At 35.5% G+C, this 468,488-nt stretch overlaps 1 protein-coding gene across 2 annotated transcripts; it reads right to left on the bottom strand.

Annotated features, from left to right (window-relative positions):
* Positions 1–30,727: 30,727 nt before the first annotated feature.
* Positions 30,728–299,725, bottom strand: LOC150102826 (xylulose kinase). Of its 2 annotated transcripts, XM_090398826.1 has the most exons (17): positions 299,356–299,725; positions 292,170–292,252; positions 276,956–277,106; positions 251,325–251,411; positions 247,962–248,156; positions 247,020–247,151; positions 212,122–212,181; positions 196,869–196,950; positions 180,395–180,551; positions 155,342–155,457; positions 134,645–134,718; positions 133,491–133,587; positions 109,202–109,260; positions 85,169–85,256; positions 48,656–48,741; positions 48,485–48,562; positions 30,728–31,552 (listed from the first exon to the last, which is right to left on the bottom strand). In XM_090398826.1, the coding sequence occupies exons 1-16, from the start codon at positions 299,410–299,412 to the stop codon at positions 48,497–48,499; spliced, it is 1,590 nt and encodes a 529-aa protein (XP_090254952.1). In that variant the 5' UTR covers positions 299,413–299,725; the 3' UTR covers positions 30,728–31,552; positions 48,485–48,496. The 2 variants fall into 2 exon arrangements, with proteins under 2 accessions (XP_090254952.1, XP_090254953.1); XM_090398827.1 differs by lacking the exons at positions 30,728–31,552; positions 48,485–48,562 and adding an exon at positions 64,745–64,848 and having other exon boundaries at positions 48,662–48,741.
* Positions 299,726–468,488: the final 168,763 nt, after the last annotated feature.

Raw genomic sequence — 468,488 nt, 5'->3', positions numbered from 1 at the left:
ACCGTAATTTCAGTTCAGCTGACCTCGATACTGTTGTTCGTTGATTACTTATCGTCATCAGAAAGGGGTAGAGGCACTGTTTCGAAAAATTGCAAATAATAATATTACGTGTGGTTCTCCGTTCTCAAAAGATTCATCACGGAAATATTTTGAAATGCAAACATAAAATAATGTTGAATAACAGAACGTTTTTCTCTCATTCTTTAAAATAAGAGCTCAGTGGATGTGGCGATTGCATACCACGGCACTTAACAGCACGAAGGAAGACTTGGTTCCAAATCTAGTCCGCGACTAGAGGAAGTTTTTCTAAGACTTTCTACCACCGGTTCCCAAATCAGTCGATCTGTAGCACGGGCAAGCAAATTTTTTCCTCCCGGAATCTGGGGTTTTTCGTTCCGTAAACTAAGAACATCTACCGTAGAAACCACACTATTTCAAACATTAAAAATATATTGTGTTAGGGTCAGGGACCACTAGATGGTGGCACTTGTTAAGTCGTCCTTTCACTGCGTGTCACTTAATTAGTGATAGCTTTGGGTCAGCTATCCCTGATTGGGTTCCATTGGTTAGATAGGACTAAAACGGACTCGCTTACTATACTGGAATAAAAGGCATTAGCTGATTTTTATTTTCTTTAAAAAATAATAATAATAAATCTGTTGCCTATCTAATTGCATTCTGATAAAATATACTGATCTGCATGCCAGAAACTGGTATAATCTATACATACGGACCACTGAATTAGAAAGTGTTATTTAATACCGTGTTGGACCTCCTTTAGCGATTGCCAAAACCAATCCTCTTCAATTCCCTGCGCATAGTTCGGAGAAATATGGGGCGGGTACAGCCTTCAATAAATGCTTCGGTTAATTGCTGCACACGGGAAGTTCTGCTTGTCCAAACAAGCCTTCTCAGACCACGACGATCTCGTTCCTGACAGATTGTCTTAGAACCACAGTTATTACGCCTCTTGGACAAGCAATGTGGCTAATTTTTCCAATCATTAAACACCTGGGATATCTTACCTTTTGAGAAACTAGTCAGTTCCGCTGATTTCAAAATCGTGGCTCCAGCAGATAGGCATGCACAATAAGCCCTTTATCGAACTCCGAAAGAGTCATTGCTTTTTCCATTGTGATCAACACTACTGAAGATTACTGTCCAGCGGTATTCTTAAATAGTTGCAAAAAACACTTGGTGATGCTTATGTACATCTGCATAAAGGTTTCTAATGCACTGGCCAGTATATGTGTGAGTGGCCCTTCATATATTTTCATCCTTAAAAGCATACATGACTTATAGGAGAATTCTTGATTAAATTAAATTAACTTCTTTAAATTTCTTACATTTATATAATTTATTATTCTCTACGTTTAATTCCTTCTGCAGGACAAAAAAACTTTAATTTTCATAACTATACTAACATAGAATACACCTGATTCTCACATACCTTAGTAGATACAATCAATTAATACAATCAGTTTCAAACACTGTCTCCAGCAAAGAGGCAGTAATTCGAATTCCACTATGGAATTGGGTAAAATTTATTTAGGTAGAACATGAATTTTTCGAATTGAGACAACTCTCCTTATTGGAGAGTTGTCTCAATTCTATGCAGTTGAAAATTTTGTTTGCTGAGTCAAGCAGCGTTTTCCAATTATCTTTGCAATGCTTGGTACTGTGTTGCTGTAGGTTTATAACCTTTTGTTCTTATAATGCACATAAAACAATAAATAAACTCAGAGCCGACGCTAGGGTCTTTGCCGCCCGCATGCAATTTCTATCTAAGCGCCCCTATAACGATCCGGGCGTGTGTGGTTCTTTTACTATAATAAATATTTAAATTATTTGAAATTTCTTAAATACATTTTGACAGAACAGCTACACGTTGGTTCGCTAAATGTAACGAACCGGGGGTGTTGACTAGGCAGGATAATCGTAAAAAACCCGAATATTCAAAAAATTCTCAAAAGTTAAAGCAAAATTTGATAAAGCCACTTCACTTTAATCTTTGAATATAATGCTAAAGGGATTATAGCCTTCTCACCGACCCGAATCGCTAACAAAATTAAAATGAATCTTAATTAAAGTTAAAATTTATTTGAACTAAAGTTTAAAAAATTCTTGCATTTTAGAAGTTACTAAATTCTTAGTAACTTGTAAAAATTGTTTAATATTTTTTATAAGTGGAACTATCTTTTAGGGAAATAAAAGAAACTCAAGATAGATGAGAAAATAAGAAAAGCATTCAGAAATAATTAGAACATTTAATATAAGTATTCAAAAAATGATATCTTTACAGAATAACAGAAAATAAATTAAATTACATAAATATACTTGGAATTTTTTTTTTATATTTTAGGGGTTTTGATTTCATATTTACAAAATTAGAAATAATGGTCTTAACGTCTAATTCCGCACATATATCATTTTCAATAGCTATTAATGCCAAACTAACAAGCCTTTTTTTGTGACATACTTGTTCTTAAGTAGGTTTTAATCAATTTCAACACTTGGAAAAGGAACGTTCATTCACCGCTCGCTACACTAACAGGTAAGGTTAACAGTATTCTTAAAGCAATTGAAAAGTTAGGGAAAGATAAATTATTGGACACAGTAACGTTAAGAATATCGAAAGGCTTTTGAATATTTAAATTATCCTTCCGAAAAATATCCCGGAAAGCACATAACTCGTCATATAGTTCTATTACATTTACGTCTTTATTGTTGCCGTCCTTCAAGAGAATTTCTAAATCGTCACAATTTTTTCATAAAAATTCGTTATTAATTTGTAGTTATCTATACAAGAAATTTAAATTATCATAATATGTTTTTGGCTGTTCAAAACGTTCTATTAACGAACACATTGCAACATCTAGAAGTGTATAAAACACATTCACTCTAAATTTACTTTCTGGAGATTGCGGCGTTTCGTCGTGATGCTCGTAGTCAAATTGTCGTGTCTTCTTTCGTCGTCGAACTTCTGCCAGTTTTAAATTCTTGTTCATCATCCACCTCTTCCCTTAGCTCTTTGGCCGTTTTTAGAACTTCTTTAAAATTTGTATCTGATCGATACTCTTGTAAGAATATTTTTAAGTTTTCGATAGATTCTAAAGCAAGTGTAATATTCATATTTGTCTTGAAGCATTTTACTCACAGGGTTTATTCTGTTAAGTAAATCATGCCAAGTTATAAGAGAGCAAATAAATTTGTAGCCCTTCATTTTAGCACATAATGTTGGTGCTTCATGCTGAGTTTCTTTATTGAAATTTTCATTATTTAAATTTTCAAAACGTGCATCGTAAATTTCTCCTAACTGATATCGTAGAGGGCGGATTGCATTAATTTTACTTTCCCATCGCGTTTCTGATGGCTGTTTCAATGTTAATTTTTAACGAACTTTAAAAGGATTGCCCAACGTTTGTGAGAGAATGAAAAGAAATTGTATATTTCTTGAATAATTGCAAATAAACTAATTGTATCTGCATTCATTTTGGCTGCATCGTTAATGATTAAATTTAGAGTATGAGCAGCACACACTTTTTAAGAAAAAGCTCGAGGATTTTTGTTCAAAAGCAAATTTTGGAGCCCATATTTTTTCCCTTTCATATTTGCCCCATTGTCATACCCTTGACCTCGAATGTCTTCAATGGGAATGTTCCATTACTGTTGCACATAACTGTGGAATCTGATATATCTGCAAAACCTAAAACGTTTTCCCTAATCGTGACAATTCCATTGTCACAGGAAACAAAGCGAATAATAATGGCCATTTGTTCTGTTTTGCTTGCATTAGGTGTGCAGTTTAAAATTATGGAATAATATTTAGATTTTCGAATTGATAATAAAATTTTATCCCTGATTGCGTTACTTAAAGTTTTCAATATTTCATTTTGACTGTCTTTACTCAAATAGTGTACCCTATTGTTTCGTTGTAGGGCCCTTTCAACATGATTTTCCATAACGGGATCAAACTTCGCAAACAGTTCGACTAATTTTAAAAAATTGCAGTTATTCCTTTCATATAATTTATCAGATGATCCGCGAAAAGCTAAATTTTGGCTACCAAGGAATTTTATAATTTCAATCAAGCGTTCTAAAATACTCGTCCAATGTTTCTTTTCCATTTCATACATGCTTTGAGTCTGACAATGAATAGTAGTTCTGTTTTTTAAATTTTTATCAAGTTCATTCCATTTTAAGAAATTTTTCATGCGAGTTAAATTAGTCTCATGTCTATGCAAAGTTGTACGTACATTTCTCCAATCGTTATAACCTTCTAAAAGACTACTTGATTCAGTAGATGCGAAAAGTTTGCAACAAAATCAAAAAACAGAATTTAAAGTTTCGAAATAAATGAGCCATGTTCTTGGCACGAGCTCCCCATTTTCCATTTTTCTATTATATAATACGTGTCGTCAAATTTACGACCATATGTATCTCTAGGATATATTAGATTTTTCTTTTGAACAGGCCCCATTTCAAGTAAAACAACTTGTAATTTTTCATCAATATTTTCCCATTCACCTGGATCTTCTAAATTTACAGAGATTAACAATGTGTTAGTTTCGTGGTCAACTACAAGTAAATCTTCTCCTACCTGTTGTTCACTTAAATCATGCGTCTTGTTATCTTGTTCAATAGTTGCAATAGTACTTTCATTCAAATTGGATAATGTGCACGGTTCTTCAACTCAAGTTGATGTATCGAGTTGGTTACAATCTGCATCAGAATATTTTAATATTTTAACAAATTTATTAAGAGCCCTAGTTTGTTTCTTAATATCTGCTTCTTTTGCAGCATAACATGCACCAGATAACTTTTTTTTTAATTTTTGATTTCATTTCTATTTTATATCCACAAGAAATTATTACACAACACGACACAGAGACGAAATAATAGTCCACACTGCGCTACTGTCAGTAGCCAACTGAGATGCGTACCATATCACTGGTTAACTAGCAACAATTTTTTTTTAAATTTTTATTCGGTGTATCCGGCCTTATTTATTTTAATATTAATCATTCTAAGAATTTTTTCACAAAAAATGTTGTTTCTTAAAAATAAACTTATGAACCGTGCCCCTTCGGCGGCATCCCCCTTCGTAGCGGTGCCCGTATGCTCTGCATGCGCGCTTCCGCCGGCCATGAATAAAGTATCGTGGATATCAAAGTCGTAACTAGTTATCCGATAAATCGCCAAATCCTCCTTGTAAAATATCCTACTGCACTAGGATCATCCTTTACTTTTCTCCTCTCTCCCTCTCTCTCTCTCTCAATATCTTCATATGTCTCTCATTAATCCACTGTTTTTTTTTCCCTCATACATCATTCCTTATCACTACGTATTCGTGTCACTCCTCTGACATGCAAAGTGACCGAAAATAGCTGTACAATAGTCTAATTGTTCTTTCCTTTATAACAGTCATTTTTCTACCACTTTCTTTTTTAATTTCCAAATAAAGAAGAACTTTTTTTTTTTTTATAAAGAAGAATGGAATTTTGTAAGCTAGTTTGCAGTCAAGTTCCTCTCACAGTTCCATTTTTTCTTCAAAACAATATTTGTGACAGTCTACAGTGATGGAATGTGAAACATTACCAGAGGAAAAAATACAATTAGAAGATCGATTCTCTTCTCAGATTAAGATAACTTTATTATTATTTATTGTTGTCCATGGAGTCTGAAAACTCATCGAGGGATCCCAAACTATTCACACAATATGTACCATTCCTCTCCTTCAACCAATACAAAGTGCTCACAACTAACTCAGGCAAGCAATTCTATTCATTCACCACTCTTCAAGAGAAAAACCAACTTCCAGAGATGACCTTGTTCTGCCTTGCCAAGTGCTGAAACATTTTCTCATCAATTTTATACAACACTTCAAGTAACTTAAATTTTTTCAAGTAATGCAACTTTTTCCACTAATAAATACTCATTCTCTCCTCACATGGAGCATTTTATTGGTCACACTCCTTTGAATTCTCTCCACAACTTTATCTCCAAGAAATCCTGGTGATCGGACATGAGCACATTAATCTAGATGTGATCGTATCAAGGCCTGGTAAAGAGGAATAACAACATCCTTGTTGTTATCTACTATATCTACTTGTTAGTTTGTTCCCAATAGCAAGTAATCTTATGGGTTACTTTAGTAAAAGGCGCTTTAAATTTCAACTTCTACTACTACCACCAAATTCCTAACTTCATCAATTTCCTGATGTACGGTTCAATCAAGTGATGGAACTGTAATCAATTTTTCTCAAAATGCAGCTTAAACTTCACATTTCTCCACATTAATCTGACAACCATTATCTTTTTGTCCGCACTAATAACCTTTTAAAATCACTCTGCAAGCTCTCCACATTACCTTGATTAACTATTATTGTACCCACTTTTGCTTCATTACAGTGGCGGCCTATGAAAATTTTAAGTTGGGGGGGGGGGGGTGCTGCATAAACAAAATAAGAAAAATGATTCATTTTTCCTTATCAGTAACCAATTTATTAATAGGTAAATTTACATATTAAAAAATCTGCTTTATTAAAATATTATTTAAAAATAAAATCCTTTCTTCTATTTTTGCCTTTACAAAATTTTTCAATAAAAATATTTCACCCTCACCACGAACACACACCAGTAATAAAAGTTTCGTATCTCCCAGAAATAACGCGCGCAAGCATACAATTTATCTGTAGCGACACTGCTCAACAAGCAGTGCCGAATTCACTTGTTACACGCAATGTCAAGTGCAAACGAATATCGACGAGTCTAGCCGAAACTGACCGAACGTTATAATTCCGACGCTGTGTTAGATCGCAGTGCATTTGTTTTGTAATCTAAAGTAAACGAACAATTCCAATTATTAACTATTCAATCAATGTCGAAACATAAGCTGTAGCCTTTAACGTGTATTGCATTTATATAATGCAATACACGTTAACACGAAACAAAATTTAATTTTTTCGTTTTTTTCCTTGGAGGTGCTGCAGTGTCGCGGTGCTTATGTGCAAGCCGCCACTGCTTCATTAGCAAACAAATATTTCTCTTCAGATAATTTCCTATCATTTATGTTCAAATTAAACAGTAGTGGTTCAAGCACTGAGACTTTCGAGCATCAGTAGTCACCTGCTTTCTGGATTCTGCATTTGTTTTGTAATCTAAAGCGTTAAACGAACAACTCCAATTATTAATTATTCAATCAATGTAGAAAATTTTAATTCAATCACATAAGGTGTAACCTTTAACACTGTATTGCATTTATATAATGTTGTAAGCATTGCTATTATTTAGAAACACAAAAAATTAATTTTATCGTTTTTTCCCTTGGAGGTGCTTGGGGAAGATATAACAAAACAATTATTTCTTCCCCATTATTCTATCTGTTAATCAGCTGCCTTCGTCTACATAATTAGTGCATATCCATTCCCATTTATTCCAAATTGTATAATAGAGTTCGATATGGTATTCTGTCAATTGCTTTTGTGAAATCCAGCAGGATCATTGTGTACCCATTCCCTTTATTCAACTTCGCCGTCATGCCTTAGTAGTCTACTAACTTTTTATAATGGAGAGGCAGCTGACACAACCGCCCCTTCTGATACCATTTTGGCCCTCATGGAGCATCATATTCTTATTGACCCATTCTTAAACTGTCTTTTTGACGAATTTTTTCAGTACTTTTACCGTCATTTCTGAGATACTGATTGGTCTATGATTTCAAACTGTAAGCTTAGAACTCCAGTTATCCAAAGGAATTATTTCTTCCCCTTTACGATCCCTCGAAACTCTACCAGCGCTGAGATTTATATTAAAGTCCATAGTCGGAGGCATCACCAGTTGCTTTCACATTCTCGCAAAAAGGAGAGCTGATATCCCACCTAATGAATTTGCCATATTTATATTGAGATTCTGCAATATCCTAGGAGCCTCCACTTAACCCATCACTGTTCTCACATCAGTGTCTGTCATGTATGTAACACCAGTGACCTCACTTGGATGATATACCCATGCAAAGCGATCACTTAGTAACTTAATGGTTTTATATGATTCTGTCACCTTCAGTAACCATTAATGTTGCATAGCCATTCTTCCTCTTGCATGCGATGTACCAAAGGATTTCTTTAGGATTTCTTTTGGCCTGATTGCCTAGATTGTTCTCGTAATTTGATTTTGCCTTCCTTACTATAATGGTCATTTTTACCTGTACCTGGTGCTCGTGAGCTATGCATGATGATACTACTCACCCATCTAATTCCTAGCTGAATAACCCTTTTGATATTGAGTATGTACAAAACAAAGAAGGAAAAGTTTTTGGCCATGGTTGGCACTTCCAGGCCACAGGTTATTGGTGTTAGTGAATCATGGCTGACTGTAGATGATATAGCTAGCGGGATTGAATGTGATGGGTATAGTGTGTTCAGGAATGACAGGGAGAATAAAATGGGGGAGGAGTATTGTTGATGACAGCTGATGAGCTACAGCCAAGGAGAATAGAAGTTGAATTGCAGGATAGAGAAAAGAGCACATTTGAGGCCATTTGGTGTGAGATTGTGGCTAGCAGAACTAAATATACAATTGGGTACTGCTATAGACCAGGTGATGGAAAAGATGGTGGTGACAGTATGCACAAGCAAATAGAAGAAATGAGTGGAAGGAGGGTAATTATTATGGGAGATTTCAACTATGGTCGCATTCATTAGAGTGAGGAGAGGACACAAGGGAGGAAGGAATTGGATTTTATGCGGTTATTAAGGGATAACTATCTGCGACAGCATGTAATGGAAAATACTAGGGGTCAGAGAGTACTTGACCTAGTAATTACATCTGAGGATTTGGCTGTAACAAATATGACCACATTGCCACCAATTGGTGAGAATGATCATAGGGTCTTGACTTGGGAGGTGGCTAAAGGTGTGGAATTTTCAATTAAGACAGGGTACATGTGGAATTATCAGGCTGGAAAGTATGACAAGCTTAGGAGTTTGATTGGTTCAGTGCCATGGCATGTACAACTGCAAGGAATAGAAGTTGATAGTGCATGGGAGGCAGTTAAGAAGTGTTTGCATGAAGCAATGGCTGACTGTATACCTAGAGTCCGAATAATAAATCAAGTAGGGGTTAAATGGATGAATAACACCATTAAGCTTGAGCTGCCAAAAAAGAAACAACTATCCTAAACAGTTTTTTAGATATGTAGCAAGTAAAAGGAAAAATGTACATGGCAGAATGATATTAAAGAATGCCGATGGTAGGGAGGTAACTGAATCAGTTGATATAGTTGAGTTATTACTGAGTGAGCACTTTGCAAGTATATATCATCCAGGTGGTGACATTGCAGAAACAAATAAACCAGTAGATTATATGGGAATTGTGGTGAATGAAGTGGAGGTGAGTAGTCTATTGCATAACCTCAATGTCAATACATCTGTGAGATTGGATGGTATACCAACTCGTGTCGTACGAGAAGCAGCTAAAGAATTGTCGGTATCCTTGACCATTTTGTTTAATTTGAGTCTCAGGTCTGGGTTAGTCCCGAGGGGGTTGAAAGAGGGGAAAACAGTTCCACTGCATAAAGGTGGTTACAAGACTGCTGTTGTAAATTACCGACCGATTAGCATATCAAGAATCATTGTCAAGGTCTTAGAGAAATTACTCAACAAAAGAATACAGGATTGAATAGATGAAAATGGGATATTGTATGAAGGATAATATGGTTTTGTGAAGGGTAGATCATGCCTCAGTAACTTGCTCACGTTTTATAACACAGTGGCGGCTGAACTGGATAGGGGTAATGGGTTTACAGTAATACTACTGGACCTTGCCAATGTCTTTGACAGGATACCACATGGAACCCTAATCAGTAAACTGGAGTAGATGGGGATAGATATAGGGTTGGTGAGATGGATAGGAGGGTGGTTGAAGGAGAGATACCAGAGAGTGGTTTATTCAGGAGTGGAGTCTAAAAGACGGCTTGTGACTAGTGGTGTGCCGCAGGGCTCTGTTCTTGGACAACTGCTTTTCAATTTGTTCATCAATGATATAGGAAAGGATTTTAGAGGAAGTGTTCACTTGTTTGCTGATGATGCAAAGTTGGGTAGAGCAATTGTGAGTGCACAGGATGTGAAAATTTTACAGGATGATTTGGATAGTTTGGAGGACTGGGCTAGGAAAAATGGATGTCAATTTAATGTGGCAAAGTGTAAGGTTATGCACTTTGGGGTGAAAAGTATAGCAGCAGTATATCGCATTGGTGAAACCGTACTCCAGGTGATTGATGAGGCCAGGGATTTGGGAGTGTTGGTGGATAGGGAATCGAAGTTTAGGGGGCACATTGCAAAAGTGGCTAAATCAGCTCATCAAATCACTTGGCTTCTGAAAAATACTTTAACATGCAGAGACAAACAAGTTGTTTTTCCTCTGTATCGAGCCTTGATAAGACCCCATCTGGACTACTATGCCCAGTTATGGGCACCAGGGTTTCTTCGTGATGGGGAGGAAGTGGAGAGGATCCAGAGACGAGTGACCAAGATGATAGCAGGTCTGTGGAATGAACCTTATGAGAATAGGTTGAAGATTTGTGGGTTACAGAGATTGGACGATAGGCGAAGGAGGGGTGATATGATTGAGACATTCAAATTACTGAAGGGTTTCTATAAGATTGATCCAGAAGATATTTTTGAAAATATGACTGGTGGTGGGAAGACTAGGGACCATGCATTGAAGCTGGGCAAGAAGTGGTTGACAATGGTGTTAGAGCTAGGTTTTTTACTTGGAGAGTGGTGAATGAGTGGCATAAGCTTCCAGAGTCTGTTGTGGGTGCTTCGACCGTGAATGAGTTCAAGGCAAGGTATGATAGATATTGTGTCAATGTCGAATAGTTGTTCTTGGCATGATGTTAGGGTCTCCCTCGATGAGTTTGTCGACTCCTTGGAGTTGCCCGGAACAATAATAATAATAATAATAATAATAATAATAATAATAATAATTTGCTATTGCTCCTTTCAGATGCTCCTTACCATATCCCATGAACTACTAACATCCTTCTTTTGCAGGTTTATATATCATGGCATAAAACAATTAAATATTTTGCTTTAATTTATTTCCTATATCATTTGTTCAAATTAAAAACAGTAGTAGTTTAATTTGAATTGAATCTTGCGGACGCCACTGGTCAGTTGTTTTCTCATGGATTCTGCAACTACAATTACCACTTTTTGGTACACCCTCCTCCACATAACCATGAATATTCCTCATATTTTATGATCTTCCAAGTTAAGACTGAATAGTCTCTCTAACCGATCGGAGGCGATGTTGCCACATTGGTTATGGATAGCTCTCTTTTTAATCCTATAAGCAGGTCTAATACTCTCTTCTCAAGTAATTATCTCTGAATTGGTAAATAAATTCCATTTTCTTTCTGTCATGTGATCTTTCTTCCTTCTGTTTTATATCTCTGTAGTTGAAGTCCCTCATAATAATTACTCCACCGGCACTCATTCTATTAATTTGCTAATGTATGTCTTCCAAACGCCTGTGTAGCTCAGTGGATGTGGCGTTTGCATACCACGGCGCTTGGCCGCACGAAGGAAGACTTGGTTTCGAGTCTAGTCGGCGACTAGAGGAAATTTCGACCGGTTCCCGAGTTAGTCGATCACTGGCATGGGAAAGCAGGTTTTTCCTCCCGGAAACTCGGGTTTTTCGTCCTGTAAACTCAAGAAAATCGACCATAGAACCCACATTATTTCAGACATTAAATATGTTGTGTTAGGGTTAGGCACCACGAGATGGCGGCACATTTGAGCCATCTCTCTTCACTGTGTACCGCTTAATTAGTGATAGCCTTGGGCCATCTATCTCTGATTGGTACCAGTGGAGATTGCCCACTCAGTCTCCAAAAGTTAGATAGGGCTAAATTGCCTCGCCTACTCCCCGTATACGGGAATAAAACGGCGTTAGCTGATTTTATGTATGTCTTCCAAATTATTTCTGGAACCCTCTGGCCCATAGCAGCAGCCAACCGTATATTTTTTTTTTCTTATTGGCCTTGATCTCACACAAAGTGCCTCAAATGAACAGCCATCCTATCTCCTGTTTTTTTTTTTACCGGTGTTTGCTACTTCAGCAGTAGCCCTCCCTCATCCAATCTTCTCTACCCTTCCTGAAAAGGCTAAACTAACCCTTCACATTCTGACAATGTGACTACATCATCTGCTGTTATCTAAGTGTCACTAATGTCTATAACGTTTGAGATGCTTGCAATAACCAATGCCATAAACTTCTCCCTCTTGTTCTTGATATTTCTAGCATTTGTATTTAGAAACAGTAGCATCTCTTTTTGTCCTCAACCACCATTATCTGCTGGATTTACTACCGTAATCAATATTGTTATTTGAGAAACCAGATTCCGCATTTGTTAATAATTCTGACACTTATTCGCTTCATGTATGCTTTTACGTACACATTAACCTGCATTCGCCCTAATTGCTCAACTTTTACTGTATTTCCACTTCAGCACTTTTTTAGTGAACAATGCTCTCTAGACAGCAAACAACAAGTCCATCAGCATTATCTAAGTTCTTTCTGTGAAACTGAGACCATAGGTCAACAAATCCTACATCGTTCCTTTTTCATAACTTGCCAATTTATTCGATTGCTATTAACTACCTCCCTCTCTCCTTCCCAGTTCATCCCTGTTGTAACGTGGCAGGAGACTTAAGATCATCACCTTCTCGCTCTTTTGTGTCGCTTCATCCAAAAACTCCCTCACATCCTCCGTCATAGAATACTTCTCTCCTCTCAGATCATTAGTGCCAGCACGCCTCTGATTCGGTCTCCATGCAAAATTTTCTCCTTACCTTGTTTCTCTCGTTTATTCACATGATCTCGATTCTTACCTCAGCGCTCTGGCATCTTGATTCTGCGCGTTTTTTTTTTTTTCTTCTTCTTCTTCTTTTCAGTTTTGCACTGCAAGAGTGCTATATTCTTATTAAGGTCCACTTCTTTCTTCTAAATTCCCGCTACCGCACTTTCAATATTAATTCCAAAACGAACATTTTCCAGTCTACCATAGAAACTGTCTACTCTGCCAACACTTGTTTCGTTCTTGCCACCCAACTGGCAATCCCCTCTCAACAACAACAAAAAAAAAAACTTGATACCACTAGCTTACCAGTTTCGCTCTCCTTCCATATAAATTTTGTAACTTTCTCGAAGAATACATTACACTGTACAAAATCACGCGAATTGAATTCTTTCAACAATGACGTCTTTGCCGTCATTACTCTAACATGCATTCAGACCATATGGAACTTAACTAAAACACAAGGGTTACTTACGAACTGAATAATTTAATCACACGCCTGTATGAAACATAACTATAATGCGCTCACCTATTATTATTAACTAAATTATGAAAGACTTGTCTCTCAGAAGAACTTAACTGACAACGTATAAAAAACATCACGTGGTATTGCATGTTGAACTTTAACGTTTTTTTTTTTTGTGTGTGTTTTACTCAAGTTAATTTCTAATACAATAACTGTACGTATTTCTGGTACGGTTCTTTTTTCTACCGAAAAATCAAGTTTTGACTTCGAACCTCGGCCGTCGAACTCAATCTCATTCAATAATAATGTGTGTGTGTGTGTGTGTCAGGATTTACTATGACGACAGTTGTCAGAAGAATGGTATGAGACGGTCATTTCGTACCAATCTTCATATCATCTATAACCATGAACTTAACTTATTAGTCCATGGGTAATCTTGTAGAAATGGCTCTCATATCCATAAAGTTTTGAGCCTCCATAGCTCAGTGTGTACAGACGAATCCTTTTGGGCGGAAATACCTGGGTTCGATTCCGGTCAGTGACGTGGGGAACCCTTATCTGGTCTCTTTCGACGAAAGGTGAGTTTGCCGTTCTCATCCGGATGTAGGGTTTCCCCTTCCGGAAACTTGGGTTTTTCGTCCACCCGAACAGGCAAACTGGTTTACGTCCTCGTGAATGCACATGGATTGTAGCCATGAATACATCCCAGCCATATGCCAGTCTCGACCCCGGATAAAATTGGGGGGATTGGGGAGAGCAATGGTGAACTACCTATAAAAATCTCACCAGGAACACTTTGTGGGAAATGCCTACAAAGTCACCTAGGTTCGGAAACGACTGAAGAGATAAATCATCAACATCCATAAAGTTAAGTCACACCAAAAAAGACCGTTCTAATTTCGATTCTAGAATCTTATTAGAGGATCTTTGATTAAACCTCTATTCAACCGATTCCATGGTTAGTCGATGTCTAGCACAATAAAAATGGTTTTCCTCCAGAAAACTTGAATTTTAACCGCATTTCTCAAGAATGGACTACATTACACACCCTATTATAGACAATAATACGATTGTTATTGTTTTTTTATTATTATTATTATTTGTTAGGATTCAGGGCTCCAAATTCGCGGCAACGGTCTGCCGTACTCTTCCTCTAGAAAAAACCTTTGATATTGATAGTTCTATTTGTAAATGCTACAATTGATAAAGCCATAATACTCTACCCAGAAGCTAATTTATTTGCTTGACAACAGTGTTTCCACTTGGCGAATACTGCACGGACTTTATTGTGCAATGGTCTACTAACAATGGTGTTGTTATCTGAACATGAGCTGCAAGTGATTATGATATTTTTTTACTCTCATTGTGAAAGTTCAAAACGTATTCTATTGGACTCCTTGACTATCAGACAGGATTTCTGTATATCTTCTACTAGCTCCGTGTGATACTGGCCAGCTAACTTTCACTTTAGATATGCTTAGAAGGAGTCCGTGTTCTAAACGAGATTCGAACCCAGGTCTCTCCAACTAATAGGCATCAAAGATATCTTGCGCAACAGAGAATTCAATTCAGGAAATATGTTAAAGGATGTCATCTTATCAGTTTTATGAACAAACTCATATGACACATGGTTAATTGTTGAAATTCTTTTTCTTCACCCCAGTTATATATTCCTTTCCACTAATGACTTCAAAGCAAGGGTTCGAATAAACTTGTGCTGTTGCTCTTGATATTTATAGAACTTTTGACTATGTCTGGCACTGAAGTCTGTAAACAAGTTGCCATCCTTTGGTCTACCCGCTACCGTCTGTAATTGGTGCCACTGCCTCTCTGGCCATGCACTGCATGTCATGGTAGATGCCTTCCTTTCTTCGAGGCTCCACCGCAAACGCCAAATTACCTCAGCACTTTCTTATCACATACTCTCTTTCAGCTGTAGATGAATAACTACAATCAATTATCACTAATCCTATTCTTGCAAATGATGGTACTCTCCATTTATCATAGTCATTTGACAAATCATGCTATGCCCAGAAATCCCAAGTGTCAAGATTATCTAAAACCAGTCACCTCTCTATCGACCGTGGTGGATGAAATAGTGAGACCAAATTGCACTTCTTATCCATGTTATTCAATAGGCGTTACAGAACCGTATCCAGATTTTGCTGAACGTCTATAGAGTATTAAATATTGATCTATGTGCGATCCTTCAATGGAACGACGATATTCCGGTCATTCTCAATATGACCAAAACACAGTCTTGCCTTTTCTCTCGCAAAACAGATATCAGCTCACCTACACTTACCCTCAGCAATACATAAATTACATACAATAATATCTCTCTCTCTCTCTCTGCTTCAATCTACAGTCACCTCCAGTCTCTCCTGGCATAAAACAGGTCACGCCAATAGGCTCCCTAGCATCCAAAAAACTAGGCAAACCCTTTTGTTCAAGATGCTCTTTTACATCCAACCACTCGTATCTTTATACAAAACCCAAATCTTCCCATCTATCCTTAGAATTCTACTCCCTTGTTAAGGGTGGTGGAGCCAAAACCTGACTAAATATTCTTGACATTCTCCAGAGGAGAGTCATTCGGCTCATAGATACTATCTTCAACCACTACCTCATAGATGCAATGTTTTGGTATTGTGTCTATTCTACAGGTACTTGACTGCTCCACTGAATTAGCAACCAACGTTCATATACTTCTGTTAATAAAATAACAGCATAATCTGAATATAATCTTTGTAACTCTTCTTTGCAGAATACCCAAGAAGAAGAGAAGAGAACTCTTCTTTTCACCCTTTTTACAGCTTCTTTATCCCCTTGGAACTTGGAGACCAAATCTGCAAGCAATAATCCAGGTGCAGTCTTATTTAGGCCTTATAAAGTGTCAAAATGGCTTCCTCAGTCTTACGTCTCTTCAACATGACAATTATCCTTTGAGTTGTATTTACAGCGTTTGCCGTGTAACCTGTGAACTTCAAATTACTAACTTTACTATAATATTTACTTACGTTAATATTTGCTAACTTTAGACCGATAGCCTTATCAAATCGTTTTGTAAGTGCTTGATATCAATAGCATCCGTGATATTGGCAAACCATTGCATATCTCCTGTCAGACCCTTCCTAATGGCATTAATGTATAGATTGAACAACAACAGCTCAATGACTGAACCATGAGGTACACCACTGGCTACCTTAAATCTGGCAGATTCACACCTACCAAATACAACTTTTTGATCTGTCTGTTAACCTTCCACTGATCCAATTCAAGGGCTTATATTCCAATCCCATATTCTCCAGCTTATGCAACAGCCTTTAGTGTGGTATTCTATCAAATATCTTAGCAAAATTCATCATTATCATAGTGTATCCAATCCCTTTATCCAACTCGGCTGTAACATTGTTATAAAATGTGAGCAAATTGCTAAAACATGACCTTCCTTTAGTAAACCCATGCTGCTCTTTGCAGAGTATAGCTTGTTGGTTTACCCATTTCTGTATGTGAGTTCTTACCGACTTCTCTAAAATCTTCACTACCATACCAGAGATACTGATGGGTTGGTAGTTAGACACATCAGTTTTTGCACCACCATTGTACAATGGACCTATCATGCCTTCCTTCCACTCCTGTGGTATCATTCCTGAGCTGAGACTCAAGTTATACAAACATGCGAAAGGCCTAGCCAATTCGGCTGAAGATTCCTTTAGCAAAAGTGCTGATATTTCATCTGTCTCTATACACAAATTCTTATCCAGATTATGCAACAGTTTTTCAACATAATTTTCCTGCACCTCTATCTCTTCACCCAATGTAGCAGTAGCTCTGTGTGCCATGTTACATACACATGGTTGATGTATCTTAGCAAAGTGCGCACTCATTAATTGAACAATATCATTAGCTTCTGACACTTGAGCACCATCTACATTCAGTAAAGCTATTCTTCGACATTAATTATTCCTTTTGTTTCTGGTATAATGATAAAATTCTTTAGATTGCCTTTAGCCTGCATAGTCCATTTCTTTTCATACTCGGATTTAGTTTTCCGCGCAATATTCATTTGCTTTTATGGTCTGCGCTTTATATATTTCATAACTCCTCTCACTCTTAGTCTCACGATATTCTTTCCACATCATCTTCTTCTTGTTGTGGATCTCTTGCTTAATAAGGTTGCACCCATTTCTGTCACAAACCTATTTATTTTTCAAACACTAGGGGTGCGTTCAGATTCCGCTTCATTTAAGCACTTTTTCAAAAATTCCATGCATTGCTGATATTTTCCCAATTCAGTAACTGATACCACAGAACAAAATATAGTATTCTCCTAAGTTCATCATAATTTCCAACTTTGAGTTCAGCATGTGACCTGTTCTAATGGGAACAGCCATGTTAGTTACTTCCCAAGAAAGCACAGCATGATCACTGTCACTTACTGGTGATAAAATAGTCATATTCGTAACAGAACCCCTTCTGACGCTATGAACAAATCTAACACTCTTTGACCTCGAGTTTCTTCTTTCACATGATACTTGAGAAAGTTGTCTCACAACAATTGAATAAATTCCTCTTCCTTCTTTTCATGAGATTTCTCTTATATCGAATTAATGTTTTGATTATTAAAGGCACACATAATAATCACTCGTAAGGTTAATTTCGCGATGCATTTCTTCGTCTCAGCTGAGCCGACTGGTCTATAGCAACACTGCACCATATCATTTCACACCATTTGTCCCTTGTAGCGGTGATCTCACCGCTACAAGGGACAAATTCTTTCTGAATTTCTTCCTTAACTGGACTAAAATCTCATATATCTTCTGTTCTTCCTAAAAAATACAGCGCCCTTTCTTTCCAGTTAGTTACTGCGACTGACTTTGAGAGCCAGGTTTAGTAATGCCTTCAATGTTGACTATAACGGATTCACCAAAGCTATAACTTTGGTGAATCCGTTATAGTCAACAAAAACTTCCTGTTCCTAGCACCCCGAAATTTATGTATAAGTATAATGTTATCTTCTATCTTTTTTTTTTGTATACTTACCTTTGCAGGTAATATATTCTTGGCTCTGCTGACAACTTTCAGTTTTCCATCCCCAGACACAACCCATTTCCAACCCTTCAACAGATTTATAACTATGTTCCTTCAAATTGGGATAGCTATTATATTTACATACCTTACCTGGACTTACAGCTAAGTTCATCGTTACTCTATTTTGTCGCTAGTTTTGCGCCATTTTTTAAGAAGTAACGGAAGTTAACAAACGTCTACAAATATGTTAGTACTACGACAATAAAATAAAACAAAAACACAATAATACTATACTAATATTGCACTAATTAATCTAAATGCGCTTCGTGAATAAATAAAAAATCAATTAACTTAGAGAATCTTCAATTAACATGTCAACATGAATAATGCTCGCTACATGCATGTTAGATTTTTCATAGGTATACCATTGATTGCTGAAAGTTAAGCTACTGAATATATTAAGATGTCTGGATTGCTAACTAGGGCAAATTTGAAAAGATTTTTTTTCAAAAAATTGCAATGTCCTTGGATGTACAGTTTAAACTGAATATGTTGATCCCGGTTGGCAAAATGAAGTAATATATTTCATTGTTTGTTGATTATGGAATGTTCAGAAAGGAAATATATGCATTTGATATTACCAGAGAGTTTAGATCTATGTAGATTGGTCGAATCTGTGTACGAGACTGAGCGTTATAATAACTGATCATTTTATTATGACAATCAGTGCCGCAGGTGCACAGGCCCAGGGCCCAGGATGAAGAGGTCCTGAAATGGAATTTCAAAAATAATTAGTATTATATTTTCTCGATACATGAATGCTAGATTTTTCAAAGGTATACCATTGACTGCTGAAAGATAAGTTACTGAATATATTAAGGTGTCTGGATTCAATTTTAAATTTTGCAGCCGTGGGACTCGCTTCCGTGACGTTTTTTGGTTAATGTTAAAAATTAACTGAACTATTTCTATCATTTTTTTTTTCCCAAAAAAATGATAGAAATAGTTAGAAAGGACAGCCAAAAATAAAATCTTGCACAGGGCCTATGAAAAGCTAATTACGACACTGATGACAGTACAGAGGATTCAATATTTTCATGAGAAGGATACAAAGTAGGGATATGGAGATCATTTTATCTTCTTTCTAGGGCCTTGATTCAATCATAACTGAATTGTACACAGGTTTGGGAGAAAATGGGAAAACAGTGGGAGTGTTAATTTTATCAATACTTATGGGCAAACATTATTAGGTTGGTTAAAGTATTTCATAGAACGGATCCAATTAACCTAATACTACATTGTATGAGGGAGAACAATGATCATATAAAGAAATATTTCCTGAATCAAGTAAGAAAGTGGTCACAAACGCAGTAGGGGCGACTTTTTTTCATGGTGAATGGGCTGATAAATAATGTCATTAGAGTAAATGAAGGTATTCAGCGTGAACTAATCTAAATTTAACAAAGAGCGGGTTTTCTAAGATGAGTTCTGTGACTCCACAGAGGAATAATAATAAGCAAGCCAGTAACCATCCTTTACTTGCCATCAAACACCTGCCAGATATGATTCAGAGGAAAAGCGGTTAATTAATTAGTGGTTCCTGTGATGAACGTCGGGAATAGATAACAGTTTGAGCTCGTAAAAACAGTTTTATCTGTACTACTGTTCTTCGTTAGCAGTTACTGGAACAGCACAAAACTTACCGAGATCTGTATATAAAAATAAAAATAAAATACATGAAAAGTACATTTTGAATTATACACTGTTTTTATATTTTCTTTTGCTTTACATTAGCAGCTACGAAAGTTTACCGGATAGTTCAGTAGTGCACCCTCTGTCCAAAAAGAAACCGAACTTTTCGAAAATAGAAGAAACTAGTAGCGCCACCTGTCGTGTCTTTTTGTTATCGAAAGCGGCAACCTTCATTAGTGTTGTGTCAACTGTTTATGAGATTTGTTTCATTAGAAGCCGAGTTATAGTGCCAGTGTGTTTTGACGAACGGTCGGTTGTCACAATATTCATTCCGTACGCGACGAATTCTCACTATCAATCGCTTCAAAACTTCGAGATAAAACACACCCTTGACCGTTTGGCCAGGCAGAACGAATTCTTTGTGGATTTGCCCTTGGAATCGTAGAAACAAATCAGCATTTTCTTTACTTTTGATTTCTCCAAGCAACTGTTTTTTGGATACCCCTCTTCTGGTGTTCTCCAATCAGCAGTCTCGCGTTTTGTTTCGGGCTCATACTCAAGACACTACGATTCCTCACCAGTACCGATCGTTTCAAGGAAGTTTGAGTCCCTACGTACGGTTTCAATGAGGTCCTTGCAGTGTTCAATTCAAAACATTTTTTGGTTGTCAACTTGTGGGGACACAAATCGCGAATTCAATTTACGAACGCCCAAACTCTCGGTCGAAATGTTGTACACAGTTGATTTTGGAATCCTAAATTCATCTTCAATCAATCTCAGGGACGATTTCGGGTTTTTCTTTGATGAAATCACGCACTTTGTGGATTTCGACTTCGCTCAGTCCAGTTTCTGGACGGCCTGGCTTTTCGTTGTCCTCAAACGTCTCACGACCACTTTGAAATCGCTTAAACCACTCGTAACTTGAGTACGGAATAAGCATTCATCACCGCATGCTTTTTGGAACATTTGATGCGTTTCGGAAAAACTTTTACAAGTTTAACACAAAAGTCAATCGCAGCTCTGTTTGAAACTCATTTTCCGACCGTTCGGCAAAACATACTGTCACTCTTGGCACTTTCACTAGGCTTCTAATAAAACAAATGTCATAAACAGTTGACACAACACAAAGGTTTGCCGCTTTCGACAACAAAAAGATACAACAGGTCGCGCCGCTAGTTTCTTCTATTTTCAAAAAGTTCGGTTTCTTTTTAGACAGCGGTGTATTTTTTTTTTTTTCCTCTTTAAGGAAATATTAAGTGAACAACTAACGTATTATTTTTATTCAAAGGCCTGTGTAGCCTTGAATAAAATAATACGAAGAACATTCTCAGTTCGAATGTAGTCACCCACTAGAGGAACTTTTTCTAACACTTTCTTCGACAGGTTCCCAAGTAATCAATCAATCTCGTATACGCGAAAGCGGATTTGCTCCTGGAAACTTGGATTTTATCTCCCAGTAAACAGTATTTCCCGTTTTTTGGCTCATGTCTCACCTCGACGCCTCAAAGATTTTGATTTCCCCCTCGCCGACTAGAGTGTGTTTTGAGTATATAGTGATGAGGTGACGAATGCAACATTATTTTCTAATTTCCCTAAAAATATTCAAATTGCCTCCGTGTGGGGCGTACGCCGCGCATTGAGAAACACTGCCGTAAACTCACTCACTGAAGTCTACCGTATAATCCACATTATTTCAAACAATAATATTCTGTGTTGTAGAATATGAAACGCGGCCCTTTTTCGCTTCTTTTCACTGGATGTAGTTTATAATAATTATTATTTATGAGTACTCCATGGATTCGAACGACTCATCGCTGGAGATCCACGTTATTCATTAACAAAATACCTATCATATATCTTCTTAAACTTATTCACTGTTGGGGAACTCACAACCACTCGACCTATTAAACCACCGTTGCTAACTATGCTATTAGACAACTTCCAGTTTTCCCCTCATGTATCGAGATATTTCTTTTGTGTCAATCTTATAGAACTCCTTTTGTAACTTATAGATTTCTATCATATCCTTTCTCCAGTGATAATAAGTCTTAGGCTCGTTATCTCCGACTGGCTACCAGTGGAGACTGAACTGTTATCAGCCTCCAAAAGTTAGATAAGGATAAAACAGCTTTATGCGCACCTATTATAATTATTATTAATGTTATGAGGTTATTCTGCGATTTTATTCACTTTTCCGTATGAAGGGTGGGTGCTAGTTGTTGCATTGTGACAATGTCAGATGCGAAATTACGAATGCAACTTCAAAAAAATCATCAAATATATAGGAAATAAAATCCCTTTTATTTCCTATATGGAAATAAAAGGGAGTAGGTAAGGCCGTTTTAGTTCTATCTTTTGGAGACTACAGGGATAGTTCAATCTCTATCGGTATCCAATTAGAGATAGCTAGCCCAAGGCTCTCACTAATTATAGATGGCATCCGGTGAAGAAAGGCGGCTGACAAGTGTTGCTAACTCGTGGACCGCAAACCTAACACTATATTTACTGCCTGAAAACTGTGGGTTCTACGATCGATTTTCTGGAGTTTATGGGACGAAAAATCCAAGTATCCAGGAGAAAAAAAAACCGCTTACACGTGCAGGGATCGAGTAACTCGGAATCGGTCAAAAAAGTTAGTAAAACTTCTACTCAGTGAATATAATTGAACTTACGACGCTCTTTCTTTGGGCGATCTATAACTGTGCACGGCACATGCCACTTCCACTTGGTTACAGGAAAATTCATCGAAAATTTTGAATTTTCGATGTTATGGTAAAAGTAATCCATTTAGAACAAAAACTGAACATTCAGACAGCTTCTTGTACCAACAACTTCTACTAAGTCATTTAAGTCAGAGAGTTTTTGTAATAAAGTACATAATTTGGACACATCATTTCTTTGTCGCCTCGAATATAGCTGAACTGAAAACTGGAACGGTTCGACATTTTCTTGTGAAAGTTTCAAATAGCGAATCTGAGTAAAATTCATCCCATAATAATTGCTGTATTGAAGTCGCATATTACTTCTTCTTCTTCTGCAGCTTCTCCCACTTAAGTGGGGTCACTGTTTGTTATGAGTCTCCTCCACACCTTCCTGTCTTGGGCTGTCACCACATCCAAGTTCTTCATCTTCAAGTCCTCTTCTACCAGCTCCCTCCATCTCTTCTTTGGCCGCCCACGCTTCCGCCTTCCTTGCACATCCATCTGCATGACCCTTCTTCCCACATATTCGTCCTCCCTCCTCATCACATGACCAAACCATCTCAACCTTGCCTCCTGTATTTTCGCTCCTAAGTTCGTAACTTTCACTGTTCCCCTGACATAGTCATTTCTCAGATGATCCTTTCTGGTCACACCGCACATCCACCTAAGCATTCTCATCTCTGCTACTTCCATCCTGCTAATGTTATTTTTCCTCAGGGCCACAGTTTCTATAGCATATGTCATAGCTGGCCTCACTACTGTCCTATAAATTTTGCCTTTCAGATTGATCGGCACCCTCTTATCGCATAACACTCCAGCCATCTCCCTCCAGTTCCTCCAACCTGCTTGTATCCTGCATCCCACTTCCTTCTCACCTCCTCCATCTTCTTCCACTGTCGAACCTAAGTATCTAAAGTCTCTCACCTTCCTGATGACATTTCCTTCCAGCTCCAGGTCTGTCTCCTGGCCACCGCCCACTGCGCAACACATATACTCTGTCTTACTTCTGCTCAGTCTCATACCTCTCTTCCAGTACTTTTCTCCATCTTTCCAGTTTAGTTTCCGCTTCTTCTCTTGAATCTACACACAGCAAGATGTCATCTGCATACAACATTGTCCAAGGTGCATCTTCTCTCACCTCCTCTGTTACCACCTCCATCACAATATTAAACAGAAACGGACTTAATGCTGACCCTTGATGCAAGCCAACTGTTACTTGAAAACTTTCTGTCTGTCCCAAACAGGTCCGAACACTTGTCTTCACATTTCTGTACATTTCCTGCACCAACCTGACATATTTCTCCGGTATCTTCTTTTCCCTCAGACACCTCCAGACTTCTTGCCTTGGCACTCTATCGTATGCTTTCTCCAGATCAATAAATACCAGATGCAGCTCCCTTTGTTTCTCTCGATATTTTTCCATCATCTGTCGTAACCCAAAGATAGCATCTGTTGTTGATCTACCAGGCATGAAGCCAAATTGTTCCTTTGCAATCTCCACCTCCTCCCTCAATCTACCATCAAGAACCCTTTCTAGGATCTTCATTGTGGGACATCAACTTTATTCCTCTGTAATTTTTACATTCTTGTGCATCCCCTTTACCCTTGTAGATGGGAACAAGAGTACTCTCCCTCCATTCCTCGGGTATATTTTCCTGTTTGCAAACTTTCATGAACAGGTCCCACAGCAGGTCAATTACCTCTTCCCCCAGTGCCTTCCATGCCTCCACTGGAATTCTGTCGGGGCCCACCGCTTTTCCATTCCTCATCCTCTTCATGGCCTCCGTCACTTCCATTCTACTGATGTTCTGCACCATCCCCTCAGAAGGCTGCCCATCTCCTCTGTGTCCTTGCATTTTCCTCATTCAGAAGTCCCTCAAAGTATATTTTCCATGTTTCTTATGTCCACATCCCTCCATAATACTCTTCCTTCAGCATCTTTGATCTGCCTCACATGTAAGATGTCCTTAGCTGCTTTATTTCTACACTTCGCTAGTTGGTAAATTTTTCTCTGTCCTTCGTTTCTAATTGATCATACAGATCTTGATATGCCATGGCCTTCGCCTGTGCCACAACTCTCTTGGCTTCTTGCTTTCTCTGTTTGTACACCTCTCTGTCCTCTTCCACTCTTGACTCATCCCACTTCTGCTTTGCCTTCCTCTTAGCTGTCACTGCCACTTGTGCATCATTATTCCACCACCAACCATCCTTCTGCTCTCTAATCTTTCCAGATGTCTCACCAAGCACCTCGCTTGCACAGCTCAGGATTACTTTTGAATTATGTTTCCACCAATCTTGTACACTTTCCAGTCCATCCGAAATCCTAACACTCTCTCCCTAAAACGATTCCTCACACTCTCTTCTTTTAAGCGAAACCACTTAATTGTCTTCATCCCATGGCAACCAGAAGTTCTTATCTTCGATCTTATTTTAAAGTCTGCGCACAGCAGTCGGAGTTGTTGTGCTACTTGATCTGTTGGAATTACCTTACAATTTGTCACAACCTTAAGATGTTTTCTTCTAGTCAAAATTACTACTAGCAACAATAATAATAATGAAGCCCGCATAGCTCAACCGGTAAAAACGAAGCCGTTTAGTTAGAAAGACCTGGGTAATTGGATCCCATTTACGCATACTTTTTATCAGTCCTGTTCTGCTAAAGGTAAGTTAGCAGGCATAATATAGATACGGCTGGGCTTTTCTTCCGGAAACAGGCAAATCAGTCCCATGAACAGACATGAAACATTAAAAATACCAAGCAATTTTAAACCTGGTTTTACTCCATTTCCCAAGTAAGCAAACAGACAAACAAGTCAAGTTTGCGCCTGCAAGTGATGCAAGTCTAGCTGATCCTACAGGTAGTGCAAGACCAAGGCAACTCGTGGTAAAGGTGGCATAGGCTCTGATCACTAATCTTAATATTTAACCTTAATGCCAAAACACGTCTCCAAGAAGGGGATGCATGATTTTTTGTATTAAAGGCAAGAGGCCACTACCCAGACCGGTTTCGACCTTTATTGAGGTCTCATCAGTGGGAGCTAGGCTAGAAATACCAAGATTTAGTAATACAGAGCTAATAAGTATTTTATCAGAACAAATTGCCATAAGAATAAGGTTAAAACACGTTATGGCAACTTGTTCTGATAAAATACTTATAAGCTCTGTATTACTAAATCTTGGTATTTCTAGCCTAGCTCCCACTGATGAGACCTCAATAAAGGTCGAAACCAGTCTGGGTAGTGGCCTCTTGCCTTTAATACAAAAAATCATGCATCCCCTTCTTGGAGACGTGTTTTGGCATTAAGGTTAAATATTAAGATTAGTGATCAGAGCCTATGCCACCTTTACCACGAGTTGCCTTGGTCTTGCACTACCTGTAGGATCAGCTAGACTTGCATCACTTGCAGGCGCAAACTTGACTTGTTTGTCTGTTTGCTTACTTGGGAAATGGAGTAAAACCAGGTTTAAAATTGCTTGGTATTTTTAACATTTATTATACCCAAGGTAAAATACTTTCTAGACATGAAACAGTTATCGGACAAGAAAGACTATAAGAACCATATTGTTCTATATTTTTCCCTATGAAAGTAGCATTGTAATCTCCTTATTCACGGTTCAGGTTTTGTTCTAAATGGATCAATTTTCTCATAACATTTTCGAAAATTTTAAATTTTCGGTGAACTGTTTTTCGATGAATTGCATTTGCGACGAATTGTCGTTCGATGAACTCTCCGGATACCCTTCCACTGGGCTACATAAGCGCCTGTGGAAACTTTTGTTTGACAAATTACTAATTTCTCAAACAAAAGTTAGAGAAATTACTAATTCCATCAGTAATTTTTTTTTTTTTTTAATTGTTTGAGAAAACAATTGTTTTCTCAAACAAAAGGTTATGAAGAGTAGTGATAATAGTGATACTAAGTATCACTATTGTCACTACTTTTCATAACCTTTATGAAGTGAACCTATAGTGATACATCACTATATAAAATATTTTATATAGTGATGATATTTTATATCACTATATAAAATATCATCAGAGCTGGATTAAGAACCCATAGAGGCCCTAAGCACTTAAAAAGATTTTGGTGCCCCATATATATGTAATTCAAATATAAACAATAATAAACCATAAAATAAATTTTTATTTTTCAAAATGAAACAAAACTTATAGTAAGATGGAAAATGTTTATTTTTGTATACTTCAACTTTATTCAGATTTGAAAAGTTTTCTCCTGTTTTTTTTTAATTCAGTCTTTGATCAGATCCTCAAAATTAATCTTACATAACACATCTGCTTCTATACTTAGTAGAGATAAGGCATTCAACCTGCCTTGTTGCATAGTTGTTCTGATGGGATTTTTAATATACTTCAACTGAGAAAATGAACGCTCAGCTGAGCAATTTGTGACCATTAATGTTAAAAATATACGAAAGGCAATGTCTACATTTGGAAAGGCACACTCATTATTGTCTTCTACAATTATATAATAAAGTTCAGCATGACTGAATCTTGTTTTTACATTTTTTGTTGCACTGAACTTATGGCTCACATATGAGTGAAACTTCTGAAGCTAACCTGAGAAATTAGTGTTCAAGTCCTCTCGGTAAGCATTAATCAGCTTTTGACAACACTGAGAATACCTTTCAATTTCAGTAGATGATGAAGTCACTGAAGTAGCATTATGTGGCACATCACTTAGAAAAGAAAATCTCTGATATTTCTTTGTATATCTCTCTCTCTCTTCTTCTCATCTCGGTTTCAAGTTTGTCAACAATTGTGTAAAAGGTGGTGATACGAAATTTATCTCTGGCATTGATATACTTCTGGAGCATCTCCATCATTGGGTACCTTCTTTCTGATACGTTTGCAAGTTTGAGCTGCCTTGTAATCAACATCTGGTAGCACTTCCTTTGTAGCTGCTTCATATCTTTCAAATTCATTTCGTGAAGTGCACAATTGGTCAGCTAATGATCCATACGGATCTGCACATGTTTTTAAGTTGACATCCTCATTCTGTACAACTTGGCTTACTCTATGAAAATTTTGCAAACTCACATCCCAAAAATTCAACATAAAAACAAATTCTAGCTCTTGCATCTTATTTGCAATATTATCTGCTTCTCTTCTAGTATCTCTCTTTTGTGACTGGTCTTCAGCTATACAGTCTAAGGCTTCTAAAATTTGAAGGAAAGATTTCAAAATTGCTGCTGTTGCCATAACATATGCCTTCCATCTGGTATCAGAGAGGGATTTTAAGACATTTTCATTTCCAATACAACCTTTAAGAATTGTCTGCCGGCTGTTTGAGGCTGAAAAAAAGGTATAGAGCAACCGTACTGTAGAGAAGAAATTAACCGCCTCTTGACAGCAGTCAACAGCACTTCGGCCTACCAAATTTAGCGAATGAGCTGCACAGGACACATATAGCAAATTTATTTGTTTCTAAAAATTTTTGCTGCATCCCTTTATAACGCCCAGACATGATAGCAGTGTTGTCATAAGACTGACCCCTACATTTTGAAAAGTTTAGCTGACAAACTTTACGTAAGTACTGCAACACCTGATTTGCCATTTCCTCACCGGTATGGCTTTTCATTTCCAGAAAGGTTAAAAAGCGTTCAATAGGCTGTCCATCTTTTAAGTACCTAAGTACAGCACTTAACTGGTTGATATGCGACAGATGTGGTGTTGAATAAACTGACAAACTAAAACAACCAGAAGATTTTACTTCTTCAACAATAAGCACATGGACCTTTTGAGCCATCAGTTGGATGAGTTCCTCACAGGTGGCTTTGGACAGATAAGAAGGATCCTTTGCCACAATTTCCATTACCACAATTTGTATTGTTACACGAAACAAATGCACTGCGATCTAACGCCGATATTTGTTTGCACCTGTCATTGCTATTGATACGAAACTTTTATTATTCGTGTTTGTTCATGGTGAGGATGAAATATTTTTAATAAAGCAATTTTTAATAGATAAATTTATTTATTAATAAATTTGTTACTGATTAGGAAAAAAAAGATTTTTTTTTTTATTTTATATGCAGCACCCACACTTTAAATTTTCACTGGCTGCCACTGGTAGTCTTCTTCTGGTTCCCATCTGCCATACGGCCGCGGGAGGGTAGCTATATGCTACCATTCTAGGGAGAGATGATTATGAGCAAGGTGGTTTCCCGTTGCCTTCCTTGCTGTAAGTATATTTATGACTGTAACCTGTGTGTTCACAGGGCCGGTTTGCGGGGATGAAAAACCTCAGATAAACTGGCGGAAAAAACCCTGCGGCCCACGCCCAAGACCGGCTAACTTGGCTATGGCTGAGGAAGATCCTTAAGCTCCTCACGTCGTGGACGGGAATCGAACCTAGGACACTCCTTCCCCAGGCATATAGGCATATGGTTGCGAAGCGCAAAGCCACTAGGCTAACCGCGCAGACCCACTGGTAGTAACAATTGGAAAAACAATAAAAACTGGTCCCTGTAGCTGGTAATTTTTGAAATTTGCTTACTGCAACTTTTTTTTGTGGACAGTGATTGCATTTTCTCTTTTACCCACACACTGCACGAAGATGTACTATATGTTTTACAAACTTTGTTTGGTATTTGTTTTATATATAAAAATCTAAACAATCCTTCCACAGAACTAAATGGGACAGATAGCACACCTTTTGACTCATGACACCTCATTTTGAACCCTTGAAGGTGTTAACATTTATTGTTAGACCTTTTCAACTGATGGGTGGTTTACTTCTATGAGGCATGTATGCTCTTGTTATATGAATACATATGCTCATCCTCATGGCTTAAGATTATGTATAAAATAAATTTTAGGTTCTGTTTTTAGTGCAGCTGACTCTCACTATAGCAAATTTATCAGGATTACCAGTAATAGTTTGTTATAGTGAATTTCTCTTAGCATGTAAAACAGTATATAGGGCTTTGGTGAGGACTTGAGTTAAAGTAGTGTTTGCTGTATCCTTTCCTTTAGAACATAAACGGCACATTAAATTTAATAACTATGGTAAATCCAGCCTTTTTGACTGGAAAAGCACCTGTTGTTTACATCACGCCAAAACATGGTATGAACATAAATCTAAGGAGGCCTGTGAAATTCTTATCAACCACCCTAAATCTTAACAATGATGATGGCCTAAAAATCTCAAGAATATGGAAGGCACAAGGCACATATTCTATCCACATAACCTTTTCATCTAAGAGTTAATTATAAATAAGACTGCAAGTAATCCAAGATCTTAACTCTCATGATAAATTAGGTCAGCACTTTTGCTGTAATAAAACTATATATGAATTTGCTCTCTGATAATGTTATAAATAGAATATAGATTTGATGTAGTTTTTGTTTTTTTCTACTAGAGGTCAGGCCAATAGAATAACGGTTGATCAAATCATTATATCTTTGGCAGACTGTTTGAAATGTAATATAGCTTGTGTCTGTATATATATAATATATATATGTGTGTATACTCCAGATGATGACTTTAATATGAAGGTAGAAATGCTGGGAAATTAAAGTAATTATTTCTCACACAGTTGAAGTCTCCATAATTTCTCTAAAATGAATTGATGTTTGTTGTGGGAAAGTCATCTATATTTTGACTTTGCTGAAGTAAATAGGATGAGTTTATATGAAGAATGCTAAACAATACCTCATTTAGAAGATAGCCAAAGTGACAGATATGTGCATTTTTCAAAATATGAATACTTGACACCTAAATTGGAGAGTGGATTCATTTCAGGTTACTATAATGAATAAAATTTATACTAATATTTCTCTGAAAAAATATTAGATATAAATGTATTTGTGAAAGTCACAAGATTAAGTCCGACCTTATCAAAAATGAAGGAAAAAACATGACATTGTCAATGCTAGCCTTAATTATGATCCTTTTTTTTTAAACAAATTAACATGTACATAATTTTTGTGGATAACTCTTACATTTTTCAACTGCATAACTTAAACATTCACATATCTTAAAAACTGTTATAATACACTGCACGAAATTATACCGTTCTCTTGGAATGTTTATATAAAACTATTCAAACTCTTAGTTAAACATAACTTTAATAATTAAAAAAAAAAAAAAAACTGAACAATTCTAGTATCAAAGTGTGCAATTAACTAATTAATCAACATTTGCTTGCATTCAGATACCTGTTAGTAAAGTTATATCAATAAGTGAAAAGGTGCCAGCAAAAGTGTAGCCTTGATCTAGACTGAATGCTGATCAATCTCTTGGATAACAAAGTAGGTGATGGTTAAGTGTTCTGCTGTTGATAATTTGGCTGTGTATCATAGCAGAAATTATTAATATGGATAGTTATATTAAATTATATTTACTGACTGAGTCAGCACTTTTCAAATCTGATATTTAATTTTATTTCTCAAGATTTAATGTATTAATATAATTTCATTCATAGTTGTGTATGTATTGCAGGAAAAAATTATTATATTATATGAAGTACTTATAATAGACCACAAAAACTGTTATTGCAAATCATGCAATCAAGCATATTACAAAAAGATATGACTGATAATTTGATTGTATTTGATGTTGCTTACTCAACATCAAATGCAATACCTTGACATGAGGAAGAATGTTAAAAGTACAATGAAGAACTGTACTTGGACCACTTTCATAATCTTCTACACCCAAGAAATAAAATAATGATTAAATCTAAAATATTCCTTTTCCAATGAATCTTATCGGAATATCTGCACCTGTGAAACATCCACTGGTTCCCATTCCTTTGCACTTGATGTATTCACTGAAAAAGAGAATATTTGTACCATTATAAAGAAAAAATACAGTAAGTCTTAAGTCTAAATGGAAACAAAAATATCTAGGAACATGGTGAGCACTGAAAAGTGGAGGAAGCAGGGAAATAAGATATATGCAAGTAATTCACTGTAAACAACTAACAGATGTAGAATTATAACATAAATAAAAATAATTCTTGCTAACCTTATTGCTGAAAAGAAATTTACCATTAGGCAGCAAATTATACAATGATGTAACATTTTCAATTGGGGAAATAATCCCCTCCCGGGTTCTTCCTTGTCCAAAATACACACAATAACCTCATACTTAGGCAAGAATGTAGTTGAATATATTTATGGCCTTAATAATATCTTGCTGATAGGAATAACCAAATGTAGTACAGTTAATAGTTTTCTGTATTGCCATCTCTTACCCTTCTTGACAATTTTATAATGTAACATTATAGCAGGTAGCAGGGTTTTTTCTCCCGGAAACTCGGGTTTTTCATCCCGCATACATACAAATCGGCCCTTCAGAACACACGCAATTTACAGACAAAAATTACTAGTTGTGGTGGTGTTGGAGGTGGGCGGTAGATGGCGTTGATTCGTAGTAGAGGTAAGGTGTAGAGACAGTTGAAGATGTCCTCCCGCGATGAGTCTTCGGACTCCTTGGAGGTATCAGGAATAATAATAATAATAATAAAAAGAACAACTGTGTGTTAAAGAATTTATTTTTGAAACGTATTCCTTTTTAATATAACTTAATGAAGTTTTCATATCTACATTACATATCACTAACTCTGAACATGTTAATATGTCTTGGCATGTGATTAAATTTGATTTTACATCATATGATATAAGCTAATCATTAAAATAAGTGAAATTAATCTCCTGTAGAGAATGATTTAATAACTGGGACTGTAAAAATCATGCTGTACTTCTGAATTCACATCATCAAAAAAAAAAAAAAGCTATAGCACAGAGGATAATCTGGGATCCATGCTCTGGATGCAAACATCAAGTACTTAAAACAGCATCGATTCTTAAATGAAAATATAGGAACTTTAAAGTTATGATCTTCTAAATCACCTATAAATACGTATGGAAAACTTGGAAATGAGAGAACATAATACCTATTGAATACAAACTAGTCTTTATTACCTTTATATCAATGACACTATTATACTATTGTTTTCTTTTTTTTTTCAATGAGAATAAAAGCTAATGATCATTATTCACTTGTTTCATTAAAATGTGTAAGTAAGAAGACTGTAGAAGAATGAAAGTCAAATTGAATTTTTAATTTAATATTATTTTCCATAAGTATAGTTCAGTAGAGAGAAAAACTAGAATGTATTGTTTACTATCTATTAAGAACTTAGCTCTGGGGCTTTCTTAGAGGCAAGGATGAAACTTAAGTATTAGTTTTGTGTTGTATTTTGAATGAATTTCATATTGAAAGTGGATAAGTTTAATATATATAATACACACATACAGCTGAACTAACAAATCAAAAGTAATGAATGATGTGTGAGAGACAAAGGTTGGCAACCTTAGTCTCTCACACATCTTTAAATGAAATAACACAGGCCTACAAAATTCAAGTCATGAAAAGTTGACTATGAAACTATTAACTGTTTCTGATTTATTTTTGACCGCTGATTTCAAATATCTCTTCCATTTTCTCTATCACGTAAGGATTTTTTATAAAATGGATCTCAATATTACAGTAAAATAGCTTTAGAAAGCATTATATTAAGTAAAATAACAGTATTTAAAATTTTCCATAAACATTTTGGAATGAAAGTATTGGAAAATATTTTTTTAATTAAAGTAATTAAAGATTAATCTTTAGTACATACTTTATATTTCGTTGTGGGGTCTTTTTCCTTCAAAGTTTCTTTTTGAACTTTTTCTGTGAAATTCTTTTCCTGGGTTGTCTCTGCGCAATATCCAGCAATAGTCTGCCATCGTGTTGACATTCCAACTGCCCTGATACCTTCTTTCCATCTCCTGGATGTCCTGGTAGAATTGCTCTCCTTGTTCTTCGCTGACAGTTCCCAGATTCTCAGGAAAGTGTCTAAATGAGAGTTGAAAAATTGCACTTTTAAGCTCATAGAGCATCCCAAATCCTTGAATTTCTGTAGCATGTCTTCCGCAATCATTTTATAGTTGGGGTCCTTGTGATTTTCTAAAAATTTGATCACCACCTCTTTCAAAGCTTTCCACACTTCTTTTTCAACAGTTGCCATTTTTTCTTCAAACAGTTTATCCTTCATAAGTTTCCTGATGTCCAGACCAATAAAAATACCTTCTTTCAATTTTGCTATAGATAATCTGGAAATTTTGCACAGATGTATTTAAAACTCTCTACTTCTTTCGACAAAGCCTTGCAAAATTGTTTCATCAATCCCAGCTTTATGTGAAGCAGGGGTAAAAGGATTTTTTCCCGAGCAACCAAAGTTTCATGTAACACATTTTTACTTCCAGGTTCTAATGTGACGCTTTCTGACCATTCCTTCTTGATCCAATGTTGCTCTCGATCTCGGCTGTCCACTCGCACAATTAGACATATCCGCAAGGAGATGTGTTTCAGATGATTTCAAAAGCACAGGTATTTGGTGTATTCTCTTTGTTGTCCCAAAATCATAGATATAACTTTAAAATCACCACAAACTGTCCATCCATGATCATTGTACTTAAGTTTGCTGAGAATGAAGGCTAAATTTTTGTATCATTCTTTCAAATGCACAGAATGTGCTACTGGTACTGAAGCATACTTATTGTAATTATGGAGAAGCACAGCTTTGAGGCTTTTGTGAGGAATTGTTAAACAACCTCCAATCGATGATTTCATATTTTACATTGAATTAGCTTTGACTATCAGTCCAGGAATATTGCTACAGTAAACTAAATCACCTTCCTCTGAAAACTAAGGAAGAGAATCTCTTTCTCTATATCTAAACTATGAGAAAGAAGGGCTAACAAATTTTTTTCGTTTAGTCTCGAGCCCAGCAGTTCTGCAGATTCCTTAGGAAGATCCAAATCTCTGACTAAGTCGTTTAAATCAGTCTGTGAAAAAAGTTCATGTGGGCCACTATCTTTGTATTCGTCATCATTGAAATCTTCAACTTCTTCATTTGAATCGCTGCTGAGTGGTGGTGTTGGCATGGATATTTCAGGACCATGTTCCACTGGGGTATTGCAGATGATAAATTAGGATAGGAAATGTCTTTTATTTTTCACATTAAAACCTCGAACATTCAAAGAACAGAAGTAACAGTCATCAGTATGGTTGTGGGGTTCCCACCATACCATTGGAATTCTGAAAAGGAAAGATTTTTGTTCTCCCTTCGACCACCTTCTAAGTTCTTCGACACAAATGGAACATACTATATGCAGTGCCCATGACTTATCTAAGTCACCAAGTTTCATCCCAAAATATGCATAGTACACTTTTTTTCACGAAATCTGTAACGTTTCTCCGTTGTTTTTTTTACCACTAATTCCCCGCATATGTAGCAGAAAATGTTAGGTGAATTTTTACAAACTCTTGAAGCCATTACAAACACCACTTAAAACACAGTTAAATGAATGATATCAACACTATTACACAACACTATGTAAAACATTAAAAAAATTGCAAACATATTAAATTAAATCCTCACACTAACTCAGAAAATATGCCACCTTTCAGAAATATGATAACCTTAGAAACCAAAGTTCAGCTAAAGAATCACACAAGAAAATGTAAGTGTCTGTGACAACAGGAAAGTCATCCATTATCTCGGTGAATCGGATTCAAAGTAGCCACTTGCATTTTTATCTGCATTCCTCCCTCCTTCTCCTATCTTAACAATGAGAAGTTTTGTGGAAATTTCTATATTTATCATAAAAAGGCACTTATACAACTAATTAGCTGTAAATAAATACCAATGCGCTGACTTCAAATTCAAATACTACTAATAAAAACGATAAAATTAGAAACTGGTGGGTGATGGAATTTTTTTTTTACTATTTTTTCTAAACTCAGCACATAAAAATCAATTATTACTTCTCAGGCCTGTGTAATCAGTGACAGTAGACTAGTAAAAAACTAGCCAGAATAGACATGTGACAATAAACAGATATTTCAATACATGTTTAAAATATTTAGAGCAGGGTTTCCCAACCTTTTTGTTTCCTAGAGCACATTCAAAAATACCGGTCGGGCACCATCCATTTTTTGAATTCTTTTGTTAAATGAATACATACAAAGTTTACATTATAATCAAATGTTTTATTACCTAAAAGTTTACATTATATAAAAATGTAAATATATATATATATATATACACATATGTAAGTTAGCGTGATCTTTGGCATTGCATTTCATTGGCCAGTGCTTCATAATTAGGAGAATATGATGATATTCCAGTTCTTAAACAATCATCAAGATGCTCATCAGTGAGTCATGATCTATATTTTGATTTTATGATATTCATGGTTGAAAACAATGATTCACAAAGGTATGTGGAACCAAAAAAATGATTTTATCTTGTACGCTGCTCTTTTTAAGAATGGAAACTTTTTTTCTATCCACTAGATTCCAGAAGTTTTCATCTGGAATCTAATCAAAAATTTAAGTACAAGACACCGTTAAAATTATATGCATATAACTAGCAACAGATAATGAACAACTTCGAATGAGCATCTACTTTACATTGTAAGCGTTTAATTCGTCATGTGTCGTAATATTCGTCATGTGTCATTAACCCATGCTTCATATGGCATTCCATGAATTGTTGCATGATGTGCATGTGATTATTTCAAACTATATGGCACATGGGCACACACAAATTGGTCGATGGGCGCCATGGTGCCCGTGGGCATAAGGTTGGGAATGCCTGATTTAGAGACAAAATATAGTTGTCCATAAACAAAAAGTATTTGTGAGTTATGTTTCATTAAATTTACAGACTACAAGTGCAATTTTCATTTAGGAAAATCCAAGAAGGAAGATAACTTACAAGTTTTCAGAATATTCGCACTGATATCATGTGCATGGTATGCATCTATCTATATATTAAATAAATGTGGGTGGCAATACATGTGCATATATCTATATACATATATATTAAGTAAATGTAGATGGGTATGCATATATCTATCTATATTAAGTATACGTAGGTGGGTATGCATGTGCATATATCCAGTGGTGTAGCTAATGCTTTTGCCACCCAGGGCTGTCCCTAAGTTTGCTGCCCCTCTCAATATACACCAAAAATACTACAAAAAGTCAAAACAATGTAGAGGGAAATAAATTAAAACACTATATTTATTTTTGAAGTAAAACTTTAATTTCAACAAACTAAAATGTTATTTTTAAAACTCAAATATGGCTTGCTGCCCTTTTCTCAAAAATTATAATGACTGGAAAACTACCAAATCTGTGGCAGGAAGCCAAAATAATTGGCATGCCCAACCCAGGGAAAGATCCAAATGATGTCAAAAATCTACGGTCTATCACCTTGCTTTACTCCACCTTTAAGCTCTTTGAAAGAATTCTCCTTAAAAGAATTTCACCACTCGTCGAAAGTGACCAGGTCCTGGTAACACAGATTGAAGCAGGCTTCCAGGAGAAACTTAAATCCAGAGCTACTTTTCATTGACCTAACATCAGCTTACGACACAGTCTGGATCAGGGGCCTCCTCCTAAAGTTAGGAAATATTATAAGGCGCAAAAAAACTTTCCAGCGTTTTGAATCCATTCTCTCCAACAGAAAGATCCAGGTTCATATTGGTGGAAAAAAAGAGTAGGCCCAGATTCCTTCACAACAGTCTCCCACAGGGCTCTGTGTTAGCCTCCTTAACATCTACATGTATGACTTACCACATAGCAGCTCATGCAAATCCAACAGAAACTGTGTCCACAGTATTTTACCTGAACAAAGGCAAACTGACACCTCAACCTTTCTTTCTGGGGAAAAATGGTAGAACATGAGCCTCACCGAAATACCTTGGCATGAGCCTGGACAGAAGTCTAACCTATAAAAGGCACATCACCAACCTGTCCAATAAAATTAAAATGAGAAACAATATCATTTCCAGGCTTGCTGGAACAACCTGGGGTTGTGGTGCAGAAGTCCTAAGCACAAGCCATCGCATTCTCTGCAGCAGAATACTGTGCCCCTGTCTGGGAAAGAAGTGCACACACACACACACACACACACACTAACGTTATAGACACCCAGCTAAACTCTACCATGCGCACAATTAGTGGGACAGTAAGAAGCACCCCCTCTCTCCTGGCTACCTGTCCTATCTAACACTGCTCCACCAAACATACAGAGAAGACAAGAGTCGATTAAAGAATTTAATAAAGTGATGAGCAACCCACTCCTGCCCCTGCACCAGACTCTCATAAATCCACCTAGTCTTAGCCTAAAATCTAGAAAGCCTTTCTGGTCCATGGACAAACTCTCTTCAGCTGCCCTACCATCAACACCTGACATGTGGAGAGAATACTGGTCCAACAATCTTCCAACAAACGGCTTCCTGGTAGAAGATCCCTGTGCTCTGCAGTCTGGTTTTACTCTTACTAGGAAGTTTTGGTCATCTATCAACAGGATCAGAACTAACCAGAACAGATGTGGCTACCTACTACATAAATGGAGGTTGTTAGACCATCCTTATTGTGATTGTTCTCCCGTGGCCCAGACGATTACTCATATTGTGAACGACTGTCCAAGACGCCAATTTCATGGTGGTGGCCTTCAGGACATCCACAAGGTGACTGATGAGGCCATGGATTGACTTTCCAGATTGGACATTGACCTGTAGATGTTTTGCATTCCTTTTGCCATAAGAATAAATAAATAAATTGGTAACAAACCAGAATGGGGTTGTTATTATAAAGTGTCAGGATAGATGTGGGGCTGTGAAGCTTTTGCACTTTATGTACATTAATGCCAGGAGCATTTGGAACAAGCAGGAGGAATTTTTGGCATTTGTTAGTTCATGATGACCAAAGGTTATTGGCATTAGTAAGACCTGGCTGACAGAAGATGATCTAGTTAGATAGAATGTGAAGTGTGTTCAGGGATTCAGGGATCACAGAGAGAAAAGAATGGGGAAGGGGAGCATTACTGATGAGTGTTAACAGAGCCAATGAACTGCAGACAGTGAAAATAGCACATCTGAGGCTATCTGGTGTGAGATAGAGGCCAGCAGAACAAAATAAACAGTTGGATATTGCTATAGACCAGGGAATGGAAAGATGGAGATACTATGCATCAGCAAATACTCAATGAGTGGAGGATAGGTAATTATTAGGGGTTATTTCAACTATTGGAACATAGATTGGAAGGAAGAGAGGACACATAGGAGGAAGGAAATGGAATTTATGCAGCTACTAAGGGATAATTACATGAGAAAGCATGTGATGGAATATACCAGGGGTTCAAAAGTGCTCAAATCTAGTAACCGCATTGAGAATTTGTCTATAACGAATATGACCACATTGCCACTAATTGGTGAAAGTGATCATATGGTCTTGACCTGGGAGGTGGCTAAATGTGTAGAATTTTCAGTTAAGACAGAGTATATGTGGAATTATGGGCTGGTAAGTATGACAAGCTTAGGAGAATGCTTGGCTGGATGTGATAATTCATGAGAAGTGGTAAAGGAGTGTTTGAGGGAAGTAATGGCAGACTGTATACCTAGAGTAAGGAGAGTAAATCAAGTGGGAGTTAAATGGATAAATATCAATCATTAAGGTGGAAATGAAAAAAAAAAAAAAAAAAACCGTGGAGGGAATTTAAGGAGAAAGGTGACCAGCAAGAACATGAAGAGTACAAGGCACAAGCCAGAAGGGTATACTAGTGTGGTAAGAACAGCAAAAGCAGAGTATGAAGGAAATCAGCAATGCAGGCTAAAGATAATCCCAAACAGTTCTTTCAATAAGTTGCAAGTAAAAGAAAGAATGTTTATGGCAGAATGATTTTAATGAATGCCGATAATAGGGAGGTAACTTAATCAATCAAAATAGTAGAATTACTAAGTGAACACTTTGCAAGAGTATATCATCAAGGTGGTGGTGATATTGCAGGAAGGAGAAAGGGAAAGGCTTATATGGGAACCTTAGTTCCCATATAAGCCCTTCCCTTTCTTCTCTTCCAAACCTCTAATGAAATAGAGGTGTATAGCATATTACAGAACGTGAAGCTGCAAGGGAATTGTCAGTGCCCTTGACCACATTGTTTAATCAAAGTCTCAGATCTAGGTTAGTCCTGAGAGGGTGGAGGGAGGGGAAAATAGTTGCATAAAGGAGGCTCCAAGACTGATGTGGCAACCAATCAGCATATCAAAGAGTTGTCAAAGTACTGGAGAAGTTGGTCAAGAGCAAAATACAGGAATGGATAGGTGAAAATGGGATACTGTCTGGGAAGGCAACATGGTTTTGTGAAGTGTCATACCTCAGTAACGTGCTGATGTTTTATAATACAGTGACAGCTGAGTTGAATAAAGATAATGGGTTTACAGTGATACTGTTGGACTTTGCAAAAGCCTTTGTCAGGATACCACACGAAATTCTAATCAGTAAACTGCAGAACATGGAGATGGATATAACGTTGGTAATGTAGATAAGAGGGTAGTTGATGGAGAGATATCAGAGAATAATTTATTCAGGAGTAGAGTCCAAAAAAAAAAAAAAGGCCTTTTGACTAGTGGCATGCCGCAGTGTTTTGTTCTTGGACTGTTACTGTTTAATTTGTACATTATAGGAAAATATCTGAGAGTAAATGTTCAATTTGTTGCCAATGATGCAAAGTTGGGAAGAGCAATATATATATATATATATATATATATATAAATGATGTCAAAATTTTGTAGGATGATTTAAATAAATTTGCAGACCAGGCAAAGGAAAATGGATATCAGTTTAATGTGGCAAAGTGTGAAGAGTTATGAATTTTGGGGTGAAAAGATTACCAGCTGTATGTATACTACATTGGTGGAACTATACTCCAGAAAATTGACGAAGCCCAAGACTTGTGGATAGGTAGTTAAAGTTTAGGGGACACATAGCAAAAGTGGCTAAAGCAGCTCATCAGAATACTTGGTTAATGAAGAATAATTTTGTCTGCTTGTTAAAGTTATTCCTCTTCCGAGCCTTGATAAGACCCCATTTTAACTACTGCATGCAGATCTGGGCACCAGTATAGTTTCTTGGTGATTTGGATCCAGAAAGGAGTTACCAAGATGGTAGTATGCCTATGGGATGAACCTTATGAGAAAAGATTGAAGATTTGTGGATAGAGAAATACAAATTACTGAGAGATTTTTACAAGATTAATTAAGAAGAAATTTTTCAGAACAGGTCTGGTGATGGGAAAACTATGGTCAATCCATGGAAACTGAGTAAGAGTGTAGTTAGCAAGGTTGTTAGAACCAAGATTTTTACTTGGAGAGTATAAACAAGTGGAATAGGTTGCCAGAATCTGTTGTGGGTGCCATGAATGTGAATGAGTTCAAAGTAAAGTATGATAGATAGTGCACAAATGTTGGTTAGTTCTTGACATGATGTTTAGGGCTTCCTTTGATGAGTCTAAGGATTCATATACTTTATATATCCTGTCAGGTGTCTTCTCCCTCCAGGAGTTTAAGAGAGGAAGACAAAGACTGGAGTGGATGAAAAATATAGAAGACTGGACCTGCCTCTCTGCTGCATTCCTCATATGAGAGATAGGTCCAGTCTTCTATATTTTTCATCCACTCCAGTCTTTGTCTTCCTCTTTCCCTCAACAGTTCCTTTGAGAAGTGTCCGTTGTAGGCAGTTATGTCTCAGAATATGTCCAAAATTTGACTTTTCTCTTTTTAATTTCTTTCATCAGGCTCCTGTTTACGCCTGCCATCTCTAGTACCTCTTCATTTGTCTTTTTGTTTTCCATGATATCCTCATAATTCTTCACAGCATCCACATTTCAAAGGCCTCCAGTTTTTTCACACTCAGATTGGAGAGTGTCCATGTCTCTACTCCATATAATAATGTAGACAATATGTAGCATTTGGAGATTCTTAGTCTTGTTTTCAGATTTAATTCTCTAATGTTAGTAGATTTTTCATCCTGTTGAAAGTTGACCTTGCAATTTCAATCCTTTTTCTAATTTCATCTTCTGTCCTGCCATTTTCTGTGATCAAGTGTCCGAGGCATATGTATTTTTGCACCACCTGTCCTAATTTATTTCCTTTTATATTGATGCATATTTTTGGTATTTTCTTTTCTCTTGAAATTATCATGATTTTTGTCTTTTTAAAGTTGAAACTGAGGCCATACTGTTCGCTATACTTGAGGGTCTCATCTATAAAAGTTTTGAGGTCATATTTGTTTTCAGCTAGAAGAACTGTGTCATCTGCTTATCTTAGGTTATTAATATTTCTGTCCCCTACAGTGATTTCTTTGAGGTTACTAATTTTATTAAATATTTCTTCTGTGTACAGGTTAAAGAGAATCAGAGAAAAGACACAGCCTTGTCTCACACCTTTCTGAACTGGGAATTCTTCTGAGGTCTCTCTATTTATTCTCCAAGATGCAGTCTGTTCTCAGTAAAGATTAGTTAATAGCCTAATGTCTTTTCCATCCATGCCTATTTTTGAAAGGATTTCAATTAATTGTTCATGTTGGACATTGTCGAATGCTTTTTTGTAATCTATAAAGCAGAGGTACACATCTTTTTGTTTTTCTAGATATCTTTCTATGATGGTTCTGATGTTGAAAATACCTTCTCTTGTACCTACATTTTCCTTGAAGCCACTTTGTGTGTCATTTATTTCTATGTTTATTTTTCTTTTATTTCTTTCAAGAATAACGTATAGGAGGACTTTTGATACTTGACTGATGAGGCTGATTGTCCTGAACTCTTCACATCTTGTAGCTTTTGTTTTTTTGGGGGAATTGGAACAAAAATTGAGTGATTAATATCTTTGGGTAGAAATCTAGTCTCGTATATTTTATTGCATAATTTTGTTAGAAATTTCAGTCCTCCTTCATCGAGAGCTCTCAACCATTCTGCCAAGATGTTATCTATTCCTGCAGCTTTATTGTGGTTTTAGTTTTCTGATGGCATTTTCAACTTCATAAGAGTAAAATGGATGGTCCTTCTAAATCAGTCTGTTCAGGAATATCATTTCTTTGTTGTTCATATAATTTCCTTGTGTATTCAATCCATCTTTCCATGATTTCTTTTTTATCCATTAGAATATGGTCTCTTGAGTCTCTAATGACACTTGCATGGTTTGCTGTATTTGTCCTGCTTGTCAATTCTCTGATCTTTTCATGCATTTCTCTGCTTCTGTGTTTTCTATCAAGGTTTTCTATATCTATACATTTATATTTAATCCATTCTTCTTTGGCTTTCCTGCATTCTTTTTTTATTTCTTTATTCATGCTTTTATATTCAGGTTTGTTCTTTAACTTTTTTCTTTGTTCCATCAACGTCAGTACTTTTTCATTCATCCAAGGTTTATTCCTTTTCCTTTTTAATTGTGGGAGTGTATTTTTGGCTGCTTCATTGATGCTATTCTTGAATGTTTGCCAATTCATGTTAATTTCATCGATTGGTGTTCTATTTTCTGTGTGAGTTGTGGTGTCAGACTTGTTAAGGGATTTTGTGAATTCTTTTATAAAGCAGTCTTTAACTTCTTGATTGTTAAGTGAGTCTGAATTATAAGTTTCTCTTATGAATGGTTGGCTTGATATCTTAAGTTTTATTTTGATTTTTGCGATCACTGGGTTGTGGTCCAATCCTATGTCTGCTCCAGGATATGTTTTTGTTTGTGTTATTGCATTTTGGAATCTTTTGCTTATTATTATATAGTCAATTTGGTTTCTATAGATGACCCCAAGGCTTTTCCAGGTATATAGTCTTCTGGGAGGATGTTTAAACAGTGTGTTGGCAATTATTAGGTCATTAGTTTCACAGAATTGAATTAATATTTCACCTCTTTCATTTCTGATTCCAAGCCCTTGGTTTCCCATGCAAAATGAGATTTTTTCTGAGCCCACTTTTGCATTTAGGTCGCCCATCATTATAATAACATCATCTGACTTTGCACTGGAGATTGCAGTTTGGATGTCTTCATAAAATTGTTCCAAATTTTCATCTGGGTGATCTTGGGTTGGCACATATGCTTGGATAATATACAGGTTGAATGGTTGTGCAGTTATTTTGGCTGTTATGATTCTGTCATTTATGGGCCAATATCCTTGTAGAGATTTTGCAATTCTATTACTTAGGACAAGCGCTACTCCATTAAGGTGTAAGTCACTGCCAGAGTAGATTATAGTGTGATTTTTTCTTCTTATTATGCCTGTATCTGTCCACCTCACTTCACTGATACCTGCAATATCGGCCTTCAGCACTTTTAATTTCTGCAGTCGATTATCTAATTTGCCTGCCTCGTAGAGTGTTCTGACGTTCCATGTTACTATTTTCAAGAGATTGCTCCTGGTTTTCAGACACTTTATATATATTCCTATATATAATTTTCCTCAGAAAATTAGTGTAGTATAGTGTATTAATACAGATTTTCATGTTTTTAGAGTATTTATGTGTGTATAACATATTTACTGTGATACTGTCAGTTGGCATGGCACCAACACGATGAAAAATGGCGACAAACACCACATTGTCCAGCAATTTGAATTTGCTGGATATAAAATTTCAAAATATTTCTCTAATCTCAACAATACAGGAAATTTTGCTCCCTTAATATAAAACTCAACAGATTTTAAGAAAAAAATTTCAAGTTTATCATTACAACCCACAGATCTTCTATTTAGTTTTGATGTAGTCTCACTCTTTACAAATATCCCTCTGACAGATACGACTGATTTGCCTTACAAAGACTTTCCTCCAGATATTGGAAAATTATTAGACTTCATAATTAATTCAGGATATATATACTTTAGATGTCAGAACAAACTATATAAGCAGATTGAGGGAACAGCTATGGGGGTCTTCACTTTCTCCAACTCTAGCCAATTGCTTTATGGAACATTTCAAACAACATATTCCAGAGACAGTTTTTCACCTAAACCATTGGTTTGGTACAGATACGTTGATGATGTGTTTGCTGTATGGAACTCCTCTTTATCTGATCTTCATGAATTTCTTATTAAAATTAATTCAATTAACCCAAAATTCAAATTTACCCTACAGGTAGAAGACAACAATTGTCTTCCTTTCTGGATGTTCTCATTCTACGTCAATCAAATGACAGTTGACAGTTCTCAATATATAGAAAACCAACTCACTCTGGTAAATACATTGATTCTAAACTCTCATCATCTCAAATATGGTGTAATCAAATTCTTAGTTGACAGAGCTCAAAATTTGTTCTACAAATTCTCTTTTAAACAAAGAACTGTTTATTATCAGAACTACCTTTAGTGCAAATGGTTATAATGTAAAAACTATCAATAATTATGGCAGTTGTCCTAACCCTTCTCAAGAAGAAATTACCAGAATTTGTATTACAAATATTAAGGGACTTTCTGAAAAAATAGCCAGATTACTTTGCCAGATTAACGTACAAGTTGCTTTCCATTCAGTTCGCAAACTTAATATGTTCCTATCTCATCAAAAGACAAATATCCTCCTCTATCTTATCCTGGAGTTTATAGAATCTCCTGCTCTTGTGGCTTATGTTATTAAGGACAAACTGGTCAATCTGCACAAATTCATCTGGAAGAACGTCAGGAATACATTTCTCTTAACAAACCTAACAAATCTGGTTTAGCGAACCATTCTTTATCTACAAAACATAGAATTCAGTGGAACAAAACCTAAGTGTTACACAAACGTTACTTTCTACTAGAAAGACTCTACAAAGAAAGCTGTGAAGGATACATTCACAACCCAAATCTGAACAAAAACGATTGCTTGAAACTTTCTCAATTTTGGGAAGTTATATTAACCAATACTCACCATTCATGTGTTCCATAATTATAATTAAATATTGCTTATAATTTAAATATAACTAATAAAAAAAATCTATTTATTATAATTTATTTTGAATATCTATTAATGCAGATAGAGCTATTCTCCTGCAGTCAATATAGCACATAATATCAAGTGCTTTAAATTAAACTGTTCTTTTTTAAGTTTTCCTATAACTGTATTGGCAATGGCTATGAAACTTAGCAGAAAATTTTGCAATAAAAATATTAAACTTAAGTGTTTCTGGTACTGATATTTTATAATGAATTCTTCTGCTTATTCCTTGATTTTCAGATGAATAATTTATAATGAACTCTTGGAACACAAAAATATATGGGTAGAATATCTGCCATCCATATTCTTGGGATTTTAGATCATCATTATTGTTAAGCTTAGGTGGTTGATGAAAATTTCGCAGGGCTCCTTAAATTTGCACTCATATCATGTTTTGGTATGATAGAATTGAGGTAAGGCAATTCTATCATATATCAAAGAAGCAGCCACAGTCGCCAGTTCTACTGTCAACCTTAACAGAAATCAAGGCCTAATACTCCCAGAGATATGGAAAACCCTAATCAGAACTTTAAAAACGGAAGAAATGAACTTTAATACAAACTACAGAAAGTTCCTTAGCAACAGCTAGCTAACCTTGTATATGCAATACGTGTTTCACTCACGTTTGATACTATTCTATTTGTAATTATTCTAGTCAGTTTTTTACAGTTATTTTTGTCCGTTTTGCAGTTACGCATAATTGTGTGATTGTTTAAACTTATAAGTGCCCTGAAGATGCCAACAGTTACAGTGTAGTGAAACTAGTTGGTTCAGTTTAATAAAATTGATCAACACTTGATCTATAAACCAAATATTATTATTATCCTCCCATGACTTTTGTTTAGCTAATTTTACACAGTGTTTAGCATTCTTGCATTTGTCTCTGTATTCTTTAAGAGCACAAGCTGACTTATTTGACAGGAACTTTTGATAGGCTTTCTTCTTTTCCTTCACTGCCTCTTTAACTTCCTGTGTCCACCATTGAGTTCTAATTTTTCTATCCTTGCAGACAACTTCACCACATGCCTCTCTAGCTGAATCAATCAGGGTTTTCTTCAAAGCTTGCCACTGAATCTCCAAGGTTTGGTTCCTGTTCTCAAACTCTTTCATTTTTTCTTCAATAATCTTTGTGTATTTTAGTCTACAGTTCACAACTGAGAGCTGCTCAACTTTTATTCGCTTTAAAACTTTCTTACATATTATTCTTTTCAATATGAAATTCCATTTTATCCTGCTCAAGACTAAATAGTGATCACTTCCAATTTCAAATCCTCTGTACACTCTGGTGTCCTGCACCAGGGAGAAAACATCACTGTCAACAATAACATAGTCAATGAGACTTTTCTTATTCCTTGCCTCTTCTCTCCATGTGAATTTGTGCACATTTTTATGTTGGAACATGGTGTTAGTAATAACCAGTCCATCCCCTGAGCAGAAATCCAACAAATATTTGCCATTATTATTGGCTTTGCTCTTTTCTCCAAATTTTCCCAAAATATTTTTGTATGTCTCACAATCATTTCCTACTCTGCTATTTAGATCCCCAACAAGGACCAACTTTTCCTTTTTTCATTGTGTCAGTTGCTTTTTCTAAAGCCTCAAAAAATTCCTCCACTTCTACCTTAGTAGAACCTTCTGTGGGATCATAGGCACAAATTTAGATAAATAAATAAATAAAATAAAATAAAATAAATAAAATAAATCTCATCAGATACCAAGATACATTATATCTATTCAGAGTCATGTAGCTTGTAATTCTTGTCTGAGTGTGTTTCCTCGGAGAGATAGATGACATGTACCCTGTAGACAAGTCCTTCTTGATTATGCCATTTTTTTTGTGAAGGATAGTGCATAGAGTCCTGAAGAATGTATCTTTAGGTAAATGTAGGCTTCTTATAGATTGAAAAGGTGAAAGTGCCATCCCTTCACTCTTTACCAGAGAATCCAAGAAATGAAGGATTCTATTTTCCTTTTCTAATATTAATCTTATTCTAGGGGAAAAGAGGTTGTTGATTTTGATCACCCGTTCTCCCTCCACTTGGTTATGTTATGGCTATCAAATTACTTCATGGAAGTGGTGACAAGGAAGATCCCATGGGCAACCTCCTACCTGCTTGTATAGATTCCCTTGCCAGGAAAAGTATGTCATATGGAAAATCCTTTGGAGCAGTTGAATTTGTATATGTAATGAAAGTTTGAAGAGTAAAACAACATTAAAGCTCAACCATGATATCAGAGCAGTAAAAGTCTTTCACTTTAATGATGAAATCTGCAGTACTTTTTTTTTTTTTTTTTAATGTAGGAAGGTGATTTTTCCATTCTACTGGAGAGTAGGTTTTTATACAGTAGAGTGGAAAAATCAACTTCCTACATAATTATATACTGTTGATTTCATCACTAAAGTGAAAGACTTCAACTTTCACTGCTCAGGAACAGGGAAATAAAATAAGATTGTTATTAAAATGGAGGATACACTCCATATATCAATACTGTTATTTTCATGTCACTCATGTTCCATTTCTTTTAGTATTTCAAAATTGCTTGAAAATAAGTTTAATTTTATGGTATAATAAGAAAGACTTATAAATGCACATGAAGAGATAGAAAGGTTAGTATAAGTTGTAAATGATGATAGCTGTCTTCATATTTAAAATATTTTAATAAAGTAGCAATTAAAGATGCTTCTGGAAATATCTGTAGAATGCAGCCAAAAATTATTCTCTGTGATGGGTGATCATTAGTCAATCTAAACATTCTCTTTTGTTGTACTTGACAGTTAATGAACAAAGTCAACAAATGTAAAGTACAGCCTGTATTTTTGTGTCTTTAGTGGGAAAAGTGGAAAGCAAGAAAACAGTGATACTATTTTGAAGTACTACTTAATCATAATATTTTACTCACATGACTATATCTTTAAATTTGATTACATAAAATATTTTCTTCAAGCGCTTTGTATCTGGTAATAAATGGCTTGTAGACCTGAAACGGAAAATTTAAATATTTTAGAAAAGTTAAACATAAGATGTAGTATTATTGTACTGTACATAAAATTTGTTCTATAGTAGTACTTACTTCAGTTGCATCTTTTGACGGGTTTGCAGTAAGATGACATTCTGTTGCTGACTTCACAATGTCAAAAAAAGATCCTCCTAATAGCCCTATTAAAAATAATGCAATAAGGAAATTTTAACATATACAATTATTAATACAGGGTGGACTATAAGTCACGAAGAGGTTTAAAATGTGAATAACCTTTTTTTATTATTAATTTTTTCAGGTATTATATGGAACATTTTGGGAAATTAATCATAGAAAAGTTCAACCCAACAATGAACCAACATTGTGCAGTTTTATTTCGAAAATCACCATCTGATTATTCTAATGCAAAGAGCACATCTCCAGCATCACTTTCTCCAGATCTGACAGCTCCTGACTTCTTACTATTGGGGTTACCTGAAGACAATCCAACATCTGAATGAGAACGAGCCTGTGTAGCTCAGTGGATGTAGCGTTTGCCAATCACGGCGCTTGGCCGCACGAAGGAAGACTTGGTTTCGAGTCTGTGTAGCTCAGCGGATGTGGCGTTTGCACACCACAGTTTTTGACCATACGAAGGACTTGCTTTCAAATCTAACCGGCGACTAGAGGAAATTTGTCTAACCTTTAGTGGATATGGTTGCCAGGGTGCAAAGGCTCTTTAAAGGGCATTCACGTTATATCTTTAGTGGGGTGTTGCTACAGACCCAGGAGCACAGAGGATGGGGACCAGGAGATGTTTAGACAGCTAAGTTTGGCAAGTGCAAGAAGAATGATTGTTATGGGAGATTTTAACTTCAGTAGTATAAATTGGAGAGAAGAAGATGCATATAGCAATAGGGGAATGGAATTTCTAAAATTCTTGAGGGACAAATGTCTTAGGCAACATGTAACAGAGGGAACAAGAGGTTCAAAAGTTTTGGATTTGGTTATAGCATCAGAAGAGTTGATAATAACTGAGTTGACGTCTCTCCCACCAGTTGGAGAGAGTGACCATATGGTGTTGACTTGGAAAATGAATAGACATGCAAGTGTATCAAAGAGACGGGACCTTATGTGGAATTATAAGGCAGGTGATTATAATAGTCTTAGACGTCAACTTCGGGAAGTTTCATGGAGGGAGGAATTGGAAGGCCTGGATATCACTAATGCGTGGGAAATTGTGAAAGAATATTTGTTATCAGCAATGGTAAGTTGCATACCACGAGTGAAGAAGAGGACGCAATTTGGAGTAAAGTGGATGACAAACAATATTAAACAGGAATTGCATGCGAAAAAGAGGCTATGGAAGAGATATAAGGAGACAGGTGAAGAGATGCATGAGGAATATAAGACACAGGCCAGAAGAGTGACTAGTGTCGTAAGGAAAGCGAAACTGGAATATGAGAGGAGATTGGCCCTAAAATCCAAAGAAATTCCTAGGGAATTTTTTAGCAGTGTGGCCGGTAGGAGGAGAAATGACTGTGGAAGAATGATATTGTGGGATAAAAATGGGAGTAGAGTGATTGATGCAGAGGACATAGTGGAATTGTTCAATGAACATTTTATTGGAGTATTTCATCCTAGAGGAGTCAGTTTTAATGTTAGAGGGATAGGACTGGTTCGAGGTCTGGAGGTACAGGAGGAGAGTGTGTTTCAGATACTGAGTACTCTGGATGTCAGTAAAGCTGTGGGACTGGATGGTATTTCACCACGAGTTTTGAGAGAATGTGCTAGGGAATTGACAGTGCCTTTAACGTGGCTTTTCAATGAAAGTCTGGCTTTGGCAAAGGTGCCCAGGGAATGGAAGGAAGGTAAGATAGTGCCATTGCATAAGGGTGGTAACAAACTGGAAGTGTCTAATTATAGGCCAATCTGTGTGTCATCAGTAGTTGTTAAGATCTTGGAGAAAGTAGTGAGGGACCGTATACAGCATTGGGCAGATGAGGGTAATGTTATCTGTGAGAATCAACATGGATTTGTGAAAGGACGCTCTTGTTTTAGCAATATGCTAGCCTTTTATAATAAAGTTACAAGAACATTAGATGAGGGAAAGGCATATACTGCAATTTTCTTAGACTTGGCAAAGGCATTTGACAGGGTGCCACATGATAAGCTGATATTTAAGTTGCAGCACATGGGTCTGGATGTCAGATTGATCAACTGGATTCAGGATTGGCTGTCTGATAGGTATCAGAGAGTTGTGTATGGTGGAGCAGTTTCCAGGAGCCAGAGGGTTACAAGTGGGGTCCCACAGGGCTCAGTACTAGGACCTATATTGTTTAACCTTTATATCAATGACATAGCCAGTGGATTGCAGGGGGATATTCAGTTGTTTGTGGATGATGCGAAGCTGGGAAGGATTATTAGTAATAGTGCAGATGTGGTAGCTCTGCAAGAGGATTTAAATAAGCTAGATAGATGGGCAAATGAATGGGGGTGTCAGTTTAATGCAGCAAAATGTAAGGTCTTGAGGTTTGGGAAACATCGATGGGATGCTGCATACTCTATGGGAGGAGTTATACTGGAGGAAGTAGGGGAGACAAGAGATCTGGGGTTGATGATTGATAGAAACCTGAAGTTTAGGGGACATATTGCAAAGGTGGTGAAGGTAACATAGAGGATTGCTGCTATTATGAGAAGGACACTGACCTGCAGAGATAAGAGGGTTATCATTCCGTTGTATAAGTCTCTGATCAGACCACACTTGGACTATTGTTCTCAGATTTGGTCCCCAGGATTTGAAGGGGATAAATTAACTGTGGAAAGGATACAAAGACGGATGACAAAGATGGTTTCAGGACTGTACAAGGATAGTTATGAGGATCGGCTGAGAGAAAATGTGGACTGCAGAGTTTGGTGGATAGAAGAAGGAGAGGTGATATGATTGAGACTTTTAAACTGTTGAGAGGTGGTTACAGGGTTGACACTGGGGAGTTCTTTCGCTTGGTTGAACAGCGGGAAGGAGTGATGACAAGAGGCCATCCCTGGAAGTTACGAAAGGAAACCGTGAGCAAGAGGGTAAGGAGTGGTTTCTTTCTGTGGAGGGTGGTTGAGCCGTGGAATGCATTGTCTGATGGAGTGGTGGGAGCGAGAACGGTCAGTGAGTTTAAAGAGTGGTATGATAGACTTTGTGTTTCTCAGGGGGGGGGACCTCCCCTCGATGAGTCTTGACAGACTTTATGTCTTAGGAAGGACCTCCCTCGATGAGTCTTTTGACTCCTTGGAGGCCTGAATAATAATAATAATAATAATATTTGTGCAGAATTTAGGGTGATGCAGCCAGAAACATTAACAGCTGTCATGGAACATGCCATAAAAAGGGCCTGTCTTTGTGAAACCAAAAATGGAAAGCATTTATGTGATTTTTTTTTTTTTGTAACAATAAAAAAATCTAATGGTTTTCCCATCATAGCTTTGCACACTACAAATTCCCTTAATTCTGTACTTCATTATAATTAACAAAAAAAAGGAATAAAAATAGTCAATAAATAAATAAAAGTTATTAAATGTTTAAATCTATTTGTGACTTATGAACCACCCTGTATAAAACAACTGGTATAATACAATGTTTAGGTTTATAACTTCATTTTTTTAAGCTTGAATAACATTAGTTATGTTAATTAATGATTTTTTTTTTTTTATGAAGCAGGCACTTGAGTCTCTTTGCGCTTTTCGAGATCCACAGCCAACAAATACCATTCATCTCTGGACATATGCCATAGAAAAAGTCTGTAAACATGTGAATTATGATGCTTAACATTTCCAAGGCATTTGTTGGGTCTGGCACTGAGTTGCACAGTAGAAAATTTCAAACTTAGGTGGAGTTTTCTATCATTCATTGGTAATATTCCATGGCTTTAGTCTATTGCCTCCACATAAATTACTTCTCTCACTGACCCTCAAAATCCCATCATAGCCTTGCACATTACAAATTCCCTTCATTCTCTGACAAAGTTTGCGGTACTGAAATATCAAGATCTCCACAGCATTCTTTAATGTTAATACAGTGCATTTTTTTTTTCCTCACAAAAAAATCACAATTCACTTTCTCTTATTTTATATGCACTAGTTAAGATGAGAATTTTCTTTAGCTGACATTGACTTCTGGTCTTTTTCACTCCAACTTACAAAAACTTCAGGATCTTTTTCATTCAAGACATTTTGTTTATCCAATCTTAGAATAACTGTCTTCACATTTGGGAGGTGCATGAAATATCCTCCCTAAAAATTTTTGATGTCTAAAAGGGGGAGTTCAGTTAATCAATAATCTTGCTTGCAGAGGTAGCCTGTTTCTGCCTTTTCAGCAGGTATTTCCATGAGCACTGCTGAACTGGCATCTATTATTCCTTTACTTTTCACTAAGCCATTAATACAGCAATTGCTTACTATTATTTAAAACAGTCCAACTGCAAATCCAATGAACTAAAGCTGCTTCTCCTCCTATTCATGGAACAGTCTTCCTCATGAAGTTTTATTCTAGAACTATAATCTCCAACAATTCAAAAAAGAATAAACACTTCTCTTAATCCATGCCTACATGTTTAACATACTATAACTTCTGCAACCTCTTGTGTAACACAGAAATATGAGCTACAAAATTAATTCACATTTTTGACCCTTAATTTATTTACAAAGAAAGGTTATTGTAAATCATTAGTACAGTGGGTATAATAAGGGAAAAAAATTTTTTTTTGTTTGTTTTTACCAAGTCCCAAAACCTTACTCTAGAGTGGATTTTTTTAAAAATTTATTTATTAATCTTATATTTAATTTTACATAATCTGAAATCCTGATCTAGAGCATCAAAGATAAGAATTCATGTGCTACCCAGCTTGCATGCTAAACTTACTGCAGAGATCATTAAAAAAACTCCTGTACTGAAAGATATTACTCACATGACAGGAAAGAAGCCATAACTCCTACTCTAGAATGACATCAGCCACTGTAGGGCACCATTAAGCAAGGTGGTAGATGTCTTCTCTGTGATAAACTTAAGTGACAGATTTTATATAATTATTTGTTGTAATCATACTTTTTTTTTTTGATATATTATTATTATTCAGGCCTCCATGGAGTCAAAAGACTCATCATGGGAGGGCCTTTCTAAGAAACACAAGTCTATCAAGACTCATCGAGGGAGTTCCCTCCTAGGAAACAAAGTCTATCATACCACTCCTTAAACGCATTGACCGTTCTCGCTTCCACCACTCCATCAGGCAATGCATTCCATGGTTCAACCACCTCATCTAATGTTCCTCATCTAATGTTCTTGTAACTGTGGAACCCTGTGGAACCCCACTTGTAACCTTCTGCCTCTTCGATATTGCTCCACCATACACAACTCTCTGATACCTATCGGACAGTCAATCCTGAATCCAGTTGATCAATCTGACATCCAGACCCATGTGCCGCAACTTGAATATCAGCTTATCATGTGGCACCCTGTCAAATGCCTTTGCTAAGTCTAGGAAAATGGCAGTGTATGCCTTTTCCTCATCTAATGTTCTTGTAACTTTATTATAAAAGCTAGCATATTGCAAAAACAAGAGGGCCCATTCACAAATCCATGTTGACACCTACAGATAACATTACCCTCATCTGCCCAGTGCTGTATATGGTTCCCTCACTACTTTCTGCAGGATCTTACTAACTACTGATGACACACAAATTGGCCTATAATTAGACACTTCCAGTGGGCTACCGCCCTTATACAATGGCACTATCTTACCTTCCTTCCATTCCATGGGCACCTTTCCCGCAGCCAGACTTTCATTGAAAAGCCAGGTCAAAGGCACTGTCAGTTCCCTAGTACATTCTCTCAAAACTCGTGGTGAAATATCATCCAGTCCAACAGCTTTACTGATATCCAGAGTATATTCAGTATTTGGAACACACTCTCCTCCTGCATCTCTAAACCTGCCCTATCCCTATAGTATTCAAATTGACTCCTCCAGGATGAAATATTCCAATTGTTCAATAAAGTCTTCATTGAACAATTCCACTATGTCCTCTGCATCAGTCACTCTATTCCCTTTTTTATCCCACAATGTCATTCTTCCACAATCATTTCTTCTCCTACCGGCCAGACTGCTAAAAAAATTCCCTAGGATTTTCTTTGGATCTTAGGGCCAATCTCTTCTGATATTCCAGTTTCGCCTTCCTTACCATACTAGTCACTCACCTGGCCTGTGTCTTATATTCTTCATGCTTCTGCTCTTCACCTGTCTCCTTATATCTCTTCCATAGCCTCTTTTTTGCATGCAATTCCTGTTTAATATTGTTTGTCATCCACGTTACTCCTAATTGTGTCCTTTTCTTCACTCGTGGAATACAGCTTTCCATTGCTGCTAACAAATATTTCTTCACAATTTCTCAAGCACTAATGATAACCCGGCCTTACAATTCCTCCCTCCACGAAGCTTCAACTTGGAGAAGTTTTGTCTAAGGCTATTATAATCACCTGCTTTATAATTCCACATATGTTCCCATCTCTTTGATACTCCTGCATGTCTATTTATTTTTCAAGTCAAAACCATATGGTCACTCTCTCCAACTGGTGAGACAGATGTCATCTCAGTTATTATCAACTCTTCTGATGCTATAACTAAATCCAAAATTCTTGAACCTCTTGTTCCCTCTGTTACATGTTGCCTAAGACATTTGTCCCTCAAGAATTATAGAAATTTCATTCCCTTATTGCTACATGCATCTTCCTCTCTCCAATTTATACTACTGTAGTTAAAGTCTCCCATAACAATCATTCTTCTTGCACTTGCCATGCTCAACTGTCTCAACATCTCCTGGTCCCCACCCTCTGTGCTTCTTAGTCTGTAGCAACACCCCACTAAATATCCTGTCTTGCCCACCTCCACCTCACATCATATGCTTTCAAAATCATTAGTGTCACAGCCTTCCAAAGCCTCCACTCTTAGAGGACATAGGTTATCACTTATCATAAGCAGTACTCCGCCACCACGCTTTCCCTTCCTATCCTGCCGAAAAATGCTATACCCAGCAACTTCTATTCCTGTTATTATATCCTCTTCTGTCAACCAGATCTGAGTGATACCATTGGTATCACTCAGATCTGGCCAGGCTGATGCTATCTATCCTATCCCAATGGCTTTAACAGGCCTTCAAGGCCCACAACCTTCCAAGCATGCTTGGATTTCGTAACCGAAATACGAGGATAGAATGGTCACTCCTATGCCTCAAGGTATTCTTGGCTGTATCCCTGTGTGTTCACGGGGCCGGTTTGCCTGCTTGCAGGATGAAAAACACCAGATAAACTGGCGGAAAAAACCCTACTGCCCGCACCCAAGACCGGCTAACTTGGCTATGGCTGAGGAAGATCCTCAGCCATAGCTGAGGATCTTCCTCATTTGCGCTTCGCAACCATATGCCTGGGGAAGGAGTATCCTAGGTTCGATTCCTGTCGGTGACGTGAGGCTGATGCTATCAGTGCCACCAATTTCTCTCCCTTATTCCGAATACTCCTGGCATTAGCATAAAGCATAAAAATGCCACTGTTTCTACACCCAGCATTATCCCCTCTAGACTCCACTGGGCTCAGCGTTACCTGATGTCGTTCCCCCTTCTCTCAAGTACCCATTCCCACAAGAGGCCACCCCTGCTACCATCCACACTGGGACACACTGACTCGTTCAGAAAAGCAATCTCTCCAGATGCCTACGTCCTTCCTCATTCAATGCAAGCGGTCTCTCGCATACAATTCCTCACTGTTCTCAAACGCACTCCAACCAAGCATCCACATATTCCAATCCTCTCTTCTGACACATTCTTGCTATTATGCCATTCAATATCACTGCTCTTCTGCTCAGCTCGTCACTATCATATGTAGGCAACACACACACACACACACACACACACACACACACACACACACACACACACACACACACACACACACACACACACACTATCTTTCCTCTCTGTCTTCTTTCGTACACCCTCAAGCAAGAATCTCATATTTCTGGCTGCCCTACTTATATTACCACTCAAGTCATTTGTTCCTACTATCACAATCATCTCATCCACCCTTTCACCGCTCTTAATTGCCATAGCCACACTTTCCATCGTTCCTCCTGGCAAACACTCCTCACGCATCCCATCTTGAATACCACCACTAACATACATTACACCTTTTACCACCCTATTCCTTGATTGCTCACACGCATCCCTCACTCTCTCTCTCCTGTAACACTTTCTCTCTGTGCTCCCCTACTTACTTGCCTTCCTGACATTACTCTATCCCTAGTCCCTGTGCTCCATTGCATTCCTCTCATTCTCTCTCTTCTGCTGTTTCCATTCTCTCCTCTTCTATCACTCCCATAACTCTCTCTCATTCCCTCTTTTATACTGTTCCTATTCTCTCTTCTACCAATCCCATAACTCTCTCATTCCCTCTCCTCTACTATTGTTCCTATTCTCTCCTCTTCTCTCATTCCCATATCTCTCTCTCACTCCTCCTCTGATTCGCCTTGCATTCGTCTCTTCCAACCACTTAATCTCATCTTTCACACTTCTCATCTCATTCCACCTGCTCTTTCAGCTCATCTATCTCTCTCTGTAAGTCAGCCACTCTTGTTTGCCATTCACTCTCCTAACTGAGACCATCTCCTAAAACTTCAGAATCATTCAATCTTTCCATACTCCCCACGCTTATTATTTTATTCATACCTCTCTCGCCCTCTTTCATACCAGTCATCTCTCCACGTAGAGAATCTCTCGTCTCTGTCTCAACTAGGTCAGTTATGGTCATTTCTAAATCACCAAGTTCTTCTCATTACCTGCATTTTGTGTACATACGTTTTCCCCCTTCTCTCTCCTGCCACATATACAAAAGCCGGGACACATACATTCTGCAAGTCCCACATGCTACAAAATCCTGTATGATATCGCACAAAATGGAGTCCTTAAATGGGGGGGGGGGGACTTGGCGATACGCCATTTGCAATTTTAACTGCCACCATTATTCAAAATAGTGTCAAAAAACAAATGCTAAAGGGAGTATAACTACAAGAAAAAATACAAACAATTACATTTAAGTACACTAGATATAAATAAATAAAATGAAATAACTAAATAATGAAAACTTATCCTTTGTCGGTCTTCCACCGCTATGCATTCGATTCTGACCCCGTCTTCTCGGTAGCCAAAATACACAATATCGCGACAACAACTAACTTCAAAAAACAACTACTGAAGGACACTTGTATTCCAGAAAACACTTAGCACTACAAAAACGGACTATTCACCAATTAAAAAGCACTTTCTTCAGCACAGCTCAAATTCCCTGCCACGTGCTACAGCGACTCTGGCACCACCCAATATACCTTCAAAGGGTGCACCAGATATAATAATTCAACACAATTACTATTTCATGAGCAGTTTCTGATCAATAACTTTCTTCTAAACTGATCTAATTTGATCAGCTCTCATATTTTTAATTTCTAATTGCATCATTCACCTATATTTATTTTAATAGTCCTCCTGTATTTCATTTCCTTCTGTTTAATCAGCCATATTGTCTATTGTCTTAGATTTGTTATGTTTACACAAGTTGTCAACTATTAGAAACATTAAGATCTTTTCTGAAATTATTTTTAGATGCATTTTACAAAATGCAGAGGCATTTAAAAATTCTGGCTCTTGAAGAATTCATGTGCTACCCAGCTCACTCAAAAGATTTCACTCAAATTTGGAATCATTCAAAAAATTGTCACTCCATTCCAATTTTTGTTTCACCCAAATTATTTGCAGGGACAAAATACCTCCAAACCTTCATGTTGATGTATACATTGCAGTAACTCCAATCGAGCTAGGTGGTATGTATTTAGAATCAACTGATCAAGTCGGTGTACTGACAAAATGGTAGAAATATTAATATTTCTGAACCATCTGGCTGGAATTTAAAGACATTTTACAGAAGATTTAGAGAAATAGAGGAACTACATATCTTCAAGAAATGCAAGCAGCAGCAAAATTAATGACAGGTCATTCTGTGCCAAGTCAATTTTTAGGGACATCCTCCAATCATAAGAATATCTAAAATGGTGTTTTAGTGTAGGCTGGACAGATCTGTATAGGTTATTAGCTGTTGTTATTAACTGTTCTAGGAGACATAAATGTCTCCTAGAACAGTTATGCCTAAACAGAAAAAGAATCTGGATTCTTTGGTGAGGAGGTGATACATAGAAAGCCACCAGTATTGAGACCACATGTTTTGAAATAAGTAATGAGTTTAATAAAATAAACAAATATAACTCTACAAGTTTCGTAAGTTGTCAGACCTAAATCATTGAGGTGCTAGCAAAAGTTATACATGCAAAGAAAAAAAAAAAAAATTAATTACACATATTATATGTTATCAGAACTTCACAACTGATACATATAAATAAGTAACCAGAATGAAAACTGCTAAGTTAATTCATGCAGCATTGCACGTGTCATACCCTAGGTCTGCAGTAATTAAATTTTTAATCAAAGCAGATCAAACTTGATGTATGAATAAGCCTTGATTTTTGTTACACAGTGTGTGTGTGTGGGGGGGGGGTGATCCACAGCATTTCATAGGCTTCCTTGAACTTTCTTCTTGTAAAACAATTATGATCAATATAAGGCATTTTTGCTTTTTGCCAAACTATTTGATGGCCTGTGTTAGTAGTATGCAATGTTAAAACTGTTTAAGCTGTCTTCTTTTTTCAATGTCTTTTAACATGTTCAGACGTGAATCTCCCCTAACCTTCCCATCTGGCCTATGCTGAAAATGTCACAAGAGCAACGAATCTCGTAAATGCTGGGTTTTTTTCATGGGATGATGTGGAGGTAAGAACCCGGAGATTTTATGCAATGATAAAAAAAAAAAAAAATGTAATGTTGTACCTGCGAAGCAACGTTGCCACTTTGTCTATAACATTGTTGATGTAAAGTAGCAAGACTACATTCTTAAAATCTTAAGTAAAGAAGCTGTATTAATTTTGTTGATTGTCTTGGGTTCATAATAATTGAGGGCAAGGTATGTCCCAGGTTGTGCAATTGTTCATTCCTGTTACTTGATGTATTGTATGCTTTATCTTGTAACATTTTAATCAAGAACTCTCTTTTGTAATGCATTCTTTCTTTTAATTCACCATCAAAATCAACAACTCTCTTCATTTTCTAGAGACACTCCATCACACGTCTTCCCTCAATAAATACATAAAAATTCATACCACCATCCAACACAAAAACTAGGAGTCATCAGCACCTTCAAACAAAGGGCCCTAACAATTTGTTCTAATGAACGAGCTCTGAACCAAGAATTTGAAATCATTAACCAAACATTTGTAAAAAATGGCTACAATAAAAAAAAAGTCCACAAGATCCTCCATAAAAATGCCATTAAAAGCAAAAAAGATTACAAGAATGTCATAGCTATACCCTACATTACAGGCACTTCAGAAAAAATAGATAGAACACTACTTAAATACAACATCAAGACGACCTTCAAACTCTCAGCAAAATTAAGAAATTTACTTAGCTCCTTCAAAGATCCTCTTCCATACCTTGCCTGCCCAGGGGTTTACAAAATTCAATGTACCTGTAACCTACCTTACATAGGGGAAACAGGATGCACCATCCCAATCAGAAAATATGAACACGAACGTCAAATTAAATACCTCCACTATGGTAAAACAAGCCTATCAGACCACGAACTCCAACATGTCAGAGAATTGACTGGAAAGGCGCTAAGTCCCTACACTTCACCAAAACCTGCTTTGAAAGAAAATTCAAAGAAGCTTGTGAAATGCTGAAACATCATCCAAATCTGAACGAAAATGATGGATTAATTTTTCCAAGAATGTGGAAGATCCATCTTCAATCCATATAGCAACCAGAACAACCCCAGACAGAAGAAAATCAATACCAAAGGGCTGTAGAAATTTTTTATTATTATTATTATTATTTGACACCTCCAGGGAGTCCATAGACTCATCAAAGGAGGGCACCTGCACTACAGCTCTGTCTCCACCAACTGATCGCAACTACACTAACACCATCTACCACCAACCACCACCACTAATTTTTTCACAGACAATCACAAACATCCATGCCCACGGCAGGATTCGAACCATCAGCCTTTTGGCTAGAGAGCGGATATGCTAACCACTCGGCCAGCCAGGCTGGCAGGTATAATGTAGTTCTGTTTTTTTTTTTCTCAACAGAGGTCAGGCTAGGATAAATGATTAACCAACATTTAGATTTATTTTACTTTGTATAGTGCAGCAGCAGCATGTATATTGCATGTATGTTTTCCTGATGATGCCCTCAATTCAGAGGTCGAAACGTCGATTGTTACTTGCTTAATGTTAAGTAAAGTAATAATTATTCTAACAAGTGTGTTATGTCTCCATAAATTCTTCACTATGAATTTTGTAATAAATGATGTGTGAAGTACAAGCCATTAGGAAAAAGAAAACCAAGACGTCCTCTTAAACGATGACTTCTAAGGTCAGAACAGGACACACTAGGCCTAAAACCTTGATATGCATGATGATGATCATGGTGGCATGTAAAAGTCTTCCAGTTTTGATTGACCTTTTCCGTAAACAGAAAACCTATCCTTTTTTTCTTTGTTTACTTTGACAAAGATACCAAAGAATTGTCATTTTTGGAGACTGTCCAGTTTAAGAGTGAATTTTATGTTGGGATGCAAGCTGTTCAGATGAATTAAAATGAAGTCATCCACTGTTCCAGACCAAACAACAAAAATACCATCAATGTAACAACACAACAAAGTTTTTGGTTTCTTCTGATAGTCTTTAATATCATTCGTTTTTAAAATTTCCCATCTAGAGGTTGGCGGTGGGGGGGGGGGGTCAATTGCAAGTCCTCCTTTTTGTTCTCAATATGTCCTAAAATATGAAAAAAAATGTTTTCCATAAAGTGTTTCAAGAGTCTGACTGTATCTGGGGGAAAAATGTTTTTGAAGTAGATCTATTGTGCTATCCTAGGTACCCTCCTGCGATGAGTCTTCGGACTCCTTGGAGGTGTCACGAATAATAATAATAATAAATTTGACTACATCTAAAGTTGCCAGATGTCTGAAGATTCTATATATATATATAAACCTTTTCCCTTTTCAATAATACAAGTGGGATTCCACAAGGCTCAGTACCAAGACCTATATTGTTTAACCTTTATATCAATGACATTGTCCGTGGATTGCAAGGGAATATTCGGTTGTTTGCGGATGATGCAAAGCTGGGAAGGGTTATTAGTAATAGTGCAGATGTGGTAGCCCTGCAAGAGGATTTGAATAAGCTAGATAGATGGGAAAATGAATGGGGGGATTTCAGTTTAATGCAGTAAAATGTAAGGTCTTGAGGTTTGGAACACATCGATGGGAGGAGTTTAAACTGAAGGAAGTAGGGGAGACAATAGATCTGGGGTTGATGATTGATAGAAACCTGAAATTTAGGGGACATATTGCAAAGGTAGTGAAGGTAACACAGAGGATTGCTGAAATAATGAGTAAGACACTGACCTGCAGAGATAAAAGGGTTATCATTCCGTTGTATAAGACTGATCAGACCACACTTAGACTATTGTTCTCAGATCAGGTCCCCAGGACTTGAAGGGGATAAATTAACTGTGGAAAGGATACAGAGACAGATAACAAAGATGGTGTCAGGACTGTACAATGTTAGTTATGAGGATCGGCTGAGGGAGTGTGGAGTGCAGCGTTTGGTGGATAGAAGAAGGAGAGGTGATATGATTGGAACTTTTAAACTGTTGAGAGGTGGTTACAGGGTTGACACTGGGGAGTTCTTTCACTTGGTTGAACAGCAGGAAGGAGTCATGACAAGGGGCCGTCCCAGGAAGTTATGAAAGGAAACTGTGAGCAAGAGGGTGAGGAGTGGTTTCTTTGCATGGAGGGTGGTTGAACCATGGAATGCATTGCCTGATGGAGTGGTGGGAGCGAGAACGGTCAATGCATTTAAGGAGTGGTATGATAGACTTTGTGTTTCCTAGGAGGGACCTCCCTCGATGAGTCTTGATAGACTTGTGTTTCTTAGAAAGGACCTCCCACGACGAGTCTTTTGACTCCATGGAGGCCTGAATAATAATAATAATAATAAAATGTGAGCTGTTCTTCACATATGATTCTGTCTTTCTTGTGTGGAGGTACCAGGTTTGAAGTCAGGGAATCTTTCCAATCTACAACTGGCCATAACAGAATATCTTTTTTGTGTATTTTTGATGCTCCATAAATTCTTGGGATTAACCGATGTTTCAACTATACAGATTTTTTAAAATTCTTCTGGCCAGTTAGCTAATTTTTTGATTAAATCACAGTTTTATTATGTGAATATAATGTGGAATCCCATTCTAAGGCTATGTCTGGAATTTTCTAATAGGATATTCATTTTTCTTATGGAGGAGGTGAGATGTTTTAGCCATGAAAGAATGTTTCAAGAACTGCATCTTGTCCAGATATTCAGGTTTTGTCAAAATTAACACTGGAGGAGAATATTCTAAAAAATTTTGTGATAAGTGTAATGCAAGATGTGTTAATTGAGAAACAGTGGTAGAATTCATATCAGCAATTGTTTATTATTATTTAAAAGGGTTCCAGGTAGTAGCATTTGACTGTTAATGGATTTATCCATTAATTTAGAACTGAGATAGGCACTCAGTAAGAAGCTAGGATCTTTACTCAATAGAATGTAAGGCATCATTATAAGGACTTTTTTCAACTAAAGGCAAGTTTGCAGTACTATGCAGGTTGCAGTGTTTCCTTCCACAAGACAGATTAAAGATGAGAGGCACAGCAGGCTATGTAGAGCATATCATAAATTAGGCTCAACAGTTTGCTATGACCAGGTAAGTTGAGTTCATTAAAACTTAACAGATTAGACCATTTTCAAATTCTAAGCTGAAGGATAAATACTAAAGGAACAGAAAAATAGAAAAAAGGCTGGAACACAAACTTTTAGTACATTTAGAGAAATTATCAGGACCAGGAGACTTTTGGTATCAAAACTGGACAAGATTCATTTGAACTTTTTTTGATTTTCACTAAAAAAAAAAAATAATAAAAAGCATTGAATGTTGTAGGTTGGAATAGAGTATGAAGCTAGACAATTGGCTTTATCTATGGGTAATAACAAAACAAATATCAGGATGAAATAACAGATGTACAAAAATGGACAATAGGCAAGTAAGTAGGGTATAAGTTGCCTGCTACTGGCCCTTTCAAAGGCCAAAAGGAAGAATTATACTCAATAGATGTGTTTAATTTTCTTGTAACTATATGCAGAAAATTGCAATATGCATTTTTCCCCCCCTTAAACAGTTTTGACACATTTCATCAGTACCAGGATTAGGAACAAGAACTTATGGGAAATGAATATTTTCATACTTAATAATTGTTTCAGTGCAATTTTATGAGAAGACAAAACAGAGAGACCATAAAGATAATTCCATGGGAGAAAAAATCTATAATAGGTTGTGATATACTTGTTATATAGCAATATGCATATCTATTATTTAATCACAACTAAACATGAACAAATGTTAGAACAAGGAGCACTGATAGTCATTATGAATATTAATCGGACATCTACAAGTTTGCAGCTAGAAAATGCTTTCTTTGTGTTCATAGTTTTATTGGATATAGCTATGATACTTCTCTCCTATAACAATCTACTGCATTTAAAATGGATAGATCACTTCAAATGCAAATGCTACTGTTGTATTAGCAATAGCTTAATAAGCATAACCACTAACCTTTAGTGGTTCATTAGCATTTCAAACTGTATAAACGCATATTTGCTGGGAACATAGAGCATAACAACTTCTGCTGCAGTGGAAATTAATTGAAGTCTGATCCATTCAAAGTTCTTTTGCTATTGGAATTTCAAAACATGTAGAATTAAATACCTGACAATTGCACATGACAAACATCTGAAATGTTGCAATATTTCAATTACTGAGAATGAACTGCTGAAAAACCATAATCTAACACTAATTTCATAAGCAATATTTAGTCCAATTCTATGGGGAAGCAGACAATTACTTAATACTTTGAATCATCAGGAATTCTAAACATGCATAAAATGTGTGAAAGTTTGTTACCTGAATTTCTTTCCTTCTTTTCAGCTATTACAAAAATAAATTAAGAGATCACCTCTGATACGAAGATTCACTAAAACCATCCAAGAAACTCTGGCTATCATTTCCTAAAAGGTGAGTAAGATGACAAGATATATTACAGTCAAGGAATCCAGTAGGATTTTTCAGTTAAGTTTGAATTGACTTTTAGAATGTTCAAAATTCCTCAATTCAAATAAATTTTCATTATAGATGAGCAAATTTGGGTGTCTTCAGTTAAAGAGGAACTGATTTGATAAGTAAGATCCAACTGTGAATCTCCTCAGTCAGCCTGGTTAGTTAAGTGAATAGCATATCCACTATCTATCCAATGGGTTGAAACTCAACATAGTATGGATGCTCGTAGATTTTTTTTTATTAATGCGTTTTGATTTATAGAAGAATAAAAATACCATCAGAAATGTTTATTTACAAAAGTAAAAAAATAAAATAAAATAAAATAAAAATAATTCTAGCATGGAAATTTGCTTAGGTTGTCAAATCCAGACTACCTTTGGACACTGAAAGGTAATAATAAAAAAAAAAAAAAACGCATTTGGGCTGCCATGAAGTCATCATAGAAGGCCCATCTTAGACAAAACAAAGTGTCACACCACTCCTTTAAACTCATTCACCATCAGCAATAAATTCCAAGGTCCAACTACCTTCCACACACACACACACACACAAAAGCCACCTCTCACCCTCCTACTCACCACTGCTAGGATTGACTTCTTGTCCTTGTTCCTTCCCCTTGTACTGGATTTCAGTCACACTGGAACTGCAGATGCTAGATCAGCTCATACTTTTTTGATGTACTGTTGACAGTACCATATAGAGGCAGTTTATAAGATCAAAGTTAACTGCCCAATGGCAGTCATCATGGTAGAAAAACAGACAAACAAACTGTATGATATTAAGCACTGCCAGTTGAGCTGACAGAGAAAGAGAAGAGAGAAAGTTGTTCTTGCTAAGCTCTGTATAGGTCACGGTTTTCTTACACATTCTTATTTACTGAGGGCTGATGACCCACCTATGTGAAACAAGTGTTTTACCATTTCGCATGAGACAGAAAAAAAATTCATTCCTATCTAGTTGGGCCACATACACTCAGGCAGATGTTATTAGACTCAGACAAATTGCATGATGTTTTTAACTTTTTACAAAGAATTAATTTATGCAAACACATTTGCTTATCAACTTTATTTACATGTACATACATATTATTTACTAATTTATCTCAGACTATTTATTAATACATTGTTTACTTCTGTCTGTAACCTTTGCTGTCCTTGCACCCCATAAACAAACCAATCCTCCCTCTTGTTCTCTCATAAAAAATCGCCCTTTTCCCTTGCGTAAACAGCTCTCAATCATGCTACCCCTTCATCTTCTATTCGCCAAACTCTTTTTTTTTTTGTATGCCCACAGTCTATCCTTATACACTAATATTGTAGAATCCTGATAACCAAAATAATATCTGCCTCTGTATCCTCTTCAAATCCTGATGAACAGATCTGGACACGACAGTCCAGATGTGGCCTGCTTAGGACCTGATAAAAAAAAATAAAAAAATCTCAGCCACACTTTGGGATTTAGACTTGCTGAATCTAGAGCTCATTGCTTGAAGTCTTCCATGTCATACTAATATATTAAGGGAATATTAGAAAAAATAAACACTACAGAAATACAATATTAAGGCACTTTTCAAACCTCCCAAAAATTTAAAACGTAACTCAGCTCATCCTAAGATTCCCTTATTTACCTTGCCCATGCAGGAGTTTACAAAATTCAGCACACCTGCAACTTACCCTATATAGGGAAAACAGGGAACACAATTCCAGAAATAAAAGATGAACACAAGTGCCACATTAAATTTCTTCACTATGGTATGGTAACTATGTCAGACCATGCTCCAAGCATTTCAGAATTAACTGGAAAGGCACCAAGTCCCTACATCACACCAAAACCTGGTTTGAAATAAAATTCAAGGAAGCTTATGAGATGCAGATTCATCATCCTAATCTCAACAAGAATGGATTAGAAATTCCAAGAACCTGAAAGACCCATCTGCAACCCATATAGGATCTGGAACGATGGGAGAAGCCCCCCCCCCCCCCCCCCCGTAAAAAAAAAAAAGAAAAACCTTAAGTCAAACAGGACTGTAAAGATGCATTTAATGTAGTTTCACTGTAATTTTTTTTAATAATCTGTATGTCATTCCGCTTATTATATATATTTTATATATATATATATATATATATATATATATATATATAAAAGTACTTATTAAAAAAAGTACTTAGAATATCGGAAACGATAGCCATCAAATGTGATGAGAACTCAATCAACGTCTGCCGACCCTACATAATCTCTGAGTGTTCGAAACTCCATAACATAAAAATTAGGTCACAACTCCGACCAATAGGTGATGACTCAAGCACTTCAAAGGCAGAAACACCAAGCCGACATGACACAGCATCCACTTCCTCCATGAGTTCAGACGACGACACATGGTCAAAACAGCTCGCACCCCGTTAACCTCCCCGGTCCCCTCTTCCTATAAACCCTTCCCCTTCCTCAAAAAAGACAATTTCTATTTTCAGCTCCCTCTTTCATCTCTTTCCCACCCTACAAAAAAAAGCACTCTGCCCACCCTTAAAAATAATATATATATATATATATATTATATAAAAAAAAACGTTTTTTTTTTTCAAATTAATCCCCCCACATTGCCTATTAACACCCACTTCTCTTTTAACACCGTAACAGCAGAAGTATGCACATCGCAGAAAGAAGACAGGCAACAACATCCAAGAAAAGGTATGTGCGAATTTTCTTCTATTATGCTTCCTATATATGTCTCTAAAATACATCTGCAATGCCCTAAGAATTCTTGAATAAAAAGCCAATGACATTAAAAAAGGGGCACTTCTAAACGAAAGCAGGAAAAATAGCCAAAAAAATAATAGTACCTATTAATTTTTTTTTTTTCACCAGAGGTCAGGCTAGCATAAATGATTAATAAAGCACTTAGACTTAGCTTGCTTCTGTGTAGTGTCATGTAGCTTGTGTCTTGTTCATATGTAAGTTTTCCTGATCACTTCAATATAGAAGCTGAAACGTTTAGCATTATTTTCTTAATTATATTATAAGTAATTGCTCTAACACGATTTTGTCTCCATAAATTTTCTACACATGAGACTGAAATGTTCACCCTCTACTGGCAAGAAGGAGAATAAAAAAATTAAAAAAAAAATTATTGCTTAGTATGAGAACCATTCCACTTAATGGAGGCCTAAAATATTTTGAAAAAGTGCTATGTTTGGTCTTTGGAGTAGTTTCTGGACTATGGAAAAAATTAAATAATCCTTATCATGCCTATGGTACTGATATACTATAGGTTTACAACCTTTGTGAGTAGGCAGCATATTTTTTTTTTTGCTCAAATCAAATGCAGAAAATTATTTCATGAGCTGCATACAAAATATCCATGTTCAGGCAGATGCTATATATGGATAAATGCTAGAAATTTATTGTATTGATGCTCTTGATTATTTTTGTCACTCCCTGTGGTAGTAGCTGCTTTTCTAACACTGCAGATTTAAAAGCCTATAAACAATTTTGAACACTTCTTCTTCAGATTAAGCTTACCGGTTCATATAACAATTAGAACACTTCTATGGAGGTTTGAAGTTCAATATCAATTTTAAAAAAATTTGCTCCCCAAAAGGTTTTAAACCTATTGTATATTTACTATCATAGGTGGGCAAAGTGGGAGGTTTAATGTTTCCTAAAAAGTGAAAACGATAAAACAGTTCAATATCATGGTATATACCACGATGACTCGCTCTCTCATATTAAACTCCTTGTCACTAGACAAATTGCTTACATTTTTAAGCAAGGCAGAATGACACAGATAGTAAATGAAACTGCAATATAAACAGAAGATAGAAGCAATGGATGTAATTTGTTTATTGAAAGAATTCATTATTTTTCAGTAACCTCTATGGAGTCAATAGACACTCATCGTGGAAGGTCCACTCAACCAGCAACATGTCTATTGTAATGAACTTTGAAGTTATTTACACTCCTTGAACATTGGCAATGCATTGTGATAGTGACAATATTCTCAACTTACATAAAAAAAAAAAAAAAAAACTATGATACAAAGTCAACCCCTAAAATGGGATCTGCAAATGGCACAAAATCCAATAATAAAATCAAAATTTAATGAAAATTTCAGAACTGCTGTCTGAATAGTTGCAAAACGAAAATGAACCCTCTCAGTGGAATAGACTACAAGCAGCTATCATAATATCTGCTAAAAACCACATCAATAAACTAGAAGAAAGAAAGAAAAAACCATGGATAATTCAAGAAGTTATTAACCTTATTGATGAAAGAAGAACATGGAAAAGAAGAGCAAATGAAGAAGAAAGGTTAAGATATAAAACTTTGAATAAAAGAATCAAACAGTTATGTAAAAGATTGAAAGAAAACTGGATAAACAGGCAGTGCACTGAGATAGAAGAATTACAAAACAGGAACAAAACCAGAGAAGCATTCCTGAAAGTGAAAGAACTTAATGGAAAAACAAAACGTACACAGTCTAATAACATTAAGGACAAAGATGGAAACATACTCATTGATAAGGAAAAGATAAATGGAAGATGGGTGGAGTACTTATCAAATAATCTAACATACCGTTATCATCATCATCATAGAGATTTAATGAGTATGTTTCCATCTTTGTCCTTGATGTTATTAGACTGTGTACGTTTTGTTTTTCCATTAAGTTCTTTCACTTTCATTCACCAATCAAGCACTTTTAAAATTTTTAAGGTCTACCCACAAGAAAGGAGGTAGAACATGTAATTAAGAATCTTCCTAATAATAAATTCCCTGGGTGTGATAATATTCCGGCTGAGCTGCTGAAAGCTTTGACTGGCAATAATAACAACTATTTAGTGGAATCCATTCAGGACATCTATAAAACAATACAATTATCTGAAGTTTTTACAACATCTATCTGCATACCAATTCCAAAGAAACATAATGCACAAAATTGTGAGGATTATAGAACTATGAGCCTAACATCCCAATGCATCTAAAATTATATTAACCATCGTTAACAAAGAAATTGAAAGAGCCATAAACAGTGAATAGAGTGAACAACAGAAAGGCTTCAGAAGAGAAATGGAACCATTAATGCTATCCTGGAACTAAAAATACCAATAGAAAGATAAGAAATTGAAAGAGGCATAAGTGGTGAATTGAGTGAACCACAGAAAGGCCTCAGAAGAGAAAAGGAACCATTAATGCTATCCTGGAACTAAAAATACATCACTTGAAAGAAATAGGAACATTTACATATGCTTGATAGACTTTCAGAAGGCTTTTGACTGGGTAAAACATAATAAAATGTTCAATATAGAAGATCATGTACTTAAGATTATAAAAATGATTTACACCAAACAGAAAATGCAGCTGTTTAACTCTGAGACTTCTGAAGTGAAAATAAAAAGAGGAGCAAGACAAGGTTGTATCCTTTCACCAAATCTATTTAACATCTATAGTGAGACAGTGATGAAAAAGATTGAAAAACAAAAAGCAGGAATTAGTGTCAATGGTATAAAATATAACAATCTTAGATATGCTGATGATACTATTCTAATAGCAGAAAACAGAAACAAATTAATCAAATTAATTGAAGAAGGTAAAGAATTTGAATTAGATATTAATGCAAAAAAAAAACCAAATTTATGAAATCTCAAAAGAAAGCAAATCCGAGCCAGAAATATTCATAAACAATATGAAAATTGAACATACAAATAATACAAATATTTAGGCACCTACTTTACTGCAGATGGAAAGCAAGATAAAGAAATAAAAATAAGAACAGTCATAGCTAAAGATGCCTTCTGGAAAAATAAAAATCTGCTTAGAAGTTCTGTGAGTATCGAGACAAAGAAAAGAATGACAAGAACATTAGTGTGCCCAATTTTCACATATGGAAGTGAGACCTGGATATTCAAGAAGAGAATAAGGCAAAAGATAATGGCCTCTGAAATGTGGTGCTATAGGAGAGCTCTGAAAATCCCATGGACAGAACATGTGACAAATACAGATGTACTGCAGAGAGTGAGAACACAGAGATCTTTATTACAGGAAATGATCCAGAGAAAGATGAGACTGGCAGGACATGTACTGAGAGGTTCAGCAGGACAGAGGATACTAACAGTTTTAGAAGGAAAAATTATGGGAAAAGGATCAAGAGGCAAAAAATGAAGGACATGACTTGAAGATATAAGATTATAGACAGGATCACATAGCTATGCAGCCATGTGATCCTGTCTATGATCACATGGCTTAAAAAGGAAAGCCACCAACAGAGAGAACTGGAAAGACATGGTGCTGCACCCTCTCACTGAGGAAGCTACATGAAGAAGAGGATACAAAGCATGTTCAAAAAAAGACTTCATTGCTCATTTTACAACATTTTAATCACTATCCCCTTCAAAGTAGTCCCACTGGCGATACATTATTCCCAACATTTCTTCCATTGTTTGAATGCTTCCAGTTCTCATCGCATTTTCCCTGAATCTTCTCTATGGTTTGGAAACTACATCCTTTCAAAGTGGTTTTAAGTTTGGGAAACAAGAAAAAGTCTGCTATGGCTAAGTCTGAAGAATAGGGTGGATGGAGCAAACTGATGTCTGATGGTTTGCCATATAACTTCAGATGAGGAGTGATGTGTGAGTGGCACATTGTCATGGTACAACACCAAGTCTGGTTTTCCCACAATTCAGGCTTCTTCCTGTGCACAGCATCCCTCAAGCGCACTAATATTCCTGGTACAACTCTTTGTTTACCATCTGACCACATGGTACAAATTCATAATGGACAATGCCTTTCCAATCAAAAAACACAACCAACATCGCCTTGATCTTTGACCGACTCATCTATCGACGCTTAAACCACTCATAGCACTGCATTCGGCTCATACAGTCCTCCCTGTATGCTTGGTTAAGCAATTGAAATGTCTCTGAAAATTTCCCACACATGTTGTTCTTCAAGCGCTTTCATTGTCACTAATCCGGCAAACAGCTTGTACATGTGCTAACATCAGCAGATGTAACTCGACGACTAATGCTCATAGCAGAATGGGGCAAATGGCAGTTTGTTGTCAAAACCTGCTGCTAGGCATACTCATTAGTTGCAATGTGCTATTTAAAAAGTTCAGTCTTTTTTTGTACACCCCTTGTATGCACATGAAATCTGCTAAAGTTAATCTCAAATATTTTATCTACTAAGGACAGTTCTGTAAAGCTCTTAATAATAAATCTATTCCTTCATTCCCCCCCCCCCAAATCACTTTCTAGAAGGACTGTTTACAAAAGCTACAAAAATAGTTCCAAAAATATAGCTAAAGAGAATGTGAAGAGATCTTTCATTCAAAACTTTAGTCGCAACCTGGTTATTCCTACACTTGTTATAAGAATGTCTTACACTAGTTTGTGATGCATAGCAACCCCATCTTCCTATAAGCAGGGCTCCAGCAAACCTGACAACTATTGCCACCATAAACACATACCTTCTCTGGAGGTATGCTGGAGGAAATATGAACTAGAATCCTAGATGTTAAATGCCCAGTGAAACACCAAACCTTGCTCTGTGAAAGTAGCTATTGCCATGCTTAATCTGGAAAGCAAGGGCTTAGGTTTCTGTCTGCAACCCACTTTCTCTTCTTACATGCATGTAATTAATCCTATTCAAGAGTTAAACATACTATTGAGAATTCAGAAATACTCCCACTTGAGGATATAGCAACTCTACAGGTTAGCTACTAGATAGTACATGGAACCTAATCTAATGGTAATCCATTTAGGACACCCCAATCAGATGGGGAATAATCTTGCTGCCACTTACTTATCTAAATCATGACTGTTGTTTTGCTAGATTGCACACCTCTACTTTTAAAAGATTCCTGCATTTTATGGTTGGCGATATATCCTATCCTATCAGTGGTCCTAACAGAAACTTAAGTGTCCTCGTCCTTTCCAAGTATCCTTGGACTTTGCAACCACAACTCAAGGATAAATAAGGTAGTTAGCCCTATGTCTCCTGGTGTCCTATGTCAGTAGATGAGTGTTCACAGGGCTGGTTTGCCTCTTCTGGGGTCAAAAAAAAGTTTCTGGGTGAAAAAAAACTCTACCACCATATGAGACCAGCTACCTCACCTTTCATCGAAAGAGACCAGATAGAGGTTCCTCATGTCACTGATGGGAATTGAACCCAGGACTTTTTGACCAAAGGGCTTTGTCTGTACTGACTGAGCTACAGAGGTTGTTAATATGTACTACTTAAAGGTATCTCTTTTTTGTAGTTCCCATCCATGAAAGATTTTAAACCTATAGTATATCAGCACCAGTGGGTAGGTTTATGTATAGTCTGGAAATCTTACTCTATATAGACCAAACATTAATTTTATTTTCAAGCCACTTTAGGCCTCCAAAAAAGCAGTGCTCTCACACTAGGTGATGACTTTCACCTTTCATCTAAAGACATTCACATACCAAACATTTCTTCTGGCTCAAAAGTGCCTTGTTACACTTTGTTACTTTCATTGCACTCCCCTAGATATTTATAACCACTGACCATCTGTCCCTAAAGCTTGATTTTCTGCAGTTCAAATCTCTCTTTTAAGGTCATCTTATTTGGAACTTTGGTAAAAACTCAAAGTAGCTTGCTTTCTCCAATTCCACTGATCAAGCTGGAAGGAACATAACATTGGATAACTGTTAACACAAACTGCCTGCCTATATAATCTTCCCAGTACCTTGTACATTTTCATAGACATCTCTCCTCTTTGTATCTCACACCATTACCTTGTCCAAGTTTCCTCTTTTTATCTTTCATCCAGAAATACCAGACTGAGAGTGTTGGCACTACAATTGTACTAAATGGAATAACTTATTATTTCTGCTCTTCAGATCAAACACCCTTTCAACTTCCTACTCTAACTAAAAATAAACACCTCCATCATTAATTCAACTTAAAACATTTAGCCACTCTCTAAGCCATGGTTCTCCAAGTGTAACAAGGCAGCCCAAGAAAAAAATTTTGGCATTTCACAAGTCATGAGACAATTCTATCTTGACGCTCAACCTAAATTGTAGCTTGTAACTTCTGCTCTGCCATGCTTCCATTTCTTGGTAGTACCATCATGCAAAGTTATTGAACAGCTCAGATATCAACAAATATTCTCCCCTCTAAATTTTAAAGACAAAACAGGGGTTGTTAATCCTACTATAACTAACATTCATCCTACATCATCTTTATAGTCTTTTATTCTTGTGTAGCACTTATTTAACCCTCATTACACTAACCAATATGAATTTTATCAATGTTAGTCAATGCTACTCAAATGACATTTACAGGGCATTGTCTGCTACAGAAGTCTACTTACTGGATTACCATTTAATGACATACCTTCCATAATGTTACAGTGGGTATGTCCTCTATTCCAGTTTCTCCAGTACTCTTCCTCCTTCAATGCTATCAAAACACTGTTTTATTTTGCACATCTCTTCCAAGAAACTGATCTTGTCTAGAAGTCATCATCATCATCAAATTCCTGCCATGTACCCTCAAGGGGTGTACAGGATATGACAGTACTACATGAAAAAATTACATCATTACTAACTTCCTATCTACAATTTTCCTCCAAATCAGTCTGTTACTTGTCAAGACTCCAACATTATCAGATCTTATATTTCTATCGTCTAAGGCACTTTGTACCGTATCAATCCACCTATATCTTGGTCTTCCTCTGGGTCGTTTTCCTGCCAACCTGGCAGAGAACACTTGTTTTGCTAATCTTTCCTCTCCCATTCTATTTAAGTGACCATACCATCTGAGATTAGCTCTGCTAACGCATTCCTGGATGCTGACAATGTCAAGTTCTTTCCTAATATCCTCATTTTTAATATGATATTGCCATTGATGCCATCTGTTCACGCCTCTAATCTTTCTCAGGACTCTCATATCTGCGGTCTCTAGTCTTTGGTCCAGTGTTTTACTTCTGACCCAGCTCTCAGATCCATAAGTTAAAATTGGTTTGAACACAGTCTTGTATACAGCTAATTTAGTGTTCCAACTAATTTCTTTCTTATTCCATATGAATTTATTCAATTGACTTCCCACGATACCAGCTTTGCTGATTCTGTTGTCTATTTCTATATTTAGTTTACCATCTTCAGTAAAAATTGTGCCTAAGTAGCTGAAATGTTTTACTTGTTCCACAGGTTCTCCATTCACAACACAGTTGACATTTTCAATGATTCTGCCTATTTTCATTGTCTTTGTCTTTTTATTGCTGACCTTCATACCATATCTATTACAACAGCTATTCAATTTAGTCAGAGAATCTTGCAGACTTGTAGCGGATTTATTTAGAAGTATAACATCATCCGCATAAAGCAAAGAGCTGACATTAACATCTCCAATTTTGATATCAGGTTTAATACCACATTCCTTCATAATGTGATCCATATAGATAATGAATAACAGAGGGGATAATGTACATCCTTGTCTCACACCAGATTTAACATTAAACCATCTTCCTGTACTTCCTTCAATTCTAATTGCTGACTCACAACTCAAATAAAGACTAAGTATTGCTTGATATAATGCCCCATTGACACCATATAACTGCAGCGTATTGAATAGCTTCTCTCTTGGCACCTTGTCATATGCCTTTTCCAAATCGACAAAACTTAAACTTAAATACAGATCTTTGTTATATTCCCATGCTTTCTCGACTATTTGTCGTAAAGTGAAGATCTGATCCTGACAGCCTCTATTTGGCCTGAATCCAGCTTGTTCTTCACCAAGCTTTTCTTCCACAATTCTTCTCAACCGTTTCTCAAGTATACTTGCATAGATCTTGCCAGGAACACTCAGTAGGGAAATACCTCTGTAATTCTCACATTCAGTTTTATTTCCCTTTTTATATATGGGTACTATGAGAGCTCTACTCCAATTATCGGGAATTCGTCCCTCTGTCCAGGCTTTCTGAACTATGCAGTGCAGCCACTGTAAGACTCTTATACCACCATACTTCAGCATTTCTGGTTGAATATCATCTACTCCTGCTGCCTTTCCACATTTCAAGCCTTTGATGGCTTTTTCTACTTCAAGTATGGATATGTATTCCTGACTGAATGCCTGGTCAGTGTTTTTTATCACTGTGCTGTCATCACTGCTTCTTTCATTTAGCAGTTTTTCAAAGTAATTACTCCATACTTCAAGGATATCTTTTTCTCCTGTTTTCATTTCACCTTTATCATCTCTAATTCCTTTTACAGCACTCTTTCCTCCATTCCTAAGCTTCTTCAACAACCTCCAGAATATTTTGCCACCTTCTTGATATTTATTTTCTATATTCTTGCCAAAGTCCTCCCATGACTTTTGTTTAGCTAGTTTTACAATACTGTTTAGCTTTCTTACATTTGTCTCTGTATTCTGTAAGAGTAAAAGCTGACTTATTTGCCAGGAACTTTTGATATGCTTTCTTCTTTTCCTTCACTGCCTCTTTAACTTCCTGTGTCCACCAGGGAGTTCTGATTTTTTTATCTTTGCACCCAACCTCACCACATGCCTCTCTGGCAGAATCAATCAATGTTTCCTTCAGAGTTTGCCACTGAATCTCCAAGGTTTGATTCCTGTTCTCAAACTCTTTCATTTTCTTTTCAATAATATTTCTGTATTTTAGTCTACAGTTTATATCTGAGAGCTGCTCAACTTTTATTCGCTTTAAAACTTTCTTACATGTTATTCTTTTCAATATGAAATTCAATTTTATCCTGCTCAAGACTAAATAGTGATCACTTCCAATTTCAAATCCTCTGTACACTCTGGTGTCCTGCACCAAGGAGAAAACATCACTATCAACAATAACATAGTCAATGAGACTTTTCTTATTCCTAGCCTCTTCTCTCCATGTGAATTTGTGCACATTTTTATGTTGGAACATGGTGTTAGTAATAACCAGTCCATGTCCTGAGCAGAAATCCAACAGATATTTGCCATTATTATTAGCTTTGCTCTTTTCTCCAAATTTTCCCAAAATATTTTTGTATGTCTCACAATCATTTCCTACTCTACTATTTAGATCCCCAACAAGGACCAACTTTTCCTTTTTCATTGTGTCAGTTGCTTTTTCTAAAGCCTCAAAAAATTCCTCCACTTCTACCGTAGTAGAACCTTCTGTGGGACCATAGATACAAATAAGTCTCATTGTCCAGTTCCCCATTCTCATATTTGCCCACATTACTCTACTTGAGACTGACTGCCATTCAAGAAGATTAGCCTCATATTTTGTGTTGAATACTATGGCTACTCCTTCTTTTCCTTGATTGTTATTGCCTGAATATAACATTTTGTATTTATTGCTCAGAAAGATCTCACCAGTTTTGGTCTTTTTTGTTTCAGTCACCCCTATTATGTCGATCTGGTACTTATCTAATTCCTCAGCTAGCTCCATTTCTTTGCCATTCAGGCTTCTTACGTTGATAGTACCGATCTTTAACTCTGGTGATGTTGAGTTGGGGTTTGTTTTCAGATTTGTTCCAGTAGCTGACTTTTCGCTGTTCGCCCTGGTTTCCTGGCAAAAACAACGGGGGCCTTGTTTAACCGGGCGACGCCCCAGCCGGCATGAAATTTTGTCATGTTGTACCATCATTTATTTTATTTTATTTTATTGTCTAGAAGTCTTATTATTTAATAATATTTTTTTTTTTTGACCATACACATCACATCCATAGTATCCCAAAAAACGTAATGCTTGCTCTAAGAGGGGAAAAAAAAAACTTCCTAAATATGCTTCATTACTATTTGGAATGTTATGTAATGTCCACCCACAAGAAGTCGAAATTCAATAGTCTGGAGTGGGTTGGCTAAGGTTGTTTTATTTTTATTTTTACATAATTCGGAAACGAGAGTCCATGTTATCGTAAATACAACTGTTGGTCAGAAAAACAACTTCTTACCTATCCAGCATGATTTACAAAAATAAACTAATCCTACCTAGTAGAATTTATAATTATGTTAGGTAGGATTTGTTCATTTTAAATCAGTGAATTTCAAGAAAAACAGTTTATTTAGAGATCAAACATGCAACTTTTCAAGATTTCAAGCCTCTGATAAGCAGGATGGTAGTTTCACACTGCATGATGAAATTCATCACCTAAAGACACTCACAGGCACATCTGCCAGGGATTCAACCACACTCCTTGGCTGAAGAGTTGGTATGTTGATCACCCAGTTAAGGAAGTTCATCATCATCAAATTCCTGACATGTACCATGACATGTACAGGATATGATAGTACTACATGAAAAACTTACATCATTATTAACTACCTACCAACAATTTTCCTCCAAATCAATCTGTTATCTGTCAAGACTCCAACATTAGAAGGCAGAAATATAAGTTCTGATAAGGCAGTAAATAATGGCAAGGATTGATACAGTAAAAAGTATCAATCCACCTATATCTTGGTCTTCCTCTGGGTCTTTTTTTTCTGCCAACCTTGCAGAGAACACTTGTTTTGCTAATCTTTCCTTTACCATTCTGTTTAAGTGATCATACCACCTGAGATTAGCTCTGCTAACACATTACTGGATGTTAACAATGTCAAGTTCTTTCCTAATATCCTCGTTTCTAACATGATATTGACATTGATGCCATCTGTTAACACTCTAATCTTTCTCAGGACTCTCATATCTGTGGTCTCTAGTCTTTGATCAAGTGTTTTATTTCTAACCCAGCTCTCTGATCAATAAGTTAGAATTGGTTTGAACACTGTCTGGTATACAGCTAATTTAGTGTTTTGACTAATTTCTCTCTTATTCCATATAAATTTATTCAATTGACTTCCTACCATACCGGCTTTGTTGATTCTGTTGTCTATTTCCATATTTAATTTACAATCTTCACTAAAAATTGTGCCTAAGTAGCTGAAATGTTTTACTTGTTCTATAGGTTCTGCATTCACAATGCAGTTCATATTTTCAATGTTTTTGCCTATTTTCATTGTCTTGTTATTGCTGATCTTCATACCAAATTTATTACAACAGCTATTCAATTTAGTTAGGGAATCTTGCAGATGTGTACTGGACAGTGGCGGCTCGTGGGGGTGCTGCAACTTTCGAAATATACATACACACTGTAAGTACAGTTATATGTGTTTGAAGAAAATATCAAAATTTATGGTAAAAATTTAAAAAAAAAAAATTACAGTATATTATCGCGTATAATGCGAAAAATTTATGGTAAAAAATACTACTTAAAGTTATGGGAACTGTATTATATGCCGATCCTAAAAAATATAACATCTTATTAGACTTGCACACACACAATATCTACCACCTAATACCTATGCAACCAAATCTACTTGACCCACTCACATTCGGCGACCAAGCGTATATTGTATCTGCGCATAAAGCTACTTACATTACTGGCTTTATGCGCAGATACGATGCACGCTCAGTCGCCGAATGATAGAGCACAGTTAGGTATATCGGTTTAATCACAGTTCATTTTAAATATTATTCGTTAAACAAACCTAGTCTGAAAATGAGCCAACAGAAACGTAAACGTTCATCTTTTGAAGCAGGATTTAAATTACGTGTCGTGCAGTTTGCAGAAGAACATAATAACAGTGTTGCTATGAGAGAATTTGGTGTAGCAGAGAGTAATATTAGACTTTGGCATGAGCAAAAAGAGAGTCTTGAAAAAATCCCCAAAACGAAACGTGCCCGTCGTGGAGATGTAGCATCCTTTCCAGAACTCTAAGAAGAGCTAAATGAATGGATTTTGACACAACGACAAGATGGCATTATAGTAACAAGAAATGCAATTCATTTTCGAGCTGTACAACTCAAGAATGGTAAATTCAAGGCCACACCAGGTATTTCGTCTTTTTTTGCTTCGCCTGGGTGGTGCAACAGATTTATGGAACACAAAGCATTAACATTACGACACTGAACAAAAATTGTGCAGAAGTTACCAAAGCAGCTTGAAGAAAAAGTGCAGTCCTTCCATAAATTTATCATAAAATTACAGAAGTGTCACGGATATGAACTTTCCCAAATTGGCAATATGGATGAGACACCCATGTACTTTGATATGACTGGGAATCGAACAGTAAACTCAGTTGGTGAAAAGGGTGTCTTCATAAAAACAATGGGACATGAAAAAATGCATTTTACCGTTGTTCTAGCATGCATGGCAGACAGAACCAAATTAAAGCCGACAGTGATATTTAAAAGGAAGAAAATTCCGAAGCATATGAAATTTCCACCAGGTGTAATTGTTTGCGCCAATCAGAAAGGTTGGATGGATGAAGAAGGTGTACAATTGTGGCTGGATTAAGTATGGAACATACGTCTAGGTAACTTGTTACGTCAACAAAGCATACTAGTCTGGGATGTGTTCCAGGCGCATTTAACGGAGGCAAGTAAAGAGAAAGCACGTGAGCTACGTAGTTATACCGGGTGGTCTAACTTCTGTTTTGCAGCCGCTTGATGTCAGCTTGAATAAGCCGTTTAAAGATCACTTATGTGAAAAATGGATGTCATCTGGTTTGGTGAAGATGACAAAGGGTGGGAATTTTCAGAAGCCTGAGATCACCCTGGTCACCAGCTGGGTTAAAGAAGCATGGGATTCGATACCATCAGAAATGATTCAACACTCATTTCTTAAATGTGGAATAAGTAATTCAATGGATGGATCAGAAGATCACGTCATATACGAAAGTGAGGATGATGCACAACAAAATGGAGAGCATGAAGACAATGACGACAACTGCTACACTGATGACGCAATCCCTACAGATGAATTTATAAATGAAATGTTTGATGACTCAAAAGATGAAGAATTTAAACGATTTTGACATTTTGTTTTAAAATAAATATTTCTTTCGTTAATTCATATTGTATTATTTATAATGTTATGGAACAAGATTAACAGATAGCATTATACATGAACATGGCATTTTAGGGCTAGTTTTCAAACAAAATTTCTAGTTCGCATTATACACGATAATATATGGTAAACATGAAAAAATATTGTTTATTATTGATAAAATTATACAGTTTGGTATAATTCAAAATTACTTAAAAATAAAATATATTCTTCTTGTTTTGTTTCATGAAAAATATTGTTTATTATCGATAAAATTATACAGTTTAGTATAATTCAAAATTACTTAAAAATAAAACCCATTCCTGTCGTTTTGTTTTGAGTTGTTGTATGGTATGCATACAACTTCCACCGACCATAATGTACTCTGGCAAAAAACAAACATGTCTTACATTGAAAAAAATTGTTACATATGAAAATTTAAAGAAGCTGCAAACATGCTTATAATTCCAATGCAATACAACAAAAACCAGGGTCTAATTCTACACCAAGTTTGGTCAGCATTGATAAAAAATATACCCAAGTCAGACCTCGGAAAATGTGAATGTTACAGTATCCAGCATTGTTCAAACTTAGCATTGCACTGAATCTGCATTCGGATATTTAATTTAATGAACAGTTAGATAGCTACAACTGCTTAGAATGAACTATTTTGAACAAGAAAAACACATTCAGTTTCCTGTACCATTTACACTAGTTGGAGATGTAACAATTCATACCACTTGGAATATCTGTGGTGAAAAACCTTTTTATATCTTTCAGCATTATTCCACATATTCTTCCAAAGTAAAGTCATTTTAATCTACTTCAAAAATATAACACAAAATCTATACTAGTAATAAATATACATTCTCATATTTTTGCTAAAGACAAGCTGCAAAATTACTCGCTTTACAAAGAAATGTGAAAAATTAGTTTTATTGTATTTTATTAAAAATTATATATTTGTTTTCTGTGACAAAAAGTTGCATTATGCAGAAATTTAATCAGGACCATAGCAAATGGATAGCTGAGATTTGGAAGAAGAAATTTAACTAGATAGTATTTGTCAGAATTAATCATGTGCTCTTGATGAGAGAATTCAATTTTATTATTAAAAAAATTACAAAGAGTTGTATCAGATTTTATAAATCAGCTTCGAAAGACTTGGCATTTTTTTGTATGGACACATATCAATTTAATTACAAATTCAAAGAAAACAAATAATATTTGTTAAATGTTGATTTTACCTCTCATCCTTTAGCATGGGTTAATTTAATATAATGCATGTTAGTTTACAGACATGCAAATAAATTAGCAACCACTAGTTAATTGAGTAATTTCTCATTTCTTGTGTTTAAACTTTTAGTTACTTTTGACCCGTGAAGATGTAAGTCAAACAACTTACGAAACTTGTCGGGATTTTTTATTGTTATTTATCTTAATAAACATGTGGTCCAATTACCGGAATTTTTCTTATAAACTTTTCTGTTTTTTTTTAATTACAGCCTGGCTCTTTAATGTGATAGTTAACATAGCTATATTTTATGTAACCACATTTAATTTTTTAATGATTAATATCTGAACCAATGAACATGCTGTTTATAAATTCCTGTCAATCTCAATCTTTTCTGTTTCTCAAATTACAGATTTTTCTTTTAATAATGATGACATCATTGAAGTATAATTTTTTACCATGACTAACTAACTCACTTATTCACCTTCTGAAATATTCAATGTGCCACACTCCATTAACTCCATGGCTACACTGGCATTTATTGTCAATCAAATTTTTGGCAAAAAAAAGAGACTCCATGTACAATCATTGTTTTGTTTGCCAAGATTTTACAAGACAAAAGACAATCAGAGTTGGCTTTTTTTAATTTGAACTATGTGAAATAAACTAAAAGAGAGTTCAACACAAACAGATGATAATGAAATTGCAAATGTGATGAGGACAATTGAATCAATTTGGTAGTCTTTGTTTCTTGCTTTTCCAGAACTCAAATTTCAATATTTGTGGAATTATCTTTAAGTACATGTGAATCAAAACTTATTCTTTATATTGTTTAAAGACAATTTCATGTGACAAGGGTGTCCTTAAAGAGTTGCAATCTGGACATTTGTAATTTTATAAAATATTACTCAGCAGAGATAGGAAAAAAACTATCTCCATATGCCAGCAAAGGTTGGTCGATTGGTAGAGCCTCTGCTACTAATGGATCGTAAAAAGTTAAGCAAGTTTGAGCATGGCTAATAGTTGGAAGGGGTCAATCGTTCGATGCTGTTGGCACACTCTCCCTCAACGAGTCTTTGGATTCCCTGGAGGTGTCACATAATAATAATATAGATTTCCTGAAACATTGTTGTTTCAAATTTCTTTCCTAATCCTGTTGCAGTCTACTCTATCACTTTAAAAAGTTCAGTCATCTTCTTTATACAAGTATTTCTTGCCACAAAGAGTTTTAGTAATAAAACACTTTGTGGCAAGTAATAAAAATTAACTAGTGGTTGCTAATTTATTTGCATGTCTGTAAACTAACGTGCATTATATTAAATTAACCCATGCTAAAGGATGAGAGGTAAAATCAACATTTAACAAATATTATTTGTTTTCTTTGAATTTGAAATTAAATTGATATGTGTCCATACAAAAAAATGCCAAGTCTTTCGAAGCTGATTTATAAAATCTGATACAACACTCTTTGTAATTTTTTTAATAATAAAATTGAATTCTCTCATCAAGAGCACATGATTAATTCTGACAAATACTATCTAGTTAAATTTCTTCTTCCAAATCTCAGCTATCCATTTGCTATGGTTCTGATTAACTTCCTGCATAATGCAACTTTTTGTCACAGATAACAAATATATAATTTTTAATAAAATACAATAAAACTAATTTTTCACATTTCTTTGTAAAGCGAGTAATTTTGCAGCTTGTCTTTAGCAAAAATATGAGAATGTATATTTATTACTAGTATAGATTTTGTGTTATATTTTTGAAGTAGATTAAAATGACTTTACTTTGGAAGAATATGTGGAATAATGCTGAAAGATATAAAAAGGTTTTTCACCACAGATATTCCAAGTGGTATGAATTGTTACATCTCCAACTAGTAGCAAGGCTTATACGTTGGTTAGACATAACTGGTAATTAGTTTACGGAATTAACAACGCAAATGAAGTATATTAATTAAAGGTAACTTTAATGAATCACTTCTATATTTCGGCAACGTCACATTGCCATCTTCAGGAACATAAAGATATGGTATGTGCACTCAGGAACTAACACAAAGCAAATGAGGAAGAAAGCAAGAAACTAATATTGTTCCTAAAGTCCTAATGGTGCCCTCTTGCAGGCTAATTTGGTAGTCTTGGCAGTTGGGCTGAAGTTCTCATAATGAAAGTCTCCCAAATTTGGGGCAGTTTCATGCACCCAAATTTGTTGAGGTTAGGAACGTTTTTTTAGAGCTGCTGAAGATTCTTTGAATAATCTTCAATCTTTGAATAATAATAAATAACCAATATCCTCAAAAAATATGACCTTACTTCCTGTTACAGACCATACAAAAAGTTGGCATCCCTTATCCGCTCTACCAAAGACCAACCACTTCCCCTAGACCTACCTGGTGTATACCAGGTCCCTTGCAGCTGCAAATTGTCCTACTTTGGCCAAACAGGCAGAACAACAAATATCAGGATTTCAGAACACCAAGACTACATCCGGTTTCACCAGTACAGCCGCTCTGGGCTGGCAGACCATGCCTTAGATACCCACCATAAAATTCGTTGGAAGAAAACAAAAATAATTCATCGCAGCAAGTTTAAATACGAAAGATTATTCAAAGAATCTTCAGCAGCTCTAAAAAACATTCCTAACCTCAACAAATTTGGGTGCATGAAACTGCCCCAAATTTGGGAGACTTTCATTATGAGAACTTCAGCCCAACTGCCAAGACTACCAAATTAGCCCGCAAGAGGGCACCATTAGGACTTTAGGAACAATATTAGTTTCTTGCTTTCTTCCTCATTTGCTTTGTGTTAGTTCCTGAGTGCACATACCATATCTTTATGTTTCTGAAGATGGCAATGTGACGTTGCCGAAATATAGAAGTGATTCATTAAAGTTACCTTTAATTAATATACTTCATTTGCGTTGTTAATTCCTTAAACTAATTACCAGTTATCTCCGACTAGTGTAAATGGTACAGGAAACTGAATGTGTTTTTCTTGCAGATATTAGCAAGTTTCCATAACATGCAAATGATCTATGTCTTAAGGATTTAATAAATACTAGTGAAATTCCAGTTTATGATAAAAACAACAACAAAAAAAAAAACACCTACCATATTAAATGGATAAGAATCCTATATTGTTATATATATATATAGCCAAATAAAAGCCGTTTGGCTTTTTATTTTAATTACAAAACACCTACCATGTTTTGCTCTGTATGCAGAGCCTAAGCAAGCAGAATTTGCTATTTTTTGGACATACACAGGTGCATTAAAGACATCAGATAGGACCTGAGTAAGGGGAAGAAAATAAGAACATGCATATTTCACATAATTTTTTGCTCCCAAAGTCAATGAGAATTTTGTTACATGAAGGAAGCACATATTTATTCTAAACATTTTCCACTTAGTTTTGAATGTACATTTTTTTTTTCATTTATGCAGTTTATTTTTGAAATGATTAGCTATCTACAGAATATTTTAATTAGTATTATTCCACATGAAAGAAACAGTTGAGATAGAATAATCTTTATTATTCTATCCCATTCAAATCAGTGTAAAAAATACACTAGAGATGACATTTTTTGTTCAAGGGCATTTAAGGAATCAGCTGAAATAATCAGATGTCTTCAACAGTACAACTTAAAATAAGGAATGATTTTACATGAAGTCTGATTCAACATGACAAGTATGCAGTAGACCACAAACTAGCAAATGCTCACTTGTTATGTCATTATGTATGTTACCTGTTATAATCTGTGTTTTAGTTTATTCACATATTTGTCCTGATGATGTGAAAAAGAAAAATTTTCACAAAACTAGTTGTGATCAATAAAAATATTCCATCCTATCTACAGAATTATTTTATGAATGTGCTTAAACAGTTAACTCACATGTTTCTGAACTTTTCTGCAATGTTTTTTCCCTATTACATTTTCCATTTTGAGTTTTACAGTGCTGTTTGTATTAAACTTGTATTTTTTCACTGTAAACAAAAAATGGGAAGGGTGGGGGGAGGAGGAAGAGGAGTGACCCATCTTGTGATAATAAAACAAAATAGGCATATCACCTTCCAGGCAAGTACTCCTCCTTGCTTTAGCTGAATTGACAGTTTTAAATCTCATATCTTTCAAAAGAATATTCAACTTCAGAAACGGGAAATTGTACGGAGTCATCAATCTATTACTAAAAATGAAAAGGTTCTTGACAGTGCTGTAAATGATTTCTTTTCTGTGAGAATTCTCTGAACATATTTTATAGCCAATTACTGTACCTCAGTTTTGAGATTTTCTACAATTTTTTAAAATTTTTTTAATTGAGATGTTGGTCTGCTTCACTTTTTCCTTGACCTTTAATCATCAGGTTGGCAGATCTTTTAACAACTTTGCCACACCTGAAAGCTTGAAATGTTGCCTGAGAGAAATATTCATATGTTCTTATTCCTGTTAATTAAAACACGATTCAAATTAGTGCAAAAAGTACACCAGAAAGATTACTGATATATAATTTCATGGTATGAATTATAACACCAGCCTAAAAAGTTTTGAATCACACCTTATATCTTTTCACTGTCTTTTCAAAGAAAAGAATATATTTCTCCTAACATCATGGTCTTCAGAATAGTGCCGGTAACGATGTGTCTCTATTAACTAGCTAGCCAGAGTCAATTATTATAAAGAAAAGCAGAATTCACTTATTGAGGAGACTGCAATAAACAGAACAGGTAATCTATGAAAAGATATACTGTTTTGTTTCCCCTTCTGTTTGGGGTATTTTATGGTTTCTAAAATATTAAAACAGATTTGTGACCATGAATAAATTTTTTTTATCTATTTTAGCATAATAATCCTAGCAGCTATACATCTGAATGATTTTATACCATCAATTTGTTTTCATTTCAGAAAAAGTAATACCTTACTTCCAATTCAATCATAAAGAACATAAAAAAATTATTCAAGCTTAGACTTAGCTCCAAGGTTGTTAATATAGACATCACCACCACCTCTCCCTGCAGCTTCTCACCAGAGTCTGATTTAAAAGTCGTGAACTATTTTTGAAATCTAGGACCAACAATGGTAAAAATATCCAGAATAAATATCTGCATTACACCAAGTTTCTTGGAATATTTGTACATGAAATTAAAACCAGAGACTTTGTGTGTATTGAGAGGGGCTGCAAACTCAGGGACCTGCTTTATTTATCTTTATTCCTCTATTAATGGGTTCAAAGAGAGGTATGATAGATTGCATGGATAGTTTGGGTCTCCATGGAGGCTCCCATACAATAATAATAATTTAGTTTTCTTTGCTTCTTCTATAACTGTACATTTTGTTTATTCCCACAGTTCTTCTAATTCTCTTCCTGTCTTCTTCAAATGTTTTAATTTCTTTCCAACTTCTACATCAAATGCTTCATTTATATGATTTAAATGAAATCTAACACTGTCCTTTTGTTTCTTCTTAGTCCTTAATTTCAATTTAACTTCATCTATTCATGATCTGTCCTGCATAAGTAGTGTTTTTGCTGCTTATATAGCATTTCTCCACCTTCTACTGGCAACGATATAATCCATCTGATTTCTGTATTCACCATTAAGTGAAATCCATGTCAATCTTCTTTCATGAAAGAAGATTGAACACATTGAAGATTGAAGATTATTGAAAGCAAGTGTTTGCAATAAAGCAACTGTTCTTGACATAAAACTCCAACATCCTTTATCCTGCTTCATTCCTCAGTCCTTTTCTGGCGATGCCTTGTTCTTCTTTTTCTCCCACTTTTGCATTCAATCACCTAATATCAAAAGAAAATCCATTTTATTAACTGTATACTACTTGTTGCAATCTACTGTAAAAATTCTTCAACCTCATCTTCACTTGAATCTGTAGTGGGTGTATATAACATTAACTGGATATGCCTTTATTCTAATTAGAATGATTCTATCAGACAATGGGTTGTAACTCAAAATGTATTTTCTGTATTTTCTTCTAACTATGAATGCTACTCATTTTTTCAAAGGTTTTCATGTCCAGAGTAATACATCATGAAATCATTGGTATCAAAGTGACCATTCCTGTCCACCTCAGTTCAGTGATTCCTAAAATCTTAACTTGAGTTTTTCTTATATTTCTTTTTTTACCAGTTCCAGTTTTCCTTGATATATGCTTCTTACATTCCATGTTCCTATTTTATGTAAAAGAATAAAGTGGAGGCATCTTCTTCTGAGATTAACTCTCTGGCCTTCCCCAGTAGCCATTTCAATGCCTTCTGACCTGGTTGTCCCATCTTCCAGCACTACATCACAATAACTTAAGCCTCTGTTCATAAGATTTTCTTGGCAATATATATATATATATAATTTTTTTGTCTTCGCCGGCCTGGTTGGATGAGTAGTTAGCATATCTGCTCTCCAGCCAAAAGGCTACGAGTTCAAATCCCGCCTTGGGCATGGATATTTCTGATTGTCTTAAAAAATATTAGTGGTGGTGGTGGTCAGTGTAGATGATGAAAGTAGTTGTAGTTCACTGTAGTTGGTGGATTGAATGGTGGAGACAGAGAATTGTGGAGTAGGTGCCCTCCCTCGATGAGTCTTTGGACTCCCTGGAGGTGTCATGTAATAATAATAATAATGTTTGAAAAAAAAGTTTTTTTTTTTCAATCTACCTATGTACACTGATGTCCAAAATCTAAGGATGAACACTATGAAGTTACAACCACAAATTCAGATGAATCAGCTTGTGGCAATTTGTATAACTGATTCTACTTAAAATAATAAAGTGGGCACATTTTTCAAATCACGGGCAAAGGGGTCATGTGTTAGCACTCAACGGGATAAAAGGCAAAACGCTGTACTAAGCGAATTACATTCAAAGGCTCTTTTTGTGAAGAAATAAGTTGCAAACTTGGATGTCTTCTAATATCTCAAAGACATGATCTAGAAGATTTTACATGGGGAACAATTATTGGAATGCTTGTTACTGATATTACCACAGAGTTTGGAATTTCACATAGCATTGTATCCAGGTCTGGGTAGTGTTTCATATGTTTCCTAAGAGGTCACCCTCGCTACCATGGAGAAGGATTTTTGGTTATAACAGCAAAATGTAATTGATGCACCATGGCAGGTGAGCTTGTAAGTTGGTTCCATTACGCACAGGTACCTCAACAAAGTATGGTAAGATGTCAGTGACAAGTAGGCCTGGTGCTAAAATCAAAAATTTTACAAATGTAATTGAAAAGCAGAAAAGAAAAACAAGAAATTATTCCGGTAGGAATAAATGATTTCTCTGGTTATAAATACAATATGAGAGAGGATATGAAAGGACTTCTGGAAGAAGTAAGAATAACACAGTGAAAATAGTATATTACCAAGATATGATAGCATGGAATTAAGAAGGGCCATGATGACAAATGATTCACTGCATAGGCTGTGTAGAAGATCGTTGCAAGTTTTTGATGTGTAGAGTAAGTCTGAAAGAATATATATTAGAGGGGTGGCCTTCACTTGAATGCTTTTGGTATCAGAAGGCTGAAGAAATTATTTATTGGTATCAGACATAATATAGTTTTCCTGACTTTCCATATTATTGTGATGGGAGGAATGGTGAGAATCTGCATGTAAGAGTGATTAAGTTATATTAATGATACAATTATGCTTAATAATGGGGGGACGTTGCAAATGATAATGGATGATTTGAATCTACTTAGGGTAAAAAAAAAAGCTAGGAGTGCAATATTAATAACAGTTTTCCATGTAGCAGTGAGTTTTTAAGCTATATGGTATGAGGTGAAGTTTAATAAATGGAGTGGATTATGATGAAAAGATCATTGTATGTTTATCCAGTTTGGACTTATCATGTATGTTATGTATGTATTATTATTATCCCCAAGACCACATGGAGTCAAATACTCATCTAGGAGGTCCCTTTATCACACACACAGCTCATCATACCATATCTTAAACACACCCAAACTCTTTGCAGACACCACACTCTCAGGCAAGGCATTCCAATCATTCACAACTCTGCACGAAAAAAACCTGCCTCTCACTCCCCTACTCACACTCTCTTTATACAGTTAACAGGGATGACTCTGGTTCTCCCCTGATCTCCCACTATTTTCTGTAGAACTACTCCAACATTAATTCTTTAACAACCCCTTACCAACTTGTAGGTCTCTATCATATCTCCCCTCTTCCTCCTGTCCACCAGACTCTGCAAATTACATCTTCTCAATCTTTCCTCATACTCAACATTCCAGAGGTCAGAAACTACCTTAGTCAGTCGCCTTTGGACCCTCTCCAACATCTCTTCATCCTTCTGAAAACCAGGTGACCAAATCTGGGCACAATAGTCCATGTGTGGCCTAATGTAAGCCTTATACAATGGAACAAGAATCTCCCTACTTCTACATGTCAGTGTCCTCCGCATCATTCCCGATGCCTTTGTGTTGTCTTCACAATTTTGGCTATGTGTCCCCTAAATTTTAGATCCTTATCCACTATCACCCCCAGATCTCTTATTTCCTCCACCTCCAACAATATATCCTCACCAAGCATAAATTCTGCACCCCATCTTTGTTTTCCAAATTTTAAAACCTTACATTTTGCAACATTGAACTCACATCCCCATTTCCGTGCCCAATCACTCAATTTATTCAAGTCTTCTTGTAGGGCCACAACATCTTCACTATTCTTTGTGGTTTGTCCCAACTTTGCATCATCTGCAAACAACTGAATATCTCCATCCAAATCTTCACCAATATCATTAATATACAAGTTAAACAGTAATGGCCTTAAAACAGACCTCTGAGGCACTCCACTAGTGACTTTCCCTTTAATTGATATTGCTCCCCCATACACAACTTGTTGCTACCTATCAGATAGCCAGTCTCCAGTCCAATGCACTAATCTAATATCCAACCTCATCTGCTCTAGTTTGACTGTTAACTTATCATGAGGTACTCTATCAAAAGCTTTTGCGAAATCCAAGTATATTACAGTGTATCCTTCTCTTCTGTCCAAGGAAGCAGTCACTTTATTATAATAAGTAAGTAGATTACTAAAACATGATCTCCCTTTAGCAAATCCATGCTGTCCATCAAAGATAATACCATTGTAGTCAACCCAACTTTGGAACCTAGTTCTCACAAGCTTCTCCAACAACTTAACCACAACACCTGACACACAGATAGGCCTATAGTTTGATGCTTGAGTTCGATCACTTCCTTTATGAAGTGGCACAATCTTGCCCTCCTTCCACTCCTTAGGAACTTGACTGAGTGCAAGACTCGTTTAAAAAAATATGTCAAGGCAGGTGTCAACTCCCTGGCACATTTCTTCAGTATATGTGGTGATATATTATCAAGTCCCACAGCCTTATTAACATCTAGTTTACTCAACTCCCCATACACCTCTTGCTCACTTACAGTCAGTGTCTCTTCCCCATCATCAACTGCTCTCAACCTCTCCATGAAGTCACATTCACAAGATTGAAAGACCTTTATGACTGCTCATTAAGCCACACACTTTCCTCAACAGCTGTCTTTATACCATTTTCTCCAATCAATGTCATCCTTCCATAATCATTCTTTCTTTTGTTAGCTACATATTGAAAGAACTCCCTAGGATTCTTTTTGGCATCATTAGCTAACTGCTGTTCATACCTCTCTTTAGCTACTCTCACCAACCAAGTCACCCTCCTTGCCTGGTCTTTGTAGACCTCATGAAATTGGTTATTTCCACTTCTCTTATGCTGCCTCCACAATGCCTTTATTCTCTGTATCGCATGCTTAATCTCTTTATTCATCCATTTCACACCTACCTTATTTAACCTTCTCACCCTTAGAATACATTTAGACATTGCATCTACTAGACCATAGATTCCCAAAGTGGGCGGTACCACTCCAGTGGGCGCTGAAGCCTTCTAGGGGGGGGGGGGGGGGGGCTATAGTGGGATCAAAGCACTTGCGGGCGCTCAGGCGGTCTAGGGGTCGGCGACTCTTCATAGAAGAAATGAATAATATATATTTAAAAATTAATTATTTTCGTGATTTTGCGATTAGATAACCATTTAAAATTTAAATATTGCATTTTAATTCATCTTATGCCCATCTTACACAATCAATTTTTTTATCAATTTTCTATTTCAATTATTTAATCGTTTGAAAATTTACAATTCAGATAGAAATAGATGTCAATTTTCTATGTCGATGAGAAAATAGAACATATATATATGTGTATATAATAGGTTATGTTTACAGTAGCAAATATATTCGTTATATTTCATTTCAAAATATATATAAAATATATAAAACCACTTTTCTAATTGATTTGTATAAAAATAAACCCAATTTTATATAATTTAATATTACAAGCAAAAATAATAATGGCAAGAAAGAAATAAAATTGTAAATTTTAATTAGCTTAGTTAGTACTAACTTATATTGCTAACTAGAGGGAAAAAACAAAACAAATATTATTCGAAACTTATTATACTGTTTTCTGTGGTTATGTTTTGTAGGTTTGTTGTTTATATCTTGTGTAATTATTTTATTTATTAATTATTATTTATAATTATTAGGACAATGTCGTGGTCGGACGAACAAAATACGCTTGCATGCAAAATAAAAAATTGAACGTGTCATACAAGATATTTTAACTTCTATTTTTTATATACTTAAAAATTTATTCATTTTTTGCTATTGTAAAAATTGATCGTGCCATCCAGGCTTTAGTCTATCCACACAGCAGATGAGTCTTAACTAGTAGTATGTCGGTCAACTATTATGTAGGTAATTCACTCAATTCAGCATGTTTTGACAGGAATATGGGTGCTTGCAGTGACTTGTTCAAAGCACGAGTACAATGGTATCGCAAACAAGTCAATGCATGCAAGTCGATTTGGGCTAGATTTCAAATCTATAAATACCAGTGGTTTAGGAATAAGTTTCATTATTTTTTGTGTGCTTTGCCAACAATCATCAGTCGAAAGTGTGATAGATAAGTGGAGTCATACAAAGTGAAATTAAATCTTTTATTTTATGAATATTTTTGCAAATTTTATTACTTCATTATGTCTGAATATATGAAGAAATGTCGACAGTACAGTATTGAGTATTTGAAATATAGTTTTATTCAGTCTCCTACAAACCAATTATTACCCATGTGTTTGATTCACCAAAAAGTGTTTTCAAATGAAGCAATGAAGCCTTCGGCTACAAGAGCATTTGACTAAAATGCATGCTGACAAAAAGGATAAAGATTTGTCCTATTTTCAGGTACTAGAATAAAAATATTTTAAACGTCTAACTATATCAAAACTTTTTATGTCGTCCACTAAACAAGATAATGACAGATTACAAGCTTCTTATAATATTTCATTATTAATCGCAAAAGCAGAAAAACCACACACAATTGTTGAGGAATTAATCTTGCTGGCAATAAAAGAAGTAATAAACACTGTGCTTCATAAGCCAGTGTCAGATATCATCAGGAAAATTCCTTTGAGCAATAATTCAGTACTTCATTCAATAATTCAATAATTGAATTATTGAATTCAATAATTCAATTTTATACCTATCCAGACATGGATAGGTATAAAATTGACATCTTGGGAATTACAGAGACCAGATAGAATGGAGAAGGTCACTTCAAAAGACAGGATAGTAAGCTAGTTATTTACTCAGGTGGTGAACTCAAAACATCATGGGTAGCTGTGATACTAAAGCCAGCTCAGGTAAGAAGCCTTCTTGGTTATAACACCATTAATGATAGGATACTCTCCATTAGACTTAAGGCTCAGCCTACCAATGTATCAATTGTGTTTATGTACCCCACATGGATAGGCCAAGAAGAGAGTGAAGAATTCTATGAAAACTTACAAACTGTTTTGGACTGCCTACCAAGGAGAGACATACTGTACATCTTAGGAGACTTAAATGCAAAAGTGGGAAAGAGTATGAGAGTCAGGCCGGAGTGTGGCATATTTGGTCTGGGTAAACGTAACACCCATGGTGAAAGACTGTTGGAATTTGCCCGTGCTAACAGATTAGTTATTACCAATACCTGCTTCCAGAAACATCCACGATAGACCTATACTTGGACATCTAACATTGATAGGTCAAGGAACCAGATTGATTACATCCTGGCTCTCCAGCGGTGGAAGGCAAGCATCTCTGATGTGCATACTTGTCCTGGAGCAGATTGTGGTACAGACCATCAGCTGGTAAGAGCCAAAGTAAGACTAAGACTCCGAAAACTTCCAGGTCAGGCACATTCCGCTAGATTCAATGTTAGAGTAATTCCTAGTGGATTCACAGAAGAACCATCAACTCGGCTGGATGATTTTTTGGAGACCAATGAAGAAATCTCACCAGAAATGCTCTGGGAAGGAGTCAAGATGATAATACAGGATACAGCGAAGACGTATCTCGGTCCAATAAGAAAACCAAGAGACCCATGGATATCAGATTCAACATGGGAACTAATCAAAAGAAGGCGGTTGGAAAAACAAAGAGACACAGGGACCAAAGAATACAAGAGATTACATAGAGAAATCAGAAGAGCCATCAAGCAGGACAAGGAAAAGTTCTATACTAATAAATGTGAAGAAATAAAGTTCCAGATGAGAAGGCATAATTATAAAAGGATGTTTTATTTAGTTCGTGACTTAAAGCACAAGTTTAAGCCTAAATTAAATGTCATCAAAGACAGGAATGGATCATTACTAAAAGAAGAGTTGGAAATCAAAAACAGATGGAAAGAATACTGTGAGGAACTGTACAGCAGAGTGGATAAAGAAAATGTGGAGTCCTCCCAAGAAAATTTTGATTTGGAACCTCCTCCACTTAGGCATGAAGTTGAAAGAGCAGTTAAGCAGCTCAACAACAATAAGGCCCCAGGTGCAGATGAAATCCCAGCAGAGTTAATTAAGGCCACAGGGGATGGAGGGATAAGAGTGTTTCATAAATTGATTACAATGATATGGGAGACAGGATCATGGCCTAGAGACTGGAAGAAGTCAGTTTTCATACCACCACACAAGTAAGGTGATAAGAAGGCATGCAAGAATTATAGAACTATTAGTTTGATATCTCATGCAAGCAAAATTTTATTAAAGATCATGCTAAATAGGATTGAGGCCAAAGTTGAGGCAGAGATGCCCGAGGAACAAGCAGGTTTTAGGAAAGGTAGGGGCACCAGAGATCAGATCCTTTGCCTTAGACAGATCATAGAAAAATACAAAGAATTCAGACTCCCTCTGGTAATTTGTTTCTTAGACTACTCTAAAGCTTTTGACTGTGTTGAGCATGTGAAACTGTGGGAAGTAATGAAAAGAATGGGTTTTCCTCAACACACTATCAGGTTGATAGCCAACTTGTATAAGGAGCAAGAAGCCACAGTAAGAACAGGTGTTGGATTGACTGACTGGCTTCAAGATGGAAAAGGAGTTAGACAAGGATGTTTACTTTCTCCTCACTTGTTTAGTATATATGCAGAGGACATCATGCGTGAAGCATTGGATGAGCTAAGGACAGGAATTACGATAGGAGGTAGATTGATCAGTAATCTGAGGTACGCTGATGATACAGTACTCCTTTGTAATGACACAGAAGAACTAGGACTAATTCTTGACAAAGTTAACAAGATCAGTAATAACAGAGGATTTCAACTCAATTCTAGCAAGATCATGGTTCTCAAAGGAAAAACAAACAGAGAAGCTCTTGAGAAACAAGTGTATCTTAATGGAAAAAGAATTGAGGAAGTCAGCAAGTTTGAGTACCTGGGATCCATTATTAATGTGAAGAATTGCTGTTCAGAAGATGTCAGAAAAAGGTTAGGAATGGCTAAAACAACAGTCAGAGACCTGTCTAAAATCTGGAAGGATGGATCTATCTCCATGGGAACAAAGTTGAGGATTTTAGATGCAGTTGTTTTTCCAACAGTGACTTATGGATGCGAGACTTGGAACCTAAAGAAGTCAGATAAGAAACGGATATCTGCTTTTGAGATGTGGTGTTACAGAAGGCTGTTGAGGGTATCATATACTGAAAGGCGTACAAATGAATGGGTTTTAGAAGAGATTAGTAGAACTTTAAGGCTCCTTAAGGATATTGACAGAGAAAGTTAAAATATTTTGGACACATAGAAAGGATGGAAGGAGGACTTCTCAGAATAGTAATAGAAGGTAAAGTTCCTGGAAAAAGAGGCAGGGGTAGACCATCAATGAGATGGATGGATGGCATGTGTGGAGTGACTGATCTTCGGAGAGTTGAGGCTGCCAGAAAAGCAAACAACAGGACTACATGGTGAGGCCTGGTGTGGAACATCATCGAGCATCGGAGTGACCATACAGCATCTGTAGATGCCCAGTGAACATAGAGAGAGAGAGAATAATTCAGTGCAAAGAAGAATCGATGAAATGGCTGAAGATGTTGAAAAATCATTGTGCGATTATTTGAAGACATGCCAATTTTCCATTCAACTCGATGAATCAATTCTCCCAAATAATGAACCACTACTCTTATCATATGTACGATTCATAAAAGAAGAAAAAGTTTGTCAAGAATTATTATTTGGTAAAAAACTTGGAAGTGGATAATACAAAGGGAGAATCTATGTTTAATATCATGAATAAGTTTTTTCAAGAGAAAGACATTCCTATTCATAATATTTTGTCTGCTGCTACTGATGGTGCTCCAGCAATGACAGGGCACCACAAGGGTTTCATAGCGCATTTGAAACAAGCAGTATCAAATGTACTCGCTATACATTGTGTTCTTCATCGTCAACATTTGGTTGCGAAAAATTTAAGTGAATGCCTGTACACGTCTCTCCATTACATTATTAGAGTAGTCAACAAGATTTGAAGCATTTCATTGAGTGACAGATTGTTTAGCCAACTTTGTAGTGAAAACGATGAAGATTTCAATCGTTTGCTGCTTCACACAGAAGTTTGCTGGCTTTCAAAAGGTATTTGTCTGAATCGATTTTACAATTTGTTTGATTCAGTACTAGAGTTCCTAGAAAACAGAGACGACGGATTGCGGGCCAACCTGATTACATCCAAAAATGACATCGCGTATTTGACAGACCTCTATAAAATATTTAATGAAGTCAATCTACAACTACAAGGTGATGAACTGAATTGAATTAAAACAAAAAACGTTATTGCTGCTTTTGTAGGGAAACTTCTTCTGTTCAAGCGGAATATGGGCTGAGGGAAATATAGCCACTTTTCAAATTTATCAGCAGTGTCTCTCAAAAAGGAAGATTTACTTACATACTGCCAACACTTGGAGGTTCTCCATGCTGATTTCAATGAGCAATTCAAGGATATTCTAAACATGAATATACCAAATTGGGTTCTAGATCCTTTCTCACATGTAAGCACAGCAGGATCATATCATCAAATTTAGAAGTGGAACTCATAGAACTCACAATAAATGAAGAACTAAAAATAAAATTCAAAACTGGATACCAAGAGTTCTGGCTTCAAAAATCAATACCGACACTGTACCTTGGAAATAGTGTAGAAATTTTTAATTGCATTTCCATCTTCTTATTTGGCTGAGCGTGGGTTTAGTGCTGTAGTGAATATACTATCTAAGAAAAGGAACCAATTGCATATAACTGGGCGTGGCGATTTACGGCTGTTTTTAACGAAAGTTGAACCCGATATTAACAAACTTTTAAAAATGCACCAGGCTCATCCTTCACATTAATTTGTTATTTTTTTCTTTGTATTTTGACTTCGTCCAATACATTTGATGGTGTCTTAATTATTACAATAAGATTCTTACTAATGTAATGCAATCTTTTAATATGTATTCTGAATTTTCATATTTAAACCATTGTATGAAACTTCACATTTTGTTATTTTTGCTTTGTATTTTTACTTTATAAGTTAGAAATAAACACTTTTGTAATATATTTAATGATGTTTTAATTATTACAATAAGATTCTTACTAATGCAATGCAATCTCTTAATTGTATTCCACATTTTCATATTTAAACCATTGTATGAAACTGTGCATAATGTTATTCGAGCGTACATTTTACAATCTTTACATATGGGCTACGTTTCATCAAAATCGGTATAGCAATAACTGTGTTCAAGATGAAGCACATATTGGCCACTTCTTTTTAAAAATTTAAAGGCATAAGCAGTAATGTATCATTAGTTGCTATTTACGTCAAAAATATCAAATAGCTTGAACGCGGAAAACTGTTATAATGGGGGGGGGGGGCGTCACAAAATTTGTCTTGCAAAGTGGGCGGTGGCCCGAAAAAGTTTGGGAACCTATGTACTAGACAGTTTTTGAAAATCCTCCAAGCTGCATTGATCTCTTTTCCAGATAACTCCTCGTTCCATGCTACACCTGCAAGCTGTCTCCTGAGTTCTTCATAATCACCTCCCCCCTTGTAGTTCCACATATACCCTCTTCTCACAGAGGTCCTCACACTGCTGGCAACCACCCAGGTAATCACCTCATTGTCACTCTCACCAATTGGTGGATGATTTGACACCTCATCTATGATTATATCCTCTGATGAGATGACCAAATCCAAGACCCTCAATCCTCGTGTTCCCTCTGTTACGTACTGTCTGAAGTAGTTATCCCTCAAAAACTCAAGAAACTCATTTTCTTTACTTCCAGTTGCTATCTCACCATTCCAGTCTATATTGCCATAATTAAAATCACCCATAATGATCAGCCTTTTCTTATTTGCTTGGTTAATTTGATTATACATTTCATTATCACCACCACCATCCACATTACCTGGTCTATAACAGCATCCCACCAAGTATTTGATTCCATTCACCTCTATCTCACACCATACTGCCTCAAAACCACTGTAAGTAAAGCATTAGATCTGAACAGGAATCTGAAAGTTGTCCAACTGGTCATGCAGACTACAGAGGAGAGTACACAAAAAAGCATAGAGGCAACTTATGTCAGTACACAAATGTCAGGGGTATAAGGAAAAGAAAGAGTTGAGTTTGTAGCAATAATCTGAGACCACAATTGTGGCCTCAGATTATTACCATTATAGTGAGACTTAACTCTCAGAAGCAGATGTACTAACTGGTATTGAGGGTAAAGAGTACAGTATTTTTATGAAAGTTAGACAAAATAGGAGAGGAGGAAGAGGGACGTTGAAAATGATAATGGATGATTTGAATCCACTTAGGGTAAAAAAAAAAAGCTAGGAGTGCAATATTAATAACAATTTTCCATGTAGCAGTGAGTTTTTAAGCTATATGGTATGATGTGAAGTTTAACAAAGTCAACTACATGTTTTGGTGTGCTGCAACAGACCTAGTGGATCAACTGTTAGTGACAATGAAATGAATCGCCAAATAAAACTTGATGGGCAGGAACTAACCAATTATTAACCATTTAAATTAGTCAAACAGTGACTGTAGCAGTAAAATCTCATGAAATGAGCAAAGTCAAATTTGAGCTACTGTGTGACAGAAGGAACTTGAGGTAAGAGGGAGTTTCAGTAATAGATGTGATACTGCTTCTGGCTGGTGAGTGGTTATGTTATATTGACCTGGGAAGCGGCTAAAGCGTGTATGGATATTCCATTCAGTTACAAGTATTCCAAATGGTTACATGCCAACAATGCTTTTTTGTAAAACAATAGGTGTTCATATATCCTCAAGGGCTCACTTTAGTGAGTACGGGCATGGCAAACCCGAGGTACCAGATGCTGGACCATGTCTTACTTCATGTAATATACATCTGTTATATTATTCTGTAGACTGGTCCCTCCCCTTCTTTCTCCTCTCCTTGCTCCTTCCCCCTGATGCTATTAGAGTATTCGAGGGCTAAGGGTGAATCTTTCCTCTCTTGCTAAGTCATTTCGTCTTATGCAGCCACCGAAGGAGGCAAGCTAGCCTCAATAGGTGCCGGTCCCAAGCCAGGATAAATGGCGAGGGTTGATGTCAGGAAGGGCATCCGGTCATAAAACTTCACTACCAGCTCTAGCTATGATATGAGTCAAAGAGAAAATGATATAAGGGCTAGGGCGTACCCCTTAAGCGATGCGCAGCCACATCGCCCTACACCTGCTGGACGAGGGCTACCGCATCAATGGCGGGTGTGGTTAAAGAAGCGAGCCCAGCAGGTGGAGAAGATGTTGCGAGTGGGAACACTGAATGTTGGAAGCATGACTGGAAGGGGAAGAGAGGTGGCAGACATGATGAGGAAGTTGGACATTTTGTGTGTGCAGGAGACAAGGTGGAAGGGGGGAAAGGCAAAGGAACTGGGAGATGGATATAAATTGTTCTACTCTGGAGCAAATAACGAGGGAGGAAATGGTGTAGGAATTGTGGTGTGTGGCAGAATGAAGGGCAAAGTACTGGAAGTGGGTAGAAGGAACGACAGGATCATGCGAATGAAACTGAGTCTTGGAGAAGAGCGGGTGGTCGTATTATGTGTATATGCCCTGCAAGTTGGCTGTACAGCAGAGGAAAAAGATGAGTTCTGGAACGTGTTAGATGAAGAAATGAGGGAATCAGAAGAAAATGAGATGGTGATTGTCGGAGGAGACTTGAACATAGGGAGACAGAATAGAGACTGTGAAAGGGTGCATGGTGGCCACGGAGTGGGAATGATGAACCAGGAAGGAGAGAGGGGTGTGGACTTTGCAGTAGTTTGATCTGGCAATTGTGAACTCGTTTTTCTACAAGAGGGAAGAACATTTGATAACATTTAGGAGTGGTAACAACAGTTCACAAATTGACTACATTTTGACTAGAAGAAAACATCTTAAAGTTGTGACAAATTGTAAAGTAATTCCAACAGATCAAGTGGCACAGCAACACCGACTGCTGTGCGCAGACTTTAAAATAAGATCGAAGATAAGAACCTCTGGAAGCCATGGGATGAAGACAATTAAGTGGTTTCACTTAAAAGAAGAGAGTGTGAGGAATCGTTTTAGGGAGAGGGTATTAGAGAGGATTTCGGATGAACTGGAAAGTGTACAAGATTGGTGGAAAGATAATTCAAAAGTAATCCTGAGCTGTGCAATCGAGGTGCTTGATGAGACATCTGGAAAGATTAGAGAGCAGAAGGAGGTTGGTGGTGGAATAATAATGTACAAGTGGCAGTGACAGCTAACAGGAAGGCAAAGCAGAAATGGGATGAGTCAAGAGTGGAAGAGGATAGAGAGGTGTACAGAGAGAGAAAGCAAGAAGCCAAGAGAGTTGTGGCACAGGCGAAGGTCATGGCATATCAAGATCTGTATGATTAATTAGAAACAAAGGAAGGACAGAGAAAAATTTACCAACTAGCGAAATGTAGAAATAAAGCAGCAAAGGACATCTTACATGTGAGGCAGATCAAAGATGCTGAAGGAAGAGTATTATGGAGGGATGTGGACATAAGAAACAGATGGAGAATATACTTTGAGGGACTTTTGAATGAGGAAAATGCAAGGACTCACAGAGAAGATGGGCAGCCTTTTGAGGGTATCGTACAGAACATCAGTAGAGTGGAAGTGACGGAGGCCGTGAAGAGGATGAGGAATGGAAAATCGATGGGCCCCGACAGGATTCCAGTGGAGGCATGGAAGGCACTGGGGGAAGAGGGAGGTGACCTGCTGTGGGACCTGTTCGTGAAAGTTTGCCAACAGGAAAATATACCTGAGGAATGGAGGGAGAGTACTCGTCCCCATCTACAAGGGTAAAGGGGATGCACAAGACTGTAAAAATTACAGAGGAATAAAGTTGATGTCCCACACAATGAAAATCCTAGAAAGGGTTTTTGATGGAAGATTGAGGTGGAGATTGCAAAGGAACAATTTGGCTTCATGCCTGGTAGATCAACAACAGATGCTATCTTTGGGTTATGGCAGATGATGGAAAAGTTTCAAGAGAAACAACGGGAGCTACATCTGGCATTTATTGATCTGGAGAAAGCATACGATAGAGTGCCAAGGCAAGAAGTCTGCAGGTGTCTGAAGGAAAAGAAGGTTCCGGAGAAATATGTCAGCTTGGTGCGGGAGATGTACAGAAATGTGAAGACAAGTGTTCGGACCTGTCTTGGACAGACAGAAAGTTTTCAAGTAACAGTTGGCTTGCATCAAGGATCAGCATTAAGTCCATTTCTGTTTAACATTGTGATGGAGGTGGTGACGGAGGAGGTGAGAGAAGATGCGCCTTGGACAATGTTGTATGCAGATTCAAGAGAAGAAGCGGGAACTAAACTGGAAAGATGGAGAAAAGTACTGGAAGAGAGAGGTATGAGACTGAGCAGAAGTAAGACAGAGTATATGTGTTGCACTGTGGGTGGCGGCCAGGAGACAGATCTGGAGCTGGAAGGAAATGTCATCAGGAAGGTGAGGGACTTTAGATACTTAGGTTCAACAGTGGAAGAAGATGGAGGAGCTGAGAAGGAAGCGGGATGTAGGATATAAGCAGGTTGGAGGAACTGGAGAGAGAGAGAGATGGCTGGAGTGTTATGCGATAAGAGGGTGCCGATCAATCTGAAAGGCAAAATCTATAGGACAGTAGTGAAGCCAGCTATGATGCATGCTATAGAGACTGTGGCCCTGAGGAAAAATAACATCAGCAGGATGGAAGTAGCAGAGATGAGAATGCTTAAGTGGATGTGCGGTGTGACCAGAAAAGATCGTCTGAGAAATGACTAAGCGAGGGGAACAGCGAAAGTTACGAACTTAGGATCGAAGATACAGGAGGCAAGGTTGAGATGGTTTGGTCATGTGATGAGGAGGGAGGACGAATATGTGGGAAGAAGGGTCATGCAGATGGATGTGCAAGGAAGGAAGAAGCGTGGGCGGCCAAAGAAGAGATGGAGGGAGATGGTAGAAGAGGACTTGAGGATGAAGAAGTTGGATGTGGTGACAGCCCAAGACAGGAGGGTGTCGAGGAGACTCGTCATCAACAGTGACCCCGCTCAAGTGGGAGAAGCTGCAGAAGAAGAAGAAAGAAGAAGAATAGGTGTTCATATGCATTCTTTGCTAACAGGAAAAAAAAACTAAAAATTATTTCCTGATATTGTGAGAAGAATAACAAATTAAGTATATATAACACACAAGAATAAATTTAGTGTGCATGTATATAAAAAGGAATTAGAGCTGATAAATGTGACATGAAAACTGAAGATATACTAGATGTCTGGAGTAATTACTTTGCATTCCTGTTGGGAGTTTCCCATGCTGATAGTGCTTGCTTCATTTAGCAGTCTTTCAGTCAGGAATATATTTTCTACTTCAAAAAGTATGAATAAGTCATCAAAAACTTTAAAAAGCAGTTGGAGTAGATAAAATTTGACCAGAAATGCTCAAACATGGCAGTACTGCATAATTCAGAAAGCCTGGTCAGAGGATCAAATTCCAGATGGAGTAGAGCTCTCATAATACCCATCTATAAAAGGGGAAATAAATGTGAATGTGAGAATTAGGTTTTTATGCATGGCTAAGGAAAAAAAAGACAAATAGTTGAGAACTTTTAGAAATATAAAAATGTTTCGTAGATCTGGAAAAGGCATATGCCAAGTGGAAAGCTCTAAGTGTGGAGGCTTTGGAAGGCAGTGACACTAATGATTTTGAAAGCATATGGTGTGAGGTAGAGATAGGCAAGACGGGATATTTAGTGGGGTGTTGCTACAAACCAAGGAGCACAGAAGGTGGGGACCAGATGTTTATACAGTTGAGTTTGGCAAGTGCAAGAAGAATGATTGTTTGGGAGATTTTAACTAGAGCAGCATAAATTGAGGAGAGGAAGATGCATGTAGCAATAAAGGAATGGAATTTCTAGATTTTTTGAGGGACAAATATCTTAGGCAACATGTAATAGAGGGAACAAGAGGTTCAAGAGTTTTGGATTTGGTCATAGCATCTTCTGATGCTATGACCAAGTCCATAAGTGAGATGACATCTCTTCCACCAGTTGGAGAGAGTGACCATGTGGTTTTTTTGACTTGGAAGATGAATAGACATGCAAGAGTATCAAAGAGATGGGAATATATGTGGAATTATAAGGCAGGTGATTACAATAGTCTTAGACATCAACTTGGGGGAAGTTTCATAGAGGGAGGAATTGGAAGGCCAGGATGTAAGGAATATTTGTTAGCAGCAATAGTAAGCTGTATTCCATACATGGCAGTGTTCTTTGGATTAGTTAACAAGTGTTCTTTGAATAATATAAGCATGTAAACACAACAAAGATACTTAATTAGCCAAATATTTCGGTCTGAAAATTGCAGACCATCTTCAGTGGCACTACAAGAACAGTTTTAAAAAAAATACAAGGTGGAATATTAACAATAGATCATTTAAAAATAGAACAAGCCGCGTGATGTTATATCACTAAGTATTAAAGGGAATATTATTAAGCAAAGACATGATTGAAATAAATATATTAATTAATAATATTAAATAACATAGAATTAATGAGTTATCCTGATTAGACTTTCCCAGATTTTTGATAAAGATATACAGTCATTCCGATTCAGGTTAGGACGATGGAGTAATGCCTCCACACTTTCTTTGAATAAATGTTCAAATTTATAGCAGGATCTACGTAAGAGGCAAGTTTTTGACCAAAGGAGGTTGGTTAGTTTCAATCCCGTGATGAGCCAATCCAGTTTTTCAGGTTTGTTGTGATGAATGGAGGATTGATGTTCTTGGATTCTTTTTTCAAGAGAGCATCCAATTTGTCCAAAATAGGAGAGATCACAGTTGCAAGGAATTTGATAAGCTCCAGGAAGAGACATAGTTAAGTGTTTGTCTTTAGGCAATGAGATTTTTCAATTTTTCTAAGAAATCTGAGGAGTTTTTAAGAAAGGAACTAGAGTTGCCTATGTGAGATTTCAATAATTTAGCTAGATATTTGGCTAATTGCAACCTACAGATCTTATGGTGAGCTTTGATATAGAATCTTTATATACAAATGTACCTCTCAAGGAGACTTTAAAATTACTGGCTGACATCTTTCCAGAAGATGTTATAAAACTATTCGATTTCGTAACACACTCTGGATATTTCTTATGTCAAAACAAATTTTACAGCCAAGTTGAAGGAACGGCCATGGGAAGTCCTCTCTCTCTCCTGCTTTAGCCAACTTTTATTTAGAACATCTAGAAAAAGTCCTCTTCTCATCTATTTTCCCTCAACCATCCTTTTGGGTAAGATATATAGATGACATCTTTACTATATGGCCTCACAACAAAGACTCCTTACCTTCTTTTTTAAACAGTATCAACTCCTTACATCATTGTATAAAGTTTACTATGGAAATGGAAAAAAACAACCAGTTATCATTTTTAGACGTTCTCCTCATCCGGTCACCTTCAAATACTCTTACAACTACAGTTTACAGGAAACCAACATTCACAGGTTGGTATATTCTTAAAGAATCAGCCCATCATCCTTGTCAAAAAACAGGAATCATAAAACGTCTAATCAGAAGAGCCAAAATTAATTGTTCTACTTCTAATTTTCTACAGAAAGAACTTTCTACAATCCAACAACACATGAAACTCAATGGCTTTACCGAAAAGAGTACACAACATCTTCTCGATTCTTATAATCCACCACTAAACAACAAAGATTCAATACAAAATTAAATTAAGGGGATAAAAATCCCATATTATTTTACAGCCAGTATGCGAAACTCTATGATCGAAAACTATGATCTAAGAGTTTCATGCCGAAGAACTATCGGCAAATTCAAGTAAGTGACTGCCTGGTAGTACAACACCAAGGCAACTCAAAGCAAAGGTGGAGCAAGCTCCCTCACTATCCTTGATATTTTCTCATAATGTAAAAACACACAGCTCCTAGGAGATGTAATATTGCTTTACATTATGAAGAGAGGTCACTACCCAGACTGGTTTCAACCATTTTTGAGGTCTCATCAGTGAGTAGCTAGACCTGGATGATATCAAAGTTTTAAGTGCAAAGAACTTACATACCTTCACTATACGAATGCCAGAAAGGTGTGCCCATATATTATATTATATTATAACTAAGATGAAAAGCCAAACAGCTATTTTTTCTGGTGAAATTAATTAAATTAATTAATTTCGCCAGAAAAAATAGCCGTTTGGCTTTTCATCTTAAAGATTCAATACGTCGAGTTCCAATTCCATACATCTCTGGGATTTCAGAACCTATCTCAAGAATTCTGAAGAAATATGAGTTAACAGCTACGTAATCCCTATTAACAAATTATCTTCCCATTTTCCTTCTCCTAAAGACAAACACTCAACTATGTCTCTTCCTGGAGCTTATTGAATTCCTTGCAACTGTGATCTCTCCTATTTTGGACAAACTGGATGCTCTCTTGAAAAAAGAATCCAAGAACATCAATCCTCCATTCATCAAAACAAACCTGAAAAATCTGGATTGGCTCATCACGGGATTGAAACTAACCACAACATCCTTTGGTCAAAAACTCGCCTCTTACATAGATCCCGCTATAAATTTGAACATTTATTCAAAGAAAGCGTAGAGGCATTACTCCATCATTCTAACCTGAATCGGAATGACTGTATATCTGTATCAAAAATCTGGGAAAGTCTAATCAAGATAACTCATTAATTCATATTAATTTTATGTTATTTAATATTATTAATTAATATCTTTATTTCAATCATGTTTCTGCTTAATAATATTCCCTTTAATACTTAGTGATATAACATCATGCAGCTTTATCGATACAAAATAAATAACGGAAAAAACTCACGTAGAAAGATTATTTAATAGTATAATTTTCGCCTGGGTGTCACAGGCATCTTCAGTACATTAAGCTCAAAATTAAACACTAACTGACAATTCCAAAAAGTGCCACCTAAGTAGCTGGTTTTTTTTAGGAAAGTTATTGACCTTTTTAGTTATCTTACATCAGCTACTTAGGTGGCGCTTTTTGGAATTGTCAGTTAGTGTTTAATTTTGAGCTTAATGTACTGAAGATACCTGTGACACACAGCGAAAATTATACTATTAAATAATCTTTCTACGTGAGTTTTTTCCGTTATTTATTTTGTATCGATATGTCTACTCACGGTTTACCTCGTTTAAAACTTATCATGCAGCTTGTTCTATTTTTAAATGATCTATTGTTAATATTCCACCTTGTATTTTTTTTAAAACTGTTCTTGTAGTGCCACTGAAGATGGTCTGCAATTTTCAGACCGAAATATTTGGCTAATTAAATACCGTTCTTGTGTTTACGTGCTTATATTATTCAATCTTTATGTCACAAGTATCCTTAAAATATCAAGTGTTCTTTGCTGAGTTGGCAGGAAAAAGACCATATAGTAAAAAGTGCTTTATAAAACAAAATATAAGATCTGATAATGTTGGAATCTTGACAGATAATAGATTAATCTGGAAGAAAATTGTTGATCAGAAACTGGTAATGGTGTAACTTTTTCATGCAGTATTATCATAATATCCTGTACAGTCCCTGGGGGTAAATATCAGGAATTTAATGATGATGAAGTATATAAAAAATATGTAAAACATATATGATAATGAAATTTATATAGCAAATAACTAAGCTTATTTTGTATACTGTAAAAATGTAAAACATTACTAAATATTACAATTTTCTAAATGTACCATATCCGTATATTGCAGTCACTGTTAATAAAGATGCCAGTATTCTGTGTCATTACATGCCACCCCCTACCTCAAAAAAAGCACTACATACAACTTCAAAGCAGGAAATTATGATTAACTGAGGAGAATACAAGGTTCGATCCCATGATGTCGACTGCTAAATCGGAAGTATTTAAAAAATACATCAATGATGCAATATCAGAATTTGTATAGGCTGGGTTAAGACACTATTCAGGTCAATCAAGTTTTTTTTTTACATCATTTAACTCAAAGCAAGTCACAACAGCACCTGGAGTACAACTTTCCACAACAAAAAAGATAAGGATTTGGTTTGTTCCATTATAAAATTATCACAATGTAGGAGGTAGTGCATCGTCCAGAAGTGTTCCAGGTATTATAACCATCAGGTCTAAGTCTATACTAGGAAAAACATCATCATCACAACTGAGATGATGCCAAAGTGCATCATATGATTGGCAAGGGATGTAGATGTGATTCGTTCCTCCATATCACACTCATTTACACTAGTGAAGTCTGTGCTGTGAATTGCCATGGTTGTTTCTGGCTTACATGCAGTGTACTACTAATCTGAATCAATGCAGATTTTATGAATACCTGCTTCATTTATGTGTTAGGCTACTGACATTTCTATACTGCCTTCCCAAACAGTCACTTGGTGTTGGCCTCACATTTCTGGCAGCAGATGATGTTGCATGCAACTCATCTTTTTGGTAATGCATTCTTTTACCAATATCATGAAAGGATGTAATATCAGCAGTCTCTCCAATGATAGTAAGAATTTTGAAGGCGTTATTTCACAATTAATGTAAATGAAATCTCTTTGGATAAATAAGCCTTCAATTGTTGGAGCAATGTTTGATTTGTAATCTGTCTTCTTTCATGTTTAGATATCTGAATTCATTAACATTTAGATATTCACCAGCAGGCAGGATCTGTTCTGTTTAAGAGGCTGAAAAACATTAAGCGATCATAAAATATATTTTTTTATGGTATAATTAAATGCTTAGGCTTTTTAAACAAAAATTTCAAAGTATTTATTCTTCTCTCAATTTCACAGTTCTCAATGAGATGTAAGCAACTGTATATACATAGTGATTTTTTCTTATTCCATATCTTAAAAGAAACACATGCAAAGGCATTTATTTCTTTTAAGATATGCCTTAAAAGAAAGCCTGAATACTAAAGGATTTTCAACAGAGGATGACTTAGCTTCCAAGTGAAGGCATTATCTAATATGTTTTATTAATCCTACTGTCACAGTTTCAATGCCAATTGCATGTTTTTATGTGAGATGAAAAACACTAATGTCAACACTTAGTACTATGGATAATCTAATGTTAAATAATTGAGGAATTCTACTCTGAAGACCAAACATTCCAGATTTAAAATTTTTAAAATCTGAAATGGTACTCTGGCCCTAGCTAATCAAAACTATCTACTACCTGCCATAGTGGGATTAGAACTCCACTTGGCTAAGATTATAAATTAAGCCTAAGATAACTGTATATGAACACCATTAAAATATATAATATTTACCTTTTATGCTTCATTTGTAATTTATTTCACTAATGGTATTTCAAATTTAAAGATGAATTAAGATATCAATAATAACTTTACCTGTACAATTGCGATATTAGTCGAGGCACCCCCGGTTGCCAGTATACGTGTATTGGGACCTGTAAATAAGAAACCTTTTCAAGGGGTGCTTGCTTTCTCATTCATACTCTTACATATTAAAAAACAATTTGTCATAATAGTTCAGCTGTAATGACAAATTATTTCAGTAGGCTGAAATAATATGTCATAACATATTATTTCAGCCTGCCACCTGGAGACCTAAGTCCATTAAGAGTGGTTATAACATTAACTCTCAAATATTTCAAAGGTTTTCTATACCACATTCATGTTTTTGAGTAGAAAACCAGAGCACCCAAAGAAAAACAAATGCCCCATTATATATGTTCATTTTAATATAAACTGACTAAAAATCCGAGAATTATAACAAATTGAGATTTATTTGTAAACACAACATGTTTCGTCGGGATTGACTTCATCAGGCGTTAAGAACATAGAAAGCTATTAAAAGACGCTGAAAAAAACATTGAGACACTCTAAAGCTATACAATTATAAAGCTATAATATTCACCTGTAAATTACAGTTATTATGAACTTGAGCTATAGGCCGTGTTAAAGTTCTATTGTTGTACACCCGTGCGTGTGTGGAACCACGCGATCTCCAGTATCTGATAGTAGAGCTGAAAGAGTCAGGTAAATTATAGTTGAGATTGAGTAGAAAACCAGAGCACCCAAAGAAAAACAAATGCCCCATTATATATGTTCATTTTAATATAAACTGACTAAAAATCCGAGAATTATAACAAATTGAGATTTATTTGTAAACACAACATGTTTCGTCGGGATTGACTTCATCAGGCGTTAAGAACATAGAAAGCTATTAAAAGACGCTGAAAAAAACATTGAGACACTCTAAAGCTATACAATTATAAAGCTATAATATTCACCTGTAAATTACAGTTATTATGAACTTGAGCTATAGGCCGTGTTAAAGTTCTATTGTTGTACACCCGTGCGTGTGTGGAACCACGCGATCTCCAGTATCTGATAGTAGAGCTGAAAGAGTCAGGTAAATTATAGTTGAGATTATTAATATGAAGAGGATCCAAGGTGATTTCTTTTGACTCGACAATGCGGCGTTCTACCTCATTGTGGCAAATGTGTAGGTTTGAGGTTGTTGTCCAATTTACTTCATGTTGGCGGCTTTCGTTGTTTGTGTTTATTGAAAACAGGACATGGCCTGATAGGGCAGTAGTTCTGGTTCTCTTGTAAGCAATGCCTCTCTGGTGTTCCTCGAGACGTAGGAGGATAGATTTCTCCGTTTGGCCATAGTAAGATTTTCCGTACTCACAAGTGACTTCATATACACCTGGGAATTGTAGAAGGTTGTGAGATTGTTTGTAGTTGCTGAAACTTGATCTTATTTTTGGAAGAGTCAAGAAGCATGTTTGTATGTTAAATTTCTTTAAGATTCTACTCAGTTTTTTGGATAGTGTGCTGATATATGACAAGGAGATATAACCTTTTGAGTCGTCCTGTGTCTCTACATTGCTACGTTGGCTGTGGGATAATTGTTTGTTGATACTTTTCAAAGAGCAGCCATTGCTTTTAAAGGTCCATTTAAGATGTTGTAGTTCTTTTTTTAGTTCTTCTTCATCTGACAGTACAGTTTCTTTAAATAGAATCTTAAAGAAATTTAACATACTCTTCCAAAAATAAGATTATTTTTGGAAGAGTGCTTCTCAACTTTTCCAAAAATAAGATCAAGTTTTAGCAACTACAAACAATCTCATAACCTTCTACAATTCCCAGGTGTATACAAAGTCACATGTGAGTGCGGAAAACCTTACTATGGCCAAACGGAGAAATCTGTCCTCCTACGTCTCGAGGAACACCAGAGAGACATTGCTTACAAGAGAACCAGAGCCACTGCCCTATCAGGCCATGTCCTGTTTTCAATAAACACGAACAACGAAAGCCACCAACATGAAGTAAATTGGACAACTTCAAACCTACACATTTGCCAAGATGAGGTAGAACGCCGCATTGTCGAGTCAAAAGAAATCACCTTGGACCCTCTTCATATGAACAATAATCTCAACTATAATTTGCCTGACTCTTTCAGCTCTACTATCAGATACTGGAGATCGCGTGGTTCCACACACGCACAAGTGTACAACAATAGAACTTTAACACGGACTATAGTTCAAGTTCATAATAACTGTAATTGACAGTCGAATATTATAGCTTTATAATTGTATAGCTTTAGAGTGTCTCAATGTTTTTTTCAGTGTCTTTTAATAGCTTTCTATGTTCTTAACGCCTGATGAAGTCAATCCCAACGAAACATGTTGTGTTTTCAAATAAATCTCAATTTGTTATAATTCTCGGATTTTTAGTCAGTTTATATTAAAATGAACATATCCAACCTCCGAGTTAATAGTAGTAGTCATATATATATACACACACACACATATATACTGCTACATATACATGCAATGTATATATACTGCATATCATACAAGATTTCTAAAATAATAGCACATATTTTTTTTCTGGATAAGCATTTTAAATAAAAAGACTGGTAAAAAATTATATTTAAATTCTATATATATTAAATTTTGGATAAAAACTATTATGAATCATTTGTGAATTTCCTCTCCATATCAACATTGTACTGAGTAAATACTACTGGCTATGACTTTTTCTGCAAATTGGAGTGTGATTAGTTCCCCCTCCATGGTTAAGAACAGTGTAAACTAGAGATGGCTAATATATATATATACTCAGAGCCTCTTTTTTTCACTGAAATGCCTGCACATAGGATTACAAGCTTTTAAAAGGATGGAAGCAGAGTTCTTACTCCTGCAAAATATGGGAATATAATTAAGTGTCCTATATTACTACAATTTTTTAAGAAATCTGGTTTGCAACAGCCTGTTTGATCTAATATATAAAACTGAGATTCGTTCATTAGTGTATTATTATTATTATTTTTTTTTTGATGGGTAACAAGAGATGCAGCAAATCAGAATAAGATTTTCTGTAATAAATTTACTAGTCAAATTCAAACTGATCTATTACTTTGCATGGAGCGCATTATATGACGCAGCATATTTTATAATATACGGCTTCTCAATGTAATGCATGTTGTTTGTGTCCAACTGCTAGGCAAGAGAAGATAACTGCAACAATCAACTCACTATAGAGAACTCCTTTGTTATTCTATAGTGGATAGTTTGCTCACAAGGTTTCAGGTGACAAACTACAATCTACAAATGTAACGAACTACTTCTCAGTAGCTTGTTACATTGAAAAATTTACTGTTTCAGAGATCAATAACCAACATGGTGATAAGCATACAAGGAAATAACTTTTTGCCTGATGCAAGTTTTATGAAATTAAAAAAGTCAAACTTTTAAAAAACTCTGAAATTTTCTAATTATATAAGGTACACTTTATAAGAAAAGAACATTCTATAAATGGATTACCACATAATATACGGGAGATTTACATTTTTTGCAAATTATTATAATGCATAAGGTTTCCTACAGCTAAAAACTCTCTTAAACACAGGAGTGTTTAAGAGAGCTAAAATACTTATGAATTTTTTTTTGCTTTTGTCAAAAATTGACAAGTAAATGTCAAGAATTGAAATTTATTTGCAATAGGCTCTTCTGCCTCTAGAGCAATATATAAATTACTGGTCAGCTTGATAGTGGTGTGCTAAAAACAAATGATTAGAGGTCATTTTTGTGTTTTCACAGACAGAATTGGTGTTTATTAAGACGAGAAGTTTGTACTGTGTCATGTCCTGATATGTACTGTTATTAGGTATAAATAATGCTATGACAGCATTAACTAATTAATTTCATACAAATGGTATGAAACCCAATAAAATGAGACTATCTTCAAAGACTATCTACATGCTAAGTTTATATAATTACAAGCTTCTTGTAATTATATAAACTTGATAATTTTCTTTCAAATTAACTTGTTGGGCTTTACATTTCAGTCTTCCTCTGTCTGTTTCCTGCCATCAAATGTTTTGCTAACCTTTCCTCTCTCATTCTAAGTGATCATGCATGATTAAGAAACGGTTGTACTTCATTACGTTTAAATGGTTTTCCAACTGTGGGGAGCACAGTGTAATGGTCAATAATGTTGTTGTTTTTATCTACTTATTTAAATAGATTAAGAACACTAGCAACTTCTTTGTTTATTTCATCATTACATTTTAAGTTGACATTGTGAATATGACTATAATACAGTACATCAAAATTTAACATCTAAGAGATTGTTATCCAATTCTCTGATGCACAAATGCATCTCACTGCACATATGGGTTGTATATTGTACTTCTATTTTTGCTAGACACAATTCTATAGATTTTTTTCTCTGATTTGTTGTGGCAGCAAACTGTTGAAAAGAACTTTACCATCATAGTTTGAGGGGGGGGGGGAATGGCATAGGAAATTTGAAGATGCATAACACTTAGTTTTGTTCAGTAAATAAATATATTTACCTTGCTAATTGCATGCAGTGTTTGACAGAAAAAACAGAAAACAACCAAAATGAAGAAATACATCATAATCTACTGCTTTGCAAATTTATGGCCTATTTTCAATGAAATGTCATTTCATTAAAGTTAATTACTGTGATTATCATCCAATTTTGTTTATAGTCATGCTACAGGTACCTTTAAAGATTAGTTTACTTTAAATTGTAGAAAATTAATTTTTTGTTTGTTTTTGTTTTTCAGTGTGAAATTATAACCATCCACCATGGATAAATACATAACTGGTTTGAAGAGAAAATCTACTCAAGATGCAGAAACTATCACAAGTGAAGGTAATAATGACTTAAAAGAGCCAAAAGAATGGAACAGAAAGTAAAAGGTTGAAATCTAGAAAATATGATCCACAATATTTATCACTGAGATTCACAAGGAAAGGCCACTGTGAATTTTGTACAAATACTTTAGCTCCAAATGGTATGAAACCCAATAAAATGAGACTATCTTCAAAGTGGAAATGCAGAATATATTGGTAAACACTGAGAAAATTTAAGTACTTTTAATAAGCAAAAACAAACTTATTAAAAGATCATGTCTAACAGTAAAAGGATTTCTTGCATCACAAATGTTTGCCTACAAAATTGCTAATTGGGGATAAAACCTCATTCAATAGGAGAAATGTTGATGCAACTGGCATCAAACTGATTTGATGGAAATAATGCTAGGTGAATTTGAAATAAGAGAGCTGAGTTTGTGGCATTGATTGAGATGGTATGCCCAAAAGTAATTGGAATAAGTGAAACTTGGTTGTCTGAGGAGGATGTGATGTCAGGAATAGAATTAGAAGGATATAAAATTTTCCGGAAGGATAGAGATGAGAAAAGAGAAGGGGGGAGTGCTGTTAATGATTGCAGAGGAATTGTGTCTGCAAAGTGTGGAAGGTGATAATGCATGCACAGATTTTGAACTTGTGTGGTGCAAAGTTGAAATAAACAGATTAGTATATCTGATAGGATGATGTTATAGGCCAGGGAATGCAGAGAATACTGATTGTGAAATGTTTAGGCAAATGAGTTGGGCATGTAAAAAAGAACGTGATCCTGGTGGGAGACTTTAATTACAGGAATATAGACTGGAAGGAGGAGACAGTGTATGGGAACAAGGAGAGTGAGTTTGTGGAATTTCTGAGAGATAAGTATCTTAAGTAGCACATGATTGAAGCAACTAGAAGCTTTAATGTTTTGGATTTGGTGATAACTTCACAAGATGTAGTTGTTAATGAAGTACTGACACTGCCGCTGGTTGGTGAAAGTGATCATGAGGTACTTGTTTGGGAAGTGATGAAAAAACAAGAAAAGGTCCCTGTCAACAATGGATACATGTGGAAGTATAAAGCAGGTGATTATAGGAAACTCTGTAGTCAGTTAGCATCAGTACACTGGACAGATGAGCTGAGCAGAAAAGATGTTGACAATGCATGGAAACTCACAAAGCAGTATCTAAGAAAAGCAATGTATGACTGCATACCGAGGGTTAAGGTGAGTAAATAGAGTGGGAGTGAAATGAATGACCAGTGAAATCAAGCAAGCTGTGCTGGAAAAGAAAATGTTATGGAGGAGGTACAAGACAGTTGGTGGTGATCAGATTCATGAAGAACATAAAGTGTGCAGGCTAGAAAGGTGACGAGCATAGTAAAGAAAGAAAAGGTGCAGTATGAGAGGAGATTGGCTGGTCAGGCCAAGATTAACTCAAGGGAAGTTTTCCACTACATGGCAAGCAAGAGGAAGAATGATGGCAGATTAACATTGATGGATAGTCATGGCAGCAGACTAACAGCTGCAAAGGATATAGTGGAATTATTGAATGAGCACGTTATCAGCGTATATCATACTAGTATACAGAAGAGAGGCGACTATTAGTAGAATTGGAAGTGAAAGAAACAGAAATGTATCAAATGTTGGTTGGGTTAGATGTGAATAAGGCTGTGGGAATGGATGACATGTCGCCACGTCTTAAGGAATGTGCACCACAGTTGGTTATGCTATTGATCTGGTTATTTAATGAGTCTTGCTGTAGGTTCCTAAGGAGTAGAAAGAAGGTAAAATAGTACCAATCCACAAGATTGGTTAAATGGATCAGAGATTGGCTCTCTAAATGATACCAGCAGCTCAAAAAAGAAGGGTAACCAATGGCATGCCCCAGGGTTCTGTTCTTGGGCCCCTGCTGTTTAACTCGTTTGTACACAATATATCATGTGGACTGACTGGATCTTCAGTTATTTGCTGATGATGCAAAGTTGGGAAGAATTATAAGTAGCACTGCTGATGCTGAACCCCTTCAGGAAGATCTGAATAGACCTTTTACTTGGACAAAAAAAAATGGGGTTGTAGTTTTAATATCAATACAAGTGTTGTTTGAAAAGTTTGGTAAATTTCAAATAGACAGCAACACAATTCGTTCATTCATACCAGCAGCAGCATGTATCATCTTTTTCATGACCCCTGGCAAAATTTTAGCCACGTGCGATGCAGAGTTCTCGTTTGGCAAACATTTAAAATGACCGTGTTTGCATTTTTCACAAAAATGGAGAAAAATGAGTTTCATGCAGTGATAAAACACTTTTATTTGAAGAAGTGGACGGCCATGCAGATCAAAACCAAGTTACAGGCAATTCATGGGGACTCTGCACCAGCATTAAAGACTATTTATTTTTGGATAAATGAGTTTAAACTGGTCGCAAGTCCATCGAAGATGAAGCACACTCTGGACACCCGACTGAGGTCACTACAAAGGAAATGATTGAGAAAATCCATAGTATCATTATGGAAGACCGCCAAGTGAAAGTGCGTGAGATTGTAGACATCTCGACTGAACAGGTGTATAATATCCTTCACGAAAAACTGCACATGAAAAAGCTGTGTGCGATGGGTGCCGGGATTGTTAGCTGTCGATCAAAAACGCATGCGAAAAGACATTTTAACGCAGTATTTGGATTCACAGGATTTTTTGCATCGATTCATGACTGTAGACAAAACTTGGATCCACTACTACACACCTGAGTCCAAGCAGCAGTCAAAACAGTGGGCAATGCCCAGTGAAAGAGCACCAAAAAAAGTGAAGACAGTTTTGTCAGCTGGGAAGGTGATGGCTAACTGTTTTTTGGGATTCCCAAGGAATTATCATGATGGACTATTTGGAAAAGGGTAAGAGAATAAGAGGAGTCTATTATGCATGATTGTTGGACAGTTTAAAAGAAGAACTGAAGAAAAAACGGCCAAAATTGGCACACAAAAAAGTGCTCCTTCATTAATGCACCATCCCACACATCAGCTGTCGCAATGGCAAAATTACATGAACTGAAGTTCGAATTAGTTCCACATCCACCGTATTCTCTGGACTTGGCCCTCTGTGACTTCTTCTTGCTCCCAAACTTGAAAGTTTGGCTCGCTGGGAAAAACCTTTCTTCGAACGAGGATGCCATCAAGGCTGTCAATGACTATTTTGCACAATTTGACAAATCCTACGTTTTAGATGGGATGAAAAAATTGGAAACTCGCTGGACCAAATGTGTAGACCTCGATGGAGACTGTTGAGAAATAAAGGTGATTTTCTCCAAAAAATGTTTAACTTATTTAAATTAAGGGGATATTAAATCCCACATTGTTTTAAAACTGAATAAGAAACTCAAAGATTGGAATCAAAGTTTCATGCCGAATATAGTATAATAAACTATAAAAGTATCGGCAACTACTAGCGTGAGCTAATGCAAGTAGTTCAAGTACGTAGTACAAACTCGGGCAACTCACCGCAAAGGTGGTAAAGTTCTGATTGCTATTCTTGGTATTTTCCATAATGTAAAACACATTTCCTAGGAAATATATGCTGTTATTACATTAGGGTGGGAGGTCACTACCCAGACCGGTTTCAGCCTTTATTGAGGCTTCATAAGTGAGTAGATAGACAAAATTAATACCAAAGGGTATAGCGAAAAGAACTTATATACTCTGCTATATGAATTGTCAAAAAGGTGCACCCATTAAGTTTCTTAAATATAAAGAGCCAATAGGCTTCATTTCGGCGATATAAACATTATTTAAATTAAGGGGATATTAAATCCCACATTGTTTTAAAACCGAATAAGAAACTCAAAGATTGGAATCAGAGTTTCATGCCGAATATAGTATAATAAACTATAAAAGTATCGGCAACTACTAGCGTGAGCTAATGCAAGTAGTTCAAGTACATAGTACAAACTCGGGCAACTCACCGCAAAGGTGGTAAAGTTCTGATCGCTATTCTTGGTATTTTCCATAATGTAAAACACATTTCCTAGGAAATATATGCTGTTATTACATTAGGGTGGGAGGTCACTACCCAGACCGGTTTCAGCCTTTATTGAGGCTTCATAAGTGAGTAGATAGACAAAATTAATACCAAAGGGTATAACGAAAAGAACTTATATACTCTGCTATATGAGTTGTCAAAAAGGTGCACCCATTAAGTTTCTTAAATATAAAGAGCCAATAGGCTTCATTTCGGCGATATAAACATTATTTAAATTAAGGGGATATTAAATCCCACATTGTTTTAAAACCGAATAAGAAACTCAAAGATTGGAATTCGGCATGAAACTCTCTGATTTCAATCTTTGAGTTTCTTATTCGGTTTTAAAACACTATGGGATTTAATATCCCCTTAATTTAAATTATGTTTATATCGCCGAAATGAAGCCTATTGGCTCTTTATGTTTAACTTATTTTTTTACCAAACTTTTCAAAGAACCCTCGTAAGTGCAAGGTGTTGCATTTTGGAGTGCAGAAATATAAGTCTGTGTTATATCAATGGTGCCGTACTGCAGGAAGTGGATGAGATTAGAGATTTGGAAGTGATATTTGACAGGAGACTGAAGTTTAGAGGGCATATTGCTAGTGTTGCAAAGGTTGCACATTGTAGTGCCGCTATGATGAGAAGTACTCTAACATGCAAGGATAAGGAAGTGGTTGTACCACTGTATAAGGCATTGGTCAGACTACACTTGGACTATTGTGCTCAGATCTGGTCACCTGGTTTTCAATGTGATGCGTAGACATTAGAAATGAGATGAGTGACTAAGACAACATCAGGAGTTTGGAATGATGGCTATGGAGAGAGGTTGAAGAAATGTGGATTGCAGAGTTTGGTGAATAGAAGGAGGAGAGAGAGAAGTGATACGATAGAGATGTTTAAGTTAGTGAGAGGATTTCATGAAAATAATCAAGTGGAGATTATAAAAAGAGTAGAAGGTGAGAGGAGAAGAACCAGAAGTCATTCCTGGAAGTTATGTAAAAGTGTGGTGAAGAAGGGTGTAAGGAGTAGATTTTTTACACGGAGAATTGTCAGTGAATGGAATGCATTACCAGAATGTGGCAAGGAGTGTTAAGGACTTTAAGATTCTATATGATAAATATGTTGTCAATTGAATGAACCTCCCACAATGAGTCTGTCGACTCCATGGAGGATGTAATAACAAAGCAGAGTGACTTTGAATGGTTCCAAATTCTGACAGTATTTTGTCTGAAGGCCCCTGCAATCAATCACTCAAAATGCAAAATAGGAAGATTGTATTTTTTCAAGTTTATGTATAGTCAAAGATGCTCATCTGATTATATATGTGTGATATGTTGTAGATACTGTCATTAAAGAAAATTTATTATTTTGCAAACTGACATCACAAATAATGTTCAGTGTAGAGTCTGGTACATTTGTCTCCCATTAAGTGAGGTCATTAATAATGCATGCTTCATAGATAAGCTCTTGTATTGAAGCATACAAGTGAGGAGCTAAATGCAGTTGTCCAAGATGTAAGAGAGTAATTTCATAAAAAGGAAGGCAATTTGAAAAATTGTTCAAAGATATATGTCTGATTTATCTAAAAAGGCAATTCAAATTTCATTACCATTTTCTATATGTTATCTGTGTGAAATGGGTGTTCTGCTGAAGTGGTAATGAAGACCAAATATCAATGCACACCTCTAGTTCGGGAGATTGTTTGTACCAATTCTGATTTATTTTCATCTCACAATCATCTTTATTGAGTATAGGATCTTCGATGTCGCTCTCTGCAGGAAGACACTAGCTAGAGAGCTGTCATCGACTCATACAAATTCATCGATATCATTATTAAAACCTAGAATGTTGTTACGTAGCAACCATTTGGATAATGGTAAGTTGCTTTCTTCATTTCCATCAACTTCATCTCTGACTGAAATTTCAAGCAACTGGATATGGTTGCCAAAGTAACACTGTTCCATGGACAGCATCTGACATTGATAGAAACTCGTTAATTTTCTATTCTGTTTGACTGATTAGATGTCTACAAATCTTATAAAAATTCTTTCCAACTCTTGATTACACAAATGTCCATTGGTTGTAAAATTGATGTTGCACTGGGAGGAAGAAACAGTAGCTTAATGTTGGACAAATTTTAATAACTATCCTTCACATCCCCAGATTCAACCAATGATAAAATAAAATTTCTTATTTTCAAATAGCTCCTTATTCCAATCATGTAAGTACTGCCAAAAAATATCTGATGTCAACTAAGATTTCCTGTTTACGGTGTAATCCACAGGAAGTTTCCTTATTTTCCTTAGTTCGTGAAACACTGAGATTTTAACACGATTTTCCAATTAAAAAAAATTATCAGTTCCTGTCATGTTTGCATATATGAGCACTGTCATTGAGTGAGTGATTTCCCCCCCCCCAAACCAACAAAAAATGCATAACCTTACACTTTGCCACATTAAATCGACATCCATTCTCCTCAGCCCAGTCCTCCAAACTATCCAAATCATCCTGCAAAATTTTGACATCCTAAGCATTCACTATCGCTCTACCCAACTTTGCATCATCCGCAAACAGATGCATAGTTCCTCTCAGATCCTTTCCTATATCATTAATGAATAAATTAAACAGTAGCAGTCCAAGAACAGAACCCTACGGCACACCACTAGTCATCACAGGCCGTCTTTTGGATTCTACTCCTGAATAAACCACTCTCTGATATCTCTCCATCTCACCAACCCTATATCCATTCTCATATGCTGCAGTTTACTAATTAGAATTCCATGTGGTATCCTATCAAAGGTTTTAGCAAGGTCCAGTAGAATCACTGTAAACCCGTTATCCTTATCCAGTTCAGCCATCACTGTGTTATAGAACGTGAGCAAGTTACTGAGGCATCATCTACCCTTCACAAAACCAAGCTGTCCCCCATACAGTATCCCATTTTCTTCTATCCAATCTTGTATTTTCCTCTTGACTATTTTCTCCAAAACCTTGACAACAATTCCTGATATGCTGATCGGCCGGTAATTTTCAACAACAGTCTTGGAATGCCTTTATTCCTTGGGACTAACCCAGACCCAAGACTCAAATTAAACAAAATGGTCAAAGGCACTGACAATTCTTTAGCTGCTTCTCGTATGACACGAGCTGGTATACCATCCAATCCAAGATGAACTGACATTGAGGTTTTGTAATAGATTATTCACCTCCACTTCATTCACCAAAATTCCCGTATAAGCTGTTGGTTCTTCCATTTCTGCAATGTCACCACCTGGATGATATACTCTTGCAAAGTGCTCACTCAGTACTTCTACTATATCAACTGATTCGGTTACCTCCCACCATTGGCATTCTTTAAATCTTTAATTTATGTAAGAAATAAATGGCATATACCATAAATGGCATTTCTTCATCCTAGTGAAGAGGTAACAATGAGCTTAATGTTGCATACACCAGATTGATAGCTTTTAACAAAAGAGGCACTCATTAACTGAACAACCTCTTCTGCATCTGTAATCCTCATGCCATCAGGATTTAGAAGAGTTATTCTTTCATATTCATTCTTTCTTTTACTTGCAGCATATCGATAGAATTCTTGTGGGTTGTCTTTAGCATTGAGAGCCAGTTTCTTTTCATACTCACACTTTGCTTTTCGTACGTTGTGACTATTCTAGCCTGCTGCTTATAACGTTCATAACGGACATCATCCTTATGCAAACAGTATTCTTTCCACATAGTCTTTTTCTTATGAATCTCTTGCTTAATAATATTACTCATCCATTTAACTCCTACTCTATTTATTCTTCGAACTCTCAGGACATATTCTGATATCGCATCATTCAAGTGTTGTTTAAATGCTTCCCATGCACTGTTGATATTTTTTCTATCCAGCAACTGATCCCATTCCAGTGAACTCGGTATACTCCTCAGTTGGTCGTAATTTCCTGCTTTGTAGTTCAGCATGTAACATTTTCTGAATGGAACATTCATAAATTTAGTCACTTTCCAAGTGAGTACCACATGATCACTGTCACCAACCGGAGGCAGAATAGTTATGTTTTTAACTGAAACGCCCTCCCTCTGACACTATAATCAAATCTAACACTCTTTGCCCTTGAGTTCCTTCTGTCACATGCTGCTTGAGGAAGTTGCCCCGCAACAGCTCAATAAATGTATTTTCATTCTTCTCATGAGATTCTACTGCTACCCAATCAATATTTGGATAAAAAAAAAGTCTCCCATTATGATTACTCTTTTAGCACTCATCTTTTCTATTTGTTGATGCATTTGTTCATCACTAGCAACCGATCCACCAGGTCTGTAACAACACCCCACCATGTAATTGATCTTGTTAGATTCCACCTCACACCAGATGGCTTCAAACTCACTGCCACATGAAATATTGTTAGTAGTAGTAGTACTACAATCATAGGTCTCAACTCTAATTGATTCAAGTCATCTGATATCATTAGCAGCATGTCCCCTCCTCTCATATCCTCTCTATCCTGCCTAAAAATACTGTACCCTTGACACTCGATACCAGTTAGTAGGTCTGATTCTGATAGCCAGGTCTCACTAATACCTACAATCTGAGGTCGCAACATATTGACTAAGGCAACAAACTATCCCTTTGTTTCTGATACTTCTAGCATTCATGTACAGCATAATAATCTACTTGTTTGTTCTTTTGTATTGTCTGCAGTCCGCCTGACACAGCTGGACAACTTTTTTTTTTTTCACATTTGACGTCCGTAGATGCCGTATGGTCACTTCCGTACCTCACATGGTTTTGGCAATGATGTCTTCTGCTAGAATAAGTGGTAGGGTCACAGATTCCCTTTCCACACAAAGTTTGTAGGACAATCACAAACATCCATGCCCATGGCAGGATTCGGACCCACAGCCTCTTGGTTGGAAAGCGGAAACGCTAACCACTCAGCCAACCAGGCCAGCAATTACTCTTTTCACGCTCATCTTTTCTATTTGTTGATGCATTTCTTCATCATTAGCAACCAATTCACCAGGTCTGTAACAAAACCCCACTATGTAATTGATCTTGTCAGATTCCACCTCACACCAGATGGCTTCAAACACACTGCCACATGAAATATTGCAAATATTTCATTTGGCACTGGACGAATACAAACCCGAATTCATTCTCTCCTCGACAACACAGTTATATAACATTGTCGCTCTGACACTCACATTCCTCCCTTTATAATTTAGTTTCCCACTCTCTGTGTTAGGTCTCAGACCAGTTATTAGTACATTAGTACAATGGATAGGCTAAGGATTAGATTACCTGGAAACTCTGCTACAGAAACTAAATTGAACGTTTTCAAGCTTTCAATAAGCAGGGGTAGTGAAATTCCTCTACAAGCTAAAGAAAGCAATCACAACATTCTTATCATAGTTGGTGGTCCTAGTCTAATAGAATTTACCACTGGGTCTCTAAAGTTTGGTTCTTGTTTAAAAATTCTTAAGAAACTTTCCACCCCCTCAAATATTACCTTTTCTAACAGTGCTTTGCTTTTCATTACTCACATTTGAAGGTTCTTCCACATGAATGAAAATTTATGGATCACATTTAATGATGATTGTCAGCAGTACTACCTATGGCAGAAAGAGGAATCATATATAAACAGGCCTCATCCACGAAAATATCATCGTCATCATCAAATTCCTGCCATGTGCCCTCAAGGGGTATACAGGATATGATAGTACTACATGAAAAAAATTACATCATTACTAACTTCCTATCTACAATTTTCCTCCAATTCAATCCATTACCTGTCAAGACCTCAACATTATCAGATCTTATTCAGTATTCTAAGACACTTTTTACTGTGTCAGTCCACCTATATTTTGATATTCCTCTAGGTCTTTTCCCTGCCAACCTAGCAGAAAACACTTGTTTTACTAATCTTTCCTCTCCCATTCTGTTTAAGTGACCATACTACCTGAGATTAGCTCTATGGAATTTTTTTCACTTGTCTATGCTACTAATTACATATTTGGTTTTATCCTTTATCCAAGTGTAAACAAACAAAGTTTGCACCTGAATTACTTTCAGGACTGGGGCAACTCGTGGGTGGTATAAGTTCTCATCGCTTGCCTTAGTATCCCATAATGCAAATCACATCTCCTTGAGGATATGTGCTTGAGTAAAGTGGCATGGTCCTCTCCTTGAGGACCATGCCACCTTCCCTTAATGCATAGCATTAAGGGAAGGGTCGCTATCCAGACCGGTTTCTATCTTTATTGAGGTGCTGTTTAAGTAAAGACCTCTCTAAAAATTAGGTGATCCCCCCCAGACCACTCCCTACGAGTGAATGAAGGACCACCCAACTCAGCGGTGGCTCCACTCAATGACAGGCTCATTCCACGACCAAGCTCCAAATCAGTCTGTTACTTGTCAAGACTCTAACATTATCAGATCTTATATTTCTATCGTTTAAGGACTTTGTACCGTATCAATCCACCTATATCTTGGTATTCCTCTGGGTCGTTTTGCTGCCAACCTGCAGAGAACACTTGTTTTGCTAATCTTTCTTCACCCATTCTGTTTAAGTGACCATGCCACCTGAGATTAGCTCTGCTAACGCATTCCTGGATGCTGACAATGTCAAGTTCTTTCCTAATATCCTCGTTTTTAATATGATATTGCCATTGATGCCATCTGTTCACGCTTATAATCTTTCTCAGGACTCTCATATCTGCGGTCTCTAGTCTTTGGTCAAGTGTTTTATTTCTGACCCATCGCTCAGATCCATAAGTTAAAACTGGTTTGAACACTGTCTTGTATACAGCTAATTTAGTGTTCCGACTAATTTCTCTCTTATTCCATATGAATTTATACAATTGACTTCCCACCATACCAGCTTTGCTGATTCTGTTGTCTATTTCTATATTTAATTTACCATCTTCACTAAAAATCGTGCCTAAGTAGCCGAAATGTTTTACTTGTTCTATAGGTTCTCCATTAACAACACAGTTGACATTTTCAATGATTCTGCCTATTTTCATTGTCTTTGTTTTTTTATTGCTGACCTTCATACCATATCTATTACAACAGTTATTCAATTTAGTCAGAGAATCTTGCAGACTTGTAAGGGATTTATATAGAAGTATAACATCATGCACATAAAGCAAAGAGCTGACATTAACATCTCCAATTTTGATATCAAGTTTTATTACTACTTTCCTTCATAATGTGATCCATATAGATAATGAATAACAGAGGGGATAATGTACATCCTTGTCTCACAACAGATTTAACATTAAACCATCTTCCTGTACTTCCTTCAATTCTAATTGCTGACTTACAACTCAAATAAAGACTAAGTATTGCTTGATATAATGCCCCATTGACACCATATAACTGCAGCGTACTGAATAGCTTCTCTCTTGGCACCTTGTCATATGCCTTTTCCAAATCGACAAAACTTAAATACAGATTTTTGTTATATTCCCATGATTTCTCAACTATTTGTCGTAAAGTGAAGATCTGATCCTGACAGCCTCTATTTGGCCTGAATCCAGTTTGTTCTTCACCAAGCTTTTCTTCCACAATTCTTCTCAACCGTTTCTCAAGTATACTTGCATAGATCTTGCCAAGAATACTCAGTAGGGAAATACCTCTGTAATTCTCATATTCGGTTTTATTTCCCTTTTTATATATGGGTACTATGAGAGCTCTACTCCAATCATCGGGAATTCGTCCCTCTGTCCAAGCTTTCTGAATTATGCAGTGCAGCCACTATAACTCTTATACCACCATACTTCAGCATTTCTGGTTGAATATCATCTACTCCTGCTGCCTTTCCACATTTCAAGCCTTTGATGGCTTTTTCTACTTCAAGTATGGATATGTATTCCTGACTGCATGCCTGGTCAGTGTTTTTTACCACTGTGCTGTCATCACTGCTTGTTTCATTTAGCAGTTTTTCAAAGTAATTACTCCATGCTTCAAGGGTATCTTTTTCTCCTGTTTTCATGTCACCTTTATCATCTCTAACTCCTCTTACAGCACTCTTTCCTCCATTCCTAAGCATCTTCAACAACCTCCAGAATATTTTGTCACCTTCTTGATATTTATTTTCTATATTCTTGCCAAAGTCCTCCCATGACTTTTGTTTAGCTAGTTTTACACAGTGTTTAGCATTCTTACATTTGTCTCTGTATTCTCTAAGAGCAAAGCTGACTTATTTGACAGGAACTTTTGATATGCTTTCTTCGTTTCCTTCACTGCCTCTTTAACTTCCTGTGTCCACCATGGAGTTCTGATTTTTTTATCCATGCAGACAAACTCACCACATGCCTCTCTGGCAGAATCAATCAATGTTTTCTTTAGAGTTTGCCAGTGAATCTCTAAGGTTTGATTTCTGTTCTCAAACTCTTTCATTTTTTCTTGAATAATGTTTGTGTATTTTAGTCTACAGTTCACATCTGAGAGCTGCTCAACTTTTATTCGCTTTAAAACTTTCTTACATGTTATTCTTTTCAATATGAAATGCAATTTTATCCTGCTCAAGACTAAATAGTGATCACTTCCAATTTCAAATCCTCTGTACACTCTGGTGTCCTGCACCAAGGAGAAAACATCACTATCAACAATAACATAGTCAATGAGACTTTTCTTATTCCTTCCCTCTTCTCTCCATGTGAATTTGTACACATTTTTATGTTGGAACATGGTGTTAGTAATACCCACTCCATGTCCTGAGCAGAAATCCAACAGATATTTGCCATTATTATTAGCTTTGCTCTTTTCTCCAAATATTCCCAAAATATTTTTGTATGTCTCACAATCCTTTCTTACTCTGCTATTTAGATCCCCAACAAGGACCAACTTATCCTTTTTCATTGTGTCAGTTGCTTTTTCTAAAGCCTCAAAAAATTCCTCCACTTCTACCTTAGTAGAACTTTCTGTGGGACAGGCACAAATAAGTCTCATTGTCCAGTTCCTCATTTAGATCTGAAATAGGCGACTTCAAATTTTACATGATGTCACCATTCCAGAATCTAACAATTAACAAAAAATATATATGCATACTTATCTTTTAGCACAGTGTCACTGGTTTTTTTTTTGTAACAACATCTTGTATGATAAACTGTGAATTATGTGAATTTAAATTAATGTATCTATATGTCTAGCATGAATGTAAGTCAGCAAAAAAGGGGTAGATATGAGAGAAATCATTACTGAAATATTATAAATGAAAGAATGCGTATTATTCAGCAACATAGGGCAAAGATCGCCCTAATAATATAAGAGCAGCGTAAGCACCCACGGAAATCACATCTGAGAAGACATCATGACGCATACGTTCCCAGAAACAAGAAGTCCCGTATTTGATTGGTGAAGTCACCCAGCCTGAGACCAATGGGTGAGACGATAAGAGAAATTCAAACTCGGAAAGGTGGCGCTCTAGGGGAGCGTATAAAACCCGCGACACGGAAGTAAATCACCCCCGTTTTTTCTTGTTCCTGCATTTCTCTTCGTGTGCTCCAAGAGTTCATCGCAGTTCAGCTCTCATTTTTGAGGGCTGACTTACGAAAAGTTCTGGCATGACACCGCAGCAGATTTCGGCAAAATCAACTGTAGGCCGTCAATGAGAAGGTCATCGACATAAAACCTTAGCAGAGAGATAGCACCCAACTCAGGTGAGCATGTGTAACCCACATGGCGATAAAATCGAGACAATCAGAATCGAAACAAAGAAGGAAGGATAGAAGAAAACCGATAAAGAATAGATAAGTACTCTCATTTGTTCTAGCCCCTTTTGAGAATTGACTAACAGTGTTAAGAGAATGCATCTTAAAATTTGTAATGGAAGAAAGAGTGAAGAACTAAGATTTATGTAAGATGTATGTAAATGACTATGCTTTTAAAATGAACTTTAAGAACCCAAGACTTCTAAGAATTCAGTTAACATTATTAGTGGCACCTGATAATCTATGTTTATCCTAAAGGTTAAGTTTATCTCTAACTTTAAGACCCACGCTGGCGCAGAAAAAAAATAAATTTTGCCTGAGTGACCAGGATAACTCATAGAATTCAGGGAACAGATAATCTCTGGTGGCCCTTAAAAGGTATAAGAGAAGCGAGACATAACGTTAAGATTAATATTAATGAAGATCACATAACAATGCCACAACCAACTTAACAAAGAGGTACATGCAATAGAATTTGATATAGCGGCTGAAGTAGGAAAGGATAAAGTTAAATACATTGCCTCGATATATCAATATCAGAGATATACGACGCAACACCATTCTCATATTTGCCCACATTACTCTACTTGAGACTGACTGCCATTCAAGAAGATTAGCCTCGTATTTTGTGTTGAATACTATGGCTACTCCTTCTTTTCCTTGATTGTCATTGACTGAATATAACATTTTGTATTTATTGCTCAGAAAGATCTCACCAGTTTTTGTCTTTTTTGTTTCAGTCACCCCTATTATGTCGATCTGGTACTTATCTAATTCCTCAGCTAGCTCCATTTCTTTGCCATTCAGGCTTCTTATGTTGATAGTACCAATCTTTAATTCTGGTGATGTTGAGTTAGGGTTTGTTTTCAGATTTGTTCTAGTAGCTGACTTTTTGCTGTTCGCCCTGGTTCCCTGGCAAAAACAACGGCGGCCTTGTTTAACCGGGCGACGCCCCAGCCGGCATGAAATTTTGTCATGTTGTACTATCATTTTTTATTTTAGTTTCACCAATAAGAATACATAACTGGTAATTAGTTTAAGGAATTAACAACGCAAATGAAGTATATTAATTAAAGGTAATTTTAATGAATCACTTCTATATTTCGGCAACGTCACATTGCCATCTTCAGGAACATAAAGATATGGTATGTGCACGCAGGCACTAACACAAAGCAAATGAGGAAGAAAGCAAGAAACTAATATTGTTCCTAAAGTCCTAATGGTGCCCTCTTGCAGACTAATTTGGTAGTCTTGGCTGTTGGGCTGAAGTTCTCATAATGTAAGTCTCCCAAATTTGGGGTAGTTTCATGCACCCAAATTTGTTGAGGTTAGGAACGTTTTTTAGAGCTGCTTAAGATTCTTTCTCAACAAATTTGGGTGCATGAAACTACCCCAAATTTGGGAGACTTACATTATGAGAACTTCAGCCCAACAGCCAAGACTACCAAATTAGCCTGCAAGAGGGCACCATTAGGACTTTAGGAACAATATTAGTTTCTTGCTTTCTTGCTCATTTGCTTTGTGTTAGTGCCTGCGTGCACATACCATATCTTTATGTTCCTGAAGATGGCAATGTGACGTTGCCGAAATATAGAAGTGATTCATTAAAGTTACCTTTAATTAATATACTTCATTTGCGTTGTTAATTCTGTAAACTAATTACCAGTTATGTCTAACCAACGTATAAGCCTTGCTACTAGAATCAATAAGAATACAATTTGGCCGGCTAAATCCCAAATTGCCAGCCCATCCTCGTTCGTTCAGTATCCAAGTAGATACCCAACAGGGTGCACCACGAGAAAGTGAGGATTGGACATCAGGGCAGAAGCCCTGGTCAGTTCTCTGCATTCCTTTAAATTCCTCCGCATTCCTTTTATCCATGAAAATATGAAATACATAATCCACAAGAAAAAAGAAAAATGTCTTCACAGACAGTGGCTGAAGTGTCTATCCATAAGAACAGAGATTAAACCAGTGTGTCTGGAGCAATTAGTCACAACTTCTGCCCAGGAAATTATGAGAAAAAAGATTTCTCTGTCTGGAAATTCAGCAGCTTATGATGAGATCTGAGCCAATAAAGTCATGATGCATCAGGAGAAAAAGAATGGTCTCAGAGACCTAGAAAGAGCTATAGTTTTGAAAAATTTGATCTGCAAAACATCTCTCTGAAGCTTGTGCTGAAAGCCTACCTTCAACTTCATTCTATCAGATACTCACTGCAGTGAATTAAAACATAAGCAAAGCAAATAGAGAAGAACAGAATGCTAACCACTTCTCTGCATCATTAACAGCAAAACAGTTCACTTGGGACTATTTGATAGTCTCAAATTAAGAAGAGCATGTTATTCTTTAATTTGCTAAAACAAAAGGCAAAGAACTAAGCTGTCCTATCAAAAGTCCAGACTCATGTCTCAAAGATGTTGAAGAATAGTGTATCCCCACACAACACTACAGTATACTAATAGACTTGTCTGTGCTCATACCTTTGTGAACTATTAAATAACTAGGACTTTAGAAGCCTCTTACAAATAAGCAGATAGTAACTTAGTAAAGCTAAGTATCTTTAATTTTAGACAATTTCTAACAAGTATATTTTAAGCCCACTGCATTTGTGTGTCTGTTACCATTACTGAAGTTGCAAATGTTTCTCGTAAGGCAGGAAGTTTGCCATTTATATGTTTGTCTTTGACACAGTGACTACTAAACAATCACATCTCAATATCTGCTGTTTAGCAAAAAAAGTAACTTTTCCAATGATCAAGTGATGGATCTGTTTCCACTCAGATCACATACTGAGGTTCCAACAAGCATGTGTGAAATTTTAAAAAGAATGTTACTATCTAGCTCTGCACTGAATGTTGATCATATCTTTCAAATTCCTTGCATCCTGAAAGCATTACCATCTGATAACATAATAAGGGTTTTTCTATGTTGTTGCCATGCGAATTTATACACATCTTTATATGATAAATATGATGGTGGTAATGAATAGAAATCCAGTAAGTACTTATCCGATATTATTAATGTTGATTTAAAAATAAGTTTCCCAAAACATTTCTGCATGATCATCAAATTCCTGATATGTACCCTCAGAGGGTGTACTGGAAAAGTACACCCTCTGAGGGTACATGAAAAGTTTACATCAGATTAATTTGGAGAAAAACTGCCAAAAGGAAATTAGAAGACCAGAATATAAGATTATCACTACCATACTTCTTACTGTATCAATTTTCAATCCACCTAAATCTTGATCTTTATCCTACCAACAAATACCTGCTTTGTTAATCTTTCTTTTTCCATTCTGTTTAAGTGACCATACCATCCGAGATCAGCTTACAATGTCAAATTACCTAAGTGAACAAATGATTCTACCATCTGTTCTACCCTAATCTTAGAACTCTCAAATTTGGAAATACTTTGTTCTTTGATCAAGTGTTTTATTTCTAACACAGCACTCTGATCCAAAAGTTAAAATTGGTTTGAAGTCTTGTACACAGCAAGTTTTGGCTTCTTCTTCTCTCTTCCATCATCTATGTGGATGATGATGATGAAATTTATCTTCTAACTAAAGTCTTCCTGTGACTTGTTTATCTACTTTTACACAATGCTTTGCTACATTTTTCTCTATGCTCTCAGACCACAAGCTGGCTTACTTGCCTGTAATTTTCAATACATTTTCTTCTTTTCTTGGACTGCCTGTTTAACTTTATGAATCCACCATGCAGTTCAGATTTTTCTATTCTTACAGACCTTACCACCTGCCTCTCTGGCTGAATTAGCATTATCTTCATGTCTGACACTATATCTCCAAGGTTTGGATCTTGGTTTTAAACCTCATTTTTTCTTTATTAATATTTGTGTCTACAGTTCACATATGAAATCTGCCTGACTAAAAAGTCATGAAGTCAAATGCCTCTATATAAAAAAACTGCATAGCACACTTCCTTTAAAAGGTATATACTACAATTCATTACAGGAAGACCACTAATCAAGCCAGTATGAGCCTTCAGGGAGGCTTCATTAGTGGAAGCTAGACCAGAAACAATGGAAAGAGTCATATTTCTATATATAAATAATAATATGATGATATACCATTTTGCTAAAATATTCTGGATGAGAGACAGCTAGTTTTAATATGGTAAAAAAGATTTTAATTCAGATAAAAAGTAGTTTTCAGTGATCTAAATAACTCATCCTATCACATAGTGTGCCAAAAATAAGACTGATCTCAGATCAGTGTTATGACTTATGCCTGAGATCTTTTTGATCTCAGACATAAATTCTCCCATGCACATTAATCTTATATATTTATTTAAGCTTCTCAAGAACCATATTGGATATCCAGTTCATTCTGTAGAGAGAGATTAACAGATATTGTTTTACTTTCACAAATGAAGCATCTGTCAATACCTCAGATCTTTTCACCACAATGTCCTAAAACTCCCCTTCCAAGCAAAAGAAAGATAATTTCCTAACAATAAAAAAAAAAGTGAAAGAATAGCATAAGTCTAAAGAAAGCTAACCTATAAGGAAATATATCTCCACATTAGCTCCTTTTATCATCCTCAACAAAATTTGGGAATTATCACAACCTTAAAGAAGGAGAGGTGATATGATTGAGACTTTTAAACTGTTGAGAGGTGGTTACAGGGTTGACACTGGGGAGTTCTTTCCTTGGTTGAACAGAGGGAAGGATTGATGATAAGAGGCCATCCCTGGAAGTTACAAAAGGAATCTGTGAGCAAGAGGGTGAGGAGTGGTTTCTTTGCATGGAGGGTGGTTGAACCATGGAATGCATTGCCTGATGGAGTGGTGACAGCGAAAACAGTCAATGAGTTTAAGGAGTGGTATGATAGACTTTGTGTTTCTTAGGGGGGGGGGGTACCTCCCCCCTCGACGAATCTTGATAGACTTTGTGTTTCTTAGGAAAGACCTCCCACGATGAGTCTTTTGACTCCATGGAGACCTGAATAATAATAATAATAATGCTACAAGAATAAATTTAATTTTTTCAGTAGCCATTTTGAAGAAATCTTCTATTCCATTAGTGGAATAGAAGATCACTCTTATGTTGGGGGGAAAAAAAAAATCTTACCCAACACTGGAAGAATGTCAAAATATACAGTGCAGTTTCTAAAACTCTCATACCCTACAAGATGTTCTGTTTGCCAAAAGTTAGCATTCCTTTAAAAGCATCCTGGGGTTATACTTATACAAGATTCCATATACCTGCAACAAAGATCACATTGAACAAAAGCTTTGAAATCTTAAACTGAACAGGGTTGACTGAATTTTAAATATGACCTAGTTGCTTCTCAGAACATTATGAAATGGATTGTTTTCCAGGTAAGACATTGAGGTAGAGGACTAACCTCTTTTTAAGGAATCCTCTGAAGTAATATGATCACATGGCACCATATTTCATGGCATGTGAAAGTCTCTTATACAAGACCTTGTAACACAATGAATGTTTCACACTTTATGTCTAACAGTGCGTAATTATCTACATTATTATCTACATTCTAACTGAATGTTAGAAGCATTCAGTTTTTTGTTTTTTGTATAATCTCTAGTATGTTTATCTTCCTGAAAAGCTGTCAGTTAATGTGATCTACAACTTTTACATGTTTCACTTTCTACTATTTTTTACAATAAATCTGTTAATGTAGTTTTTGTTACTTGTTGTTGCCAATAAGGTCTGCTGTTTTAATATTAATATTTAAAAATATTTAATATTTTTTTAATAATCTTAAGTAATGAAATGTTTCTTACCAATCTTATATCCCAGATTTTCTGCATGGATTCTTTTTGAAAGAAACTGGCCTTCTATTAATGCTCTAACTTCAACTTCTTTTGAAAATCTTGCTACCTGTATATGGATAATTGAAAATGAATCACATTTAACTTTAGGATTCAGTATTTGCTACATAATGAGGTTTAATGTATATGGAATTTTGCTCATTTCCATAACTTTTGCATTACATAAAATGTGAGAGTGACACAAGGCTTATGGAATCAGAAGACTCATCGTGGAAGAGCCATTTATTTACACGCTATCTTACTTCTCCCTAAACTCATTCAACTAATAGAGCACCCATAACTACTATTGACAATCCATTTCTGCTCATACACCTATCACCAAGCCAAAAACCTAGTCTTAACACACTAGCATCACTTCCACTGGTGATCCCTCATTTTCTACCTTCTTGCAATGTACTGAAAAGTCATCAATGTCAATCCTATAAAATCCCTTAATAACTTGAATGCTTCTATCATGTCTCCTCTTTTTAGTTTATCAGCTAAATTTTGAAGCCTACAGATTGTCAATTTAATCTCATAGGGAGCATTCCACAGATATGCCACAATCTTTGTCACTCACCTCTGGATCCTCTCCACAACTTCATCGCCAGAAGGCCACATCTGGAATCCCAGATGTGGCCTTCTTAAAGCTTTATATAGGGGAACAATAACCTCTGTATTTATGCTTGTTGGTCTTCTTCAACAACCATGTAATCTGATGTGCTATTTTGGTTACCTGTACAATATGTCCTCTAAACTTCAATTCTCTATCCACGATCACCCCAAATCCCTGGCCCCAATGTTTCCTGCAGTTCAGTTCCATCAATATATTACAAAGCTTCTGATCTCTTCCATCTCTTTGACTGATGTCATCTGGATTATTCAATTCCAGTGAACAGAGACTGTTTTTTTTACCAGTTCCCTGAATAGCTTGGCCTTGTTTAATTGGTTAACTTCCCCAGTAACGATGAAATTATTACTGTGTATCTGTGATTAAAAGCCAATACAAATGCAATATGGTCAGCCTAGTTTTGATCCTTAAGTGACTGAGGTGTCAAATTTTAAAAACTTGTGGGATTATTATGTCAGTAAAATTTTATACCAAAAAGAATATTTAGAATACTTACCTGTTGGTCATGTTTATTGTATCGGAAGTCTCCAATGACTGGTGGAACAATCTCCATGAGATCAAAATACATACCTGAAATTGATAAATGCATGAGCATAAAGAAAATGTTAATGTATGACCTGCACATAAGAATAGCTAAGAAATCTTTTTTCCACCCCTGTGTGTTCAGAAACAAACAATAACCTGTATATTATAAATGATAGGCTTTGCTCAAAAAAGGAAAATTACAGTTATACTGAATTATATCAAACCACTCTTAGATTTGGGAATGCACATCCTAGTGATAACTTCAGGAAATCTGATGTGAGAATGTACTAAGCATTGTGATGAAAAGGTTGTATAATCAAACGGTTAATGCTATTCAAGTTCAATGCAAAATTATATATGCAAGAAAGCTTCGAATATCTGATGGGGGCTGTTAAATATTATTTAGGATGTTACTGCCAAAAATAACTGACCTGGATAGAATCTTGCTCTTCACCCACTACTCTGAAGTGGCTGTAGGGCAGGATTTCCAGATTAAACATTAATCTGGAAATACCATGGATAAACTGTTTTTTGTTTATTTTTTTAAAATAGCAAAAGAAACCTTTTGTGGGTAGGAGGACACATAACATTATTTTATCTTTGTATAATGTGAAATTGTTCATCAAATTCCTGAATATACCCTCAGGGGATGTGCAGGATATCATGATAATAATGATGTTTTTCATATAGTACTAATTTCCTATCACCAATTTATCTCCAAATTAATCTGTTATCTGTCAAGACTAATATTATATCTCACTAGCTGAGCCCTCCTGCTTTTCCAAGGTGAACTTCAGGACTGCTAACTCGCGAAACTGCTACATATCACTGGCCGTATCTGAAATATTCACCTCTTAAATCTAAATCTGAGTATCTAAGGGTGTGAGTCCTTGGACTTTATTAATCATCATTGCATAGCTTACTTTGCTTCCAATTTTTTTTTATATTTAGATTTTAATATTTCATCCCTTTTACTTTCAACACAATCAGTTATTCTTAACAAAATGTAACACTGTTCATAACTATTTACAAATTTCCCATCGTCATCATACTTACCATTGATATATTTTACAAGTTTTAGGCTGAGCCCTCCTGCTTCACTGATACTTTTGTGATATGTACAATTGTGAACGTTGTAATACTTCTTTGTAAACAACATTAGAAGTTTCATCATCCTTGACAAATTCTCAGTACTGTTAACTCAAGAACATGCTACATATACGTGCCTGTTTCCTTCAACTTCGTGAATAGTCACTGCAAAGCAAACTCTTATTGGAAATTGTAACCGTTTGAATGAAAATGGATAGTCTGAAAGGAATGAGGGTTTATCAGAAGTATGAAGACAATTTCTCCGATACCAGAATCTGTACATATCACAGCTTCTATCATATTTGGTTTCAACAATTTTATTTGAAGCCTAGTTCCATTGCAAAAATTTGGATGGTGTAAATTTTGGAGTGGCATAATAGGAACACCTATTCTCAAATTAATTTCATGACCAGCCAATCCAGGTGGATTAAGTGAATTTAAAAATTCCATGGGAAAATTAAGTGCATCATCTACATCCACAGGAGTATCTACTGATTTGTAAACATGAACAGATACATTAACCCTATTAAGAACCAACTCGTTCGTTATTGACATGCCATCACTTCGAGGTGTCACGATAGTTCTCTCCCTGAACCAAGAAAGTGACTTTTCTGCTATGTTCTCAACAGATGGTTAGACACTGCGCAACAGTTCGTCTGCACTTTGGACAATTTTCCCATTCAATATTTAACTGTGTTAATATAATTTTTCCATCTCTTTGCTGTAAATGTTAAAAATTGTCTTCACCATCACCAATTTTTAACATTTTTGAGGGGAAAGTGCATTAGAGTCTCCATGCAGGTGAACACACATATTGGTTTTGAGATAAAACTTCTCTATATATCATGCCATAGTGAAGATTTCCTAAGATAGGCATTCACTTCGTCAGCCCTGGTTCTGTAGGATATGACGAGCAGTGTTTGTTGAAAATCACCAGCAAATAAAACAGTTATTCCACCCATCTTCAATCGTCTGATCTGATATCCCTCAGTGTTCTGTCAACCACTTCAATAGATGTTTTCTGGGACATTGTACATTCATCCCAAACAATCAAAGAAATTATTATTTTTATGGCTATTTTGCCTGCTTTTGTTCAGGAGTGCCCCTTTTTTAATGTCATTGGCTTTTTACTCAAGAATTCTTAGGGCATTGAAGATGTATTTTAGAGACATATATATATGTAGCATAATAGAAGAAAATTCGGACATACCCTTTTTTGGATGTTGTTGCCTGTCTTCTTTCTGCGGTGTGCATACTTCTGCTGTTTGCAGAAGTGTGGGAGATTTAATGTTGAAAAAACCCAGATTTCTTTGTATAATATATACATATATTATTTTTAAAGGTGGGTGGAGTGCTTTTTTGTAGGGTGGGAAAAAGATGAAAAGGGAGTTAAAAATAGCAACTGTTTTTTAGAGGAAGGGGAAGGGTTTATGGGAAAAGGGGGCCGGGGAGAGGGTTGACGGGGTGCGAGCTGTTTCGACCGTGTAGGTCGTCGTCTGAACTCATGGAGCAAGTGGATGGTATGTTGTGTCGGCTTGGTGTTTCTGCCTTTGAAGTGTTTGTGTTCTCACCTATCGGTCGGAGTTGTGACCTAATTTTTATGTTGTGAAGCTTCCAACACAAGGAGATTATGTAGGGTTGGTGGACATTGATTGAGTTCTCATCACATTTTATGGCTATCATTTCTGATATTCAGCATCATTGTTTCGTTGTCTTGTCTGTCTATTATGATAGCCTTGTCGATTTGGGGGTATGTTTTTGTAATAATTTCGACAAATTACTTTGTTTTGATATATTGCACATAAGTGTATCATTAATCACATTTATAAGTGGTATGATTCATACTTTGAAAGTAGAATGAGCAGTTCAACCACCATGCAATAGAGTAACTACGATACCTGAGGATGCCACAGCCAGAGCAATTTTACCTTGGCTTCTTAACTTAGCTAATAATAAATTTAGTAAAAATGTTTTCCCAGTACCACCTGGAGCATCCAAGAAAAACTGTTTCCTTTCTTTTAGGCTTGCACGGTGATCCGAATGCATTTTTGGAAATTATGGAGACAACTACCGTGTTTGAATAAAAACTTTAGTTTAATATTACTAAAATTTTACAATTCGACGTTTCGACCTTTATGTCAAGGTCATCTTCTGGAGCGTACAAATATACACAAGAAACAAGCTATACTACAATCATACTGGTTCGTTAAAGACACTGACTAACCGCTACCACAATTGTTGGCCTGACCTCTGGTGGGAGAAAAAAAAAAAAAAAAAAAAAAATTATACATCAACGCTAGAGTCCTATTATTTGTGTTGTCTACTATACACATATATTAACATCGTTCCAGCCAGTTGGAGTGGAATGGTTTCTAATACTAGTGGATTGGCTAGAGTCCTGACTTATGTTGAATCTTTCATATTAGGTTAGCTGAATGTGTGCCATCCAGATCCTTGGAATTTTCATACCATCTTTATTGTTGATATTTGGGTGGTTTATCAGGATTTCACAGGATTCTTTAAATTTTCTTTCGTACCATGTTTTTGTGTGGTGTAAGGAGCAGGTGCTTTTCCAGTTGATTTGGTGTAAGGTGTTAAGTGCATGGTCTGAGAGGCCTGCTTCACCCGAAAAACTGTTTCCCTGATTGACTTTAATAGCTTATTGAAACATAGTGAAAAACTTCAGCTTGATCTGAAGTTAGTGATTGTTCGTGACGACTTAATAAATCCAGAAGTTCATTGAAACTGTATGAGGTTTCCCGGATTAAATCTGTATCTAGAGGCAAAGGATAATTCAGTATTGGAAGACCAAAATCTTTAACACTTTTGTCACTTATTGACTTAACAATTGATTCAAGTCTCAGTAATGCCTCGTTATATATGTTGCTTCATTAAACAGAGTCTGAGAATGAATAGAACATTCTTGGTGTAAGATATCTTTCGAGAAATGATTTTTGTAAGTTGATCATAGCGAGAGAGGGTCATTTATGTTGCAGTGAACCAGCATTACACCGAACAAAAGGCGCAAAGATGATGGTGAGTTATGAAATTATTGCACTAGTAAGATGCTAAGACATTCGGACTAGTGAGAATCATCTTCTATCAAAATCTTCTATCCTTCCACACGTATCAGGAAAATTTGTAAATAAAAGCAATCAGCATTATTGGAATGTACACTAAAAACATGACCTAGAGCATTGCTCTTTTTCACACCAGGATAACCATCCATGTTGGCACCCTGTTTTCTTTGTTGAAATTTATTTTGATTCCAGGTGTAGTATGTAGGTAGCTTGTTATATGTCAGTGTTTTGGCAAAATTATCTTCGATGCATAACTTAAAAAAGGCTGTTAATGTTGTGTCCCTTGATGCCTCCATTATGTTGAGTGCATTACTTTCTGTGAAGTATTATTGTTGACCATTTTTGAGATGAACAACGGTTGGATGATGCTCATGAATATTATTATTATTACCTAACACCTCCAGGGAGTCCAAAGACTCATCGAGGAAGGGTACCTACTCTACAAATCTCCGTCTCCACCACTCCACCAGCCTCAACTAACTTCATCATCAGTCAGCAGTGGTGATAGTCGCCATCTACTGCCGACTATCACCACATCACAGTATTTTCACAAACAAACATCCATGCCCACGGCAGGATTCAAACCTGCAGCCTTTTGGCTGGAGAGCGGCAACAGATAAATATCAAAAGATAAAATCTGCCAAACAGCTTCAGAGGTGCTGATGTATCGTCTGGTATAGATCTACTTCGCTACATTCATTTTGCAAACAAAATAAATGTCTCTTGGTCTGAGCCCTTCTCGATATACTTGCATACATATTTAATGGATTTCACGGAACTGTAAATTTCAACATTTATGTGTACATTAAAGGTTCGCAACAAAACCGGATTATAAGGCATCATAATCTGGCGATTATCAATTTCAAAAGTTCCTTCGCTATTATCAATTTCAAAAGTTCCTTTGCTATTATCAATTTCAAAAGTTCCTAGCAATCTAGCCACCATCAAAAGGAGCATGTCAACGGTATCATGGATAACCATCCTCACCTGTTTGAGTTTCATTAAATGATGATCTTGGATATCTCTTCGTGCACTTTCCTGACTTCATGCAAGGTGAGTTTGGATGAGCAGGTCCACATGGACTGTGCACCATATGTTTTGTTATGATATAGAACAGTTCTTTGTCACATTGAAGAGAAGGTATCTCGGTTTTATTCTATCTTCATTTTATCTTCAAGCCAAATCAATATGCGAGCATGTGGCAATCCCCTTATTTACCATTCTACTGAATACATACATATATATAGCACAGCAGCACCTACATGCTCTAAAACTCTTGTGCTTTGTGATGAGATTCATCAATTTCATCAGCTTACTGCGAAAAACTATTGCAATGATGTCATACCTGTCATAAGTCTTATTACTGGGTAGCAAATTTTCAAAAATTTCTGGCCAATTACTGTTGCATGTGAAGGTAATGAAAAGTCAATATCACCATATGCTCTAACATAGACCATTGCATCCAGAGTCTTTTCGTGGAAACAATTGGGCTTCCTACGAAAGAAGAAGGCAATATTTAAATTCAGTCAATGTTTAAAACATTTTCATTCAGTGTGCAATGCATTGCAGAGATGTATATAATTTTCTACCCATTTTAAACACATGTATGTGAGATGCTCATACTCAATTTTAGCATACATATTAACCCAGTATTGATTGATGAGTTGACCATATCTATGTAGTGAATTTTAATTTTCCATCCATACCATCATGCGTACACATAAAAATTCATTGCTGAAACAGTTTTTCAACTTGTAGGTTCTCCACTTCCTGGATTCATTTGTGGTAAATCAATACAATATCCCCCTCTCATCTGCAAAATTAAACTGGATATTGGAGTGCATCACAGGGTCTATGCATCTCACATATCTGTTTCAGTCTATTGTCGCGACCATGTAAAATTATGTCTTTGCAGTTGAATTCTTGCCAAGTAATGACAATCACTACTTCATTAGGCATGGCCATGAATCTGCCTGCGTGATATCCTGTCAGTACTCAGTTTGCATGTATGGCCAATCTTAGTTCTTGCACATTGTTAGCATTCCCTATAGCTGACTTAAGTTTGTATACATGTTATGCTGATAAACATTATTTGTAAATCAAATACAATTTCTGAGTTCAACCCTGTTATCTGACTACAATGGAAAGCTGCTTGTTTATGTATATTTGAAAAAAAATAAATTTGTGAAAATTTATGATCATTTGGTTCAACTGTCAACAAACTTCCAGCCAAATGGTACATTTGAAAATGGTTACCTTGAAAGTAGGCATCAATCCCCTTTCATCTATTTGCTTCACACCAAATGATGTCATTTGAAATGTAAGCTTGAATAGTTTCAATAAATTGATTCATCCCGCAAGCAGGCAAACCGGCCCCATGAACACACACGGATCTACAGCCATAAATACTTAATCCCCCATCAGGGGGCTCAACTCGCCCCAATAGCGACAGGGGAGAAAAAGGGAGGAAACTCCATACAAATAAATAAATAAATAAATAAATTAGACTGTGGATGTTCTACTGTAATGAGTGACAATAATGGTTCAGGAGGAGCTGTGATTTCATTTAGTTTCACCTTTCCGTTCAAACAACACATTCCAGGAGGTTCATGATTGTATTTAAGTGCTTTACAGTGTGACATACTACAGCCACAGTATCGATCACAACTGTTGAATATCTTATATTATATTACAATCGTAAGAGAGAAAGCAGATTGTTCCTTATTATTCCAAGAAACTTCAATTTCACTCTGTCTGTTTAGTCTCGTATGCCTTGGTACAGGAGTTGAGTGACTTATAGAACTTGCTCATCATCATGGCATATTGGAAAAAAAATAAAAAACTGACTAATAATTATAAAAACATATCATAATATCTAACAACAGAATTTAACAATAGTAAAATTAACAATATCTGGCCACAGGTAATAACAAAAGAACTCTAAAAATATCTAAAAAAATGGCTGTGGCCAGATATTGTTAAACTGCAGGGAGGGAGGTAAAAAAAATTAATCACTGCTCCATAATCTGGAGGTGTGCACTGATGAAAATGCATATAAACCATCTTTGGAACATCCTCTATCTATTGAAGAAATCATCAAAATCGGTCAATTCATTCTTGAGTTCTAAGCGAACATCGAAAACAAACTTTATTTTATATATAGAGAGATAAGGGATTTTTAATTGCATCAATCCACCTAGATCTTTAGTCTTACTCTCAGTATTTTTCCTGCCAAAGACTACTTGTTTTGCTAACCTTTCCACTCCTATTCTGTTTAAGTGACCATACACCTGAGATTGGCACTGCTAACAATCTTAAGTTCTTTCCTAATATCGTCATTTAATTTATACTGCCATCTGTTAACTCCCTTAATCTTTCTCAGAACTCTCATATCTGTGGTCTCATCTTTGATCAAGTATTTTACTTGCTCATCTCTACGATTCAAGTTGATTTGAATACTGTTTTCTATACTGTTAGTTTTGTAACCATAATGCAAAATGTGAAAAAATTGTTTTCTTCAATAAATATGGAACATTAATAATGCACTCTTTTGGTATATAGCATTTACAGCGTCTTTGAGAAAGTGTAGAAATTCGTACCTTATTAATAAATAATAATTATAAGGTAAGAAAAAAAAAGTCATATGGTACAGTAGTTCATCATCATCAAATTCCTGAAATGTACTCTCAAGGAGGTGTACAGGATATTATGACAGTACTACATGAAGAACTTACATCATTATTAACTTCTTATCAACAATTTTTCTCCAAATCAATCTGTTATCTGTAAAGACTCCAAAATTATCAGAACTTATATTTCTGTCTTCTAAAACACTTTTTCACTGTATCAATCCAGCTATATCTTAGTCTTGCTCTGGGTCTTTTTTCTGCCAACATGGCAGAGAACATTTCTTTTGCTAATCTTAAATTCAGGAGGGGGTCACTTACCTCTCCCATTGTAGAATGGGAGAGGTAAGTGACCATACCACCTAAGATTAGCTCTGCTAACACATTCCTAGATGCTAACAATGTCAAGTTCTTTCCTAATATCCTTATTTTTAACATAATATTGCTATTGATGCCATCTGTTCACACCCCTAATCTTCCTCAGGACTCTCATAACTATAGTTCTAGTCTTTGGTCAAGTGTTTTATTTCTAACCTAGCTCTCAGATCCATAAGTTCATATTGGTTTGAACATTTCTTATATACAGCTAATTTAGTGTTTTGACTAATTTCTCTCTTATTCCACATAAATTTATTCAGTTTACTTCCTACCATACCGGCTTTGTTGATTCTATTGTCTATTTCCATATTTCATTTACCATCTTCACTAAAAATTGTGCCGTAGCAGAAATGTTTTACTTGTTCTATAGGGTCTCCATTCATGATGCACTTGATATTTTCAATGTTCCTGCCTTGTTATTGCTGATTTTCATACCAAATTTATTGCAACAGTTATTCAATTTAGTCAGGGAATCTTGCAGACTTATATTGGATTTAATTAAAAGTATCACCTGCATAAAGTAAAGAGCTGAAATTAACATCTCCAATTTTGATATCAGGTTTAATATTGCTTTCCTTCATAATGTGATCCATATAGATAATGAATAACAGAGGAGATAATTCACATCCTTGTCTGACACCAGATTTCACATCAAACTATTTTCCTGTACTTCCTTACAACTCAAATAAAGACTAAGTATTGTTAAGTATATATAAGTATACTGCTAAGTATTGCAAGTATATAATGCTCCACTGACACCATATAACTGTAGCGTTTTGAATAATTTTTCTCTTGTCACCTTTTCATATGCCTTTTGCAGGTCTACAAAACTTAAATATGGATTATATATTTGGTTTAATCCTTTATCCAAGTGTAAGCAAACAAAGTTTGAGCCTGAAATATTTTCAGGACTGGGGCAACTCGTGGTAAAGGTGGTATGAGTTGACTACTTTCTTACTACCTCCCATAATGCAAAGCACATCTCCTTGCAGACATGTATAATGCTATGCATTAAGGGAAAAGCCACTACCCAGACCAGTTTTGACCTTTATTGAGGTCTTGTCAGTGGGAGCAAGACCCAGAGGTGGTGATACTAAGGTGGAAGTAATGCAGAAGTTATATCACCATATACCAGTTGCCAAAAGGTGTCAACACCTTATTATTAAAATTCTCTGGATTAGAGATAGTTGATGGAAGTTTTTTCACTTGGCTATGCTAATTAATATATATTTAGTTTAATCCTTTATCCAAGTGTAAGCAAACAAAGTTTGCACCTGAAATATTTTCAGGACTGGGGCAACTCGTGGTAAAGGTGGTATAAATTCTGATCATTTGCCTTAGTAACTCCCATAATGCAAAGAACATCTCCTTGTGGACATGTATGATGCTATGCATTAAGGGAAGGGTCACTACCCAGACCAGTTTCGACCTTTATTGAGGTCTTGTAAGCGGGAGCCAGACCCAGAGGTGCTGATACTAAGATGGAAGTAATGCAGAATAAAGGTCGAAACCAGTGTGGGCAGTTGCTCTTCCCTTAATGCATAGCATTATACATGTCTGCAAAGAGATGTGCTTTGCATTATGGGAGATACTAAGGCAAGTGATCAGAATTTATACCACCATGAGTTGCCCCAGTCCTGAAAATACTTCAGACGCAAACTTTGTTTGCTTACACTTGGATAAAGGATTAAATTAAATATATAATTGGTAGCATAGCCAAGTGAAAAAACTTCCATTAAATATAGATGTTCATTATATTCCCATGATTTCTCAACTATTTGTTGAGAATAAAGTGAAAATCTGACACTGACAGCCTCTATGTGTCCTAAATCCAGCTTGCTCTTCAAGCTTCCCTTCTACAATTCTTCTCAACTGTTTCTCAAGTATGCATTAATAAATCTTACCAGGAACACTGTAGAGAAATACCGCTGTAATTCTTACATTCAGTTTTATTTCTCTTTTTGTATATGAATACTATGAGAGCTCTACTCCAATCATCTGGAATTTATCCCTCTGTCTAGGCCTTCTGAACTATGCAGTGTAGCCACTGCATAGTTCAGAAGGCCTAGATGATCTGAACTATGCAGTGAACTAGATGATCTGAACTATGCAGTGTAGCCACTGCACAGTTCAGATCATCTACTCCTGCTGCCTTTCCAGCTTTTGATGGCTTTTTCTACTTCGAGTATAGATATGTATTCCTGATTGCATGCCTGTTGAGTGTTTTTTTTACCACTGTGCTGTCACTGATTGTTTTATTTAGCAATTTTTTGAAGTAATCATACATCAAGGATATATTTTTCTCTAGTTTTCATGTCACCTTTATCATCTCTAATTCCTTTTACGGCACTCTTTTTTCCATTTCTAAACTTTTTCAACAGCCTCCAGAATATTTTGCCACGTTCCTGATATTTATCTTCTTATCAAAGTCTTCCATGGCTTTTGTTTGGCTAGTTTACACAGTGTTTAGCTTTCTTACATTCGTCTCTGTATTCTCTAAGAGCACAAGCTGATTTATTTTCCAGGAACTTTCAATATGCTTTCTTCTTTTCCTTCACTGCCTCTTTAACTTCTTGTTCCCACCATGGAGTTCCGATTTTCCTATCCCTACAAACAACCTCACCACATGCATCTCTGGCTGAATCAATCAATGTTTCTTGCTTTCCACTGTATCTCCAAGGTGTGGTTCCTGTTCTGAAAATTTTTTCTTGAATAATGTTTGTATATTTCTACAGTTCACATTTGAGAACTGTTCAACTTTTATTTGCTTTAAAACTTTCTTGCATGTTCTTCTTTTCAATGTGATATTCAATTTTATCCTGCTCAAGACTAAATGGTGATCACTTCTGATTTCAAATCCTCTGTATACTTTAGTGTCCTGCATCAGTGAGAAAATATCACTATCAACAATAACATAGATCAGGGAGAGAGTAAGTATAAGAGTAAGTCAAGGAGACTTACTCTTATTCCTTGCCTCTTCTCTCCATTTGAATTTATGCACATTTTTATGCTGGAACATTGTGTTAGTAATAACAGTCCATGTCCTGAGCAGAAATTCAACAGACATTTGCCATTATTATTAGCTTTGCTCTTTTCTTCAAATTTACCCAAAATATTTCTTTATGTCTGACAATCATTTCCTACTCTGCTATTTAGATCCTCAACAAGGACCAACTTTTCCTTTTTCATTATGTCAGTTGCTTTTTCTAAAGCCTGAAAAAATTCCTCCACTTCTATCTTAGTAGAACTTTCTGTGGGACCATAGGCACAAATAAGTCTCATTGTCCATTACCCCATTCTAATATTTGCCTGCCATTCAAGAAGATTAGCCTCGTAATTGAATACTATAGCTACTCCTTCTTTCCCCTAACTGTAATTGCCTGAATATAACATTTTGCGTTTATTGCTTAGAAAGATCTCACCAGTTTTTGTCTTTTTTGTTTCAGTCACCTCTATTATGTCAATCTAGTATTTATCCAATTCTTCTGAAATTGCTTTGCCATTCAAGCTTCTTATGTTGATAGTACCAATCTTGAACTCTGATGATGTTCAGTTGGGGGTGTGTTTTAGGATTTGTTTCAGTAGCTGAGTTTTCGCTGCTCACTGTGCTCCCCTGGCAAAATCACCAGGGGCTTTGTTTAACTAGGAGACACCTCTGGTGCCAGCATGAAATTCTGACATGTTGTACCATCTGTAAAACTCGATGCAGTAGAAGTTCTTAAATTTTTCTGGCATTGACTTTCAGAGGTCATAAATATTATAAATATAATAAAACTATACGTTGCCATACTGATTATAAACCCACAAGGGTATCTGGCAAAAAAGGAGTAACACTGAACTGTTCATAAAAATATTAAAATAGTATAAATATTCAAGATTGAGCATTTTATATAAATCCAGGAGTAATATTGTAAAAACAGCCTAGTGTTGAAACAGTTCTACCTGAAGTAAAAAGGATTACAGTGGATTATGTCTGGGACTTGAAAGCGAACAATAGCACTGAAGGTCATTTGAACGAGGAAGTTTTCCCACCTACACTCAAGATGAAGACCGCTCGGAGTGATCGCAGGATATTCGGGGGTCTCCGACCCTGAAACAGGGAACTCCCAAAACACTGTATATAGGGGCATTAAGAACGAGGTTCTCTCTCTTTCTCGTAGTCCTCTGGCTGCAGTCCATAGGCCCAATTGGACTCGTTGGTACGCAACCCATGGGAAACGGGAGGACTTGGAGAAGCATTGAAAGTTTTCCCGACGTGTAGCAAGTAAGGGAACTTTCCTTGCGCACCAAAAAGGACGCCTTTGTTCGACCTAGTTCCATTGGCGAAGATGTGCTGCTACTCCGGCAGCACAATTATGGAAGGATGGCAACTGAGCACCGAACAAGGAAATCCAGTACACAGAACGGACTGGAGGAATCGGCAGAAACAGCCAAGGATCTCATGTGCTGACAGGACTATATGTGTTACTAAGGACCTGTGAGTAAATTTTTTTGTACTAATAGTTAAGTGTGGAAGGATAATTGTGAGTCCACTGGACATAATGTTACTAGGCTAATAGTACTATCGCAGATAGCAAAGCTTGAAACTGAAATGTTAGCATAACATAAGTTAAGAATAGTGTCAGCCAGAATTGTGTAATATGATATCTCCTCTCATAACTGGCAAGTTTAACAATGTTAGACAGTAATTGAAATTCAAGATAAGATTAAGAAAGAAGTTGTATGAAAAGTGTATAATAGTGTAGAATTATTTTAAGTTACAATAAATGTGTTTTGTTTGCTTAATAGAGACTATCGCCTGATCTTTGTGCAATGTACCACCTCGCAAAAAACTCTGAACCTGTATGCTAAGAATTTGGGGAATTGCCACAACTGTTAATAAAGCCCACAATTAGAATTAGCTGTATCCCACAGGTGCTAGGACATATCTCTGATGCTTTAAGTGAAGAACTCAGGTGGCACAGTCATAAATAAATAAAAATAAATTTTCCTCATTTCTTTTAACGTAGGAGATATCTGCACTCATGAATCGGCCTTGTTGACAGGCATATTCACCAGCAGCATCACCGTTTTGCAGGGACCTTAAAGTTTAAATGGTAAGAAAAAGGGGATAGAAAAATTAATTTAGGAGGAGAGATCAACTTAAGTACACGTGATATAACAATTAATCATCGTATAGCAAAGGTGCAATTCAAGAAATAAAAAGGCCACTCGGTACACAAATCACTAAAGTGCACAGAACAAGGGAAAAAGCAAAAAGCAAATAAAAACACGATAAGACAAACAAACAAAAAAAAATAACACATCATTGTATATATGTTTAAGCGAATAAGAATACGATTTGGTTGGCTAAATCCTAAATTGATAGCCCATCCTCATTTGTTCTGTATCCAGGTAGATACCTAACAGGGTGCACCACAAGAAGGTGAGGATTGGACATTAAGTCAGTGGTTTGATAATTAAATTTACACTTGACGATGGAGTCATTATATTGAACTTCCTGGGAGCTAAAATAAAGGATATGATAAATGCCATAGAGGAAAAGAGGTGGTATTGCTTGTTGTAACTAATGATTTAAGTAGTGATAGAAGATCAGTACACCCATGAGCAGTACAAGGCTCAAGCTAGAAAGTTACCAGCATTGTAAGAAAAGCTAAATCAGATTATGAGAAGACCTCAGCCAATGAGATCAAGGGTAATCCCAAAGAGTTCTTCCGCTATGTGGCAAGTAAAAGGAAGAATGACTTCGGAAGGATAACTTTAGTGGGTGCTGATGGTATTGAGGTGACAAAATCAGATGTAATAGTCAAGTTACTAAGTGATCACTTTTCAAAAGTCTATCACCCAAGTGAGGATATCTCTGTACCTGTAGCAATAACTAATGTGAGAACTGAAGTTAAGAAATCAGAGGTATTTAATATATTGCAAAATTTAAATGCAAACACTTCTGCATGTTTAGATAGAATATCAGCATGGGTGGTGTGTGAATGTGCAAAAGAATTGTCACCCCTCTTACTTGGATATTTAACTTAAGTTTGAACTCTGGTATGGTTCCTAGAGAGTGGAAGTTAGGCAAAGTGGTTCCTTTGCATAAAGGTGGCTCTAAAACTGCAATGGTTAATTACAGGCCAATCACCATCTCAGGAGTAGTGATAAAAGTATTGGAAAAGTTGGTTAAAGACAAAATTCAAGAATGGGTGGATCAGGATATGATACTTTATAGAGGCCAACATGGTTTTGTTAAAGGTAGATCCTGCCTTAGCAATCTATTAACTTTTCATAATAGAATGACATCTGAGTTCCACAAAGGAACTGGCTACATAGTGGAACTTCTGGATTTTGCTAAGGCCTTTGACAGGATACCACATGGAACACTGGTATGCAAATTGGAGCAGATGGGAATGGATACTAAATTGGTGATATGGATAGGAGAATGGCTCAGGGAGAGATACCGGAAGGTGGTGTATGGAGGAGCCGAGTCCAGGATGAGGCAGGTGACCAGTGGTGTGCCTCAGGGCTCTGTGCTTGGGCCATTGTTGTTTAATTTATATATAAATGAAACAGGAAATGGCTTAAAGGGAGATATTCAGTTGTTTGCTGATGATACAAAGTTGGGTAGCGCAATAAAAAATCAAGCTGATGTTAAAAGTTTGCAGGATGATTAAAATAAGCTGCTAGAATGGGCAAAAGGTATTGGATGTCAGTTCAATGTGGAAAAGTGTAAGGTTATGCATTTTGGGATTAAAAGATTACTAGCTGTGTACTACATTGATGGAATAGTACTTCAAGAGATTGATGAGGCTAGGGACTTAGGGGTGTTGATAGATAGGGAGATGAAGTTCAGGGGACACATTGCTAAGGTGTCCAAGATTGCACATAGGATTACTTGGTTGTTGAGGAACACACTGACATCAAGAGATAAAGAGGTTATTATTCCCCTTTATAAAGCGTTGATGCTTCCACATTTGGATTACTGTGCTCAGGTCTGGTCACCTGGATTCCTTGGAGATGAGGAGGCTGTGGAGAGGGTTCAGAGAAGAGTGACTAAGTTGGTGAGTGATGTAAAAAATGCTCCCTACATTGATAGATTGTGAGCTTGTGGATTGCAGAGGTTGGTTGATAGGCGGAGAAGAGGGGATATGATAGAAACATTTAAATTACTGAAAGGTTTTTATAGGATTGATGCAGGGGAAATGTTTCAGCTGTGTGATAGTGATGGAAGAGGTCATCCCTGGAAATTAAAGAAGAGTGTGGTTAACAAGGGTGTGAGAACGAGGTTTTTTGCCTGGAGGGTGGTGAATGAGTGGAATTCATTGCCTGACTTAGTTGTGAGTTCTTTTTCTGTAAATGAATTCAAGAAGAGATATGACAGATATTGTTTTGCTAGTTTGGGTCTCCCGTGATGAGTCTACTGACTCCATGGCGATACCTGTAATAATAATAATAAGAAGAAGAAGATATGAAAGGCTTCATGGAAGAAAGTGAAAATTGTTGGTTTATTACCTAAATATGATAGTAATGAGTTAAGAATGTAGACTATGTAGAAGAAATGGGATGTCTCATGGCAGAAAAGACTTCATAAGAGGAATTGCATGCATTTAGAATGGATTTGGCATAAGCGTGTCTAAAGAAGTTACTGGAGTGAGACCCAATGCAGCAAGTCAGGAAAACTAGATCATCTTGGGAAGAACATTGAGAATGAATGCATGTATAAGTTCACCTAGGGTGCACAAACATGATAGTGTTGTGAATGTCAATAAGCATAATTATGAATCTAGTAAAGAGATGGACTGCATTTTGGGATTTTTAGTGCATCTGGGAATGGAAAAGAGAAAGTTGCCTGAATGAGCCGAGCAGACTGCAGATGTAAGTATATGAAAAGCATGAAGGTAACTTGTTATGTTTGTTTTGAATTCTCCTGGCATTTGTGTAAAGATTTTGTTGAATACACTGTGGCCTAAATTATTACTTTTTTTTTCTTTTTTCTTTTCACTAAATAAATATGTGAAACATAGCTCTCAGAGTCATATGTAGTAACTGGAATTGAGTGTAAGGAGTATAATATATTTAAGAATGATAGGAGAGGATAGTACTAATATTATCAAATGACCTGAGCCCCATTATGGTATAAACTCTCATCATCAAATTCCTCCATGTACCCTCAAGGGGTGTACAGGATATGACAGTACTACATGAAAAATTTACATCATTACTAACTTCCTATCTACAATTTTCCTCCAAATCAGTCTGTTGCTTGTCAAGACTCCAACATTATCAGATCTTATAATTCTATCGTCTAAGGCACTTTGTACCGTATCAATCCACCTATATCTTGGTCTTCCTCTGGGTCGTTTTCCTGCCACCCTGGCAGAGAACACTTGTTTTGCTAATCTTTCCTCTCCCATTCTATTTAAGTGACCATACCACCTGAGATTAGCTCTGCTAACGCATTCCTGGATGCTGACAATGTCAAGTTCTTTCCTAATATCCTCATTTTTAATATGATATTGCCATTGATGCCATCTGTTGACGCCTCTAATCTTTCTCAGGACTCTCATATCTGCGGTCTCCAGTCTTTGGTCAAGTGTTTTACTTCTGACCCAGCTCTCAGATCCACAAGTTAAAACTGGTTTGAACACTGTCTTGTATACAACTAATTTAGTGTTCCGACTAATTTCTCTCTTATTCCATATGAATTTATTCAATTGACTTTCCACCATACCAGCTTTGCTGATTCTGTTGTCTATTTCTATATTTAATTTACCATCTTCAGTAAAAATCATACCTAAGTAGCTGAAATGTTTTACTTGTTCCACAGGTTCTCCATTCACAACACAGTTGACATTTTCAATGACCTTCATACCATATCTATTACAACAGTTATTCAATTTAGTCAGAGAATCTTGCAGACTTGTAGCGGATTTATTTAGAAGTATAACATCATCTGCATAAAGCAAAGAGCTGACATTAACATCTCCAATTCTGATATCAGGTTTAATACCACTTTCCTTCATAATGTGATCCATATAGATAACGAATAACAGAGGGGATAATGTACATCCTTGTCTCACACCAGATTTAACATTAAACCATCTTCCTGTACTTCCTTCAATTCTAACTGCTGACTCACAACTCAAATAAAGACTAAGTATTGCTTGATATAATGCCCCATTGACACCATATAACTGCAGCATACTGAATAGCTTCTCTCTTGGCACCTTGTCATATGCCTTTTCCAAATCGACAAAACTTAAATACAGATCTTTGTTATATTCCCATGCTTTCTCGACTATTTGTCGTAAAGTGAAGATCTGATCCTGACAGCCTCTATTTGGCCTGAATCCAGCTTGTTCTTCACCAAGCTTTTCTTCCACAATTCTTCTCAACTGTTTCTCAAGTATACTTGCATAGATCTTGCCAGGAACACTCAGAAGGGAAATACCTCTGTAATTCTCACATTAGGTTTTATTTCCCTTTTTATATATGGGTACTATGAGAGCTCTACTCCAATCATCGGGAATTCGTCCCTCTGTCCAGGCTTTCTGAAGTATGCGGTGCAGCCACTGTAAGACTTTTATACCACCATACTTCAGCATTTCTAGTCGAATATCATCTACTCCTGCTGCCTTTCCACATTTCAAGCCTTTGATGGCTTTTTCTACTTCAAGTATGGATATGTATTCCTGACTACATGCCTGGTCAGTGTTTTTTATCACTGTGCTGTCATCACTGCTTGTTTCATTTAACAGTTTTTCAAAGTAATTACTCCATACTTCAAGGATTTCTTTTTCTCCTGTTTTCATGTCACCTTTATCATCTCTAACTCCTTTTACAGCACTCTTAACTCTTGAAAGCAATAATGTCCCATGTGGCAGAGAGTTTGAGGTTAACAGGATGAAATATGTGGTGGGGTGTTGCTAGGGACAAAGAAATGCATTGCCAAATTACCCTGATGGGTACTAGACAAGGAATTATTACGAGTGACAAATTGGGTAGCAAAAAACTTATGATAAGAATGAAGGAGAATTTACTGAGCAGTTATGAGACAACTTTTTCAGGAAGCAACTTAAGCCCAAAGAGTATTAGATTTGATAGTGTCAGAAGGGGTCTTCAGTTAAGGATGTGACTGATTTGTCATTACTGATCACAGAGCTGGCTATTTCCTAGGTCAGTTATTCCTAGACATAAATGTTCCAATTAGAACAAGTTACATGCTGAAAATTATAACAAACCATAGGACCAAAGGTAGTATTGAAAGAATATCAGTTACTGAATGGGAAAGATAAGTGATGCATGAGAAGCTTTGAAAAGATGCTTAAATGAGGCAGTATCTGAATGTGTCCCTAGAGTTCGAATGAAATGGATGTACAACCTTATTAAGCAAGAGTTCCATAAGAAGATGTGGAAGGAATATTGTGAGAAGAGTTATATAAAATACAGGCCAGAAAAGTTAAAATATTGTACAGAACACCAAGTTGGAATATGAAAAAAAAAAAAATAATAATAATAAAAATAAATAAATAAATAAAAATTGGTTGCACAGGCTAAAGGCAACCCTAAAGAATTTTATTGTTACACTGCAAGTGAAAGAAAGAAAGAAAGAATACAGAAGGAACCTTTGTGTCAGAAGCAAAGAGTGCTTACTTCATTAAGATCTATCAACCTAGTGCATGCAATAAAGTGCACAGTGATGCTATTACATTCAGTAAAGCGATTACAGTGAATGAGGAAGAGATTCCAAAGCTGTTTCATATAACCTGTATAAGAATTTGGCAATAGGGACAGAAGGAATATTATTAGCATGTATGCTAAAGAAATGTTAAGCTGAATTGGCTAGGCCCTTGACATTATGTATAATCTGAGTCTCAATTCAGGAAAGATCCCAAAATAATCCAACTGAACAAATGTATGATAACCCATACATACTTGTTTGTCAGCCCATTTCTGTATGCAAATAGAATATTCCATTTACATACAGAAATGGGCTGACTAGGTATATTTTGCAAGAAACAGCATGAATTTACTCAAGGGAAGTCAGTCATGTCATAGCAATGTTATGGTTGAGTTGGATAAAGAGAATGGATACATTAATGGACTCTTAGGCATTCAATAGGATACCACATGAAAAGTTGTTGCATAAACTAGAGAATATGGGATCAGAATATAAATTATTGACTTCAATAAGTGGGTGACTAAAGGATAGGTATTAGAAAGTGGTATATGGTGGGTATGAATCCACCAGATTTAAGGTGACCAGTCATGTTCCCCAGAGATCAGTCCTTGGACAATTATTGTTCAATCCATACATTAATGATATTGGGGAGGACCTGAAAGATGTTCAGTTGTTTGCTAATGATTCAAAGTGCAAAGATCGATAGAGCAATCAGGGATGCAATAGATATGAATAACCTGGAATGGTGGGCAAAAGATAATGGCTATCAATTCAATGTTAGTAGGCGTATAAGTTACGCATTTTGGCATGATGTGGATTACTCTTGGATAACGTGACGATGCTAGTGATCTTGGAGTTATCATGGATAGGAAGTTGAACTTCAAAGGGTAAGTAGCAAAAACTACAATGTTGAAACTAACATTTCCAAATTCTTACACGTCAGCCATTTTGCCTCTTTACAAGGAACTGATAGGACCACCCCTACTGTTGTGCAGTTGGGATGGTCATATATCAATCCCTCCAAACCCAGACCATATCAGAGATTTGGTCTCCTGGATTTGGAGGGAATAAAGAAAAAAGCTGCAGACAGGTAAAGAAAAGTAACAAAGAAAAGATGGTATCGGGATTATGGAATGTAGATTATGAAGAGTGCAGACACTCACTACTACTACTCTGGTAAAGAGGAGAAAGAGGGTGATATGATAAAAGGACGTTAAAGGTTATTAATTGATGGAATTTTTCTTATACAGAAAGTCAGGAGGAAAATGGGTGAGAACTAGCTTCTCTCACAAAGCACTGAGTGAAACAATTTGCCTGTTGAAGTAGTGAGTGCATCTAGTGCGAATGAGTTTAAGAGAATATAATGGTGATGTGCAGCCTCTCTTGAGGTCTGATAATAAAAACTGGTTCAACACTAATAACTTAATTCCTTGTACTCTAAGAACAATTTCTACAACTTGTAGAAATTGTTCAAATTGCAATAAATCTTGAAGACTTTGTAGTTGGGTATCCACATAAAGACATGTAGTGTTTCACAGAAGTTCATAGAATAATAATCATATATCAGATATGATTATTATATCCAAACTGCTCCAGGTATCAATTATTGTTAATTATTCAACCAAATGATATCGATATGAATACCTTTGCAGAAAATATCTGTAGCATACATGCAAATTTGAAGGACTGTGACCAACTAATTATCAAAATACATCAAGCTGATTTGTTACACATAACAAGAAAAAAAGATGCTTAGGTTGAAATTTTTCTGTGTGACTAAAGCGTTATTAAAGTAAACTTTTGATTATGATATACAAACATACCAATATTTCCAAAGTTACCACGTGGGGTACTATCTAAAAGTTCATTAAAAATTTTCCAAGAGCCTTCAGCACATTCATCCCTGATTCGTTCTCTAGTTAAAGATCCATTCTTGAAACTACAGGAAGCAGCCAAAAAATTTTTTTAACATTAATCTTCTGTCCTGTTAAAAACAGTCCAAAAATGTTACAAGAATCTATGAAAAACATAGATTCTTGCAACAGGAAAAAAATTATTATTTTGTATCAAATTCACTTAAAAAATACAAATAACACAAAGTAATACAGATAGATATTTGCATGTAAGTGGGCTATATAAAGATCATTAACTACAATGCTTCTGCTAATATTAATAGTTTTACTAGCATAAAGCTATACAGAATGAACATGTCTTCATGGTTCTAATTTAATATGTACTTCATATAAAAGGATTTGCAGGAACTGTTCACAGAGCTACAGGATAGTTTATATTTTTCTTATATTATAAATTTGTCAGCATTAAAGTGATAATTGCATTATTACAGCTTTCACCCATTAATTCTGCATTATTTGTCATGTATTATTAGATGGTTGAACATATGTTACATATGTTCAACAAACATAGGTATGCTGATCTTTATTTCATCCGCTTATTTTAAATGATTATTGCTTGAAGGCAGAGAAGGCCTAAATTTCATTGAACAGATCAGTAATACTGCTATTGAGAATGACATTTGTCAAAAATATATTTTTCCTTTACTTGTTCTGATTGCCTTACATGTTGTGAACTTAAGAACTTATTGTACAGTAAGCTCTTATGTTCATATGTGTGAATATGCTGAACAGTGGTCTTTACAGAGACCTGCCATTACTGATTACATTATTCAGGATAACTGGTAATTAATTTACGGAATTGACAACGCATATAAAGTAAATTAATTAAAGATAACTTTAATGAATCACTTCTATATTTCGGCAATGTCACATTGCCATCTTCGGGAACATAAAGATATGGTATGTGCACTAAGGAACTAACAAAGCAAATGAGGAAGAAAATAAGAACTAATTTTGTTCCTAAAGTCCTAATGGTGCCCTCTTGCGGGCTAATTTGGTAGTCTTGGGAGTTGGGCTGAAGTTCTCAAAATGAAAGTCTCCCAAATTTGGGGCAGTTTCATGCACCCAAATTTGTTGAGGTTAGGAACGTTTTTTAGAGCTGCTGAAGATTCTTTGAATAGTCTTTCGTATTTAAACTTGCTGCGATGGATTATTTTTGTCTTCTTCCAACGAATTTTATGGTGGGTATCTAGGGCATGGTCTGCCAGCCCAGAGCGGCTGTACTGGTGAAACCGGATGTAGTCTTGGTGTTCTGAAATCCTGATATTTGTTGTTCTGCCTGTTTGGCCAAAGTAGGACAATTTGCAGCTGCAAGGGACCTGGTATACACCAGGTAGGTCTAGGGGAAGTGGTGGGTCTTTGGTAGAGCGGATAAGGGATGCCAACTTTTTATATGGTCTGTAACAGGAAGTAAGGTCATATTTTTTGAGGATATTAGTTATTTTTTCAGAGGTGCCCTGGATGTAGGGGATAGTGATAGACTTGGTGTAGTCTTTATTGTGGAGGGGGGGAGGGGGGTTGTGGTTTATAGGTTTTAGTATTTTTTGGATTTTTTGGGGGTTGTAGCCATTGGCTAAGAAAGTGTTGAGGATGTGGTTTAGTTCCATAGTCAGGGCCTTGTCATCTGAGCAGATTAATTTTGCCCTGTTATATAGTGTTTTTATCACCCCATATTGTTGTGGGGGGGGGGATTGCTGGTGAATGTATCTGCCAGTGTGGGTGGGTTTTCTGTAAACAGAGAAAACCAAAGTTCCATCAAGCTGGCAGGTGATTAAAGTGTCTAGGAAGGGGAGGGTGTTGTTTTCCTCTTTTTCTAAGGTGAACTGGACTCTGGGATGTTGGTTGTTTAAGTGTGCTAGGAAGGAGTGGAGTGTATCTGAGCCATGTGGCCAAATAGCAAACACATCATCCACATAACGAAGCCAAATAGTGGGTTTTTGTGGGGCGGAGTTTAAGGCTTTCTCTTCAAATGTCTCCATAAAGAAATTGGCCAAGGGTGGGGAAAGTGGTGAACCCATGGCTGTCCCCTCTATCTGTTTGTAGACCTTTCCTTGCCAAACGAAATAGCCTGAGTTCATTGTGAACTGAAATAGGGCTGAGATATCGGGAGGAAACTTGGCTTGGATGAGCTCAAAGGTTTCTTTGAGTGGGACATTAGTGAATAGGGAGGAGACGTCAAAACTGACCATTATGTCAGTGTGTTGGAGTGTGAGGTTTTCTATACTGGCTTTAAAGTGGGCCGAGTTTTTTATGTGTGATGGTGTGTTGCCAGTGTAGTGTGTGAGAGTTTTGGCTAAATGTTTGGCTAATTTATATGTGGGGGAATCAATGCCATCCACTATGGGACGTAATGGCACATTTTGTTTATGTATTTTTGGGAGTCCATATAATCGGGGGGGGGTCTAGAGTTATAAGGTTTAAGTTTGTTGGTGACTTCCACAGGCCAAGAAGTGACTTTCTTAAGGAGTCTGTGGATAGTTCTGATCTGAGAGTTGGTCGGATTATATTCAATGGGGAGGTAAGTAGTACGGTCTCGTATTAAAGAATTTAGCTTACCTTTGTAGTCTTTTTGATTGAGTACCACAGTGGCGCTTCCCTTATCAGCTTTGGTGATTACTATTTTTTTGTTGTTTTTTAATTCTTGTAGGGCTGTATATTCGTTTTTGGATAAGTTGGATTTTGGAGGTTTGGCTTTCGTGAGAACACCGACTACATCCAGTCTCACGTTGTTGGCGATGTGGTTAGGCAGGTTGCGAATTCCACGCTCTATTTGGATCATGATTTCTTCAGCAGGTATCCTTTTTGGAGCTAGGGCGAAATTGTGACCACGTGAAAGTGCGGTGAGTGCTTCAAGCTTTAAAACTGTCGACGAGAGGTTGACTACTGTGTTGAGTGGTGGCTGGAGTACAGAAGTAGAAGTCTTTGTCAGGTTTTCGTATTTTTTCACGTGTCGACTACGTATTTTTTCGAATTCCTTTCTTGCCGATGTGCATGAGATGTCATGAAGTATCGACCATAGATCAAGGCCGAGTGTGTTAGAAAGCTCTTCCTCTAGCGCCCGTAAGGTTTTGTTTTCGTCGGCAAGGAGAACGCGCGTCGCGGTAATTTGTTCTCTTAACAGGGCGAAGCTAGTGCGGTTGTAAATGCGTAGAGCTTTCTCGGAAGTGAAACGGTGCTTTAATTTGACACAGTTGGGGATCACTTTGTTATCCCGGCAGCGTTTTAGGAACGTCAGACGATTTATTTGCCTCGATATCTTCAACCTCAATTTGCCGTATTGACCAGTACACCAGTACAGCCGCTCTGGGCTGGCAGACCATGCCCTAGATACCCACCATAAAATTCGTTGGAAGAAGACAAAAATAATCCATCGCAGCAAGTTTAAATACGAAAGACTATTCAAAGAATCTTCAGCAGCTCTAAAAAACGTTCCTAACCTCAACAAATTTGGGTGTATGAAACTGCCCCAAATTTGGGAGACTTTCATTTTGAGAACTTCAGCCCAACTGCCAAGACTACCAAATTAGCCCACAAGAGGGCACCATTAGGACTTTAGGAACAAAATTAGTTCTTATTTTCTTCCTCATTTGCTTTGTTAGTTCCTTAGTGCACATACCATATCTTTATGTTCCCGAAGATGGCAATGTGACATTGCCGAAATATAGAAGTGATTCATTAAAGTTATCTTTAATTAATTTACTTTATATGCGTTGTCAATTCCATAAATTAATTACCAGTTATGTCTAACCAACGTATAAGTCTTACTACTAGAATTATTCAGGATAGAAGATATCACTCGATACCAGTGCTATGTGTGTGCAGCTTGTTGCACATGCGTCTCCCCAATCCTCAAAGTCATCATCACATTCCTGAAATGTACCCTCATGGGGTATACAGGATATTATGATAACACTACATGAAAAACTTACACCATTACTAACTTCCTATCAACAATTTTCCTCCAAATCAATCTCATATCTGTCAAGACTCCAACATTATTCAGATCTTATATTTCTGTCTTCTTAAACACTTTTTACTGTAACAATCCACCTATATCTTGGTCTTTTTCCTGCTAACCTAGCAGGGAACACTTGTTATGCTAATCTTTCCTCCTCCCAGGAATGTATCAGCTCTGCTAACAATGTCAAGTTCTTTCCTAATAATCTCATTTTTAATATGATATTGCCACTGATGCTATATGTTCACACCCCTATAACTCTCATAACTATGGTCTCTAGCCTTTAGTCAAGTGTTTTATTTCTAATCCAGCTGGCCAATCCATAAGTTAGAATTGGTTTGAACACTGTCTTGAAAACAGCTAATTTATTTTGGCTAATTTCTCTCTTATTCCATATAAATTTATTCAGTTGACTTCCTACCATACTAGCTTTGTTGATTCTGTTGTCTATTTCCATATTTAATTTATAGTCTTCACTAAAAATTGTGCCTAAGTAGCTGAAATGTTTTACTTGTTCTATAGGTTCTCCATTCATGATGCAGTTCATATTTTCAATGTTTTTGCCTATTTTCATTGTCTTGTTATTGCTGATCTTCATACCAAATTTATTACAACAGCTATTCAATTTAGTTAGGGAATCTTGCAGACTTGTACTGGATTTATTTAAAAGTATAACAAGATGTACTACTGATATCAATTTTGATATCAGTAGTACATCTTGAAGCTGTAGAAAACTGTTTTCTCCATGAAGTATTTTACAAATTATTGGTGCATGCAACAGCTGACAGCTTTGCATGTATAAGCAAACCAGACCATGATTCGTGTGAAAGTAAAATGATAATTTTCTCATGTGCCAAGAACAGGACCAGTGAGAGAATATCTGATGCCCCTAGGCAAAGAAAATTTAGCGCTCCTATACAATGTCTCTGTGCAGTAATTAGTGCATCATTTTTTTCAATACCCAAATTCGATTAGTGAGCCTATATACATCTTAAAAATAAATGTTACAGATTTTAAAAATTTTCTGTCTATACATTTTTATGGCTAACTATTTTAAAAAATCACTCACCAGAATGAAATAATTTAGTTACTGATTTAAAACATTTTGCAAAGTTATTTTTAATGGCATACTACACTACTTCCATGTATACACTATGTATACCAGGGTTACCCAAACTGTGTTCCATGGAAGGTGGATAAGTGTTCCACAAGAAGTTCATAGAATTTGTCATTTTAGTTTTCTAAGCAGTTTTTATGAATAAATATTTTATAATGGAAATATTCTGAGGAGAATAATATTCCAGAATATGTCGAAAAGCTCGGACCCAGAATGCCTAATAACATTTGTGTATCTTTAATTTTCACACATAGAAACCTTTCAACATTTGGGAAAGAGAATACCGCTGTTTATGATCAGTCGCAAAAATTACCTGCAAGCGGATTATAACAATCGGCACGTATAATATTTTTTGTACAAGTGAAGTTTTTAAGCAGCAATGCAGAGGCTGATCCTGATGAATAGAGAAGCAGTAAAATTTGCAGAAGAGTAGAAGAGGCAATAGAGCCATACCGTCGGTTGTATGAAAAAAAAGAAACAAAATGCCCGCCAAACTACGTTAGCGCAATTCTTTGTTAAGAATAGATTAATAAAATTTATATTCTGAATATGTTTTATAGTCTTTCAGCTTCATGATTTTACTTTAACTAGGCCCTAAGACATACCTTAATTCTTTTACAAAAAAAATTAAAGGTTCAAAAAAGAAAATTGAGGAACGAATTACACTTTTCCCATAGGTTATTATATTCGATTAATGCACATGTTTTAAAGCACACTTTAGGCACACTAATTGAGGGATTGCTGTATATATATTTTGTCATACTAACACAAGCACACGTACACCTACACATGTGGATATTGATAAAAATAATATCATTATGAACATTTATATATAAAATTTATATATAAATGTTTATATATAAAATTTATTAATCAAAACCAATACATTTGTATACATATATGATTACTCCTAATATCTGTATAGCAAGAAAATTATTACATCTTAAATACAAAAATTATGAAAAATTAATCTTCTGGGCTTTTGCTTTGGCAAAGTTTTGAATTAATTCATCTATATTGATTGTAGATGCAATTTCATGCTCTATAGATATTATTGCTAGACCAGTGAGTCGTTCCTGAGCCTTCGTAAAGCGAGTGTAAGTTTTTGTAAGTTTTAATTTGGAGAAACTCCTTTCTGAACTTGCTACTGATACTGGCAATGTCGAAAAAATTCTCAGAGCAATCAACACATTTGGAACACTATTTTCTAAATTATTTTTGCATATGTATGACAGGACATCTAATGAGGAAGTATTTTCTGGAATTCGTCTTGCTATTATTTGTAATTCACTACATAAATCTGTTCCATCAATATCTCTAGAATTATTATGTGTTAAATAATTTTCCCATATCAAACATTTTTTAAGCAGTTCTGCTGAAGTAATTTTTTGAAATTCATATATATTTAAAAGAAAACCAAACTTTTTGTTAATTGTAGACATGTGCTTGAATTTTTCATCAACAGATGCAATTGTGGTATCAATAATTGAAAAATAAAAATCTACCTTAAATTTTTGTTTAAAATTTGTTATTATTATTATTATTATTATTACCACGGGCTACTCCAGGAGTCCTTAGACTCATCGAGGGAGGCCCTAAACATCATGTTCACGCAGCTGTTCAACATTCTCACAGTATCTATCATACCTTGCCTTGAACTCGCTCACTGTCATAGCACCCACAACAGACTCTGGCAGCTTATTCCACTCATTTACCACTCTAAAAGTAAAGAACCCAGCTCTAACACCCCTGCTAACCACGCTCTTGCCCAGTTTCCATGGGTGTCCCCTAGTTCTCCCACCACCAGTCCTGATCTCAAAAATATCATCTGAATTAATCCTATAGAATCCTTTTAGCAATTTGAATGTCTCAATCATGTCTCCCCTTTTCTGCCTATCAACTAGTTTCTGCAACCCACAAATCTTCAACCTGTTCTCATATGGTTCATTCCATAGACCTGCTATCATCTTAGTCACTCGCCTCTGGATCCTCTCAACCTCCTCCCCATCAAGAAGGAACCGAGGTGACCAAATCTGGGCACAGTAGTCGAGATGAGGTCTTATCAGGGCTCGGTACAGAGGTACAATAATTTGTTTTTCTCTGCTCGTCAAGGTATTTTTCAACAACCAAATGAGTTGATGAGCTGATTTAGCTACTTTCGCAATGTGCCCCCTAAACTTCATCTCCCTATCCACCAACACTACCAAGTCCCTGGCCTCATCAATCTCTTGGAGTACAGTTCCACCAATGTGGTATACTGCTGCTAATCTTTTCACTCCGAAATGCATAACCTTACATTTTGTCACATTAAAATGACATCCATTCTCCTTAGTCCAGAACTCCAATCTATCTAAGTCATCTTGCAAGACTTTAACATCTTCTGCATTCACTATCGCCCTACCCAACTTTGCATCATCAGCGAACAAATGAACTGTCCCACTTAGACCCTTCCCTATATCGTTAATGAACAGATTAAACAGCAGTGGTCCAAGAACAGAACCCTGTGGCACACCACTAGTCACAGGCCGTTTTTTGGACTCTACTCCTGAATAAACTACTCTTTGATATCTCTCCATCAACCACCCAGCTATCCATCTCACCAACCCTATATCCATTCCCATATGTTTTAGTTTATGGATTAGAATTCCATGTGGTATCCTGTCAAACGCCTTTGCCAGGTCCAGCAGTATCACTGTAAACCCATTTCCCTTATCCGGTTCAGCCGTCACCTTGTTATAAAACTTGAGCAAGTTACTGAGGCATGATCTACCCTTCACAAAGCCATGCTGTCCTCTGTACAGTATCTCATTTTCATCAATCCATTCCTGTATTTTTCCCTTGACTACTTTCTCCAAGACCTTGACAACGACTCCTGATATGCTGATTGGTCGGTAATTTGCAACCATAGTCTTGGATCCTCCTTTATGCAGTGAAACTATTTTCCCCTCTTTCCACGCCTTCGGGACTAAGCCAGACCTGAGACTCAGATTAAACAACATGGTCAAGGGCACTGATAATTCATTAGCCGCTTCATGCAAGACTCGTGCCGGTATACCATCCAATCCCACAGATGTATTCACATTAAGGTTCTGTAATAGACTATTCACCTCCACTTCATTCATCACAATTCCCATATAAACTAATGGTTCCTTCATTTTTTCAACGTCACCACCTGGATGATATACTTTTGCAAAGTGCTCGCTCAGTAACTCCACTATATCGACTGGTTCAGTGAACTCTTTACCATCGTCATTCCTTAAAATCATTTTGCCATGTACAGTTTTTTTCTTGCTTGCAGCATATTGAAAGAACTGTTTGGGATTCTCTTTTGCTTGCATAGCTAGTTTCCTTTCATAATCAGCTTTTGCTGTTTTTACCACACTCGTTACCCTTCTGGCCTCGTTATGAATTCACCATCTGCTTCATACACAAATTGGTTCATTTTTTTTCTAAGTCTAACTGTTTCTTGTTCAAAATTAGGTGTTACACCTAAGATCTCAGCGATTTTTTCCGCATCCATTAACATCTTTTCAAATTCATCCTCATTTCGGATTTTCATTAAGAAATTCTTTGTATCATTAATACAATTTATGGCACCATTAATATCTTGTATTCTGAAGTTGTTTACTTGTAAAGTTTATTTCAAAAAGTATATTATACCACATTACTAAGGATGCGATAAATTTGAACTTCCTTAAAGTTTTAAGAAGACTACTTGCATCTAATTTCATGGTATTTCCACTTAATCCACATAAACTATCATCTTGAGATATTTCTTGCAGTGCTTCGCAAACATCGGACAAATTATATCTTAGAGGCTTTAATGAGTCAATTTGACTCTCCCATTGTATCACAGACTGGTTTGAGTGTAAAATTACTTATGTGTCTTTTGAGGTATTCCCATCGACAAGTCAAACCGGAAAAAAATACATATAGATGATGTACTGCATCAAAAAATGCTGTGGCACCTAAAGTATTAGCAGTGCAATTCACTACTAAATTTAATGAATGTGAACTACATGGTACATACATACATACATTGCTCTCAGGTTAATATTTGAAATTCGTCGCTGCACACCTTTTACATCACCTGTCATATTACTGGCGTTATCGTATCCTTGACCTCGTAAAACTTGTATTGGTAATGAATATTTCTCTAGTTTCTAGTATTTCATTTGATAAAATTTCTCCAGTGGTATTTTTTATTTCTATAAAATTCCAAAAAGTGTTCTTTTATAGAAACCATGCTATTACTAGTGTCCAGGAATCGAAGTACTATGCTCATTTGTTCCGTGCAACCAATGTTGGACTTAGTCAGTTTTGCGGCAACAACAGATTCTAAAATATTCTTTTTTATTGCATTGGCAAAGATGTTTATTATTTCATTTTGAATATCTTTTCCAAGATAATGCACATATGTATCTTTATCTTTTATTCTTCAAAGATGTTCATTCATTATTGGATCAAACTTGGCTAGAAATTCAACAACTTTCAAAAAATTTCCGTTTCCAAGCAAAAACAATGTCTCATTTGTTCCTCAAAATGATAAATTTTGAATAGCTAATGTCTGAACTAAAGCAAAGAGTCATTCTAATACTTACTTGCACCCAATGCTTCTCCTCTTTTCTAATAACTAGCCCGTTCTCTTCATCAATGGTTTCCTTTTCTTTTATTCGAATTTTTAATTCTTTCCACTTATGGTAATTTTCAACTTGTCTTTGACTTTTTTCATCCACAGCTAAAATATAAGAAGCATTTTTCCAGTCCCTCAATCCAGAATCAGCAAGGTTAATCTGCCATTGATCAAATAATAAACAGCAGAAGTAAAATGCAGAATCCATGGATTTTGAATACAATAACCAAAAAGCTGCCGAGTATAATGAGTCACTGAAAATCTTCTATTATTGTTATCTTTTGGAAAATCAAAATTATGAATCTGTTCAGGTCCATGTTCAACTAATAGTTGATGTAATTGATTAATACTGAAAAATTTTACAGGACACCAAGTGCTGGATCATTATAATTTAAATTTGTAAAATCAAATCCTTTTATGACTGGATCTGTAGAACAACCAGCTTAAGAATCAACAATACTCATATGATCTGTAGATTTCTCTTTCGATGTTTTAATCCAATTTTTGGTATCTGTAGAATTCTCCTCCAATTCATTAATCGAAACTATAGACGAATTATCCAACGAATAATCTTGAAGATTTTCTTCTTGTATGTGATTACGATCTTCTCAGCAAAGATATTTTAAAAATGCATCTGCTTGTTTTTTTTAAACTTTCTTCCTTTTCCGCTTTACGCTTGCGATATTGAAAACCAGATTTCTTTTTATCCGTTTTCAAAATCCAGTAACTGAAATGTTTATAAATAAAAATAAACTTAATTATAAAAAATATGGACTTTAAACTATTCAGGGAGTGCTTAAGGGTCAAAGCTGTATAACTGAGAGGAGACCTCCACATAGCCTTTAAAGGAATGCGGAGAACCGACCAGGGCTTCTGACCTAATGTCCAATCCTCACCTTCTCGTGGTGCACCCTGTTGAGTATCTACTTTGATACTGAACGAACGAGGATGGGCTGGCAATTTGGGATTTAGCCGACCAAATTGTATTCTTATTGGTTAAACCAAAATAAAAAATGATGGTACAACATGACAAAATTTCATGCCGGCTGGGGCGTCGCCCGGTTAAACAAGGCCCCCGTTGTTTTTGCCAGGGAACCAGGGCAAACAGCGAAAAGTCAGCTACTGGAACAAATCTGAAAACAAACCCCAACTCAACATCACCAGAGTTAAAGATTGGTACTATCAACGTAAGAAGCCTGAATGGCAAAGAAATGGAGCTAGCTGAGGAATTAGATAAGTACCAGATCGACATAATAGGGGTGACTGAAACAAAAAAGACCAAAACTGGTGAGATCTTTCGGAGCAATAAATACAAAATGTTATATTCAGGCAATAACAATCAAGGAAAAGAAGGAGTAGCCATAGTATTCAACACAAAATACGAGGCTAATCTTCTTGAATGGCAGTCAGTCTCAAGTAGAGTAATGTGGGCAAATATGAGAATGGGGAACTGGACAATGAGACTTATTTGTGCCTATGGTCCCACAGAAGGTTCTACTAAGGTAGAAGTGGAGGAATTTTTTGAGGCTTTAGAAAAAGCAACTGACACAATGAAAAAGGAAAAGTTGGTCCTTGTTAGGGATCTAAATAGTAGAGTAGGAAATGATTGTGAGACATACAAAAATATTTTGGGAAAATTTGGAGAAAAGAGCAAAGCTAATAATAATGGCAAATATCTGTTGGATTTCTGCTCAGGACATGGACTGGTTATTACTAACACCATGTTCCAACATAAAAATATGCACAAATTCACATGGAGAGAAGAGGCTAGGAATAAGAAAAGTCTCATTGATTATGTTATTGTTGATAGTGATGTTTTCTCCCTGGTGCAGGACACCAGAGTGTACAGAGGATTTGAAATTGGAAGCGATCACTATTTAGTCTTGAGCAGGATAAAATTGAATTTCATATTGAAAAGAATAACATGTAAGAAAGTTTTAAAGCGAATAAAAGTTGAGCAGCTCTCAGATGTAAACTGTAGACTAAAATACAGAAATGTTATTGAAAAGAAAATGAAAGAGTTTGAGAACAGGAATCAAACCTTGGAGATTCAGTGGCAAACTCTGAAGGAAACATTGATTGATTCTGCCAGAAAGGCATGTGGTGAGGTTGTGTGCAAAGATAAAAAAATCAGAACTCCATGGTGGACACAGTAAGTTAAAGAGGCAGTGAAGGAAAAGAAGAAAGCATATCAAAAGTTCCTGGCAAATAAGTCAGCTTTTACTCTTACAGAATACAGAGACAAATGTAAGAAAGCTAAACAGTGTGTACAACTAGCTAAAGAAAAGTCATGGGAGGACTTTGGCAAGAATATAGAAAATAAATATCAAGAAGGTGGCAAAATATTCTGGAGGTTGTTGAAGAAGATTAGGAATGGAGGAAAGAGTGCTGTAAAAGGAATTAGAGATGATAAAGGTGAAATGAAAACAGGAGAAAAAGATATCCTTGAAGTATGGAGTAATTACTTTGAAAAACTGCTAAATGAAAGAAGCAGTGATGACAGCACAGTGATAAAAAACACTGACCAGGCATGCAGTCAGGAATACATATCCATACTTGAAGTAGAAAAAGCCATCAAAGGCTTGAAATGTGGAAAGGCAGCAGGAGTAGATGATATTCGACCAGAAATGCTGAAGTATGGTGGTATAAGAGTCTTACAGTGGCTGCACTGCATAGTTCAGAAAGCCTGGACAGAGGGACGAATTCCCGATGATTAGAGTAGAGCTCTCATAGTACCCATATATAAAAAGGGAAATAAAACTGAATGTGAGAATTACAGAGGTATTTCCCTACTGAGTGTTCCTGGCAAGATCTATGCAAGTATACTTGAGAAATGGTTGAGAAGAATTGTGGAAGAAAAGCTTGGTGAAGAACAAGCTGGATTCAGGCCAAATAGAGGCTGTCAGGATCAGATCTTCACTTTACGACAAATAGTCGAGAAAGCATGGGAATATAACAAAGATCTGTATTTAAGTTTTGTCGATTTGGAAAAGGCATATGACAAGGTGCCAAGAGAGAAGCTATTCAATACGCTGCAGTTATATGGTGTCAATGGGGCATTATATCAAGCAATACTTAGTCTTTATTTGAGTTGTGAGTCAGCAGTTAGAATTGAAGGAAGTACAGGAAGATGGTTTAATGTTAAATCTGGTGTGAGACAAGGATGTACATTATCCCTCTGTTATTCATTATCTATATGGATCACATTATGAAGGAATGTGGTATTAAACCTGATATCAAAATTGGAGATGTTAATGTCAGCTCTTTGCTTTATGCGGATGATGTTATACTTCTAAATAAATCCGCTACAAGTCTGCAAGATTCTCTGACTAAATTGAATAGCTGTTGTAATAGATATGGTATGAAGGTCAGCAATAAAAAGACAAAGACAATGAAAATAGGCAGAATCACTGAAAATGTCAACTATGTTGTGAATTCAGAACCTGTGGAACAAGTAAAACATTTCAGCTACTTAGGCACAATTTTTACTGAAGATGGTAAACTAAATATAGAAATAGACAACAGAATCAGCAAAGCTGGTATCGTGGGAAGTCAATTGAATAAATTCATATGGAATAAGAAAGAAATTAGTCGGAACACTAAATTAGCTGTATACAAGACTGTGTTCAAACCAATTTTAACTTATGGATCTGAGAGCTGGGTCAGAAGTAAAACACTTGACCAAAGACTAGAGACCGCAGATATGAGAGTCCTGAGAAAGATTAGAGGCGTGAACAGATGGCATCAATGGCAATATCATATTAAAAATGAGGATATTAGGAAAGAACTTGACATTGTCAGCATCCAGGAATGCGTTAGCAGAGCTAATCTCAGATGGTATGGTCACTTAAATAGAATGGGAGAGGAAAGATTAGCAAAACAAGTGTTCTCTGCCAGGTTGGCAGGAAAACGACCCAGAGGAAGACCAAGATATAGGTGGATTGATACGGTACAAAGTGCCTTAGACGATAGAAATATAAGATCTGATAATGTTGGAGTCTTGACAAGTAACAGACTGATTTGGAGGAAAATTGTAGATAGGAAGTTAGTAATGATGTAATTTTTTCATGTATTACTGTCATATCCTGTACATCCCTTGAGGGTACATGGCAGGAATTTGATGATGATGATGATGAACTATTCAGTAATTCACAAATAAATTTTTATACATTTACTTAATGAAGTATTTATCAATTATATATACCTTATAAGTTATGACTATATAACTTATCTATCATACATTTATAATCTAATAATTCAACAATATCGTTTTCTATGAACATAATTGACAAATTTCTCAAATGCATCTGACTTAACGAATTGTGTAGATATTTTTAACAAATTTAAGTACAGAAAATGAGCGTTCACCGCTAGCATTACAAACAGGTAGTGTCCAGGGCCGCTATTTAGACTTTTGGAGACCCAAGGTGCAACATCATTATTAGGCATCAAAAATAAGCACTTTTTTTAGTTTATTAAAAATAAAAGTCAACATTTCCATGATAACTAATTTTAATAACACAATACAACATTGGTATACATATATTTGCATATTAAAAAAGTATAAAAATAAATCAGTTCAAATTTAAATTTAAAAAAATCAATAACTAGAAGTTTTTTTTTTTTCTGGCTTTGGTTTTGGCAAATATATCTATATCATCATCATAATTAATTGAGTCCATTATATCTGATTCAATGCATAATAACAACAGGTCACTTGTTTTATTTTGGTGCAAGTTGCTTCTTAAATAATTGTATAAGGATAAAAGTTTTTTTTTTAAAAAAAAAAAAAGAAAAGAAAAGAATTTAAATGCAATCAAATTAAGTTTCCTAATCAAGGTAAAAATAGGAACTTCATCAACTGTAAAGTTCAGATATTCTCACTAAAAATAAAAATTTTGAATTTACGGTAATAAAAATTGTAGCAAAACTCATATTTATGGAATTACAACATGGATCTAAATATAAATATAAAATGTTTCAGTTTGCAGTAACATGCACAGTATGCCTCCCTGGTTGACAGAATGGTTAACGTATCTGCTTTCCAACCACCCAACTTTAGGTGAAAGGTAAAATTTGTCGCCTAGTGTAGAGACCACCTTACTTACTTGAGGCCTGGGATTCACATAAAAAGCATATAATATATATATATATATATATATAGGATTAATTCAGTTCCAACTTTATCGCACAATTATTAAGATTTATTCAACTGAAAATTTGATTTTTTTTAAGTTGTAGTAATAAGCATAATAATTCCAGCTTTAGTTAAAACGTAGAAGCAATCAACAGTAACGATAACTTGCTATGCTTGCTAACATCCACTTTTTTTACTCGACATTTTACCCTAAAATAAGTAGAATCTTGATGCACATAAAAATGAACTGAAAAATCAATTTAATTTATAAATAATAACAAACTTGAAAAGCAAATGCTCTGTTTATGTGATATAGAAACTGCTCTCACCCACTAATTAATATAAATAGCAGCAGCACACACAAAAAAAACCTCTGTTGTCTCAGAAACGTGTTTCAAAATGATCGCAAGTTCAATACTCAGCGATCTGTTCTTTCATAACAGGATTATTATTATTATTATTATTACCCCAAGACCTCATGGAGTCAAAGATTCATCTGGGAGGTCCTTTTATCACACACACATCTCATCATACCGTGTCTTAAACACACTCAAACTCCTTGCAGACACCACACTATCAGGCAAGGCATTCCAATCATTCACAACTCTGCACGAAAAAAACCTGCCTCTCACTCCCCTACTCACACCCTCTTTATACAGTTTCCAGGGATGACTTCTGGTTCTCCCCTGATCTCCCACTATTCTCTGTAGAACTTCTCCACCATTGATCCTATAACAACCCCTTACCAACTTGTAGGTCTCTATCATATCTCCCCTCTTCCTCCTGTCCACCAGACTCTGCAAATTACATCTGCTCAATCTTTCCTCATACTCAACATTCCAGAGGTCAGAAACTACCTTAGTCAGTCGCCTTTGGACCCTTTCCAACATCTCTTCATCCTTCTGAAAACCCGGTGACCAAATCTGGGCACAATAGTCTATGTGTGGCCTAATCAAAGCCTTATACAACGGAACAAGAATCTCCCTACTTCTACATGTCAGTGTCCTCCGCATATCATTCCCAGAGGCCTTTGTATTGTCTTCACAATTTTGGCGATGTGTCCCCTAAATTTTAGATCCTTATCCACTATCACCCCAAGATCTCTTATTTCCTCTACCTCCAACAATATATTCTCACCAAGCATAAATTCTGCACCCCCATCTTTGTTTTCCAAATTTGAAAACCTTACATTTTGCAACATTGAACTCACATCCCCATTTCCGTGCCCAATCACTCAATTTATTCAAGTCTTCTTGTAGGGCCACAACATCTTCACTATTCTTTGTGGTTCGTCCCAACTTTGAATCATCTGCAAACAACTGAATATCTCCATCCAAATCTTCACCAATATCATTAATATACAAGTTAAACAGTAATGGCCTTAAAACAGACCCCTGAGGCACTCCATTAGTGACTTTCCTTTTCCTGGATATCGCACCCCCATACACAACTTGTTGATACCTATCAGATAGCCAGTCTCCAATTCAGTGCAACTTATCATGAGGTACTCTATCAAAACCCTTTGCGAAATTCAAGTATATTACTGTGTATCCTTCTCCTCTGTCCAAGGAAGCAGTCACTTTATTGTAATAAGTAAGTAGATTACTAAAACATGACTTCCCTTTAGCAAATCCATGCTGTCCATCAAAGATAATACCACTGTAGTCAACCCAACTCTGGATCCTAGTTCTCACAAGCTTCTCCAACAACTTAACCACAACACCTGACACATAGATAGACCTATAGTTTGATGCTTGCATTGGATCGCCTCCTTTATGGATTCTGGGAAATCAGAGGGTGAAATATTCTTAAAGAACGTTATGGATTAAACTGATAATTAAAATTATAATTAATCTTTGGATTAAACTGCTAAGTCAGTGATTGGTCAACACAAGTCAAACATTTAGTACGAGAAAATTTCCAGAGAAGGAGATTGGAATTTAGTAATATTGATAAGAACAATAGTCCAGATAGTTCAGAAGCAAAAACCATCTGTGACAAAATGAAACTAGTTTATTTAGTTAGAAACACAAAAATACACCCAATTTATTAAATATATCTTTGTAGAGCTCATAATCAAAAGGACTCTAATAATAATAATAATAATAGATTTCTACAGATGTATCTCATCTTGTTTTGGTATTATCAAAATTATCAAGTTATTCTGAAGCATTATGAATTTTCTATTTTATTATTATGCCGCTAATATTTCTTCAAATGCGGCACTTTTTACAATAAAACTGGCTAAGTTATGTTGAATATATCTGTTTGCAAATATACTCAAAATCCCTTTGACCTAATAAAAATGTAGAATGTTGATGAAACTTCATCAGCATTCTATCTGTTAAAATGCAATTATTCCCCCCCCCCCCCCGCCATTAACAGATTACTGTCTTTATGTGCACAATATTACTTGGAATTTCTTTACTGTTCTACGATATTTGACCCTTTTTTGCTGCACAATTTATTTATTTTCTCTCTTCCCAAATAAAAACAAATTTTACATGTGAGAAAATAAATAATCAAAATGTTTGTTTACATTGGAAATATTATGTCAAATATTTATATTTTTTAAATAACATTTATTGAAATAAATATGACATTTTGCTTTCTTTCCTTGCAAAATAAAATTATATGGGTTGCACATTTCAATTTTAGGAAAGTTTTTGTTTTTTTTAATGAACAACAAATGATGTTAAACTGCATTACTCGGGGTTTCCAATTGTGAGTCTTTTTAATATCAAAAATTTATATCCAATGGTATGTTATCAGAGATTCTTCGCCTTTGTCTTTTGCTTAAAACTGGAAGAGTACAATTACTTTGGAAAAATAATGAATTCAAACAAAAAGAAAGTGCACATGTTATCTAGCAGTGTGTGTATGTGTGTGCGCGTGTGTGTGGTGATAATTTTGGGAGGGGGGAGTTAGCCATTAAAGGCATATTAATTCTGTTATGAAAATTTTGGGGAAAAAAATTTTTTTAACAAAATTTTGATGCATGCACCTACACATGTTTCGAAGGATAAAGTGTAGGGAAAATATCACTACTTCAAAACTGCTGCATAATACCGAAAATATGTACATAACAGTTGACTTCATAACTGCCGTTTATTTCGATTTATAGGGAGTGATTGGGGGAAACCAAGAAAGTTGAAAAAATGCAAAAACCTACAGATTACGTTTATAAAAATTATGCATTACATGATATGATTCAAGATTTACATACAATTCTCTATAAAGCAAAATTTAAAAGTGTGAACCTTCGTGCAATCTGTGAACTAACCTTTGAACTAAGATTATGAATAAAAAAGAAAACTTAATTTGGAACAGATGGAGGCTATATTCATTTTTAGATTCGGATTTTCATGAATTTATAAAATAATTGTTTGACAAACATAATTATCTTCAATCAAGTTCTGGGAGAATTTTAAAATGTATTGGTGATTAAAATAATTAGTCAAAAAATTGATAGTGACATTGATCTTCCATAGTGATACAATATGAAGTGAAGAAATTATGAAAGGATTTCTTATTTTGGACTGGCATTAAAAACTATAATTATACGATAAAAACAAGCAGCAAAATGAATATAACTCTTAGGTTATTAATTATATAAAGAGCCAAAGGCTTCAATTCGGTGACATAAACTTATTTAAGTTAAGGGATATTATACAATATTATACAATATGGGATGTAATATCCCTTAACTTAAATAACTCATAGGTATTTAGTCTGATATAACTTAGATTCCGGTTAACGAGCAAATGGCAAGCAACTGCGTTTCTTGCTATAGGCAACTAAACATAGCTACTACATATGCCAAGTAATCTAGTTAAGTGTTCTTATCAGCATGAAGGATTATTGCCCCTTCTGATGGACATGATGACTGTTAAACTACACTTCTTATCCATGTTCTTTCAACAGGTGGACAGAATATTATCCACCTGTTGAAAGAACATGGATAAGAAGAATATTATATTTGCTGGAAGTGTATATATGTCCAGCAAAGAAATGGTACACTTACATACATGAATTTTATGGAATACAAGAGTTCCTGTTAGTTTTATATAGTTTTATATGTAGCAAATTATTTGGGGGAATCCTGCAAACTTGTACTGAATTCATTTAGGAGTATAATATCATCTCCATACAGTAAAGTTGAGATTAACATCTCCAATTTTGATATCAGGTTCAATGCCACTTTTCTTCAGAATGTAATCCATACAGATAATGAACAACAGTGGAGGTAATGTACAGCCTTGTCTCATACCTGATTTAACATCAAACCATCTCCATCAATGCTAATTTACAACTCAAATATAGACCATGTATTGCTCAACATAACACCCCATTTACAACTGCAGTGTTTTGAAATGCTTTTCTCTTGGCACCTTGTCATATGCCTTTTGATCTGGAAAACTTAGTTGAGAACTCATGGGAATATTACAAGGATCTATTTTTCTTAAAGTGAAAATCTGATTTTAACCATTTGGCCTGAACTCAGCTTGTTCCTCTCCAAGTTTCCCTTCTGAAATTTCTGTTAGCTTTTCTCAAGTATACTTGCATAAATCTTATGAGGAACACCCAGCTTGGAAATTCCTCTGTAATTCTCACATTCAGTTTTTACCTTTTTTTTAAAGATGGGTAATATGAGAGCTCTATGGCAATCATTTGAATTCCAACCTTAGATACTCTAAAATTTCTCCACTATATTTGAGCATTTCTGGTTAAATATCATCTACTCCAGCTGCATTTTTATATGTTAGGTTTTTGATGGCTTTGTCTATCTCACGTATTGATATGTACTCCTGTTGCATTCACGTGAATGTTTTTTCCACCACTCACTCTCAAATAGTGCTACTGACTGGTTAACTGATCTGTATATAGTTTTGCTTATTAATTTCTTGTATTTTTAGCTAAATAAATAAATCTCACCAGATGCCTCTAGCTGAATCAATCAATGTTTTCTTCAGGCTTGCAACTGAATCCCAATGGTTTGGTTCTTGTTTTCAAAGTCTTTCATTTTTTTCTTGGCTAATAATTATGCATTTGAGTTTGATTAATTTTAAAAGTTAACAGTTCAAGTGTGTAAGAAAGTTTTGAGTAGGATAAAACTGAATATCATATTGAAAAGAAATGATCATTTCAGATTTCAAATCCTCTGGTGTCCTGAAATAGCATGACAATATCACTATCAACAACATGTATCACTGACTATTTCTTGCATTTTTTCTCCATGTGAATTTGTGCATATCTTTATGTTGGAACATGGTGTTAGTAATATTTTTCAATGTCAAAATATTAATAACACCACATTTTGTTTTACATTTTATTGAAAAAGATCCTATCAAACCTATGAAAAAAATATAAAAAAAACAAAAACTAGGCATTACATCAATGATAATATCATGTGGCCAAGAACAATATAATCTTTAAATTGCTGTAGTTATTATCTGAACAGCTTGCATCCAAACATAAAGTTCACTCTAGAACTGGAGTATCAGAGAAATTTACCATTCTTTGAAGTACACAAAGCAGAAAAAATTGATCTTTTCGGTATACAGAAAAGCAACCACAAGTGGGAGATTTCTACATGCTGCTTCACACAACCATCTATTACAAAAACCTCTTCTAATGTTTCAATCATGTGTGAGTCTACAATATCTGAGGTACAACAGGACTTTTATCTTAAATGTTCTCTTCTCCCAATGGGCACAAACTGAAGATGATTAAGAAACTTTAGATACACCTCCATCAGTTGCTTCTAACAAACAAGATTCTACATCAAGATTGTCAGTGTAGAGTAAGGTCATTGCATTTTTGAAATGCTTAAGTCGTTGCTGGCTGGCCGAGTGGTTAGTGTATCTGCTTTCCAGCCAAAAAGGCTGTGGGTTCGATCCTGCCGTGAGCATGGATGTTTGTGATTGCCTGTGGAAATAATAGTAGTGTTGGTGGGTGGTAGATGGCGTTGGTGTAGTTGGTGGAGAGTTGTAGAGTGGGTACCCTCCCTCGATGAGTCTTTGGACTCCCTGGCGGTGTTACATAATAATAATAATAATTACAACATTAAAGTAGCTTTTGTCACAATGTGCAAGATTTGAGCAGGTTCTTGCATTCACTAAAAAACCACCACATCTGTCCATAAAGAAACCAGGAATATATGAAATTCATTGCTCTTGCTGAGTATCTCTACCATATGTAGGCCAGATGAACTTGACAGAACATGGGGGAGGGGAATTGAAGCATAGATCGTGATTAGCCTTTCACACAACAAACACAGGCTACCAAGCGATTTGGCAAACAACAGAAAAATGCTCCTTACACCCATACTGTGTACAAAATCAAGGTTTAATTCTGCACCAAGTTTGGTTTGCACTTAAGGAATCAATCTAACAACAGCTCTTGGATATGATATCAATTATGCAACAATTAGCTTTGTTTGATCACATACCCACTGTTGACGTTTACAAAAATCTAACAGAGTGAAAAACTAAGTTGTTTAATAGACCATGCTATATTTTTTGAATGAAGCTGAATAACAGCTTCACACATGTAAGAGAAATCTAAGTACAATTTATTACTCCTATGTATTTCGCTCAATATGGAGTGGAGTACAGTGCCCTCCCACAATGAGTCCTTGGAGGTGTCATGTAATAATAATTTCATGAGCTTCCTTCTTTCATGGAGAAGACAGAACAACTGGTAACAACATTTAAATTCTGAATACAAAATATTATATGCATGCTGTATGACATGTTCTATATCATGAATATAATATCTTGTATTCAGAATTTAAATGTTGTTTCCAGTTTTTCTGTCTTCTCCCTGAAAGAAAGAAGCTCATGACATTATTATTATCACTTGACAAAAAAATATAGAGTGAAAAACGTCTGATCGAACAGTTGAGTACACATATTGTGTATAATTATTCTGTTTTTTTTTCATCAAGCAATATATGTCTTGTAGCCCTGATGATGTAAGTGACTTGTGAAACGTTGTATAACTCTCATTAATAAACATGTGGTCTCTATACCAGAACATTTGACTAACAACAGAAATATGGCATGTCATTTATCAAGATTACAATATTTAGACATGGACAACGATATAATAACACTATCCAAGTGCAAATGAAGTAAAAGCAGAGTTCAAAGCTATTGTTTATAACTTTTAGTCAAGTGACAGAAAGCAGAATAGGCATTTGAACATCTTGTCTTGGAATCAATTCTGGATGTACTGACAATTTGCAGCTATTTCAATCTCTTCATATAAGCCAACAAGAAGTGTCTGGGATGAGTTCGGTGTAAATGTTTTGTTTAGAAGAATGAAAAACCATAACCCAGTGAAGGAAATAAGATTATCCCATTTAGTATTCTCATAATACCAGATAATATGGATTAAACTAATGCAAGTGTTCATCTCTATTGGAGATGAAATCAGTGTTTGATTATACAATTCAGACAGGCATATAAACAACATTTAGAGTATACTTAGAAGGGCCACTAGTGAGTAAGAAACTAAAATGTTTAGAGTTATCTTGTAGGCACACAGACAATTTGCGTGAGCTCTCTGCCAAAATTGTGAATATTAAAATCTCTCAGGAAAATTATTTTCTCCAGTCCAGTAAATTCAATATTGCTGTTTTTTTACAAGTTCAGAATAGATGGTAGGAGAGATTTTTAGCCAAAGAAGGTAAAAACAACATACGCAAAAATGCCTAACTTTGAAAACTGAGATAAGCAGTGCTTGAAGAAACTTATATTTCAATTTGTTTCTAATTGAAATATTAGAAACAAAAGTCTTTTCCAAATTTCCAATTTAGGAAAAGAACAACTCCAGTCTGCAAAACTAAACACTTAGTTCCAGCCCAAGATCACACATATCCATGAAGATTTGCCTTTCCCTGCCAATGCGATCATTTCCCTTTGCTTTGCTTTTCACAGTAAAGAATACATTCTGCAATTCATCATAAATAATAAGTATACACATGGAGAATTTAACCTAACTCCTCTGTAAAATTATGACCATATAAGCCCCCCCCCCCCAAGCAGAATTTTTTGGCTCACTATTTAGAAGCCATTGTTCACTTCAGGAGAATCATGTTAATCATTTTTTTTTTTGCAGGTTTCAACATTATCTCGACAGTTAAATAATGAAAGGACTTCCTATGTGGTCAAAACAATGTTAAATAATATTGCAAAAGCAGAATTGCCAACATTTTTTTTTTTTTCAAAGAAGATATACAGGGTGGCCATAAAATAACTTTCCCTCTTTGGAGGCATCTGTAGCTAAAACCAATAAATGGAATGAGACTAAATTTTATATTCAGACTTTTGAAGGCATGGGGAGATGATTTCTGCAAAAAAAAAGATTTAGTACCAAACGTCGCCAATAGGGGAAATTTTGACGCTGGTGGAGCCGAAAGTCAAATATTTGCAGTAAACGCAGGTAAAAAGGATTATGCAAATTTTACTGTGCGTACATGACAGCAGCGCCACCAATTCAACTTAAAGAGGGGATTGGGAACGTTCAGGCAGTCATTCGAATGACTGACGAATTGTGCTCAATACGTGTCCTACCTTGCCTTGGCATGTTTTACTTGTTAAGTTGTTTTACCTTAAACAGTACAATGCTGTAGCAGCCCTTCAGGAATTTAGGTGGCTTCATAACCTGCATACAGGTCCTATGTAAGCTGTAGCACTGAGAGCTATGATTAAGAAGTTTGAAGAAACTGGATCACTAGGAGTCAGACCTGGCAGAGGACGGAAAGCAGTGCAAGAAAGGTCAGCACACTGAAAATCGTGTATGTGGTTCAGGGGACCCTGATTCTGATGAATAAAACATTATTTCCTGTGAGTTCAATCACTACATGAATTTCTGTCTCTCGCAAGTTGTTGTTTTAGTTTAATTATTATTATTCTTATTAGCATTGTAACGCACCACATATCCAGCTGGAATGAGTGACGTTTACAGCATCGATTTCGATGCTGTAGCTTACACCATCGAAATGTTATTATTCCATTTTATCTGCCTTTAATGTAATTATTTTCGGCTCCGCCATGCCAAAATTTCACTTATCGGCGACTTTTGGTACTGAATCTTTTTTTTTGCATAAATCATCTCCCCATTCCTTCAAAAGTCTGAATATAAAATTTGGTCTCATTCCGTTTATTGGTTTTAGCTACAGATGCCTCCAAAGAGAGAAAGTTATTTTATGGCCACCCTGTATATTGAACTATATTGATGTGCCACCAAACCAGACAATGTATCGAATCAATATGGTTCCATAATCAACAAGCTATGCTTGACATCTCATTGTTGCTAAATCTATACCCATGCAATTTTTTTTTCTGTGGTGGCACATTAAAGATACAGCATTTCAGAGAAATTCATAAACCACAAGAGAAGTCGTAATGTTTCAAGTTCTTTGCAATTTCACCTCAGACACTATAACAAATTTCCAATTTTCTGGATAGCAGAAAAAGATGCCTACATTTAAAAATTGCCCTGCATATTGGAAGCATTATACTAATGTTATTCTATATTGGCAAAAAAAAAAAAGCATATCAAAATTGCTCCAGCAAATGATGGTAAACTGAAAAAGTGATTGGCATTGCTTTAAAAATGATTTATATAACTGTGCCATCTGTTCTAATTTAGGTTGTCTTTTGGTTATATAATATAAACAAAGATAAATTTGAGAAAATCTGTGAAACAATTAATACTGAATAAAAACCCAACTTTCTAAAATTTAAGTAATGGTTACTCTCATTCTATTATATGGTCTATTAAAAGGAAAGAGAAAAGTAAAACACAGGCAGCAGAAATGAGATTTTTAAGAACAATTAAAGGATGCACAAAATTAGACCATATATAAAAAAAAATGAAGGCAAAGAGAAAAAATATTAAGGAATATAGAGAGGAATGGAAAGAGAGGAAGAACAGTGATGCCAGAACAGGCAAATGCACCTAATCCATGATGTCAAAAAAAGAAAATTGATCCCTTGGACAATTTCTGACTTGTTGTTCACTACGAAATGTGTACGAATTTTTGGTAATATTATTCAAAAGCTGATGAGATATTTTGAGAAAATAGGTGTAATTATTATTAAGCTTACCATAACATTGCCATATAAGATGTACTTTCAACTGGATTGAAAAGTATGTGTCCTTCCAAACCAGGTTTGGGTTCAGTAAGCCACAAAAACAGAGTGTCACTTGTACCTAAACTGACTGCAATATCGCCATGCTGCAATTTCATTCCTGCCAGAGAAGCTGCAAAAATTTAACAAATTAGACTTGAATGTAATTTAAAAAATAAAGTGGATAGGAGGGAAATTTATGTTATAAATTTACATAATCCAAATACTACTGCATAATAATAAATAAGTGCAGAAGCATTTGCATCAAATAAGACATTTTCATTTAATGAAAATGTGTGCTTAAGAGTCAAAGCTGTATAACTGAGAGGAGAGCTCCACATAATCTTTAAAGGAATGCGGAGAACCGCCAAGGGCTTCTGACCTAATGTCCAATCTTCACTTTCTCGTGGTGCACCCTGTTAGGTATCTAACTGGATACAGAACGAACGAAGATAGACTGGCAATTTGAGATTTAGCTGATCAAATTGTATTTTTATTGGCTTAAACCACAATACAAAATGATGCTACAACATGACAGAATTCCATGCTGGCGGTGGGATGTTGTCCAAAAACAAAGCCCACATTGTTTTCGCCAGAGAACCAGAATGAACAGCAAAAAGTTAGCTACTGGAACAAATCCTAAAACACACCCCAAACCAACATCACCTAGTTCAAGAGCCTGAATGGCAAAGAATGGAGCTAGATTAGGAATTGGATAAGTACCAGATCAACAAAATAGGGGTGACTGAAACAAAAAAGACAAAATCTGGTGTGATCTTTCTGAGCAATAAATACAAATTGTTATATTCAGGTAATTACAATCAAGGAAAAGAAGGAGTAGTTATAGTATTCAACACTAGATATGAAGCTAATCTTCTTGAATGGCAGGCAATACTAAGTAGAGTGATGTGGGCAAATATCAGAATGGGGAACTGGACAGTGAGACTTATTTGTGCCTATGGTCCCACAGAAGGTTCTATTAAGGTAGAAGAATTTTTTGAGGCTTTAGAGAAAGCAACTGACACAATGAAAAGAAAAGTTGATCCTTGTTAAGGATCTAAATAGCAGAGTAGAAAAGTAGAAGAAATGACTGTCAGACATATAAAAATATTTGGAGAAAAGAGCAAAGCTAATAATAGCAAATACCTGTTGGATTTCTGCTCAGGACATGTACTGGTTATTACTAATATAATTAGTAATATAATTTTATGTTCCAACATAAAAATGTGCATAAATTCACATGGAGAGAAGAGGCAAGGAATAATAAAAGTCTCGCTGGTATGTTATTGTTGATAGGGATGTTATCTCACTGGTGCAGCACACTAAAGTGTACAGAGGATTTGAAATTGGAAGTGATCACCATTTAGTCTTGAGCAAGATAAAATAGAACTTCACATTGAAAAGAAGAACACGTAAGAAAGTTTTAAAGCAAATAAAAGTCGAGCAGCTCTCAGATGTGAACTGTAGATAAAAATACACAAACATTGCAAGAGTTTAAGAACAGGAACCAAACCTTGGAGATTCAGTCACAAGCCCTAAAGAAACACTGATTGATTCAGCCAGAGATATATGCAGTGAAGTTGTCTGCAAGGATAGAAAAATCAGAACTCCATGGTAAGCACAAGAAGTTAAAGAGGCAGTTAAGGAAAAAAAGAAGCATATTGAAAGTTCCTGGAAAATATGTCAGCTTGTGCTCTTAGAGAATACAGAGACAAATGTAAGAAAGCTAAGCACTGTGTAAAACTAGCTAAACAAAAGTAAAAAAAAAAGACTTTAAGAACATAGAAAATAAAAATCAGGAAAGTGGCAAGATATTCTGAGGTTATTGAAAAAGCTCAGAATATCTTGCCACTGTTCTGGTAAGATTACTATTACTACGGGCAACTCCAGGGAGTCATTAGACTCATCGAGGGAGGCCCCAAATCATATTCATCACAACTATCTGACATTCATACAGTATCTATCATACCTCGCCTTAAACTCATTCACTGTCACAGCATCCACTACAGACTCAGGGAGCGCATTCCACTCATTCACTACTCTAAAAGTAAAGAACCAGAACCCAGCTCTAACACCTTTACTAACCACACTTTTGCCCAGTTTCCATGAATGTCCCCTAGTCCTCCCACAACCAGCCCTGTTCTCAAAAATATCTTCTGAATTAATTTTATAGAAACCCTTCAGTAATTTGAATGTCTCAATCATATCTCCCCTCCTCCGCCTATCAACCAATTTTTGCAACCCACAAATCCTCAACCTGTTCTCATACAGTTCATTCCACAGACCTGCTATCATCTTGGTCACTCGCCTCTGGATCCTCTCCACCTCCTCCCCATCAAGAAGAAACCTAGGTGACCAAATCTGAGCACAGTAGTCTAGATGGGGTCTTATCAAGGCTCGATAGAGAGGAACAATAACCTGCTTGTCAACGTATTCTTCAGCAACCAAGTGATTTGATGAGCTGTTTTGGTCACTTTTGCAATGTGTCCCCTAAATTTCAATTCCTTATCCACCAACACTCCTAAATCTCGTGCCTCATCAATTTCCTGGAGCAGGGTTCCACCAATGCAGTAAACTGCCGCCAATCTTTTCATCCCAAAATGCATAACCTTACATTTTGCCACATTAAACTGACATCCATTCTCCTTAGCCCAGACCTCCAATCTATCCAAATCATCCTGCAAAATTTTGACGTCATCTGCATTCACTATTGCCCTACCCAACTTCGCATCATCCGCAAACAAATGTACTGTTCCTCTCAGATCATTTCCTATATCATTTATGAACAAATTAAACAGCAGTGGTCCAAGAACAGATCCTTGTGGCACACCACTAGTCACAGGCCGTCTTGTGGACTCTACTCCCGAGTAAACCACTCTCTGATATCTCTCCGTCAACCACCCTCCTATCCATCTCACCAACCCTATGTCCATTCCCATATGCTGCAATTTACTGATTAGAATTCCATGTGGAATCCTGTCAAAGGCCTTGGCAAGGTCCAGTAGAATCACCGTAAACCCATTACCCTTATCCAGTTCAGCCGTCACTGTGTTATAATACGTGAGCAAGTTACTGAGGCATGACCTACCCTTCACAAAACCATGCTGTCTCCGATACAGTATCCCATTTTCTTCTATCCAATCTTGTATTTTCCTCTTGACTATTTTCTCTAAGACCTTGACAATGATTCCTGATATGCTAATCAGTCGGTAATTTACAACAGCAGTCTTGGAACCACCTTTATGCAGTGGAACTATTTTCCCCTCTTTCCACCCGCTCGGGACTAACCCAGACCCGAGACTCAAATTAAACAAAATGGTCAAGGGTACTGACAATTCTTTAGCTGCTTCTCGTACAACACGAGCTGGTATACCATCCAATCCCACAGATGTATTGACATTGAGGTTATGCAATAGACTACTCACCTCCACTTCATTAACCACAATTCCCGTATAATCTACTGGTTTATTCGTTTCTGCAATGTCACCACCTGGATGATATACTTTTGCAAAGTGCTCACTCAGTAACTCAACTATCTCAACTGATTCAGTTACCTCCTTACCATCGGCATTCTTTAAAATCAATCTGCCATGTACATTTTTTCTTTTACTTGCTATATATCTAAAAAACTTTTTAGGATTCTCTTTAGCCTGCATGGCCAATGTTCTTTCGTAATCCTTTTTTGCTTTTCTTACCACACTCGTCACCCTTCTGGCCTGCGCTTTATACCGTTCATGTGCCTGCCGGTCACCCTTCTCCTTAAATTCCCTCCATAGTTGTTTCTTTTTTTGCAACTCAAGCTTAATGGTGTTATTCATCCATTTAACCCCTACTTGATTTATTATTCGGACTCTAGGTATACAGTCAGCCATTGCTTCATGCAAGCACTTCTTAACTACCTCCCATGCACTATCAACTTCTAGTCCTTGCACTTGTACATGCCATGGCACTGAACCAATCAAACTCCTAAGCTTGTCATACTTTCCCGCCCGATAATTCCACATGTACCCTGCCTTAATTGAAAATTCTACACCTTTAGCCACCTCCCAAGTTAAGACCCTATGATCACTCTCACCGATTGGTGGCAATGTGGTCATATTTGTTACAGCCAAATCCTCAGATGTAATTACTAGGTCAAGCACTCTCTGACCCCTAGTATTTTCCATTACATGCTGTCGCAGATAGTTATCCCTTAATAACCGCATAAAATCCAGTTCCTTCCTCCCGTGTGTCCTCTCCTCACTCCAATCAATGCGACCATAGTTGAAATCTCCCATAATAATCACCCTCCTTCCACCCATTTCTTCTATTTGCTTGTGCATACTGTCACCACCATCTTTTCCATCACCTGGTCTATAGCAGCACCCAATTGTATATTTAGTTCTGCTAGCCACAATCTCACACCAAATGGCCTCAAATGTGCTCTTTTCTCTATCCTGCAATTCAACTTCTATTCTCCTTGGCTGGAGCTCATCAGCTATCATCAACAATACTCCTCCCCCCATTTTATTCTCTCTGTCATTCCTGAACACACTATACCCATCACATTCAATCCCACTAGTTATATCATCTACAGTCAGCCATGTTTCACTAATACCTATAACCTGTGGTCTGGAAGTGCCAACCATGGCCAATAACTCTTCCTTCTTGTTCCTAATACTCCTAGTATTAGTGTACATGAATTTAAGACCCCCATTAGCTCCTACCCCACCTTGATGCCTTATATTAACTATCCCATTCAGATTTGTTGTCCTTATTTGCTCTGGCATATTATATTCATTCTTACATTCAACTGCCTCCATAAGGACTGTATCTCTACTCCCCCCCCCCCCCTAACAAATCTAGTTTCCCTGAATTTGCACATCCACTACATTCAGCAACACTTTCTCAAGTCTTCTTACACCGTAACCATTCAAATGCAAGCCATCCATCTTATATAGATCCTTTCGCCCATCAAACTCACTCCACACATCCACAAATTCCACACCACTCGTCATACATAACCCACGCATAAAGTCATTTGCAATTATAGCCCTCCTTTTAAACATTTCACTGTCATACCGTGGCAAAAGACTAATCATTCTAACTCTCTCACTCTTTTCTTTTGCTACCTCAAACAATTCATTCAGGTCTTCTATCATTTCCATTTTATCTCCTTTCAAATCATTCGTACCTGCCACAACAATCATTTCTTTCACCCTTTCCTTTTGCTCTCTAATAGACGCAGTTACGTCCTTTATGGTCGCACCAGGTTGGTACGATTTTGTCAAATCCTCTACTAACACACCTCGTACTAACGAGTCTCCATACAGCACTCTATCCTTCATTTTGTTCATGTTCACATTCATACGTCTATTTTTCCTGTCATACCTTTTATTATTGCTTGGTTCATTCAGTCTACTTTTGTTCATGCATACTAGCTGCTGTTTTGCTCTTTCTATCGCACTATTCAACAACGCGATCTCACTCAATGCATCTATCTCATCTTTTTTGTTCTCTGAGAAACCATTTATACTATCATTCACACTTTCTACATTCACACTCTCACAATTTTCATGTACAACCTTGCCGTTTCTTGTCATATCCCTATTTCCTTCATTTTGAAGTTGACAAAAATATCACACTCACGATCCGAAATACACTTCAATTCCGCATTCTCCCTACATTTTCTACACACATTCAAACCTTTATCATCATCTAACCACACTCCGACCGCACTCCGCAAAGCGTACATTTCACAGCTAGTACACTGACTCATTTCTTTTATGCTACCGTTCTTTGATAACGATGGCGAACCTTCATTACTGGCCGCCATTTTCCTACGCACAGGTGCCATATTTATCTGTAACGTGTTTTGTCAAATTAAACGTTATAACACACCAAAAATAGACGCACTAAAATACGCAAGGCAAACAAAACAAAACTACACAATATTAAGTAATTTGTATCGATAACTGAAAATGATACTTATCTTATCTGGAGCTTGCACGAACACTACTCATTACGAATTCATCTAGCGGCGACTTCCGACATAGATTATGTTATAAAACACTTTAGTACACTAACCACGTTAATAAAGCTCTAATAATATACCAAAATTAAACACTTAAGTCCATTAAATTGAATCCAAAACACCAATAAATCAACAAAAAACACAAATCTCTCAGGAGCTCTCCGATAGCACGACCGTTCACCAGCTAGCCTCCTAAAATTATTGCATAAGATTATTGCAAGTATACTTGAGAAACAGTTGAGAAGGATTGTGGAAGGGAAGCTTGGTGAAGAACAAGCTGGATTCAGGCCAAATAGAGGCTGTCAGGATCAGATTTTCACTTTACGTCAAATAGTTGAGAAATCATGGGAATATAACAAAGATCTGTATTTAAGTTTTGTAGATCTGGAAAAGGCATATGACAAGGTGCTAAGAGAAAAGCTATTCAAAACGCTACAGTTATATGGTGTCAATGGGGCATTATATCAAGCAATACTCAGTCTTTATTTGAATTGTTAGTCAGCAGTTAGAATTGAAGGAAGTACAGGAAGATGGTTTAATGTTAAATCTGGTGTCAGACAAGTATGGATCACATTATGAAGGAAAGTCGTATTAAACCTGATATCAAAACTGGAGATGTTAATCTCAGCTCTTTACTTTATGTAGATGGTGTTATACTTTTAAATAAATCCAGTATACATCTGCAAGGTTCCCTGACTAAATTGAATAACTGTTGCAATAAATTTGGTATGAAGGTCAGTAATACCAAGACAACAACAATGAAAATAGGCAGAAGCATTGAAAATATCAATTGCATTGTGAATGAAGAACCTATAGAACAAGTAAAACATTTCAGCTACTTAGGTACGATTTTTAATGAAGATGGTAAAGTAAATATGGAAATAGACAACAGAATCAGCAAAGCTGGTATGGTAGGAAGTCAAATGAATAAATTTATATGGAATAAGAGAGAGAAATTAATCAAAACACTAAATTAGCTGTATACAAGACAGTGTTCAAATTAATTTTAACTTATTGATCTGAGAGCTGGTTAGAAACAGAACACTTGACCAAAGACTAGAGACCACAGATATGAGAGTATACTGAGAAAATAAGGGGCATGAACAGATGGCATGAATGGAAGCAATATCATATTAAAAAGAACTTGACATTGTTAGTATCCAGAAATGTGTTAGCAGAGCTAATCTCACTAATTATATATTTGATTTTATACTTCATCCAAGTGAAAGCAACCAAAGTTTGCACCTGAAGTACTTTCATGACTTGGCAACTCGTGGTAAAGGTGGTATAAGTTCTCATCACTTGCCTTAGTATCCCATAATACAAAGCACATCTCCTTGCAGACATTGCTATGCATTAAGGATGGATAACTACCCAGACCAATTTCGACCTTTATTGAGGTCTCATCAGTGGAATTAGACCCAGAGGTGGTGATACTAAGGTGGAAGTAATGGAGGAGTCATATTTACCTATACGAATTGCCAAAGGGTTGTCTGCAAGAAGATGTGCTTTGCATTGTGAGATACTAAGGCAAGTGATGAGAACTTATACCACCTTTACCACGAGTTGTCCCAGTCCTGAAAGTACTTCAGACGCAAACTTTGTTTGCTTAACTTGGATAAAGGATAAAACAAAATATATAATTAGTAGCATAGCCAAGTGAGAAAACTTCCATTAACTTATCTCTAATGCAGAGAATTTTAATAACAGGATGCGACACCCTTTGGCAACTCATATAGGTAAATATGACTTCTCCATTACTTCCACTTTAGTTAGTGATCCCAGATACATTGGAAAAAAATATGGGACACTTATGACTGAGGGTGAAAGTTTAGTATGCGCATTCATCACAGATGCCAGTCTTACAAAATGATTCTAACTTTCCAAGTGTGTGCGTGGTAAGGTTTACTATGCACACACTTTACTAAGTATAAGTAAATAAATAGTAAATCCAATTGTTAGGCTGCATATTTTCATTAGGCCACTTTAAATTGCCTTCATATGGTTTTTGAAGAACGGTTTGAAAAACGGAAATTGAGTTTTTAAAGTCTGTATAATCACGCTTCCTTTTTGGCATTTTCAACGTTTAATAGGAGAATTGAAAAACCATACATTTTAACAGCAGCTGTACAGTAATTAATACTCTGCAAGCACCAACCTGTTTCTCTCGAAGCAAGCTTCTAAAATGGCGTGCACCAAGCAGACCGTTCAGTGTTATTTAAAGCTGAGCCAATATCACGGCACACACCAAAATGTCAATGCACATGCACACTATTCTAACGAACTTATCATTGTTGCAGTGTTGCCATCATTCGTCTTGAGAAAATAACAATGCGTCTACAGTTCCCTGTAATGACGGAGAGTGATGTTTGTAATAGAATAGAAATTGCAACTCATAGATTTTGTTATTCAGTCTTGAATTCTAAAATACAGGACAAAAAGCTGTCCCGAAGAGTTTTCTCGGGACAACAGGAAGCATTAGCCAAAAACAGGATGATCCTATATTTTACGGGACGTCTGGGATCTCTAACTTTGGTATCACCACCTGTGGGTCTGGCTCCCACTGATGTGCTTTTGCACAGAAATAGCTGCTTTCCCTGAGATTATTATTACCATTATTACGGGCGACTCCAGGGAGTCCTTAGACTCATCGAGGGAGGCCCTAAACATCATGTCCACACAACTATACGACGGTCTCACAGTATCTATCATACCTTGCCTTGAACTCACTCACCGTCATAGCACCTACAACAGACTCTGGAAGCTTATTCCACTTGTTTACCACTCTAAAAGTAAAGAACCCAGCTCTAACACCCCTGCTAACCACACTCTTGCCCAGCTTCCATAGGTGTCCCCTAGTTCTCCCACCACCAGTTCTGATCTCAAAAATATCCTCTGAATTAATCCTATAGAAACCCTTTAGTAATTTGAATGTCTCAATCATATCTCCCCTTTTCCGCCTATCAACTAATTTCTGCAACCCACAAATCTTCAACCTGTTCTCATATGGTTCATTCCATAGACCTACTATCATCTTAGTCACTCGCCTCTGGATCCTCTCCACCTCCTCCCCATCAAGAAGATGTGAGAGGCTCTGCTTGGGGATAGGTTTCTACCTGTCTCTGAGTGGGGCCACCGCTGAGATTATGGCTCTGCTTGGTGGTGGAATGAGCCTGTCATTGAGTGGAGCCACCGCTGAGTTAGATGGTCCTTCGGTCAATCGTAGGGAGTGGTCTGGGGGACCACCTAATTTTTAGAGAGGTCTTTACTTAAACAGCACCTCAATAAAGATAGAAACCGGCCTGGGTAGTGACCCTTCCCTTAATGCATAGCATTATACATGTCCTCAAGGAGATGTGCTTTGCATTAAGGGAAGGGTCAGTACCCAGACCAGTTTCTATCTTTATTGAGGTGCTGTTTAAGTAAAGACCTCTCTAATCACCCACGAGTTGCCCCAGTCCTGAAAGTACTTCATGCACAACCGTTGTTTGCTTACACTTGGATAAAGGATAAAACCAAATATGTAATTAGTAGCATAGACAAGTGAAAAAAATTCCATATAGCTAATCTCAGGTAGTATGGTCACTTAAACAGAATGGGAGAGGAAATATTAGCAAAACAAGCATTTTCTGCTAGGTTGGCAGGAAAAAGACCTAGAGGAATATCAAAATATAGGTGGACTGATACAGTAAAAAGTATCTTAGAATACAGAAATATAAGATCTGATAATGTTGAGGTCTTGACAGGTAACAGATTAATTTGGAGGAAAACTGTAGATAGGAAGCTAGTAATGATGTAAGTTTTTCATGTAGTATTATATCCTGTACACCCCATTGAGGGTACTTGGAACGTCAGTAATTAAAAACAAAAATCCTTGTATTTATTTGTAAGGGAGTTCTTGACAATATTTCCTTCTCTTTTAAACACATCTCCACTCTTAATTTTGATTGGTTTCTTCACATTCACTAACTGTTCTTATCATCTCTCAAATATGGCATGCTTTGTATTTTCCATCATGATGCATCTTTATTGGTGGCACAACAGAAAGGAATTTCTCATTCACTTCATGCCTATGTAATAAAACTGCAGAAAAATATATGAGTGGTTCAGTTCTAATGATGTATGTGCACTTGGCTGCTAAATGAAATATTTCTCATCATTGACTTTTACCTTTAAGAATGGTCAGACTTTTAATGAACTTGCTAGTTTTCTGCCAATAATGAAAGCACATGTTGCTAATTCTGAGAAGACAGCTTAAAAGTATAGCAACATAATGATATTTATTTCTTATACATATGATAATTCAACTAAAAATAAAATTTCTCCATAGACAAATTATGTATTCAGATGTCTTTGAATAGTGAATTCAATTTTATACAGTGCAGCAGAGTTAACAATAATATTAAACTTGTGATCTCTGTAGCTTCACTGTTATTATAAGTAATTTGTTTTCTACTTTTTGCAATCATAATGAACAATATAGTTTATAAATAAGGTTTATCTTCCCTACTGGCAACAGAACAAGAAACATCTGATACTAGGTTGAGCTATTAGTAAATGTCTCATCATCTGAGTGTATCATTAGTCTTCCTGGCAAATACTTGGAATAAATGGATTTATTGAGCAACTGCTAATAATACAATAAATCCTAAATTAGCCTAATATGAGAATACTATTCACGTATATAGGGTGGAGAGGTAATTGATTAGCTGAATAATATCTCTAAAAATGAACTTGCTGATGTTCTTAAGGTGGTTTTTTTTCTCTATTTTTGATTCTCCAAAACTGAAGATTGTAAGTCTCCTGCCAAGCCATGATGGAGGCAAACTGAGGAGGAGAAGGGTGCTGATAGTTAATCAATCAATACGTAAGTTGTGCAGAAGGAATGATATAGGATTTGTGGATCTGTGTTTGATGAAAAGAAGGATTTGCATAATACTGATGGATGCTACAGTTTCTATATACTAATGCCAGAAGTATCAGGAACAAGAGAGAGGAGTTGGAAAGTTTTTTTCACTTGGTTATACTATAAATTAAAGATGCCATGAAATTATATTCTTGGCATATATATATATATATATATATTAATCCTTTCTCCAAATGTAAGCAAAAAAAATAAAAAATTGTGCATGAAGTAACATCACGACTGAGATACTTGTATATAGAGGATAATGACTTCACGTTAATTGCCTTAGCATCCCATAATGCAATGCACAAGTTACTTCACATGCAAATTTTTATTTGCTTACACCTGGATAAAGGCTTAAACCAAGAATATAATTTCTCAGCATCTTTAATTTAAAGAGGGAGGAGTTTTCAGCACTGGTTAGTGCAACCTTACCAAAAGTTATAAGCATTAATGAAACTTTACTAACTGCAGATGATATAGTTACAGGGATTGAACATGAAGGGTTTAGTATTTTCAGGGAAGATAGATTGGAGGGAAGAGTACTGCTGATGATAGCAGTTGAATTGAAGCCAAAAAATAGGAGATAGACAGGAGAGACAAAATATACAGCTGGTTGTTGCTATAGGTCAGGGAGTTCCATGGATGATCTGGAAGACATGCATGGGCAAATTAATAAAATTAGTACAGGTTGGGTGATTATTTTGGGGGACTTCAACTATGGAGATAGAGACTAAAAGGAAAAAAAATCACCTACAGGAAGGAAATGGAATTTATACACCTAGTGAGAGATAATTACTTGAGGCATTATGTGATGAAGAGGACTAGGAGAGTGAGAGTATTGGACCTGGTCATAGGATCAGAAAAGTTATCCATAACCAAGGTGGACACACTGCCTCCAATTGACAAAAATGACCATGCAGTCTTGACTTGGAAGATTGTAAAACAGGAGGAATATTCTATCAAGAAAGGGGGGGTATATGTGGAACTATAAGGCAGGTGTTTATGACAAGCTTAGGAGGAAGCTTAAATCTGTGCCATTGCATATACACAGTAAGGATGTTAGTAGTGGATAGGAGATTAGTTAAGGGGTCATCTAGAGGAAGCAGTATTAAATTGTATATCTAAGAGTTAATCAGGTAGGAGTTAGATGGATGAGTAATATCATTAAACATGAGATACAGAAGAAGAAAATGCAGTGGAGGGTATATAAGGAAAAAGGTGACCAGCAAACTCTGAACTGTAAAAGGAAGGCAAAATCAAATTATGAGAAGAATCTAGCTGAGTGGGTCAAAGGAAATCCCAAAGAGTTCTTTCATTACATGGCAAGTAAGAGGAAGAATGACTACAAAAGATTAACCTTAATGAGCGATGATGGTCACGCAGTGACAGAAGCAGATAAAATAGTTGAGTTACTGACTATGAAATTATTTAAGGAATTTACAATGTATACTGGAATATTAATTAAAAGAAACTTTAATAAATACCTCCTATATTTCAGCGACGTCACATTGCCATCTTCATGGGAACATACAACTATGACACGTGCATGCAGGCACATGTGTGAACCACGACCTTCGGACAATTCTCCATTACATCTTGTGCACATCGGCAGCAAAAAAATTTGAAATGATACGAAGTCGGCACATCAAAAAATTTGAAAACTTGAAAAAGGACTATCTCCGAACCTCAACAACCACTCAACACCGTAATCAACCTTTCTTCAGTTACTTTGAATCCTGAGGCACTCAACGCACTGGCATGTGGCCACAATTTCGCCATATCTCCTAAAAAAATACCTGCCGAAGAAATAATAATTCAGATAGAACGTGGTAACTGCAACCTTCCAAACCTGCCAACAATTTAGACTGGATGTAGCCGGTGTTCTCACCAAAGCAAGACCACTGAAAACCAACCTATTCAAAGGTGAATATAAAGCTCTAAAGAAATGAAGAAAAACAAAGAAATAGTAATCACCAAAGCGGATAAGGGAAATGCCACTGTGGTTCTCAACCAAACCGACTACACAGGTAAGCTTAATGCTTTATTGTTAGATCGGGCTACCTATCTCCCTATTGAGTATAATCCCACCAACTCCCAAATTAGAACACTCCAAAAGCTCCTTAAGAAGGTCATTTCTTGGCCTGTGGAAGTTACCAACAAACTAAAACCTTTTAACTCTAGACCCCCCCCTCCCCCCGAATATATGGACTTCCAAAAATACATAAACAAAATGTGCCATTACGTCCCATAGTGGATGGCATTGATTCCCCAACATACAAATTAGCTAAACATTTAGCCAAAGCACTCACACTCTATACTGGCAATACACCATCACACATAAAAAACTCAGCCCACTTCAAAGCCAGTATAGAAAACCTCTCACTCCAACATACTGACATAATGGTCAGTTTTGACATCTCCTCCCTATTCACAAATGTCCCACTCAAGGAAACCTTAGAACTCATCCAAACCAAATTTCTTCCCGATATCTCAGCCCTACTTCAGTTCACAATGAACTCAGGCTATTTTGTTTGGCAAGGAAACTTCTACAAACAGATAGAGGGGACAGCCATGGGTTCATCACTCTCCCCACCCCTGGCCAACTTCTTTATGGAGACTTTTGAAGAGAAAGCCTTAAATGCAGCCCCACAAAAACCCACTGTATGTGTTTGCTATTTGGCCACATGGCTTAGATACACTCCACTCCTTCTTAACACACTTAAACAACCAACACCCCAAGAATCCAGTTCACCTTGGAAAAAGAGGAAAACAACAGTCTCCCTTTCCTAGACACTAATTACTCGCCAGCCTGACGGATCCTTGGTTTTCTCTATTTACAGAAAACCCACCCATACAGGCAGATACATTCACCAGCAATCCCTCCCCCCTCACAACAATATGGGGTTATAAAAACACTATATAACAGGGCAAAGTTCCTTGCAGCTGTAAACATCAGGATTTCGGAACACAAAGACAACATCCAGTTTCACCAGTACAGCCACTCAGGGCGTGCAGACCATGTTCTGGATACCAGCCACAGAATACGTTGGAAGAAAGCCACGTTAATACATCGCAGCAAATTTAAATATGAAAGATTATTCATGGAATCAGCCTCAGCTCTAAAAAACTTTCCAAACCTCAACAAATTTGGGTGCATGAGACTGCCCCAAATTTGGGAAACTTGCATCTTGAGAACTTCAGCCCAACAGCCAAGACAACCCAACATAGCCCGCTAGAGGGCACCTTTAGGACTCTAGGAACAACAATAGTTTTCTCTCTTCTGCTTCATTTGCTTTTTTGTAGTGCCTGCATGCACGTGTCATAGTTGTATGTTCCCATGAAGATGGCAATGTGACATTGCCGAAATATAGGAGGTATTTATTCAAGTTTCTTTTAATTAATATTTCAGTATATGTTGTAATTCCTTAAATAATTTAATAGTCATGTGTTACCAACGTATAAGCCTATCTACATGAGTTACTGAGTGACCAATTTGCAAGAGTATACCATCCAAATGAGGTTACTGCTTATCATATATGCTATATTTATACACTGTAATTAACAGCAGTGGGATTAGATGGGATATCAGCTTGGGTTTTGCAAGAGTGTGCACGGGGACAGGCAATGCCCCTGACTAAGATCTTTAATTTAAGTCTCAGCTCTAGTAGAGTTCTAAGGAAGTGGAAAAATAGCAAAATAATTCCCTTGTATAAGGGAAGTTCTAAGACTAATCAGTATCTCAACCATGGTGGTAAAAGTACTAGAAAAAATGATCAAAAAGAGAATGCAAGAATGGGTGGATAAAGATATACTCTATAAGAGGCAACATGGCTTTGTGAAAGGTAGGTCATGTCTTAGTATTTTTATTTTTATGATAGAGTAACAGCAGAGCTAGATAAAGGAAATGGCTACACGATGATTCTGCTGGATTTCGCAAAGGCATTTGACAGAATACCATGTGGAACTCTGTTACGCAAATTAGAACAAATGGGAATGGATATGACACTACTTATGTGAATAAGAGGGTGGCTGCTGGACAGATATCAAAAAGTGGTATATGGAGGGGCAGAATCAAGGCAAAAACATGCGACTAGTAAATATCATTTATAACATAAATGTTTCCTTATGCAGTTAAGACTGCAGTGTTACTATTCTTAATATTAAAGTAGGTAAGTGTATAATATTTACATTCTTGTTAAATTGCATATATATGCATTAAGCCTATATAAGTGTGTTGGGAAATAAATTTAGTTAAAATAAAATATTTACCCAAATCTAGGTAAATATTTGGCAGATGTTTAACTTCAACTGATTCAAGCAGCTGTTCATTCTATGGGGGGGGGGTCCGGAAAGTAAGTTCTGTTAAACACATAGAACAAAAATTACATTAAAGCACATGATATAACCACAAGAAAGAACATACGAGGATATAAGAATATAGGTTGCTACCATAACTCTGCTACTAGTATGTTCTTTTTTTGTGGTTAAATCAGTTGCTTTAATATCATTTTTGTTCTAGGTGTTTATCAGAACTTTCCAGGTCCCCCTCTTATATATATCTTATTCCAAGAGTAAAAAAAAATTACTACTCTTCAAAAACTAATTTAAAATTAGCTATATATACTCTAAACTATTTCTATTTTGTGGTCTTCCTGGATCCAACTGTAAAATCCCTTCCATCTCCGAAAGGAAGGGATGAATTATATTATTTCCTATAACTTCCATTCTGCTGCAAACTTAGTGCTTGCAAGTGAGTGAAAGAAATTTAACCATTACAGCAAAGGTGGCAAGTGTTCTGTTAATGGAGAGCAACAGTCAAGGTTGATGGGAATGGAAAACAGATTTTCTGATTTGATGGAAGCTATCAGAAATAGCTATTAATGACACGTAGGATTTAATAGGCAACATAGCAAATAGCTCTATGTACATGAGCAAAGAAGAGTCAGAATTTAAGACACATACTATGCCTGCAACCTGCATGTGTTTACTGGTCAGTTTGCTTTTGAAGAAAGATTAAACCTTGCAACTTCAGGTGTAAACCTAGAAAACATTCTCCACACACTGTGAAAAGACCTTGAACCTAAATATTTTCCACTAAAGGGCAAGAAATATGGAAGATCCTGACTTATACAAACTGTTCTAAAAACAGCAATGCTATTTTGGTGTGGTGAATTGAAATTACATCAATTCCAATTTTTCCTTAGTCACTAATAATTCCTCTGACTCTACATACAATATTTCATCTTCAGTTTGGATATGTTTTCTTCAATTTGATACTCACAGCAGAAATCTTCATATGGCTTAACTTTGCAATATTTTATTATAAAGTTTGCGAAAGACGAAAAGTTGGGCAATTATATATAAACAAATTTTTTCTAAAATGGTATAACTGTATCTATTGGCTGAATGTAATATTAACAAAAATCAGTGTGTTTATGTAAGAAAAATTGATTTCAGCATAAGATACTATAACAGATGAACAAACTGAAATTTTGTCAAGGAAAAAATTTTTAGTAAGGTATATTTACCTGGATTATCTCCAGTAAATGCCACTACTTTACAGTCAATGGAGAAACCATAGCGATTCACGAAATAAGGTGATATTGAGTCCTGTAAAATAGTTCCAATATTGATAAGTTTCATATATTAAGAATTTGAAATACGAGTATTATTTTAAGTCACTTAAGGATAAAGCAAGATAACAGGAAGGAGTCCTCTTCAACACATTCTTTAGAGCAGGGTTTCTCAAACTTTTTCTACAATGGAACACTTCACAAATCCTGAAATTTTCACGGAACACCTTGGTTATTTTGTAATGTATTAATTAATAATTACTAATTAATTAATAATTAATTAAACATCAATTAAACATAAACATCATTAAATTAATTTGTGCTGATTTTCATTGACATATCCCATTCTGATTATCAAAAATTTATAATATTATTATAAGTACTTATGAGTGAATGCAGACCTTTTCTCCTGTGTGCTGGTAGTTTTCCCCTCCTTTTGTAAACCCTGGAGATCTTTGTAGGCTTGAGGTGGATGACTCACTATCTGTTCCCTCACAAACACCTTTAATAAGAGATTTCTTAATACCAAAATTAAACAAAGTGCCTTGTCTCTTATTCATATTAGAATTTAAATCTGTATTCCTATTACTTTTAAAAAAATCATGGCACTCCGGTTTCAGAACAAGCACTTACATGCTGTAATACAAACTTGCGAAGAAAGTATTCAGTATTAATAGATTTGAGAACCGGATACAGACTACCTTGATCTTCAATTTCAGTGTAAAAATTTTCTTTATACTTCCTTGCTGATTGGTCACTGACATTTGCAACACAGATGTTATTTTGTTCAATTTTGGGAGCCCGCCGCCCATTGTTGTAATTGGCTTGCAGGCAATTTTTATGATCAGTCATAAATGGCGGTATTCTCTTTCCCAATTGTTGAAAGATTTCAATGTGTGAAAATTAACGATAAATCATGAATATTTCCATGTTTAAAAATATGCCGCTTGGTCACTGACATTTGCTACACAGATGTCATTTCCTTCAGTTTAGAGAACAGAGGATATGCCACCCATTGTTATAATCTGCTTGCAGGCAATTTTTATTACCAGTCATAAACAGCGGTATTCCCTTTCCCAAATGTTGAAAGGTTTTGATGTGTGAAAATTAACGATACACAGATGTTATTAGGCGTTCTGGGTCTGAGCTTTTCGACATATTCACGAATATTATTCTCCTCAGAATATTTCTACTATAAAATATTTATTCATGAAAAATGCTTAGAAAACTAAAATGACAAATTCCAGAACTTCTTGCGGAACACCTATTCACCTTCCGCGGAACACAGTTTGAGAAACCCTGCTTTAGAGGCTGTGTAATGACTTCTGACCCAGTGTCCAATCTCTGTCTTCCTGTGACACAGTCTTTTAATAGATACCCACTTGGATAATGAATAAATGAATGAGGATGGATAACCAAGCCAGTTTTAGGTCATTGCCTAGTTAAATAGGTCCCTGCTGGAAACCAGGGACGTGTTTAACTAGGATAGGCTTTCTAGAACAGGGTGAACAGTAAAAATTCAGCTAGTGCAATAAATGCAACCTTAGCAGATCTGAGGATTCATACCATAATGAAACTCATAAAAGAATTATAGAAATATCATGTCAATATAACTGGTGTTACTGAAACTAAGAAGACTAAATTAGGTGAGATACTACTAAATAACAACTATTATATTCTGGCAAAAATTATCAGAGAAGGGATGAAGTAACTATAATAGCCAACACTACACAGGGAACTACTTGCCATTCAAGAAGTTTATCTTAAAGTTTCAAGTGTATCTGCTCTTCAGCAGGGTTCGAATACCATCTTGGACATGGATGCCTGTGATTGTCTTTAGGCGGAAGATGAATTTTGTCACCCAGTATAAGACCACCATCCACTTACTGGAGGCTTGAAAAGAGTTCTATGTTTGGTCTCTAGAACAGAGTTTCCAGACTATGCAAAACATAATATATATATATAATCAATGATATGAATGTACTACGGTTTAAAAATAAACCTTTTGTGAGAAGAAGCCCCATAAAAAAAAAATGGAATGATGTGGGCAATTTTTAAAACAGGAAATGAGAAGACTTAGGTACAGATAAAGTCCCACAGAAAGAGGGAGTATATTTTAAGTCACTGGAGATGACAGTCAATATAAAGAAAATGATGGTTATTGTTGAAGATACAGCAAAGTAGGAAATTAATACCTGGCATATAGAAATATTTGGGAAAATATAGAGAAAGGACAATAATAATGCTAAATGACTGTTCAGCTGAACTGGCTAGTCCTTTGATCAAGCTATAAAATTTGAGCCTCAGAACAGGGAAGATTCTGCAGGAATTGAAAGAATGTATGGTAATCCCACTGCACAATGGTGGTGCAAAGGTTGCTGTATCTAACTACTGACCAATTCGTATCTCAGGAGTGGTGAAGATTTTGGAAAAATTGGTTAAGGCTCTCGTTCATAAAAGGATTGACAGAGAATCCCTACTTTGCAATGAACAGTATGGGTTTACAAAGGGAAGGTCATGTTTTAGCAACTTGCTCACATTCTATAATAATACCACTGAGTTAGACAAAGGGAATGGATACATCATGATTTTGCTAAGGCTTTTGGCAAAATACAGTATGGAAGACTGTTGCATAACTGGAGAATATGGGATCGGATTATAAAATATTAGTATGGATTAAGAGGATAGCTGATGGACAGATATCAAAAAAGTGGTTATGGGAGATATGAGTCAGCAAGATTTAAGGTAACCAGTGGTGTACTTTGTAGTACACCACTGGATCAGTCCTCCTTTATTCAATTTGGATTGGCCCACTTTATTCAATTTGTACATTAATGACATTGGGAAGAATTTGACAGGAATGGAAAAAATCAAATGGACAGATAAAATAACTAATGAAGAGGTCTTAAAAAGAATAGTAGAAGAAGAAGAAAGAAGTCTGTTAAATAGGATAAAAAGAAGAAAGGGAAACTAGATTGGACATATTCTGAGAGGAAATGGAATCATCAGAGATGCCATCAAAGAAAAAATAGATGGAAAAAGACCCAGAGGAAGAGTAAGAAAAACAATGCTAGATGACATGCTGAATGGAGACAGGTACATAACCTTGAAAGAGAAGGCTCAGAACAGAAGAGAGTGGAAGGAAAGTTTTTGCTACTAACAGAAGAACCTGCTCGATTGCAGAATACTTAAGAAGAAGAGAAGGGCCTTAATAAGACTTCACTTGGACTATTGTGTGCAGGTCTGGTCTCTGTTGTGATTCTGATGCAGTGAAAAGAGTGCAAAGGAGTGCTAAAAATCATAATCAGCATTCCCCAATTCTGATATCAAGACAGACTGAAAATTTGTAGACTGCAGACACTAGCAAACAGGAGAAAGGGTCATACAGGTTTTCAGCTGATGGAATTTTTCATTTTATGGAGGGTGGGGAAAGGACAAGAAGGTGATAGTCATATTGTATCACTTGTTGAAGTCTGAAATAGGATGTGTTATCATTGTAGTTTTAAGAAGGATTAAAAGGTAAATATATCGAAAAGAATATTTTAGAACTTCATGAAAGAAAATTCAGCAGTTTTTAGAAGTGAACGACAGACTCAAATATACAAATATTATTGAAGAAAAGAGTTTGACTCTTATTTTCAAACTATGAAGACTCAGCAGCAAAATCTGGATAAAGCAGATTATGCCAGATTATGTGATGGCCTTATATGCAAAGAAAGAAAAATTAGAACTTCAGGTGAACTGAAGAAGTTAAAAAAAGGAAAATCATATCAAAATTTTCTGCCAGATATGTCAACAGATGCCCTGAGAGGAAAATGTAGGACAGCTAAGCTGCATTTAATAAAAGTAGTTAAACAAAAGTCATGCGGGAAAGAATATAGAAAATAAGTTAGTTATAGTTACTGGGAAAATTCCCATGCTACTTCTCTTAAACACTATTATTACAATTGATGTTGTGATGTTTTTTTGTGTTCAGATAATCTGGAACTTCATGGCTTGCAATATTCCCATTCCGGATTATCTGAACACAAAAAAACATCGCAACATCAAAAAGAAAAATAAAACACAGAGTACAGGGAAGACAGAAATTGCAGCTCACGCCCTTGAACTGAAACATATCCCCCAAATCGACAAGGCCATAATCATAGACAAACAAGACAATGAAACAATGATGAGAATATCCGAAACTATTGCCATAAAATGCAATGAAAATTCAATCAACATCCACCGCCCCTACCTAATTTCCAAATGTTGGACGATCCTGAACTTACAAATTAAGCCATGCCTCCGGCCATTTAGCGACAACAAATGCATTTATTTGGCAGATTCAACTTCTAGTCTTGACATAGCCCTACGCTCATTCCGAAAATGTTCCGATGATGGTCAGTCGACCGAAACGGTCCACACCCCGTTAATGCTATCCCCTGCTCCAGTTTCCCCATAAGTAAACCCTTCTCTCCCCCCCCCCAATATGCACCCCTAAACACAATAGTATATATATATATATGAAAAAAATATAGATTTAATGACTATAAAACCGAGATAACATATAAAGATTTTAATGATAAATACTACTAGTTTCGGCATATGGCAGCCTTCTTCAGGTATTTATAAAGGAATACTAATAAACATTGAATTATCTAAACAAACTGGAAATTACAGGTACAAATTGCCTCACATACTCACGTGAACGCTAATATTGAATAACTGCAGCATGGCTATCTGGGATGTTATAACTTAAATTGTTGTTTAAGTGGACCGGGTTCAGCAGGATTTCCCTTGATTCTACAATTTTTCTCTCAAACTCATCATCACAGTGAAAGATATTTTCTGATCTATTCCAGCAAACGGAGTGGCTTTGTTGAAAAAAGAACATGACTGGATAACGCAGTTGCATGAGATCTTTTATAAGAGATGTCTCTCTTATGCTCTTCTATCCGTTGTTCAATAGATTTGTTTGTTTGTCCAAAGTATGGGATATTGCAATTGCACCACAATTAATATACTCCAGGGTACTTAAGGTTGTGATGAGTAGGTTTTGGATGGCTGATTAGAGAACGGATTTTAGGAAGTGTGGTGAAGAAGGTCCTGATATTATATTTTTTAAGGACTTTAGCTATATTTTTTTGGAGACTGTGCTAATGTATGGAATGGAGATGCTACCTTTAAAATTAATAGTCTCTGTTGTGCACTGCCTAGGAGGATCCAGAAGAAATTTCTTAATTGTTTTTTCAGAGTATCCATTTTGTTTAAAAATAAGAGTGAGGTGATTCATTTCTTTTTGTAGTTCATCTTGATCATTTAAGAGAGAACGTGCTCTGTGTCCTAAGGTAGATATAGTTCCAACTGTTAATGATTTTATCATTAACAGTGAAGCACAAGCCACATGAATACAAAACAAGAATAAATATACTCTTATCAAGAAATTTAATAATCTAATAAGGACACAAAACAGATCTGGTCATAGTGAAGTCCGTATTAATCCTGAAAAGGTAGTAGTGAACAAATCTTCTCATATGTTAACGGATGCAGAAATGGATATTCTTAGCAAAGGTCTCAATTTTATTCCCTCACCAAAATTTATCCCTAAAGAATCCCTCCTTACAAAAATAGAAAAAGCAAGTTCACTCATTCCTAATCATTTGGCGAAACTTCTTCGTATTGAATCGATTTTCATTATAAATAATGCCAAACCTCCAACAGATAATATTTCAGTGGCTGAAAGAAGAGCCCTAAAAAATCTAAAACAGAACAGTAACATTATTATTTTACCTGCAGATAAAGGCAACTCCACGGTCATCCTCAACTCCGAAGATTACCACAACAAAATGTTTCAATTACTTGGAGATAGTTCAATATATTCAATTCTTCAGGAAGATCCTACAAGAGAATTACAAAACCGTACAAACAACTTGTTAAAGACTGCGAGTGAACTTCCTCATAATGTTCACCTCTCATTACGCTCTCTACATCCTCTTATCCCACGCATCTATGGAGTTCCCAAAATTCATAAAGAAAACACCAAAACACCCCTCTTCGCCCAATTGTGAAGGAATTGATTCACCTACATATAAACTTTCAAAATATTTAGCAAAGTACCTAAAGTGTTTCTCCAATAAATCTTCATCTTTCATCAAAAACACCACAGATTTTGTTTCTCATATTAAAGATATTCCCATCGATGAAAATGACATTCTAGCTAGTTTTGACATTATATCTTTATTTACTAACGTTCCTACGGACGAGGTACTTACATTACTACAGGACAAATTATCCAAAAAAATGTTCACTTTATTAAAGCATTGCATTCATTCTGGTTACTTCAGATATCAGGACTCCATTTACCAACAAAAACAAGGCCTGGCAATGGGCAATCCTTTGTCCCCGGTGCTAGCTAACATCTTCCTTGAAGATTTTGAAAAGAAAGCCATATCTTCCTTCTCATTTAAACCAAAAGTTTAGAAAAGATATGTTGATGATATATTCATTATTTGGAATCACGGGCACACATCTCTCACAGATTTTCTTCGTCATCTAAACATCCAACATCCTAATATAAAATTTACTGCTGATCTAGAAAATAATAACTCCTTACCTTTCTTGGATGTTATACTTACACGATGCTCTGAAAGATTAAAAATCTCTATGTACAGAAAACCTACGCATGCCAATAGATATCTGCATAATCTTTCTCATCATTTTCCACCACAAAAACTTGGAACTATATCTACCTTAGGACACAGAGCACGTTCTCTCTTAAATGATCAAGATGAACTACAAAAAGAAATGAATCACCTCACTCTTATTTTTAAACAAAATGGATACTCTGAAAAAACAATTAAGAAATTTCTTCTGGATCCTCCTAGGTGCACAACAGAGACTATTAATTTTAAAGGTAGCATCTCCATTCCATACATTAGCACAGTCTCCAAAAAAATAGCTAAAGTCCTTAAAAAATATAATATCAGGACCTTCTTCACCACACTTCCTAAAATCCGTTCTCTAATCAGCCATCCAAAACCTACTCATCACAACCTTAAGTACTCTGGAGTATATAAATTGTGATGCGATTGCAATATCCCATACTTTGGACAAACAAACAAATCTATTGAACAACGGATAGAAGAGCATAAGAGAGACATCTCTTATAAAAGATCTCATGCAACTGCATTATCCAGTCATGTTCTTTTTTCAAATAATCCTAATGATGACCAACAAAGCCACTCCGTTTGCTGGAATAGATCAGAAAATATCTTTCGCTGTGATGATGAGTTTGAGAGGAATACTGTAGAATCAAGGGAAATCCTGCTGAACCCGGTCCACTTAAACAACAATTTAAGTTATAACATCCCAGATAGCCATGCTGCAGTTATTCAATATTAGCGTTCACGTGAACCTGCACGCACAATTGCAATAAACAATGGCACGCCAGTTGGAACAACTTGAAAAAATACGTTTTTATGTATCGATTATGTGAGGCAATTTGTACCTGTAATTTCCAGTTTGTTTAGATAATTGAATGTTTATTAGTATTCCTTTATAAATACCTGAAGAAGGCTGCTATATGCCGAAACTAGTAGTATTTATCATTAAAATCTTTATATGTTATCTCAGTTTTATAGTCATTAAATCTATATTTTTTTCAAATATACAACAACCGAGTAAAAGCTGATCACCACATATATATATATATATATATATATATATACACACACACACGCACATTATTAACACAAAACCTGGGTTTCCAAATTTATTTTTCCTACATCAACCCCCCCCCCCCCATTATAAACAACCTTCAGCAGGATCATGAAATTGGAAGACATCCTAGTATTCAAACAAGGTATGTACAAAATTTTCCCACCTCTTTTATTCTGCTATAATTGCCTTCTATACCCACCCATAATGCCCTAATATATACCCCTTTTTTGAGTAATAATGGCCAATGTATTTAAAATAAGGGACACTCCTAAACAAAAACAGGCTATAATAGCCGTAATTATAATAATAGAAAATAAGTATCATGAAGGCAGCAAAATGTTCTAGAGGCTATTGAAAAAAAAAAAAAGAAGCAGTATATAGATGAAGGTAACATGAAAAACTAAAGATATTTCAGAGGTCTGAAGTAATTATTTTGAAAGACTATTAAATGAAAGGAGTGGTATAAAATATTCAAGAGGAATGTAAGATATGGTGGGCACAGATGAAAAAAATTTGGTGTTTTTGGCAAATTTCTATTTTATTCCATTTAAACTATCATTACACAAGACAGTCAGTCTGTTTAAAGCAATTTTAATTATGCATTTAAGGGCTGGGTTAGAAATAAAACATTTGATCAAGAACTACACCAAAGACGAGAGCTCTGGAAAAAAATTAGGAAAGTCAGCAGATGATATCATTGGCGGAACCATATGAAAAATAATGTTATAAAGGATTGATGTTGTCAGAATTCAAGAATATTTGACTAGAGCTAATTTAAGGTCGCATGAGTCACTTAAACAGAATGAGAGAGAAAGCCTTGCAAACAGTTGTTTAGTGTCAGGAAAAGACCCATATCTAGGTAGACTGATGCAGTTAAAAAATGTCTTGGAAGACAGAAATGTTAGATGTGACCATAATGGAGACCTGACAAACACCAGATTACCCAAAAATTGTAAACAGGAAGCTAGTAATAATCTGTGAAGTATTCCAGCTGTCAAAGGATGTCTTCCTAGAGGAAATGTCAACTAGATCTAAGCAGTAGATGACTTTTGCCAAGCAGAACACTACCACCACCTTGCATACTGGGGACCTTAAGTGGGTGATGATATGTTTGGTTCGAAAAGGAGAGCCTCCCCCCCAGACACAAGGATGGTACACAAGGTCATTTTTCTCAGAGACTAAATTTAATGTCTGCAACTCCAAATGACTCACTTTCTCCAATTCTAATTAATGAGACAGAAGAGAGAGAGAGGCTAAAGTATTTGCTGGAAGCAAACTACAATCTACTGTTCACTCACCCAACACTATACCTCTCCTTTGATAATCAGGCTACTGTTTCCACTCTCCAAGTCCAGATACTTCTTGTGACTGTTACACATTATCAATGTTAGAATGAGAATTCATTCTCCACACTGTTCAGAATTCCTGCCCAATATCCAAACCATGGTTTTCCAGAAAGCGTGCCAAGGTAATCCTCCAGGGGTGGGGCAAAAATGGTGTATTGTGAAATGGCTTGAGACAAAAAATTCCAGCTCCACTTGCAGCCTGCAACAACTGCAAAACAATCATTAACAAACCTAAGTCTGATTTTGAAAGAGCTAAATGTAGAAAAACTCACCTCATAGACAACTGGTATTTGTGCATTCTGGTCTCTTCAAGGGCCAATTGGGTACAATTTCTGCCCAACTGTGCTTCTGCCTCACTTTCTCTCACCCAAATGGAATTATTCAACATCACCTAAGGATAAAACTGATCTCCTGGCATCATTCTTCCCATCCAACTGCTGCACAGATGACCAAAGCAAATCATCTCCAACACTGAATTAAGCCTCTTTAAGAACCTGGACGCAATACCAAAAAGAAAGCTCCCAGTTCTGCCGCCATTCCACCTATCATATGCAACAAATTTGTTTCCTAACCAGTACATGTTCTTTATAATCTCTATGCTGTAGCAAGTAAATATTCAGCCAATTTCAAGAAAAGGAAATATGTCTGCCATCAAGTATCAACTTAATGCTCTCATCTCAGCACTATCTTCAGTGATAGCGAAGATTTTCAACACCTGGAGAACTGTCGACTAATAAATAATCACCAATATGGATGCTACCAGACAAGATCCACAGCAGATCTCTTCAACTTATATCAATCACTTTCTAGACATGTGCCTTAGAAAAGCATGTGCTATTGAACTCGACAGGATTTGTCCTTGAGGGGTTCTCAGTGAACTGCCTTCCAAACCTTTGTAAATGAATTCCCAATTTCTCTCAAGTAGTTTTTCTGCATGTAATAGTAGGTGTTCTTCTTTGGATTTTCCTACTAATGCAGGTGTTCCCCAAGGCTGTTATTTGACCCAATGTTTTGCTTTCAAAATTACCTCAAATCCTACCCATAGTTTTGCTGATGATTAATCATCTGAATACTGATTAGACATCAATGAATCTAATGAAAAGAATTAAGCCAAATTTATTAAGGAAGTTGTCTCATGAAAGCTTAATCAGCATGTGACAGAAGGAACTTGAGGTCAAAGAGTATTAGCCCTGATTATAGTGTTCGAGGGGATTTTGGTGAAAGACATGACTGTTCTGCCTCTAATTAATGACAGTGATCATGCTCATAACTATTTTAATGGTATTACATCATTAAACCAACTAAATTATAAAAAATGATGTTTATTAACTGGCTTATATTTTGCTAGATTTCAAACCACCATCTTTGGACCACATTACACATTTCAGTTAACAAGCAACAATGAGTAAGTAAAACTGTAACGGACAAAACATCTAGTCCTATTTTTGGTGAAGTATTACAGCTATGAAAAAAGAGAAAAGAAGTATTACAGCTATGTAGAAGTTGATCTTAAGAACAGTCTCCCAAATTTTTGGCAAATTAATGCAACCATACGTGTTTAGGTTAGGAGAATGCTTCATAGTCATGACTGACTCTAAAAATAATCTTTCGGATTTCTGTAATGACTTCTATAGAGCACATTTGTGTTCTTCCATCTAATCCTGTGTGAAGAGGTGTCTAAAGTGTGTCTGCTAGTCCAGACTTGTCATAATAATGGTAGTGAATGTATTTTTTATATTGTCCAAGGCAGATTGTTAACAGATCTTACTCTCTGTCCATAGTAGGCCAAGTCATAGTCACATGGAACTTTATACACTCCAGGATATGCTAGGGGGATAGAGTTTATCCTTAGGAGAGAGGATCAGAGTTGCTAATTTAACAAGTGGTGTGAAGGTTATATTTTATTAGTATTTTGGCTATCTTTTCATATGTACCTCGGACATAGGGAATAGTGGTTTTTTGTTTTTGTGTGTTTGAAGAAGGGCAAGTAAGAGAGCCACTAGTATTTTATCTATTTTGTAGGAGCTGCACCTATTGATCAGACAAGTATGGGAAAGATATTTAAGTGATGGAAAAAGCTGCATCACTAGAACAAATAACTTGGTGTGATGTTTTTAGAATACCATACTGTTGAGATGGCCGATGATGTGATTATTTATGTAGATATCTTCCTGTGTGTTTTGGCTTTCCATAAATGAAAAAAGATGGTTCACTATTTGAAAGTCAAGTGACTAATGTGTCAAGAAAAGGCAAACAGGTATTAGATTCTTTTTTTTAGTGTGAAGTAATTGTGGGTATTGGCTGTTTAGGTAAGTAACAAAAGAATCCAATGTGTCTTGTCTATGGGGCCAAATGGCAAACACAACAAAGTGTAAGCACACTAAGGGCTTGTAATGTAGCTGTGGTAAGTATTTTGTTTTTGAAGTGTTCTATGTAAAAGTTAGTTAAAGGGGGTGGGGGGGGGGGAGGATCCATAGCTGTACCATTAGTCTGTAGATTTTTTCCTTACCATATAAAGTAACCTGCATGCATAGTAAATTTGAATAATTCAGTATGGTTGCATTAATTTGCAAAAAATTTGAGAGACTGTTATCTTAAGATCAACTCCTACATAGCTGTAAATACTTCTTTTTTAAAACATTTGAGGGTGGCAAATAGGACTTTAGATCTTTTGTCTGCTACAATTTGAAATGTTTCGCTTACTCACTAATTGTGTGTTAACTGAAACATATAATGTGCTCTGAAGATGGCAGTTTGTTAATAAACAAACTGCCATCTTCAGAGCACATTTGGCAATCCAGTTTGTTAATAAACAAACTGGATTGCCAGTTTATTTATTAACAAAATGGCCATCCAGTTAATAAACATCTTTTTTTATAATTGAGTTGGTTTGGTGTTGTAATACTATTAAAATAATGTCCAACACCTAAACTTGTTTACTAGATTAGTGATTATGCTACAATGATCTGGAAAGTAGCGAAGCATATGGATATTCCTTTTAGAAAAGGTTACATGCTGAACTACAAAGCAGGAAATCATGTCAAACTGAAAAAAACATTCCAGGTTCAATTTCATGATATATATGGGATCGATAGTGACAGTGCATCAGAATTATTAAATAAATAAATATATATGCATATCAATGATGCCAGATGGCATCTATTTAAATCTCTATTAAGCATTACAATCTTAAGAAAAGGATTATGTGGAGGTATACCAAATGCAAGAGAGAAGTGTTACAATTGTATGGAAAGCTAAATGAAAGTATGAAGGAAACTGGCTCTGTAAGCTAAAGACAACCCAAAAAGAATTCTACCATTACATTGCAAATAAGAGAAAAACTCTTCTGAATGCAGATAACATTCTTTAACTAATAAGTGCCCGTTTTACTAAAAGGTATCAGATCTAGTGCATGCAATATAGAGTTCAATGCTATCTCTACAATGAATGAAGAAACTCAGGTTTATGAGGAGAAGCTGCTAAAGTAATTGCTATACAAATAAATAACGGAAAAACTCACGTAGAAATATTATTTAATAGTATAATTTTCGCCTGTGTGTCACAGGCATCTTCAGTACAATTAGGCACAAAAAATTAAACACTAACTGACAATTCCAAAAAGTGCCACCTAAGTAGCTGGTGTAAGATAACTAAAAAGGTCAATAACTTTCCTATAAAAAATAAAAAAAAAAAAAATAAATAAAAAAAAATTTAATACAATAAAAAGGAACAGCAATGGGTAATCCTCTCTCTCCTGCTATCTCTAATTTCTTTATGGAACATTTTGAACAACGTATCTTTGACAATATTTCTCCCAGACCTACTCATTGGTTCAGATATGTCGATGACATTTTTGCTGTATGGAATGGCTCTTCTGATGAACTTCAACAATTTCTCAATAAGTTAAACGCATTTCATCCTAGGATCAAGTTTACCCTAGAAGTAGAATCAAATAAGCAGTTAGCCTTTTTAGATCTTCTAATTCTTCGCCAACCAGATGGTAACCTACATTTCTCAGTTTATAGAAAGAAGACTCATACAGGCCACTATATCCATGCGGAATCTCATCACCATCCCAGTCAAAAGGCAGGAACTATTAAAACACTGGTTCATCGGGCCCACTCCTTTTGTTCTACAGACGATCTTTTACAGAAAGAAATACGATATATAACTTCTTCCTTTCTTTCTAATGGCTATAAGAATTGCTTCATTAAAAGAACTTTGAGTAGATTTAATATGTCTCCCTCTTCAAACACAGAGGAAATAACACGCATTACCATCCCTTATATACAAGGCATCAGTGAACGTATAGCAAAAATTTTAAAACCACTGAATATTTTTGTTGCCTTTCGACCGTTTAGAAAAATCTCTACCTTTCTCGCTTCTCCAAAGGACAAGCTTCCACACCTTAATCATCCAGGTGTCTACCAGATTCCGTGCTCTTGTGGATTATGTTATTTCGGACAAATGGGAAGATCTGCCTCCATTCGGCTAGAAGAACACCAATCTTATATTGAATACTTTAAACCTGAAAAGTCTGGACTTGCAGAACATGCCATCTTCACTAGACACAGAGTTCAGTGGAGAAAGACAAGAGTTCTTCACAAAAGTCAGTTTCTCATGGAACGCCTTTATAAAGAAGCATGTGAAACTGTACTTCATTCTCCTAACTTAAACAGATCCGACGGCTTACGTCTATCCCCTTTATGGGAGATAGTACTTTACAAATCAGCTAATCTTTCCTAACTTTTTATTGTATTAATTTTTTTTTTTTTTTATTTTTTTTAAGGAAAGTTATTGACCTTTTTAGTTATCTTACACCAGCTACTTAGGTGGCGCTTTTTGGAATTGTCAGTTAGTGTTTAATTTTTTGTGCCTAATTGTACTGAAGATGCCTGTGACACACAGGCGAAAATTATACTATTAAATAATATTTCTACGTGAGTTTTTCCGTTATTTATTTGTATAGTTATGTCTACTCACGGTTTACCTCTTTTAAAACTTAAAGTAATTGCATAAACTGAATAAGAATTCAGCATGGATGTTAAAAGAGGGTTCAGCTGAAATAGCTGTGCTTTTGACCTAGTTGTATAATTTGAGTCTCAGAATAGGGAAGATTCTACACCAGTGGAAAGAATGTATGGTAATCCTACTGCAAAAGGGCAGCGCAATGATTGATGTGTCTACTGACCTATCAATATCTCAGGAGTGGTGGTGATGATGATTTCAGAAAAGCTAGTAAGCGATTGCACAGAAATTTGTATGCAATGGATTGAGACAGAATCTACACTTTGCAATGAACACAATTGGTTTACTAAGGGAAGGCCGAAATTTTGAGATTCAGCATGGAAGGCTGTTGCATAAGCTGGAGGATAAACTACTAGTTGATAAGAGGATGGCTGAGTGACAAACAGATATCATAAAGTAGTGAATCCTGGGAATAAGATATGCTGTTATTTTATTCTTACATTAATGATATTGGGAAGGATGTAATAGGAGACTTAAGCTATTTGTTGATGATGCAAAGATAAGCAGAATAATCATAAATGTGACTGACATGAAGTACTTGCTGAATAACTTTAAGATGCAGGAATTGTGAGCATGTGGAAATGGCTGTCAGTTCAATGTTAGGCACTTTATTGTCATGAGATATGTAATGGTATATTATATTGGCTGGATTATGCTAAAAGAAACTAATGAGGTTGGGATCTTGTTATATTTGGAATTTTAGTGGATAGGGAGTGGAAGTTCAGGGGCCATCTGCAAATGCAATTCTGAGATAACTGCAATACAGGAATGAACACTGAAATGTACAGCTACAATCAGCTAATGCCTTTTATTCCCATATATAGGGAGTAGGCGAGGCTGTTTTGAAATTGAGAATGAATGAAATCAAGAAAGATGTGAGAGCTAGTTTTTCTCTCCTAGACTGTTGTGTGACTGGAATGGCGTTTGGAGATTGTAAATGATATGTAGCTTTCCTTGATAAGTCACTGACACCCTGGAGGTAATGTCTTGTAATAATAATAAGTTTAGTTTGAGATTAAGCTTGCCCTCCTCCATGCAAAATGATGCCTTTGCAAATATTTTATGATTTGTCTTCCTATAAATACATAATGGATTGCAGTTATTCTAATTTTAATAAACTAAAAAAAAATTACCAATATTTCAGTGGACATGACTGGAGATCCTAGCTTTTCATGTAAGTCAGGTGCACAGGCCTATTAATAAAACAATATATCAGTTATATGTAATGCACTTGAAGTAGTGCAGAATATAAAAACATTAAAAAAAAAAAATTGCCCACAATTAAAGGCATCCTTATTTCTGAAAACATGAATTCAACTAAATAACTAGGGTTGCAAAATAGTGTGTGTGGTGTGTGTGTGTCTGTGTGTGTGTGTAACATACATACATACACATACACATACACATACACAATTTATACATTTTATATAAATTTATATTTATACTATTTATATGTACGAGGGTGGTCTAAAAAGTTCTCAGCCTCGACCATAGATGGCAACACTATTGGCAAGATTTTTTTGTTCTAAGTTGGTACATCTGTTATAAGCATCCATGTGAAATTACAAGTCATTCTATCAAGTCGTTTGTTTTATACAGCTGTCTGAAGCAAAAGTGTTGTCTGTATTCCTTGAAATGGATAAAATTGAGTATCGTGTGGTTATAAAATTATTTGTAAAAGAAGGTTTAACATCAAAAGAAATTCATTCGAAGTTCATAAAAGTTTATGAGCACACTCTTCTCCTTCATTTTCGACAATTAAGAAATGGGCTGCTGAGTTTAAATGTGGCCGTACCAGCCTTGAAGATGATCCATGTGAAGGACGTCCAAAAAGTGTAACAACAACAGAAATCATTGATCAATGCATGATATGGTATTGGATGACCAGCAAGTCAAAGTGCATGAAATTGCTGAGACTATAGGCATTTAAAACAAACATGTAACATATATTTTGCATGAAGAATTGCAAATGAAAAAGCTTTGCACAAGATGGGTGCCATGCTTGCTCCCAGCAGATCAAAAACACACTCACATGAAAATCTCTGAACAGTGCTTGGAGCGTTTTAACAAGAATAAAACTGATTTTGTGCATCGCTTTATTACTATAGATGAGACTTGGATTCACCATTACACACCAGAATCCAAACAGCAGTCAAAACAGTGGATAGAAACTTGTTATTCAGTGCCAAAGAAGACATAGTCGGTTCCATCAGCATGGTAAGGTCATGGCATTAGTGTTTTGGGACGCTAAAGGCATTTTGTTTATTATCTTGAAAAGGGTAAAACAATAACCAGGGAATATTATTCCAATCTTTTAACCAGACTAGACAAAAAAATTCGTGAGAAAAGATTCGGTTTGTAGAAGAAAAAAATCATCTTTCATCAGGACAATGCACCTGCCCACAAAAGTGTTTTGGCAATGGGAAAATTAAGGTATCTGCACTATGAATTGTTGGAACATCCACCCTATTCCCCAGATTTGGCTCCCTCTGATTTCTATCTCTTCCCAAAAATAAAACTCTTCCTCGCTGGTCAGCGTTTTTCTTCAAATCAAGAGGTGATTGCAGCTGTAGAGGGGTATTCTGCAGATCTTACTGAGAACCACTACAGGGATTGGATAATGGAGGCAGAGCATTGCTAGAATAAATGTCTTAAAGGAGATTATGTTGGAAAATAAAAATAATTTTGAAATTATAAATTCATCATTTCATTGTTAGTTCATCGTATATATATATGTATATATATATATACACACTAAAGATGTATATACACTGGCCCTATCCTCCACGCATTCTCGACTTTGCTCTAACAGAGCAGGAAACAAACACATACCACATTTGTAGCTCACTTACTAACAAGCTAAAAATTTTCTGCACATTGTTGGAAGTAGAGGAAATAAGAGATCTGGGGGTGATAGTGGATAAGGATCTAAAATTTAGGGGACACATCACCAAAATTGTGAAGACAACACAAAGACTCTGGGAATGATGCAGAGGACACTGACGTGTAGAAGTAGGGAGATTCTTGTTCCATTGTATAGGGCTTTGATTAGGCCGCACATGAACTATTGTGCCAAGATTTGGTCACCTGGTTTTCAGAAGGATGAAGAGATGTTGGAAAGGGTCCAAAGGCGACTGACTAAGGTAGTTTCTGGCCTCTGGAATGTCGAGTATGAGGAAAGATTGAAAAGATGTAATTTGCAGAGTCCAGTGGAGAGAAGGAAGAGGGGAGATATGATAGAGACCTATAAGTTGGTAAGGGGTTGTTATAGGATCAATGGTGGAGAGGTTCTACAGAGAATAGTGGGAGATCAGGGGGAGAACCAGAGGTCTTCCCTGGAAACTGTATAAAGAGGGTGTGAGTAGGGGAGTGAGAGGCAGGTTTTTTTCGTGCAGAGTTGTGAGTGATTGGAATGCCTTGCCTGAGAGTGTGGTGTCTGCAAGGAGTTTGAATGTGTTTAAGACACGGTATGATGAGATGTGTGTGAGATAAAAGGACCTCCTAGATGAGTCTTTGACTCCATGAGGTCTTGTTTAATAATAATAATATCAATTCTTCCAGCTGGAGAAAATATTGCTACATGTGTAGATCAGTAAAAATAGTTTTTTTTTCCATTGTTAGTGGTGTTCTTACACTCTCTGGCTACATAGTATTATTGCTATCATCAATGTAGTCAAGAAGATGTAGTTGGAAATTCAATGAAATGATTAAATTATTTATTTGTTCCTCTGGTGCTGTTTATACCATGAACCACTGCAGTAGACCATATAAAATCTGAACCAGCCTAGAAACTGCTCTCACAATTATTGATATATTCATTTTTCAAAAATTTTCAGATACATATGATGCATAGTAATTATCACAATCAGAAGTTTAATTCATCTAATTTTGAATTATTGCTTCTGATAAGTGTTCTTTGTTCATTTATATAGGTCACTCCTGTCGCTAAAGAAGTAGCAGTGTGTAAAAAGGGCTCCAGTTTCGGATAAGCTTTTTGAAATAATTAATAGTATATAAGTGTGTGTTCATGAGTAAGAGTTGCTATAAAGGTTGTGCGCATGTAGTATTATTAGTGTGTGGGATATTTTGTTTAAATTTATTTACAAATTCGTTGATATTACAGCTTAGTATAGTAACAGCAAAGGAAAGATGGCGGTGGCTTTGTCCATGCAGGAATTTAACTTCGATTTTGGTCATTTTGTGAAATGTGAGGTATGCTATATGTACTCATTTGATTACATAGATAAATTGCAGATATTTAAGGCAGATGGAAGGAGAGTGTGTGTGAAGTGTGAGCTGAATGAGGACTCGATGAGTGCAAATTATATTGATGACTGAAAGTGTTAGTAGCAAGAATGCTGCAAGGAAGATGAGTGCTTGTCTGATAGAGAAGGAAGGTATAAGAGCAGTGAAAAAATGTTAAAAAGTTTTGAAAAGAGAACGAGCAATCTGAGAAACTTAATTGATAGTAAGAAAGACGAAAGTGATGCAAATATGGCGGAAGGCAACGAAATTGAGATAATGTATGAAAGCAAAAGTGTGATACAAGGTTCGAAAGAACAAATGAGAGCGAAAGTGCGAAGCAGGATTCGAAAGAATGAATGACAACAAAAATGTGATGCAAGATTCAAAAGTTGAGTTGGTTAAGATGAGGCAAGAGATGAAATGGATGCGGAATGAAGTTAAGAAAATTTGAGATATGTATGGGAGAGTGAAAATGATGAAAAGAGGTAACAAAAGACCCATGAGTGGCATTGTATGGTGAATCAATTATTAAAGGTGTGCTGGACGAGAGGATGCACAAGGTATGTTTTACAGGAGATAGAATGAGTAGAGTGATTGAGGCACTGGATATGAGAAGTAAGCAAGCAAAAGAGTTGGTGGTTGTAATAGGTACAAAGGACTTGACTGCAAACAAATAACATGTCAGACTGGATATCAGGAGGTTGCTTAGACAGATAAAAGAGAATAGTGTGATAGGAAAGGTGGTAAGTGTGTTGCCTAGGTATGACAGTAGTGAGATGAGGTAGAGAGCAAGGATTATGAATGATATGTTAGCAGAAATATGTGAGGAGAAAGGAGTGCAGTTTGTTAATGTGTGGAATGAGTCTGAAGGACAAAGTGAACTGTATAAGAGTGATGCACTTCATTTGAGTAGTTTTGGTGCGAGTCACTTGGAGAAACCGCTGCTGGAAAGTAGAGAAGTGAGTGCAGAGAATGAATCTGATCAAGTGGGAAGCAATGTGGAAGAGTGGGAGAGTAAGGCATGAGAGATTGAAGAGGTGGTTGTGAATGAAGAAATGAGCGGCATGAGTATAGAGGTTTCTCAAACTGTGTTCCGCGGAAGGTGAATAGGTGTTCCGTGAGAAGTTCTGAAATTTGTCATTTTAGTTTTCTAAGCATTTTTCATGAATAAATATTTTATAGTAAAAATATTCTGAGGAGAATAATATTCATGAATATGTCGAAAAGCTCAGACCCAGAACACCTAATAACATCTTTGTATCGTTAATTTTCACACGTCAAAACATTTCAACATTTGGGAAAGGGAATACCGCTGTTTATGACGGATCATAAAAATTGCCTGCAAGCGGATTATAACAGTGGTGGAATATCCTCTGTTCTCAAAAATGAAGGAAATGACATCTGTGTAGCAAATGTCAGTGACCAAGCAGCATATTTTTAAACATGGAAGTATTCATGAATTATCGTTAATTTTCACACGTTGAAATCTTTCAACAATTGGGAAAGAGAATACCGCCGTTTATGACTGATCATAAAATTGCCTGCAAGCCGATTACAACAATGGGTGGCGTGTTCTCAAAACTGAACGAAATAACATCTGCATTGCAAATATCAGTGACCAATCAGCAAGGAAGTATAAAGAAAAGTTTTCCACTGAAATTGAAGATCGAGGTAGTCCGTATCCGGTTCTCAAATCTATTACTACTGAATACTTTCTTCGCAAGTTCGTATTGCAGTGTGTAAGTGCTTGTTCTGAAACCGGAGTGCCACGATTTTTTTAAAAGTAATAACAATACAGAGTTAAAATCTGATATGAATAAGAGACAAGGCACTTTGTTTAATTTTGGTATTAAGAAATCTCTTATTGAAGGTGTTTGTGACGGAACAGATAGTGAGTCATCCACCTGAAGCCTACAAAGATCTCCAGGATGTACAAAAGGAGGGGAAAACTACCAGCACACAGGAGGAAAAAGTCTGAATTCACTCGTAAGTACTTATAATAATATTATAAATATATTTCGTGATCAGAATGAGATATGTAAATGAAAATCAGCACAAATTAATTTAATGATGTTTGCCTGAATAAACTACGACATGCTACAACATTTCGTTAGTCCAGTGATTGATAACTAATTTAAATGTAATTTATATTTGTCAACATGCTACACTGTATACATAAGTGTACTAATACTCTTTATGATTATGCCATAATTAATTATTAATACTTATGTTAATGTATGAACTTTAAAAAAAAATTGGAAAGGTATTTATGAGTAAATCTGTTGGGACTGGGCCCTCGGGAAAAAAAAAATCAGCTAACGCCTTTTTATTCCCGATAGGGAGTAGGCGAGGCAACTTTAAAAAAAAGAATTCTTCTTATTCTTTTAACTAATTTTATAATTAATATCTGATTTATTTCGAACTGTTTAATTTTTGTTACTGAACATTTTATCATATCATTCTTATTGCAATTGCTTTGATACAGTTTAGTACTTTTCTTACAAGTATTGTTACAATTCATATTTACTTTTGTGTGTTGCAGTCTTTTTTTTACTATTGTACATTATTCATTTACTTTTATATTATTCGACATTTATAATCTTATTGTTTTTCATACTAAAGTTACCTTTACAATAAAATTCTATTTGTTTTTATTATAGCTCTGACAAATATTGGAATTTGAATAATATTGAAAAAATACCCATGGATTCTTGTTTAAAGGCAGGAACATTAACACAAGGAGGAGCAAGTACTTCTGCTGACACATCTACTCGTATGATTGGAGATGATATGGAATTGAAAACGGTGGTTTCTTCAAAAGCTAATATTAAAGAACAAGAGTCATCTAAGAATAGACCAAAACGGAAGTACCATGAAAGTTATTTAAATTATGGATTTACGTGTATTGGCAATACACATGCTCCTGATGTTTTATGTAATAAAATACTAGTAAACAGTTCTTTGGCTCCAGCTAAATTTCGTAGGCACTTCGAAACAAAACACACTGATTACAAAGGAAAAGATACATTTTTTTAAAAGACGACGTGACTCGCTAGAAAAATCTAAACTTCAAATGGCTACAATTGCTACAACTGAAAATGCAACAGAGGCGTATTTTCGCGTGAGTTACCGCATTGCACTTCATGGTGAAGCTCATACAATTGGTGAGATGCTCATTAAGCCCTTGTGTGAAAGACATTGTATCATGCATGTTAAACGAGCAGGTTGCTAAAAAAATAGATGTAGTACAATTATCAAATGATACTGTTTCACGCCGCATCAAAGATCTTTCTGCTGACATAGAAATAGAGCTAATTCATCGACTTGGGCTGCAGTGAATATTCATTGCAAATGGATGAATCTACAGATGTCGCAGAACTCGCTGTATTACTAGTGTTTGTTCGTTACATATTTGATAAAAGTATTGAAGAAGATTTACTCATGTGCGAATATCTACAAGAAAAAACTACCGGAGAAGATATATTCAACTGTATTAATAATTATATTGCAAAACAGGAAATCGGTTGGGAGAAGTGTATTGATATTTGTACAGATGGTGTTCAAGCAATGGTAGGAAAGACGAAGGGAGTTGTAACACGTATCCTGCAAGTAGCTACAAGAGCCACCAAACGTCATTGTGTTTTGCATAGACAAGCACTAGTAACAAAAAAGAATTCGTACATTTTTAAAAACTATTTTGGATGAAGCCGAAAAAATGATTAACTATGTAAAATCTCGACCACTTCAATCCAGATTATTTAAAATTTTGTGCGATGAAATGGGTAGTGCACAATAATGCACTTTTATTACATACTGAAGTGAGATGGCTATCCAGAGGAAAAGCATTATTGAGGCTTTTTGAACTTCGTAGTGAGTTAATGGTCTTCTTGATGTCACATAATTTAGGACAAAATTTTATTGAATTATTAAGAAATTCTTCATGGTCTTGCATATTTGTCTTGCGATCTGGCAGATATTTTTACAAAGTGCAATGAAATTAACTTATCATTACAAGGAAAGAATATTACAATTTTTAATACAAGAGATAAAATTGCATCTTTTGATAGGAAGTTGCAATTCTGGATTTCTACAGTTGAACAGAATAATTTTGATTGTTTTCCCACCTTGCATGAATTTTTGACTGAAATAAATTCTGAAGTAAATGAAGAAGTATCTAACGTAATTTTAGAACACTTGCATCACTTGCAATCAACCCTTTTGCAATATTTTCCAAAATCCAGTGAGGACAATTCCTGGGTTCTGAATCCATTTACAGTGACAGCTAAGCCAGCAGGCTTCAGCGCAAATGACTATGAAAGTCTAATTGACTTAATTAGTGACTCTGATTTAAAACAAAAATACAAGGAACTGCCAATAAATGATTTCTGGACAAGCTTATCAAAATTAGCTATTTTTGTTTTACTTCCTTTTACAACAACATATTTATGTGAGGCAGGATTTTCATGTTATGCTGCAACCAAATCAAAGTCCAGGAACAGACTCGATGCTACACCAAATATGAGAATTCAACTTTCTAATATTGTGCCTGATATCAAAAGAATTTGTAATTCCAAGACCTAAAAACATCGGAGTCATTAAGAACTTAATTTGCAATATACGTTTTACTATTTTTATGTTTTGTTTTTACTAATTAACATTTGACAATAAATGATTGTTTTTTCTTAATGCTTAGATTTACTCATTTATTTTATTTATATTTACCTAACCTACAAAACTAGCACACAGGAGAAAAAGTCTACATTCACTCGTAAATACTTATAATAATAATAAAAATTTTTGGTGATCAGAATGGGATATGTCAATGAAAATCAGCACAAATTAATTTAATTATGGTTTAATTGATGTTTAATTAATTATTAATTTGTAATTAATTATAGATCATTAATAATTATCAATCATTAATAATTAATTATCAATTATTAATTAACAAATAAATAAGCTAAATTACCTACCAATTATTAATTAACAATAAAAAAAGCTAAATTACCAATTATTAATTAATATATTACAAAATAACCAAGGTGTTCCGTGAACATTTCAGGATTTGTGAAGTGTTCCGTCATAGAAAAAGTTTGAGAAACCCTGGTATAGAGAATGAGAGAACGGGTATGCAAGATGGACAGGGAAATGGAGAGGCTCAGGGTGGACAGGAGAGCACAGCGTGAGAAAGGTGGATGCTCCAAGAGGATGTGAATGCATATACAGACAAGAAAGGAAGGGGGATGATGTGGGATCAAGAGAAAACAGTGGGATTTGAAGAGGGTTCTAAGATGAATAAGAAGAAAGGAAATGGCTTAACTGAGCATGGAGAAATCATATCGAATGAGTGGTATCAGTGGAACTGGCTATAGATCCAGGAATGAGCTGATGTGTTTGTATACAAATGCTAGAAGTGTAAGAAACAAGGCAAATGAAATGGTTGCATTAATCGAGTCTGTTCACCCAAAAATTGTTGGAATAAGTGAGACATGGTTGGATGAGAACGACATCCTGACAGGAATAGAGATGGAGGGGTATGATGTGTTTCATGAGGATAGAAAGGGTAAAAAAAAAAAGGGGAGGGGGTGCTGATGATAGAGAAAGAGTTATAATCCATACAAAGTAGAGATGCAAGAGGGAAACAGTGCCAGTGATTTTGAGGCAGTATGATGTAAGATAGAGGTGAATAGAATGAAATATTTGGTTGGATGATGGTATATAATTATATTCTCTCATCAGAGGATGTAATTATAAATGAGGTGTCCAATTACCCTCCAATTGGTGAGAGTGACCATAAAGTGATTACCTGGGTGTTTGCAAGCAGTGTGTGGACCTGTGTGAGAAAAGGGTATATGTGTGGAATTACAACGATGGTGCTTATGAGGAGCTCAGGCGACAGCTTTCAGTTGTAGCATGAAATGAAGAATTAGCTAGAAAAGAGTTCAATGCAGCTTGAGAGGGGATATTCAACTATCAAGCAGAACCAATGTCTAAATGTATTCCAAGGATCAGAAGGTTAATAAGGTAGGTGTGAAATGGATGAATGAAGAGATTAAGCGTACAATACAGAGGAAAAAGGGCATTGTGGAAGGAGCATAAGATAAATTGGTAATAACCAATTCCACGAGGATTACAAAAACTAGGCAAGGCAGGTGACTTAAGCTGGTAAGGGTAGCAAAAGTGAGGGATGAGCAGCAGTTAACTAATGAAGCCAAAAATAATCCTAGGGAGTTGTTTCTTTCGATATGTAGCCAGCAAAAAAAAAAAAAAAAAAAAAAAAATTATGGAAGGATCACATTGAGTGGAGATAATGGGATAAGGAGAACTGTTGCAGAAGATATAGAGATACTTAATGAGCAGTTCATAAAGGTCTTTCATTCTTGTGAATGTGACTTCATGGAGAGATTGAGAGCAGTTGATGATGGGAAGGAGAGACTGTAAGTGAGCAAGAGTTGTGTGGGGAGTTGAGCATACTTGATGTTAATAAGGCTGTGGGACTTGATAATATATCCCTGTGTATTCTGAAAGAATGTGCAAGGGAGTTTTTTAATATGAGTCTTGCACTGGGTCAAGTTTCAAAGAAGTGGAAGGAGGGCAAGATTGTGCCAAGGGAGGTGATAGAACGCAAGCATCAAACTATAGGCCGTTCTGTGTGTCAGGTGTTGTGGTTAAGTTGTTGGAGAAGCTGGTGAGAACTAGGATCCAGAATTAGGTTGACAACAATGGCATTATCTTTGATGGATGGCATGGATTTGCTAAAGGGAGGTCATGTTTTAATAATCTACTTACTTATTACAATAAAGTGAATCCTTCCTTGGACAAAGGAGAAGGATACACAGTAATATACTTGAATTTCACAAAGGCTTTTGATAGAGTACCTCATGTTAAGTTGACAGTCAAACTAGAGCAGATGGGGTTGGATATTAGATTAGTAAAGTGGATCAGAAACTGGCTATCTGATAGGTATCAGCAGGTTGTGTATGGGGAAGCAATATTCTGGAAGAGGAAAGTCACTAGTGGTGTACCTCAGGGGTCGGTTTTAGTGCCATTACTTTTTAACTTGTATGTTAATGATATTGGCGAAGATTTGGATGGAGATATTCAGTTATTTGCAGATGATGCAAAGTTGGGACGAATTATGAAGAGTAGAAAAGATGTTATGGCCTTAAAGGCTTGAATAAATTGAGTGAATGGCATGGGAATGCGAGTTCAATGTTGAAAAATGTAAGGTTTTAAAATTTGGGAAATAAAGATGGGATGTAGAATTTATGCTTGGTGGGGATATATTGTTGGAGGTGGAGGAAATAAGAGATCTTGGAGTGATGGTGGATAAGGATCTGAAATTTAGGGGCAGCATTGCCAAAATTGTGAGGACAACAAAAAGACTTCTGGGAATGATGCAAAGGACACTGATTTGTAAAAGTAGAGAGATTCTTGTTTCATTGTATAAAGCTTTGATTAGGCCACACATGGACTACTGTGCACATTTATGGTCACCTGGGTTTCAAAAGGACGAAGAAATGTTGGAAAGGGTCGAGAGGCAATTAACTAAGGTAGCTTCTGACCTCTGGAATGTCAAATATGAGGAAAAGTGATATGTACTTTTGTCAGTTGCAAGGGAATAAGTCTGAAATGTTGGAATTATTGATTTTAGTAGATTCCTTAAGTTCCTGGATATATCATCAATTCTGCTATCAATGGTATTTTGAGATAAGCTTATATTTTTAAATTTCTTTAATTGATCAGGACACAACATTTTAACTGCTTTAATAATATATTCGCGAATAAATTCCTCTTCAGTGAATGGTTTCAACTTGCTTGCAATTAAATGTGATAACAAATAACTGGTTTTTACCATAGCTCTGAAGGGGAATTTATTTGCGAATAAATTCCCCTGATTTTGAAGTGTCAACTTTAATTCTGACAATTTATCTTCATGAAGTTTCGCAACATATTTGTCTATTTTTTTTAAAAAAATAACTGGAATTATTAAGTCACTAGTTTCCAGAGCACACAAATTCTGCTCCTCTGTAGAATCTTTAAACCAGGAATTAGAAGTAATCAAAAATACAGCCATCCTAAATGGATATAATCCTAAAACAACTCAAAAAAATTATCAGTCACTTCTCCACATCAAACCAGACAGGAAGAAGTCCATAGGTTTCCCATACCTTACGTCAAAGGCATTGCCGAACGTCTTTCTAAAATTATGAAGAAATACAAGGAGTTTTGTGAAGAAGTTTTGCCATTACTTACAACCCTATCAACCAAATTTACAACTTGTTACCTTCTCCTAAGGACAAACTCTCACCTTTGATGTTGCCTGGCATTTATGAAATTCCATGCTCATGCAAATTGTCTTACTTTGGCCAGAAAGGTAGGTCTGTTCAGAAACGCATCTCGGAACATCAAGACCACATTCATCTTTTTAAACCAAGAAATCTGGCCTCTCTCAACATGGAATTGAAAATCCAAACCATAGGATCCATTGGGAAAAGTCTAAACTTTTACACAGATCTTTATATAAACATGAACGTTTATACAAAGAAAGTTCTGAAGCCCTACTACACAGACCAAACTTAAACCACAACAACGTTCTTACTATTCCTAAAGTATGGGAAACTGTCATACAAAATTGTATTAAATATTTTTTTTTTTTTTTACTTCTGTAACACGTTACGCACATTTAATGAGATTCTATTGTAATCATGCGCCCTAACTGTATGTTATTTCTATTATTGTTTTAAACTACTATACTGATGATGTCCTAAGATACTTAGGATGAAATATTTTGTGTAGTCTCTGTTCTGGAGGGGCAATTGCAATATTTTTCAGATTTGGTGAGCTAAGAAAGTGTTGAGAACATGGTCAAGTTCAGTAGTTATGGCACTGTTATCAGAAGAGATTAATTCTGTACTGTTATACAGAGTTTTTATTATTGTTGGAAGGAGGTGGGGGTAATGTATCTAGTATGTGTAGGTTTTCTGTAAACAGTGAATGCAATCCATCAGGCTGGTGTGTAATCAGAGTGTCTAGGAAGGGGGAGACTGCTGACTGTTTAGATGTGTTAAGAAAATGCTGAGAGTATCCAGGACATGTGGCCAAATGAAGAACACATCAGCTATATAGCATAGTCAAACAGTGGGTTTATGCAGGGTAGAATTTGAAGGTCTCTATGAAGTAGTTGGCAAGGAGTGGAGAAAGCAGAGAACCCATGGCTGTCCCCTCTGCCAAACGAAACAGCCTGAGTTCATGGTGAAATGAAATGGGGCTAAGACATTAGGAGGAAATATAACTTAGATAAAGTCTAAGATGTCTTTTAATGGAACATTAGTGGATAGAAAGAAGGCATCAAAACCGACACAATGACTCCACCACACTGACACATTATGTCAGTGTGTTGGAGTGTGAAGTTTTCTATACTGGCATTAAAGTGAGCTGAGTTTTTTATGTGTGAAGGAGTTTTGCCAGTATACTGTGAGAGCACTTTGGCTAATTTGTATGTGAGTGAATCAATGCCATCCACAATGGGGCAACAAATTAGCCAAACTTGATGCTACTAAAACATAATCCTGTCTTTTCTTCTTTCTTATAAAAAATATCTTCCTTTATTTACCTTTGACAATATTCAGATTTGCATTTAAGGTAAGATTTCTTTTCTTGAAATAACTTACATCTCTAGAGTTATGACAAACACATCCCATATGTTAGTCGCCTCAGACTCCAAAACCTTAGTATTCTCTTCTGTTCAAGACACTACTTCTCACCTGTACAACTCGCACTACACAAATCCCATATCTTAGATAAAGTCTAAGGTGTCTTTCAGTGGAATGGAACATTAGTGAATAGAAAGGAGACATCAAAACTGACAACTTGAGAACACTGTTCTCATATCTGGGGTGGTACACTTAAAATCCTTGATGCTATCCAGAAAAGGGCACATCACTTAACATATGACCCCTACCTCTTTCTCACAGATGCCTGACTGGCTCCATATTATTTCTTTCCTGTAGATGTTTTAATGGCTGATGCTCCACTACAACAGATTCCTTCTGTAAGAATTCAGTCTTGCTCCCAACTCATTCTAATCCTGAATTCTTATAGAAAAGAAAAATTAAACAGAAATCAGAGTATGTGATGTGATTGACATGCAAATTGAGCAAGGTAATAATTGTGATGTCACACAGTGAAAGATACATGTGGAAATCACATGATTCCCAAGACATATATAGGAAGCTTCTCAGAAGAACAAAGGATAATAGGAGACAAAATTCAAGAATGAAAGAGCAAGAAAGGAGCAATGGATTCAAGCCCCAAATGCTCCTAATAGAAAGAGAAACCTGGAGTGAGGCTAGCAACAAGCCAGAACCTAAGAGAAATATGGCAAGTGGGTGAAGAAAGATGCATAATATTTCAGTATGAAGGGGCTGTACTATGAAGAATTATTCAGAACTTAATTCAGACCTGAAGAATTATTCAAGACTTATGGTTTACCATAAGTCTTGAAAAGCCATAACTTGATAATCCATAAAAGTCAGAATTATGAACAGTTTTTTTTTTTTTTAATGGAAGAAAACTGTAAGAAGGACTAAGGGTAATAACACTAGCTCTGCAGTGAAAAAACTTTCCAGAGAATGTTTATAGTTAAAGGGCACTCTCACTGAAAGTAAGAAAATTCTCTTCCTCAATCACACTTAATAATGACTTGGAGGATCATCTAAAATACCCCACATACTGAATGAGGTAAAATGGTGTAGTTTTGTGTTAAAGAAAAAAATAATGGTGTAATATTAAAACTTAGGAAAATTTTTTGATATTTATACTAAGGAAGAATAACAAATCCACACAGTGCTGCAAGCACCAACTATGCTAACTGATTCAATGCACTTGCAACGATCAACAATAAGTTGAAAGGACTAAAGTTTAAAAATGAAAGTTTAAAGTTTAACTTTGTAAATGGAAGCTGCTAGTAAGGTATCTTGAACTGTTATGCAGATTAGTCGTTCAAATTTGTTTCTATAAAAGTGTTAGTGTTAACAATATTTGTGTCATTACCGAAGACACAAGGTTACCTTGTTATTTGCTACCAAATAAGAGAAATCCTCTTACTAATTAATCAGGGGACGAACCTGTTTCTGCATCACTCAGCACACACTGAGTTTACCATCCACCTGGGTCATAACACATTTTTCTCTAATTACCTATCCACACACACACGATGCTGTTGTTTTATAGGTGTGTGTGTACATATATACATACAGATATACACACACCATAGCCTCTCAATTATCCAATTTCTTGGTGAAATCAATTTGCAGGTTGGTTAACTAAGGGGAAGATTAAATGAATAGACAACTAAATTTTTTTTATATATCAGCCCCCTCCCAACTCAGTCAGTTTTGACGACACAGAAAGACCCGAGTCTGAATCCTATCTAAGATACAAAGAACCTTTATTACAGCTTTTTCAAGTGGTCTCATGTGGAGATGTAGGATTTTTTCATCCCACAAAATGAACAAAGACATCGGAACATACACAAATAATGACAGCCATAAATCACTAAGCAGATAGGATTAATTGCCTTATTGGAGCATTACTAAGAAGCCAACTTTCTGCAGAGATACTCTGCAGAAAGAGCATCTATGAGAAAGCAATTCAAGGTAGTCAACTATTAAGAATAACTCTTCTGGATAAATGCAAGCATAACAGGCCAAGTGGTTAGCATATCCGCCCTCCAGCCAAAAGGCTGCGGGTTTGAATCCCGCTGTGGGCATGGATGTTTGTGAAATACTGTCTGTGGAAATACTAGTGGTAGTGGTCCATGGTAGATGACATTGGTGTAGTTGTGGTTCAGTTGGTGGATTATGAGTGGTGGAAACCGAGTTGTAGAGTAGGTGTCCTCCCTTGATGAGTCTTTGGACTCCCTGGAGGTGACAAATAATAATAATAATAATAATGGAGGAAGATTTTTGCTCTACCACTCCAAATGCAAGAATAATGTTCTAAGGTTGAGCAGATTTGGACTACACCAAATGTTAAGAGTATAGAAGTATTGTATATTTGATTGAAGTGAAATTTAATCAAAGAGGAGGAAAAACATGGAGGATCAGTCTTGCTCATTTAAACAATAGTTGGAGAAAAGGCTGATACCGAGGTCTGCCTTATTTTAGATGTTACCATTGTACCATCAAGGATGAGAAAGGAGTGGAAATATGGAAGGATTGAAGTTGTGCCCAACAACGATGACAAGGGACCAGAAAGCAAGTTTAATGCAAATTGGTCTTACAAAGTTTGTTTTGAATTGAGATTTTTTTCTCTTTTTTTCCCCTCTCTTCTTACAAACTGTAATGGAAGCTGGAGTTTTTACTTGAGCCACTGAATGCATGCTAAATTTATGTCTAGGACTACTTTGGCAACATTTTTTTGGAGAACCATGGCTTGGATAGGAGGCAGGGAGTTTTAAATGTAGTGGGGTATAAAGGCACTCATTCTAGTAAAAGATAATTTATTTGATTGAAGCAAGTACTTGTATCAGGAGAGCAGAAGCAATAATCTGACCGTGGAAAAGATTCACAGAAATCATTCCAATCTATTGTGGTGCCATAGGATAAGAGATTTCGAGGTGGAGAAGGATAATCTGCAGCGAAAGAAACACAGACAAGATTATGGTTGGAGTTGCCAAAAGGAGAGCAACCATCATTGTGTATATCTGGAGGGAGTTAAGAAAAGGCCCAGAGCAATGGGAGAATGGTGAGAATTATTTGGTATTCTTGTAGGTTGGTGAATGATTTGTGTTAGATCACTGATGACAACTCAAGCTTGGTCTGTGAAATTAGATAAATGGGAGCTGGTCTGATTTATAGAATATGAAATGTCCAAATAAGAATATCTCGCTTTTTTTTGGTAATTAAACTATTTATCTCTGAAAGTTGATCATAATAAAAAAAAAAAAAGGTTAGTCATATAATGGAGATTCCAGGCCTGATTAACTTTTGGCATGGAAGATCAGTCCTGACAAGTTCCACAAAGCTCAGATGGGCTGTAAACAGAGGATGACAGCTGAGACAGTTGGTGAAAAATAACAGATCAATCTTGTGTCTGTTAAGAGTAATGGTACACATCACAGAGATGCCAGTGATGAGACCCCCAGATTTTTTTTTTTTTTTAAATATACTGATCCCATACAAGAGGTTGAAAGACCTATAAGCACATCAATGCTGTGTGTGGGGTGCAGATGACTGAGATAGAAGCTTACTGATTTTTTTTTTTTTTTTTTTTTTTTTTTTTTTTTGAAGGGCTGCAGATTGTTGTTGGATAATCGCACCAGCCCAAACATGTGAGCAGTATTCTAAGCATGGGCAGATTTGGAATTTGTAGATAGATAACAGTTAGTTGAGCGTAAAATAACCTTTCGAATGAAAGAGAATGCCGCTTTTTGGATGCTGAGGAGGCTACTGATGTGATGTGTTGATTTGTTGATTCCAGGAGAGACTGGAAATAAATATTAGTCCACAAAGAGAGAGAAATCTGATCTTGTTGTGTGATTTGTGCATTACTGAGGATAGGTGAGCTGAGATCTTTTGTGAGAAAAAAAGGCAAGACTGTGCTTTGGTGGCATTAAACATGACAAGATTGTCCTTGACCTACCCTGAAAGATAGTATGTAGATCGATGTTTAAGGTACTAGTTGTAAATGATTTTGTAGTCTGTGATTGTCAGAGCACCGAATGGTTTGTCAAATGAGTAGGATGAGTGGAAAGTACTATTGTCTGCAAAGCTCTGGATGGGATTAGTGGTGATTGTGAGTAGGTCATTTATGAACAGGAGAAAGAGAGTAGGTGATAGGACAGAGCTTTGAAGCACTCCAGCATTGGTGGTGAAGCTTGAAGAGAGCCATCTAACATGACTTGCAGAGAATGGTCAGAGAGAAAGCTGGCTATCCAATTATAGAAGGTGGCAGGAAGACCCTTACCTTACCTATCCTCTTCACTCCCTGCAGAGCATAGGGCCTCAACCATTGACTTCCATCTGACTCTCAATGCTTCTTTTTTGATCTCTTTCTAGGAATGTCCCAGCTGTCTTGCCTCTGTTTCTAATTCTCTTCTCCATGTTATCCTGGGTCGACCTCTTTTCCTCTTGCCTTGGGGATTCCATTCTAGTGCTTTGCTATTTCTTTATCAGGATTGTGTGACCTATCCAGTTCCATTTTCTTTTAGTGATTTCATTTCTGATGCTGGTTTGACCGATCCTCTCCCAAAGTTTTATGTTTGTTACTTTATTTGGCCAGTATATTCCTAGTATCTTCCTCAAGCATTTGTTTATGTAGACCTGTATTTTATTTGTTTTCCTTTTTTAGCGACCATATCTCAGCTCCATATAGTAAAACTGGTTTAACATTAGTGTTGAAGAGCCTAATTTTGGTTTTTAATTTTATTTCTTTGGACCCCCAAATTTTCTTCATCATACTGAATGCAATCTGTGCTTTCTGGATTCTATTTTGTATGTCCTGTTTGGTTCCTCCTTGTGTGCTGATCACTGATCCCAGGTAGATAAAGTTATCTACCTGTTCCAGTGTTTTCCCTAGTCTTTCAAAGACTAATTCTTGTTTGGGGGTTTATCTTCATTACTTTAGTCTTGTTATGATTTATTTTCAATCCACATTTATTTGCTTCCTGGTTTAAATTATCTATTTTCTTTTGGGGGGTTTGATGTTTTTGTACCAAAAGGCATATATCGTCTGCAAAATCCAGGTCAGTGATTTTACTTGACCATCCCCATTGAATGCCAATTCTTTCTTCAGATGTTTTCCTCATCACCCAATTAATAACAATCAGAAAGATGGTCGGGGATAGTATACATTCTTGTCTTACTCTTGTGTTTGTTGCAAATGGTTCTGATAATTTGCCATTATTTATTATTTGGATTTTGTATTTTTCACGAGTTTTCTTTGTTATATTTATGATTTTCTGAGGAATCCCATAGTGCTTCATTAACTTCCATATAGTCTTTCTATCTATGCTATCAAATGCACGTTCAAAGTCGATGAATCCCAAATATAGTCCACTCTGCCACTCTATTGACTGTTCAAATTATTCTTAGTGTTATTATCTGATCAATACAAGATCTGTCTGGCCTGAACCCAGCCTGTTCCTTTCTCAGTTTAGTTTCAATTTCTTGTTTCATTCTTTCTAGCAAAATTCTAGTAAATACTTTACTTACAACATTTAGAAGTGAAATCCCTCTCCAATTTTTACAAAGTGTTATATCTCCCTTTTTTGGCAGTTTCACCAGGAGTCCTGTATTCCAGTCTTCTGGCCATTCCTCCTTTTCCCATATTTGATTAAATAGTAGGTGTAGCATTTCAACAGTAGTGTTTATATCTGCTTTAAGTAGTTCAGCCTGTATATTGTCACTCCCAGCTGCTTTATTGTTTTTTTACTGCCTGAGTTATTTCTAGTTTAGTTATAGTTCCTGTATTTATTTTAAGTATTTCTTCTTCTGGTATTTCTTGTTCTAGGTTTTCTATTTCTCCATTTAAAACATTTCTTGGAAATGTTCTAACCATCTTTTTTCTATGTCTGCTTCATTTGTGAGTAACTTTCCCTGTTTATTTTTTACAGGTCCTCCTCTTTTAAAACTCTTCCCAGCTAACTTTCTTGTTATCTCAAACAACCTCTTTGGGTCAAATTTACTTGCTGCTTCTTCGGCCTCTTGACACATTTCCTCCAGGAAAGCTCTTCTATCTTTCCTTGCACTTTTTTTTACCTGTCCGTTTTTAAGCCTGTATCTTTCATTTATCCTGTTTCTTTTGTTTTCTTCTGTACTTTGCAGAAGTGCATTCCATAAAGCTTTCATTTCTTCACATAATTTGATGGTTTCTTCAGAGATCCATTGTTTGTGATTCCTACTCTGCCTTACCAGAACTTCTTCAGCAGTACTATTAAATATATTCTTTATTTTTTCCCAGTTCTCTTCAATGTCTATTTCCTTATGTTGTTCTACAAGGCTTCCATATTTATTCCTTAATGTTACTTTATATTTGTCTTTTGTATCCTTGTTTTTCAGTTTGGATATATTGTATTTAATTCTTTGGTTCTTGCCTTTAAATATTTTTCGTAGTTTCATTTTTATTTTTGCAATCAATAATAAGTGGTCTGTAAAGGCATCTGCACCTCTCCAACTCTTACATCCATCAAAGAGGTTCTCCAAGGTCTGTTTATTAAAATATGGTTTATTAAATATGGTATATTTAATAAATGTGGTATATTTTATATACCATATTTATTAAAATATGGTATATAAAATAAGAAATATGGATTTCTTATCACCAGATAAGAAATCCATATTTATTAAAATATGGATTTCTTATCTGGTGATATCCAAGTATGTTTATGGATGTCTTTATGTTTAAATAAGGTTCCTCCTATGATCATATCATTGAAAGTGCAAAAGTCTTTTAGAATTTCTTCATTTTCGTTAGTTACCTAAACCTTCTTTTCCCATTATTCGTTCGTATCCCACGTCACTATCTCCTACTTTTGCATTCATGTCATCTATAATTAAAAGCATATCTTTACTTTTTACTTCATCTACTTCTTTTTGCAGCATGTCATAGAAGTCTTCTTTCTCTTCTGTTTTTGCATTGTTTGTTGGTCCACATATGTTTATTATAGTCACATTTCTGTGTTTAGTTTTAAATCTAGCTTTGATGATTCTTACAGAAACTGGTTTCTATTCAATTAGTGCTCTTCTAGCATCTGTTGTTAGCATGAAAGCAACACCTTTGCTATGTGTGTCATCTTCATTCTGGTTTCCAGAATATAAAATGTATTTGTTTGTTGTTAGTTGGATTTCTCCACTACCATTCCATCTTGTCTTGTTTATACCTAGTATTTCTATTTTGTATCTGTCCATTTCTCTGGTTAGTAAGTTAGCTTTTCCACTTTCGTACAAAGTCCTAATATTACAGCATCCAATTTTGGTTAAACTTAAACGTTTTGGGCTAAAGAGGTTTTTTCTTGGAGCTTGTCACTTGTCAACTTCCCCAGTGGGGCTTTCACTGGCTTGCTTCATTTTCCCCAGTACTTCTCCCTCTTGGTTTTGTGTCAGTTTTCCAACAATGGTTGAGGTTTCTGTGGCAATATGTTTTTTCATATTATGGTTGCTAGCTGCAAGTACAATCCTCCTCCTTTCTCATCTGGGCTTGGGACCGGCAATGGCAGAGTTGGCAGGGAGACCAATAGATGACAAATAACAATGTTTAGTAGGTCTCGATGCAACACGTCTGAAAGTTTTGGAAATGTCAAGGACAACAGCACAAGTTTCTTCAAACCTTTCCATGGCACATGTCAGTGGTGGGTGATGTAAGCTATGAGGTGAGGTCAGCTGTGGATCTTGAATGGCAAAATCTGTATTGGTGATCGCTGATTAATTGGTAGACATCTATGTAGTGAAGGAGTTGGCTATTGATGACTTTCCCAATTATTTCGTAAGACTCAAGCAATGGCAATTGGACAGCAGTTTCATAGGAGACTTCTATCACCCTTTTTTGGAATAGGATGGATATAAGATTGCTTCCATGCATAAGTACCAGATATGTATAAAAGATTGTACAGATGATGCAGGAAGGATGTTAGCTCTTGAGCACAATGTTTGAGAACACTTGAAGATATGCCATCTGGACCGAAAGACTTTATAGTTATCCAATTTTAGTAGTTTTCTGATTTCTTTTTGTCAAAACTATAGGAGGCACATGGTGCTTGGATTCTGGTATAGTACAAGGCGATTTCTCTTGGTTGTCTGTGCAGGAGTTCAAATAAAAGAGTGATACCAAGAGGTCAGCTTTATCTTTGGGTGAAGTAACAGTGGTGCCATCAGGATGTGTGTGTGCGTGTGTGTGTGTGTGAGAGAGAGAGAGAGAGAGAGAGAGAGAGGGGGGGGGGGGAGTGCAGGAGAGCAGAAACTGCATCCAACCATCTTGCCTTCTGGTACCTTGCTTAGGCAAGTTTTTTTGCTGAAATCAAATTTGGAGCTGCTGATGACTGATTTGCATATGTTGCATGTTTTGGAATAGGCAAAGTATGAAGCTGGAATTTTTGAAGCAAGTCACATTTGGTAAGCTAATTTTTTTTTTCTTCAACTGCATTGATGCACTTTTTCTTGAACCATGGTTTGGAATACAGATGAGGATTATGGGTTGAATGGGGGGGGGGGGGATGAAACCCTCATGCCAGTGAAAATAATTTCTGTGACTTGTTCACAGCAAGTGTTAGGGTTAGTGTAGCCAGAGGATGCAAGTTCTTTCGGAGACGAGACTTGTACAAGATTGTGGTCTGAGTTGGTGCGAGGGCAGGGGCAAACCGGCACAGTGTGCAACATGTGCGATGCACATAGGCATCAGATAGTAAAGGCACCAAAGATTTCAGGTGAGGAGGAAATACTTTAAAAAAATATTATTCATTAATCAGTATATTATATTATATAAGTAATGACTCTTCAAAACTGGACGAACAATCCAAATATCAGGCAAAATGTCTAGGTGAAAAAATTGCTACATTTACATTTATTTGTAGTATTAGAATTTGGTATGATATTTTAAATAAAGTGAATTTTGTCAGCAAAATACTGCAATCTTCAGTTATGAATCTCCAACTTGCTTTAGATACATTGAATGATCTAAATCAATTTTTAAATGATTATAGGTCTGATGAAACTTTCAAAGAAATTGTAGAAAGCTCAAAATTCATTGCAGCAAAATTTGATGCAGAATCTGTATTTTGTAGTAGTAGACCACTAAGGCGACGTAAAAAGACAACACAATCTGATTGCAAACATGAAAATGAAAATATAGTAGATCCTGAAATTTCATTTAAAGTAAATTTTTTTCTCTGCATAACAGATCAAACATTAGAATCTTTGCAGAAAAGATTTACTTTATTAAAAGAACATATGAATTCATTTCAGTTTTTGTATTTGTTAAGTACTTCACAAAATAAAGAATATTTATTATCTTGTTGTAAAATGTTACGACAAAAATTAATGCATGAGAATCATTCAGACACGGACGATTTATGCGAAGAAATTTTACACTGTCAACCATTTATTTCTAATTTCAGAAATGATATATATTAAATAATTCAGTATATTTATTCAAATGACTTAATCACAGTTTATCCAAACTTTACAATTGCTCTTCGAATTCTTTTGTCATTATCGGTATCTGTAGCATCTGCAGAATGGTCCTTTTCTAAACTTAAAATTATTAAAAACTACTTGCGCTCCACAATGGTACGAGATAGATTTTCAAATCTTGCCATTATATCAATAGAGTCAGATATTTTGGATCAACTTGATATACATGATATTATTCGAGAATTTTCATTAATGAAAACTAGAAAAGTTCAATTCACTAAGTGATTTTTCTTTCTGTTCAAATATTTATTTACCTATTTCTGTTCCTATTTTATATACTTGTAAGTTTCTGTTTTTATTTATACCTATACAAAGTACAAATGACAAAGTGATTTTCTTGCCAAATAAAATACAGTTAGTTTAATTTTGTACCAAAAAATATTTAATATTTTTGTTTTTATAAAACTTTAAGTTTATCTGTTAATTTACATAAAACTATATAAGGTGCAATTCACAAATGATTTTCTTGCCAAATAACACACAGTAATCCTTCGTTTAGTGCACCCCCGTTTAGTACGTCATTTTTTTTCGATACCCAAATTCTTAAAAATCTTAAAAATAAATGTTACAGATTTTAAAAATTTTCAATCTATACATTTTTATGGCTAACTATTTTAAAAAATCACCCACCAGAATGAAATAATTTAGTTACCGATTTAAAACATTTTATAAAGTTATTTTTAATGGCACACTACACTTCTTCCATGTACACTATGTATACTATGTTCCAAATTTTACCCGCAAAAATTTCTGTCGTCTGCTATAGTACGCCCACAGATTCGAGACTCTTCGATACTTCTGCGCATGTCACAAAAAGATCCATTCTGATAATAGAGTAATCAATCCGTCTTCTGGGATGAGTTGTTTATTATTACACATCGGAAAATTAACTTCTCTTTTATGATCATTGTAGTTTTTAAAGTGGTAACTATTTTGTTTGTATAACAGTTGAAAAATTTTATCTATAAAGCACATGATTTCGCGTATTGGCGACCAATTTGTACGTCCTTCATTTCTTTCACCCCTTCAATAATAATGTCCAAGAGTTAATTAAATCTCATTCTGAAGAATTGAGTGATTCCGACCTGCTAAATTTAGATGCACGGTGGGAAGATCCCGAAGAATATGAAGAAAATTTAACCACTGATAGTCAGCCAAACAAGATTTCACAGAAACAATTTGAAAATATTTTTCGTACAATCGAAGTTTTTAAGCAGCAATGCTTGGAGGCTGACCCTGATGAAGAGAGAAGCAGTAAAATTTGCAGAAGAGTAGAAGAGGCAATAGGGCCATACTGTCAGTTGTATGAAAAAAAAGAAACAAAATGCCCACCAAACTACGTTAGCTCAATTCTTTGTTAAGAAGTAGAATAATAAAATTTATATTCTGAATATGTTTTATTGTCTTTCAGCTTCATGGTTTTCCTTTAACTAGGCCCTAAGACATTCCTTAATTCTTTCATAAAAAAAACTAAGGTTCAAGGAAAAATTTTGAGGAACGAATTATACTTTTTCTCATAGCTTACTGCATTTGATTAGTGCATTTTCGATTAATGCGCCTGTTTTAAAGAATGCATTAGGCGCACTAATCGAGGGATTGCTGTAAATTACTTTATTTTTTTTTCCAAATTATTTTTGTTGTTTTTGTACCCTTCTTGTATGTTTATTGGTTTTTATACATTTTTTTTTGTAATTTCTGCTTTTGGTTCAATAAACTTATAATTAATATATTTCATATTTCATTTTTACTCACTGATATGTTTTTATAAAGTAATTTTTTATTGGGTGGAGGAGTATAGGAGTGCCAACTAAAGATTTGCATACAGGCACGGGACACTACTGGCGCGCCCGTGTGAGGGTAGGTGACTTCTACAGTGTATCTGGAAGAACTGGTCAAAAAGAGAACCAGAGTATTTGGAGAGTGAAGTGGATTATCAGGAATTCGAGTAGGTAGATGTATGATTTGTATTAAATCATTAACTCATAACAAAGACTTTTGCTTCTCATCCAGCTTGTTTGGTGTGGTGTTGGAATAGGGGATTGAGTTGGAATTGTGGACATTGAGGAAGCCTAGAAAGATGACCTCACTCTTCAGATAGTTGGATTGCAGGCGATCAAGTTTTGGAAAGGAATGTGAAAAGATCTAAGTGGTTATCAGTGTTTGGAGACTAGTAAATGAATGAAATGAGTAAATGAACTAGTAAAGGAAACAAATGAATGCAACTAAATGGGACAAGGAAACCTTGAGCCACAGAAGTTCAAAAGCAGGGGATTCTAAATTAGCTATTCTCTGGCAGGCATGTCACATTTCACAAAGGCACAGGTGCCACTCTCATGGCAAAAAGAATCATGAAGATGTGTACTTTGGACATTGGAGGTAGCCAGTAGTAGATGTAGCTGCAATCTGGGTTTCTGTTAGGAATAACATGACTGGTCTAGAAGACTGCAAGTGGGCGAACGTCATTTGTTTGTGTTAATGCCACAGATGTTAGTAAAGTGAAAGTGAATTTTTAGTGAGAGATTCTGGCTTAGTTTATATGCTGTGTCTGGTTGTGATGTAACTTTTTTGATGGGATTAGTTTATGAGTGAGATTCATTTATGTTGCAACATTACTGTCATTCATAAGTTTAATCTTAAGATAAGATGTTGGCAAAGTCCATTTTGTTGGATTTTTTGGGGTATATATTTGTTTGTTTTTGTGGAAGATTTTATTTTAAATGTTATGCTTTCCTCAGGGATGGGTACAGGATATTATGATAGTACTATATGAAAAGTTTACATCATTACTAACTTCCTATAGACAATTTCTCTGCAAATTAATCTTTTATCTGTCAGGACTCCAATATCATTCAGCTCTTAAATTTTGGTCTTCCAACGCATTCATTACTGTATCAATCCACCAAGCAGCCTTCTTGGTCTTTTTCTTGACATCCTGGCAGCAAGCAATTGTTTTGTTAACCTTTCTTTTCCCATTCTGTTGAAGTGATCATAACAGCTTAGATTGGCTCTAATCACACATTCCTGAATGCTAACAATGTCAAGTTCTTTCTATTTATTTATTCCCTTAATTTTTCACAGAACTCTGTGGTCTCCAGTCCCTTATCAGTTGTTTTAATTTCTAATCCATAAGTTAAAACTGAACTGAACACTGTCTTGTTCACACAACTGATTTAGTATTTTGACTAATTTCTCTCTTATTTCATGTATTTATTCAGTTGACTCCCTACAACATCAGCTGTGCTAATCCCCCTATTTCTATCTAGTTAGCTAACTTCAATAAAAACTGTGCCTAAATAGTTTGTGTGTTTTGCTTATTGTATAGGTTCTCCATTAAGCATGAAATGCTTAGAAAATGTAGTGTAACTGTGACAAAGCAGGACAAAATTTGGATGGTGATGTACAATAGAATAACAATGAAATGAGGGGACAGACCAAAAGACCACATTATAGAAATCGACAGAATTGCTTGAAAATAAGTCACATAATATCAGTATAGAATATGATCCCCTCTAATGGCTAGACAGGCCTGACAGTGGTGAACTATGAATGATGTAAATATGCCTATATGATTATGCACAAAAAATTTGATTCTTCCAAAAAGAACAGACTTTTGAACAGTTCACCAAGTGACAGAGGTGGCTGTCAGCATGAAATGCAATGCCCAAAGGTGTTCAACATATCTGATCAAATGTAAGTGTGGTGATGGTGTAGCCCCTGACAGTTGCTGGATATCTTCAGCTTCAAGATACTCCACCACCACTAGCTCAATATGGAGTGATACTGTCATATATGAAAAAATCTGAACTAAGATTATCCCTACAAAGTCGCACATAATATTCAAGCGTCTGTTCTCAGTACTTCTACACAGTTTTAGGGTATCGAAAAAAAAATGAAGGATGTGGCTATCAATCATTCATATCAATCCACCCAACAAGAACACTGCCTTCACTGTAAGAGTCCCTTTCTCTGATGTTTTCCTGATCTCTCCAGATCACAGAACAATCCATTTGTAGGCTAAAACAAGACAAAACAAAACCAAAGAACAGAACAGAATGCCATTTGTCAATGTGCCAAGTCACATGTTCATGGCACCAGTTTCAGAGAACTCTGAGATAGCTTATGATTAAGGATGCAAACCACTATTTTGCTTTCATAGAGACCACTTAAATTGCACCTTCTTAGCACATTCCCAGTTGGAAAAGTTTTCACCTGTGGCTGCAGTAAGCTCAAGAGATGGTTGGTGACAGCACCTCATAGGGTTCTGTCTTGCTGTTAGAGCCAGACAGTAGTCTGATCTAGTTGGCAGAGCTCTTAGGCCTTGGCCAGCTCTTCTTGTAATGGTTCTTTTCTCCTGAAACTGTGTCCTTACTGCGAAGATCACACATTTGCCTGTGACTGTCCAGCTCCAAGTCATCCAAGAGCCCACAATCTAAAAGAATCATCTAAGGAATGACTTACCATCATGAAGGTGCTGGAGATGAAGCTAATAAACTTAGCAAGCCTAAAAAAAGTGAATGAGGTGATGTGGTTGCCAGCTGTGTTTTAATAGGTATGAGTGATTTGCACTGCAGAGAAAGACTGTTGAGTGGTAGTTAAATTTCTGCAGGATACTTTGAATTTGCATGCCAGAATGCCTGTCATATCAAATATTCATGAAAAAGATTTTGCTCTGTTAATTTTGTAGAGGTTAGGAAATCCTGCATGTCTACTAGAATGTGTTTGGGAGTATATCATATGAATAAAGTAAAGAGCTAAGAGGAATATCTTCAACTTTGATATCAGGCCTAATGCCACTTTGCTTCATAATATGATCGATATAAATGGCAAATAACAATGGAGATAAAGTGCATCCTTGTTCTCACATTTGATTTATCATTAATTCTAACTTAGATGATGACTTAGAACTCAGTTACAGACTAATTATATTATATTATGTACTGCTTACATCATATAATCATAGCATTTTGAACAGGTTTTCTCCTAGTACCTTGTCATGTGCATTTCATTTTCTAAATCTACAAAACTCAAATACAAATCTTAAAGTGAAAATCTGATCCTGAGCTAGAACCCATCTTTACCTTCATGTTTCTTTCCACTATTTTTCTTAGTCTGTTCTTGAGCATGCTTTCATAAAATCTTACTCAAAATACTTACTAAAGAAATTCCTCTATAATTCTCATATTCAGTTTAATTTCCCCTCTTAATAGATAGGTATTACGAGAGCTCTGATTCAATCATCTGGAATTCAATTGTGTGAACAGGCCATTTGAATGATTCTGTGTAGCCACTGTGAAACTTTTATTCTTCCGTATTTGAAGGTTTTTTTTATGGCTTTTTCATACCTCAAGTATTGATATCTATTCCTGATTGTATTCTTCTTGACTATTTTCTACACTATTCTGTCATTCAGCAGTCCTTCAAAAGTAATTACTCCTGACATTTAAAATGTCTTTATCTTCATTATTTATGTCACCTTTATCATTCTATTTACAGTACTCTTTCCTCCATATGTAAGATTTTTCAATAGCCTTCAGAACATTTTGAGCCATCCTGATATGTCTTCCCATGACTTTTGTTTAGCTGCTTTTAAACAATGCTTGGTTTTTTACATTTTTCTCTGTATTCTCTTGAGCATGTGCCCATTTAACTTGTTAGGAACTTTCAATATGCTTTTTTTTATTCCATGGCTACCTTAAACCTCCTGAGTATACCATGGAGTTCTGATTTGTTTCTATCCTTGCAGACAACTTTACCATGTTGCCCTGACTGAATGAATCAATGTTTTCTTCATAGTTTGCCAGTGTCTTCAAGGTTTGATTCTTGAGCAATATTTGAGCATACAGTTCACCTGAGAAAGCAGCTCAATGTTGATTCATTTTACTTTCTTCCACACTTTTAAATATGATATTTACTTTAATCCTGCTCAACACTAAATGGTGATCACTTACTATTTCAAATTCTCTGTATGCTCATGTCCTGAATGAGTGTGAAGATATCACTATCAATAATAGCATCATCAATGAGGCTTTTTTTTTTTTTATTTCTTGTGTCTTCTCTTCATGTGAAATTGTGCATATTTTTAAGCTAGAACAGACTAATCATTACAAATACCATGTCCTCAACAGAAATCCAGAAGGTACTCACCATTATTATTAGCTCTGCTATTTCATATATATGTCTGATATTCATTTTCTACGCTGCTTTTAAGTTCTCCAACAAGAACAGTTGTTGTTTCTAATGATTCAAAAAAGTCCTCTGCTTCTTTCTTAGTAAAATGAGACTATAGGCACAAATAAATCTCATTGTCCATTTCCCCATATCACTCTGCTTAATACTGCATGCTAATGAAGAAGCTGATCATTAAGAGTTGATTACTATAGTGCCCCTGAACATATATACTATAATCAGAAGCAGACATACTAACTGGTATTGAGTGCAAAGGATACAGTATTTTTAGGAAGGATAGACAGAATAGGAGAGGAGAGGGTGTGTTGCTAATTATATCAGATGACCTGAATCCAGTTAGAGTTGACACCTATGATTGCAATACATTTTCATTTGGCAGTGAATCCTGTGTGAGGTGGATGGAATGATGGAATCATTCCATCTTAAATGATGGAATCTAACAAGATTAATTACATAGTGGGGTGTTATTACAGAGGTGGATTGGTTGCTAGTGACGAAGAAATGATTCACCAAATAGAAAAAAATGAGTGCAAAAAGAGTAATTATAATGGAGGACTTTAATTATCTAAACATTGATTGGGTAGCTGTGAAATCAAGCAGCTTCAGACAGAGAGAACTCATGGTCAAAGAGTGTTAGATCTGATTGTAGTGTGAGAGGGCGTTTCAATTAAAGAAGTAAGTATTCTGAAGTGATCAAGCAGTATTCATTTGGGAAGTGGATAAGTTCATGAATGTTCTATTTAGAAAAGGTTACATGCTGAACTACAAAGCAAAATTATGACTGCCTGAGAGTATGCTGGATTCTGCACCAGGGTATCATTTGCTGGATGGGAAGAATATCAATAGTGTGTGTGGGAGGTGTTTAAAAAAATGCTTAAATGATGCAATATCAGAATGTATCTGGAGTTTGAAGAATAAATAGGGTAGCAGTCAAGAGATTCGTAAGAAAATGATGACGTGGAAGGAATACCGTGTGCACAACAGTGATGTCCGTCATGAAAATTATAAGCAGCAGGCCAGAAGAGTCACAAAAGTTGTAGGGAAAGCTAAGTTTGAGTATAAAAAGAAACTGGCTCTGCAAGTTAAAGACAACTCCAAAGAATTCCATCAATATGCTGCAAGTAAAAGAAAAAAAAATATGAAAGAATAACTTTACTGAATACAGATGGTGTGAAGGTAACAGATGCAGAAGAGGCTGTTCAACTAATGAGTGCCCATTTTGCTAAAAGCTATTAACCTGGTGTATGCAACATTGAGCTCACTGCTACCACTTCATTGGATGAAGAAACTCAGGTGTATGAGGAAGAAGTAATATTGCTGTTACACAAACTGAATAAGAATTCAGCAATATGGGCTGATGGGATATCAGAATGGGTGCTAAAAGAGTGTTCAGCTGAACTAGCTATTCCTTTGACCAGGCTATACAACAGGAATGGCCAACTACGTGTCCTTTTGGAGCCAAAATGATTCTGGTAAGACTTAGAAGAGCCACAACCTTTCACCAATGCAATGGCACAGAGTAAGTGAGTGAGTGTGCACATAGCAAGGTTGTAAAGAGCTTCTTAGAACTGCTTTGGCTAATTACACACCTAATTTTAAGGAGCTTACTAAGAAAATGGATACAAGGAAGGCCTCTACTAGTAAATAAGTAACTAAAATTATTGTGTTTTGACTTTAAAATTATTTTAATTGTTCAAAGCAAACTTCATTTAATGTGTTTCGAATTAAACTTTTTTTATTGCAGTAATTTTTATTAACCCTGTTTTTTCTCTCTCTTCTTTTTTTTTCTTTTTTATTCTTTTCCTCTTTTTTGTTGTCTCCTCTTCTCCTTTTATTTTTTCCTGGTAGATTGTGAAGAGCTGCATGACATGTGGACGCAAGCCACGTTGTGGCCACCCCTGCTATATAATATAAATCTCAGAACAGGGAAGATTCTGCAGGAATAGAAAGAATGTATAGCAATTCCATTGCACAAGGGTGCTGCAAAGACCAATGTATTCAACTATCGACCAATTAGTATCTCCAGAGTGGTGGTGAAGATTTTGGAAAAATTGGTTGGGGTTTGCATTCAGAAATGGGCTGAGAGTGAATCTCTACTTTGCAATGAACAGCATGGGTTTACTAAGGGAAGGTCATGTTTTAACAACTTGCTCACATTCTATCATAATGTTACCACTGGACTAGACAAGGGGAATGAATACACCATGATACTTATTGGATTTTGCTAAGGCCTCTGACAGAATATAGCATGGAAGATTGTTGCATAAACTGGAGAATATGGGTTTGGATTATAAAATATGAGCATGAATAAGAGGATGGCTGACTGACATATCAAAAAGTGGTATATGGGGGATTGTGAGTCTGCAAGATTTAAGGTAAAGTACTGGTGTACCACAAGGATCAGTGCTTGGTCTACTGTTATTCAATCTGTACATTAATGACATTGGAAGGATTTGACTGGCAACATACAGCTATTTGCTGATGATGCAAAGATAGGTAGGATAATCAATACTGATATGCAGTACTTGCATAATGATTTGAATAGGCTGAAATTATGAGCATGAAAAATGGATGTCAGTAAATGTAAAGTCATGTACTTTGGTATGATTAGATATCCGATGTCTTATTATATTAGTAGGTGTCCCTAGCCTGATCTAGAAGTGATCAGGCTAGGGATTTTGGAATGTCAATAGATAGGAAGTTGAAAGTTCAGAGGCCATTTAGTAAAGATTGCAAATACAACTCAAAAGATAACTGTAATGCTGAAACAAACTTTCACTTGTAAAGATAAGGAAAGGAGGTCATTTTGCCTCTTCATGAGACCTTGATAAGGCTCATAAAGAAGCAAAATAGTCACTTGAACTATTGTGTGGAAGTCTGGTTTCCGTGGCGATTCTGATACGGTGGAGAGAGAGAATGCAAAGGAGAGTGTTAAAAATGATATCAGGATTGTGGAATACTGATTATGAAGACAGATTGAGAATTTGTAGGCTGAAGACACTAGCAAACAGCAGAAAGAGGGGTGATATGATTGAGACTAACAAACTTCTGAAAGGGTCATGCAGGACTTCAGTAGATGAAAGTTTTCATTTTTTGGAGAGTGGGGAAAGGACATGAGGACATCTTTGGAAGTTGAGAATGAAAGCTATCAAGAAGGGGGTTAGGGCTACATTTTTCTCTGAGTGGTGCATGATTAGAACAGTATAGCCCTTGGATGTGTATGCCTGCAAGTAGCATGCATGCAAGTCTAAAATGAATTCAAGAACAGGTATGGCCTTCCTCGATGAGTTCATGACTCCCTGGAGGGATCTCTTAATAATAATATCTTGTTAATGGTTATTTAGAAGAATCTCACTTGTCTTCAATGTTTAGGTAATAGCAAGTATGTCAACTTGGTACTTCTCTAATTCTTTTGCCAATTCTAGTTCATTTTCATTGATACTTCTCATTATGATATAATAAGAGGCATAACCTTGTCCAAATTCATTTCCACATTGAATTCTGCTGATGGTGATTTGGAGTGTGTTCACTGTAGTGCCTGAGAAAAGCAGCTGGGATGTTGTTTAACAAGATGATGCTTCAGCTGGAATGAAATTCATTCTGTTTTGTTTGTTTTTGTGGGAAAAGCATTACCAAAGGTTCAATCCTGTGTACTACCCAGCCTGCAAAAACTACTTTACAGCTGACTAGGTAATTACAGTATAGTGCGTCCAGCAAGGCCAACATCTACAATGCACGTGCGAAAAAAAAAAAGAGGGACACAATGGTGTTTTAGTTGTCAAATGACATGCTAATCTATTCAGTGATTGGTTATTTGAAGGTAGGGTAACTGAGCAAGGGAAATCTGGGCTCAATTGTGAAAAGTCTTACTGTAAGATGGCATACTGCTGTATGATGCAAAAGGCATCATTGAAAATAAACGTATGCCAAGAAAAAGGAAGTGTATGTCACTATTCATAACAATAAGTTTCCAATGACTGAAAAAACATGCAGAGATAAAACTGTATTGATATTCTTATGCAATTATACAAATAAAGTGGAAACTTTCAAGAGAGAAAGAATAGTTTGCTAGACTAGCAGTAATCAGAATGATGCTTCCTAAAACGATATATTTTGGATGTATAGCACAAGCAATCTCCCACTAACTCAATGTAATGATTGTTGTTGTGATGCATCTGATGGATGTGCAGTGAACATTTAAAGAACATTTCTGAGAAGGATACATTGCCAACACAGTAAAGAGTAGGTTGATGAAGCAGCCTTAGAGTGATGGCAATCTATCCTTCTGTTTACATTGTAAGAGCGTTTTTTAAAAAAAAAAAAAAGCCAAGCCTTATAAACTCAAGGAGCTAAACAAGCTCATCTACAGGAGGCTTTTACAAATATCCATGTCCACAGTGGAACTCGAACTCACAACCAGTTGGTTGGAGAGAAGGGCATGGAATTTTTTTTTTTTTCTGCATAAAGTATAACAAACAATGGCCTTACACAATACATCAGTGAACTCAAAACATGGAGGTACCAAGTAATAATAATCCTTCCATAGGGTGATGCAAATGGCACTACAGTTCTAGTCATTTCAACATTACCTGAACAGATATTATTTCCCTACAGAGGAGAGAATATTTGCATCAGAAACACCATTTCTCACACAGATGGGTTGCCAAAGTACAACAGTACAGAAACTTAATTTTGCTTGGTTCAAGTTGTAATCTCAGTTCCAATGAATGTTTGATTCTTAAATATAACCCAGAAGCTACATCAAATGAGACTGTTTTATGTATTCAAAAAAAAACAAGAATGTTTTTTGAATACATAAGAATGCATACTCCTGAGCCAACACACACAAATCTTGTTGAGAAGAGGTAACATAACTGTCTCTTCTTAAGTTGGTGAGATTTTATCTTTTATCTGATTAATATGAATGGCCATATAATAATACTTTAATTATTCAATCACTATATAAAAAATAAATTAAAAATAAAAAATTGAATTATCTGGTCAGATAATTCAAATTAGTTACATAATACAGTATGGTGCAAAAACCAGTACTGAATAACTATAACGATATATATTATGGAGTAAATGGATTTATTAACAAAGAAATATATGTTTGCACATGATGATAAGTACATCCACAACTTGGATGAATAAAGTAATAACGACTGTGGATTACGTGCTTGATGTGGGCACCTTATCTTTCAAGACAGGTTTCGTAGCATATGCGAAGATTCTCTGTCATCTTGGAGAATAAGGGTGAGACATCTGCTGGACATATCATGTAATTTTATCCTCTAGTTCATCACAATTTGAAGGCTGGTCATGATAGAATACCCATTCCTGCAACATACCACAAATGAAGGCATCAAGCGATCTGAGATCAGGAGAATGTGAAGAGTATGGGAATTCTGTGAACCTTGAAATGAGCCTCTTGGGATAGTGTTCTGATAAACAAGACCCAGCTCCTTAAGGATTCGCTTTAGTGACTGCCTTGGTATCTTACATTTTACTGCTGTTTGGTGCTGAATGCATGTCAGAGACTGTAACACTTTCTCCAGCACAAACCTGTGATTCTCATTTGTGTGAACATTTTGTGGTCTCCCCAAATTCCCTTTGGATTACAACAGAACACTCCTGGTACATTGGAACTTCTTGATTAAGGCAATTATGACACTAATGCTTGGAGCACACTTACAGAAACAAAGAACAAACTACTCACAAACATGTCATAGGCTAGGACCATTTGATCTACCAACCATACGAATGAAAATAATGCCTAACAATAAGTGTATTTTCTTCTAATGTGAACAACATTGCTACAGCTAAATGTAATGGCATAGACTCCACATGCTCTTCTATTAACGTACATGCAGTCGAACACCATATCTCATAACGTGTGTACTGAACTGTTTTTTTGTGGGGCATACCATATTCGTATCAGAAGTCATTTGACATACTATCCCATTCAAGAGTAACTTAAATACTTGAAGATCAGATAAGTGAGAGATCACTGTATATATATTTCTAAAGGAAACAATGCAATCTGTTCCTATTACAATTCTAATATGTGTTAGAGGATAACACCATCTTCATAGTAACAAAAGCTTCAACCCAAAGAATGATGTTTCTATTAATATACATATATTCTGAAAAAGAGAGCCAAAAAACCACTTCGGCAATGCAAAATTATTAAAATTAATTGCCCATCATGAAAGGTTGGCGTACTTGTATCCGTCGAAACTTTTATAGTCTCTATATTCGGCATGAAATTTCTCTGAAACTCTTGCAGTTTCTATATTCAGCTATGAAATAATGTTGGATTCAATATCCACTTAATTTGAATACTGTTTTAGATTAAAAGCTATTATCAAATAAATCATTTGTTATTAAAATGACTTAAAATATCTTACATTTAGACAGTCATCTGACCAACTTTTGGTTCTAATATCTAGTAAATTCATTCCAGATCCATCACTGATGTCTATGGGAGCATATCGTCCAATAAACAATGATGCTGCAAAGCTGCTCACTAATGAAATTCTCTGAAAGAAAAAATATGCAAATTATTTATCAGACTTTTTTTTTTAAACACTTGATTGCATTATAGAGCTCTGTCTCTTACGCACGCACAAAGAACAAAAAGTCCTTGAAAGTCCCCCCGCCCCCAATTGGTTAGACTATAATCAATTTAGTTTAATTCTTTATCCAAGTGTAAGCAAACAAAGTTTGCGCCTAAAGTATCTTCAGGTAACCTAAAGTAACCTAAAGTAACCTCAATAAAGGTCGAAACCAATCCAGACTGGTTTCGACCTTTATTGAGGTCTCGTCAGTGGGAGCCAGACCCAGAGGTGGTGATACTAAGGTGGAAGCAATAGAGAAGTCATATTTACCTATATGAGTTGCCAAAAGATGTCTCACCACCTCTGGGTCCCACTGATGAGACCTTAATAAAGGTCGAAACTGGTCTGGGTAGTAGCCCTTCCTTTAATGCATAGCATTATACATGTCTGCAAGGAGATGTGCTTTGCATTATGGGAGATACTAAGACAAGGAGTGATGAGAGCTTGGTCCACCTTTACTACGAGTTGCCTCAGTCCTGAAGATACTTCAGGCACAAAAAGGCTTAAACTAAATTGATAACAAAAAGTCCTATAAAGTGCGACCACTCTGTGGCCAACATACCAACAGGTTCCTTTTTTTCTTCTCAGCCTTGCACCAACATTAATGTCATTTAGGTTTCTTTGCAACCTCTTGTGCAGGAGTTAACTGGGTGGATGTTTTTTTTTTAACTTTATTATTTATGATACCTACAGTAAAATCCAAATTATGTATAATTATCACATGTGCATTACCTCAGTATTTTTATAAGCATCTGGTCGAGTCTGGCAAATTTTTGAGATCTGATTTCCGGTAAACCTTTCATATGCTTTTGAACCTGTAATATCCGAAAGGGCCTGAGGTCCTCCTACTGCATCTTCTAAGACCTTGCACTGAGCTGATGTACTAGAATCCATCCAAACAGGAGAATCACGTATACTGAAGCAACTCTAAAATAAAATTTTAAAAATACATCATTGAGTTTATTTGATTAAGAAACATGAAGTATTTATTCAAAATTCCTTTAAGAATTCTCTCAAGTCTTTTAACATGAGTTGGATTGTTACTGCTGAGATAGCCAAGGTTATATATCTGCTTTCTGAAAGGGGAAAAACTAGAGTTTCTATGATCTGCTGAAATTTCATTTGAAAACTCTTCCGCTAGTTTCTAAAGCTGGTGGAGTAGGGTGAGCTAAATACAAACACAAGTCAAACAAAAAATATCCATATTTTTAAAACAAAAGAAAAGATTAGAGGAATGCCTTCAGATGGATCATGAACGACCTTTTTAAGGTGATGCTGCAGTATGCAATTGAGGACTGGTTTGGTTTAGTTAGTATTATGATGAAGCAACAAAGGCTATGAGGCCAATATATTATGTCTTAAATATTTTGAGTGGTGCCTGTTTTGCAGAACAAAAATGTTATAATCAACATGTGAAACCGGCTTGCTCACCTTCAGTTAACATGTCTTTGTGTATGTTCAAAGTTGTCTCTTGAATTACTCATTGGGGGGAGTGAACATTTTGTAAATACAGATAGGCAGAGCAATATCACAGATGCTATTGATATACAGTATTCACAGAGTGATATGAATAAGCTAATGTGAGCAAATGATACTGACTGTCAATTCAATGTTAGTAAGCATAAAGTTATACACTTTGAGATATGCTAAGCACAACTCATGGGGGGAAAAAAAAAAAATGGACATACAGAATTTTGCACATATACATTAGATGATATCTCGAGTATAAAATGTTAAAGTTATATATTCACCATATGGAGGCCCACCAACACGGATTATGCACTCATTATTTTTATTAATTTCTTTTGTATTTTTTTTTTTGTTATTCATTTTTAATCTATTTCAGAAATCCCGCTCTAGAGACAAAACATGGAACTTTTTTTTTCAAGTCACTTCAGGTTTACAATAAGTAAAGAGGTGATGTAACAATGGGTAATGAAATTCACCAAAAGGCAATTACAAGCATCCAAGCCCATGTGGGATTCAAACCTGCAGCCTCTTTTGGAGAGCAGATGCTAAGAGAAAATCTGTTTAACACACTACAATTATAATGTAAATGGGATTATTTTGAGCGAAGCATAGTCTATATTTAACTTATAAGTCAGCAGTTAGAATTGAAGGAGATAAAGGAAGATAGTTTGATGTAAAATCAGGTGTAAGACAAGGATGCCTACTATCTCCATTGTCATTCATCAGTTATATTGTTAACATTAGGAAAGAAAGTGCCATTAAAACTGATATCAAAATTAGAGGTATCTCAGCTCTTTATTTATTATTATTATTATTATCTGAGACCTCCAGGGAGTCAAGGACTCATCGAGGGAGGCTGTAAATTACCCAACCTAGCTATCATACTTTCCCTTAAATTCATTTACGCTATATGCACTCACTACCCCTAAGGGCAAATTATTCCACTCACTCACTGCTCTCTGAGAGAAAAACCTAGCTCTTACCCCTTTCTTGACTGAGAACAACCTTAACTTTCATGGATGACCATGGAAGTTAAGGTGTTAAGGGTTATGTGTCATAAGGTGTTAAGGGTTATGAGCGTAACATTATTTCTGCACAAACAGCACAAGGTTGCAAGATTTCTTAGATAAACTGAATAATTGCCGTAACAAATATGGCATGAAAATCAGCAATGAACAAACAAAAAAAACAAGTGGGAACAGTGAAAACATTGGCTGCATTCTGAATCTATAGAACAACTAAAACAATTCAAATGTTTAGACATAATTTTTAGTAAAGATAGCAAATTAAATAAGAAAATAGATAACAGAATAAGCAAAGCTGGTATGCAGGAACTTTGAAAATTTAGTAATTTTCTAGCAAGTGATAAAGATATCGCCATATTCCTTCAAGGGATCTGCAGGATACTATAATAGGATTATATGAAAAATTTGCATCATAACTAACTTCTTATTGACAGATTTCCTCCAAATTAGTCTGTTGTCTGTTAGGACTCCATTATTGTCACATCCTATGCTATAAGAGAGAAATTAGTCAAACATTAAACTAACTGTTATACAAGACAGTGTTCAAACCAAATTTCTTTCTAACCCAGCCATCAGAACTACAAGTTTAAAAAAAAAATAAAATAAGTTCAATGGCAGAACAATATTAAAAATTAAGATTTTAGAAAGAAACTTGACATTGTTAGCATTCAGGAATGTGTGAGGAGAGCTAATTTCAAGTATGGTTACATAAGAATGGGAAAGAAAAGATTAGCATAGTAAGTGTTTGATGCTAGGATGGTGGGGAAAAGACCTACAGGAAGACCAAGATCTAGGTAGACCAATGTAGTCTGAAATGTCTCAGATGACCGAAGCATAAGATGTGACAATAATGGAGTCCTAACAGACAACAGACTAATTTGGAAGAAAACTGTCGATAAGAAGTTAGTTCTAATGCAAATTTTTCATATAGTCCTATTATAGTATCCTGCAGATCCCTTGAAGGAATATGATGATATCTTTATCACTTTAGAAAATTATAATTTTTACCTTATCTCTTGGAAAACAGATAATGATTTTTAAAATGCTTATGTTTACTGGCTTTCTAAGCAGTGTTTGAATGTTATTATAAATTAAATGTTAATTAAGTTAATCATAGGGATTTCAGAGAGACTTGTAGGCTTAATAGAACACCAATGTAAAAAAAAAACAATCAAGCCTAAACACTGCAAGAAAAATAAATATCTTGTTATGTACTTATGCAATATCATCCTGGCTGGCCAACTTATCTGCTCTCCAAATAACAGGCTACAGGTTTGAATCCAGCCATGGATGTTGTATCATCTTTAGGTGGTAAATGAATTTCATTACCTAATGTAAAACTACTGCCTTGCTTATTGAAAGTCTGAAGCTTGAAAAAGTTCCATGTTTGGTCCAGTGTCTAGAGCTGGGTTTTCTCGACTAGGTAAAAAGAAAGAAAAAAAATCTTATCTCACGCATGGTATTACTCTGACAAGTTTATAACTTCTCATGGGGTGTGAGTAACATAAAAAAAAAATAAAAATAAAAATAAAAAACTGTAGCATGTCCATCATGAAATAAAAACAATACAACCACAAAGGAAATAGCTTTCAGAACATACCTGAAGTTGTTCATAAAGAAATTTATCTGGATGAAGCTTGCCAAGTATTTCTTCAGCACCTTTTTTCCAGTAAACACTGCCATGTTGCTGCAAGGAATGTATTTAATTATTGAAACATGAGAAAATAAGTCTTAAACCTGATTAACTGACTACAAAAATTAACTCAGTCATCATGTTATTAGGACATCTATCTCTCTTGAATCATCTTATATAAAATGTTTGCGCATATATTGATGAATAGTTTATTGTATATATTTAAAAACAGAGATGCAACAAATTTGAATATGATATAATGTGGGCACCAGAGGAGCAAGTGCTAGTATTATATATATTGTACAAATAGTAGTTTGAGTATTCAAAGTTTATTACAATTATTATGCGCACATATTCATAAGAATATAGCAATTTTATTACTGCAAATATTTCAACTAGAAACTATCTTGAACCAACTATATTCTTATGAATATGTATGTATAATAATTGTGATAATGGTACAAGTTTCTTTAAAAATTCATTCAAAGCTTATGTCGAGGGTTTACCAAGACAACATGCATGGGGACAAATCAGACTGAAGAAAATTTTGCATTAAAATGAACAAGCCAAACTGTCTCAAATAAATGCTTCAGTACAACTTAACACTGCACTTTTGCTTATTTGAGACTATAACAACAACAAAAAGTTGTAACCATGGACAGAGGATTACAGAAACTGATCACTTTAAGATTGAAAAAAAAAAGAAAAAAAAAGAGTTGCCTAGCCCAGAGAATCATATGGATTTCTATGCAAAAGAGAAAGTCTAGAAAGAAAAGAAGCTGGCATAAGTCTATCTGTGTGTAGTGAGAACAGAACACTGCAATCCAGAGAACTGACTATTATGTGATGACCACCTCAACAAGACAGCAAAGCACAGAAATAAATCTAGTTCATTGGCATGATCAATCATGTGATCTGAATTCTCTCTCACCTGCAATCTTTCCTAAATGAAAAATGCTATTCTTGTCATCTTGTGCAATCAATACAATTGAGCCAGTTCAGCTTGTTTGTTTTAATGAAAAATTTTCTTCGGTCTGATTTGTCCCCGTGCATGTTGTCTTGGTAAACCCTTGACATAAGCTTTGAATGAATTTTTAATGGAACTTTTGGCAATTTAATTTGGCATTCATTTCCTAAAAGAATAGAAACTAAGTACATCAATGCTGTAAATATTTTAGAAGTAAAATAAAGCTGTGTAACAATTTGTCTTTCACCAGCATATTGAAGCACCAAAACTTTGTACAAATCATTAAAAAATTTCACTGGAAGTGAAGTACAACAGCTGGTTATGTGATATGCATATACTATAGCACATATCGTCATTATATGCCGAAATAATAATAATAATAATAATAAAAATTCCAATAATTTTAATCGCAATAATTTCTGACTTTAAAAAAATCCTAATACTTCCTTAATGTACTTACTAGACAATAAATACTGAAAAATGCTATGAAAATGTTGAAGCATTTTCAGTATTTATTATCTATTAAGCATCTTGTATTATAGTAATACCTTCTATAATTTTCACACATTACTTTGTTCTCTATCCTGTTTTATTACAATTATTATGCGCACATATTCATAAGAATATAGCAATTTTATTACTGCAAATATTTCAACTAGAAACTATCTTGAACCAGTTATATTTTTATGAATATGTCTGTATAATAATTGTGATAATGGCACAAGTTCCATTAAAAATTCATTCAATGTTAAATATAACAAATTAAAATATAACATAAAAAAATCGTGTTATTTTATGTTATATTTTAATAATAAAGTGCAATGAGGGGGGGGAAACAGATTAGTCCAAATCAGGCTTATGATATGATAGTGTCATTCTGCTTATAATAATGTTACTGTTGAAATATAGTCAACTCACTCATTATAACAAACATGCAGGAATAATTTGTTAGGGGAAAGTTTAAATTTATTTGAACATAGCATAATGCCAATAGGACTTTTCTGTAATTTGTTACAGTGAGAGTAATCTCGCAATAACAAACTTAATTATGATACTAGGCCAGATGATAAATATATATTCACCAAATTTTTGGTTGTGTTCCTTGATGTTGGAGGACTATTTTTTCAAACCAATCCTTAGCTAACATAGAAAGCCCATTGCTATTCCTTCTAAAAAAATAAAAGAAGCCCTCCAACATCAAGGAACACAACCAAAAATTTGGTGAAGATATGTTGATATTTTTACCATCTGGCCTGGTACTAATACATAATAATAAGATTTCATCACCTCCCTTATCAACATTCATCCTCGGATTAAATTCACAGTTGAATTAAAAAGAAATAGGTCTTTACCATTTTTGGATACACTAGTTGAGATGTCAACAAAACACACTCAACTTCTCAGTCCACAGGAAACCAGCTAACACAGGACGCTATCCACACACACACACACACACACACCATCCAACACAAAAAATGGGCATCGTTTGTTCCTTAGGTGATACTACAAAATTTCCACTGACATAGATAAAAGAAACTAAGAACTATGCTATCATAATTCTGTCCTTCCAAAAAATGGCTACAACAGAACATTAGTCAATTCTATTTCAACCTCCAAAACAATCAAAAGAAAAAAAGAAAAAACAAAACAAGAATACAAAGGAATAGTGATCCTTCCATATATATACAATCGTTCATAGATAAAATAGCATGATTGCTTAGCTAACAAAACTTAAAGTCTTCTACTCGATCAACAAAATCTCTAAACGTCTGAAACCTCCTAAACCTGCGACAACATGTAATGGAAAATACTAGGGATCAGAGAGTGTTTGACCTAGTAATTGCATCTGAGAATTTGGCTGTAACGAATATGACCACGTTGCCACCAATTGGTGAGGCTGATCATAGGGTCTTGACTTGGGAGGTGGCTAAAGGTGTAGAATTTACAATTAAGACAGGGTACATGTGGAATTATCCGGCTGGTAAGTATGACAAGCTTAGGAGTTTCATTGGTTCAGTGCCATTGCATGTAAAACTGCAAGAGCTAGATGTTGATAATGCATGGGAGGTGGTTAGGAAGTGTTTGCATGAGGCAATGGCTGACTGTATACCTAGAGTCCGAATAATAAATCAAGTAGGGGTTAAATGGATGAATAACACCATTAAGCTTGAGCTGCAAAAAAAGAAACAACTATGGAGGGAATTTAAGGAGAAAGGTGACCGGCAGGCAAATGAATGGTATAAAGCACAGGCCATAAGGGTAACGAGTGTGGTAAGAAAAGCAAAAACAGGTTATGAAAGAACATTAGCCATGCAGACTAAAGAGAATCCCAAACAGTTTTTTCGATATGTTGCAAGTAAAAGAAAAAATGTATATGGCAGAATGATTTTAAAGAATATCAACTGTTTCGGTTACCTAGGGAGGTAACCGAAACAGTTGATATAGTTGAATTACTGAGCGAGCACTTTGCAAGAATATATCATCCAGGTGGTGATATTGCAGGAATGAATGAACCAATAGATTATACAGGAATTGAAGGTGAGTAGTCTATTACAAAACCTGAATGTCAATACATCTGTGTATTGATTCGATTGTATACCAGCTCATGTCGTACGTGAAGCCACTAAGGAATTATCAGTGCCCTTGACTATTCTGTTTAATTTGAGTCTCGGGTCTGGATTAGTCCTGAGGGGGTAGAAAGAGGGGAAAATAGTTCCACTGCATAAAGGAGGTTCCAAGACTGCTGTTGTAAATTACCGACCGATTAGCATATCAGGAATCGTTGTCAAGGTCTTGGAGAAATTAGTCAAGAGAAAAATACAGGATTGGATAGATGAAAATGGGATACTGTATGGGAGACAACATGGTTTTGTGAAAGGTAGATCATGCCTCAGTAACTTGCTCACGTTTTATAACACAGTGACGGCTGAACTGGATAAGGTTAATGGGTTTACAGTGATTCTACTGGGCCTTGCTAAGGCCTTTGACAGGATACCACATGGAATTCTAATCAGTAAACTGCAGCACATGAGAATGGATATAGGGTTGGTGAGATGGATAAGAGGGTGGTTGATGGAGAGATATCAGAGAGTGGTTTATTCAGGAGTAGAGTCCAAAAGATGGCCTGTGACAAGTGGTGTGCCGCAGGGTTCTGTTCTTGGACCACTACTTTTCAATTTGTTCATTAACGATATAGGAAAGGATCTGAGAGGAAGTGTTCACTTGTTTGCCGATGACGCAAAGTTGGATAGAGCAATAGTGAGTGCACAGGATGTCAAAATTTTGCAAGATGATTTGGATAGGTTGGAGGACTGGGCTAAGGAAAATGGATGTCGATTTAATGTGGCAAAGTGTAAGGTTATGCATTTTGGGGTGAAAAGATTAGCAGCAGTATATCACATTGGTGGAACCGTACTCCAGGAGATTGATGAGGCCAGGGATTTGGGAGTCTTGGTTGATAGGGAGTTGAAGTTTAGGGGGCACATTGCAAAAGTGACTAAATCAGCTCATCAAATCACTTGGTTGCTGAAAAATACTTTAACAAGCAGAGACAAACAAGTTATTGTTCCTCTGTATTGAGTCTTGATAAGACCCCATCTGAACAACTGTGCCCAGATATGGGTGCCAGGGTTTCTTCTTGATGGGGAGGAGGTGGAGGAGATCAAGAGACGAGTGACCAAGATAATAGCAGGTCTATGGAATGAACCTTATGACAACATGTTGAAGATTTGTGGGTTGCAAAAATTGGTTGATAGGCGGAGGAGGGGTGATATGATTGAGACATTCAAATTACTGAAGGGTTTCTATAAGATTAATTCAGAAGATATTTTTGAGAATAGGACTGGTGATGGGAGGACTAGGAGCCATACATGGAAGCTGGGCAAGAATGTGGTTAGCAAGGGTGTTAGAGCTAGGTTTTTTACTTGGAGAGTGGTGAATGAGTGGAATACGCTGCCAGAGTCTGTTGTGGGTGCTATGACTGTGAATGAGTTCAAGGAGAGGTATGATAGATACTGTGTGAATGTCGAATAGTTGTTCTTGACATGATGTTAGGGCCTTCATCGATGAGTCTGTCGACTCCTTGGAGTTGCCCGAAATAATAATAATAATTATAATTATAAATTAGCAAATTTTGTATATTTTTTCATTTATATTATTTCCTGATAAGTATAAATCATTAAATTATGTAATATTGGGGAAAATTATCAAACTTAAATAAATTAACAGTTTCATCCTATAAAAATGTTCGTTTCTCACTTTCTCAATAATTTTCGTTAGCTTATGGACTATTACTCGAGCAGAAAGGAATAGGTCTATAACCCTCTCTCCCTCCTCAAAAAAACATAAATGATTATATAATACATATGCGCCTTTTCTTTTAAATACTTCAAATTTTTTTTTTGAAGTATTTAAAAGAGGAGGGGTGATATGATTGAGACATTCAAATTACTGAAGGGTTTCTATAAGATTAATTCAGAAGATATTTTTGAGAATAGGACTGGTGATGGGAGGACTAGGAGCCATACATGGAAGCTGGGCAAGAATGTGGTTAGCAAGGGTGTTAGAGCTAGGTTTTTTACTTGGAGAGTGGTGAATGAGTGGAATACGCTGCCAGAGTCTGTTGTGGGTGCTATGACTGTGAATGAGTTCAAGGAGAGGTATGATAGATACTGTGTGAATGTCGAATAGTTGTTCTTGACATGATGTTAGGGCCTTCATCGATGAGTCTGTCGACTCCTTGGAGTTGCCCGAAATAATAATAATAATTATAATTATAAATTAGCAAATTTTGTATATTTTTTCATTTATATTATTTCCTGATAAGTATAAATCATTAAATTATGTAATATTGGGGAAAATTATCAAACTTAAATAAATTAACAGTTTCATCCTATAAAAATGTTCGTTTCTCACTTTCTCAATAATTTTCGTTAGCTTATGGACTATTACTCGAGCAGAAAGGAATAGGTCTATAACCCTCTCTCCCTCCTCAAAAAAACATAAATGATTATATAATACATATGCGCCTTTTCTTTTAAATACTTCAAATTTTTTTTTTCAAGATAATTGTATCAAATTATTTATATTTTTCGATAATAAAAATGAAACTGATCACCATAAATTAAGAAATCATTTTGGTATAACTGTTGTATCAACCTGTAAAAGATATGTCAGTATTTCTGTGTTAGCATGTCAGTAATCAACAACTTGATGTATTCTGCACTGCAGCTAAGCAATTTAGGGTGATTTCTATGGAAACTTTCTCTCGTCTTTCTCAATAGCAGTGAGAGTAATCTAATTTTAGCTTTTCCTCCAGCTAAAGGGATTATTATGGATATTACTAAGATGTAGTAATATTTAGAATTAAAAAAATAAATAAATAAATAACAAAAATAACACTACTGAAATTTCTACTTCAAAATGACATAAATTTTGAATTATTTCGTATAGGATATCCTTTATGTTATATTTTCAGCATATCTAGTGGTTACACTGGATATTATAGTAATGCAGATCCTAAAAAAAAAAAAAATCTGTTGCAGTTTTAAGCAAAAGACAAAGGCGAAGAATCTCTGATAAAATACCATTGGATATAAATTTTTGATATTAAAAAGACTCACAATCGGAAACCCTAAGTAATGCAGTTTAACATCATTTGTTGTTCACAAAAAAAAAAAAAAAAAAAGCTCCAAAAATTAAAATGTTACGATCCATATAATGGTATTTTGCAAGGAAAGAAAGCAGATTGTTATATTTATTTCAATAAATGTTATTTAAAAAAATAAATATTTGAAACAATATTTTAAATGAAACAAACATTTGAAAATTCGCAAAAAAAAATTCTTCTATATTGTCAGTAACGTGAAAGAACATAAAGTTGTCTTGTTCCGTGACACTGATGTGAAGAATAAAAGGCAGCAAATTTACTATTCCTAAATAGATTCATTGCAAAGGCTGATCTCTGATCATTTCAGAATTGATTATTTTTGCACATGTGAAATTCGTTTTTATTTTTGGGAAAAGACAAAATAATTGTGCAGGAAAAAAAAATCAAATATCGTAGGCAGTACAGTAACAAGGGTATGAAGCACCTGTGGTAAGTGTCTAACTCTCCCCCCCCTCCCTCGCAACCCAAAAATGACAAAAATTTTGTAAAATTGAAATGTAACAAGTTAAATTTTACTAAATGCAATATGTTACATAATTACTATTAACCCCATGAAAATGAGTTGCAGTGTGGTGCAGAATTTGCGTGTCTAAAACGCCGTGTTGCCAAAATTTAAAAATACAATATAAAATAGCAGACTTTTATATCTATTTATTTATTTTTATTTTTTACATTTTGCGCCCCAAACCCAGTTGTGCCCGTAGCAAGCGCCTCTTTCACCACGCCCTCGTTACGGTACTGATCATAGGACAGTAAAGGAAATTCCAAGTAACACAGTACACGTAAAGTCAAAGGTTGTTCCATCACAGTTAATCCATTAACAGCTCTAAAATCACCGTTCAGGGATTAACAGCGAAGGGGGTAATTGCATGATAAAAAGTAGAATGCAGATGAGGTTTTGATCCATTAAAACTGAATTGGCAACTATGCCGCGGAATCTTGTCCAGAAGTAGTGCAGTATTTTTGTTTTATTCAAAATGTACATAATTACTTTTCATCTCCAACAAGAAGATGGAGTATACTCCTTAAAAATTTAGAAAAAAAAAATCCTGAACAGTTAAAAGATCAAGTGAAACGAGGTAGTCCACAAGAACTGACACTGTATTGCTTTGAAACAGTGGATATAAACAAATTAAAGAGGCATTACTCGAAGTATCCATTTCTCCTCATGAAAAACCTATTTCTAAATTAGAACTCATCATTGGCTGATCATTTTGACAATTCAGAAACAGCAATTTTAACAGTTGTGTGGGACAAAATTTTACAACGAATAAATGCCATATACTAGTAAATCTCTTCAAGATCCCGATATGGATTTGTTTTTAGCTAATAATTCATTAGTCTTTAGTTGGCTTTATTTAAGATATAAGAAATAGTTTTTGCTACTTTAAATGAAGAAGCGAATTTATTAACAGATGAAACAAAATTTAAGGATGAGAAGGAAAGAGAAAAAACGAAAAAAATGTCTCATGAAATTTCAGTCTAATGATGAGATTACTCGTATATTACATGGGAAAGAAAATTTCATTGTTAATACTTTTAACTTCTTTGCGATAAGCTAATTTTGGAAATTAATGAAAGAGCAAAAAGCTATTTAGACAGATATGTTTGGCATTTTTTTGAAGAAAGATATAGCTAAAGACATGTATACAAGACTAGTATTAACAAAATTTTACAATCTTATGGGGCTGATATTGATTCAAAAAAATTTATTGGTGAAGCTAAGCAATTTGTAATAATGATAAAGGAAGAAAAATTTTTAATTAAAATATGTACAAATTTATAAACGATGGGTTAAGGTCTACTTTTCCAAACGTAGAAACAATTCTAAAAATATTTTTGAGGATGCCTATTTCAAATGCAAGTGCTGAATGCTGATTTTCAGTGTTGAAACGAATAAAAAATTTAAGAAGCAACTTGCACCAAAATAAAACAAGTGACCTGTCGTTATTGATATGCATTGAATCAGATGTAATAGACTCGATTAATTATGATATCATCTTAGATATATTTGCTAAAACCAAAGCCAGAAAAAAAAACTTTTAGTTATTATTTTTTTCTTTTTTAATTTAAATTTGAACTGATATATATATATATATATATATATATATATATATCAGTTCATATATAATCAGCATTCAGCACTTGCATTTGAAATAGGTATCCTCAAAAATATTTTTAGAATTGTTTCTACGTTAGGAAAATATATATATATATATATATATATAATTTTTTTTTTAAATGCAAATATATATGTATACCAATTTTCTGTTATTTTTAGTTTATTAAAATGAGTTATGAAAATGTCGACTTTTATTTTCAATAAATAAAAAAAAAAGCATGAATTTGAATAACTGAAATAGACTTGTTCTTTTGGGGCGTCATTATGATGTTGCACCTAGGGCCTCAAAAAGTATAAATGCAGCCCTGGTAAGAAATAAAATAAATGACCAAATGACTACAGAGATTCTGAGGAAGATGAGGCAAGTTAACCTGTAGCATCATTGCCAGGATCATATTCCAACCACAATCTAGTGATCATATCCTTCCTCATACAACAACACTTACACAGCCACTCCCATACAAGAGTAGTTTGGCACTATATCACTGCCAAGTGGGACAGCCTCTGTGACTTCTATGCCTCATTCCCATGGTTGGACCATTGTTTCTGGTCTTCTAATCCAAACATATGCACTAAACGTATCACCAAAGTAATCCTCATTGGCATGGAAACATACATTCCCCACACTGCTCTGAACTGCCATCCTCTAACTAAACCCTGGTTCTCCAAAAGATATGGCAAGGCTACAAATGAAAAATTAAGCATACCACAACTGGCATACATCAAGAACCCCATCCTCCTTTAGTGCCTATACCCAAAATAGATACAAGAAAGCTATCAGTGCTTCCAAAACAGAGTTTGAAAGAGCAAAAAGCAGTAAACTTGCAACCTTTGGTAAGAGACCAAAAGGCTCAGCTGCCGAGCATTTTGGTCTCTTCCGAAGTAATTGACCATAACTTTTACCCAACACTATTCCCACTCCTATCATACCCAGATGGCTCTATTGCATCATCACCCACAGAAAAAGCCAATCTCCTGGCTTCACGTTTTGCTTCCAATGCATGCATAACTGATAACGGTAAATAACCCCCAACCATTCTAGCTGCCCAATATACAATGCACCCTATATCCTTTTACCAGAAAGAGATCAGAAAACTGTTGTCTAAATTAAACACATAAAAAAAAAAGTCTCCTAACCCCAATACATTCCTCAAATTATCCTGAAGGTTTGTGCACCAGAACTGACCCTTATTCTATGCTGCCTGTATATACTTTCTTACTCCACTGGTATCTATCCCACAGCCTGGAAATTGGCCTATATTCAACCCATTCCCAAGAAGGGTGACAAACACCGCCATCTAACTACCGCCACACTTCACTCACCTCAGTCCTACCTAAAGTGATGGAGAAAACCATCAATTCCTAACTCCTACACTACCTTGAAGGCACCCAGCTAATAAACAACCACCAGTATGGATTCTGGCATGCTGGTCAACAGGAGATCTACTCACACATCACCCATCTCTGGACAAATGCCATGATGTAGAAGTTTTTATTATTATTATTATTATTTCGGGCGACTCCAGGAGTCCTTAGACTCATCGAGGGAAGCCCTAAACATCATGTCCACACAACTATGCGATTACATTCTCACAGTATCTATCATAACTTGTCTTGAACTCGTTCACCGTCATAGCACCCACAACAGACTCTGGCAGCTTATTCCACTCATTTACCACTCTAAAAGTAAAGAACCCAGCTCTAACACCCCTGCTAACCACACTCTTGCCCAGCTTCCATAGGTGTCCCCTAGTTCTCCCACCACCAGTTCTGATTTCAAAAATATCCTCTGAATTAATCCTATAGAATCCCTTTAGCAATTTGAATGTCTCAATCATATCTCCCCTCCTCCGCCTATCAACTAGTTTCTGCAACCCACAAATCTTCAACTTGTTCTCATATGGTTCATTCCATAGACCTGTTATCATCTTAGTCACTCGCCTCTGGATCCTCTCCACCTCCTCCACATCAAGAAGGAACCGAGGTGACCAAATCTGGGCACAGTAATCAAGATGAGGTCTTATCAAGGCTCAGTACAGAGGTACAATAACTTGCTTGTCTCTGCTCGTCAAGGTATTTTTCAACAACCAAGTGAGTTGATGAGTTGATTTAGCTACTTTTGCAGTGTTCCCCCCAAACTTCATCTCCTTATCCACCAACACTCCCAAGTCCCTGGCCTCATCAATCTCTTGGAGTACAGTTCCACCAATGTGGTATACTGCTGCTAATCTTTTCACCCCAAAATGCATAACCTTACATTTTGTCACATTAAATTGACATCCATTCTCCTTAGCCCAGAACTCTAATCTATCTAAGTCATCCTGTAAGACTTTGACATCTTCTGCATTCACTATTGCCCTACCCAACTTTGCATCATCAGCGAACAAATGAATTGTTCCACTTAGATCCTTCCCTATATCGTTAATGAACAGATTAAACAGCAGTGGTCCAAGAACAGAACCCTGCGGCACACCACTAGTCACAGGCCGTCTTTTGGACTCTACTCCTGAATAAACTACTCTTTGATACCTCTCCATCAACCAACCACCTATCCATCTCACCAACCCTATATCCATTCCTATATGTTGTAGTTTACGGATTAGTATTCCATGTGGTATCCTGTCAAATGCCTTTGCCAGGTCCAGCAGTATCACTGTAAACCCATTTCCCTTATCCAGTTCAACCGTCACCTTGTTATAAAACTTGAGCAAGTTACTGAAGCATGATCTACCCTTCACAAAGCCATGCTGTCCCCTGTACAGTATCTCGTTTTCATCAATCCATTCCTGTATTTTTCCCCTGACTACGTTCTCTAAGACCTTGACAACGACTCCTGATATGCTGATCGGTCGGTAATTTGCAACCGTAGTCTTGGATCCTCCTTTATGTAGTGAAACTATTTTCCCCTCTTTCCACACCTTCGGGACTAAGCCAGACCTGAGACTCAGATTAAACAACATGGTCAAGGGCATTGATAATTCTTCAGCCGCTTCACGCAAGACCCGTGCCGGTATACCATCCAATCCCACAGATGTGTTCACATTAAGGTTCTGTAATAAACTAGTCACCTCCACTTCATTCATCACTATTCCCATATAAACTAATGGTTCCTTCACTTTTTCAATGTCACCACCTGGTTGATATGCTTTTGCAAAGTGCGCGCTCAGTAACTCCACTATATCGACTGATTTAGTGACCTCCTTACCATCGTCATTCCTTAAAATCAGTTTGCCGTGTACAGTTTTTTTCTTGCTTGCAGCATATTGAAAGAACTGTTTGGGATTCTCTTTTGCTTACAAAGCTAGTTTCCTTTCATAATCCGCTTTTGCTTTTTTTACCACACTCGTTACCTTTCTGGCCTGCACTTTATACCGTTCATGTGCCTGCAGGTCACCCCTTTCTTTAAATTCCCTCCACAGTTGTTTCTTTTTTTGCAGCTCAAGCTTAATGGAGTTATTCATCCATTTAACCCCTACTTGTTTTACTATTCGGACCCTAGGTATACAATCAGCCATTATCTCCTGTAAATGCTCCTTGACCACTTCCCATGCTCTATCGACGTCCAGCCCTTGCAGTTGTACATGCCATGGCACTGATCCAAGCAATCTCCTAAGCTTGTCATACTTGCCAGCACGGTAATTCCACATATACCCTGTCTTAATCGAAAATTCCACACCTTTAGCCACCTCCCAGGTTAAGACCTTATGATCACTCTCACCAATAGGTGGCAACATGGTCATATTCATTACAGTCAAATTCTCAGATGCTATTACCAGGTCAAGCACTCTCACACCCCTAGTATTTTCAATTACATGCTGTCTCAGATAGTTATCCCTTAATAATTGAATAAAATCCTTTTCCTTCCTCACATGTGTCATCTCCTCCTTCCAATCAATGTTACCATAGTTGAAAAATGTTACCAGGTCAAGCACTCTCACACCCCTAGTATTTTCAATTACATGCTGTGTCAGATAGTTATCCCTTAATAATTGAATAAAATCCTTTTCCTTCCTCACATGCGTCATCTCCTCCTTCCAATCAATGTTACCATAGTTGAAATCCCCCATAATAATTACCCTCCTTCCACTCATTTCATCAGTTTCCCTATGCATACTATCTCCACCATCTATTCCATCACCTGGTCTATAGCAGCACCCAACTGTATATTTTATTCTGCCAGTCTCAATCTCACACCAAACAGCCTCAAATGAGCTCCTTTCACTATACTGCAATACAACTTCAATTCTCCTTGGCTGCAGTTTTGTGAATCTTAACTGTGGATCACTGAAACATGGTTGACAGGAGAGGTTATAATAAGAGGAATAGAAGTCGCTGGGTACAGCATTTATCGGCAGGATAAGAAGGGAAAGCATGGTGGTGGGTACTGCTTATGATAAGAAACAACCTATGTCCTCTAAAAGTGGAGGCTTTGGAAGGCAGTGACACTAATGATTTTGAGAGCATATGGTGTGAGGTAGAGGTGGGCAAGACAGGATATTTAGTGGGGTGTTGCTACAGACCCAGGAGCACAGAGGGTGAGGATCAGGAGATGTTTAGACAGTTGAGTTTGGCAAGTGCAAGAAGAATGATTGTTATGGGAGATTTTAACTACAGTAGTATAAATTGGGGAGAGGAAGATGCATGTAGCAATAAGGGAATGGAATTTCTAGAATTCTTGAGGGACAAATGTCTTATGCAACATGTAATAGAAGGAACAAGAGGTTCAAGAGTTTTGGATTTGGTTACAGCATCAGAAGAGTTGATAATAACTGAGATGACATCTCTCTCACCAGCTGGAGAGAGTGACTATTTGGTTTTGACTTGAAAAATGAATAGACATGCATGAGTATCAAAGAGACGGGAACGTATGTAGAATTATAGGGCAGGTGATTATAATAGTCTAAGACGTCAACTTGGGGAAGTTTCATGGAGAGAGGAATTGGAAGGCCAGGATATCATTAGAGAGTGGGAAATTATGAAAGAATATTTGTTAGCAGCAATGGTAAGTTGTATACCATGAGTGAAGAAGAGGACACAATTTGGAGTAAAGTGGATGACAAACAATATTAAACAGGAATTGCATGCGAAAAAGAGGCTATGGAAGAGATATAAGGAGACAGGTGAAGAGCAGAAGCATGAAGAATATAAGACACAGGCCAGGAGATGTGACTAGTATCGTAAGGAAGACGAAACTGGAATATTAGAAGAGATTGGCCTAAGATCCAAACAAAATACTAGGGAATTTTTTAGCTATGTGGCCAGTAGGAGAAAAAACGATTGTGGAAGAATGACATTGTGGGATAAAAATGGGAATAGAGTGACTGATGCAGAGGACATAGTGGAATTGTTCAATGAACACTTTATTGGAATATTTCATCCTGGAGTAGTCAGTTTTAATACTGGAGGGCAGGTTCGAGGTACAGGAGGAGAGTCTGTTTCAAATACTGAGTACTCTGGATGTCAGTAAAGCTATGCGACTGGATGGTATTTCACCACGAGTTTTGAGAGAATGTGTTAGGGAACTGACAGTGCCTTTGATCTGGCTTTTCAATGAAAGTCAGGGTGGGAAAGGTACCCATGAAATGGAAGGAAGGTAAGATAGTGCCATTGCATAAGGGTGGTAGCAGACTGGAAGCGTCTAATTATAGGCCAGTTTGTGTGTCATCAGTAGTTGTTAAACTCGTGGAGAAAGTAGTGAGGGACCATATACAGCATTGGGCAGGTGAGGGTAATGTTATCTGTGAGAGTCAACATGGATTTGTGAAGGGGCGTTCTTGTTTTAGCAATATGCTAGCCTTTTATAATAAAGTTACAAGAGCATTAGATGAGGGAAAGGCATATACTGCCATTTTCTTAGACTTAGCAAAGGCATTTGACAGGGTGCAACATGATAAGCTGATATTTAAGTTGCAGCACATGGGTCTGGATGTCAGATTAGTCAACTGGGTTCATGATTGGCTGTCCGATAGGTATCAGAGAGCTGTGTATGGTGGGGCAGTTTCAAGGAGACAGAGGGTTACAAGTGGGATCCCACAGGGCTCAGTAATGGGACCTATATTGTTTAACCTTTATATCAATGACATTGTCAGTAAATTGCAAGGGGATATTCAGTTGTTTGCGGATGATGCGAAACTGGGAAGGTTATTACTAATTATTACTAATTGTGCAGATGTGGTAGCCCTGCAAGAGAATTTGAATAAGCTAGATAGATGGGCAAATTAATGGGGGTATCAGTTTAATACAGCAAAATGTAAGGTCTTGAGGTTTGGGACACATCGATGGGACACTGCTGCATACTCTATGGAAGGAGTTATACTGGAGGAAGTAGGGGAGACAAGAGATCTGGGGTTGATGATTGATAGAAACCTGAAATTTAGGGGACATATTGCAAAGGTGGTGAAGGTAACACAGCAGATTGCAGCAATAATGAGAAGGACACTGACCTGCAGAGATAAAAGGGTTATCATTCCGTTGTATAAGACTCTGATCAGACCACACTTGTACTATTGTTCTCAGATTTGGTCCTCAGGATTTGAAGGGGATAAATTAACTGTGGAAATGGTATAAAGGCGGATAACAAAGATGGTTTCAGGACTGTACAATGTTAGTTATGAGGATCGGCTGAGGGAATGTGGACTGCAGAGTTTGGTGGATAGAAGAAGGAGAGGTGATATGATTGAGACTTTTAAGCTGTTGAGAGGTGGTTACTGGGTTGACACTGGAGAGTTCTTTTGCTTGGTTGAACAGCAGGAAGGAGTGATGACAAGAGGCCACCGAAGTTACGAAAGGAAACTGTGAGCAAGAGGGTGAGGAGTGGTTTCTTTGCATGAGGGGTGGTTGAACCATGGAATACATTGCCTGATGGAGTGGTGAGTGCGAGAACGGTCAAAGAGTTTAAGGAGTGGTATGATAGACTTTGTGTTTCTTAAGGGGGACCTCCCCTCGATGAATCTTGACAGACTTTATGTTCTTAGGAAGGACCTCCCACGACGAGTCTTTTGACTCCATGGAGGCCTGAATAATAATAATAATAATAATAATTAAGTGGTTGCAATTGATATCTCCAAAAAGATTTTGACTGGGTCTAGCACAAAGGCTTACCAAGCAAACTCCCATCATTTGGACTGTCTCAAGACTTCTGCAGTTGGATTGTCAGCTTTCTGTCTGCCCACACACACTATGTGTGATGGTAGATGGTTCCTTATCCTCTCACCATCCAATTAATGCCAAGGTTCCACAGGATTCTGTTCTCTCACCAACCATCTTTCTTCTGCACATCAATGATCAACTTCACTTGACCTCCAAACCAATACACAGTTTTGCAGAGACAGTACATTGCACTGCTCCCTTTCATTTGATATACCTTACTCTACACAACTCACTTCAGCCTACAGAACATCAACTACTGCCCTCAATTCTGATCTCCAAGCCAGCCTCCAATGGGCTCAGATAATTTCATCAAATTCAATGCTAGTAAAACCTTGTTCTGTCTTATTTCTCACAAAAAAAAAAAAAAATTTCTTTTTTGTGATTTTTTTAAACATCAATGGAATGCATTTGAATAGAAGAGTTCTCACTGAGAGAAAAGATCATTTATGTAAAACAGAAAGAAGATAAATAGTGCTGAATCCTGGAACACTCAGTCATCCATGATGGGCACTGAATAACATCAGTTTCTTCCTAGTTAATTTATTATTATTATTATTATTACATGAGCACCTCCATGGAGTCTGAAGACTCACTGCAGGTCTCCTGCAGGAATCTATCCACACAACCTATCATACCTCTCCATGAACCCATTAACAGACAAATTACTCACAACTGACTCTGGCAATCCATTCCACTCATTCACAACTCTCCAACCAGAACATTTAGTCCACACACCCCTACTAACCACACCTTTGTTCAACTTCCAGGGATGATCCCTTGTTCTGGACCCTCCAGCCAAGTGCTCAAACATTTCCCCTGCATCTATCCTATAAAACCCTTTAAGCAACTAAAACGTTACTATCATATCTCCTCTTTTTCTCCTATCAACCAACTTCTGCAATTCACACACCTTCAATCTATCCTCATAGGGAACATTTCAAGAGCTACTCACCATCTTGGTCACTTGCCTCTGAATCCTCTCAACCGCTGACTCATCCCCAAGAAACCCAGGAGACCAGATTTTAGCACAGTAATCCAGATGTCGGTGTATCAAGGCCTTATAAAGAGGAACAACAACTTCCTTATGTCTACTTGTTAATATGTTCTTCAATAGCCAAGTAATCTTACGGGCTACCTTAGCAACATGTCCTCTAAACTCTAACTCTCTGTTTACCACTACCCCCTAAATCTCTAGCTTCATCCATTTCCTGGAATACAGTGCAATCAATGTGATACACAGTTTGTAATCTATTTATCTCAAAATGCATAACTTTACATTTCTCAACATTAAGCTGACACCCATTAACTCTTGTCCATACTGACAGCCCACTTACATCAACCTGACTAACCATTACTCTAATTTTGTATCATCAGCAAACAACTGAATATTTTCTTTTAGATTACTTTCTATATCATTCATGTACAAATTAAACAGCACTGAGCCTTGCAGCATGCCACTAGTCACCTGTTTTCACCTTGCTTCTGCCCCTCCATACTTTTTGATTTCTTTCCAGCAACCACCCTCTTATCCACTTAATTAACATTAAATTTGTTCATTAATGATATAAGAAAGGATCTGAGAGGAACTGTTCAGTTATTTGCCAATGATGCAAAGTGGGTAGAGCAATAGTGAATATACAAGATGTCAAGTCAAAATTTTGCAGGATGATTTGGATAGATTGGCAGACTGGGGTAAGGAGAATGGAAGTCAGTTTATTGTGGCAAAGTGTAAGGTTATGCATTTTGGGGTGAAAAGATTATCAGCAGTATACCACATTGGTGGAACCATACTCCAAGAAACTGACGAAGCCAGAGACTTGGGAGTGTTAGTAGACAGGGAGATAAAGTTAAGGGGGGGGGGGAGATAGCAAAAGTGGCTAAAAATAGCTCATCAGATCACTTGATTACTGAAGAATACTTTGACGAGCAGAGACAAGCAGGTTATTGTTCCTCTTTATCGAGCCTTCTTGATAACAGTGGCGTAGCTAGAGCTGTTGCCGCCCAGGGCAGTCCCTGAGCTCGCTGCCCCTTAAAACATACTGTTTTAAATAAATTAAAACACTATGTTTATTTTTGAAGTAAAACTTTAATTTCAACATTCTAAAATGTTATATTTCTTGCTTTTCTGTTAGTAAAATCTTCGATGACATTGGTGAAGTCTATTTCATAGTAATGTAGGTAATTCAATCAAATTTTATTTAAAAAAACTCCTCTCATAACTAGCAACGCTTACAGCAATTGTGAGGAAAATTCACAGTAGTATTACAATATTTGGAACTAAGTTCTGGAGACCGTATTTTAGAATTAACTGCAAAAGTTCAAAAAGGTTCAAAGTGCCGCCTGGGGTGGACCGCACCCCCCCCCAGCTATGCCACTGCTTGATAAGACCCCATCTTGACTACTGTGCACAGATCTGGGCACCAGGGCTTCTTGGTGATTGAGAGAAGGTAGAGAGGATCCAGAGGTGAGTGACTAAGATGGTAGCTGGTCTATGGAATGAACCTTATGAGAACAGGTTGAAGATTTGTGGGTTACGGAAATTGGTTGATAGGCAGAAAAGAAGCCGTGCGGTTAGCCTAGTTGCTATGCGCTTCGCAGCCATATGCCTGGGGAAGGAGTGTCCTAGGTTTGATTCCCGTCGACAACGTGAGGAGCTTAAGGATCTTCCTCAGCCATAGCCAAGTTAGTCAGTCATGGGCGTGGGCAGCAGGGTCCCCCCCTCCCCAGTTTATCTGGGATTTTTCATCCCACAAGCAGGCTAACCGGCCCCATGAACACACGTGGATTATAGTCATGAATATATCACTCTTAGGGGATGCAGCAGAGGAGTGGTGAACCGGCTGCATTAATACGCCAGTAACCCCTCATTAGGAGGGGACTTAACCTGTCCTAGGATGGACGAGGCAGGAAAAGGGATGATATGATTGAGACATTCAAATTACTGAGGGGGTTTTTACAAGATTAATTCAGAGGAAAGTTTTCAGAACAGGTGTGGTGGTGGGAGAACTAGAGGCCATCCATTTACTCAATGAAAATTGAGCAAAAGTGTAGTTATAGCAAGGGTGTTAGAACTAGATTTTTTACTTGGAAAATGGTGATATGATTCAGACATTTAAAGGGTGTTAGAACTAGGTTTTTTACTCAGAAAGTGGTGATATGATTGAGACATTCAAATTACTGAGGGGTTTATATAAGATTAATTCGAAGGAAAGTTTTCAGAACAGGTGTAGTGATGGGAGAACTAGGGGCCATCCATGGAAAATGAGCAAAAATGAAGTTAGCCAGGGTGTTAGAACTAGATTTTTTTACTTGGAGAGTGGTGACTGAGTGGAATAAGCTGCCAGTGTGTGTTGTGGGTGCCATTACTTTGAATGAATTCAAAGCAAAATATGATAGATATTGTGTGAATGCTGAACAGCTCTCGACATGATGTTTAGGGTCTCCCTTGATGAGTCTAAGAACTCCTTGGGGTTGCCTGTAATAATAATAAACTAGTATCATATCCATCCTCATTCATTCTAATTTGCATAACAGAATTCCATATAGCATTCTGTCAAATGCCTTTGCAAAATCCAGCAAAATTATCATGTAGCAGTGGTGTAGCTAGAGCTTTTGCGCCCGGGTGGCCCCTGAGTTTGCCACCTCTCTCAATACACACCAAAAATACCACAAAAAGTCAAAACGACATATAGGGAAATAAATTAAAACACTATGTTAATTTTTGAAGTAAAACTTTAATTTCAACATTCTAAAGTATTATTTTTCTTGCTTTTCTGTTAGTAAAATCATCGATGACATTGGCAGTCTATTTCATAATAATGTAGGTAATTCTTAATCTATTTTATTTAGATAAATTCCTCTCATAACTAGCAACACTTACAGCAATTGTGAAGAAAATTCGCAGTAGTATTATAATATTTGGAAATGAGTTCTCGAGACTGTATTTTAGAATTAACTGCAAAAGTTCAGAAAGGTTCAAAGTGCCACCCGGGATGAACCGCTCCCTTCGTCCCTCCCTAGCTATGTCTCTGTCATGTAGCCATTTTGTTAAAATCTAGGTTTTCTTTGTTAATCTAATTCTTATTAATTAATTCTTGTTAGGCTGCGCCTTTGTAAAATTCTACGTTTTTTCGTTTGAAACTTATCTTCTTAACTTTTACTATACTTCTGACTTATCGTCAGTTACGTTACCTCTATCTTGTGGCCGCAATTAGTAAGGCTGACATGTGCAAGACGTCAAGAACAAAGAAAGTGCCTTGGGCTGGAGCCAATCTCTTTGTCTGATTTACTGGTGTTTATTCTAAATTAAATTTTGGAAAATTTGTTTGTTAGTCAGCTGCACCACCAGAATTCTAGGATAAGAGGTGTATTTCCCTCCAAAGAATAGAACACCCACTATGTGTCATAGAAGGAGCTATGACACATAGCTCCTTCCTTTCTTACTTATCCCTATACCAAATTATATATATTTCTTACTCTGCAGTCATGGTAATATCTACTTTAAGAAACATAGGTTCAATTTTATGAGTAGTGCATTGGACTTAGAGATCAGGCAAGTTATCTTAGACAAGAAAACAATTTATTCATCACTAAGAAACAAATACACAAATTAATTTGACTTAAATCTAATAGGTACGCTATATTTAGCAACTCAATATAAGTTATACGATCATTTCTCACAATCATCCGAATCTTAGAAGGACTACTTGTCTAGAATTTTACCCCCCCCCTTCTTGACTTTACATATAATCAGATCGTCAACATATTAAAATTTAGCCCTCAGGAATGGCTACAACAATTAAATACAAGTAGATTCACTATACAATTTAGTTAGGCTTTCTCTTACATTAATTCAATTGTTAGCTCAAGGCCTAATGTCCTGTAACTCTAATTTTAAAACAATTCCATCAATTCAAACCACCATCACAATCTAAGTTTCTTTCTGACTAAATAATGGAAAGTTCTTACTTTTCATGAAGTCTGGTCCTCTATAGCTGATTATCCCTTCTTGTTCCCATTAGACCTCGTCACTGCACCTGAACATCCTTTTCATAATTTGCAACACTTCTTTCTTGTTATCTGCGGATAATTTAATTCCTATGGCTTGGAAGTTCGGCATCTGGTTTCTCCTAATACAACGTGCCTTAGTTGCGTCGTTCTTCTGGCCTTTGCTTTGTAAACACAGGTCTCCGAATAGGATAACGATTCATCACCTATGATTCTAGTGAAGTTCAGCTGCCGTTAACGATCATCGTACTTTCTTCTAAACTCCTTGGCTTACGGTGACCTTGATACTCACAAGTCTGAACTCTTTCGTTGGAACTCCACGTGACTTCCTGCCCCATGAACAGAAACTCCACTCCGGAACATACTCAAACTCCCAGGAACAGACTAAACCAAGCAAATCCTATCTCGACGCAGCAAACTCCTACTTATATGGTTCCGATGACCTTCGTTTTTCTTACATTGTAGTCCCCTGGGTACTCTGATGTTCTGCACCCACCACCCTCGTCGATCGGTGCATTTAAAAAAAAAAACATTATTTCCATTTCAATTAACACCAAGTATTTTAATCGGACTTAGCATAATTGTAAAATCTGCATAAAAGGTATTTTATTGCAAAATTTCCTTTTATTCGAGATTTTACAATTTTCCTTTATCCAACTCAGCTGTTACTCTATTATAAAAAGTTAGTAAATTTATAATAACTGTTAATTGTCTTGATCTTTTTATTTTTTTTTTTTTTAACTTCAATGGAACATTTGGCTAGAAGCATTCTCACTAAGAGAGAAGATCATTTATGTAAAACACAAGACCAACTTAAGACCTATTGTACAGATTCTTCCCTGCAGAAAGATGACAGTCTTCTATGTTGGTGTATTTCATATCATTTCCATCATTGTTATGATAAATTCTAAGTAAAGGAATAATCACATTTTCCCAAGCTTAGACAATTGAAATTTTCCATTAATAGGTGTGTATGGTGGGAATAACAGTGGCTAATTATTCATGTTATTTCCTGATGAAGTGAAACAAAGTATTTCATGAAACTAGTTTCGTAAAAACAGTTTCTATCTAACATCTTTGTGGTTTTATTATTATTATGATGATGACACCTCCAGGGAGTCCAAAGACTCATCGAGGGAGGGCACCCACTCCACAGCTCTCCATCTCCACCACTCAACCCCCAACTTCAACTAACTGCAACTACACCAACGCCATCTACTGCAGACCACCACTACTATTATTTCCACAGACAATCACAAACATCCATGCCCATGGTGGGATTCGAACCTGCAGCCTTTTGGCTGGAGAGTGGATACGCTAACCACTCGGGCCAATCAGGCCGGCATTACACCAGAAAAAAGAGTTTTAAAAGTGTTTTATGCAACAAAATGTTTATTATAAAATGTTTGCCCTCAACTACGAAGTTATATTTGACTGTGGCTGTATCCCAAATTTACTCATATTAAGGATGCCCTTGATATTCTGGGCAAAAATTAATTAAAGAGTAATTTGTCATGTAAGTTATTTGTTATTTATGAATTTCTTAAAAATGTCTACTAGATTTCTAATTCAACAGGTCATAACTTATGAGATACTGATACTCAATGAAATTATTCCCTATGAATCGAAACCAGAAATAAAAATAAAGTGAAGTGAATATCCTACCATTATGAATTACTGATCACTTACAATACTTTTATTATGTGAATCCCACCCACAAAATGTTTCAATCTTATAGCACATTACACATAATGTCATTTAAGGAAATTAACAACGTAGATGATGTAATAACTAAAACTGATTTATAATTTCCAAAGTTAAATTGGCATCATCAAATGAATAAAACACTTGTATTAACATGTGCATGCAGACATTACTTCAGTTATGTCTGCCATAACTGTCCTGCCATTTGGCAATAGCAGAAAATGTTGCTGCAGAAGAGCTTATAAGAGATGCTAACTATATATGGGGTTTGTGGATGATGGTCATAAAACTATATTTTTATCATCTTTGCCACATTTTGAAGAGGTGCCCTGGATATATGAAATGGTGATGGATTTGTTATAATCTGTGTTTCGAAGAGGGGGTACGGAATGGTAGTGTTCTTTTTATCTGGTGGAGGGAAAGTAGCCATTGGCTATAAAAGGAGTTGTGCATATGTGGGGAAGGGAGAGTTAGTAGTGAGTGCAGTGTGAGAGCAAATCAATTTTGCCCTATGGACTAGAGTTTTTATAATCACATACAGTTGAGGGGGGGGGAAGTGATATGACTGCATATGTATATGCATTTACCAGTGTGTGTGTGGGGGGGGGAGGTAACCATAGACCTTCTGGATAAAGGCAAAGTTCCTTGTTGTATTCTGATTTGGTTGTCTTGTAACTAGGGTATCTAGAAAAGGCAAACTACTGTTACTTTCTATTTCTGTACTGAATTGGATCCTTGGAGGTTGACTGTTCAAAGGGTGTCAGGGCCATGTGGCCAAACAGTGAACACATCATCTACCTAGTATAGCCAGATAATAGGTTTAAGGGGGACAGAATTTAAGGCATTCTTTTCAAATGTCTCCATAAATACATTTGGTGGGAGAGAAGAGGATAAAGAGAAGTGCCCATGGCTGTACCTTCTATTTGTTTGAAGAATTTTCCTTACAAAAAAAAATAGCTTGAGTTCATGGTGAACTGAAACAGGACTGAGATATTGAAAGAAAGATAAAAAAGGTATCTTTTAATTTATCCATGAATGTCATTTAATCACCTTTGATCTAATCCAAGCAGAATTTCCTCCCAATATCTTAGCCCCATTTCAGATCTACAAAACAAATACAGATCCTTGTTGTATTCCCATGATTTCTATATATTGTCTTAAACTGAAAATCTGACCTAACAACATCTAGTCTGAACCCAGTTTGCTCTTCTCCAAGGGCAAATTTTTGCCTCTTGGAGAAGAGCAAACAATTTTTCTTAGCATTTTCTTAAGTACACTTGCATAAATCTTAGCAGGAACATTCAGAATGGAAACGACTCTGTAATTTTCATATTCATTTGTATTTCCCTTTTTACAGATGAGTAGCATAAAAGCTCTACTTCACCCTATCTGAAATTCAACCCTCTGACCAGGCCTTCTAAATTATGTAGTGCAACTGTACAACTTTTACACCTCCATATTTGAGCATTTCTGGTTGAATATCATCTACCTCAGCAGTCTTCTCCCATTTCAGGTTTTTGTTAGCTTTTTTTCAATCTCAAGTGCTGATAGGATGTAATACTCCTGATTACACTCTTCTAGAATATTTTCTACCAATGTGTTGTCGCTGCTTGTTTCATTCAGCAATCTTTTCAAAGTAATGGCTCACGAAATCTAGAATATCTTCAGCTTTCCTGTCACCTTTAAAATCTTTAATTCCTTTTACAGTACTTGTTCCTCCATTTCTAAGTTTTTTTTCAAAAGCCTCCAGAATATTTTGCCACCTTACTGATATTTATTTTCTGCATTTTTACCAGTCTTCCCATGACTTTCTGTTCAGTTAGTTCAATACAACACTTAACTTTCTTACATGTTTCTCAGTATCATCTCAAAGCACAAGTATACTTACTTGCCAAGAACTTTTGATAAGCTTCCTTCTTTTTCTTGACTGTCTCTTTAACTTCCTGAGTACAAAATGTATTTCTGATTTTTCTATCCTTGCAGACAACCTCAACTCTATGCCTCTGGTTGAATCAATGTTTTCTTTAAGATCTGCTGCTGAATCTCTAGACTTTGGTTCTTGTTTTCAAACACTTTAGTTTTTCTTGAACAATATTTGTGTATTTAAGTCCACCTCTGAAAGCTGTTCAACTTTGATTCATTTTAAAGCTTTCTTATATATTTTAATTTATTTTCAATAAGATATCAATTTCATCCTAAACTAAAAGGTGATCCCACTAAACTAAATGTCCTTAACCAGCATGAAAATATAATCACCATCAACAATAACATAGTCAGTAAGACTTATTTCTTGTATCTTTTCTCCATGTGAATTTGTGCACGTCTTTATGTTGGAATATGTTAGTAATTACTAGTCCATGTCCTGAACAGAAATCCTATAAACAAAATAACTCTGTGCCCATTCCTTCATGTATATGGAAAGTAGCTGTCAAAATTCATAACATACAATTACTTAACAGAGTAATATAGTAATTCCAGTGAAAAATTTTCCTAATGCTTAACTATTTCATCATCTTATGCTTAATTAAATCCTCTCCAAAATAACACAACAATCCATTAATGGAGATGCTGCCTTGAAATCTCCTGTCTAAATAATGATCATGATTATAAATTCACTTTTAAAGAAATTCTATGGAAAAACTCAATAAAATTCAAGCAGTTATTCTCAACAATTTAAAAGTGGTTAACCAGGTGTTATCATAAAAGCTTGCAAATTAAGGCAAGATCTAACATACATAATGATAATCTGAGCCTTTTGAATAAGTTGTATAACTCTGGAGAGCTCATAGCGACATTAATAATAAGATGATACACCAAGGCATTTGAAAGGTTTCTCCAATTACTGAATGACAATACTCAAGCAAGTGATATAATAATCTGTAAATAAAAACCAGTACTGCGTGTACATAAGAACTGAGTGAGAAATAAAGGAGTGAAAATCTATATTACATATTAAATGAAGATAATGAACAAACACCAACCTGACCACATCCTGATATTGCTGAAACAGTGGAGAAATCTAGTCCTGCCACTTTTAATTTTTCTAAAACCATATCTAGCGCTTTAACCCACATAATAGTAGGAGCTGTAACTGCAAGCCCACCTTTAAGCTTCTGAACACCTCCATGAGTTCTGTAAATAATAATAATAATAATAATAATAATAATAATAATAAGGGGTTATGCTACAGCAATTAACCCTTTAACTGCTGACTTTATATTCTACTGACACTGCCCTATGTGCTGATTAATTTTGCAAAAAATTTATAAATAAAATCAATTAAAATTCTTACTGAAGTAAGAAGTCCAGACAGCATCATACATTCTTGGTATTGTTATATTTGCTCTTCCTTAATATATTTTATTTACCTTATGTATTTAACCTCTCTACTTTAACTACAAGACTTACAAGATTTCCCTGACTATAATATCTGTATCACTTCTTACATGTTCATTCTATAAGGAAAGTAAATTCTATATCTCTAGCCGATTCCTAATTTTTACTCACGTGCTTACCCTGATTGTTAAGGTTATTCCTTGCTAAAAGAAACGAATCCTCTAATTTCTTTCTGGGACCGTCTCCTCTTCAGATATTGACAAATTTATTTTTTAATGCTGCACCAGCCAATATCTTAGAATAGAATGGACTCTTATTCAGGGAGACTTTTCCAGACCTTTGGTTCACATAGGTGAACAAATTAAATGCTCTACTGTGGCTAACTAAATTCTGGTTTGCAGTCGTAACCTCTATAACAACATGTTATACCTTTCTTTCAATTCCCCCCCCCCACTATGGTTCAGATTAACGAGTGGTAGTTTTGGTTCATATCACAGGCAAAACTCAGGTATAAAAGAAAAACATATTTATTGGAATCCAAAGACATAATATACACTTAGACCAATCTCACTTTCAATTAGTTCAATGACATGCTAAATCAAACCCTTTCAAACTGATTAATACTCTAATACATTAACAATAAATCCTTCTCTTAAGTTAGACTAAACACACATAATATACACATTATACACTTTTAATCTATATTCTACCTACTATGTTTGTCTTGCATATTAAACTAGTCAGAATCTTCTATAATCATTCCAAACAATTTGTCTCATGGACATTAGCCACTGCTAAATAATCACTTAAAGTTCTTAAATACTGTCCATACTCGATTAATACACTACAATGATCTTTTCCTTTTTCTGACTGGGCAATTATACAACAAAATCTGTACTTTACCATTTCTTGGGGCAGGATCTCCAGGTCTGTCTGAACTGTCCTTCTTTGTTTGAATTACCTTGTCGATACTTCCATAAGCCTACGTCCACGTGGTGGGTCACTATGGTCATCAGATTAAGCTGTGCTCTGCACCTGGCGTTTTTCCCTCGTCTATTCTCGATCTGTTTCGGACAGTTGTCATTTCTACTGCCGGTTCTGGTATACATCCGCAATATTATTCCGTTGGAACTTTCAGCGAAGGAGCGAAGACAGCATATGCCGATATCTCACGCTTTCGTACCGGCGGAAATTCCAACATCGACGGGAAAGGTGCTCCCTCCGATATCGAACCATCGCCAAAGAACACCATCAGGAACCACCGGTCCACGAGAGAAGTTAAATCATCATCCAGCAAAACAGGTGAAAAAAGCCCTGAGAAAGGGGTGCAAACCCTTTTTATTCTCCCTTCCTTCCCCCCTCTTACTAGCTGTGATAGCGCCCTCTTACTACTTTCCACTATCTTTTCCCACCCGCTACTTTCTTCATCCGCGGCAACTTCGGCACATCGCGAGATCATAGCAGCATCTTCCGGCAAACGAACGTGTGTTGCTTTCCGAGATTGCCAATGCCTCAGGCCCGCCCGTGACCTTTGGACTATTGTTTACATCTAATTTACCCATTCATTGTATACATGATGCATTCATATAATACTAATTTATACACAAAGTTCTTTACATGGTCTTACAATTCTATTAAAAGAAGGTAATTCTACTTAAGTATAAAGAGCTAATAAGCTTCATTTCAGCAATGAAAACATTACTTAAATTAAGGGGATATTAAATCCCACCTAGTTTTAAAACCGAATAAGAAACTCAAAGATTGGATAATTCTATAAGGAAGGTAATTCTATTTCCATTTACAGTTAGTACTTTATTTCTTCTGCTCCAGTCCAAGTTTTTTCTCTCAGCTGATTTTTCTGACTTGTTAAATCCTGAATGAAGTGTTTCTTTAATAAAGTGCTTCATTCAGGATGTAACAATATACACTTGTTCACTCACAAAAATGGCAATAATAGTGTTTTATAAAATTTGCATAATCAAGGGGTGTCCACTTGATTATGCAAATTACACACATTAATTTATGTAGAATCACCTGGATCTTCTTCATCTGAAGTACACAATTCACTTAACTCGGATAATGCTTCTCCCGACTCATTTGTTGTTAACAATTCATCAATTTGATCATCAGTAAGATAACACGGATATTTACTGGCAGACGCCATATTGTGACATACCGGAAATCCCCGCAGTCACGTGGTTTATGCATCATGCTGCATATTATTATTATTATTGTTATTATTCGTGACACCTCCAAGGAGTCCGAAGACTCATCATGGGAGGACACCTACTGTACAACTCTTAGTCTCCACCCAAACCTCTACTACCAATCATCCACATTAACGCCATCTACCGCCCTCCACCACAACTAGTATTTTTTTGTCTGTAAATTGTGTGTGTTCTGAAGGGCCTATTTGTCTATATACAGGCTGAAAAACCCAAGTTTCCAGGAGAAAAAAACCCTACTACCTCTGTATGAGATTGGCTAACTCACCTTCAATTGAAAAAGTCCATATATAAAGATTCCTCCTGTCACGACGAGAATCAAACTTAGGCCTTTTCCAATCAAAGGGTGCAATGTACCGTCATTCTTCCAATTGTGCTATGGAGGCACTTAATATGATTAGTTACACCAGTTCAAATTTTTCTCTTTAGATGTCATACAAGGACAGAAACCCGAGTCAAATAAACTTCAATTGGTTGGCAATAGATGGAGAAACCTACTCACGAAGTTTGAATATCTTATGACGATTCTTTCCATACTAAAAAATTGTCTGAATATGGGAGGCGCCAACAGTTCAAATCGAGTTAACTCGATCATAGCAAGGTCGTCAATTTTTCTGCGCTCGAGTTAACTCAACAGTAGCAGTTAAAGGGTTAATTATTAAAAATAGTTTTACAAGAAAAACGGATATTAAGTGGATAGAGTAGTAATGTTATCTTAATCAAGAATTCACATGGAGAATCATTATCACTTGGGTCAGTTTATTAGCCACTTTGTGATTAACCTAATGAATAAATAAAACAAAACAAAAGACAGGAAATAATCTGAATAATTAAAATTAATGAACAAAGCAAAGAAAACTATTTTTAAGTGCCTACAACTGCTAAACAGAAATCTAATATGTTCTATAAACCAAACACTTAGCGATTCTGTATTAAGTGGAAAAACAGGACGTGAAAAAAAAAAAAGTTCAATTCTAATCATGAATCTTTATATGGAGTTTTCAAAGTATGAGTTAGCTGGTCTTATATGGAGGAAGTAGAATTTTTCCCCCTGCAAAACAGACAATAGGACAGAGAAAGCTGCAATTAACAAAGATAGTGTATAGGTGATGCTGTAGGCAAAAACAGAGGATCACAGGTGCTGTGTAGAAAGGACTTCATCCTGAAGGTGTATTAATAATAATAAACAAAAAGAATCATTTAAATAATCTTTGAATTAGCTTTTTTTTATTAACCTAGACATGAAAGTTTGCAAAATCTATAATGCATTAATATTGCATCTTGACTAACGTGAACATGTTTATTTACTCATAATGGTTTCTTGAGGATGGGAAAAGTGTTCCTTTCCATCATTTCCTCATCCTCAGTTTCTACAATTTTCACAAATAAAGATAAAGCTCTGAAGAAAGCTAGATGAGCAGGAAAGGTGAAGGGACATGATGGAAATATAAGATGCTAAAGGGGTTGCACAGAGAAAAAAAAAAAAAAAAAAAGAGTTCAATACACAATGGGATGGAAGAGAACAATGGATAACCTGGATATATTGTGAAAATTACATTTTTTTTTTTTTTTGCTCTGAGGATGGTGAGTGGAATGGGTCGACAGAGTTGGTGAGTACGATAAGAGATTATATGAATAACATTGTTTGTCTTTTGTAATGAGTCTTCGGACTTTATAGAGATATCCATAAAAATCAGCTAAAGCCTTTTATTCCCGTATAGGAATAGGCAAGACCATTTTAGCCCTATCTAATTTTGGAGACTGAGTGGGCAGTTCAATCTCCACTGGTAGCCAATCAGAGATAGCTGGCCCAAGGCTATCACTAATTTAATATATGCAGTGAAGAGATGGCTAACAAGTGCTGCCATCTCGTGGTCCCTAACCCTAATACCATATTTTTAATGTCTGTAAATAGTGTGGTTTGAGGGTTGATTTTCTTCGGTTTACTGGATGAAAAACCTGAATATCCAGGAGAAAAAATCCCACTTACTTGTGTCAGAGATCAACTGGCTGGGGAACAGGTAAAAATAAATTAAAAAAAAAAAAAAAAGGCTGAGAAAGTGTTCCTCTAGTCAGTGACTAGATTTGAACCCAAGTCTTCCTTCATGCAGTCAAGTGCCGTGGAGTGCAAATGTCACTTCTACTGAGCTGCACAGGCTCCTTGAGATATCCAAATAAGAATAATAATAAATAAAATTGATATGGGATAAAACTATTTGAATGCCATTCACCATTAGTGGGGAAGAAAAGTTAAGAATACAAACATGCAGTGAAATATTCACATACATGCTCCACATAGAAGGAAGCCAGTCTCCTGTCCACATGTGGCCTTGATAGTTCCATATACATATAACCTTCCTCAGACTCCCACTAGGTACAGTCTGACAGAGTAAGTGGTGGTAATATTATTCACTAACTGGTCAGAAAGCTTCCTCATTTGTATCTCAGTCACATGTCTCTACAATGTATTTGGTATGCCTCCAAAGGGTGTCACCACACTGCCTAAGAAAATGGGAACAGAAACCCAAGCTTTTGGTCTACAGACTAAACAGGTTAGCAGGCTACCAAATAGGCAAGATAGTGTTTAGTGGGTAATGAAAGTCATCTACAACATACATAAATTAAGTATAAATTATTCCTCACAAGCATCCACTTTTGTCACTCGCATAAGCAAACAATCTCAATCATTTGAAATTTACAAAATTAATTTGAAACTGAAAAAGTTAAAAAATTTAAAGAAGTGTAAGAATTGAGTCATTAGAACAAACAGCTACAAAGAAAATGAAAAATGTGGTCCTTGATGGAGATCTGAACAACAGAGTAGAAAATGGATCCTACCAGGCATATAGGAATGTTTTGAGAAAATTTGGAGAAAATAACAAAGATAATAATAATGGCAAATATTTGCCGCATTTCTACTCAGGACACGGACTAGTCATTACTAATGCCATGTGTCAACATAAAGATGTGCACAAGTTCATGTGGAGAGAAGACACAGGAAATAAAAAAGCCTCACTGACCACTTCATTGTTGATAGTGATATCATGCTGGTTCAGGGATATAAGAGTGTAAAGAGAATTTGAAATTGGAAATGACCATTACTTAGAATAAGCAGGATAAAAATGGATATCACATTGAAAAGATCAGTGTAAGAAAGCTTAAAAGATTTAAAGGTGAGCAGCTTTTACAAGTAAGTTATAAACTCAACTATACAAACATTACTGAAGAAAAAACATGAAACAAACCTTGGAGTCTGAGTGGCAAACCCTGAAGAAGACATTGATTCACCTAGGGAGATATGTGGTCAAGTTGTATGTAAAGATAGAAAAATGAGAACTCCATGATGGACATAAGTTAAAGAAGCAACTCTCAAAAAAGAAGAAAGCATACCAAAAGTTCCTAGATGCCTTAAAAGAATACAGAAAAAAATGTAAGAGTGCTAGGCTATGTGTAAAAGTAGCTAAACAAAAGTCATGGGAGGACCGATAAAAATATAAAAAATAAATATCAGGAAGGTTTCAAAATGCTCTGGAGACTATTGAAAAAGCTTAGAAATGGAGGAAACAGTTTTTCACTTTACTTTAAGGAACCAAAGATGATAAAGGTGAAATGAAAATTGCAGATAAGGATATCCTAGAAATCTGGAGTAATTACTATGAAAGACTGTTAAACAAAACAGGTAGTTACAGAAAGTGGCATTAGGCCTGATATTAGAATTGGAGATGCAAAACTTAGCTCTTTGCTTTATGCAGGTGATGTTGTGAGCCTAAACACATATGCAAGTCTCCAGGATACTCTAAATTGACTAAATTGAATTTGGCATGAAAATTAGTAATAAAAATACAAAGTATGAAAACAGTAAAATATTTCAACAATTTAGGCACAGTTTTTAGTAAAGATGGCAAGTCTGGATGTGATGGCAAATCTGGAAATAGACAATAGAATAAGCAAGACTGGTATAGTGAGTAACCAGCTAAATAAAGTTATATGGAATAAGAGAGAAATCAGCCAAAACACCAAACTAACAATATACAAGGCAGTGTTCAAACCTGTCTTAAGTTATGGATCTGATGGTTGGGTTAGAAATAAAGCACTCGATCAAAGACTACAGACCACAGGGTTCTGAGAAAAATTAGGGGAGTGAACAGTGGCATCAATGGAAGAATCATATTGAAAATGAAGATATTAGAAAGGAACTTCATTATCATTCAAGAATGTGTCAGCAGAGCTAACCTAAGGTGGTATGGCTACATAAATAGAATGGGTGAGAAAAGGTTAGCAAAACAATTGTTTTGACGCCAAGATTGCAGGAAAGAGAACCAGAGAAACACAAAGGTTTAGGTGAATTTATCAGTCAGATGTGCCTTAGAAGCACGAAATATTAGATATGACAATATTGTAGTGGTGACAAGTAATAAACTAACTAGAAGATAATTGTGAATAGGAGATTAATGATAATGTAAATTTAATCATGTAGTGCTATCATGGTACTCGAACACCCCTTGAGGGTACATATCAGGAAACTGATGATGAAAAAATTTAAATTTCAAAAAACTGAAACAAAATTACAAATCCTTAAGTAAATTATTATTATTATTACAAGCAACTCCAAGGAGTTCTTAGACTCATTGAGGGAGACCCTAAACATTATGTCAAAAACTATTCAGCATTTACTATCTAGTAGGTCCAATGTCTAAATATATTCCAAGGGTGAGAAGGTTGAATGAGGTAGGTGTGAGATGGATGAATAACGAGATTAAGCATCCGATACAGAGAAAAAGGGCATTGTGGAGGCAGCATAAGAGAAGTGGAAATAACCAATTTCATGAGGTCTACAAAGACCAGGCAAGGAGGGTGACTTGGTTGGTGAGAGTAGCTAAAGAGAGGTATGAACAGCAGTTAGCTAATGAAGCCAAAAAGAATCCTAGGGAGTTCTTTCGATATGTAGCCAACAAAAGAAAGAATGATTATGGAAGGATGACATTGATTAGAGAAAATGGTATAAAGACAGCTGTTGCAGAATGTGTGGTGGAGATACTTAATGAGCAGTTCATAAATATCTTTCAATCTTGTGAATCTGACTTCATGGAGAGATTGAGAGCAGTTAATGATGGGGAGGAGAGACTGTAAGTGAGCTAGAGGTGTTTGGGGAGTTGAGTAAACTAGATGTAAATAAGGCTGTGGGACTTGATAATATATCACCACATATTCTGAAGGAATGTGCCTTGACATATTTTTTTAATACGAGTCTTGCACTTGGTCAAGTTCCTAAGGAGTCTAAGGAGGGCCAGTTTGTGCCACTTCATAAAGGAGGTGATCGAACTCGAGCATCAAACTATAGGCTTATCTGTGTGTCAGGTGTTGTGGTTAAGTTGTTGGAGAAGCTTGTGAGAACTAGGATCCAGAGTTGGGTTGACAACAATGGTATTATCTTTGATGGACAGCATGGATTTGCTAAAGGGAGGTCATGTTTTAGTAATAATCTACTTACTTATTACAATAAAGTGAATCCTACCTTGGACAAAGGAGAAGGATACATAGTAATATACTTGAATTTCACAAAGGCTTTGGATAGAGTACCTCATGTTAAGTTGACAGTCAAACTAGAGCAGATGGGGTTGGATATTAGATTAGTACATTGGATTGGAGGCTGGCTATCTGATAGGTATCAACTATTTGTGTATGGGTGTGAGATATCCAGGAAAAGGAAAGTCACTAGTGGAGTGCCTCAAGGGTCTGTTTTAAGGCCATTACTGTTCATCATCATCATCATCAAATTCCTGCCATGTACCCTCAAGGGGTGTAGAGGATATGATAGTAACACATGAAAAAAATTACATCATTACTAACTTCCTATCTACAATTTTCCTCCAAATCAGTCTGTTACTTGTCAAGACTCCAACATTATCAGATCTTATATTTCTATCATCTAAGGCACTTTGTACTGTATCAATCCACATATATCTTGGTTTCCCTCTGGGTCGTTTTGCTGCCAACCTTGCAGAGAACACTTATTTTGCTAATCTTTCTTCACCCATTCTGTTTAAGTGACCATACCACCTGAGATTAGCTCTGCTAACGCATTCCTGGATGTTGACAATGTCAAGTTCTTTCCAAATATCCTCGTATTTAATATGATATTGTAATTGATGCCATCTGTTCAACACCTATAATCTTTCTCAGGACTCTCATATCTGTGGTCTCTAGTCTTTGGTCAAGTGTTTTACTTCTGACCCAGCTCTTAGCTCCATAAGTTAAAACTGGTTTGAACACTGTCTTGTATACAGCTAATTTAGTGTTTCGACTAATTTCTCTCTTATTCCATATGAATTTATTCAATCGACTTCCTACCATATCAGCTTTGCTGATTCTGTTGTCTATTTCGATATTTAATTTACCATCTTCAGTAAAAATCGTGCCTATGTAGCTGAAATGTTTCACTTGTACCACAGGTTCTCCATTCACAACAGAGTTGACATTTTCAATGATTCTGCCTATTTTCATTGTCTTTGTCTTTTTATTGCTGACCTTAATACCATATCTATTACAACAGTTATTCAATTTAGTCAGAGAATGTTGCAGACTTGTAGCGGATTTATTTAGAAGTATAACATCATCCACATAAAGCAAAGAGCTGACATTAACACATCTCCAATTTTGATATCATGTTTAATACCACTTTCCTTCATAATGTGATCCATATAGATAATGAATAACAGAGGGGATAATGTACATCCTTGTCTCACACCAGAATTAACATTAAACCATCTTCCTGTACTTCATTCAATTCTAACTGCCGACTTACAACTCAAATAAAGACTAAGTATTGCTTGATATAATGCCCCACTGACGCCATATAACTGTAGCGTATTGAACAGTTTCTCTCTTGGCACCTTGTCATATGCCTTTTCCAAATCGACAAAACTTAAATACAGAGCTCTGTTATATTTCCATGCTTTCTCGACTATTTGTCGTAAAGTAAAGATCTGATCCTGACAGCCTCTATTTGGCCTGAATCCAGCTTGTTCTTCACCAAGCTTTTCTTCCACAATTCTTCTCAACCGTTTCTCAAGTATACTTGCATAGATCTTGTCAGGAACACTCAGTAAGGAAATACCTCTGTAATTCTCACATTCAGTTTTATTTCCCTTTTTATATATGGGTACTATGAGAGCTCTACTCCAATCATCGGGGATTCATCCCTCTTTCCAGGCTTTCTGAACTATGCAGTGCAGCCACTGTAAGACTCTTATACCAATATACTTCAGCATTTCTGGGTCGAATATCATCTACTCCTGCTGCCTTTACACATTTCAAGCCTTTGATGGCTTTTTCTACTTCAAGTATGGATATGTATTCCTGACTGCATGTCTGGTCAGTGTTTTTTACCACTGTGCTGTCATCACTGCTTGTTACATTTAGCAGTTTTTCAAAGTAATTACTCCATCCTTCAAGGATATCTTTTTCTCCTGTTTTCATGTCACCTTTATCATCTCTATCTACAGCACTCTTTCCTCCATTCCTAAGCTTCTTCAACAACCTACAAAATATTTTACCACCTTCTTGATATTTATTTTCTATATTCTTGCCAAAGTCCTCCCATGACTTTTGTTTAGCTAGTTTTACAGTGTTTAGCATTCTTGCATTTGTCTCTGTATTCTCTAAGAGCACAAGCTGACTTATTTGACAGGAACTTTTGATATGCTTTCTTCTTTTCCTTCACTGCTTCTTTAACTTCCTGTGTCCACCAGGAGTTCTGATTTTTTTATCCTTGCAGACAACCTCACCACATGCCTCTCTGGCAGAATCAATCAATATTTTCTTCAGAGTTTGCCACTGAATCTCCAAGGTTTGATTCCTGTTCCCAAACTCTTTCATTTTTTCTTCAATAATCTTTGTGTATTTTAGTCTACAGTTCATATCTGAGAGCTGCTCAACTTTTATTCGCTTTAAAACTTTCTTACATGTCATTCTTTTCAATATGAAATTCAATTTTATCCTGCTCAAGACTAAATAGTGATCACTTCCAATTTCAAATCCTCTGTACACTCTGGTGTCCTGCACCAGGGAGAAAACATCACTATCAATAATAACATAGTCAATGAGACTTTTCTTATTCCTTGCCTCTTCTCTCCATGTGAATTTGTGCACATTTTTATGTTGGAACATGGTGTTAGTAATAACCAGTTCATGTCCTGAGCAGCAATCCAGCCATTACTGTTTAACTTGTATATTAATGATATTGGCGAAGATTTGGATGTAGATATTCAGTTGTTTGCAGATGATGCAAAGAGTAGTGAAGATGTTGTGGCCATACAAGAAGACTTGAATAAATTGATAATTGGGCACGGAAATGGGGATGTGAGTTCAATGTTACAAAATGTAAGGTTTTAAAATTTGGAAAACAAAGATGGGATGCAGAATTTATGCTTGGTGAGAATATATTGTTGAAGGTAGAGGAAATAAGAGATCTGGGGGTGATAGTGGATAAGGATCTAAAATTTAGGGGAACACTTCGCCAAAATCATGAAGACAACACAAAGGCTTCTAGGAATGATGCGGAGGACACTGACTTGTAGAAGTAGGGAGTTTCTTGTTCCATTGTATAAGGCTATGATTAGGCCACACATGGACTATTGTGCCAGATTTGGTCACCAGGTTTTTAGAAGGATGAAGAGATGTTGGAAAGGGTCCAAAGGCGACTGACTAAGGTAGTTTCTGACCTCTGGAATGTCGAGTATGAGCAAAGATTGAGAAGATGTAATTTGCAGAGTCTGGTGGACAGGAAGAAGAGGGGAGATATGATAGAGACCTACAAGTTGGTAAGGGGTTGTTATAGAATCAATGGCGGAGAAGTTCTACAGAGAATAGTGGGAGATAAGGAGAGAACCAGAGGTCATCACTGGAAACAGTATAAAGAGGGTGTGAGTAGGGGAGTGAGAGGCAGGTTTCTTTCATGGAGAGTTGTGAATGATTGGAATGCCTTGTCTAAGAGTGTGGTGTTTCGATTAACTGAGATTCTACGTCATCTGCCGTATCATTAATTCTTCAACCGACAGTGTCATTTGAAAGAGGAATCAAATCAACATCTTTTAGTAACTTAGTGCTAAACATAGTTTTTTCCACATCTTTTATAGCTGGAAGTAGTAAATTTCCCCCAATAGAATGAGGTTTCCCTGTTTTCGCTATGCACAAACTTAAGAGATAGGATGCTGGAAGCATAAGTTTGCACATAGAGAAAAGCCTTGTTATTAATCGAACACATGGGCGAAACTATATCTTTCCCATGATTTAATGTCCCTAAGCGTCGCTGAAAAAATTCAATTGGCTTATTTTTCACATCACAATATTTAGTTTTTAAATGTCGGAGTTTTGCAGGTTTCATGCAGTCGTTCGACCACACTTCATAACACAAAACACAATGAGGTTTCTGTTCACTTTCATCTCCACACCGAGTAAACTCGAATTTCAAATATGAACTGTTATATTTCCTACTGTATTTTTTCTTTGAACCGTGTTCATAGAAAAGGGTTGGCATCACCTGTTTCATTTGCTTTGCTTTTCAAAGTCCTAGTTCTAAGCCACTTTTCCATTATTAAAAAATGTTTCCGAAAAATATATAAATACTGGATTTATAAATATATAAATTTATAAATAAATTTATATTTATAAATTTATATAAATATAAATTTATATTTATATTCATAAATAAATATAAATATAAATTTATATTTATTTAAATTTATATAAATTTATATAAATATAAATTTATATAAATTTATATAAATATAAATTTATATTTATATAAATATATAAATACGACAGTATTTATATATTTATATAAATATATAAATACGACACACTTTGTCTAAATATCACTTAGCACTTCTGAAGATATACTGAGCCTTGATTGAAGGAGGAAAACCTTCAATAATAAAAATCAATAAACAACAAGCAATTGGTTGAAATGTGGATAACACATGCTTACTTCAAAATCTGACAAAACAGCAAGGGAAGGCAGAAACAATAAAACCATATTGTTGTTCACTTCATCCCTCTTTTATTACTCATCATTCTGATGCTATATTTTGTTTGTTTTTTTAAGTATCTATTTTATTTCAATAACTTTTACTTACTTATTCAATTTTAATTTGTTTTCTTTAGATAATTAAAATATATCTATTTATTTATTTAAGTCTGCCTGTGGACAGGTAGAGAAACACTGCAGTATCCCATTTCCATCTATCTATTCCTGTATTTTGCTCTTGTCCAACTTCTCCAATACTTTGACGACGCCTCCTATATGCTGATCGGTCGGAAATTTGCAACAGCAGTCGTGGAGCATCATTTATGCAATGGAACTATTTTTCCCTCTATCCATCCCCTTGGGACTAACCCAGAGCTGAGACTTAGATTAAGCAATGATCGAGGGCACTGACAATTCCTTTGCCGCTTTACGTAAGACTCGCGCTGGTATACCATCCAATTCCACAGATGTAATCACATTAAGGTTCTGTAATATGCTATTCACTTCCATTTCATTCACTTCAGTTCCTGTATAAGCCATCGGTTCAGTTACATTCAGCATTCCTTAAAATCATTCTGCCATATACATTTTTTCTTTTACTTTCAAGCATATTGAAAGAAGTGTTTGGGATTCTCTTCAGCCTGCATTGCTAACTTCCTTTCATAATCTGTTTTTGCTTTTCTTATCACACTAGTTACCCTTCTACCCTGTGACTTGTACTATTCATGTGCCTGCAGGTCACCTTTCTCCTTAAATTCTCTCCACAGTTGTTGTTGTTTTTTTTTGCAGCTCCAGCTTACTAGTGTTATTCATCCACTTAACTGCTACTTGATTTACTCTCCTGACTAGGTATGCAGTCAGCCATTACCTCCCTCAAACACTCCTTTACTTCATGATCAAGGGCACTGACAATTCCTTTGCCGCTTCACGTAAGACTCAAGCTAGTATACCATCCAATTCCACAGATGTAATCACATTAAGGTTCTGTAATATGCTATTCACTTCCATTTTATTCACTTCAGTTCCTGTATAAGCCATCAGTTCAGTTACATTCAGCATTCCTTAAAATCATTCTGCCATATACATTTTTTCTTTTACTTTCAAGCATATTGAAAGAACTGTTTGGGATTCTCTTCAGCCTGCATTAGTTAACTGGGAAGTGCATGATTAACATCCAGCCCTTGCCATTTTACATGCCATGGCACTGATCCAAGCAATTTTCTAAGCTTGTCATACTTACTAGCACAGTAATTCCACATTTACCCTGTCTTAACTGAAAATTCCACACATTCAGCCACCTCCCAGGTCAAGCCCATATGATCATTCTCATTAATTGGTGGCAACGTGGTCATATTTGAATAGACAAACTCTCAGATCCAATTACTAGATCGAGCACTCTCGAACCCCTAGTATATTCGATTAAATGCTGTCTCAGGTAATTATCCCTTAGTAACTGCATAAAATCCATCTCCTTCTTCCCATGTATCCTCTCCTCCTTCCAAATCAATGTTACCATAGTTGAAATCCCCCATAACAATTACCTGTCCTCCACTCATTGAGTCTATTTGCTGATGCATACTATCTCCATCAACTATTCCATCCCCTCTATAGCAGCGCCAAACTGTATATTTTGTTTCGCTGGCCTAAATCTCATACTAGATAGCCTCAAATGTGCTATTTTCACTGTTCTACAGTCGATCTTCTATTCTCTTTGGCTCCTTTCCCCCATTCTTTTCTCTCTATCCTTCCTGAACACATTATACCCTTCACATTCTATTGCAGTCACTATAGCATCTTCTGTTAGCCATGTCTCACTAATGCCAATAACCTTTGGCCGGAATGAACCAACCAAGGCCAAAAATTCCTCCTGCTTGTTCCTAATGGCATTAGTGATAGATACTTAAGTTGTCTTTGGTATTAGACTATTTGAAAGATATTAGTACTGTCTGATGAGAACTTTGCCTCCCATCAGTTATTCTAATGCATTAGTAGTTTATGTTTGTAATTTTCAAATATAAGCTACCATGGCACCTGGTTTCTGCCTGGTCACTCACAAGCCTCAACAATTCAAAATAGCTGTGACAGAGAATCAAAAGCAATAAATTATGGCTATACAGATTCTTGGACAATGGTCATGTCTTTATGCAATGAAGGTGGCTCATTCTCCAAGTTTGAACTTCATAAACTCTTTATCTCTTTCAAAATTTTACTTGATATAAGATAGTGATGGATATTTTTATTGTAATCTAATAATTTTCAGAGAAACCTTTTAGGCTCTTTTCTTCAATATTAATGGCTTGGATTAGTAATTTAACAGATATGGCAGTAATAGGGCAACAAAAATTTATATTTATTTATTGGTGTGTGTGTGTGCAATTGTCTGGACAGGGAAATTGATCATATTAATCCTTGATCAGCATTCAAATATACAGTAAATAAAAAAGTCACTTTAATGTAAATGTTAATAATAACTCGGACTCTGTCACATTATCATTAGCTTTATTGTAAAGTATGAAGTCCTTTAATATTCAAATTGTATTTTTAAAAAAAAAGAATATTAAATACAGAAGATTTATTTAATGGACCATTAACAAAATTTCATATTACCTAAATTCAGGGAGATCTGAATCAAAATGCACAGATGCTTCATATATAACTTCCAAGTTTTCATTGAGTGCTATCGCTTTCAACTGGAAGAATAACACATTACTGTTAATCATGTAAATGTTTTCATAGTAAAGATTAATTTAAGTATATGATATGGGGAAAAAATGCAACCTCAATAAATAATGTGAACTATAAACATGATTATTTCATATTCAATACAAATTTATGCCTTTTTGTTTTCTAAATCTTTTTCTCAGTCTGAGTTCAATATCTTTCATAATTATTAAAATTACCTAGATTCCATATATTTCTCATTTATGAGATTCAACCTCTTTTCCTCTAAAGGCTGTAAGTAATTTTTTGTTTTCTCCTGTGAAATTTTCATATTGCTTTAGTGTGCTATTAAGAACATACACATTTCTTTATAGCTCTTCAACAATCCAGTGCAGGTGACAATCAATTACGCATTTTTTTTTTTTTTTCCCTGTCTATATTTATTCATCTTACACATAATTAGTCAAGACTCCCACTCTATATTACATTTATTAATTTTTATTATTATTATTATTATTATTAAACAAGACCTCATGGAGTCAAAGACTCATCTGGGAGGTCCTTTTATTACACGCACATCTCATCATACCGTGTCTTAAACACACTCAAACTCCTTGCAGACAACACACTCTCAGGCAAGGCATTCCAATCATTCACAACTCTGCACGGAAAAAACACCTGCCTCTCACTCCCCTACTCACACCCTCTTTATACAGTTTCCAGGGATGACCTCTGGTTCTCCCCTGATCTCCCACTATTCTCTGTAGAACTTCTCCACCATTGATCTTATAACAACTCTTTACCAACTTGTAGGTCTCTATCATATCTCCCCTCTTCCTTCTCTCCACCAGACTCTGCAAATTACATCTTCTCAATCTTTCCTCATACTCAAAATTCCAGAGGTCAGAAACTACCTTTGTCAGTCACTTTTGGACCCTTTCCAACATCTCTTCATCCTTCTGAAAACCAGGTGACCAAATCTGGGCACAATAGTCCATGTGTGACCTAATCAATGTCTTATACAATGGAACAAGAATATCCCTACTTCTACAAGTCAGTGTCCTCCGCATCATTCCCAGAAGTCTTTGTGTTGTCTTCACAATTTTGGCGATGTGTCCCCTAAATTTTAGATCCTTATTCACTATCACCCCCAGATCTCTTATTTCCTCTACCTTCAACAATATATTCTCACCAAGCATAAATTCTGCATCCCATCTTTGTTTTCCAAATTTTAAAACCTTACATTTTGCAACATTGAACTCACATCCCCATTTGCTTGCCCGATCACTCAATTTATTCAAGTCTTCTTGCAAGGCCACAACATCTTCACTACTCTTTAGGGTTCGTCCCAACTTTGCATCATCTGCAAACAACTGAATATCTCCATCCAAATCTTCGCCAATATCATTAATATACAAGTTAAATAGTAATGGCCCTAAAACAGATCCCTGAGGCACTCCACTAGTGACTTCCCTTTTCCTGGATATCGCACCTCCATACACAACTTGTTGATACCTATCAAATAGCCAGTCTCCAATCCAATGCACTAATCTAATATCCAACCCCATCTGCTCTAGTTTGACTGTCAACTTATCATGAGGTACTCTATCAAAAGCTTTTGCGAAATCCAAGTATATTATTGTGTATCCTTCTCCTCTGTCCAAGGAAGCAGTCACTTTATTGTAATAAGTAAGTAGATTACTAAAACATGACCTCCCTTTAGCAAATCCATGCTGTCCATCAAAGATAATACCATTGTTGTCAACCCAACTCTGGATCCTTGTTCTCACAAGCTTCTCCAACAACTTAACCACAACACCTGACACACAGATAGGCCTATAGTTTGATGCTTGAGTTCGATCACCTCCTTTATGAAGTGGCACAAACTTGCCCTCCTTCCACTCCTTAGGAACTTGACCAAGTGCAACACTCGTATTAAAAAAATATGTCAAGGCAGGTGTCAACTCTCTGGCACATTCCTTTAGAATACACGGTGATATATTATCAAGTCCCACAGCCTTATTTATATCTAGTTTACTCAACTCTCCAAACACCTCTTGCTCACTTACAGTCAGTCTCTCTTCCCCATCATCAACTGCTCTCAATCTCTCCATGAAGTCACATTCACAAGATTGAAAGATCTTTATGAGCTGCTCATTAAGTATCTCCACCACACATTCTGCAATAGCTGTCTTTATACCATTTCCTCCAATCAATGTCATCCTTCCATAATCATTCTTTCTTTTGCTGGCTACATATCGAAAGAACTCGCTAGGATTCTTTTTGGCTTCATTAGCTAACTGCTGTTCATACCTCTCTTTAGATATTCTCACCAACCAAGTCACCCTCCTTGCCTGGTCTTCGTAGATCTCATGAAATTGGTTACTTCCACTTCTCTTATGCTGCCTCCACAATGCCCTTTTTTTCTGTATCGCATGCTTAATCTCTTTATTCATCCATCTCACACCTACCTTATTTAACCTTCTCACCCGTGGAATACATTTAGACATTGCATCTACTAAATAGTTTTTGAAAATCCTCCAAGCTGCATTGATCTCTTTTCCAGCTAACTCCTCATTTCATGCTACACCTGCAAGCTGTTTCATGAGCTCTTCATAATCACCCCCCTTTTAGTTCCACATATACCCTTTTTTCACAGGGGTCCTTGCACAGCTGGCAACCACCCAGGTAATCACCTCATGGTCACTTTCACCAATTGGTGGATGATTTGACACCTCATTTATAATTACATCCTCTGATGAGATGACCAAATCCAAGACCCTTAATCCTCGTGTGCCCTCTGTTACACACTATCTGAGGTAGTTATCCCTCAAAAACTCAAGAAACTCATTTTCTTTACTTCCAGTTGCTATCTCTTCATTTCAGTCTCTATTGCCATAATTAAAATCACCCATAATGATCACCCTTTTCTTATTTGACTATACATTTCACTATCACCACCATCCACATTACCAGGTCTATAACAACATCGCACCAAGTATTTGATTCTATTCACCTCTATCTCACACCATACTGCCTCAAAACCACTTGCCCTATTTACCTCTTGCATCTCTACCTTGTATGGACATAACTCTTTCTCTATCATCAATAGCACTCCCCCTTCCTTTTTACCCCTTCTATCCTCACGAAACACATCATACCTTTCCATCTCTATTCCTGTCAGGATGTCGTCCTCATCTAACCATGTCTCACTTATTCCGACAATCTTTGGGTAAACAGACGCAATTAGTGCAACCATTTCATCCGCCTTGTTTCTTATACTTCTAGCATTGGTATTCGAACACAACAGCTCATTTCTGGATCTACAGCTAATTCCACTGATACCACTCACTCGATGTGATCTCTCCATGCTGGACTGGGACCATTTCCCTTTCTGCTTCTTCATTTTAGAACCCTTTGCAATTCCATCTGTTTCCTCTTGATCCCTGGTCATCCCATTTCTTTCCTGCCTACACATGCTCTCACCGCCTCTTGGAGCATCCACCTTTCTCACGCTGTGTACCCATGTCCACCCTGAGCCTCCCCGTTTCCCTGCTCCTCTCACACACCCATTCTCTCATTTTCTATACTCATACCACTCACTTCCCCATTCATATGCACTTCTTCAATCTCTCCTGTCTTACTCTCCTGCTCTTCCACATCACTCCCCCTCTCGATCTGATTCATTCTCTCTATTCACTTCTCTACCTTCCAGCAGCAGTCTCTCCAAGTGACTCACACCATAACCACTCAAATGCAGTCCATCGCTCCCATACAGCTCCCTTCGTCCCTCAAACTCATTCCACACATTAACAAACTGTACTCCCATCTCCTCACACATTTCAGCCAGAATATCATTCATAATCCTTGCTTATTCAGATATCTTTTTTTTTTTTAGTTGCTACAGATTTATCTTTTCCTTTATTATCTAATGAAAGCTGGATCTGTACATGATGCATTCTGAAGTCATTCCATTTGTTGATTGCATTTTCTGTGATAAGTGCTCATCTTGTATGCTGGAAATCTTATTCTCTTTTGGGTGTTTCTTGTGTGTGCGATTTTTTCATTTTACAGATACTCCACCGTTATCAATGGTCTGTATCTTTCAGGAAAAGAGGTTGAAAAGAACAGGAATAAGACTGCAGTAGCACTTATTTCTGTTCTTATTTTGATGTCCATGTTCCATTCATATGGGATTTTACTTTAGTATATCAAAATAAGAAAATGAAGCAGTTTCCTGTAACTTCTCCTGAAATGTAAATTAAAGTTCTTAATTCCAAACCCAAAAACATATGTGAGTAAAATAAAAATAAAAAAATAGTCCTCTTTCTACAAGTAGTAGTGAACTGCCATCATGGATAATGACTTAAGTTTCTAGAAAAGAGTGATTGTCACTCACCACAACCAAGAGAAAAAAGTTTACACTCAGTCAAGAAGTCCATTAACCTGACCTTGTATCTTTTACTGGTGTCCTTTGGATCTTTCTATAGCTGATAGCATATAATAAACTGTCAGACAATATGGTGAAAAACTCACATACTCTACTTCATTTATGTTAAATGAAATTATTCAAATCCAGTCAGGCTATTAACTTCAAAGCTTAGCTGATTAATTACAAAATCAAAAGATGGACAACCTGGTTGGCTGAGTGGTTAATGTACCTGTGGTGAAAGTATAAGACACTAGCCAGCTTCCAGACTGACACTTCTAATAGGTTTGTTGTAATTATTTTGATTGTGTCCTTGTTTGTAATGTTAACACTCTGAGGGTTGTCAGCCCTTCGAGGGCTAACTTAATGTATACCCACCTTCCAGTGTGTAGCTAGAGCTTTTGTCGCCCCTCTCAACATACACCAAAAATACTACAAAAAGTCAAACGATGTATAGGGAAATCAATTAAAGCACCATGCTTATTTTTGAAGTAAAACTTTAAGTTCAACATTCTAAAATGTTATATTTCTTGCTTTTCTGTTAGCAAAATCAATGACATTGGCAAAGTCTATTTCATAATAATATAGGTAATTCTTAACCTCTTTTATTTAGAAAAAATCCTCTCACAACTAGCAACACTTACAGCAATTGTGAGGAAAATTCACAGTAGTATTACAATATTTGGAAATGAGTTCGAGACTGTATTTTAGAATTAACTGCAAAAGGTCCAAACAGGTTCAAAGTGCCACCCAGAATGGACCGCCTCCATCTGCTCCTCCCTAGCTACACCTTCCCTACCTGCTGTCCACTCAAAACCACCCACCTTTGCCTTCTTCCTAAAAAATACACCCACCAACCCTGTCCACCAGCTGAGACACACGCACACACTCTTCCCCCATCTCAAAAAAACACTACCATACAAACTTGACCCACAAAATATCCTTGACCTGTTATTACTAAGCATAGGAAACTCATGACATGTTGCTTGTTGTCTGCTTGCTTTTAAGAGTGAACGTGGCATTTTTTCTATTTTATCAGGTTTATTTTTGTTGTATACATTTTTTAATGATGTCAGGTTATTTTTATTATTGATTGGTTTAAACATGATGTGGCACTTTTTTTTGTTAATTTTTACTTGGTTTGTTTCTGTTGTTGAAATTTGCTGCACAGTGGCTACTAATCTTCCACATGGTAACACACTGCTTTCTAATCTTCTGTGTGACAGTGCATTGATCACTATAGTGACTCCCACTTAGTCATATGGTTTTGCTTATGTCTCCACTACCAGGAAGCAGACAGGTATCTAATGTTTTTCCATACCTGCTCTCCATCAACAGACTATGGGCTTGAATCTGACCATGGGTTTGGTAAGATTTCAAGTTCTATGTTTGGTCTTTAGAGCAGTTTCCAGACTATGTAAAAAATAAATTTAAAAAATTCTAAAAATTCCTGGCCTATCTGCGGTACTATAGGATTTACAGCTTTTCATGGATGAGGCACAAAAAAGAGTGAATTTGTTTTAACTTTTTGGGGGGGGGGTGATAAGATTACAAGTTTACTTAAAGAACTAAACTTCATTTTTCTTTTTTTAAATTGCACATTTCCAATAGCACTTCATAAATGAATGTCATATCCTTGTGATCATCTGCAACACTTTTAAGAAATTTGTTCAACAGAAATAATTAAGCCACTGCCATTATTTAAATAAAATTAACTACCAAACTCCTGATGTACTACCATTTGGAAGTATTTTTATCAGATTGTCAAAAACAATTATAAGAAATAAAGCTTCAAGTCTGATATACTAATGAATTTATAAAAATAATAAAAATTCACCCTATTATTTGACAATTATTCTTAGTTTAACTTAGAAAAGTAAGCCAGAAAAAAATTAATTCCAGAGTATCACATACTATATCTCTGCTTTCTACCAGAAAGTACATTTACTTTCTGCTAAACATTTAGGGGAAAAGGTTTTCTGAAATGTGTTTTTTATAAATCACTTATTAGTTAGTTTAATGTAATCTGCACATGGCTTGAAAGAATAGATAAAATAGCAGTACATTCTGATTGGATGGAGTTAAAATAAGGTGCTTAAATCAGTTGAATAGGAACATCGTGGAACTGAATTACTGCTACCCTACAACATTACTTCAATGGGTTTATCTTTGCTTCCACATGACATCACCAAGCTTGTAAGGAAATGCCTCCAGTGAATTGAAAATGCTGAATTTGCATAAATAAGTTGAAAGAACGTTACACGCGTCCAATATTCTTTTCAAAAGGCATCTTTCATCAGAAAAAAAAAAGACACTGAGCCAACAATAATGTTAATAAAATAAAAACAAACTTTTCAACTAGTGCTTAAGTCACTTTAATTGGACTAGTTGATATTCAGTTGTGGTTTGGGATTACGCGATGAGTGCATTTTGTCTGTGAATTGTGTGTTTTTCTAGGACCGCTTGTGTTTTAAAAACCGCTTGTGCTGTATGAAAAACTAGTTGTTTCAGAAGAAAAATCTTGCAACTCGTATTCAGTTATCAGCATTATTATTCTTGTACAGCACTTCAATAGTCCATAACATGTCTCTTGAAAGTGGAATAATAAACAGAAAGATTATACAAAATCAAAAACATCCTGTGAGAAACAAGCTATCGGAAATTAGGTAATATCAATTCTATAATAATAATAATTAAGTTTACCTGCTGAGTACTGAAATCAAACCCAAGATACATGGAATCACCTTCGTTAGGTGCCATATTTTGATCTTCAAACAACTATCCACGGCTCATAGTGTTCAGCTAAAAACAATTACGCTGAGTGGCACTTAGTCGGGCGTATTAACTTAGTCACTGCTGATTCAAGTTCAGATCATTGAACTGTATACATCACTAACCTTGCTACTCCGTGAATAACATGCTTTTACGGTGAAACAAGATCTAAGCAGAAACGTTTCCATAAAATCCGCAATACCACTTTTTCGAATAAATGAATTAAACATCAGACTAGTATCTTGAGAACATTAAGCAAAACACAACGCACGTTTTCATTAATTCATAAACTAATGTTGCAATTCACCGCCACTACACGAAACCAGACATAAACAACGTCTTCCCCTGGCGGCATATGCACGAAAATTGGAAGACAAACAAGAACTTGATAGCCACAGCTAAAATTTAATTTTGACGACAGATTAACGAATCATTTTATCATTAATTAAAAAAATAATTTGTTTATTATGTGGTTGTTGTGTAATGATTTTAATTTAACACGTCTGAGAAAAGACGTTTCACTGCGAATGTGAAGAGAGACCACACCCCAGGGTTTTAAAAAAAAGGAAAAAAATAAGAGCTCTGTGCACAGAAACTGAAGATGTTTTACTAAATAAGCTAGGCATCAGTTAAAATGAATGTAAGTAGGGAGGGAATTACCTCCCCTTCTGTTGCATTATCCTGATCTATTGAATAAATTGACACCGATAAACAACTTATATGCAAAGATGAATTTTCGGCCTGGTGTCAAGTCTATTTTTTATGCTAGGTTACATAAAGTCAAACAATGTTTTAATTTAAATATAAAAATACGACATAAAATACGATTTATGCTTCACTTCAGGTCTAAATTGCTATTAGAATTTAAATGGTTTTAGTAAATAAATAAAATACCACTGATGGGTATTTAACAGAATCGTTTCGCTTCGAAAAATTAGTAGGCGTTATACAATAAATAACAATGGACATTAGTGGTGATTTCATTGAATTATGTGGCGGCAAGACCTGAATGGTTCAACTCTAATTATCAAATGTAATCTGCGTGTTGCTCCATGAAAAGGGTCGCCAAACTTTCTGTTTCTCATATTCAAATAAGGATATCGACTTAAGAATTCTAAGCAAAGCAATATTACAAATGAATTTGAACGTCATTTAATCCGCATTCTATTATAATATGTATTTCACAAACGAGAAATATTCTTTACTTCCTCAAGATGTGATGTCCATAGAGTGTCTGTTTTCCTTTGGCGGCTAAACCAGTTTAGGGTAGAATAGGGGAGTTTCTAGGATTCGATGCAGAGTTTAAGGTGTTTTGCTTTTCTGTCGTCTGCCATGCAGAGCAGCCAAGTAAATATAACAATCAGATATTGAAATAAGTGTTTGCACGTGGACTCACGTAAACATTTTCTCAAAACTGAGTCTCTCATGGCGAGGTAAGTGCAATATACATCTTCCACCAGCGAAACGTCAACAGTTCTGCTGCAAAGGGATAGGTTCATTGCCTGATGTTATGCTTTGAAATAAAACTTCATGCTCCACTCATTTGAAGATCCAAAATATGGTCAATAGGCACGTCAGGCCTCTGTATGCAAAGTGGTGGTGGTGTTTTGACCTGGCTGATACTATGTTTTGTCTTCAAAGCAGTGATTCTGGCTTCTTCCTCATTTTCTGTTCTTTTAAGCAGTGTTACTGTTAGCCAAACTGCTGATATGATCTCTCTGATTTCTACTATTTCCTATGGTCAGACTACACAATTATTCTTGCTAGAAAGAAGGCATACTTTCCATTTTTTCACATCCACAGGGTATGAATCTTCGAGCCCAGGTATTTCTATCCTTAAAGTATCGGGTTACCAGCTGAGCTATGTAAGTTCTCTGCAGAGGCCAATAGTCAACAAATCTCAAAGAAGAGAGAGGAAATCTTAATGTGGAAACTATCGTTCCATGAATATCACTTTAATTATCTTCAAAATTAACACTTCACTTCAGGACGTCCACTCTGCCTACATAAAAGTTTCCACTTTAGAAAGTTGGCAGCCAGTTTTCTCTCCAGTGGAGCATTCAAGATTTAATCTTGGAGGGGGCCCGAGCACTCAAGATTTGATCTTGGGGGGGGGGGGTTGAGTAGACGATTTACGAATACACACTACGCATTGCATACGACCTATGACTGAGCATCTGCAGTGATCGCCAATACATGACAAGTAGTATAGAAAGAGAAGACACAACATAAATAAAAAATAAAAATTTCATTAGGAAAAGATTTTGGGAAAATTTTCTAGCGTTTATTTCCTTTTTCTTATTTAGATAGAGAGAACTGTTTCTCTCTATCCATATATATTGCGCTTTAGATTTTATAGCTTCCTCTCTTCATTTACAGTAAGGCGGGAAAAAAAAAAAAGCACTGAACTTCGACATAACATATATCGTTCTAGTTATTCAGGACATTTTTTTTTTTTGCGCCATACTGTATATAAATTATCTTTTCTCACTATCCCACATAGAGTTCTGCTGAAGATAGTTCATTGCATTCCTCTCTTCATTTGCTAAACCTTCCAGTTTTTATTCTGATCTCAATACGATTCTTTAATAGAGTGAGAACAATGCAGTGACCTTCATTGCTGTCAAAACCTATGCATGCCTTTATTCTCGCATCACAATGACAACACATTTGTCCTTCGATAGTAAAAACCTGGATTTTAATCCTGTCATTATAAAACTTTTCAATGAAAGACCAGCCAGCCTTTTTCATATGGAGTTTTCCAGAAAATTCCGGCTAGATAACATACGCTGTTAATCGAAACAATTATAAGGCTTAGTTTCTTCTGCTGTAAACCATATCTTTCTGACAGAAAAGATCTTAGTATACTTATCCTTACTTCTGATTTTATACTTCAGCATTTCCTTACAAACATATCACATCCACAGATTATTTAGCCTGAGAAATATGTTTGTTGCTAATTCTTTGTACATTATTTCTTTCCATTGGAACTTATATATTAACGTATTCTGTTGTAACTGTAACTGCGCCACTTTCATCGGTTGGGTTGCATCTGGTCATATTCCAACAGCTAATCCACCAAACTTGTATCTTCTTCTTCTCTTTCATTTTGCTAAACTGTATTGTCTTGGAGCAGCCTTTTCACCAAGTGTTGCTCATGAAACAATCTCCATATATTGCATTAATATTTCAACAAATTTAACATTCAGGAATATTTCAATATTGCTGTATGTTAACCTTTGCCCACAAACATCATTAATGTGCTCTAAGTTTCTAAGTGCTATAAAGCATTTTGAAAATCGAATCGATTCAATAAATTAACTGGCACATAACAGACTATGTGGTACCTTCCCATACATCAGCTATTGAAATATAGGCAGAAAGATATATATATCATACCACCCATAAGATCTACTGGAAGACCGAGCTCACAATACTTTCACAAAGGTAACGATTTGAAAAGAACACTCCAAACCAGTTAATTGATCACTACTGAAATGGGAAAAAAAACGGGAGAGGGAGGTAGAATCATGAGCTGCAGAGGGCGCACCTGATATGCTTCTCAGAGGAGAGGCGTTTATACAGTTATCGGTTTCACCTAAATGAAAAATTGAACTGCTTCTGTTAATCATTGCAATGGACTATTCTAGGGCAATTCCAGCTCTTCCCTAATGAGAAGCCTGCATGCTTCTTAAAGCTAAACTTTCTAGACGGTGAAAATTTATACATAAATCTTCTATCTACTAGATTGTAATAATCTAAATATATCCATTACTTAAGACGATTACTATTGATTAACATGTAGTAAAATTTTAATTTCACAATAACAGAAGAAAAAAAGTTTAAAATCACTACTATGTTGTTATAATAATATATCTAAAATATTACTAGAGCCTAGAGCAGTGGTCGCCAAAGGGGTCGATACGACATTGTTAGGGGTCGACAGAAAAATATAAGACATCATTGTATGGGTAATATTTAATTCGGTTAACTTGGATTACCTCCATGACAAAAGACATGGAGGTAATGACAACGCAATTAAGAGTGAATTGTGGAATCAGTACCTCCATCTTACAGGTCCATGAATAGGACCTGTAAGATGGAGTAAGGTCATGAAAATAGTTATTGAGGCCAATCAAGTAGGCCAAAATGACGTTACTTAAATTAAGGGGATATTAAATCCCACATAGTTTTAAAACCGAATAAGAAACTCAAAGATTGGAATCAGAGAGTTTGGAATCAGAAATGTATGCTGTTATGACCAGCATACATTTCCTAGGAAATGTGTTGGTCATAACAGCATACATTTCCTAGGAAATGTGTTTTTACATTATGGAAAATACCTAAGAATAGCGATCTGAACTTCTTCTTCCACCTTTGCAACGAGCTGCCCAGTTTTGTACTACGTACTAGGATCACTTGCATTGGCTAACGCTAGTGTTCGCCGATACTTTATAGTTTACTATATTCGGCAAGAAACTCTCTGATTCCAATCTTTGAGTTTCTTATTCGGTTTTAAAACTATGTGGGATTTAATATCCCCTTAATTTAAGTAATGTTTTCATTGCCGAAATGAAGCTTATTAGCTCTTTATACTTAAGTAACAAAATGACGTATTTACCAATAAGCGGATGTTGGTGGTTCCTGCCGGCCCGCGCGGTGGGAGCGAGATTGCAACACCTGCGTGGTTCCTATTTACTGATACTTACAAGTATTCGATCCCAGTCTCATTTTTGGGCATCGACATACAAGTGAGCGTTAATGCTCTAAAATACATATTATAATTCAATCGTTATTCATTCACGAACTAAACTTCTCTATATTGAAGAGTTGAGCAGCGCTGCTAGTAATACCAGTGATATTAATACCAGTAGTTTATTAATATCACTAGTAATACCAGTGATATTACTAGTGATAGTAATAATAGTAGTAATATTAATATAATAATATATACTATATTATACATACAATAAACACTGTAACTATAAAATAAACAATCTAAAAACTCACATAAGCGTCTTTTTTTGCTTATCCTATTATAATTACGTAATAGTAAAATATAGGGGGGATCTATAAAAAGTCAAGAAACGCTTGAAGGGGTCGACGGGCAAATGACTTTGGCGACCCCTGGTCTAGAGTCTCTAAAACGTTCAAAGATTAAGGCTTTTTCAAGTAGGTCATTTTGTATTAAAGAAATGTATTGTCAGATTTCAAGACTTCTGTGTATTTGCTAATAAAAAGTTACAATTCTTATTGATTCTTCAAGTATGTTCCTGCTTTCTTCCACTCAAGAAGTTAAAGTGCATTAACATTGTGTAGTTTATTTCATAGTAATTTATCAATACACAAGCATCGCCAGATATAACTCCCGAGAAAATGTTTTTAAACTCATTAGTAGTATATCACACAGCTTTAATTTTCTATTTGCGAATCAATATTTCGAAGTATATAAAATTTCTTGGTATTCATTTTCGCAGAGATCTCTATTCATCAACGACCTACATTTCAAAATTTATATTGTTATATACAGTAGTATCACATTGTAGCTTGTCAGTTTATGGTAATTAATAAGAAGTCCAATAACAAAAGTGTGGTATAGATGATCATTGGTTTTTCTTTCACACTTAAGTACAATTCTGTCACCAATTGTAACTCTACATTCTGTTTGAACAATTTTGTTTGGTGACTTATCTGATACTAGTTGCAAAGAGAAATGCTATACCTGATCCCATTCGTTTATTAATAAATCAACAGACAAGTCTGTGGAAACATTACTACAAAGGAGCAATAATTATGGTGAATTATCGTTTCGACGTGTGGTTAAGACTTCCTTATAAGAAAATCAAAAGGGGGGGAAAAAACTTTTCCTTTAATACAAAATAGGTATTAAAAATAAACACTTAAACTTGGGAGCGTGAAATTGCAAACTACTATAATTTTACAGCTGCATTGATAATGAAATGACAATTGAAATTGCCACTTCTATTATAGTATTGATATTAATATATAGTATCACTTCTATAAGCATTAATCCAAAAGCACTTTTAGTGAATTTTTAGGTTCATTCAAGGTGTCTACGTACAAATGTGCTTTGTAAGTCATATTAAAACATCATTAGTATGACAAATTATACCTCAATGGTACCTCTAGAATTATTATTCATAAATACACACACACAAAAAGCTAAGACTAGACATGATAAGAAAAATAAAAAATTCAGATTCTTGCTTAAAATGAGTGAGTACATGATCATTTATATGGGCCTGTGGCTAGCATCTACTAACATCAGAAGCACAATGCTACTTTTATTTACTATAATATTATTTGAAATATATCAAAAGGAAGCAAGGGACCTCTCCTCTTCCCGATAGGGTAGTCTCCTTTCGGGGTTTCTTGAAAATCCAACACACCGAAGAACGGGGTGTTAAATTTTCAAGGCATTGCGCGTGTAGTGTAGTTGTCTGCCACTGTGTCCTGTGGTCGATTTGTCTGTTCGTGAGGGAAGCCGAGTACACGGAGAAAACCCTACGTCCACAGCCTGGGATCGACTAACTCAGCTATCGAGTGGAAGTAGGCAGGAAAAACTTCCTAACTGCCTTCGAACACCAGACCCTCCACTCGACGAACAGGCACGTATTTGCGTTACCGTCGACCGCTGAGATAGGCTCGAATAAAACTGCTTCTAAAGATTTCAATATCATGATAAAAGAAAACGATCGCTGTAGGAAAAATATCCCGTTCTACTCTTTTGAATGTGGAATTCACGAATGCATCAAATTTAAAATCGAAACAGTCTGTTATAATTTATTAACAAGAATTAAGGAAAAAAAACATTTATATTTCTTCTCATTGATTCAAATTATATTGCATGCTTGATGCCTTTTACGAACAACAGTGAAATATTCAAAAAAAAAAAAATCATCTAGGAAATAATGTTAGAAAGAGGTGTAAGTTTTTTTTAAAAAAATAGCCTCTTTATTTATTTATTTATTTATTTTACGAATTCTTACCAAGGGAGTTTTTATTACAGTTCAAGACCCCAAAGAAGCCAGTTAACCGTATTTAAGAAGGCTTATTGATGGGATAAAAGAAAATGCGATTATGTAAGAAATAGTCGAATTTCGGTGCAACCGGAGTGCTCTACTTTGAACATTTATGCAGCAACAAAGGAAGATGTTTAGATAAAAACGTTTTGCAAACAAACACAGTGGTGTGAATAAGCTTTAATGACTTACAGCCATCTAACAATTGTTTATTATTAACTAGATAATAAATAAAATTTGTTTTGTATTGTATACACTACACTAGGAGAATTATTCTCCACTGCTTGCCAACCCCCCCCCCCCCCAAATCATCACTTAATGTTTGTTAAACTTTTTACGACTGCCGAACACTGCATAAAAATATATCATTTTCAAAACGCGTCTGAAAATTTTCATAAACATGATTGTAAAGCAATTATAGCAATGAACCATTAACCACAAAATATTTTCACCAAGAAAGGTATAATACGTGACATGACAAATAAGTCAGTTTAATAAATAAAAAAAAATAAATAAAAAGATTAGTATTTTCCTCAGTCACTGAAGGTTTTTATTTTTCTTTTTTCAGAAACTACGTCTAATACAATTATAACTGTGCGTGTTCTCTAGGAACCCCCTCCAAGTTTTAGCAGAACTCTAGCATTCCTCAAAACAAAGTGTAAGAAACACTTATATAATACTAGGTGGGCTACGCCCCCTGGCACCTACGGCTCCCCATTCCCTATGTTCCGGACTGGTAGGCCGGTTCTCCTTGAATTCTGATGACTCGAATTTTGAAGACCCGACACTCAGGGGCTATCCTATCTCACATTTTTATGTCACGTTTCAAAAAAGTGACATAAAAATGTGACATTAAAAGGCTCATCATTTTATATATATAGGGTAGATAAATATATATACTAATATTTAGTATATTATATTATTTGGTCAGAAGATGGCGCTACGAGCATCAATAATTTTATCTATTTCTGTCCATATTATTCGCCCTCGTGTGCGTGCGTGTATCATATATATTATTATTATTCCTGACACCTCCAAGGAGTCCGAAGACTCATCGCGGGAGGACACCTACAACTGTCTCAACCACTACACCGAACCTCTACTAGGTCCAGACAAAATCACTAACAAAATAATCAAACATCTACCACACAAAGCACTCGTGCACATAGTCGCTATCACAAACATCAACACAAACGAAATAGCTGAGCAGACGTAATCCTAATCCCCAAACCAGGAAAAGACCCAAAATTCCCACAAACTACCGACCCATCAGTCTCCTCTCCTGTCTCGGAAAAATATCCGAAAAAGTAATCCTGACCAGACTACAAGAAATAGCCGCCAAAAACAACATCATCCCAAACGAACAATTCGGTTTCAGACCACACCACAGCACAGTACAACAAGTACAAAGAATCACAGAATACATCACACACGGTTTCAATTGGAAACAACAAACGGTGCCATTTTTCTCGACATAGCCAAAGCTTCCGACAAAGTATGGCATATCGGTCTCCTACATAAACTACTAACAGCAAAAGTACCCATACACCTAGTCCTCATTAGCTCATACTTAAAAAACAGAAAATTCCGAGTAAAAATACAAGGAATAATATCCGCTGAACGCAAAGCCACAGCCGGAGTCCCACAAGGCTCACTACTTTCCCCCCTACTGTTTGCCAACAAACAAACTATAGACAACAAACTACTCATCTACAAGTCAATAATAATACCCATAATAACATACGGATCACCCGCCTGGAGCCACACAGCACCTTACAACATCAAAAAACTCCAAACAATACAGAACAAATGTCTAAGAATGTCATTTGTCGCCCCGTGGTTCATACGAAATACATAACTCCATCAAGAAGCAAATATACTGATAATTCTCAACTTCCTCCAACAAACGGCCACAAATTACTTCACACAAGCAGCAACCCACCCAAACCAACTAATAAGGACAGCAACAGATTATAATGAACAAGACACAATGAAACACAAATGCCCCAAAGCAATCTTGCTATTCCAAAGCTAACTATAAACCACACAGCCCGCAAAGGGCAAGCACTTGTTCAATAACTACCCCCCCCCCCCCCCCAAGAGACAGACACACAAGACAAAGGGAGTAAAAGCCAAGGGCTTAGTTCTCCATTACACCAGTTTAAGTCACAAGTCACCGAACCTCTACTACGAATCATCTCCATCAACGCCACCTACCGCCCACCTCCTCCACCACCACAACTAGTATGCTATGTCTGTAAATTGCGTGTGTTCTGAAGGGCCGATTTGTCTGTATGCGGGATGAAAAACCCGAGTTTCCGGGGGGAAAAACTGCTACCTCCGTATGAGAGCGGCTAACTCACCTTCGATTGAAAATCATGCACATATTTGCATAAATTTCTCTGACTGAATACGAAAATAAACTAAAAATTAAATCGTTTACATATATCAGCTATAAATGTGAACTACTCTAATATCAGAAACAGCAACTGAATTTCTTAACTCTTTTTTGTTTAGCACTTATTGATGGATAGCACGAACAAGTTTTGTAGAGCAACTTCCATAAAATCCCTATTGATAATCGTTGATTAACTCTGAGGGTTCCAATTCGTGCATGGATTTCTTTGCTATTTTAGAGATGACCGAGGCTAGATATATTGGCGGGCAAAACCAGTGGTCGCAATTACTGCCTAAGCAACGAAAGCTATGATACCATCATATTATGCTGTTAATTACATGTGTGCTCCATTCAATTTGCAAAAGAGAATACATTTCCAGAGAAGTTCGGTTAAATCAACTTGAACTGAAAAGTGTGCATCCTAGATAGGATTCACATCGAGATCTTTCCAACAAATTGAAGAGCAAATGTCGCAACTTCACTACGGAGATACGAAGATAATCAGCCAGTTGTAAATAACTGGCTGATTATCTTTTCTTGGTTGAAGAGCTATCTACTCAGCTAACCAAACCATTAGGTCTTGGACTTTATTGGAATGAGAGAGGAGTCTAGCTCAGTGCCAGAGCGTTCGCTCTGCAAGTGAATGGATCAGAAGCCATTCAATCTTATTTTGGTCGTGGCTGGAGGGGATGGTTTCTCAACAATAGTGGGTTGAAATCCTATCGTATTATCACATGGATGAAACCTCTCGTTCGACCTCTAGAACAGAATTCGGATTACATAAACCTTGATGCACAATGATGCTAATATAACATAGGTTTACATAGCTTCCGCAGCTGTATTTGTCGGGGGTGGGGGAGTGTAGTGAGGCAGTACAGTATGGCTGTTAAGTGGTAGGTTCTTAGACAGTTTTTTTTTTTTTTGCTTAAGTAAAAATCCTTACATCACCGTATGAGAATAGCAAACTCATCTTTAGTTGGAAAGCTCTTAGAAATATTCATTGTGTCCTAGATTTGATAGAGTGAATAGTGTTTTCGCTTTGCAACCAATAATTCTGCTAAGAATGCAAATTTCGCTTTTCAAAGATATGCTTTGCGTGAAAATGGCGCTGAAATGATATTCGATGCATAGCAAACATCAACTCTAACATAAACGTGGGCACTACGCATTGCCTATCTATTTCGCCCGAGGAATAAACGAGTCACCGAAATGAATAACTTTACATAAGCAACAAGTTTATGGTACGTTGAATAACATGGACGACTTCAGATAAAATATTATTACTGTACCAATAATTTTAAAAATAAAATGACATTTAAAAAACCCTTCAAGTTCATTGAAATCAATGCATCTAATGAAAGAAATACGTCGTATGGAAAAAAAAATCAATGAATGAGAGTAATGGCATATCGAAAGTCAACACCACCTAAATCGCGGTAGATATTTTAGTTTCATGATGACATTTCGTACTTTTACCACTGTCAGCGTAGAAGTGTGTCAATTTCAATATGCGACGCGTTGCTCTGGTCATTAATAGTAAAATAAGAGTAACAGTTTGAATAGCAGATCCCTATTCTCGGAAGAAAAGGATTTTATTATTCAAATATCTAGGAACGTTTAACCTTCGCAGATCCGCTGCTTCCTTTTAGGGCTATTCCGAAGACAATCGCTGGGTAATTTCCCAAGTAACATTCCAATATTTTCTTCAGAAATACATGTTCCAGTCGAAGATGTAACTCGATTCTCTCTCAGACGAAATTTTATAACTCCAACCCCTCTTCCCCCCCACATCACCCCTAACATTTTCATTTAGTCCTCAAAGCAATTCGCTCTTTTTCTGAATTGCCAGCACGGTAATTACGGTTATGAGGATTGGCACATATTGATAGACTGCATTTTGATTGTAAAATTTGTGAATTAAAAAAACATGTATCGTAAGTACTTAAAAAAGAAAATTCTTTGTTTGATATAGACGTTTTTTTTTTAATATACTGGGTATTATGGGGAAAAAAATCATTTCGTGATAGGGTAAATTAGGCCTCTCTCTTTTCTTTGTAAATTCAAATTCCGTGACTTTGTAACTTTGAAGAAAAATATTCTGTTTAGTAAGCAAACAACTTACATTTTAAAAAGTTTTTGCCTCATGAAGACGATTTCACTTCTAATCATAGAGTAACTAAAAATGACTAACTTAAGACTAATCACCTAATTCTGTTAATTCACTTGAGCAACAGAAAATCCTCACACACATACACCAACAAAATTTAGCGTTGATCAACTACCCAGTACAGTGTATTTCAGCGCAATTCAGCTTGCGCGCCTTATTTCCGATGACAAGAAGTAGTGCTACACAAATAATATAATGCATATAAGATAAAGTGAAACTGATTAGATTTTTTTTAAATAAAAGGTTTAAAGAATAGCGACACTTATTCCCAAAATCAGAAGGTGGGAAACCCATAAAGTCAGAAAATAAATTAATGCCGAAAGATTTATTTAAGATCAGAACTACACACTTCCCTACTCAAGTGCTCATGCCATTTACATATCTATGTTACTCTGCTGGTATGTCAGCAAAAACTTGGAACGCATAAGACGTTTGAATACGTACTAAAAATATGCGTGGTTGTTCTAGTTTTATGTTCCGTTGGTTTCAGGATTCGCAGTTTATTTAACCCTTAGCCCTCGCACGATACTATAGCGTTATTGGTTGACAGCTTTATGGGTGAGGGGAATCAATTAGAATAATAATAATATACATTTTCCGATCACTATGTTTGTTTTGCTCCATTCTGGAAACCTTTTGCAAGGTTTCCAGAATGGAGACTGCTACTGTGGAGACCAGTTTATTCACCTTCAATTAAAATCGTTAATAAAGATCCATGTTTAGAAATAGTTTATTTACCAGAATTTAGAATAATTAACACAAGGAAAGCAACTAATGATACTTCCTCCCGCCCTCAACAAATAACTTTTTAAATTCATAAACTGAAACGTACTGGCTCCTGTCTGTTGCAATAGGAAAACCTGGAGAGATTTTCATACTAGTAAGGGCTCGTACCACGTAATATACAGGATCTCCTCCTGATATGCAGTCACAACTTCATATGTAAATGAGTCTGTAAGTATTGTTATGTGAAAGTGTAGTCCATTCTTTGAATATAATCATCCATGTTTATGACCAAACATCGAAAGATATGAAATTTTTTATTTCTATTTTTCAATAAAAACAGTTTTAAATTAAAATGATCGGTTTGTTTGAATGACCAGTAAACGCTTTTGGCCATTTGGAGATTTTGGCCTCGCGACATTTTAATTCCTTGCCTGTGTAGATTGCAAACAGCGGTTCTTTGAAATAAATAATTAACCGTCCCGAGCTGAATTTATGTCATTCAACTGTAACAATAATTATAATAAGAAACTGGGAGTGAATTTATTATTATAATCTTTCATAATAGTCTCTTAAATTTCTATTATTTTATCACGTAAAGAATCTTCATAAGGGCTTTTTAACTGAGTTAGCGGTCTCACACGATAGTGGAAGGATTTTTCTTAACGAAAACTCCAGGTTTATATAATATAACCCACAGAATAGGTACCGAAACCGGCTTGACCAACACATGCATAGCACACTGGCTTCTTCGCTTCAGTTGATTCTGTCATAACTCAAAAATCCAAAACAAAAACCCCAATCCAACCCTGAATTATAAATTTTAAGCTGCAGATTGCAACACACCGCGCTCTTCTTAAACTTAATTTATCATAACACGTAGCTCTACTGATAACCATTACTTATATCTGACTACTCACGTCACCTTGCAAAAAAAAAAAAAAAAAAAAAAAATAGTTTCGTATCCTACTAGAATATTGAAGCCCGTCTGTTAATTGTAGACGTGCATTTAATTTTTTATGTTATTTCGTCCACCAAAGATGCAAAATGTTTAATACAAAGTTTTTCCCTTTTTAATGATAATAACCTTGCATTAAACATTTTGAAAAGCAGTTTGATAATTCTGAGCAGTGTTTGCAATGTTATCTTTTTCACATAACACTATTAAATCCCAGAATTTTTGTTCATTTTATTTCAATATCTCTAGGATTAGAAAGAATGCAAATTTTCCATTCCCATTTAGTGTGCATTTTAAAAATATAAATAATTTATATAAATAATTTAGTTGGTAAACAAGAACATCAAAGGAAAGAATATCATTTTTGTACGTTATTTCTTTATACTTCAATTTCGAATATTTTCAAAACCAAACAAAAATGTTTCATGTATGTGTAGAAAGAAGTTGAGAAAAAGAAAGTGCAATTACTTGAAAGTACTTTTGATTTAGAAATAAATTATCTCCAGCATGTATAAAATATAAAAAGGAAAAAGAATGCGATAAAAAACAGTATTATAAGATTAATTTATTTTTTAGTGCAGAACCCCTACAAAAGAACTAGCCAAGTTAAAAAGATCTGAATATTACTGCAGGGAATTTGAGCCAAGCATATTATATAACTAAATAATAACGTAATCATTTTTATTCAAAATCCCTTATTTTAGTTATCTAAAATATTTTATTCAATGATATAAATCGCTTTTTAGTGTGTTATGGCAAACAAAATTCTACGATAACTGTTTATTTATATTTGCAACAGAAATAATATCCGAGAGAAAGAATGAGTCGAAATCTGTGCCGTTAAGTATCTCATTGTTCACTAGATGGCAGCACTATGCCAGTAAACCAAATCCTCCAAGAATTGCAGTTACCCTCGATATCAATATCGCGTGACTTGCGTGTTGTTTTAGCGGTTCATGGAAGAATGATTATGCTGAATTTCAAATGATTGTTAGAAATACCTGACGCAACCACCTAACACACACGCTATCTCCGGTTTTGAAACAATAGACGGCAAAGTTTGACACGAAACAAAACTTAGAGATTATTGCTAGAGGGGTTGAGTGATGAACCTAGATCATTTATGTATTTTTGGAATAACTGACAAAAGGTAACAATGGAATCGCACGGCTTAAATGTGAATTATACATCTAAGTTAAATCTTGCTTTAACATTATTAAGCTGTGGTGTAGTATTTAAATTATTGAATTGATATATCACGAAATAGCCATAAATTTTTATAAGGCAGATAAGTTTTGTTATATATAATGAATCCATACTGATATGGGTTGGGAGGGGGTATGTATATACGTCATACCAGTAAGAAATTTTGGACTAAAATGATGAATATTTAACGACATCTCTTTTAATGGCAATTTTTATGTCTATCCACCACAACAGCTCGTAAATCGCTATCACTAATGTGTAGCCAATATTAATGTTAGTACACGCGTTTATCGGAAGCCTGAAATGGATTGACAATTTCAAACATGAACCTATTTAAAGCCCTTTCAGGCTTCTAATAAATGATCTGGCTTTTCCTACTGGCTCACAAAAATCATTTACCATTCAAGACCTTCACAAACATCCGTACCGCCACCTAAGAATTCGAACCTGTAGCCTTAGATTACAGTGCATCTAATACATTTACAGTACATTTGTAGTTTAAGGCTACAAATGTTATTTGTAGCCTTAGACTACAGTGCATCTAAAGCTACAAAACGGTATTCACTCTGTCAATAAGCATTCGGTCATTCACTTAAAAGAATCAAGACAAAAATGGAAAGATTTTTCCAAGTAGGTCATTAGCCACAGTGGGTTGGACCGATATTTATCGGCGAAAATTCGGCACCACCACACCATTAAACTTAACCTGTTGGTACATTTTTAATCACTCATATGGTATGCTGAAGTTTCCTATCCGTTAGGCTCGATTTCCTGATAATGGAGAAAATCTAGTTGAGTATTAATAAACTTTTTTATTGTTATTATATAAAAATACAAAAACTTAAATTTAAATGATATTTAATAATTACCCACGGTACAAATGTACCATAAGTTTACAAAACCTTTCGTGGGTAGAAGCGACATAAAACACACACTTAAGCGTATTCTTAAAAATCTTTTGTCTAGTCCAGTTAATTGCCTTATTAATTTCTCTGTCACTTGCACTGGTGGATGTCGTTCGGTAATTACTACATCTTAGCATCCTTGGGTCCAGATTCTTTCGCTAAATGTTGGCAATACTTTGAAATTGTCAAAGGAAATCACACTCAGATGGCGTTTCTTTCATAAGCATACTGTCAAACCTGTTTAAGACAGCAAAATTGGAAAAGAGAACATTCTTTTGTATTACCTTTTTTTCCTTTCCTTTTTCTTTATTTTTTAGAATTCTTAGAATACAGTTTTTGCAGCGCGGCTGAAATCAGCATGTTTATTTAGATAATACTAGTGGAGTACGGAATATGGTAGTTATTTTTTTTTTTTAATCTTCCAGTTTAACAAATCAATTGTTAATTTCCTTTTTTCAGTATTACTCAGGATGTGTAATTAATTCGCATTAGATTTAGAAATAATACGAAAATTAGTATTTTCCAACCGAATGTTAATTAGCCAAAAAAAATATAGCTTGTCAACATAACGGGGTTTCGTCCACTTTCTGTGATGCTGGAGTTTTTCTAAATAACAATATTCTACTCTAAAACTTCTTTTTTTAAAAGTACCTGTTGTAGACTTCTTATGGGGAAATGTTAAATTGGAGATATTGAAAGATATACAGCTGTATAAATTTGAGATATGTCGTTGTTTTAGAGAATCAACCTATCAATTCGCATCTTTTCAATGTTAATAATGAATGTTAAGTGCACTCAACAGTTATTTGATTGGTATATAAATATATAATAAAAAATAAATATTTAGTTTTATATTAACGGATTTATAGGAGAAGATAAATTTCATCGGCCAATGTGAGATCGCCACTTGGTTATTAGAGGCTTAAAATGGTTTGAAAAAGTTCCATGTTTGGTCACTGGAACAGGGTTTCCGGATTATATAAACATGAATAAATAAAATTTAAAAAATAATTCAAAAAAATAGAAAAATCCTTCGAAAGGTTTCCAACATTTTGCATGTGGTGGTCACATTAAAAATAAATAAATCAGCGCGATCTCCACGCATGCATTGTTGCATAAGCTGTCTTCTCTTTTGCCAAAAGTTAACTAAATTATAGGGGACCAAATAATTGCAGAAAAAAAGTAATAGCTGCTACTTTTTTATCTAGCAAGTTTCTAAAGAAGTTAGAAAAAAGCGAAGGCGTGTTGCGAATGCACACATATCACGAAGAGTCACATGCTAGAACTTTGTAATGACTAAATAGAGTTAAAGATACTCAAGTGAAATCAAGACTGGCGATTAATTTTTAAAAAAGTAAGTAACCTTAACACTTTGTAAATTCATGGAATACGATACGTATTTATGGTGTGTTTACGCGCTAATGTATTTAAGTGAACCTTTTGAAGAAATAATTCGCGCATGCAGTACCACCACAGATCTGTGAGAAGAATGAGAATTTAGTCATGCGTGACACAGTTGTAGAATGCGAGAAAAGTATTCCGAATACTTTGCATGCAAAATTGCGCAAGATCAGTTCAAGTTGAGTGCATCATTGACACCAAGAATTTCTTTTCTATGTAGATGACAACTGAAGGTAATGCAATATTAGGAACGAAAATGATTCACCCTTTATAAAACAAAAGTTCAAGTGATTACTATTACGTGTCGAGTTAATATTTTACGACATTTTATTGTTCGCGAAAATCAGCATTACCAGCGACACAGATATTGGATAGAAACACCAGCCTAATTTTACTTATTCCTCTCCTTCCAGGCAAACGTAAATAGCAAGTGGTATCCTGTATTATATTATGTGGTTCTGTATGCTATCCACTCATCATGCATGCAGTTTTAATCTCAGTTATTCTATTCTTGATGATTTTTTCTTCCAGACTAATATTACCTTCAAATCGTTTCTTAAGACGTCGGCAATATCTGTGACCTTTTTCAGTGAGGGACCTATCATCCGCTACATCTCGTTTAAAATGCTCGCTCTTCATACTCCATCCAATACGTCAGCTGCCTTGTTCTTTCACATTATAACTCTCATACCCCAATAGTTCAATGATTTGACTATTATGCGCTTTTACATAGAGAGTAATATTGTTAAGATCCTCGAGGTTACTGTGATATTTGAGTATTATTAGGGCAAAGCAAAAAATGTCCTAGAGTAACTAAGACTATAAATCAGCTACGTATGCATATTGCACACATTCATCAGCCAGATTGCATGTTTCATTTATTTTTCAGGTAAAAAAACAGAAACTTAATGTCACCAGCAGATTTCATCGTTTAATAATTACAAGATAACGAAGCACATGTAATTTTAACAGCGTATAATGTCGAGCCCGTTTTATTGAGTGTGGGGGCAGGCAAAGTGACCTGTTTATTCAATGCATTGAAATAAATTAGTTAAATGAAAGGATCTACACTGAACATTTGTAATGGAGTTAATTTCCTTGGTATTTAGAACTATTTCTACGTGCGGGGGAGGAAAACAAGTTATTACTGTTATGAGTCAGTTTTGTCCTCTCACATCGGGACAAGCCAATAAAAAGTGTCTTTATTATGCCTGAGTTTCACGTGATTGTATTTGTTTCTTTATATTTGCGCCGCTGTGTGTGTGTGTGTGAACATAATGTAGTATCATTCATTTATTAAACTGTTGACAATTTTTAATAGGTTGAGCAGGGTGTAAATCAGGATTCACCAGTTTATTCCGTTTTTTTTTTTTTATGACTAGTTTCTGTGATACTAAAGATTCATATTAAAATGTCTATGATCATGCGCTGTATCTCTTAATATTTCGTTAGGAAATATTACAGAATTTCACACAACCAATATGCACGGCTGTTCCACTCAAAGTTATACTCACCTTTGCCTCACTTGGTAGCTACAAACATCGGATGAGGCTTCTTTTTCAACAAGAAAAAAAAAAAAAAATACTGCACGTTGTTCAAGTAAGGAGGACTCCGAATAGCCTGACCGATATTCTCACCATATCCATTACGTTCATACCGATACTTGATAATAATGTTGAGCTCTCTTTATATAGCCATTTCCATGAGCAAAGGCGCAACGATCGTCCATTTGAACGACCTTATCAATTAGAGACAAAAAAAAAAATTCTTTACACAACAGCATTATTTTAATAGTGAAAAAAAATAGAAGATCCACTTGGTAAAGGATAAGTTTTGTTAGAAGCTGAATAACGTACAGTTAATTTTTGTGTGTGTATGGAAGTACCCAGCCGGCCTTGTTGGCCGTGTGGTTAGCGTGTCCGCTTTCCAGCCAAGAGGCTGTGGGTTCGAATCCCGCTGTGGGCATGGATTTTGTGATTGTCCTACAAACTTTGTGTGTGAAAAGGGAATCTGCGACCCTACCACTTATTCTAGCAGAAGACATCATTGCCAAAACCATGTGAGGTACGGCAGTGACCATGCGGCGCCTACGGACGTCAAATATGAAAAAAAAAAAAAAAAAAAAAAATCTGCGACCATGCACTGCATCTCTTCGTCCGAAGTGCCTTATCACCACAAAAATGGACATCCTACTGAACAGTAGGATGTAGTAGGAACAATACAGGATTACTTCACTGAAGCACGGGAATTTTTGTATGTGGAAGGATAGGAAGCAGAACTGCATATGAATAGCTCTCCCTTTCTCTTTGTTTGGTCACCATCCCGCGTTTGCAATTCTAAACGTCTCCTTTAGTATGTGTGTGAATCCCATACGCGAAAGTTTGTAAACGTAGTAGTATTGTGGGTGGTAGATTAAGGGTTAAGTTATTTACTTAAAGTTAGATAAGCTGTTACTTGACTTCTTTAAACTATTGTGAAATATTTTACTTTCATCGAAATTTGGCTCAATATGTAAACGAAAAAAAAAGTATCAATGAATACGCAGTAAGTACCCAATTAGTGTACAACAACTATTACTACTAGTTTAACAATTCTATAAAACAACCTATCTTATGCTCATCAACATCTCGTTCATGTAAATCTAAAATGCTCGAAAACTTGTTACGATAGCCACTGATCGTAATCTAAGTTTAGCTGAGATTTGTAAGAAAAGTGTACAATATCTTGTATTATGTGTCGGCTAGTTCGAGAGATGGAATTCGTGCTAATTCATTCAGTACTAACAAATACACAGATAAGGGGTGGTTGCATAGTGCAAAAGAACTCTAGAATACTTTGCCGTCAAATATGAAATGGAGATGAATTAAGCGTGAAGTGATTAGAAAATTTTAGAATTGGCTGATTGAAATTAATGACCGAAACAACTAAGCCAGTGAGGCTCGTGTTTTATGCGTTTATTTGCAATTGGTCTCTCGCAATTTTGCCTGTTTTTTGTGGGGAAGAGAGAAGTAAACAAGTTTAAGGTAGCAAAAACTGTTCCACCTTCCATTCAAAAGGCTTTATGAATATTCTTTCCTTCCTAAATGGAATTCGAATCTGTCTTCGCAAACCGAATAAGTAAATGTTACGATGTAATGGCGAGCACTGCACTACAAAAGCACTTTTGATTTTAGGAATTTAAGTAGTTGCAGTGAAAGTAATTAAAATCATTTAGGAATGTTTTACAATAATGTGTAGAATATTATTTTTGATTCATACTGAATAAATATAACTGAAATTATCTATGCACAGCTCATATTCCATGCATATTTTATATCCCCAAAACACATTCGAATAGAAAATATTACTTCCACAGCTGCAGGAAGGATTTTAGTGGTCTACGAAAATTTCAGTGGTGTACAGATTTGAGTTTATTTTGTAACAATAATTTTCACGCAATTGAAGTACTGCAAATGAGATTGGAAGATTACTTGCTGCTGAAGTAGATTCAAGTTTTGAAGCCTTGTTGGTGGTTGGTACGTAAATGCACATTCATAATTCTTTTACATTCCAGCTCGGCCTCTTCTTTTCTACACGAGGTAGGTTTTTTTTTTTTAAAAAAAAAAAAAAAAAAAGCTGTGGTAATAACATCTACGTTTTCAAAATATCACTTGCTATTTTTTTTTCTAAAATTAATAGTAGACACCGGAGTTTTGTGGTCCCCTTCCCTCTGCTGTTTGATTCAACAATAACACTCGAAATTACAGAACAAAACATTGATGTAACAAGGGAGAAAAAAAAGTCCACAGTTGCTTCTCCTGGTAATTACTGAAGAGCATTAGGAAGCAAACGAGAAGAAATGTTTAAATTCCTTGAAATTTTGCCGACTAACCGATTAAAAATTTTATAGGCCGTCCAAACATATGAAGTGCTAAAAGAGAAAATGCTCTGAAGGTTAAGAGAAAGTTCCTCGGGATTTTTTTTTTTTTTTAAGGACCTAGACAGTTTGGATAGTTCAGAATTTAAATTTATGTAGCTAAGACTGGAATCATGTGTATCAAGTGAATGTATTTACTGCCACCACTTCAACTTTAACGTAAGAAAGATTTCCATGAGAAACCTGTCACTGACTTCTGAGACTAGACAACTTCGATTGAAAATGTAAATGACGTTCACCTCGTCCTTGAGAAGATTCCAAAGAAGATTGCACACCAAAAGGAATGTGTCGTTATTCCGAATGCCATGTTTTAGAGCGCTGAATAGCATTTCACGCAGTTACTCTGCCAGGACAAACTATTTCCTCTTCTCGATAAAAACCCTTTGCTTTATAGGTGCGTTTTGCAACGTACAAGAGATTTGTTATTAGATTCGTTTTGCCCGTCCGCAAATACACATAAAACAGCTTTGTTATGGCTAAATGGGTTTTGGTGAAATTTAATATTTGAGAATGTTACTTAAAATCGTTTAGATTTTCTCGACCATTTTTGATACCCAAATTAGACAAATGATACAAAATTGTATGTTGAAAATGATAATAAATTTTCACAAGACAAAATGTTTCTACTTTCATCTGCTCAGAATGACGTCACTATGTAAGAATGGCTGTCTTTTTATGATCGTCTATGATCATTTCCATACTTGTTTTTCCTAGCTCATATGCACAACAGCTCTGACTTTATATCAGCGTTAAATAGCTTCCTGAATTTGTTGCAGGTACATTATTAACGATGTAAAAACAGGTGTTCAATTTATCGATATTTCGGACCTGGAGAATTGAACTACGTTACTTAGAACAGTGCAAAGCAAGCTGTATATGTCGTGTCTGTCAATTGCGTGTTTCTAAAAAGTTTCTTTGTCTCACCCCTCACCTTCCTTTCCCCTTCTCTTTAACATGTTAAGCACAGTGGTCTGTCACGGCCAAGCAACTTTCAATTCATGCAAACGTAATTAATGCTATGATAGGGCGGTTAATCCTGTCCGCTAGACCAGTCATTTACGTTTTCTGGTGGCTGTTTTGGATGAAAAAATCGAGTTTGCAAGAGGAAAAGGAACGTCGCCGTATGAACCGGCTAATCGTCTTCAGTTAAAAAATGTTCGGCGTTCGAGACGGGATTTGAACACAATTCTGGATAGTAAACAATTCCGGATAGTAAAATGGACACCTGTGGCTACAGACTAAGCTATAAAGGCGCACATGTTTCTATCAGTTTTGAATAATGAAACAGCGGAAAAATCTTAAAGGCTTCTTCTGAGTTGAGATCGATCGATTCTTATTAGTTGATGGAAATCCTGTTTAAAGAGATAGTGCCATAATAAATCCAGATAATGTAGGGGACAGATAATATCTAATTATTTTCATTTGAGAGAGTTTTTCGATTGTTTTAGTAAATTATTATTGCAAGAATTACTTATCGCATAGATGCATATTAGAAACAAATAGTAATAGGGAAAAAACAAACAAACAGTCTTAAAAATTTATCCATTTTAAAATGGCAAGAATGATATCCAAAAATGCAAACGCTATTGTTTAGACTGAAAGCGACGAATATTTAGTTAGCATATAAAAAAGAACTTTCAACAGAACTTTGTTTCCTTTATTTATAAAGGAAGGCCAGAAAGTTGATCATTTCTTCTGAAACTAAATTTCAAGTTAAACTGAATTTTTATGAGCTTCTTGATCTTACAAAAAGTTTCCCAACCATAATAAATTAAATAAACACTTCATTGCATTTTCTACATATTTTGAATTCATAGCTGAGATTGTCATATCTGTATAGAAAAGGAAATTGCACTAACATAATATTAAACTATAATATTAAACAACTGTGCGTTTGTAATAATGAATAGGATACACACGTAACAAACATTACCTATGGATAAATAAACACGATGACAATATAATGAAGTCTGCAAATCAAATTAAATAGAACACTGTACATAAAGCACAAAGTAATCGTGATGGTGCGTGAAGATTTGTGTGCCCTTCATTTAATTTTTGTATAGTATTAATCACGCGATTTCATTTCTCGGAAACTTTATTATTTAATTTCACGCAGGAGAGTCGTTTTTCTACTTGCATAAAACATGTCAATACCAACACGCTTCTCTTTCCTTCAAATACAATTCTGTTTTATAAATCAGATCACATATCCAGAAATTATGTTTCACTCCTTCATTTTGAATATCTTTTAGTATAACCAAGGAAGTGCATTCTTCCACAGACCACACTGTAAACTGTATTAGCTCCTGACATCTGTTTCATGAGAGTGAATCAGCATCATGAGTAGTCAAGAAAGCATGAAGAATAATCGCAGTATTCATTTCCTTTTATTGTAATGGTAATTTTCAAGACGAAAGCAGTATTAAGGTGTTTCAAGTGAGCTAAATCTTTTAAGTGCTTGGAAAGGATTATGTACAGCTATTGAAACTGTCAATCATACACACATAACAAAATGGAACAGAAGGGTGGAGAGTGAAGTAGAATCAGTATACTGGGCATAGTAATAAAACGGGAATTCCAAGATTTCAAAAAAAAAAAAACGTAAACAATGGCATGTTAGTATAATACACAAATTATTTATCAGCAATGAGTTCCGGGGGGGGGGATGTATTTCATCTTTTTTCGGTTTTGCATAAAAACCAAGCCCAATATTTGTTTTTCCTGATATATGAAGTCATGATTATTCTGCATTTTAATGAAACCAGTTCTTTAATCATGGACAATTCCATTATGGTAACTTGGGGTGTACTTCTTAGGCTATAATCTTTGCGAGGGGAGAAAGGATATACGAACGACTCTGGATAACATGATCTGTAATATATGCATCAGCAATGCTGAAAATTAGTAAAAAAAATATTGTACCCAAGCCTAAGAACTTTCCGCTTGGTTACAATGTGCATCATTCTTGACAAGAAATTATCGTCTTGATTTAATCCTCCATCCAAGCGTAAGTTTAAGCGTACGATATTTTCACGACTAGTGAAAACAAGTTAAAACAAGAATATACTTTCTTGTCAAGTATATTACAGATTGTAACCAAGTAAAGGAAAAAAAATCCCTCATCCATAGGATTTAATAATAAAGGAATTCATATTATTATTATTATCTACTTGTATCTGGGAATATATATGATTTCCCATTGCTTTTTTCTTTTTGGTATATTTTTGAGTCTGGCTCCCATTGATGAGACCTCACTAAAGGTCGAAAGTAGTCTAGGTAGTGATCATTCCCATAATGCTTTTGCATTTTGAGTTACTAAGCAATTGACCTGAATTCAGTGTGTACAAGTAGAGTGACTGATTTTGTCAGGAAAATTTACACTTACCTTTGAATACAGGATTAAAACAATAATATAATTTCGTGAGATAACCAAGATTAAATAAATAGTTATCTAAGGAAAGGTTAACAATAATAATTAAGTGGCAATTATGATAATTAAATAGTCACAATTAGCATACATAATGCTGGATGAATAACTATTTCGTATTCCTTAGGATAAAATATGTTTTAATTTGTGCTTGCCATTTTCGGGTGTTTTTCTTCCGTATTTTGTATAACCGATTTACAATTTTAATACTTGCTTAATCAACAATAAATATATGAAACGTGATGAACATTCGTTATTTAATTGCCATATTCAAGCTGAAGAAAAAAATTAAATTTGTATTCTAAACCAAAAGTTTTAGTTCTGTTCTTTAGCTTGAACATAAGGTTGTAAAATGCCAATACATTTTTATACTAATTATGCCTTCATAAAATTTAACGATATGTATACTTGTTATCCCATGTTTCAAGAAAGAATTCCAAAAAGACGATAATTATAATACCATGTTTTGTGGGTTTCTGCAAAATATGTTTTCGATAAATTACGATGCCTTTGTTTATATAACAGGGTACATCCACTAATTTACTATTGCAAATATTCAATAATATTTCAGTTCTAAAACTATATGGTCGATTTTCTAATTTCTGAAGTTAATAAATATCTGCTGTAGAAGTTAAAATTCATCTTTATATGGTTCTTCCGAAATCTTCAATTTTTTTTTTATGTTGTAATACTTCCTAAACATTTGGCACAACTACTGCAGTAAGAATTTGCTCTGTCAAATGCCGTTCTGAATTTATTAGTAAGGATGATGTAAATTTCTGTCGGTTAGCCTGGAAAAGAAAAAAAGATTAGGAGTCAATTAAATGACATATTGTTGGTATCCAATATTTACATAAATATTAAATAAAATTACATAAGCAAAGTGGATATTAAATCCATTAATAGGTTGCCTCAGATCTCCAATAAACGTCGTGAGGATTTGATGTCTATCTAGCACTGCATTCACATCCACAATGAATTCGAATCCAGAGTCTGTGGGGTGGAAAACAAATTTAAAAGAAATTGAATTAATATTAAAATTGAGAGGTGACTCCGAATAACTAATAGAAATTAAACTAATTTCTGGTTATAGTTATAAAGGTTTCTGTAATAAACACATAAAAGTAAAATTATGTAAATACTTGTCAGTCATATAGGAGAATATGATATTTAATGATCGATGTCATGTAATGAGTTAGTAAGCAAGGCATTTCGAGATACAAATCCAACAGTTAATCTGAGATTCGTTCAGAATTTACACTTCGGATACAATTCAAGTGTTGTGTACCAGATATTTGCCGGCTTTTATGCCGAGTGGGGATGTCTGTTCTCCAACCAACAAACTGTGGGTTCGAATTCCCTTCTCTCCTTGGGAAAGAATGCTTGCGAAGTAGATGAATATTGCTTTAGGAAGTAGATGAATTATATCACCAGGTGTGATAAAATTCATCTGCCACCTACTCTGCCAACTGAAGGATTGAAAGAATTCCTCTTTTGTCTCTAGCAGAGTTTCCGGATCATTTGATCCTTAAGCCTAACTGTGGTACTAAACGTGTACAACTTTTCTTGAATAGGATTGACATAAAAATAAATAAAACCTGCTCTTATATTATGAATAGAGTCTTCTCTTTCAAGAGGCCGTGGTTTTAAATTGCACCGTGATATGGGCGTTTGAATATCTTTGGATGGTAGATGATTTTCAAATCATCTACCATCCTAGCCTTTCGTAGACGTGTTATTAGCTTACAGCTTGTCATAAGTAGGGCTGCCATCAAAAACCCGAAATAGAACTTCTACTTACATCAAAATGAAAATTACATCAAAAGCATTGTAATATAGCTTTCAGTGGCTTATTAACTCTATTTTGATTTTTTTGTTGTGACGTAAACTTATGCAAATAAGAGTTTTAGACGCTTAAAACGGCGACTTTCTTATGACAGATTTTTGAATTACAGTGTATGAAATTAAATCTGAAAGACTAGCCTTGAAATTCTGAGGCAATTAGTCTAGTTAAAAGGTTTCAATTTACGTTAATCAGTGAACAATACCAAGTTCATCTAAAATGCACATACTAAAAAAGACATTTATTGCTTATGACGCCAAGTCAGTTTATATAAATCGGATTCTATTAGAAAAAAAAAGATGAGAAATATTTTAATTAAATAAAAAACGGAAATAAAACTTACGTAATTAGAACTAAACTTTAAACGCTGATACTCACGAACCATTTTAATATAAACAATGCAATTAATTATTTGGTTTGCTTAGCGTCATTCAAAATATATCAAATTTATTGCTGACATCGTTTGTCACTAATTACTGAAAAACAAAAGCTAGCGTAGTCATGGAAACGTATCCTCACATCATTCTTAGTAGACACCAAACGAAACTATTTTATGGGAAACATTTTAGACCTTTCCTATTCCCTCTTCATACACAATAAGTTCTGCATTGGTTTTCCAAGAGCATTACATAGTATTTAATTAGACAAGCTCTAACTGGTTTAAATTATTATGGGAAAAGCTAGTCGCTACCTTTCCTATTATGATTTTATTATGATTTTAAAGCCGGAGAAGGGAAGATCAGTCTATCATCTTTCTTATTTTCGCGAAACTTCTTCGTCGATGTATTTGTAGAAATAACACTGGTGTGATGAAAATAAGTGACAACACGGACACAATGAATTAGAATCCATACCCTTTGAAATTTCTGTGGATAGCAACACTCGATTGACCATCCTCGTGAAATGATGTTATTGAATGAATATAATGAAAACATACACTGGAGGTGTTGAAGCACAAAGGACTTGTTGCTAAAATTTTGTGGCCACTATACAGCGGTCAGTGAGTATGCAATATAACAAAACAGAAATACGAAATCCTGCTTTCCGACTGGATTTTCTTTGACGACACCATAATTGCAGTGTCTGTTCGTTTGTGCTCTAGATTATGTTTTGCTTATATTTTTGCAAAGAAAAAGGAAGAGGCTTCTGAAGGTATGCGACACCTGAAAGTAATGTGCACTTGTGGTGCAAATGAAGGCAATCCCCTCATTACTTCCTCGTCCATCACACTTATACTGTTCAATCTTTATACCTGTTAGTCCACCCACTATTGTCAACAACTGCAACGTTATCCTGTTTTATTGGTGTGGTCCTAAACATCTAATGCGTCTTTTATTTGTCTTACGATGAAGGTGATGGAGCACACTGGCGGACAATGATCTGTGGGCAGTTCTATCGCTTGGAATTTCGCTTTCAAAATATCCAGAAATATTTGTAAACAAACTTCCATTCCCTGCTATGGCTATCATTTTAAATAGAAACTGAAGATGTGAGCCCCACTTCAATTTGAATAAAATCCAGATTTTTGTAGTTACTTTTGACAAACATTTACGTATAATTTTGGGTTGCTATTAAGAAATGGTGTTCTTCATGGTCTACATTTGACATTTTGTGTACATAATATGTACACAAAAATTGTACAGAATTACAAAGATTAATCTGTGTAGAAGTACAGTTATATTTCCAGCAAATGTACGTTTCCAAGTTTGGTAAGCATGTTAAAATGCCAGACAAACTTGCGAATGCAAAGATTCCCAGGATGTATAATATACTGCGTGGCTAATTTATTAAGTATATTCATCTACTATAGTGAGTAACACCCCATTTAGTGCTCAGAACTGTTCAATTCCTCGGGGTGGACTCTGCAAGTTCTCAGAAGAGTTCCATAGGAATGTTAGTCAATGAAGACTAACACATACCTCAGTTGCTCCTTATTTGGCTGCGGAGTAATTCTGATGCAAACTCATTTCATTTCAGCTCACAGATGCTCAGTCGGATTATGATCCGGCGATTGACCGCACTACCGAAATTTAATATACGTGAGCTGTTCAATAAGTAATAAGACTAATTTTATGGCGAAACCACTCATCACAATATTAATTTCTGTGGAATAAAGAAATGTTGCTGTATGTATTAACAAAAGAGGTTGATAGATGGCGTATACGGGCTGATGTGCCAGAGTGTCACGTGACTAAACGCAAGTGCTCATCGGCGCGCCTACGAGGTGCGACCAGTCTTCGAAATGGAAGCGTCCTTGGAACAGCGTTATGAGATTAAATTTTGAGTTCGTTTGCAAAAATCGGCATCGGACACTTTTAACATGATACGCGAAGCTTTCCACGATGAAGCAATGTCGAGGGCAAGTGTTTTTCGCTGGCATGAAACTTTTAAGGAACGAAGGCAAAATGTGGAAGATCTTGAACGTGAGGGAAGACCTTCGACGTCCATCACAGAGACAATGATCAACACAGCAGCGATTATCATCAAGCACGTCAAAAGGAAGCGTCCATTGCTGAAGAATGGCTTCTTATTGCACCACGATAATGCAAGGCCACATATTGCTGGTTGTGTAGTGGATGTGTTGCAGAAGAACAACACGGATATCCTACCACACCCTCCATACAGTCCTGATCTCGCACCGTGCAATTTCTGGCTGTTTCCTCAGCTCAAAAAACCACTAAGAGGCCGCCATTTCGAAAGCAACAAAGCATGTATAAAAGCTGCGGAGAAGGTTTTGAAAGAACTCTCAAAAAACGGACTCTCACATGTGTTTAAGAAGTGGGCGCAACGTTGGGACAAATGCATCGCGTCTCACAGTAGTTACTTCGAAAAAGACCATGTAAATGATGACGATTAAAGGTAATCTGTTTTCTGTATAAATATAGTCTTATTACTTATTGAACAGCCTACGTATTTAATCCTCTTTATGTCTCGACACTACTACTTGATGATGGACATTAAATGTGAGGAATAAGCTGGCGTTTATTGGACAGTTGCCTGCAATATATTGTAGGGCTAATCATTACATATACTACGTTTAGCTGAGCCTTACTTGAGTGGAGTATAGTATATTTCGTTTTAACTTGACTCATACTTTTAGTTTTAGCCCAGATGATTTTCTTTCCTCGGTGTGAAACTATCACCTAAGTGACTCGAAAAAAAGTTTGGTCTCGAGAGCAAGGCTTCAACTTTTAGCCCGTTAATGGCACTGAAGTGCCGTGTTTAACCTTTCTTGGGTGCGATTATCATAAAAAATGAGGGCTGAGCACATTTGTTTAACCCTTGATTATAAGTATTTTGTAAGATAGACGTTGGCATAAATAATCAAATCAAATTTTAACACTTCTTTTCTGAGACTTTATGGTACCTTTTGATTAAAAAATACTTATCAACTTTAGCTTGCATGTATAGATTGGAGATCTCAATTTCAGGCCTTAATGAAAAGCAAGTGCCAATACTGAAATTGCAAAGGAACTGTTTAATTATTATTTTCCCTTAATTCTTCCTTATTATCTTCTAAGAAAAATTGCATAAATTGCAAATCATTCATTCTAAACGGATGAATGATTTGGACATTTAAGTTGATTATCCAAATATCTCCATGGACAAAGAACATGCCGAAGGTACACTTGCGGAATTTCCTAACATTTGGGAAATAGTGTTGGAATCAACATCATTTAATCACAAGAGTCTAGGGAACTATAACTGCCGGTGATATTTTTTGGGGAAAAAAAAAACATAGCCTATCTACATACAATAAAAACCATGTTCATATTTTCGCTAGGAGCGAATGAAGATCATATTATTATCTTACAATAAGAAGAACAGTTCGATTTTCGATACAAGCGAATCTAAAGAATAGCGAGTTTCACTGCTGTAACAAGCATATTAATTTCTGCTGCTCAAGTGATTTGTGAAGTACAGTATTAAATTTTATGCGATATTAAAATCAGTTTTCTAAGCTACAACAGAATAACTCCGTATTTGTGGAGATTTGAAACTCGTGAAGCGTCTTGGTATACACGACCTGAATCTATGGAGTATATTGAAGTTGCCGGGATATAATGAGAATATCCGATATAAACAAAACCATATTTAGATTCCATTCTGAGGCATTTCACATGGTTAATATAAAAGAATACTGTCGTGTTTCGTTGAGACCAGAATAGTTCATCATAAGGGTTTATTATTATTATTATTCAACATATCATTGGTGGATACGGTTTCAAACAAATTGGCCTTGAAGCTGATTCCCGAGGGAATTTATCGCTTATTGCAATTTACATGCACTTTATTTATTTTATTATTTTTTGTTCACAACAGTTGAACAAACAGTTTTACATAAATGCTATTTTCATATCAGTGTCGAAGCCATTCATGAACTTCTAATTTCAAATTAAAAAAAAACTTTTTTTTTTAAACGAGAACCCTGTAGAATTAAATTCATCAATAATATTAAGTTATAGAAGGAGTGACAAATTCGATGCATTTATATCGTTAACGCCACTCCATAAGATTATACTCTCTTTTGTAATTCGCTACTTTATTTTATCTTAGTTTTGTTATAAAAATAATCTCGATTAGTAATATTCTGCTAAATATTAGTTAACAAAATAACAAATGACAATTATAAAATCAATAAACGAAAGATTAACGATAGCATTATTCAAATTAAGGGGATATTAAATCCCACAATATCCCCTTAATTTGAGTAATGTTTATATGAATGAAATGAAGCCTATTGGCTCTTTATATTTAAGTTAACGATAGCATGTTATTAAAATTAATAATTTTTAACTTTTAATATAGATTTCTTCTAAAATTCAAATAGCAGGTACCCAATGCATAATTAATTATAAAACATTTGAAGTATTGATAAAGCATTAAAGCTTAGTTAAATGAAAAACCGAATAAAAACCATCCAAATTCGAGAAAACTAAAACGTTTAACCTACCTTCAAACAGGAAGAGATAGGATCATCACAAATGCAGCTTCCAGAACATAACTCGTCCCTTAAAGTTATGCTGAAACGATAAAATAAACGCTATTAAAAGTATTTCGCAGTGTTAAAGTGATTTGGTCTCAGATGACAGATTAAAATTCGCTTATTAAAGAAAGATTTATCCGATATCGTTCGCCGTGTTACAAATGCATGCAATCTTCGGAGAAGTACCTGCAATTACTAAGCCTAATATAATTTACTTACATACTGTGACTGCTTATAATTTCTATAACTCGTTATTACTGACATCTTGATAACGGCAGCTGAAAAGAACCTTCGGCACGTAATTTTCTAAGTGCTTACTAGAGCTCCGCGCGTGCGTTTCTCCATCTGTTGACACGGATTACATTCCACTGAGTCGATTATAATTGTCCAGAAGGCAAAACTGCCGAGAAATCCGTCCGGTTTATCTTTTAATGTGTTGCCATTGGCAAGGCGTTGGGATATCACGTCTGCCGAGACTGGCTTTCGTAATGTGTCTGTGTTTCGGAACATCCGTCCCTCTTGGCAGTCGTACGGAGGTCGTTCGTTTCTTTAATAAAGGGCCAGAAACACCTTCTCAGTCTTTTCCTATGCGCAATGAACTTATCAATTATTTCATCTGCAACATCTAAAGCCGTTTGCAATCCCAACGTTGTTGCTTCTTTCTTTCTTCTTACATCATATCTACGAGTTTTCCAGTCACGTCTGTAACCCGCCTGTAATAAAGATTTCAAGCGGCAGATTTCTAAGTAATAAGACATTAAGTTGAATGCGTTCAGGGGGCCGGTCAGTTCTCGGCTTCGTATACTTTACGCAATATAACACGATGCGTAAAATTCACTTTTACCTTTGTTGTTAGTTTCTTATGATTCGGAGTTCAAAGTAGGAAATAAAATAAAGAAAATAAGGACTAAAGAAACCAAATGAATTCTAAGGGGGGGGGGTTGAAGAAGCGTTAATAAATTTATTCAGAATTAAAAGATATTTCAAGAGAAATCATATTTAAAAAAAAAAAAAAACACTAAAAATATGAACGCTTTATCGATTACATCAAATACGCATTCCGACTGATGAATATACTGCATTGACTGTTGAAGCAGCGTTCTTACATTCAAATTATAAACGAAAGTTAGTGATGACTTTTCTTCATTTGCTTATATACACGAAATTGTTTAATTTCAACATTTCTTACAATAGAAAAAGCTTTAATAGTGCATTCTGTTAGATGTTCTTTGGTTAGTTACATTTGTTTGAAATCTCGTCTTTCTCACATTTCATTTCCTTCTGAGCTTTTTGGCTCACGTAAAAAACATTACAACGAAACGCTGTTAATTCATTTCCCATATCAATTACAGCAGGCATAGCTTTTTTTATTACTAAGATAAGAGCCAACAGGCTTCACTTCAGTGAAGTAAAATTATTCAAATTAAGTGGATATATACAATCCCACAAAGTAATGTGGGATTCTATATATCCACTTAATTTGAGTAATAGTTTTTTTAGTTATAAGACCGACTATCCTTAAACACTATAATTTTTATGTAGATAAAAAAAGCATTTAACTTACGCAATATAAAAAACATTTACCATCAAAAGTCAGAGCAAATGTCGATTTACCGACAAGCAGACTTTTGCAAATAAATATCTCCCACGTCTTTAGGTGAGAGATGAATTTCATCGGTGGATGTGAGACTACCGTCCCCGCTTGCTGGAGGCCTGCAGTGGCTTAAAAAAGTTCCATGTTCGTATCTAAAGCAGGTTTATAAAACTATAAAAAATTTTATATAGTTTCCGAACGATATAAAAATAAGAATTTAAAAAAAATCTTTGACCGACCTGCTGTACTGGCACTATAAGTTTACAATTTTCCGTAGGCGGGACACACACAAAGTTTGTCGATTGTTTGCTTAATTAAGAAACTCACATACACACGTAAACAGAGAATGAGCCACAGAATAATATATTTTATTAATATTATTTTCTTGCATTTCTGATATAAATGACTTTATTGTGATAGAATGAATTAAAAATTATTCTGTTCTGAGTGTATTTTGAGTTTTGTTTCCTGTACGCATTAACAAAGCTAGCAGAAGGATTTATAAAATATTGCATATGGGCTGCTTTACTAAAAGATTATCGAGAAAATTCACAATCAAAGACAATCCACGCTTATATCTCTGAATTTCCGATACAGGATCTCAAATTTTCCAAATTCTGGTTTAACCAAAAGAAATTAAAAATTATGTATTATTAAAGTCAAATAAATAAATAAATAAATATTGACAAGAATAAACTTTAAGTGGGATAAAAAAAGTTAAAATAGTCAGGTTTAAAATGCAATTTGAAATTTTTAAGCTTAATGAGAAATACCTCAAAATGCAATATTACAAATTAATATTTGGCCATCAAAGAGCCATTGGTCAACTTTTGTACTGTTTACTATTTGATATTCCAAATCAAATATCAGATGACCATACCTAGGTCCCACAGGAGTGGTATATGCATTAAAATCAAATATGACTTGGAATGGAATTTTGCCATTAGTATAAACGATGCAATCCTCAATGGCAATATCGACGTGTTGTGAGTTATGATTTTAAATTTGATCAGAAATCTTTCGATTGATGACAGACGTGATCAATCGTCACCGTTTGTTTTCCTTTTAGCGAATTTGGAACAAAAAGAAAAATTATATGCGTGCTTCAGGCAAGTATATGGAAGAAGTGCAAATAAGATATAATTCGTACTGGAAGAATAAGACAATCCTTTCTTAAAAGAAAGATGTTTCTGTGGAGTTCTCCCTTTTTCAAACGAAGGAAAATTTTAATCCCAAACATGATTGGTATTGCATGTAATAAATATACATTTCAATAATGTTTCTTTAGTATTTTTGATAGTTTAAAAAATGATGGAAATTTAACAAGGTAATTACAATGGGATTGAAACTTCATGCATCCCGAAAAAAAAGAGAAATATTTACGTCACCATAAAAACTTGGAAAGGTAGAACAATCGGAAACTTTACTTAAATTAGACATTTCTGAATAAATTTTTCAAAAATACTCTCTCTCTCTCTCACACACACACACAAACCTATAATATTGTTATAATATTATACTATAATACTATAATAGTTTTATTACATTGATGGGAAAGTTCATGTTTAAGTGCATTTCACAAACTTTTCAGTACTGCGTTAATCGATCTCAGCGATCGATTAATGCAGTACTGAAAATTCTAAGAGGTTAGAGACTTATCTCTAATCCACAGATTAGAAACTGTAAGTTTTTCGTAATCGACAAAAACAATGTCAACTAAGATGCACCAAACGGAAATATGTCTGACATAATTATTTGCATCGCCATGTCATTTTCAATACCGAAAAGGTCTTATTGGTCTTTCCTAAATAGTATTTTGATTTCATATCTCAGATAAGTTAGTAGTAACTCCGGAGACTTAAGAAAATCAACGCAAAAGTTTTTAACTGTTCAGTTAACTAAACAGTTAAATAGTTTTTAATTAGAAAACGAATTAAAATTTGCAATTAATATTATTCGTGAAAGTTAGTTAAGTAAGCTATGTTGACAGAATTACTATAAATACTTCTGTGGTCGGTTCTCCTCAGCCGGGTTCTGACTATACCTCCTTTCTCTGCCAACACAAAATATCTTCATAAGAATTACAGTATTGATTTTAAAGTTCTTTCTCGACATTTGGGAACAATCTCTTGCAAGGGTTGGTGGGGCGAGCCGGGAAAGTTCATGTTTAAGTGGGTTTCTCAAAATACTTATAGATTCGTTTTTGTCTTTAAACAAATAAATTTATTTTCTTTATGAGAGGACGAAATTTAATAAATTTCGTTATTTAGGATTTTTACTAAATTTCGTCTTGTCGAGTTACGTCCGTTTTGATAGACATCGGACATGGATGAAAAGTGTTACTACTTTAAAAGAACGCCGATGCGAAACGCACTTCATGATTCTCTGCAATTATTTTCATACTTTTAATGATACATGGAAAACGCACGTAGTTTTAATTTTTTACGTATGCAGATATCAGATTTATATGTTAGCAAAATATTCAATGAAGTATCTAACAATAAATATTCCGTAGCCCACGGTTGTTAATTTAAAAATTCAGAAACGAATTCAAATTATTAATTTTAAAATTTTAAGTAAGAAGAAACTTCGATTTGAGTCAAAAATGTTTCAAAATAAGAAACAGTTGGTTTCGTTTTTATCCTATAGTCCACTTTTATTGCTAATAATTAAATTTTATTGCATTTTGACTGCAATGAAAGGTTAAATGGTTTCCGTCATGACGGAAACCTTTTAATTATATTTAGATCAAACGCGGTTCTTTGAAAGTTTGGCTCTTGCACGAATGCTTAGCTATTTCACTAAATAAAATGAAAAAAGAAAAGTTTGACTCATAAGTCATAAAAGTCAATAGCGAGCAAGCTATTGCTACTGATTCATAGGCTATACATAAGTCAAACTCAAACAACAGTAAGTACTCGTGATTTTTCTAGAGATATGAGCTCACTGGTGCATATCCGTATAAATAAGGACGGTAGTCTTCTGCTAAAGAAATTAAACGAATGCAGCGCTCGCTAATGAGGATGGGGCTCGAGACACATGACTGAACTGCGAGACCCAAAACATGGGAAAAATATATGTTTGTGTTATTAGACAGAGACAGAAGGAGCTCACGTCAGTTCGTGCGTGAATAGCTTAAAATGCAACTTTCACTGTTCACGTGAAGAGTGCTCGTGCATTACTGGGTTTCACATACCAGTGAGTTTTGTGGAAGGAATACAAAAACGGTTTGATTGCTGTGGCATGTGTCTACATTTTAAGTTACCTAGATATTTGTAACATTTTTGGAAATTGTTGTAGACATGACATCATAACACCTCGCACAAAAGAAAACGTTTGTGACTTCAAAAAAAAAATAATAATAATAATTGCTTGCAAAATGTTTTTCTAGAGAATTAGAGAGTGCAGAGAAATTAAACCGTCATTACACATTCATAATGCTTTATTATACAAGCAGATATTGTTTGTATAATTCCGCGTGTGTGCGTGCGCATGCACACAGAAAACGTAGCGAGTTCAAACCATAGAAAAGTCTGAAAGAAGAGCAGTAATAACAGTTGGCTTCTTATTCTTTTAAGAATGTTTCGTAACAGCTAACTTTACCAACATTAATGACAATTAATTACTGTAATACATTTTAATGGTTGAAAAATGTTTAACAGTAAATGGTTTTGGAACTGCTAAAACTCAATCACTGTTTGCTTACTTGGTATAAAATAATAATGAATGCTTAATATATTTTCTTGAAATAAGGTTCTCTGAACTGAACCCGATCTTTTTTAATTTTTTTATTAATCGCTTTTCACTACAAAAAGAACTACTAAGAAAGAAATCTGCAAATTAGTTTTATATTTAAAAATAGTTTATTCACAATAAGTCTCAAATGTACTGTTAAAATTTACTTGGTAAAGCGCTATATCTTGAAAATGCTACATTAAATTAAAAACTGATACATCAGCGGTAAAACTAGTTATCTGTTTTTGGAAAAAAAAATGGCGGCATAATTCTTCCTTGCAATGGAAAACAAGGCAATTTCGCTATATTTTACGAATATAGCGCACTGTATTCGTAAAATACGAGTACAAAGCTTAAAACTGATCGAAGTTCAAGGAGTTGAAATGCAGTCACACAAAAGGTTGTTCGATTGTTTTTATTCATATCGGTTTAGTTAGAGATATCTCTTCCCCCCCCCCTTCTCTAAATATCTTAATAAACATTTTTTGTTGTGATAGCCCATGAATTTTATTTCCGTATGTACAATAAAGGTGAAAGTTCTGTTTGTACAGTACGGTAACTCAACTATTCATACTTATGATTACAATAAAACCAAATCGGTTCTCATAACGGACTGTCTTCGTGCTTTAAGATAGATGTCACTATTAGTGCTCTGTTGGAATTGGAAAACAATAGGCAGGTAACTTCTAGTAATCCTCTTACTGTCGACCGAAACAAACAAACAAAAAAATCCATTTTCATTTTTATACCGTGATCAGAATTTCATTCATGAATAGAAGAAAATGATTCAAGGATTTTTGTGAAAAGTTTGTTTATAAGCAAAATGAATTAGCTTATGAACAAAAAAGGAAGCATATCCTGATAATATATTATCAGGATTATCTGTTCTGGATCGGATATTCTTACAGGGAATAAAAAAAACACCATTTCTAATATACTAAGTAACAAGTATTTTAGCAGTATAAATATTACTATAGAACAGGGATATTTTTGTTATTTTTGCAATATGACACACCCTCGCAAGAGGATCATAAAGGCAGTTCACTGTTTATAATGCAGTCCATGATACTTAATATTTGCTGTAGAAGCAAGTTAAATAGTCGATAATGATAAGAGACTAAAAATAAAGAGAAATATTTCGTATTAAACATCAAAATAAGAATAATAAATTGTAATGAAATATGAAGTACTTCTTTGTATTATTCTTATATTTGTTGACTAATAATCTTGACTCTAAGATCACCGCCTTGCTTACTGGATGACTAAAGCAGCTTAACAAAGTTCCAATTTTGTTCTCTGTATGACGATTTCCGAATTATCTAACCCTAGTTGCTTTCTTTTCTTTCTTTTATTCTTTCATGGTAGGATTGATTTATAACAATTCTTGTACAAGAATTCCATGGAAACTGTAAATCGCTAATCTTGCTTGAAGAAAAAGTCAAAATATTAATCATTTATATTGAAAAAACTTTTATATTGAAAAATAGTATTTTTTTTTGCCGCTGTGCAGCAGGAACATCATTAACCCATGCAGGATAACGGCCAATAATGTCAGTGGTCCAATGTACTTTACAAAATAAATACTGCAGTAAACAGGGGGAAATAAGAAAATATTCTGCTTAATTATGATTAAAAACAAGCACTCTAAACTAGAAAAACAACAACTATGTTTCGTGTGACTCATGAACATTATTAGAACAATATCTACTGTGGTCTTTAATGAATTAGCAACTATATAAATACAATAATTTACGATGAATATATTTATAAGATGTGTTTACTGATATGAATAAAATTAGTTAAGTTTACACAACTTCAACTATCTCTGGAAATATTAAATAAAATATTGATATTGCAAGATAAAAGCACATTAAAAAAGACTAATATAATGAATAATTCAGGTTTCATTTGGAATGCGGTATATCTGTATGAATGTAAGCCACAAATAATAAACACAGACCATGATAGGATGTCAATACAAGGATTCTGCGATTGCTTCAAAAAGAAATAAGAGAACACAGCAATAATTCCGGTTCGAAACATAAAAATGTTTCAAACCGGAAGGCCTATACATATTTCGGAGGTCTTTCAATTTTGGGATGTCTGGATCTTAAAGACACCTTTAAATATTCAGTAAGGATGTGCTACAGTGTGTTCTATATAATTATTCTGTTGATATAAAGTGCATCCACAAAACAAATCTGAACTGGCTTCATTATTATAGAATGCAAAAATATATTAAATGCATACTGAAGTTATTGTCATAAAGATTTTTCTTTGAAAATATTTTCATGTTGCTTCGACATAATTCATCTGGAACATGATGAACTGACTATACACGTAAATTGCATAAAGAAAACATATTTATATTTCTTTACGTAACTTACATGTATCAATAACTTAACTCTCCCACATGCTCATTCTTTTTAGCATAATATGGAGGCCAACTGATTGGACCCATCTTTCGATTCCCAGAATCAAAATCAATACTTACATCAAATTCTTGACTTATATGCCTCTCCCTTCTCCCCACTCCTACTCACAACAGTTTCCAAAACCTGCTCTATTGAAATAAATCGGGAATGGTGAGCTTGGTGATTTTCTTATGATCCTAGATAGACTTTCTTCTGCTGGAAAGCAGATCAATAATTTCCTGCACCAAAGTAAGATTTTGGCTTTTTAATTGTGCAGCCGCTATTTTCATTTACTCCAGTGTTATCAACCGGTGAACAGCCATTTATGTCTATTTAAAATTATTACACAGACTTCTTTTACTGTAATAATTTAATATTTTGTAATAATCGAATTACAGATTGAATGTATGATTGTTTTTTGGGCCCCTGTATGTATATACATGCATGCTGTACGATATAACAGCTGGTGTGTAATGCATTTTATCTTTCTTTGTCAACTGGTCTCGATTAAATGAAAGAAAATCACTATATCAAAATGGCATGCATTTCTTTTCGTCCTCCAAAATGTTTGAAGTCAATTTCCAATCTAGTGGTCTTAGTTCATAATTACTGCATTCTCCCCTTAGAATTTTTATTGGAATTATTTTCATCTTCCTCGTCCTTACATACTTTCCAGCAGATAAATTATTCAAACTTCTCAAATATACATACTACATTGCAGCAAGTAGAACAGATATCTGATATGTATTAGGGTGTTCTAAAACACCTTAATACATATCACGAAAGTATTTTCTATAATTCATTTTTTGTTTCAATTTTTTTCCTATATTCATCTTGTGATGGGTCTTTACACTTCATATATATATATATATTAAATTAAATTGGTTAATATATTAAATTGGTTAATATATATATATATATATTAACCAATTTAAATCCCTGTTGAATGATGCTTATATTTAATATTATATTGAATCTCACTTTATTTATTAAAATGTTTTCTCGGAGCCCTTCTAATGATGAACATTTTAAATTATTTCATACTTAACCTGGATTATGTCTATGAACATAAAATAAAAAGCATATATAAAAAGGTGTAAAAAACGTTAAAAGCAACCATTTTATATAAACAAAAAAATGAAGCAAAATGCATATCTTTCTTATTCGTCTTATAAAGATTGTATAATATGGTTGATACGTTGATTAATAAAAAACGATGACAAAATACCAATACTGGTTATCCAAAAGAAATAACCGATTTGCGTCTTCGTTTGTGCTATTTTCGATCTGTATATGCAAGGATTGTTGTTATTTGAGATAACTGCAGAAGCAACTGGCTTGTTTGCGGAGTATGAGAATAAGAGGACAGTTATTGTTAAGATGTATTCACCAGAGTTTCCAGTAATTGTCCCCATGTGTTAGTAATGTTATGTTTAAGTAAATATTAGTAATAAGAACTCTTCTCCTAAATCTCGAAAATGTTTACATTTTCGAGAGTTTCACACATTCATTCAGATTAATTCTTGAAATGAAGAAAGTATCAGAACATTAAAACGCTTTCTCTGTGGACCTGTATAGATTGACAAATACGAGAGAGATATTTGGCTAAAATATGAAAAGACATATTTTTAAATAGAAATAATTAAAATCTCCGTTTGCAAGGAAATGATTTTATGTTAGTAAAATCGATGTTTCGAGTGCAAACTTTGATACGTTCCCTACTTGTACTTTCACATATTAATCCCTGATAAACAAAGAAACGAACAGATTGACGATCCGAGTTGCTGCAAAGGATAGCATATGGTAAGAAGGTAGATCAGTGACTAGATGTTGCTCATGGATTGGCCATACGTCCTAAAGTGTGACTTCAGAATCGGAGCCGTTATAGGCTTTCTAGCATTGTTAGTGAAGGCAGCTACGTGGATCGCTGAACAACAACAAATTTTTAGGCAAGGCTGCACAAATGTCATTCTACATGCCATCGAAGTTATACTAAAAGAATGGAATTTGCTGTTAGCTGCATGCGTTAGTGTAGGAGACAAAACTACCCGTAAATTGTTTGCATGGTGTGCACCTGATAATAGAAAACGCTGAGACACATTCCTCTCATGCGAGGGAATCGTATGTCAGCTAGGCAATCGATCATTATACGATTAAACTCTTCAGTAAGTAATTTCATTTTGGCTTGCATAAAGATACTCAGAACCGTTTGTGCTTTGTCCCTTAATGAATCCAATGATCAGGTATTGTATTCGTTATCTTGCCTTTACTTCTAGAGACTCGGAAAGGACGAGCAAACGTCATGATGATTCACACAGCGGGGGAAAAAAGCATTGCTGTCTTAATTGAGTCCTGCCTTCTTCAACTCAACTAAAGTCGAAGCAAGTAAGTGTAACTGCGGCGAAATATCAGCCGTGCCAGTTACCGGGGGTCATGACGTAAAACATTTTAGTGTTTTATAATGTTTGAACCCACATCAGAAATATTAAGGTCTGGTTAGCCAGTCGGATAAGGCTGTTTTCGACACAATGCAACGTTGTATCGGAATAGTTCCCAGGAGAGAGTTTCATTGACCATGAAACTCCATTTAAAAGGGAATATTTTCTCATTTGAAAATATCAATAATGCAAAATATTTCCATGATAACTCGTGGAACATAGTTATGAAATGAGACTATTTCATATTTTAATTACATTTTAAGTCAGATTTATACGCGCATCTTCTGAAAAGCTGGAACCTTCGAATAATCGCCATATTTAAAGAGACTCATCAGCAGATGATCTGGTACACCCTCAAGGGATATATCAGATATATACTATTTAATAGATAATATTTAAAAATACTGTGGTAAGAAATCGTTGAAATAATAAACAACTTAATATTTAATGTAAAAAAAAAAAATAGTCGCTTACTTATTAATTGCCGTATTCAAATCGATCGCTTTAAAACGAAGAATGTGAAATTATCTCAGGCAGAACGTTCCAGTTTAGTGAAGCAATCCAAAATCTTCTATTCGATTAAATGGTTGTAACTGTTTTAAGAGCTTTTCTTCATGACTGAGATGGCACGAAATTGAAAATAAAAAGAAAAGTTCTGCTCACATTCAACAAGCTTCTATACCATATCTTAAATATTTGCTCTGTTCAATGCCGTTACGAGCAGTGTCGGTAATCTATTTTTTTATTAACAGGCTGCTATAAAACTGTAATTGAGTTTAATTTCTTTGTTACAAAAGATAAGCTGTTAAGCAGATGTAATGTTTATTTCTCTCTCTCTCCCTGCTCATTTCCTCAACAAATGCATTGGATAATCCTGCAGTCAAACACCTTAGAATATTTCATGTTAAAATGAACAGTACCACACTCCCTCTATCTTTGTTCTTGTGCCTCCTGGAACATTCAGTAATGTTTTTTTTTCAGTTATTCATATCTTATTCTGCACTGAATAGTGCATCTAATGAAATATGTTTCGAAAGTTCACAGTTACACTATATAAAATATAAACAAAAATCAAAAGTATATTTTTCATAATAACTCAATCTATACTCAGCTTTGATCTAATTTGGTAGCACTGATGACCGTAAACAGATCACTATAATAAAAGCATAGCGAAAAATTTTTAAATTAAAACAAATTCTGGTTTGAAATCTAACTTCATTTAAAAATGCAGTTAGTCATGAACAAAATATTTATTTCAATGCGCCGTACTTAAATGTATATTGCAGCCTGTGAAGAATACACAAACTTGAATGTTTCCGATTTCTTTATTTTCGTATTTCTGAGAGAGCGGAGTTGCTGTTTAAATCTTTCTCTGATAGATAAGAGTAAATTGACATCAATTCAAGATTCTGTTAGTGATTAATGAAAAAAATGGAAGATAATATGCTTCTGTATTTGTGTCGAAAACATTAACACGCAGGGAATATACCCTGCATGCTCCCATCTAAAAAAAAAATACACTGGATGTATTTTAGTTAATGGAGTGAAATCACTATGAAGGAAAATCGATAGGTTAGTTTTTTAGATGGTTAAGTTTTTCATACAATTTTAAAGTGTCTTTTACGGTGAATTAAATAAACGGATATTTGATTCAAAATAATGTGTTATTTGAATATGATTTTACGTTGGTTTTGCTGAATAATTAAATATTACAGTTTGCGATTAGTTTGTTTGCTATACGAAAGCTAGCAGTTCTCCGTAGAATGTAGGTTGTTGATCAAGCATGGCTTTACTCTTCTAGTTCGACGGGATCATTTGCATATGAAATTCATTTGTCATTTGTATCAACTATCACCTGACTAGTTGTTGGAACTGCCTACCTGACTGGTTATTGGAGCCGTCCTCTTAGCATTTCCATGACCAGACATACCTTACTCCTACACGGAAAGAAATGACGATCTTTTAAGACTTTCGGCCGCCGTTTTTAAACCGTGATTGCAGCGGCATAATATATGATAATCTCGGAAAACTTTCAAAGAGTTCCTACATTATTTAGCCGAACCATTTATTGAAAGACGTACCTGAGTTTCTTTGCATAATACGATACATATCCACGCTATGAATCACAATACTCGTTCAACGTAGTCGAGAAGCTGGGACGAAGACGAGTGACGCTTGGCGACACACACCCGAGCAGAAGGGCAACACAAATAAACAGACGCACTGATGTTAGCCAGCCGGAGCTGACTTGCATTGCCGCTTGCTTTAAACACCGGCTCAGGATGGCAGCAATTTTATGGGGGATGCGGGACAAATAGTCCTATACAGAGGGCACTCAGCAAGTTCCAATTGACGGCGAGCTAGGATAATTGAAAATCGCTTGCTCCACGACCACAGGTTTTTCCTTGCGTAATGAGATTCGCAATTCATGCCCACACTTGGTTGACCCCTGAAAGAAGGTTTACGAGTTCACGATTATGGTTATCATCAGCGCCACTTGATTTGGGCAGGAAGTAATAATTGTTATTAGTGAGCAAGAACACGAGGCTTAACCAGTTGTAAGCCTCTTTTATTCAGAACATAAAAAGAAAGCTAACAAAAAAAAAAAAAAAAAAGATAGTGCGTGAATCTATACTGCTGGCACGAGATTCGTTGGAGTAGGACGGGGAGAAATCTATTCGCCCTGGCGCCGCTGACTCTTTCGAACAATTGTAACGGTGATTGTTGGACACTTTAGCAAGGGAGAGAAACGTGCATGTGTGCGAATGTGCTCCTTAGCACGACAATTGCATTTCAGGATAATTATTTAACGAACGACTGTTATCATAAGTGGTAACAGACTGACAGTGTTAATATGAGGCTTCACCACTGATTACCTTGCTCATTGTCAGTAATCAGGGTTGTCTGGAATTTTGTTCTTGGCAGTATTATTCGTGAAGGCCAGCAAAGGCCATCCGATGCGTATTTGTTTTCACGTCAGACGAATGTAAGCCGATGAAAAATATCTTGTATCTGAATGGGAGGTAGAGCCGATGTGACTAGAATACTTCGCTCGGTCTGTAGTTGTGTGACAGGTGCTATTATTATATAGGCTAATAAAATCAAAGTAACTGAAGTTGTTATGACAATGGAAAAGACCACGTTCTCTACTCTTTAGGTACAAACAATTTATAAGTAAAACATGTGCGTACGAGAGCGAATTATTATAAATGGCTGATGTAATAGAACGAAATAGTGAAAATGAAAAATATAGTAAGATTGTCCCACAAGGGAATCAAGATATATGAATTTTTCTTCCTCGAAGAACATGATTAACATTTATTTTGTGTTGTTAAGTAAATCCCACTCAAGAATAGTTTAAACCTATTGTTCATTAGTAGCGTGGGTGGGGTAAAAGTAGATAATCTGATAACGTTGCTATAGAGATCAACCACGGAACTTTTTCCCCAAGCCACTTCAGGTCTTCAATAAGTACCGTGGTGGTCTCACCACCGGACAATGAAATTCCATCATGGCATTTTCATGTCTGCAGGTTGGAACACAGCTTACTATTGGAGTGTGTAAAAAATACTATTCGCAAACTAAGCCGATATATGGCAACACATGAAGGATATTGTTAGTGGAACATGTAATCGAATAGCTCCTCTTTTTAAGAGGAAATAATAATACACTTAGGTCTTAATCCTAAACGTTCAGAGGTACAAAATACTATTATTGTGTTTTGTAAAACCAGCAGTTTTAAGTGTAATCAGTAAATTCTTAATAAGGACAAGGGCGTGTTTTACATGATTCTTAAGATATCGCTACTAAATATTTTATCATAACTCTGACATTCTTAGTATTTACTTAAATATTTATCAACTTTACTTTCTAGTATTTAACTATATATTCTTAAACTTCTTGAGAAATAATACACATTTTACAAAAAGTATTTTCTGAATTATTTCGATATGATTCGAGTTGTTTAGTGCGCTTTATATGAACGACATGATAAATTCAATTTTCTGAGCTGACTTATTTTAATCGATGAATGAAATACACTTCTATTTTATCTCATGCGCTGATTCTCAAAAGACGTTCTCCTCTATCTTACTCATAAACACACAGATTTGATCTTCTGTATTTATTTTCCTGCCTTGTTCGGTGAAGGGCAGGCTATAGTGACATTATATTGCTAAAAGTTCTAATATTTCCTGTGGTCGTGGTGGGAAATTTAGTTTGTTGAAAATGGCTCAGAAATGTGGTTCCGAAGAGATGCTGTTATCTTTACAGTGATTAAAAAAATAAAAAAAGAACTAAAAAGTTGAGCTGTCGAAATTTTTATAACAGACGGAAACAGAAATGATGGCTCTTGATGATGATGCATCTATTGCATTATTAAAATGTATAACTAACTTTTCAAATTAAGAAATCTGGTTTTGTCTCTACTTTGTTCTTTCTCTGCTTTCATTTGGCGCTTCTCTGGATGAGACATTAGGATGATACATCAAAGGTAGCTTTTCCTGACTAACATTTGGAAAGCGATTTGGAAATCCTATCATTGTTTTTGATTACACCAAAGCACTATGAAGTAAATAATGTTATGTTTTGCCTCACAGCTCGGTTTGTCTGTTTTTCAATAGTAAAAACTTTTCACGTCAGTGTGAGACCAACCATGTCACCGTCTTTTGAAAAGCCCTTAGAAAACTTCCTCCCGTTTGGATTTAAATGACGCAGTTTAATGTCATTAGGCTGGTGCTTATCATCCGACTTGTTATGATATTTCTTCCTAAGTATATCTAACTCATATAAATACGATATGTATTTATATGAGTATATCTAACTCATGTACTTCATAAGTATATCTAACTCATATAAATACGATATGTAATTCTCAACATATTTTCTAAGAGTAAGCAAATGGAATAAACTGATAGTGTTTGCAACAATTGTATATCCTTTTAATATATAAAAAAGAAACATCGTATGAATCTGTAAGAAGAGATGAACATAAATTCTAAAGATCTTTGAAGAATTTAATGATCTTATGGTATTATTATATTCGATCTTTGACTGACTAATTTCTCATATTCTGCAAGTCAGATTAAGAAACGCAGTATTATTAAAAAGGGTATCTGAAAGAATCATCTTTTTTTTTCTTACATTCGAAATTAAAAATTCCAGATGATGAGTTGAGCTTTTATTAAATATAATAAAGATTCAAAGCGAATAAATAATTTATCAGTTTTAATAACAGTCTTATAAGAAGCGAAAAGAAAAGTCATAAACATATACAGTTTCAAGTGCAGTCGACATGTCTACACAGAGAAATAAACTGAATGTCTAAGTAGAAAATTCGAAACCTCGTCCCAGTACTGAATTTCTCAAACTGCTGGTTAACAGGTCTGGTGGTGGACACGTGCATTTTTATTTTGAATGCGATCAAGGCCTTTAGGATATAATTCAAAATTTCAGATTATACCTGATCTAAAATATTGTTTAAAACTGTTTACATATGCATATGTGGGATTTTGTTTTATATTTAGAGGTATCATTGGGTCAAGTCCATGCTCCGATGATTTCTCTATACCATTGTTAAATCTTCTACAGTTTGTATTAGAATGAAACAAAGAAACCATCGAGCAGTACGATTGTTGTTATATCCCCTCCCCCAGTCATTGCAAAAGAATGGAAATCTAGCATCATCCCAATACCTTACTTTCGAGTCTCAATAGTTGTCATCATTGCTGATGCCACTTAAGACTTTATCACCGATTTTTTGCCTGAAAAGCAGTTGATGAATGGCTGCCCAGCTTTACGTCATTGATTTACACGTGCATGTTTTCGACGCTGACATGATTATGAATGAAGTAGTGAACAGTGGAATGGTATTTAGTCAGTTTCCTTTATAGCTGTATAGTTGGTCTCTTGAAGTCTTGTTTCTGATACATTTGTTTTCCAGAAATGGGTGCTCCGTCTTTTAAAATGTTTTGTATATTTTAGCTGATTGATATTGACAATCATGCTTTCAAACATGATTTCTATTTCTGCAGTCTCTGATACGGATTCTCCGCTCCTGTGAGAAACCAATAATGAGGACTTTCTGGGAGGCAATTATATTTTGTCCATCTTGGAGTGGATTGTAGGGTTTTGTTTGGGCAGATTACGTTTTAGACTGAAAGGGTAATATGGCAGCTTATCACATAATTGCTAAATTACATGGACTGGTCTGAAACAGATGCGATGCGAAGAGTTACTAATTTTCTGGGAAGGCAGTTCATTTAATTTCTCAACCTAACAAAATATTATAAGGCTGAGGTCTGCGTAATATCTGAATTGTGATATACTGGTGAGACAAACATAAAAAAAAGAACAATAATATTTGGTAGCTGTTTGGGATTTCAGCCTGAACAGAGTATTTTCCTGATTATTCTTATATGCTAATTTTGGTCACATTGCGCACTGAAATTCGCAAAATATTTCACTTTGATGCTAAGATGTTTCTCTGTTTCATGTCGTTCTGTATTTGAATTAATACTTTTCTTGCAAATTCATTACAGTAATTCAAACATTCTCAACATTTCTGATACAGAGAATTTTTAAACAAAAACATTTGATTATATAACTTTACCTTCAATACAATTCCACACTTGCAATGCTACCGTAGTGGGAATTTCAACAAGTTATGATAGTCGATTATCCTGTCAGATGTGCGTGCATTCTCTCGCAAATTATTACGATCTTCCGATGTCAAACTTTAGTGACATTTTGAAAAGATGGAACAAGTGATATACAATGTGGAGTTTAAAAGGGAAGGTGGTGTCGACGACCATTCGCCTTTGTAAAGATGAGTTTAGGCATCCAGGATTGGTCCTAAAACGTCTATGAGTAGCGAGTTGCATAGCAATAGTTTTCATCTTAGAGCTACAGCGTAACTGCGAGAAAACTTATTGCATTGTGCGTGTCCTAATTTGATTGCGTCACATTGAAATTAAGAAGTGTGCAAAGTACACAGATTATACAGTAAATATCCATCTCTCTCTTGGAGAGAGCAAAGAAATCATTTTGGTTTATTTCGCACATATACAGGCAGCACTGTTAATGTCTAATTATATCGCGACACATTGCAACAATGTGCGTGCTACCATCTAAAAGAGACGTCCACATCTGCTGCATTTCAAGTGTTGTTCATGCTTCATATGACAACGCTGGTTCACACACAACCGATCTGATTCAATAACACTTCGATCTCTGAAGGCCTCAGTAACGCAGTCACGAGGAACATTAATAAGTAGCCTTTCAAGTAAGTCAGATGGTCTCACAGAGGACAATCTGTGAGATCATCTGTTAGGTGGTCTCACAGTTTTTCATCCCTTAAAATAGGGCTCGAGAACAATTAACAAATACAATTTATTGCCTCATAAATTTAGGTGCTTTTGGTTGATTACAACCGAATCCAGCTGGGATAGGAAGTCCTTCATCCTAATAGTCCTGACTCAGCTTCCAATAATTCACTAGCAACGGTGAGGCGAAATGAGCAATTCGCTAATAGCTTAAACAGTTTTTCACATTCTACGATAGTGGCATGAAAACTACGCAGAACAATGGGATAGTGTCTTAACAAGTTCAGACATTATGTTAAAAGAGGTTTCGTTATTCCTCTTTCCTTTATTATTTTAAAATGTTCATAATAATACCAAGTGTCAGTTCAAAGAGGTTAGCAAAAAAACTTGCGAGGAACTCAAGTACCCTAACATGTCAATAAAGATATTTCTAATATGATTCAACAACGTATTTCTTGTAATGATAATATTGCGTGCATCTCTTCAATAGTTTGCCTGCCTGTGCTGTAACTAATCTCAGTAAACCTATACTCGTCTAGTTACCCAAGAAAATCTGCTGATTTTCATTCCATTTTGTTTCCACCATGCTTCGCTTCATTGTTATCTGCATACTTCATTTTTGAAACAGAATTCATGCGGGACATTTGCCATTTTTAATTCAGAATTTGGTTAATGCCCGGAAAACGTCCAACAATACAATGCAATACAGAAGGATTTTGATTGTTTTTTTTTTTTCTTTTTTTTTTTTTGTATAGTGGCAAACGCTGATGCTCAAAGTTGTCCTGCATACATTTTGAATAACTTTACAAGTGGAAGTTCTGTGGAGCGAATTTCTGTATCGATCAGCAAACAATGCTCGCACTGTGAGGATAACTTTATGACATAGCCTTGTTGGTCGCAAGTCGTGACCTCATTCCTCGGAAACATCTGTACAACGAAACGGCAAGTCAGCCCACATTCAACACGATTCTCGTTTCCTGTAGATATCACTTGATTGAAAAGGGCGCCGAACCAAAATCGTTGGACACGGTACTGCTGGTGACGATGGTATATTTTATATCTGCTGTTCTGCATTTACTGTACTTATAAAATATACCATCGTCACCAGCAGTACCGTGTCCAACGATTTTGGTTCGGCGCCCTTTTCAATCAAGTGATATCTACAGGAAACGAGAATCGTGTTGAACTTAAGGAGACCAGGGGGGAAAGGAATCTGCACCTTTAAGAAATGCATAATTTATATACTTTGGATGACTTCAGTTCGCCAACTGCAGATCCAGACTATTGATTACCTGTAATCTGTGAAGTTGTCAAAATATAGGCTATAAGAAAACTGTGCTGGGACTTTATCGGTTTTCTAAGAAATTCTGCAAAGTATCTCATTTCAATACATGGTCTTAGTAATATATCTGCCTTTCAAGAATTATTTATTATTCCCAAATAGTTAAATATATTTATATTTTCCGTCTATCCCAAATAAGATAAAGTACTGAATTGACTTAAATCAGTCTGTATTTAATAGAGTTAAATTCAGTGTAATATGTGTATAATATCATTATGTAGTCAGAAATATTGCGTATCGGTGACGTCCCAAGGAGTGACTCGTGATTCTGATTTTCTTCTGGGGATGAGATCCAAATTTCGTTACATTTAATTTTGTTTTCCCTGTTTTATTATTAAAGTATTCGATACATTACGAAATTCTTTACAATGCCAGATCAATAATACTTTTAATACTAAACGTTCTTTTACAAATTCTAAATTACCACCCAAAAGGTACTCGATGCAGAGGAAGACCCTTAAAAAGATGGAATTGAGTCCGGAACAGGCCACTTATCCTATAAGCCTGGAAAGGAAGAAGAAGAAGATAATACAATTTCCTTCAAGAAAGGTCCAGTGCCAGCTTTATAATAGACATTTTCAAATCGTGCTCCCCAAAATCGATCGGGAGTTAGCACTAAAAGAGCAAATTAATTCATTTATTGTTTTATAAATCTTAATAAATTAATTAAATGGCTGCAATAAATTAAGATCCATAATCTACAAACTCCTCCTTACAGCGCACACACACACACACACACTGACATGCAGAGCTAAAACAACCGTACTCCGTGTTACCTGCGGACATGGCACTGCCAACTGCTAATTTTCACACTAAATGTTAATATCTGAAATTACCTGACAAGCGTCGTACATAATATGGGCTGCGAATTGAAAATTAAAAGGAGGACACTCTCATTACATTGTCGTCAGTAGCTGATTCATCTGCAGTGGGCCGTAACACATTATGCGGAAGGCCGCAATTTGACATATTATTACCCACAATCACCTAAAACACGAAAGTTATGTTTTACACCTGGAAAAATTTCCATAGCAGTCTTCGGATGCAGGGAACTGTCACTCGAACGACTCACCTTTAGGGGGATCCCTCTAGGGCATTACTGGATAGAGAGAATGGCGAAACGCGTGCCTGTTGGTTCTGAGTAGTCCTGGCTGTCGTATGCCTTCATTATCTTGTCATTAGAACGTCGTCAGCCGCTTCCTGGGGAGCGCAAGGTCAGTGTGACTGATTTTGTTGGTTCCTCCTCGATTGTGAGCGACACGCATGCCTGCATTGTGCAGTGTGACATCTCGAGCAGTGCTCTGATAGAGGACAGGCTGATGCTAGACTCAAGTAATCGGTTCGGGCTCCATATATCCTGACTTTGAGACGGTCAGAAACGTACGGTGACAAGACGACCACCCTTAAGCTGCCATACTTTCTCATAATTTGTCATGGATTGGAGTGAGATTCCAATGAAATTCTAGAGTAGTTTACGTTGAGATTCTACGACTGATTAGATACTACTTCAGATTCGGTGATACTTTCTTTTGTAGGTTTATATTACTGTAAAACGAAGCATTCAGAAATCGGAATCTGAAACTTCGATTTCTTTTTCTTTAAAAACCCTTAAAAGTCAATGGAGAGGTTAATCAGGAATGGCAACAGTTGTAAAACTTATTTTACAACTTTTTTATTTTTATTAAAGCAAAACATATTTCTGGTTACGAAATACGTTTTGCAGTGCATATTTCTAGTGTACTTGCTTTGGAAGAATTCGAAATATTCAACAGAAAATACATTTTACGGGTTATTTATTATTTAACAAAATAAGTTAAAAAAACATATATTTTGAATTTTGGATAGATAAATCAAGAAAACTCCACTGATATATTGATAAACAAAACGCGTTGCGACTACATTGTGGCTTATCTTGTCTACTGAATCTAAAACAACTGAGCACAATAACCTATCTAAAAACAAACGAGTAGTAAATACCATTTGTGGTACACTAATCGAATTTCATGGGTTAATTCGAGTTAAAAATTGATTCCGAAGAAGCTATTACAAACTGAGAGGTTAGAATATGGAAGTTGCCTTTTTTTTTAAAATTTTTTTTAAGGAAATAAATTTCGCGTTACAATATTATGTAAGCAGAGTGGGTTCTCTGTTCTCTCTTTCTTTTCTCCTGCCCAAAATTGGGTATCACTGGTTTGAATGCATCGCAAAATACGATAGTGCGTCATGATTCTTGAAAGTGTACTTTGTAAAAAGAAAAAATAAATAAAAATGCCATGAAAATGCACGCTTCACGAGCCGACTTGCACGCCTCACGTGCTGATCTATGTGTGGTCATCCGTTATCAGCAATCAGATGAATCGCCTACAGTTACGTAGGATGTCGCTGGATGTAGTCCAAGAACGTGAAATGTAGGCTTACAGTCCTGATAGAAACGATAAAGTTAGCTCACTGGAAAACTGTTCAAAGTAGCGAAGATTATACTGACCAGTGATCAAGGAGAACAGTAGTTTCTGACACCTCCATCTTTGTTTCAAGACGGCTGATATTGGCTTCAAGCAATCCTGCCAATCTTGGTATACTTTCCCTTTACGACTCTTCAATACCCTCCTCCCGCACCAGCGGACCAACCGCGATTCAAATGAAATTCTTAGATGACGCCGAGCCGAGCGGGGGGAAGGAGTCAGCACCAACCCCCCATTGTTTCATTCCCCTCGTGGTCATTACGCCGAAACTATGCATCACGGCACTGGGATTACAGAGCTGGTGTCCATAATTTCGGGTGTCTTTGAATGCTAATTCTTAACTTTCGGCGTGCGTGCTCGGTGGGTTAGAGATGGGCAAGCTTTAGCAGTCCACGACCAGCTAGAAAAAACAGTGCAGACGGTAAGGTCGGATGTGGCAGCGAGCTGAGTCACGATTCCCTTCCAAACAAAATAACTGTCATTATGAGCCGCAACCCGTGATTACGAGCAACATCGCGCTCGCATCTTTTCTCCCTTCGGGAAATGATAACGCAGAACCCGCTATGCCGGCTGACGGGCGGACCTTGCGCACTGCCAGCCGCCGGCAGCCGCCAGCTTCGAAGCAGGACGCGGTCATTAAGCGCAGGGCCCGACACCAACGACACCACAACAGCCGAGATCAGATGTCCAAGTGAGCTATGTATCTGTAGACAGACTTGGGAAACAGAGTCATCCATCACAAACTAAGGAGGACCATAGCTCACATCTGTTGATGGAGTTTTCTTGCTCTTCAACCTTTTTTTTTTTTTTCTTTTTCTCCTTGAGCCATCAACTAAGTCATAAGGCACTTGATTACTTCTGGGCCTAGCGATGAACGATCAGGTGCATTGAGAAGTCGGTGTGGAGGGCAAACGTTTACTACTCCAGGTTACCCAAGATGTCAGGACAAAGTATGACGGGATTAGGAAAAACAGCCGAAGTGCTAACTGCGATGGATACCGTGCATCGTTCAAAAGTTTATTCTCTCTCTCTCTTGTTTTATTATTTTTATTTTCACATCCAAATCATCTTTAAGACTTTTTGATATTTAGGCTAAGGCTGATACACGTAAACTGGATTCAGATTAAAGAAACCTACTCTTTCTCTGGTTCCTCTTAGAAAAACGTAAGGAAGAACGTTAATATTTTCCTAATATTAACAATTCCCACGCTTACTAATGTTGGGCAACGTCCTTTTGTTTCTCCTCTCACTGATCATACAATAATAATAAAACAGAAATAAAAATTATACCATTGTTAATTGTCATAATTATTATTAAAATGTACGCTAATGAAATGCTTCAATGACATCGCAGTTCGTTTTTCTTTATGTCGTTTCCTATATAAAACTTCGCTTAAACTTATAAAACTTTTCGGATTCATATAAATCATTGGGTGGTTTAAGAGGAGAATTACCTTTTAAAAATCTTCTTAATATTAATTCACTGCTTAATGCAAGAAACTGAAATCGACACCGTTTAGCAAGTGCAGTCACTATTACGAGTACAGACACCCTGATGCATTCAACTGTGTTTTTCATCTTGCAATGGTGACATCCGCACCTTCTTCTTACCGCAGTCCTTATCTGCCTAGTTTCCAAATTGTATACAACAGCAGCTCTCTTTGGCAATATTTTCATTATACTCTCCTTTCTTTTCTTTGCATAACTTTTCATTAAAAACTTTCATTTTAGTAAATATAAGCATTTTACTATTCTGAAATTTACTAATAATTTTAGGACCGAATTCTTATTATCCGAAGTACGAGACGTCTTAAATACATCAAATATAAGACATCTCGTGCTTCACATAATAATAAGACTTCAATGCAAATTTCAAAACTCCCATTGTTCTTTAATTTACAGTTTTACAGAACGTTAACGTTTATTGCTTGGTATCTTTAACATAACTATACCCAAGTTAAAAATACTTTCTACATATATATATATATATATATATATATATATATATATATATATATATATATATATATATATATGAGGATGTAGATTGTTTTTTGGACAGTACTTCCCGTTCGTTTAGAATATGCCTTAAATTATTTGGAAAGCATTATTTTACAGAAACGTTTTTTTTTTTTTTTTTTCAACAAGTCCTTATCACCGTGGGATTATAGCAAACAACAACAATAATTTAAGTTAATTTAACTATTTATCCCAATATATTAAGTTGAAAAACAGGAAGAAGTTGCTTTTCTCTGTATTAAGATTTTATACATTTCGAGATTCAAATTATAGTGTCAACCGAAGTGTCAAATGCTCAGTGACATTCAGAGGCGATGCCACAACTATTAAATTCTTTGTAATAATTTTCAAAGGATCTTGCAATATTCATCTAAAACAAGATTATGTAATTGAGAATTACACATTTAGAATTAAGACATGAATCATCGAGTAAAGTGCATTCCTGATGCAAGATATACATATTATTTTCAGCTTCTACAAACCTAATTTGAAGTAACAAATAAGAAATAGGAAGCGATTCTTCATTGTGTACCTTAATAAATGCAAAATATCTACATATTGATTCCATCTCCCTCTTAGGGAGATAGGCTACGTCGTCTGTCAACGTTTGTGGTCTCAAACCAGTATATGGCTTTGAAAACCATTTAACTTGATACGCAGATACATTTAAAAATGAATTATAAAATTTAAAATACCTCATAATATTGCTTAGCTTGCCCGTTTCATACATCTATTTTCAAACTAATGAACTGCATTTTGCTCATGCGCTCCTGTAAGAGCGAAATCTAATGAAATTAATCGATCAACGCAGAGAAACATTAAAATTGGGCAGCTTCATTTTCTCTTGTTTGTCCATTGGGGAAAAATGTTATCTACCTTACGGGAGGAGTGAGCGCGGCTATATTAATCGTTCCTTGAAGATAAGGGAAGAGTAGCATTATTGCGATAACTGATGCCCCTACATTGTGTGGGTAATCTAGGAATACATTGGTAACTGTATCACTGTGGGGATACCCTTAGGGATATGGGAAGGAAGATTTATGATTCCTTCTCTGACCAGCAATGATAAAGTGATAAGAGATAATTTGTCACTGAGGAGGCCGACACTTTGCCGTAGTACAACAGCGGGAGTTGCAGGACCTGTGTAATTTATGGCATTAGGTTACTAGTAGCAACACCGAGACATAGTTTGTATCATAGTTGCTTCAGTGTTGATAAAAGCTACTTTGAAGAATGAGTTTTAATATAAAATTCGTCTACATCTTCTGTAATTTCAGTTGGTTCTCTAATTACACTTGTAGTGACAGCTACTGGATGTAACCGCGCATTTATATACAGTTGTCAGGATTAATATGGCTCCTTCCGGACATTTCGCTTCCTATTTTTCTGTGCTTGTGATCTACTGGAAGCTGTCAAGTCGTTCTATGCGAACATGCAGAAATGTAATATTTAATCTCATTGAATAATTCCTAAATTTATTTTATATCAAAGTGCTTTTGATAGACAGTTTATTCAGGTACAGTTCAGTTTACTGCATATTATTTGAGGTAATATTTAAAAAATCAACAATTTATTTTTATGATTTAAATAATATGCAATATTCAGTGCTGCCAACTTTTTGGTCAAATCTCAGGATGTTTGATAATTGGGAATTTTTACATAATTCTTCTTTTTAAAAAAAAAAAAAATAAGTAAAACATGCTAAAGAAATTAGAATTTTATTTACTTAAGATCTTTTAATCATTGGGGGGGAGCAAATCGAGTATTATGGATTTCAAGCTCGTATTAATTAATCATAGTAATTGAAAATAATATTAATAATAAAATTCGAGTTTAATAGTCAGATTAGTAACAATATAGTTTTCGAAATATAGGATACGTTTTGCAAGAAAAGTAACTCTATTTATTTAAAACAAAAAAATTAACAGCAGTTTATATACGGGGGGGGAGGCTGAAAAGCTCTGATGAACACGAAAATATATTAAAGCAACTGATATAACCATATGAAATGAAAGAACATACTAGTAGTAGTAGTAGAGTTATGAAGGTAACTTATGTTCTTATATCCTCGTATGTTCTTTCTTGCGGTTATATCAGAATTTTATATATAAAATTTTTACTCAAATTTAATTGAAGCGAAATAACAAATAAAAATTTATGTATAAAATCGACAAACACACACACACACTTAACTAAAAACCACTAATAAAAGGTGAACATAAAGGCTTCTGGGAAGAACACGTGTATTTTAAATTATGCATATCTAGGCATGACAAAAGGTTGTATTATCATGAGGTTTCAGATCAATTTCAAAAATTTCACTTGTTTCAAATATTTGGCTCTGAAATAATGATGGATTCAAAATATTCTTTGATTTACTAATTTACTCTTCACACCCACACACAATTTCTGCAATTTTCTGGCTGAAATATGAATTTCGTCCTGGAAATCATCATCGTGCTGAAATTGAATATAGAATAAAATTAATCACAATTAAATTATTTTTAATACTTGTTCTTAACTAAAAAACTTTTGATTTGATAACTAAAAACATCAAAAATGACTTGATAAACTGTTCTTTTAACTAATCTATGGAGAATCGGAGGAATATCTTTCAATAATGCAATGAAGTGTTGAGTAAAACCGTTAGTAAATTATGTGTAATAAACTGATCTTTATTTAGATAGTCGATCGTTTCAAATGTTGGATCAAAATTCAACCTTTTTCAAACGTAAAGGAGTATTTTTCTCGAGTAATATCTTCTTTAAGATAATTAGGCTAATAATCATAATTATCACATACACACTCTCTGACTGTATATGCTACTTCACAAACAATTAATCATTCCGAAGTTAATCTGGTAGGCCTCAGATCTTAATGGTCTGGGACCAGTGTTCAGAAAGGTTGGTTATCTCATCCTTCCATCAAACACTACAGAGTCTGTGTTTCGAGCTGTTGGTAGTCAGGCGGAATCCCATAAATATTTCCGCGACATGTACAGAACTGCATTCCATAAATTTTTAGGGAAGAGTTGCAGCCCACTAGTTTTTATTAACAATAACAAATACACATCGTTGATTGGTATAGGCAGGGGCACACTGTACCAGGACCATGAAGAAATCCAAATTGATCCTCTGGAGCAATGAGTTGAGCTGTGTGGTCTATTTGACTGATAGACGCATTTGGATATCTTAAGATGTCTGGATGTTCACCTTTTTTATGCCATATCTCAACGATGATGTTTGTAGGGGGGGGGGATAATAATAATAATGGTATGGAATTGCATCTCTGATATGGATTATTAGGTCTACTGGTCATAATGCACGGTGGTGCCAGATTAGTGCTAGATTCTATAGTGATGTTCTGGAAAACCGTGCGTATCCTATATGATAGCAGTTTCATATAGGATACGAATGTAAAGGAGTATTTTTACATTCGTATCCTATACGAATGTAAAAATTATTGCTTCGTGTATTATCTTCTGACACAATTTCTAAACTCCATAACCAATGCAGAGCAACATGATCTTCAGGTTTAACTTCATTTGTTTAAAAACACATTTTAAAGAAAATAACATTAAAAATGCAGCGTGCTCAACCGCAGAACCCGATGTGAATCCATTAAGATAACTCTTGGATGAAGTGGAATCCAGAAGTAAGCCAGTGAGAAGAAGTTCCTCTTCTTTAGTGAAACTCACTAATACTTTACAGTGGAACACAATAACCATAATCTACTATTTAACGGAAATTAGGAAAGTCCTACAGAAGCAGAGAAGCAATAACTGCTGCGTTGTCTGCGAAGCAATTTTTGGCAGCGAACAACATGATATGGTTTCACATCCTCCGTACTCCCTAAACCTGATTTTTGGTGACTTTTTGTTCCCGACATGAAATTGCAGCTCAGTGGGCCAAAATATGAGGGCATTTCAGAGATACTGACCGAATCGCAGAAGATGCTGAATGCTATCTCAAAGGAATATTATGACTGGTGTTTTCAACAATGTTATCTGCCTTACACTTTATTTCTATTAACATAGATGACACGTCAGATAAGGACTCCGAGCTCCTAAGGATGCTTTGTTATTAATGTTAACCTCTCAAAGCACAATTAAGGTTTGTAGTTTTAGAGACTAGAAACCTTTTCACCTAACTAATTCATCTTTAGCTATAAATTCGTTGTGAACATTACTCGAGAGGGAAACCATCTTCGTCCTTCTGACAGTACTGTGGAGAGGAGGCATTCAATAGTAATATATATACAAACTCATTTAAAACTATGTTTATGTAATAATAAAACCAATTTAGTTATTGAAGTGTAGCAATTAATATAGATAACCAAGGAATAATTAAAATGTTAAATGCATTATGAAACAAATATTGTTTTTTTCTATTAGTTTCTTTAATCTATTTGATCTTTGTCATAATGAGACAAAAAATCAAAATTGACATTCTACTGCTCATTTTGAAATCTTAAACTAATTATCAATTGTATATTACTGGCTGGATAATTTTTTTTATTTATGCCAATTTCTCTACAGTTTCAATGTTTCAAAAAGATGCAATGTGTTAAAATCTATCGAGGAATACTGCCTTATTCGATCACTAGTCTAGTTCTTAAATACTGTGGCAACGTGAATAGACAATGATAAATCTGTGCTTTCCATATTCGTCCTTGAATTAAATTTTAACATGTTCGTTTATTTTGACAACAATAAGCACGGCATTATCGGAGTAGGAGTGGACCTCGAGTAACTCTGATATACATTTCACTTTTCACGTTGATTGAAAGTTTAAAATTGTTATAGCAAACAACATTTCTCCCTAAGAATGTTCCATCGGTGCACCATTGATACGGGTCACTGCTTCGTGTATTATCTTCTGACACAATTTCTAAACTCCATAACCAATGCAGAGCAACATGATCTTCAGGTTTAACTTTTGCATTGCTGAATCACTGCTCTTTCTTAACAAATTAGAATCTATCCGTGAAATGAACTAGTTTATCAATTCCCTTAGTTCGTCCTTTGCTAAGTTCTGGAGAAGAGGTTGTCCTGTGGATATAGATGAATCAAATGCTGATCAGTAGCTCTGTTGCACATAGTGAAAATCACCTTTGGTCTTCTCCGGTGTTGCTTTGCTATTCTGATGCCTTTTGCTTTCAGCTGCATTTGTCACTTAGGATGATGTCTTTTCCTGCTTTCCATTTCTGGAAGTTACTAATGAAGACGTTCGAGAAGTCGACTATAGCAAACTATCTTCATCTTAACATTAAAGTTAATATTAAAATAATAATATAATATCTGCTGCACTCGACTGCAATTTCTCTCTGTAATACCTCCAATATTTAATTTCACAGATGAGATATTGGCTATTATCTTTAAAATAAAATTGGAAATTGTATTTTTCTGCATTGTTTCTGTGCTGTATTGTGAATGTGAATAATAGTAATATTGCAGTAATAGTTAATAATATAGTTAATAATATTGCTAATAATATAGTTAATAGGATCTATCATTTTCATCTGAAACCGCCTTCACGTCTTTGAAAAATTCTTTCGTCTTTTAATGGGATTGTAATTCGAGTTTTTTCTATGGAAATGTCTGTATCAACTAAGTGTTGAATCATCTTACGCAGTACATACATTGTCCATATTCTTTACGTATGTAAAAGAGAGAAGAATCCAAACAAACGTATACTGATTTGCAAATACACTATTTTCTTTTAAGACTTCTTTATTCTGTTTACAAACGTTGCAATCATTGGGAAATAAAGCACACGGTTTCGTTCGAATAAATGGCCTTCTTCAAAATTAATTTAGAAGAATTTATAGATGATAAGTAAGGAAGAAGATTACCATTAGTTGTCATAACCCTGTGGTTATTTAAACGAGTGGCAAATTAAGCGTTTAATAGAATCAATCCTTACAGTACAATAATTGAAGGAAGTGACAATTCCAGATGTTTGATGCACTCTAAGAACATATTGGTAGCTAATTGGTGTTGGGTGCAGATCAAAATTGCTACTTTCAGCTTCAGAAGTGTTTTTTGCACCTATCATTCATATATGATCTTTGTAATGTAAGAGCTGCCATAGCCGTGAGGGAGGATACGCCTATCAAGGGCTTGGCACGCATTTATTTCACTACTTGTACTTGTCAAAGCGAATTAGCTGACAGTAGCTGTGTAATTTGGAAAATATCCAACCGTTTAATAGGAAGAGGCTGCTTACAGAATCCTACATAACATGAGACTATAAAGTTCTTTTTACCTACGGCTTGTAGATAATACGCACTTGTAACGGAAAATATCCGCAGAAATATGTAACCAACTGGGAAATACTCCCCTTAAGGTATTCCTGGCAGTGTTATCAGTGGGGAAAATAGGAAGCGAAATGTAGGGTGGTAACTGAATAGAGGTTTAAATGAGTGATACATTACATGCTTATAGGGGCACATTATATCCTATTTCTCTATTTGAGGCCTTTGTTTAAGATATTTACTTCAAGACAGTTTAATATCTATTAAAAATCTCTCTCACTCCCTCCCCCTCCCGCTCGAGTGCGCGCGCACACACACACACATCCATAATAAATGTTATTGTTTAGTTCATAGTGATACGATTAAGGAAATAATAATGTAACTCTTATATTTTACTTATAATCTATACAACTTATGGGGTCGCCTTACCTAGTGCATACATTCTATAATTATGTATGTAAATTTTCCAAAACTTAAAAAAAAAAAAAGTATCTTTCGATGCCCAACATCATATCAACATCGCATTACATTATAACTACATCGTATTATGAGAATAAACTTTCAAAACGACCTCAGTCATTATCAGAGCGCGTGAATGCCGTTAATATTAAATATACTTTTAAGGAGTAGAAAGAAATTACTAACATCTGTTATAAATATCAGTTTATGGAAAGTTTATTGCAGCCAATGATAAGATGACAATGCCGTTTCTTTTCCTTTCCTTATTTGTTCACGCCATTCAAACTGATCAGTCATCGACTTGCTTTCATCAAAGTCATGTAAATGTCGCGTGGCCAGAAACAATCCTAGCGAGTTGAAATTATATAGCTGTCATACTCATGCTTTGTTATGTAAGGAGAGAAGCAGGCGTTTTAGTTTTTAATAGTTTGTTTTAAATCATGCAAAAGAGAAACGAACATTTGGTCCGATTAAAAGCGAGAATAACAGAGAGAGATTCCCACGAAGCATCATGATTAAATCCCACATTTATTTTTTAATATTGAAATGTGAGATTTTTCTCTGATCAAGCGTGAATGGATTTTATCAAAATCCTGTTACGTTAATCCAAAGCGTGACGAAATATTTGCATTTACGTCTGAGGTCACTCTAGACATCACTATCAAGTGGGTGGGGCTGCTCTGCCCTCTGACGTTCGCCTGCCCTCTCGGGCCGTGGGAAGGGAGGGCAGGTTTGCTGCCTGCAGATGCTTGACATCCGAAGATCAGCGAGTCTGCAGGGTCGTTCATGGCACCAGAGAGGTGAGTCGTGGGACGGAAATAATGACGGTGACCGCCCATCCCCCCCATCTTTGGCCGGCAGTCAACGATTACCTCCCACGGTTGTGTTTAGGCTGTCCAGAGGCAGGCCGGTGCGCTTATGGACGTTCTCGGTAGAGCTGTGTTTGTACAAAGAACTTTGCGAGGTGCAAACTCATCGCCAAGGTACTGCTGAGCCGCCAGTAAATGTGACATGTTGGCGGCACTTTAAATGATGTTCAAAGAAAGATCCTTCAACGCACAACTCATTAATCCTCCCTTCTTAGAGTGGAGGATTCTAATTTATCATAATTGAAATATATTTCGAAAAATACTCTTAAGGAATTAGGTTATGTGAAACATAACAAAATATTTGCAAACAAACAAGCTTAAACATTTTATAAACACTTTCACGAATAGTATTTTTTTAAGAAATAGATAACAAATCATGACATATTTTGAGAAACAAAGAGGAATCTTAAAACAACACATCCTCCCTGATTCCCCGCCCCCCATCATCATAACATTTTAGTGGTCAATATAACGTGATTATTCAGAACTCTTATACAAACAGCATTACAACAAAAATGAGTATTTCATTATTCATGATGTCTTACCTAGTGATTTTCTGTCGTATTATTGGCACGAGCGAGTAAAAGGGCGAAATTGCTAGTTAGTGGATACAAGTCAGAAGTATGGGCCGTAATGCGAATATTTTTAATGCAACCCAGAAAAAGCAATAGTTAACAGTCCGTGTTGGCAGAGAAAGAGAAGGGGAAAGTAGTTTGATGAGCAAGTGGTGTATCTATGAGCTCACTGACTGTGAACCATACCTGCTGTCTTTCGATCGCTAGTCATTACCAGATAGAGACACTTGGAGCTGATACAATGCGTCTCGGTAATGACATCTGTAACTACTCACATCAATAGATAGCCCTAAACAGAAGGGGAGGGAGAGATGAACGAGGTAGACCTCATCCTCTAATAGAGAGTGGTAATAGCCTGTTGTAATACGTCTCGCATATAAACTAGACGCTGTGACAATCCGTACCACTCTGGCTTCTGTGATTCGAGAGCAATTTTTATGAGTTAATTTTTAATATCGAAGTTGGAACTTCTCTCTGCGGAGATTTTCGTGATCGGGGATGTAACCTTGCGTCACATGAGTGCTATATACATCATTATTTCCGATCTCGAAAATAACAACTAGGTACCCTTCTGTTTACGATTACTTTAATATTTCGAAATAAAGCCTATCTTTAAGGGTTACACTGTGTAATGGGAGGAAAGTAACATCGTTCTGCACACAAATTAATACAACTATGATCATGCAGGTACTCTTCAGTCACATCGCTAGAAATACATTTATCTATGAACAGAAAAATGTTGATTGTTGCAAGAAAATCTTCATTTATTTTATTTTCACAAACCAGTGTTTAATCGCACTTATTAAACCAATATTTGTGACGTGGTTTTTATGACCCAAACTGCAATGTTTTGAAATTATACATGAAACTTTTCTCCATTATTTATTTATTGGAAATGAACGTAAAAATCAACACATCATGGTGACAGTTTGTATGTTTCATTTCATAATTAATAGTTTTGTAGCCCACTCAGCATCAAAATGTCGTTTGGTCGAAAAGACCTGGATTCAAATCTCGTATAAGATCTAATCAACCTTTTGTAAGGGCATTTCAAATGACGTTTGTTAGCTGTGTGATAAGCGGTGGCAGGATTTTTCACCCCCAGAACCTACAAATTGCAAGAGAGTATATGCAGTTGACAGACATGAACAAATTATGGAGAAATGATTGACTACTCTGTCGTAGCATTAATTAGGTTTATATGAAGCCAAGTTACTTGGTCGTAATAGCCTGCCTAGTACGGTCAGGGCAAGGGTTATTTTGGTTATGGAGCCTAAGGTTGAGTATAGGAAGCCATTGTATTAGGCGTGTTAACTGCTTATACTCTCTTTCTTCTAGATGATATGCTGTTTTGCAGGATGAAAAATCTCGCCACCTCCATATAAGATTGACTAACTCTCCTTGAGGTAAAAAAAAGTCCTTATAAAGGTTCCTCGCGTCATAGAGTCAGAATTTGAATGTCTTTTCAATCCAATCATTGTTCCTGCATTACCAAAGATAAATTCACAGAACATCGTATAAAACTTTTGACAATGTAATAACAATGATTAGACTGAAAGAAATTTGGATTCAAATCCCGTACGCTAGAAAGAACTTTTATACGGATTTTTCACCTGAATGAGAGTCTCATTTGCAAGATAAAATGTTGAAATTTCCGTTTTTTTTTTTGTTTTTTTTTTTCAAACAAGTCTCTGCAGTTCAGTCGAATGGATGATGCTCTTTTATCGGTACTAAATCCGGACAAAGACGAAGAACCTAATTTACTTATGATGGTTTACCTCTTTTGAAAATGGTTTGCTGGACAGAAGTGTGAAGTCGAGCCAAAAGAGTGCTTACGTTTCGTTGCTTTTCGATATTTCTTCAGTGCGTGTAAGTTTCTGTATGTATATATGTAGTCCTTATACATAAATACAGTATATATACGTATAGTTCTTTCTTGAATAGATAAAAGCAATGAACAGTTCTTGATCAGAACTGTTCACTGCTCAGAACTCAGCCTTAGGAGGAAAATCTAATACAGATAAATAATGCAACTAATGATTCAGTGGATTGAGTGCGATTAAGTTTGTCGCGTTCAAATGTGTGAGTGGGATGCACTTCAAACACCTTCAAGGGTTTTAAAGTGATATCTCCCCCCCAACACACACACACACACACACACACGGTGACTTTGCTAGGCTCGGTAAACACTCCACAAGCGATCCCATATCCCATGCGAATATTATGGATTCCTACAGCGCCGTCAGATTTCTTGACAGAGAGTGTCTGTCACGAATATCTCTTTCGTACATACCCCCCAAAAGGCTTCCTCTGTAGATCTCGTACCGAGAGATATCAAGTTTCTGTAACTGTCCATGGACGACAATTCCGTTTAGCATTGAGATATTTTTTAACAGTTTGGCCACTTATTCTATGGAGGAGATACTGCAGCGAAAGGACTTCCATAATATATAGAAGAAGAATTACTACAACAGCGAATGGCAAATTAACTATTTTCACATAAAAATTAAAGCCTCATTTCGATGATCACCATCTTGGTTTAGGCTTAGTCAGTAGGAAGCCGATAAAAGGCTGCTCATTGAGGTTTGTGCATTAGTTATATCTCTGTATTAACTTAGTAAGTTAAAGTTTTAATTTTGACATTTAAATGCTTGCAAATGACTCGTGTCTTGAAATCGTAGGGGTGTTGCAACTTTCGAAATATACATCCACACTGTAAGTACAGTGCATACGTCTTTGGATAAAATATTAAAATTATGATAAAAATTAAAAAAAAATTAAATATGAAAATATATTGTTTATTATCGATAAAATTATACAGTTTGGTATAATTCAAAATTACTTAAAAATAAAATCCATTATCATAACACCAATAATGTTCTAAAATAAAAACTATAACAAATATTATGTCATTAATTGTAATGTCCAAATATTTAAAGACACGGAGTAAACACGATAAGCACTACAAACACTCTGCTACTGACGCAAACTGCATATAAACAACACTGGAACTGCGCGAAGGACAGTGCCGCATTACGCTAATAGCTTGCATCTCACTATGACGTGCATATGCTTGCGAGCGTAGAAATATGACACTGTGGTAAACACAGTGCTGCTAGCGTCCTTCGCCCTCCTAAGTGCTACAAAATGGATTTTTATTCTTTTTTATACAAAATAAGAGAATTGTATAGGATTGTTAATGATAAAATTAAATATTACAAGCAAATATAAATAAATTAATATATTTATATATCGAGAAAACTTGGGGTGCTGCAGTTCCGCAGTGCCTATGCACGAGCTGTCCCTGCTTATTATAGTCTAACCAAATGGAAAAAAACCTTCCAAGTATATACCATGTTATGTGAGCCCTTATAGATACAGTCAGTGGATTTTGCAGTGACTGTATCAAGATAATTTAATTTTCTAGTAACCAGTATGGCTACAGCCCTTAGTTACACATAAAATAATTTGTAAAAATCACTAACTTATTTAAACATTTTTATAAACTACGAAAACTATCTGATAATGTATTTTACTCTACTTGTATATATGAGGAAAATATATTTATTTGTCTATAAAAATAATCAGCCAAAAATAAATGTAAAATAAAACCCAACAGAAATTATGATAGTAATACTTGAATTGTATATTTATAAATATTATATACGTGATGAGAATAATAAACTTTGTATTGTATTAAAAATTGAATGTTATTAAAACACTTTTCTGTGTAATTACCAGGAAAAAAAAAATTCCACTTCACTCACTCTTACGTTTGATAATGACCTAATTTCCATTATAATTAAGATGAAAAGCCAAACGGCTATATTTTCTGGCGAAGTTAATTAAATTAAGGGGATAAAAATCCCTTATTATTTTACAGCCAGTATGCGAAACTCTAAGATCGAAAACTACGATCTACGAGTTTCATGCCGAAGAACTATCGGCGAATCCAAGCGTAAGTGACCACTTGGTAGTACCATACCAAGGCAACTCGAAGCAAAGGTGGAGCAAGCTCCCTCACTATCCTTGATATTTTCTCATAATGTGAAAACACAACTCCTAGGAGATGTAATATACTGCTTTACATTATGAGGAGAGGTCACTACCCAGACCGGTTTCAACCTTTTTTTGAGGTCTCATCAGTGAGTAGGTAGACCTGAATGATATCAAAGTTTAAGGTGAAAAGAACTTACATACCTTCACTATACGAATGCCAGAGCGGTAGTGACCTCTACTCATAAAGTAAAACAGTATTACATTACATCTCCTAGGAGCTGTGTTTTTACATTATGAGAAAATATCAAGGATAGTAAGGGAGCTTGCTCCACCTTTGCTTCGAGTTGCCTTGGTGGTGTACTACCAAGTGGTCACTTACGCTTGGATTCTCCGATAGTTCTTCGGCATGAAACTCGTAGATCTTAGTTTTAGATCTTAGAGTTTCGCATACTGGCTGTAAAATAATAAGGGATGTTTATCCCCTTAATTTGACCTAATTTCTAGTTAAGATCAGTTTTCTCTTCTTGGACTGACTTTTATCTCCAGCATATTCTGGAATAAATATATTACCCCCCCCCCCCCATAGCATCTTAAGTTCAATAAACTAGCTATTCTTTTTCGTTCAAAACACTGCTGCTCTCCTTCTCAACTCCTAACGCTTTATATAAATCCCAAATCCGACCAAACTTGAGTATGGAGCTCACATTTAGAGCGATGCATTCGAACACCTCCCTAAAGTCACCAATCCCTTTCTCAGAGGAATTTTTTTTTTTTTTTCATTAGGAATTTTTATATGCACTTTCATGTACGGTGCTCCACCGAACTGGCCATTACCAGTCCTCCGCTTTCCTTCGATCATGTAAGAATACGAGCAGCCACTAGTCAGCATCCGTACAGTCATCCCATCTACCTCTGTTCTTTGGAAGAGCCTTCCTCATATTATTTTTTCCGATGAATACAACCCCGAGCTTTAAAAGAAACTTGTAAAAAATTCCTTATGTTTCCTTAACCAATTGCCCAAATAGGTTTGATGATAGGTGTGTGTGGGAGGGAGGCGTCAATAAAAATAAATAAATAAAATTTTCCCAATTAATCAACCTGATTGTTTCAGTCTCAAAAGTGATTTTGTTTTTATATTTGCATTCGTAATCATTGTCCCAAACCATAAAGTATTTCCAAACTTTTTTTTTATTTCAACTTTCTTTGGCCCTAAATCTTTTAACCTCATTCTGTTCCAGCTCATTGTCTCGATAACTTTAATGGAAGCTGGCTTCTAATTGGATCTGTTTTTCAAAATATACATAATAGTTGGTAGAAATGCAAAAGTTTTTATTGCCTAATGATCTTTTGCTGTTCATTTACCTTCCAAGAATATCGAAAAAATCTGGCAGAACTCTCAGTCAATTCCTCATCAATAATTCTTTTAAAGGTATTATACAGATTTTGTCGTATTTGATGTTATGATCCGGTTATGATAACCGGATCATAACATCAAATAGGAAGAGCTTATCAAAATGCATATCTGAAAGTGATCAGCTGATCTCATACGTTGGTGGCAGGGTTTTCCCTTCGGAAATGTCGGGTGTTTTTTTTCATCCCGCAAAATAGGCAAACCGACTAAATACACTCAATTTGGAAAACTGAATATACTGCTCTCATGGCCTTAGTTGCTTGAAGCGTAATTCCGAAAATTAATCAACCAATCAACAAAATAGTTTGACTACAAAACTAGTCTTAGTCTGACTACTTTAAAATTTAATTTCTGCATTTCTAGCTTACTCTGAACATTCAGCTATTATTTTCACGAGAATAAAAATCTTTTGAGATATGATACGGATGGTTTAGGTTTCGTTGGGAAATATACGCAGAAGCAAATAGGCTATGAGATTAGTGTATCTACATATTAATTGCTGTCACCGATTTGTCTATTCTACGGATGAAACACGAGAGTTTCCAGGATTATAACGCTATAATTCGATATATATCCCAAATTTTCTTCTGCGACCAGCAATAAACTGAGAAACTCCTGGATTATGCACTATGAAAGAACTAATAACCTCTGAAAGAATTATAAACTATGAAGTTGCCATGAGATATTTTCTGTGATGAGATATTTTTAAAATTAATATAAATCTTGTTATATATTATTAAAAGATATGCGAAACGAAATAGATATATTAACGGGAAAAAGGGACAATAGTTAAACTAGAGGAAGGGAAAAGATAATGGCTGCTCATTCTATTCTCCATACTCTGCTCAGTGTAATACAATGCACTACATACACTGCTTGAAAGAATTCAACGGCACCACGACAATGGCACCCAGCTTAATAAGATTTAGGACTCCCTTTCGATGCGATTACTGCAACAATCCTACGGGGCATGCTTTCCACAAGTGTACGATAGCGATCAATGGGAATTTTGGACCATTCTTCCTATAGGAATGCAATGAGGTCCTGGTCTGTCGTGGGACGGACGTTCCTTGACCTTATCCGCAGTTCAATAGGTTTGAAATCATGGCTCCGTAGAGGCCAGTCAAGTGTGGTGACTTTCATGTCCACAAACCAAGCAGTTACAGCAACAGCCTCACGGCACGGTGCATTGTCTTGCTAAAAGGGAAATAGTCAGTTCCGTAGAAACGCCAGAAAGTAGGAAGCACTGCATCGTTCAGAATGTTCAGATACTTCTCGGAATTCAATGTTCGTGGTACCACAAAGGTCCGAGGCCAAACCAGGAAAAAAAACAGGAACATACCATCACACCGTCGCTCCGAATTTCATAGTTGGAGTTGTGTACTCTGATAAGAGATGTTCAAAGAGAATCTGCTATGTAGAGGGCATGGCGTGATTCACTGCTCCATTACACAGCTTTTCAAGCTTCTACGGCCCATTGTACACGCTTTTTGTACCACTGAAGACGACGATGAATGTCGGTTCGGGTAATGTGCGGCTTGTATATTGCGGTCCTGCCATAGAAACCTGTGTTGTAACCTAAGTTTTGAATGCCTTTGTGCGGATTCGTGTTCCAGTCGATACCCGGAACTCCAAAATCAACGTGTCGGCCGATGAATGGCGGTTGTTACATATTATCCTTCGTAGCAGCCTACGGTCACATTTGGTGCGTGTGATGGGTTGGCCACTACGGAAAGCACTTGCAGTTGACTCCCCGCGCTTCCATCTCAGTATTGTATCACTCACTGACTGTTAACGTGGGATGGCTCAATTTGTCACAATGTCTCTTTCAAACTCCGTCAGTTCCCTTCGCGCAGCCATTTCACCCGGACACAGTAGCATTTGACTTGGGAGGATCACATTCCTCCAATATACCGGCTAGAAAAACACGTGATTTGTTATATGATGCAATGCACCATATAACATGTGGAGTGTCTGGTGATGGGGATGTCCGTTGACTTCTTTCCAAGCAGTGTATTCACTGAAAGTTATAATGACTGTGCACTCTAATAATATATACTTTCAGTAACGATGAAAAGTCAAAAGTGTTTATTCTTGATTGTAAATTTTCTCCCATAATCTGTACTACATCCATTCTCCCCAAAGAATATTTAAAATTTTAAAGAACTTTTCAATTGAGGCTAAGTCAGCCAGTCTCGGAAGAAATGGAAGTTTTTTTTCTTCTGGCATCTCAAGGTTTTCCTCTTTAAAACAGAATAATCGAAATTAAAAACAGATGCACTTTATTGAAGTAACACACTAAGCTTCATTGTCTTTGATGTACAGCGATTACTTTATAAACAACTGGACTGAACATCCATATTCAGAGACATCAGTAGCCGTTTAGACCATCATGGGATATCAAAAAATGGCTACCAGATCGAAAGATCTATCTACACTTTATGAATATTTGGTATGGGTGCAATGAAAAGCGAATTTCAAATATAAATACAGCAGTAAGAATGACACCTTCCGACATCAAATACTAGCATTGGTGGGACTTTTATGATAACACGCTGAACATAGGCTATTAGCTGATGATTTGAACAGTATAGCATTTTTCTCAAAACAAGTAAGACAAGTGATGTGAAGTAGAAACGAGGAAGCAAGGAACCTATTTCAAGCAATTATCGCTAAGAAGTCGTAAGGTTTCATCAAAGGAACTGAAACGTGGGTAAAATGCTAGTACAGAAGTCACAGCAAGCAGTGCTAATTTTACATGCAGGTAAAAAATGAAAACCTTGAAAGAAATTCAGTCATTCTCAGAAAAAATAATAATCTGACTAAAAATATCACGTGACATGATATAGCTCAAAACGACAAAGAACATGCTAAGGGTAATTCAGATGAATGCAAGTTTTCTTGGGATGAATCGAAGTTTAAGTCTGAATTCAGTACGTCGACATAGACTTGGTTGTTTTTTCGCCAGAACTATTTAAAAGAAACAGTGAAATTTCCTGCTTCCCAGATGTTTTGCGGTCTTATTTAGAGTAAAGGGTTTGATATCCAAAAAAAAAAAAGTCACTGCCAATCAAAACGGAACACCGTATACTTGAAAATTGTGTATTTCAGGATGACTGTTAAATGTCATCCGTCCAAAACGGGAAGTGTTAATTTCTACTCTCACTTCCAAAGATTATTAAATGAATATATAAGTTTACTTTCTTATTTCTTCAAACATTTCATTCTCTTCTCCTTCCTAGACAAACTAATAACTGCAGGGCCAAAATATCAGAACATTATAACGGAGTCTGGTCACCCGGATCTTAATCTAAGGAGTAAATACCTCATTAGATGTGGGCATTTGATGAGTGTATACATCATTAAGAAAGAAAGCACCAATAAGAAACCGAGAAATTCAGGAATAAATAATAACAGTACGATATCGTGAATTGTAAGCAGTCTGATTTCTAGGGCCGCAAAAATAAAAGCAAAATGTAGTGCAACGAAATATTGACGCAACAACAAACATTTTGACCACGAAGAATTGATGCAGCCATATTTCTGCATATTGATGTATGTTTAGTGTTCAGTACGGCTCATATAATACGATGGTTGCATATTGTACTTCTTCCATGTTCGAATTTCATGAAGACCACAGAAAGATAATATTTTTGGTGTTGTCTATTTTTAATTTTGTAGATGAGTTTTACTTTCAAAATACAAACATTAATTTTATTCACAATCTGTATTTCGTACACTATCTAAGAGCGGAATTGATGGTGAGGAGGGGCGAACCATGCAATCTCACCTTCCTTTCATTTATTAAGCCCAGGAGCTTACTGTCGTTAAGTAACTCGAAATTTTTTAAACCTAATTTTGAGAACGAGAGAATGTCATTTCCGTCTTTGGTTTGCCAATGTAATTGTGAGTTTCCGACCTGTTTGCGTATTTTGCAGAGGAGGAGGAGACTCTGCCACTACTGGCTATATAATAGACTGGCTACCTTGCCTTCTCTTGAAAAGCCTTATGTTTTGTGTCTAGATAAGAACCGAACTGTCTTTCCCAACAAGAGGAATACGTCGTTCACGTAGCTATCCTCCTATCCATATCCTATTGCAACAGACAGTTCGCCTGGTTGGCAAAGCGGTTAGCGTATCTGCTCTCCAACCAACAGGTTGCAGATTCCAATCCCATCTTGGATATAGGTGCTTTGTGTCTTCATGTGGTAGATGAAAATTTCATTGCCTTACATGAGACCAAAAGATTATTTTTAAATTTTATTCAAATATATAACTTTGACTTTTTTCTATTTTTATTATCCATTTTATATTGCTCACTTTTTTTGATAAATTTCACTATCAAATTAGGTATGTAAACATTTTCCATTTCATTTTTTAATTGCTGTTGAAAAAGATACAAATGTTGGCAGTACTCCTTTATTGATGCCTTTCAGACGATGAAAGATGTATATCTACATCTTTTTTCGCTTCTTAGAAAAGCAGGAAGATAACTCATCTCACAGAAAAAAAAAATCTAATTGCACAAATGTAAAAAAAAAATCCTCCTTTTGGTTATATTTCCTCTACGAAAATTATATCAATATGAAAATCATGTAGCTTGCAGGAATAAGTGAAGGAATAAAACATTTTGTTAATATTATTGAAGTTTATGATTAATACCAGGTCGCTGTAGTCTACTGAAGTAGTGTAATCGAGATTGCAGTACTTAAAAGATCTTTACCAGAATGTAGAGGATGCATAAAATGCATGTGGTAACATCAACTTACTAAGCATGAGGTGTTAGAAAACCAGTTATCTGCAGCAAATGCACATCCAGAATGACTGTAATTAGACCAATCACATCATTATCCTCGACATTACAGTACGCCCAATGGCACGTGGTACTATCACTGTAATTCATCCCTGCTTCTGTTTTCTTTCAGAGCTCTCCTGTCATATTTACTTAAACCTCTAACATATCAAACGCCTCTAGGGTGCAACTAGTGTTTAGACAAGAAATGCGTTGAGCTTATCACTGCAGGTGATGAATTCATGACGTAGTCTAGTAATAGCTGATCAAGAAATGAGAACTCACTCAAATTCAGACAAGTGTCTGACTTTAAGATTTACTGGAAAGCGTAAGAAGTATCTCTAATAAATACTTACGGATTTCGTTTAATTTCTAATAATCCATCAAGGTTGTCAGAGTGGATAACGGATAAAAATGAAGTCGCAGCACACTAAGAGAGAAAATTTGTAATGCGTCGAAATAAATATGGCTCATTTGGATTAGTCCATCTACGCGATTCTCGTTCTTAATCACAATGGCCCATTTCAGTTTTTTTTTTTTTTTACTTGCCTCGTGATTTCGTCATAAGTTTTAAAATGCAAAATTCAGCATTTTGCTAAATTTTGCATTTTTGCATCTATATTGCATTTCTCCCATCTATATGCATATTTTCCTCAGCTTAGTCTAGACGGATTTCATTAAAAGTCGGCATTTAAAATCGTTGCGAAAATTTGTTAACTCTCTGAATTCGAATTTCAACACGACATAATAATTCCTTTTTTCTGGATAAAATGTAATAAAATTTGGTATCTAGTATTTCCGTTAACCATTTGTCCATTCATCTTAATTTTGGTTTCGTTTCCTCTGTTTTGATGAAAAATCAGGAGCAACAAAATCTGAAATATGAAGAGAGAAAAAAAAAAAAAAAAAAACGAACTGGCTCCAGGATTATTCGTTGTGATAAAGAATAATGTCACTGCACTTCTGTTACCAAATACATCTTTTTAATGATTGTCTACGATCGTTTCCTAATCAGCTTACATTAATTTTACAGAAATCTGTATATTGAGCATAAGAAAAAGACACACGTATGTGGATCCAGTTAAGATTTTCTTTTTCAGGTCTGTAAAAAGATTCCCTTTCTGCAGACCTTAGAGACTAAGAAAACACAATGAGTTGTGATTAGAGGGCTATCGAATTCAAATGTATGTTTACCCCAGGGGAGAATTCTCCATGCTTGCCATGCAAGCTTAGAATTGAGAAAGAAGTACTATTTATTTGTTATTAAATGCATGCATTCCATAAGCATTCCATTTAGGCTTTTATTTTTGTAGACGTCTTAAGCTTGCGCGGTAATAATGAGCTTTGCGTTGTGTATCGAAGGCCGATGCTTGCTCGTCTAGTCAAAGCTATCTTGGCTTGCTCGGTTGTATGAGCTTACAGGTCCTCGCTGCAGCACTGTGATTTCATGCGCGCGCATAGCCATTTCCGCTTCCTTCACGTCGTCTTAAACACAAGCCACACGCAGTCAAAGTAGCTCTAGCCAGTGAACTTCAGCGAGCCTTTACAAGTGTGCGTGTTGCTTGGGAAAATTAAGTTACAACCAACTTTTTATGACGATGTTATTGACCAGTTCATAAAGAAGAACCGTAGGGTAGAATTTGTATTCAAGTAATTAAATTGAAAAAGATAGAATATCATTTGTAAAATAAATGTTGTATTTGTATGATTAAATGCACATAAATTTCTAAATATATAGTTTTAAATAGTCAGTAATTCATTATTCCGCTAATCAGACTTCAATCACACTACCTGAATGATAACAAGAGCAAGCGTGAATTTCAAGACCAGCATTCGCCCCTGGTTTAAGCAGATCTCAAGACCCATGTGCTGTACCAATGTCAAAGGTTATTTCTTTCTTACTTCATTGAGTTCTGAATGACAGATAATTGTCGTATATCTCTTCAATATTGGATGTTCTAACATGGTGAAGGGAGAAAGAATTTATCTCAATGTCTACGTAAGTCCTTTCAGATGCTTTGAGAGGATTCTAAGATAAATTCGCTCTTCCTCCGCCAGTGTATCTCCCTTTATTCATCAGGTAAACGGTATACTTGTTTGAAAACTCATTACCTGCTTGGGATGCTAGGTGTACTATTGGTTTTGCAACCTTTCTTGTGGGATTGATATATATTAATGCGTATACAAAACATATCTAAAGATATACTTCAGGAGTTGTGGGTTAAAATTAGCCCTAAAATCTATGTTTATCCCCACTAGTTTGGTGGCTGTAAGACATAGATAAAAAATTTGCATATTAACATACATTAACTACATACAGTATATTCTGGTGATTTGTGACATTATAAGTATATACGGGGGGTCTCAAAAGAAGAATTTGTTATTCGAAGATGAATATGAAATAAAATTCTCTGTAACATAGTTAATAATTTGTTAACTGAAGACAAAACCAGTGAATTCAACAAAGTTCACTAATGAGTCCATTGCTTCTGTCTTCTACAAACAAAGCAGCTTCTTAACGTCAAACGTTTTAGGTAAAACTGACGGTAGATTCAAGATGAATAATGTTACCAACTCAGTCGATACCAGTTAGTAACTGCCAATCAATGTTGACAACCCATTGTTCCTATTACATCTCGATCTAGGCTTTGTTTCCCTATATTTAATAATATATTTTCTGTTATTTTCCATTATGTCTATTATTTTGTTTTATCACTTCTCATATTATCTGCTACGCTTTTCTCAGCTATCATTGTAATATTTTATTTACTCGTCCTAACACTATTTTGTTCAAACCAAATTTATCTTTTTAACTCATTTCTAATCCTTTGCTATTACTAATTCCTGCCGTTAGTCCGCAGTTATTGTTACTAGGATTTTATTTCATTATTTTTAATCGGTTTCGTTTTTGAATTAATTTTTTGTTCTAATTTACGATCTTTGTACTGAAATGATCTTTTTCACATTTAATTTTCTCCCCTTTATTTTCTATTTGGAATTTCTCAGTCCACGTTCTTCTTTTAGTGCTATCCATTATTTTTCAAACATCTCTCTCTCTCTCCTTTCCTCTCTTTATTTTCTTTATTATTCACTTGCGTGAACTTTACACGGAAGTTTTTTTTTTTAAAAAGAACACGCTTTGAGATGAAGCGTGTCCTTGATGGTAGCTTAGTTACCAGGGAAAACATAATTCTCGAGCTTGATGGTGGACCGAGATTGCAGTAATAACAATCACATTCCTCGCCGGTGCTGCTTTGCGTAATGGCTTGGTCGCGTGCACTGTATTTGTACCTGAAGTAGCGAAGATAACATCTAGGACACTCGACTCGCACACTAAAATGTCCCCAACGTAGCGGAAAAGGCTTTGTTCTTGTGGCGGAAACAGAAAAGGAAAAAAGAAAACAGGCATTGTTTAGGAGATGGTGCTCGTTCAGGCGGGAAAGAACTTCTGTGCGATGTGGCTGCGTAAATCATGCAAGTGCCGTCATGTGACCTTTATGCTCGGCATCGCTTTCCTACTGCAGAAAAAGATGTTGGTGCAACATCCTTCTCCGTCTCCGTAGTACAACGATACAGTATTAAAAATACCTTTAAGGGATCTCGTTTTTTTTTTTTTTTTTTTTTTTTTTTTTTTTTTTTTTTTTTTTTACCCCTATAGAGAAAGAGTTACGGCTCTCATGTTCAAAGAAAGAAAGAGTGAGAGAGAGCCTTCAAAAAGGAAAACATTAAAAATGCATAAATTATCAAGATATTACCGTTCCTTGTTAAATTAAAAAAAAAACTAATTCTTATATCTACGAATAGGTCGAAAATACTAAAGCTATTATTGATATCCAATCCTTCTTTCTTTTATTCGTCGGCCATACCATAATATCAAAAGATGATCATTTTGTTTGGAAATATGAGTGTCTAGTCAACTGACCATTCAGTTTATTTACAAACAGAATGGTCAGTTTAATAGAATGGTAGGTTTAATAACCTACTTATTAAAATATTCATCATCATCAGTGTCTTGTGTAAATATTCAAGAAATGCACCACCACCACCATCTAGTACAATTAAGATATTTCGTTACTACATTCAGATCAACAACTTTCTTTAAATTGATCTCTTAGTTGTCAAGTTCTTGATTTCCTCGTCCCTTAGATTTCGATTTCTAAGCTAAAATTCCAAACTAAATTAAATTGCCTGTGTTTCTTTTTTGTTCACAATTCTTTCTTCAAACTCTTGTTTTGCTAATCCTTCATCTTCCATTCTAAGTGACTATGTCACCTCTGCTTACACATTCCTAAATATTTACAACGCTAGATTGTTTTCTGATATCGTTTTTAATATTCATGATTCTGTCACTGATGTCACGTGGGCACTCTTAATATTTCTCACGACTATCATATTTGTGGTATCCAATCTCTGATCTTTTGTTTCATTTCTAACCCAGTGCTCAGATCCATAAAATAAGATTAGTTTGAATATTACCTTGTATACATCTAGCTTGGTGGTTTTGGCTTTCACTCTTGTTCCATATAATATTTCCATGGCATTTTCTTAAACATTTCGTTTATTGCCATATGCATTATGAATTATAAATTTATATACAATATAATCCTTTTTTTTTTTTTAGAAATAGATGATGTGGAACGTCCTGTAATCATCTAGGATTCGAACTTTATGACCAAGTCTTCTGAATTATGCAATGTTGCAAAAAAGATCTTATTTAGCCACTGCAAAATTTTACCTGCATTGCATTTCATGTCAAGCATTATCATTGTCAGCTATCTTTCCACACATTACGCCTCCGATGTATTTTTCTAATCAGTACATATCGATATTAGACTGATACTCTTGATTACATTTCTCCTGGATATTTTCTGTCAACGTTCTATCACTTGTTACTTCATTTACAATTTTTTAAAGTAATTACTCCAGACATGCAGAACATTCTTATTTGCAGTTTTATATCGCCTGTGTAATTTTTGATTACTTTTCAAAAATTTATATTCTATTGTAACATCTTTACGTCACTTTTGTTTACATACTTTTACAGGTAACTTAGTTTCCTGAAATTTTCTCTACATTTTCTAAGCATGCCACATTAGCAATAGAAATTTTAAAAAAAGAAAGAAAGAAAAACCTATTCAACGTTAATTTAAAAAGACAAAAGTGTTCTGTTCTTGGCTTCTCTAGGTTCAACATGTATTCTTGCAAACAACTTGATTACATACTTCCATAACTATTTACTTCAGAATCAAGCAGAGTCTCTAAAAGTTGGTTCTTGATTTCAAACTCTTTCGTGTTTTTTTTTCCTTCAAAATAATTAATTTTTTTTTTATATTTGAGTCTACCGCCGCATACGAGATTTTCTCAATTTTGATTCTTTTAAGAAGTTTCAGACACTTTTCTTTTTTCATGGGATGCCATTTTAATCTGTACTAGCGGATTGAGAACGTGGTGCAAGCAGTTGCATAGGCTAAAAGTATTATCTTCGCAAGAAAAGGACACCGAATTATTTTGGTGACTGAAGAGGATATAAATTTGATGTGCTTTGGCGTGTTTGAACCAGAGAAAGATCTGATATAGATCAGCCGGAGGAGGGAGGGAGAGAGCTCTGATCGTAATTGGAAATCTGGATACCATTAAAGGTAAGAGGAAGTAAAATGACGCCTTCCTTCTCATGAAATAAGGTTAGTCTGCATTTTGATTGCACTGAAGTGCAAAATGTTACCCTCAACCCACTGCAAATTTGCAAGAAGCTGAAAAGTTTAAGGCATTGGTTTTGGAAACTTCTAAAACTTGGAAAGACTGACTCTTCAAAATTCGACTCATCAGAATTCAAGGAGAACCGGCCTACCAGTCCGGAACTCGGGGGGGGGGTGCCGTAGGCGCCAGGGGGCGGAAATCTCCTTTTGAAGACTCGGCACTCAGGGGCTACCCTAAGTGTCGAGTCTTTAAAATTCGAGTCATCAGAATTGAAGGAGAACCGGCCTACCAGTCCGGAACACGTGGGGTTGGGCGTAGCCCCCCCCCCTAGTAATGCTATAAAATATAACAAAGAAATTTTGAAACAGAAGATCGAAAGGGGGGGGGGCTGAGCACCCTAGATATGGTATTCTCCAAGAATGAACATAGACTGCCCTTGTAATGGGAGGAAATGTAAAGAGTAATTTCGTAGTTCAGGAGGTCAGTAGTTGAGATCCAATTTGAAATAACAAGAATGAATGACTATACGTGTAGGTTCATATCATCGTTGATATAAAGGCCGCGAATGTTCGTGAAATAGATGATAAAATACTTTTCCATGTACTATGTGTTTTTTTTTTTTGAATTTTTGGTACTGTTTTGGTCGAGCTTTTTTTCTTGTAGGAAGAAAGACTGTTTATTGCGTTTTTTTCCATGGTTAATGGGGAAGATGTGATTTCGGCCTGCCTGCCTAAATAACATCTTCCGGATCTGATAAAAAATAAATGAAAATACTAAAAATATACATAAACTCAATAAATTAAAATCTTTAGTCCATCCACTGTACGAATATACTATAGGTTAACAAATAAAAAAACAAATAATAAATAAAAAAGCCTGATGTAGCGTGGAAAAATATCCGTGTGTGATTTCTAAGGGCAATGTTCTTTTTTGTGAGTAGGATTTACATGAAAATGTGTTAACCCTGCATGATTTTCAAAGCACAACATAAGACAGAAGTACATGACTTTTACGAACTGAAGATATACCAAAGGAAGCCACAAAATGTTCCAAATTTTTCATCTCTTGCATTCTCTCATTCTGAAAAATAAAAAAAAAATAAATTTGCTGGGTGAAGTATTTTTATAAGAGTGCGGCATTTATATATATATATGTATATAAATAAATATCCCATTTTGCATTGCTATACATAATGACAAAAATCTTTATGATAGACGCCAGAGCAGAAATCTGCATAAACATTGTGATCTGAAATGTCTATTAGAGAGGGGGGGGGGGGATAGCATTATAAGATTTATCGCAGACTATAAGTCTGAGAACATTGTAAGAGCAGGCATATTTATGAGGAAAAATTAGTTGACACATGTGCTACTTTTCATTCCTATAAAATGCAGGAGACATCTGATCAACATCCGTTCGCAGTCCAACCACAAACGTACCAAACCAGCGTTTTCTCATCCTCTTTCATTCTTCTACTTTGGTATTCTCTAGACAAGCTCGCCAAGGGCTAGAGGTTGTAATCCTGTCATGTATGAGGTCGATATAGAAAAGTTGAAACTGTGAGCCAGATAAGGAAAATTACATCACTGATAAAGAGTTTGAAATGCAAACGGTGTAGGTTTGAGGAAATAAAATAAAAACATTCTGAATGTTTTGCTGAATTAGGTGAGTGATAAACGTAAGAAATGAAACAAATAGAATGGTGAAAAGAAATTATACACTAACGGATAATCAGAGGATTGCATATTAATCTCTGATGTGCGACGTCAGAGCGCATATGACCACAAGGTACCATAAGATAAAAAAACATCGTGGAAGGAAGCAGAGGAGAACGTTGATGATCTGTTAAAGAAGCCAATGAGTCTATTTCGATCAGAACAGTTTTTGAGTATTGAAGACGGAAATCAACTTCGCTGAATAAGAATTCAGGCTATTGACATTACTAAAATGTACCAATGAATTGTTCTGATGTTTTTTGGGAAGATTCATTCGGAAATGATTTTTTTATGTATAAAATATCCAGCTAAGTTGATTTTACCTGTCCTATTAAAAAAAAGAAAATAAAGAAAAACGAAAGTGTAGGTCTGTCTGGAAATATAGGTACAAAAGATTTTTTCAGTCTACGGTAGAACTAGAGATAAACAGCAATGCCTAAAATAGACCCTCATCAAGAGGGTCTCATCCTGATACACTCCATTCTGTCTATCCATTCTTCGAAGTACATGAAAATCTGTGATGCATGAAGGTATGGATTGCGTTGTCGTAGGGTCGTACTGGACAGTGAAAATCGTCAACCAGATTATGGATTCAGCATTTCTTACTAAGAACGCATATCTTGTAAGCGGAAATAATCGCATTCATCAGATGCTCTTTTATAAACATAGGCTATACAAAAAGAGAAGGCTGACAGTAGCGGCTTATGTAGGTATTGTATTAAGTATAATATTATTTCTCTTATAATAAAATAGTTTAATTGCCCCAAATACTTTCATTTGTCGCCTAATTTCATCCCCAGGAGATTATAAGATTGGCAAGAGTGAAATCCTGTTTACTGGAGTCCTAAACCGGCTTGAAAACTTTTCTATGTTTAGTCTATAGAACAGATTTTCCGCATTATCAAACCTTTAATTAGCCCATGGTTTGTTTTGTTTGTTTTTGTGTGGGGATCCCCCAACTTTTCTTCGTCCATCCCCTCAGGACCGGTTGAGGTTGTGCCCTCCAGTAAGGGACTTCTAAGTATGTATTTTTTGACTGTAGATCCGTGTGTGTGCACGGTGCCGGTTTATCCGAGTTTCCGTGAGAAAACCCTCTACCTCCGTATGATACCGGCTAACTCACCTTTAGTCGAAAGAGACCAGATAAATGTTCCTCACGTCATGGAGGGGAATTGAACCCAGGTCTTTCCGACCTAAGGGCTTCGTCTATACCAACAAAGCTACGTAGGCTCATTAGCCCATGGTACTAATATTAATTTGCTATGCCTTCACAACCTTTCATGGGTGGGATTTACAACAACAAAAGGATAGATGTGACAATGTTTCCGTGACAGTAAATTAGCTTTAAGTAGCAAAATGTTAAGCTCACATAACACAAATATTTTAACTGGAAAAAAAAAAAAAAAAAATGAAGTTGTTGATATTTTACTGCGCCGTGATCTGCATGGAATGAAGAATAACTTCGATATATTCTGCTCTAAGTTGACTCAAATCTGACGCTGGAATGCATCCTGATATCCCCGTCTATTATATTTTTCAGCTTTTAGCATGTTCAGGTTTTAGTTCTTTTAGCAAAATTAAGATAAAAAACTATTCATTTAATTGAACGAAGTTTTTTGTTCATATCCTCTTACGTTATGATAAAGTTATCTGAGCATCGTAGGTTACTGTCATTCTTAAATCTTTCGACTTAGCTGCAAAATTACATTGACTGATATTTAGAAATTTCGTTCAGCACACTCCATTTTTTTTCCTTATAGGTAAAGATAAAATATAAACAAAGTTGAACCTTAAGTTGAACGACTTAACGCAAGAAAACCTTTTATCTTTAATAAGGAAATGAATACAGTTATACAAAATAAAATCTGTTTGAAATATATTCCTGTTTTGTGATTATGATGCTGTTATGAAGCGAATTCGAATCATTAAGCAGTATAATGAATGCAAATAGAGTACAGTGCATTGAACTTCTTTAAAATTAACATTACAAAAATATTTCTAATACAGAATACATTAATCCCAATCTTTCAATAAAATGTGAATTTTAAACTTATTAAAAATGTCACATTTTTATAACTGCATCATTTGCAAGCATGTTCGAAAGGTGAAATGATTCCTAAAATTAGGAAGCGGATGGTGGAGGGTATAAAGAGCGGTGGAATTTTCTTTCTACTGACAATGCTATACTGAAATCATACTGGGCTATATTCGTAGTGAATTATTCGAATAGTCTAATATCAAGATATTAAAAAGATTTCAAAAGGTGGAGCTTCGACGATGGCATTTGGTGGAAAGACCTGGTTTCAAAAATCCCGAAGAACTTCAGGTGAGAAGCCCTTTCTCAGGGATTTTCAACTGTTTTTTTTTTTTTCTTATCCCACAAGACGGGAAAACCGCCCAGGAGAACAAATGCAATTAACAGCCATAATATACTATGCAGATGGGTTTAAAAATAAGCCAAGTTAACTTGCCTTATTTTTAAACCTAATTGAGCAAAGGAAAATGAGTTTTATTTCTGTACAGAGCTTAAATTCAGCATATTATCAACGGAGTTTATTGCAATAAACAATAAATTCGAGGCTTCATTTTCAAATGATTTATTATCGTGTCTTGATTTTCGATGGCGTTTTTGTTTTTAAATAAATAAAAAGTGGAAGCTGGCTAACTTTCACTGCAGTGCTATTCTTTTTAAGATGTGAAGGGTTAATTCCTCATAATTTTGTTCTGAAATTTAATCTGAGCATTGTTTAGATAATCAAAATTGTTCTTTCCCATTTTTACTATTTTTTTTTACTATTTTTAAACAAAATTTTAGCAAAATATGACGACATCTACGAAGACGTTTTTAGTCTTAAAATAGCCAGAATTGAAATATTGTGTGTGCTTGTGCAATTGTATACATGCAGTAACGCAGATATCGTCGTTTAGATTCTGTAGTTAACAGAGAGACGAGGTCAACTCTCACAACGTTGTAGTAGGTGGGACGTTTTGATTTGATGTCCAATATATTACTATCAGATAATTCAGCGAAAATGCAAAATCCAAACTTGTGTTTGCTTTTTTATTAATCTAAAAATAAGTACTTTTATCCAACTTTGCTGAAATATGTTAATAATTGTCGCTCAGATTAATACCTTATCTGCTGTATTTTTCTTGATCTAACGTTTATGCATCAACAATATCGTATGAAGCTATTTCACTGATCCCTTTTTATGCTTTTTTAATTCTTATGGTCGAAGCACTGCCATTAATAACAGTGCTTCGACCGTAAGACGAAGTAAGTTGTAAAGCAAGCAAATCCCAGTGGAGATGATGACGGACCGAACTTTTATCTCGTGCATTCTCATTGCATATATTAAGTGCCACAAATGTTTCTGTTTGATGACTGCTGTGATTTGAAGGTATGGCTACTCTTCTGGGTTACTTTCAACGTGCAACTCATACTCAGCTCCATTTTGTGACTATGCAATTCCCTTTATAGCAGTATAGATTTCCTGAGCGTGAGACAAATCAATACGAACTGGCAATATGACGCTGATAAATGCGGGATAAAACTTCTCATCTGTCATCCACAAGGGGACAAAATGATCGAACGATCCACGCAGCGCTTCTAACCTAGACGTCTAACTCTTTCCACTCCTTTCTTCTACGATGGCGCTTCTTTACGATTGCCCCTTTTTTTTCGCAGTCGTTATAGAAGGAAATTTATTCTGAAAGTTTGAGGAGGTGGAATTTCACAAGAGAAACGGAAAGTCCCATTTCGAAAGGGGAAAAAAAGAAAGAAAGAAAGACAGATACCGATAAAGAACTAAACATGAATGATTTATCTGCGAGGCTTTTTGTATTGACACGAAAACTTGCCTTATTGTAGCAGCTTCAACGGAGAAAGTAAATACGGCTAAAGACCTCCCGAAATCTATACATATCCCTTCCTTTCAAACCGTTTTCTATATTGCTATTTTAGTTTTCATTCTTCTATAGTTTCCCGAATACAAAAATAATTCATAGATGCTAAATCGTTCTAAGAACGTGCTTTGATGTATGTCACTTTAATGCAGTAGTTCGTGCGAATGAGGAACACATATTTTCTTGTAGGGTGCCGAACATTTGTACTACCAGAGCGACAGGAAGATGATAAAGATAATCATGGTGGAATGTTGCTACCATATTTTAATAAATGAATAAATTGCCAAAATAATTCTTTTCAAACTGACAATTTACCTCTGTGATTTTAAACTTATGGTTGGCACAAGTGTTTTTGACCATATGGTAGGTCGATTTACTGTCTATTATATTAAAGTTAACATAAAAGTGTAGCAATCAATGTGGATCTAACCGAGCATAATATATTGCTCATAAATAAACAATTACACTTACTTAAAAAAATATTATTTTATCAGTTTGCAAGAACTGAAAGCTTTGGCTAATGGACCATACGCTATCCTGAACATGTTTTGACTTTTATTGGAGCTTTTTTATTTTATCCATATCCTCAAAGTACAACCTAGTTTTTGCGCCCATATTATAAAACCACAAGTTAGTACTCGATCATGGAGTACTAACCTGTTCAGGCCAAGTAAGAGAAATAATCCTTACTGGAATGAAGTTCTTTATTCCATCCAGAATTCCCCATCATTCTCCAAACTTTGGTACTCTAATAATGTGCACAAGAAAGTCCAATAATACTAATAATAATTCATCATACCATGTAGCATACAAATAGCACTTGAACGAAACTTCAACATCAAACTCACGCTACATTTCGGTTCATAACTGCAAAAAACCGAATCAAAGTTCAGAAGCTTGAATTCAGAGGTGAAATGTAAACTCAGATACACAAACAATTATTCAAGGGAAAAAAATAAGAGAGTTTGAAAACAAGAAATCCTTGGAGATTCAGCGGTGGCAGAATCTGAAGAAAAGTAGACTGACTCAGCCCAATTAGGTACGTGGTGAGGTTGTCTGCAAGGATTGGAAAATCAGAATTCCATGATGGACTCAAGAAGCTAAAAAGAGAGAGAGAGAGAGAGAGGCAGCCAAGGAAAAAGAAAAGTGAAGTGCGTGTCGAAAGTTCCTGACAAGTAAGTCAACATTGGTCTGAGAGAATATAGAGGAAAATGTAAGAAAGAGAAGCAATATGTAAGAATGTAGAAAATAAATATCAGAGGTGGCAAAATGTTCTGGAGGCTATTGAAAAAGCTTAGAAATGGAGGAAAGAGTACTGTAAAGAGAATAAGAGATAATAAAGGTGACAGGAAAACTGAAGATAAAAATATTTTAGATATCAAAAGTAATTACGTTAAAAGACTGTTAAGTGAAACAAGCAGAGCTCTTAGTATCCGTCTATATATATATAAAAATAAATAAAATACAACAATGTGAGAATTACGCACAGTAATTCCCATACTGATGTTCCAGGTACGTTTTTTTGCAAACTTGAGAAAAAATAAGGAAAATGGTGGAAGAAAAACTAGAAGAACAAGCTGGGTTCAGACCATATAGTGGTTGTCAAGATCAGGTGTTTACTTTAAGACAAATACTTGAGAAACCGTAGGAATATAATAAAAACTTATATTATTTGTATTTAAGATATGTATTTCATGTATTTAAGATATGTATTTCATGTATTTAAGATATGAATTATGTAAATATAATTGTATTTGCATTTTGTATTGTAGATCTGGAAAAGGCATATGGAAAGATGGCAAGAGAAAAGATTCTAAAAACGTTGCAATTTTTATGATATAAATGGAACGTTATATATTGAAAAATGCTATACTTGAGTTAGAACTGAAGGAGATATAAAAGGATGGTTTGATATTAAATCAGGTATGAGACAAATGTGCACATTACATGTGCTTGATTAATAACAGTGGAGGTAACTCCACTGTTATTAATAATCTATATTGATCACGTTTTCAAAGAAAGTGGCATTAAACTTGATAACAAAATTGGAGATGTTAATCTCAGCTCTTCATTTAGGAATAATGTTTTATTCCTAAATAAATCCAGTAGAAGCCTGTACGATTCCCTAATTAAACTGAATGATTGCTGTAATAAAATTGGTAGGAAAATAGGCAGAAACACTGAAAGCGTCAACTGCATCTCGAATACAGAACCAATAAAAGAAGTAAAATATTTCAGCTATTTAAACACAATTTTTTAGTGATGATGCCAAGCTACATATGGAAATAGACAACAAAATTAGCAAAGTTGGTATGTTAGAAAGTCAACTGAATAAATTTATATGGAATAAGAGAGAAATTATTCAAAACACTAATTGTATACAGGTCAATGTTCAAAATTATTTTAACTTAAGGATCTGAAAGCTGGATTAGAAATAAAACACTTGTTCAAGGACTGGATATCACATTTATGAGAGATCTAAGAAATATTGGAGGAATGAACAGATGACATCAATGTTAGTATCATATTAAACTATCAAAACGTAGATCGATTATATTAACTGGAGGCAAATTGTTGATAGGAAGTTAGCAATGATGTAACATTTTCATGTAGTACTTCGTAATATCCTATACACCCCCCACCACCCTTCCTGAAGGCTACATATTAGATGATTGTAAAAAAATCATTAGAAAATCCGAATGAGCATTTAAAAGGATTAAATACCTCGAACTTGTTTCCTGTCTGAAAAAGACTGAATTTTTTCAATTCAGTCTTCTGATCGAACTTCTGAAATAGTGATGACAAAAGAATGGGAATAACTTTGGTCAGCCATGTTTCAAAGGCTTTTCTGAAGGCAATAAAACGGTCGGTGATATTTTTTAAAAAAAAAGGGACAGAATTAATATAAAAATGAAACAGACATTAGAACCGTATATGAGTACGGTAACATATAGGTGAAAATTAAAATTAATGTAATTCTATATTTTGTGTAAATTGCAAATGGTAGATTTTTTCCGATCAATTTTTCGTGAAGGCAATTGAAACCCAATGAAGGGTACGTTTATGTAAAACAAAATACCTTTCCATCCCGAACCTACATAACTCTTAGAGATGGAACGTGAAAACCGCTTCATCTTTGGAAGTTATTGGTTACAATAAAGTTTATTGTATTTCATTATGGTCGTAAGCAATAATGAAAGAAAAAAAAAAGAATTTTTTCTTTCTTTTCTCCATCTGATGTCAGGTTAAGACGGTAGACCAAGAGGAGCATGAAGTTACCCTCACTATTCTACGCAGTACATTCCAAAATTTTATGCTCCTTGTCATTATAATAAGTGCAGTCAGTGATGAGAAACATTATAAGGTTGTACGGTAGCTTCAAGGGTCACGTGATTCTGAATGTTCTGTTATATAGATAATTGATCATCATAATGATAGATGTTAAGTCCTTCATGTCGGCAGGAATTCTATGGATCAGCAAGTACATCTTTCTTTGTCGTATGGCTCGTTAATATGGCTCTTTTTTTCACAAGCACTCATGAATACAGATAAAATCTAGAACTTAAAATATCACAATTTATTAGCAGAAGTGTCTGATGAATTAGCAAAACCAATCAGGTTTTTACTATATTTAACAAGAATTAATGAGAATTCGTATAGAATAACAAAAGTAAAATGCATAATTCGGAGATGCGAACTGCATTTCGAGATTTATGTTTTCCTCTGACGATCTCCAGAAACTTACGCTCATGATTTCAAAGCAACTCACAACAACAACAATAATAATATTATTATCTACACGTAATCCTCATAATCAAAGACTGCAGATTATGTAACAAAACAGTCAGTAAGGTGTATAACAATAATGAAGATACTGATAACATTATTCAGATAAGCTCTGCAAAGCTTCGAGGAAGAAGCTACCCAAAGAAACAAGTAAATATTATAAACAATTTAATAAAAAAAATGAATCATTGTAAATTTAAATGGATCATTGTAAATATGAATGTGAAAAAAGATGTAAAACACATTGTTAATATCATTATTTATTGCAATTTAAATAACATATTTTCCTAGCATTCTGTACTGAAAAAACAAATATACATAGATAATTGTGTAATCTATCCTGTGTAACTGTACTATAACTCATTATAAACTATTACTAAAATCGTTATTAGTAGTAATATTGTGTTATTAGTAGTAATAACTATTACTAAAATCGTTATTACTACTAATAACACACGAATTGTTGAACTATATGACTTGCGCACTGTAAGTCATATACAGTAGTATGCGATAAATTGAAATCCCAATTGAACCACAAGTGAAAAATTGTAGTATTATCTTTTAAATTGTATGAATTATATAAATATGTGTATTATATAAATTGTATATATCATATAAATTGTATGTATTATATAAATATGTGTATTATATAAATTGTATGTATATGTATATAATTTATTTGATAGATAATAAAGTATTACTTGACATTGAAAACTTTTTTTATTAAACATGATAAAATTCTTGCACGAACTCAATTGCTGGCTTTCACGCCAAGAATTATGCTCATTAGGTCGAATACCTAATTATCATTAGGTATTCGACCTAATGATAATTGGCGACATAAACATAAATATTGCAAAAGAAAACCAGAACAACATTGTACAATACCTAGACACGCTATCATGTATAATCTAATACGAACAATAACATCATGTACTAGAGAAGAAATATTCGGAAATACTATCACTGCCTCCTGTCTAGATCATATAAACGTCTGAGCACCACCAAGCAGTTACACTGCCTCAGTCATCAAGTGCAAAGTAGCAGACCATTACTTCACCGCTCTAAACCTGCACGCCAAGACAATATCCATGCAATGTCCCACAGAAGAAAAGCGACAGAAAACAATAATAGACGAAAAAATAATCAACCACGAAATAAGAAAAACAGACTGGGAACACCTGGCAGCAGATATCTTATACAACAACATTAAACTCACACTGGAGGAAATATATAAGAAAGCTACAAAGAAAGTCAGAATTCGTTCAAAAACAACACAAAATCCTTGGATAACACAAAACTTAATCCTAGAAATACACAGAAAGGACGCTTTATGGAAAGAATTAAAGCGATATCCAAATAACACAGCTTTAAAAATTGAATATAAGATAACAAGGAATCGCCTTACAACACAAATCAGAAATGCAAAAAGAAACTACTACAGAGACAAACTAACCTCTGCACTAAACAACATGAAACAAACCTGGCATCTGATCAATGAGATGCTAGATTGTGTCCCCAACACCACCGCCTCCGAAACCATAAAACACAGATTCATGAAAGACGCAAAACCTATCCAACAACTAGCAAATGACTTTAACCAATATTTTGCAGACTCCATTCAAGAACTGCACAGAAATATTCCCCCAATCACAAAACGTGATCCTCCACTTGCACCACAATCAAAACAGACATTTAATGGTTCCCAACCATAAAATAAAAAGAACTTCTCTTTGTAATAAATCAAATCAAACCAAACAAAGGCTCTGAAATTGATGGTATCAGACCTAAAGATGTAAAGCAACATGCAACTAGTTTAAATCGTATCCTACTAAAATTAATAAATAAAATATTTAAAACAGAACAGATACCAAGTATGCTAAAGACCGCCATAATCACACGCATATACAAACATGGACAAAGAAATTTAATCAGCAATTACAGACCCATAGCAACATTACCAATTATCAATCAAATTATGGAGAGGATCATACTGAAGAAACTCACAGCATACACGGAGACCTTTCATATTATCCCCAAAACACAATATTGTTTTCAGAAAAATAAGGGAACAACGTCTCTCTTTGAAGACTTTACAGCCTTAGACAAAAACAAAATTGCCATGGTAGTCTTTATTGATCTAACTAAAGCATTCGATACACTTACACATCAAACCTTCTTAGAAAAGCTGAGGCATGTTGGAATAGACGGGCCTCTTCACAGGTGGTTTACAAACTACCTCAAAATAGAAAGCATATCACACGTATCCGGTCAAACAGAAGCGAGAGCTACCAGTAACCTGTGGAGTACCACAGGGAGCTGTACTCTCCCCAACTCTATTCAACAATTACACGCACAATATTAATCAGCCCACTCAAAGGTAAGATATTCCAATACGCAGACGATACAGCAATAATATCCATCCATAACAACGCAAGCATAACCCTAACAAATATGCAACATGACATAAATCTGATCATAGACTGGCTCACGAAAAACTAAATACACCTAAACTCAGAAAAGACAAAATTAATGATATTCAGAAATCCACTGACTCGACCAGTTGATAACAAATATATAATCATCTAACATCCACTTTCCAACATAAAAAACACACAGAACAGCAAAACCACTACAATCACTCAGATTGAAACAAGACGATACCTTGGAATTTACTTCGATGCAGATATGAACTGGAATAGCCACATAAAAACCATCTACACAACAAACTCCGAACAATAAGTGGCAAACTCTACAGGTTAAAAGACATAGTTCCCATACGCCTAAAAACACTAATATACAAATCACTATGCCAAAATATACTAAACTACGCTATAACAATGTATGCTTTCTGTGCACCCTACAAATTAAATAGATTAATGTTGCTACAGTACAAAATGACAAAACTGATCTTTTGAGAACAAAGAGAAAATCACGACCTTATATACATTGCGATGTCAGAACACAAAATACTGGCAGCAAAACATTTATGTCACTATGCAGCTTTGCTAAAACATTATTTCGATGCCAACTACAGGACAGTCAGAAATACATACCGTATAACAAGACCTCAGACAACTAATTATGTCACATATAAATACAATAATCACCACGGAAAAGCCACGCGAAACTTCTACATCCCAGACATGATAAACAAATTACCTTTTGAATACAGAAACCTTACAAACTACAATAGCCTGAAAAGAGCTCTAAGGCCATACTACGAACAAGAAACACGCACCCAAAATACCATACAAACTTAATGAAACACAATATATTCGTTCAGGCCTCCAGTTCAGCGACGCATCAAGACATTCCAAGTTGTCGCGTGTGTGTGTGTGTGTGCGCGCGAATTTCTTAATCAACGGCTGCAGTGGAAATCAAGCCAATTAAACATAATTTGATTTCATAACTTCCCGACACAGCAAATAAACCAACAAATAATAACTGGTATCATCCTCAGATAAGCTCGCAAATAAGCTTTGAGGATGAAAGCTGAGAAAATACATCTCATCTCATCCAAGATTAAAAAAAATAAAAATAAAAATAAATAAATAAAAACTAAATGTATCATATGTAATGAAATGCATGTAATGTATGTATCACATGTAAACAAATGTATGTAATGTTGTATCATATATTATAAATTATAATTATTATTGCGAAAAAAATTATTATTATTATCAGAATACATGAATGTATCAAATGTAGGGAAATGTATGTAATGCTGTATCATACGTAAACAAATCTATGTAATGTTGTATCATACGTAATCAAAACTATGTAATGTTGTATCATACGTAATCAAAACTATGTAATGTATGTATCATATGTAATAAATTATTATTTTAAAAAAAATTATTATTATTGAGCCTCCGTAGCTCAGTCAGTATAGACCTTTGGTCGGAAAGATCTAGGCTCGATTCCTGTCCATGACGTGAGGAACCTTTATCTGCTATCTTTCGGCTAAATATGAGTTAGCCGGTCTCAGATGGAGGTTTTTCCCACCCCGAAACTCGGGTTTTCCGTCCCTCAGAACAGGCAAACTGGCCAGTGAACACACACGGATCTACAGTCATAAATACATACTTAATCCCTCACTAGGGGGAGCTCAATCAGTCCTGAGGAACGGGATTTTAGTAATAGTTAACACACGAATGTTGAACTATATGACTTGCGCATTGAAAGTCATATAGTATGCGATAAATTGGAATCCCAATTGAACCACAAGTGAAAAATTGTAGTATTGTCTTTTAAATTGTATGTATTATATAAATGTGTATTATATAAATTGTATGCAGAATTAAATTGTATGTATATATATATAATTTATTTGTATTATATTCGTATTTTATTTTATTTATTCGTATGGGGTTTTCCCCCATACGAATAAAATAAATTATTATTATTATTATTGAATGAGCAATCCACGAAATGTTTTCTGCCATGGCTGTCCTAGATGGGCATGGCAGAAAATGTATGTGTACCAGTATTACAAAAATGTATTCAATTTTTCAGTGAATTTATTTTTTTTATCATTATTCAAAACAAAAGAAAAATAAACTCTGCTACAGTAATGTTCACGATGTACTGAAGATTTCTTATGACATATACAAGGACGACTAAATGTATGCATTAAGAATTTCTCTCCACATTCTCAGGCTGGTTTTGGCACAATTCTAAAATACCAGTAACATATTTTTTTAAAAAAAATTAAACTATGCGTTTTTGAGAACTAATTACATTTATGCTGCACAAAAATCTTATCTGTGTTTTAGGAATTATGTTTACTACAAGAGTAAATCGAAAAATAATAAATTTAGTTTAATCCTTTATCCAAGTGTAAGCAAACAAAGTTTGCGCCTGAAAGTATCTTCAGGACTGAGGCAACTCGCAGTAAAGATAGAACAAACTCTCATCACTTCTTGTCTCAGTATCTTCCATAATGCAAAGCACATCTAGCTGGTCTGGCTCCCACTGACGAGACCTCAATAAAGGTCGAAACCGGTCTGGGTAGTGGCCCTTCTCTTAATGCATAGCATTATACATGTCTGCAAGGAGATGTGCTTTGCATTATGGGATATACTAAGACAAGGAGTGATGAGAGCTTGTTCCACCTTTACTGCGAGTTGCCTCAGTCCTGAAGATACTTTCAGGCGCAAACTTTGTTTGCTTATACTTAGATAAAGGAATAAACTAAATTTATTATAGTCCAACCAAGTGGGGGAAAAAAATCCTAAATCGAAAATTCTTTGCCATCTTCTTTCTTTATTTGGCATAATGTAGTCGTAGAAGTCACATCAGGTAATTGCATCGGCAGATAGCCCAAATATAGAAAGAATACTTAGAGAATAAACTGGTTTGTAAATAGTAATTCGAATATAGACTGAATTTCAACGAATCGGAAAAGTCTGGTCAGTCGACAATCTTAGATCCCAAGTGAGGCCTATTCAGTCAGTGGAAGGAATCATTTAGGTTGATTTCGTTTTCTAGACCGAATAATTGTTAATGCCAAATCATATCGCGAAACAGCGCAAAGTTTGTTTTCTGCCATACAAAATAAACTTCCTCATTTGCTGGTCTTTAGACCTATTCACTGATAATAATAATAATGCTCATCCACCACAGTTCTAGTCCAACAACAACAACAACTTGATCACTGCTTGTGGAAGATCATTCAGCCCTTTTATATACAAAAGATCCATTACCGATATGTGTCACCTTCTGGGTCCACAAAATTCTCAAAATATTTCATTGGTCATCTGGCGCGCGCACACGGACAAGATAGAAATTGTTAGAAATATCATATTGACCTTGCAGTGCTGAGAAAAAAAATTGTCAAAAAAACAAATATAGGAGTCCTTTTGCCCATCCGTGCGTAACGCGAATTATTCCTGAACTATCTGTTAACACAATTTATTCAGATTTAGTAACTGGAATCCTTATAAATCTAATCTTATTTCGATGTTTGTTTCAATCGGACCATTCACGGGGGGGGGGGGCACGAAGCATGTCGAAATTACATAATGCAGTAACTTGCTCCAGACGGATGAAATTTATTACAATTTGAGATTTACAATACACACAAGAAGGTAAGAAGAATGCAGTTCAATTTGGTGTCAGTCAGGACATTTTGCCAAATTTTCCCAATGAAAATATTCTAACTTAGTTAAGTTTAAAAGAAATTAAATTATTATTTATTTTTTATTTTTTGCTATAAGTGAGTTGTTTAAAACGCAAAATTAGATAAAACAAAATGTGTTGTATATAATGCCAATATGTACGTACAGTTATGGATTCAATTATTTTGTGATAATGTTATTACTATACAGCGACCCTACTTAAGTGGGACAAGCTGCAGAAGAAGAAGAAGAATGTTATCACTGTAATATATATATATCCTATCCCCTCAACCATACAGCTAGAGGGGGGGATAGCTATATGCCACCACACTAGGGGAAAAAAGCAAGGTGGTTTCCCGTTGTCTTCCTTGCTGAAAGTATATTTTATGACTGCAGCCGTGTGTGTTCAAGGGACCGGTTTGTCTGTTTTGAGGGATGAAAAAACCGATTTACCGAGAGAAAAAATCTCAACCTCCGTATGAGACCGGTTAACTCGCCTTTAGTCGAAAGAGAGTACATAAAGGTTCTCCGCTACACGTCACTGACGAGAATCGAACCCAGGTCTTTCCAACCAAAGGGCTCCATTTATACTGACTGACATACGGAGGCTCCATATATGTGCGTGTGGGTGGGGAGGGGTGATAAAATAAGTGCACATTGGTAGGTGACGCAAACACCAATTGAAAACTTTCAAGGGAAAAAAAAAAACTTTGAAATCCGAAGATAATGAACAAATATCAATCCCTCCCTCTCAACCACGCACACCACTGATGAGTTGCAACACCACAATGCTGCAGTCAGAATTACCGAAGAATATACATTTGTGAGAAGACCAATTATTATTATTTCAGTGTTATTCTGTACAAAATAGTTTGTCATGTTTGTTATTATTGGCTACTGTTATGAAGAGCTATGTCTAAAACACGTTGCGTCTCTAAGTTGATAATAAACTGAGAAAGAATGAATAGAAAGAGAGAGAGAGCAGATAAGAGGAAATGAAAATACTTTCTCCTATAATGAAAGAATAATGACAAACTCACTTAAAATATTCACATCTCTGAAATATGCACAACTACCAAATCAAAATCCACTAATCAGCATATTTTCTATAGTAATTATCTTTCACTGAACTTTAAACAAACTATTCGTAAATCTATAATAGTTTTCTTTCAAAAAGTACAAGCGGTGGTTATTTGTCTAGCTCAAATAGAAGCAAATTGTCTTTGGAATGCCAATGGTACGATAGGCAGAAGATTACATTGGCAAAATATGATATCGTCGATTAGGTATACGGCTGTTATTCCTATTTCATGATTTTTTAAAAAAAATATTATCTTTTCATTTTATCCATGTACCTAAAATTTATTTGACGTAATGCACATATCACTCATTCATTTGATTTGCTAGCGATCAAAAGTTATTACAGGCGTAAACAGTTTGTTAAATTCAATTCTTGTAGATCTAAGTGTACGTAAAGTGTAACGGCATTCTTATATATTCTGTTTCAACAAGGCTGATTATGTATTTTACGAAGATTCTGATAGCAATTACATGGATAATGTAACTTTCCAATTTTGTTGTTAACTTAACCGATTTAAGTTTTTTTTTTTTTTTTTTTTTTGTCTTTACTTGTGCGCAGAACTGCATAGTATTCTTAGACTACCGTGCAAGTCTGCCATCTAGTGTAAAGAAGCCGTACTAAGGTCACATTCATCTTTATCATGGTGGATGAATGAAATAAAAGAAAATTATAATGTCAGTAATGAATGGACTTTAAGTTAAGTGATGGTTTACTTGTTTTTGAATATGCTCTCTTATCTATTCGCTAAGTAATTAACTGGAAAAAGAAAATCAACTTACTAATATATTCTCAACTGATAATTTTAGTTGTATACAGTCAAGAATAGTATTAATGGAATTAATACCATTTTTTTTTTCTTCTAGTTTACTATTGCGAGTAAGGAGTACAAGACAGAATTTCTGGGAGTAAAATGTCTACTATTATAGCATTAATTCAATTATTTGAGAAGTCTTTATACATGGGCTTCGACTTTAGGAGGAATACAAACGGCGTCAACTCCAAATAATCATAACCTAGTCGTTGTTTTCAATATTTTCAAGGCAAATTTAAGAGAATAAGCATGCATTTATAGTAGGTATAATTATTTTTAGATTAAAATAGCTTTCTTAATAGACAGTTTTCTGTTAATTAGTACCAAGCGCACGAGAATTAAATCATCTCAATCTTTGTTTAAAATTCTTGTTTACTGCGTAAATAATGTGTCTTGATTCATTCAATGCAACTAATATCTGTTTTGTGTAAAAAATGTCATTCGAGTACCGTTGCAGTAATACGATAAAAAAAAAAAAAAAAAAAAAAAAAAAAAAAACTGAATAGAATTATGCCGCTATAGCGCATGTCTCTTGCGTTTGTTGGAGACAGAGTTAATGATCCTCAAAATGAGTCACTGTTCGCAGTGGACAAAAATTTGCGAAACCCAGAAAGAAAAGTGTAAGAGGGAGAGGTGTGTTTAGAATCTCACGTTTTGTTTATAAATGCAATCTTGAACAAAGTTTTATTTCAGTCTTTCGCTGTGTGTTTACTATGTAAGATAATAACAGCCTAAGCGAGAAATGATGTAACGTATATGATCAAGATTACTGAGATCAGAACTATCGGACATTGTCGAAGTAGTCCAGTATTTCAACTAATGGTGAAGTAATAGGCAGTAGCTGACATAATAATACCCATCACGTAGGGTTTATTAAGGTAAAGCTCTGAAAACACATCATCAGACGCAGCCATTATAAGGAGTTACGTGGAGTGGACAATCCAGTCGACTCAATTAGACAGTATTCTCTAGGAAATAAAGAGTAAAACGAAGACTCCCACATGGTCCAGTTATTAATTATTCAAGGTAAAAATAATGTCGATCAGTTCCAAGTAATCACTTGCGGCAAGTCGGCTTGCAATCTGAAATCGCTTTCAATTAGACATGATTAAAGGTTGAGAAGCAAATCGCCCATGAAATCGTAACTGTAATCACGTTCGCAAGCCAAAATGCCAGCTGTCGAAAGCCACTAATTGAACCTCCAAGTGTCTTTCAGTTCCATGCTTGGAAACACGAGAAAAACGGCGCCGAAGATTTCATTGCAGCCCTTACATCTGACGGGAACGTCTCAATAATAACGATATAATAAATGGTACTTAATTTGCATGAATCCTCCATACTGATTAGGAAAGGAGGAACAAAACTACAGACATAGAGATAGAAATGAAGAAAAAAAAGCCCATTTGTAGATTTAAAAAGAGCGGATTTCTCTGTTTTGAATCGATATGATTAGTAGTAAAAAAAGGGAAAAAAAACTTTTATCAAGTTATACAAGCTAGAGAGGAAGAAAAGAGACCATGCATTGCCTTCACGAAACAAAAGAAATATAATTAATTATCACAATTTTTTTCTATCAGTCTAGCAGATAACGAATGCAAGTTTTTATTGGTACATCTTGAAAGATACAGTCAGCACTATATTTTGAATACGGGACCTCAATCTATTCTAATTCGATAAAAAAAATAAATAAATAAACGAAATTACGGGCAAAGCAACTAATGCTATGAGACAGTGTATTATGTATGCTGGTTCGCGTATGATCTAGCCGGCTTGTGTGTTTTGCACAATGTAAAACCCTGTCAACGCCGTATGAGACTCTGAAGAGTTTGCATGTTTTGAGGATTGAAAATTCGGAGATTCCGAAAGAAAGGATTGAAAAACTCTTCCACCGTCTTATGAAACAGGCTAACACACCTTCAGCTGAAAAAGTCTTTATAAAGGTTCTTTACGTCCTAGATGGAAATCGAAACCAGGTTGTGTCATCCATACTGATCGCTGTTAACGCCGTAGCTCAGTGTCGGTGGTAATAAGAGATACGCTGATTAAACTGTATGGGCAATTTTAATTATGACTGACTTTGTTAGTATTACGACCGAAACAACTAATGCTATGAAGACAGAATATTGTGTTCATAAATTACGTGTGTTCTCTAGCTGATTTCCTGTTTTGCAGGATGAAAAACCCGACTTTCGGAGAACTTTGCCACCTCCATAAAAGGCCGGCTGACTCAACTTTAGTTGATAATTATAACTGGACTAGATCCTGAGTAGACGAAAACAGTTACATAACGGATATTTTAGCGTCTTCATTCTGCAGTCTAAAATTTGCTCTGATTGAAAAGACATCAGTTCGAATTCGGTTTGGGATGCGAAGATCCCTTATAACGGCTCTGCAACTAAAGATAAAGTAATCAGTCTCATCTGAAAATTGCAGACCTTTTGATTCTGAGAACACTGTTTTTGTTTCATCCCAAAGAACAGCAAACCAGGCAGAGAACACATGCGGTTAACAGATATAAGTATATTAGCCATATTGATTTAATTGCTTACGCCATAATTCCAACCAGCGCAACCTTATATAAAAAAAGCATTCCAAATCAGAACTCAAAAAATTGACTTCTGTTGGTAAAAAGATGTAGAGAAGAAAAAATCATAAAACTAAATTATAATTGTAAAATATATAGATATTTTCTATTTCTCAGACTGACCCTGTAGTATTAATCCCATTTTTGTAGCATTTCTAGCATTATTTATGAAGAATTGCTTCATTATTTGAGTTAAAGCAATTCGCACACGAGAATGTGAAACCTTCAAGCAAACGCATTTTCTTTGAGATGATGCTAAATGTTCAGTTTTAGTGTCAAAATTTGAAACCTTTACCCTATTTACAAAAATTTACCTTGAGTTCTGTACAAAACTATCCAATTTAAACTGGTAGGTTATTTAACATAGTTGATAAAATATTATCAACTATGTTAAATAGCGTAGCGACAAGAAATTGAACGGTTTTTCCCACTTAAGCAGAAACATAAAAATTCAGTGTCTGAGACAATAATACTGACGGGTACACGCTTATTTTCTAAATAGCATGGCGCAAACATCTTATGTTAAACTTTAGTATGCATAACATGTTCCATAATAATATTTTCTTCATTTGCTACATGGTCAAATCACACATATTTAGGTATGGCAGCCTTTAGCTTGAATTGATCGGCAGAAAAGCAGTATCAGTCCCCCTATGAATGTGTATTACAAATGTTCTTATAATAAGAAAAAAAAAAAAAGAAAAGAAAAAGAAAGGGGTTCTTTAATGCAATGCAGTACCTTCTCGTACCACCTTTAGGCTCTTTCCACCCAAAGTGTAAATTCACAAAGGACTTTTCTTCTCAGAACTTGTAGAATTTAACCATTACAAAGACATGGTGGTAACTTAACACGCTGATAAGCCCCAGACAACTATTTTCTTGGAAGAATATTTCTTCGAAGTTCTTGATGACAAATGAGTTCTTTTGGATGTAGTACGTATGAATGAATAACCCACGGTAATATGCAATGAGAGCTGTATACAGAAGACGAATTTCATCATATAATCACAAGGTTAGAGAAATGCTAACTTTGAAATATCGATTTTGGCACATTAATGCGACTATAAATGCGTGAAGAATTCCATGGACTTAGGATTCCATGTATCAGTGACTGTTGTCTTCAGTCTCAACACTCATCGTAAAGGGAAAATGTTCCTATGTTAAAAAATAAATAAATAAAAATAAATAAAATAAAAATATGGAAATAAAGAAAATATAATAAAGTAAAAATAATTAAATAAATACATTATTAAATAAAAAAGTTATATCACTACCATCCGGAATGTTTTTATTTCTGGTGTATAAGATATTCGTTTAAAGTAGGGGGGGGGGAGCAGTACATTATTCAGAACCGTTCAGTTATGAAACATCAGATGAATTCTAAATAACTTCGTTTGTTTGATACAATGAAAGAAAGGACCTCAAGTAGGCTAATAAGCTTTATGGAAATTTGCAAAACAGATTAGGCGAATGTAAACATGGAAAATAAGCAAATAATTTTTGAGAAAAGTCTTAAAAATGCTCATTATATTTGCCTGAACATTATTTAAAAAGAAACACTGGGCCTTACGCCCGCAAACTCCTCTCTAACACTTTCTCTCAAGTACGCGCAGTTCGAAGATTAACTTGTACAAATCTATGAGTTTTACAGTAGCCACGTGACCTCTAACAAATGCATTTTTGCATTCATTATTTCCACGCCCACAAATCTAACTCATCTTTATGCAGTGCATAAGACTAATACAGTTTCAAGAATATTTGCAATCTAATGCAACAGTGATGGCACGGCCGTTCACGTAGATGAGCGCTAAAACAACGGGCACGTGTATGCAAAAACAGGTCTTCCCTGATCGCCCAAATGATATTTCCATCCACTTCTATGCAAGAAAATATTCTGACTTTATGTATGCTAAGGACTTTTTACAGGCTGTTAGCACTCGAATGTTCTGAAACGAAAGGTATACTTTATAAAAGTTCTTGTTGTGGGTTAACAACTGTGAATAATGTTCTTCTCTGCCCGTGAAGTCATTTGCCGGCACATTATTTAAAGAATTTCACTTTCAAAGTTGCGTTCTCTGGTGAAAAAAAAAAAAAAAAATGGCAGCCAAGAAATAATCCGCTTACACCTTTTCTTCTAGCGCGAGCTGTGCAGAGCACGCACGGTCGGGCGGGGCCCGTTCCCGACTCTTCTTCCCAGAGCCTCACAGTGATCCCGTTGTCTTCGCGGACCCCGCCTAAATGACTTTAATTGCTTACATAGGCCTCACAGTCAGATGATGACGAATGGTTCAATTCGTCTTTCAAATAACAGAGAGAGGCCTGCGGGCGCATCGTCTTCAAAGATTCAGGGCTCGTCAGCGCGAGCGGCGTCTGCTTCATCATAACGATTATCGTCATAAATCATTGCTCTCGGCTATCATTTTCGTGTCGATATCGGCGTGTCGTAAAGCCGTACCGCTCCCATCTCACATTCACAGGCTCCATCCTGGTCCACGCGCACATCTCGGACGGAACTTCGCTCTCCGGACGACATACGGCCTCATGGGTGACAACCCCCCCACCTCCCTCCCTCCCTTTGCACTCGGCCATGAGAGAATTCAGACTGCCGCCCCTCCGCCATCCTTGTAATTATACCTGAGCAAACTCATTGGCTCCGAGGATATGCTCCATCGGAGTCACGAAAACGGGTCCATCTATCACCTTTCAGATCTGGGGCGCCGACATCTATCTGGGAAGCGGCACTTACCTAAGCCGTCCTCCGCAAACATCCTCGAACGTGGCCGCGCGCTAAAGATGGCCGAATCACGCGATAGGAGGTTTAGTCGTCGGATGGTCTGCAGCACTGCCGACTTGTTGGGTTGCGCTATCTAAGCGGCGACAACAACAGGAAGAAAGGCGACCAATCGAGTGAAAATGTTAGTGGGTTAGTCAGAAAGGGGGCGAAATTATTCACAGCAAAGAAGAAATCAAAACTTTCCCTCAGGTGAAAAGAACCCTAATAGAAGCAAATGGGAAGAATGAAGAAGAGAAATTGATAATTGGAATTGAAAGACACCTGGAGAAAAAAAATGCGTAGTATTTGGGTTCGCTAAGAAAATTCTAGGAAGCAAAAAAAATTCCATTAAAGTTATTAATATTATTTCATGATTTGTATGATAAACAATTAAATAGTAGCGAAAAAAACCGAAATAATAAAAACATAAATGGCGAAATTTCGTTTTTGTCGGCATGTAAGTCGCCTAGTGATCTTTAGAACAAAAACAAACGCCGTCTGAAGTCTTTCGGCTCTGCACTTTAGTAAAAGACTGTTTTGTCTTGCTGTGGTTTTAAATTTGTAGTTTTATTAAAATGCGTTAAGAAATTTTTAAACGATAGAAAACATAAAAAAATCACTTTTATAGATTCACTTGTTTGTTTATATTATTTCTTTTTTGATATATTTTACTATTATTTCTGAATTAATATATTCCATTTTCTCTCACTTATTCTGATATATTGCAAATAATTTATTACAGGCTAACTTTATAAAGTTGGCCTGTAAAAAACTGTAATAATTATATAATATTTATTATATAATTATTAATATATATTTTTTTTTCATTCATTACTTGTGCACATCAGCAAACAGCAAGCTAGGCATTTGGCTCTTATTCTAATCTAGTTGATTATTCACATTAACTGAAAAATATTTATAACTGCGCTACTGAAAAATTATTTTTTTTTCCTTGCTCATACTGCTGTAGGTATTCCCTTAACCTTTTGCCTTCTATTTCAGAATTGCGAAATCAACGATACGAAGAGGTCAACATTTTAGTTGACAGATAATGATCACTGTCAAATGCCAAATAATTTTGTTCATCACCTGTAGCTAACGATATCAAATTAGTTTACAAGCTCGCAAAAAGCTAACTTGGAGAATAAAAGGACGCACAAAAAATAAGGAAGGACGAGAATAATTTCTACAAACTTTCCATCGAGTCATTTTTTATGGACTTAGCGTGCAGTTCTTTTTCAACTAAAGTAAATGTCAGTTCACGCAAACTGTGTTTTCCATGAGCTGAGTCATGTGTTATATAATCTTAATTATAGTGTATAACAGTATTGATAATGGATACTTTATTATACATTAATTATACATTATAATGTTATCATGTAATACTATACAAAACAAAAAAGCGAAGTAGTTGGTCAGCAAAATATAGTTGAACCAGCTAGAATGCTGTCGTTTTTTTATGTTAATTTCATCCACGAAAAATTGCGAACTTATTTAATACTGCGGAAGGAATAAGGCTAGGTAATCCGCAAACCCTGTTCCAGAAAGTAAACACTGAGCCCCTCCCTCTCAAGCCATTTTAGGTTTTAAGAAGAGAAGTCTACGCAAACCGGGTGATGACGAAACTTATCTCAAGGTGAGATTTGGATTCAAATCCTACTGATTGGATACGCTATTCAACTCTGCCAACCAGACCGACATTAAAAGAATTTCACATTTGCTGGATACGAGCTCAGCCATAATTGCTCTGAATTTTACATTTTGATAGGGACCAATGATGCTCACTATCCACAGTGGCCTATTTGATGAACAGCAAATATTATCATCATCCATCTCCAGTTTGAGAATTCCATCCTAAAGTATTACATTATAACAGTATAATGTGTAAGTAATGTACAATAACGTATCTGCTATCAATGATGTTATACTTTATAATTAACTTTGTAACACAAGCTATTGGTTTTGTAACAAGGTACCGCTTTTATAAAAGAATAGCATATACTTAATAACAGGATTTTTTGTTTGCAGACATGTCATCTTACCATATCAGATATATTTCAGTGCGGTTTTAGTTGATAAGTTTGGTTTGTTGAGCATTTCACTCATCAAAACGTTTCGAGCCGGCCTGATTGACCGAGTGGTTAGCATGTCCACTCTCCAACCAAGAGGCTGCGGGTTCGAATCCCACCGTGGGCATGGATGTTTGTGATTGTCCTACAAACTTTGTGTGGAAAGGGAATCTGCGACCCTATCACTTATTCTAGCAGAAGACATCACTGCCAAAACCATGTAAGGTACGGCAGTGACCATACGGCGTCTACGGACGTCAAATGTGAAGGGAAAAAAAATTCAAAATTAAAGAAAGTGGTCAAATAGATAGTCTATTGCTTCGTTTAAAAATAATCACTCGTACTTTTGAGGCCTATATTGAATTCGAATCAGAATCAAATGACAGATCGTTTCAGATTTCATTTAAAATGCTCTTCATATTATGTAGAGAGGTTCTTTCGCATATTGTGTTCTATGACAGTGCTCCAACAGAATTAGCTTTTGCGCCTATTCCGACCTAGACTTTCAAATGGAGAAAGTTCTTCTAGAATAATATTAATATACGACGCAACACGGAAAGAGAACCGAGGTAAAACAAAATGTTACGGTCACGCTAGAAAAGCAATACGTTAAATAATTCATCATATGACAATAACGATCTCTTCGAAGGAGTTTTCCCTTTTAATACACAAATAGAAATAAAGCGCATACAGTTGTTTCAAGAACAATCAGAAAAGAATGAGGGGAAAGGATATTTTCATATATACTGAAAATTTCTTATACTCAGTAAGTACAAATAAGAAAAAATAGAAGTAACTTTGTTTTGTATCATATCGTATTGATATCTGTGGATCTTTGAATAATAACTTCAATTTAATATTTAACTTAAAAGTAGGCCATGAGAAAATCTGATACTCTCGTTTTCAAGAAGTCTTTTGCTAAGAGCATTTTTACAAATTGTAGTCAAATACTCTCGGGACACTTCATCTCTTATATTACTACATGATATGGCACGTTTTCGCAAGTGCACACGAGTAGTTCATAAATGGCGTGCTGGATTATTTTTGACCCCTATAAATTCGGAAACTTATTTCGAGGGTATGAATGGAAGAATTTTGTTATGATAATCTGAACATGAAAGTTGCAGACGTTTATGGCATTAGTGGCCCTAGTAGGAAATAAGCAAATAACAAATAAAAAAAAGAAAAATATATTTGTATCTCAATCGTATTTTTTGTTATCTGATCCACACGCGAAAGGTCACACGACCCATAACATATCAGAGCGCTGTGCGCACAAATGTTACTTTCCCTACGCTGATTTATTTTCAATATACAGAAAATTTTTAATAAAAAAAGAAATGAAAATAAAAATAAGGAAATGGCATCTATCTGATGCATTATACATTCATATTAATATATTGTTGCAACTGCAGAAAAGGGGAGAAAAATTAAATACATCGATCGTTGTTGGTTTACTATGCAAAAATCAAAAACTAATTTATTTAAAAGATTTGCTATCTTTGCATCGGCTGTTCTGCCAGTTAATGAAAGTGTTCGTCTATGATCGAGTGGATATCATACGTTAACAGAAAGAAACAAATCGGAGTCGAGATCTCAACAGATGCTCATTTGGGCAAGGTTCCATTTTTGTACTTTAAAGGAAGCAATTCCAAATATTCAGGAAACTTCATCTAACGAACTCGCATCTGTAAATATTGTGCATATTTTCAGGAATGTAATATTTTAAGATAGATTATGTGGAATACGATATTTCAAGACGTTGAATTTTAGAGACCAACTAAATTTTTAACTAAATTACTGTATAAAGTTTCTTAAACTACTTATTTTTTAAATTAATTTTGGCGCATTTTTGTTGCTTCCTTGTAGCGATTTGTAATCACAATTATGGTTTTAATTATGATTATGGCTGAAACAGATAAGGCTATGAAGCCAATTATTATTATTAAACGGCACCTCCAGGAAGTCGAAAGACTCATCGAGGGAGGGCACCTGTTCTATAGCTCTGGCTCTACCACTCATCCACCAACTGACCGTAACTACACCAACGCCATCTACCGTCGATCACCACTAGTATTTCCACAAAAAATCACAAACATCCATGACCACGGCGGGATTAACCCGCAGCCTTTTGGCTAGAGAGCGGGTACGCTAACGACTTGACCAGCCTGACTGGCATACAATTCACAGGCATGATTATGCCTGTGAATTGTATGTTTTATGGCAATTCCTGTGTTAATTGCCGTTTTGCTGGATAAAAAAATCCTGCTACCTTATGAAACAGAGGAGGCAGAACGGAATCTGATTCCGTTTAGAAAATGTTGAAAGGTCACTTTAGCAGAAATAACATGTCGATTATGTTACACTTTGTTTCTGATCCAGCCCTCCGAAGAAATGACAAACCGTAGTTGGTCCCATTAGATAAAAAGTTACATAACTACTTATGGTTATAAAACTTAAAGAAGTTTGCTGAGGCAACAATTCAATAGCATGAAAGAGTTTCATTTGGCCAAATATACCCGCATGTATCCGACCAAATTCTGAATCATGCATCTGACTTCTAAGAGTACATGCGGTATACAACATATATGACATATGAAAACGATGCCATCATGCAAAATGACATATGAATTAATATGAATAGTTTGCAGTCTGATATTCTAAAATTTGTTCACAAAGCAAAGAAATGAACTTTAATATTCGCATGAATCCAAGCACTTTCGGTTGGCTTTCCCACACAGCAGTAGTGCCTTGCAGGTTGCCCTTATTTGAAAAAAAAATAAAAAATCATTGGCATGTCAATAATTAGAAGGAATTTGAGACTGCCTTCTTGAATCCTTCATTTGAAGATGAATTCAATGCGAAGAACGTTATTTTCTCCACATGATACTTGAATGGCATGTTCTTGCATATTATTAAACTATTTCGGGAACCATAATACTGGAATATATTGTGCAACACTATATAGTTCCAACGAGTCCTTACTGGAACGAGCAGGGTCCTTACTCTTACTTATTGAGAAATTAGAATATTAAGCATACAACGTTATATATATATAAAATATAATTAAAACCAGATATATTTTCTAAATGGTTTAATTCCTTATTCTCAATTACATTTCCTTTGAGTTACAGCTTTCTTTTATTTTCTTTAGAAACTTACGTTGCACGTAATATATGTAACGTGCTTTATGTTATACGTTGTGCACTGCACAATATTTAGCGTCACTCATATAACTCGCCACAAGCACTTATCCCAATTTGTAAAAATTGAACATGAAATTTGCTATTTGGAAATATTTCTCAATAAACAACAACGACAGCAAAAATATCTTTAAGAATGCATGTAAATATCATAATGCAATGTGATATGTATTGCCATAGTTAAGAGGGCGTGAAATTATTTTTAATGCAACTAGCCGAAACTTTATATAAGTAAAACTGACTAATTCTGTTAGAATTAGTTATTCTTAAGCTGATTTTTATTTGATCCAGAGGCGAGTGACCAAGATGATAGCAGGTCTATGGAATGAACCTTATGAGAACAGGTTGAAGATTTGTGGGTTGCAGAAATTGGTTGATAGGCGGAAAAGGGGAGATATGATTGAGACATTCAAATTACTGAAGGGTTTGTATAGGATTAATTCAGAGGATATTTTTGAGATCAGTACTGGTGGTGGAAGAACTAGGGGACACCTATGGAAGCTGGGCAAGAGTGTGGTTAGCAAGGGTGTTAGAGCTGGGTTCTTTACTTTTAGAGTGGTAAATGAGTGGAATAAGCTGCCAGTCAGTTGTGGGTGCTATGATGGTGAGTGAGTTCAAGGCAAGGCATGATAGATACTGTGCGAATGTTGTATAGTTATGTGGACATGATGTTTAGGGCTTCCCTCGATGAGTCTAAGAACTCCCTGGAGTCGCCCGTAATAATAATAACTGCGTCTTTAATTTGCTCCAATTTCGAATTTGAATTATTAGTTCGAATTTCTCTTTATGATATCTACCAAACATTTAATTATTTAAATGATTTTTTTCGGCAAAGATTGAAAGCGTCTTCTCAGACAAATAATGGAACAAAATATAAGGAATTCAGTCAGTGTGGAAAGGGTTACATTCGAAATTGCAATTGATTTCATAGTACACACTACTTCCACATAACTTGTCCATTTCGCTTATATACAAATGATATTAATATGCAGCAAATATTTTAAAACGATAGAGCTGCATTGTTTCAGAACAAGGGATAAGCGAATAACCTCAGCCATTGTAAAGACAGACAGAAATATTATGCGAAGGACTAACAATTCATAGAAAGGTTCTATATTTTGAACTTAAACCAATCTTGAACTCAGCAAGTGCGTGCGCTAGCTACACAACACACGCCCACACACACACCACTATACTATTGTTTTTGCTATTTTCCCATTGTCATTCTATAGTTTCTCATTAATTAACATTCGCATTATACAGTTATCGTCTAGTCTTTCTTCTTCATTAATATTCACATGGCAAGCACCAATGTAAAGGCCACATATGAGTCATGTTGAATGACTATTGTTTTTGTTTTGTGGCGCGTTATATTCACATAACTACTGTTTATGGTGATAACATCGGATGATAGAGAAAAAATCTCGCTATATGCTTGCTATTTTGAATGGAACTTATGAAATGGAGTTAATTGTGTCTAGAGTTAATTGAGTCATTTGACGTAATGCGCGTGTTTATATATTATATTAAAAGTAGATAATGCTCTTCTTTGTGATATTCAAGAAGATCCCGTCAAAGAAACTAAGGTTGTGATGAGAATATATCCGCTCTGACAACTGCATGTTTTCTGGAAGAAAACCCGGACATCTCCGTATGAAACGAGCGTCATGATACAGTCCTATCGTAGTTTTGAAACACTAGTAAGGTATATTATGACATGAGAGCAATAAATTTAGAAAATTAAAATATCTGCTGTTAGCGTATAAATTCTGTAAGCGCTTTATAATCGAGACTAATTAATAGACAAACAGGTAGTGATGGGTGCTACATCTTACCATGAACCTTTGATAGGGGTGTACAGTTTCTTTCTTTCCGTATCCTCTGCGCAAATTCATGCAAACATTATTCAAAATTCTTTATAAACAGAAAAAAAAAAGTGGACACAAAAATGACAAAGATCGTTATTCAAATTCTGTGGTACAAGAGCGGTCGATACGGGGAACATTTAGTACAACGGTGCCAGCAACGATGTGGAGAACGCCTGTAACACGCAAACTCTTGTCCAAAGCGATCGGAAGAATAGTTCTTCACGCGTGATTGGAAATCACACCTGCGTATACCATTCTTTCATTTTTTTATGGCTTAGAAATGAAATAAACAAAATCTTTTTATTCTTTAATAACAACCATATGGAGAAGAGGAGTAATATTCGTGAATTTCAGGTTTTTCAAAAGATGAACGTGATTAAGTTGCATTTTAAGTAAAAAAAACTGTATAAAGAATTTTAGGAAAGATGATAAAATACGTAATAAGGAAAGTAAGCGTGCTTTTAGTATGTAAAAATATGCTTATTTGTCTGATTATGATGCTCGCGAGTCATCAACAAACCCTCAACTCAGGAATTTTATAGTTCGCACTAATTACATGGATCAACTTTTATGAGCTACAACTTAAGCATTAGTTAAACTTATGTTTGAGTTGCTGTTTTATAATAGTTTAATATCCAGAACATATATTTAAATTGTCTTAATGTCTGATGTTTTCATTTTAATGAATCAATCAAAGTTGTAGTTGTACCCCTGTTTGCCTAAGAAGAATGATTGCAATCTAAGAGTATATGTGCGCTACTATTATTGTTATTTTTATATAGTTTATTTTAGAAATATGAAATGAAATAAATTATGTCAATTTCTAATAGAGGTGAATTAGAAACCAGCGACAAGATGGAAAGACCAGTGAAGCCAGAACAGGCAACTGCCTAATCCTAGAAGAAGAAGAAAAAGGTTTTAATAGAATGGTGGGAAATACTCGATATTAGATGTAGTCATTGCTTTGCAGATATTTATGATTGTGATGCTGACAATACTTGATTACAAATAAACTGTAAGGAAGGGAAAAAAAGTGCCTAGTGAAACATACTGTGATGAATTGAAGACTAACTTTGCACAGGAATTTATACTGAATATCAACTGTTCCCACTAATTTAATTTTGAAAATGACAGACAATTATTAAAAATTATTATTCTTAAAATATTTAATTGCGATCTAAATGCCTTTGTTTTGGTGCATTCTGCAAAAAAAATATAAATTTTTAGCAAGCACAGGAAGAATAAGATTCATCTAAAACTATTTGAAAGGATTAAAATAGAAGTGTTTTTTTTTTTCAGAAGTACTCAGCGTTTTGAGTATTGCCTCAATCTTACAAACGATGAACCTATCTGCAGCTTTTTGTAGTGATGAACAATCGTTATAAAGGATATTTTTCAGAGTATCGTGAACCTATCTTCATTAATAACAGATTTCTATTTTATATCCAACAGAAATTATTATGTCAGTTTATATTCTATATGTTAAATAAATTGCTTTTAACAAGAAATTCTTGTACACGACATTTTATTTTTCCTTTTCTGGATATTTCTAATGATCGTCATGTAATATTTTGATAAAATATTATTAAAGTTTCGAAAATCTCTAAATAAAAAGAAAATCCCTCCTCCCCGTAAAATGACATTTTACGGGGAGGAGGGAGTTGAAAATTCCACTTAGTAAAAAGAATTAATATTCTTGTAGTTAAATTATATATTTCTCTACGCATAACTCTTTTCAGGGAAGGACTTTCATGTAAAATAGAATTATACACGATAACCGTTTTGAATATAATAAAAATCACCTTGCTTTAACTATGCACGGTCGAAATTAAAACAGATAGGTTTACATCAAATGGATGTTGCCAGAATCTGATTTTTAAAATAAGCTCAAAAGTCATGGACATATAACAGCGATCTGCATTTATGCTTTGTTGATTTCGAAAAGACACATACGATATTAAGGGGAAGTTCTGTTTGAAACACGGAAACTGTCCGGTTCAGTTCAACTCTAATATAAACAGGAATATAAATTCCCCCCCCCCCCCGTTTTTTTTTTCTTTTATGTTTAAATCAGAGATTGACAATCTTTTTGTAGTTACAGCCAACTTAAATTTCAGAACGAAATGTATAATTTGAGATGAAATTACTGGCAGAATATACAATGTTCCTTGTGTATTCTCGGGTGTATTACTTGCACAACAGGCCTCTCAATTTACCGAATAAGTTAGATATACACGTATCATTTTATTATAGAGAATGACCAGCACGTTTAGGATTCAAACAGTGAGTATGTACAAAATTTCTACACAGAATTACCCTGTTCTGTAAATATTTCAAACAGCTTGGAATAATTTTATACGCATGTCAACGTTTTCAAAACCGGAAGTCGCCGGCCATATCAGAAATTATTAAGGCACTAAAATTACGTTGTGTGTTATTTTTTTTTCTTCAAATAATTTATCATATGCTAAAAATTAATGTATATTTAAAAATATCGAATAAATCAGTGTTGTTTTTACGTTAAATCTATACTTGAAAATAAATTTGTTCTAAACAAACATTTCATTTTTTTTTACACCGAGTTTTGAAGATGTTAAGACTTCAATGGGCTAAGCAGCGAAAATTTTTTGAAGCAAAGTATGCTTCTCTGTTACCTGACAATTGGCCTATTCTGTACAATTAATATTCACAAAATTACATAGATCTCTAGTATATGGGTTCACTCTTTCTTAAAGTGAGTGCAGAAAATTTATTCATGATTCCACAAAAAAGGGAATAAAATATATGATATTTTATTCCCTTTTTTGAAAAAAATGTATTCATTATTAATATTTTTCTACTAAAGTACATAACGATACCTGGATTTCCTTGTACTAATATAAACACAACTCAATTCATGCAATTTATCTCAATTAGAAGACTGACAGGTAAAAACAAAAAAAAATAAAATAATAATAAATATATATATATATATATATATATATATATTGTGATTTAAGGTTTGCAAATGGTTTTAAATTTGTTGTTTGTCTTGTTCTGTTCATAAACCGGAAATATCACATGATTAATGACACCCACTATATAAGGAGGAATTGGTATAAGCGCATGACTGCAGGAAAAGTTTTCAACCCGTATACATAAATGTAAATACATATACAAAAAAATACATAAATCTTTAAATGTAGCAATTCTGAATCTATTATAATTATCTAGCGATCAACAGAAAGCAAAAAACGAAGTGAGTAGAAAATCAAAAGTAATATTTACATTATTGCTTGCTATATGCAGTTATTTTCTTCTTTTATTTATTTATTTATTATTATTTTTTTTTTTGTAATTACTTGGAAGCAACAACAAGAATCAAGGTATTGTCAGGGATGGCTTTCGTATTTATTCAGTTTTTTTTTTACAATAACATTTAATTTTTAAAAAAAGTCTTTATTTCATTCATACATATATACTTGCTACATGCACACACATTTATGTTATGTGAAAATAATTCCAAAATGATGTGACTGAGATGTCGAATACTTAGAGTAATATATGATAAGGCACAATTTCTTAAATCCCAATTAGAAATGCTTAGGACAATGCCCGCCAACACACACACACACACACACACCACCAATAATATATTATTCTACATCTGCAATAACACATCCCACTACTTTCCCCCTTTCTCATTTTTAGCAATATGTTAATTAGCACTGAGTTTAATTTTAATGTTTCGTTTTCATCCACGGTATCTTCATGCTAATTGCTCGGCAGGAGTGATAACCTGCGTTGTCCGTTTTATACAGTTTATGCACTTGGGGAGGAAGCCGTGTATCTTGAGCAGAATTCATGTATCTTGAGCTGATGAAGATAGAGCTGCATCATTTCCTAGATAAGATGGTGTTATCCGTCCGTGATTACTTACTTACCTACAATAGTATTAAGAAAAGAAAAACAAAATTAATGCCTACTCGATCTCTTCAGAAAAAAGAAAACTGGCTGTCAGTTTATCTACCTAGCAATTAAATGATAAATCTTCTACTGCTTTTATTTTCGTCTTTCTTTCACAGTTCGCTGGAAAGGATATCACTGCAAAACCAGCGGAACCGCTTTTATTGCATTTATGTGCTCACTTTGACAGGAGCTCTTTTTATGAAATCTTCATTTAGCACAAAGACAACTTCCGTAGAAAATTATTAAAAATAACAGCTTTCTGATGTTAGATTTAATCTTTGATGAAAAAAACTATATAAACAAACTGTGCAATAGAAATTGACAAACTTGACTATAACTTTTTCTTTTAGTAACTTGTTTTATAGGAATATTATTTTAATTTATACAAGAGATGTCTCTGAGACTAAATGTATAAAGCCTTGTTTACAGCGGGTGGAAGTCAGTTGTTCTACTACGTTTCTGAATATTCCGTCTCCTCCTCCCAACTCAACTCCTAGGCTACTTGATGACGCACAAAGCCAACGGACCGTGAGAACAAAAATGTCATAACTACGCATCAGTCATTTTTTTGTCATTTTTATTCCCTCTGTCAGAGTTGTTACTCGTTTTACACAATAAAGAATAAAGGTTAAAACTCGACCTATTCCTCCCTTGGGCGCTAATATATGAAGGGAACGAGATCTCGAGAGAGAGAGAGAGACCTTGTTTACAACTGTCATTCATCCTTGAACTGACTCCAGGTTGTAAGCTGACGTGTGTGTCTCTCTGCAGTGAAGTGTGACTTCCTTTTGTTCTGTCCCTCATTATATCCTTCCTGGCCACATATCTGATGGTAGATAGTTTTCCTCAAGAATTGGCAGCCGTGAGTAGTCAGACACAATGTCGCAGAAACCCACCTTTAACTTCCCCACTCTTTCGGTGTTGAATTTTCCTGTTCGTTGCTAAATCGACATTACCATAATAGTAGTTATTTTAGCAGACAATTTGTACCCCAGTACATTAGTTCAGCATCACATCAATCACTCATTAAATCACTCATTACTCGCATTGCCCGCCAAGTACAAGAAAGTGTATTGTTAACGATATCAAATATGGCACCTTTGTGGAATTGTTCTCGTGAATGGATATAACGGGTTCAGTTCTGTAATTTATGCATAACTGTATTTTTATCGGAGAAATTATTTCAATTCATGGGGGGAAATACTAAACTTTTTTTTTTTATGGCAACATGACTAATGTCTGACAAAGGGTAAAAGACTTACCAGACTAAATTACGTTTTTCAAGATTAAAATTTCAATGTGGTTCGCGAATGATGATTCAGTAAATTACAATGTTTTCTAAAATTAAAGATTTTTCTACTTTTCTGGGGAATAGTAATGATTCTGATTTATTTTAAGTCACCACAACTCTTTAATTGGCTTTTGTTATGTTGTGGCGGCGTCAGAATAAGGTAACGCTATCGCTTTTTTTTTTTTTTAATCGTCTTTGATATGTTTCAATTCTATGGCCGTAGAAGAACTACAACATGGCACACGCAATGGATTCGTTTATAACGACAGGAAAGCCTCTCCGATAACATTTTAATCTTCGACATGAAAAATCAAAAGCAAATCCCTTCTCTGAACATGTGGTACTCTATAAAATGATAGAAATTGTCGAAGCAGCTTTAGTGGTAAATGGTGCTTTCAACATACTTCAGTGAAACCGATATACTTAAACCTTCCATCACGGAGCGACTTTAACAAGCAGCGTGTCTTGATAGCTTGATATCATCCAGTTAGCGTTGTAAAGAAGTCTTTGTCAAAACGCGCTGGTACGTATGTGATTAATTTGGCTTTTACACGCTCGACAAACGCACACGATCGTGCAAACGGAAACACGATTCGCTATTTAAGAGGAATGAAGCTATTTAAGAGATTTCAGTGACTTCTCAACCAGCCCATTCAGCAATCGCTACGAGTGAACATAGCTATTTGCACAGTTAACAGTCCAAATTATTATCTCCACCACAATGGCTGTATGCATGACTTCAGTGTTATAGTAGCCATATAGACGACGGAGTACTTGGACGGGGGATAATCTTTTCTGCAGCTACAAACTTAAAATGGCTGTTTAAATGAGTCAAACTTCTCTACGAATGCATAACATGGAAATAACCATCTTTGGCTTCGTCTATTGTCGACCAGGTGTCTAAGAAGGCGTTTGTACGTCGAAATCGTCTCAAATGTTAGAGATTAGGTTCTATAAAGTGGTAAAAAGCTTTCCACGAAGATTCTTCCGCGTAGGCAGAGTCGTCTGACAGCCTCCTTAGGGATGGATGAACAGGCCGTGGCGGCCATGTGCACTCCTCACCACACATAACAGTGACAGCAAAAACAAGTTCCTGGGAATGACAATAATTTGATCTCAAATTATAGACCTCGTTCTCAAATTTCCGTTGGCTGAGAGATGCCCCGAAGCGGAGGACGCTAGGTGAGTTGAAGCAACCCTCCGCTGGTCGGCAGCCGTCTCAAAGCGGAATACTAGCGACGAGAGAAAGACAACGCAGCAGCTTCGCCGGAACGTCTCCTTAAACCCGTCATTATCTTAGAGGCTTGAAGCAGCACAAAGATAGTCATTTGCTGGGTCGACGGAGACTCTGGTCGAGAGAGCGTCTGGCACCGGCATCTGCCCCTTGGCCTGCTGACTAGTACTAATGTTGTCTTTTTTTATTGCTCGGGTGGGTGATGCAGAAGCTTTACCCCTATGAAGAAACCCCGAAGAAATCTTCGTGCCCAAGGCAACATCCTGACGAAATGAATGTAGTCTGTGCGAAGCTAATGCATTTGGATTTCTGCCCCTTCATAAGTGGAATGAGACGTAACAAGAACCCACACACAGAGAAGGGAACAGGTTGCAGGAAACGGGTTCTGGCCGACAGCCATGGTGTCTTCTCAACCTTTCTCTCGACTTGTTCATTGTTGTAGTAAAAACATTCTTTCTTTCTTTGCACAATACGAATATTCAATAGACCAAACACTTCTTTTCAAGAACAAACGAAGTCGACGTCAAAGACACAAATGCAAATATATTTTTGTGAAAAATCAACATAATTTATCAGAAAAATCAGTATTTTGATATATATTTTTAAATGATGTAAAGGCACTGCATAAATGAAAATGAGTACATTGTTTAACAGACAGAACATCTGAAAGGAGAATTCAAGGGAAGATTCTTTAAATGTTGTTGTGTGAATACATTCGTCGCACACCTGAATAGTAAATTTAACAGGTTTGAAAATAGTAGTAGTCTAATAATTGGTACGTTTTATACTTTTATTGGGATTTATGATGGGGTATTATATTAAATACGCTTTTTTGTTCCCATTTTACCCGCATTAAGAATACTTTTACAAATAAATAAATAATCTGCATATTTTACAGAAACATACTGATATTCGTTTTCGAAAAGCGAAATTTTCGCGAGAATATTATTACAATAAGGATACAGCAGCTTTGTTACTACATTTCGGAGCTTTTTTTGTATTATAAATGTGTTTATTCTACGAGTTGGCTTTTCTAATTTAAAGGAAAGTTTTAGATTTCCATCAGAAACTTGTAAAACTGTTCTTTGCATGAAAACAGCCTAAAAAATTTCTTTCATGATTGTGGAAATGTGTGTTCAGGTCTTTCCAACATAAGTGTGGAGGGTACAAGCTATATTGCAGACTCAATTAAAAGAGATTAACAATTTGTAATATATAGTGAAATACTTGTATTTATATTAACAAAACCAATGAATACGTCTATTTCTTTAAAAGAGTGTATTCTTCTTATTTTATCAGGATCTATTAATTATTCTCTTAACAATCGAAATTCCATTTGAAATTGATTTGGTTTGCATCGTTCTATTCTATAAATAACATTTCCTGTTCTTTGTAAAAATCAATTTGTCTTCTATACAAATAACTAAATATCGCTGTCTTTATTTATATGAAACGAGATTTCCCTGCTTCAAAACTGAAACTATTTCCAGATTTTACATACTTGTCGCAGCACTGTTTAAATTTTGTTTAATTTACATCCACATCGCTATCCTTTTGTTAAGAACAAACTTCCTTGATAAGTAGGGACAAGCAAGAAATGAAGCGGGTTTCCATATTTCACGCCATTAGTTATATGCTCCCTTACACAAACGTACATAAGCTTAGCTGTTATAACAAACAAAGAAGCAATAGTTATATCTGAATTTTACGATTTTTTTTTTCCTGGTATGGCCTACATTATTTCCAAGAAATAAGGGGGAGGGGAATATCCTTAATGAGATCTAGTTACACACCTACAAATATCGAACTTTTTGTGACATATTCACTTCTTTCATGATAGCTTTCTTGTATATATTTTTTATGTTTTTATTAGTTTGTGAGCATAAAGCCAATCAGATGAAGAATGGAAAGTGGGAGAAATGAATAATATCAGGTGATAGAAATAAAAAGCTAGAAACGTGAAGATGATAAAGGGATAAATATCTACACCTGAAACAATATATTTTTACGGGCGGAGATTAATAAACGAAAAGAGTTTATGGACCAAAGATTCACGCATTATAAGAAAGAAATGAAAACCATTCTGGGGAAAAAAGCAGGAATGGGGGGAGAGGAGAGAAAGAGAGTATGGATAACAGAATAAATTCCTGTGCACTTCTTACCTCATCAGCAGAACAGATTATGTAGTTATCCAACATTTACAATAGAACTTGACAAAATTTATATGTTTATTGATCTCTGTAACTTTGTTTTAGTTTTATTCTGTTTTGTAACCAGCATGATATTAAAAAGGAAGTTTCAGAAATGCTGCTTGTCACAACTAAGTCTAGGGGCTCCCTAAATGCTTTGTTGTAGAAAAGTCATCCCTGATTACCTTAAATGTATCCTCCTCCACCTGTATATGGCCGCCATGCACCCTTATTTACTGGCTAGCCCTACGTAACATATGTCTTTCATCTACAGGCCTCTACAAGACGCGCTTTGCTCCTCCCTCTCAGAAGAATCTTGCTGGCAAGGCGGGATAACCGGCCGCAGACCAGCTCCGCCCAAATGGCACAAAGTTACGAGGTTGGTGGCCGCCGTGTGCGTGCCACAGCTGCATCTGATTGCAAGGTAGGTTTAATGAAAGAACGATTGGGGAAGTGTTTCGGACGTAGCACTTATTAATATTTACGTTTCAGCTTGTGACGGAAACCAATCTTGTATCATGGTCGGAATAACCAATGCAGGAAGGCTCCATCTAAGTTATTAAAACTGCACTTCCCCTTTTTGCTAAAGAGATCACGTGAGCAAGTTTATCCAAATGCAAATACGTTCCAAGTATCATTTTTAGGATTTTGGCGAATAGCCTTTTTTTTTTCTAATTTCAAAAAATTGTTTTATTATTGCTGTTTATTAATTAGTATTGCTGAACCAGCGATTAAAATTGCTCAGAATCTATAATATGCAAAAATGCAAAAAAAACAGAATATTAAGCGAAATCTGGTATTTTCAATATCAAATCTGTATTCATTTCAGTATTCTGACAATCCTACAATTGCAGTTTACATGAAGTTATTGTGTTTCTGCTGAGAGACTAAACTGACTTCGTCATTCTCCATCAAGAATTTGTCTTCTTGATTAGTTTGCACAGCTACTAACAAATAATATATTCACAAAATATATTATGAATTCGGGAAATATATTGATAACTTGGGTAATGTAAATACTGATTTCTGGGATATGATATAACTAAACTATAGCGTGCAGTTTAAAACAACAGCAAAAGTAAATATCGATCATCAAAAAAAATGAAATTTTCCTGACTATAGTAGATGACGTCGATTGCATGAAATAAAAAACAAGATATTTTCATTGTTATTAACACGCACACATACGTTTATGAAGATTGGGAGGAATGGCGCTCACCAATCCATTATCTATAGCATTTTTTATTACGTATATTTACCTCAGTTTACATTTCTGTTTGATAGTTCGTTATTTGAATAATAGGCGTGGTCAGAGTATTTGACCAGCGAACTTCGTATTGCGAAGAGGACGTATTCTCTCTGTTTTATATGAATTGCATTTTTGCACTAAAAACTCAATATTTTATCGCTGATTGTAGAATCCAGAGAACGTTTTCTCATCTAAACTACTTAAAAGTCAAAAGAAAGAATTCTAATATGCACTTGCGACAGTTTGTCATTTTTTTTTTCAGTTGCCTTACTCAAGAAACGCAACTTTGTTTTATTTGCATTTTCTGGAATACGTAAGAAACAAGATTCTTTGGTTATGAAATCAAGTTGACGTAATTAGTTTTTCTAAAGTTAAACTGAGGGTAAATGAGAAAGCACACATCTACAAAGATTACAGAAGAAATCTGTCAGTTTTTTCCACAAATTTCATACTTTTCTAGCTTAACGAAATACAACATACAATCAAAACTTTACGAATATGGGCATTTAAGAGCACGCACATACGCACACCAAGTTTTCATTATTTTCAGAATGGCATTAAAAACAAGGGAGGAAATTCGGCATTCGTTAACAGCTTTATTCTACCATGAAAAGCCTTCATGTGAAGTAGCTATTATTCAGCCCCACTGACAGCAGAACCTTCGTTGCATCAGTACTCTCTCTCTCTCTCTCTCTCTCTCTCTCGGTCGTCGTTAGGCGTGCTGGTTACCATGGAGAAGATAAAATGACAATAATTATGTTTATTGCGATGAAAGCAAAGATACTTACAACTATTTAGATAAATAACATACAGAGGTGTTATTTATCTAAATAACAGGACCCTAAAATTCGTTGTGAAAACATTTCTTTTGATTTTATTTTTATTTTTTATTTTTTTGGTAAAAAAAAAACAGGCAAAACAAAACGAAATAATGCATACTGTATACTTCTCAAGAGAAATGCACATCACAAAATAAAAACAAAAAGAACACTTTCAGTTGACGTAGTTGGTTTTTTTATCATTGCGTACTTCTCAGTGATTTCTCATTTGTATGTCTCATTGAGTACTAAGTATTTTTATGACTATGTTTCTAAGTGGTCAGTGAAATGTTTATGAATATTCAAGTCCAACTTTTACTAAACTATTATCTCAGGGAGTTGTAATTTTTCACGTGAAAGTAAAATCAGCAATATCAGTAAAATATCAATCAATCAGTAAAATATGATATAATCGATGATATAATCCAATAAAGCATTTAAAAGTAAATCAAAATATTTTCCTAAGATACAATAAATCTCTGCTAATGAGAGATTTATTGTAAACGTTTATTACCGTAAAGTCTTGAATGGACTACATTCTACCCGTTCTAATCAATGAAACAATTGAGCCGATTAACATGTCCATCCCTATTCATTCATCCACTTATCCAGAAAAGAGATGCCGTACGTTTGGAGATTTCAGATCTTTTTCGTGAATATTCTTAAATTGAGTGTTGCCATCTGTTCACTGATCAACCCATCCAAAGCGGTCTAGAGCATGACAGTTGGATTGCATTTCGTAATCCTAGTTTACTCTCCTGGTGTAGAGCTTGTTTCTGATTCACAAAGAACACCCTTGAACAAAAGCAGACGACTCTTGATGTACTCCACCCCATCCTGTGATAGCTTTAATCTCATAATAAGCTACGCAATATGTCAATAAACCTCAGACATGTCAGTGAATGCTGTTTTAAAAATTAATAATGTCATTCACATGATGGAATGACACGCGAAGAAGTACCAAATCGTGTGGAATTTTGCAGATGCATTTCGACGCACGCGCTTAACAGTGCGCCAAAAAGAGAGAGCTTTGAAGCAGAGCGAGTTCCAGAAAAAATTATGATTTAGCTATTTGAAACAACATCTTGGGAACTACAGCAGAAACTAAGGACTGCAATCAACATGAGAGAGAGAGAGTAAAAGAGAGATAGATCTTATTGGATTTACGAGAGAGAAAAATGCAACACAGCTGAAGGTAACTTTGGACAATCATGGAACTTCATGATCTGGAAAGTTGTTCTATAAAACGTGTTTCGATTTGTTAAGTTAACGAACAAGAAATCATTTTCTTGAAAATAAATATTATTTGGAAATACTTTAAAATAAATCGATGGTAAATAAAAGATCCCAATAAATATGCAATTCTGAAATGCTGCGTGTTATAAATTTCAACGGATTACCTGGTCACATCCAAAATTTTTCATTGACAAACTTATCATGCGTTCGTATTCCAGTTTTTAGTTAAATCTAATGTAAATTTGGTTTAATTAAAAACTGGAAAACAAACGCATAATACGTTTTTCCAGCTTTTTTTTCGACTGATATTTATGAAGATATCCTAAAAATATCACTATGATATTATTATTCTATATTATGTTAACATCTTAAATATCATCGGGAGTGTTAATTATCTCATTATTATAATGCGAGAAAATAAATATCAACCAAGTAGGCAAACAATACAGGATTTTCAACCTAAAAAAGTTTGGAAATCCTTTCTTTGTAGAGCGTACAAAAATACAAATCTTTGGCATGAACTATCTTGGTATTGCATTATTTAAGCGCACGAACTCTACTAATAACTTTACGAGAAACTCCATATTTTCGCCTTAAATTTATTATTGCTTTAAATGTAATTATTTTTTAAATTATCCTTAAATGTGTTAGTGTTTACAATTATATTTCTATAAGCGAACTTTCGATCGATGTTTATATAATAATAATAATAATAAATAAATAAAATTTAAAAAAAAAATATAGAAATATAGTAATCTCCTAAATGAGGATAGTGAAGAGAAACAAATTAACACTTTCAGCCAAATGCAGATCGTGATTTGCGAGGTATTAATTTGAAAGAACACAGTCTTATGTTCTATCAATAATAATAAAAATCAATCGATGCGATTTATGTTGTATTATTATTATTCAAAATTAATGATCACAAATAAATAAATAAATAAAATGAAGTAAAAAAAAAAAAAAAAAACGAAACTGACTACCAATTCAAGAAATCAAAAGGCAGTGAACAACACAACAGTTTACTGTGTGCCAGTTACTATGGACAGAAAATAATTGTCCAATGCCCACTTCTGTGAATGCAACTGCGCAGTAAGTTGTAATATTTTCATTACAAAGTGAATTCCTGATTTTGGTTTCGTAAAATATTTATATCTTGTTTATGTTAATTATTGTAAAATATATATATATCTTATTTATATTAATTATAAAAATCTTTATTTTATCTGCATAAAATAAAATTAAAAATTGTTACGGTAATAACTATTTCAAGTTCGCTAAACGCATATCCACCTATATTGTAATATAGGTGGATCTATGGGATAATTGGTCTTAATTTGTGCGAATCTTTGTTTTCGCACGTGTTCTATTAATGCAACTCACGACCATGCGGGTGTGTATTACGTACTTGATATTATTTTTTCTTCTTCTTTAGCTAACGTGTGGTTGAAAAGTTTTTATTCTGTGTGGCTATTACTTTTGTATTTTGTTTAATCTGGTTTATTTTGTATGGCTAACAGAATTAATGTGCAAAGTAATCAAGATGACGATAATAGTAAATAAATAAATATATATATATTTATAAATTTCCGACTCTGTTCAAAATTGGTTTATTTTTGCAATTCATATGTATAAAAAATAAAATTATCGAAACTGTCATGAATTCAGATTCCTGAACTGGAATTCTGATTTTGCTGCTGTCGCTTTCTACCTAAAAATAATTAGTAATTGTATTAAGTTTAATTATGCCCTCCAGTTTTCCAAATTACGAATTTCGATTGCTGAATCGTGCAGCATGACATCTTTAGAAAGTTCTGCCACAACGAAAAGTTTTCTAAGTTAGTGCAAATAAAGAAAATTTTCCATTGGTGTCACAGTGTGACTAATCGGAACTGCAGTGAAGTGTATGGAGACTTTATATGAGTCACAATATACTCAGTTGAATACTTTCATGTAATGACGTTCATATCTATCAAACGTATTTGAAACAGTTTTTGATGCCTTGCCACTATTTTCTTTCACAGTTCAAATATTTGTATTTCCTTCTCATTTATAAAGGGGGGAGGGGGGGAGGAAGACCAGTGACAAGATGGAAAGACCAGTAAAGCCAGAGCAGGCAAATGCTTAATCCTTGAAGAGAAGAAGAAGAAATTTAGATTTAAGTTCTTATTTTGGCCAACAGATGTCAGTAGCACCGTGCACTCACATAGTATTTAAGGAGGTCGGCATGCGAAAAAAATCAAAATGGCTCAGCTTTTACTATAGGCACGTTCTTTGTTAAATACAGTATTTGCAGGAAAGTTGTTACTGTGTTGACCAACAAATAAGGAAGTTTAAAAGAATGCTTTACTGACTTCCGTTTTCTGGACACGAACTTAAGCAATTATAATGTGAGAAAGAAATGGAACGTTCTTTCGTGACAAGATATTTTAAGGGTAAAGCACGTCGATAAAGGGAGTATTTCAAGTTAGTTCTGTTACTTAAACAAAAGTTAATTTTCTCTCTAGGAGATATCATTTCATTTTGAAAATCACTATCTGATGCTGAAGTGTGGGATTCAACATTCTAGGGCACTGCGTTTGATAGTAAAAAAAAGAAAAGATAAATGACGAAAGGAAGTTCATTTAATAAACTACTTTATTTAGCAGCAATAAATAAATCTCAGATGCAAGACACGGTTTTCATATTTCAGGTTGCAGAACCTTAAAGAATGATAATCTTTTTATGATTACTCCGAAGGGACTAAGGATATGAAGCGAGCATATCCTATATGCTAATTATCTGTGTGTTCATCAGCTGGTTTGCATGCTTCGCGGAGGAAAATACTCAAGTTTCTGAAAGTGGGAAAAAAAAGGAAAGAAAACATGCCATTTCTGTGAAATGGGATAAGCCACTCTCAGTCAAAAAGACTTTAATGTTCCATGCATTGTTCTCTCAGCTGTGCTGCAGCAGGGTGCAAAAGTCCTGAAATTTGTCAACCGATATAGTTTCAAAGATTCATTAAAACACTATCATCTAAACATAATAAGATCTTTAGCAAGAATTCCAGTCAAAGAATTATTTCCAATAAAATTCAGTTCTGCTGTTCGTAAATTAATTTATGGAAGATAACTATTTGGATCCAACGAAACAAATATTAATATCCAAAAACAGCTGCTATAAGTATAGAAAAATTCCAGGAAATCCGGTCATTTGTGAGGATAAACAAACATAACTGTAATGTTCGATGGGTTAGGACATTAAGGCCGAAACATCTACAACTAATCCATTAGCCAGTTTTCCTATTTTGCGAACTATTGATGCAAAGTTAAAACTCTCAAACTGAAGCTAATGAATGTAATTCAGAAAGAAGGGCAGCACGTCACCTGCTCTGTTTTTGAAAATGTAAGGGTCACTAATATCGAAGAGGAATAATTGTCTCCATATTAATCTCAATGGTAATAAATAAATGAATAACGAAACATGCGTACTTTTATATCAAATCTTTTTTTTTTTTCAATATCACGTATGTTTACACGGTCAAGATCTTAACAAGCTGATGCAGTATCTGAAAAAACAAACATTTTCATTAAGGAATAAGAGGAATGCATTTTTTTTTAAAGAATATACTGAAAATGCGGGAATTGAGCAACTGTAGTGGCTTGAATAAAAATATCTTTAACTATAAAACCAAGAACGATTCTTTTGTGAAATTGTAGTCCACTCAAAACGTAGTCAATGTTATGTTGTGCTGCACTCCGCTAAGTATAAAGTGACGTGTAATCTACGCAATTTTATTGATTTTGAGAAAGTTAAGTTTGGATGATTGTACCATTGGTGAGCGTTGCAAACACAGAAAATGAAGTGGAAAAGCATGTTGATATGTTTCAGTGTGAAAGGAAAATATCCAAGCAAACAGTGAAACCGTGTTGAACGAAACTATTAGTGGGTGAAGTAAACTTCTTTTTTTTTTTTTGAAAAGCAGATGGCGTCAAAGGGAAAGAAATAAGTGCTGACTAATGGCGTGACAAAGAGGTGGCGGAAGCTAAATTCTCTCTCTTTCCGTTGGTTTAGGTAACACGCGTATTATACCACTGTGAAATCAGTGACACGTGTCATTTTGGACACGTTTTAATAGAATGGCAAGGGGTTCCTTCAAATTTGTTTCTGAATCCTTTCTGTAGAAAGGGACTCGGCTCTGTAGACCGAGTCCCTGAAAACAAACGCGTCTATCCCTTTTGGTACTTGATGTATAATAAATTGTTCTCAGTTTTGTAACTGACATTGAAAGAAATCTGCAACGAGACCGTTTTCCGACAAATTGCTATAAAGAGCAAATTATTGTCACTTATTACAATGAAAGAGGATCATAATAAAGTCTCGTGGTTAAAAATGTATTAGCGTGTTTATCCGCATCAGAAGCAATTTCCTGATATCCTGGAGACTCGGTCATGCATTGTTCTGTTAGTTTACAAAGAAAACATTTTTATAAAATTGCTAAACACGCATCTCTTACTGTCTCCTGACATCATTTAAAACTTTTCCTAAAAGTTTATGTAAGTTTCTATGTTTATTCGATATGTTTTTGTTTGCAAACGAATAAGAAATCCACGCATTAGTCAGGTAAGTCTACTCTTGTTGACTGCTCATGCAATATTTGTCTACCTCTTAATGGAATAGAGTCCATTCCATTGTTTGCACACGTGCAAAGAGCTTGGATAATTTTAGGTCATTTTCTCTATCCGTGTTCTCGAACAAATCACGATGGAAGATGCACCGGAATACTTTGATTTCTGTTGTGACCATACTAAACATATACCATAAGATAATATTGCTAATGGTCATGTTGCATTCAGCCACGCGCTATATATTCATGTGTGTGCGTGTTTGATAGCATGACATTGAATAGTTATTACTAATTCTTGAAGTCTAATGATGAATGGTTGTTGGCAGTTTGTTTCTCATTCTTTCAACCGTAGAACAACAAAATTCAATTCTACCACGTAAGTAATTTTCTTAATTCACGATATTTTCTGTTAAGAACAATGCGTGCATACCTAACTGATTTCAAAATTAGCTAAAACACACTCAAGATGATTTCAATGGGAAAAGTGTATGTTATAATAAATGGGAAATATATATTCTTTTCATAAATTTAGATAAGAGTATCTCATCTACTTTGACCTGTATCAATACAAGAACAACTGCTACGAAAGCAATAAAGCAAAAAATTTGCATTGTGTAAAGCAAACACTAGAAACAAGGGGTTTTGCGACCCATGAACAAACCGCAGCAGTAATTACATTCACATGCGATGATTTTTCAGAGTATTAATGTATGCAGTCAAGATGCCTTTACTGCTCATATAATAATTACATCCGTAAGTGCGAGGACGCATCAGAAATGATTCGGTCATCCACGCAGTGCAATAAGAACCGCTGAGCTACATGTGGTCCTTTCGCACATAAGACATTTCAACTTAGCGGAGATGGCAGTGAGAAATGTCAGCCAGAAAAACGATGCCGCTCGCGTTTGGCATCTTTTATTTTTCTAGAACGTATGAACTTGTTACATTTTTTTTTAATTTTTGAATGATGTAGCTAATGCGCTGCATACATAATTACATCTTTTAAGTGTATTTTACAAATTCTAAGGAAGCAAACCAGAAATTGCGAAACTGGTTCATATAGTTTTTTTTTTTACTGTGTATACCATGCTGTGTCACAGAATATGGAAAATACTCACAGTAGCTTGTGTAATTAAAGTTTAATTGTTAATGGCATTAAAATAACGATCCATTTACTAAGAAAAATCTATTTGGTTTCCCTGATTAATGCAAGCTTTTTTTAATTTGCAACATGAAGTTAAATTTTAATTAATGAGACCAAAAATTATAATATTCGACGCCATTGTCTGACAGAAATGACTACTAGAGGAAGAAATGTATCTAAATTATCCAAGGTTCAGTAGTTTGGATTATCCCAAAGAATTTAGATTATCTCTGGACGCATAATACATGAGATACTCAAATTTCACCAGAAAAAGCCTGCTTCAGATAATTCTTGGATATTTCGAACTACAAAATATTACCCTGATACCTTTATTTAGAGAGAGATTATCAATATTTATTGAAAATAAAGCGATTACTATTAAAATTGTTCATGTTTTTATTATGTTTAAAGAATAGATTTTGCGTCAGAATCGGTACCGATGCGTATTTTAAGAGATTAAATCGAAATACCAGTGAAACATATAGGATTAAAAGCGTTCTCCTTTCTGTAGTGGTAACAGACATTTTGAATTTTTGCCCGACCTATAATCAGTAAGAGGTACAAAGGAAGATAACAACCAAAAGTACTAAAGTAACAGAATAATTTCATATAACACGTGACTGAATTGTACAGTCCTGTCCTGTCAACTCCATCCAGAAGGCTAACTATTATGGGTCTCTATCTGAGATCCATCATGTGCAGTAAAAAGATAGAATGGTGAGGCTCCAATCTCTTCATCTCACAGTTAGTATTCGATGTCTGAAAGATATGCATTCAAGGGGCCTTTGCCTGTTTTGAGGGACTAAAAGTGCCAATTTTCAGAAGAAAAAAAACTCTACCTCCGTATGACACTAGCTAACTCACCTTTCACCGAAAAGTTCTGATAAAGGCTCCTCGCGCCATAGACGGGATTCGAACTAAAAGACTCCGTCGGAAACAACTAAGCTACGGAGGCTCTGAATTATACACAGTACTCTTAGGTAGAAATGACGACTGCCTTAGTAAACGCTCTGGATTTGTGAAATATAGTATGAAGAAATGGAAAAATGAACAGGGAATTCCGATGATGATTCAGTATAATAACAAGGCAAACAAGCACTTGCTAAGCTGTTTCAGAAATGGCTAAATAAAAACACTATGTTTTATTTCTTCCTTTTTGTTTCGGTTAAGACAAATGAAGATTTTATTAACTGTACGAAGTTCAGGTTGAGGAAACATGGAACTGAAACTTGATTCTCGTACGCGTTTATATTATTCTTCCACACCAGATCGAGCTCAACATATTTTAATAACCATCATTTAGAGCATTCATATTATACTCTATGTTTATCGCTCTGATTGACTTTAGATGCCTCAGTATCAGAGGTAATGTACAGAGCTAATGAGCATTACGTTTACATTACGTGAAAGTTCATTAAGGTCAGCAGCGTTTTTTTCATTTTGGGTAAAATGAAGTACGCTGAAAATGAATCGAAACGGAAATTTAGACATCAGTACTTCGTGTTAGAGGAAATGAATAAGAAGGAAGCCATTACTGACGATGAAGGGGCAAATATCATGTTGAACAGTAGTCGTCTTGGTTGAAATTATGAGGGAAGCAACAAGACAACAGGGGTCGAATATTTACATTCGTAACCTATGTGTATTCTTTGCCCAATTTTTCTGTTTTGTAACCACCGAGATTCGGGAGAAATACCAGGTCTCAACATATGAGACCGAATAACTGAGCTTCGACTGTAAAGCTTTTAAAATGTCTTCACGTCTCTAGCGGAATTTAGATCCAAGTCTTTTCAAAGGAAGAATACCATCGCTCTTCTGACTGAGGTGTGTAAAATTTGGGAGGTTTCCAAGTACGAGACCTAATAATTAGATTTCGGTTGGAAAGCTCTTAAAATGTTCACATCCTGGATAGAATTTGAAAACAAATCATTTCGACCGAAGGGAACTGTCGCTATTTCGACATTGCGATAAATACTTGGATAATCACATACTTTCAAGTCACATTTTATTGCAAAAAGGAAGAGTAATAAAGTGGGATGGAGAAATGCTTTAAATTAAATATGATTATTTACGATAAATGCTGGGAAAAGGAAAACATACTTCACGTGAAATTTTGTAAATTATTAACTACCAACATATTAAATACTAAAATATTAAGCTCTTCTTTTTTGGTCTTGATATGTTTTTATTTTTGCAAAAATATGCAGGATTATTAGTGATCTTCCCTTCACTCCTTTATTTTTCAAGTGAATAGCTTATAAACGGTCTTCGTCCAGTCTATAAGACTACCGAGTATTCTGTGAGCTTTAAAAAAAGTCATCATAATTTACTATAATAGTAAAATAAGTTACTCCAGAAGACTGAAAATAATAATTTTCAGTCTTCCGGAGATCCTGGATACTATTTATCCAGTTATGTTCATTTAGGGTGGTACCAGCACCTGAATTTCCCAAATTCATATTTATATCCCTGGATATAAATGTAAAAAAAAAAAAGTGTTCAACTTTTTGTTGAACACTTTTTTCAACATAAAATCGACAGAAAAGTCGATTTTATGATTTCTTTTAGTGAATGTCAGTAACCTCTCAACGCCTTCCTTGCGAGTTTTAAGATGTCACACGAAGTGAGCAATTTAGCGTTTCATAAAATCACTTTTTTTTTTCCCAAGATGATTACATTTTTATATTTTAATGAACCTGTTTCACGACCGCTCCAATTTTCAGTCATTTCATTAACAAGATTTTATAACATTTTACAAGCTTTCCGCTTTTATCGCCTCTAATTGGCTTTAATCGCCTCACTTACTGAAATTTCTGTGTTTAACGACATCTTGATGGAAGTAGTTCTGCTTCATTCCCTAACGATTTGTTACACTTTTTTTTAGCAACAGATGCTTGAAGTATTGATTGAATTCAAATACATTTTTATGCATTTCAGAGTATTAAGCTATCATAATGATATTTTGTTAATATTTAGTCTTTAGTTAAGTGTTAATCAAATAATAAAAAAATTATATAGGTTTGATTAGCGAGGTCACGTGAAGCATGCGTATATTGCAAATGTTGTCAAAAACGCTACTGAAGTCACACACGAATCCCATCCATGAAATGTTGTAGTACATTAGCACATTAAGTGGAATACAGGATCCAGAAATCATCCTGATTACCCTAGAGACCAAAGGAAATTTTTCAAGCCAGTTCAGTCCTCCAATAGGTCATTTCAAACCGAACGATCAAATTCATCTGCACTGTATCACTTTGAGAAGGAAAGTAGTATGTACACGTCAGCATGCTTTTGTCCGAAAGACAGTATCGACGTATATGTATTCAAATTTTAAACTTAGTAAGGTCTTAAATTTAGGTCAGTTTTTGAGTTTTGTAGGGAGATGCTGCAATCTCTTAGAAACTAAGAGAGTATATATATATATATATATATATGACAGAATGATCATTGACTCGGTTAACATACATAGTTTTATGAAGAATTAAATGACTAGAACCGAGATTTAAGTAAAAAGGTTTTAATATAAACACACTATATATATTAAAACCTTTATGTTTATATTAAAACCTTTTTACTTAAATCTCGGTTCTAGTCATTTAATTCTTCATAAAACAATATATATATATATATATATATATATATATATAAAACATACTTCCGTATATAACACCAGCTAACTCATCATCAGTTGAAAATTCCTTATAAAGGATTTTCACGTCCAACATGAGATCTGAACTCCGAGGGCACCGTTCATACGAAGTGCGCGATATCGGTTGGAGAGCGGATGCGCCATCCACACGGAGAATCAGGCAGATGCTATATATTCCACCATGGAAGGGAATATTATTAATGTGCGTCAGAATTCTCTAATGCAGCATCTGAAAAGGTTTGAACAAATAATAGAAATAAATAGCCAAAATATCACTGATATTCAGAAAAGTGTATTTAAGCGTTTCAATACATTTTTTGTATATAATCGAAACTATTTATAATATTTTCATCTTTTCCTTTATTTCTTCCAGACAAACGTCTAAGCAAATTATGCAGTTAATGTCACTAGATTGCACTTTTTACACTTTCTTTGACTTTTTCAATGCTAGTATAAACTTTTTAAAGAGTAGTTAATTTCTGAATAATTTAAAATAATTTATAATTTAAATTTATATTCCCCAACAAGTCGTTAGAACTCACTTAATGTAAGATTAATTCTTTCAGTTTATTTAATCACGGAAGACCTTTATGACTTCAAATCTATTGACTTTGGAATTGATGTAGACGCATCTTTTATTTATAGGCCTGTCTTGGCTCGATTTGCTTAGAATCGTGGCCGGCCAGTATATTATGGCTGTTAATCGCGTGTCTTCTACCGGATCAAAAGCAAGTTACCTCCATATGAAGCTGGCGTCATCTGAAAAGCTATTATAAAGGTTCCTGCTATCCTAGACGACACTCTCTAACTCAGGTCTTTCTAACAGAAGAGGTTATGTCGCCCTTGCGACTAAGCTATCGAGGGGACTATAAGCTTAGTCACTTTTCTTAATATTGTTCATCGATAACTAGCAGCTGTACATGCATTTAACCAAATAACTATTACCTAACCGACGCACTTAATAAATGCACCGTTTGCCCTTGTAATTAGTACTTACAAGATTTTCTTGCTCTTTAAATAGAAAACTATTCACCAGAACATATAGGAAAGCATTTTTACGTATACTGCAATGTCTTTTTATACACACGTTTGTAGCATGCTAAACGATATCTTTTCAAACTGAGTTTGATTATCCGAATAACTTTTCAATTTGCTGGCGAGATTCCACAAAAAAGATTCTTAGCTATAAATGACTAAAATGACACTATAATGAAAAGCAACATACGATTCCATAAAGTACTTTTCGTTTATAATAGGCACACAGAGTAACTCAAGGTGTAGCACACTGCTTATAGTTGTTATAAGCGTACAGACACATGAACAGACTACTAATAGATGCAAGTATCTATTAAGCAATAATAAAACTACGTAGTTTTTTATGATTTGATTTCATAATTTTATTGCTATTTTTTCATGCACACTGATAAAGAGTACTGCTCAAGATTATCCGTGTTATTTATTCTATAAATATGTGTGTGGTATACCTAATTTTAAAAATAAATTAGTTGGAGAAACAAAAAGATCAGCTATTTCGATTAACTTCCTCCCTTATTATATTATTCGAGGCTAACAACTTGGTGGGAAACAGTTCTTTTAAGTAAAAACAAAAATCTTCTAATACAGAGTTTCTATTCTACACGAAATGAAATCACAAATAAACATGAAAACATTTGCAAAGCTTTTGTTTCTGAGAAATATAATGGCATTGATTACAATACTACTGTAAGTGAGATTTATATTCAGTCAGTGAAGTCAATATTCAAGTAACAACGAAAGAAAACAAATGATAAATGCCTGTTTCTCATTAAGTTCAGGGAAGGATACAGTTACAGCCAAACATGTTTGTGCTGTTGAACTTCAAAGCATTTTCAAAAATTAATCGACAGTGTGCTGAAACCATCAACATGAGATGGCTTGGTCTTGTTTTACTTGAAAAACACGAACGCTGAAGAAGTGGTGCCAACCCCCCCCCCCGCAGCCCATGAGTAGATCCAAAAAAAAAAAGAAAAGTTGTTCGAAACAAGGAAATCCTTGACTTAGAACGCTAATGAAAGGTAACTCATGCCGAAGGTTTCTAAGTTTCTTATGCCACTTTTAAATAGATAGTTACATTAGATGGGTTCGGTTTAGAATTACAACAGAAGCAACTAGAGCTTATGATGTCAGTGTGCTATGTCTGTTAATTGCGCGTGTTCTTCTAGCTAAATTAACTATTTTGGGAGCTAAAAATCCTTGTCATCTCTGCATGCATTTTATAAGCAGTTCTTGTTTAAACGTTAAGGTCCGACCCAAGTTTAATGGATAGGGGAGGGGGTTGTGTTTTTCGCTACATAATGACGATGTGTTGTTCTTCTACACTATTTAATATATTAGAGCAAATATATATTGGCATATGTTCATTATTTAAATATTTTATCAGGGATTATTCCATATTTCTAAATAAGATGCATCTTAACAGAGGTACGGGACCATTTCATGATGGGTTTTCATCTTCACTTATGGAGACAGTTCATGAATCTTAAAACTTCGTGACACCCCTACGTAAGTCCGAGGGGATGGCTTACCTATTGGTTAGCTACTTAAGAATAATTCCCTTACAATGTTCTCTTACTGCAGCTCAGAAAAACGCTTTGTTACGGTTGACGGGCAAACTCTCAACAGTAGCTCCTTTCCTGAGGAGAAGAGAGGCGCAGTCCGATCCGACCGCAGATAAGGATTTTCGAAAGAAGAGAAGGGAATGACCGGTACTCAAACCACCTACCCATACCGGAATATTTAGATAAGCATCTTGCAGCATCACTGGTAACAAGGTATTTGTGGGAATGTTTCGGTGTGGTGGGTTGGAACCTTCACATACACACACACACGCACACGGAACAAAGTGATTGTCGGATTGTTAAGTTCCGATCACTGAGAACGGGTTTGAGCTACAAGAATTTCACGAAATCCTAATGACGTCAACTGGTTTCCTAAATACATCTTTCGACGTATATTAGCAAAAGCTATCTCCTGCGATAGCAGAAATATAAGTTTAATTGGGTAGAAAAATCTCTGCTTATTGTTACTGAACTAAGTGATTTTGGGGATTTATTTTTGGAAAGGTGTTCAAAGAAGAAAATTAAGAAGGTGATCTGCAATCCATGAGGGTACAAGCGTAGCGAGAGATATCTTTGAAACATTTCATTAACGACAGTAAAATAATATGGTTGGTTAAACCGTATTATTCTTATAATATTGAATGAAATTAGCAACACTTTTTAAGCAGTACTTACAATTTTAACGCTGTATCGCTGTCAGAATAATAATCGGTTGGAACTCAATAACATCATTAACCGCATTCATTTGATTTCGCGCAGGAGCTTATTTATTATATTTTTCATTAGCGACACGCTGAAAACCTTCTCATTATATAAATTTAACGAGTCATTCTTATTAATCAATCAATTATTTATTAATTTCAGTTAACTTTACAGCTGTACCCGTTGCGCTTACAGGATCGAGAGTAAAATCTTAGAATTAAACTAACGAGAGAGAAAAAGGACTAAGATTGCTCAACTTTCCATGGCTGGGAACTATATAAAAATAACAGCCAATTTTCCCATTCATTACATGCAAGTTCCTAGAACTTGCATCTGATGATTAGACTAAGTACGGCAATATTCGTGGCTCGTTATAAGATTGATTCTTTCAATCAGGTAAGTTAATCATAGACAACGAAGAGTAGATTGAAAGGGTTTCTACTTATTGGTGTCCTCTTAATTTAACCAACAAAGTAAGGAAGACGAACATTTTGACCTTTGTAACTTGCCACTTTTCTTCTTCTTCTTCTTCTTCTGCAGCTTGTCCCACTTAAGTAGAGTCGCTGTTTGTGGTAAGTCTCCTCCACATCCTCTTGTCTTGTGCTGTAACCACATCCAGGTTCTTCATCCTCAAGTCGTCCTTGACCAGCTCCCTAAATCTGTTCTTTGGCCGCCCACACTCCCTCCTCCCTTGCATCTCCATGACCTTTCTTCACACATATTCGTCCTCCCTCCTCATCACATGACCAAACCATCTCAACGTTGCCTCTTGTATCTTCGCTCCTAACTTGTTTATTTAATCCTTTTGTAAGCCAACAGAGCATTACATTCACTTCCCCTATTGTCAGAGGTGTACTCACCATTCCATGCTTATTAGTAACTGTTGCACTTCAAATAAATGTTCGTGCATGTATGACAGCATAAAATCACTGTTTAATATATTTATTTTTGTCACGCTTGTTATATTTTACAATTCCCTTATTATATGAAGATTATATCCATAAATCTTATTTAAACTTGTTAGAAATAAGTAAAACATCGATAGACGACTATTCAAAAGATTAGTGTATACTGCTTACGGCAGTCCTGGTCAGCCGGCAGTGCTTGAAATGATGAAAGGGAACAGGTACGCAGAGTTCCTTAGGAAGATTCGTGAAGAGAATAGGGGAAGCCGGGTTGGTCGATCGGTAACATGAATAAATTGATACATTGGCAATAATTTAAGCAACAACAACAATAAGACGAATTAGCCACTAAAGCAGCAACGAACCTACAACATACTAAAATGTACTGCAACACTGTCGTAAGAAAGAATGTGAAAACAGTTGATTCATTTTTTAAATATTTTCTGGTGGTAAATTGACTGTGCGAATAAGTTAGTTCTTTTGTGGGATCTACTGTCGCCTTTTCGCTTTCTTGTGGCCTTTAACCTTGAAATCAAAATTCTCCGACGTTTCCAGAAAACAAAAATGTTCACTCGCTGAATAAGCATTCGAGTGTATGTAGTTGTTATTTCACACGATTTCGTCCGGGTTAGGCAGCAGAAGCAAAAAAAATCTACGGGCACCGTACAGTCGATGCATACACTTTACAAAAGTTACGTTTTAAAATTTATCGTTTAATCATGATGAAATAATGATCCATTATTAGTTTGGCTTCGAGTTTGATTGCTAAAGGTGAAATCAAATTAAATAGAGATATACAGTTTGACTGCAACAAAGCAGTTTGTTGCAATTAAATCATAAGATGTGTTTGCCTCTCACAGATCACGAAACTAACACGTAACGATTACGTCCTCCTCCACACTGAACGAGAATGGATAATTTATTATATAGTCTTCTAGATTTTCTGGTTGTTTATTAAGCAACGAAGACCACAGTACACCCATTTATTTATTAATCTCGTCAAAGTTCAACGAACCACATTGCTGTTTACCGCCAAAGTTCTCTCAACTGTTAGAAGTCCCATGAGTTGGTTTGATCTTGCAATCGATCTTTTACAAAGTAAATTTAGTTAGTAGCACAAGTATAGAGTCTTCGTTTAGAATGAGACGCACGTTCTAATTAAATACACATTTTGAAATTCGACTCCATATTGTCGAACTAATTCAAGTTGTTTACTACCTTTGGTGTTTGTGAAATTCTGTCACGGTGTGCGCATGAATTCCACTGAATATTGTTTCTGTAGATTGGCTTATTTGTGCAGATGGAATTTCTAATTAATCTGGGCAATAGATGCTGGTAGTAACTAAAACTTAATTCAAATTTCAGTACAAATAAATTGTGTATTTATTGCATATTAAGGGAAACAAGTGGGGAATCATGTTTTTATTTAACTTTTTATTTTCATTTTCTGATTTAACAAGAAGCCATTGAAAGGTTAAAATCCCAAGATTATCAGAAACTCTTCTCCCTTCCCCCCCTCCCCCATCACCATGCTTTTGTGACAAACTTCGGTAACTACAGTAATTGCCTATTCTCGACAACTCTCCTTTCTTTTAATCTCCGTTAAACCGATAAGCTGGATATTCTCCTGGACTTCGTTTGCTTGGCGTGAAATCTAAATTACGTACAACTTAAATAGGAAAAGATTTACGAACGTTTGTTTCATGATTGACATATAATTTTTTTTTTGTGTGCGTTTGGTCATTTACATCTATTATTCATATACTTAATTCTCTTATTCATATACTTATCACGAAAATGAATGATTGTTCATTAGGCACTAAAGTCTAGGCACAGCATGCTCATCTTTCTTATTATAGAGCGCATTCTCTTCCCCCACCATGCTTTTGTGACAAACTTTAGTAACTAATTGCCGATTCCCAACAAATAATAGTAATAATAATAATAGTAATAATAATAAAATAGAAACAAACATTTGCAATGTGTATGCATCTAGCTATCAGTTTTAAAGTACAGTAATTCAACATTTTCTATATGAGAAATACTAAAACATAACATCGCACTTTTTTTCACGTTAAAAGTTATTCCGTAAAAAATAAAAAAAAAAAGAAAGGGAAGAAACTGCAAACTCTAAAAACAGCAAACTGACGAAAAATGTAAAATCTCTTTTGAGTTATTCTTATTTTTTTTTCCTAACATTCAAAAATAAAAATTTTTCATTAGTCCTGTGATATACGTAAGCTACGTGTTTGCTTAAATATCAACATTCTAGAAAAATAGAAGTGCACGAGTTTAACATCTAAACGAGGATTTTAAAATCGGACTTTATGTAGAGAGCGAGATAAAAAGGGAAACGCTGTCATGTTGAAAAAAAAGAAAGAACGTAAATATGCACAAGAAATGGGAATATCTTTTTTGGTTTGGAAAGGGAAGCACTAGAGAATACAGAAAAACCGCTCTTATTTGAATAATCTGGATGAAGATTCCTTTGATCTTGTATTTCTGAATTCATTTTTTGATAATAACGAAATTATCAACGATGGTAAAAAAACCCCAAATGCTCAGTTTTTCTACTATTAATTCACTAAATTCAAACTAAAATATGCTAAATATATTTAATTCGCGCTTTGCAATAAATATGAGTGGAGAGCATACGAATGCAATAAAGTTGAGGGCATCTCAGTCGATTTTGACGGAAGCCCTGTAGTTGGAAAGACCTGGGTTCGAATCAAAGCTTTTCATTTGAAGGTTAATTAGCTGTGTCGCGTTAACAGACAGGAAGATAATTATTTCAAAACATATAATATGACTAATATTTGGTTATACCCTAAAGACCTCAAAATCAAGACAATTTATGAATTGACAGTTTTATAAAAGAAATTATAAAGTCGTGTTATTCATAAATTCTACGTGAGTGATCCTACATGAAGAGAAAATAAAATAATTTCATTTATTCTTTTATTTCACTACTCCGAATATGATACGTCAGCAGATCAGGAAATGCCTACTTAAAGTCGAATTTTATTCCTACTATTGCTTATACGGAAATGGAATCAGGAATATCTGACCAATTTACAGGATTATTTTAGGATGGAGGTGAAATGCAGAGTAAATAAAACTTTGTAAATTGCATGATTTAAGAAAGGCATAAAGAAAACCACTGTTTAAAGAAACCAAACCTTACAATATGCTATTGACTGATTTTATAGGTAGAACAAATACAGGAAACAGAATGTTACATCTTGGATGTAACATTGTTTCATCCACTAGTAATGCACTAAGAGGACGCCCACCATCCGGAATAGTCCACCACATACAAATTACTTCTTCGTCAGTCAGGATGTGGCAACTGAGATAATCTAAATGCCGCAGGTCAAAGATATCGAAGAGTACTATTTGCGATATTTAAAAGAGATCCCATGTATTTATAAGAACAGTGGCTAAGAAAAGCATAGTCAATCGCGCATCGATTTTCCAATGCAAATTTTGTTCGTTTTAAAGTAGTAGATAATTTTAATTGTTTAGTGTGAGATCACCGCTCAGCCTTTTTGCAGGCTTAAGTGGCTTGAAAAAAAAACTATCTTGCTAGTTTGTAGAACTTCATAGAACTTTCTAGACCGTCATTGAGTTCCAATCCACATCTTTCTGAAATCTGATTCATGAATCCTGTTATCTAGGGGAAAAAATTCTGTGCACACTGAATTGTGGAAAAGTCAATGAGGTTGATATCTGTGCATAGGAAGGGACAAAAAGTAAGATTAGGTTGGTCCATAAGAAAAAAAAATTATTCAAATCAATGTAAGATAATTAAAAACAAAACTTCTGATAATGTCAGGCATTAGAATTAGCGTTACAGAAACGTGATAATAGTTGAAACCATTCTTACTGATAAAGTACTGAAAGTGTCATTGAAAATTCCTTGTGCTAACTCTATGTCTTTCTTGGACACTGCTTTCATGACGGACTATCTGCACATAATATAAAACAAACGTGAATTGTTATTGCTGGGTGATGACAGCTTAAAATTAAATAAAACTAGTGCAATTTGTATAATGTAGTAACATCTGTAAAGTTCAAGAGGACTGCACTTGTCAGAAGTCAATTTTACCTTACGCTTGTCCAGTTTACAATTGAAATACGGTGTAACCCAATTCTTCGGTATAGCAAAAGTAGTTTACTTTTGCAACATGAAGCAAGATACTTCACTAGAGATCTTTTTCACAAAATGGATGTTTTACTCATGCTCTTTTCTTAACACTAAGAGGATACCTCCGTAATACAGAAAGCCAAAGAACAACTTTTGTTCTGATCATGGCAACTCGTTGAACAATTAAGCTCAAGTATAGCAAAATAAATTGCAACTCTTATAAATTTATCTGATTTGCTTGTAGCGTGCAAAAGAATGTTTATCCAAAAGAAAATTTATAAAGTTCACTTCCTAATTTATTTCAATATAATCGTGTTTATTTTTATTTTTCTTAAGTCCGAACTATATGATAAGGTTCAGTGATTTTAGAACGCACGCTCTAAAATTGACACACTACAGCATTCAGTATTGTCATTCATAAAATAAAACAATAGAAACCAACAAGTTCAAAGAACTCTTCTTTAATTCTTAAACAGATATATGTTTTAAGCATTTTATTCAAAAATTATAAAATATTTCCAGGACACTTTTTTTTATAATTTCCAAGTGCAAGCAGTTTACACTGTGGCCTATTTTTCATGAAGTTCGTGGTGTACTAAGCATCACAACGAACTCTGAATAATGAAAGTAACACATAGAAGGCATGTTCAGATCAAAGTAATGTTTTGAGTGGATCGATTTGCCAGAGACAAAGTATGATTCAAACCAGCCTTTGAGCTTTGTTAGCTCAAAATGTTAAGCAATTAAACCATTGGAAACTCATGGGAGAATTTCCTCAAGCCGAAACTATTACTAGCCTAGTTTTGCTCAGAATTTAGAATTTTTTTATTTAATTAGTTTTAATGGAAATGCCTTTTCGAAATAGTTGTAAACTTAAAACATTTGAATGCGATGGATGAGCTAAGGATCATTTAAAATCCAAAAAGGAAATTGCTTTAGAGAACAATCGTCGAACTTTTCTTAAACCACTTCAGGCTTTCAATAAGCAGGACGATAGTATCGTCTCGCACAAAGCCATGAAAATCACCCCACTCCCCCCCGGAAGATATTCGCAAACATCCATGCCACATTATATTTTAATCCACAACGTTGAATAGTGGAGACGCTATCCACTCGGACTAACAATTGCAATCATAACGAAATGATCCACAGGAAACATAATTCATTAAGCTAAAAGGTATTTAGTATCAAGCAAAAACAAGTTATAATGTTTCAAGATTTTGAATCCAATTTGAATAATTAATTGTAATTCTATAATAGAGTAATGAAAACCTAAATGAAATATATAAATTAAAGTCTAGTTATATCCAACCAGGTTCATTAGAGGGGGTCAATCAAGGTATATTCTGAGGCCTTCGCCCTAACATGGAACTGTAGGAGTTGAATTTTTAAGTGACAGCTATTCACCGATAATTTCGAATCAAGATGCCCTAAAGGAATCACTGAATTCTCTGATAATATTAACAATTCAGTAATGCAGGAAACGAACTCTGTGCACTTTTATTGCTGTCATTTTTATATGCTATACAAATCATTATTACATATTTCGTCTTTATAACGTCACATTTAAAAATTATGGCTTACATACATAAATCAGGGCAAATCATTCGCGGACTATATGTGCCAAATATTCAAAAGGTCATTTTTTTTTTTTAAATAAAATGTCAGAAATATCAGGGAACCGAACTTAAATACTTTAAAGAGTTTTTCTGTGTTAATATAGACATTCAGTTTTTCCCTCTCTTCGTTGAGCGGAACACTGTTCATTCGAAATATCATCAACGATCCTTTATTTTCCTCAAATCCTGTCAAATATTGAACCAACAACTATTAAGATTTGGTGAGTAACATATGACTTTCCAACATCGAATTCTCGAAGGAGCTTTTCTTTCTGATATTCCAAAACTACTGTTCTTCAAACAACAATTACAACCGCGGTTACTTAATCAAATGCTAATAAGTAAGTTAGTTTCTCTCTCTTTCACACACACACACACTCGTGCGTGATATTAGTAAAAAAAGTCTATTCGAAAACTTTTATACATAATTTAATACATAATTTAATAAGACAATGTTTTATTACTTTTTGTTTTAAACTTTTGAATTTATTTGCTTAAATTCGCGTCAATTTTTTTTTTTTTTCCTGAAGCGGCATTCAAATTTTTGAAAACTAGAAGAACATTATCCATTAAAGAAACCTGAGTACTTTTGTGCAAAAATGTTCTTGTAATATTACCTTGATACCTACAGCACAATTATATTAACTAAATTTCAATTGTTTTACGTAGTCACCAACAGCATAGTCGCAAGACATGTTATGTGGTTATAGTTCTCATTAAATAACTTTTAGCTGTTGGAGTTGGTGCAGAACGAACACACATTTTATTAGGAGATCCCAGTTTACTTAGTTTGTATGAATTCCTTGTCAGCTGTGTCACATTTTAGATAAATCACATAAAAGATTTATTCATGATAAGCAGCTACTTTCCTACTCAATTTTGTGCCAGGTGGAGCGAGGTATTTTACATATTTTTGATTGTTTTGTACCCCGTTGACTATGCATTAATTTAAAATTGCTCATCGGCAGATGCCTACTTCACCCTTGCTTTGTCACAAAGCTGACAATAAGATTGTAATACCCAGTTATTTCCTGATTATCATCGTGATTTATGTACCACTATGATTATTTCACTATTTCTCTTCAGATTTCTTTATACATCGCTTTGAGAAATGTCGGATTCCACTAATAAGAATTTAAGAGAAAAATAACTTTTAGGAGCATGTAATCCGGTCTTGTTAACAGAGCGAATAGTGCCTCCCTTTCTCTAACCTACAAGGTGGGTTCGAATTCCGCTACGGCATAAATTTTTGTAAATGGCTTTCTATTGTAAATTTTCGTCGCCTTGCGTATGACCATTATCACGCTCTTAGGTGGTCTGAAGAGGCTTTAAAAGTGCATGTCCGATCACGCGATCAACTTTCCAGGATTATTTAACCATCGCCATCCACAGGTATTATAGTTGGATTCCAATGATAGTCTCAACTTTTTGTTGGTGAGATTATCACTCCATTAAAAAACGTTTTTCTCTATTTCAATAAACAGTTTAACTACTCGTCTCGGAAACAGCTAAACTTTGAACCCATTTTAGCTTCCAGAAATCAATTTTCAAGTCGTTTAAGTGCATTTTGCTACTAACCTACTATAACCGGGTCTGCTGAAGATCTATTTTATTACACACACAGAGAGAGAGAGAGAGAGAGAGAGAGAGAACGCGTTTTCATCCTATTAATTGACTTGCTGAATAGAAGAGATATCCAAGAGAGATCCAGACTTGTGTTATTTCTTTTTCATTTTTTTATTTGTTTATGTTTGGAAGAAGATTTGGAATGCGATTGAGAACTTCTTGAGAGAGAGATTTCAGGATTATTAACAGTTCTTGGATGTATGTGTGTTTGAGAGAGATTTAACTTCTCACTCCTCGGGGAAGGAAAGACGATTTCCATATCGCAATTCCCCCCCCCCTCCCCCGAGTTCGCCACAAGTTTATGGTAATGATAATAACATGACATAGTACCTGTTTATGATGCACGTTCATTTTTATATGCTATACAAATCATTATTATTACATATTTCGTCTTTATAATGTCACATTTTAAAAAAAATAATTATGGCTTACATACACAAATATTATTATTACTGCAAGTTAAATAAGTCACATCGGACGACTTCACTACTTTGCTAAACTTTCACTACTTTAGAAAATATAGTAATTAAAATGGAATATTAAGACAAAATTTTCGGTTGTAGATGAATTTCTTCGTTCGGTGACTGCTATCACAACCTTGCTTATCGAAGTCCTGAAGAGGTTATCCAATCTGTAGGCCGCTTAGAGTTCTAAGGCTAATATACTATAGGCCAACGGCCTTTCGTAGGTGGGATTCACATTTATAAAAAAGTGAAACAACTTCTAAACGTTTTGGTTTAATTTAGACTTTTTACTTCTTATTCTGCATGAATGGGATAGCGATACCGCGTCATTTCTATGCTATTGCTCTTAAAAGATGCACAGTTTATCCCAGACATGCGTGATATTAGGACACGCATTAATCCTTCACAAAAATCAGCGAATGAAACCATCCTATATGACGACTCTGGTTTCTATTTTTCTGATAGTCGCCTGTAACTAGCTCGTAATAATGTGAGAATTTATTATTATTATTATTACATGGCATCACCAAGGACTCATCGCGGAAGGGCACTTTACCGTCAAATTAGTTTTTAATGCTAATTTTGCTTAACGGTAGTTCATTTTGATGTTTTTGTTCCTTTACGTAAATGCATGGTTAAATTCGAATTCCTTCTTTTTCTTGTATCTCTTTAGTACATTTGTGTATCGGCAAACACCGAAGAAAACAGTCGTGAACTTTAATTCTTGTTTTGTGTAAATTGTTAAAGACAAAATGAGAAAATGACAAGGTGCTGCTATTTGTCAAGTCTTGTTCTTTAAACGAGATCTTTCTTTACTGCATAAAAAAAGTACTTCTGTACCAACTTGTCACCTAGCGATTTGTACCGTAAGCGACCCTCTCTGATAATGTCCTCTATTTCCAATTGCTCCGCCCCTAAATCTCGGTGCGGCAAAAACACTGTTTCATTCACGAACTCTACACTGTGCGCTGCTGAATAATGATGATCACTAACAACCCTCCTTTGCATGGCTGATCTCCGGGGGTGTCAGTCATTTCGGCCATGTTTGTTGACGCATTCAACTCACTACACACCGTCTAGCGGAGGTACTGGAGTGAGATCCTAACCCGTTCTTGCATGTACCAAAATGCTGATTCAAACCATTCGAGCATGCACCGTAAACAGTAGCGTCTCGGTACACACTTTCACTGCAACAGAGCTGTCATGCATTAATCTTTCGCCAAAGGAAAAAAAAAAAAGAGGGAAAAAAACTCATGAAAACCTCTCTCCCTCTGATGCACTGCAGCGACAACAACGCTGTCCGTTCCTCTCCTTTGTTGTACACTTTTCATGATGGACATACATATTGCTAAATCAAAGGTAGGGAGTGAGGTGAATGCAGAGAGGTTCTCCATCTTCAAACCATATGATTATAGTTATCGATCAGTCTGAATCAATAGTGACGCACAGATTCAAATGCAAGCTGCACTTCCTTGGCGGACTAAAACGACCCTGTGTCGAGTAAGCCGATAGAGTTGATAAGCTGTTACGGACAAACCCCAAATGGATGCTTCGTCAGCAAGATTTAATTTTTTTTTTTTTTTGTGTGTGTGTGTCGTTGCGAAGCCACATCAGAGAGTCATTTGCTACCGTTATGAGCTTTCTCTTCAGAGCCACTAAACAGGAGAATCTCGTCCCCTTTCCCTTATAGAACCTTCCTTATCGTCTTTGTTGTCACGATACATGCTTTTCTTTCGGCAGACAGCTGTTGTCGTGCGTAGAAAATTCCCTTAAACCAGTTTAGTAGTCATGATGGAAACATTCTTCCAACTTCGTCGGTCTTAAGAAGTAGGTGGAAAAGCTCCCGCTTCCACAACTTTGATTAACCTTGGGGGACAGCCGTAGCGTGCTTAGCTAGATACGTGAGCTTAGTTAATTATTATTCTTAATTAGGGTAGATATTGGTGTCGGGATCTGGTGACCGGTGATTATTGATCACACGCTTATGGTGACATGGTCAACAGCTCAATTACGCCACTATTGCTGCAGGGGCATCCTTTTAATCTTGCGATAGTGAGTAGCAGATGAGGGGATTTTTGTTTTTTTCCTTCTGTTCTGCTTACAACAGACAGCTTGGGTAAACTTGATTATTCTTGGAATCAAATATAAGTACACATAAAAGTTTCATTATTAGAAGAAAACAGTGGATACAGCTATTATATTTTCCCCCGAAGACATACATATTTAACTTTCGGCATTAATTTCAAAGTTCTGCCGAATATTTTCGACGCTCTTTCACTTCTTGTCCGATAGTATATCCTATATGAAAATGCTGTGCAATGAAACTTGAATGAATATATTCTTTTGTATATTTTACTTAGCGCTTCTGTTTAGGATTTCGATAACAATAATAAGAGTATAATGTGCGTGTGTTACTTACACGGTCAGTTTGAATTAGAAGAAGGAAGCAACATATTACAGAATAAAACACTTGTCACCTCTGTAGAGTAGCTAACTGACCTTCAGTTGAAAAGCTTTGGACAAAATTCACGCTGACGTATTCAACCAAAGAATATTTGTGATTATTCCGACGGCACCAAAGGGACGTTTTCATTTTTGCTCGATGAATAACGCAAACGCTGTAGCTCCAGACCAAGTTATTATTTGCAATTTTTGACTACACACATACTTAATTCATTTATGAAGCCTAGAACCTATCCTCACATCGTGCGTAGTGGCCAATACTAATACTGACATCGGATCATATTTGACATGATGTAATTCTTGAATTTGGAAATGCCTGGCGATCTAATATATACATAACTTGAGTAAATAAAAATTGAAGGAGTAGTTCAAAAACTGCACGTGTACACCGGTTAAAAATCTGATTTAGGACGCATTTTTAGATTTATTGTTTCCAGTTTTCAAAAAGGAAGTTATCTAGAAATTGGAATTTACTGATATTGCTAATATCATTCATTATGCACACTGTAATGAGATCATACTCAAATCTAGTTTGTACACTGTATGATCATAATAATAATATAATATGAGTTTTGCGAAACGAAATCAATTCAAATGTAATTTAGGTGGTACTTATTTTTCATCGCCTGATACCAGGCTACAGCCATCACTTTGTTAACTGTCAGCCTTTGGGTGTCACGATATCCAAACCTGATGATCCGCTGATACACAAATATACACAAAATGTACAAGTTTACCAGAGGACGTATGATAATATAACCTTTGCCATCGAAGTTGCCTTAGATTACACTACTTAAAAGACATGGATTCTGCCCATATATGAGTCCTGATAAGAGTGAGTGTATGCGCACGCGCACGCACACACATAAACTTCTTCGGTAATGTCCCATCATAGTGATTATAATATTGGCAGACAAGACGCAGTTTTATAATATTCAAAAACCAAAAAAATAAATTAATTAAATTAAAAATAAAAAGGCAGCAGAGATATACTTCCCGAAATCTTATAACGTCCTCCAGATGCAACATAGAAACTGATCCACGATGCTGTAAAGTCGGACAGATGCAGTGGGTTAATGGCATGGATGATCGCAATTTCTATGAAAATCATGAACTCTTGGAGTATTGTGTTGACATTTCTACTACTTAATGTATAAGTCACCGAGTGTTAAAGAATTGTTAACATAATATTAAAACTTAGATAATATTATTTTTATAAACTTTTCTTTTTTTATTATCCACGTCCTACGATTCGTCGATCACAATTGAGCAAATACATGTTTATCTACCATAAAATGTTTAGCATATTTAAGTTTAAAATGTTTTGAGTCTTAAGCAAATTATGACTTCAAAATACGTAACCCAATAAACCGAAATGCGTTCAGTAATTTTCCGTCAGACGATGATATTCACACGCTCACTTCGCGTTGTAGGCAGATGATAACTTGTAATTAGATGGTTACAAAATTTCAAACATACATTTTGCGTCAGAACAATGATTAAAATAAACCTGATGATAACTAATTTGGTCGTGAAGGTAACGTTTACACTTAGATGAAAGTCGAAAACAAATACTCCAGAAGCTTAAGAGCGTATGCCATCATCCTGACCTCAACTCTCCATAAATAATAACAGGAGAAAGAAGGAGAAACTATAAAAAGATCTATTTTTTATAAGGAAAATAGTCAAGTCGTTTAAGATGAGTGATATCAAACAGAAATAAAGTTAGCTCTGTTAAATTAAATTCAAAATTAGAAGAAAAAATACCGCACTTGATGAATTTGTCTACCATGTGAACAAATGTTAAAATAAACAAAAAACAATAATTTGATTGCGATATTAAAAATCTTTCTTCACACTTTAATAGTTATCAAAAATGAAGGGAAGGGGTGGGAAGAAACACTGATTATCAGACAGGGAAATATATAAAACTATATTAACGAATTTTTGGATTTTTTTTTCAAGTATCGACTTCAAGTATCGGGAACAAAGTATTGTAAAAAACCATTTTGCTTGTTTCAAAAACTGTCCAAGTTTTATTTGCGCTTGTAATAGGAATAAAATCAGGCAAGTAAACCTATTTTGAAATAATTCCACCAAAAATAACATTTGCTCAAACAAGCGTGGGGATGCACCGAGTTTCTTTCTAATACTGTTGAAAAGTTGTTAGGAAGGCTGCCGCCTTCCTTTTTTTAAAAATTATTCTCCTGTTTAATTTTTTGAATTATTTATTAAACAGTACTGTATAATATAATGAATCTATTATATCAACTACACTATTTTATTTTACATATCTAAAATACAAATACTGTAGCCGATAAGTTACGATTAATAATCCAGGGGTGGGGAAAAATAATAACCGAAAATGATAAATGAAATGTATTATTGCATTATTTATCCTCTGCTGGAGAGAGGATTAATGCACATCTTAGCAAAATATTTGTCCTGTTGTAATGCTATTTGGGACAGCAGGTTTTTAAAATGGTATTTACAATAACGAAACAATCAGATTTTGTTTCTCGATTTTTTCTATTAAATATTCATTAAAAATAACTCCGCGGTGAATATTATGCATTCTTTTGGAACATACATCAAATTAAGATTTGTTTCCCTTCATTATCTAAAGATGAACAAGATTTCAATCCATTTCTCATCCGTCCAAGAGAAGGTTGAGTCCTCTGATTAGGGACTTGAGGTAATTTAGTGCATCCGGCCATTTAATGCTTGCCATTCCTCTGCTCTGGGGATAAGTATCCCTCTAGGGATAACACTTTTATGTCTGTAGAACTGTGTGTTCACGAAGCCGGTTTGCCTGTTCTGATGGACGAAACACCCGAGTTTCTGGGAGGAAAAAAAAAACAAAAAAATACTGTATGAGACTCACCATTTCATTGAAAATGATCTAATGAAGATTCCTCAAGTCGTAGACCGGATTCGAACCGGGTTCTTTTAACCAAAGCGCTAGTTTATACCAGCTGAGTTACGAACCAGATTTATGCTAATAGAATTCGTGATGCTAATTCAGATGGTGCATGATATCCATTTTGAAACGCATTCTATAAAATACTAGAATGATTATTTCTGTTATCAAGTGGGTGTTTTATTTTCATTTGGGAAAATTCATTAAGCATTCAGTAATGTCGTCTTACAGTATTATGGAACAAACTTCATCCGCCGCTCTGCTTAATAGTCAGTATGAAATCAGTCAGGGTTATATTATGAAGGAAAGATTTGATGTGCACTTCAGCTATTGAATCCGAAGACCAAATCAAATTCCTTCGGCAGTAAAAGAGACAAAAGTATCTTCATTCACATAAGATGCGGCCAATTAATAAAATTACAAATTAAGGAGGAGGGAGTATGGATTATGAACAACCAGAAATACGGATGTGGTCCGATAGTTAGTCAGCAACCTGAATTACTCTTTAGGGCGTGCTGCGAACTACAGTTAATGTAACAATAATTAAACTTAAGTAGCTCATCACAAATGCTTTCATCAAACAAACTCGCCACTCCTTCGCCAAGTGTAGAATATCTGGGATACGCTACGCTGACTTGTATTATAGCCAGAGAAAGGCGACTTTGTTTGAAATCTTATTTGTTCTACGCAATTTGTATTTAATTAGCGCTATATTAAACATGGGTCCCAGCACGTAAGGAAGAGTGAGTGCGTATGCGTGTGCGCGCGCGCTAGCGCGTGCATGCGTGTGAAGAAGGTTGCTAGTTTATCGCGCACTTGTCAGCCCTCGAGAAATATCTTCAGCGAGCCCGGGTCGCAGATCGGTTGATGCTCTACGTCACCCTACCCGAACGCCAAGCGGAAAACAGAATGAAAGTTCGTTGGCCAGCACGAGACCTAACAGAAGCGAAGGGCCTGCAGCACAAGTCTCTCCGAGGGAATTTCCTCCGCTGATCTCCAGTAGCTGGTTACACATGTAACTCGCACAAGTTGCTTCCTGAGAAGACAAAGTGTCTCCACCCGAGTTTCTTTCCCATGGCCTTCGTTTCGTCAAATGAAGATGTTCCCACCGGTAGTGGCAAAGTAGGAACAGAACCCAGCGAGGGGCTGCCTGCCTATGATTTATATGAGAAGCCATACAGAGCAGCAGGTTGTCAGACCGTGTTGCTGCAGCGGGGCTCTGGGCAGGAAATCACCAGGGACAACGTGTTTGCTTTTGCTACTCTAGCGTCCTGCTGTTCATCAGTTCTCGCCCCCTCCCCCTACAAAGCGACGGCTGGTTGCTGACGTAGCCCACGTACGGGAATCCTTCACGACCTTAATTAACGCGGTAGGGGGCTCTGCGTATGAGGTCGCTACCAGCGTCGACTAAAGCTCACACAGCGAGGAGAAAATTATAGGGTTTGTACCTGCTTATGACCTGTTAACTAATGATGACAAGCGAAATCAATTTGATCGCCAGCCCATAGGCCTTTTTGCTTGAGTGCTGAAAAATGCCGATTATCGGGAGATAGGATCGATGTTCCAAGGGACAGTCAAGCAAGTGTCAACACAGTCACTTCGGACCATCCACCGTGTTCGGCAGACGCTCACAATAGGCAGCTTCCGAAATACGTAGTCTAATAAGAGCGAGTGGATGTAGTGCGTAGGAGGTGGGACAAGAGAGGGGGGGGGAGAAGAGAAGGAAAGAGGGTGGGGCAATGCATCCACATCAGACCATGAGTGTCTAGCTCAGAAGAGCACAAAGCTGAATTTATTGCGAGTTTTTTTACGCTTAAAATACATACCTAACAAAAGAAACTGCAGTGATATAAATAACAGGAATAAAGAATTACATTAGAATAAATGTCCCCCCATTTATTTCTGAAATAAAGTGTTTACCGCAATACTTCATCTGACGACCCTCGTGAATCATGAAGTATATGATTTAGTCGGATAACATACATAAACACGCGCTACAAGGTTGTTTCGACCGGAAATCAAAACCTGATTGGTTGAGTAAGAGCTTCTCGCGAGTGATTCTACGCAAGCTTGCAAACCAACAGACTGGCTTACGAGTTGGATTCCTAGACCAGAGGTTATGAAAGCAGGGGCAAAATCCTCAGAATTAATTTTAAGTATTTGTGAACGCTGAGGGAAAGCGTTATCGAAAAAGTTCGAGATATATTACCTGAATTAATAATAATAATAATAATAATAGTAACAGTAAATTCGCTATTTTCTTTTATCCGAAATTTGAATCTGGATATCTTCTAATTCTCACATGAACAGGAATATAAGTTTTACCCAGGCTTTCAAAATATCGATTTGTTTTCATAACAATATTACAAGCTAAAGTAATATATTGAAAAGCATTCGGTGTGGTACCACCTACGCAATTCTCTTTCAAAAATCTATTCACAGTAGCGTATAAAACATCCATAGCTCAGTCAGTAACGATTCCCTTTGTTTAGAAAATCCAGGCTCGAGTTTCACGAGGCTCTAAAAATCTTGATGAGGACTTTTCAACTGAAAGTAAGTTAGCTGGGTTTTATTTCCGCAAGCAGGCAAACAGACCACACATATTTACAGACCAAACATATCTACATATATAACACCCTCGCCCTTCGGAAATGCATATAAACTGCTAAGCAGGGGACTCAACAGATATACAATTTCGGACTGTTATATATTGAAAGAATGATTTCATGATTAAAAAAATTGCAATATATATAAAAAGTCAGCTAGATAATTCCTAGAACAATTCTTTGATCAGCGCATACACATATGATACATTTTAGATGTTTCAAGTAAGTTGCTTTGTTTCTGGAAATAAAGCAAAGCATGTTAAATGAACGCAAATCTAACCACAACTTAGTTGATTAATGTTTTTCATACCTTACCTTTTTTCATCCTGTTAATAAGAAATTCCAATCATTAAATAATTGAGCTGCAATAATCGTTGAAATGCTTGATCTTAAAATCAACGAGTAAAGAAAGAATAAAAATTTACACGTGATAAATACTATAAACTGAATACACAGCGAGAATCCGTCAACTTGGAAGCTACTGGAATATCCCAAGTTGATGCATTCTCGCTATGTATTCACTTTATAATATTTATCATGTGTAAATTTTATGTTTTTCTTTAGCCGTTGATTTTAAGACCAACCACTTCTATGATTACAAGTCAATTCCAGCAGCCTTCTTTTATTTAAAAAAATAATATTCTGTGGATTCAAAATCTTAAATTATTTTTGTATAGACTCTCCGAGATAGGTAGATTTTAATAATTCCGTATATAGCACATTGACTAAAATGACATTTGCTTCAGTTTTTAAGGAAAATTTAAATTGAATGAAATGTTCCTGACTGGATTTTAATGCACATTAATATTTTGCATGTGAATATCCCAAAGACTAATTGAAATTTATTTTTGTAGAAACTTATCGTAAACTAATCAAGAAAGTTTAGATTGTCTACATCAGAAATAACTCAAATGTATTCGAATCGAGTCGTACAGATTTATATTTCTACCAAACGGTGTGTTCACTGGTATGCAAAAAATGAAAGCATGAATTAATTCTTCTTTATTAAAAACTTCCTCAATTGGTTAAAATCTATGAATTTAAATATGTGCATTTCCTTACTATTAGGTGTAGGTACGCTTGATCGCCCCCTCCCAATTTACACACATTTTTAAAGAAAAATTTTAATGAGCATCACCACATTTTTACATTTGGAACTTTGCTGCATTCATTCCCGATTTCGGTGCTTGACCCACTTACGACCGCAAGTTCCTGTCTTCCTGGAATTCGATTAGATCTGTACTAAAGTGGGTCATCAAATGTGTACACCAATGGAAGATTCTATTATTTTTTCTCATTCATAATAACACTGTATATTTCTCTTAAAAGATTTCGACTCTATTCTCCAAATTTACGTTTTAATATTTTTTCAAAATTCTTACTTTGTCATTCTTGGATTAGCATAAAGAGGATTTGCTTGTTATCCTTCATCCTATTTTTTTTTTTTTTCATATAGTTCTAGAAGCAAATTACAACGAAGTAATTTGCTTACAAACAAGCCTTATTAGCAGCAAAACTGTATTTTTTTTTTGTATAAATTGATATCCTTCTGCCTTTGCTTAACCAGAATATGCATCACATCCCTTCACGAGAAGATTCTGAATGCTTTTATTTTCCAATATCGGTCACTCTCTATAAAAGGCTGGAAAGTTATGCGATATTTAGCACTGTGGCTGGGAGTGCGAGACAACTATTTGTTAGCATACTAAGAACCTTGCTCTAGAGAAACAAAAATGGATTTCATTTACAAGCCAATCAATTTCTCATACGCAAGTAGTCTTACACCAGCAGATAAAATCATTGGCATATTCTCAGATTACTATGCCACGATGGGATTTGAACCCACAGCGTGTTGGTTGGAGAGAATACGCTAACCACTAGAGCCAACTAGATAAGTAAATACGCCTACGATGAAAATTATGTGTTGGCTCACATTATAGTTTTCCATTGCTAATTCCCGGTTAGACAAATTAACGCAAAAACAATATTAGGATGAAACTACGAGAACAATAGTTAACAGCAATTACATATGCGTAATTTAGTGTTATATTTAATATAGCAATAAAAAAAACTTCTACGTATTTCGCTGTTTGCCAACTCACAGCTTCGTCAGCAGGTAAACAGCGAAACATGTAGAAGTTTTGTTTATTGCTGCATCGAATCTTGTGTAATTTCTAAAACAAGAAACAGTGAAACTATAACCAAATGTTTGAAAAGAATCCTGAAAGGTCAATCATACCTGAAGCAATATATCTCCCAAGGTTTTCTACTGGTTTTATGGGCTCATACAGTAAGGGTTCAGGTTCCTTCAAGAACTGGCGTTTTTGGTCCTATAAAACGGACCAAAATATTGTCCAGAAAAATATAATATATGGTATTATAGTTTCAGTTTCTTAGGCCACAATTCTAACTAACCTAAATGAAATGTTTTCAACTTGTGATCAACATTTGAAAAGAAATGTTTTCAGTCCCAACTGAAGACTAGTAAGCTGATTGTGAAATTTTTCTATAAGGTAGAGTTTCCTTTGATCTACTAAGAGCATGTTAAGATGCTTGTGTTTGTCGGATACACAGAATGAATATAAAACTTGCCCTGTTCATTAAGATGCTAACCTTGTTGACTGAATAGACAACGTCACCCATGGATCCGAAATATTTGTGCCGTGAACGTTTGTGAATGCTTCTGGGTGGTACATGATTTTCATCGCTCACTGTGAGAGCATCATTCTGCTTATTGGAAGCCTAAAATGGGTAGAAAAAGTGCCAAGTTTAACCTCTCAAGTCGGATACCTGGTTTACCTAACCGTTAGTCCACTCATGAACGCGCGATAAATTTGCAACATTTCATGCATGATAAGAACTTAAAAAAACAGTAATCTTCAATCAACCGTTATTCGCTGATTTTTTGTTGGTTAGCATTTTGTCGAAACACTTTTGTTGTTCTTTTCTTTCTTTCTTTCTCTCTCTATCACACACACACACACATAAAAAAAATAGCCTAGACGCTTTCAGATTCAAACTAACGTTAAGTGACTACAACTGCTAACACAACAGTTTTTTTTTTTTTTTTTAGTGAAAAACTTGCAGTTTATTTTCTGTTTGTTATGAGATAACCAAGTGTCATGAGATAAACTGTTCGTTGACAAAAACAACAACAAAAAAAAGGTCGAATTCGAAGTATAACATCTAATAACATAAAATGTTTTTTTTCTCTCAAATCACTTCTCTCAGATTTTGGAACTGAAAATAATAACAAAATGAAAACAAAACGACAACAACAAAAAAAAAAATCACAAGAGTGAATTTGAAGCCCAAGGGATCCGAAATTTTCTCAAAAGAATCGACGTTGTATAACATGGAATTGCTGCTAAGGTTTCGGCTTCGCAGCTCTCCCAGTTTCTTAGCGACATAAAATCATGTTCATCTTTTAAAAATATATTAAAGCAAAAACACTTTAAAACAGATCACTGAGATGCAGCTCTTGCATTTTTTAATGTGCACACACGCAGATTTTTTTCCTATTTTTCATTAATTTTATATTTTTCTATTCTTATTTATTTATTTTAAACAATCGGGAAGACTGCTCTAGAGACCAAACACAGAACTTCAAGCCACTTCAAGTTTTCAGTAAAGCAGGATGATAGCCTCAGGCCAGGCGATGAATTTCATCTCCCACCAAATGCAATCGCAGACATCCATGCCTATGTGGGATTCGAACCCTGTTAGTTGGGGGGACCGGATAAGCTAAGGACACCCAGCCAGTCTGGCTGGCAAAATTCGCTATGTCAGGAGTAAGAAGGAAATTATGTTTAAACACAAAATAATAAATAAATAAATAATCGTTGAATGTGCATTATTATTTTGATGACAGATGCCTTTCAGAATATTATTATTATTATTATTATTATTAAACTTCTTAATATCTGAAATAAGAAAAATTAGGGTTTTGACACAATAAAAAATTCCTTAAAATCAGCAAGCATATGGTTTATTTTGTGCGGTTTAACCCCAAATCGACCTTTTCCTTTTTTTTTTTTTTTTCATTTACGTTCGGTCTCTAGAACAGAGTTCCAGTTTATCTGCACCTTAATCTACCCAATTGTGTTAATGTGTATTAAATTTTTACAGGCTTAAAAATTTACCTTCCTCTCTACTGCGTGCATTATTTTTATCACAGCTTTATTTCATTCGTTTTTGTTGCCTAAAGGAGTTATGCATTTCATGAATTGAGATTCCTACTTGATTTTAAAATTATAAATAGAGAACTTCTATTTTTAATAGAAAAATTTCCATTACAAATAGAAATTAATTATTTTCGTATTTTAGATCATCCTGAAAATCCGCAAAATGTAACGCATCTTTAATAAGTCAACACTGTGGGTGGAAATCACATAAAAACTGATGCACCTTTCCGGGAGATTTTATAGTTGTTTTTTAATCCCCTCTTGTATAATCAGAAAATATTTTATGTATATAAAATTGAACTAAAAGAAAGATAATAATTAATATAATACTGTAAACATAGATAGACGCTGGACCTCGGTGCGGGGGATGCTGGGAGAAGATGAAGAAAAAAATTAGCTAAATTTTTGGAAAGAAATATTTAGTTATCATTTCTATGGTAAATGATACCAAAAGACTTTGAACAAAAACTTCAAGCAAATCAGAGTTATTTAAAATAAGAACCGATATATAAATATACCAGATAATTACATGTATTATAGAAAGAGAGGTTTAAGTTTAGAATTTAGAATGAGTGATGGATAAATTTTCAGGAAACTGAAAATTTATCCATCACTCAGCTACTAATGAAGATTACAAGTAAATTCGATTCGACATGTATAAAAATGTGAAATATTTTTGATTGGATTACAGAAAGAAACCAAATTATATCAATTATGTCTTGTTCAAGATGATGAAAAGAAGGAAAGAATGCAAGATATATCTTGTATCATCGAGAAAACACACATAACATCACGAAACAACCACGAACATTTAGATTTCATTCAATACGTCTGGACTAGGATACCCAACCTGACTCTTTATAATTTCGATGTCAAAAAGCTCAAAATACATGACTCGTGCATGATGTCGTCTGGGAAAAAAAATTAGAAAATATCCATAGCATTTCCAATGATATGAACAAATGTTCGACCTTTCAAAAATAGCCGATCCTTTTAATTACTAAAAAGAAGCAAGGAAATTATCGCAGGTAATTAATAAAAAAAAAGTGTTTTCTGTGACAACTTTCCTGTATAGTGACACCATTCATTATCGCACCAAGCGAATTCCTGGATTGCCTGAGAAAACCTTTCTTTGACGTTGGTATTGGTTATAATTACAGCTGAAGAAACCAAGGTGTGAAGACATCTATGACATTTTTTTTTTTGTAGAGGAGGGTGTTTTCCTTGCGGTGTGTCTGCTCTGTATTAAAAAAAAGGGGGGGGATAAAAAATTTCTCCACCGTAACTGGATAACTTTTGGAGGAGTTTTTATAAGGCGTTTTGAACTATACGGAACTGGAACCCAGATATTTTCAAATGTCGGAACCTGCTTGCGATACGGACCACCTCCATTTGGGAAATAGGTATACAATTTCGTACAGTCTTTTTTTTTTTTTTTTCACTAACATAGTTAAGTATACATCCAGTATCAAAATTTAATAATTTCAAATGTATCGAAATTAATTAAAATATTGTTTGAATTTTTAAATTTCCATCAGTCGCAAAATTCCGTTATTTTCGACAGTTTTCAACTTTTCTGTGATAGGTTGTTTACATTATTTTTGTAAAAACGTTTGGACTCGGTATTTTTTAAAACCAGCATTTGTGCCAAAAGATTTAAACCGGCAAGTATTCCAGTTTCCGCAATGACGAATCACTTTTGACTTAAGCACATTAGGCATATGATGATCTGTTTAATTTTGTGACTACAAATGGTACGACTAAAACCAAATTCGAAGTGACGCCACAAATATTAGCAGCAATCGGAAGTGCTAAATTTAATTAAACGCCAGCCAGCCAGTATTGAATCATTACTATGAGTTCGAATCGTTCTTGCCAATCAGAAGTCGTTTTAATTTCTGTCTGAAATCAAAATTAAAACACTTAGATATACTGTAGCGTAAATTCGAAATGCCAAATTTCATTAAATTCTGTCCAAACGAAGCAAAATTGTTGCTATTTTATTGCGTTCATTTTATTTTATTTTACCTTTTTTCCTGGTTTGATTGAAACAAAAACCATGATGACTCGATAATCTTTTGTAAAGATTGCGGATACCAAATGCCAGTAAAATTCGTCTGATCAGTCTAAAAATAATGTCCGTATTTTTTTTTTTTAATGTTGAGCCCATGCACGAGAAGTTAGTTGATCAACCTATAGTATATTTGTACTGCGTATGGGTGGGTACGTACGGGCAGACAAAATGAAACAGATGACTACGCGTTCTACGAACCCACCAAATAAGAGTTTGTGGTCTAACTCTAAGGCGATCAAATAAATATAGATTGCTGTTGGGACTTGTGGTAGAAGCAAGTGAGTCCAGTGAGTGTCTGTAAATTGCGTATGTTCTTCTAGCTGGTTCGTCTGCTTTCGGTATGAAAAACCAGTTACCCGGAGGGAATTGGTTTTGTCCTCTCACTTCAGTATCATGCCGGCTAAGTTCCATTCAGTTGAATTGAAAAGCTTTTAAAGACTTTTATTTTATTTTATTTTATTTTGGCGTCCTAGGCGGTACTCGAACCCAGATCGCTCCATTCAACGGGCACCGTAAATACCGATGAGCTAAGGAAATAAATATAGGAGGGAAAAAATGTCAACTAATAACAGCAGAAAATCAGACAATCTCTGTAAACGTAATAAAATGGAAATGCATCTAAAATACATCAATTTTAGAACAGGAAAAACAAAAATCATGTATCATTAGGAGAAATATCATCATCGCACCATGAATGTGTTTCGGTAGATCTGAGAAGCGGCAAGAAGATGACGGAAATCGCTAGTTTTGTTTTAGAAATGACTGCAACTAAGCCGGGAAGATTTACTAAAATATGGTTTACAATTAAACAAAAAACTAGTTATGCTGAATGTGATTGTCTTAACGATTTTAAAGTAACTGAATATTGGGGCACAACATCCCAGTGGTGTAGCTAGAGCTTTTGCCCCGCGGGGGAGAGGTCCCAGAGTTTGCCGCCCCTCTCAATACACCAAAAATATTACAAAAAGTCAAAACGACGTATAGGGAAATAAATGAAAACACTATGCTTATTTTTGAAGTAAAACTTTAATTCCAACATTCTAAAATGTTATTTTTCTTGCTTTTCTGTTAACAAAATCGTCGATGACATTGGCGAAGTCTATTTCTTAATCTATTTTATTTAGAAAAACTCCTCTCACAACTAGCAACACTTACAGTAATTGTGAGGAAAATTCGCAGTAGTATTACAATATTTGGAAATGAGTTCTCGAGACTGTATATTAGAATTAACTGCGAAAGTTCAAAAAGTTCAAAGTGCCGCCGGGGACGGATCGCCCCCCCCCTCCCATAGCTACGCCTCTGCAACATCCCCACCCCTTATTTTTGAAGAACAAATTCAAAGACCGTCTAATTTGTAATATATCTACATTAAATTAATATTACATTATTAATATACAGATACATGAATTTCAGTGCAATAAGCGCAACAAATATTTTCATTCTGTTTAAACCCTTGGTGGTTTCGCATTTTGTATTTCAAAATTTGGCAAACTTTCTATTCTTTCCGATAGCTGATTAACATTTTAATTCTTTCCTTTTCTGTGCGAGATAAGAAATAAGATGTAATAATCGCACAAACTTCAAATTAGATGAAAAGAATTTTTTGTATTTGAATTTATGCAATTAAGCATAAGTAAGGATTTAAATCGATCTATAGCTAAAGTTCTAAAAGCAATTACAATTCTCTGTTTGCTCTTCGAGGAGTTTTTCTGAGATTTTTTTTTCAGTTGAATCATATATTTTCGATTATTTTACTTTAATTCAAATGATGACACTTTTAAATGGCAAATATTTGTTTTAACAGCAGAAATGAAATGATAAAAATTGTTCGAAGCACGTTTGGTGTCAAATATGGAAAAACGGATTATAGCTGTTCATAAAATTATCATGCATGCACGCATGCGTTTATCTGATCATTCATTCGAGAACTTTACATATAATTCATTCGGTTATGATTTTGTACTTCTGTAGGTGCAGAATGCAGTCACCAACTGTCCGTATCCAACCCCGGATGGATTAGGAGGAAAAGGGGGTAGGCGGGCGGGGGAGGGAGCACCTGACAGCAATAACACATTAATGAGCACAAGGTCGTCTTGCCTCAGAGCTCCGCCACCAACCGTTGAAGCCCGCAAGGTCCGTGGACAGAGCTTCTGTCAGTCTCCTACACTCGGGGGTCCTGCAGGGCTATTGTTTGTTACTGGTCCATCACCGGAAGGTCACAGAGTCATCCACTTGGGCATCCGCTTGGCTGTGCAATTTCCGGTCGCAGGCAATGCTCAAGAAGAGACAGTGACCGCGTACTCAGTTCGTTCTCATGTAGACTCCCACGATGCGAGGATTCACGGCCAGATAGGAAGTTTGGTGACTTTAGAGTGTCGGGAAAGTTGTTAATCTGGTATAAGGAGCTTTTATTTCCTGGGCATTGGTTTAAGAAGAGTATGAAAAGTATTAGAATACTTCTTTACACTATATAGTAGATGTGGAATTTTCAGTGGAGTAATTTATGCTTACGTAAACATGTGATATGGGGATAATGAAGGAGGAGGTAATAATTAACAATGGTTGTAACAGCTGATAAATTTATTCAAACAAATTCATCGAGAGAAAAATTTTGATAATATTACCTGACTACAACTTAGTGAAAAGTTGTATTAACTATACACTGAAATGCATGAACCGCATTGTGGTTTATAATCGCTTTCGGTTTAAATAAATGAAAAGATTTATTAATTTTATTTAAACAAACAAACAATTTGCTTTATTTATCGATTTTTCTTCTTCATAATTTAGAAAATAAAAGACAACGATGTATTATAATATTATCTTAAAACTGTGATTTAAAAATCATAAACTATTTATTATTTTTTATAAACAAGGTCAATATAGTATTTAATTCAAGACTGAATGAAGATGAATGTTTTTGGTACATCAACTACAACGATCATATGAAAAAGCTGAAGCTGAAGAATGGAAGGGTTTGCCATAGCAAATTCTAAACAGAACTTCACGAATTTAGTTATGAAATATATACTTTTTTAGGATAGTATATCTCGTTTTATAAGAGCTCCAAAGAGCTAATAAAACGCAGAAATCAAACATGAAGAGGATTTGGCTTGCTATATGAATGATTATCATAAAAGATCAACATGACAAAATTAATAACTGAAAACAATGTGAGAAAATATAGGGACTGAACAAGAGAGAAAAATGTAAAGGTACTATTGTACTATAAATAAAAAATAAAGTACTATAATTCATGACATGGAACAGTTAGTTTTAGTTCAAGTTTTCTCATTTTGGCATCTTAAGTATGTGCAGAAAATAAAACGCTTTGGTAGTTAAAATATTTCAGAGCATAGCTTGGTTAGCTAATGCGTAAGTAGCTGTATTGAATGTACTTCCTGTGATTGGTAGTAGTGCCTAAAAATCAAATCAGGTCCAATCATTGTTCACTGTTATTTAATCAGTCAAGCAAGGGATGTTTTGTCACCTAATTTCCATTTCGTTCATCCAACAGTGGATCATCCAAAACAATTATCGGTCGAAGTTTTTTTTTTTTTTTTGCTAAATAAATAAAATGAAAATGTTAATTTTTCGTTTACAGGTTCAGGTTAAAATATAATTATTTCATGTCTGATGTAACCAGAAAACGAAAGCAAGTGTAAAATAAAAAAAATCAATCGATAAATAAACCAATTACTGATAAACTGAAGGATTGTTACTAGTACTTCACTAGGTGGCATATCATTCGCACGTGGTAAAGTTTCTTATATATCTACTCTCTCTCTCTCTCTCTCTCTCTCTCTCTCTCTCTCTCTCTATATATATATATATATATATATATATATATATATATATAAGCCGAAATTTGAAACGTTTTTTGTCTTACCGGCTCACCAGCCCGGAACTCGGGGGGTTGGGCGTCGTAGCCCCCTAGTATATATATATATACACACACACACATATTTTCGAAAGAATCTCTTTTACAAAACATATATATATATATATATATATATATATATATATATACATACACACCACACACACACACACACACACTTATATATACATACATACACACATTTTTTTAAAGAAAGAGAAACAGCTTATATTTCAAAGAAGTGGTACAATAAATTATTTTTTTAAAAAAAAAAGTCGGGAAAATTAAATACATTCAAGAACAAGAGGTGGGACAGGAAATGAAGAGGAATTTTGTTTACTATGCTTACCTAAATGGAAGTGATAGTAAGAAGTGTTTGCTGTACGTAAAATTAATGGCTGTAAGCAAAACAAGTCGTTACTTTTCAAACATATTCACAGATTAAAAATACTCGCTAACTTTGTACAGCCTACAGGCGTGGGGCTGACAAGGTCAGATGTCATTGCTGCAGTACTCGAATTAAGCCGTATGCAAACACCTCTGAAATAGGAAGTTTAAGTAACTGTACTTTGTAATGTCATCCAGCTGGGGGTCACTATATTCTTGCATCTTGAAATTCGGAGAAGATTCCCCCCCCCCCCACTGTTTGCTTTTAATTTAAAATATGTATAAAAATCCTCCCTTAATCAATTCTATTTAAAATGTTGTAACAATAATTTACAGAATTTGTTCCGAAAGTTTTATTTTTGTAATGCAAATCCTACTCCGAAACTCTATAAATAGTAAGTAAACATAAGCTTCGGGTGAATTAAAATGGATACCCTGCTCTAGAAATTAAGCATCGAACGTTTTCTAGTCTCTTCAGGCTTCCACTAACCAGGATGGCAGTCTCTCAGCGGACTGTAAAAACTAACTATAACATGTTTAAATAGAGAAAGGATTCAAATTATAGTAATACAATAAACATACCTTGATTTGTTTAGAAAATGTATAAAATATATTTTTTTCTCAAGTGAAAATAAACGATTGATAGACTTTCCTATTAATATTGGATATTTCTACGCTTGATAGCGAACTTCATTACATTCTCTCATATTCTTTCGGGTTGAAGATTTTGGGTTGCAAAAATTGGTTGATAGACAGAAAGGGGGTGTATGATTGAGACATTCAAATTACTGAAGGGTTTCTATAAGATTAATTCAGAAGATATTCGAGAGAATAGGACTGGTGGTGGAAGGACTAGGGGCCATACATGGAAGCTGGGCAAGAGTGTGGTTAGCAAGGGTGTTAGAGCTAGGTTTTTTACTTGGAGAGTGGTGAATGAGTGGAATAAGCTGCCAGAGTCTGTTGTGGTGCCATGACTGTAAATGAGTTCGAGGCGAAGTATGATAGATACTGTGTGAATGTCGAATAGTTGTTCCTGACATGATGTTAGGGCCTTCCTCGATGAGTCAATGGACTCCTTGGAGTTGCCCGTAATAATAATAATAATAATAATATACATCATGATATAACTAAATTTACGAGTAGAAGATATTCATCTTCTGGTGGTTTGTGTGTGTGTGTGTGTGTGTGTGTACTCTTGTTACTGAAAGCTTGAAGTGTCTCGAAAAAACGCCTTCTTGTAAGAAGTGTCTTGAATAAAAAATACTGGAATTTGTTCAATACATTCAAATAAAAAAAAAATAAGTAAAAAGGATTGTCAAAAATTAGAAATAAACTCCAGATATTCACGGATTATCTAATAAATATAAAAACGTTTTATATTTACTAGAGAGAGAGAGAGAGAGAGAGAGAGACAGAAGGAGAGAGAGAGATCTGTGATCCATTTAAACAATACAAGTAGATTTCTTTCTAGGCAGCTACCACGTGTCAAATCTGGAAGCGAGCATGCATAATACACGACAGCGCTTATTATTATTATTATTATTATATAACCGACTTTCCCTAATATCTACTGAAGATGACTTCTTGAGATATAATAGCATTTTTTTAGGACACAAATACAACCCTTTGAGGAAAATAGGGGAGAAAAACTCGTAATGTATGATGCGTTCGTCTGCTTACATTTAATGAATTTCCTACTTTTCTAGTAGGACCTATCACTGAAAGAGCAACTGCTTTCAGAGAAAAAAAAAAAACACTTATAAACTAGTAGTAAATGTTCTCACAGAATCAAGAACGCATGGTTGTTAAACATGAAAATTGTACTATGATTTGCATATGGACTTATCCTTGGAAATGATAGTTAGAAACCGAGTTGACAAGACGCTGCCCACTCTTCTTCCTGCTTGGCGGAATGAGTAAAGCTTTCGCCTTGCCACAGACTGTAGATTTAACTAAGCATGAGATATGGATATCTGCGAAGGTCTTTAGACGGTAAATGATTTTCTTCGGCTGGTGTGATGACACCATCACTGTGCTTAGGGAACCTTAAATGGAAAATGAAAAGACCTGAGTAGACTCTGGAGCAAAATTCCCTGTTTTCGATAATACTTGGACCGCCAACATGGATAACTTTTTATTAAAAAACGGGGGAGAGAGAGAGAGAGAATTTGAAATTCTGGTAAAAATTGACAATTTTTAAAGAGAATTACAGAGATCATATGGTGTTATTGAAACTTTTGCATGAATATTTCTGCAGAGGGTTAAGAGGTAGTTTCTTATTCAAATCAATACACTATTAAAATATATTTGCATGGTTTATTGAAACTACTTCAGAAGTAAAGCTCAAAACACGCCTCCTAATATTGTCTATATATCCTCTCATGACACAACTAGCACTATAATACTTGCACGGAAATTGACATTCAGTTTCGATACTGAAAATTGTTTATTTCAAAAGGAAAAGTAGGGCAAGTCAGTTCCAACTGATCACATCTCTTTTCCTGTGCACAAAGAAACTTCTTTTTGTCGTATAACAGCAATGTTTCAGCACGCCTTTAGTGATAATTTCGGTCTATGTCTAATATTAGTGACTTGAATTTTTATGATGGATTAAAAACAATATTAATTGGAATATTTGAAATATAGAATGAAACATCAGACCATAATGCTTGTTATATGCATCACTCATCCAATAACAATGTAGCTTGAAACGTCCATGAAAGGTAAACACGAGGCATATAATAAAGACAACAGACATGAATAACACTCATCAATATAGCTTCTTTCAGCAGTTTTTCTCTTGTTGCCATGTTTACTCCTGAATCCGTTCTCTTTCTCCTACAGGTGCCCGCGACTACAAGATTTTTCAAATGAACAACAGAACTCCCATCCGTTATTACCTGACAGAAACGATGAGCGCGCGTGCGTTCTTTCTTGTTTGAATAATTCATGGCAAGCTCTGAAATGTTACTTGAATTGCCTACACGACATTCACCAAAATAGCACGAAGCACACCACTGTGTCTAGAAGCACCGGGCACAAGTGACGGGTATTTTGCTAACACGGAAAACTGCTGCACAATCAGAATAAAGCGGGAACTCGTACAGCATCAGTTCAATAAAGAAGAACTTTAATAATCAACTATTATTTTCATACTTCAAATATGATACATCGCAATCTTGTTAAATATACGAAGTAGACAAACAGTTTAAAAATAAAAATAGGAAAAAGGCATGCAGGAACATAATCGCTTGAACACACCTGTTAAGGAAACATACAAGTTGAAATATGAAGATAATAATGATAGAAGGCACTTCCGATTTTCGGTATCTTTTACAGGACTCCGAAATAACATCTCGGACATAAAATTACAGTAAAGAATAGAATACGAAGATCAATCGAAAATAAAGAAAACAGAACTGTTTTTTGAGAAACTACCGAAAAACGACGTTAGATATTTCGAATGTCGCCAGAAGTCACTCGCCGACTTGATAAGAGAACCCGGGAAACAAGAAATTATTACAAAAATATTCTCAGGAACAACGTTTTGTCGATCCAAAACATTGGAATTGTCTAATATCCAATAAAATCACTTTCCCTGAGGATCGGATCGGATGCATCAGGAACTTCTTCCTCAAGGAAGAAGTTCCTGATGCATCCGATCAAGATCAAGAATCATTCGTTAACATAAACATTCTTCTATGCCTTCGTGATGAAGTTTTGAAAGGGTCTTGCAAATATTCTCAACTTATGACACCTGTTTTCTTTTCTTTCTTTTTTTGCTGAACGGGGGGGGGGTGTAAGACATCCCACCAATTTTCACGACTTCGCGAGTATTTAGTTGAATAAGACACTGTAGCAGGTTATCTCCAAATAAGACCTACTAGAGATTCACTGGATAAATAGCAGAATCGTTGGAATCACTGCATACAATCAGAAAGACTGCATGTTGAAAGAAGAAATAATTTGCATGTGGCTTAATTTTTCTATAAAAGATGCTGTCCTGGATATTGTCTTTAATCAGTACTCATACATTCGACCAGGATTAGCTGTTTTGAAGCATCAATTATATTACAAGTAACAGCGATTTTACACTTTTGTCGGTCCACACATTTTGAACTTTATCTCATTACAAATAGCTCATTTATACTGTACTAAGTAAGCAACGGTATCATGCACCGACCATTATGTTATGTATCTTTTCCCCAACTTTAAAGGGCTTCTAAGTACATGTCCGGTATCGACTATTCCCTTGGGTTAGAAAGAACTAAGTTCGAAATCGTCTAGGAAGCAAAGAATCTTTGTAAGGGCTTTTCAATTGAAAGGTATCATACGGAGGTGTTACGGCATTTAGCAGACATAACACCGGGTTCTCAGCCTTAGGGGGTTCGGCTATATTTCCAAATAGTCAATAGACCCGCTTCAAATTATAATTCCGTTTCTGAATTGGTAGAAGACTGTTGTACAAAATTAATTAAGACATAAAATAAAGACAGAAAAGCCATTTTCATTCATCTCAACCGTACGTCAAAAATAAGTATTTTATTCTTGACACATAGACGGATCCTCTGTCGATAACCAATTATTGACACAGCAACTAGAATGCAAGAGTTGCATCCGTTTACACAAACAAACAAACACACACACACACACACACACACACATATATATATATATATATATATATATATATAAAGAGAGAGAGAGAGAGAGAGCAAGCACGATTCTGATGTTGCAGTGACGAACTTGAAAAATGTATGATTGTAGGATACTGGTTGAAGGGTAGCCGTAATCAGCAAACAACCGATGCTGCAGTATACGATGCTTGAGAAGTGGAGTAATTAAGGTTTTTCAAAGGATGGAAGGATGCTTGGCAGAAAACCAGTGGCGCAGCCAATGCTGGATGCCCTCATCTTGCCGATGCTCGTGGTAATTGCAGGTTGTCCCGGCTTCTGAAGGAATATAGACGAAGAGCTGTGTAACCACTGACCATGGATTTATTATATGGCAGTAGGCACCCAGTCAAGCATCCATCTAAATTCCCAATCATCGACGACTACGTATACAGCATGGTTTACATGTGAGCACCGTTATTGAACGGTCATATTGGAAAAAAAAATTTTTTTTTTCCAGCTATGCCATCTGGATAGGTGAATGACTAAACGAAAACATGCGCAGAAGAATCTTCCCGAAGTTATGACTGCAGAACAGGCAAGTGGCATCAGTGCTATGGTGTGCAGAATGTTTATCTGGAAATGTCTTTGAGCCCTAATACCCACAGGTATCACTATGAATGCTCCTTTGCGGTTGATCAAGTATGCCATTTCATGGTGACGGTCGTCCCAGATGGTACATGAATGTTCCAGCAGGATAATGCGCCATGTCGCGTTGCCGGTATCTTTCAAGAGCGGTTCGTTGAAAACGACAGAGATTTCCAGGTGTTACCTTGTCCCCGAGTCTGCCATATATTTATCAATCTATAACATATCAAAGGGATTACCAGGATTGAGAGATCTGGTGTCTGAATCTTCCATTCCAAACGCACGTTGATTTACGGGACGCAATCCTGACGACTTTTTTGCTAGTTACTTTTCAGAATTTAAAAAATCGAAAACTATTAATTAATTAATTTTAATTAAAAAACAAAATGTCCAACTTCAAAAAATTCCGCAATTGAAAGTATAATTTCTTTGAAAAGTCCAGGGTTCGAATTCAGTGTACAATATTTTTCAAGTGCAAGTGAGTTAACCGGTCTCACAGTTAGCAGACACACTCTCTCTCTCTCTAAAGTCTTATATGCCGAAACCGGAGGGATAACACACAAAACCGGTCAAAACAAAGTCTGTTTTGTGGCCTTTCGTTTGGGGTTGAACAAATAAATTAATTAATGACAATTTATTATTTATGACTAATTGTTTTTGAAATAATATTTAGTGGCAGCTTGTTAGATATTTTTCCTCTATAACCCACATTAATTAATTCTCAAGTAAGATTTTATTATTTTGCAGTCAATTTCGAGTTTTGTTTTTTATAACTTACTATTACAGTATACTCTTTACTGTGTGTATATATATATATGCTCTGATAATTTAATTATTTCTGCTGCCTTTCATTTGTAAAATATAAATACGACTTATATATGCAATTTAACTGCAAGAGTACAAAAAACTCATTTGAATTTTTAGCATTTTATTGACAAGTATAAAAAACAGAGTTTGTTGAGATCGGAATTTGTTTTTGTCATGCAACCAGGGCCATGAGGCTATTATACCAAGCCTATCTGGATCTCCGGCAGACCTATCTGCTGTTTTTTTTTTTTTTTTTTTTTTTTTTTTTTTTTTTTAAGGGAAAACTGCGCACCCAGACTAACTAATCTTCTTCAGTTCGAAAGCTCTGCTCAGAGTTCCTCGCGTCCTAGACAGGAAGCAAGCCCAGCTATTTCAACCGAATGGCACATTGCGTGAGATACTCCATATTATCTAGTAAAGCACCTCGCTTAAATACACAGTAGAGTTTGACGAAATAAGTCGGAAAGTTAAGAAAGGGCGGGGGGGGGGATATGTATCTATATACAACTGTATAAGAGAAGAAATCGAAGGATGGAGCATGCACTAATTGTCATTGAACTGTAGATGAAATATTACTGTGCTGATTCCTGTTACTGTACGATAATGCAATAATCAGAAGTTTCTACTTCTTCGCGATTAAGTTAACCTTCCCTCGAAGCCCCTACCCACACATTTCAGCTTTAAAACAAAAAGGCAAAATATTTTTCTTACGCCAGACTACTTTCATGTGAGAAGTCTTTTTAAACTTCAAACTGATATTTTACGATTTTATATCATTAAATTGAAAATAAAATAAGTTATATTTTCCTGCTTTCCACAGCAAGTAGCAGGGAAATACAACCGTAATACAAACATTCCGATTCTATTTCCTGAAATGTTTGTTGTTTTTTTCTTTTTATTCGGTAGAAAAAAAGAAAAAAAAAACATGCATTTTTATATCGCCCAGGCACACGTGATGTCGCAAAACCTATAACACTTTAGTTATGCGTGGACAAGTAGTTAAAGAAAAGAAGGAAGTTTGTGTGTTTCTCGAATAACCAGACGGTATAGTCCTTGGAGAAAACAGACTTGAAGAAAAATTTCGAAAAAACAGAAGTAAACGGAATGAAAGAGGAGGATAAGAAATCGGTTCGGTGCGTTTGAAACTGTGTAAGGAAGTTGTACGGATGTTGACTAGCTTCGTGTTTATACATGCATAAAGGAAAGTAGAGAATGATAATGGGAAGTTTGATGGAGCACTGTCCATGAAAATATCTATGGAACAGGCATAAGATAGAAGCTGAACGTCTCTGAGAACTGGGGAAATCTGTGAGAAATTCATCTATTAAGCGGACTGTCCTCTCCTGGATGACATCAAGTATTTTTTGGATAAGTTTTTGATATGCTATATTTTTGATACACTACGCTACTGGCGTACATCATTTTCCCTGAAATTTCCTAATTTATTAGGGTGTATGGCCAGCCTTTTACTGTGGATGCCCAATATCAGATCCAACTACAAATGCATAAAATAACGGACATGAGTAAGACACTTAAACTGTCATTTTTTTTTTTTTTTTTTGGCGGGGGGGAGTTGAAATGCAGTTTGGAGATCTCTCGGCTCATGTAAAGTTTACAATTATCGATTATTAGGTTCAAAATTTATCGATGGAGAGTAAAAAAAAAGAGATAGAAGCCTAAGTTTCTTTACAGAAAGTTAACAAAAAGCAAAAATGGGATCAGAAAAGACAAACAATATGAGAGAAAATCGATACATAGAGAATTATTAAATATATCTCAAACATATCCAGTGAAACGAAACGTGCAATATAAATACACCTGCGATGCAATGTTCAATACTATACACAGTAGTGAACTTATATACTAAGGTTCATAAGTTCAATGCGTCAGTCAGAACCACCTGTCAGCAAACGGATTGATTCTGCAGTCTCGAGATCATACTGCGAAATGGAGATCTCCCGGATGTTTAGGAATAGGTAAAAAAAAAAAATATATATATATATATATATAAATGGACTCACCATTGGACTCGTCTGAATATATCAAAATTACGTTAAGTGTTTTCTATAAAATTATAGTGCTAAATTTGGGTTGGATATAAAAGTGAAGCTTTAAAAGTTATTATTACTTTAATACTCAAACCTTTTGTTGTGTAGGGTCTAACTCTACAAGTGAAGAAGAAGAATCATTGAAATACTAAAAATAGTGTATATATTTATATACAATATTCTATAGGTAAGAATGAAAGGATCTTGGCTAATATTTGGAAGGTGACACATTAGCCTAGAGGCGTGACCATTCTATATCTCGGCTGAGTCCATGAGATGGAACCGTAGAAGTGACCAGCTAGCGCTTTAACGTGGACCTTCATTTGTAATGGCTAGTAAGGTCATGGGATTGGTCTCGCCTTCTTATTCATTGTTAGCACTGAAAAGTTAAGTCCAGTATTAACTGACACCGTTTTGGGGAAAGCAGTTGGGCAAAGAACTTGGAAAGCATAAAAGGATGGAAGATATGATTGAAGAACCAACATAGCATTGACGGACGAGAGAAAAATCTCCAGTCCTAAGTCACAGGTTACACAGAAGTTGGCAGATCAAACAACCACGTATATAAAAATCGCACAACTTAAAATGCAGTTCAGTGTGCAATTCGCAATATTATTGAATGCATGGTACGAAGAATTGTACGAAAACAAATCAAGCAAGATGGACTGAACACATGTCTGCTACGTTGCAGACATTCTCTAAAGTGTATCTCTGCTAAAGTCAGTGTGAT

Source organism: Typopeltis vanoorti, chromosome 10 (genome assembly GCF_054136105.1).
Source record: "Typopeltis vanoorti isolate ZY-2024b chromosome 10, IOZ_Tvanoo_1.0, whole genome shotgun sequence".
In the NCBI taxonomy this organism is placed as follows: Eukaryota; Metazoa; Arthropoda; class Arachnida; order Uropygi; family Thelyphonidae; genus Typopeltis; species Typopeltis vanoorti.
This window is presented reverse-complemented; position numbering and strand designations above follow the sequence as displayed.

Excerpts from the sequence above, each read along its gene's own strand:
- LOC150102826 (XM_090398826.1), bottom strand. The coding sequence starts at position 299,412 with ATGGCACCTAACGAAGGTGATTCCATGTATCTTGGGTTTGATTTCAGT. Across the intron at positions 133,588-134,644 it reads ACAATAAACATGACCAACAG|GTAGCAAGATTTTCAAAAGA; the intron begins GTAAGTATTCTA and ends ATCCATATACAG. Across the intron at positions 109,261-133,490 it reads AAATCTGGGATATAAGATTG|GTCCCAATACACGTATACTG; the intron begins GTAAGAAACATT and ends TCTTATTTACAG.